Source organism: Colletotrichum chrysophilum, assembly GCF_026319265.1.
Source record: "Colletotrichum chrysophilum strain AFK26 chromosome Unknown scaffold_7, whole genome shotgun sequence".
Classification (NCBI taxonomy): domain Eukaryota; kingdom Fungi; phylum Ascomycota; class Sordariomycetes; order Glomerellales; family Glomerellaceae; genus Colletotrichum; species Colletotrichum chrysophilum.
In genome coordinates, this window is record NW_026517294.1 from 158,363 (window position 1) to 705,592 (window position 547,230).

Here is a 547,230-nt window from a genome sequence, read left to right on the forward strand (position 1 = left end):
CGAACATCATACCCTGCAGAGCGCGAAAAAGAACACCCGCTCGTGCCGCTGCCGCTCCCTCCACAGACCTAAAGCTTTAGCAGAGTCTTTTTCTCAATTATTGTCAGAAGAAAACCGATTGCAACGAGGGAAGCACACCAGTGACAGAGGCGGTCCACTCCGCGTCGTCAGAATGCGACAGGCGACATGACTTTACGGCCAATATTGGCGAGGATGGAGCATCCATAAATGGTACAGACTTTGGTCAAGATTGCCTTTGTTCTCTCTCCCTCTATCCACACACACCAGCTAGAGATCACTTGACTGATTTACCTGTCCGATGTGCGCCCCATCGGCTGGCAAACATGGGCCATTCAACGCCCGTCCACACCCAATGGCGGCGAGATGTCCACCGCCCCTGGGCTTGAGAGGCTTGTGCTGACAGCAGCGTCGGGCCATGGGCGACTAAGGCAGTCCCAATCGCCTGTCAGACTTTCTTTTTCCGTCCTTAGCGGTCCATACTGGCGGGAGGGGCTACCCCCCCCCCCCCCCAAGTTCCACCGGGCTCATGGATTCTCTTGGTGTTTGCCAGGCCGGCGACCCCAAGTAGTCTTGTACCCGGTACTTCTACAATACTCGTACCGAGCTCATGGGTCGGACAGAGACAGCCCCGCCCCCCTTTGTCTCGCGTCGCTTGACGCCGCTCTGGACACTCCTTGTTTGGTTCGAGTGGCGCGTATGAATTGCGCCCTCAGAGGAGTTTGGATTCAAGCCGCCTTGAGAGCTCTGCTTGCGAATGATCTCATGGAAAAGAGGTTGAGAGACAATTGCGACGGTGCACCAGTAGGGATTCTGACGACGAGTGCTGACATGGGTTGGCCGCTCTCCCCTAATCCCAGTCACACGCTAAGGCAAAAGGACAGGGGGGCTGGCGCAAGGACCGGGGCCTGCCGACCATGCAACGCCGCGCCGCCCGCTCCCTAATGGGTACTCCCGTTTCTGCCGTTTCGTCGTACATATCCCGCATATCCATCTCCCTCGCCAACGCGAACGGCCCTATGACAATCTACTTCGCCGCGGGATCAACGCCTCCATTCCTACGCACCACTATACAGTCAGGGCACCAAAGGTCCATGACGGAGCAGCGAGACCACCTCTGCTGAACTTGCATCCGCAAACTAACCGATTCCGCTATCAGCTGCAGTGTCATACCGTTTGTTGTGGCTCCAGGACAAGAATACAAATAAATGACACAGCACTCAGCTTGACCGCTTGATATGGGACGCCACTCAAGACCGGGGCTCCATTCTGTTGCATTTTCCCAAAGCGACTGATTGAGTCTATTTCCATCGCTCGCGTCTAAAGCGCGATTCAGGTCGAAAAAAATCGGACTTCAGGGAACCTCAGCTTCTTCATCAATCAGTTACCGAGGAGATGTTTTGGATACTAGGCGCAAATTCCAAGATTGAACCTCGAATCGCGAATCGCGCGTAGCCGACCTTGATTCGGGCATCGTGAAATGGACCAAGCAGTCCCAGCCCTTTCCAGCACATTCTCAATTATTCCAAACATTCAGACACGGCAACCCCACACTACAACTCCCCGTGGCTGGTGAACAAAGTAGCTTGGACTGATTAGACCTTCCTGCCGGGGCTCCAATGTGTGAATCGGAAGCCATGGTTCATCTGGTTGGCCGAGGCGCATGAGTTCAGGCGTTGAAAAGGGCCGTGTTGTCGGGCTTCCCCACAGTCTAACCACGAGGGGGAGTCCAGCAAGCTTTCTGAGGCTTGTGTTGATCTTCAACCGCCAGTGGACTCATACGCACAGAAGCAGACAAGACAGCTCAAGGGATCTCAGCTACTGTCCACGACGTTTTACTGACGCCCCTCTCCAAGTTGACTCTTGCATGTGTCAATGGAAAGCTTCTTCGCCGAGGGTTCATTTGGACGGTGACATGCGTCTAATAGATCCTGGTTGGCCGACATCTTCTTGCGCATGCTGCTTATAAGCCGTAGCATTCTGTAGGCTTTGGGGTAAATTCCACCGCTTGCATCGATGCCCCGCGCCAGACAGCCTATCTTTCAACAAATTCACACGGAATCATTCTATCTGCGAGGTGCTCGATTTTGCACACAGCAAATGTCAGCGTAGCGTGTTTTCTGGTAGAGGCAGGAAGTCACTGATCGTAAGATAAGGTCACTAGGAAACAACACGAGCTCTCTTAGGTTGGCGATCGGGGGAAAGCACTCCACCAGATTAGGACGTGCGCTCAATTCAACTACCAGCGATGAGGTTGCCATCTGATGGTGAGGAACCTCTCAGCTGAGGCACGACACAGTTCTCTGCCACAAAAGCTCGACTCCCGGTCCACAAGGGCGAGCTGGCAGTTGGATTATGACTTCCGTTCGCGTTTCCCATATCGGCACGAGCCTTAGGCCTCTTAGGAGGCCTATGGAATTGCATTAGATTTTATGCCGAGTCTCCTATCCGAAAGAGCCTGCTCTTGTCTCGAATTTAACCTTAGGCTCTTTGCATCTCTATCGCGACCTTTTCAGCGTTGCAGATCGGGTTGGAGTGTCCGACGACCTTGGACGCGGGGAGCATACCTTGGGCTGGTGCGACAACGATGCGCTATCAGTAATAGGGGTCATATGCAATAGATAGGGGTCCTATTGACTACGGGACATCGCAACAATGCAGTCGGATGAGAGGTTTCTGGCATATGGAAATCACCGATTGTGCCGTTCGCAACGAAGCTGGCGGCGAAAAGTCATATTACTTCGCGCCAGTATTATCCTGTCAAGCAGACACTTCAGCCATCCCGGGCCACTGCAAGGCGCCCCGGAACCGAAACCTACCCGTTTCTTTCCTTTTGCTTGTGTGTTCTTCGATTTATTGCTGCGTTTACAACGATGAAGCTGTGCCTGTCTGCCTGTGGCGATGACGCTGAACGTGCCTCTTAAGATGCCAAGATGAGTTTTGGTTTGGCAGAGCAAGCTCAGCGTGCGCACCTGACAATGAGAGAAGATCCGACCAAAAACGAAATCTATGATCAAGTAGAAATCAAGAAAAAAAGGCACGAACGGGCCAACCCTCGTCAGCGATTTCGTCCGGGAAACACGAACGGATGATGGTCCCTGGCTCTCAACGAAACGAACCAGTCCCCTGAGCGGCAAAGGTGCAGCCATGACCTTCTGTGAAAATCAAAGTTGGAGCGGACGCTGTGTTGAGATGAATCAAACACTCACTCCACTGCCGCCGCAGCAGACAACCTCATAATACTGCTACTATTGCTGCGATGCAGGTTAGCTGCACGCCCGCCATCCATTGGCCCGGGCTGACGGAATGAACTTTCAAATCATTCCGCAATCAATGTGGCTTGCTTTGTGACTAGACAGATTGAGCGTTGGCCCGGCTGGGTGTCGGAAGAGGTTCAACTTGACAGCCATCTTTCTGCTTTTTGTCGACTGTGCTGTGCATATTCCACCTCAGCCTAAATAGCAAATCTCCGTTGGCCACAGCAGAAGTCAACGCCTCGAAAAGCGACCCTCGAGACTCGAAATTGAAATGCCGGCATTCAACATGGGGCTATAAAAATTGACTGGGGCAGGTCAAGGGGATCTCATCAAGCAAGCCATCTCCAGGTTAATCAGGACCCTACCTTACAAGCCCATCAACGTGGCACAAAGATCTGGCGCTATCTTCCCTGGACGGCAGGACGGTAATTACGATGTACTTTGCGCGGTACCTCGCTCTACCTGCCAACCTGGCCGACGACTACCTGGGCAGACGGGGACGACGGGACGGGGTGGTGGTGGTTTGGGTTGAAATGATTGGATGATGGAGCGGACATTGAGTTAGGGAGGGTCACGTGACCGTAGGCGTATGCATGCAGCCGCCTCTGGCCCGTCGCTCCCGCCCAGGTCCCCAATTTTACCTTCGATTCCCTTGTTCTGGCACTCCACGGCGGGCCACTGGAAAAAGGAGACGAGAGCCCGCTTGCCCCGATCAAGACCACACCTTGGGATCACGGACCTCTTCTCAGACAACCTCCATCCCAGCCTACTCGCCACCTACCTGCCTGGTCCTTGCCAGAGCCTGCTTCTCTCACCTCGCGGCTTGAAGTTGGATTGGATGCATCTCGGTAACATGGTAGGCGACTGGCAAGTACCGCACGACGCCAGTAAGGGAGGGAAGGGATGGATCGATGGATGGGGGCCAATGTGACTGCGGTCGCCCCCCTCAACGCTGCTCTCGCCCTGTCACCGACTTTCAACCATCCATCTCTGATCTGTCGTCTCTGATTTCCGGTCCCTTTCCACCAGGTGTGGCGAGCAGAGGTGTGCCTTTGCTGTACATGCGGACTCTACTGGCAATTTGGGCTCAGAGGAATGGATGCATGGGTGAGCGGATGGATGCAAGGGAGGCGGCCCTCGTCCTCGCACCCTCGAAATGGATCAATCCGACCATGCGGCGAATTCAGACTGAAGAAGCAAAGGAACGACACGGGCGACGACGGCGACAGCTTCTGTGACGTGTCAACCGCTCCGAAGACGCGAACACGGACGCAGCCAGCCTTGCAAAACCGCACGTCCCTGTCGCAGCGTGACCACACCCTCCCTTTGCAATGAGAAAAGCTACCCGTCCCTCATCTTCAGGCTCTGGGCGTCACGTCGGGCTGAGGTTGGAAGTCTGCTTGGTACGGATGCCTTGCCTGGGACTGCGACACCAGCAGACAGAGCTGGGAGAAAAAGTGACTTTGTGATACAGTGCGACAGGCTTCTTGTCACACATGCCAGGGTGCCACGACTTGACAGCCCGGCTGACCTGGCACGCCTGGCGAGATCGAACCAGTAGGGAAATTGCGGCTTTGTTGAGTCAGGGCCACCGGTGAAATTTCATGATGGAGCAGCCTCAACAGCTCCGTTCAATGAATATCAGACGGGGAGAGAAGGACAGGCGACTGGAGTCAGTCATGGTTCATGGGTGAGGCCTATCTACCACTTGAGTGCTAAAGACAATTGTCATCTACAGCAGAATCATCTTGGTATGGTACATGAGCTACCTGGCCTACATTTCATCCAGTGATACGTTTCTGGCCGACACGATTCTGGAGATTTGTAACCGAGACGCCGCCGACAATCACCAATCGAATACGCACTCAAGTACGCACAGCATACCACCCTACGCAGCATACTACATGGCGCGTTGGCTTGCTTTCTTGGGCCCAAGAACCTGCCCACACGAAATGTCCATCGATAGGCAGCGTTTAGGCAATAGCATGCCGCCGGCGTTTGCGTGGCGCCGACAGAACCGCTGTGTACCTCCGAGATGGAGATGCAGATGCACACGGAGTACCTAGCTAACGACTGAGCTGCATCCGTGTGTCTAGTCACATCAATCGTCTTCCACGGGACCTCGGCGGCATGCAGGCTGGACGGGTGGATAGTGGAGAGACTCACCCGCAGTCAGGGCAAGCTCAGAACGGTGCCATGCCATGACAGCGCCCAGCGGAGGACAGGACAGTCGGCCGAACACGCTAGGACCCATGCCGGATGGACGATTGACGGTTGCTCGACAGACTTCCCGCTGCGCATTAACTCCCCCCAGCCAAGGCGTGTGCCGCATACGGTTCGCTAAACTGAAGGGCCGGCTAGCAGATGGCCTCCATGTCCCAGGTTCAACGGCGACTGAATACCTACTACTACTACTGCATTACCCTAACCAGAAGCTATGAGACGGCATGCCCAAGTGGAAGATGTCGAGACTTTGTCGTTGGCTAATGTACTCATTACGGCACGGCACTCTAGCGCAACCTGACCAGGCCTAACGCGGCACTTATGGGTCTGTCACGGTGTTAGCGAAGTACGTTAATGCTCTACTTGCTATGAAGGCACAGAAATGGCCGTCGCCTTGCCTCACAGGCTTCATGATAGCTGAGTGAATGATATTGCAGGGACAAGTGTTGGGGCCGAGGCTTAGGTGATGGACCGTCGACTGGGAAGTGGAAGTGGACATGATCAATCAGTACTGACAGGGCAGCAGAATACTTTCGCGGTCTGGCCAGAAACATGGTCGTGCTGAGTGAGCGCGCTGGACGCGAGATGGTGGGGGAGAGATGGAGACGAGCCATCGCGAAAGCAACGAGGATGGCTGGTCCAGGTTGAACAACATGGGATGAGCAAGGCAGCAGACGCATTACGGCGGCAAAGCAGCGGTGAGCAGAAAATCTGACCTGTTGCGTACTCTCAGCTCAACAACGGCCACGAAGTTTGGTTCGCCACGGCTTTTTCTTTTGTCAATCATTCTCTATGGTTTGTTGTCCCCCCATTTCCTGCCCAGTTTCTTATCTTTCGCGGACTCGACTCGGTGTTCCCTTGAAGGTCTTACTTTGGCCGCTTTTTCACTTCAAGCATACATGATGCAGCGTCTAGGCCCAGAGATTTCGCTGTCGTGCGATGCGGGAGTTTGTTGTTGGTTGGCAAACGAGCAAAGATGACCTGTCAGATCTGACAAGAATTTCGGCGCAAGACTCGCAACAACAATAACAGCAGTACTCGTTCGCAGACAACAGCGGAGACGGCGTCAGCGACAGCGGTATGTACCATGGTACCGACTAGACTCGTGTGGGAAGTCAGGCTCTAGCATCGAGGACGGCAGATCTGGGGTCCCGGGGTTCCTGATTTCTGCCCTAAGCACAGAATGCGGGTGAACCCTCGACAAGGCATCGAAACGGCAAAAAGAAAGAATGGAGAGAGACTGAGAACGCGCCGTCATCTGACCGCCTTGCTATGTACGGACACTGCGAGTACACGGATTCGCTGCGCAACGCGGATACGTGGACGGACGGCCTGCGTGAGGGGAGGGGAGCTGCTTGCTTCTTCTTCTTCTTCTTCTCCTCACCCGCCCATTCCCAACCCCAGTCCATGATCCAACATGTTCTTTTTCCTTCCTTCCCCCGCTTGGCTACCGACCAACCGTTCATGGAGGAAAATGCTGTCGCCCCTCCCTCCGGGTCGCGTCCGTGGCTGCCGACACCCTGTAGCAGATGCAGGCTACAGAAAAAATGGTCCTGCGGTGCCCTGTCGTGCTGTCGCAGCCGGCGACTGATGTGGTGGTGATGATGCATCATGTCGAGGCATGTATGGTACTTTGGTCACTCTCTTCGCGCCCAGCCCCCAGGCAACCGGGCATCGCCCACCGACCACGTCGCTCACACCCGAGTCGGACCTCAGACGGGCCTGCTTGCCTAATCGTCCCTTCCGGGCCACCTGCATGACAGGTTGCACTCAGGGAACGGGTCGGACCAGTCAGGCGCGGCGACGATATTTGTGCTACTCCAGCTTGGGCCCGTCACCGCCCGCATGGTGCTGCAGTCACAAGCGGCGGACCGATGCGGCCTGCAGCAGGATCGGCGTCGATCCGCTTGTTTTTACCACCAAACCTGTCCACGGCAGCTGTCTTGGTCAAGTCCGGCGACCCGTAAGCCCCGGCCACGGTCACACCGTTTGGGCCCCCGTCTCTCCGGCTCTTGCACCTCCGCCTCTATCGTCTTCCCCCTCGTGATGGGGATGCGTCGTCCCTTGCGTGCCAGTGCGTCCTGTACGAAGCAGACGCTGGTCTTCGTTTTCCAATCCCTCTCGGCGACGGCGACGGCGACGACTCTTATTGACCGTGTGCGACTCGCTGCGTGCAGCTGCGTGTGAAGGGCACATAATCCTTCCCTGTACAGAGTACGCACACAATATCTTAGCTGTTGGTATTATGGCGTACGTGTGAGGTGTTAGTTCCTGTCGTCCGACCTGTCACGCTTGCAGTGGGTATTTCGGACGGCCCTGCCCCTTTCTTGCCGGCCCCGTAGCTGTAACCTGATTTGGGCCCCGGATGCGTCTTCGCATTCCGCCCGGCGCGGCCTCGGTCGCAAGAACCAGACGCACCACAGAAGAAACCCTACTATGCTACAGAAGTGAGGAAGAAAGCATGGTCGCACATGAGCGGCTACATCCTATGCGCGCAGTCGGTGGACTGCGGAGGGAGCACACCCATATCCGTCTTCGACCCGGGAAACGATTGAAGTCGTCGTCTTGAGCCATTTCTGACATACCCCAGGTCTCCAGGTACGTCCGAGAAGGCATGATCTGTCTGAGACAATATCATTCACGTGATTTCGAGTCTCGCTGCCTTTGGCAGTAGGCGTCGTCCACCCACCCTGCACTGCACTCTACGCAGTAGACCCCGCGCCTAGTCACCGAGTGTGTGTAATGTGTGAATGGCATGGCGCGCTGTTGAGTGGTGTTCGGGGACCAAGTTCGGGGCCTTTGAAGTGGGTCCACGCCTCTACCTTAGGTACGGTACGGTACGGTACGGTACGCACGGTAGTGCTGAGCAATTGCGGTCTCCCGTCCGGACCAATTCCGCGCTGAAGTGGCCGAGAACTCTCCGCGATGTCGATAAAAGCAACTTCGTCGAGTCTGCGTCGCCTTGTAGGAGGAAAAGGAAGCAGACGGGAGCGTGTCACAGTTCAGCGCTTGATTTGACGAGTCAAGCAAGAGCACGCTATCTTCTGCCGAAGGTCCAAGTCCAGGAAATTTTCCTTCTTTTTTCCACATCTCCCCAACGAAAAGGCGGGGAAAGAAGAAAGCAATCCGCAAAAGAGTTTGCAAGGGAAACATAGACCAACATCTACCGACAGAATTCAATCAAATCCAGTCCAGCACCAACACCCAACGAGTCCACACGCACCCCTAAGTCCTAAGACCGTGACTGCCTACCTCAGTAACAGCAAGCCGCAAAACTACCACACACCATGACGGACACGACCACCGCCAACAAGGCTTACTTCAAGTGCGTATAGAGCAGCACCCTGCTCCAGATCACCTACCTACCTACCCACACACCCCCGTCCTTGCGGCGCCGATTCAGGCCCCCCAATCACGTCTGATTTGCCCACTGTTTCTCTCGCGGGTTCCTGCAGATACACCCATCGCGTTTCCATTCCATAACCGACGGGAAGGAGGTTTGCATGGTGATACGACGTGCCCTTGATATATCCATGGCGTTTGGCAAGAGAGGCACCATATCTCTCATGCCTACCCTGCCTTCTCTGACTGACGTAATGTCGCCATAGTAAACTTGCTGCCGAGTACGACACCAAGTACGAGAAGACCATTTTGCAGCTTGAACGAGAGATTCGCAAGCGCAAAGATTTCATCGGCGTGGACTGGGTCGACGAAGACGACGACGAGGATGAAGATGAAGGCGACGAGAACAGCGGGAAGCCCGCCGCCGCCGAAACAAATCCGGCTACCGACAGCAGGCCGGTGAGACTGTTCGACTACGCTTGTGGCACCGGCCTGATATCAAGGGTAAGTTTGCTTGCCTCGAGTTATGTCGAGTCTCAGCACCGCGCCGGCAATTCTGTTTGCTGGCGCGTTTGTGTACAACGCTCTCGCCCAAGGTCACAACCTGTCTCCCCGACAACAAACTCAACAAAAGGAAGGGGTACGAGGCATCACTTGGTTCACTTGACTGACAAACATGGTATTGCCCAGGCTCTCGCCCAGTTTACCACGCATTGCGTCGGCATTGACATCTCGGAGAACATGGTGGCCGCTTACAACGCCCGGGCCGAAAACCAAGTGAGCCAGAGCTTTCTTCCGTTGTTTGCTCCTTTGCCCTTTACACACAGACGCAACCCAAGTCGTAAATACACCCGAGTCTCCCGAACGTGGCTGTCTTTCTTGTTTTCGCAATGGTGAGAAGGGCGCAGCAGCAGCAGCAGCGAGCGAGAGCGAGCAGGCAGTAAGTGATTGCTGGGAGACATGACACACAGAATCTGTTCGCGTGCGCCGCCTTGAATCTCTGCTCTGGCAACTCCAAGCACAGACGACAGTCTGGTCCGGTCTCTCGATCTCACCTTGGTCTCATCTCAGCCCTGCTGACCCCCATGACGTGGACGCGGACGGCGGTGCTGTGACCACTTTGACACTCTCACACGCCGCCGTCGCGCGCACACACACCCGACGGGACCGACGGCGGCTCATCGAACCACCCCTCCCCTTCCCTCCCTGCCTCCATCCCTCTCTCCATGTACTGCATTTCCCCCTTCCTCGTCCGGGCCACCCTTCCCCCGCGCCCAATGTCATCTCATCACATCCCAGGAGCAGGGCGGGAATGCACGAAATAACCTGTGACCGGACAAACTTCGTGATTACGTTGCAAAAACAGATGTGGCCTTTCAGCTGACCCCGAAACCTCTTCCGGCATAGGGCCTGAGCACCGATGAAATGCGCGCGTATGTAGGGAACCTCACCGATTCCGCCGACCCGGACCCGGCCGCCTTCGCCAGCGCCGGGTTCCGTGATTTCGATGTCGCCGGCGTCGGGCTGGGTTTCCACCACTTTGCGGACCCGGAGTACTCCGCAAAGAAGCTAGTCGAACGGCTCCGGCCCGGCGGCGTCTTTATCATTCTCGATTTCCTGCCGCACGAGAAGATGCACCACGGTCTGCCGGCCGCGCACACCGTCATGCACCACGGGTTCTCGGAGGAGAGGATGCGTGCCATCTTTGAGCAGGCCGGGGCCGGGAAGGACTTTGCCATGGAGGAGCTTGGGGGCGGCGTTGTGTTTGGTGGGCATGGGCATGGGCATGGTGAAGGTCACGGCCACGACCACGGTGACGGGCATGATCATGGCCATGGTCACGGACATGATGCACCGAAAGAGGGGATGAAGAGACGCGTGTTCCTGGCGCGTGGATCCAAAGTTTAGAAAAAGATAAAGGCGTTTAGTCTATGGAAACGAACATATGTCTGGTACGAATCGATCACTCGACGAACATGAAGGAAGTGGGTGAATTGATACGCTGGCCTGCCCAACATGAGACTCTACTGCTGCTGCGCTTGTTCCTTCTCAATGATGTCGACGGCGAAGGCACCTCCGAGCAGGATAGCCGGCTCCTCGATGCTGTGGTGTTCGTAGCTGCAGCATATGTGTTAGTGTCTCTGCCAAAGAAGTGAATTGCTGCTGCCCGCGAGATTGTGTGATGATACTCACCTCAAGGTGCCGACACCGCCGGCCTCAAGCAGAAAGGCCGGGCCGTCTTGAAGCGTCTTGCCGGCCCAACGCATGGCAAAAGCGCGGAGGATGTGACCGTGGGCGACGATCAGGACGTCTCCCTTCTGCGCCTCCTTGTCGCCGATGACGGGGCGGTGCCATCTGTCACGGATGTCCTTGATCAGTCGGTCCAGACGTTCCGTGACATCTTGGGGGCTCCTATGTGGTGCACGCGGTCAGCTGCGGTACTCATTTCACATGGTCCCCTTCCACTTCCTTCCCTCGAATATCCCACGTAAGGTGGGTTCTTCAGCAGGAAGCATGGCAAGGGGCTGATCCTCCGAGAATTGGGACAAGCGGAAAGTACTCACTCGCCACCCGGGCAGCCATCACGCCAGATGTCCCAGTTCTCGGACAGGCCCTGCTCCTTGCGGATGCGACGGATCTCGGGGGACGTGATGCCCTCGTAGTCGCCGTAGTCCCACTCGCGAATGTCCTCGGTGACCTCGACACAGGCGTCGCACTTGGGTCCGTCGCCCTCTACTTGGCCATGCTTCTTCCAGGGGAGCTCGTCGGTGAGGCCGAAGTTGAGGAGCTCAAATGTGCGCTGGGCACGCTGGCGCGGAGAAACGTAGCTGGTGATGGATTTAGTGTTCTTCAGGGCAAAGGCAACACAGATGAAGTCGACAATTTCAACCAAGTATGCGTAGGGTGATGTGGTGGTTGCAATAGAATGAACGAAGAAGGCAGACGTACATGTGTGATATCTTCTTCGGCACGATAAGACGGTCACTTCCCACAAGAGCCCGGCCGGTGGCCCGTACACGCTTCTCGCCGTTGGCCGTCAGGGGAATGTCGGTGGAGCCGGTATGGCGGCCGTTGAGGGACCATTCCGTCTCGCCGTGGCGGATGACGAAGGCGCGCGGGGTCGACATTGCGGCGGTGCGGTGCGGCAGAGCCTCTTTTCTCTTGCACACTAACGGGGCTTTGACAGCGGATGCAACCTCGGATAAGATGGGAGGAAGCCGTGGGTGGCGGCGTGACGGAGGGCCGACGGTTGGATGGTGTGGAGGAAGTCAATGCAATGTTCTACGGCGCTGCTCTCGTCGGGCTGGTGGAGGGGAGACAAGGATATCGAGTTAGTTCTCGTGGCGTTCTGCGGCAAGATGTAGGCAGTTCTGTGACGTCCGCGCATAAGGAAGAAATATCGGGCAGTAGGGCAATAGGGCCGGAGAAGTTGAGGCGACGCGCGGGAGAGGCAGAGGTAGGTGTCGAGTGACGTGCCCCTCGGCGGTTTGGCTTTCCAGTCGTCCCGCCTTCCCGCGGTTCCGCCCATCTTCAGCCCAGCTCCGCACAGAAGAGCGGGATCTCTGGAAAGAGGGTTGAACCGGTGCTTTAACATGGAGCCCCGTAGAGTTCGGCAATCGGACATGCGAGCGCCAACTTTGGCTGATGAAGTCGACGGTCCCAGCCCATCATCCAGCGTCCCGCGATATCAGCCAAGCCAACGAGCCCACCATCAACTGCAACTGCGGGGGAGGCGGTGTTTAAATCGAACTCTTGTCATCCTCTCGATTCGACTTGACGTGCAGGCCAAAGAAAAAAAAGACAAGCCTTCTTTCCCACGTCTTCCGCGGATCCTCCACCCCTGTATCCTGACCTCTTTTTCTGGCCGCGAGAACGAGACATGATCCGCAACTCCTTTCGCGTGCACTTGCCACAAGTTGCGTCCCATCAGCGGTAGTCACCTGGCTCTGTGACAGACGTCTGGCTTCATGCGGGCCAGGAAGACCGGGGGAAGAGAGCTGGACAAGTGCCAGAAGAGAGATTCCTCCGTTGCGGTGCCATGAGATGGATGCGTTTCAGCCGGGGTTGCGACAGACAGGGGGGCCGCACACTTGTCTGCTCAATCCCCCCATGCAGGCAGATCAGACAACACAACACATCCGGGTAAGCCACCGATAAGAGGATGTATGGGAAGAATCCCGCCGTTGTCTAGCGGCGCTTGGTGCCGAATAGGGCGAGCAGGGGGGAAGCAAGTCGCGATTGTCAGGTAGGAAGACGCAAAGAAGGGATGAAGGGTGGAGGAAGAGACAAAAGAGTTGCGGACGAGGGAAGGCCAAGGGGTGGTGGTGGAGGGGGGCCAGAAAGAGCTCTCACGAAGTTTGTTTCAACGCACCAGAGATGAGTGGGCAATGAATAAGCCCGCTGAAATGCTACCGAATGACAACCAAAAAGGCAGTTTGGTCCTTATCTCTCTCGCTCGGCCGTTCGCTTTGGGTGTTGCAAGCGAGGAAACGCAAAACTTTTTTCCAACACTTCCTCTGTCTGTCTCTCTCTGTTGTTTGAAAAGGTAAAAGGCACGGGATATATATTAAATAACTCTCTTTTTACCTGCTCTTCTCCATTTATCCAGCGCCTTGCCCTTTGCAACCAGTCATGGCCGACGTCACGCCCGCCGCCGCCGCAGCAGGTCGATTACTAAGGACGCTGGGGCTGCCGGAATCACAGCGACAAAGTCTTGGTCTTCAGCGGGGCACCGGTGTTCCCGCTCCCGGCCGCTGCTCACACGGCGTCGCCTCTGCAGCAGTCCACGCTCTCCATTGTTCGACAGAGGAAGCCCCTGAGGCGATCTCGCCAACAATTTCCCTCGAGCTCGAAGCTTGGCCTTCAGAGCCATCGACGCCATCCACCGCCGAGTCGTCCGAGTGCGATTCCGTCGGCCCCTCGACGATCCCCCCGGCCCTGCGACGCAGGTATTCGCACTATTCGCCGTTTGGCAGGTTACGAGGCCATTCGCGAACCAATTCCCTCGACTCGACGGCGACAGACTCATCCGTCGCCTCGTCTTCTTCCACGTCCTCCACGCGGTCACGCTGGAACATCTTCGCGCCGGTGCTGGACGAATTGACGGCCTCAAATCACCGATCCGACTACGCCAGCGACAAGAAGAGCAGGCAATCAAGAGAGGTTTGGAGGGAGTACTGGTGAACTCCTGCTCATAGGAAAGAGGGAGGAAAAAAACCAGACACCGTCGCAATGAGCGGGTTCACAAAGTTCCGCGCCGGCCTAACCGCTGCCGGCTGCGCAGCCATCATCTTCACGGGCGCCACATACGGCGCTGGGCTCAAGACTCAGGAAGAATGGACAGAGGTGGGTAAAATGCACCTGACTCATGCTGCCTGTATACTGACTCCACGCAGGAACGACAGAAGTTCCATGGGTCGCCATATGACGAGCAAATTGCGCTCCTGGAGGGCCAGCGAGTCCGCCTTCTTTCTGAGCGTCGAAACTGGGAGAGAAAGTCGACGGCCTTGGAGGAGAGGATACGACAGAGAGAAGCGAAGAAACCAGAGAGCTGATCGAGTTGGGACGCCACTCGGCACTCGACCCAAGTTGCCATGCGATGGCCTTGAGGGTGTCTTTGGGCCTTGAGCAAACCTGAACACGCCCCACACTACTTAACAGGGCCAAATGGAAGAGAGGCGAGCGAGAAAGATTTAGTAGCAAAGAACCGCGACGCCAGGTATCTTGCTGAATCTACTGCTCAGATATACAGCAGCAGCAAACCTGCATGCACATGTAATCACGCAACGGAGAGCACCCCGACAAATGGGCGGCAATGTAATTGTAAATGTATCACAGAGATGGGAACATCACCAAAAGCGATAGCGAGTAGAGTAATGAACTCTGGCCATTACATTCATCGACCTTTCTATCTATTCCCTAGTTTCATGTTCCTGTGTCATTGTGTCGTTTTGTATGCCACCCATAAGCTCGTTCCGCTCGTAAACGCCAAGGCCGATGCTCTCAACAGCTTTTCCGGCTGTAAAATCTACTCCGACTTCTCCTCGACGGTGGGCAGCGGAATAGCTCTGTAGAGAAGAATCAAAGCAGAGTGGGACTCGCCACCACCCGCCAGAGCATCGATCTTGTCTGACGTAACCTCCGAAACCTTGTCATCGTTGAACCACCACCACTTGCCGTCCTCCTCACCCTTCGCGCCGGTCTTGGGGTCGATAGGGGCAGTCTTCTTGACGTATGCAGTGTAGTGACCGCTGTCGGCGCTGGCACCCTGGTGGGTGACGACACCGCGCAGCTCGTAGATTCCAGACTGGTTGGAGCCTTCGTCCTTGGCCAGATCCTGGTTGACAAGTGCATAGAGCTCCTTCTTGGCAGCGAGGAGGGCGGCATCCTTCTCGGCCTCGACTTCGGCGTCGGTCTTGAATGTCTCCTCCATCTCAACATCGCCATCAGAAGTCGTGGCAACTACCTTTCCAGCGCGCTCGGCCTTCTTCTCGTTCGCCTTCGCCAAAGCCGTCTTCTCCTCCTTGCTGGGAGCTCCGGACGCTCCCGCAATGTCGCCCCGGTCGTTGGGGTTGATTTTGCGCCTCTTGCGGGCACGCTCGATATCCTCCTCATCCTTTCGGATCTCGCGAACCTTGTCGCGGACGGGGATGAGCGCCTTCTTCAGCTCATCGGTACAGAATTCGACGACGTCGAGCTCGTGGGGGAAAGTGACCTTGCGCATGATCTTGGCCTTCTTCTGAACCTCGCGCTTCCAGAAGAAGCGAACAAAATGAACAGTAAGGTACTTTGGCAGGCGAGAAATCTGCGACTTCTTGGTGTAGGTGGTGTCTCTGTCCAACACGGACGACTTCTTCTCCAGCTTCTCCGTCAAAGCGGCCAGAATACCATCACGCAAGTGGTTGATTGTTTGATCGATATGGCAGTTGAGTTTGAGGAAGGTCTCGCTGGACTTAATGGGCTCCTCGCCGCCGTCTCTGGCGGCTTGCTCATCAGCCTCGAGTGTAGACTGCAGCTCTCCAGCCATGTATCTGTCGATGAAGGAGGAGCCTTCGGACTCGGCAAGCTTCTGCTTCAGCTGAATGAGAATCTGAGACCAGGCCTCCTCGGCATCCTGCTGAGCATATCCGTTTCCTGTCTTGGACTTTTCGGCGAATTGGGGGTAGACCATGCGCAGCGTGCTCAGGAAGGTGAGCGGGGGAATGCTGCCCTGGGTCTCCGACATGTTCTTGTAAAGGTCCGTCAGCTGGGTAGCCAGGTCGGTCGATCCCATGCCAAAGCTGCTGCTGCCACCGCCGCTACCCGACTTGTGTGTGGTCAATGCTGTCTGGAGTTCGGGAATCGATCGGAGGGTCTGGAGGGTCGAGTTGAGGTAGCAGGTGTTGCCCAAGTTGGTGAGACCAGCGGGCGTAGCACCCTCCTGTTGAGCAGCTTCGGCTTCGGTCATGTCCTCGACGAACTTGACCGCTTCCTTGGGTCGGGCGAGATCGGCGTTCTCTCCGGAGGGCTTTCCCATCATCATGAGGGTCGCGCCCGCCTTGAGGCCGAACTTGGCCATGTCGTCATCATCCTTGACCTGCTTGCCCTTCACCAGGATCTTCTGTCGCTCGGGCTCGACGCCGGTCAGGCTGTAGAGCTGATACTTGAAGGTCTCGCCGTTGGACGAAGTGTCGACCTCGACTTGGTACTTGGTGCCTTGGTGGCTAACGGTAACTACCCCCCAGTTAGTAAGCATTGAAGCTGCCGATTGCTCCTAAATGTTCTCACCTGGTATTGACGCCATTGTTGCAATGCTGGCTGAACTTTTTGCGGAATGGAAAGGAAAGTATGCGTGCGGTATCTAGAACAGAACCCAACTGCAAGACGTGCAGGTACAGCAGAAGTTTGTTGAAGGCACCAGAGGTTTGCGTCAGTACGGGCAGCTGGTGGCAGAAAGACGTAGTACAAGGCAACGGGGGGCACGTAGGCGGGGAAGCGGTGTACCTGCAGGGCCCGTTTCAGCTGCCGATTCGTTTATTGGGATATCCCCTTGTAGCACCCTTTATCGCCTCTTATCACCTGCATTCGACCATCTTCGAACGTCTTCGGAAGGCGAGAGATGCTCCTGTTCGTTGCAGCAAAATCCAATGCATGCGGGCTCTAATGCTGTTCCAGTTCACTGATAGTGAATCTAGGAATCTTGGCACCCAACCTGGCCCAGATTATCTCCAGAGGCACTTGTTGACTGAAAGTGACGTCGGCTGAACACCTCCATCTCGACATGCGTCTTGGCTTAACGGGGACATGCAACAAACAAGCACAGGCGGGGGATCGCCACTAAGGAGCTTGCTTCCAGATCACGTGGAGAAGCTCGGGGATGACTCAGCAATGTTGCGGTGACAGCTTGCGCATGAGCACGGTCGATGGAGCTCTGCGGCGGTGCTAGTCGCCCCACTACGAAACGTCAGGCTTCCGACTGTGCCAACCTCAGTGCTCAACCTCACGAACCCCGCGGTCAACATCCAACTCCAACCTCTCAATATCACCAAGGTTGGACGCGGCCAGGCTTCGCCATCATGGTAAGAGCTTCTTCGTGTTATCAGGCTTTGTCTTTCGACTCAATTCGCTAACGTGACTCTGATAGTCTCAATCCTTGCGACCCTACCTCCAGGCCGTCCGGAGCAGTCTGACGGCCGCCCTCACGCTCTCCAACTTCGCTTCCCAAACCGCCGAACGTCACAATGTTCCCGAGATTGAGGCTCAAACCTCCCCCGAGGTCCTCCTGACCCCCCTCACCATCGCCCGTAACGAGAACGAACGCGTTCTGATCGAGCCGAGCATCAACTCCGTGCGGATATCCATCAAGATTAAGCAGGCCGACGAGATTGAGCACATTCTAGTCCACAAGTTCACCCGGTTCTTGACACAGAGAGCCGAGTCTTTCTTCATTCTCAGGAGGAAGCCCATCAAGGTATGCCAGATGCCTCAGTCGCTGGCCGGTCTCGGCGGCAGTTCGATGCCACGTGGCACACGAGCCCCTTTTCCAGATTTAGGATGCTGATGATTTTATTCAGGGATACGACATTTCTTTCCTCATTACGAACTTCCATACCGAGGAGATGTTGAAGCACAAGCTGGTCGACTTCATCATTCAATTTATGGAGGAGGTTGATAAGGAGATTTCGGAGATGAAGCTCTTCGTACGTGCTACCGACGAATTCAGGGCCACTCCGCAGGAGGACTTCATTGCTAACAATCCCCAGCTCAACGCAAGAGCGAGATTTGTTGCCGAATCATTCCTAACTCCCGTAAGTTGATTTGTTCCTCACACTCAGCCTGACGTCATTGACCGTGTTCCTTAGTTCGATTAAATACCCATAAAAGCGTAACAAAGTCTGAGAGGTTAGTATCGGGAAACAAGTGAACGCTTCCCGCCTACTTCGCCCAAGATACTAGCCAGATCGAGGTTTCGAGCAAGGATCATGAGTTGGAGTTAGATGTTGGCTCGAGCGTAGCCGGAATGCCGGGATCCACATTGGGTCCGACTTCGACATCGGTCCGCAAATCCGGGGCCGTGTGGGAATGATGATTGGGACATACTTGATACACAAAAATTCAGACATGATCATGAGCCTGAACCTTCACCGTGTGCTGAGAGCGTCAAGTCGAGGACCGCATCTTTCCATCTGGAATCAATGATCTTGCCAAGGATGTCGCTAACTTGGCAAGAGATGTAGGATGGTTCACATCCCCAGCTGCGCTCGAGACTTCCCATGCCCCTTCATTCAAGCGAGCTTGATGGAATTATCAAAAGATCGCCTAGTCCTTTCCTATGTGCGCGCCTAGATTTCCTATGTACTTAAATACTTATCTTATGGGCGATAGCAACGACGACGTAGGTGACGTTACCGATGATACTGACGACGGCGATTACGGTGACGACAACGAAAATAGTAACAACAACGACAACGATATCAAACCAGATCAAGGTGCATAGCCACAGACAAAGTAGTCGTTTTAGCACAGGAAAAAACAATCAGGCGGTCTCATTAGCAAAGCTTCTCCGTGGATCAGGTCGCGGTCACAGAACAATGACTTGTCACCCTTCTACCGAATCGACAGGAATTCATCAGAGGTAGCGGCGCAGACCAATCATTCATGGTCATGAGCTTCTGTCTTCGGGTTAGCTCAGAAGCTTGGGACGGGTTTGGCTGCACCTGCCTTCCTGGTCTAAAGTTCTGTGCCAGTATTCAATATGAATTCGCCAGCATAGATAGGGACAGTGAGATATCTTATTCCTAGTGAGCTACGAGTCTGTCGTGGTCGTTCCTTCCGTCTTCTGGAGAACCTCTGGGTATCTGGTTTTCATCCTCGCTTAGGACCTCCCAGTCAGCAACCCTCATTCACTACCGAGCAACCAGGAGACCAACCTCACAGCAACTTTCTCGCCCTGCACGGTCCTTCGCCTCCCGTCGTTTCTTTTCACTCCTCTCGACCTTGTCGGAACAACCACTTTTATCCTTTCGCAACTGGCACACCCCTACCTTCACCTCTCTCATCACCTTCACCGTCACCTTCACCACCACTACTCAGTGTTTGGCCACGATTTGGCCAGCCCGCCAGCGGGATCAAATCTACCTTCCCGGTGGACTTTCTTTTGGCCTTCACAAAATTTGGTTTTCGGTCGCAACTCTGGTAAGACTCGCTCTTCTGACCCCCGCCTTCCTTTTTAGTCTCGTTCGTCTACGACGATATGTGTGGCCTTGACGAGCAACTTTTCTCTTCCATGCAATTTTCACTTTCTCCCCTCCTCACCTTCTCCCCTCCTTCCTGTTTTAGACTCCCTCCTGACTTCGTTCTAAAGAAATTACTTGCGGTCACTGAGTGTCAACGACTTCTTGCTTCCACCCCCCAAAAAATCAACTCATTCCTTTCCCACCGGACCCAACCTCCCACACACCTCTGACGACGATTACTATACCTCTAGCACTCGTCTGTGTTGGATTGGTAGGTGACCTCTTTTTCTTTCGAATATCCTTCCTTCCTCTTTGGTCCCTTGCCTTTTTTCCCCCGCCCGGCACGTTCGGTTTTCCTGCCTCGACCCAAAACAGCGGGACTCAACCTCGTACTTCTTCCTCACTCACACCAACCTCGCCCCTTCGCAGCCCACCAAAACACATCCTTCTTCTACAATCTTGCTCCCAAAACAGTTTCTGGTTGTTTTATACACCTAGGAAACTGTCTGAGCCGGCCGCCCGAAGGAAGACGTTGCGTCATCACTCCGTCTCTGTGCTTGCCCTGTCGCAAACTTGCGCCTCGCAAAAGTCGCCCCTCACATGTAAGAATCCATTGTAACACGGATACCTTTTTTCCCAATATTCTTTTGCACTGGCAAAATTGTCGTATCAATCAGATCCGAGGAAGGAGCACTGGGTTTGTCTTGCTCTTGCCTCTTTTCTTCACTTTCGTCTGTCGTCCTCTTGGCAACCGAGCACCTGTCCCTCTCATTCACCAAGAGAATTTTCTTGTGCCCAAATTGCAATCTTTTCTCTCTGTCTTTTATTTTTCAACCCTCCCTTCGACACTTCTTACCAGCTCAACTCCCTTCCCCTCTGTTTGCCCTTTCCCTTCTTCGCTTCTCCAATCCTGTCGCTGACCTTGCTCACCCAGAACACCTACTGTTCTCCCTCTCCTTGCCGACCTCTGCTCTTCATCCGCCTCCCTATCCTTACTTGTCAGCCTTATTCTTTCGCCCGAGATTATCTGGTTGTCGCTCATCATGGCTGCCCCCAAATTTGCCGGCATAGGCAAGGTGGATCAGAAGAAGATGCGCAAGCAGATGCGCGAGATGGCCCGCCAGGGGGCCTTCAAGGTCGCCGATCTGCCTCAGACTGTCTCTGAGGAGTGCGAGGCCGTCGATGAGTCTGGTGGTGTACGTCTCAATGGTATATCCTTCACTGCCCATTCGGACAAGTTCCAAGACAAGGCCTCGTCGGACCTGAACCCTGCGTCCACCCCTTGGCTTCCTAACGGATCCAAGGCCGACAACGACGACAAGAAGGTATGTAACAACTCCAGTCTTCACGACCAAAGATCGCCATGACTTACAAACACAACAGGTCAACGGCCAAGTCTCTCGCAACCAGTCCTTGAACGGAATGACGAGCGGCTCTCACTCGAGCGCAACTTATCAGGATGGCGAGATCGACGAGGACCAGGACAAGCCCGACATTGTCAGTCAGGTCTCCTCTCCTGCTACTACAACCTTGCCTCCAGCTGTGTACAACAACAGCCAGATCATGTCCGGCTTGCAGTTCGCCCCCGGCCACTGGGCTGCTCCCCAGCAGAACGCTCCTGTCTCTACCAGCAGTGTAGCCACTGGTGGACACCTCAGCGGCAGCGCTTCGATGGGCAATCTCCTTTACCACACTCCCACCCGCCAGAACAATGGTATGGGTGTTCATCTCTCTCATGGAGGTAACCGAGCTACTCTCGACACGGTTGTCTCTAGCCCAGTTGGCAATGATACCCCCACAGCGTCCAACCTTGGCTTGATGACCGAGCCGCGCAACTTTGCTCCCCGTGTGACCGACAACTTTGCTCATCTTGGCATGCCGCCCAAGTTCCTGTTGAAGAGTGCGGACGGCAATCCCACGACCCCTGCCGACTCTCACGATCCCTTCGCTGCCCAAGCCAACCAAGGCGGCCCTGTTCAGATGCCTCTTTTTGGCTCTCAATACAACGCTACGCAGATGTTCATGAATGGCCAGGCCTCATTTGGCACCCCTACTGGCGAGACTCTCAACTTTGACAACCTCCCTCATGATGACCAGTCAGCCAACACCATGGGACCCAGTCCCCAGCCTTCTGTCAACAACGGAGGTCACACTCAGAATGCTCAGGTCCACAATGTTCAGAACGTGCCCCTTCAGCATGTTCTCGACAATGGCAACGTCATGAAGCCGCAGGGATCGACTCAGTCCTACACCAGCCAGGGCGAATTGGTTCCATACCAAGTGGGTTATCCGCCGCGAAATGTCGCGCCTCAGACAGTCGTGACGCCCTACCTGGCCCCTCCCGAGGCCCCTCCTACCGATTACATTCGCAGCCAGCGGTCTCCTCAGCTCAACCGTCTGACGGGTACACCCACGGGTTTCCCCTCTGTCGAGACAGCTCTGAACCATGCCAACTTCCCGTTCATCGAGCCGGCCAACCGCCCGGGTAACTCTGTGGTTCGAGGTGTTGTCAAGATTGGTAACGTACGTTGGCCTCAAGACTTACTGTGACATCTTATGCCACGGATACTGATCAGCTATAGATTCCCTTTGTGACCAACCGTTCCGAGATCATTGCTGTTCTCGGCCGCAACTCCCGCATCCTCAACGATACTGAGGAGCCCGTTCACATCATCATGGAGCGTGTCACTGGCAAGACCACTGATGCTTACGTCGAGTTCCACACTCTGGAGGATGCCACTAAGGCCGTCGAAAAGCATCAGCAGAACCTCAGTCGCGGCAGAATTACTCGCATCGGTCAGCGCCCCGTCGAGATTGAGCTCTCGAGCCAGTCTGCTCTCATGAAGGACCTGTTCCCTTCCTCTCGCGGTGTCTTCTGGAACGGATGCAACCCTCAGGTGCTTCCGGACAACGCTCAGGAGCCTTGGGAGAACTTCAAGGGTTTTGTCTCGAACGAGGAGATGACCATGCTCGTCAAGCACGTCGAGGTGCCTCACCGCGTAAGTCTGTCCCATCCTAATTGCCTAAACGGTACACTAACACACCGTGTCAGTCCCCCTTCTCCAAGGAGTGCCCTCAGCGTCCTTTCGAGTGCCTTATTAGCACCTTGACCAAGTTCCCTTGGCACATGAAGACGCACATTACTGTGCAGCAGCGCCATGCCATGCACAAGGCCACATGCGACCTGCTTCGCATCCTGGTCAGTAGCATCCGCGACCACCGTGACGAGGTCAATTTGACCCAGCGTCTCCTGAAGCGCGTGGTTGCTGCAGCGATGCGCTGTGAGGGCTTCTCGGCCACCCAAAAGGACGACGTCGCCTACCTGGTTGACATGGAGGAGATGGAGCAGAGGTCTTTCGGACAGCCGCGTTTTGCCGAGAGCTGGCGCCACCTCTATGTGCTTGTACCCAAGAACGGCGTTCCCCTGGACGTGATCGAGGTAAGCTTCCCCCACCCCGAGCTGGATAAGATTTCGTGAAACTTGAGGGTCCAGAGCTAACTGCTTGTGTCTCCAGTGGTACATTTCTGTCATTCGCGACGAGACCAATCGATTTCTTGAGTCGCAACCATTCCAGGAGAAGTGCCAGACCCGCGCTGTCGGCGACGCCACGGATGGCTACTTTGGCTACTTCTGGCGCGAGCTGAACCACCCCGTGGGCCCGGTCTTTGACACTATGACTCTGGATCAGCTGGCCTCTCATGAGTATCAGACGATGGAGTCGATCATTCGTCGTGCTCTGATCACTGCTGACGTCTACCACCGTTCGGCGCTGCCTGGCATTGCTGCCCACTGAAGGAGTACGCGTTCATCGAGAAGATAACCCAGCGACAACGGCGAAACTTGATTAGGGGAGCCGCTGCTTTCTAACTGGAAGAAGCTTGTCGCGTTGCACTTTCTGCTCTTGGTACTTGCAATTTTGCGTTTTTGACTCTCGTATACATACACATACGTCGGGTCAGCTTTTCTTTTCGCTGCAGTTTGCATCCATACAGGTCGTTTTCTTGGGCCCGTTAATCTTGTTTTGCGCTTTGGACGAGTCAAGGATAGGGCAGAAGGTTGCCAAAGAATTACGGGCTGAATTTGGTTTGTCTCAGGCTGAAGCTCACAGGAACAATGGGTGTTTTCTGGTTTTCCTTTCATCACAGGCGGGGGATTGCTTCGGATTGACTTTTTTGAGGTAGACTTGGGGGTTCGAGACAGGCTGATCTCTATACCCGCTCAATGAGAATCCTACGGTAGTTTCTTGCGTCCTTTAGTTCGGTTGCCCCTTGAGTTCCTTTGTTTGAAACGAGAGTGCCACAGCATCTAGCCCGTAAGTTTAAGTGGCGTCGCGACGGCGTGGGTGGCAGAGCGAGAGGTGGGCAGTATTGGTGGTGGTAGTGGTGAAGTTGAAGTTGGCGAGTGGAGTGCCGTAGTCGCGCAGTGTTGGTGGCACGCCTAGCGGCCCAGTCAGATGCGGCTACGGGCCACCGGGGTGGGGGACGTGGAGGGGGGGAGGTACCCGTGGACATGCTCTGGCTGCAGGAACCAGCGCGGCATCAGGACGGCATCGGCCGGCAGCTGCAGGTTGAGAGTGCAGGGCCGGACAGGACAGGGCCAGAAAGGGACGTGATAGGGCGACGCTCAGTGGGAATGGAATTTGGAGGGTTCCATAGGTTCCCCTAACAGGGCGTTCTACCAGCCCGCCACGGTGGTTTCTGGACGTGTGGCGTGCGTGCCCAGGCGTTGTTTGACGGGCTGCCCTGGCGAGCGGGAATTGAAGGGGCACGGGCCAGAGGCGGGGCTCGTCTGCGGTCTGGGGCCACTAAGACGACGATGGACCGTCACAAGGAAGCAGGAGCCCCTGAAATATTCCATGCAGGCTGGCTGCAGGTTGGCGACGACAGGACAGTGGAAGCAGTACAACAACAAAGTGTGATGGGCCGGATGGGCTCCGGCATGGCTCATTACGGAGGGCGGGGCGGATGGAATATTGGCAATGGAAGGGTGTTGGGAACTTGGTAAATGGCGACGGGGTGAGTTTGATGAGTTGAGGAAGAAGTAAGGCAAGTTGCCGGTATTTCTCCGATGTTCGGTTTGATCAGTTCAGTGCACCGAGAGCAAAGGAAGTCTTGTGGAAGCCGTACATAATTGCCCAGACGATTGATTATGCCGAACAGCCAACACAGACTTCCGGGGTAGCATCGATCAATGACTAGCCAGGCAACGTGGTACGTATGTCCAGTACCTTAACTAAGGTAAGGTAGGTATGTCGTTGTTCCATTAGCCCAGTTACCCACCTCGGGCGCAGAATACGGATAAGTCTAAGGCAAGGCGGCCGTTGATGAGCAACGGTCAACACAAGTTAGAGCACAAGCACAGAGAGACGCGCAGCAGAAGTCAGCTTGTCAGCGAACAAGGAAGCAGATGTCCGGACTAGAGTGCTAGGTACGGACAGAGGCCCCAAGCAAGCACCGTCGAAACAGAAGGCGCGAATCACTCTCAGGAAAAGGGGGTCCATCCCCACTCCACTCTCCCGAGCTGCACAAGCTTGAGCAGGAGCAGTTTGGGATTGGACAGATGGAAGCACTGATTGGATCAAGGTGGATTGGCACCCTCGAGTTCCCCGGAAGCAATGCACGGGGCACTCAGCGGTTCGATAAGGTAAGGAAGGCAGGTATCTGAGGTGAAGGAGCAATGGATGTGAAGTAACAGACCGGGCAGACAGTGTACCTGCCTATGCCACCCATACCTGTCACTTCTTTTGTTGCGGGCTGCTCATGCTGCTACGGGTGCTGTCGTATCAACTGTAGCCTGGGAAGTAATGTAGAACGGGGTCAAGAGCAAAGACAGAGTAAGATACCTTGCCTTAGGTAGGTACGGTAGCAAGGTCCCATGCCGACGTGATGATCGTTGTGGTGGTGGTGGTGGTGTGGTTTGTTTGTTGCTGCCACTTTCCGTGCGTTTCCTTCATTAATAGTACTTACCCAAGCTATTCCGCACCTCCTGCCTCCGCCGCCCTGTTATTACCCAACACCTTTTTTTTTTCCCAAAGGAAGAGGGAGAAAAAAAAAAAAAAAAGACACCCCAACGCGCACTCACTCAGCACACGGCATACACCTCAGGCAGCTTAACGCGACTTGCAGGAAGAGGGGCGGTAAACCTTTTTTATTTTTATTTTTAATTTCTTTCCATCCTTGTACAAAAATACAGCCAGGAGTTGTCACTCGGTTTACACACGCGCACACACTACAGATCACATTCTCACGGATTTTTCTGTCACCATGTCTGCTCAACCTGCAAACGACACGCCTGCTGCCGCCGCGGCTCCTGCTGCTGCTCCCGCAGCGGCTGCTGACGCTCCGGTTGCTGCTGCTGCCGGTGCTTCTGCTCCTGCTGCCGATGCTGCTGCTGCGGCTCCCACCGCTCCCGCAGCCGCCGCTGCCCCTGAGGCCCAGCAGCAGAAGACTGAGGACGCTGCTCCTGCTCCGGCCGCCCAGGCTACCGAGACGAAGCCAGAGCAGAAGAAGGAGCAGAAGCCCGCCGCCGCCGCTGCTGCTGCTGCTGAGAAGCCTGCCGAGGAAAAGAAGACTTCTCTTGCCTCATTGTTTGAGAAGCTTCCCGGCATTCTCGAGGCCGCTAAGCACAAGGAGATGTGGGGTGTCCAGCTCTCTGACAACACTCACGTCCCGACCACTGTTGTCCTCCAGAAGTTCTTGCGCGCCAACGACGATGATGTCGCCAAGGCCGCTGACCAGCTGCAGAAGGCTCTTGAGTGGCGCCGCGATACTAACCCCGGCAAGCTTCTCGACGATGTTTCTTTCGACAAGAAGAAGTTCGATGAGCTCGGTTATGTAACCACCCACAAGGACACCGAGGGCAAGGAGATCATCATCACTTGGAACATCTACGGCGCTGTCAAGGACAAGCAGGCTACCTTTGGCAACGTTGATGAGTGAGTATTGGTCCCATCATATAAGATTCTGATCTTGCCGAGAAAACATCTTAGCTCACCGATTTTGTAGATTCATCAAGTGGCGTGCTGCTCTCATGGAGCTCAGCGTTCGCAAGTTGGGCCTGGACAAGGTTCAGACCCCCATTCCCGAGGGTGGCGAGGACCCCTACCAGATGATCCAGGTCCACGACTACCTCAACGTTAGCTTCTTGCGCATGGACCCCGCCGTCAAGAATGCCTCTTCCCAGACCATCAAGATCTTTGCCATGGCTTACCCGGAGCTGCTCAACCACAAGTACTTCGTCAACATTCCTGCCCTGATGGGCTGGGTCTTCAAGGCCATGAAGGTGTTCCTTGCGCCCAAGACTGTTGCCAAGTTCCACCCTCTTGGCTACGGATCTGAGTTGGGCAACGAGCTCCCTGCTCTGAAGCAGTCTCTCCCCAAGGACTACGGCGGCAGCGGCGAGAGCATCAAGACCGCCGGCCAGACCGTGAAGCTTGCTGATGCCGCAGCTCCTGTTGCCCCCGCCACCGAGACCAAGGCTGCTGAGACTCCTGCCCCCGCTGCCCCTGCCGCTTCCGAGCCCGTCGCTGCTGCTGCCGCTCCTCAACCGGAGAAGGCCGCCGAGGCTGTCCCCGCGGCCTCTGAGCCTGTCAAGGCGGAAGCTCCCAAGGAGGAGGCTCCCAAGGCAGAGGGCTCCGAGGTCCCCAATGTCGCCGACCTCAGCATCAAGGACGATACTGAGGCCAAGGAGGCTGGCAAGGAGGAGGCTAAGCCCACCGCTGCCTAAACGGCGGCCTGTCTTCGTTTCCTTTCTTTGTATTCACTTCCTCCGGCTTGACTTTGGGATCGTTGTGGGTTGATTTGCGGGACAAGGAGATTTGGTGGCCTCGCGGAGGTCGAGGAGATGGATACCGCCGTTAGACAGACTGGATTCGCCTTTTTCCGGCTTGGGGTTGGTCTGCGTTTCTCCTTGTGTTCATGCCATAATACCCATCTTGTGTGTGTTCGTGGCGTTTTCCGAAATTCGTTTTCGATTGGAACAGAGATCCTCAGACAGACAGAACTCTTTTAATAGGAACAATCAAACAATGTGATTTACACTCTTTTTCTCCCCTTGTCATTTCAAGGTTTTTATTTTATGGCCCTGCCTGACTCGGTGATTTGTCTGCCGTCTGAAACAGGTTGGTGAAGACGCACATTGGTCCTTTTTTGATGGACTTGCTAAGTTTAGGCAGACCGTGTGCGATCGAGGTCACAGTGCTGGTGGTGCGCACCCACCTCGTCGACCCGCCCAGGGGGCATCGCCTGAAATCCGACATCCGGAGGTTTGGATGCCATCGCTATCATCGGCACGACTTCGTCATGTTATATTCATGGCAGCTTCAGCTAGCTGGTTCGATTTCTATTGCGGACACGGTCTTCTGAGCAGATATGAATTGAACCAGCGTGATTCACATATCCATGTCATCACCGGATGGCGTGCTTCTTCGCTTGGGGCATGGCTTAAGGCGGCGTCCGTTTCTGCTGGAGATCACCTGTTTTGACTATGCCTCTGCCGTCGTCATCTCTGTCTAGAACTATCACCGCTATCTCCACTTTTATCGACGTCCTTCAGCCTCGAGAATATGTACCTCGAACACGAAAAATATTTTCGCATATGCGCAGTAACGAAGGGCGGTCTGTTCTACTGCCATTGAGTACCCGAGCACTCAGCTAGCTTGCAGAGCAACGATTCAAATACTGCTGCAAGCCGAGCGAAGCTACCTTGAATCGTGTGTCAGATATGATCTCGTCCTCGAGATTTCGTGCAGGCAACTCTCATTCGGTAATAACAATACTGACCTCTCATCTCCCCCATGAGTTTTACCTATATCAAAATTTCGAGAACAAGAAAAATAATTGAGAGACGCCTATGTCCTCTGTGCTTGCGGGACTAGATTTTCCATATCCGAGGCGTAGATACTCGGTGGAAGTAGGAATATCGACGATAGTAAAGACGGCCATAGTAGAAATGCAAGAGACGTCACGGGATATGCAGTCGCCAAAGCACAGCCGATAACAGGTCGTCTCACTATTAAGTCAATGGGCGATAGATAGTGCTTCGTCATGAAGTTGAAACAAGTCTGAGGTCAACATCTCTTGTTGTCCTCATATCCCGTTGAGCCTGCGGTCGAGATGTGCTAATGTGCCGAGTTATTTGACTTCACTCCGCCAGTGGCATTTTGGTGCGAAATCCCACGTCTTGGAGGTCTCACAGCATGCGCTCCTTTCATCACTTCGGCCTGTTTTCACCACATGGGTTGTTTGGATTCTAATTGCAACTCACTTTTTCAAGCTCTTTCCTCATACATGGAATTGAGTCGATGTAGGCAGTTCTCACGGAGCAATCCGTGGCCCGTATTGCACCTACCTCGCAGTCAAGTCGCTTGCCTGTCTGTGTGACTAGGCATCATGGGCGAAAGTCCAAGATTCCCTCTGAAGAGTTGAAATTGAGTCATTTCAATGCAGATATCGCAAGCCCGTGAGACTGAGGTTTTGTTGTGAACGGCTGGTAACTAACAATGTGGTGAATCGGCTGGGACTCAAACTAGACAGTGCAACCTGAAGGGCGGCATGCGGCTGGGGCAAAAAGGACGATACGTGCGGGAAGTCCGAGGTGTGGTGTTGTCCATCATGCCTCTATCGGGGCGAGGCTCGGCCAGCACAGGCAGGAGTGGCGCGCCGGCGACAGAGACAGAAAGTAGGAGGTGGTCCGAGGAGATACAAACAGCACAACCAGATAAAACTTGAACATGTTCAACTCGAAACCCAAAAACCAACCACACATGATGCGATGGAAGGCTTTCAACTTATCGAATCAATTCGTTCTCCCCGCAGCATCTTGACTATATACAACTTAAATGCCCCGGGTCAGCCGGGAACTTGGTCAATTGCTGCGTAGTCAGCTGATGGAAGGATCCAATGTTCAACTGGGATGTATATAAGTGGAGGAGGACAGGATAGGATAGGACAAGAGCTGAGGAAGGGACAAGAGGAGACGACAGGAGAGGAGAACGGGAGACAGCCCGAGGGGAGGCACACACACGAACCGTGGGTTTCTGTTTACCTTTTTTTGTAGAGACCAGGTCGGCGGCCAGATCACGCTTCTCTATGTACCTCGCTCATCCTTCCATGTCTGCAGTCTCACTGCCCAACCTCATTCTCGTTCGCACAACCATTTGCCATCCGCATCCGCATTTACCTGCTTTGACTCGGCTTTTGACGAAGGACCGGACCTAACAATACTGGCCGCAGAGGAAAGCGAGGCACTTGTAAGGAGAGACCAGACTGCTGCGGCGTATCCGTCCACAATTAAGGTCCTCTCTGACACAGCGCCTACACCTCGCCGCACGCCAGACAAGCCTGCCCGCCCTGGGCCCTCTCGCTCTCTCTTTCTTCGAATAAAGACTGCGTGGTCTGTCTCCTCACCCCAGCAAGCACTTTACCCACCACAAGCACCTCCTGCGGGAAGTCTTCTCACAACCACCGGATCTTGACCACCGTCTCCCACTTCGTACTTCTTCGCTCAACCGCCTTCTTCGTCTTCACTGCTGTTGGATTGCCTCCTCGCACAACCTAGACAGCCTCTCTGTCTGTTCCAGAAGACCCTGATACTTTCACACGAGATCATCGCAAACAGTCGACGAGGAGTAGCAGCAGCAGCAGCAACAGTGCGGTAGCAACGCAAGCAATCAACCGAGAGGACAAGCGGGCGAGCAGTCACATCCGTCAATCAGCTCGCTCCATCCCCCCAACCATCCACGCATCCATCCTCCTCCATCAATCAATCAATCAATTCACATCGGTCGCGTCCCCACTCTCCGCAACACGACACGGAACGTCCCTCAAGCCATCCCGCCTTCCATCAAACCGCTCACTCACTCACATACCGCGTCTCCCACCTCATCTCACACACCTTTTCGCGCCTCTAGCCGCGCAACCTCTCTTTACTCCCACACATCAGCCCGCTCTTACCACAACCCTTTTTGCTTATCTGGCACGGTCCAGAAAATTTCATCAACCGACAAGCTGCAAATTCAAAACTATTTCTCAACAACAGCCAACCTTTTCAAGTTTCTTGTCTTTGTTGCAGACTCCAATTTTTTCCGCCTTTCCCTTGTCAAACAAACAACAGCCCCCTTTTTTCTCCCTCAGGGCGCTACTGTTCTTGCACGGTAGCTTCTTCAGCACTTGCAGCACAGAGAGTACCTCGCAGACCAGCTCCGGAGGTTACCTTATTGCCACTCAATGCCCGGCGAGTAAGCTAAAGGGTAGCGAACGAACGAGCCAATTCTGCGTGCCTGCCCGTTTCCGCACCCCGGTCCAATCCAAATCCCTCCTTCCGCTTTTCGTGTCGGGACCTCTGCCACCCCCAACTTTCTTCCACGCACACACCTCATTTTGGAACGCGTCGCAACTCGACTCGAGATACTCTCGAGAAGCTTGTCGACTTTGCCCACGCTCAAAATCGCGTCGAGACTGGGCTTTTCATCCCAATATGTCTCTTTTTCCCAGCGAAAGCGGCTTGTCCGCTGCCGCCACTGATTGCTCTTCCAACATCGCGTCGTCGAGCTCGACACCCCCTACTAGCATCTCCGACGTTGCCAGCCAGGCCTCGGACGGCCCCAAACTCGACGATGTGCCCGTCCTCCTCGAGACCGAGACTCACATTGAAGCCCATATCGAGGCTCAGATCGAAATCGCTCCCGAACCTACTATTGCAGAGCCCGCTGCTCCGGTCGAAGAACCTGTTGCACCTACCGAAGAGCCAACACCCGAAACTTCCTCAGAACCGCAGTCTGCTCCCCGTTCACGTCGGTCTTGCTCCGGAAAGGCCGTATATAACTTGTCTCAACTGAGCGGTACCGCTAACCGCGGGCACCGACGCGCCAAAGGCGATGATGTGGCCAGCAGTCGTCGCAGAACCATTTCAGGCGACACACTCGTCAATGGCGAAGCTGATGCCGTCTCTCGTGTTGCTGGCAACCTGATTCGCGACGGGATCGACGCGTTGGACCTTCAATGGTCCGTCGGCGAGCTCAAGGCCCCGCGCGCGAAGAAGGCCAAGACGGAGAAAGCAGAGACTCCCAGGCTTACCCGCCACACTGCCCGCATTTTCAACACTCCTGTCGACTCGCTTGCGACCAAGGTTTCAAGCCTGGGCAAGCGAAGTCGCAAGACTTTTGAGCAAAAGATCACCAAGATGTCACGCGAGCTGCGCCGCCTCCAGGACACGAACGAATTTGCCGGTATCGAGGAAAAGCCCGTGATAAGGACGGTCTGGTCGAACGGAAAGATGGTTATTGTCGATCAAAATGGCGATCCGATCCAGCCCAAGAAAAAGGCCAGGTCTGAGGAGCCGAAGAAGGAGGAGGCAGCAGTGGAGAAGCCTGCAGAGGTTGAGAAGCCCAAAAAGACGAAGCGCACAAAGAAGTACCTCGATCGTGGACTGTATGCTGGCCAAGCGACTCCTGCCGACCTGACCAAGGGTCTGTCGAATGCGGAGCAAAAGAAGCTCGCACAGACTCCCGAACTTCAAGGTTACGGGCGTCCCAACAAGGCGCTTCCGCTGCCCATGTTCAGTGGCTTGCGATTGCTTCTCAGTGGACGCGACTTCAAGCTTCCATTTGATGTCTGCAACCCTCTGCCGCCCGGACAACCGAAGCCTGACGAGTTCAGGAAGATGACGAAGAGTATGTTTCGATTTTGTACGCTGGAGTACTTGCTTATACTAACTTTTGGTAGACCGTTTCATCGGCGATTCCATCATCTACTGGAAGAAGACACCTCATTTCCTGGACCAGTCCAAGTGCGTCTGCACACCCGACGATGGCTGCGGCGAGAGCTGCCAGAACAGAATCATGCTCTACGAGTGTGATGAGAAGAACTGCAATGTTGGGCGCGAAAACTGCACGAACCGCGCCTTTGCCGATCTTCAGGAGAGAAAGGCGGGCGGTGGAAAGTACCGCGTTGGTGTTGAGGTCATCAAGACGGCTGACCGTGGCTATGGCATCCGCGCCAACCGTTGCTTTGCGCCGAACCAGATCATCATGGAGTACACGGGTGAGATTATCACAGACGAGGAATGCAGCAATCGCATGGAAACCAAGTACAAAGACAACAAGGTACGTCTCCGACCAGTCACATGTTGCGGAGATGAAGCTTACATTACCAGTGCTACTATCTCATGAGCTTCGACCAGAACATGATCATTGACGCTACGACTGGTAGCATCGCTCGCTTCGTCAATCATTCATGTGCTCCCAATTGCCGTATGATCAAGTGGATCGTATCTGGCCAGCCCAGGATGGCGCTTTTCGCAGGAGACAAGCCCATCATGACTGGAGAGGAGCTCACGTACGACTACAACTTCAGTCCTTTCAGTGATGAGAACGTCCAGAAGTGTCTCTGTGGCGCACCGAATTGTCGCGGCATTCTAGGGCCGAAGCCTCAGGAAGTCAAACAGCCCAAGCCGCCCAAATCGACTCTGAAGGCTGTGGTGAAGGGTGCTATGAAAGCTAGCAAGCGCAAATTCGAGACGCTGGTTGGAGATGATGACGAGACTGGCAGCGCTGTCAAGAAGCGCAAGATCAAGGCTGCTAAGGGAGCGAGACATTCGCTGTCGGCTACAACCAGCCTGAAGGCCGTCAGCAAGGCCGCTACAAAGGGCGCCGCAACTGTTAAGAGACGCGTGTCGGCGATGGCAATTTTGAGCGGCAATACGAAGTCGACTCCGGCAAAGGCGACGCCCACGAAGGCAGTCGCCAAGAAAGCGACACCGAAGAAATACACGGCTCCCAACCCGGCGCGCAAAGCTACCGCTGTCCGTAAGTCGGGCAATGGAAAGATGCTCAAGACGTACGGAAAGGGTTCGCCCAAGAAGGTGTCGAGCCGTGCACCCAGCATGACGATCGTGGCTGCGGGGGCAAAAGATGACGAGACACCCGTGAAGAAGACAACGATCGCTACCAAGCTGCACAGGAGCCTTAGCAAGGCCTCGCGCAACGCGTTGGAGGAGCTCTCTCGCGAATCTACCATCAGGCTCGTTAGCCCCGAGCTTGTGAGCCCCGGGGCGACCATCACAGCGCGACAGGACTAGAAGAGGGAGCGTGGCGGATGAGCTGTACTGCGGGTGCACGGCCAGTGGTTAATCATTTAATCGAGTTCTGACGTCGACAAACGAGGGCGGTCCGGATATGTTTGGCGTTCGCAGGTGTTTTCGGTCTCTCAACAGGCGAAACGGGGACTTGTATATTATGGGATGGACGGACATGGGGACGACGACGAAAGGGTTGATGAAGGGGTGGCGGGAGGCAACAGCGTCAGCTTGTCACTCGCGGAGCAGAAGGCATTTTCTCCATCTCGCTGCATACGTACGATCGGGCCCCTTGGCCAGTGCCGGGTCATGTTTTTGATAGTTTTTTTTTTGCGGTGGCAGCAGAGACAGGTCTGGGCATATTTTTTCTACTGCATCATTTCCGATTGGCAAGGGTCTCTCCGGCGGCGGTCATCGTCTACGCTCTGAATACATAAAGCACACATGTTTAATGATGAAATGGGTTTTTTGCATCGAGTTTCGGTCTCAGCAGCGCAGGGTTTGTGGCTCACCGTGAGCTCACCGAAGGGTAAATTGTAAGGCGGCAAGCGCTGATTGATGACTTGATGCCTTTCGAGGCGTCAGTTCTGAGGCGGCGTACTCTGAGCCATTCGTCTGACCGAGAATCGCTGAATGTGGATCCGTCACCGACCGGAAAAGGGACTTTTGTTAGCACCCTGGACGGAGCCTTTGTTTGGTCTTTCACCGCCTGAAACAATTGATACTGGACGTTGCTGAAGCGTGGCGGTGCTTCTAGAAGCTTGCCTGATTGATGTGCTCATCACCTGACGACGACTTCATGCCAGGAACTTGCTGCGCATCTCTGTCCCGGGTTTCCAAGGTAGAGCGGCAACCAATCTATGTTGGCCGTTTATGTGGTTCGAGCAAATGGATTATTACTTGAGACAATACGGGCCGAGATGATGATGTAATAGATTGTATGCCTTGAGCGAGACCGAGTGAGAGAGGCACAGAGGCAGAAATGTTTTAGTGTCACTTGGTTCATCTATGAAAGGACCGCTGGGTGTGATCTGGTTGGTTGCTTCCAAGTCCGCCGAGTCTGTGCCCCAACAACGTCCAGTTGAAATGGGTAGGGCGCGCCATGGGGCCCTTGCAGCAGCTTGATTTCCTGACAAGAGGCACGGATGCGTTGGACTTAAAAGGTGCTCTGAAGGCGTTGCATCAGCACCCAGTGCACTTTAATGAGCCAAAGTTGATGGGTGTTGGAAACAGACTGTCGGGTTGGGGCCTTTGCCTCGAAGGAAAGCAACTGGAGGGGAGGCGGAGCTGGTTGGCTGGTGATGATTCGACGAGGATGCGCGTTAGAACGGTTAGGCAAGGCGCGCGGTACAGTACTTTGTAGCGCCCTCCATTACGTAAGTGAGCTTGGGGAGGCTCTGCGTGAAGCGCACTCAGGTACCCAGATACATGCTTTATCTTATCTACTTGAGCCTCATTCAATGCCCGTCCAATCAGAAGCTTACCCCACCACTTCCCAAAAGACCCCGCCATCTTCATTTTCAGGGATTTCACATCACCCTTCTTTTTTCTCTGCTACTCCTGACTGACGACAGCAAACAAACCGAAAGCTTCGCGCGCTCGCCCTGCGCAATTCTGCCCACGATAGAGTCAGAATACAGGTAAGCAAGGCATCTTTCATTCCTCTAACGCGAAATTCCAAGTGGATCTCAGCGTTGCGCAGTGGCGCGTTTCTCAGATTTACCTTAGCGTTATGGACTAAGTGGGCTTCCCGCAATGGACCCACGCCGTGGGCGAAAGGTACAGTGTATCGACGTCACATCCTTGGACTGAGGTCCAATTCGCGTGCTGCGGACGGCGATGCGTCACGAGAGTCACCAAGATACCGAATTTTTTGAAAATGTAAGGGAAATGTCATTGTATTCTATCTGCTATCCAAGAAAAACAACCCTGTCTGTCCTTCTATCCCGAACTCCACAAACAAAAGAAACTGTCGATGATGGCGGTGCTGTTTACCAAGGGAACTGTTGCTGGTTGTTTCGTAAAGTTACATAATCTCATCCGTGGCTGAGCAGTCGTTCTTTTCCCTTGCTCAACTATTTCCTTGCGTTTGCTCTCCGGATGCGGACCACCTGCTATTCACCGCTAGTCGTGAGCTTGAGTGAAGGCGACTGGGGTGGTGGCGGCAGTGCTGGTTCTACACCGAGCGATGCTGTCTTGAGATGATGATGCTCGGTCCGCCGTGCCATGGGCGGAGTTGTTTGCGGAAGTTGGCGGGCCAAATGTGATGGGCGGCCAAGCTTGAGCTCACTCTGCTGGCTCTCCCATTGACTCGGCCGAGAAGCTATCCATGTGTCGAGATGGCATTTATCGGTTGGCTGGCAGAGCAACCTGCTGCATGCTGCAGTATTCACAGCGCCAGTGCTGGCAGCTTGGGCAGGCTTGGTCTGTGGTTGCGTTCAAAGGGCCAGTGCTGCAATTGCTGCAGTACCAAACCCAGGTGTAGGTCACCGCGGGCTTGCTGGATCGCTTGCTGCTGCCGCCGGTTCCACGGCTGGAGGAAGAGGAGTGCTTGTGGCTGTGGCTGGGCATCTTAACTGATTTGAGTGTTTGATGAAGGTCGAAGGTAAATTGAGAATGAGAGAAAGGTCTTTGCTCGAGTTGCTGCTGCTTGAAGCTGAGAGGAGTTGGTGGTATCTGAAGTAAGTCGATGATGATGATGATGTGATCTTGCTCGGAAACTTCAACAACTCTGGATATCACAGCTTTCTTATAACTCCCGTGGGATCCCCAGAGAACGCCTAATGACGTACAAAACCTTTCGCGATATGGTATTTGGTGTCATTGCGCACTTGGGCATTGTCGTTGAGGCACAATCCCAGCACAGGGCGGAGCCGACTCCGGTTCGGTAAGTAACAATTCCCTACAATAACGTATATATCGAATCGCGCAACTGCGCTGTACGCAATTTCAGCACCAATATCCAAGTTAGACTTGACAACGCCCTGTCTACTACCGCAACTGTCTGAGACTCTACGACAAGAATATGTGTGAGAGCTTTCCTTTTGCAGTTCGTGACAGGGCGAGAGGCAGTGCCTCCGGTGTGTGTACCTCAGGTATCGGTGTCAGCTCCGCGATCTTCCAGCCCGCCCCGCCCCGCCTCGTGTGTCTCCGGCACCGAGACCTTGGACCGGTCCTTTCACACGTCCTTCTAGTGTGTGCACTTCTGATTCTGGTGCCTGGCGGGGGTCTTTTCGAAGCACCCTCGAAAACTTCTTGTGCGTGAGACTACCGACCCCGCGGCGCTTGATCACACCCTTAAAAGGACTATGCGTGCTCTAAAAACGGCGACACCCAATCGCACGTCTCAAAATGTCAGAGAGATGTTGGTCTCTTTGCGGGTAGGCGCGGTCCTTTTGGTTTCTGTGGGTTGCATTCCGCTTCATGCGGTTACGTGGGGCCTATGACTCAATATGCAATGCGAGAGAGCTTGAAGTGACTGCACTGTAAAAGTACCGGTGCAACAACACCATGGCCGTGAGAAATCGGGATGCTGCTGCTGCTGTCCTCAGCCGTGGGCTTCACTTCTCGCGATAGCTCTTCAGCTCGAGGTGGCGCTGGCTGTGGCTTGAGAATGAGGTTGGTTCCACGAACGAGGCACCAGGGGCACCAGAGGCGATGCAAACTGTCTGAGACTTCTTCCTAAGGCTGAACTCAGCGACAGAAAAGAGGCGTGTCTTCTTGCCAAGGATTACTGTAGCACGAGATCTATTAAGATGCGCGCTTATCTTCATCTTTGGACGAAGAAGCCCCTCGGACAAACCCATTCGCATCTCACGTCGACGTCATTTAAGGCTGACTCGAGGTTCTCAACGTTCGCTCACATCGCACAAACTTCAGGGGAGCCTTCGGAATATAGAAGTGTGGCTGGAAACAAGGGAGTGAGATCTATTGTAGAGAGTGTGTCGTGAGACATCTAGCCTGTAGACATGACCCCAGACCCGGACAGACATGGATGGAAAAAGAAAAGTGATACCAGAACCGCGCCAAGAAGTCTAGATGTGAGCCAGTCCATCAATAGGAAACCGCGTGCATGTCCCCCCATCTTGACTCATCCGACAGCTAAGAAACGTTGCCAAAAGAAAAGAAAAAAAACACCAATTGGACAGTTCCCCGTGGGAAAAACAGGTAGGTACATGCAGATCATAACTCCAAAAGATCAAACCCCCCATGCGTATGCTCACAAAACCCCCGAGTGGCAAAAGCCCACCTCGGCCACTTCGATTGGTCCAATTGACCAATGAGTCTTCGCAAGTTCCGTCTAATCCCGCTCTTCGATACATGACAATTGGGTCGAGATTTGACTTATCAGAGCTGCATCAGACGATCCTCTTCGTCGACCACTCCTCGAGCGTAAAGCGGCGAGGTAATAATATGGTTCATGATCGAGGAAGCTCTTAGGCGACCCTGACCTTGACCTGCTGCAGAGGACAATTTGCGCAGCGGAAGATGTTACAATTGGGGCAACCCGGAGTCGAGTTGCAACTCATGCCCGAATCACCACATTGGCACTAAGAACCATGAGCATTGATCATGAGCTATGAGAGATCGGGCTTCCACTTACGCAAGTCCAGACCCATTGGTATTCGTACTTCTTGGAAGAAGACTTTGAAGAATGCTTGTGAGAAGATCCTGAAGGCATATTGGAGTAGAAGAGACGAAACACTGGGAGCCAGTAGTGAAGATAGAGTAGTATCGGAAAGTGATTGAGATCTTCAAAGCTCTGTGAGGAGTGACAATAGAATCTGGAGGTCGATGATGATCCAAAACTTCAGGCCACAACAACAGCAAGCTCTATCTTCTTATACATATCCTCCCAGAGGTAGATTCGAGACTTCTCGCGGGCTCCCATATGAATTCGAGGCCAAGTGTCATTGACATTGTAAGGCGATGTAATTACAGACAACCGAAGCTCTCAGCCACGTACGGCGACCACTAGACGCCTTTTCACGCGATGCCTTAGGCGGTCTCGCCGAAGATGTGAATGAGTCCTTGCTCGGTGGGGTCCCTTTTGTGAATCGGTGTCGGTAGCTGCTGCGGAAAGGCATCCTCGTCCAATATCAAGGATTCATAGTTCAAGACAGGATGGAGCAAGACATCCACCCCCGAGTCGTGCCCATGCTTGAGGTTTGCGCCTCTCGATTGGAACGTCTCTGCGCGATTCATTGGCAAGGAGCCTCGCTCGTCATGGCCCTGCGTGTTTTGCGCCTTGAGAGCCAGGGCCGTCGAGGCCGATGCTACGGTCCGCCTAGGCAGATATGGCATACCGCAGTCCCTGTGGAACAGTTAGCTCGAGACAAACTAGCCGAGTTAATCCACAGGGCATGGGGCCAGATGACTCTCTGGATGCCGAAGCTACGGAGAAGGGCGGCCGAATGAGAGGCGAGCAGCAGGGTGCGAAGAAAAAAAGGACCAGAGAGCGAGGACGGGAAAATAGTAGGGGACGAGGCGAAAGACCTTGATTGCGGCTCTGCGCGCGAATTGGCGGTGGGGGCAGGTCTGTTGTCTGGCTTCATTGCTAGTTCTTGGTGAGGAGTTGGCAACCAGGAGGCTCAGGGGTTACCACACACCAAGAAGGAGGCTCTGCGGCTTATTTCGGGTTGGTGCGGATTAATTGTGCCTGTTTGGTACTTTGAAGGCTGGCATTGGGAGAGTCCTCTTTGGCGAAGCGCAGCCGCCTTGGTTTCCAAGGGTTCCCAAAGTTCTGTACACCGACAACTAGGCAACCGGACTCCACCAGTAACCATGGAAGGCGGGCTTGTCTTCGAGTGTTGGGCAGCGCAGAGCCGCAAAGGAATCTCTTCGGCTGAGTTTAGCTCTGTGGCACACTGCAACCCGCGACAAAGTCGACTCATACGGCTGTTGCGGTCGTACATTCCACCAACCCGGGCCCGATCTTGTGTCTCTGTCTCCCTGCAGGCGTGCATGGTCGAGAACCGGCATGTGAGTTGCATGTGTTGACCTTGACGAAAGCTTGAAGGTCTTTCTCGCTCTTTTGGCTAGACCCGCATCAGCTTGTAGGCAGCAGTACCTTCCCATCAGAAAGGATAACGAAGCAGGCTCTGGTCTCACTGTCGGACCCCATGTCCCAAGTCTTGGGACAGTGTAAGCATGCAGCTGAACCCCGCCTTCTTCGTGCATCCCATCACGTGACCACTGAACATCCCGGTGATCGGCTCTTGGCCACAGTTGATTGACATTGGGGTTATTGTTGTTTATATCTCGGTGTGGTTGAGTCTCGGCTGGCCGATGGCGATGCAGTACATTGACGATCCAACTTGTCGAGGAATGTGAAAGCGGGGGGTGTTTTGCCGTATTGTGGAGGCTTTGCCGTTCAGGGTCATACGACGGCAGCGACATCACACTTCTATACGAAAGCATAAAGTTACAAGGGGGGAAGGAAAGGGTGGTAAACATGATGAGTAGGATGGGGGAAAAAAAAGGGATAATCTCGACGATAGGAGCAAAGCGGAGGTGAGATACTTCCTGCTCCGAAAGTGTCCGCCCGTATGTATAGCAGAACTGTCGTTCGAGAAGATCGATAAAGGGGTAAGGGGGGTCGAATGCAAGGTTGGAAGCTGAATGAGCATATATGGCTTTGATGGGTTTCGATATCTCTGGTAATGAGCACAGCATCGTTGGAATCTGAATTGTTGATGCGTTGGTGGTCGTCGACGGCCTCGACGTATTGAGAATCGGCAGCTACTTTCCTGTTCATCTTGATTCTTCACCGTCTGGTCGTCGGCTGGTGATGAATGCCAAACAAAGGCACACTGTAAGTCCATTAATCGACAAGACTTTTCGTCGATTCAGTCGGGGGATCGGCGGATCGGTCGGTCGGTTTGCTTTAGGCGATTTGTGACTGAAATTCGGGTTGCCGTTGAGAAGACATTGAGAGAGGATGTGCCGTTATATACTTGATGTTGAGGCTCAACACCACACCACCTTACACTTCAGGCCAGCAAGCTAGGGCATCCCTGCAGCAGCCGTGATCAAAAGGCTCTCGCATTGAAGCCCTGCAAGACTGACCAGCTGACGACTTAGGACTAGAGGCCTTAGGAGGCTGCAAACTTGCAAAACTAACAAAAGTGCTCGCTCGAAAGAGCCTCGGCTGAAGTATAGAAGAGATCCACTGTGAATGGACCCATCTGATCATGCCGTTCTGGCGGTGGCTGGCTGTCCGGCTTACTGTACAGACCTTAGAGCCGCAGGTCAGAACCACTGAGAGACGACAAGATGGTCTTGGTGTTACCTCACTAAACATTTGCGGCTCCTCCGCGGCTGCTCCTGTCATCGTTCAAAATTGCTAAGCAAGGATGTGAAGCAAGCTGTGCGGCTTCTGAGGCACGCAGGTGCCTTGAGTAGCGAATGACCGAGCGCATGGTTGATGAATCACGGCTGGAATGAGAGAAGATGCCTTTGAGAAGACAGTTGCGGGGCTGGTGAGCCCACACATCTGTGTAAAGTCGAAAAAGTCGTATTATAGGTGTCATACACAGGGTTTGTGAAGCTTGATGTAGGAAATGTGTGCCTGGAAGTTCACCGAAAGGTGGTGTGCTGCATCTCGACCGATAGTAAATCTTGACATAGAACCAGCATATTGACAGTACACTTCTATTTAATCAGTAGCTGCTGAAACAGTCCTGGGAGAGGTCTGCAATAGGCGTTGATGGCTCGTATATCAGTCGGGGTCACCGTGGGTGCCTAGATGAGAGCTGAACTGAATGCGGTAATAAGAGCGCCGGTTGTGAAAGTCCTGTGACCACCATGCCCAATTCAAGTTGGCGACATCGCTGATTACAGCAACGTAAACACTCGCAAAGCTACTTTAGTTGACGCCCAACTTTGCTGGGCAGCAAGACGGACCTCAGGCCACGCTCTGTTGCAATGTTTGACGCGCGTTTGTAAACAATCATCGTGATTCGTTGCCGGCCATCAACCTCTGCAAACGAGGGTTTGCCGGATGTCAATACCTGGACCGTCCGGGGGAAAGGGAAGGCCTGCCATTCGATGTAGCGAGGGGAAGAGGAAGAGAGAAAAGTAGCAGTTTCAGGGGGCTCCCAATGGCGAAGTGTGTAGATGAGACATACACCGAAAGCAAGATGGTTCGCATGAACAGGTGGGTGTGAATGACGACGATCGATGAGTGATGGAAAGGCAGTGTTTCCGGTTCAATTGCCCAAGTAGGTCGGGTGTGACAGAGACGGAGGTTGGTACGGGAAAAGTGTTGCCCGAGAGGCAGTAACGAGACAATAAAGTTGCGAAGAGAACACGCGATGTCCCTATTCGTAGAAGGAAAGTACACTGTAATTAATGAGGTGCCTAGGTGGGTGGGTGAGGTGATAGGGCTGAGTATGTTCCACTTTGACAGGCGTTGTTGCGGCATTCTTCTGCAGCGCGTGTTGCCGTTGCATGCCATGCACCCTGTGTGAATGGATCGCTGTTGCAAAAGAATCTGAACAGTACGCCAGCCCTGTGGAAATTACAACGGGTCTTGCGCGGACCGGACGGCGGAGCAGCACCCGCTTCAGCGTCTACCTGTGGACACCCCTGCTCGCCTAGACGCTTGCTCGGCTGTCGTCCCGCCAGATGCATGGCACTGCGGCCTCCCAGCCAAACTCGTCTGGTGACGACAAACCCGATTGCCCGCGCAAACTTGACGCGGCCGCAAGTCCGCCGTCGATGCGCCGACCGAACCCTCATTCGTACACCTTACTCGTCACCAACTTGGAAACAGAACCTCAATGGTCCGGCAATGAATGTGCATCCGCCATGTCGGCCGCCACAAGCACAAAGTGCGCTTCGCGATGGGTGACGCGAATCATCCCAGTCATCATTACCAGCACCAGCGGCTATGCCACCTACGTGATTATTGCGTACTTGGGAGGTTGGTCTAGCTCTCCCTTGCTTCATTTTCCAGTTATTAACCACTCTGCTCCGCAGTCGACTACTTGTACAGGACTAGACATGAACACGGTACCGCCATCGCGACAATCACGATATACCTCTTCTTCTACCTCTTAACGATTGCAACATACCTTCGAACCTTTCTCAAGATCAAAGAAGACCCCGGCCTGGTCCCGCTGGGTCCTCAGGCGCAGTTGCCCGATTCCAACTCGAAACGGAGGCGGAAGGACGGAGACTTGGAGAGCCAACCGTACTTCACTGGTCCCGACCAAAACCCGGATAGCCCCGGCTTGGAAGACTTTTACAGCAGAGATGTCTTTGTGTGCGAAAACGATGGGCGTCCCAAATGGTGCTCGGAGTGTCGCACTTGGAAGCCCGATCGCGCCCATCACTCCAGCGAAATCGAGCGATGCGTTCGAAAAATGGACCATTATTGCCCTTGGGTTGGTGGCATGGTGTCAGAAACCTGTCAGTGATGAATCCCTTTGTTGGTGACGGTGATGCTGACCATGCACAGCCTTCAAGTTCTTCGCTCAATTCACCTTTTACTGCACCCTCTACTGTACAATCTCACTAGCGACCGCGGCCTATTGTTTGTCGAGACAAGTGCGGGAGGGCGGAGCTGACGGCCGGACAATATCTGGTGTTGCAATTGCCGGATTCTTTGGCATCTTTACATTCCTCATGACCGCAACGTCGTGGAGGTTCATTTTGCTGAACATTACTAATATTGACGCGCTCCGCAAGTCCTGGGTGCATCAACTCGCAATCCGAGTCCCCAACGACACGGGCCCCGGCAATGGATATGGTATCGTCACATATCCTCTGCCAAAGTATCCTCGGGGAGCACATGAATCATCAGATGCCACTGTTGACAGTGAATCGCCTAGAGATAGCCTGGCAACCCGAGTGTTCGCCATTGTCAGCACCGACCCCGACGAAAACCCCTGGGACCTGGGCTGGAGGAGAAATTGGACGTCTGTAATGGGTTACAGCCTGATCGACTGGCTTCTTCCGATACGCGGCTCGCCGTGCGCTGTACACGATAGCATGGAGAGCGATTACGAGATGGGACCTGTGGTGCAGGTCCTGAGAGAACGATACGGACTCCGGGACCCGAGCCAACCAGCCTCGCAGGTTGAGATGCAAGAAATAAGGCCAAGCGCACGTTGAGCACATATCCGAGATACCCAGTAAGACATGAGTTGGCGTTGGTTGTTCGATGAACATACTTTGACGAGCGTCTGCTTTGGAATACGCGGCACCGGCCACTCCATGCTCAGATCCGTTTTGTGTAATACTTAATCTAGTACAGAATAACCCTCATGCTTTATTTTCCCGCCGTCCATAGCCATACCAGTGAAAGAAGTGTCAATCGAGGGGGTTCGGAGGATGACTTATCCACAAAAAAAAAAAAAAAAGACTAAACTGGGCTCCGAACCTGTAATCCCTGGCAGCCACTCACACTTCTGGTCAGTTGACTAGTTGAGCCAGTTGGACCCAGGGCAAGTCCGATAGCGCAGTTATCAGATCTGAATCCGAATCACTCTATAAGGTGAGCAGGCAGTCGGTTCTCTGGGGAAGGTGCGAGGTGAGAGAAGCGAATAGTGAGGTGAGCTGGGTGGAGTAAGGCAACATTTTCATGAGGCAGACGTCGGTTCAGCTACATGCAACATATATATTCCTGCTTATCAAAGCCTTAGATTTAAATATCTTGATCAGGAATAATTGGAAATCACTCATGGTGGGAAGGTCCCAACAGGGAAGGAAGTCAACCGCCACATCTGATTCGACACGCATCGCTTCATGTAATATCAGTGCAGGAACTGCACTTCATGTGCTCGCAGCCATTAGAGCACTTCATGGTGCCTTCGTCATCTGTCCCGCACATTTCGGCATTGTTATCCTGTTCGCAACTGCAGCATGTCCAAGACCCTTCAGGCATCCGTTGCCGGCTGTTGTTGGGAGGAAGGGATTCGGCGTCAGAATCAGAATCAGACCTACCCCACGATTAGGTTAGCAAGTCTACCTACATAGCAGGTATTGAACAATTCTCACATCTTGTGCAGTTGCCTTCCAGTTTGACGACAGATCGGAGAGTGATATTAATGATCGAAGTTGTTTGTTTTCTCTCTTCCAGACCAAAAGCCGATGTGAGTTGAGATATTGAAATGGGTTATTCTTGAAAGGATTCATATGTTCTTATATAATTCTCCTGAAGGTGTTTGTCTAGCACTGTCGCGAATTCGACTGTTTGAACTCTTGTCTTGAGCATGCTCGACTTTATACCACCGCCGCGCTTCGACGAGTAACGGCACGACAGAGCCGCCCCTGATGTTTCTCACCTACCTAGTAGCCACAATTCTTGGCCTGCGGTGAGAATTACGGAAGGCACTCGATTTCAGGAGGTCTACCCCCAGTCATCAACATCGATGAGCACCCGTCGTGGGTAGGAGTATCTCTCTCTGACGACTCCTTCTGGAAGAGTATAGCTAGTCCAGGGGTGCATCTATTCTCCAAGATCCAATGGGTGGGTTGGATCTTGCAGCTGTCTCAGACGCAGCAGGCAGAAGTTATGGGATGGCCCCCTCTAGGCTGGTTCAGCGATACCTTGGCCTCGATATTCCTGGTAAATAACCCATGGAGGACGACTTATGACTGGCCTAGCTGCGAGGTCAACTCTGAGAGATGACCTGATACCGATGACCGGGTACATCGTCCACCTACGCAGACCGACAGCCACCGCGGGATGCCCGAACTCTAGTCCAAGAAGGGGGCTAATGAGATGAGAAAGCTCGACCGCCGTGCTTCTTGACTTTACCGAGACCTCACCCTCCCGGACGATGGATTGCTTGGGGTCCATGGGGCCGAGAGACAGAGACAAAAGTGCCGATTCTTTGCTCTCTTGCTCGGACAAGGCGACATCAGAAGGCAGCCAGAAGACCCACCCCATACGGCGTTACAGGACAGCATAGAATAAGGTTGCGTCAGGTAACTCGTTACTAGACTTCCCCCTTTCTACCACAGATACCACCTCCAGCCTTTCTACTCTCAGTGCATGCTGAAATAGCCAAGCCCACAATGGACCCAATTGGAAGGGTCCACAGCTTGAAGTTGTCGTCCGTATGATAGCAATTCGTCCCAAGCACAAGATACCTACAAATAGGACACCAACAAACCAAATCGGAGTACAACTCCGTTGGATGACCGTAGTCGTCCAATCTGGCTTTCGCATCACAATATTGCTTCGACATTCCAAGTGGCTGGCGGGCCGCAAATTAGAGGTCTCAGGTAGGGCCAGTTGCCTGGTGCTGTTGGCGAGCCTCGCCTGTGACTTTGAGTTCTTACATCATAACCCAGACACTTTTTGCACTTCTACGGCCCCCCTCTGCCCGTAGGATCACGGGCCTCGAAGATTCACGCGATGGAATTGATGTCGAATTTGTCGAATAGGTGAAGGCGATGGTCACGGCGTTACGTGAAGCATGGGGTCGGGAGTATGGAAACTGACGCTCGTTGGCCATGTGAAAGCCCATGTCTCATTCCCCTCTGTCATCCTGGAGTACTAATCTCCAAGGGGTGTAACCTCGGGGCCTAAGATTCTGCACATGGTGATGGTTGGACCTGGGAGCCTTCCGTCAGCGAGCGGATGGAGGAGAACCAGAGGCTCCAAGCATCGGCGGCGTCGGATTGGCCGAATAAACGCTAGGGCAGCATATACGCCATGTGGTAATGGTAGCATTGGACAAATCTCAGCGCATAAGGCTGTAGGATTTCCCACAGCAGATGACGATGCCTTGCTTGAAGCGACGAAAAACGGAGGTGTGAAGCGGGGGAACCGGAGCGGGCTGCCAGTCTGACTATGATGGCAGCTTGTGTCACCTTTTCCTTCGGAGAGGTGGGCATCCGGAATAGAAGCTGCAGCCTTACGAGCAGTATCCAAGAAGATGCTGAACGTGTTCGGGGGCTGCGTCTTCGCAAGGTAGGCTTGATTGAGGATGGCTGCCTCGCTCTCGACGCAGGCCGTTGATGACGCCTGATTGCATCAGCCTGCTCGATGTTGAGCTGTCGGTTCCAGCGGATAGATGTCAAATTTGAGCAGCATGGGAGTGGAGAAGAGGAGTCGTCGTCACTGCCCGATTGGGAACAACGGTTTTTTGAACTGAAGAAGCAGGCCCATCAAGGAAAGATTTGCAGGTACGTGATGCTAGAAAGGCAGGACCATCCAATGGCGCGTCCATCTGTGTCTCGAATGCCTAGAGTAGAGAAGGCCGTGTCAGGTCTCTCGTGGCATGAGGGGCCGAGTAACACCACCATCCCGATATAGGAAATACTGTGTCTTTCGTCGATAAGAGCCCCAGTCTCCGGGAAAGAGTGTTGCTGCCAGTAAATCGACCAATCAAGAAGACTCAACTGACATCGTTTGCGTGAGGATCCATTTGTCGTCCACCGCCTCGCGAGACATCGGGTAACGAAGCTGAATGAAATGCCGTGGGGGAGGCAGCAACTATCGTTGCGCAGGCTCCAACTCCGAAGACCTGCAGGCCTGTCTTTTCAAAGCGTTCGGTTGGAATCAGGCTGGGCTTGCACGCCGTGTGCGCCATAACTCAGTGACGTGTTGCTGGATGATAGTAGTGTAGCAAGGCAGGTTGGTAAGCCTAGACAGAAACAACGTTGACTTTCTGAACGATGTGGAACTTTGACACAAGTACCAACTAGGCGTTGCCAGCCAAAGAAGTATGTGAGAAGGTTAATGATTGTGACGGTCTTGTATTAACGAGTCCCGCGGTGTTGGTCGGTATTGTTGGAATCCTGACAGTAAGTTCGAGGTGGGAAGGTAGCAGGGGAGGTGATGGATCGGAAAGTGACCCACGTCAAATCTGCGGATCATCGTTGGAGAAAGAGTGGGCCCAGACAGCCACTAAGCGCCTTACGGCAAGCTCGTCTCGGTGTTGAGGACGTTGCGCGCCGCTGCGACCAGCACTTTCACGTCTGTTCTTAGTGCACTGTGGTAGTGTGGAAAAGACAGGCGCGTCAAGGATCGCGTCTGCGTTTGCTTCGACTACCTACCTAGTCACTTAGCAAGCGCAACCCAATATCTGTGCAACGACCTCCGAACCTCAACTTACCTGCTTTCCCTTTGTATCGTCGTTGAGGCCCACTCATATCGCACACTTCCAGCGTGCTGCGACCATCAAAAACTCAAAACCCCTTGTCTTTATGCCAATGTCTATCTCACCCGGCCACTACTGAACTGGGGCAACTACGCCGACGACGCCGGCACTTGTTGCTACTGCTGCTACTCTCGAAAACATGTCGTCCTCCCAGCCCTTTCGGGATTCATCCCCCATCGCAGGCACTGGCAGACGCAAATCACACTTCACCTATCGACATCTGTCTCAGCTTGCCTCATACAATACGTCTTGTCCTTTGCGAGTCGTTGCGCACATCGATCTAGATGCCTTCTACGCTCAATGTGAGATGGTACGTTTGGGCGTGCCCAAAGATCAGCCTCTGGCTGTCCAGCAATGGTGAGTATGACGCCTACACCATCTGCTTGCCTCTACTAACATGGCATAGGCAGGGTCTGATTGCTGTCAATTACCCAGCACGGGAGCATGGTATCGGCCGCCATTGCACCTTGACCGAAGCTAAGAAGATGTGCCCGAATCTGATTTCTCAGCATGTAGCCACATGGCGAGAAGGCGACGACAAATGGGCCTACCGCGATGATGCAGCCGCCAACATTCAGAGTGACAAGGTCTCTCTTGACCCTTACCGCCTGCAGTCCAGAAAGATCTTGGCAGTCATCAAGGAATCCTTGCCCCAAGACCTCCAAAAGGTTGAAAAAGCCAGCATAGACGAGGTTTTCTTGGACCTGTCTGCGCAAGTGCATTCCGTTCTGCTGGAGCGGTTTCCGGAACTCGGGAACCCACCTCCATACGACGACCCTACTGAGAATCTGCCCAGCCCGCCTGTCTCAGCATTAGATTGGCAAGCAGATGCTCTCATCGATCTGAACGAGGAGGAGGAGTCTGTGGACCCGGACTGGGACGACGTGGCGATCCTCATTGGGTCCAAAATTGTACGAGACGTTCGACGTCAGGTCCTGGAAAAGCTCTTTTACACATGTTCGGCCGGCGTTGCCAAGAACAAGCTGTTAAGCAAGTTAGGCTCCGGTCACAAAAAGCCCAACCAGCAGACTGTGATCCGGAACCGAGCCGTGGATCAATTCCTGTCTGGTTTCAAGTTCACAAAGATGCGCAATCTCGGGGGAAAGCTCGGCGAAAACGTTGTTACGACCTTCAACACTGATGCCGTCAGTGAACTGCTGCCCATTCCTTTGGATCAGATGAAGGCAAAGCTGGGGCATGAAACGGGAACATGGGTATACAACACCATTCGAGGTATCGACAACAGCGAAGTCAACTCTCGTACACAAATCAAGTCCATGTTGTCAGCCAAATCCTTCCGACCTTACATCAACACGCCCGAGCAAGCTGTGAGGTGGCTTAGAATCTTTGTGGCCGACATTTTTGCCCGACTGGTGGAGGAGGGCGTTTTGGAAAACAAACGCCGGCCAAGAACAATAAACTTACACCACCGTCATGCCGGTCAGATGAAATCACGGCAAGGCCCGATCCCTCAAGGCAGGCCTCTGGATGAGCAGACTCTCCTCGAATTAGCAAAAAGCCTACTCAACCAGATCATAGCAGAAGGAAATGTCTGGCCTTGCGCGAATTTAAGCTTGAGCGTCGGGGGATTTGAGGATGGTATCACAGGTAACATGGGCATCGGAGCCTTTCTGCTCAAAGGAGAGGAAGCCCAAGCCCTAAGGCAGGGCGCCCGTGAAGCAAGCTGCAACTCGATACCGGAAGAAAATCCATCAAAACGACGGCGGACTGAGGAAGGGGCAATCGATCGATTCTTTACACGGGGCGTTTCCACCGACGACGAACTGCTGCCCGACGATGCAACCATCAACGAGGATATCAAATCCCGAAAAAGGGCCACCACGGCAGACTCGCCAGCGGCTACACTTACGGCAGATCGACGGCAGGAAGCAGTCAACGATAGCCATGGCCAGCCACCAATCACGCCCTTCTTATGTACGCGCTGCAACACAGGCTTCGAAACGCCAGAAGAACACCAAAGCCACGCAGATTGGCACTTCGCCAAGGATCTACAGGAAGAAGAACGTGGCAGTGCCACATTTGCCAATCGATCCACTGCTGCACGCAGCTCTGGCATAAAAGCATCGGGTGCATCGGCCAAGCGAGGCGGCCGCGGAGGCAAACTCGAGCAAGGCCAGAGCAAGTTGAGGTTTGGATGAGTCCTGATCACACACCAAGGGTATCACTACGTCAAAAGTTTGTCGAGCGGGTCCTGCCGCTTGATACCTGATCTGACCAAATTGAGGACCTCGCGCCCTGAGACTCGGTTCCAGGGTCATCGCGGCAGAGCAAATTAATGATGTTGTCCCCGGCGAACCTCAAAGACCGGTTCCTGAGGATTCCGAGCTCATATCTGTCCACCACAAGAAGGGCGCAACAAACCTTGGATTAAGGGACCCATTAAGTAAGGGCGTTGTTGGTTCGGATGCTCTGCAATGGCCACTTTTGGCTGCGATGCAACAAGTATTGTCAACTGAAATGCTGGTTCGATGCCCACCTGACGCCCTCATCTAGTATGGAGTTACTCACTGCATAGTACAGGCGTATGCTGGGTCACATTTCAGCGAAGTAAGCGGTTCCGAGACAATGAGGTCGGAGAACTTGGCCGTGACAGCCTGACAAGACAAGGAGAAACATGCTTCCCATATTGTAGGGGAGCGACGCTATTGATGGCTTAATGTGGATATACGATACCCGCCAGTGTCGTCATCCCATCTTCCGCCTGCAGCTATCCGCGACATGGTTGGGTCCCCGCGTGTTGGATATTGGGAGCGTCAGGGGCGATGTCTACTGAGGAACAGGGCCTCAGTCATGATAATTCCAGATGGCCCAAGGATCGATGCTGAAAGTCACAGAAGAAACATTACAGCCGCGCTTTTTTCGGAATGCCAGGGCCGGGGCATATCGTGTCTCTGATTGAGGTCGTTGCCGCGAGAATGCCAGGTCTGCTCGTCGCGTATGGTTTTGGATGTGTCGGGTCGTCTTGTCAGAATCCAGATGGCGTCTGTCGATGATTGGCCATGAGTTAGGCATCTTTTGGGCTAATGTGGGTTGGGCCACAATTATTTTGGCGCGAAGCATTGATACCCAACGACACCAACCACCGCCCGCTACCAGGTTGCGATCGAGTTACCTCAGCGCGGATTGTCTTCAAAGGCGGATGAGGGACGCAGAACACGCATGACCATCCGCACATACATTCTTGACCATAACGGAACACCGAGGATGAAGGGGGAGATCAATCGGCGAGGGATTCTTTCGATGGAAAATACTCTTATATCGTTGTCAATGCCGCCCGCGCGTAAAAGCCTCTGGTCGAAGGAGTATTGCTCACCTGTGTCCGACAAGCGTCAACCACACCAAGCCGCTGGGATACGTGGGCGTCGAACGGCAGACAAACCCGACGCAAGGACGTGCCGACCATACTGAGTACGACCACAGTACTTCGCACGCACAGGGCCTTGGTTTAATCAGCTGGAAAGTGAAGTCAGGATCTGCCTACCTCACGTTACGCCGCTGCCACCGACTTGTCGCCGTTTGAGCAGCTGGGATGACCCGGCTCTGTAGGGTATCAGCAACTGTGACGGCCAAGTTGATAAAAATGGAAGAAAAACGGAAGAGAAAATGACAGGCATCACCTCACTTTAACTCGCCTCACCTTGGGCAACCTGACGAAACAATGATCATCAGGGTCTGGCAAATGAAGCCTACAGCGCGACAAAACTTTGGATGTTTGTCTCCGTGCTTTTGAACATGGAGTGCGCAAGGGGTTGGCGAGAAAAGCCTGATGTTTCGAAAGAGCCGGATTCGCATCCTGATTTCAAGTGGAAACCCATACTCATGGCATATTTCGTGTGGCATTGTGGTCCGAAGTTCAAGAATTAGAATTCTCATGGGCCCCGGCAAAAAAGCACCGGGGAGACAACCGACAACACCCTTTGGCGCGGTTGCCCAACGCCACTGTGCGCTAGCAAGCCGTCATTCTCGACACATCCTGGAGACGACCAAACGCTTGTTGGTCTAGAAGGGACTACTCACGAGCCACATCTCCCCCAAATCTCATCATCCCAAGCCGACGAACGGCATCTCAGCCTCAGCTGCATAGGATTCCTCAAACGAGAGTTTTCGGCACTAACGGTCTAGATCTCTGTCGAGCCCTCCCGCAGACAGGAGTGATGGCGATTTACACGATGGAGAGACACGAGTAACAGCGTCTGAATCACATTCATCTGAGCCAAGTCTCCCATCAAAGGCCCAATATCCGTGCTGGAACGCGAGAGTTTGTCGTCTTTGTGTTATTCGCTGGTCCCTTGGGCACTCGCTCCCTCGGCTCTCCCGCGTGTTCCACTGATCCGCAACATCCTCTATTGGGCACCAAATAGCCTTGTCGCATTAGACCGGAAAGGCGGTGGCAGTGACAAACAAACCATGGCGTCGCCAGACTGAGCCCGTACAACGACACTGAGAGCCCTGTTGCGACCCTCGTGAACAGCCGATAAACCTTGCATTGGATCTCACCGCAGCTCGTCGTCTTTCCGCTGTCCCTGGGGTTCAGGGACAGACAGACACGCTGGAAATACCGATTCCTGGGCTGCGACCGCAGTTGATGGGGAAGCCACTGGCAGTGCTGAGTGCCGAGCCCTACCAGACCGCCCTCACCTCGGTTGTGCTGCCTCTCTGACTCGCCTTACTATTTACGTATTGCGCCCACAACGGCTACGGGATCACCAGCCGCAGGTAGCATCCGGTCGCTTGCTCACGACGTTTGGGGGCTAGAAACCTGGAAAACCCAGAGGAGAGGATTACCTCATCTGACGCTCTCACTCACTTAGCAGGCAGTAAACTGTGCAAGGCGGGCATTGACGAGCCAACGTCAGTTTGCTTCTCGGGTGGCTCATCTCCACCGCGGAAAAACGCTCATTGGATTTGCTTCTTCTTCTCCCGACGTCAAATACTGCCTTGCGAACCCACGCAACCAATTAACCAAGGCGGCGACGACGTTGGGATTGGCGCGTGCTAGAAGCCGGCAGCCAAAGTCGCTTCGAATTCTGCTAGTGCGCGCACCGGGCAGGGAAGCGGGAAGTACACGCCAGATACTCGTTCTAGACGAAGTACAGTCTCCTCGGTATCCTTTTTGGGGCTGCCCAACCTCCAGCAGCTGCACCTCATCCCGTCTCCATCCACTCAGAGCGGCCGCCACCCAGCTTCCTTGCTGCCGCCCAACCGCTGTCCGCCTCTTGTCTTTCTGCTGCTTCCCAACTTTTGTCTGGCTCGTCATCTCTCACTGGCTCTCTGCTGGTCCTTTTTTCCCACCAAACCAAGACGCAGGCTAGGCACGGGCAGGCTCTCATCGGTCAGCCAGGCCAGACTTGGCCGCACCAAAAGACGCACCACCACCCACCCCTCCCAGCCCCTAGCCCCTCCCAGGCAAGGTCTAGGGAGTCACAGAGTGGCAGATTTGCCAGGTTGCTGGGGTTTTGCTGGAGCGCCTGGGAAAATCCGCACGGGACTGTCAGCCAACAACGTGGTGCCAACAAGCCCTGTTTCTCAGATCAGTCCCGAGGCCTGCGGTTACCGTTTCCTGTGTACCTGCTGTACCTCTGCGCTGGGCCACGCACAAGACAGATAGACAGCCAGTCAGCCAGAGACACACACACGCACACTCACACACGACGCACACATATCCAGAGTGTGAGGACGAAGAGGGCCTCCCATCCAGCGATTGTACATTTACGGTACATCCAACCCGACCGTTCGCTCGCTCTCTCCCGCCTCCCGCCTCCCGACTTGCGTCTTGTCCTGTCCAGTCAGAACGAGGACGAGGGTGTGCTGGTGACCACTCACCACTCACCACTTAGCACTGACTTGATCACTGGCCACTGGTCCACGTCGGTGACTTATCGCTGGGGGTCCCGGTTTTTCGAACAATCCCCACCCCCAAGAGAAGAGCCAGACTCTGGCCTGTTCCTTTTCTTCTCCCACCACCCACTCCCTGCCCGCCTTTGCGCTTCCGTCCTCTTTTTCTTTCCGCCATCTCGCCGACATTTGCATCCTGCCGTCCCTCCCCTCTCTTCTCTCTCGTTCCCTCTATACCATCCTCTCTTCACATTCCGTCCGTGTCCTCGTCTCCGTTCGACCCTCACGAAACCCTTCGATCATGTCGTCCAGAACATCGCGCGGTGCCCCTCCTTCGGGCAGCTCCTCTGCGGCACCCCCCTCCAGCGGTCGTTCCAACGAGTACTTCGTCCCACGAGATGGTATTGATCGCGAGGTCATCACGGCAGACATCTGCCGCTACCTCGGAAACGATGCTTTGGTGCGACCCGGTCACTACGAGAACCCTCAAACCGGCCAAGTGGTTCAAGGCTACTACATCACCGCGTACCGGAACCTAACAACAGTGAGACTTCCGACTCGTCATGCCACCACAATACGCATGCTAACACGAAGCCCCACAGGCTATGATTGATGATCTCAAGGCCGACTCTGCGCGTTGGGAGGCAGAGAGGCGGCAGCAGGCCGCCCGGAACACCCAAGGAGGTACATTTGCCTCGAGAGATGCGGCGGCTCCCTCTTTGTCGAGACGATCTAACTCCCCTACAGCAGGGTACCGCCAGTCGGAGACTCATTCCGCGCGCCAACACTATGGCCCCACGGATCCCGCTGGCTACCCGGACGTAGGACGTGACTCCTATGAAAACACCCCCAGATACCCAGGTTCTCAAGCCCCAGGATACTCGGGAAATGCCGCACAGAGCTACTCTGGATCATCTGCTGCTGGTTACTCCCAACAGGCCCCGTCTCCTTATTCTTCAAGTGCTGGGTACTCCTACCCATCGGGAGGTTCTGCTTTCTCTCCCCAGCCGGACCCGAGAGATCCCAGATACTCTGGAACTTCCCAGTACGGGGGAGAGCCGTACACTGCCGTCAACGCGAACATGGCCGCTTCGCGCAACTTTGACTCCTATGGTTCCTCTGGACAGCCCGCAAGGATTCCCACCACTATGGCTCCTCAGTCGGGACAGACTTACATTCCATCCGGATCTCAAGCTCAGGCAGGTTACCCCTCCGGCTACTACCCGCCGTCATCGCAGGCGCCCTACGGAGCTGCGCCAGTATCCCAAGATCCGTTGTATGGACGCGGTGCGTAAAAGGTCTCACATTCCCTGTCCTCGCCGACCTCATCTAATTATGTAGCGTCCCCAGCAGGTGCCGCTCACCCTTCGTCGTACAGCTCAGGCCAAGGATCACAGTATGATACAACCCCAACCCCCCGCGCTTCGGCTACCCCTTCGAATTCCAATGCTCAGATAGGAAACAGTGGATCATCCTCGTCGCACTCCCGCCGCAGTGAGAGGGACTCCGACAGGCATCACACATCCGACCGCCACCGCCCTCCGCGCCGCTAATACGTCCTCTACCCGGAGTTTGCTCTAGCCATCCTGACTGCATGAGATACCTGTCTCGTGAGCTGTCTGTTATGAAATTTCTTCCTAATGACCCTTGGATTTGGACCCATTTCCGGCGTCGGCTTTTTTCATCATTTGTTTCTCCCGGATAGAACCTCCCAGGCCCGGAGGAGGTTGTGGAAACCATCTCGAGTTGCAAGTCTGCATCTCTTGTACTCCGTTGTCTGGCTTTGCTGGCGTTTTGGCTTCGCGCTCTGGCTCGGAGCTCCTTAGCTCTATTTCCACTTGGACCGTTCCTGGACTTCTCTACCATCTTTCCCGGATATCGCCCCAAGAATGGATTCTTGCCGCATTCTACTCCTGGACGTTTCACGACTGCATATATGGATGGGCCCAACGATTGTTGCTATTCGATTTGAATGCCCCATTGGCAAGCAAGACTGCGCCTTGCATGCACATTTTTTAAGGCCCTGGACCTGGATCGGAAAAAAAAAGACGCGCTTTTCAGATGAATTATGTCGGCAATTTGCTTATCATCAAGGACCACCTTGCTGTCTGGATCCGTCCTGAAGGTGGGATGTGATGTCGCTTGCTCTCTTCTCCTGGTCTGGGTTTTGTTTTTTCTACTACTTGGACTTCCGGAGTTCTGGGTGAACAAGGCTTTTCTAATAGAACGTTGAGGTCGACATCCGGACAGCAAGGTGAGTCCCCGGATTGTATATACTATTGAACCCTTCTGGGATTCATTCTATGACGACCTCAAGCCCTTCTCGGGGGGTCTCGTGGGTTCCTCCCTTGAGACTTCTCATTTACTGAGCGCAACAGCCTTCAGTTGGATTTGCACACCCCTGGACGTCAATCACCTTCTCGGAAGTCTGCCTAGACACAAATCTGGATCACTGGAAACCTTCAAGCCCTGGACAATATGACTGCCTGGAAAACACTGCCTGGACAATCTCATGGAGTTCGCCCCATGGCAAAGGATGCTGGATAGCTGCTCCCGGACCCAAACGTGGCAGTACCACTACCTGCACACAGCCATCATGGAGACTCCCCTGACCAGTTCACTCAGTCATATTGTCGTGTCTACCAACAAGGACCAATGGCTCGCTGAGCTCAAAAGAAATTCTATCATGATGGAGAGCCAACTCTCCCTTTTGGGTAAGCTCGGATCATATCAGGAAGCACGATCCAACTGGGTACCCACACCAGTACAAGTCCGTGGATTGAGTGAGATAGCTGTTGCGATTTTCTGCTCGGTTCAGCAATGGGCTTCTGGTTTCCCGGACATGCTTGTAGCTTTGATGCCTGCAGCCAGCCATGGGACATCAAGTCTGGCGGTTCAGATGGTACACAGTCCACGGGGAACTCTACGGTGCGGTCCCAAGTTGCCTACTTGGCTCCAGGAGACAAGCCAATTGCCGGATCAGCCACCCAGGAGCATTCTGCCAACCCGAGGATCATCTTTCCCGAGCCGCTCGTGGGAATGTCCGTCGCGACCTCGCGGGATAGTTCGTTAGTTACCACTATTTCTTGTCTTTCGTTGTTTTCTTCATTTCTAGTTTGGAGCAGCCATTCTGCCAACCAGGAGACCACTGCCGGAGGACTAGACTAACTCATTACCACAGGTCGGACCACAGGCAGCAGAAGCAATCAGGATCATGCCAGAGGGGGGGTTGGGTTACGTTGGAAGGTTGATGCTTGAGGGTTGTATGCATATTTGTGCGAGCGTTGGTATTGTGATGTGTTTCTCTACCTTTCTGTTTGAATTCAGGGAGCTGATATGAGTCTGTGGACTCGGTTTACGATTATCATTATTGATGTACTCGGCGCTCGTATTGAAATATGGGTGCGGCACTTGTCAGCCATTGATTGAATGACACTTCAGAGTTTTTATGACTGAAAAACAAACCTGGGTCTCCCCGTGACTCGAATGCTGATCGCGAACATTTGTCAACTCTACTGTGGTATTTCACGTAGTGCCATGATACCGTGGAGGTCGCATCGCGTCCACGTTTCCGGCATCAACCCGGCTCGGATCGTTGTTGTGTGATGTCACTCACTACTGCCACCACTCAGATCCCTATGCGGAGATTTTGGATCATAACTGAGTAGGCGTGTGCGCGTGCGTGTCCCAGTGTTTGAAAATCTAACTGTTAGGCACCACTGTCCTGGGCCGCTTCACGTGGGGGGAAGGGGAAGGGATGAGAGAGCATAGTTGGGCAAAGTTGACACTCATCGGACAGGGTCCTTGGGTGCAGCCTCTGGTAACCTTGATTTCTGTATAGGGTGCGAGTTGGCAAGGCACAGGGGATTCAGGACGAGGACGCCTACACACACTCTTGGGATATGAATAGAGTTTGCGACAAGAGACGTGATTGCGATCCATCGCATCCGTAGTGGTGTACGGGTTTTGAAAGTCATCGATGTGAGAAAATGGAGATGAACTGCTTCCCATCTGTTTGCCGCCCCCCTTCGAATTCGTATTGCGTATCTTTTGAGTTTCTCTTTCATTTTCGCCACGTTGATCTCCACGACTTCAGACTTTAAGATGTTTCCCCATCCCTTTTCGCAATGCAGAATTTGAAAAATCGAATGTGTGCGTTTGAAGCGGAGAAAGGTGGCGAGTCGCTACAGGGAGCATCCGCGCCGGGCGGAAGCTGTTGAGCTGAACGGCTATGAGGAGGGAGAGTCCTGGGATGAGGCTTGAAGCATGATTAGACGGTGGCCCTGAAGATCGCGGGTTTATGCTTTCAGAGGGATCTGTGGAGGAATGGGCCACGGCGGTGTTCCTTGCTTGGTTCTATTCACAGATCGCGGCGGCAGGATTGTTCGGATTACGTGTCAACTGCCGGAAGGAAGTTGAGTTAGTTGGGAGATGGGACATGAGGCTCTCGCTCACTTCAGGGGCGGGCCGGGTTCCCCGACTATGTAGGATAGGCCTCGATGAAATCTTAGTCTTGTCACCGTGTTCTTGGTGTTCAATATTTCACTTGTCATGGTCGCTCTGGTAAACAAATGAGGAGTTACAAAGCGTATTACGAATACGATGCTGAAAACATTGCCGTGCAGGCCGGGAAAGGGACGGTTTGCTCGGTGTCCTTCTGGAAAGGCTCATCGGCTGTCGATGGAACTCATTGAGGGGTGGTCCCCTCCCCGGCTATTCCACTCCGGTCGGTGAGGTGGGTGAGGCCCGCACCGACGGACGGGGCGATGGCGTTCGATTTCCCAACGATGAGACGGAGGGGCAAAAGAAAGGAAGAGGCCACGCACTCGGGACGGGCTGATGAATAAGAGAGAGTGTAAATAAACACACGCGGCGGCGGGAGCCTCTTTCTTTGCCCATCGATCTGGTGGCACGGTACGCACGGCATGAAATGATTGTTGGAGATTTTTTTCAGGAGGGTTACAGCGGGGAGCAGCCCTGTGAATTCAGCGATGGCACTGATGGGATGGACGGAGGGGGAGGGGCTCTCTGAGGGGGCCGCGCGCAGGGCAGGACGGTGCCTCAGCGGGAGGGGAGGGGAAGGGGACGGCGGCCGTAGTTGGTGGCGACGGTAGTGGCAGCCCGGCTGGGCAGGACACTCGGGGCAGGCCAGTTTGATGGGTCGGGTAAGACTTTGAGGTGGGAAGAGAGTCGACGAAGCAAGCGTGGAATCGTGGGAAAGGGGACGGGGACCCTTGGGAGGGGGGTTTCGGAGGGGTCGAACACTTCACCTGAAGTTGACCGGGGTCCTGCTGGGTTCCGGGCGGTGAAGAGAATGAGTTCTCTCTGCGAAAGGGAAAAAAACACCAACCAAAAAACAATGAGATGTATTTATCGCGGCTGTGGAGACGGACACGGCTGCCCGATATCCATAATTACTGGGGAGCGGCCAATCAGATACTCAGGTTAACGCCTCGGGCTGCCCTGATGCCATACCGCTTTCGGGGGCCAGTGGAGGCGGTGGGCGGCGCACTTTTGCGCTTTTGCGCTTTTTCTGCCGACAATAAGCTCCATTCCAGCGCGGCGCCGGCGTCTGTCTGGTTTGCCATGGATCGCGGTGACAATTGACCCGCATCCTGAAAGATGCTTAGACAATTACCAACCACCACATTGCAGAGCAGCACATGAACAGAGAGATGCCACACGACACACAAACATCGGGGGAACTGAACCAACGAGTTGCGCTAGCTGGGAGTCTGTAAGCGTGTGTGTGTCGGTGTCGAGTTGCAGGCACTGGAATGTTCTTCCAACAACGCAACCTCGGGGAAAACACACTCGAATCCAGGAGCCAACCAAATCAATGCAGGCAGTGTGTGTATTGTTGCATCCACGTCCAAATTCATGGATGGCCTTATGCCTTAGCCGTCGGTACCCTGCTTGCTTGGGCCTTTTTTTTCTTTGCTTCTTCACTTGCGGCGACAGTATGCCCACACACACACCATATATACACAGGTACACAACACGTCTGCCGCTCCTTATTTCCATGAGACGCGCTGTCATCTGTCTGGGGAAATGTGTAATCAAAACAAGCCTAGCAGGCCGACCACTGATGCGAGGGCTAGGCAAGGCAAGTCAAGTCACCGCGATTTCCTTCGGTGAGTCCACGTTTCGATGCGTTGAGCCGAAAGCAAACATCGTTTCTGCAGCAGTCAGTCAGTACCTTAAAGTAGACAAATATGACAGCATCGTTGTCAAATCAAAGATCATGCGCTGGTTGTCCGTCATCCATGGAGATGCCACTCTGGTAGCGCTCATGTCGAGGCATAAGGTAGAGAGAAGAGGAGCGGGACACACAGAGAGAGGGCATGGTCAAATAAATTGTCACGATACAGCCAACACACCGCACTGCTCACCCGCCGGCCTGAGGTCCGATCCTGAATCCGTCAGAACCAGAACCAGAGTCGCGGCATTCCAGCCAGTCCGGCGGCTGCCACCTGGGGACTCGGGGTTGCTGCCTCTCTTTTCTTCTTCTCTTTTGAAGAGAGAAGGGGCGCGGATAAACACACACAGCGATAGCCTGGACCTGTCTGACTTTTTTTCTCCAGGTCTCTTTCTCTTACCTAGACATTTACACCATTGTTGGTCTTGGTCTTGACTCTGATCCCCCATCACCTATCCACCCAGCACTTGCACCCGCACTCACTTGTACTGATACTTGTACTTGCACCCGGCGCCGCCCAACTCGTCCAGTCTTTTCTGCCACCCGACCTCTGGAGCGACCCCGAAATCCAGCAGCGACTTCGCATTCACTCGGCGACCCCTTCATCCCCTGACGCCTTACGTTATCCCGCCCACGATACGCCTGGACTCACTGCTACTACAGTCTTGTCCCTCCCCAACTAACTACCTACCTGTCCTGCCAAATACATAACCAACTACCACCTAGATAGGTACGGGCACGCACAAAGGTACCTCCCGCCTGTACCTCAACTCAGGTACCTCCTACCTCTACCTTACCTGTCGACCACCGCCGCCGTGGCATGCCCCGCCATTTCGAGGCAACACAGACGACCCGCCCAAAATTTTGTCTTCACCTCCCGCACCGCTTTCCTTCCTCTCAACTCCTATCCCGCCTTCGCCTCGACATCACCCCGTCAATTCACCCAAGATGGACACCACGGCGATTCGAGGCCTCCTTGCGGCCAGTTTGGACCCCGATGCCGACACGAGAAGGAGGGCTGAGATCCAGCTGAAGCAGGTACGACAACTCTCGTTTATCTCCAGTCTCCCACCACCCCCCGATGCCGTCCAACATGGACGTCGTCCTCCTTCCTGGCCGTCCCCCCTCCCCCACGAAATGGCCCCCCTACCGCTCCGAACCGATCCGCACCATATCGCACGCACGTACTGCACATATCACACACGCCCATACCAGACGCAGACGCACACGCACACAGATGCCTACACGTCCATGGGTGGCTGGCTACCTTCGCATCGTTGCTCTACGCTTTGTGCTGCCCGCTCCGATGAAGACGCCTACAGTGCCGAGCGCTTCGGGGCAGGAGGGCGGATGGACTATGCGCACTTAGCGACTCTTTGTTGAACCGGTTGACTGACATCATGTTTCTCTGCAATTATAGATCGAAGAGCACCCGGGGTTTATGGACGTTCTCCTCGAAGTCCTCCAGAACGAGCAGGATAACAGTGTACGACTATCAAGTACGTTGACGAAATACCCCTCCTTGCCATCGCCTCGCTTCTCTGGCACCACACATGCAGGTATACTAACGCGCTCTCCGCTCTACAGCTGTCATTTATATCAAGAACCGCGTGAACCGGGGATGGGAAAAGTCGGATCACAACCCCAACGACACACCAATCGCCGAAGATGAGAAAGCGCGCTTTCGCGACCGCCTGCTGCCCATCATGGCCGCCTCTCAGGGGCTGGTCCGGCAGCAGCTGATTCCCGTCCTCCAGCGCATTCTGCATTTCGATTTCCCCGAGAAGTGGCCCAACTTTATGGACTACACAATGCAGCTCCTCAACACGAACGATGCCCCCTCCGTCCTCGCCGGCCTGCAGTGCCTGCTCGCCATCTGCCGTGCCTACCGATTTAAGTCTTCCGACGGCGACAACAGAGTTCACTTTGACAAAATTATCGAGGCTAGCTTCCCCAGACTGCTGGCCATCTGCAACGAGCTGGTTGCTCAGGAGAGCGACGAGGCTGGCGAGATGCTGCATCTGGCTCTCAAGGCGTACAAGCACGCGACCTGGGTAAACACGGATGTCTCTGCATCTGATTTGGTGCCGTTGGCTGACAGGATATTAGCTCGAGCTCTCTGCTTTCCTGCGCGCGCAGCAGACCAACTTTGGCTGGTGCACCGTTTTCCTTCAGACCGTTTCCAAGACGATCCCGGCCAGCGCCATGGTCGACGACTCATACGAGCGTGAAAAGCACCACTGGTGGAAGGCGAAGAAGTGGGCGTACTTCAACCTCAACCGCCTGTTCATTAGGTAGGGTCTACGCAAGAGTCGGGCGTTGAAGGTTTTGCTGACATTGCTTAGACATGGCAACACGCAATCTGTCGCCAACACCAAGGACGAAGATGCGGTTCGCTTCGCCAAGGAGTTCTCCGCCACGATTGCCCCCGAGATTCTGAAGCACTACCTGCAGGAGATTGAGAAGTGGGTTGCAAAGACAACCTGGTTGAGCAGACCCTGTCTGTCCTACACCCTCGTCTTCCTCGACGAGTCCGTACGCCCCAAGGAGATGTGGAACCACCTGAAGCCCAACCTTCAGAACTTGGTGACACATTTCGTGTTCCCCGTTCTCTGCCTTTCCGAGGAGGACATCGAAAAGTTCGAGGACGAGCCCGATGAGTACCTCCACAGGAAACTCAACTTTTACGAGGAGGCATCAGCACCGGATGTGGCGGCTACCAACTTCCTCGTTGGCCTGACCAAGAACAGGAGAAAGCAGACCTTTGAGATCCTCAAGTTTGTCAACGCCGTGGTCAATGAGTACGAGCAGGCGCCGGATGACAAGAAGAACCACATTGCCAAGGAGGGTGCCTTGAGAATGATCGGTACTTTGGCGCCTGTCATTCTGGGCAAGAAGAGTCCCATCGCCGACCAGGTCGAGTACTTCCTCGTCCGCTACGTTTTCCCCGATTTCACCAGTCCCCAGGGCTATCTCCGTGCCCGAGCTTGCGACACGATCGAGAAGTTCGAGCAGCTCAACTTCCAGGACCAGAACAACCTCCTCACCATCTACCGCCACATCCTCGACTGCATGGCTGACGTTGCCCTGCCCGTCCGTGTTACTGCTGCCCTCGCTCTGCAGCCCCTTATCCGTCATGACATTATCCGCACAAGCATGCAACAAAGCATCCCTACTATTATGCAACAGCTTCTCAAGCTCGCCAACGAGGCCGATATCGACGCTCTCGCCAACGTCATGGAGGACTTCGTTGAGGTCTTCGCCACTGAGTTGACGCCTTTCGCCGTCGCTCTGAGTGAGCAGTTAAGAGACACGTACCTTCGCATCGTGCGTGAGGTGCTCGACAAGAACAAGGATAACGGCGACGATGAGTATGGTGACTACCTCGATGAGAAGAGCATTACTGCTCTTGGTGTTTTGCAGACCATTGGAACTCTTATCCTTACTTTGGAGAGCACTCCTGACGTTTTGCTGCACATTGAGGCTGTTCTCATGCCCGTCATCCAGGTCACCCTGGAGAACAAGCTGTACGACCTGTACAACGAGGTATTTGAGATCATCGACAGCTGCACATTCGCTGCCAAGGGCATCTCCCCTACCATGTGGCAAGCTTTCGAGCTCATCCATGCTACCTTTAAGGCCGGTGCGGAACTCTACCTCGAGGACATGCTGCCTGCCCTCGACAACTTTGTCCAGTACGGAGCTGGCCAATTGGTCCAGAAGCCAGAGTACATCGAGGCGCTCTTCTCCATGATCTCTGACATGTTCAACGATAACAAGGTTGGGGGCGTCGATCGTATCTGCGCCTGCAAGCTGGCCGAGGCGATGATGCTGAACCTGCGTGGCCACATCGACAACTACGTTTTGCGCTTCATTGAGTTCGCCATGAACGTTCTCAACGCCCAGGATGTCAAGGTCAAGGCCTACAAGATCCACCTCATGGAGCTGGTCATCAACTCCATCCACTACAACCCCATCCTCACTCTGCACATCCTCGAGACCAAGGGATGGACTAACAGATTCTTCAGCCTGTGGTTCGGCAGCATGGGCAACTTCACCAGAGTCCACGACAAGAAGCTTTGCATTGTCGCCATCTCTGCCCTTCTCAGCCTCAAGGCTGATCAGGTTCCCCAGAGCGTTTCCGTCGGATGGCCCCGACTGCTCCAGGGCATCACTGAGCTGTTCAAGACCCTCCCGGCTGCCATGAAGAACAGGGAAGAGGCACTCCGTGACGATTACCACCTCGAGGCCGGCACCTACGATTACGGCGACGAGGATGAGTGGGCCGAAGACGAGGCCAACTGGAACGTCGAGGATGAGCCTGAAGAGGAAGAGGCTACTGAGGCCCGTGATGAGAGCACGGCATACCTTGAGTTCCTCAACGAGGAGGTCAGTAGGAGCCCATTTGCTATTAAAGTCATTCGGACTAACTGCTATCAGGCCCAGAAGTTCAGCCGCGGTGTCGAGGACATCGAGTCTGAGGATGACTTGGGCGAAGATAGCGTTCTTCTTGAGTCTCCGTTGGACAAGGTTGACCCTTACCAGCTGTTCAGCGCTACTTTGATGAGTAAGTGATGGCTACAGGTCCTAGAATGGCACATGACTAACAAACGTGCAGAGATGGAGGAGGAGCAGCCTCAGTTCTATCAGTCCCTGGCTTCTCATCTGACCGCCGAGGATCAGGCTGCCCTGCAGGGTGTCATGCAGAAGGCCACCGAAAATGCCCAGGCCGCCCAGCTGGCCCTTGCCCAACAACAAGGTGCTGCCCCCGTCAACGGCGGCGCCAGCTAAAGCCCTACCCGCGATTTCATCGATGACCGAGCCGGGCCCCTCCACGACACGGGGTTTTTTTCTTCTTCCCGAGCAAGAACGTAGTCTTCTCTGACCGCCCCGGTATGATGACGTGAGAGGGAGACGCGAGATGATCCGAGTGAGCCGCTGCCGCTACGCACGCCGGTGGACATGGCGCGCAAGTGCCGAGGAGTTGTTGTGGACGAGCGGTCACAGGAGAAAGATTGACGAGGCAAAGAATTACGATTATCCCCATCCCCTTAAGAGTACAAGAGGCCCCAAAAAGGAAAGATCTTCAAGAGCATTAGAGCGTGCAAACGATGGCTGGAGGCCAGCTGGATATGAGAGATGATGATGCAGCGGGGAGTTTTGGTAGGTGCTCAGAGCACGGCTTCCCCCTATTTGTTGTCTGTGTGGGAAGCCCAGGGGAGGAAAAATAGTCTTGTTGCAGCTTATTAGGTGTCAATGAGGACACTTCGATTGTCATCATGGCCGTCGTTTACTGTCGGCAGGCATAGCGCTGTGGGAGGCCTGCGTGTGGAGGTTGAAGCTCATGATGTCAGAGTTTTCTAGGTAGTTTAAATTCCCCCAATACTTCAAGAATCAGAATCAGTTCACAACCACCCGTCTCTTTGCCGTGTCTTATTGCGGGAGAGTAGTGATATCAACGATGATATCAACTCATAGCTTCATGATTCTGTGGCTTCGTGTTTCCGTTAGTCTCTGTTGTCTCCCGAAACCTTTACCTAGTGAAAACGGCTACATGCTCCCGGGCAGTGTTGATCTCGGAAATGATGGCTTTGCTCGCTCACTAGTCATGGTATAGTTGGCATTTGCCAAGTCAGACATGCGTCCTTCGAGAGGTTAGGTTGCACATTGCCCTTGATCATGGCGAGTGGAAGTTCTTGCAGATAGGCAATCCGCTAGAGGGCGGCGGGACGACTATTATGGCTACGGTGCTACCAGACGATATTCCTACCTTGTGGCGCACTTGACGGATTGCGCGGACCTCATTGACGCAAATGCGATGAACCACGTAGATGCTTCTCATTCCGAGCTGGCAATTTTGTTCACTGCATTTCGAACCCGCCTCGTAGGTTCGAGTTTGGCAACGAAGGTGGGATTGCTCCAATCCAGGATTGTCGCTGTTGCTCCTTCTGCTTGCACCTGGGAACAGTGCAAAGTTGATTGGGCAACTTGGGAAGTACAAACAAAGGCTTGTAACAGCGGGCATTCTAACAGAATCGATTGGCAGAGCAAAAGTGGTTCACCTCTGACGTTTCTGCGCTTTCGTCTGTGATGGCACCATCAGAGACTGCAGGTTGTCAATCGAATAAGCCTCCTAGTTTTGTTTTCGCTTTGGGGGGGAGGGGTTTAGATGATATCAACACACCAGGCACGAAACCGTTTAGAAATATAGGTTAGCTTCACTCTTCACTGCATTTTACAACCGGCCCGAAGTGTTCTAAGTGTATTGAGTTCATTCAAATAAGAGTTGCTCCGGGATCCCGTCCGCTCTCCCATAGATAAATAAGCCTATGAGCGGGGGAGGACGACTGGAGTGGGAAGAGTAGCTAAAAAAGCAAAAATACATACAACACCGGGCATTCGCCGGTCGTCACCGACCCGACTACTACTCCAGCCCTCATTGGCTTATCTATGGGAGAGCGGACGGGATCCCGAGTTTTCCAATGGGTATGGTCGTATGTGATGAAATGACGGAGCAAAGTCAATCATATAGTGTGCGACACGGCTTATGCGCAAGTGATACCCTGCCCGTTGGGGTTCGGCGCATTTGACGAATCAGATGGATTTTGAGGTCATTCAAGCTTTCGGCGGATGGCGTTGGTTGACTGAAGGCTATTTTGAACATGTTAACTTGAGGTTGGCCATTAATACTGACTTTTTGGTGAATGTCTCTCTGGCAGATATTCTTTCCACGTCGACGTGTGCCGCGGTTGTTCCCAACGTGCTGCATGGCAGGCAATATGTTTTGCCCACTGTCCCTGGATTTAGTACCTCAGTCGTCGGTTTGCCCATTGCAATCAGCAACTGGGCCGCAGGTCAGAATCTCAAGGTCTAAAAGTCCATGCTACTCATGGGATTAGCTCTACTGTGATTCCAGCTTGTGGTTGTGGCGTCACGGGAATATCTGAAAATGTCCCTAATTCAAACCAACACCGAGAGGTGCGACTGCAGAACCCTCGGGTTGCGAGCGTGCGGTGTTTCGTTCGCTTCAGGCGGCAGCCCGACGGTCAGGTTCTGTTTAGCATGGAGAACAGTTGCCATTTCCGGTATGTCTCTCGTGTTTCTTCACTGGCTACCCTGTCCGCGGAGGCGGGCGACGGAGCCGAAAGAAGAGGTGCAGCGCAGCGATATCTGGACCGGTCCAAAGGCGAGAGCAAACATGCAATCAATACGGGTGTTTCGCTTACCTTTTTACCCCTGCGAATGTTTTCCCATTCGCCGCGGAGATTTCTTCAGCTCCACACCGATCGCTGCAAAGAGGTAAATGTGCCTCGGCGCGCATATGCATGTTGACTTCCGTTGGTTCCTTCTCCCTGGTCGACGAAGAGGGGGGCCTACAGGTAGGATTGTCTGGCCACCACAAAAAGGATTGTCCACCCCTCCGAAATCCCCAGGAGCCCCGTTCGTTTTCACATTTGAATTCAAGGTTTCATCCAGTATCGTACTCGGCAGTTTGATCTCAAAACTTCGTCGAGATTCGAACGCAAAGCGATCGTTAAACATGGCTGAGGCTGAGACTCGTGCGATCGACCACGAGGTGGCGATCGCTGCTGATGAGGTACGCGTTGCTCTTTCGGATGTTGTGGATCTGCTAACAATGTTACCAGGTGACCGATGATAGCGCATCGGAAGTAGGAGTAAGCTTAGATTGCCTCTCCTTTCGCCTCCTGCTGCTGCATTATGCTTGAATTCGATCGCTTATGCAGGGTCTGCCCAGAGTCTCGCTTCTTCAAGCACAAGTGTGACCAGTTCTCTCCTTCAATACCGAATCGAGAATGGCAGAACCTATCACAGTTACAAGGAAGGGAGTGAGTCTACTTATTGTTGCTTCTAGGGATCGCAACTCACAGATTCCAGAATATGTCATGCCGAACGACGCGAGAGAGAGCGACAGACTAGGTATCTCTTGGACAGCCGAGAGTCTCTCTTATGAAATGGCTGACGAGATAAATGCAGATTCCCAACACGAGCTCATGATCTACACACTGAGGGACAGGCTCGGCTTAGCTCCCCCATGCGACCCCAAGGCTAAGGTCGGCCGCGTCCTTGACGTGGGTACGGGCACCGGAATCTGGGCGGCTGACTTTGGTGAACTACACCCTGAGGCTGATGTAAGTCATCCACGTGGAAACTACATTACAGTCGCTCGATTGTTCTCTAACTCGGTCTCTGCGTCGCAGGTGCTTGGCATGGATCTCTCTGCTCCGGCGGCAGAATTGTAAGCATGCGGCTGGTCCTATGACGGACCATTTTGCTAAGCTAATCATTGATATGTTCCAGCGTCCCTCCCAACGTCAAGTTCGAGATTGATGACCTTGAGGAGGATTGGACCTACTCGCGCCCGTTTGACTACATCCACCATCGACTCCTCAACTCGTGCATCAATGATTGGCACGCGTATCTCACCAAGATCTACGAGTGAGGCTCCTGGTTGCCTTTTCCATACTCTTTACATTGACAGCAAAATAGAAACCTCGTGCCTGGTGGTTATGTCGAGCTTCAAGAGGGCGAGATCCACCTGAAGTCCGACGACGATACTCTTCCCGCCGATAGCGACCTGGCCAAGTACGCAGACCTGATCCAAGAAGCCGCAGAGAAGGCCGGCCGCAAGTGGCAGGACATCCGCGACGTCAAGGCCATGATGATCGAGATTGGCTTCGTTGACGTCGAGCTGTACTGCTACAAATGGCCAATCAACGACTGGCCTAAGGAAGAGTACTACAAGGTCCTCGGGACCTACAACTGCGAGAACACCTCGAACGCCTGCGAAGCCATGTCTATGGCCCTCTTCACCCGTGTTCTCGGATGGTCGCGGGACGAGGTCAACGTCTTCCTCATCAGTGTCCGGAAGGATCTGAAGAACCGAGCTTATCACGCCTACTTCCCAATGTGAGTGTCTTCTCGAGGTAGACTTTTCTTCCTGGTGAGCAGTACTAAAGAAGCATCAGCCCCATCATTGTTGGACGCAAGCCAGAGGCCAAGAAGACTCCTGCGAAGACCGATGCCTAAACGGGCAAAACCAGGCATTTGATAAAGCATCCATGATCTCTATGACGTGTCCACAATCAGAAGGAAAAGAAACGTTGGACAGCAAGAAACTCGGACTCAGCTGGGATCGAGTGTTTCCTGGGAAATGACTGACGAAGCGATGTCAGGACTTCAGCACTACTCGCTGCAGTCAAGTACATGGGCACTTGCCGCAACCCTATATAAGCCACTCATGTCTTGCATCTTAAATGTTTTGATAGATCAGCCAGAAAAGAGTCACACATATCTTATCGTCTTAGTTTCAATTACACTAAAGAGGGGAAGTCGTCCAGGAAAGCGGCCCAGGCCAAGTCAGGTGCAACAATCACAAGGTACAGGGATGGCGGGGAAAGCTGCCAGCGCCGCGTTAGTGGTTGGCGCCGAGCCCAAACCGCGGGTAGCGGCGGCCTCCGGGAGATGGTTTAGCGGGATCCGACCCCTGATTACTGGTGCATTCCGGCGACAGCTGCAGCGGTGTCGCGGGGCGCCTGGGCTCTGCAGTTGGTGGTGGGGGGATCCACCTGTGGAATCTCAAGTGTCAACATCACTTCACCTCTTGCTCACCGTGTCAACTTTGACTACAGTTTCTCTCTTTTCCCTCTTCTCAACCTCTTGAATCTACCAATCTTGTGTGAAAGCGTACTAATCGAGTGATACCCGGATCGATTAACTCAACCCGGGCACCTAGCGTCAAGACTCTACCGACCTAAGAGACACCTTACCCCTTCCCCGCCCATCCTCGACGCAGCCAACATGACGACCAGATACAGAGTAGAGTGTGAGTAACTCCTTCCGGTATTCGTCTATCATGTAACTAATACACGCTCAGATGCTCTGAAGACTCACAGGAGAGATCAATTCATCGGTAAGACAACACCAGTGATGGTTCTCGGCAGCCCGTCCCGCAGCACGTATCCAAGCACTTCATGCCAGCTTCACCGACCCCCTCTCTCACTAGCAAGGGCCGAGGTATCACCAAGCTCATCACCGGGCAATTCATCTCAAACAATATCCCGGATGAGATGAGAACATCTTCAAAACCATTTGCCAAAATGTCATCAAAAACTGCATGAAACGACTCACTGACATGTCCCGCAGAATGGATCAAAGGGCTCCTCGCCGTCCCCTTCGTCCTCTACTCTCAACCCACCGGAGTATTCGACACAAACACAACAAACGTGGACCGCATGCGCGAAGAAGCTCACCGCCGCTACGCCGAGATCTTCCGTGACGTCGAGCACATGATTGACGACCACAGTAAGCCTCAGTCTCACTCACTCATCATCGGTCACTCATTAATGCTCCCTTCCCCCGCAAAGTCGGCCGCCAAAACGAGACAAACAACCTCCCCTCGAAACTAAAGATGCTTGTCCCCAGCGCGGGGCCCTTCTTCACCCGCCTGCCCCTCGAGGCGGCCTTCAACCACATGGATAGCAAGCGGTATATCTCCTCGCGCCGCTACGTCTCGCCCTCGTTCAACGACGTCCGTCTCATCCTCAACTCGGCCCAGATCATGGCCGTCACGGCTGGGTCGCTGCAGCTCGTCACCTTCGATGGTGATGTCACGCTCTACGACGACGGCGAGAACCTGGAACCCTCCAGCCCCGTCATCCCCCGTCTCCTCGGTGAGCAGTCGCAACATCCTCCCCCTCACCGCTGAGAAGCATCTAACACCCCTCCCGCAGACCTCCTCCGCAAAGACATCAAAATCGGCATCGTGACAGCCGCGGGCTACACCACCGCAGACCGCTACTACGCCCGCCTCCACGGCCTCCTCGACGCCATCGCCGCCTCGGAAACCCTCACCCCAACCCAAAAAGAATCCATCGTCATCATGGGCGGCGAGGCCAACTACCTCTTCGAGTACTCCGCCGCCTCCCCGCACCGCCTCGCCCCCGTGCCGCGCGACCGCTGGCTGACGCCCGAGATGGCCGCCTGGTCCGCCGACTCCATCGCCGCGCTCCTCGACGTCGCCGAGGCCGCGCTGCAGGACTGCGTCAAAACCCTCAACCTACCCGCCACCATCCTCCGCAAGGACCGCGCCGTCGGCATCATCCCCACCGACCCCGCGCTGCGCATCCCCCGCGAGTCGCTCGAGGAGACGGTCCTCGTCGTGCAGAAGATCCTCGAGCTCTCGGCGCTCGGCAGCCCCAACGCGCAGGCGGAGGCGGGGGAGCAGCACGGCGGCGCGGGGCGTCCTGGCGTGCCGTTCTGCGCGTTCAACGGCGGCCGCGACGTGTTTGTGGATATCGGCGACAAGTCGTGGGGCGTGACGGTGTGTCAGCGGTGGTTCGCCGCCAAGGCCGGGCAGGCGGACAGGCCCATCGCCGGGGAGAACACGCTGCACATTGGCGATCAGTTCTTGAGCGCCGGCAGCAACGATTTCAAGGCGCGGTCTGTGGGAACGACGGCGTGGATTGCGTCGCCGGCTGAGACGACGGAGTTGCTTGACGATCTGAACGAGCGGGTTTAGACGGACGGACAGATGGACTCGAAGGGGGGGAGGAGGAGAGACCGCAGCCGCATGAAGAGCGACCTATTACTGCAGGTGTGGGGCTCATCTTTTCGAAGAGGGCTCACCATGCAACAGGGATGATGGTGATCGGAGGAGGGATAAAAGGGCCAGGTCCGGGAGAATTTGTTTTGGAGAGGGGATATGCATTGCCTTGCCTGTCTGTTTCTTGGTGCATTTTGATTTTGCCAGACGGGTGCTACTAAGGGAAATGGAGGGATAGGGAAGATTGCATTGCCTCTATTTGTAGTAGAGGATTAATTTATGACTTGCTTGCTCATGGCGCAAAACACTTCATGAGCTTCCGACATGCAGCGGTGGAGGAGGATGACTATATTGAGGCCATCATGATGATGAGCAAAACGAGCAGGGGCGTGAGCATCAACATTGGGGATCACCAAAAACATGTCACATGTCAGGCATTGTTTCGCACAAGGTTGACAAAAAGCGGCCGTCAGTGGCCGCATGAGCAATGGTATTTTGTATGACCAAACACTATATTGCCCTTTGTCTTTGGTGGCAACAGACAGCTTTGAAGCCGCCATTGATCCAGTGTCATTCTACCCCACCTCCGTGTGGTTGGCATCTCAGTCCAGCCATGACCACTTTCGCTCCGTGTACTCCTTGCCTTCTTGGGCGCCTTACAATCTTGGTTCGAGACGTATGCGCCGCGGTACCCATATAAAACATAACCAAGCCAAGTCATGAGGATTCCTTGTCCTCTGGGGGTATTGTGCATTTTGTGTCGAAACCATCAAATCCGTCCCTGAAAAGTAATGTTGCTCCGCGGGGCACTGGTCATTTCATCCAGTCGCCCCTTTCTATTGCCGTGGAATCGAAACGCAAACCGCTTGTCTCGCGGGAATATACAAAGGAAAAGTTGTTGAGGCCGGTCTATTCTGGCGACCTATGCCAGGTAGTTGATGGAAGCCCATAACTTTGTACAGAAGCCCGGGACCGTATGTGCAGAAGGGGATCCGAGGATTATGAAATGTCTATGCGTTGTGTTGCGTCTGTAGTGTCGTGGAGACTAGCTCCAAATGAAGAAATGGAAGCGACGAGAATGCCTCGTCAATGTTTAGAACATGGAGCCCAGAGGCGCGCCAAAGTTGGTGCTCTTCTTAAGCTTCAGAGGAATGTCGACCTCTTCGATCTTTGGCTGAGACTCGGAGTCGTCGTCTTTGTCGATCGTAGAGCCAATGTCGCTGGCCGCGTCGGTGTCAGCCTTGGCACCGAGGTTGTTTTCTTTCTGCTCCGAGGAGCCAGCCAGGAGATCATCGGTCGAATCCCTCATACAGGTTGGCAGGGCGTCCTCGCCGCGACTAACGTCCTCCAGCTTCTCAGACAAGCGGCGGAAGAAGATTTCGTCGTGAGCCGGAATGTTGCGGATCATCAAAGGGCCCTTCAATCCAGTGTCGTCCGTTGCCTCCATGGGATACTCCTCGTAGTCGTCCCCGAAAACGTCATCCTTGACATCGGACGACTCGCCTCTAGCCCTGACGTCACAGAGGGTTGCTGGGTTGGAGCTCATGTCCGTCGGAGCCAGAGTAGGAGTAGAACCACCGGTACCATCAGCAGCAGTGGGAACCTCAGTGCCAGGCGCAGTTCCCAAGTGAGACAACGAGTGACTAGGAGTGTGGCCGGCGTGCATTACGAGCCTGTCAGTCTCGGGCGCCGCGAGAACTTGCATGGTTTGCTCCTTGGAGGGGCTGCTGCGGCTTGCCTTGCCAGGCTCTCCGGGAGGCGACACATTCCGAGATGAGTTCTTGGAGTTTTCCGGGGTGACGCCAAAGTCGGTAAAGGTAGGCTTCTCAATGGCAGGCACCTTCAGAGGAACACCTTCAAGTTGAGGATTGATAATCTGGATGTCGACGATGGGAACCGGTTCCTCATCTTTGGGAGAAGCAAGGAAGTCGACGGCGTTGCTTGTGGTGGGCTGCATATTGGGGTTGAGGGGGATGAATGGCGAAGACTCTGGTTGTCTTGTGGGAGAAATCCTGGAACTGCCGGGGCTAATAAAGTGAGATCGGACTTGGGCCGGCGAAATGGAGGCTGAGGCAGAGCCGTTTGTTGGCCTTGGCTCGCCAGTGTGAGTGCCGTGAGAGAGGCCGAACCGCGCGTCATTGGGGTGCGAGGAGAAACCTGGGAAGGAAACTTCTGTGGGGCACTCGGCCCCACCGCCGCTTGTTCTTGTTCCTGTTCCTGAAATTGCAACAGTGACGCCGGCAACTTTGCCTGCCCTCTCTAGCTCGTAGCGGTGCAGCGCTCCTTGCAGCCGGTTCTTGTCGCCTTCGATCAGCGCGACTTGTTGCTTCAATAGGCGAATTTGCTCCAGCAGGTCCGTCTTCTCTGCATCCCAGGCGGAACGCTCCTCTTCCATAATGACGCGCTCCTCCTTGTAAACCTCTTCGACTCGCTCGCGGTTGGCTTCCATGTACTTGCGCTCCGCTTCCCAGGCCTCTCGAATGCGTGCATTTTGCTGGGCGAGTTTGCGAATGATGTGTGCTGACGCTGGAGCCGAGGCTGCATCGGCCGAAACGGACCGTGGGTGAGGCATGCCGTTTGTTGATACCCTTCCGACGGCGGGATTGAGACCGACGACTTGATCTAGGTTCGTCGGCGAAAACGCCATGGACCTCGGCTCGTAGGGGTTGACACCGGGTTGGTAGTTTGAGCCGTTGGCGCCGTTAAAGCCGTTGGGGAGGAGGTTCGGGGAGAGGAAGCTCTGCGGGTGACGCACTGCGCCAGACGACTGAGGTGAGTAGATGGAGGTTGCTGGGTTGGACGTCGACTTGGTGTCGAAGTAGCACGAGGAGCCGGCCATTTTTGACAGCGACAGTGGTGAAATGACGGCCGAGGGTGGCATGTTGGGATCGTGGTCGGTGAAGCCCGAGGGCAGAAAAGAATCGGAAGCCAGCATGGTTGCCGGCCGTGGGATAAGTCGAGGTAATTAGTCTGGGTTTTAGGCCCAGGAACGCAGCATCGAAAGTAGTGGTGCACTGGGCTGAATGTCTTGGGGGTGTGCCTGCGGCGGCAGGGAGCGAGGCGATGCAGGATTCGCAGGTGACAGTGCAGCGCGGTCGCAGGGGGATGACGCAAAGCTGTTGAATGGCTTGTTAGCGCAGTTGCTTTTTGGGGCGGCGGCAGCTCCTTTGAGCCGTGCTCTTTCCGCCGGGCGCCTTCCAATGTATTGTTTTTTGCCCTGTGATTCTCGTTCCCTAGGGAGCTGGAGACCCCGCGGATCGCATGCCAAAACTAAATCAAATGACTTACAATAGTTACTTTCTGCGGGCGGATTTGATTGTGTATGAAGACTGCGTAATGTGTATTTGATTGGTGCGGGCGAACTTGGAAGGAGACCAGGTCTGTGGAGGATGTATTGGCGCTGGAGGTCGGTTGGCGTGTGTATATATGCGTGAATCAAGGGCTTGTGAGAACCCGGAGATTCTTGTCGAGGGATAAGGTTCGTAGTCTCGTATGGTTCAGTCGCGATCCAGGTCACAACATAACCAGTATAGTAGCGGGTGAGTCATTCGCGGTTCGGTCGTGAGGGAGAGGAGGAAAGAAGAAGGGTGCGGCGAGGGGCCAGGAGTTATTGTGAAAATAATAATGGGTGGTGAGCTGTTGCGGTGGTTCAGTCCAGTCAATTGAGAAGAGGAGGTGACCAGGGTGACGACGGGTTCTTGTTCTTGGTGTCCCTGGTAGGTGGTAAGGGCCTTGGTTACTTGTAAGGACCTTAGGTTGGAAAGGTAAGGTACTTTACTCCGCAAGGTCAGGCAGGTACCTCGAGGTCAGCCGGACATAGGTGAATTTCGCGGCTAGTGGTGACGGGTCGAGAAAGCGGGTTCGCGGGTCGGGTGGATGTGGACACTGGATGAGGGTGATTGTTGGCTGAGGTTGGGGTTGGGCTGGACCGCCTTGCTTGCTTGGGCTGGGGGACGGGCAAATATGGGAAATGCAGCAATTCGATCGTTTCGGTAGGGCAGCGGTTATTGTTATTGTGGGCGACTGACTCCAGTGCTCCACGTCCCATGCCGGACACTACCGCCTCTTTTTGTCCCTCCTTCTTGAGTTTTCTTTTTTCTCCCCTTTTTAGCTGTCGTCTCGGGCGGTCTCTATCGCTCTCGTGACACGCGATCAGCCGGGGAGGCGGCAGATCAAGGGTCGTTGGGGGCGGCGCAGACGGTAGGGTACGGTACAGTACGGTGGGTGGATAAATGGGACGAAGGGGTCCTGTAGAGGATTGGCGGGATGTGCAGCCCGTCGGTCGCCAGACGGAACGGTTTGCCTGGTAGCCGAACGCCCCTGTTGTTGCGACCTGCGCCTGCTTCCTTTGGAGCTGGACCCTGAAGCTGAGCAGCCCAAAGAGGGAAAGGAAACGCTGCTCGATTTGTCCGTCGGGACAAAAGCAACGGGAGGAAAGGTCGTTGACAGCTCAGAATGCAGGAGGCCAATCGACGACCACCCTAGAGAGACAATCGGCTGCCTTTGTTGCGGCTGGCCTGGGCTGGGCTGGAAGGGAGGGGACAAGACGAGCAAAGTTGGGGTAGGCGTGCCGAAGTCGTGGAACCAAGATGGTAATTGGTGGCAATATATTCGGTTTGGCTGGCCGGGGGGCTTGCTACTGGTAATGGAAAGTAAGTACCTGCCCTGGAGTACAATGCTCCTGTGCAAGAGAGCTAGGAAAGGTAGGTAGGCAGCTAAAAGAAGGAAATGTATTCGACCATTCGGTAAGGGCGGGAAGACGGTTGAAAGAGAGCGGATGAAGAGTTGGAGAAAGTGAAGGGGGAGTCTGGGAATGAGACGTATGAGAAAGTGGAAAGCTGACGATGCTAACTACGAATGAGAGTCCAAACTCTCGATAGAGGAAGAGTCCTGACCGGAGACTAGATGCGCCCCGCAGCCTTTGGGGAGACACTTGATCAATCACATGCGCCTGAGAGAGGGAACAACTGAACGGAAAGCAACACCTGAGAGTGTCTGTTGCTTTTTGGCTTTAGGTGAGCAAGCATGGAGCAACAGAAATAACCCGAAGTTGCATGACCGGTGCAATACGAATCGCATTTCCCAGAATCCCTCGTCCCCCGTCCCTTCTTTGCCCTTCCATCTCCCTCGACCCGGCTTAGCCTTTTTCCTTACATGAGCTCCGATTAATTGTCCATCCACACTTCATCGCCGCAATGCTAGGTAGCCAAGGCACGTAGGGCGGTACTTGATGCATCTGCTAGGTTCCTTACCTCTACACGTGTACAGTCGCACACAATTGGGTAGCTTCATGCCAAAATCGGGGTCCTCCATCCTCCATCCGACCCTTGTCAAGGTACCCGTACCTACACCACGGACAAAGTCTCCTACGCCTGGCTGGCTGGCGTCTGGAAGGGACGGGAGATGAGGACATCAGAGATGGTAGGGTGTGCCTCAGGTTCCTGATTGCGCATGGCATGCCTGCCTGTTCTGCCAAACAAGCCCACGTCCGTTTCATCTTTGACCTCAAGTTGCTCAAAGAATACATCCGTGACTTGGGGAGCTCGGCTGGCTCTCTGGCTTCCCATTCTTTTTGGGATACCAGGCTTGGAGGCTTTCCGATTTTGGCGTCGGGATGGCCTTTCCTCGTTGTCCATTGCTCTGAGCGCAGGTCTGTCAGCCCGCCGGACACCCCAAGAACGGCATCGCGGGGGTCGTTTCAGTTCCCATTTGTGTCTTCGTCAGCTCCCCCGTCTGCCTGCCTCACGCTCCGGATGGTGAGGCTTTCAAAGTTCAGGCACCTCTACAGATACCACGGACTCAAACACGTTCTCGTCGTCCAAACCGTACAGGGGACAGCTGGTGCATTGGATCGAGCTGGTGTTTGAGTTCCAATCGGGGAGGGAGCGGCTTCGGGCCGTGTGGTTTGACTGATGATTCAACTGACTCTTGTCCGCTCTTTGTGATGGACGTCGCAAGCCCCTCGTCCCTGGACGTGTCCACGTTGCTTCAGATTTAAGGTACAAAGAAGTCATTGGAAACGGGCGTGGAAAACGCTTGCTTGCTCTCGTTTGACACGTGAAGAGGCCCTGGCCACCGCTGGTTTGTGCTTGTGCCGGTGCCTCTCGTTGAGCCTGAGAGCCGGTTGATGCGACAAAGCATACCCGGTACGTATTGGTCATGGTTCGAAACGGACGGGAGCTGTTCTTGCTGCTCCGGAAGTCTGGCCTGCGTTCCTGGACAGCATACATTGGCTGTACTTGTCTTCCCCGCATCGTCATGGTGGTGAGCCAAGTACTGCGTATGCTGTCGGTACGTAGCTGCTAGCAAGCCAATCAGCTGGCTGCCCTGTCTGGAAGAGTGCCGTGCCTGGGACGCGGAGCCCGTTCCTGCTGCTCCTTCCCCCCTTCTGCTTTCGCTGCAGTGGTTGGACACCCGCCGAGACGTTAGTCCGGGGCGATAAGATGCTTCGACCACGTCGTTCGCGATTGCATCTATTGGATCACTTCCTATTGGTTCGGCTTCAGTGGTCTTAGCTTCCCTACGGAGTCGGGTCGGAGGGGCAAAGGGAAAGTGACTTGCGTCTTGTGCCCCCCTCTGTCCTGCCCCTGTGCAACACGTCGACAGCCCCTCAATCTTGAGAACTCATTCCTCACAATTTGATACTCTTTTCGGACTCATCTAGGTGCAGTCCAGAGGTAACGCAGATAACGCGCAGTACATGATGAAGTCATCATTCTTGCCCAACGACTTGCCCAGCTCTTCGGATACCTCGCTCTGCCTCCAGCTCGCTCGCACCTTCAGGGCTAATCCCAACTCAGCCATGAGCTAGACAATTATTAGGGTCTCCATGGAATACTAACCGACACCATCGACGCCGGGCTTTCTGCTCCGTCAGGCTGACCTGTGTCCCGCCTAGCCGCAACAAAGGTACTGGAGCCACGCACGCAGCACTGGCTGGTCGATTCGGTTTCAATACGATACACTGCGCAGCTTGAGGCCTTTGACTCCCTGGCTCCCAGCCCTCAACTCAACTGTCACCATAGGCCAGCCCAGGCGTGGTGAGCCCGGACGCAGTGTCTGGACCGCGAGATAACGGGTCTCGGCCAGCCAGAAAGAACTACTCAGGGCGACTGAGACGAGCGAACCTTGGCCAGGGCGCGACCTCACAATCTTGAGTTTCCATTGCAATGGCGAGAGGCAAGCCATCGAGAATCTGCGTACGTCACAATCACCAGCAGCCAGCCCACTAGGCCGCAACCACCAGAGACAGCATCATTCTCTGCTTTGCTGCTTGCAGAAGCCCCGCCGGGGCAGACATACAGGCCCGCATGTGAATGATTGCAGATACACCATGGACAGTGAAGATCCAGCACGCACGGGAGATCTGGCAGTCCATGTGGTGCCGGTAAGCCTGCTCCAAACTTGCGACGAGACGGACGGGAGCGGGAACGGAGCGGGAACGGCGACTGGCCCTTTCACCATCTGCGTCCTTGTCCAATGCGAACGCTCCGTCGACGATAGCCCCTCAACAGTGGCAGCCCGAGATTGACAACAAGGCGTTTCGTCCCAAGAAAAGATCCAGAAATAAGCTGCATACCGCCTTACAACTCCGACGGGCGACTGCTGCAGCTCCTAGGGCCGGTAACACCCAACCGCCACGTCGGCCAGCGTCGCCTGCGTGCCTGAATCGTCTCACGCCAACAGCCCTCACCGGCGTTCACGCCACCGGATTGGGACTGACGGGCGATGGGAAAACCACATGGGGCGCCCGTCTCTCGCTGTCAGATGCCAGCCACAGCACCTTACGTTTTCTTGTTCCTGAGACGACTGGGGCGGTGTGGCCCTCCGGAGCTTGTTCTTCTCCTTTCTCGGCCAGGTTCCAGGATCGCTGGCCAACCAATGAATGTGTCTTTCGGGATATTTTTCTCTCGCTCAATCGATCGGGCCTTCTCTGAACCACACACGGATCCACTGTCTTCATGCCCATTTCTTCAACTTGCTATCTCGACCCTCGCAGTTACCGCAATTGTTATTCGGGTTACCGCAATTGTTATTCGGCGCAATTCCTGATGCCGCGATACTCGTTGAAGAAAAGCAGTCTCCGTTGACGAGGAAGCTTCCTCACATTAGCGCTGTCTGGGATTCATTTGACGCCTTCGTCACTGCCCAGCCATTGTCCATTTAGCTTCGTTGCTGTTTTTTCGCCAGTGGTCTTACTGGTTCAGACGGATGGAAAGTCTCGTCGGTTGAACAAGTCAGCAGAGTGGTCCCTTGGTTCCAATTTCTACAGATGCGCCAGCCACCATGATTCAAAACCTGGTGGCAAAGGCAACATGATTGTGGCAGAGGCGACAATCATTTCCACCGTCAGCAGAGTCGTTGGAACAGACCAGGTCACCAAAGTTGCCTCATCCACGTCTGACTCGCCCGCCGCCGAGCAGGCCCGCTTTTGTTGGCCGACGCCTCCGGGGGGCTGTCCCGAGCGCTGCCCCGAGCCGTCGCCGGACTTGGATACACGTACGGAACGCAGGACACCTCGGCAACCACGGCAGACTGTCGGCCCTTTTCCGCATTCCGATGGCAACGGTGTCCATATTGCCTACCAGGGGAAAGGAGAGAGATCCGCAACCTGTGGTCCTTCTAGAGTCCACCTAGAACAAAAATCCTGCGGCGCCGTCGAGCGGCATCAAAGAGCCTCCTGCGTGCATCCACATCCTCTACGCTAGACTCGAAACTCGGGATGTTATCAGTTCGGCCATTGCCCGGCAAAACTCTGCTCGGGTCGTCGAGGCGATGGGCTCATTCGTTGTTGAGGCTACATGACAACTGGTCCGTCAAACTGGTTTCGCCCGCATGCATTCATGCCGATTCGGTGTATCAATCGGTTTACAGCGTTCACTTTGCGGTGTGGTCTATCAAGCAAGCACTTCGGATTTGCTTAAACCGCCTTGGGGGGAAATCCAAGGTCATGCGGCTTTGCATGGTCGGGAGCTAGGCCCAGTCCTGCAGCCGACCTGCCTACCTAAGACACGCGCGTAACAAACCAAAGTTGACGATGTCTCGAGCGCGTAAACCTTCGCTGTGCCTTGAATTGGCATGGCGCTAGACTGAGGAGAAGCGGACCGGTCAACCATCGCACTTCGACCAAGGTAAACGTCTGGGCATGCTCACTCTCTCTCACCTCTGATGCCTGCAGCACCAACGCGCCAAGAGGTCGCGCGTCCCCCTTCACCGACACTCTAGAAAAAAAAAAGCCAACCCCCCAGCTCTCGCCATTCCAGACCTGCATCGTGACCCACTTGGCCAGCTCACACCGTCTGCTCCTCGCCTCTGCAGCTCTGCCTAACGCCGCAGGCGAGTGTTTCTCAAAGGCAAAAAACGCTGGTGCGTGTAGCTTGACTGCAGAATACTCGAGGGAAAGTTCAGGTGACTCATTTACGATAGGAGTGAGTGATATTATCTGGCTCAGGGCGGCTGGCTTCGACCGGGCATGGCTCTTGTGCGGCCATCTGCCAGGGCTCTCGAAGTCGAGGAGGTTGGCGCATTGGAATGCCTGGTCCCGTCGAGGAGATATCGTTTCTTGAGCTTGGGTAAGTTGGCTGGCTCCCAGAGCCTGCGGTCACTGATCCTTGGTATTGAGGTGCAGTCCCTGTTTGGAGTGCCGGTGATCTGCTGTGATGTTCCGTTCATCCCAAGTTGCAAGTCTGTTGGCATGGTCAGATATGGATCACCTATCGCCACTTTGGACTCTTGCTCATATGGTTTAGCCTGAGGGAAGTGAAGTTACGCGACAGGCAGGCGCTCCTGATGTTGAGACGACTGTTCGACTATTGCTTTCAACGGCCTCTGGATCGATCGGGTATTCGGTGCTCACGTAGAGGCTGCTGCAAAAAGGACATGCGAATCTGCAACCTCCAAAAGCCAAAGAAGACGTTGACGCAGCGGCCAGGCTTCATCACTGACAAAACTCAGCTGTGTTCAACCGTCCTGGACCTATTCGGTCTTGAAGCCTTCCCAGGTCTTGTGCTGAGACGTGCTGTTGATCCAAAGTAAAGTAGCTTATATCGTGAACTTGTCTATTGCATGCGTCATATCCAGCTATTCGTTTCATATAGCAAAGGCTTACAGAAGAATTGACAATTACATATTGCCACTCTGTGAACACTGAGAAGCGTGTAGTTGACAATGCCCTTGTGGTCTATGCTCTGGTGAGCTGGATTCAAGGAATGCAATGCACCTCAAGGTCGGAGCAGTAATCAACTTCGTAGTATAGAAGGTTTCCTCCTCGGAAGGCGAAAATACTTGTCTACAGCATATTCGATCGTCGCGTTAATTCTAGGAGGCGGAGAGGCATGAATGTGTCCAGTCGGCTCCACAACTTTGGACCTGGCTACTTAGTCAGACTTACCACCTGGTTTGCCACAACCAATCACCGCAGTCGGATCGATAGCTCAGTGGTAGAGCGAGAGATTGCAGTTCTACGCAGTTATCTCTAGGCCCCGCGTTCGAACCGCGGTCGGTCCTTCATCTTTTGCCGTTTCAATTGACGACGTTCTTTTTTGCTGTTAACAATTCGTTCTTCGCCAGCGAAATCATTTTTTCCCAAAATGACTACCAGCTGGAAGACTGACTAGCTTTTTCTTGCAATCCTTCTTGCTGCGCGTGTGAAGATTATCTGGAAGACGTGAATTGCTTACCCCCAATTCATTTTGCAGCTAACGTTCAGCTCTCAGTCGTTGTAACTCAGAAATGGTTTACTCGGCTTTGGAATAGGAGAAGATTGAGTAAACTTCAACTGATAGTAAATTTAGACAACGTGCATCGCTGGTGCCTTTCGTTTCAGGTGATCTACAGAGCTGAACCATTTCCGCGTAACGCCCGAACAGTCCGTAACACTGCCAGCCATTGCAAGTCTAATTTCATGCCCACGCGAAACCTCTCTCTGGCCGTCCAGCTACACGACACACAACCGCAGATTCCTCCCAGCATGACAGCTGCGGTAGCCTCGCAAGGCTCGTCAACAGGAACACCCCGGAAATCAAGTATTTGGTAGGGCTCCATAGGTCAACTCCGACAACTGTTGCCAAAACTCAAAGCCTTCAGGCACTCCCACACCCTCCGCAAACACAGGATCCATCATCGTCGGCATCGTGCTGGTAGCCCCCGTAGGACCGACCTTGGACAAGAACCAGCGCCTGATGGCTCTGTAATTCTCGGCATACGAAGAGAGCAAGGGCTGGCGGTTAACAAGAGACGCGCAACCGGCGGCGTCGATACGAGTGGCGGCATCGAACCGCTCGCTCAGGATCTGAAGCGTATCTGCCAGGCTGAGGCTCGCCCTCGCCGTTTCGAGGTCCCAGTCGCGGTCTTTCATGCAGAGGAGGCCGCAAGCCTTGATGATGGCCAGCGCGAGGTGCAGGATCGAGATGAAGGTGAGCGACGCGTACGTTTCCACGGGCAGGGCGAGGAAGGCGTTGAGGAGCTCTTGGATGCTTGTCAGGCACTGCCACATCATTCGAGATCCGAGGTGAGGTATCTGTGGTCGTGTGCTGCCTTGGACGTGGATGGCCGGCTCGAAGAGTCGGATGCGGATGGCTGCAGATTGCTCGCGCAGGAGATCTTTTCAGTGAAACGTCAGCAGATTCCATTGCACGAGAAAAAAGAGAGACGTACAGTTTGAACGTAGCGGGGCGGGCAAGGAGTCCATGAAGGAGTCCAACTCCTTTTCGACGGTGGCAATGGCGAGGGCGTGGGGGCCCCCGAAAGGCTGGTCGTTGGCAAGCTCGCTCTGCTCTCTGAAGGTATCATCCACCCTGAGCGCAACTTTCCGAGCTCCAATCAGCTGCACAAGCAGCAGATCTGTCGAGTATTCCTGAGCATTGGCTAGCTTCTCGCAGCAGTCATCGAAGTAACGAGTAAACTCTAGCCAAGATGATCTACCGAGAAGACCGGACAGTCTATGCCACGTTCGAGTTCGTCAGCGTTGGAAGATGATGAGAGTTTGTCTGGCCGACTTACACGGATGACATGTGGAACAGGCCTAGGACAGCCCTTCGACCAGCATTCGTGTGCTGATTCCTCACCTGAATGTCTTTACTAAGGAAGGCGGCATCTTCGTAGATGGAGCCGGACGGGGACACAGGGATGCCGGGGCGCTTGGTAAGCCCCAAGTCTTCTGCTAGCCCACGAGCAAGCTGCATGAGGCTCGTGTCGCTAGACCTCGCGTAGTAGAGAATATCGTTCCTATCGGTAAGGAGACGTGTCAGAGAAGCTGGCGCATGGGAAGGGCAAAGAGCCAACGTCGAGTGGGGGGATTACCAGGCAAAGTAAACGAGCAGCGCCTGCAGAATCTCTAGATTCTTCTCGAGTAGGACGACAACTCGGTAGGCAACATATTGCCGAAACCACCTCTCAAAACCCACGCTCAGGTCGCGGCTGGGAGGCATGCACGTCCATAACACTTGTTTTGAAGAGCAACGGCTTGCTCCTGTAGAAGTCGTACGCTTTGTCGTTGGGCAACGGTACGAAGGGGAACTGTGGGACGAAGTCGGATGTGTAGATTTGGAAAATCAGCTCAGCTTCCTGGAGTGTCACTTGGTAGCCAGGGATGATGGTGATTGCCTCGGTACTAGGGTCGATGATGGTCGGAGGTGTATTGAACGACACGTTCGGGTCTTCCTCTCCCTGACTATGTGAAGCGAGACCGACCAACGGCGAAGATTGACTGTCGGAAGCCTGGCTGTTCTGAGCTGACAGGTCGCGTTCTCGATTCAAGAGTAGCATGATATCATCTAGCTTGCGTTCAAGAACCTTTGCGTGGCTTTAAGGGTTTGTAAATCATCAGCCTCGCGTGTCTCGCAAAACAGTCGGAGACCTCTTACGTCGCCTTTCCTCTCTTCCTCTTGGCCTGCGGCTCTGACCTCGAGCACTCCAGACCGTTGCTTGAACATCTACGACGCGAACGCGGTCAGCTCGGATCTCCAGAAAGAAACTTTTTCTTCAGTTTTCCAGATAGACGAACCTTTGACAGATATGGGGCTCGGAGCCATCTGCTGCACTAGGCCAGACACATTTTGCCTTGGACCGGGAACAGTTTGTGCAAGCTCTCCTTTCTTCACCTGCGTGAGGAACATCCGGCATGACCAGGGGGCCAGTCAATTGTCGTCGTCGGCGTCGTCGAGCGATTTAACTTTGTATCCGGGATGAAATTGCAGGCCGCGGGGATCCGTTAAAGAAGCAATCGGCGTATGAGTCACACCGAACTCGTAGCGGGAGGAAGTCGGACGGGTGTGGGAAGGGACGACACAAAACGCATGAGACGCCCGGGCCCGGGAGTCAAAAAGCTTTCCGAGAGGAAGTGGCCGATCGCGACAGGCAGTGAGCCGCGCCGTTCAATTACACGGCCAACGTCCAACTCCCGGGAAGCATTTTGCTGCCCGGCACCGCAGACATGTCTCGTGTAATACCAGTATATAGGAAAGATGTCAGTTTGTCGAGGAAAGTTCCCTTGTGAACTCTCTTCCTCCCCGTCACAATAATTTTCCTTCTACAGTGATTCTTTTCTTTTTTTTTTTTCACTTGACAATCTTTGACATCACAAGTCCTTCGCGAAAATGGCTTCGGATCACCAAGTTCAGACCAGCGAAGTCCCGCTCCAAGATGTGGACAAGGACTCTCGCCGGCCTGAGAAGGAAGCCATCCCCAATGACCAGTCTGACAAGGAGCTAGACGGCATCACGGAAAGTGGCTCTGATGATCCCGAGCCCGAGTATGCAACCGGCCTTGGCCTGGTCTGCATCGTCGCCGGTCTCGCGCTGGCGGTTTTCTGCCTGTCTCTGGTAACCTTCCCATCTTTCACAACCGCCGTTCCGAACCATGCAACTGACATTGCGATCCTCAGGACCGTACGATCCTCGCAACAGCAATCCCCACCATCACGACCGAGTTCAAGTCTCTCGGTGACGTGGCCTGGTACGGAACCTCGTTCCCCTTGGCCACGTGCTGCTTCCAGCTCATGTTCGGCAAGCTCTTCGCCGAGCTCAGAGTTACCTGGGTGTTCCTCGCCGCGCTCGGCATCTTCGAGGTCGGATCGATAGTCTGCGGCGCTGCCCCAAACTCCCTGGCCCTCATCATCGGCAGAGCAATCTCGGGTATCGGTTGCGCGGGGATGCTATCTGGTGTCTCCATCATCATTGCCCTTAGCTTTCCGGTCCAGAAGCGTCCCATCTACACGGGCATGATCGGTGGCATGGCTGGTATTGCTGAGATCATCGGTCCGACGATTGGAGGTACGAATATGCTTTCCTTCCACATAAGACCAAATAGCACAAAATGCTCACAACACTATTAGGTGCCCTCACCGACAATGCCTCCTGGCGATGGTGTTTCTGGATCAATCTCCCTCTCGGCGCAGTCACAGCCGTCATGGTCATTCTGTTCGTCAAACCTCCCAAGAAGACGGGCGAAACCAAGGCCATCGGCCCTCTCCTCAAGAGCATGGACCCCCTCGGAAACGCTCTGCTGATGCCCCTCATGGTCTGCTTCTTGCTGGCCCTACAGTGGGGAGGAACCGTGTACGCCTGGAGCAACTGGCGCATAATTCTCTGCCTGTGCCTCTTCGGCGTCCTGTTAATCGTGTGGCTCTACGTGCAGTATCGTCGCGGCGACGAAGCCACCCTGCCGGTCCGGCTGATGCGCCAGAGATCCGTCGCCAGCGGGACCCTCTTCATGCTGGGAACGAACGGCACGGTGTTCGTCATCGTGTACTACGTCTCCTTCTGGTTCCAGGCGGTCAAGGACGTAACGGCACAGCAATCCGGCATCAACTTCCTTGCTTCGTCCCTCTCCGTGTCGGTCTCCGCAATCGCCTCGGGATTTTTGGTAAGTAGCAAACCGAGAACGGGACTTTGTGGCTTCGTGGGCTGATGTGTCTGTTTCTTCAGGTGTCCAAGATCGAATATTGGGTGCCTCAGATGGTTTCCAGTACGGTCCTTCTGTCGGTTGCTTGCGGACTGATCTACAGATACAACCTAGAGACGTCGACGGCATACTGGTGCGTTCTTACGACTCCCCCCTACCTTTGACGTACGCAATTTCTCTAACAGATTGAAACAGGGCCGGCACGCTCGTGATATTTGGCCTCGGCGTCGGGCAGGGCATGCAGATGCCGCTATCTGCCGTACAGACAGTCCTCAAAGGAGCGGACATCGCCCTGTGAACATCTGTCCTTCTCCTCGCCCAGACTTCGGCCGGCATCATTATGCTCGCAGTCGCGCAAAATTTGTTCCAAAGCACGCTGCTGAAGGAACTCACGAACAAGGTGCAGCAGGTTGACGCCAAGGTCATCATAGACCACGGTGCCTACGGGCTCAAGAGCATGGTCACGGAGAAGTACGGCGCGGAGGCCGCGACCGCAGTGCTCAAGGCGTACAACGAGGCGCTCCGGTCGACCTTCCTTTTGTCCATTGTTCTGGCTTGTCTGACGTTCCTTGCCTGTCTGGGTACGGAATGGAGAAGCGTCAAGGAGCAGACCAAGAAGACTGAGGAAGTCGAGGAGGCCAAGTAGGGCCTCCGTGAACTGTCGACCCACGCCAACTGACATTGACTCGGGGCTCTTCTGACACTAGGCTGGTCCACGACGGTGAGGAAAGCTGTCAAGCATACCCGGGGGAAAGTCTTGCGGGTGTCATCACACCATAGGTTTTCTTCGGCCTCTTTCTTGTACCATATCGCTTGTAATCGTCAAATAGACTTGAACACCTTTTGAGCCCAAGATGGCATCATTAAAACCTGACCCTGACCGCAGCCTACTTGCGACGTGCGACTCGCTTGATCGTGAACCATCGTCGCCGAGCGAGACAGACTGTGAGTGCTTTGCAAACGGATAGATCTGAATTCGCAGCCGATCAGAAAACTGCACTTGCAGTCACACGCGAGCAACCAAACGGACTTGACTACAACTTGGGATAAAGGAGAACACTTGAACGCGTTCTCTCAACTACGTTTCGCTGAGCCGACAAGCGCTGGGAGCATATCCATCGATACCCAATACCAGTCTTAAACCACTTGGTCCACCAGACTGGCCCAGGTTCATGACGAGAATCATGACTTCAGATATCTCTCCAATGCAGTGAAGTGCACTTGCTCGCCAGCACGGTCAACTTCGATCAAACACCCGTCCACTCGAAGCCTCCTCTACGGTCTTCTCGCACATCAGGAGCCAGTCGACGAGATCGACCCAACCCCTCAAGACCTCACTCGAGGCAAAGACGCAAACCATCCCCATCTCCCTAAAGATAGCAACGCCACGTAAACCCTCTAAGCCGCCCTGCAAAACGCGCAAACCCATCCCAATGACCTCCGTCCACTTGGCACGACGCGCACATCGCTGCAGTATCCCAACAACATCCAAACCGATATCCCCAATGATCCTCAACCAAAAGGTTCCAATCAATTTTGCCAACGAGACAACGCTGTCCTCACAGCCACCCCGTTCCCGCCACGGCCCGCACAAAGATCGCCAAAAACACAGCCATCCCGCAACGCAAGCTTTCCACGTCAACGCCGCGCGAACGCCCCTCTCACCGCAAAACCGTCTTTTTCTCTCTGTCTCCGACAAGAAAGCACACGCCCCCTCTTGGCCAAAATCTTGTACCAAGCCCCCAAAGAAACGGATTGTCCATCACCTTGACAAGCCTAGATTGCCAACGAAACGAGACAGGAACCATCGAAACTCTTTCTGTACGTCTGTCTGGCTCAGTCTCACCAATATCAAATTCGCGTCCTCGAACGTGGGAAAGATCTTCTCGGCCAGGCCAAATGCACAACCCCCTTCGCCTTTCCCGCCAAGAGACTTCGCCAAGAAGTGCGAGGAACGCATCGGGAAAAGAAAAGCACGCTCGAGCGGAATGGTGCGAAAAAGGTGCACTTTCAAAACCAATGCCAAGAGGAACATCATCATCATGCTGACCCGCCGCTATTGCTATTTTTCCTTTTCATCCCATGAAGTCCTTGAGCCGTAGACAGCCTCGAACGGTAAGGGAGCTTGATAGCCGCGCGGACTACGGGCCACGCCATCTTGGCAACGTGCAGAGACACACGTCTACATGAGTACCGCTCTGCACAGCAAAGGCACGCACCGGGAAGCCATCCCCGGGAATGTGTTGGGAAGGCGCAGGACGCAAGAGAGCTCCGGGTGTCGGAGGGCGCATTCCCCGGGGCCGCACAGGTAGACGCCTCCTTTCTCCCCTTTGCCCACCACGTCCGAACTTCGGGGTGGGTGTCTGAGTTGCGTACCGTAGATTTCGTCCTTGCTTTTTCCCTGTTCTGACTTGTTCGTCCTGTTGTAATTCGCCTTGTCAACCTTGAGATGGTATTCGTAGAGAGCAGTAAAACCGTCGTCAAAGGGGACAAAAAGCTTGACACGTGGATTACACGAGATCGACCATCGCCTATCGTTCAATAGGAGAGCCCGAAGAAGCCAAGATTTGGAGATGAAAATCAGAGCAGACAAAACTGGTGTTACCTTGCAGAGAGACTTGACAAGGTCCGGTGGTCTGTTCGGACTCTGGGCATTCAGCTCTGCTGACTGGCTGCCGGTTGGCTTGCCTTTGCAACTTGTGTGGTAGCGTCTGGCAGAACGCCAAGCCGCCATTCACACATGTTCAAGTCTCTTTACTTTGAGTGGTTGATCGCCGTCCACCGCACTAGATATGCGGACGTCGCCGACTCGGGAAAGGCAGGAGAACCGTTCTAGAAGATCTGGCCCAGACGTCTTGAGCATGCCACTGTTTCTTTGCCACTAGAGATAAGGTACTGCCTCCGAATGCTCGTAGGCTTCATCACCCCACTCAGGCTGGTGACGCCGTATGCAGAATGAAAAGTTTGTTATCAAAGGACCGCTCTGGAGACGCTCCAGGCTGAAGGGAGAAAAAAAAATCAATCCGACCTGCGCATTTGGACAGGCTAATCTGACCATCGCTTGTTGAGCCGCAGAAGTTTCTACGGCAGATGGGGAGAGGCCAAAGATGTATCCGTGACTTGGACTCCCTATGAGCAGTACTTCTAAGCCGTGAAAAGGCAGCCACCACCTCCAACATCATCTTCGCCTTCGTCATCATGGTGCATAGAATGTGAGGGATTTTCCGGTGCTCTCAGGGAGAATGGACTGTTCCCTCGCAACAACGAATAGAGTTCCTTGGGTGTGATTGTGTCGGGACAACGGAGCATCGTGATAGGGCTCTCCATTCAGCCCTCTCACCCCGCGAACCCCAGACTTTTGCCATATTGAGGGGTGTGGTGAGAGCTCACCCGCGTATTCCTGGAAAGACCCGGCGCAGCTGCCCGTCTGCGGTGCGACCAGGACATCAAGCAGCAGCGTTGTATGAAATGGCCAGCCAGGAGCCATGCTGCTGCGGCACGGAAAGCTGCGGTGAGAGGCGACTCGACAAACAGCTCTTCGAAAACAGAAGGCAGTCGCATGAGCTCTCAAGGGTTTGAAGCCGGGGGCAGCGGCTGAGTATCATTGCGTCCGGTGTTCGCATCTCCTACAGCGAGATGCAGCAAGCATTGAAGCGAGATTCCCAACCCCTTTTACCAGCAGCATACTGTACATTACAGCGCAGCACAGCACGTCTGGCACCCTTTCGCTGGCACCGCAAGGCCGGTAACAGTCGTTCAAGGCCCCAAGGGCCCGCCCGCTCTGGGAGACTCCGGTGAGCAAAGGCGGAAGGCGGCTTCCAGGACGGGGATTGGAAAGAAACGAAAAGAGGGGCGCGCCGCCGGGCGAGCGAGTGCGAGGATCAGATGCAGGCGGACGCTTCCAGGGCTTGACGGGCCATTGCTACGCAGTAGCTCACCGCCACTTGGCTTGGCGGCAAATCCGTCTTCAAGGCGTGGAGAAGCCGTCCGAGGGGGGCGCTTGAGCGGACGGAGGGACGGCGAAGTGAGCGGCGGGAAGAGGAGACAAGCTCGGAAAAGAGGCTGGTGCTGGAGGTGATCGTGGAGACGATGATGTGGTAGTGGATTGGCAACGGAGAGCCTTCGATTGGACAAAGACGCCGTTTTGACAGCTTCTTCTCCGAACGCCGAACCAAGTTTTCGTCCGGATGCCCGCCCACTGACAATCGGCAACAGCCAGCCACATTCGCCCACAAATCCCATCTCATTCCACACAAATGTGTTTCCTATTGGGACACCGAGAGACCTGGTGAATGGAATAGCAACACGAAAAAATTGGAAACTGTTCCCCCACCTTAAATGTTATCAAATGCTGCTGTCTTTGGCTGTTTGACTTGTACCAATACTGGTAGCATCGTTGAAGTCAAGGGTACCCCGTCATGGAATCCTTCACCTCATCAGGAATATCGGCATCCGTCGCCATCCCGTGTGGTTCTCTGCCGCATATCTCGATGCGAGGCATGCTGCTGCAACCCCTCATATCTCAACAACAGGCCCGTCTCTGATTTGTCGCCGTGGTTCATTGTGGCATGCCGCATCAGCAACGAGGAGGCATAGCTCGCGCGTCTTGGCTGAGGCTTTACGAGACCAAGAGCTCTCGCCTGGCCCAAAAGGCGTCCTGATCTGCGATTTTTTGGCCAAGGCCAGACCTGTACTTGCCGTTGCCTTTGCTGTTCCAGATGGCTGTCCCCCCTTGCAACAATCAACTTGCAGATATGCATGTCGATGTCGAATGTCCAATCCGCTTAGAGCTTCCAGCTGGGGAAAATTTGAGTTTCGGCGGCGCCATCTCAACAAGTCGCAACCACGGAGTTGGGGGTTCAATTTTGGGGGGCCAAGTCGCATCTGCTAGGGACACCAGAATCATCAATGTGAACCAGTGTTAGTGGTGCAAGCCAAGGCTCGCAAGGAGCAACGATGGAAAGACGGCGCTAGAAACACCGAGGCTCGAGCGAGGCACCGCTGTCTTGGACGCAGAATCGACGGGCGCGAAACGATTCCAGGAGAGTGTTGAACAGTTTCCGCCCTGACCCTCGATTATTATTCATATCGCCTAGCCCTGGTTGATAAAGGCGTGTGCGTGTGTCCACCGGCGGCTCCAGCGCCGTCGGCAAAAAGTCAGAAGAGGGCATATTAATTTCTGGGGCCGACTGTCGGTCCCTCAGTGACAGGAGACTCCGGGGCTCATTTCGGAGCAACTCGGTCGCCAAGTCATCGGCGAGAATCAGAGCGCGAGGTGTCTTCGGGTCCAGACGGTCAAGTGATGAGACCCATGATCCGTCCTCTACTCCCTTCCACCCCTCTACGTCGCGCGCATCGCCAGCGGCCAGCGCCAATGCCAGCCTTCATTTCGTTATGCATCTCCCGCCTCATTTGGGCCACCTGCAGTAGTGCATCAAGCGAACCACTCACCGGCGCTGTTGTAGGCGTCGCGGTCTTGTCCAGCGTGGGGGACCAAATGCTCGCGGATTTGCGCTGAAAGCCTGAAACAAGTCGTGGCCAACAGGGCTGTCATAAAACTACTTTCAGCACACCCTCAGCTCCTATCGAATGCCGCCTTGGACGGTCCCGACCCGCGCGAATGTCACTGGATACGACGCGGGTGACCTGTGAAGCAAGCTCGAGTAGCAAGAGAAGCGGTGACTGTTTGATGATCGGGACCGACCTCCGCGTTTGCAAGCCTGGCACAGTATGATTGATGGTAGACGCCAGCAGAAAGGATCGACCGTCGGTGAGGACATGTGGTACCGACGAACATCGTCGTTCTCCAGTTCAGCTTCATTTGACCCCATCCTCCATTTGCCAGCTGTCGTTGGCCTTGGGCCTCCGCGTCTGGGGAAAAGACTCGACAAAGAGCTTCCAGGCGAATGAAACAAGCCGTCAGCCGTAACAGGGTTCGGCCGGAGGGATGCGCATTTGCAGGGTGACAAGTGCTTGGCGTACGCAACGCGCCTCTTGCTGGACCACTAGATTTGAGGCGCCGAGCCTTTGGTACGCTGACCAGCGGTGCTTCTGAGGTTTTCCATGTAAGGTACTGCAGGGCCTGGTGCTGCACGCATTTCGATTCCCGGTACGGATCCAGCCCGGCCCAACTCTGTTGACAGTAGCCGCGTTGGCCAAAATACCATTGATGGTGATCAACGGAGGGCATTCGTGAGCGGAGGGTGAAACCGGCACCGATCAAGACATCCGGTTTAGGTAATTGTCGACAATTGAGACAGAGCGCAGAGGGTTAGTTCGCGGTCCAACAGCTGGGTATGCTTATCCCCGTGCCGTTGCAGATTCCCGGAAGCAGGCCGCGTGAGGAACGCAGCACAGACAACGCACTATGGGTTGGCGGTGCAAGTGCCAACGGCAATCATGAACGCCCTTCTCGTGATATTGGCGATGATCTGTTGCATAGCCAGCCACCAGGTGTGAAAGTCTCCTTGAAGCTCGCAATGCTGGGTTAGACCGCAAAATACATCTCTTGGCAGGCGGCTCTCGTTGCTGGAATATAAGAGCATGTCTTGCTGTTAGATTTGGCTTCGAGGCTTCGAGGCTTTGCTGAGATTGAGTTGCTGGGCGTGCGCTTTGCTCCCAATTGCCAAGCGCTTCCTGACGATCTTCACAGCCTTATTTTGATATGAACCGCAAGCTCTAGGAGATTAAGCAGCTAAAGAGGCGGAGCTCTGGCCGCAGCGAAGTCTCAAACCGCATATCGAGCCCAGCCGACAGCATGAATCCGTTACCGACGTTGGCACAAAGGTACTGGCCATACCACGACTTTAGCGGTGCAACGTCCTGGAACAACTGGTGCTGTTAGATTTAGCGGGAGCAAACAAACATCACTCGAGGCACTGCCAAGAAGGCGCTGCGCCTTTCCCTTGCGTCCTATGCCGGGAGAAGCAAAAGGCCAAAACATGAGACGACGGGCACAAACCGTTCAACTAGTCTTGTCATCCCAAGAACGGTGTGGCCAAGGAATTGGCCATCGTATTGTGTCAGACAGGATTGCCCCCTTGAATCGGTGTCATATGAAGATACCGATGACTGTATCTTCCCTCGACCCAACGGTCACGATGTACCAATAAGGTAATCGTGACGTTGGATTACTTGGTGAGGCAAAGCGGTAAGCAGGTGAAGACTGGTTGGCACCCTCATATGCTATCAGCAGTAACGTTTCCGACGGTCGGTATTGGTGAGGTGTGGGAAAGACCTCCACCGCAACCTGGGGAGCATGACGCACCTTGCATCGTGAACCGTACCCCTGTCATTTTGTTCCCAGTCTGGAGGAGGCTGGAGCCATCGGAGTCTCGGCACCTGCTTCAGCGACCCTGGTGTATCCTATTTGATAATAGAGCCGCTGCAGGCGCTTGCAAGATATCTTTGCCCTTTGTCTTGATGGCATAGAAAGCTCCAGTATCTCCGCCTGACGTCTTGATGATTTGTGCCAAACATCACGCGGTGTGGACACGTGCTTTCTGGAATAGCGACAACAGGTGACGATGGACGATGACGGACGCGACTGCAGAATAATGGATGTCGCTTGTGGAAGATATGAGAGATGATGCCGAGGACGGACAGTACTCGGTACGTGTTCGGTATACCGAGTAAGGTGAGGTCAGTTCACAGGAAGGTATCGGCGCAGGGTCCAGATTAGGGCCGTTTATTTTCAAGCTAGCATTCCCTTGCGGGTCGCGATACCGGTTATCGAATGGCGATCCACAGACAACTGGGGTATTGGAGCATTCAAGGCGGGCTTGGCTGCGACTGAGAACAGATGCCGCAGAGCGCGAGAGATACCGAGGCGTGCGCAAGAGGATCCAGCAGAGTCGAGCTTCGTCCCTCTGTGTTGGGAACATCAATCACCATGTCCGTGACGGGCCAAGACTGTCAAGACTCGCATGACGGTGATGAGGATCCGTTGAGGCAGAAAGTGGTGAGATTCGATGGAGCGAATTCCTCTTCGCCAGAGTTTATCGTTTTCGGCCCTTCCAGGTCTTCTTTCCGAGATCCTGGGGCTGCAAAGTCAATCGATGACAGCGAGCGAGAGCGACAACGAGACTTGTGGCATTATCGTCCGTCGGGAATCGACAATCTTTAGCCAAAAAAAAAACGCCTAACCAGGATGTGGCGTCCAGCTGCTAGGCTGTTCCTGGCTGTGACACGATGATAGACTGCGCCTGGCGTTCGTTTGGATTTGCGCCCAAGACCTGGTCGGATTGAAGTCCGTGTCGGGTTCAAACTTTACATACAATGTTGCCATCATCCGTAGGCGTAGGTATGCCGTACATTATTGTGAGATGTGTTTTCGTGTTTTTCTTCTTAGATCGAATCAGACCGCCAGCACCATTACACCTGGTGAAGGGACATGCCCAAAACAGGCACTCCGAAGTGTTTGGTGATGGACGCGCTTGTCGTTTGGTAGGTGCAATCAGTGCCGGGTCTGCCGAGCATATCCAATCGGCGGAAGAGGTACACACGGCGGACGCTGGATGCTGGAGCAGCCGAGGGGACATCGGCCCTGCTGGCCCTCCTCGAGGGCGCTATGGTTATTATCGGGGCCTCCATCTCGTTTAGCCACTGACGATGGGCACTGTGGCGGGACTCTGTCTGCCTACCGTGTTCTATGTCCAGGCTCCATAACTCAGGGAGTGTTTCTTCTTGTGCTTCTCTGAGGCCTTGGGGTCTCTGTGGTCAGCAGCGCCTCCGAGGAAGGACCCTGACAGCCTGACAGGTCCACTGTAGGATAGCGGCTGGTTGGACGAGATGCTAAACAGAGGGTCAGAGACAGCAGAGACAAGGTGTGTGTGTGTGTGTGGGTGCCGAGGCGCTGGACGGTGGATGGTTTGATGGATCGTGGGTGGATGGCGGCGGACATGAGGACGACAAAAGAATGCCGGGATTTTCCCATGACGAGGCAGTGGACGTGGACCCTGCGGAAGCGGCCCTGGTCTCCTGTGCTGTTCCTGTTCCTGCCCTGCTGCTAAGCCCGGGACTCTCACTCCAGGCTGACTTGCTGAGCGCCGCAGGCGGAGGTTCCCCTGCCAGTGCCTGCCGTGTCTTCCTTGCCCATTTATTGTAGGTATTTTGGGTGCAGCAGGGAGGAGCAGCAGCAGCAGCTGTCACTGTCGGTGGTGTCGGGTAGGTCTCGCGAGCCACGTCAGGTACCGCCGTACCTATTGTGCTGTGTACCACCCGGGTTCCTGCCGGAGCGCGTGTTAAATCACTCACCCAAACGCTGGCCAATCGTTGGGTCTTGTCGATGGCCACGGTCATCCTCCGGCAGAGATATCTCGAGGCATAACTCATGTACTCTCGTAACAGCTTCTAGTGGGAATCAACCAACAGGGTGACTGTTGTGTCTGCATCCACCGATCTGCTGCTGCTGCTGCTTTCTACTTGCCGAGGCATTTGTACCAAGACTGCCGCTGCTTGCTTGAATGCCTGCAGCATCGTCATCATCACCAAGGCTGTGGTGATGAACAGATCTGAGCCAAACAGCGGCTCAGCATCCATAACCTAAACGGAAGCCGCAGCCGCAACTCCAGCCACGAAGCACCTGGCTTCCCAGTGGCGGGCGAGCCTGCGGCCAGCAGGAGCCAGCCTGGCGGGTTCTCCAATGGTGCCTGTGACTTGAATCCCATCTCAGCAAATTTGCTCCGCAATAAGCAAAATGCCTGCTGGCGGTAAGGCCTGTGGACAGTTTCAATCATGATAGTCACAGCCAAGAAGCGGCCAAGGACTGCAAATGACTTGGTGTTAGTCTTCAGAAACAGACCTGACCCTTACGGTCTGAGGTAAGAAGATCCAAATCACAAATTGGTAGGTATCCGTAATGCTGTCAGGTCAAAACACTGCACAGGTTGTGTCGGTGCTCGCCTCCATTCATCCCCCCCAAGCCCGTCGAGCGGAAACACGGGCAGAAACACGGGAATACGGATACCTCCACGGTCAGGAAAAGCGCACGGCCGGGATGACGATGGGTTCGGTTTCCCCAAACAAGCAGCGCCATCGTCATGGGCGGGTTAGCAGGCCCGGCATGGATGTGCATGTGGATGCATGCGCGGATGCGGAAGCAGCCCTTGGACAGGTACCGTGAATAAGACGGTCACTCACTCGTGTCGACGACCAACGAAGAGATGGACCCCTCCCCAAAAATCAGTTGGCTGACGACCAGGTTTTCTGACTTGTGATGAGGCGAGGCGACTGAGGAACGAAACGAGGCAGAGAAGGCACGAGGGCAGGAGAAAACCCCAGATGACGCTGCGCGCTAGAGCAGATACGCGAGGGCAAAGTTCCCCATTCGCATTTCCTTTTCTCCAGAATCAGCAAGACAGCCAGGCAGGATATGGAACCATGAAGGATGATTTCCAGGAAGGCCGAGCATGGCATCATCCACCCCACAAAGAGGGAGACATCTTATTCGCCCGTCTTGTGAAGGAATCGAGTCGGAGTCGGGAAACCCCCATGCAATGCGATGCAGCCCCCCTGGGGGGGGTCTTGTCTGTCTTTGTCTCTCCCACTTTGCAGAAAGGCAGCGACTGGATTGGCCTGGGCCAGGCTTGACGGGGGTTGACGATGGCGGTCACGCATGTTGGGTCTCGCGCTCGCCCACCTACGCCCCTCCCCAAATACGCGCAGGCGAGGGGATGGTGATTCAGACACTACGGATGGAGCTGGAGCTGGAACTGACTTGGAAGTTGGCCTGTTGCTTGCTTTCGATGCTGGTCAGTGCCAATACCAAATGTCATTAATAGTAGTAGTGTATGATAGTGCTTCGAGTAATGCCAACACCACAAAAGCTATGTATGGCAGTTGTCGTTACAGATACATGTGCATGTTGTACGTACTAGATTGGCTAACAGATATAGATATGCAAAGTCGCAGTAGTATTTCGCCAATTCCGTGACATGAACACCGCTAGTAGACGAGAAAGAAGGTCGATATCTGAGGCGTCCGAGTCGTTGGTGCAGGCCGTTGCGATCGACAGTGTCAACAACGAGACTAGCAGTAGCAGGAGCCGGTCACTGCCGTAGTTGGACGTGGTTTCGATCTTCTCTCGGGACTTCCATGCTTCTCGGGGTATTCTCACCCTGTTGCTGTCCCTGGCATGATGTGCGGTTTCTTCAGTGACTGTCCTTCGAACAATGGTATTTTGTCAGTTATCGCCTCGGATGGGACCGGTCAGGTCAGCAACATGGTGACAATGACGGTGGTGGGAGCGTGTTGTGCTGCGGCATCGCCATCAGAAGCCAGTGGAGGACCCAGGGACCCCGACTTCGGGGTCCCGTCGAGAGGCACGCACCTCAGCAGTGGAAGCGCCTAATGCGTGTAGGATGTGCTGGGCGGCCGTCTGATGTCTGAATTGTGCCCTGTCTGGGCTGAAATGCTGTGCTGTGTACGGCGTATTGGCTGCGGCACAAGAGAGGATACCCTTACGCAGTGTTGAGTTGATTGACGGGCAGCCCAGGCAGGGCAAGGGCAGGGCTCATCGGTGCAAGTGGACGACCAGTGGAGTGGATCCCCAGATACCCACCGTGGAGGACCCGCCTTTTCTTCGTCCCAGCCCAGGGCAGGGCAAGTGCAGGTGCAGGTGCAGGTCGCGGTGCAGTGTCGTGTTCGGTGCAGCAAGATGGAGGAGATTGAGCGGGTGCAAGTGCCAAGTGTCAGTGTGAGAGACGGGAGTGTGTCGTTGTTGGTGGTCACTGGTGGTGGTGCAGCAGGTGCGAATACTCGCTCAAATCCAAAGCCTGTGTCTTGTGTCTTTCTTGGCTGCGCGCTGTCTTGGCAGCAGCTCTCGCAAATTCTAGACGGGCATTGGACACTCTGAGATTGATACTGGAATGGACGAGGCTTGGCTCTCGGCACCAAATCCAAAATGTCTTTTTTTGCTTCGATGCCATCGTTGTCTGCCAATCTGCCTTCCCTCAGGTTACCTAGGTATGTGAAGGTAAGGTACATATCGTTCTCACCTGTGATCCCTCCGCGGAATCGCAGCAGCAACAACAGACAGACAGACTATCAAGGGAAAGTGAAGCAGGCCGCCACTTGTAAAGTGAGAGCGCACCGCATCCACTCCTCCAACTCCGTCTTGGCCAGTCAAGTCCATTTGTTGCCTCCAGTGTCTCCTCCCCCCCAAACCACCACATCCACCAATCCACCGTTTCCCCCAATCCCCATCGCCGCCCATCCACAATCCCCAATCACTCCAAAGTCATCCCGGCTGGCCCTGATTTCCCGGGTACCTTTCGCAGTACGCAGTACGTACGACGGTACTCTCGCTCGCTCGCTCCCTTCCCACCCAGACAGACTGGAGACAGACGCCTTCCCGGAACCAGCCCAGTATCGTCCAGTAGTACTCAGTACCGTACCCAATATTTCATAGAGTCCAGTGTCCCCAGGCCTACCACCTAAATAAAACCCACTTTCACACAGTTCTATGTACCGCTTTTTGTCTCTCACACCCGTCCCGCGGAAAATACCTTACAGCTAGCTAGACCACTCTACGACTTCAGATTTTTTTCCAACACACACCCCTCAGGACCTGGTCCCTCCTCCCCTCCCCCCCTCTCTAAGCGCAGCACCGGCAGCGGGGGGTTCTTGCTCAAGCTTGTCTTCATCCAAATCGAGAAACCGCTGCCCCCCTTCTCGTTCTCTCGCGAAGGTGCCCCTCGACGATTCAAAACTGACAGCCTTCCCACCACCCGCGCCGCCAAGCTGATTCCAGAAAAATGGACGCCTGAATATTATCACGCCCATTCCCTCCTCTCTACCCATTACCTCGTTTCCCTCTCTTCTGACCTAACGCTCTCCTAATATTACTTCCAAAGACCTTCAAACTCTTACCTCATCGCCGAACCGGACTCCGACTTCTCTGATCGTTGCTTCTCACCTTCAAGTACATCACCAAAGAAGTCGGCGTTCCTCTTCTCTACATATACCTCGACGGCAACCCCTCCAAAGAAGCACAATCCTCGCAGACTTCCCCAGACGAGCTTCCCGGGTTGTTTGCTTCTTCAACACTGCAATCCTGCAGACGCTCGCGTGCTCACCCTTCGTTGGACTGCGCTTACACACACCCGGGCAAAAGGTTCGATTTGTCTGCAAGAAGCAACACCGTGAAAAAGCCGCAACAACCGTTTGGTTCGATCAGAAACACAAAAAAAAAACTGGCGGAGTCTGTCACCCACGCGATACAAGCACCCAAACACCTCTACAGCCACGAGCAATGGGATAAAGCTTAACGGAATTCAACTCCGTTGTCGTTTCGTCGTCTTCTTCTTTTTTCCTCCCTCGCCCTCACTTCTCTTGGCCTCCAAGGCTTATCACCCTCGCGAACTCGCCTTGGCCGAACACACGACCCGACTTATCGATTCGCTCACGTTGTCGCACCAAGACCGATAATTGGGGGGAGTCTGTCACCACTCCGCCCACTGGCCACATTCTCTGCTACCGCCTACCTACCCCTCGGTAACGCCGTGGAAGTACCTAAACCCATTCTTAGCGACAAAAACGACACCGGTACCGACACCAAGCATTTCTCCTGGTGGTGTGCTGCCCAATTACGTATTGGTCCATACCTGATTGCACCCAGCACTTCGCCCTCAGCTGTCTTGTCATCCTGCACACCGGACCCAAGCCGACCCGACAGGCGCTCCAACAATGGCAACCGTCATGTCCAGCAGCAACGTGCCTAGCATGGCAGTGTCCCAACCCCAGCCCATCCCCCAAGGTACGTTTCGCTGGTCACTGCACCCCCCAAAACCCAATGCCATGCCCCCTTCCCCCCCTGTTTCTCACTGTCAAAGCCCTTCCGTCATTGAGCTGCCGTTTCCAATTCGCCCTGTTTCCGTCCACCGCATCCCTGGCAATAGCCGCTAACAACGCTTGCGACTCCAGTCAAGCAGCCTTCTGCCCATCAACAAAACAGCAGCCTGTCTTCGTCTCCTCGTCAATTTCCCTCAGACCTCACTTCTCCCATCCTCGAAGCCGATGAATCCGAAAGCGAGTCCCCCAATGAACCTGTGACCCCCATTAGCAGCGGGCGACAGTCGCAAGAGTTCACCACCCGTCCTAGTCAGGACCACGACCTTCACCAGGCCCAGACCACCCCTAAGCCTCTGCTGGTCAACACCGCTGCCACACCTTCGGCCACGACACTGAAGCCCGCTAACTCGGAACTCCAAGCCCCATCATCAGCTCCTGCTGCTGACCAAGAACCGCCACCGACTCCGCTGTCCAGGCGGCCCACCCGAGGCTCTACTTCAAGCTTTAAGCGGACCATGTCCAACATCTTCCGGAGATCCAACTCGTCGCTGACTAGACCGGATTTCGGCTTCACCACTGACCAGCTGGCTGGCGCTTCAGAGAGTGCCTTGGTTGATACCCAGCCTCCTAAGAGCAGCGGAAGACGGCCCTCCATGAACACATCACACAACACAACGAGGTCCAACTCGCCTCCTTCACCGGGCTCCCCCGTCGACCATCCCGCCTCCTATAAAGAGTCTTCCCACATGCCTACCTCGGATGACTTCAACAAGAAGAAGAACAGGGCGTCCACCGGCCTTTCTCTTCGCGGACGCGCCGTCAACTTTGTCAACGCCAACGTTCCCGGGCGCGAGAAGCATGCGTACAAAGTGCACACAGTCCGGCGCCGCGCCAGCAGCTTCGACGATGTCCCTCGACAGAGTCCCTCAACAAATTACCGTATCAACGCAAACTCAGCCGTGCTCCCTCTCGACCACAACACCCCGTGGGCGCAACTCCCCGACACCGGTGTTGGTGTGAAGGCTCGCCGTCTGAGCATCTCTCTTCCCGATGACCTTCAGGTCGACGTCGCCGAGCTTGCGTCCGAGTTTGAGTACTTGTCCAAGTTTGGCCGCCATGGCAAGCATCTCGGCAAGGGTGCCACATCAAAGGTCACATTGATGTGCCGAAAAGGATGCCCTGGCGAGCTGTACGCCGTCAAGGAATTCCGCGCCAAGCAGAAGTCTGACGACACACCGACTTACGAGAAGAAGATCAAGTCCGAGTTTACCATCAGCAAGAGCTTGCATCACCCCAATATCGTTGAGTCCATCAGACTCTGCACCGACCATGGCCGTTGGAACCACGTCATGGAATACTGCGCGGCCGGCGATCTCTTCTCTCTCCTCGAGAAGAAGTACTTGATAGAAGAAGACCGTCTCAACGACCGCCTATGCTTATTCAAGCAGGTCATCCAAGGCATCAACTATCTCCACAGCAACGGCATCGCTCATCGCGATATCAAGCCCGAGAACCTCCTCATTACCCAGGACAGCAAGCTCAAGATTACCGACTTTGGCGCCTCAGAAGTCTTCAACGGCAGCCACCCAGGCTATCGAGAATCAGGCGGACAGTGTGGCAAGAACATGAAGACCGACATTGAGCTGTGCAAACCTGGTGTCGTGGGCAGTGAGCCGTTTACGGCGCCAGAGGTGCTGGCCAAGGACTGCGAATACGACCCTCGCTGCGTTGACGTGTGGTCTGCCGGTGTCATCGGCATTTACCTTTGCTTCGGCGGCGGATTGTGGAAGAAGGCCGAAAGGAAGCCTTCAGAAGAGTGGTACATCAAGCTCTGCGAGGCCTGGGAGAAATGGTACAGAAGAAACCCCGAACCCGACGCAAAGGTCACAGAATCGAGCTACCCGGCCTACCTTCCCTTTGACACATCACTCAAGCCACCCGCCTTCCGCCGCGTCTTGCTCAAGATGCTCAACCCTGACCCCAAGAAGCGGGCTACGATTACCGAGATCATGAACCATCGCTGGGTCAAGACCATCGAGTGCTGCCAGCTGGAGACGTATGACGATCCGGCGACCATGATCGATGCGTCCAAGAAGAACGATGCCAAGCTGGTCAAGAAGGTTTTCTGCCACAACCACCTGCCGCTTGTGAGCCATGGACATTCCCTGGGAAAGATGCCTGGCCAGGCTGGGTATTGACTTATATACTCTGCCACGAATGTACGAATTATCACATGTTGGATCTGCATAGCTGCGATCTTCCTCTTTGGCGTCGGTTCTCTTTCATGAACCCGCGGGAAGATACGCTCTCAACATACACGGCGTTACAAGGGTTCTTGGAACAATCCTGGACGGGTGGCCTTTTTTATTTCACTTGGATGGAATACATCAATAATCGTTTTTGGCACCATGGGCTACGAGCCTTTTCATGCCACAAAGATTTGTGCACACATGCGACCCGGACTGAAGGTCTTTGGGAGGTCTTTGGGACTCCATGTGCTGCAGCCGTACATAATCGATTCTTTACTTTAGTAAAGGCGCGCGCAAGAAGTCTGCAGTGACAGGCACGCGAAGAAGGAGACGTGTTGAAACAAACACTAGTATAGCTTCCATGGCATAGACAAAAGTCAAATAAATCCAAAGAGAATTACAGAACAAAACCATGATGCAATCAATTTCCCATATGTTGAGAAGTCATGTCTTCCATTGGCTCTATTCCTGGCTGTCTGCCTCTCAACAACTGCCAACCTGGTTTCGGTACCCCATACTTGCAATGATGGCCGCCATTGCTTCGGGCCCGAGAAGGATTTGCCAAGTTGTGTCGATACGACGTATGTGGCTCTCCAGAAAAGAGGGGGAAGGTGATATTTTCCCCCGCAGCCCAGCCAGGTTAGGTAGGTGAGGTACCTTACACAGACATACCCAGCGATCCGGGGCGAGCAGTACGGAACATGTAGGTATCCGTGACACGACCACGGCCCGGCAAAAATGTCCTGTGTTATCGTGGAGAGGGGGGGAAGGGTAAGCTCGATGGCACTAAACATTCAGCCAAGATGGAAAGGACCGGGCTGGGGAAGTGTTTGTTTGGTAGGCGGCCCAATCAGCCGGAGCTCGGGGGTTAAAGAATGACGATGTACCGAACCCCGATCCAAGCGCTTTCCCTCCTGGTGTCTCTGCCTTTTGGGGAGTCTTGTTATTTCTCGCTTGCTAGTTTTCTAACGGTGTAGATAGACGTTATTTTCCGTCTCTATTCACGGGGGTTATTCGGGATAGGTGGGGAGCTGGCCCTGTGCGTATCTCACGTTGCTCGAAGCTAGCATCTCTCGTTCCGGGGGGCGGGATATGCAGCCATTTGCTTGTTTTTTTGCAATTTCATGGGGGGACTGGATACACGCCCCTCTCTCTCTCTCTCCCGAGCGATTGCTGCTCCTGCTGCTGCCCGTCATTCGGTACTTGCCCGGGACGGTTATATTTCAAGTAACTACGTGGGCAGGCAGAGAGCTACGGCACGTTCGTTGGTAACGACCGGTGTGTTGGCCCTGACCGTCGTCGCATGGGACAGTCGCAGGCCGAGTCCGGTGAGAAGGCAGGCGGGCATGCACGATCATGCGTGGGGTTTGGGGTTGGAGGGTGGAGGGGGGGAGAAAGCTGGCGAGCGATGCAGGAGATGTGAAATGCAGCAAAAGATGGACGCAATGCACACGAGACACACGAGTGATGCGTCTTCTACTGCCTTGTAGCCTGCCCTCTTCCTCGTGTAAAGCAGTCGAGAATGGGGGACCAAGGTAGCGCGCAGTTTTGTTGGTAGCACAGCACCAGCACCAGCACGCGGCGCGATATCTGCATTGCAACGGTGCTGGTCTGCTGCTGCAGTGCTGTTGTGCACTGGTTTGGCGCTTGCTAGAGGCCAACGACCTAGCAAACTCGCTGCTGCTGCTGCTGCTACTGCTGCAGGGTGAACATTTCTAGGTGGTGACAAGCTTTTTGCCGTTTCTTTCGAACTTTTCGATCGACGCGGGACCGAAGAGCTCGATGCCGTCTTGGCACACGGGGAAACCCCGTGTGCTGCCTTTGTCTTGGGAGCGGCGGTGTGGATCACTGGGATGGGATGGAGGGCGAGAGCGATAGGTCCGCGGCGGCGGCGGTTGGGGGAACGTCGCGGCTTGGGGTTCGGGATGCCAAGTCGGGGATGTCGTGCCTATACCTGTCTCCGGTTTTCTAATTCACATGTTCACTCCCTCTTTCCCTCTCTTTTGCTGTTCCCCCACGGATATGTCGGGTTGTGATAGTTAGTAATCCGGACCCTGGTGACGACCTATGGTGGGAATCTGAGGATTTCGAAGGGAAAGTGTAAGCAGCCTCGGACGGGAACGGCTGGGATCTCACTCCCGTCTTTGGGATTTCCAACCTCTCTATCTCTCCCTAACTCGCGAGGCCTCGACTCGGGCCGAAGAAAGGCGAAGGTATTGCTAGCCAAGTTAGGTAGCCCCGAGGAGCTGGGAGCTGGAAAGCCGGCGGCCGGTTTTGAGGCTCGCGTGGTACTATTATTGCTTGATCATGTTAGACTGATCGCAGTCATCGAGTCAAGCTTCTGCCAAGACGGCGGTGGGAAGCGGGTATGTCGGCAAACCTCTGGTGGGAGGCCTGTCAGACTTTGTTGTCATGCGGCGTTGTTCTTTCCAGCGGCGGCGGGGGGGAGTGGGAGTGGGAAGTGGGAAAGGATGGCAAAAGGCTGGACCAAGTACCCCCTTTGGAGGATGCATTAGTTTTTTTGGTTAGGGGGGGCGTCTGGTTTGAGGTGACCACGGCGTCGGGCTGGTGATGGGCGGTTGCATTAGCGGCGTGATTAGTGTTGCTATCTCTCTGACTGTCTCTCTCTTGATCTGCTGCGTGTGGTGTTTTGGGTGGTACGCGTGGCCCTGGCGAATCATGACTATAGCGGTGGGAAGATTGGGGGTCAATTCGCGAGGTATAGCAAGAATGCTATGCGTATTGGGTGGTAATGGGCATGTATTGTGTACCCGGGCTCGTTGAGAGTGTTTACTGTTGTCTAGTTCGTGGGACAAACTGCATATTGCCCACGCTTTTCAGACGCTGTGTGACGAGCGGGGCAGCGTAGGATAGACTGAGGGGAATGTGCGGAAATATAGCGGGCATGTGAAGCGAGGCATGCGGTTGAGGAACAGGAGGCTCTGTTCGGCCAGGCTGGTTGGCTGTGCTGTGCGCGGATGACTGACACCTGAGTCCTGAGAGGGAGCGAGGGCGCGTGGCGTCGGCCGTCCAGTAAGGGGGAGTGAGGCTTCGCGCCGGTCACGGCGCACATACGTCGGCCGCTCCGGGTGCGGAGGCACGGAGGCAGGAGGGCTCCATCCCCGCTTGGTTGGCAGATGTTGTGTCTCTCTCTCGCGGGCGGAGACTAAGCTTGAACCCTGCCGGCTGCCGTTGTCGGGTTTACTGGGCAGGGGGGTTGCGAAGTTGTGTCACCCTGGAGGAGTCTGGCGCTTCCAATCTTGGTTCACCACTTGGCGTGCTTTCGCGAGGCCGAGGTGAGATTAGTTCTCGAGGCATCCATGTATGTTGTGCTGCCAGGGACGAGGTGGCTAGTGGTGGCTGGGGGTGTCATACTTGCCGATGATATGTCGGTTTCGCTGTTGTCGTACTGGATGATTAAAAAGTGAGACCTATCACGCGGAGACGTCCATGACACTAAACAAAGTCATTTCTTTCATCTAGCGTGTGTTTCCTGTCATCTTACATATAACAAAATATCGGGCAAAATCATGAAGGTCCCAAGAACGAATGAGACGTTGAACACGGGCGAAGGAACTATTACCGGGCAACGTGGGATCCAGGTTGTGCTGAGCGAGCCTGATGCTTGTGATCTTTGAAATTTCGTCGGTAAGCCGAGGTATCAAGACTGGATTGATCGACCAACGTAACACAGTGACAACTACGGATCAGTTTTCCCAGGAGTTGGTTTGCACCAATATGTTGAACTTAGAACTATGAACTTTGGCTAACTGTTTGCTTCGACAACTCAAATTACTTCAGTCATCTGTCATTTCATATATGGGAGAAGCTGGTTCATAGCCATGTCGCTTGACACAAAGTCTTGGATACAGGATACTTGAGGAGTTCGTAGCCCATGGTTTCCTCCACGAGTGCATTACATGTTCTTGTGAGAGCTTACAGGTCTTTGTGCGCTGAGGTTATGTTGAAAGCCGTCGCGGAGACAATAGCAGCCAAACGCAACGTTTAAGAGGCAGCGGTCGACTTACAACGATATCAGCTCAGCAAGGGTAGATGACAATTCGTCCTCTGAACCTGAAAACCTGAGTTCATAGGCACAGACTTTTATTCATTATGCAGGCTTGACTTTCATGTGCTGCGGACAAGTTCAGTTTCCTTGTCACCATAACCTAAGATATTTGGAACTGCGTTGAATTTTGTAGGAAACCAGCGTTCGTCAACTTTCTCATAGACTCAAGCGATCTGGCTATTTGCGTCTACTGCCAGTTCCAAAACCAGCCTTATTGTAAAAGCTAGCTACTCGACTGCGCGAGTAGGATTAATGACCGGCTAGGCAAATCTAAACATGGAATATGTTAATTTGGTAAAACATCAAATCAAGACATGCGATGACTTCTTCGCTGCTCGTGCACTGTCCTCTGTCTTCAGATGCAACAACAATTCTATCAGGACTACTCTCGCAGCCAGAGTTCTGATGAAATCGAGATAGATTGGGTAGAGGAATGGTTTGCCGCGGTTTCAATAAGTGGCCAAGTTATTGAAGTAGTAATATCGCAGCGTCAAGAAGAAGTTCAATCTGGTGAGGATTTCATACGGGCTCTTTCAGGCCGCCGCAGATCGTTGTCTCGATGCTCATCACCAAGCCTGTTGGAAGTTTTCGGAGCTGGACCTTGGCCCTGCTGCTTCATCTCGTAGACTCCAGAACCTACACTGAGATGAATGCCGTCTTGTAATATGAAATCATCAGCCTTGCTCTTTAAGGCTGGTGGAAATCTGTGTATAGAATTCAAAACAGCATGATTGAGCTACAGCCCATGGAACAAGAGCAATGCACGTAGTTTACCTAGGTGCCGCGTGACAGAAGGGGCCACAAAGACAAACAGCTATTGAGACTTAAGCCTAAGAGAAACCTGGCTGATCATAAGAAAGGTACTGTTTTTTAAAATCGTGATGCTTTCATGGACATATTGACTAGGTGATCTCGGCAGGTCTTCTATATCTGTCTGTGGCTTCTACGACATTAACGGCTTATATGAACCAGAGCCCAAAGATCAGTGTATAGAAAGAAGCTAAGCAATCGAAATTACAAGATGTAATGACATGCTGACTACATGGTTAATGTCGTATGAACATGCAAAGCCATGCGCATGCGCTATCGAGGCAGATAGGAGTTGCGCAAGATGAAGTTTCTCGCTGTGCAGAGGGCTCTCGATCTCTACCAAAACGCCAAGTCCCTGGACCAAAATGAGAGAGAAAGTAAGCTCTGGCCCCGAACTACATCACCGTCTTCCAGAAACCCCATCCGTCGCCCGGCTCCATCCCCATCATCGACCCCCACCCGAATATGAAGCCGCATCCACCCTCCGCCCCTCACCGATCCCAGCATCGCCAGGATCATCCAACCAGCGCCGATGGTTTAGTGGTAAAATTCTCCGTTGCCATCAAGCAGCGTCGGGGAGCCGGGGGTCCGATTCCCCCTCGGCGCAACTTTTTGGTTTGGTTACTTGGGTTGGCGGTTGTGGGTGTTAGGATGTTGGCTTTTTGGTTTTCTTCGTCCCTGAACTGAGGTCAGTCAGTCAGTCTTTCAGATGAAAATTCGCGTGGGGCGAGAGTCACTCTGAAGTGCCCCAACGGAAAGAACGAACGGCAGCGTACAGTTCTTGGTTGTGTAGACTTGAGCTGGGTTGTTCTACGCGGTTAGCTAGACTCTGAGCGCCGTGATAACTTTCCGCTACGGCCCGCGAGGCTACGGGAAGAGATCTTTCCGCGTTGAAGCGAGTTCTCAGCATGAGTAGAAGTAGATACGAGACGTCTTAGGCTGCATTGGCTATGTATATGCAATGAAGGCAGTCCTGTTCGTCAAGCTAAATGATCAGATAAAGACGGCTAAACAGATGCAATTCAAACATACAGGATATTGCATCCATGAAGTGCACGTTGAAATTTGTGCGCACATGGCTCAACAACGCTACGAGGTCGCTTAAGTTTGATGTTGCCTCTCTCGGTCGAAACATTAGCAGGCGAGCACTCTATCCGCAAAGCGAAGTTTCTCAAGCGCAGGGCTTCCAGAAGTTTACTGACGGATTATGTGGAATGCCTTTTCGACGTGACCGTATCAGGAATGAAATATCTTTATCTGGGCTTCGCTAGGAAGATAAGTAGTCTCGTGAGAAGAAGACGACCCATGTTTACTGTGGTTACGCGGCTACACATTTCCTACGTGCTGAAAGTACGACCGTGTAGGTGCTTTTAATTCCAAGGAGAACCCAAAGAGAAACTGCGCGTTTGTAGATCGAGGCCAAGTTGTCAATGGTGATAATCTCCATCGTCTGTGGGGGGAAGAATCGAGGAGGCATATAGCGAGGCACCTACAATCTGGCAGCCAACCAAAGAACGTGGCCGTGAGAGAGTCGCTGACAGGTCTAGATGCGGCTCAAGCTCGCCCGATATTTACGATGAATCTCACTTCCCCTGCCTCACACCTCTCTTACTGGACGCTGTGCCCTCCCCATTGCACAATATTGAGACCTAAAAGACGCCACAAGTCACGCAATGCCTACCTATGATCATGAACGAACGAAGACTGGAGTAAAAAAAACATGCCGTAGTGTCTTCTTGACTTTGTAGTCTAATGGAATTCTCGTTATCGCCGTTACCCGTAATCTAACCCCGTGTCCAAATCTGATGATGAAAACCCGCAGTGGTGTGCAAGCCGTGAGGAAACAGACTCCTAACCCAGAACCGTGCCAAAGGGCATTTACACTCCCATCGTGAAATCGTGTTCGATGCCAGGTGTCACACTGGCCATAAACTGCGTTTCTGTTAGCAAACACACCGGCCATGCCCCCAACTTGCGTGATGCGAACCTTCAAGAAAACAACCAGGTACTGATCCACCCGGATAGCAACCTCCTGGTCGTCAACCTCGCTTTGCTCGACCTCCTCCCACTCGTCGTTCTTATCGGCGGTGGCCTGGGCGTCCTTAACATCGAGCTTACCGAGTTCGTCTACGAGACCTTCCATGCCCTGGTCGCCCCCCACGGCCTTGCCGGCCCTCAGCTTCTCACGGCGGATGCGGAGCGCGGCGTCGGCGCGGTCGAGCAGTGTCTTCATGACAGAGGCGTGCTTGCAAGGGTGCACGCTCGCCATCTTGATGTTGTTGGCGAAGAAGGGGAAATCCTCGAGCGTCACCGTCTTATCCTTGTAGTCGCCAACAATATCGTCCATCATCGACTTTGGGGGAAGGGGTTGCCCGTTGGGGTTGTAGCCCGACAGGTAGAGGCGGGGTGTGCGGTAGTAGGCTGAGTACATGATGTAGAGGGTGTATGTTCGGCGACCACTTTTGCAGGTGTCAGCATCACATTGCGACGGTTAACCCCGGGGCAGTCCCTACCTGTTCTTGTTCTCTCCTGCGTCGGGAATGATAGCCTCGTCGTCATCCTCGTCCTCCATGTCCGGAATCTCGTCGTCTTCGACGACCTCCCTCTCGCCGACGTTGCCGGAGTCGTCCACCGTCCGAATCTCCTTCACCTTCAGCGGCTGCGAGCTCGCCAGACCGCCCGTCCGCAGCCAGCCATCCTCGTCGTCGTCACCGCCTCTAGCGCCCTCGACGACGGCCTCCTCGTGTCCCGCGTCGCCAGCAAAGTCATCGTCCAGCCGGCGGTTGCAGGGGACGTTGCGGGTGACGAGATATTGCTTTCCAGGAGGCAGGTAGCTGGCGCGACGGCTGTCGGCGTCGGCGTCGCCCCAGGACCAGGTCGGGAACTTGTAGACGAGGTAGTCGCCCGCTGCGACGAACTCGTCGGGGGTGATCTCGCCCGTCTGGCGGAAGGTCGACTTGTTCGATACCGGGGCGTAGCGGTCGCGCAGGGTGTTTACGGTCGAGTAGAGGAGATTCATTGTTGTTTGCTGCGGGCACGTGGGTGCGTGCGGTGTGTGTTCTGTCGTGCTGTTGCGTTAAAGATGGCGGGGTATGTTGGATAGTCTGTACTCGTTGTGATGCGATGCGATGCGATGCGCGCGGGTCTGTTGCGGTGCTCGGCTCGCGGGGCTGGAGATGTAGTTGGTAAGAGTGAAGTCGGCGTCGCGGCCCGGCTCTCTGTCGTCACCGGAATGATGTAGCCTCTGAGGTTCCGCCTGATGTGATGACTGGGAGTAGAGCTGTGGCAGCTGTTCCGGCCGATCACATGGATGGCGGGGTTGTCTCACGATTGGACAGGGAAGCAGGTGGCGGGGTGACGCCTGCCTAGGGGCTTATCTTATCGGTGCTGGTGGCTCTTTGGTGGTAGGCACCTCAGCTCTTGACTTTGAAATGGAGGTGACGGGATCTCGGAAGACACTGGCGCCATTCATAGTGACTGAGGAGGGGCACGGATCTCATTTGCCAAAAGCCGTTTGAACCGTCTTGAGTGTGCCTCTGCCACCTACGCAGTGTTTTGCGCAGGTGGTGCAGCACAGGCACTTGCCGATCCCGCCTGAAACTCGTGTCTGCTAGCTTTCTTGTTTCTGGGCGTGGGTGTTCTCAAATTCCATTTAGAAATCATGAAGCAAATCGGAACTATGGAGTCAAGGATGCGATGAAAGAGACGGTCATGGAAACTAAATCACAGCCTGCGAGACGATTCTGCACACCTCATGAGTTGGAGAACAATCTGTAGTTTGGAGCTTTGTTGCTGGCGACTGGTTTCAAGGTCAGGTTTGCATATTTACATGGAATGTCTCTCACGCCCAGATTACACTTCTGATGACGCTTTTTGCAAACCTCATTGGTCGACCCTATTTTGGCTAAATAGACACTGGTATCTACGTGGAACTCATTCTTCTTCCTCATCGCTGACCTCTTCACCGGCTTCAATCGCCTCCTGGCGCCTCTTTGCAGCGCGTTCTCTCTTGCGCTCCAACAGCTTCTTCAAGCGCAAGGCAGAGTTGAATACGCCGTTTGTGCCTGCCCCGCAGGCAGCACACGTCGGGTCTTTTCTGTACCTCTTGAGCGCGCATGGCTCGCAAAAGTAATGCCCGCATCTCGTGATGATCGGCGCCTTGTACGCCTCTGTACAGATAATGCACGCGAATGGGATGTTCTCCAGCATCGCGTCCTCCTCATCGTCATCGTCGTTCTCCACGTTGGTCCTGTCCGCGCTCGCTACCACGGTGCCTCCTATGTTCTTCTTGCCCTTTGTGACACTCTCCCATTCCTTATCGAGCTGCCAGCCCGCCTTGTAGTCTTCACGAGCGTGCAGATACTTGCAGTTGTCGCCAAATCCACAGAAACCCGTTTTTTTATAATCTTTGCATGTGTCCGGAGCGAAGTCGGTTACGGTGATGGTTCTGATATTCGTAGGTGCCTTGATGGGCCCTACTGTTCGGCTTGGCGCATCGGGGTTCTTCTGGATGAACGATGTCTGGTTTGCGAGCCCCTTGTATGTTCCGTCAGGCGCTTGCGATGGCCTCGACCGTGCCGAACCAAGAAGGTTCTTTGCGTCGAGCGCGTCCTTGCCGTCCTCGTCATACCAGTTGCTGTGTTTTGTCGCATCATTGCTGTCCGTTATGGGGACATTACGATCGGCTTTGAAGACTGTGGCTGATAGCTCCTGCCTCGAGGCGGCTTGGTCTTTTGAGGATGCGGTAATGGCGCCGGTCTTCTTCCGTCTCTTGATCCTTTGGCCCGTTTCGTCTTCGGAGGAGTAGTCGGAATCGGAGTCGCTGTTGGCGGGTGGTGGCGTGGCGGGCCTCTTGCGGATATTGGCCTTGCCCTTGGCGCCTCTCTTCTTGAATACGGCAACGGGAGCAGCCGCTGCGTCTGCGCCTGCGTCCATGTCTGATGTATCACCTGGACGGGCTCGCTCGTGGGGGTATGTGTATTTGATGAAGGACGGACAGTGTGTATCTCGCCTGCGGGAGATTTTGTCTTCGCTCGCGGTGTGCGTGTGTTTGATGAAGAACGGACAGTATATATCTCGTCTGCCGGAGATTTATCAAGTGGTAATTGGCAAAGGCGGTAGTTGAAATGAAGTTTGGGTGATCCTGGGGCGCTTCTTTAGCTTGGGCGTCGATCGCAAATGATGAACTTCTAGAAGGCTGAAGATCAAGCCACAAGGCTGACAAAGCGCGTGGCTTGAGCTGGGCGACGATGGTGACGGGCGAGGCCAATCAGCTGACGGGCGGGGCAGCTGGAGCTGGGCTGACAGGTCCAAATCAGCGGTATACCAGGGCATGACATGATTGGGCAACAGCGGGGTCATTACGAGAACCTTGCAGGGGTGAGCTTCCACGACCGGCTAGCGCAGACTCATAGCGGAACCACTGGACCAGGCTAAAATTGGCCAAAGTTATGCGGGCAACGGCCAGCAGCCTGCAGGCAAAAACACATCGAGCAGATCGCGTGTCTTTTTTGCTTTGAAGCGATGAGATATGGCGGTATGGATTGGCGGGGGAAGAAGCGAGAGGTGGTGGATGAGTTATGCCTTGCCGACGCCATGCCATGCCATGCGCGATGCGACTGATTGCTTGCATGATGCCGCGCCGCGCTGGGGAAAATTGGCTTGGGGGCGCACCCGCGGGGACGAATAATTCGTACTTTGGAGGTTATCGCTCTATCTACTGCGCAACTTGTTAATGAGGAGGTTGGGAACAAGGTCGCCAGGGTCAAGGGCCGTGTGAGGATGAGGTTGTGTTGTTGAATCTGACCCCCTCGATTGGCTACGGCTCTGGTTGTGGAGGGATAAACAGCTACAAAGAGTGTATGACTCTGAAGGGTAAAAGATGGGACGAACGAGTAAACATTGCCCCTCGATGGTGCATGAAGCCATCGTAAAACACATGCCACTGAAGTCTAGTCAGACTCCCGATAGGTGCTCCGGAGCTTACCTTACCTGAAGAGCGCAGTAGCATGCAGAAGCTGTGCTGCGTGCAGCAGGAGGCGCCCCAGCATCTGACCGTACAGTGCCCTGTACTCATTCTGTGTAAGTGAGGAGGAGAGTGACACCCTGTGCTTGTGCTTGTGCTGCGATCTGATTCCCCAATGCCTGGCTGCAACCGGGTGCGGCGACCCTGCAACTGTCGTCACAGTGGCTTCGCAGTGCCTCGCTGGATGGATCCCCAGAAGCTTTCGCTAAGGCATGCTGAAATTGAAGGCTCCCCAGAAGGGGGTCGAGCTGAGCTGGGGCAGTTGTGGTGATGATGATTATGATGCGCCGGATGGATGACGGCCAGGGGAGTTTGTTGCTTGGTTCTGGGAAGTTGGCTCTGCCCATGCCATCATGCCGTCTTAAGAAGATTCAGGAAGCAATAACGGTTGGCGAGGGGAGCTTTGCACACCAGCTCAATAGCGCTACCGAGGGTCAGGTAGTTGGGTAGCTACGCCATGATCAAGCGTGCGATGGCTTGACGGGAAAGGCGAATTATCGAAAAAGGCACGCAGCGTACTGCGCGAGAGCACACGATGCGTATGTAAGGTACATGCGTTGTCGGCGCATCCCGGCCAGAGTTCATGTACCTGATCCGCCAACACCCACATACTGTAAGGTACCCGAGTTGCACACTTTCACACTTGCACAACTCAAGAGTGGCAGCTCCACGGTGGAACCCTGAAGTGCAGTGACCTGGTCGTGGTTCATTGGAGAGGATGGAGACGTTGCCAACAATCCCAGGCAAGTCGCTGAGAAAACCCTGGGCCAGACAGGCATTCGCAGGCAAATGGGACAGGCTCAGGCTTGGGGCCTAGTTCACAAGCGAACGGGCAGAGAGGAGCTGGCTCTCTCGTCAAAACCTCATGTGCTGGGTCCTGCTCTTTCTGGTCCTGGTCTGGATCCATTCTGCGGTCGAAGAGGAGGAAAACACATTCTCAATATCCCCTCGCGTCTCCTCTCTCTCATTCTTTCTCCTCTTTCCCATTAACCCACGCCTCGCCTCGCCTTACTAACCCCCTTCTCCCTCCTTTCCCTCCCTCCACCCCTCTCTCTGTTTTTCGTGCCGACGCCGACAACCGCGACCGCGTTTCTTTCGTCCCTCACTTCTCTTTACAGACCGCCACTTTGTATTCGTAGTATTTGTATCACGAAGTCGAATTGACGACCGTAATCGGAAACCAACCACGCACAGGACACAGATCAGATCAGATACAAGAGACGTAATAATCTCTTTTCTCTCTGGGCTGTTCATGTCTATGCTGGTTCGGGGCATTTTGTTTTAATTTTACCCTTCTTGTCACCCATCTTTTTTTTTATTTCGTCTTACATCACCTTGCCCTGTACACATTTAGGTGTCGCGTTTACTCCCACCTTCCCTACCTCACCTCACCGCGCGGTACCAACCATCATCCAGCTTGGTCGCCAACCTACAGGTATCTTACCTGCATCTACCCGACCCTACTACCCTCACTACCACCTCCCGTTACCCTTTTTGTTATCTATTATTCTTGTCACTCTTTTTTATCTTTGCGCAAGTCTTTGTCGTCCGCCCACAGCCCACTCCGTCCGCCGCAGCGCACTCTCATTCGTTTCCGACCGATCGACCGACCGACTTGCGACCCTGCGAATACCCAACCAGCGGCCACACAGAGAGAGACACAGAGTCAGTCACCACCTCGCCAATTGGAAAGCTGCAGTCTGCTTGTTGCCCGTCGCCAATCCAACGGCGACCTGTCACTGTCGCTCCCACGCCCACCTGACTCCTCCTCCTCCACCGCCGCCGCTGCGCACACCGTATCGCACTGCATTGCGGGCATCCATCGTACAGCTCAGTGCCGCAATCGCTGGATCTGCAGATAGTCAGCCTTTCCCAGGGACTGACTGAGACTGAGACCTCTGCTCCTCCCGAACACGCCAGATCATTTGATTTTTCTCCCCCTGGCATCGTTCGCCCATCCCAACCGAGACTCCGGGAAACGGCAGACCTTTCCTAATAATACCTTTGTCTCTCCTTCTGGCGGTTAATTCCTCATTGTCTTTTTTACCCAGCTCTTCGGCAACACCTGTCCTAAAGACGTCGTCTTTCGCCCGGTCTTTTCAGCTGACCTCATTGCGTCCGTGTGTGGAGAGCAACCTGGAAGAAAGAAGAGAGAGAAATCCGCTGGGACCTGACGTTCTAGCGCTGCAAGCAAAGCAAGTCAGTGGTGCGGGCGCGTCTAGCTTAGGGCCATCCCACCAACCCCGTCCCATCCCATCCCATCCTCTCTAGCTGCAGCCCCCGTGCAGATACTCTAGGCCAAACAACAAAGCCGACAGGCACTGCCCTGCTTTCCTGGGCACATCCTGCTGGTCGCGTAGCCCATTTCTGGCCAGCGGCTCGATCACACAACCCGGACCGGGAACCACCACTGCTGGGGACGCATTCCAGTCAACAACACACAGCCTGCACCCGCTGTCTGGGGGGGAAACAAACAACAAAGTCAAAGGTCAACAAAAAACATCACCTCTCCCCTCCCCTCGTCCCAAGCTGTTGTTTTTTCCGTTTTCGACCATACACGGCCACCGCGATCCCCTCTCCGGACCCCTCTCCTCCTCTTAGGTTCTTGTCCTTCTTTTTCTTGTCCGACCTGTTGTGTCGACAAACTTCCTGCTAGGTTCTCCAGCAGAACGGCAGCCGGCTCTGCACGCCCCGCGCTTCCCTTGCAGCATCAGCAGCAGTAGCAGCAGCAAACACAACCTCGTCCACCTCGGCCAAACTACCGGAGCTTGCTTGTTCTCGACCCGGCCGCCAATCGCGACAACCACAACCACCACCCAGACACCGAGGCGACAACACGACAACAACCTACACCGGATAATTGCACTGAATGTGGCCGCAACGAATCTAACGGCGGCGCCCCCCTCGTTACCACCAACATGGCTACTTCACTCGCCGTCGATAAACCACATTTGCCGCCCGGCGATGCGGATGCGAACGACCCCTTCGTCTCTCCCCCGGGTCCCGCCAACCAGCGATACTCTGGATACGACAGCCAATTCTTCGCACTCGGCCCCGGCGCATCGCCCGACCAGGCCAAGCGCGCATTGCAAGCACACATCGCCGACACCGAACGTCGCCTAGATGAGGCCGGAAAGCTGGGAACAGCTTTGGTTCAGCAGCGCAAGGAGCTTGCCGAGCGCTTGAAGGAGGTAGAGGAGCAGCAGACCGAAGGAGAGCTCACACCAGACCTGCGCTCAAAGCTCGTCGAAATCGAAAAGGAATTCAATGATGTCGCCCGAGAGACTGCACGGGCGTTTTTGCCCAAGCAAAGGGTGCCCAGCAACGAGGCTGCTGGAGGTTCACCCTATGTTCCGGACGGCAAGATGGGAAGAGTAAGTTTCGCATCTTCTGATGAATGCGCGCTCTGGCGCTAACCTCGACGCTGCAGCGCTCCGTCAGCCCCTCAAAGTTCGAGAACATCGCCACAGGCTCGCCCTCCAAGTTGAGTGTACCAAATCGCAAAGTCCGCAACCAGCCTTCAAGTCGCATACACGATATCGAGTTCGCCGCCGAAATCAGCACTTCGCTTATCGCACAAGTCCGCAACCTCCAGTCCCTCCTCGCCGAAAAGGATGAGGAGCTCAAAGACACCAAGGCCGAAAAGTCAAGGCTAGAAATCGAGACGGAGAGCTTTCAGCAGCGCGTGAAGACACTCGACGAGAGCGAAAACAGGTACAAAGATGAGAACTGGAACCTCGAGACACAGGTGCACGACTTGGTCGCTGCCCAGAAGGATGCCGCCGATCGCGAAAAGAAGTTGACGCAAAGTCTCAATGTCTTGCAAGCAGAGAAGAATTCGGCGCAGAAGGAGCTCGACGAGGCTAAGGTATCTATCGCCAAGCTGACCGAGGAGCACGAGAGATTCGCCAGGCATCTTGACCTCGACTTGACAACGGCCAAGAAGAATGCCGCCGTCGCCGAGACGGAAAGAAACGCGCTGCAGCGCAAGGTCGATGACCTGATGAGCCAGAACCAAGAGCTTGCCAGAGCCATCTCCTCTCAACGTGGACGCCTGTCTGACCGCGATTTCGGTCGTCTCCCTAGTGACGAAGACCTGGATAGCGGAGCGGACGGCTTCACCCCCGAGCACTCACCGCCGCCGTCTCCTATCAAGGGAACTCCCCGCCACGCCATGCTCGAGTCCGAGACTCTCAAGAGCTCTCTTCTGCACGCTCAGCGCACCATTCAGAGCCAGAAGACGGTCATCCACCGCGAGAAGACTGAGAAGCTCGAGCTTAAGCGACTGCTTCAGGACACCCGCGATGAGCTGGAGAAGCTTCGCACCGACGCCGCTCCTGCTCCCGCTCGCCGCAACCGCAAGGTCGAGTCTAGAGAGTTCAAGAAGCCTTCCCGCGGACTGCTTGGAGGTCACCGTCACAGCCGCAATGAGATCTACACCGACGACGCTGAGTGGGAGGAAGCTACGGAAATTGGCAGCCCCAGAACATCGCCTACCTCTTACTCGACCTCGACTGTTCGCAGACCCGGCAGCAGGATGCAGATCACGGACACCAGTGATCAGTTCGACACAGCCAATGAGACTAGCGATGCCGCCTTCGAGACCGCGAACGAGCGGGGAACTGAGACTGAGGACTTCCAGACCGGCGCCGAGGATCTCTCCGGTTCTGATTCTGGAACCGAGACCGAGAGCCCGTCTAAGGGCCGCGAGCTCCGCCAGAACTTCGCGCTTAGTGGTGGTCGCAACTCCTACGACAGCACTGCATCGACCTCAGCAGATGAAGACGACGACTATGTCGAGTACGTGCGAACACCGACATCGCAACACTCTCATCAACGCATGCGCGTCAAGCTTAGCCGGGGACTTCTCAACCGCCGCTCTAGGCAGGCGAGCGAGGAGCCAGCCTACCAAAGCAGCCCGGCCAGCGCCGCCACCGGCAGCGCTGCTGGAACACCTCAAGCTGGTGGTCAAAGCCTGTTTGCTGAGCTTGCTGAGCTCGAGACCAGCGATGCCGAGTCCGTCGAAGGCACTCCCAGCCGCGCGAGATCTGCTACCCCGAGTGCTGATTCGGAGGTTTCTCAAGCCACGACGACCATTCCCTCGTTGTCTCTCACCACTCCCGACACCAGCGGCATGACGGACCCCGTCAAGAGGCCAGCTGCTCCCAGACCTGCTATGGTTGATTCCGGAATGATGACTGAGCCGATGGTCCGCTCTCCTCCGATGTCACCAGTCAGCGTTGTCCACGATGACCGAGATATCCCATCACTTGGTTCTTTGGTGGCCGCAAACCAGATCTCCGACGGACTCAAGTCTCGGCCGCTGTCCACGATTTCCTACAGCGATGCAGGCGCTCAGTACGACATGGACGAGAAGCTCGCGCAGTTCCCTATGCCGCCATCCCCCAACAAGCAGTTCGTCCTGCCGCCGCTGCCCGAGCTTAGCATGTCTTCAATCGATATTCAGGACATCGAACCCGTCGTCGAGCCTGAGACGCCTCTGCCGGCGCCAGCCCCGCTCACTATGACATCGATTGTGTCTGAGGCGGTTGAACCCAAGGCTGAGCCTGAGATCGTGCCTTCAGCCCCTGTCTTGGCCTACACCCCTCTTGTCTCGGAGGTTGTTGAGCCCAAGGCTGAACCTGAGGTGCCGCCTCCCACGCTGAGCATCTCATCCTTCCTTTCCGAGGCGGTTGAGCCCAAGGCGGAGCCGGAGGTGCCACCTCCAGTGTTGAGTCTTTCTGCACTCCACGCACACAACCTCGAGCCCGTGGCCGAGCCACCGGTTCTCCCGCCGGCACTCAGCCTGTCTGCGCTGCAAGCTCATGACATCGAGCCAATTGCGGAGCCTGAAGTTCCTCCTCCAGCTCTCAGCCTTTCGGCCTTGCATTCCCACAACCTGGAGCCGGTTGCTGAACCCCAGGTCCTTCCTCCAGCTTTGAGCCTTTCTGCTCTTCACGCACATAACCTCGAGCCCATCGCCGAGCCCGAGGCTGTGGTTCCTACGCCCGACCTCACCATGTCTGCTCTTGTGTCTGAGGACATTGAGCCCAAGGCTGAGCCCGAGTCCGAGGCCGTCAGGGCCGTGCCCGCACCTATCCCGGTTCCGACGCCGGCGCCGGCTCCAATTCTTAGTCTCTCGTCCATTGCCTCAGAGCACGTCGAGCCCAAGGCCGAGCCCGAAGTCGTTCAGGAGACTCCTGTCCTCAGCCTCTCTGCGCTCTATGCCCACAACCTTGAGCCTAGAGCAGAGCCTGCGGTTTTGCCTCCTGCCCTCACTCTGTCGTCCATTGTGGCGGAGAATGTCGAGCCTAAGGCAGAGCCCGAGATCGTTCCTCAGTTGGCGTTCTCGTCAATCGCGGCCGAGAACATTGAGCCGAGGGAGGAGCCTGAGATCATCCCTGCCCCGCCAACCCTCAGCCTCACAGCGATTGCCTCTGAAGACATCGAGCCCAAGGCTGAGCTCCCCCCGACTCTCACCTTGTCTTCGCTCTCATTCGCCAACATTGAGCCTCTTGCTGAGCCTGAGGTACTGCCACCGCCGCCTCCTGCGCTTAGCCTTTCGTCCATCGCGTCGGAGAACATTGCGCCGAAGGCTGAGCCCGAGGTCCTCGCGCCTCCCCCTGCGATCCTGGCGTACTCCAACATTCACTCCCAGGCCGTGTCGCCCCGCGCCGACCCTGTCCCCTCTTTGGACTTCTCTACGCTTCTCTCCCAGCAAGTCGAGCCTGTCCAGTCGCCCGAGGCTAAGATTTCCAAGCCCAACTTCGCCTTCTCGAACATTGAGTCGATCGAAACTCACCCAATCTCGCCTCGCAGCCCCAAGCGGGACGGCTTCATCATCCCTGCCGACATGGAATCGCCATTCGATGAGGATGTGCCCAGAACGCCCAAGAACGGCCTCATGGGCTCTGTTTTCGGTCGCGGCAAGAACAAGGCTCAGGCCGACCCCATCATTGCGGAGGACGAGACCCGACAATCCCCTAGTGAAGTTCGACCGTCTGAGACACCTGAGTCTCAGCGGCCCTTCAAGGAGATCTCGACCAACGCCAACGGTCGCCCTGCCCGCAAGGCCACGATCCAGACGACTGACATGGGCGCCCAGACTTCGCTCACAGCTGAGGCAATCGATGAGATGCTTCTGGCCAAGGCTCAGCCTGTCGAGGCTCAGGACAAGTCGTCGGTTTTCATTGGCACTCCCAACTCTTCGGGCACTGTTCGCATTCGCCGCCCGTCTCACGACAGCCTCAGCAGCATTTCCACCGAGCAAAAGATGGGAAGACCAAGCAGTGCTAGCAGCAACCGCATGCTTAACCAGCCGCTCCCACCGCTGCCGACGAACCACAAGGAGGCTATCGAGGCGGCAAGGACTGGCTCCAGAGCTGGATCGTCACAGGGAAGCATGGGACCCCCTCTGTGGCCCGCTTCTGCCATGAGGAGCCAACGGCCGCAAACCCCTAACGGCGGACGGCCGCAGTCTCCCCTGTCAATTGTCACCAAGAACTCGGCTACTCCTCGCATGGCTCGGGCTGGTCCTTCATACGGAACCGCCGAGGTTGCTGTTCAGTCCCCGACTAAGCTGTCGACCATGAGCAGACAATCATCGGTGTCCTCCTTCGTCTCCGAGATTGACCATCGCTTCAACCCTCGTAACGAGCTGGGTGGCATGGACCCATCTGGATTTGGCGCCAACACCGACCCTCGCATGATCCAGGCCATCACTTCCACCATGATTGGAGAATACTTGTGGAAGTACACCCGCAAGGCTGGCCGTGGAGAAATCTCCGAACACAGACACAGACGGTACTTCTGGGTCCACCCATACACTCGCACCTTGTACTGGAGCGACCGTGACCCGGCAGCTGCCGGTCGATCTGAGCTCCGTGGCAAGAGTGTCCCGATTGAGGCTGTTCGTGTGGTGACGGACGACAACCCCATGCCCCCCGGCCTCCACCGCAAGAGTTTGATTGTTATCTCTCCTGGCAGAACGATCAAGTTTACATGCACAACCGGCCAGAGACACGAGACATGGTTCAACGCTCTGTCTTACCTCTTGCTCCGCACAGCCGATGAGGGCCAGTCTGACGTCGAAGAGATGGCTGGGCACATTACCCAGGCCGATGTGGACGAGTTCAACCCCCAGTTTGGCCGTCGCACCAACTCCACGGCTCGCCCACGGCCGCCTCCATCCGTGTCCTCGTACAACTCGAGGACGACCCGCAACCAGTCCCCTGCGATTGACATGTCGATGAATGTCCCTACTCTGACCCCCAACAAGGGTCAGGCCCAGAGACCTTCCATTGGGACCCTGGGAAGGATCAGCGGCTACTTTAACACCTTCTCCAGCATGAGGAGCCGCAGTGGAGTCGCCCCCAACTCCAGCATTTACGAGGCCAGCGAGGTGCACGATAGTGCCGAGGACCTCCGGGAAATTATTGAGAGACAAGACCGGGATGCCGACCGACTGGAGAACGTGCGCGCCTGCTGCGATGGTAAGTCTGGTCCGCAAGAAGCCTCACATTGCAACGATGCTAACAAGTTCACAGGCAAGCACGACGTTGGTACACTTCATCACCACTCTAAGAGAGGCCAGCCTTCTGGCTCCCACTCCCACTCTCAACCCGGACGTTCTGCGTCTGCCATGAGCACCTTAAGGTCGCGAGCCTAAGCTGGTGGTTCGCATTCCCGTCGAACATCTCCACGCGGCTGTTGAGCAGCCTTCCTTCCCAAGTAATTTTAAAAGCAATGAAGCATTCTTCCCATCCACTCGCTACGCCACAACTGGCTCGGGGGCACCATCCCCACTCTCATGATCAATTCGCTCGCACGCAACGGATCACGACGTCTATGACAACCTTCTCCTTGCCGTCTAAACAGCCTGGGATTACCCTGCATGCCCAAGGCACCATTCTCCTTCCGTTTCCGACCTAATCAATCACGACTTGCATCCAGGACACCGCGTCCTACGACCAATTTCCTTTTTGCGCGTCTTAGTCGAATGACTTTTGATCAACAAACCCACCACCACCACTACCGCCACTCCTGCTAAAACCAACCCGCGAAAAAAAAAAACCACCGGGGATTGCCAAGATCCAAACTTATCTGGATCATGCTGGCTCTTTCTTATCTTTTTTTGTGTCCGTCTCTTGTTGTACTACGGGGAGCAACCTGTTCTTGTTCCGTATGGGGAGTTGGGTTAATCAAACTTGCCGAGCTCTTCATTTCACCGGCGTGTCGAGGCGAACTGGGGGGACCCGTGGATTAAAGCATGCATGGATTGGCATTGGGCAAATGTACCACAAACACAAACCACCGCGATGGGAATCAGTGTGGAGTTTTCATCTTTACCGTTTTGCTTTACACAGCGCGGCACTATTGTGTTTGTTGGCACTCACACACACACTCACACACACTCACACACCAAAAAAACAACAATCTTCTATGTACAACCTCTCTTGTTCTCTAACTCTCTCTTTTTTTACGTTCAGTATTAAGCGGGGGCGTGGCTCCGGCAGTCTAGTGTAGATGTAATGCCTAAAGTTGCTTCTGCCCTTGATCATTTGGCGCGCGCACGCGTTTGCGTTCTAGCGTGACTCGGGAACAGCTCCGACTGGGATCATCCCGCGACTTGACATGTGATATTTCAGGCGCCGTTTGTCATCTGTCGCCGCCACCCGTAAACGGGGGATGGCATTTCGAGGTTAGCTTCTTTGCTTGTCGTAATTTCGGTCCGGACGGATGAAAAGGTCCACCGGCCAAACTAGACTCACTCGGATACACAGGCATCAAGTCAACGGATGTGTTGATAAAGTGTGGATATGCTATTCTCAGCCCGGGGACAATAACCATCATATGTACAGGAACAGTTTTTTAAGTGTATCAAACGTCTGTTGCGTCCTTTCTCTCTCCTCCTTTATGCTGCTGCTGCTGTTTGGTAATGATCATGGTATCCTGAAATAACGCCCCTTCCGTTTGCCAGAACCCGATTTCCCCTAATCCCAGAAACCCTGATGCCAAAGAGACAAACAAAAAATTCACTATTTAGCTCGTCGCTGCCGTGGGGGCCGCAGTCCCATTACTTCCCGTGATGATGGGCTTCTTGTTCTCTTCCTCGTATACGTCGTTGGTGTTATCGTCTTCCATCCACGCGGAGTAGTCATCGTCATCATCCATGTTGGCGGGCACGGCCTCGATGGGGCTCGTGCGCCTCTCGGGGAGGGGCGGCGGGGTGCGGCTTGCTTCTTCGCTGGTGGTGCTGCCGTTGCTTCCACGGCTCTCGCGGGAGGGAGCGGTTGTAGAGATCGGTTCCTCATAGTCTTCCGTGTCTTCGGCCCATGGCTGGACGTATGCCGACGGAGGGCCGTTCTCGTCCATCGGAGTCGTGGGCTCAGAGTCGAGGGGCGCTTCGACGACGAGCATGTTCTCGCCGCCGTCGTTGCTGTTGTCGATGTGGCGACGTGAGGGTAGCGGGGGAGGCGGCACTGGTCTCCGCTCCCAGCGGTCCGACTTGCTTTCGACCAACGGGGGCGGAATCGGTTTGCGAGCCGGCCGACTTTCGGACAGCGCAGCTGGATGGGGTCGCTCAGGCAGCTCTGGAGGGGATATAGGCTTCCGCTTCTGCACAGGGATCGTGGTGATCTTTGAACCCTTCACGGGAGGCGGGAGGGGTGTGCCGGGTGGCGGCAGAGGTTGTCCTCGTCCCATCGGCTGGTTCAGGTCTACCGGCGGATTTTGCTCACTGGCGTTTCCATTCTTGGCGTCCTTGTGTTTTTGGAGAGCGTTCCAACCCCACTGCCTTGCTGTGACTGCAGCATTTGCGACGGCAGCAAGCGTGGTGCGTTTTCCTTCGCCGTTTGTAGAAGCAGCGCTCGATGCCACCGTGCTATTCGTATCTCGCCTGAACAAGCCCTTGGAGATTGAGCCTGTAGCGCTCTTGATCGAGGCTGCTTTCGAGGATGCCGCCGTTGTTGAGCTTGGATCTGTTGACTCGGTCGCTCGTAATGACTCGGCGGACGATGTCGTGCTTCGTCTTTTGTTAGCTACTGGCGTTCGATCGGACTCGTTCTCATTGTCGGTAGCTTCGCGAGAGGATGCAGAGGACTGGCTTCGTGCTTTCGCGACGGGTGGTGGCTTTGCGGGAGTATCGGTGGGTGTCGCGGCAGCGGAGTTGCCTTGAGATCTTGCTGACAGCGCTGCCATCATACTGGATGCGTGATCCGGTGGTGAGCTGGACGGCTTAAACATGTCTGCGTGAGCTGCATCCGTTCCGACCACTGGGTTCGCTGGACTCGATACGGATGGCGATCTAAACGGCTTAGGCTTAGATGCCGGTGATGTAGGCGAGCCCACGACATCGACGCTTGTGGACGAGCTGTTCAAGGGGCTGCTGGTTCCCTTGCCTTGTATCTTCCTGCCGAACAAGCCAGTGTGTGACGAATTCTCAACGATCGGCATGCTGTGACTCTTCTCGAACGGCCTCATATCGCTTGGTCTGAGGTCGCTTTGCAGGTCCCCTGTGTCCTCCAAGCGGTCAACCCCCTCCACATCGCCCTCTTGTGCGACGTGAGCCTCCATGCTAGGCGAGCCAACGACAGCGTCATCGTCTTCCCAGATTCCGCCTCGCCACTTCTTGTGCTCTGTGTTGAAGAAGGGCATGTCGTCCCAGAATGGTTGCACCAAAGTTTCCGCAATAACCTCCTTGATACGGTTTTCAATCTGTCGTAGAATAATGGTGTAGGTGATTTGCCTAGCACTGACGATAGGCTCGATGGTCATCTCCACTTTCGGCTGGCTCTGGAAGGAGAGCCAAATTCGATTACTCGGTGGCGGCTTGATCTTGAAGAGCATGTGTCCTTCAAGCTTCTTCAAGACCACAGCGAGAACGAGGTCGACCTCGCGGACCTTGAAGCGTGACCCAAGGTCGATGCGAGCTGTCGCAGCCACCTCGATTCGGAAGTTTCCAGTGTACCGTACATCTGCCTCCATCACACACTCGCCCTCCACGTTCAAATCCCTGTGGCGAGGATTAGTGATGATGGGGGCTGATTCGCCAGTTTCGATCCCGCGGATGGCAATGTTAGTGAGGAATGACGGACGCTTCACCCGCGCAATCTTCTTAGTGAGCTTCTCTCGAATCAGGTGTTCCAAATCGGTCGTTTTGTATATTCCGAGGAATATGCGTCCAATCATGGCATTCAGCCACCGAGTAGACAGATGCTCCTCGGACGAGTGCAGCTTCTGGACCAAAGATATAATGTTCTTGACCTCAAATTGCTTCGGTTTGGGAGCTATCCGGTCATTGCCAAAAATCTGCTCCTGGTTACGGAGCAAAGCGAAGTAGAAGTCTTCCTTTGCTGAGCAGTTCTCCGAGAAGAGGTAGAACGGTTTGGAGAGCTGACTGTCCCGACCAACCTCCGGGCCATCTGGCCTCCTCGACAAACATAACGCGTTCCGTTTGATATACAACTCTCCCTCAGGCGTTACGTCTCCTCCGGAGTATATACTGACATCGTGATGCGCAAGTGATATAACGTGTCGGACCTCGATCTGCTCGTCATCGTCAAAGAGCATCAGATGCCCATGCCTGGTACTTGTCAGTCAAACTCGTGAGGCGCATGGACAGGGTGCACCGACCTGAGAACAACATAGAAGACGTTGCCGGCGTTCTTGGGACGCTGGCTCAACCCGTTCCTGTCCAAAGGTCCTGGTGTCGGTTTCCGCTCGAAGATGCTCTTATACATGGTCTGGTAGACGCTCTGGCTGGGCGCGGCGACGGTAGTCGACCCGGTGGGCGTGGCTCGCTCGATGGGCTTCGCGTTGATCCCCATGGGCGTGTATTCACGACACACGGCGAAGTACCCCGCTGCTACGTCGTTATCCTGGGTCGCAGGCCGCTTCGCCGAGCCGTCGTCCTTATCGCCAGCCTTTGCGGCTTGCAGGGCCGTGAGATCGTCCCCGGGCTGCACGACGGAGTCCTGACCGCCATCGGCGTCAAGGCTTGTGTCGGCATCCTGGCGGTAGGGCAGAGTCAGGTAGGCATGGACGAAGACGGCGACGACGACCAAAGGTATGAAGGTCAGGCCTCCCAGGAGATAGGTGAACAAGAAGCCGGTCCAGCCCCCCATGGCTGCTGTCGCTTCACCTCCGTCTCCCAGGCTTTCCTCTGTCTTGCGGCTGCACTACGATCTGCAGTGCTGCTAGCAGATGGGTATGACGAAGTGGAGGGGTGTTGTCGGGAGCATCGGACGCTTGTTACTGCTGACGAGAATTTCGGGGTGGTACGATTCGGTGTTTCGCGGGGAGGGAATGGGAGCTCTTGTTTCAGGACGAAGGCAAATAAACACACGATTTAGCAAAGGCGACTTCTCAGAAAGTGGACAAGAAATCCCACGCGGGTTTCTAGGTCTTGGCCGCAGGACGGCGTTTCTGGATCGAAAATGGATCAGGTAAGACCAGTGGGAGGTCAGGTAGGCAGGTACTCTGGTCACTTTTGGAGCTTCCGGCGTCCAATGAGTTGCTCGAATGCCGTCATGTGATGGAGTTGCGGCGGGTGCCTTCCATATGACAGCTGGCTTGAAAGCACCTGGGCAGGTAAAGGTACCTACAGACAGCCTGTACAGAGACCCTTTGACTTTGGGGGCGAGAGTGAGCGCTGTGAGGTTGAGTTGTGGCCGGCCCTTCGGAGGCGTTCTCAGGTCTGACCTTGTGTGGATACGCAGGGCGGCTAGTGGGAGTCGTAGCGCACCAAGAGCCTGAGAGTGCCGAATGACCCGCAGACCGCTGTTCCTCGGCGGGAGAGCAGCAGCTCCGATCGGGTCGGCAGCCCACATCCCTGTCTACCCCGCGAGAATCACTGGGAATGGGTCCCCTGAGCAGCGTGAGGTCACTGAGCAGCTACGAAGGTAATGGGTCATGACAGAAGCCCAGACACTCTAAATTTGGGTTGACTGTTTGGCTTTGAAGAAAGACTTCTCAGGATTCATTAGGTGTCGATACCTAGTCATAACAAGTCGCCTCACTTTCTTCAAGACAGAGTCAATCTGGCGCGACGAGATGAAAGGAACCATTTCATTGCGGGGACCAATCTACATGCCACTCGCTTGGTGGTGTATCGCATCAGCACTTGAATCGCTCTCTTCTCATCTCCTTAAAGCACAATGAAGTCAATAATACGTCTTAGCGTATTTCTTAGTCCGTCGTGTTGGACCAGTTGTATCCGTGTAATCTCCAGCTACTTTCCGTGTGTCTTTGTTGCGACCCTCCAACCGAAACCACCGCCCGCCCAACAGTGACATCATAGCTCTTTATCAACCCAAGGCCGTTGTATCAGCCAAAACGTCCCTCACAAACGCCGGGGAAGAGGCATTCCACACCAACATGGTATCTTGATTAAAGCACAAAAGCCTCACCATTCCAACGATCCCTTCCCTGCCTTTAGTACTAGTTCCTGAATGACCGGATCCAATGCGCTCTTCTCTGTCTTGAGTCTCGTGCTTTGCTTGACGCGCGAGTAGAACACGGGGCAGTCTTTGCTGTCGCAAGGGACGTCGTCTGCCGCAGGGAGTCCCGAGCAGCTTCGGCAGATTCTGACCACTTCCATGTACCTTCTTTCTTCGTGATTCAGGCGCGTCTGAAGGTTGAAGAGAGACGACGGCGCGTCTTGCTCGCACTTCGGGCACAAGACGCCCTCCACCTGCATTTTGGCGTTGCATGAGATGCAGGATGCAGACTTCAGATACGATTCTAGAGTTTTCTTGGCCATCCCACCACCGAGTGTCTGGTCGACGCGACGGATTCGCTGCACCTTGGGCATCTCGTCGTACCACTGCCGGACGTTAGCGCCCACCAGGTTGAAGATCCTCTCCAGCGGCGGGATGAGGTTCTTCGAAATGTAGTATTCCGCATCTAGCTGGGAGTGCGAGTCCTTGAGGAGGTCTTCCGGGGCAACGCAGCGGTCGATAAGACGCGCTCCTGGGGCACCAGTGATAACCACGTAAGGCACTCGTTCTCCGTACTGTGGCTCTGCTCGAGCATCTTCGAGCATCCTTTTGGTGCTAATCAGCGCGCCGGGCGGCGGTGGGCCTTTGTCGCTGTATGTTCCGAGCTTGACTTCTCTCGCGTAGCAAAAGTCCTGGACCGAGACGGACCCACGCATGATCTTTTCGCATTGTTTCTGGAAATACGACTTGACCTCGCTCAGGTTCGCCGTCTCGAAGAGAATCTTGAGCGCCTGCTCCTCGATCTTTTGCTCTGCAGGCGTACCGTCTCGTCGGACAGTCTCGATACCTTTTGCATCAAAGTCTGGCTTGACCTGATTCTTGCTCTCGTATTTGTAGCCCACGTAGCGTTTCTTCGCAAGCAGCACGCATGGGTGGTAAACCTTCTCGAACTTAAGTTTGATAGGCCGCGGGTTCATGTCGGTGATAGCCTTGGCGATCTCGTTGCCAATGTCGAAGGCTTGGTCTTTGGTCCGGCCCTTGAGGTAGACAAACAGACTGTCAGTGTCACCGTACACAACTTCAGCCCCCCAGCGCTCTTGTGAGTGGATAAACGCAATTGCTCTTTCCAGCGTTTCTCTTCCTGTTTGCACAATGCTGTCGGCGATTTCGGAGCATGGCATCCGACCGGAGAAGGACGCCGATGTATAACCGTAGGTGACGTTGGCAAGGAGCTTCAGTGCGAGCTGTCGGTTGTTAAGCAATTGCTGCAACGTCTTGTCGTCCTTGTCTTGCTTCATCCCACTCTTCACCATGACTCGAGTTTCCAGGATCTCACCAAGCATCTTTGCGAGCAAAGACTTGCGAATCTCAGGCCTCACATACATCATCCCGTTGGGGGTAATGTTGATGTGGTCTTTCAGGAGCTCCAGAAGTCGCTTGTGTCTCTGATACTCTGTGAATCCCATCTTGTTCATCCCTCTCCAGTTGACAATACGGCCGAGGAAGGTTGAGTAGCAGAGGTTATAAGCGATCATGACGCTGGGATACAGACTTTGGAAGTCGAGCACCAGGAGTGGGCTGTTGTAGAATGCGCTCTGAGGCTCCATAACCAGTGGGAGACACTCAAGTGCATTTTGACCACCGACCTGCTTTCGGCTAGGAGAGACAAGCATGAAGTTCTCGGGTTTGGCGATCCTGAACATGATAGACTCGACCTTGAACTGCGAGCCACGGGAGAACACGGAGAAGAAGTCTACTCCCAGCAGTCGGGCCTGCTCACTGGTCCTAGGAATCAGTTCGTTTGATTCTAGGATCTGAATGTCAATCCGTGTGCGAGCAAGATAGTAGCGCAGCAGCTTATCGAGATCCCGTTGCTTGCTGCTCTTGTACCATTCCGTCAAGGTTCTCCAGGAATAGTGAGGTATGCGGCGGTGGAGCACATGCCACACTACGTTTTCCATGGTGTACTGAAGCAAATTCAGCTCCCCTCGCATGGCTCGCCAGATGTTGATCATATGTCTCCCTGTGACACGAATAGTTGAAGTCGTGTTGAAGCCCCAACGATCATTCTCTTTTCCGATTCGGCCATGGGAGTTGCTCTTCATACGAGAAAACTCATCGCAGAGGTCATAATCGTACTTGAGTCGGGCCCTCTCAATAAGGTAGCCCCATGAACTGCCGTGGACCTCGTAGCCCGTCAAGATATCAGGATCGTGGGCCCTGACAATCTCCACCATGCGGACCATAAGATCCAGCTCAGATGACTCTTCCAAGATTTCTGCTGCGATGTATCGTCTCATCCGCGCAGCAAGCTCACCATCGGGTGAAAGAACGACAACACCAGCAATAATGCCGCCAGCCACGTCCTGGCTAGCGCTAATCGTGCCGTCTGCCTTGATAGACCAGAAGATGCATTGAACCTCGTCCTCTTCAGGATTCGGGACAAACTTGCCTCTCGTGTTGACATGCACCTCCAAAGCCATGGTACTCATATACTGAGCCTCATGTTTGACGCTCGTTGACTTCTTTTTCGGCGAGTACTTGAAACCATGCTTGTTCTTTGGCGTAGGGCCGTCGACTTGAGAAAGGTAGCGTTTTGAAGCTTGCGGGGTTCCTGCAAGTTTTCCATCGATTTTCTTCGGGCCCTTTTTCGGAGGATGCTTCTTCTCCCACCATTCTTGCACCTCCTTAAATGATGGCGGTGGTTGAGCTAGCTCCCAGCTTCGGTATGAGCAAATCCTACCTTGCGCCTCATAGGCTTGGTCTGTCTTGGTCCTATCATACGGCGTGTCTGGCTTCATTCCCACACTTGCTGCAGACGTTCCAGACGGATCAAAGTCTGCAAGGTAGGGCAGCGTGTTGCTCTCGAGCCGGAACTCCCGACCAGCATATTCTCGTGGCCGAGGAGGAACATCCTTTTCCTCGCTGTAATATGCATCTTGGTAGATCGCATCGGGTATTTGCAAGTCCTTCAACGATGACGTGATATCCTTGAGAACGGGAGGCAGCGTTCCGATGATGAATTGTCTCTTGTTTGAGAAAGCCCCGAGCGCCGTCTGCGCTCGATGAAGCAGAGTTTCCGTCCCAGTCGAATCTTTGGGCGGACTCGCGATACGGACTTTCTTGGGTGTAGGGTTAGAGTCAAGCTTGGTACCTACGGTATCTGGAGCGAGGTTGAAGGACACGTGCTTCTGGGACTCTTTCTGCTCTTGCTGGGACCCCCGAGGCTGGCTCTTTTGGCTCAGTCGAAGCCTGGTGGTTGGGTCTTCCTGGCTCTTGACTACCGGGAAGGACAATTGTTGATTCGCCATCGGCTTCCCATCAGGGCCTTGAGAAGAGCGGGGGTTGGCTTGGGAGATGGAAGGAAGCATCACAACCTGTTTCATTTCCGAGTCTCCTTCTGCTGGAAGGCACGCTTTTGTGGCGACAGGAGGCGCAGAACGTGGTTGTTTTGATGGTTCTGTGGTGTCTGTTCGGGTACGTTTGATTGAAGGCGCCGCTGGATGAGGTGACACCGACCTCTTTACTGCCACTTTCCGTTGCGTGCTTGAGCGTGCCTCTTCCTTCGATCTGGAAACGAGACCCTCCGCCTCGGCGGCATCGAGCAACTCCTGCCAAACAGGCATTACAGGCGGAGTGCCAGTTTTGAGCCTGCTTGTACAGATGCCCTCGTATGGTGGGAGCGAAGGATCTCTCAGGCCCTTCACTGTGTTGTTTGGAGCCTTCACAACATGATCTCCATTGGCCTTATTACCTGCCACATTTGTTTTCGGCTTTTGACGCCCCGGTCTCTTACTCTCATTTTCAGCAGCCGGGTCCAATTGGTCACCCTTCTTCAGACCAAGTTCGTCCAACTGCATGAGGGCCTCCTCGTCAGAATCGACCGGAAATGGGTCAAAGTCTTCACCGCCTAGTGCAAGAACGCCCTGTTCGTCGACTTCGATACTGCTCGCGGGGTTTTGGTTTGATGGGGCGTGGTTGGAAGGCAAACCTAAGGCGGGCAAGAGATTCGTCGGGTACAAATCTTCCACAGACTGGAGCGCTGTTTTGACATTGGATTCCAGGGGTTTGTGCTCAACAAAGGTGTCGAAGTTTGGCTCTGATATGTCTTCTGGGTCCTTCTCGGCTTCGATGAGCCTGACCACTTCTTCTTGGTACTCCTCTTCGTGAATCCATCCTTGCGGCTGCGAGTCGCGTGCATTTGCTGACATCGAGATCAGAACTTCAGCTGGAAAGGGACTGCTGCCAGGGTCTGCGTTTGGCATCTTCAACTTCCGCCGGCGAGTCTCATCCTTCCAAAGCCCTGCCATGCTGTAGACCAATTTGACATCCGCAGGAAGCGGCTTCAATCGTTCCTCAAAGTCATGATGAAGCCTGCGTTCTTTCACCATCCGGCGGTTGATGATATTTTGCACGCAAATATCAACTTCGACAGAGCAATGACTGACCCTGGGCAAGCTCAAGTCCTCCAGTACACGGCCTCTTGGGATAGAATGGTCGTGCCAGAGGTGCTGGGAGTTTCCTTCCACATCGTAAGACGGTATTGGGCCTCTGAAGAAGACGTCGGACGCATCCAGATACCCGCAGCCGTACAGGTTGTAGTCTGTCATGAACTGCAACAAGTACTGAAGGTGCGCTTCGTAAGGCTGGAACTTCTTCTTCAAAATGACACCCTGTTGAAGCAAGTCGGCCAGCCTTGTCATGACGATCGGGTTGAACATGTAGATCTTCAGAAAGAATCTGTAGCCGACATGGAAGCCATAGAAGGGAATACCCTTCACAAGGGTGATTCGCGCCACGAACTTGGCATTATCTGCATATTGATCACGCCGATAGCTGACAGCCAGGGCATGATCAATGGAAAGATGAAGGCGATATATGTACGCTCCCACTGTACACTTGATGAGATTGTGATATGAAACAAAACGGTGAAAATACACTTACCATCCTCTGGCTCCAAGCTGCCTTGATACTCGACGTACAAGTACGGGAAAGCCCCATGTATATGAGCGCATACTTTCTGGCCAGTTTCCGTTGAACCAAAAACTCTAACGACCGGGACCTTGGGGCCCTTCTTGGCTTGTGCAGGGCCTATGTCATTGCGAAGCTGAGGGTCGTAACGTGTTGGTGTCGCCTGGTAGTGGTCGATGCAGTTCAACCTCACCCTGAACAGGTCCATCGTGGCTGCGAGCGAGACTCATGGAGGATGAGAGGAGGCGGAACCGTCAGAAATCATGGTAAGCAGGCACCGAACATGCTGGAGCACATACTGAGGGCGTTTGTCTCCTTTGGGAAGCTCAGCGGCGACGCGACCTAGTCGTGTTGTTGCCGATGGGAAGCGCGTCACTGACGCCTAGGATGAGCGGTCTCACGTGGCGATAAGATTGGAACCAGCCACAATTTAATGTCTCAGCCACGCTATCGGATTTGCTCAAGCTCGGCCTCACTTTCGTCGCGTTTCGCCATTTACGTTGTCAAACTTGCCTACCTATTTCTTTGCGAGGTGCGCTCGGCATATCTCGTCCCCCCTTCCCGACCAAGCAGAACGACGCACTTCTGTTCAAAAGCCAAGATGCCTCCACCACCACCCCCCCGGAAACCCGACCCGAAGGCCTCAGGCGCCGCTTCAAAGGAAGAGAACATCTACATCCCCTCTTTCATCAGTAAAAGGCCGTTCTACGCCGGCGAAGAAGGCGACCAGACCGATTATCTCGAGCATCAGCGTCTCCAAAACAAGAAAAATGATCAGTCAAAATGGTACGATCGTGGCAGGAAGGCTGGTCCGGCTGCGACCAAGTACCGCAAGGGCGCTTGCGAGAACTGCGGCGCCATGACACACAAAGCCAAAGACTGCCTCAGCAGACCGCGCGCGAAAGGCGCAAAGTGGACTGGCAAGGATATCCAAGCAGATGAAGTCATTCAAGACGTCAACCTCGGCTGGGACGCCAAGCGAGACCGCTGGAACGGATATGACCCCAAGGAATACCGGAATGTCGTGGAAGAATTCAACGAGATGGAGGCGCTGAGAAAGAAGGCACTCAAGAAGGGCGACGCTGAGGACGAAGATGACGGCGACAAGTACGCAGAAGAGAACGATATGAGCAAGCACCAGAGTACTGCTACGCGCCAGCTCAGAATACGAGAGGACACCGCCAAGTATCTCGTCAACTTGGACCTGGATTCGGCCAAATACGACCCGAAGACGCGATCCTTGGTGGACGGAGGTGCAACTGCGGACAAAGCGGCAAACCTCTTCGCGGAGGAGGGCTTCATGCGCGGTTCGGGCGATGCCAACGAATTTGAAAAGGCTCAAAAGTATGCCTGGGAAGCGCAGGAGAAGAGTGGTGACACCACGCAGCATTTGCAAGCGAACCCTACCGCCGGAGAGTTCTATCGCAAAAAGGAGAAGGAGGAGGCAGAGAAGAAGCGCGCGGAGAGGGAGAAGAAGCTCAAGGACATGTACGGCGACACTTCGCAGTACACGATGCCTGAAGAGATGAAGAACCTCATCACCGAGTCGGAGCAGTACGTTGAGTATGACGAGAGCGGCCTCATCAAGGGTGCGCCGAAGGTCATCGCGAAGTCCAAGTACCCCGAGGACGTATACATCCACAACCACACCTCCATCTGGGGAAGTTGGTGGTCTAACTTTCAATGGGGTTACGCTTGTTGTCACTCGGTAGTCAAGAGCAGCTATTGCACGGGCGAGGAAGGCAAACAGGCATGGGAAGCTTCGGAACGCCAGCGAACTGGCCTTGCCTTGGCTGCTCAGGAGGAGGCTCCTGAGGCTCCCAAGGAGGAAGAGAAGCAGGAGATCCCTCCTGAGAAGGTGGCAAAGAAGCGAACGGTGGAGGAGATGATGGGAGGTGTATCAGAAGCCGAGATGGAAGAGTACAGGAGAAAACGGACGGCAGCAAACGATCCGATGGCAAAGTTCCTGGGCAAGGATGAATTGGTTTAGACTATCGAGGCATTGCATTGGACAAATATGATACCCATTCCCTTCATCACTGGCGTGCAAGGGTGAACTGTGTTTCCTGAAGGAAATTGACTTTTCTGTAACATTCATTCGTGGTATCCCGTATTTGATGCAATCATTCCATTTTGCCTCTGGCGAACGCCGTGACTATGAACACCCCAATTCCCACATGGTTGGTTTTGTTTTCCAGCCAGTCCCAGAGCTTTTGTTGACCTATCCTTAGCCTAAATGGTGGCGTTGCATTTACTCCTCATCCTCCTCCTCGTCACCACCGTCAGCCTTCTCGGCGGCGGCGGCCTTCTTTCTGCGGACACGGCCGGGGCGGCCACCGCCGAAGGGCGAGGTAAGGGCGAAGTCAATGTGCTTCTGGGAGTCGAGACGGACGATGAAGGAAGGAACGTTGACGATCTGCTTGCCGACACGGATGTGGCGCTGGCGGATGAGAACACGGGCGTGGTGAATGGACTTGGCGAGGCCGAGCTTGTAGACGCAAGTCTGGAGGCGACGCTCAAGGAAATCCTCGACCTTCAGGGCAAGGACGTAATCGAGCTTCATGCGGGACTCGTCGAGGACACCGACACGCACGAGACGGCGAATCAGGGCGTTACCCTCGAAGAGGCGCTTGGGGTCCTTCTCGTCAAGGGTCAAGAGCTGACTGTGATGGGTGTTAGCAAAAATTGTGCCCCTCCCACACCATAGGCGCAAACATGTGTGTTGGCATGCGCAACCAGCGAGAGAAACACATACCGGGCAGCACGACGGATCTTGGAGAGGGTAAGCTGGACACGCCAGACCTCACGCTTGTTGCGGAGACCGTACTCGCCCACGAGCTTAAGCTCGGAGTCCCTGTTATGTCGAAGTCAGTCTTCGGAATTCACGACGTAAACCGAGCAAGCTCAAGTTCAGTGGCCGGAGAATACTGACAATCGGGCGGCCTCGAAGGGGCGACGGGGGACCTTGGAGGTCTTGGAGTAAGTGAGACTGTTGCGCAGTCATCGTCAGCAAGTCGAATTGCAATGCGCCATCACCATAGCCAGCAACTTACGGAGCCATCTTGCCGACCCGTCGATTTTCCTCGTTGTCGTTGTCGTTCGATACACGAAGAAAAAAAAATGTCAAGGCAGACAGTAAAATGCAAAGGTGGGCAAGAAAGGCGTGGGACAGGGCTCGCTTGTGGTGGAGACGCCCTGCGCTGGCCTTGCCCAATTGGGGATGGCGGGTCACGTGGCGGACCCAGGTGCCCTAAGGAAAGTGCGACCCCCCAGGGGCCTCGGGAAACAGCTCCCACACGACGGCTGCCGAATGCGAAATTTTGCCTGGAGTTTTTTTTTCCGCGATCTCCTCAGGACCTCGACGACAACTAACCATCACCAACCGCCCTTAACGACAAAACACCGGCAAAATGGGTCACCCAGCGGGTCTTCGCGCGGGAACGCGCGTATGTCTAACGATTCCAACGATTTTTCCAGATTGCGGGCGGATTGCTGACGGTTCGTTTGCAGTATGCGTTCTCCAGAAACTTCCGTGAGAAGGGTATGATCAAGCTCTCCACGTACCTCCGCGAGTACCGCGTTGGCGACATTGTCGACATTAAGGCGAACGGTGCCGTCCAGAAGGGGTAAGCAACGAACCCGCCCGACCTTGGAATTACAATGGCACGACACACAGCGCAATCGAGGAAACTTTGAAGTTGGCCGAAATTGTGGCCGTGTGTGTGGTGTTAAGGGTCTTGTGTGTCTTTGTGTGTGCGCAAAACAGGAGACTGACAGGACGGGTCTGCAGTATGCCTCACAAGGTCTACCACGGCAAGACTGGTGTCATCTACAACGTCACCAAGTCCGCCGTCGGTGTCATCATCTACAAGAAGGTCAAGCACCGCTACATCGAGAAGCGCATCAACCTCCGCATCGAGCACATCCACCCCTCCCGCTCCAGAGACGACTTCCTCCGCCGCGTCAAGGAGAACGCTGCCCTGAAGAAGAAGGCCCAGGCTGAGGGCAAGCCCGTCCAGCTCAAGCGTCTCCCCGCCCTCCCCCGCGAGGCCCGCACCGTCTCCTTCAAGGAGAACAAGCCCGAGACCGTCACCCCCCTTCCTTACGAGACGACGATTTAAGAGTGTCTTTGTGGGGGGTTTGGCAGTTCTTCTTTTGCATGGGGTGTTTACGTGAGGAACGGAAAGAATTCTAGCATGGAAAGGCATCACGTTTTCGGCAACGTTCATAGGGAATGGAAAAAAGAAACCAATGACACTTCATCGTCTGCCTGTACGCCGAAATGCTACCCGTGAGACCCGTTGGCCCCTCTGCGACCTTGCCGCCGTGCCTCGGGGTCGTCCCTCTGGGTCGGGAGCGTGGTACAGGTCCGGTGTCTGGGTGTTTTATGTTATTGAGGAAACCACTGTCAATCCAGTGCGCCTGTTTGGTTGACAGGCAGAATAGATGGCCCAGGTCCTCCGCCGGGCTTCATGATACCCTCGATCAATGGAAGAACATGACCTTGCGTGTTGGATGCAATTCTTGAAGTGTGATGACAAAGCACGAAGCTTCCCTTGCCATCCTTGAAATCCCATCGGATCCTCTTCGTCTGGGTTGGTCACTCTCTTATTCTCTCAGCGCTACTCCCGTACCCGTTACAGTACCAATCAACAAGGTTCGGGGCCGGCATTGCATGAGTAACGGCCAAAATTGTTCCATCACAAGCTTATAACTGCCCAGCATATGGAAACAACCAATTGGCTCCGGGTCTGGTCTGGGAAAGAATTCAATGCACTTGGGCAACTCACTTGAAACCCGCCATCGATGCGAGGGGCGATTCCTGGTGCATCCGCATATGCACTGTAGCTGAGTTCATCCCCTTGACTACAGTCATGAGTTTGTTCTTGATACATGCAATGCGCTGTTGTAACCGTGTGTCGAAGGACCGGCTGCACAAAAGCTTCCACAATTGCTTGCAATTCTTCTCTCTCATTCCAACTGTAGTTCATCACTTCGCTTGACAGGATTGTCGACAGACACATCTTCAAGAACCTGTCAGTGTGCATCGCAATTAGAAGTCCGGGCAGTGCCGCAGGGACCTCTTGGGGCCAACTTTGATCGTTTTACCCCACCATTATCGTCATCAGATCAGGCATCTGTCCGGAGCTTAGGTACCTGGCCCCTCTGTGGCAGTGGTAAAGTGACAGCCCGTGTCACTGAGATTTGCCCCGGATTAGCGTTGTTCCATGGCTTTATGCCCAACCCGACTGGAACCGAGCCGAATCGCAACCTACGGGGTCGTCTTGGCGCTATTATCGCCGGAGCTTGCGCATGTTGCAGAACCCAGCCACACTCGAGCTGCCAAACGGTCTAGAGCTTTGTCACCGCTGACGACTCTTCCCGCCTCTCTCTTCCTCTCGGCACGGAAGTCGCTGACGATTTCTTTTTACGATTCTCTCGTTAATCGCTGCTTCCTGTAGTCTGGTCCCCTGCGACCGTCAGGCAGCATTGCACGTGGAGCTGTCTCCTTTTAAACGTTTGGGAGACGTCATATCCTCGGACCATTTCGATTAGAACACCAGTGTCAACCACCCCCCTCACGAGTTCCGCCCTCGCGCGCGTACGAAACCGACAAGATGGCTGCCGTGCCTGATACCAGACATACCAAGTCCGTCATTTTCCTCCATCATCAGCTCAATGCCTGGCTTGATTTCGCGGTGACGGTGCACTGACACTTCTTCAGGACCGACCAGGAGTTGGCGATCAACATTAAGAAGGCCACGAACCCCGACGAGACTGCGCCGAAGAGAAAACATGTCCGAAGCTGCATTGTTTACACATGGGACCATCGCTCTTCCCAGGCCTTCTGGGCCGGGATCAAGGTGTAGGTGAATGCGCTCGTAACGAAAAGGCAAACGCTGACAATGCTGCTCTGCAGCCAGCCTATTCTCGCCGATGAAGTCCAGACGTTCAAGGCTCTGATTACCTTGCACAAGGTCCTCCAAGAAGGACACCCTAACACCTTGAGGGAAGCCATGGCGCAGAGAGGGTGGATTGACAGCTTGAACCGCGGGATGGGCGGAGAGGGCGTGCGAGGATACGGACCCCTGATCCGTGAATATGTGTACTATCTCCTGGCCAAGCTTTCTTTCCACCAGCAGCACCCGGAATTCAACGGCACCTTCGAGTACGAAGAATATCTCAGTCTGAAGGCCATCAACGATCCTAACGAAGGTTACGAGACGATCACCGACCTGATGACCCTCCAGGACAAGATTGAGCAGTTCCAGAAGCTGATCTTCTCGCACTTCCGTCACGTCGGAAACAATGAGTGTCGCATCTCTGCTCTTGTGCCTTTGGTGCAAGAGAGCTACGGTATTTACAAGTTCATCACGAGCATGCTGCGCGCCATGCACTCCAGTGAGTCCCGCAATCCCTTTCTGTTTGAAACGATGACCGATCGGACTGACTTTCGTAGCAACCGGCGACGCTGATGTGCTCCAACCCCTGCGCGAAAGATACGATGCTCAACACTACCGTCTCGTCAAGTTTTACTATGAATGCTCAAACCTCCGATACCTGACCAGCTTGATTACGATTCCTAAGCTGCCGCAGGATCCGCCTAATCTGCTGGCGGAGGACGATGAGGCGCCCGCGCTGCCCGCCCGACCGAAACAGGAGATCGAAAGACGCCCGACACCGCCCCCTGAGCCGAAGTCACAAGAGCCAGATGATATCTCTGAGTTCTGGAAGAACGAGCTCGAGCGTCAAAACCGCGAATATGAGGAGCAGCAAAGGGTGTTGGAGGAGCAGGCACGACAGCAGCAGGCTATGCAATTGGCGGCACAGGAGCAAGCGCAGCGCGACTTCGAGGAGCAGCAGCGTAGGTTGGCTGAGCAGCAGCGCCGCGAACAGGAGGCGCTCATGCAGCAGCAGCTCCAATACCAGACGCAGGGTAGACTTGCGGAGCTGGAGCAGGAGAACTTTAATGCCAGAGCTCAGTATGAGCGAGATCAGCTCATGCTGCAGCAGTACGACCAGAGGGTGAAGGCGTTGGAGAGCGAGCTTTCTCAGATCCAAGGACATTTCGGCCAGCAACTCGGCAGCAAGGACGACCAGATCCGGGCTCTGCAAGAGCAGGTCAACACATGGCGCACAAAGTACGAGGCCCTTGCGAAGCTCTACTCACAGCTTCGCCACGAGCACTTGGACCTTCTTCAAAAGTTCAAGTCTGTTCAGTTGAAGGCAGCCTCTGCGCAAGAAGCTATTGAGCGCAGGGAGAAGCTGGAGCGTGAGATTAAGACCAAAAACCTTGAGCTCGCGGATATGATCAGAGAGAGAGATCGCGCGCTCCACGATAAGGACCGCCTTTCAGGGGCCAACAAGGATGAGCTTGAGAAGCTGAAGCGCGAGCTCCGCATGGCCATGGACCGGGCCGACAACATCGAGAGAAGCAAGGGTAACGAGCTCTCAACCATGTTGTCCAAGTACAACCGTGAGATGGCCGATCTCGAGGAGGCTTTGCGTCTGAAGTCTCGTGCTCTGGATGACGCGCAGGCTAAGCTCAGGGATGGCAGCAGCGACCTCGAGCAGCTTCTCCGTGACAAGGAGGAGGAGCTCGAGGTTTACAAGGCCGGCATGGACCAGACGCTTATTGAGCTCAACGAGCTGAAGCTCAACCAGGGCGATACGGATCAGGTTATTGACGGACAGATTGATGCCCTGATCATGGCCAACCTGGACAAGATCAACGACATCATCGACTCGGTGCTGCAGTCCGGTGTGCAAAGAGTGGACGACGCGCTGTACGAGTTGGACTCTACGATGCAGGCAGGAAACCAGAACGCCTCGCCTTCGTACGTTCTGTCGCAAATCGAAAAGGCCTCTTCCAGTGCCATGGAATTTGCCACGGCATTCAACAACTTCATTGCTGATGGCCCTAATGCCACTCACGCTGAGTTGATCAAGACCATCAATGTCTTCGCCGGTGCCGTCGCGGATGTTTGCACCAACGCCAAGGGTATCACTCGCTTGGCTACCGATGAGAAGAAGGGCGACTCCTTGATGAACGGCACTCGTCAGTCTGCCATGTCGACTGTCAAGTTCTTCCGCGGTCTCCAGAGTTTCCGCCTGGAGGGCATGGATCCCATCCAGAAGACCGATGTTGTCATCAACAGCAATAATGAGGTGCAGATGAACCTGCAGAAGCTCAACAAGCTCGTCGAGACCTTTGCTCCCAATGCCGGCAAACTCGCAGGCAAGGGCGATCTTGGCGACATTGTCGACCAGGAGCTCAGCAAGGCTGCCGATGCCATTGCGGCCGCCGCAGCTCGCCTGGCCAAGCTCAGGAACAAGCCTCGCGACGGCTACTCTACCTACGAGCTCAAGGTTCACGACACGATCTTGGACGCCGCCATGGCCATTACCAACGCCATCGCACAGCTCATCAAGGCTGCCACGGCGACTCAGCAGGAGATCGTCCAGGCCGGTCGCGGCTCCTCATCGCGTACCGCCTTCTACAAGAAGAACAACAGGTGGACGGAAGGTCTCATCTCGGCAGCCAAGGCCGTCGCGACGTCGACCAATACTCTCATCGAGACTGCGGACGGCGTCCTCTCGAACCGCAACAGCCCCGAGCAGCTCATTGTGGCTTCCAACGACGTGGCGGCATCCACCGCGCAGCTTGTCGCTGCCAGCAGAGTCAAGGCGGGCTTCATGTCCAAGAGCCAGGAGAACCTCGAGCAGGCCTCCAAGGCCGTTGGCGCCGCCTGCAGAGCGCTTGTGCGCCAGGTGCAGAGCATCATCAAGGACCGTAATGAGGAGGACGAGGCGGTCGACTACTCCAAGCTCGGTGCTCACGAGTTCAAGGTCCGGGAGATGGAGCAGCAGGTACGTTACCACTCGGCATCGTTGCCTTCTTGGCAGACGAGGTTTAGGTTTTTTTTTTTTAGCGATATTTCGATGATTTTGCTGACGCGTTACGCTACCACTAGGTCGAGATCCTGCAGCTGGAGAATGCCCTGTCGGCGGCACGACACAGGCTAGGAGAGATGCGCAAGATTTCCTACCAGGAAGAGTAGAAGTCGCGCTGGCTACAGTAGTCAGTCCTATCAGATGATGGACAAATCTTCCGCCGTCAAGGGAGTTCCGACGACATCGCCGGTCACTTCCCGAGAGAGGAGCCATTTGTGTATTCCCGTTTTTATTAGTTTCAAAAATCACATCGAGGTGGATTGGCGATGGCGGGCACTAGTAGCATTCGTTGGTAATCGTTGTTTATTAGCTCTATTTTCACACCCAATCTACCGCGCGAGCATTTACTCAGGGCGGAAAGGACTGGCAGAATTTTGATGAAGTTTCTTGGCTTTTTAACTACCCGCGTGCTTTGCTTACCCGTCACCCGGACTTCTTCTCCCTCGTTTGTGGCTTGTTGTCTCTTGTCTCCCTCTCCCGCCCTTCTCTCCGCCCCGTAGCGCCGAAGTGACGAGCTAGACATGAGAACGGAAAACGCCCTTTCCACGATCCAGCCCTAGCTAAGTTCCCCTTAACGGATGTAGGCCACACATCACGAGTGATCCGTTTAGCGAGAAGCGCCTCGACATCCGAAAGCCCGGTAATAGGAACACGTCCGGCGGTCTAAGGCTCTGGAGCGTAAGCGGTGAAAGGGCAGAGGCTCGGGGGAGCGTCGGAGCTGAGGCCGTTGGGTTTAGTTAGTTGTTGTTGGCGAGGGGATTCGGACCTGAGTCCGAGGCGTGATGATGTGGCTTTTTGGTGTGCGGTTGGCGTTTGCAAAGATTACGGGTGATGTTTCGTTTGACGAGTGAGGATGCTGCACTGTGTTGGGGAATATGGAACTTGTCCGAAAGATGGGTCAATCTTGGCAGTCAGCTTTGGTTTCTATGGCTCAGTATTGCTAGAGGAGACATCATATCGCCAATCACCCGAAGCCAGACATTTTAATATGAGGTTGTTGCCACGACATTGCTGCCGTCGCCGCTACTATTGTGGGGAATATGCGAGCAGCCGCGGGATCACGGAGCACTCCCCCGTCGAAACAGCAGGTACCCGAGTCACAGCAGCCTCGCATCCCAGCATCGCAGCGGCTCCAAAGTGAAATACGACGACATGTCCTGATCGTTCATCTCCCGCTTCCGCCAGGGAGAAAACAACAGCGGTTCCGCGGGTCGTGGGAGGCACGCGAGAACGCCAGCTGACGTGCTAAGACAGCCCGAAGGCGGGCTATCGTCTCTTCCCAGCCAATCACCGAGGGGTCAGTTGTCACTATGAATCAAATTGCCATACTGCTTCCTCGCGCCGGTCCTTCCCTCGCGTCCGCTCTCGCATCCGCTGGCTTATCTGCTGGACGGGACGGGTCTCAGCTGCCAGAGTAAACCAAATGCTTTCCGTCGATAAATGGCAAAGGGGCTCTCAGACATTTGACTCAGTTCTGAGTCGCCCGAGATCCCGCGTTGAGTCAAAGTGTCTTACAATACGCCAACCGGGGCGGGGTCCGGCCCTCCGAAGAACGTGGTTTCGTCGACTTCATCCCGGAGGTCGAGCCCGCCTCCGATGGAACCCACACGGAAGTTGTACAAGATGTTTCTCCGCGGTGTCAGGCGGATTACGCATCGGATATACTATCCGGCCTAGGCCATCTTTATGATCAAAGATACTGTTCTTTGTCATTTGAGAGAAAGACTGAGACGTTCAGGAGACCCAGAGTGGCAACGACAAGCGATTAATCTCGTTGTTCGGGATTCCCGTGACCCCGAGCGTTGGCTTCAAAAGTCCAGACTGAACTACAAGATCAAAGTCAGGTGAAAAACCGGGCATGGTCACCAATCACGCTCCTCAGAAGATGCCGTCTGGAAGACGTTCATCCCCGAGTGTGGGCTCGGGCACCTCCTACAACCCCGGTTCGCCCAGAGACTACGATGAGATCTGAGCATCGAGAACTGTCCATGCGTGAGTACTGAATCGTCTAGCCGTTTGCGTGCCTGTATCATCAATGGGTGACTCCGGGGGGGTTAGCTTCTGCCGTGGGCACCGTTGAGAAAGCCACCAGGGGTATCAACCATCCTCGTGTGATGTTGTTGCAATCGGAAGGGCTCCTGTCAGTCATTGTGGCGTACGTTGGGGGTGATCGATTGGCCCGGAATCAAAGGCCTCCTTTTGCCAAGGAGGGGGGCTGCAGGGCATGGCGGACGACATGGCGAACAACTCCTTGGGGAAGCGGCAAGGAATGCCAGGGTGCTGGTGAAGAAGGGCGGCGCTCTGGTTAGACATGAGCCGCTTTTACTAGCTCTGTGAGTGACGCTAGGCTTGGCTGAGACGAGTATGATGGCCTTGGGGGTCCCTCTTTCATGTCTTGTCGGCATGTCCTGGTCCTAGCCCACTCGTTTCCTCCCTGCTCCCTGGTATGTCTGCCTTGTGGCATTCAAGTACGAAGTGAACTCTAGTGAGCTAGCCAGACGAGGAACCACGTAGTCCAAACAAAATGATTGGATATTCGAGGCAGGGTTGACGCGTGTTGTCGGACAAGGTTATGTGTCGAAGAGAGTCTGCTGGTGGTCAGATTCGGAACGAATGCATGGATTCTGAAGCGCAGATGACAGGTCATTGCAGGGGCTATTGGCGACCAGTGCTCGCCTGGTCTTTGAGTGCCTTGTACTGCTGCCTGTATAATTCGTAACAAACGAACCTCTGTGCCACCACACGTAAATAGGCCACTCCAAGACCATGAGATCCCAAGCGCGATCGTATATCTCACCAATCGCCCCATTATCGATCCTCGCGCTTGTCCGCCACCTCCTCAATGACAGCCGGCACTTTTTCGCTTGCTGATACTCACTCTAGAGGCTCATGAGGTATCGTATTGGGTAGAGAATGTACTTCATGCAAGGCCGCTGAAAAGCGCGCGTCCCGCGCCAACCTGTTGGTCATTAGCGACGACAAGTCTCTGCGCCCGCTGCTGGTAATTTATGACGCGCACCGACTTGTTGCATGGTGTGGTTCCCTCGTCTATCATTCCCAGCACATGCCTAACTAGTTGAGCCCTGGATCGGTCACTTCGGTCTCCCGACGCAAGAGAGCGATGAATCTGACAACCCTTCCGTTGCTGGCGCGACAAAGGGAAGAGCTGCTTCAGATCTACCCATCTCTCAGGCCCATCTGTTCCTTTACTGGTCTGTCAACTCGGTAAACCAAGCCTCTAGTTTGACCGCATTCGTATCCACAAGGCTTTTGAGGCAAATTGTGAGGTTCGAGAGATGAAAAGAAGGTAAAGCCCCCCACAAGATTACCACACAGCGACCGTAGCTAGCGCGGGAAACGCCAGGCCGTGACGGGAGTGTTCTCCAGGCTAACGGCCTCATCCAATGTGTCTTGTTCCCACCTAACATCGGTCCCCTGTTGCCTTACGGCCGTACGTCTGTGCTGGAGACCAGGTGTAAGATCGAGTGCCGGGATCTGGGCGGTTGGACAGGGCGGTGACTTCCAGAAGGCAGGCGACGCTGTCCTCGACAATCGCTTGGCAGCCGGAAATTAGACGCCGATAGCTGATGGCAGCCGTTGCGCGGAGTGACCAAGGGGATCGTTTCCTGTGAAGACGGGAATCCCAAAGGGGTCCCTGTTACGTTCGTACCCCTGGACCTCCAGGCGTGTTCCTTGGGGGCCGTTACCAGGCGGTCAGGGAGGCCCGCAGGCTCGGATCATGATGAAGAGTGCCGATGAGTCGAAGATGCTGGACAGATTGCGTGGGGCATGGGTCGATGGCATCTTCCAGATTCTTGGCGATGATGTCGGCAAGGTCGGTGAAGGCCTCCCTTCTTTCCTGACAAGGGCAAAAATAGGTTGGCAGGTGCCGCGAGGATCACAAGGGGGACACGTTGTTGAGCCCTAGCAGCCAGCTCCTGCCGCAGCTGCAGAAGGGTGTCGCAATTTGGAGAAGGCGGGGGGGAGAGAAGGTCAACGGTCATGTATGTCTGGTCGAAGACGGAAGGCTGCAACAGTGACGATGGCGCCTTCTTTGCTCCGCCTGATGAAGACAAGTGCTGGAGATCAAGTGGGAACATCGGCGACCACGGGGACCAAGAGCTGCAGGGCCAGGGTTCCGCGTCCAACCCTTGAGCGTGTGAAGTGATGGCAGGGGCGGTGCTCTCCACCACATATCTCGGATCGGATCGAGTGCCTCAAGAAACAGAGCGGCTTGCTCAGACAGACCCAGCATAGCCAACAAGACTGTGAACAGCCCATTTCTCAGGGAGACGACTGCAGTGCCTGGGTCGTCATCCCTGGCGGTGGAGGCAGTCCTCCCTCGAAAGTGCCAGGACCCAAGCGTTGATCTTGCTCAAAGCGGCAGTGTTGTTTGCTTGCGCTGGTCCGGTATTGGTGGCTTTTGAAAGTGGGCTTTGAAGACGGTCAGCTTCTCCTGCATGAGTTTGGGGGGTACCCACCACACCAAGCGCACGTCTCAAGCAGATACGAGGGGCGCAATGATGTTCCTGTCGTCTGTGTTCTTGCGCAAGGAAGTATGCTGTTGTATCGCGGCCCTTTTCGCGCATTTCTTTTTTCGCAGATGAGACATGTCAAAGATTTGGAGAAAGGAGGGGGGTATCCGTGGAGCCTTTCGATCGCAGAAACGGGGCCCAGAGGAGCCCAGTTCGGACGGAATGTGGGGCGTTGCAGGGGTCCTTCTGCCGCTAAGCGCAAGAGGCTGATCTAATTCGGCTTGGTCTAGATGCTAATCTCGACGACGAGGGTCTTGCTCTGAATCCCTGCCAGCAACAGTCACGTCAAGTGGCCCGCTTCGCGCTTCGCCGCACTGAGGCAGGGGTAGAGGGGAGGTTGAGGGTATGCTAGAGTGAGGAAAGTATCTGTCATTTCTGTCTCGTCTTTCGGCTGATTTCTATCTAGCGTCTAATCCAGAAAATTGCTAGAAACATGCGCAAAGCCTGATCATTGATCAGACAGAAATGCATGGCGATCCAAAACCCCTACCAACTCCACCTTCCAGAAGCTGAGGTCGAATGTCCTGCAATCATACTTCCAGTCGATAGAGCCAAATTCTGCTGAAGACAAGCTGCCATTTCTGGCCCTCCGAACTGATTTTTGGCAGAAAACATCGAGCGTGCTGACCTTGTTCAGGACCAAACTGTGCCCAAGTTGAAACATGTTTGCCCAGAATTACAAATGATTGCACCCAACCACACAACTTAGAAAAAAAAATTGTTTACCACGTTTTGTTGATAACTCAAAAGAGAAAATTTGGTTGGGAAGATGAATTTATCTCTGCGCCTTGACGGGAATAATCTCGCTCTCCCCGTGGGCGTCTTCGTCGTCGTCGTGGCTCTGGCCACCCCTGCTAGATCCGTTGCCTGTAGGGAAAATGTCTTCCAGGGCCAGCTCATGGAGGTGCGTCGTCATCGCTGGGGCAAAACCCATGTCAAATGAGTCGCTCGCAATCATTGCCTGGCCGTGAGGGCCAGCTCATGGAGGTGCGTCGTCATCGCTGGGGCAAAACCCATGTCAAATGAGTTGCTCGCAATCATTGCCTGGCCGTGAATGTTGGAAGAGAAGTCTTGTGATGTGAATGATTCAAAGCCGTGAATTTCTTCCGATTCCGGGCTGTTACGGAAGGAATCGTTGAACATCGTGCTGGCAAAAGAGCCCGCCCCTATCGAAGGGTGCGCTTGAAATTCGCCGACGATGTTTTCTTCCGAAAAGCTGATGAAATTCTGGCCATGCATCGGCGCGGGCGGCAAATCCGTTTCTTTGTCTCGTGAACGAGGTGCATGCAGGTGGGCGGCTGTGGCGGATGCGTAAGAGGGAGGACTCGCGAAGAAACTGGTGTCACCCGAGTGAATGAAGGGATCCTTCTTTTCTGAGTCGAAGCGATACTGATCGGCAGGTTGGGAATGGGGCGGCAACTGCTGGTAGTCGCCGTTGGTTGCCGCCAACCCGCGACCGAGATGCTGTTGCGGTTGGTGGCTGGCTGCGTTGGAAGCGCCGTGGAGTGCTGTGTCACCTCGGCTTTGATATGCTGGAGGGTGTCAGTCATGGTCCCCGAGTGATGATGATGGTGTAACTCACCAGGGGCAAATTGATAGACGGTGCAGTGGTTGTAGATTTCCTCTTCGTTGGTGACTGCCGAAATATTGACTGGAGGCATAGGCGCGGGAACCAGATGTCCTCGCTGATTTGGAACGCAGTAGGCTGCCTGAAACTGATGAGGACGCCCGACTTCTGAGAGAACCCAGTCCCCTTCGGGAAACATGCGCGAGGTGGTGAAAATGTCGAGATCGCGGCGTGGTAAAACTTCGTTCATTGCCTGGGCCCTCAAGATGCCAGGGCTCTCGCTTGATGCAATCTCTTCGTCCCGAGACATGTTGGAATGAGGTGGCGGCAAAATACTAACCGAAACCATAGCAGCCGTTGGCTGAAGAAATGCGGTGTAAATGGGTTCAAGAAGGGGATGAACAAGAGGCTATCGTACAAAAGAAGAAAATGTCGGATGGGGGCCAGTCCAAAGATATGCCGTGAAGATGTAAAAGACCGGATGAACTGAAATGCGAAAATAAGGAGAGATGGAAGAGACAAAAAGGTCCAACGCTCGTGAAATGTAACAAAAGCGACCCTTGACCGAAAACAGCGTCGCGATGACATCCGGCAGAAGTATTTTTGGGGAATGACTTTTGGAGAAATGAAGAAGAAAAGAATACAGAATTGTGGGCACCAGATCTATTCCCTCTTGGTCGCAGCCTTATTGATCTAGCCAATCTGGAGTCCGGAGAAAATGTCGAATGTACCTCGAGGGCAATGTAGGGTGTGAGTCCGAGCAAGACGTCAGGAAAGCTTCTCGAAAACATCAACTTGGTGTAAAACTTCGTAAAGCCTGCCCTGAACCTCGCACGGCTTGAGGTTGTGATACGTTGATTTACGAAAGCAACAAAATGCAGGAACGTCCACAGAGAAGCCCGGGCGATGTCATTGATCCCGGATTTTAGGGTTGAGATGGCGACCGCTGCAACCATGATGCATCAGAACTAACAAGCCCCCTCTCTGCACAGGGCAGCATGCAGCACTTTCGTGACCCTCGCCCGGCAGACTAATATCTTTTGTTTTTTCTCTTGCCTGTCACCGAGGTGGATGCTGGTGCTGGCTGGCACAGGCGGTGTTGGCACCTCTGCCTTCCCTTCCAACACCATGTTCCAACACCAACCACATCAGAGGTGCAGCAGCAAGCCCGGCGGGGTGGTGTGCCTCTGTTGGTTGCTGTTTTCCACCCAAATGTGCTGAGAGCGCAGAGAGCACAGCCCGTAGTGTGCACCCAGGAGCAAGACTCATTGACAGATGCCCAAACCGTCATTAGCTGTTCTATTTTCCTCGCACATCATCCATGCCTGGTCTGCTCATCCAAACATGCACCATTGCATCGTGCTGAGAGCAAGGTAACGTATCATGGATTGCTGCTGATATAGCCATCCCTTCTATAGCATTTGTTGTGCTGGAATACCATTTCAATGTGTATGAAGCTGGGCACGATATTTTCGCGAGAAAATGGGGAAATGATGGGGTTTCTAACCGCTCAGGAGTCAGCTCTAGGAGTGAGGCACGTACGGGAGATAACACCGAACGCAGGTTTATACCCGAAGGATCCAAGAAGCTCAGCTACCTATGCCCGCAACAGAAAGCAAAGACGACGGTAGCGAGGAAAGACTGCAGCTAGCAGTGCCGGTGGATTAAGGTCGACCAAAAACTGCATGGTTGCATGGAGACGTAAGCGGCCGTTGAGATTCTCTTGACAGCTGGGCAGGCTGGACTTGCTTCTTCTCCCCAAACCGGTGCGAGGTACCTGCATCTCGGGCCGTCATCCAGCAAAGTATCTCCCTGCCCTTTTGCCTCCTTCTGACTACTTGGAGACAGGTGTCGCCGCGTCGTAGGGACAAACATGATGGGTATAGTGCAGGGTCGTGGTTTCGCCTACAGTGGGAGGAAGCCAAGGAAGGTAAGGTAGACGGACAGGTGCAGATACCGAAGGACCGCCCGACATCGATGCACCTCCACGTCCTCGTCCAGGGCTGGCGGGTTCCTCCTCATCTGGCCCTGACCCTGGCCCTGGCCTTTCCTCCCCTCTCCAAGAGTCCAGGGCAGGGCCCCAGACACATCATGTAACCCGAGCTTGCCATGGCCATCCAGACCTGCCACAGAAAGATGGATCCCCTGCGGTGATCTCTGGTTTAAGACACTGTCCCACACCAAAAGGCTGGGCACTCTCGCCAACCCGTTCCTCGTCCGTCGTCCTGAGGCATTGCGGTCTGTGTTCTATGAGCTTGGTCTGTGATGAGGGGTGCTTTCCCCAAATTTAGGACCCTTCTATGAACGAGCCTTTCCCTATGTGATTTGCACTGCGTATCTTGCCTCTCGCACCCTCCTCATCACTCTCCCCGAAAGCTGTCCTGGACTACCTATGCCTCGTTTGTAATTGGCACTTCCTCGACAGTATATCTTGCCCGAGACCCCATCGATCTTGGAAGATCTTGTCTCCATCTCACGATCCATCCTTTCATCTACACACACCACTTCCCATACCCATAATTCTAGCAACGTCTGCGCCAACTTCAACCCCGCATCCTGTCCGTCTTACACCGCCTCGCCAGCTCGCCATGTCATTTCACGACTTCAATCCCGGCCAGACCATTGCCGGCTGCATGGATCCTTCTCGCTTACAACATGATATTCTACAGATCGCAAAGGAGACACTGGACCTTCAGCTCAATAGCTTCCAGTCCGTTGTTGCTGTCTCTCAGAAGGATTACCTTGGTCTTGGCCAGGACGGGCAAGCATTCATGGCTTTCTACATGGGGTTGGTCTACCTTCAGCCTCAGTTCCTTCAATCGACATGCCGAACGCATCTAACCATACGCTGCAGACGGATTTTCAGGAAGCCCGTCATGTGGGCAAAGGATGGCATGGACGGCAACGCAGACAGATGGGTCCTCGGGCCCTGCGAGAAGTTCGTCTCTGGCCCCCACATGATCGTCTCGGTCAACGGCATCGCTATTGTTGTCCAACGGCCACCAAGCCACTTCCTTGAGGACGCTTCTGGTTCAGAAGCTGGCGCCCATTGCACCGAAAGCCCAGAGCCTGTTTGCAAGATCAAGGTTCCTCGACCTCCCAATGCCTTCATTCTCTACCGCAAAGATCGCCATGCCACCATGAAGCAGGAAAACAGTCACCTAAGCAACAACGATATTTGTGAGTACTTTGACTTGGTTCCCCTCGGGAACAGGCGCTGACCAACAACAGCCATTAGCCTAGGCAAGAAATGGAACAGCGAATCACCAGCCGTGCGCCAGAAGTATACCGAACTTGCAAAGATGCACAAGGAGCGCCTCTTGATGATGTATCCCGACTACCGTTACACCCCTCGCAAGCCGTCTGAGAAGCGCCATCGAAAGCCTAGTGGCCAAAGCAAGAAGACCAGCTTAGCAGCGTCGATGAGGTAGAGGCCGCCTCCTACCCGAGAGCGACAAAACCATCAGCGCGCCGACTTGTCGGCTCCAGACGGAGGAGTATGAGTTATACCTACCGACTGCGACAAGTCGCTGTAGTATCAGTCATGGAACGGAATAGATATCGGCGCTGCCAAACGACTTTAGGTCGTCCTTGTGTTCTAGACTGGCAGCATCAGCGACCAGAGGAGCCTCAGAACATGGCGCCTTTGGAGGCTGTCTTCGATCTCTATCCAGTCAGCGTGACCCAGGAGGCGACCACGCATCTGTTCGTCGATTCACTTCCCGCATGCTGTGGCAAGAGTTACCTGCGCGAGAAACCAACAGACCTTTGTGCGGCGATACTTAGACGTACGAACGCTAGGAGATCACCGGATCTGAGGAACCAAGAATCATCCTGGACCATCTGCTTCGATGGCAACGCGAAGCAGAGATCTTCGATTTGATGAACATATTGGTGCAAAAATGTACTCACAACCCATGTATTCGCATGTCAAGCGAATACGAATCTTTTTCTGTAATTATAATCTGCAAGCCAGTAAATATCATCTTCATGGACCATCTATTCCAGCCCGATACCTAGAGTGTCTTTTGCCCCCCGCCGTGAGGACCATTGATTCGCCCACATGTTGCTCTTCGCCACTGCAGACTGCCAACACCATCCATGATGCCCAGCCACTGTCTCGACTGCGCATCACGGGAATAACTAGGTCTGATCTTTTTTCCAGTCGCTGCTCCAGATGAACGTCCCGCACCTCCACTCCGTCCCCGATTCTTTGGCTCCCGACTTCCCCAACGGGCGGGCACATACGTAGAATGATCTCCCTGTACAGATCGTCAGTACCCATTGCACCAATCACGACCCCCGGCATTCGCCTAAGTTTTCCGAATAAGGAAGACGTTGCTTGGATAGATCTCACCACAATTGATGCCGGGCTTCTTGGTCTGGAAGCTGACACAAGGCTCGCCGTGTTCGCATTTGGGCACGACCCTCTTGCCCAGGCTGAACTTGGACCACGCTTCTTTGGTCTCGATGGGATCAAAGACCTTCTCAGAAGTTTCGCTAGCCGACGGGTCCAGGGTTGATGCCGGCTGTTGCTGTTTGCTGGGCAAGGGCGAGGTCAACGGCTCCGCAGCCGCAGGGACCTCTGCTACCGTTGAAAAGGAACCGGCTAGCACTGCAGCCTTGTTCTCCTGTGACTGGTCCTCGGGACCATTGTTCTTGTCGCTGGAATCGGGGATTATCTCGCTGTCTACGTGGGCGCCTGTCGGCTTCGCAGCCGGGGCCTTGGGTTTGAAGAAGCCAGTCAGAGTGCTCTGCTTGTTTGTCTTGGAGTCGTTGTCGTTCGTCTTTGTTCTCTTCAGGGACCGCTTTGTGTCTTTCGCTTCGGTCTGCCTTTTTACGGGGGCAGATGACGATGGAGGTAACGTTCTATCAGCGACGCTCGGAGGTATCTTGCTCGTGTTCGACGGGGCAAAGGTTTGTGAGGGAGGATCGTCGGGAACATTGGGAAATGAAGGGCTCTTTGGCTGTTGAGAAGGGGTATTTTTGGGGATGGAAGAGGGAGGGGTATCGGTCGTTGGCTTTGTGGTCGGCTTCTTCATGAACATGTCTCGTATACTTCGTCGCTTGTCGAATTCGGGGATGAGCTTCGCGGAAAGAGGGAGGAGGTCCTTTGCGGCCCAGTCTCGCAGACGGTCGCCCCGTCGAAACATGTCGCTCGGGTTCATCAGATCGACGATGGGAACCTCCTTGTCGTCCTTCTTGACCACATCGCCGATGATTGCGTATACCGGGCAGTGATCCGACCCCATCAGCCCCTCTTGGATGTTCGAATCCGTGAACCAGTCCTTGATGCCCGACGAGCAGAGGACGTAGTCTATCCTGCTCCCGTTGTTGGCTGGGCGGGTGTTCCGCTTGGTATCCCAGCAGGTGAACATGCCCTTTCGGTCGGGGTGGAAGATGCGCGTCAGGTCGTGTAACACAGGCTCCTCCCGCCCCTCGTCCCGGGCTCCGGTAACGTTGCCGCCGACAACCAGCTGGTTGAAAATGCGTCGCGACGGCATGCCCTTCCAGTCCTCGACCGTCATGCCCTCCTTGCGGAGCATCTCGCGCAGGTTGCAGGTGTCCAGCTCCTCGAGGATGACGTTGAGGTCGCCGGTCAGGATGACCTCCTTGCCCTGCGCGACGAGGTTGCGCACGCGCACGTCGAGGGCGTTGAGGTAGCCGAGGCGGAAGTCGTCGCGTGAGGAGTCGCGCGTGGCGGGGCTGTAGGTGCCGATGAGCACGAAGGCGGGGAACTCGAGGACGACGCAGCGGCCTTCGGAGTCGAGGGTCGCGGCGTCGACTTCGGACGACAGCTGGCCGGCGCGAGGGTACCCGCCGATATGCTGGTCCGGGGGCAGGTCGCGCCACGGGATGGAGGAGCCCGGCGGGGTGAGGACGCCGAGGATGCCTTCTTCCGCGCGGATGGGGGCGCAGGTCGCGTTGCGGGTGTAGATTGCCACGCCGGAGTATCCTGGGTGTGTTGGTCAGAGGTGAGAGAACAGGGCGGCTGCGGGAGAGGTGTTACCTTTCTTGTGTTTTGGCAGGCTGAAGAAGACATCCCAACCGGGCACGAGGACCATCTCATCTGTGAGGTCTTTTCGCTGGATTTTGCATTCTTGCATGATTACAATGTCCGCCTCAAGGATGTCGAACATTGCCTGGGCAGGAGGTCAGGGAGGGATGCTAGTGAGGATGGGGGCGACGGACCTGGTATGTTCGCTTCTCCCGCCATGGTTGGTATCCGAATGGGTTTCTGAACTTTGTTAGGCTGGCTGTTCATGGGTGTGCACACGGAGGCTTTCGAACCTGATGCCGTTGACTTGAGATGAGTTAGCGAAGCCGGCCTTGAAGGGACACCAGATGTGCGCTCACTCACCGTTCCATGTCACGATGCGAAGTCCCATTTTGACGAACAGCCGCTCTTGAAGTTGAGCTTTGCAATTCTTAAATCAAATGGGTATCGCTCAAACGCCGGTATCACCTCGCTTCAACATCGAAAAATCCCAGAGATGCCGAGTGACGTCGATGAAAGGACCAATACAGAGAAGATGTAGAAGCGAGCGGCGAGTCAGTGACTAAAAGAGGAACACGACCCAAATACTGGCGCCTTTTCGTTCACGAACGCGAGAAAGTGAGACCAAGGCGTCTGGCTGGAGCAACTTCGCCCTCGACCGCTTACACGTCGTGAGTGACCGCGCGACGTCGCTGCCGTCATGGACGCGGCACGACCTTGAGGCGGTGTCACGTGACCCGATCCAACGCTGCTTCAACTCATCAATTGGCGTCCTTCTGATGACAATTCAGTTCATTATTTACACCCAAGAAGCAAGCGAAAACTCAGGTTCAAATTACGCCAATTTTGGGTTTCCCTTTTGGTAAACTCTGGCCGTTTGCAGGGGGTTAAATGCCTTGCTCACCCAGGAAACCAGTTCCTAATTACTTCCTCCGCAAATGACCTGACATCATTTAGTCATCCCGCAAAGCCCGCCCACCAAAAAAAGAGAGAGCGGCAGATCCCTGCCCTCTCATGCCTGCCTAACAATCCAGGCCACAAACCCGGCCATCACCACCACCGGTTCCCGCTAACCGAGCTCCATGACCTGATTCCCGTCCCGCAACGAACCTCAATCTTCACCACCGCCGACCGACGACCGAACGTCACAAAAAATCTCCCCTCCACCACCCACAACGGATACCGCACACACACCATGAGCGCCCGCCTCTTCTCCGCCGCCGCGCGCAGCGCTGCCCGCGCCCCGGCCGCCCGCTCTACCGTCCAGCGCCGCTTCGCCAGCACCGACAACGCCTTCGTCAGGGAGCGCGAGGCTGCCAAGCACCACGCCGCCGGCACCACTGGTTCGTCATATCATTCCTTCTGCTGCTGTGCGGGATTGCGAGAGGAGAAGAGAAGAGTGACATTGGGGACGGAAGCCAATTGGGCGATTGGGGGGAAACCAATTGAGTGAAATATAGAAATGCTAACGACCGTGAACAGAACTCTGGCGCAAGATCTCCATCTAGTATGCCTCCCCCCTAAGACCCCTCGAAGAAAACTCGCTCCTACGATTGAGGGAATCCCTACGCCGTCGAAGACATTGTTGATGCAGGATGTTGCGACGGAGGAAGTGTCGGAACTCGCATAGGGATTGGAGGGGCATGAATCACGGACTCGACGGCACGCGGGATTTGTCAATCGGAGATCGAGGGAAACCTTGAGCCAAGGAGATCGTAGGCTGACCATGTGTGTGTGATACAGCGCCTGCATTCCCGCCCTCGCCCTCGCCGGCGCCAACGCCTACGTCCTCTGGAACGAGCACTGGGAGCACTGGAGCCACATGCCCCCTCTGGAGGAGCGCGTCGAGTACCCCTACCAGAACATCCGCACCAAGAACTACCAGTGGGGTAACGGTGACAAGACCCTCTTGTACGTATTCACCCCTCCTGCGGGCTATGAGAGACGGGGCGAGTGTGCTAACGTAGTCCACAGCTGGAACGACTCCGTCAACTATCACAACAAGGACAAGGCTTAAATTGCCAGAACTCGGGCACCAGAATGCGTGAACTCGCATCGGGGAGGGAGCGATCCATAGACTCGGGACACGCTTGTTGGGGGGTAGACTATTCTGTACATTTTCCCTATGTCACAGCAATCGAAGAGATGCGGCCTTCTTAAAGAAACCCCCATTGCATTACTTATGCACCGTCCCAATGCAAATGAACTCTGTCGGTCTATAGCCTATGATACCGAGAGCGAAGCAGCGCTTTTCCGTAACGCAACATATGCGGCCGCGTAGTCGGCTGCGAGGACCTTATCTCCCGCCACCTTCATGATGGTGGCCTTCTTGGCCATCATCTCACACTGCCGTGTGATGTCCTCGATGCTGGAATAGTAATCAAACGCCTTTTGGATGGCGCCGGTGGCTCGAGTCAGATATTCCCTGCGCTTCGCTGACTGTGGCGCCATCTTGCCTGCCATGCCCATGTTGGCGTCTGCGAGGAAGGAATACAGCTGTCCTGCCAGGGCCGCCGAATCACACTCGAGGCTGCGTGGGAGGATGGCGTTGAGCAGCTGGATGGAAGCCTCGAACTCTTCCAGCGACGTCAGGATGTTGGCGATGGCACCAATGGCCTGCCACAAGCTCGCTACCAGCCTCGACCTCCAAGCTATGCTGGCGGCCCGCATGGCGATGGTAAACCCTCGCTGTGGCCGACCACACTTGTCGTAGAGATGGACTTTGAGCAGCATCAACCTCACGCGGAGCTGGATGTCCCTCTTGTCGTCCCGAAGCGAAGCAAGCATGCTTTCTACCTTGGAAAAAGCTTCTGGCAGGTTGCCCCGTCGGATGAGGCAGTCGACGTGAAGGAAGTCGATGACGAAGGCCATGTCGACCTCGAGGTCGTCTTTCTTCGATTGTAAAAGTTGGGCGAGGAGTTGCTCCGCGCCATCAAGGTTGTTATGGTGCAAATCTCTCCTCAGCTTGATGATTCCTCGGTACTTGAACCAGTATTGGTTCGGCTTCCAAGCTCGCAACGAGTTTTCGTCCAAGGTCTCCATCTTTTGCAGCGCCTCGTCGAATTTGCCCCTTGCCACGAGCTGTTGAGCTAGGCGAGCCGTGATCTTCAACTCGTCCTCAAAGGTCGAATGCCTTGCGTGACAGCGAAGAAATATCTCGCAGTTCATGGCCGAGAGCGACGCGAGACCGATCCTGTCCCACAAGGCAATCATGATGGAAAGCTGACCCCCAAACATGCTCTTCATGTTCCGCTCGACAACCAGGTGCGAGCTGCGGACCATGAGCTCGATGGACGTGGCCACACTCTCTCCGTTTGCGAGACCGAGCTTTGCCTCGCTGAGAAGCACTGAAGCCCACAGCATCCACATTCCCGTCTCCTTGGCCTTAACGCGCAGGTAGGCAAGGCTCTCCTTTGCTGTACCCAACAGACTGTCCGCTTCCAAGTCCTTAACCAGATCTGGATGGGCCATACCGAAGTGGAAGAGCCAGCTAAGGGCGAAGTTCAGGCAGGACATGTCGCGGTTTTCGCGGGCCGTGGACACGGTCTCGAGCATCGCGGCCATGGCTTCTTTGTAGCAGCCAAAGTCTGCCTGAAGCACGGCCAGGTTCATTAGCGCGTATTGGTAGAATGCTCTGTCCCGGTTCTGCATCGTGTAGTCAAAATACTGGTGGAGGAAATCGAATGCTGTGGGGTAATCGCCGGATTTCCACGCGTCCAGAAAGCTGTCAAAGGTTAGCAACCTAGCTGCAGCAGGAAGGGCAAACGAGACGAACCTCAAGTAATGCCTCAAGCTGGGTACCAAAAAGCTGTCGCCCAGAAGGTCATGGAATTGGTTGCGGAGTTCGAGCGGTATTCGTGTGCCGAATTCTGGTCTGGTCAGCTTTGCTTCGGGTTTCTCGACGCGATGGACTGACTCTGCATCTGATCGATTTGAAACTCCAACAAGAGCTCAATGTCATCTGTACTGACTGGAACAGCAGAGGGCGTGCCGCTTGACACCATGTCCCCGTAGACGACAGAAGTCAGCGCCGCCACGCCCTCCGGATCCCAATCCGCCTGGTCTCCCGTCATGAGCACATTGTCGAAGCTCAGCCGTCCGAATGACGGATTCCTCCGACGTAGGTACCCCGCGGTGGGTTGTCGGTACTGAACAAAGTCTGTCCAGAGTTGCGTGACATCGTGGAACCGCAGTCGCGAGAACTCCAGCTGACTCCTCCTGACGAACTGCCCGAGGGGCGAATTTCTCGACAGGGTGATGCCCGCCCGTTTTAGTTGCTCCTGGGCCGCCGCATCCCCCTCAATCCCAAGTCGGCGCAGTTCCTCTTTCGTCTTGACTAGGCACTTCGATTGTCGACCAAAGAATTCATGAAGTGCATCCAGAGAATTGATGTCCCATAGTTTTGCAAGGAATGTGTCCCATAGCTTCCTCCCAGGCAGACCGACGACAACGGAGTGAGCGCTGAGCAGCTTTTCGAAATCCTTGATTCCGATGACAAGGCTGACGGTGCTCTCTGCTTTCTGCCAGCGGTTTTCTATGCTGGCGGCGGTTGTCAGACTCTGCGGGTCTGGGTCGAGAAGACGGGATGTGATGAAGGACAGGACCGGGATGATGGCTGTGCTGGGGACGTGTTCGTCTGTGTAGAGCTCGACGAGGGCGAGGAGGCCAATCTTGGCTGGCGTGAGGTAGCGCGCCATGGCGTGCCCTCGTCAGTGCGAAAATGCTTTGGTCTCGCCTCAGGATGAAGTTTCGATTTCAATCATCTGTAGTTGTGCCGATAATCGTCAGGGTCGTGAATGACCATGTTTTGGAGGTTCAAGGCAAGTGAAGGCGGTAGGCGCGTCGGGACCGCGCCAAACGAAACGCCCTTGAGCAGGAGCTGAACCAGCGCGTTAGGAACGTAGCAGCTTCTTCTGCCTTGTACAAACCAGTGATTATACGACTTTTCGGCGCCTTCCACCTTCACTCAAATTACCGGTCGTGATGCGATGAGTGAGTTCCTGAGTGATGCTTCGAGGTCCACACTGTGACTTTGGCGGGGTGTGATTGGCCATAAATGCCGGGGAATAAAATCGTCATTTTGACCAATCATCAACACAGCTATCCTCTCTCAAGAAAATGGAAATTCCTCCGATGATGGTCATAGGAGCACCTTTTAGCGGGATGACAAAATGGTAATAGATTCACGGCAAATGTTTCCGATCATCTTTATTATCACCCAATTGGAATGTCTGGCGTTGTTCCAAGAGCATTGATCTTCGTTTGGTATTTTTACAGAATATTTCTACACTGTCCAATCCAGCTCCAAGCATGCCATCAGTCGTCTCTGAGCTGCCCGTGCTGTACTCACTGATAGCTGTCTCTCAGACCTGCCTGCCAGCTTCCGCCGGCAATCTAGATGCGAGCAAGCAACTGCTATACTTGCACGTTCCCCAAAGCTCCTCGTGCAGCCTGATGTAGGACTCGCACATCACCTAATTGACCACCGGATACTCTGCCCCTGCTTATTCCTCAACTCGCTTTCTCTCGCTTGCCTGGCCTTCTCCGTAGCAGCCGCATCGGCTTCCGCCTCTGCCGCCTCCGCCTCCTCGACATCATTCGTAGCCCATATCCTCTCGATGCAGAGCTCAAACGGTCCCGGCCTCCGGTCCGTGAGTCCAACTCCCACCGTCGTGACCTTGGACCTCAGCATCTCCGTCTGCGGCTCCACCACGAACCCGTGGTTCGTCCGCACAAAGTCGTTCCACTTGACAAACACCGTCTCCCACTCGCCCGGCCGCTTCGCGAACAGCCTGTGCTGGTGCAGATCCGTCGGCACGACCGAGTCCGTCTGCAGGTTGATGAAGTAGCTGCGCCCGTCCGACTTGACGCGCATCGCAAGGTATACGTAGGGGTCAATGTCCCATAATGACTTGCCGAACACCGTGGGCTGCTGGTTGGGCGTGCGCCATGCCGCGAAGCCTGTGCGCTGGATCTTGGGGTCGTCTTTCGGTAGGGCGGTGGATATCGTGCCGTGGAAGCGGGCGTAGCCGGTCCTTGTTGGTGGTGTGCTTTCGGAGGTTTGTGTCGGGGAGGTTGATGTTGAGGGGACCCAGTCGAGGGCGACCTCGGAGAAGCCGCCGATTTCGCGGTCGGAGAGGAGTTTGCAGTCTTCGGTCGAGTTGGGTGCGCGGAAGTCTTGGAGTATGTAAGGGCCTTGCGCGCCTTTTATGCCTTCTGCTTTGAAAGCTGCGACGGACGGGGTTAGTGGGGGCCGACGAGCAGACCTGGGGGCAGGAGGAGCTCACCAATGGTCGCGCTTCGCTTGAAATGATCCAAACTCCGAGCCCAGAAGCCCTTGCCCATGAGTGATGGTGTTGCCCGCATCTTTTTGGTATTTTGCCGTCGCAGCCAAGACGTTTGGTGGTGTGGTTGTTGGAGCCGAAGCTCAGTCTGTGATGCGCCACCGGTCGCGGGGCTTTTTTCTTCGATCCCTCTCGCTAGGTAAATTCGGTGCTGTGAATCGCTGTGAAGTGGGATATTGAATTTTTGTCGGGTACGCTCGAAATAGTGTCGGCGAACTTGGGAGATCTTCAGTTGCTTCCTTCAAGCTCCGAGGATGTACAAGGGTACATGGAGCTGACGCTTCTCATCGGGATAAATATGGCCCGCGCTACGGCTATTTGACGACATCAGGACTCCAGATGTCAACACCACATGACTTCCAAGCCGCAGGGAGCGTTCAAGCTCTTCATGATCTGTGCTGTATGACCCAATTCGCCGGATCGAACTTTGGATTAGTTTGGGCGGAAAGAAGCCCCCTAAAATTGCGTTTCCATCACATCACGCTGGGTCGGTGCCAGGTCTCCCATATCTGCAGACGTGCTGGCTCTTGAACCATCCCGATAGCTTCAGAGACGAAGATGATAGCAATCTTGCAGCATATTATTATCCGTGGACCGAACTTTGCGCTCGCAAACAGGCTACGACACCCGCAAACGTCCTGGTCACGAGATCAATCGCACGGAAGCTTTTACTCAAGACTGTATTGCTAACTAGATGAAAGTCGGCCTGACATCGAGAGTAGACAAAGTGCTCTTTGGCACAAACCAAACCTTCTATGACTCCATTTTGTTTCCATTTCTCTATTACCGAACCTTGAATCCATCAACCATTACCCTGTGTCACAAGAAAAAATCCCATCTGACCACACACCAAATCCCAACACCAATTTTGTTTGTTTATGGTTTGTAAACCACGAAAGAAGGAAAGAAAGATGAGATTTGTCGAGCAATACGATTGGGTACCAGTCGATTTGGAACCGAAATGTTGGATTTTCGAATAATAAGCCGATGTGTAAGTAGTCGAATGATTGATTCGGATCGTGGAAAACCGAAAGTTTTGGGGAAACCGACAACTGGAACCGGAATGATTGAAAATCGAACAAGAGAAAGTGGCCTAAGCCTGGGTGATGCTGTTGTCAGTCATGACAGGCTCAGACTGGGTGACCTGGTTGGCCTCAAGCTGGGGACCAGTGGGAGCGACGCCGTTGGAGCGAGCCGGGGGAACAGGGCTGGTGAAAGCCATGAAGGCGGCAGGGTCGACAGGGAACGGGGTCCAGAGAGGAGTTCCGTGACCGTAGCCCCAGAAGGGAGCACCAGGGGAAGGCTGAGGAGTCATGAAGCCGTAGGCAGAGCCAGGACCCTGAGAGAAGGGACCCTGGGAGAAGGGACCCTGAGAGAAGGGAGTGCCCATGTAGGAGCCAGACTGGGGCACCATGGGGGTGTTCATCTGAGGAACGGGGGGAGGGCCCATCTGCTGGTGAGGATGATGGCCCATGGGAGTGGCCATGTGCTGCTGGTTAGGGTGGTGACCGATGGGAGTGGCCATGTGCTGCTGCTGAGGGTGAGGACCCATGGGGGGAGCCATGTTGAACTGCATCTGTCCCTGAGCAGGAACCTGGACCTGAGCAGGAACCTGCTGGGCAACATAGTTCTGAACCTGGTTAGGAACCTGGTTCATGACGGGGCCATCCTGCTGCTGCTGGGTCTGGGCAGGAATCTGCTGAACGTGCTGGACTTGCATGCCGTTCTGGTGCTGAGGGGTCTGAACAACGGTGGGCTGCATGACGTTCTGGGTCTGAGCCATGCCAGAGTTCATCTCGTTGCGGAGAGGAGTCTGGCGAACGGGAGTGTTCTGGACAGCATCCTGGCTGAAGCTGGTACCGGCCTCGATAGCCAGAGGACCACGCTGCTCGCGAGCGGGAGTAGAAGGGGCTCTGCCGCCCATGTTGGAAGGGCCAGCGCCGTTGAAGCCGTTGCCATGGAATCGGCCAGGGGTGTTGGAGACACCACGACGGTTCTGGTTGGTGCGACGCTCGACGCGGATGTAGTAGCCCTGGATATTGTTGTTATGCTTCGAGGTGTCAGTCATCCATCTTGGTAAGTTGTCAAGGGAAAAGGCGAATACTTACATAGCGCTCGATGGCCATCTCAGGGACGGTCGGGTTGGTGAACTCGACGAAAGCGATGAGCTTGGGTCCCTCTGTTCATGTGTTAGCTTGACTCTTGGGTGTGGAAAGGAAAGGGAGAAATGACAGCTTACCACGGTGGTAATCAAGGCGCTTGACCTGAACGGATACGACGCTGCCAACGTCCTCCATGAGAATGCGAATGTCGCTCTCGGTGAAGTTGAGAGGCAAGTCGCCGATGAAAATGGAACGACGGTCGCGGTCGTAGGTGTCGAGGTACACGCGCTCAGGGTTGCGAGACCTGGCCTGCATAGCCTTCTTGAAGTCGTAGGCCTCGACATGGTAGACTCTGTTCAGGCGGAAAGCCTTGAGAACCTGCTGGGTAGAGTCGAACTCCTTGAACTGGACGCGGATCGTGACGGGCAGACGCATCTGCTGCTGGATCTCGTCATCAAGGAAGCGAGCGGTCTCGAGGTCGCCGAAGGGAGTAAGAAGCTCGTTGGCCTCCTCGACGGTGATCGCAGTGCGGTTGCGACGGTAGATGATGTAAGTGCCTGTGTGAAGAGTTAGTATGAGAAGAAGATGAGGCAGGAAATGGCAGCGTACGGTTGGCGCGCACAGTCTCGGTGCGGCAAGGACGGCCAAGGATCATAGCACCCTTGCCCTCGATGCGGGCCTCGTTGGCGTTCTCGTCATTCTATGATTGGAGTCAGTATGATGAGGTGGTAATAGAAGCGACGGTAATTACGGTGAACTGAACGAAAGCGAATGGCATTCCGTTGGTGTCGCGACGAATCTTGACAAAGACGACGCCGAAGCGCTGGAACTCCTTGGTGACCGCACCCTCGAGAGTGTAGTCCTCACGATGCTCAGGGAGGCTGTAGAGGTTAGAAGAGGACCGACCAGAGCTTGTTGTGAGAAAACTTACTTGGCAACGAAGATGCAAGCAGTTGCAGGCCAAGTAGCCTGAGGGTCAACGAGCTTGTTGCTGGCAGAGCGGGGCTTCGTGGGAGAGTCCTCGTCGTAGTTGCGGCGAACAACGTCCTTGCTCTTGAAGCCGGCCTGCTGAATGTGGCTCTGGTTGAGCTTGTAGGCAGAGGAAGACATGCCAAGGGGCTTGTCGTCGGCGGAGCTGTCATTGAAGACATCACCGTCGTCCTGAGCAGGGCCCTTCTGGGCGTGACTAGAGACGAGTTAGCTGAGGTAGAAGCGAATGGTAAGAAGATTGACTTACACAGACAAGGTAGCAGTAGCTGACATGGTAGGGCGCAGAGCCTTGCCAACGGCCTCGGAGCGGCGAGCCAAGCTGTTGGGGCTTCCGCGAAGGGAAGACACGTCCAGGCGGACACCTGTGATCGAGATGTCAGTATTTTTCATCGCGAAGGAAGCGAAATCGCGTAAGATGGGAGATCGCGTCATCGAAGCTATCAAAACAGAGAGGGGGGGAAAAAAAGAGGGAAGCTTACCACCACCGCGCTCAGGGTCGCGATCCTCGGACGAGGCCGAAGAGAAGTCAGGCGACTTGCTAGCCGAGACAGACAGGTTCTGGAGGCCGTAGACAGGCTCAGCCATCTGGGAGGCCGCAGAACCAGCCATCGAGGCCTGCTCAAGCTCGTGCTGGAAAGAGAGCTTCTGGAGCTGCTCGAGGAGCTTTCTGTTATCGGTAGAACCAGACATGATGGACGATCTTGATTTTTCCGCGACGCAAAAAAAGATGCAGCGAAGTAGTCAAACGAAGCTCGTGAAGCTGGGGATGTGCGAAAAAGGGAAGGATTTGGGTAGATGGAGATGGAGAGATGGATGGAGTAAGATGGGTAAGGTGGAAGAGGGTAGATGGAGATGGGTAAGTGTGTGTGGGAGAGAGATGGGGAGTTGTACAGGCAAGGTAGGAGATGGTTTGCTTTGGGGAGGTAGAGAGACCAAGTCTGGGGGTGGGTAGGGTTTCAGAAACCAGCTGGGTGCTGGTGGACAGAGGGGATATTCCAATATCTCAAAACGTGGGCTGCATAGGGCTTCAATCGTGGTTAAGAGAGCCCTCGGCGTTCATGATAATTACAAGAATGGCAAGAGCAGCCTCCAGGGAGAGGGGACCCGCCAGCTCTCGCCCTCTGTGAGATCAAGAGTAGTGGCACTCGCCTTTCGAGGCAGAAGATATTGGGTCTGTGTTGATCACGATGGTGGCAGAGGTGGTGGTGATTGGCTCTTTTAGAGGTGACTTAAGGGTCACACGCGCTGAACAGCCCCTATGGTGTTTTGCACTGATGTTGGTGCTGGCCGGAGCACACCTCCGAGTTTGTGGGCCCCCGAACCGGTAGTAGTCAAAGGACCTCCGGTGCCTCCGGGCATGTGGGTGCAGAAGTTCACAAAGTGGGGTGAACAGACTTGGTGCCTTTGTTGATATCAAGGCAAAAGAGTAGAATGGCACTTTGATCTTCATCTCGGAGTGCGATACTTCATCATCCAGCCTTTGTGTATGCAGACCCTCGGGGGCTGGCCCAAAGCATTCACTGCTTTGCTGGCTAATCTTCTTATTCACAAACTGGAATTAAATAAGTTGTGATCTACCTTCTGTTGAGGCAGGCTAGGAAGGCTATGGAGCTCCTGAGTCTACTTGTTCATAACTTGGGTGGCTATCAGAGCAGCTCAAGAAGGCGGAGAGGATGCTAGTAAAACCTTCCATCTGGACCCTCACTCGCTGCATAATTGTGGTGCAAATCATTGAATAGGATTAGAGACTGTAGCTGGCAAAATTGTCGCTGTTTGTGGTCACTGCAGAAGAACTATGCTGTCGGAAACAAGTTGCCTTGATCACACAATGACGAAGAAACGAATGCTGTTGGGCGTGGGTAGAGGTGTGGTCACTTGTGTTGACGCAGAATCGACCAAACAAAGATAAGACGATGCGATGTTGACAAGAAGACCCACCGTGTTAGTCGGATATGAAGGAAATTGGGAATCATAGATAGCGTCAGGTTTGAAAGCACGGGTTCAAAATATCGGAGTTATAGGTGGAATTACTTTCAACACCAGCGTTCAAGTCTAACGATGTTGAGTAGATCCCCGAGGAGACATCTTCGAGCCTGCCCAAGCCGGGTATCGGTGACTAGATACTTCAGCTTTGACCTGACTTCGTCGAAAACCTGCGATTTTTACTTGACGCAAGGCTTTGCACATCATACTATGAATCCGTAACTCCGCAATACTTCAGACTCGCCCCCATAGCCTTCGTCCGTGATATCAAACTTGTTGTTCAAGCGCATCATCGCTGTCTGCTGACCTGACATATGTTTCATTTCCTTGTGGGATAAGAAAGCAAAAGATCCCATGTAACGAGGGAGAAAACAGTGTCAAAAGGACACGAGGTAGAAGAATGGCGATAGAGACGGCGAACTTGACGACAATGACAACCATGAGATATATGTTGCACTGCGCAGAGATAACAATCCCCATATTTGGAGCCTTCATGTTTCCTCTCAACCAGTGGCCGCGTCATGTCCTCTTCCAAGAGCCACCTGGGAGTTTGAGGGTTGAGACGCGAGAGATGACATGATGATTGCCTGGTGGCCGTCGGTTCTCGTTCAACTTGAGCAGATGATTGATAATCAGTGCCTTGGGGCGGGATTATCGAACATGTGAACGGGCTTGAGTTGAACGACTGAGACATAGACCACTCCGGAATTGATTTCCCACCGTGGGGAGGAAAGTTTTGTGGCTTAACTTTGGTGACCCATCGAGCTTTTGTACTTGACGTTGTCTCCCACTGCGGCCCAACCTGGTGGTAGAGATCTGACCCGTCGTCGGGCTTGTCGAGGAATCTGGGAATCTGCTCAAAAGCCTTCATCTAATCAAGTTCATCCAATTCAGCGTCCTGCAGCTGGGCTTGCATTCGGCAGGCGATTCCCAATACGGAGGTCAGCCACCCAACGATTGGCTCCGCAGCTCCATCTCTTGGCGGGTAGGCATTCCCAAGCACAACCGTCTTTCGATTCCAAGGTTTACGCCCCTTGCTTCTGAGCCACTTTTCTAGCCCGAAAAGACCAACTATTATCGATCCCAGTCTTTGACGTGAACGTTGGAGAACCGTGTGTTCGGGACCTTCTCCGCATCTCCAAAAACCCTTGTCACCGCGGAGCTAGGGGGCAAGTACCGGTCCCCGGATTCCTCAGCCCTGGGATGTTTCTCCCCCCTCCGGAATTGGTTTTCCTCCTCCCGGTCTTCGACCTCGCTCATGTTCATCCGAGCCCAAACATGCGGAACGATGCGACCGCACCATGTATGCCACACCACGCGCCTCGATGATTCAGTGTCTTTTCTTTTCTGAATGCCACACGCAGGGTGGTAGCCAGGCTACCTTACCCAACCCTTCGAGTCCGAATGCCCCTATGACATGAGGACTGGTGCTCACTGCTAACTAACACCTGCCCTACGACGCAAAGGCTTGGTGAGCTGACTGGATGTCATCCTGGCTGCGGCATCGCCTTGTCTACTTCAAGCCACTGCACGTTTGTGGCCCGCACTAAGTCGCATCGATGGAGGTCCATCTCGAGTCCGCGGATCCAAGCGAGACACGTCTGGGCTGAAAGACGCTCTCTCAGCCACTGGTCTAGCCGATGTCTCGCCCTGGAGCGCCCGAGGAATGCGACGTCCCAAGCCTATCTATCTTCTGTACCACCTCAATGCTGCTAGTTTCACTCGTGAATGCACAAGAGCCCAATCGCCCTGAACTCTTCATTATCCATGTCTCCAGCCTCTCACCTGCCTTGGGGAGGAACCCCCCCCTGAATCACCCTTTCTGCCGGCCACGACTTCCCCAGATCCCTGGATTCCGGGGTTGCGTGGGGAAAGAATAACCATCCTTTCCCTTGAACTGGGGTAGCACATTCCGACGATCCATACGTTTGGATGAAGGCGTCCGTCTGCTGAGGGGAGGGTAGCCGTGCTACTTAATATTGGTCAACGTCCCAACTCCAAGGTAGCGAGACCCGCAGCCAGCAGCCTGGATCTTTTCTTCGCTGGATCTGAAGACTCTACACGTCCAAAGATCTCCGCCGATATTCGGTATCCAGTTCCAACAGCCATGTCTTCTTCTGACGGGCAGTCCGGCACGGAGGCCAAGGAACCTACTACGCGCCATCTCGAGACCGAGAATGATTTCAGCAAAGTACAGACCCACGATGGCAACGTCACCAAAGTGGTCCATGCCGATGGAACCGTCGACTACATTGATACGAAGGCCGTCGGTGGCAACTACGATGCCATGCCTGCCGGTTACTTTCGCAGCCCACAGTTCCTCGGAACGTTGACCGTATGCTAGATTGACGGGATCGATGTCTTTGGATTGAAACTGATAGGGTCTTAGGCTCAATGCCTCGCAAGTATCTGCGCATACCTGGGATGGGTACTACCTGCGAACACACTGTAAGTCTATTCATCAACAACGTTCACTTGAAGAGATACTGACCTGATTGAAGCACACTCATCAACGCAGACCTCGGTCCCTCCAAAAACATCAACTGGGTTGCCACCATGTGGACCATGGGCAGTTCGATTGGTTTCCTTCTCGTCGGTCGACTCTCTGATCTGTACGGACGCAAGTGGATGGTACTGGGGACTTCGATCCTCGGACTCGTCGGCTGCGTTATCGGCTCATGTGCTCAGACGGTTGAGACCCTTATTGCCGCCAATGTTTGCAACGGCATCGCGGCGGCCGGGCAGTTGTCGTTTGGCATCGTCATGGGAGAGCTTGTGCCGAACAAGTGGAGAGGGCCTATCGTCACTATCGTTTTCCTTTCCTCGCTACCATTTGCTGTCTTTGGCCCCGTCATTGCTCGGTCCCTCTTCGACAACACCGTCTCAAAGTGGCGATGGAGCTACTACATGGGGGACATCCTTGGCGTACTATCTTTGGTTCTATACTGGTTCTTTTACCACCCGCCATCATACGATCAGCTCCATGTTCACGGGAAGACCAGACTCCAGATGACCAAGGATTTGGACTTCGTTGGCATCTTTCTCTATGTTTCCGGGTGCGTGTTGTTCCTCATAGGTCTCTCATGGGGAGGGTCCGCGTATCCATGGGCGAGCGCGGAAGTACTCTGCACTCTTCTTATTGGCATCGCCACTCTTGCTGCTTTTGCCATTTATGGTAAGTGTCAAATTTGTTCTCAACGTGGTGCTTCAACTGACTTGCGGCAGAGGGTTTCTTCTGTAAAGTCCAGCCTTTGATGCCTCCAAGGATGTTCAAGAACATCGGCTTCGTCGCTATCATCGCCATCGCGACGGTCGGGGCGATGGTCTACTACTCCCTCACCGTTCTTTGGCCTACCATCATCGGCAGCATTTACACCACAGACTCGATGAAGATTGGGTGGCAGAGCTCGGTGGTCGGCGGCGGCATTCTTCTCGGCCAGACTATCGCAGGATTTACCATCTCTTACGTGCCCAAGGTAAAGTGGCAGTGCGTTGTTGCGTCAGCCTTATCATTTGCTTTCATGACTGCGTTAACCACGATCTCGCCCGATCGATGGGCTGCGACGATCGCTCTGGGGACCCTGGTGTGTACCTGGATCGGCTTCGTCGACAACATTTCGTTCCCTGGAATCACACTGGTCTGGGAAGCTCAAGATATCGGGCTCGCAACAGGCGTCATGGGATCCATTCGTGGTCTTGGTGGTGCAGTTGCGCAGGCGTTGTACACGTCTGTTCTAACAAATGAGCTGAATAAGAACCTGCCAAAGTATGTGGTTCCGGCAGCAACGGAGGCAGGTCTTCCGTCGTCGTCAATCGAAGCTCTCTTCGCAGCCATCACAGCGGGTGACTTTTCGACTGTTCCGGGCATCAATGCGGACATCATTTCGGCAGTGGGGAGCGCGCTCAAGACGGCCTACACGAGCTCATTCAGGATCGTGTTCTACACAACAATCCCGTTCTCGGTCATCCTTCTGCTAAGCTCGTTTCTGGTACCGAACATGGAAAAGTTCCTCAGCTACGATGTGGCGAAAAAGCTGCAGAGCAGCGAGAAATCTGATGTTCAAGGGAAGACCGAGAAGACAACGACACCGTCTCAGGTCTGAAGTCCGTGGGTGTCGTCAGTCTGTAGTCAGCAATTGTGTTCAATGACATACCGAAGTTCTATCATCGTCGCTGTGAACAGTGCAGCCCATGATACCATTTACACTTGGCCGTCATCTCAGCTTGAAACTGTGACAGCATGCGGGGTTGAGATACACCCGGGCAGGCATCCTGTTGAAGCAGAGGCACAATGCGATGAAAGTTCGTGATGGGATGACAATACACCGAGCCGGGAACTGCTACTCCCTGGGTATGCCACACTCGTGACAGATCACTTGCAACTACTTCGTGGTTCCAATCGCCGGCCGGCAATATCGACAGACACCAGATCCCGACCGGTTTCTGGACCCTTGCCATCTGCTGGCGCAAGACCGGCTGGGGAAGGGCGGGAGATGGCAGTCGCAAGTATGAAAAGAATGAGGGACAAAAAAAAAAGTCAGTTCCCAATCAGAGACGACCGATTTACCGCGCTACAGGTGCTCCGTCCCCTGCACTGCACAGAGACGCAAGCTCCGATGGCGGGGCATGGCGGGGTGCTACCGACGTCGCTCCCTCGTCCCCAAAAAATAATCGGGCCAGGGCGCGGCACGACATGCCACTTCCCTCTTGACTCACATCACCGTCGCCCATATATCAAGCCCTCCCGCTTCTCGGACTGGTCTGTCTTTGTTTTTCTCACCTCAATTGATACCCTCGATACCCCCCGAAACCCTCAGACACCATGGGCGAATTCCCCGTCAAGAAGTGCGGTACGTGCGAACGCAATCCCCCCCAAATTGCCCCTCCCCCGCCATGAACCGCTGCCGCCCCTGCGCTCCTCCGTCAACGGAACCTCAACACCACGCACACGAGACCACGATGATGAACCCCACACTCGAGAATACACACAAATACTGACATGATCCGATAACACAGGCGTCCTCGGCTGCACCGGCTCCGTCGGCCAGCGCTTCATCCTCCTCCTGTCGCAGCACCCCTACCTCAAGCTCGTCGCAGTCGGCGCCTCCTCCCGCTCCGCCGGCAAGAAATACCGCGATGCCGTCCGCTGGAAGCAGGCCTCGCCCATGGGCCCCTTTGGCGACCTCGTCGTGCGCGAGTGCAAGGCCTCCGAGTTTGCGGACTGCGACATTGTCTTCTCCGGCCTGGACTCCGACGTCGCCGGCGAGATTGGTTCGTTACCTTGACGCACCTCTCTGTACATCATCATAGCTAACACAGCCCCTACAACAGAGATGGAATTCCTCAAGGCCAACCTCGCCGTCTTCTCCAACGCAAAGAATTACCGCCGCGACCCCCTCGTCCCCCTCGTCGTCCCCACCGTGAACCTCCCCCACCTCGACCTCATCCCCCACCAGCGCGCCCAGCACAAGCTCCAAAAGGGCTTCCTGGTCTGCAACTCAAACTGCGCCGTCATCGGCCTCGTCATCCCCTTCGCCGCCCTGCAATCCGTCTTCGGCCCCGTCGACGCCGTCTCTGTCGTCACCATGCAGGCCGTCTCCGGCGCCGGCTACCCGGGCGTCTCCTCCATGGACATGATCGACAACGTCGTCCCCTTCATCTCGGGCGAGGAGGACAAGCTCGAGACCGAGGCCCAGAAGATCCTCGGCAACATCACGAGCGACCTCACCGCCTTCGAGGACCAGAAGGACCTCAAGGTCAGCGCCGCCTGCAACCGCGTCCCCGTCCTCGACGGCCACACCGCCTGCGTCTCCCTGCGCTTCGCCCGCCGCCCCGCCCCGAGCGCCGAGGACGTCAAGAAGGCCCTGCGCGAGTACGTCTCCGACGCGCAGAAGCTCGGCTGCCCCTCCGCGCCCGAGAGCCCCATCATCGTCTTCGACGAGCCCGACCGCCCCCAGCCGCGTCTGGACCGCGAGCTCGGCCGCGGGTACACCGTCAGCGTCGGCCGCGTCAGGGAGGACGAGAGCGGCATCTTCGACATCAAGTTCGTCGCCCTCAGCCACAACACCGTCATTGGCGCCGCTGGCTCTTCCATCCTCAACGCCGAGGCTGCCGTTCTCAAGGGCTTTGCTTAAAGCGTTCTTGAATGATTTTCAAAGATATACACATATTCACATCAGGTGTCGGGCATGGGATGGGGTGCATTTTCTGGAAAGTCAAAAAAGATGTATAGGGAATCTTGGACATATTTTACGGTAGATGAAAATGGTGCAAGCGGTTTTCGATGAGCAATTTCCCAAAATATGTGATGATCACTGCAGACTTGGAAGGTGAATGAATTACTTCAATACTGAATTTCTAATTCTAAGCATCTAGGCTCTATCTTGGGATGCCAATGACCACTTATATCTGCAGATGTATCCACGGGCTGCCTGGTCCAAGGCCGCCAAATATGTGCCTGATGCAATCTGGTCGCAAGCAACCAGCCGCTCCTCCCCAACACTGTGGTGCCATTACAAACTATCCCTCCTTCTAAATGAATTCTTTTTTTCCGCCCAACGCCTCATAATCCGTTTCTCATGCAAATTCGTTCAGGCCGGGGTGGCGGCCGTCTATGCAATGCTATGCAATAGTGCGAAGAAAAAACGCCATCAAGGCGTGTCAAAACGATGAAGTCGCAGGCTTGGTACACGGCGTCGTGGTGCCGTTTAAAACAATTGGTGTGTAGAAATCAGTTCAAGCCTTCTGGTCCTTCTCTTGGATGGGCGAAACATCCCCCTTCGTCTTAAAATACTTGTCCTCGTCTCCCTCATGGATTGGTGAGATCGTGGACTCATCCGACTTGCTGTCGCGCTTTTCGTCCGCAACCATGGCGCCAGGAGTCATAATGTGCTCCTCCGGAACCTCTTCGGTGGGCGTCATGATCCGGCGAAGCTCATTCGTTGACGCTGACCGCTCCGGAAGTGGCGTGTTGTTGTTGGATCCACGACCAAGATCTGGCTGGGATTCCGAGTGAGACACCTGTCGGAAGGAACCATTTCGTTGATGGCCGTTGCGGTGGGTAAGTGAGCCAGACCGCTCACGGGTCACCTGCTTATCCCACTCGGCGAAATCGGCTGAACTCCATGACGCGCGGTGAGAGTTTGCTCTGGCACGGCGCGGCAAGGAGTTAACCGAGTAGCGCGAACTGGCACTATTCGCTCGGTTTCTGGTCTTCGTGCCCGGTGCAAACTGAACAACCGATGCATTCACAGGCCGAATGACGTCCTCCATCTCACCCGCTTCGTGCTCATCTTCAATCTTGCGAGCTCGACGAACACTGGTTACGTTGAAGTACGGCTGTGGGGGCTCCCGAGGGGGAAGTTGGCTGGGGTCGGGTTTCGGGGGCGGAGGGAGATCGTCCGCCTTTGCTGCCATGTGCTCGTAGTATCTAATGCGAAGTCCGTCCAGCTTCTCGGGGAACTGCTCGCGGTTCCGGTTGAGCGACATCCATGACGAGATGCAACCGAGGACGATCAAAACCAACACCGCGACGACGAGGAAGCCCTGAACCACGATGATGATGATGCCAAACACTGTCGATAGGATGCGACCAATAGCAAAGGCGGGTAAGAAGGCGATGGAGAAACCGGCAGTCGCCACCTTTGCAATGCCGAGCATCCAAATCGCCAGGGAGTTGTTTCGCTGGCCCTCAAACGGGTTCAGTTTGATAAACACCAGGAAAGCGATGATCTCCCAGATGAAAAGTCCAAAGACTTGCGCAAGCGGGTTTCGGGCTCCACCGCCGACGAAGCATGCCCGAATGAACTGGTAGCCGAGCCAACACGCGAAAAACCACCATCTCGTCCGGCGGTATCGAGCAGCAAGCCAGCCGAATCGCTTGATGTACGCCTCGTCCTTGTGGACTGTCGTTCGGTTGGGGTCGTCATCAACGTAGCGAATCTTGAAGAAGGGCATCGACCCGTATCGTTTCGCCGTTGTTTCCTTCTCCCCGAGGTTGCTTGCGCGGGTTGCTGCGACAGCCGGAACCGAGCTAAGTAGCTTGCCTTGCTCAAAGACGATCGTGTCAGGACCCATTTCGTACTTTCCGAGGCGTAGACGGAAGAAACAGGCATAAGCGGCTATGCCACCAACGCCCACCAGTAGTATGAGAAAGAAGATGGCCGCAATAGCGGTAGGGCCGGCGGGTGCGCGTATGTTGAATTGGAACAGGGCCAAAGTCATCAGAGAGAAGAACGCAACGAGGAGCGTTCGCAGAACACCAGCCGCCAGGTACCCTCCTAGATGATTCCTGAAGTACAAGAAGCGGTCCTCGTTCATCAGCTTGAACCGTGCCATTCCATCAAGAGAGAACTTGAGAACGGTAATGGACACAGCAACAAGGCCGATTGCTACCAACCACCAGACGAGACCGATGGTGAAGGCATCCGCGGCCGGGATGCCAAGAGCTGACAGATCTCCAGCAAATCCAATCCATTTACCAGGTGTAGGCATTCCAGGGGCTACCGGAGAGCCGGACCAGTAGTATTCATAGGGATTGCTTGTGTTGAGCTCTCTGACAGCGAGCTTGGCGATTTGCGGAAGAGGGGCAACTTCGATGGGGGTGTCCGAGAGACTATCAAATGAGCGCCCGTAGATCTGTTGGACTATACCGCCGCCGGTGTTGATGACCGTCGATCCTGCACCACCGACTTGACTAGCATTACCAGTCACTCCGGCAAATCCGTCAATCGAGTCAACCATTTGCTTGCTGTATATCATGCCCGCAGCCCATCCAAAGTTGCTCCACCAGGCAGGCAGAACGCTGGGCCAGTCGACAGATAGGGCGCCGGAGAAAAAGACGGTCTGGAAAGTCTCAAAGATGACAAGTACTGATAGAGAGTGGGCGTAATGCGTTCTGATGTGAGTAATGCTGACGCCGTAGATTGCAGTTGCAACTGAAGCAAGGATTGCGGCCAGAGTGAAGACGCCGAGGATCGAGGAAATGGCTGCAGGATGAGAGAAGCTGTTACCATTCCGCATAACGGCCTGGAAGCAACCGATTTGAGTCTCGCTCGAGTTTGCAAAGATCTGGATACGGGCTGAACCTTCAAAGTCGGGGATGTCGAGGGCGATGGAGGGAATGCCATCGATCTGAGCTGGCGTGAGCCTAAACTCGGCGAAGGCAGTAATCGGAACGCTCGCATTCAAAGGGCACAGACTACACAATGTCAGCGAGTCATTGCGAGGAGGATGCAGGGACGTTGACGCACCTCGCGATGTTGGTCATGCACGGGTTAAAGTTCATCTCGAATCTTGTCTCGCCATCTGCGCCAAGTCAGCACATCCTCATTTCTTGCATGCGAGTTCGTCTCAAGTCGGCTTACAAGCTTCGACATTGATGTGCACTATTTCAACGTCAGTAGTCTGGAAAAAGCTGGGGGTCATTCAAGCATACTCATCAACGACTCGTTTCGGATGCTGGTTGTTCCATCGAGATGGAACTGGACCGTCATGTTGTCGGCATAGTAGGCGGCGTCGAATTTGGTGACGTTGAAAAGACTCTGTCCTCCAAGGCAGTCGCCAAAGTCGCCAGTGAACAAGGCGGGACGTCGGTTGGTGGCGAGCTCTGCGGTGTTGCCATCCTTATCCTGCCCGGTGATGTAAATGGTCTCCGTCGCAGCAAAAGCTGTCGTGAACGAGGCGAATACGGCGAGCCAACTCGCAGCAGCCGATAGTGAAGCCCCCAATCTGGCCATCCTGAGCAATCGAGGCAAGTGACGACAGAACGGTTCGGTGGGCTCGCAGGGCGAAAATGCCCGAGAAAGAAGATCGGGTGTGACGATGGACGGGTGTTATCTGGTAGCTGCAGAAGCGATGTCTAGGGTGTATCGAACCGAGCTGATGGTGAGCCAGGTCAAAGACATAGAGATGTTTCAAGCTGCGAGAAGCTGTGTTGCAGGTTGAGACTCGAGGTTGTTCGGAGGTCGCGGAAGATCGTGTACGCTCCCGAGGAGACGGAAAGCGGGTGGTGGAGAGCTCTAGGGGTGTCTCCGAGACGAAATGGAGCTGTTTTAGATGGTGTTGACCGGGATTCTCGGTACTTATTTCGTTTGTACGGTGATGACGAATGCGCAATGTTGTGGTGAGCCGGCGAAGCGGTTCTCAGTCGGAATTGGATCGCTTCACGACGTTTGGAGAGGACTGGTGATGTTTGAGTCGGAGTGTTTGTTTGCAGACGCGGTCGCAGCGGCGAGACGTGGCGACAGATGCTGGCAAGCAAAGGGTGTGTTGCTTTGGCGGGAGGCAGGTACAAGATATTGAAAGAAGTTGCAGGGGGGGCCTGCGATGTTCAAGAATTCCCCCAAACCGGCGGCAGACCCGATGGCAAGGATGAGCGCCCACTGCCCAGATATCCGCAAGGCGGTTCGCACCTGCAGTCTGCAGTGGTCAATCGTAGTCGTAGCGGCCTTCAGCAGGTCAGGGTTCATTCACCTCTCCCGGTCTGGTCAGGCAGTCTGGGGAAGAGGGAAGGATGAGGCAGGCCTGGCAGGAAGGACATGCATGGTGGGAGTCAAGGTGTTGGCAGGCACGGGTTGGCTGGAAAGCTCGTATTCTTAAGATGATTCTACGGCGGCAACACTGGGCGGGCTTCCTGGTTGGAATGCCCATTGCCATGTCATGGGCCTGTGGACAGCACTGCGGACGACTGTGGATATGGACTGACATGGGTGGGTTTGGCCGTTTTCCCTCTGCACCATCACTTGCCCGAAACTGGTCGAAACCGGGATGTGAGCAGGGATAGCCCTCCCAAAGGGGACAATACGGTAGGCGTTTAGCGGTGTTTTTGTGCACATATTTCGGCCTATCGAGCAGCCAGGCAAGGAATCTTATTACTGCGTAAGTGCAAATCAAATGGACCTGGAAGTGATGGGCATCGGGAGCACGGAGTGAGCAAGCAACCGAGTGGTGTAGTGTACTGCGGTAGGCAGTAAGGCATCCGTACCTGACAGGCAGGTGGCAGCTGCAGCGGCGCGCAGAGCTCGGGAAGGAAGCGCAAAGAAAAGAATTGAGGAAGGAATAAAAAGAAGGTTGGCGCCATCTTCGCACGTGTAAACAGACTAATTCTTACCTGGCAATCTAGCTTGTCAAAGAGATACGAACCGATGGCGTTTATTGGATTGACAGAATTCCTGCTTTGGCTGCATAACTAGCTAGTGCCTACCTTACTTAGGTACTCGTACTCAAGCAACCACCTCAACACTGCCTATGTATTTATACCTATGTAAGAAGGTAAGCCGCCTGAGTCTGGACCTGATTTGCACCGCTCTGCTGCAGATACGCGGACACATACCTCACACCTAGGTACCCGACGAGCCATCGCCCGGCGATGGCACCCTGTGCGGTGCCCGTCGGTCGGTCGATTCCAGGCACTCAGCGTTTGCTGCGTTGCCCTGTACAAAACCCCCAGCGGATCGGTCGGACCGCAATGCGACGAGGGTGTGGTGATTGCTATTGCCACCACCATCTCTGCCCGCTTTTAAGCTTGCTGCTGGCGCTTCCTTCAAGGTACCTACGGATACGTACCTATCGAAGAGGCACGTATCCATTCTCTGAGTTGTCGCTGGCCCATGCGCCATCGTGGCCGCACAGGTGCATCTTTCGTCCATCTTTCAACCTTTCAACGTTATCTTATCTTTCCTTCCGCTAACGCAGCTGCCTCCTGCCAGAATCATGGGATGGGATGGGCCAGTCTGGAGCCCAGCCCTGGCTATTCCCCTTCGCTGGCGGTGCTGATTGGCGCTTTCAGCTTCGAGATAACCTCATCGCACCCTCTACTGCGGGTACAGCAGACGAATTCGCCATCGGACCTCTGTCATGTCTCGATTCGCATGCACAAATTCAAAGACCGTTGACCGGACTGAAACCAGCCACCTGACGACTGCGGTCCACTTGTCGCCAAGCTGGAACACCATTGCCATAGCGCAGTTTGCGGCATCAAAAAAAGACACCCGTCGAGAAAGCAGCGGCCAGTCCAAGGTCCATCAACGGATGCTCTTGTCTCACAGTTAGTGTTACGCGCGCTACTCCAAGCTCACCGCGGCTCTGGTGTTGCTCGAGTGCCAACTAAACGCACTCGGGGCCCCCAATCCTTCTGCAAGTCCGGCAACGTCGGGCTTGACTCTTGTCCGCCGTTCCAATCCAAGACACAAAACCCCTCGCACCCCTCACCCCACCACGGCGGGAAACCAGCATTGTCGTTCCACCCAAGGCCCATTCCCAACCACCCGGAAGCTTGCCAACAAACGTCCACCGCCCAATCTGACCGTTTTCTCTGTCCAGCAATACCAAGCCGGGATAGCCTATCCATCGCCGCTGCCAAAGACGGTCTCTTGGATCTTGGCTCCATCCAACTCCTCACCGCAGATCTTCGTGTCCATCTCCCGACCACTCGTCTGCACCGTCGCCCCGAATCCTACCTTGAAAAGCTCCGTTTCCCTCGTTGCGCCTCGCCATTGGCTGAGCGACCTTTTACCACGAGGTCTGGAAGTCTTTTGGCACCTTCCCTGGTCTCGACGCCGCTTGCCCTAGAACCGCCGCCACCGTTCCACGAATGGTAGTGGCGGCTGTGTTTGAGAGGTGCACAATGGATGCATTTTACCTAGGAATAGGGCGAGTCAGATCATGTCCATTCCTCAAAAGCGATGCTGATGACGGAATCAAGCAGGTCTCAATATTTGCATTCGACATCTTCAGAAATGCATCGGCCGCAAATACCCATGCTTCGTGGCTGCGCTAGTCGGCGTTAGTCTCACCATCAAGCATGCCAAATCGTGATTACGCAGAGACGGTTTCCCAACCATGACTTCACCATTTTGAACAACGCACAACCCATGGGATTGATCTTTTCAGTCTGGTTTCGGCTGCGAATGAGGCCATCAATAGTTTGATGGTCACGATGTTGACACATGCCGCGCAAAACGATGTTGCTCGATCCGGCGGACGTATGGCCGATCTCATCGAACGAACACATGGATAACCGCATTGAACTCGTTGAAATGCAATGTTACTTGCCATCCCTTTTGTCGTCTTCGTTGACGTTTCTGTTACCCCTATCCATTTTGGATCATCAGAAGCATCTGCGCGGATAACAGGACTCTGCCAGTTTATCTAGGAAAACCACATGCAGAGGCAGAGGAACCTGGGACCGAGAGCTACCAGTGGTCATCGAATAGAGCTCCGTTCACAAAGACGAAAGCGAGCTGAAAGATCGACAAGTCGTCGGAACCGTGAAATCAGCTCTGTCCTCGCCCGTGGGTAAACATCCGGTGTTGTTATGCTTGCACAAGACTTCTATCGACAGCAACCCAACATCCTTCTCAAGTAAACTGAAGTCGTGTTTGAGAATCACTCCGAAGTCCTTGCTCGAGTCTTCTTTGCCTGGAGCCAAGTTTCACCGCATTATCTTGCTAGTCCTTACAAGCACCGTTCCATCTGTGATCTGCTCAATCATGTCGATCAAGTGCACGAATTCGTACCCCCTCCTAAGCCAACCCAGACGCCTAGGAAGCCCTCACAGAAACTGCCCTCGCAGCCAAGGAGCGCCCTTCTAAGCACCTCTCCTAGCTAGAGGAAGTCCTCAAGCCTAAGCCCCAGCTGAAGACGTCTTTGCCTAGATTACGCCTGACGACCTAGTCCAGCTCACCGAAGTACACCAAGTAGTACCGGCTGATGCGTCCCAAGGACATGGCTTTGTGCTTCTCCGCTTCCTCGCTGCAAAGTGCGAAGCAGATGAAGCAAAGTCTCTCGATAAGGTTACCGGCTCTGAGGTACTTGAGCTTCTCGCCCTGGGAGCGAGGTTCATGGCCTTGCATGGTACAGTTGCCAGACTCCGTCTCTCTTCTCTCGCTGATAGATCGATTCAGGGGCCTGGGAGTGTAATCTCAACTGTTGCGCAAGGCTCGAACCTCTTCGAGGTGCACCCCAGATGACAGCGGAACCGTTTTCTGCCGCACAGAGCTTGGTCGTAAGATACCATATGCTTGGGCCTGACATTTGCGTGGCTGGAGCATCGCCGTCTCGGGGATATTTCTCAGTTGGCAGTCATCAGCAACCCCTGGGGCTCGGTCTCATTGGCATTGTGGCTTGAGGACATATCTGGCCCGGTTTGGCGAGCATGGCTTCGGTTGGTCTTATCCCGGCGTCCTATGTCACAGCCAGTTCGAAGCGTCCATCTGGATCTACAAGACTCAAGGGATTGGGTCAATGTTGAATCGTGTGAATAGGAACCAGCCGGGATGGCGCCCTCTTCTAGAATCAGCCTCCATGCTCGAATACAGACTCGTACCGTCATGGACGTGCCGTGATTATTTTCGGTGAGGGAGAAGATGCGCTTCAGCATGGTTCCTGGTCTCCAGGTTGGACGAAGCTGACGAACGTGGGGCCACGGTTGTAGATGTCGATGGTCGATGGCTATATCTGCTGAACTCGTATTCATCAGCCCACGGATAGTAATCGCCAAGTTAGAACAAAGATGTACGCAAGAGAGAGAGGAAGTAGATCCAAGGGGATGGCGCGGAGCGACATGGACTCGGCTGCAGCGATGAAGGGACGGGTCAGGCTGGATGAGAATACCAGATGGTTGCATATGACGTTAGCCGAGGAAGATGGACAGGCAGATATAATTATATGCCCCAACGGCGCCATGTAACCCGCTTTTGTGCTCCCTATTCCAACCTGCTTTTAGCTCCTGCCTATTAACCCAAGAGTCAGGCTACGGCTGAGACCATCACCAGTGTAGCGCTGTCGGTTGACTCGCCTCCAGGAGGCCAAAGCCAGGGAGAAGGAGTAGTCTGAGAAGATGGGGCGCGATGATAGCTCGGATACGGCCTCTCCTGAGAGCGATGTAGCACATGTAGCACAGTCTCTATCATTTTCGCTTCAAGCGGAGACGCCTGACCAAGTTCATGCCATCTAAATAGCAGGCAGTGTCTTTGGGGATTGATACCACCAGCCAGACGCCGTGGAGTCGAAGCCACTCTCAGACTGCGTAGAGGGTACGACAAGGCTGGCGACAAGAGGGATATCGGATATGGCAGAAGCATGGCCCTGATTCGCGGTGCAGACGTCGCTGGGTGTGATGGGCTCGTTGATGGTGTGTCCATTGAGGATCGGGCGCTTGGCGGCCTGTCACATAGAACGTCTTTTTGATTCGTGCATGCTGTCAGCGCAACGATGGTCGGCGTGTAGCTATATGAGTTGGGCTTCAACCGTATTGAGAGGTTTGACAGCTGTTTGACCACCTTGCACCGCTCCCTCGCGTCACCGTCCCAGATAACCAAGCTCCTTACAACGCATCCTCGAAGGCGCCCGTTTACTGCAGGCTCTGACCCTATGACTGCTAGTCATCTGGTCGCCGGCTATTTATGGGTTGAGGCTGAAGCTCAGGAAGTTCCTGTGCAGGGGTTATGGGTGGTCTCCTCTCCTTGGCTGCTGCCGTGATGGCGTAGGCCGAGGACATCAAGTCCGCGGTTTCCGAACAGCGGGATTTGCTTTCAAAAGACAATGCATGGGGTACCGTAACCGCCTGGACTCCACATGAGTCTATTGCAGATAAGGTGTGTGCCAGGTGTAACCCGAGATCAGGCGCTGCTTCACCGATGCTTGATTCGTTGCCACCGTTCTCGTGGTAACGTCTTGTGGAGATTGCGAAGGGCCATATCGCGACATCCATACCGGTTCCAGCAAGATACGGATGATTACACCAATAAATAAGTGTTACATCCCTCCTTCAAAACGGTATCTCGCTACGTGGGGATACACGCAGGGGGGGCCGGGGTGGCACGATAGAGAATCAGGCTGCGCGGGTTTTAACATAGATCAGGCTGTGTCTTTTCAGTGTATAAAGCTCGTTACCCCCACCATCAAAATCTGAGGCTTTGTCACAGCAATTCTGACAGCCTTCTTTCACCGATTCCCCCACGCCATCGTTCTCCAAAATGAGCGGCTCTAGCCTCAGCCGTTGGCGCCAGCGTTGGCTGGTCGCTCCTATCATCCTCGCCAACGTGCCTTCAACACTCGCTCAGGGGCAATTCGAAAACTTCTTCCAAGGATGGGATAGCATCATAAAAGAGTCTCTCGATGAAAATTGCTCCAGTCAATTGAACAATTACAAAAAGAACCCTGATACGAAATGGTTCGTCGTCGACTGTATACTCGACGATTTCTCAGAATCTCGAAAAGCAGAAGGAGCCGCCGCTGCACTCACGTTCGGCATGGCGCCGGTGGTTCTCCAGAGCATCGGGCCCAACAACTCCGAGACGAGCCTCTTGTTCATGCGTCGGCCTCTGCTTGCTTTGCTCCTCGCCATCTCGTCACCCTGGCCGCGCAACCCAAAAAGCAAAATCCACGACAAGATATATGCAGGAGAACAATCGACGGCGACGACACCGTCTGTGAAACAGTCAGAAGATCAGCCCGACGAGTGGCCAATCTGGCCTGACAAGGAGAGCAAGGGCATGGCAATGATGGTGTTATTCGTCGAGTACGCGCTGGCACTGGGAGCGGCAGCCAATGTGGCGTTGCTGTCATACCAGCTCGGTCATTTGGCGTTCTTCGCGTCGGCGAACAACACATATGACCCCGTCCTATTCACGTACTGTTCGCTACTCATTCATCTCGTTGGTATATTCAGCATCTTTCTGAACTTCCGGTTGGACGATGACGATGAGGACATGAATTGGTTTGAACGGTGGCTTTTTAATGAGTTCCAGCTATCTGCTTACAACGCCCCGTTGCGACTCAGAAAACCGAAATCGGAAGTTTGGAAACCTTTGCGGTTGTTCATAAAATGGATTCTGTCAATTGCGCCAACCTTACAGGTGCTCATGGGAACAATCATGTTGTCTGGCTCGCTCCTTACCGCCCAAGGCGATGCCCGTACCTGCCTGTTCAGGTACATTGGCAGTACAATCGTTGCTCGCGGTCTGGTCGAATACGAACTCTGGTGTTTGATGCGCAAAGACGATGATACGAATGGCAAGCCGGGCACCCATGAGAAGACCGAGACGGGATTCTCAAATGCTCCTCTCATCCGCAAATTAAGCTGAGAACAGTTTTTGGTCCAAAAAGACGTTTCTTACTTCTAGAAAGAGTTCGGGAATACTGTAGGAATAATGGAATTCGGCGGACGGCTGGGTGGGTGGGTTAGGTCTTGGAGCGACCTGAGGGGATTCGGAAGCTTCTTCACCAGCTTCTTGAGACAGCCTGCGGTCGTCGGCGTATAAATGAGATTCACGTACGCTGGATTCAACTTGCGGCAACAGAAACATATGTCGTGGATAGCTATCATGATATTGATGGCCGGGGGGACGCATCGTTGCGATTAATAGAGACTAAAAGATGTCGAACAATACAAAGCTGCCGATGCACCTCAACCAGCCTCACACCGTCCTCTACCCGCCCTGTCGGTGAACTAGCTCTGGAGGATAACCTTTACCTTGCGACTCGAGAATCATCGACATCTCCTTAGCCATCCTCGAGACCGAGGATCCGCTAGCCATAATCCGCGACGCTTCTTTATATAAACGAGGCACGCTGCGGCCGCTGTGCAGGAGACCGACCCCAGTGATACGAGGTCTTCTATGGTTTCTGACCTCCAACCAGCCGTTCAAAAGATCCGCGTCAACGACTTGGTCGAGCCGGATGATCTCCGTGCTCGAAGTTCCGACGCTGACCCCGCTTCCGGCGGAACTGGGATCTTGCTCAAAGATATCTGCGTACACCACCATGTAGAGCACGCATATCAAGACGCTTAGAATGTCAAGTATTGTCGCAACTCTGGTAGTGCGGAAGTACTGAAGAACCTGCGCTGCATAGTACAAGCAGTGCCTTGCTCTGCCGACGTTCTGCGGTATGATGTCCAACAGTTCGGACCGGGCGTTGCTGTGGCCTGCATCTGTCGTCTGCCATTTGCTGTAGGAGTTGAGTAGCCGCAACGGTGTAAACGAGCAGATGGAAAGAACTCGAGACAGCAAGGCGAAGTCGTTCGAGTTGGTACCGGCGTCCGTTCCACGCGGTACCTGAGAGCACCCTACTTGAGACAACGCATCGAAAGCTTTCTGGGAGAGCATTGTCCCCATTCCTAGAGCTAGACCGGGTTGACTGGCAGTACTGCCGACAGAGCCAAGTCCCATCGCTCGTAGCAAATCGCTCTCGGCAGCTTGCTGCACGATGGCCGAGAGCAGGATTGTAGACTTGGCCGGTTGGTCCAGACTTGTCGGCACTACATCGCCGAGACCAACGCGTGCAATTAGAGCACAGATAGTTGATGAAGGCTGCGGTGGCGGGTGAAGGTGCCACTGCTCGTAACTCGATGACCAGTGCGCATCAGCTGTGGGCACCGGAGTTTGCAGCTCGGCAATTGAGAGCAAAGGAGGAAGCATGAAGAATGTTGCCTGGAGGCATTCCCACCCTTTTTGTGTAAGTCAAGTCGCCGAGGGTGGGTTTAATGAAGATGACTTACTCCAAGTAAAGTGTATGATCCGACGTTTGGATTCGGCTTGAATCCACTGGGACCATGCGTGGTTCGCGTCTTCAGCGGATGTATGCGTGTGCATCAAAGTGCCCTCTCGAGACAGAAGTTGGCGACACAAGGTGACGAGGATATTCCGGTGGAATTGCACCTCCATGACAATGTTCCACTCGCCCGAGAGCCACTGGCTCTGATGAAACAGCAATAGAGATTGTGCGCATGTCAGAACGTCATGGCTCGAAAGCTCTCGAATCTGCAACAAATTGAATGTCGCATCAGTACGATATCATGAGGAATATTTTGATGATGGGCCTTACGTCTCTTTTCAGCATGTGCTGGGCAATTCGCTGCAGTAGTAGAACATGATCTTGATGGTGGTGCGCTAAGGAGTATCGACTGCCGAGACACACCACACTGAGCACCAGCTGCCACATCTCAGACGACGCCTGGAATGTCGGTTTGTGTAACAAAGGCATGCGTGGATGAAAGTGCTCAAAATACAATTGCATATAGGTATCAAGGTATCGCAAGGATGGGAAGTTGGCGTCAAGTCCCTGGGCTTCGTGCTGTGGTAGTCGGGCTTTGATGGCTTGGATCATGTGTGCTCGCGTTTCTGCTGTCATAGGAGGTACATGAGGAATGTGCTCGGCGATCAGGATGTCTTCTTCTTCTGCTGTCAGGTTGTCTGGTACATTAAAGACCTCAACGACCTCTACGCCTACTCTTGGTGTTGCTTTGGCTCCGAAGCTATTCTGCACACTCTGGTCATCCGCAGATTGACCGACGGCAGCCAAGGCGGCGTCTCCGAAGCAGAAGTCTGTCGATGTCCCAGGCCCAAGAGAGGGCACCGGCGAGAAAGGAAACAGGAATTGCGCCGGGGTCAAGAGGGCATCCCAAAGGAGGTCTGGCTCGAGCGAAAGCTGGTCTGAGACGCAAGATTGCGAAATAATGGGCTGCAGGTGCTGGCGAGGCGGAGAGAGGGCGGCGGATACGTCGTCATCGGCTGCAGGTTGCGCAACGAGGATAGTCTCGTTGTCAACACAAGCTGGTTGGTACAAGCAGCGACGACCTTTGTTTGTACAATTGGTACAAGGTGCCGGCCTGCGACCATCGCAGCGTTGTTTAGCTTTGGCGCAGGCTTCGCACGCGCGACGTTGGTCTCGTGAGGAATTATCATCATTGGTTTGCGTCCATTCAGCGAGGACTGCAGTGCCATGTGTGCGGACATGCCGTTTCAAGGTGTCCCTTTTCCCGCCGAAAGTCAGTCACAGACACACGAGACATACAACATGTTGAATACGCGCTGTCTAAGGCACGGAGAATACATACCTCCGGGAGAAGGCTCTCTTGCAGATGTTGCATGTGTGAGAACGACGGCCGGAGTGGCGGTCCAGATGCCGACTTAGATGTTCGCGCCGACGGAAGGTCTGCCCGCATTCGGGACACGGCAGTGATGCGGAGGGGGAGGAGGAGGGGGAGGATGGGGGGCCATTGTCGTCACCGATGCCATCGGCAGCGCCATCGTTATCGGTGTTATCGCCTCTATTGGCAACTGCGGAGGCACGCGATCGCATGTTGAACGATGTAGTGAAGTGTGAAATTGCGGTATGTCTGCGGAGCAATAGGGGAAATGTTGGGGTTCCGAAATCTCGGGGCGGCGGCGGGGGTGGGGGAGCCCGAAATATGTGGAGAATGCGGCGGGGCCGCGGGGGTGGAGGGACGCCGAGAAGCGACTCCCGTCTTGCACTCTACCGACCGCCACCGCAACTCGTTAGTGTTGAGGAGACGAGGCACACTCTGTCTCCTCAATCAATATCGGTAACACTTGCATCAGTAGGTCAGATTGCCTCACATGTGAAAGAAGCCGGCACAGCTGAAACGTTATGAAAGACATCGTATTGCTCTGAAGCCGTCAGTTGAATCCTTTGTATTATAATCATGTTGCAATTTTCAGAAGAGTATATCCAATGTACCTAGATGCAGTGAAGTCACCTTGGAACCCGTCTTCCTCTCGACCGCTTGCGTAGCTGGGCTTACATCCACCGTCCACGGCTTGATCGGCGCCTCATCGTGCAAGCACCAGATCACCTTCTTGGGCTCTCCCAGAAGCTTCGACACTTGTACCGCGAACTGCGCCGCCGACCCATCAAACGGCCGCCCGTTCAAGTTTGCCCGCCCAGCAATCGCCTGAATGAGCACGTCTGGCTGTGGCTGCACCGTCTTCAATATTCCATCGTATGCGCCCAGATGCCCGTTCCACAGCAGTGTCTTGCCCTCTCCAAACAGGAAGTTGTACATAAGCTGCCCTCCGTCAAAGTGAGACATACATCCCCTCGCCGGACCGTTGACGTAGTCGACGAATGAGCGCATGCCCGAGTCCACAGCGTCACGAGGTATGTGGTCGCCGATCTTGAGGAGGCCGTATTTCATACCGAATGTGATATCCAGTGTACAAGCGTACTGGCTTGCTCCTCCAATGTATTCCTTGCCCGTATCCATGATCGCAGGCACATCTGCATGCGAGCCACCAGGCATCAGACAGTGCAACGAAGGCCAGACATGGACGGAAGCCGCGGCCAGTTTACCATCTGGAGCCGCAGGTGCGCCTGGTGGCCCAGGAGCGATGTCAACTTCACCACGAGCCGCGGCGCGGCGACACTCAAGAGGGAAAAGAGGAATGCGCTCGCCACCAGATACCGGGATCAATTGGTCCTCGGGCACTCCAGCTGACCGAAGGACGTTAATAGCTTCGCCGTTGGCAATTACATGCGCTCCGGTTTTGATTGCGATCTTGTCGGCTCCGGGAAGACTGAGAGACACCTAGTGAGCCGGTTTTGTGTGTGCGAAGTGATATGATTACAATGCTAGTGTGACACTCACTGGTCAAAATGTGCGTGGGAGATGAAAATGTAATCCGCTTCAGTCACATCGTCGATAGCCAACACTTTGGGCAGGACATCTGGTCGCTCAAGCCATGTGTCCAAGAAGATGACGAGGCCGTTGGCTTTCACGCGAAACGTGGTGGCACCTGTATAATTAATGAGCCTCATGAATCCCGGCTGGGCAGTCAACAGACACTGAATGTGGTGGCAACTTACCGAACCACTCGATTGTTGCATCCATGCTGTGAAGTTGTTGCCGGTCAGCACCGCGGAGTGGCGAACGAAGCAAGTTACAGTTCAGATTGAAATGGCTTCGTCTGGATTGAATCTTATGCATCCACCTAAATATAGCCAGGTTGGAATCGGAGACCCTCCGGTGACCAGGCCCGGGGACCCCCGCAACTCCGCACCGCAAGACGAACTTGTCCCACACTTTCGGGTTTGCTGAAACTATCCCGTCCAACGCAGCCTTTGTGACTACTAAACGACTTTCAGAATCCTGTTGACAAGCCGTGTCCAGCCATCATTTCTGGCTTGTGTCAATGATCCTCGCCAAGCGACAATCCCGTCGGGCCTCACAAGCACACCGCCAGACCCGTCTACACCGCGGTACTTCTCCCATTGCCCAGTCTTATCTTGCCATTCATCTTGTCCAAAAACCACCACTTTCACCCTGTCGTCGTCGATCCTCTCCTCTAGCGCATTCTCTACGAATAGGGTTAGTGCGTCCAAGTCCAAGAGATCACGCAATGCCACTGTCCTGTCGTCGCGCGTCACCCACGCATGGGGCAGATGATGCCCTGGAATCGTCGACATATAGTACGTGTGATGTACTAGTGTGCCGTCTGCGAGCTGTTGTCCTCCATGTGTCGCTCCACCCCCAGAGTTGATGTCTGCGCTTGGGTAGAACCAGCCTACTTCGTACCCTGGTGCCTTGAACTCGGTGTTCAATGCTTGCGATGCCAACTGGATAAGACGCTGCTTTTCTGCATATTCGGGGTGTACTTTGTCGAAGAATGCCGTGCCTGCCGCGAGGTTCTCGGCCTGACTCTGCGACGCGCTAACGCCCATGACACGGTCAATCTGGCCTGAGTGAGAGCGCATGTTGTTGAGACTGGTCTGTCCAACGCGTTTTCCGACCTCTGAGCGCTCCTCGTAATAAGTGTCAAGGAGACTGTCATAATGCCTGCTTGAATCCTTGAGAGCCATGGACAGTTTCCACACAAGATTATTTGCGTCTTGTATACCAGAGTTCATTCCCAGGGCTTTTCCAGAATCAGCATTGTTCGAAGATCATGTCATATGTGACATCAAATGCGTGTGGTTTACTTACCGCCCCATGGTGGAATGCGATGAGCGCTGTCGCCCACCAGGAAATGACGTCCGACACGCCATTGCGATGCGTAAAGAGCATTCACCGTCCACTCGCTTAGGGAGATCAGCTCCATGTTGAGGTCCGGTATGCCGATGGTCTTCCTCGCTCGAGCCAGTGCCGTCTCGGCATCAAACTTGGTTGGGTCGTCTGCTGCCTGGGCGCAGACAAACATCCATTCCTCTATTTCTGGACTGGTCATCGCTTCTGGCCAGGGTCCCAACTGATAAAGGTAGCCGGTGAGCGTGCTGCCCCCCATCGCTGGGTTCGTGAACCAAGTTATGAAGTTGCGGTTATCGGGATGTAGTGCTCTGATCGGAGAGCGAATATGTGCGCTTATCATGGTCAAGAGGTCGCCCTCGCCGCTCCACTCGAATCCCAGCTGGGTTGTGAACTGACGACCGCCGTCCGCAACAATCACGTACGTCCCTCTGTGCCGGGAAACGTCACCCGTGCTGCGGTTCTTCACAGTAACTTCCGCGAAATCGCCATGATCCTCTGTCGTCAACACCTCATGGCCGTAGAAGATTTGATGAGGATTCAACTCCACGGCGCGTCGTTTCAAGATCGGTTCCAATTTTATCTGCGGCAGAATGCAGTATCTCGACGGGCTGTGCTGGGCGTATTCCGCTGCGTATTGGCCGCGTCCCCACGCATCTCTGGAGAACACTTCTTTCCCCTCTTCTCCAAGCGACGTATACCAGGCGGTTCGTCCGGCTATCTCGGCCGGTGCTGCAATGGCGTAGACGTCCTCTTCAACTCCCATGACACGAAGAATCTCGGTCGTACGCTGGTTGATGCCGCACGCTTTTGGATGGATTGAAGTTGACGGATGGCGTTCGAAAAGCATATTTGATATGCCTCGCAAAGACAGTAGTATGGAACATGTCAGGCCAACTGGGCCGCCGCCAATGATGACAACAGGAACGACTCTATTATCTCCTTCACTGGCCATGGTTGCAAGTCTCACTGATCAATTAGCTGAAACATGTAGCGAGAGCATGCTAACGATATATCAGATGTACGAAGAAAGCGAAGGTTAAAATAAGTAGCGCAGGTGTTCCGTGGCACACCCCGCACGAGAGAACTTGCCTCACTACACAATACGACGCTGCAAGGAGATTACGAAAGCACCGTGTCATTGCTTCTGTTGATGAAGCGGCGGGGTTCCCCGTTTGCTGCGGAGAATATTCCGTTGCGGAAAATGTGCAACAACACATGAAGCGGGTGTTCGTTCCTAGGACATCCGTCGCAACATGGTGTCGGTAAAGCAAATCCCTCGTCATGCTACACTCACAGCATCCTTCGCGTTTATGTACACATTGACTCAATTGCTAGATACAGATCTCTTACGTGCACTACTTCTCATGCGATACATAGTCTACCTTCACCACGGTTTTCAAGCCAACAGTCTCCAAGGCTGAAACAAACCATCCCATCGCGGTCAATGCCATTCCAATGAAACCTATGATCATCTTGCCCGACACCGTCGTCAAGTCCAGCGAGGTTACACTCTCACTGGCCTTCACCATCTTGAATGCGCGTGGGTACATCTCCGCGTCGAATGTGCGCACCAAGGCGGCAAGCTCTCCATCAGACGGCACGTCCTTCTCGAATGTTGCTTGGTGAAAAAGCTCGACAAGATTTCCAGCATCAGTCAGTGCCTGGTTTGCACCCATACCTCGGCCCGGCGTCATTGGATGCACCGCGTCGCCGAGGAGGATCACCCGCGAATTCTTGTCGATACCATTCCGCCAATCCGTCTTAGGCTTGAAGGAGCTGGTCACAAGACCTGTCCGGATAGCCTCGGTGGCCGATCGTATGATAATTTCCAAAGGTTCGCCGTAGCCCAGGTCGTTTCGGAAGTAATCTATAAGGAGAGGAATTATTTTTTGAGGGTTCGAGCCGGCCTTCGCTATCAGCTCGTCTCCCCGAGCTCTGGGTATACCGACTGACCAGAACAACGTGTATGACTCTGTATCACCGGTATTAAGGTCCTTCTTGGCGTCGTAGACAGATGAAAATCCAGCAACGTCTTTGCCGCCCAAGAACATCACCGAGCCAGATTCGACGAGCGACTCGGGCAGCTCATCCAGTACGGATCGTGAAATGGTGCCGCGAGACTGAATCAAGGTCATGGCCTCCAGCTTAATCTTGTTATTTAGGCCAACCTGCCGGTTGACCTGGCTGCCGCTACCGTCTGATGCGATAAGAATGTCGGCCTCCTGTGAAGCTTGGCCATCGAAGTACAGCAGCACGCCGCATTGCTCGCCCGGCATGAGCTCAAAGCGAGTGAAGGTATGGCTGAAGTGAACCCGCCCTTGAACAAGTAACGGCTGCAGGAGAGCACCACGCAGTCCCGTTCTGGGTATAGCCTGACTCTTGGGATACAACTTGAGATCGCCTAAGCGTAGGCGAGCCGCGAAAGTCTTGGGGTCAACAATCGTGGGCGCTTCCGCCTGATCACCGGCCCAAACCTCGCGGATCAAGGACCAAAGTTCAGGGTCGGAGACTGTCTTCAGAGCGTTCAAGCCATTGGCGCTGATGCGGAGCTGATACCCGCCACGCTCTGAGTTGAAGGCAATGGTATCACGTTCGAAGACCTGGACATCGAATTTTCCAGCTGGGTCTTTCAGCAAGCCGTTGGCGACGGCAAGTCCAGAGATGCCTGCGCCAATGATGGCGACTCGAATTTTGCGATGATTTCCTTCGTGAGGAAGAAACTTGGACGAGACCATGGTGACTAATACGGTTAAAGTGAATGAAAAGGCTATCTGCGTGACAACCAACCGCGGTAGTTAGAATGAAGAGACATTTCCCATCTCGGAAGCCACGAGGTCTATCTAAAGTAATTATCGCCTGTGCCAAGAGGCCCGCATTGTGGTCTTGTTGATTGCTCTGGAGGTACGGCACAACACCACATCGGAATACCCCACAATGCGGAGGCATCCGTATGAAGCACGGAACCTTGGACGACGGCGTCATGTTCCTCTCCTCACCGTAAAAGCATCCACCCACCGTACGAGGGCTTCTTGTGTGCTGCCAACACCCAACGCATCTGACGTCTGGAGACACGGAACAGCCATGGCAACAATCAACATTTCAGGAATAGCCGTACCCCGCCTATGCTTCGGAGTGGGAACCCTCATGAAGTGGGCACCCGGCCACACTCACCCACTTCCTACGGACAGCAGCGTCGAAATTCAACAAGCGATTTACGCGGGCTTCCGCCACTTCAATACTGGCGATATCTACACCAACAACGACAGCTTTGCGAAAGTCCTCCGCCACAGCAATCTCAAACGCTCCGAGATCTTCCTATCCCTAAAGATCAACACCTACGCATTGTTAGGATGTCGAGGGCGCGATCACATGATCCAAGCCGTAAAGCAGGAGGTTGAGCGGTTTGGGATATTAGAAGGTTATGTCGACATTCTGCAGTTGCACTTCCCGCCCCGCGGTTACGCTGGGAACATGACAAATCGCGAGGCATGGCGTGTGCTGGAAGATCTCAAGGATCAGGGAATTGCTCGCATTGTTGGCGTGTCGAATTGGTATGTTGTCAATAACACGACCATGTGATGTAGGAAGATCAAGGCTCACGAGCGCGACTTGTAGGACCTTGCCCGATTACCATGACATCTTCAACGCCAGAGACCTTAAGCACCCTCCGCAGCTGAACGAGTACGAATTCAATCCATTCTTGCTGTCTGACCCCAAATTTCGGCAACTCCGCGAGTTCGAAGTCAAGCACAATGTTGTCGCAATGAGTATGAACACCATCCAGCCAAGTCTTTGGGGAATGAATCTCCCAAGCTGACAGCCGCGCAGACTACGGGATTTTGACAGCCGTTAACGGTCGCTTGGCTAGTCAAGATAGCACAGCATTGTTACAGAAGTTGGAAGAGCAGTCAAAGCAGACGAAGCTGTCCACAGCTGATCTGCTGCTCAGCTGGGCATACTACCGTCTTGGCGGCATTCTCGTGACATCTACATCGAAGGCAGATCGCGCTAAAAAGACCATCGAGCTTCTTTCGGCTAAAGATGCGCCAGTCGATGGTCAGATCTACGAGGAGATTGAGAAGGCAGCAGCACTGGATGGCCCCGAAGGTAAGGTATTCTATGGCCATCCTCACATGGAGAAAGCTCGCCAGGAGCATATGAGCGCTCAGAAGTAGGATAAGCAAGTAGTAATATCAATATCTACACCTATTAACTCAAGATGGCCTGGACACCCTATCCTTCCTATCCTTCATAGTCATTGAATCACACGTGAGCCTTCAAAGCATGTGCGCCATTAATCGACACGTTTCGCTATCGTGTCTTCTACTGTTTTAACGTAGGCTATGGAATTTTCATGATATGACTTCAACCCCGCGTTAATATTCTCTTCTACAAGAGACTCAACTACCCCACCGCCACTTGCCTTGAGAGTTTCGGCACCCCACCACATCCTGCGACGTCACTAGTGTTTCCCCGCGCACTCATTTCTCAGGAACCATACGTTATAAGCTTTGCCTACACTACGAATTTCCAAACAAAGCATCTCCAGGCGAAAATTGCCATGTCTTATCTTGTGCTCTTTGGTTCCCTCGCGCTCCTTGCCATCAGCTGGCTGCTCAGCCACATCCGTTCATGTCTTTCACTCCCTGGAGCGTACGGACCTGCACTCGCCAAATGGACTGACGCATGGTACATCTGGAAAATATGGCAGGGCAAGTATGAGGCATACGACATCGAAGCACATAGGGAAGGCTGTAAGTGACTACTATTTGGCTCTACTCACTTCCTGGCCCGTTACTCATGACCACCAAAGCCAGGAAAATCGTTCGGATCGGGCCTCGCATGTACAGCATCGATGACCCGGCCATGGCCCGTGTAATCTATGGCATCTCATCTCCTTTACCAAAAAGCAAATGGTACGATGCCTGGGGAGATCCTCGCATCCCGAATCACAACCTATTCAGCGCGCGCGATCGCGCCGTGCATGGCCTCATGCGCCGCAAAGTCGCCAGCATGTACTCCATGTCGACAATCAAGTCCTACGAGCCCTATGTGGACAGCTGTGCTGCGCTTCTTCTGAAGCGTTTCGATGAGTTCGCCGAAAGCGGAGAGACGTTCGACCTGCAGCAGTGGATGCAGTGCTATGCATTCGATGTGATCGGTGAGATCACGGTGAGTTTGGTGTTGGCTTGTTTGCCCGATTGCATCAATTTTCTAAATTTCATAACAGTCCGGCAGACGAGTGGGTTTCTTGGAATCTGGCGGACAAGATGTCGACGGCATCATGCGAGGTCTAGAAAACGCCAATGCCTTTTCCACACTTTCGGGCGTCAACGCTGTCCTACTGCCAATACTTTTTATCCTTTACGGTAACCCTGTTCGTGGTATCGCAAGTTTTGCGCGAAAGCTCCAATCTGAGAGCGATGAAATTGACATCAAGGAAAAGCATGGCGGAGAGACCTTCCTGGCAAGAGTTCAACGACTGCAAAAGGAAGACCCGGAGGAATACGAAAAGTTTCGTATTCGAACGATTACTCTGACAGGAAACGTCGCAGCCGGTAGTGACACCACAAGCATCTCTCTAACAAGTGCGCTATATCACCTCCTCACCACCAATGGTGTCGCAGAGCGCTTGTACGAAGAGCTCGATTCTCAAGGCTTCTGCTCTAGTCTCGACGAACATATCACTTTTGACCAAGCCCAGCAACTTTCGTACCTCCAGATGGTCATCAAAGAAGCCCTGCGACTCCATCCAGCCGTCGGCTTGCCCATGTGGCGCGAAGTCGTAGGGTCAGGTCTGGACGTCGATGGAACCCATTTTCCACCTGGGGTACGTCTTTACAACATGGCACAGCCGCATGAAAATTTACTGACAGCTTTTGACAGGCACTCATCGGTGTCAATCCATGGGTAGCGCACCGGGACACAGATGTCTTTGGCACGAACGCCGCAGACTTCGTACCAGAACGGTGGGATCCCAATTACACCTCCTCGGAGACATTGGCGGCCATGGAGCAGTACTACCTGCCTTTCGGAGCGGGCGCAAGGACCTGCATAGGGAAGCATATATCCCACCTGGAGATGGTGAAGTTGATTCCAGAGCTGGTCAGACGGTATGAGTTCAAGTGTATTAGTGGGGGGTTGAAGACAATGAACAGGTGGTTTGTTAAACCGCAGAAAGTGCTCTTTAGCGTCAGGAGGAGAGGAACCAGAGCTTGAGTTTGAATAGCACAGTAAGGTATCTACAGCTTGTCTAATAGTCAAAACGAAGTTAAGAAGTCCCCATCCATTATTGCGGGTGGTATGCTACTGTCTTAGACAACTTCCGCATGGCCTTCTACTATTCCAGTGTTGTAACTGAACATAAGTTAAGCTCACAAGCTAATTCTAGTTTCTCTAGGTCAAGATTCAAATGGCTCGATGTCTGGAGAGCGCCTAAAGTGTACGTCTTATTAGTTTGTTGTGCGATTTAAGCGAGCTGTTTGGCCAATCTGGAAAACCAAGCCACCTCACGTCAAAGACGACAACGGGACAACGCTCGCTCTCCGTCTCTCCCCACCGGGGGCTCCCCCCATCGCAAGTCAAAGAGTTCAGCACATCCTTGCTCATCCCGGTTTCTGACCTGGATGCAGCGCGTCTCCGATTGCGGGGGTGGGGGGCCCGTCTTTGGAGTATCGCAAAACCAATCTGGGGATTGCGGAGTTCTCAGTAAGTAGTATACTTTATAATACGTGGAAAATTGTTTACATTTCAAAACTTCAGATATTTTCATTATCATTGTATGTTGAACTACGAAGAACTTAACACCATGGCACAAACTGCACAGCCGTTCTCTGTACCCGTCTTGTTTACCGAGCTCGACCATGAGCCAAAGAATACCTGGATTGCCTATGGCTCTTCTGAGAGGCGAATCATCTCCAAAGGATGGACCAAAGACGAGGGTCGCAAGGCTTTTGCCGTCGATACGGTCTGGGAGAAGGATGTCCGCATTCCGCTCCGAGATGGTGTCGAGCTGTTGGCTGACGTTTTTCGTCCGCTGACATCTGACGACAAGCCTGTCCCAGCCATCATGCCCTGGAGCCCATACGGCAAGACTGGAACCGGTATGCAGCAGCTCGACATGTTCCCGTGGAGAGTCGGCGTGCCTCGCTCTGCGACGAGTGGTCTTGAAAAGTGGGAGGCTCCTGACCCTGCTGAGTGGGTCGCCCGCGGTTACGCTGTTGTCAATATCGACGCTCGAGGGTCTTTCAAATCCGGCGGGGATCTTCACGTGTACGGAACCCAAGAAGGCCGTGACGGATATGACTGTATTGAGTGGATTGCGCAGCAACCATGGTGCAACAAGAGGGTCGCCATGGCCGGGAACTCATGGCTTGCGACAACGCAGTGGTTCATCGCTGCTGAGCAGCCTCCTCATCTGACTTGCATGGCGCCTTGGGAAGGGCTTGGAGACTACTACAGAGAGTCTATATGTCGTGGTGGCATTCCTGACCATGCTTTCTGGGACGTGTTGATGGGGTGGGCATGCGGTAAGCGTTGGGTGCTTCTCATGTGGGTGTTATTTGCGAGCCTTTTCTAACGTAAAATTTGTCATAGGACCTGGGATGCGCGAGGACGTTGGCGCGATGGTGGAAAAGTATGGTACTTGGAACGACTATTGGGAAGACAAGAAGCCGAAGCTCCGCAACATTACTGTTCCGATGTATGCCACTGCCAGCTTCTCAACTGGGCTACATACCGAGGGATCAGTCAGAGGATTCCAGCTCTCTCGATCATCTGAGAAATGGTACGTCTACCGTCGGAGTGAGGCGCATTAATATCCACTCTAACTGCTGAAACGCCGAAATAGGTTGCGCTGGACGGCAACCCAGGAATGGCACGACATCTACAAGCAAGAGAATCTTGACGACTTACAGCGATTCTTCGACAAGTACATCCTCGACAAGGACAATGGCTGGGAGACTACGCCCAGGGTCCGATACTTACTGCTGGGCTACAATCGGCCAAGCATAGTCAACGAACCGGCTTCGCAGTTTCCGCCGGCCAAATTCAGGTACGAAACCTTGTTCCTTGATGCTACAGGCGGAGCTCTAGGACACCGCAATCCCCCAACTGAGAGCGCGTTTGAATATCAAGCGGATTCGCCTTCTGACGATGGATGCTCGTTCATCCACACCTTCGAGGAATACACTGAGCTGTCTGGTGTCTCGAAGGCTAAAGTGTACATGTCAACGATTGATCATGACGATATGGTAAGTTTTCCGTTCAGGGGGGCCATTTGCGTGCGTAAATCGTAATGCTTACATCTGAACGAACTTCTACAGGATGTCTACGTTGTGCTACGCAAGCTGGATAAGAACGGCAAAGCACTGTGGCACCAGAACATTCCCATGGAAGACCTCCCAAAGGGCACAACAGTTGACGATATTCCGAACGAGAACATCTGGTAAGTTACAACCGTGCTTAAGTTTATCATCATAGTCAGAAACCATACGCCTCAGAACCCTCTAACACAGGCAAATTCTCTGCAGGCGCTACATTGGACCCAACGGCCGGCTTCGTGCGTCGCATCGCGCCATCGCAAATGAGTCGCTTGAGGGCCTTGATCAAGATGCATACATGGAACTAATGGGACCCGCGTACGTGTACCATCCACATACCGCACCACAAGCATTACGCCGCGGCGAAGTTGTCGAGCTTGAGATTAGTCTCTGGTCTGGTGGTATGATCTTCGATGCTGGAGAATCTATGAGGCTCGAGGTCAGGGGTCGTCTTCCAATTGTGCCCGAGTTTGAAGGTTTGGACAAGCGCATGGTGAATTACAATGTTGGGCGGCATAGGCTGCACACAGGTGGAAAGTATGAGTCTCAGTTCTTGGTGAACCTATGGAGGAGCGGCAAGTAAGGGCCAGACAGATTCGGTGTTTTGCGTAGCTTATTTTGAGTAAACATTGCTTAGATCTAGCTATTCAAGACATCTTTATACTGACTTGCATCTCTGTGTTTTCCAAGAAGGCGGAATACACCGATGCCGTCGGCCATCAGGTTACTGAAGGGTATCGGCATAATTCTACCCGACTCACGGACGCATGACAAGATCTCAGAGAAGCTCCTATTATCTCTTCGTAATTTAAGTGATGCTCTACGCTAGTCATCCCGAACGATGGCTCGGCGGGGATTTGCCACAACCTTTCGACACCATATTCTTCGGCTGTTCATAATCCTATCTTGATGATCGCACCGGAACCCAACTATTCTGTGTCAGTACTCAGGCCCGACATAATGCGTGGTCCTTGGAGAAATTCACTTCAAAGGTACTTGGTTTCGGCATGGGCATATGGGCCGGAATGAACGACATTACGGCGGCTTGGCATGCCGGTGGCATAAGATGTCTAAATCGCCTACAGCAACAGTGCCATGGACTCTGTAAAGACGATTTCTTCCCATCTTTGAACTAACACATTGGCGTCTTTCACTGGAACATTCATGAACCTAATGGGGGCGGCATTAGCGGCGACGATCAATCCAGTCACCATTCATAGTCAACTCCAACATGGACATCCGCCACATACGACCATACCCATTGGAAAACTCGGGATCCCGTCCGCTCTCCCATAGATAAGCCAATGAGGGCTGGAGTAGTAGTCGGGTCGGTGACGACCGGCGAATGCCCGGTGTTGTATGTCTTTTTGCTGCGTCCGTTAGGTACTCAACTGAGTGAAGGTACTTCAGGTGTCAGTGCCTTCTTTTCGATTCATGTCACAACCCGGTTAAACTTTTGTCTTGGATATGATGTCTTTTGAAATAGATCTCAGCTATATTTACTCAGAAGTTGTGGTTGTAGGTTTCAGCATCCCTTGTGGACAAGGAACTTGGCTGGCCACGATCACAGGGAACCCTAACCCCCTTAGTGACGTGTCACTCTTTTCTCAGAGAACCTCGAGACTTGACCGCTATCACATACACGACTGAATTAGGGTAAATAGATGTAGATGAGCAAACTGCTGCTACTCGCGTCTACGAATCCTAGCAAAGTGGATAATTTCCCGGGCCACACAGCCCTTCACTCGGCTTATCAGCACACCCAGAACGACTTGCTTACGTTCCCAAGGTCACATCTACAATTACGGGAACAAAGTGAGAATGACTGAATGATGCAATTTTGGCTAGAACGAAGATGGTATATAGGTGACTTGAAAAAAACAAATGAATGCATTTAGCAGGTTTGGCAAACGTTGCCAGCGCAGACCTGCCCCTTGTCCGCGCACGACTCAAACTGTTTATAAATGGTCAGCTTGACTGGCTCTGTCACTCCACGCAATATGAGATGATGGACTTACATAGTTCCATGTCATTTTGTCCCTGCCTGGGAAGACATTGCACTGTACAATATTGTTCCCAGAGCACCCAAAGGCGTCCTTGTACACGCAGTCTTTGCCCTGATCGGCCTGCATCGCAACCGTTTGGCAGTTTCCGGTGTTGCAGACTTGTCCTTGATCGGGGCATGATGTCTCCTGCGTAGAAGGGTCAGCTTTGGTTGTTCTTGTTGGAGGGCGGCTCGAAGCAGGGAGCTTACAAAGTTCCAAGTCATCCCAGTGTTGCCTGCGAAAACATAGCACTTTACCACATTGTCGCCTGAACAGTCTATGGCATCCTGAACATCGCAGCCTTTGCCTTGATCTGCTGCCAATGCGGCCGTGGCGAATAGTGGGAGGAGGAAGGAGAAGCGCATTGCGAAAGTACGATGTGAAAGAGGGCAACTGTTCAATCAAGAATGACGAAGTGCAGTAATGACGATGTAGTTGAGGTGATTACGTCTGATCTTTGTGAATGCGGAAAGTCGGGCCCACGCACCTGGGCAGGCCATGTTCTTTAACTCTCTTGACCGGTACCATCAGAGCAACTCCCGTAAACTAGAGTTTGCACAATTTTCGACAACACATCGAATTTGTCTTGGCATTCAGGTACAATCCCATTAGTCGGATAGGCCGACGAGCATAATTGAAATTTTTATGCATAAGCGAGTCAGGAACCGTCAACTGCCTCGCATTTTTAATAGGGGAAAACGAAGATCATAGGTGCATTGACATAATTTTCTAAGGCCTTTCACAGCCACGTTGATTAATTCGAGACTCGAGTCAGTTATGAAAATGTCTATTAGATTGATCTCCTGACAATACACGGCTCTAAATGGGTTCCCCGAGTTTATTCTACCCCAGCGAGCCTAAATTACAGGCTAAACTTACCTTTACCAGTGCTTCAGACAGAGCACATAAAGCCTACAGCTCAGAACCCTCCGGTTGTGCTGAATCATGTTGCTGTCAAGAACCGATACCGAGTCTTCGGGATAAAGACATAACAACTGGCACAGCACATCACCAGGTCTCTCAGCGCACATCTTGTCTCTCCACAATTCAATCCATCTTCTACTTCTAAGAAACATGAAGCGCCACATCGAACTCAACAGCTTGCGAGCCACTGCCGCAGCCTTCCTTCTTGTTCAAGGCGCCAACGCCGGCAAGGTCTACTGCGCCAATGCAGAGGAGAAAGTCGTGGCCGAATCAAATTGCGACGGCACCGCACCACCAGGAACCTTCTACATGTTCAACAGCGAAGAAGAACTCGGCATCGGCTCCAAAGTCTCACTCAAGAACGCCGAAGTATACGACAGCAACGAAGCGTTCGAGAAACGACACGAACTATTCCCGGCCGATGAGCCCATGCAAGATCTCGAGGACAATGGTTTTGGGAAAAGAGCCTGTGGAACCGGAGCTGGAGGTGGTTATCGTGGGGGTGTATTTGTTCCTATTATTGTTCCCGTTATTATTGGCGGTTGAATAGGCTCGTTGCGCGCCTGTCCAACACACAAACTTGTCCCCTCGCGCTTCAGCTGAGGATGGTCAACCGAGCGATACCCCTGAGTTGAAAAAGCAATACATCTGATTCGTTACATCTTCAAAGTTCAGCGCCACAAATACACAACGTGACTACCTTCCCCGTGATATCGTATGATCGGTTTGAGACAGCCCCCGTCGGCTTGACACCGTTCTGTTCTTATCTAGACCGTTGAACGCCATTTCCGTATCCTGCCGGTCGTAACGCATTTACTATGGCACTTTACTGCGTAAGGCGTTGGTCTCCGGTCGTTCGTCTCAAATTCGTCTCATGCTCGCAACTTTGATGACACACTGATCACCCTGCTGCCTTGTATTGCTGCGGTTGCAGGGCCCAAACGGCCCCCAAGACATGAGCACATTTAAGCATTTTGAATGCCCACTTGCTGCGACTTCTTTAAAAATAGTCTATTTCAAGGGTTCATCAGAAGCTGAGCTGAGCTGAGTCGCTCGTGAGTGGATCGAGTTGTGAATAGTGTCGCGATTACTCATCGCCCACCTGCAGTAGCCTTATCAAGAAGGAGCTGAAGGGTAAGCGACACTTTTGTCTCAACAACTCCACAACTTAGCGTATACGAGCCAGTCTTTAGAACCCTTAAGTGAGACCAATGTCAGCTTGTAACCACCAAAGGGGTAAGGCTATTTCACTCCAGATGGTTGCAAGTCAGAGTTAGTCTTACTTACAGAAATTGCAATTGCAGCTGCCTAATATCTGGCGCCACAGTGCAACCCAAGGGATAGGGCGCTTAGTAAAAGAAAGACATCGTGAAGTGACAAATGCTGGGCCACCATTCCCGGAAAGACTCGGGGTCACGACGTTCCTTCGATCAGGCCTCTGTCCCTTAGCCGCCAGTTGTTGAGCCTCAGCCGTGGAGGGTGCACCCGGAGATGAGTTGTCAGTTTAGAAGATGGAGATATCAAAGAGTATTTCCTTTTGAATGACCTCCGTTACTGCCTGGGTATAAATGACATAATATTTCCTCCCTTTGTGCTATTTATCTTCACCAAGTCTTGACTGCCATCAAAGATTCTTCAAACCTTTTTTAATCCGCATAACGAACAATCTCAACCCCACTTACTCGCAATGAAGATTTCATCCATTCTCCTCTCCGCCGCTGCCGTTGGCTCGGCTCTGGGTGAAACGATTCAGCTCCCCGACCTTGCTGATGGAAGCTACATCATCAGCATCGACGGAGAGGGCAAGCCAACTTGGACCGACATAACTGTCAACACCACTGACTCTGCTCCGGCCGCTATTGCAAAGCGCGACGCTGCCAGCAACAGCTTCCGCGCCAACAAGCGGTACAACTGGCCTTCTGGAACCTACCCGTGGTGCCCCGGTGGGGACTGGTTCTTGGAGAACGACTTCTACCAGCACGGCTGGGACGCGTTCTACGCTCAGTGCAAGGCGAACGGCGATCACAAGTTTCCGAAGAACACCGTCTTCGCGAATTACCAGGGAACCTCCGTCTCGTACATGTGCGCGTACACTGCGAACCCGTGCAACGTCAACGAGTGGGCTGATGCTGTCGGCTGGGCGGCTTCCATCTGCAAGGGCCGTAGCAATGGTTGTATGGAGCCTGGTATGTTTTCTAGTCAATGTTTCAACACGGAATCATGAACATTGAACTGACCATTAAATACAGGATATCTCCATGTCCCTGGATGGAACAAGGTAAGAGATGATGAGATCTGGAAAAAAGTTCAAAAGTCAAGAGAAGCTGATTACGGTTACAGAGATACGGTTATGCCAAGTCGGGAGCTTCAATCTGCTAAAGGGGGTTTCCGCTGTAATAACCCCCATTTAAAGTAAGAATAAGGCAACCAACGCCCGTTCCAACGACATTGTCAGTCGGTACAGATGATTATCGTTCACGTTGGTGCTTGTTCCGCACATTTGGAAGGGGTTGGATGGATTCAAATTTGTGACTACGCCGAGCCTTTGGGGTATGTGTTTCTTGGCAGAATTGGCACTACGCCCGAAACAACTAATCGCTAATCGTGTTGACTGCTGAATGTAATACAAATGTACATGCTCTCACCCAATCTAGAACTCCTGTGACCATTAGAACACTACCTATCATTAGGGTTGATATGTACTGGATGTGATGAACATCAGAAGCGGCCTTCCAAACTATACACACTGACGTATCCCAGGCCTTGTTTCAGTCGACAAAAATTCCTAGTACTTCTTCTCAAACTTCAATTCAACAACATCTTGAGGCTTGATAGCCTTGACCCTGCTCCCTCTAATATCCGTCCTGTTGAGTAGCTTCTCAAACACAGGGGCGAACTCCCTGCTAGTGGTGATCGGGAAACCGTGGAAGTTTGTCATGCCCGGCTCAACCTCGAGCTGAACCCGGTAGGCGAGGTAGACTTCATTGAAGCGGATGTTGGTGTCCTCGTTCTCGCGAGCCGCCGCGACGGCAAAGCTGAATAGGGCGCCCTGAGTCACGGCCGGAGCCACTCGAAGGCCCCATTCGCCCTGGGCGCCGGTACACATCGTCCAGGTAGTCCCAGGAAAGCCCTGATCGAGCAGGTAAGGCACAGTAGCGCGGTAAGCAACTGTAATATGCGGTAGTTAGCTTCTGATGTATTTCTTGAAGAAGTGAGTTCTTTTTTGTTTCACTGACTGATGTACGTCTCAAAGTTCGCGGTCATACTCGCGCGGAACGCGGCCACGTCGAGGTCCAGGATCTTCGCGTCCGCGTAAACCCAGCCAGCTAATAAAGATATTTCAGCTTTATGGTCTAGCGCTTCTGAACTTTTGATGAAACTTACGCGAGGCCCAGACGTGTTGGAAGGAAGGCAGCTTGCCCTCCCGTACCTGGTCGACCACCCCCTTAATCGAGTCTTCCGAAGTCGTGTCGGCCTCGACTGTCGTGATGCCCTCGCGCGTGCCGACATATTTGAAGATCTTCTCCGCGCTTTCCTCGTTGCGTACGATGGCAATAACATTGTGCTTGGCGTTGATGGCGCCGATAATGGCGGCGATGCCCATATTGCCAGAGGCGCCAAACACGAGAACAGTTTCGGTCATGTTGTCTTTGATCTTGATGCGTCGTTGGTGAAGTGTTTGTTAGTCTGTGATTGATGATATGAAGTTCATCTCAGCGATCTCGATGAACTCCATGCCTTTATATGACCTCGCTCCCGCCCACTATCACCATCGCTCAACCGAGTCTCTCGCAAATCCGGACGAGCCGCCGGATACGACTCAACTGAATACTAAGCAGCTTACACAGCAGACGGCGCAACCCGGAAATTCGTCGATGTTGAGGTGGTAGCTTTTTATTTTGCAAAGTATTCCTCGGTCTTTTCGCGTGTTAGCAATGGCCGAAAAGGCCGTATGGTGGTGATATGAATGCTCGTAAACCGAAATGTCCGTGCTGCATGGGTTGACGCGGTTCGCAAACGCGCGGGGTTCCATGATTAATAATGAGTCATCTTACTCCGAAGGCAGCGGTATAAGACGGCGCAACCCTACCCAAGCATGAACAGTTGTAAAGTCAGAGTACAATCGTGTACCGGCAAGCGTTTGAGGGCCGTGACGAGGTCTGCCGGAAAATCGAACAGTCCCCCGGCCATGCTCAGACGAAATCTGGTTGAATAACCTTGCGGAAGGGTACAAGTTCATTCGACACAGCTTTCAGAACGCGTATGGAATCAGAATGGCGCGTTGTCGGTAACTCTGTGTACAGTTTCGAGTTCGGCATCCCACTCCGTTAGTAGGGCCCGGTTCATTTCCCCCGGTGTGAACGGATCGGCACCCGCTATGAAGCCCCACAGGGACCGACGCAGCTCCGCCGGCCGGGCAGGCAGCCAAAGACATGCTGACCTTGGTTAGCTCTAAGGAATGAGCAACAACAATGTATGTGATCATTTCTCCCTAAAAAGACATGAAAATGCGCTGTGGTAGTATTCGTGGGAAATAAATGAAATTATAATCCACAATGTCAGAGCCTTTTGAGCCTGACGTGTGAATAGCGTCTGTGAGTGTTCCAACAAAATGTGATATCAGTTTCTGGGAATACACCTAATAATATTCAAAACTAGTCAATTGGCTAACTTTACTCAAGTCCGGGACATATCATCTACGTGTGACGTTACATGCTTTCAAATCTACGACCGATCATATGTCTCCTTTTTCCATTTCTCGACTAGTGCCTGTTTCTTCTCTTCGCTCAGTCCGGTAATTCTACTGAAGTCGTAGCCCTCTCGGGGCCAGTAGCCGTCAGCACCTGCCAACCAGAGGTCGGCTCTCTGTCTTTCAGATCGTTGGACATCCTCGTCGGTCCAAGAGGCTCCCAGCCGTTGGGTGGAAGGCCCTTCTCGTCTAATCGCCGAGCATCTGCCTCGCAACCGCATCTCGGGGACCTCATCGACATCCCACATAACGTAACCACATTCCCAGAAGCTTTGGTCCAAGGGGTTGAAATTTGAGCACATGGTTGATTCGGTCCAGTGCATATCCAACCACACACGGAATGGAGTCGAAGAGAGTGAATCCTGTGGACCATCCATTGGCCCGGCTAGTACATCTAGTTTGCCCTCTTGATAAAGTTGAGACAGCCTTGCTTCCTCTACAATATCGAGTTCAAACAGCATTTCCGGATCTTCCGGATCGTAATTGTCGCATGTCGCTGCCGCCAGACCCAGCTGTCCGAAAGGCTGGTAGTCGGTATCTACCATCTCAAAAAGGTCGATTTGATCTAATAGTTCAAGTCTCTCTTCGTAAGTTTTTGCCTTCATGACCGACACCAGAAATGGAAGACCGTTGCAAAGCTGCAACTCAGACGTAAGCTAAGGTGTCTATAACTAGTTTCTGAGAGATTGAAGACACGGAAGAACTTGGTGCATAACTCACATAGCTCTGGACTAGGCCCAACTCCTCAGGGTCACGTCGCCATTTCACGGGAACTCCGCCCCACACGACGTCATGTGCAGCAATCTCATCGTATGCTCGGGTGCTAGTTAGTGATTGGAAGCTGGCACCATACCTTCTACACATACCAGTAACGACCTTGTTCTCAAGATAATAGTACACGCAGATGAGTTGCTCGTTGACCCATGGCGAGAATTCTGAGAAGAAAGGATATTCACGGTCGATGGGGGAGAGGTTCCTTTCAAAACCCTTCCTCCCGCAGTGTAGGTTACACATGATTTGGTAACGATAGAAGGCCTTGTCCAGACGGAACGTTTCCTGCAGGTTAAGATGCTCGGCATGCTCCAGCTCGAATCTTTCGACAAACGCAGGAATCGCCTCTCTGGAAAAATCATCGCGGAGAGACTCGACGGCCGCATGGTTCTTGCTGAGGATTGCGTACTCGTCCAGGGAAAGGTTGACGAGAGCTGCTGTGGCATGGCAGGGCTCGGATATGTCTGTGATGAGATGATTCAGCAAATTTCGGATGCCATCGTGGTCATCGCCACTGAGGTTTGCTGACTTGAGCAGTACAAGGGCGAATGGGAGAGTGACGTCCGAAATCTGATTTGTGATAATGCTGCGGGCTACGTAGTGAAGGTTATCGTGAAGAGCATTATGGAACACACGATGACTCAGGATTGCGAGCCCGAGCTGTTTGAAAGAGTCCAGGTGAGTCTGGATTTCGGCTACCACATGCAGCGACACCCGCTGAAGTGGATTCGATGCCATTTCTTAACAGATGAGGCCCGGTGAATTTTACCGAGGAAAAGGGCTGGGGGAAAACAGAGTATGACAGCGGGAAACGAGATGGGCTGGGTATGAGCATATAAAGCGACGGGCTATCGCAGGCAGCAGGAAAGCGTGCCAAGAACCGGGAGGTGTGCTTGCCGCCGAAGGAGGATTGACTTGGTCGGTTCTAGTCAGGCCAACAATAGCACTGCATACTGTAGCTGATTGGCTGCAACCCGGCCATATTAAACGCCCTCTCTCACTGTGATGTTGAAGTCCTCTAATATTACTCAGCTTCTCGGCCGCTCAAGCTACAAAGCCCAAATATAAACCAAGTGTGATGTATGGCTGTGACATCTAACCGTCAATTTGGAATTTATCTCTGAACAATGTTTGTCAATCTTATGTGCGACCAGTCGCTCATAGATTACGAAGAAACAGTAATACAAACGACAGAGGCAACTTGATAGTTACTTTGGGAACGTCGTTAGAAATGAAGAAGAGAGCAAGGCGGGAGCCTTGATCAACACGAGACGAAAGCGAGAAATCGACCGTCGCGGCTCCAAGCTGCAGAGGAAGACTGAGAGTTAAGTAAATGTGAAACAAGGATGAGACATGCGATATATTCAGTCAAAAGCCCCAAGGTAATTGTCTGTGTAATTACGATTGGCATAGTGAAGGCCTCACTCTGTCGGTGAAGGGACAGATTTTGTGGCGGCCGGTGAGAGCCGGTCATAGCCCCACTCCAACCGTCGCGGGGCCGCTCCACGGGCCGGCGGCTAGATCGAAGGCAGCACCGAGCCATCGTTCCAAAGCTTTCGGCGACGAATACGATTGTTCAGTATGACGATTGCTTCTGCAGAATACCACGGCGAATTATGGAAGAGCCATATCAATGAGAATCGAGACGAAGATATCGGTGGCGACGGCGGCGGCAGCAAGGACGAACAATCACCACCTCCAGCTTTGGGGTAGTGAGGTCAGTGTTTGCGTCCGATCTAGTTTCAGCTCTTTGCCATGGACAGGCGGCTAGGTAATTCCAATCGGCCACGTCCTTCTACGACTGGTTCTTAGCGGGTCATCTTCGACCAGTAACAAAAGTCCTCGCTCCGGCCGACGACGCTGGTCTCCGAGTCGCGGCTTTCTGGGAGATCCGACCGTGTTCGGGTGAGATCTGCTACCCGCTGAGCCAAGATCCGAGTGATCTCGAGAGATTGGGTATCAACCCCAGTTGATGTGACGTTCGAGGGCGGATGCATTGCTCCGACCACTAGTGCTACGCGGCAAGAAGACAGGAGCGTCCCCTCGCCATAAGCCATATGGGTCAACTCGAGACGACGGGAGATACTTGCGAATATCCGCAATGAAATGAATTGACCAGGCAACTAGCTTATGGTTGCGAACAGCAACTTCACGTTCACTTGCGAAGCCGAAGACATCTGCCGTCATTACTGGGTTTGTCGTCAAAGTCTTCAACAACCAAGCTAGGCAGAGCCCCAATTAACTCTGCATAAAGCCCGATTCGACCTCTACACAACCTTGAGGGTTTCCATCGTCTTTGTCATCGTTTCCGCGCCGCGCCAAAGGCGGGCAAATGTTCCGCAGCAAGCCCAGTCCGTTTCTTGTGGCTGGGAGAAAACGGTAGCCAGCCATCCAGTCGATTGGCCAATTGCGTCAGCGGATCGTCAGGAACTGGATCTAGCGTGTAGAATGTTGGCGACGGGTGGGTGTCACGGTGGAGAATCACGGAGCCGAAAAGTGGACATGGAATGTCATCGTTGACCAGGCAAAATGTGCGGCGTGCCATCTTTTGCCCATCTCCGCGCAGCAGCTCAAAAACTGGAGATGATGGCTCTCGGTGTACCGCTAGCGATATCGGGTCCGACCCCGCAGGCCCCGGCAACCGCGAACCGACAGCCGCTAAGCCGATCGACGCGGACGTCGGGGGGGTCTACCCGTACCCCACCAGCCCTGACCGAGCTGACCGACGACGTTTGTCCATGCTTGGAGCGATGGGATTGCAGATTTGGGGTCAAGGTTAAGCGGGCATGATCTGCGAGCTGTCAAACTTGCTGCTGTCGAGGATCCTGATCCAGAATATTGGGTTCATGTTGGTTGGAATGAAGCGCGGCTTTGTAAGACACGCGCACGCCACATGTGACTGCGCCAAGCAGGACGTTGGACGCGGTGGGATCACGACATAATCATCACCGCAGACAAGTCTGTTGGAACCAGATATCTCTCACTGCTTCCCTGTATGATACAGAGCGGTTTGCTTCTTGGTATGTCTTGCCAAGGCGAGTAGCTCCTCGGTGCTCTTAGCCCATCCCGCGCGATGGGCGGGAGGAGGTTCAGTTGAACGGGTGGTTAGCCCGCAGCCAAGAGACTCGGTACCAGCACGCCAGACGAGGCTGGGATTGCAACTTTGACGAACTTTCTGCATGTCTCTTGTAGCAAACGTGGTCATGCTTCGCAATTGGCTTTTGGGCTAAGGGAAGACAGCGTGGCGCGGGGACCCTGAAGGACGAGTTCGGTGAACAAGCCACATTTGGCGGGGTAATTATCTCGCTCTATCAACGCACCGCGAACCAGGCCCCGGCAGGACACCACGTCGTTGTCTCGTCGTCTGATCGCAGCTGGCGCCTGTTAAGGTTGTTTCTCTTGCAGCTGGCTAAGCGTAGCTCAGAACACAATGCACAAGCAACCACAAGGTGTTGTCTCTCTCGCGGCGGGCTTACAAACCTATGCGCCCATTACCAATCCGTCGTGTCTCCGGTGTGCAACGGATGGATGCCGGAAGACCGAGCCGCCGCTCACGAAGACTTGCGACACAACAACAGAAAGGGACCCCACGGCTCCATGGATCTCCCATGGGTCGTCATCGGGGTTCATTGTGTCAGCCATGCGTGGGTTCAGACTTTTTTATCCCTCCCGCGGCTGCACCACGAAAATGGCCATCTCCATTGGGACGGGGAGGATGGATCTTACGGGCACTTATCGTGGCGATACATGACTTATGCGTCGCTACAGAGTGCTAAACACGCCGCCAAGGGGGGGTACATCTGCAAGGTAGCGATCACGTCATTTGAGCTAAACAGCCTCCATTTTTACCTTGGACAATGGGCATGCAGCACCAGCAACCGCAGACGACAGCAACGCCGATTTCACGCCGGGGGACACTTGAGGGACAATTTTTTTTTTTCTCTTTACGTGTTGAGCCCGCATTTCGCATTGAGGAAATAAAAAGACACCGTTGCGCCCCTCTGCTCTGCCGCATTGTCTCTTCCTCCTGCTGGTTCTCTCCTGTGTCTCTGTCCTCTTCCTCCTCTGCAACTCTCCCTCGACCAAGCCAATTGGTTGTATTGTGTCTCTTCTGAGCTTTTCAGGAGCTTCGTATACCCCCTCTAGCGTCTTTGTTTCTGCTCAATCCCGAGTCTTGTCTTTGCCCCGCGCAACTACTCTCAACACTTCACATACACAATGGCCAACTCTCCCCACGGCGGTGTCCTCAAGGACCTCTTCGCGCGCGATGCGCCGCGTTCCGCTGAGCTGCTCGCCGAGTCCGAGAAGCTCCCCTCTCTCGTCCTGACCGAGCGCCACCTCTGCGATCTCGAGCTCCTGCTCAACGGTGGCTTCTCCCCCCTCGAAGGTGCGTTGTGTTTTGCTGCTGCTGCTGCTGCTGCTGCTCCCTTGCTTGTCTGCGATGGTGGGGTTGTTGCTACCTGCTGCTGCTGCTGGACGGAGACGACCCCGCCATGATTTTTTGGAGGGGCAATTCGTGCCCCACGATTACGTTGCGCTGTGGGAAAAAACAGTGGGAACCGTGAACTGACCGAGGCACTCCCGCATCGCAGGCTTCATGACCGAGAAGGACTACAACGGCGTCGTCAAGAACAACCGCCTCGCCGATGGCAACCTCTTCTCCATGCCCATCACGCTCGATGTGTCCCAGAAGACCATTGACGAGCTCTCCATCAAGCCCGGCGCCCGCATCACGCTGCGCGACCTGAGAGACGACCGCAACCTGGCCATCCTCACCGTCGAGGATGTCTACAAGCCCGACCGCACCGTCGAGGCCATTGAGGTCTTTGGCAGCGACGACGACACCCACCCCGGCGTCAAGCACCTCTTCTCCAACACGGAGGACTTCTACGTCGGCGGCAAGCTCGAGGCCATCCAGCGCCTCGCCCACTACGACTTCCTCGACCTGCGCTACACCCCGGCCGAGCTGAGGCTTCACTTTGAGAAGCTCGGCTGGAACAAGGTCGTCGCCTTCCAGACCCGCAACCCCATGCACCGCGCCCACCGCGAGCTGACCGTCCGCGCCGCCCGCTCCCAACAAGCCAACGTCCTCATCCACCCCGTCGTCGGCATGACCAAGCCCGGCGACATTGACCACTTCACCCGCGTCCGCGTCTACAAGGCCCTCCTGCCCAGATACCCCAACGGCATGGCCGCCCTCGCCCTGCTGCCCCTCGCCATGCGCATGGGCGGCCCCCGCGAGGCCATCTGGCACGCCATCATCCGCAAGAACCACGGCGCCACCCACTTCATCGTCGGCCGCGACCACGCCGGCCCCGGCAAGAACAAGAACGGCAAGGACCACTACGGCCCCTACGACGCCCAGCACGCCGTCCAGAAGTACTCGGACGAGCTCGGCATCCAGATGGTCGAGTTCCAGGAGATGATCTACATCCCCGACCGCGACGAGTACCAGCCCGCCAACGAGATCGCCGCCGGCACCCACACCGCCAACATCTCGGGCACCGAGCTGCGCAACCGCCTCAAGACCGGCAAGGAGATCCCCGCCTGGTTCTCCTACCCGGAGGTCGTCAAGGTCCTGCGCGAGCAGAACCCCCTCCCCGCCCAGAAGGGTTTCACCATCTTCCTGACGGGCTACACCAACTCGGGCAAGGACCAGATCGCCAAGGCGCTGCAGGTCACGCTCAACCAGGGCGGCGGCCGCTCCGTGTCGCTGCTCCTCGGCGAGACGGTGCGCTCCGAGCTGTCGTCGGAGCTGGGCTTCAGCCGCGAGGACCGCTTCCGCAACGTGCAGCGCATCGCCTTCGTCGCGTCGGAGCTGACCCGCGCGGGTGCCGCCGTCATCGCGGCGCCCATCGCGCCGTACGAGGACGCGCGCAGGCAGGCGCGCGAGCTCGTCGAGAAGAGCGGGCCCTTCTTCCTCGTCCACGTCGCGACTTCCCTCGAGTACGCCGAGAAGACGGACAAGCGCGGCATCTACGCCAAGGCGCGCGCCGGCGAGATCAAGGGCTTCACGGGTGTTGACGACACCTACGAGACCCCCTCCAAGCCCGACCTCGTCGTCGACGTTGAGAAGCAGACTGTGCGCTCGATTGTCCACCAGATCGTCCTGCTCCTCGAGAGCCAGGGTCTGCTTGACAGATTGTAAAGGGAAAGCGCATTCGTTTTTGGGAGGGGCATAGCGTATCAGAGATGAAATGAACACACCGGGTGGGCAAAGACTTTTGTTCACGGAGTTGATGAGAAAAAAGACTTACATGGATATGGGTTTTTAGAAAAAGCCGTTGGGTTTTTGTGTTTTTGGATTTTTTCATATATAACATATACTTGACATGAATATCATGGATATGGATATGGATGGCATTTGGCATCTAGGTCAGAGTCTCGTCCTGTTTCTCCTACTTAGAAAGGGAGAAGGGAGAACAGATTTGAATTGACGAATATGATTGAGCAATTGTTAGTATTCACGTCTCGCTGCATGGTGATGGTGTTTTAGAGTTCCTTATCGCGATCGTATTGTTTAGCCTCGCATTCGAGTTCCGATTGTCGAGGCGATCAGATTTGATAAGCATGGACGACACGGCGTTGCAGGGCGGACGGACCCCCCTTCCCAGGCCAGGAACCCGAACGATCGCAAACGGCCGAGCTCAAGTGCATGATGCATTCCCGCCGACGGGGGTTCAGAGACGTGAGTTCAGACTTGGTGGAGGGTGAGAGTTGGTTCGGTTTGAGATGTTGGTGTCTGTACTGCTGCCGTGTGTGTGTGTGTGTGTGTGTGTGTGTGGTGGTTCAAGGTTAGAGTGATGGTGGTGTGGTACGGCCTGGCTGCAGTGGTGCATGGAGTGGGGGAGACACACCGTTGGGCGCTTAGCTTGACGCGGGTATTGGGCGGGAAGGGCCATTCTTGGTGCCCGACGATGGGGTTGGCGCATTCGTTGGCGGGTAGCAACACATGGAGAGGTGGTATTGATGGGATGGGCATGCAACCGATGTGAACTGGTGAGGGGTTTAGTTAAGGTGTGTTTTATTTTAGGAAGCGGCCTTCTTTTCGGCGTTGAGGGGTAGTTCCGATCTTGGTGATGATGGGTGGTGGTGGTGGCCTGCTGTGCTCTTTGAAATTATGGGATCACAGAGACAGAGAAGATTAGGACTGCAAGACAGGTGCTACGGTCGGTGAAGTGAGACGAGTGCTTCGGGATGGCAGGTGAGAGAGCTGTGTGAGGCAGATAATTATTTGGTGGTGTTTGCCGCGTTACTACCATGGTACCAGAAAGAAGCTACGAGAGCTGTCTCGCGGGGTGTCAGACCCGTGGCTCGTTTGCCTTGGGCCGAGACATGGCATCGCGACCATTGACAGAGCTGCCAGTTACCTACCTCAGGTCTGCGGCTTCGAACAGGAACAGATGGTCATCTGCTACCTTACCCAGAGACATTCGTTGTGTAAAGTAGCCGACAGCTCCGCGTACCTGACGTGGGGCCCAAGACCAGTTGGTTTGCAGCAAAGCGATGCGATGTACGGGCCAATGATTTGCAGATGCGATCCAATGGGCGGTGTCCTGCTTGCCTGCCTGTCTTACCTTGGCCGTAGTGTAAAGCATCTGTGCCTGAAGCTTCTCACCCGTCTCCAGGTGTGTCTTTCTTGCCTTGACCAGCAGCTCAGACGGGGCTCAGGAACGCAAACCCACGGGCCTTTTCCGCCATCCCCGGAGGCTTCTTCAGATTCAGCCAATGTTATGCCTTTCGGAAACATGCGGAAAATGCGCCACTCGCTGGGCTTCCTTGGTCGCCTCTTGCCGGCGACCGTCCACTGCCTGCCAGCCACGCCGTCGGATGAAGGATTACAGTGTGCAGTGTGCAGTGCGTATGACGATGCGGTGGTTCAGTGCCTGAAGTGATTGACCTTTTTGCCGGGTGACTTGGATCTGGGCCAGGCCCGAGCTTCTGGCAGTGGCCGTTGTGGGGCTCAAGGGACCTCACCACTTGAACCACTTCACCTCTCACACACACCACCACTCAGCCCAGTACGGATGCACTAAACCTGCGACTCTGCCAAATGCTCAGCCCGGGAAGTTGAATGCGCCCGCCACGTCAGGATCTGGCCACTGTACAAGTCAGCTGCTCTGTGTCTGTCTTATGGTTTGTTTCTGGCGGGAGGAAAGAAAAGAGGGAAGGAAAGCAGTTTGCAGCCAACAGCCAGCAGCAAAGTGAGTGACTTGTGTCACCGCCCCAGCCCTTTCACATCCTGACGGGAGGGACAAGTTCCCACTCGCCCCCACAGCCCAGCCCGTCGACGGCCAGGTTGCCAGCGTCTAGTGTGCAGCACCTTCCCACCGCCCACCGCCCTCCGCGTCCACCCCCTTCCCAAGTGCGTTCCCAAAGTTCGTTCCCTTCCCTCTTCAGTGACGGGTGATCCACACTTGCCGGCCCTGCCCAGCCTGTCCAGCCTACCAGATCCATCATCCGTCCCAGACATCGAAGCCCGCAGCACCAACGCTGGCAACGCAGCAGCCGACAGGGGTTGTTGCCTTTGCCTTTGCAGACCACTTACCACAAGAGAAAGGACACTCACTCGTGGAAGGTACGCCAGTACGGATACAGTACAGAGTAAGGTACTCTGCTGTGTGCTGTTCCATTCTCAATTTTTTTTGGTCGAATCACACCCGCCCGAGCTGCCTTGTGTCAACGAACACCTCCTCCCTCGCAACCGCCCACCGCCCATCGTACGTACGGCTCCTTCTCTCCTCCGTCTTCCTCTGGCCGCTCTTGCCTCGCTCCTGAAGCTCTACTACCTCACCATACATCATCCCGACAGCTGAAACCAGCCTCGACGGCGAACGTCACTGACGACGGGACAGGCACTAACTAAATCTTCCAGAACCCTGAACCCTCGACCAACGCTCGCTCGCTCAAAACAGGGGGGGCTAAGGAAAAAAAGTCACCGCAATCCCCGGTTTTTAACGACTGCCGAGTCGCCTTCAACCTCTTTTGATCGGTGAACCCCAGACCAGGTCCTGCCTGCTTCCTACCCGCACCTCTTCACAAACTCGTCCAAAACCTTGACCTCGACAACGGATCGCCCGCCGACGGGCCCCAAAACCTTCCTACCCACCATCTCCTCCCTCGACAAACAGGTTTATTCAATCCCTCCTCACCCGTCGCCCGACGACGCCCACGCCCACGCCCACGCCCACGTCCACGCCTAAGCCTAAGCCTCGCCGCGCAGCTACCTGAGCTTCCGGGCTCGCCTCCATGCGCCAGCCACCATGTCTTCCGTGAACCGTGACGTCGATACCGTCGTCGACGACGTTGACAAGCTCCCCCGCGAGAAGAAGTCCTCCCGCAGCAAGTCGGAGCGCAGCCTCAGATCCGACAAAGGCGACAAGGAACACCGCTCCTCCCGTGTGAGCTCACGATCCTCGAAGTCGAAGATGGTTGACGGCAGCGGCCTCGGAAGCGATACCCACTCGCGTTCCCACTCTCACCGCCGTCACCGCACCCGCGAAGAACGAGACCGCGACCGCAGAGACCGGGACAGGGACAGAGACAGAGACAGAGACAGAGAACGTGGCCACGACCGCTCCTCCTCCATGACCGACCTCGTCCCCGAGCTGGCCAGAACCTCCCTGACCAACTCTACCGATCGCGTTTCCGTTCCCTACCCGACCTTTAGCAAGGCGCACAGCAAGGAGGCTGTCCGCAGCAAAGATGACGTCTCGGCCGTCGCCGAGAAAGAAAAGCAGAGAGATCCCTTTACCCCCGAGGCGACCGACCTCGGACAGAGCGACGTCCACCGATCCAAGAGCGTGAACGATGCCTCGCGCAAGGTTTCGACCAAAGAGAGGCCTCCCAGCCCGCCCGAGACAGATTTGTCCGACAAGAGACGATCTGAGACGCCCGAGTCGTCGCGCAAGGAGCGTTCAAGCTCAAGATTAACCGAGAAGAGGGATAGGGATGACCGACCGATCTCGCGACTGAGCGGCCTTTCGATTTCAAGGTCGGGATCTAGAGCCGACGAAAGATCCCGGGTGAGCTTCAAGTCCAAGAGTAGCAGTCAGGCCACCTACGTCAAGTCGCCCTCTTTCCCTCCCGGCGTGCAGGAGAGCCTCAACATCAAGCCGAGCAGGTCTTCCTCCAAGCGCAGTTCGTCGAGCAAGAAGAGCCGACGATCCGATATCCAAGATGGCGACTCGTCCCCTGAGAGCGTGATGGATTCGTCCCCAAAGACCCCGACCCAATGCCCGAACTACCCCCCGCCCTTGCCGCCGGACCAGAAGCCGCACCCTGGATTGGCTCAAGTGTATGCTGAAGAGATCACGCCCTCGGGCACCCCAGCGACCGACCTCCCTGGACCTCCTCCCCCGCCGCCACCTCCTCCGCCTCTGGACGTCCACGAGGCGCCTAGAGTCGACTACCTCTTGCAGAACGGCGGACTGCTTCAACCCCTACCAAAGACGTTTTTGTCTGTTCTTCCTCGTCAGAATGGCGCCAGGCCTTCCAACCCCCCTCTCGTTGGCGCACAAACGCTGTTCGCCCCTTTCTTCAACTTGCTGGATCAGTACAACTCGGTGCTAAACAGAAATGGCTCGGTAGCCGTTGCAACCGGTCACCGATCGGTTGCTCGCAGACTCCTGGACCGCCTTGAGAATGTGTTCTCTCGGGAGCTGCCCGAGTATGGATGCACCTGCGTTTTGTGCGAGAGAGGGCCCGATATCCAGCACCGCGGCCTGGGCTGGGGCGAGGTTCTTGAGTGGGTTAGCGGTCGCATCGAGCTCCCACAATGGCCTCCCTTTGACTTGGCGACCTTGGGGTCTGCCGCTGCGGACATTGCCGCGGATCTCCCCCCTCGTCCCGATTCGCCCATCCAGATCGACCCCGATATCGCCGAGGAGTTCCGCGAGCACTACCTCCAACGGTCTAAGAAGGTCAGGGGAGCTGTGGACAAGTGGTTGAACAAGTGCGGTGACTCGACCGCCCCGACGCCACAAGACGTTGACGACGACACACTCACGTTCGCCATGCTTACGAACCTGGACCCTGAGGACCAGCCGTACTTCAACGCCATTCTCACCGGCTCTAGCCAGCTCAAGCCCACGACGAGAGCCCCTACACCCTCTCACTCTCACCGTCCCCGCCCCGACTTCGTTATCAAGGCCGGTCTTTCCCTCCAGCGTCTGTATCGCTTGCAACAGACGCCCCGCGATGCCGAAGTCGCAATGTACCTTGTCAAGAACCCTCATACCCACGATCTCGTTGTGACAATGTCCGATATCAACACCCAGGAGTGGGAGATCTTGACTTCGGGAAGATTCGATGGCTTCTTGTGGTCTGGCGCCGACGGAGACGACGTCAACACCCCGATCGCCGACTCCCGGGGAGCCACTCCCGCGAGCGGCTACTTCCCTTCTCGACCCTCGACTGGAGGGCCTTCTCGCAACGCCACCCCGTACTCTCGTGGCGCCACTCCAGCTTCCTTCGTAAGCGGTATGTCAGCTGCCGCGAACCGTCAGGCAGTGTCCCGTGATGAGGAGATGGAGATGGCCGTCTTGGCGGAAGTGGAGCGTGAGATCTACCAGGGTATGGAGGTGCTGGAGGATGCCTTCGAGGCACTTCACCTCAGGGCGGAAGTTGTCCGGACGGCGCTGCGCAACAGAGGCGCAGGCCTCGCGCACAGCTTGCAGAGCCGCCGGCGTATCGATGTGCTGCCCGGCTCCGGCAACTCCCAGTCTTCAGGCTACGAGCGCCCGGGATGGGCCCAGGGCGATTTGGACAACAGCGATGACGACTGGATGGGCGGCGACGACTTCGAGCTCGCTCCCGACGACTCGGCCAGCAACATCAGCAGCTCGAGACACCGCCGACCCAAGCGCCGGACGGAACGGCGCACACCCGCTCCGATCGAGGAGGACGATGAGGAAAACTGAACTCAGGGATAATGAAATGCGATTGTTACTGCTCGGCTTGTTTTGATGTCAAAGTGAGCGGGCGTCATGAAAAGCTGCATGTGCGGGGAATACCAAGGATTGATGAGTAAGGACGCCTGGACATGATGGGATGAAGTGGGAAGTCATGCGATGAAAGTTTCTGTTGGAATTTGCTTTTTTTTTTTTTTTTGTTTTTTTTTTTTGGTCACGACGTGTTCATCCCAGTGTTTTGCGCCGGGGAAGATTCGAGATGCCTCCCGGTTGGATGGGATGATGACATAACGAGGGTGGTGGAGGTCTGAACGAAAACGTTTGAAATTGGAGGTTTGAATTTGCAGCGAGATTGAACATCTCGCGTTGCGTGGCATCCGTCTGCGTTTGGATTTCTCCCGCTCCCCTCTCACAAACACACACAACACATACACACATACACACACCTTGTTCGTAACGCTGAGCTTGGCTATGCCGGGTCTTGGTGGTAGCTGCATGGTCTTGGAGTCTAGGTTCATTACTGCCCGTCCTGGGCCGGTTTCTGTTGATTTTTTAATGACGAAGTGTTTTGAGATGAGAATGCTTGCTTTGATGATTAGACTTGTGATTGTGAAATGTCCATGGTAAGGAAGGGGCAGGCGGATCGCTGCTGCTACTCCGTTCGGGTGAAGGGCGGACGGACAGACGGCCTGCCTGCCTTACGGGTTCAACTGGATTCTTTTTGGTCTTTTTTGGTGGTGTTTTTTTGTTCTTTGCTTGTGGTTCGTTCGTCTTGTTGTCGCGGTCTGCGTCACCATCACCAAAGAAGAAGCAATCACCGCGATAATTATGGTCGGCAATATGAGTAGGATTTTAGATAGCAAGCGATGCGAAATAAGGAAAGGCATTGTGGTATGGTCTGTAGCTTCTAAAATACACTTGCCCCCTCCCCTTTCTTCCTTTTCCCAAACGCAAAATCGCAAAATCAACGCCGAACTCCGTAACTATGCCGCCTGCCGTAGCCATACCGCTTGTGGCTCTAGACGCATGCTTAGATGGAGAGACCAGAACCTTTGATGAGAAAGTCGATCCCGGAAAAGTCAGGTGCTCCAGACTCGTTGGTGTGTCTCGTTCGCTTCCTTCCGTGATGAGCATGTTGGTAAAAGTAATTGGCTGAACTGGGGAAAGAAACGCTGCTGAGATACTGATGAACAGTGACTATTTGACCTTGATGAAGAATATTCCGTTTTGCAGAAGTAATCGAAGAAGAAGAAAGCGCACGGTAGGCGGGATTTGTGATCTAGTAGATGTGTTGTTGCCGGATCCGGATTGGTACCTCCCTCAGACATTTCGAAGATGTTTGAAGAAATTGAAGCATCCCTGCGTGAGGAAGTAGCCGAGAAGAATGAACGTGTGGGCGACATGTAGAACCATAAAGATGCTGAAATTCGAAAGCATACCGAAGAGCTGCGGGAGGTAGGAGTCTCGCTCGCGCGTAGGGACCTCGGGTTCGTCAAGACTGCTTAGAAAAGTGTGAGCTGCTGACGAATAAACGACTCCGTGAGATTGGCGTTCTTACTGTACCGGCTGCACCTCAACCCCATCGGCGTCCAGAAGTGTCTTCAGCGCCGCGATGGTGATGTTCTGTTGCTCGAGGGCCATGTCGAGGTCGCGCCGGGCTATGTCGAAGGCGTTGCCGGCACGTCCGACCTCGCGTGAGGCATGCTCGACGGCGAGGAAGGCGTGGCGGAGGCGGTCTTGGTGGTGGTGGTGCTCCTCGTCGCGGAGCTGGACCTGCGCGGTGACGGCGGCGCTCATGTCTGCCATTTTGGACATCATGTCGTGGAAGATTGGGGGGAAGGACTGGTCTGAGGCGGGAGTTTGGGATCGCATTGGCGTGCTGGGATGGACGGCCGGGTGGGAGTTGTGTGTGGACGGGAGGATTGGGTCTGCTGAGGGGTTGGTGATGGGTCTGGCGAAGTTTTCTGAAGGGAACGGCGTAGGAGGTGGTAGTCTGGTGAGGTTGTTGAGGGAAGACGCTCGGTTGTTTGTGTTCCGAGCTGCAGGTGAGGAGGTGAAGAAGTTCTGGCGCCGAGGTGGTATTCATCCCACACACTCCGCGAGTGCCTCCATCATGCAGCTACTCGTAGTTTCCTCTTACTCAAAACAGAACTAAAAACATGACATTAGGACCCACATTCGACTCCGTGTCTGAACAAGATGCGGTTCAGTTCATTCTCTGCGGTACAGAATACAGACAGAGTATCCCTCGCGAGCTCTCTTTATGTTATGCCGGTGCTCAATTACACGAAGAGTCCATCCTTGTAAAGGCAGGGATACTCCTCATGCCCAAGTTTTCATTCTCAGACGCAATTCCGTCCTCTTTGTCTTGCTCGTAGCCGATGGCAGGCAGTGAACTTATCAGGCGTCTGAGCAATGCCCACACGACATTGCTCGCTCGTATTTGTGTCTGAACACTCGGCAATGAGCCGCTTCTATCACTCGTGATTTTCGTTAGGCTATTCATTGACGCATACTCGACTCTTCCACATGCAGAAGTCAAATGCTTGAGATCGTATCATGTGTCTTCTGTCCAAACGCCATGAGCCTAATGGCGAGGCAGGAGCCAGTGGAAGGTAGCTGCGGTAACGCTCCAAATGCTCATCGATTTCCTTGTCCCCGTTTGTCCAGAGAATGTCCCGCCAGGCCCCCTTTTTACACAAATCGTCAGCGGGCAAGCCACTCCTATTTCAAAGCAAGACAACGGCAAAGCTCCCATCGTACCCAGAAACAGATGGCGAGACTGTGGATTTCCATGTAAGTATCAGTGACGGCATTTCTTGCAATTGCGAAGGCAGAAGAAACCGAATTAGCTTCGTTGAACACATTTGATGAACGAAGCGGGAAACGATGGTCCCGCTGTCAACGCAAGAAGACTTTCCCGTCAACCTCCGTGACATGACAGCTTAGCCGCAGTCTGTCTGATTATCCATCGTGAATACAGCCAAAGCGATGACCGCTAGGAGTCGAGAGCCGAAAACGCAACTACCTAGGTTGGTAGGCATCGGTACTCGGCCCCTTCCTCGTGATTTGGCAATCTAGGCATTTCCGGTGTAGCAAACAAAGTACAAACCGGCAGATAATTTTTCTGAGTTCAATCCATGCGCAAAAAAAGGAATAATTCATACTCAAAGACAGGCCTGCCACTGTTTTCAAAACAAAGGGGGGATGGTGAGAGAACAACAAATCCGAAGAAAGCGTGCAAGGAGAAAAACCAAAAATGAAATCGAGCACGAGGATTCGAACCCTGAGCTCCCAAGAGGATAAGCATGATCTCTGTGTTCAGCTGGCATACTAGTTCTGCCATACTGGGCATATTCACGGCCATGTATTCCAGCTCGGTTCTTGGGAACTCTCGGCACTAATCTCCTGAGATACCTAGTAGCGCTCAAAGGTGAAGTCCAAGGTGAACTTTTAAGCCGGCTGCCTCAGTCTCCAGGCCGCAATACCTCGGGAGGTGAGAGGAACTCACTCACCCTCGGTCTACTGGTACCTGTCTTCTGTCATCCTTTCCTCACATTCACTCCGAAGATGAAGGATTGGCCTACGCCCCCATCACACCATGGACCCTTCACACATCACACAGGCAATAATCATGAACGGCAGCAAGGATTGGCTATAAAAGGAGGACGCAACGCTGTGCTGCAGAAAGCCTACGGTGGTATCCCTGAAAATAAAAAGACGACCGATCAAAGATGGCGAGAAAACAAATACAGAAGACCATTTCCACCCACCTCCCCAACGCCGCCGCCCCCTCGTTTACGCTCAATGACCGTGAATAAGGGAAAACAAGGTGAGAGTAGAATAAAAAGCCAATGATCCGAATATTCTCGCATCCTGCTCGCTAGATACCTGAAGAGTGGGAAGTAGAAAGGGGGAGCGTTCCAGCCGCATGAGGACGCAAGCTATATATGTGCCCAGGATATGCGTGGTTCATATGTACGGTCCGACCAGGGTGGCGAGAATGTACAGAGCGAGAGATGGAAGATCCGCCAACGCCATGATGCTTTTTTGCTTTTGGAAACACGCTAAAGCGAAGAACTACGACGGCGGGCCGTCTACTCGTCGTCGAAGATCTCGTAGCAGTTCTGCAAGATCGTGTCGACAACCTTGATCTGCCAGCCCGCGTCGGCAATGCTCGTGCTCGGGTCGGTGCCCATGACGGTGGGACCAAAGATGACGGCGAGATTGTGCGAGTTCATGCGGTTGACGTGGGAGTTGTCCATGACGCGGTGGAGGTGGAGGGTGAGAGAGCGCAGGGTGGCGTAGTTGGGGTCGGGAAGGCTGTTGATGATTGCGTGCAGCGAGTCGCGGCGGACGATGTCATCGTCGTGTTCTGGCAGTGTTAAATAGGGAAGGCATGGGGACATTGGTGAAACTTACTGGCTGCCTCAATCAACTCGCTGTGATGCTCCGTGGTAAGCAAGGGGTCAGGAAGATCGCGGCAGAACTGCTTCAACAGGCCCGTAACACTATTGACGTCGTGGTAAAAGTTCTCCGGATTCCTGAAATCAAGCGCAGGGTTGCTGGAGTCGGTATCGAACATGGTCTTGAGCTTGTTGATGTGCGTCAACGAACCAGACTGGCGGTAGATACCCTCAACGCCAAGACCGTAGAGGTCCACTGCCTGGATACACTGATAGACGACCATAGGCACGGGCAGACCGTCCCGCTCATACAGGCGGGACAAGGTGAGCCCGAATACGGGCCTCGCGGGGTTGGGCGCTGGTGCCGAGTTATTGCCGGCAAGAGGAGGAGACTGCCTGTTGTACGCTTGGTATTGAGGAGCTCCGGGAGGCGGCCCTTGGGCAGGGTGTTGCTGCAAGGGGTTACCCTGCTGCCGCTGCTGAGGTGGCTGCTGATACTGGCTCTGAGCCGGCGGCGTGGGCTGCTGTTGCGGAGGGGGCGTTTGACTCTGCGAAGTCTGGAAGGGCAAAGCCCCGAGCTGTGGCGGGCCCTGAGAGGCAACGGTGCTGCCGCCGCCATTGTACCGCGATTGCAGAACTCCAGAGTTGCGGTTGGCCTGGAATTGCTGCTGCTGGCTGGGCTGCTGGTTCAGCATGTTGCTGGTGCTGAAGCTACGGCCATGCTGCTGCGGCTGAGGGGCGGACTGCTGCTGAGACGAAGGACGCTGCTGTTGGGCTGCCGGCATGCTAGGCGGTTGGAAGCTCGACGGGGACTCGGCGGGCGGTTGAAAGTTGTTTGGCCTGGCGGGAGGCGGCATTTGCTGCTGCTGGTTCTGCGCAGGCGGCGGACCGCTGGGCGTCATCTTCGGCACGTTGGAGACCGAGGCATTTGGCTGGTGGCTCATGTTGGGATTGCGAGGTGTCGCCAAGATGGGATTCTTCTCGTACTTGATCTCGTTGTTCGCCGGTAGCTTGGAGTGGTGGCTCATCAGAACGTCGCTCAAGTCCTTCTCGTTGTTGATGGCCATGACGGCCTCGCGGAGACTGCGCGGTCCTCCTCCAGAACCTTGTCCCTTGATTGGGCTAATACTAAGGCCGTTGCTCAAGAGGAGCTTCTCGCTGAAGGACGCTGCCAAGATGTTAGCTCAAATCGGCCAAGATGATCAACATCACCTACCGAATTTCTGCATCTGAAGTGCCAGCCCGGCATCTGTGTCCCTAACCAGGTCCTGGAGCGCAGCAATAGCCTCGGGTCTTGTCCTCGCAATCAACTCGGCCTTCTCGCTCTGCAATGTCTGAACCTTGGCCTGGTAGTCCTGGTCGGCGGCTTGTGCCTTCCTCAAGAGGTCCTCCTCGTGTTGCGGTCCCGACTTGGCCTTCAAACTGAACATCTTTCCACTGTTCCTGCTGGTGTCGCCGGTACGGGCGCGGTCGTACTCCTCTGCCAGGCTGTCGTACTTGGCCTTTGATTTGCGCATGGCGGCCTCGAGGTCTGCCACGCGATGCTCCGCCGCCAAGCCGTTCGCCTTCCATCCTTTCCGGCTGCGCTCGGCCATGGCGGCCATCTCGATGAGGTCGTCGTGCATTTGGTGCAATGAAACGGCAAACTGGATGCCGTTCTCGGCCATGCGCTCGTGGATGTACATCATTTCGGTATAAGCCTGGGCAAATGAGCCTTGCTTGTGCTCGGGCTGGTGCATGGTCTCCTGGCTCATGCGGGACAGTTTCTTCATCGCGGACGCGTGTGTTTCTTCGATGTGTGATCGCTTCTTGAGGAAGAGGGCGAATTCCTGGCGGGGTATGCGTCAGCGGCCGCAGCGACTCGCGAATGGACCAGCGTTGCTCACCTTTGCAGACGCGATGCTCGCCTTGAGTTGGTTCAACATGGTTGACACGCCAATCTGCATGCTTGTCAGCGTCCGGATTGTGGGAACATGGCATGCGGCCGCCTTACATCGGACGACAGGACTTCTTGGACCTGGCGCGAGATTTCTGGGTTGGGCGCCGAGGGTGTCTCGGCACTGGCGGCGGCGGCGGCAGCGGAGGCGCCGTTCGCGGGGCCATTTGCGCCATTCTGTGGTGGTGTTTCTGTGTTTCCGAGCGACATGCTGCTCGTTCTATCGCGCTGCTCTTCGTTGGTTGCAGGCAGGTTGTCGTCGGAGGGGGGGCGGACGTCGGCCATTTTGAGGGATCGGGAGAGTTTGGCAACTCGGCGCAAGTGTCACGGAGTGGTAATACGAGGATTCGGGGCTCCAGTGGCGACGGCGGGAGGCTTGAATCGGGGGGTTGGACAAGGAAGTTCCAAGAGGTCGGTGGTTTCGAGCGTCGGACGTGTGATTGCTCAATATGCTGTGTGGTGGTGTAGTCTGTGTTCGCCGAGGTGGCAGTCTCTGGTCGAGGCAGGTTCCCGGGCGCTGGCTCTTTGGGAATCTGATCAGGTGGAGAGGCAGGGGGTGAAACGGGGGAGATTCATGCGAGAAGGAAAGCTCGAAGACGGGTAGGATGGGTCGTCCAATGTGACTCGTGAGGACGGGGAAGTGATGGGTATCGTGTGGAAGAAATGTGGCCTCGAACGGTGCACACGGATGAGCGCGGCGAGAGGTGGTGGTGGTGGTGGTGGTGTGCTGTGTGTGTCGAGCTGCAGTGACCGGGGAGCACGGAGGACGGAATAACGTGGGACGAGAGCGACGAGGATGAGGACGAGGACGAGGGGGGTAAAGGCCGCTAAGCAGCTCGAAGGCAGCCGGGGCGACGGGGGTGGCGCCTGAGGGGAGCTGTGGGTGATGGCGAGTGGGCTGGACGAGGGTTGCTCTGCTTGGTACCTTACCTGGAGCCTGGAGGCAAGGCAAGGTACGTCAGGGTCCAGCGACCACCAGATAAGAGTCCAGACAAAAAGTCTACAGAGACGGACGGACGGACGGAGAGCGGGAAAAAAACAGAGAAAAAAGAGAAGTTGATCTGGAAGCAGCATGGAATCTGCAATGGAATGTCTCGGGTTCGGAAGACGAGACGAGACCAGACTACTGTGCCTTAACCTTAGCGCAGCCAAACTCCTACCGCAGTACTACTAAACTTTGAAAGAGAGAAAGCTGCTTCCGCTGTTCCCTCTGCACGTCGCACGGACAAGAACGTTCAAGTCAGGTCGGGTCTTGCAGATTGACGTTGGATGCTGCTGCAGTCAGCCCAGCTGGGAGTAGCTGTTGCAGCTGCAGTTGGGCAACCGTGGTGCGCTTTCGTCCTGTTTGCTCGGCAGATGCAAACGGAACCTGCAGCCAGCCTTGCGAGACAAGACAACACATTGAAGCGAGCTGTGTTGGTTAGCTAAGATATGTCTGGCAGTTTGCGACGCGCGGATTCGGAGGCGAAGCACCACCGAAGAATGCTGATATGCGCCGCCGGAGCTGCGACACAATCCAACACGTAAGATGAAGTACATGGTCCATACAAAAACAAATTCACAGACGATTATCATTGTGTATGTGTGTGTGTGCAGGAGGGCATAACCAATTGCTTCCTTCATCGGGCACCAACCTCACGAGCCCGCATCTATGAATAGCGACAGATAAACATCCATGATCCAGCAGATCGCGCGCCCTCATTCCAATTCCTCCACTCTGTAGGCTAAAACAACTCATCGAACATTTTAGAGTGGTTCCCATCCGCCAACACCACAGACCTCGCACCACCACCGCTGCCAATCGCGGGTGTCCTACTCCCCTTCGAGTCTAGCCCCTTCAGTTGAGAGCTGAGCACAGCCACCGCTGAAGAATTCGGGGCCCGCGTGGGATGGCCCGTCATCATCTGCATTGCTGAACGACACACACGCACACAAACCTGAAGCAAGCCGCACGGAACGGGGGAACCAAGCAAGATGGTAGACCAGCGCAACACAGACTGCAGCAGTGTCGCAACGACGAACCAAAGCTTCTCCAACTCGATGATCCTCTTCAGCCCAGTGACACCTCGCTTACTCCGGGAAGCCAAGTCCAACACAATAAAGTTCGCAAGTCTCACTCACGGTCCTGTTCGCTCCCGGCCGCAGTTTAATTGCCATCAGGACGACCCTGAGTGGGACCGTATTCCAGCTTCAGCCTGCCTCCAGGGCTCGTATTCCGCGACTTTTGAGTTGCAGGGCTCGCAGTTATTATCTGATCAACCCGGCTCAGGCTGCCGTTGCAACCCGCTCAACTATCATCGTGTGCTCAGTCCTCTCACTCAACACCTCAACTCACCAAGCTCTACAGGCGTCACACGTGCATCATGTTCAGGCACCCCGTCACGTTGCTCAACGCCAGCAACCTCCCGCGTCTCGCCAACTTACCTTACATAGGTTCCTTCATGCAGGCCTCCGTCAACTCGGCAGAGCAAACCGCTGCATCTTCACAAATCTCCAAACCGGCGCCGTCCTCTTCCTCTTCATCCCAAAACCGTCCCCTCGACGTCGATCTTGGTTAAACTGTATCAACCCCCTTGTCCCAGAACCCCGGCACCACCACCAGCAGACAAGCACTAAACCCCCGTCTTTCTCAGACCGCAGAACCACAACGTTCAGACCACTGCAACCGAACAGCTTAAACGGTTCGAATCCTCCTCAACTTACAACCCACCCCCACTTGCTCGGCACTTTTTTTTTAACTTCTCGAACAACCAAACACTCGCCTCACTTAACCATGTTAGCTCACAGTCCCGTTCGTCTCGACTAACCGCATAAAAAAGGTGACAGCTCACGGCCCCCAAGTGGCGGTCGCAGATCCAAGCACCCTGCAGCAGTCGCTGGAGAATGAGAGCAGAGCCTCAACAGCCACTAAGGAATAACCCTATGGTCTAGCAGATGGATTAGGGGGTTCATAACCTGCGTGAAGTGTCTTGATTAATCTATCTACGAGCGCTGGGCGTGCCTGGCTACAAAAACGCGTAGGCGATCCACATTGGCCAAAGGCCGACTTCCGTCTCGCGAGAGCGGCTGGAACCAAAAGATAACATCCGACAATCAACATCCGAGTCAACCTCATGTTCTTTGGCCACAAAAAAACTCCGTAGGATCGCGTCGGGCGGCGGTGAAGCATTACTCTCTGAGCGAACCATTGGTAGAAAGGTCTGATCTGTGTCGAGACGAGATGTTTTTTTTTGTTTCTCCGAGGCAAGTTTGATGTCCCAGTGACGGCCTCGAGCATGAGTCGTGCCCTGCCTTCGGGTCGATGGAGTATAATTAAGCATGGCCCGTCGCCAACTTCGTGAGCTGTCATCTCTCCGATATTACCATCTCTTGTTTGTGGACGACTTTTTCGGGACACTTGGGAATTCTTTTATTTCTTGACAATGAAGGCTATGCTTTGCATCTCTCGTAGCTTGAGTATCCCATATCATCCGACCATTGAGTGAAAGAGGCGACCAGCGAAGGACTGATCCCTCGGTTCGTTTTGAGGAAAATCGTCTCGTACGGATGTACGCTGAAGCCGAAGTATGCTCCTTCTCTAAGAGTATCTTGAACATTCGGCATAATGGAAGCGCAGTATGTCTCGGGATCGGTGTCTTTGTGGAAGGACGTCAGCATGGCGTCGGCCTTGTAGCCAGCCTTCGTAATGATCGAGGTGCTTCCTATCTCGGCGTGGACAGCCTGGTTATATTCGTTGTAGCAGCCGCTCAGCCCAACACCGTCGTCTGGAGTGCCCCAGTAATCTGATTCGGAAGGCTTGCTCAATTCCGGGTCAAGGAGTAGCCCCATGCCGATCGTGTCTGTCGCCCAGATCATGGATTGAACATGATATCGAGGGGAACAGTTGACAGTCATTCCAACAAGCTACGTGCCACGTCAATAAGGCTGGGATTCAGATGGAAACAGCGGACCAATCAAATCGATTACCTTGACTTCATCTGTAATAAGATCAAGATACAAGTCGGACCAACAATTCTTACTCCAGTATGGAAGGAAGGGACCCCGTATGCTGGCGTTCATGGTGATGAACCGGTCGTACTTTTTCCATAGATTGTGTGACCGCAGAACCTCTCCCATGGCTCCCAAGTCGAAGCAAGTGTTGTTCCTACTGACGACCCGAATATTTGGTTCTGTGCGTGGCACCATCTCACTTGCATCCGTCTCACCATTGAAAATGAAGACGAAATCAGCAGCTGAGTGCAAGCCATGCTCGATAAAAAAGCGGATGTTCTCTCGTGCTTCGTCGGATTCGTAATACGTATAAAGTACCAAAAGTCGATTCGGCGATCTCGTTGTGTCCGGTGTCTTTGGGGGGATGGGAGCCTCTACATGAGGGTCCTGGTAAACTTGCTGAAGCGATCCATACTAGTAGAAGTCAGTGGTGAATTATGAGCCACGTACTCGAGACCGTGAACATACTAATGACTCTGTCGGCAAGGTAAGAAATAGCAGGGCTGCGGCAATCATCAAAATCATGATTGCGCGGTAGGCAGCAACTCGATACCCAATGGTCGAGAACATTGGAAAGACCAGATAGCCTATGCTATTTCCCCAAAAAGTAAAAAAAAAAAAAGAGCCTCGACAAAAGAAGTATATCACATGCGGCGAGGGTGCAGAAACGCAGCCTACATATGAGCCTTCGATCTGAAAGATCCCCCGACCATACCACGTTACGTATCGCTAGCGGGCATTCTTTCCTCGCCTCCTTTTTTGTCCTTCCTTTTTTCTTGAACAAACTCACTCAAGCGACTAGCCACGCCATGAGGAAAGTGCGCTCACTAATCTTGACATCAAAATAGGGGCATTCTTTTGCCCCAATTTTCAAGACGATACATAGCTTGATCTGCCCTTGAAAGGGGCGTGTGGCTTGCTGCGGAATGGATGATGTCCGATCCAGCCATCAAGACTCGTACAATACAAACCTTGAATTTTTGTTAGCGCGGTACTTCGTTAGAAGATTGTCTCTCTTTAGTGCCTACTTCAATCTGTAGGAAATATTCTTTTGTCTTGGAGATAACGAGGCGGTTCAGATAGAGGGTGTAATAAACTTTCAAGGGTCATAACATCTTCTTCCTTCTAACTTTTCCTTCGCAGTCTGCCGCCTGGAGGCGCACCTTGTTGACTGCCTTATGACTCTCACGGGGAAATACTCGAGGGCCAGGATGGGTCACAGAGAGACCTTTATGGCCCCTCATGTTTATGCGAGACTACGAGTGAAAGACGGTGTTAACTGGTTTGCCAGGAGAAGAAGGACTGCGTTTCTCAGCATACTGTGCAAGGAATCATACACCACCGCCCACCACTATCACGCAACGCATACACAGAGGAACCAGAGAAACAAGGGGAACAGAATCAGATAATTCTTGTGCTGTCGTTGATCAAGGGAGGGATAGACTCCACCAATTGACTGCCAAGGGAGCTTTTGGTGAACCCCGGCCGCCCTGGATTCTTTCCGCACCAACAAGGCGTCAATCGAGGCGTAAATAAGCACGCGATTCCCATTCCGAATCAGTAAATTGATTCTAGATTCATTAGTGGCCATGCCGGGAGACAGGTGAGGAATGGCAGCACGACAGCCTCATGCCAAATGCGTGTGTGTGTGGAAAAGCCCGGCAAGGGAGCTGAAAAAAAGAGGACTTAGGAGACGGCTGATAGCACAAAGAGGCGCGCCCTCCGTCGCGCCATCTGATTACAGTCCTGGCTTCGAATAACAAGAAGAGACACACAAGAAGTATAAGAGAAGTGGGCTTAAAGCTCGAATGGGATCGTCGAAAATCCATGATTTGATTGCATAAAGTGTCAACCCCATTATTGCTGCCGCATTCGCCTGGTTATTGTCCATTCTCTTTACAGTTCACTTGTTCTTACCATGGTCTCCATCGTGGGGTTCAAGTTAACCAGTAAGCATCCTTTTTGGGACCATGGCAAGTTTAAGCGGAAGCATCGCACTCAGTTGATAATCGTCGTCGTTTTCATTTTGCTACTGACAGTCTGGAAGATACTCAAGGTACGACTTTGTTGGATCGATCGGTCCTTCTTTTGCAACCCACTGACATATTTTGATCCAGGAAAAAACCTCAGAGCACAGCGGCTACCTTGCAAGGCGTGGTGGTGTTCAGAATGTCCTCGTCGGAGACGATTTCTACACCTCAGATGCTCTGAGTGCACGTCAACCCCGAGAAAGCAGCAACGTCGCCGTCATCATCGAGACGGACATCACAAAAGTGCCTAATCTGGTGCCCATCGTACTCCATTTTGCCATGGTGTTGGGACCTACCTGGCCGGTAGTTCTCATGACACTTGAAGCAAATTGGAACCCTCCCGACTCTCCCGCCTTCAAACGCTTGATGGACGACAACCAGATACGGGTGATATTCCTTCCATCAGAGACGAGCTTGTCAGAGCACCACTCGGTTTCTGTGTTCCTCACATCACCTTGGCTTTGGGAACAACTGTATTCCTTCAACCGGGTGCTGTTGTTTCAAGCGGACAGCATGATATGCTCCAAATCTCCAATGAAAATCGAGGACTTCTTCGAGTGGGATCTGATTGGGGCTCCCATCGCTCCTCAGTTCGGCCACGGTTACAACGGCGGCTTGTCGTTGCGTAACCCGAAGTTGATGTTCAATATTACCAGTGATCCAGACGTTGCTCTCGGTGCAAACGAATTTGAGGATCAATGGTTTGATGCAAAGGTCAGGGAACGCAGTGGGAAGTTGCCAACCCTGGAACAGGCCATGGAGTTTGCGGTGGAGACCATGTACCACGAGAAGCCTTTGGGATATCATCAACCACACCGATGGCAACAGGGAAATTTGGACGAAATAGCTGAGTGGTGCCCAGAGATTAGCTTATTGCAAGGAGGTGGACATTTTTTCCGGTAGGCAATAAGTCGGGTTGCAATAATAAAGTTAAGTTAGTTAACAGGATGAAATATGTCGTGACGTTTTAAATCAATTCTCTGGTTGCTACCTTGCACAGGATCGGACAAGGAGAGTGGTGAGGGTATCGCGATTTAAAGCGACTTCGGACCCCACTCCCTCCCCCTTTTTTATTTTACTTTTTTATCTTTTTCTTCTAGAAACGCGCTGTTTGCGCAGCGTTCTATTTCCTGCTCAATTTTCACCATGTCTGGTATCCAGACCTGAACCAATGAGCATTAAAATGTCTTTTGAATGAACAGGGAACCTAAAACCTTACAACTACCGTGGGCAATTAAGGGATAGAAATCATCCTTAAGATAACTGACACAACCAGTATTAATCATGCCGAAGATGCATTCCAGCAACCATCCAACCCCGTACTCGTCGGCGTTTGTCCCCATCCATGGAACCCCTTCGTTCGCTCCTCGAGTCTTCTCCCAGAAGGGAGGAACGAACGCAAGCCGGTTGCGTGGGAATCCACCCGCCTCAACTCATCAGCACTCGAATATGACGTGGTCTCTGCTACTCAAAGCATCATGCTCTCAGACCGATGTGCCGCGGATTAACAGAGATCTGATATAACACCCATCGCTGTCGCCAAACCACCTTCAGACGAGCGGGTGCATGATCCCCCAAGGAAGCATATGCGCATAGGGTACACTGCAGACGCCAGCCAATGCAAGCAAGCAAGCCCTGGCGCCCCCCCTCACTTGCGAAAACCTTCGAGGGTTCAGGGCGCAGTCAGTCAGCCAAACAGCAGGTTCGCACATCGTGAACCACCCGCAAAAACGCCCGTCATCTAGCAGCGGCGGCCCACTACATGCCGAGCGTGACAGCCGTCACCGTCTCATGTCTCTCACATCGTGCGGTACTCCACGCACAGGCATTACATTCAGCAGTGAGATGTTGGCGATCACGTCTGAACAACAACCCGGCTCTCGCCTCATCTTCCGATTCGTCTTCTATGCCAGTCCCATAAAGATGGTCGGCCTCTCCCAGTATTACACCGTTCCGGATTCCCACGGGACTTCACCGCCAGTACTCCTCAAAAGCTTCGCGCCATGTAGCCCTTCTGCATCAGCAAATGCCTCCTCCCCCTTACCAAGCATCCTCCCATGATGACCAGCCGTTCCCCCACCCTCAGAAAAACACCAGGTCCAAATGCCTCTTGTCGTCCGTGTACCTCCCCTTCAGCTCCTTGCGCGACAGCCACCTCGCAAGCGGCATCATCGTGTCCTTCATGTCCATCACCCCGCGCTTCTTCGAGTCGATGTGCGACGCGTCGACCACCACGCGCTGCACCTTGTCCAGGCACAGCGCGCCGTTGTCCGCGAGCTCCATCAGCCGCGCCGGCGTGCCGACCGCGATGCCCGTCCTCGTGCCCTGGAGGAACTTGACCTGCTCCTCGACCTTCATGTGTTTTGCAAACTGTGACAGCCGTTAGTGATGACAAAACAAGGAGAGACCAAAAAACTGACCAGCTTTGCCACGGTGCTCTTCTTCGTCTGGAACCCCCTCACGGCCCTCACAATGTCCGCCGCCCTCAGCCCCGCGCCCGCGACGATGATGGTGTGCGGCGTGCCCTTCTTCTCCGGCGCCGTGGGCAGCTTCTCCGGCTTCTCGGCGAACTTTTCCAGGAACGCCGCCAGCTTGTCCGTGGACCGGGGTTCCGTCCATGACGTGGTGTCCTTGATTGCGTTTGCTGCGTGTGTGTGTAAGCGTTGGTACATTCTCTACCTTTCCTCACGTGAGAGGAACATGAAGTGAGTGAGATGCGACAGAGAGAATAACTCACCTGAGAGGGACAGATCGGAAATCTCGACTGGGCTGAGGTCCGTCGCGAACCGCGCGAGCTTCTGTGCGGTGTAGTCCGCCAGCAGCTGGTTGTCCATGACGGCGAAGGACTCGTTGATGCCCAGCTCCTCGTTGAGCAGCGTCTCGTCGACGGTGTAGGCCGACTTCTTCTTCTTCTTCTTGCGCTCGCCGTCCTGATCGGGGGCCGCCGCTCTCTTCTTGGAGTTGGGCATGGTTTTGATTATTCGGAGAGTACTTTCTGGCTGTTGTGGTTTGGTTCAGTGGCGAGGTTAAGCGGAAAATTGCAGGTCGATGATGGATATCGGAATTTTGGTGAGAGTCGTTGTACGAGACTGAAGGTGTCGCCGCTGAGACGAAAAATTCAGATCCATGTCGGGAAAAAGTCAGTTTCGCACTGTGGGACCATCCATCCGGGGGGTTGGAGCGTGGGCCAGGCCGCTGGACTTGACCGCTACAAGGTGCACAGTGCGGCGGGTAGGAAGGCTAAAGCGGCCGGTGACATGCCGTGGCAACTCGATTTCGTGGACTCGACTTCATGTTGGCGACCCCAAAACCAGGCAACGCCTCAGACTGAGGTTTTGGAAAATGACACTAAGTCCGTTAATCATATGGTTCTACAGATGACGCGGTTTTCGGAATGTGGAAAACGTCTGAATAACTTAATTAATGAGTGGTCTACGTAGACACAGCCAGCCGGCCGTCGTCTAAGCTGGTCAAATGAGACGTAGAAACACAGATATCCCGAACGTATGAGTAGCATGCCCGAGGAAATTTCGGCCTGCTCTTTTCATCTGAGGTTATAAACACATGACTCTCATAAAAGCATTAGACATTTCATGGGTTACAGTTCACATTCTCTGCGTATAAGTAGCTGTAATATCCAGTATTCTTTATGTTTGCGACCAGCCTAAGGCTAAGAGAATTAATGGGAAGAAAAAAGCAACAAGAATGATTTGATGAGAGCCGATAGGAGGCAATGATAGCGATGAAGACAACGAAGAATACGACGGAGCCATGGGATATAAAGCTCATATAGCACAATCAAAATGTGTAGTCTCTCCACTGCAACCAAGTTCACATACTAGACCCTCGTGCTCGCTCCAGTGTCTTCTAGCACTCGCAACGACAGCCTCAATTCTCACCAGATAACCGCAGAATGTATAACACCGGCAGGTATCAGTACCTCCTCATTTGCCAACAGTACTGCCCATGCAATGCAACCACCTCCAAAAAAAGCCATGCATCACCACCAAATCCCCGCCGCCGCCGCCGCCCATCCTCCGGCGCGAAATCCCTACCGGAACCGCTGGTCCCCACACCCAGGCCGCCGAACAGGCCGCATCCACCACCCCCCTTTCCACCTGGTGCAGCATACCTCCGACCGCCTCGGCGGCCCCCCACAAAATTTTCACGCGCGCTGGGCTGCTGGCGCTCCCTTATCCCCCCACTCCGACGACTCAGATAAGAGATTTTTTTGCCCAGCGCCGTCTCGTCGTCCGCCGGCCTACCTTCGTTGCGTCCCTCAACCCAAACCATTTTTCCTTACCCAAATTTCCGGGGCGGCATTCGCGTTTCTATACTCCACCAAGTCGGCCGAACCCGTCCTCTCGCAGACCCAAGTCGTCTCTGACCCGATTGAATCACCCGCGGCCGGTTAAGACATCGCAATGGCCTCCGCCGAGCTCTCGAAGAAGCGCAAGCGCGCCGACGACGACGCCGCCACCGCGAAGAAGTCCAAGTCCGAGAAGAAGGACAAGAAGGAGAAGAAGGAAAAGAAGGCCAAGGCTGTTTCCACCGAAGACGAGACTGCGCCCGCGACCGACGAGTTCATCGCGCTCGAGGAGTCCAAGAAGGACAAGAAGGAGCGCAAGCGCAAGGAGAAGGAGGCCCGCAAGGCCGCCGCCGCTGCCGAGGAGCAAGAGGAGCCGGCAGACGTCTCGGCCATGGACGTCGACCCGCCCGCCGACGGCGAGAAGAAGAAGAAGAAGGACAAGAAGAGCAAAAAGGCCAAGACGGAGGAGGCGGAGGAGACTGCTGCTCCCGTGGAAGAGGAGGTGAAGGAGGAGAAGAAGAGCAAGAAGGAGAAGAAGGACAAGAAGAAGGAGGCCAAGGCCAAGGAAGAGACCAAGCCCGAGACGAACGGCGAGGAAAAGTCCAAGAAGAAGGACAAGAAGAGCAAAAAGACCAAGGAGGAGCCAACTGCCCTGGCACCGGCGCCGGCTGCCGAGGAGCAGGCGGCGGAGGAAGAGCCCGCCGAAGGCGGCAAGAGGGAGAAGTACATCGTCTTCGTCGGTGAGTCTCTCCCCTTTCCGAGACAGCTGCGACCACTTCCCAAATACTAACCACACCGTCCCCAGGAAACCTGCCCTACACCGCGAACAAGGAATCCATCCGCGCGCACTTCTCCGCCTACAACCCCTCCGCCGTCCGCTGCCTCAACAAGGACAACAACCCCAACGTCTGCCGCGGCATCGCCTTCCTCGAGTTCTCCAACGGCTCCAACATGCGCACCTGCCTCGACAAGATGCACCACACCGAGTTCGACGACGGGCTGTCGCCCGCGCGCAGGATCAACCTCGAGCTTTCGTATGTACTCCCGTCTCCCCTCTCTGTCTCTGCCTCAACGGAACCCGTATGCTAACCATGACTCCTCTCGCACAGCGCCGGCGGTGGCGGCAAGAGCAAGTTCCGACGCGAAAAGATCAAGTCCCGCAACGTGCAGCTCGACGAGAACCGCGTGAAGCGCATGCAGAAGGAGGAGGAGTACAAGAAGCAGAGGGTATCGGAGGGTGGTAGCAACACCCAGCAGGATAGCATCCACCCGAGCCGTCTCGCCTTGATGCACCAGTAATTAGTTGGGGGGGGGGGGTTCCGCAAAACGTATGATTCGTAATTAGCAGCAGGTGTCTGGGCATAGGCGGAGACAGAGAGCTCTTGTATACACTCTTGACAGCTTCAGGCAGGATCAGGATTAGGACTCAGAAAAGTTTTTTTTCTTGTTTCAATGGCACGCAGGGCAATTCACACACGTTGGTCTCTAAGCCCTTTTTGTTTTGTTGCAATAGCTGCAGGTTCCAGTCTAGATACCAAAGGGCACTTGCAATGACAATCAATTCTCAAGGCGAAGCTCGTATCCCGTCCCGACCCCAATATCTAGTTCCTCCATGAAAAAAGAAGTGTGTGTGTGTTTGTGACTGTGTGTGCTATCTACAGAAAAGCTTGGGATATCCTTTGTGTGATGAGATGCAAAGCTTGCCTGCTACCAACGAACCACCCTCCCTGACATTTGCAGCAACTCTCTTTGGTCTTTTCCGATGAGAAGGAGGGAAAAAAGAGCGACAACAAAAAACCACCATTCCTCACACCACCACACCTATCTGAAAGATACTCTCATGTCCAGCACACACAAGCGCGGGCTGAGCAAGTGTGTAATAATCGGGGGTCGTTGCCGTCATCGCAGGCTATGCTTAGCTCGGCCGTCATGTGGGGTGCTTCCGAAAAGTATTGGTTGTTTCCTCCAAGATAAGCGCAAGGCGCGGGTCGAGCAACATGGTTGAGCCCTGACGGTCAGGTAGTGAAGATCGGTTCATGTAATCCACCCCGATACGCCGTTTCCAATGTTAAACCCGCAACGCTCAAGTTCAATTGACGTGTTCACAAAATCGTGCACTTGGACTTCTTCTTCTGCTGAGGAACAGGCCTGGGGTTGAGGACAGCACTGGGAGGAATTAGCAGGTTGGTGGTGGTAGGCTGTAATTATTGAGACGTACCGGATAGCCTCGTCGAAAACACTCTTGAGATTTCTCTGCGTCAGGGCAGAGCACTCCAGGTACTTGTGTGCCTTGATTTCCTTGGCGCAGATCAGAGCTTGATCGTACGACACTGGCTCCATGCGCTTCTGGCGAAGAGACTCGAGGGTGTTGGGGTCTTCTCTCAGATCCAGCTTGGTGCCGACGAGGATGATGGGGATGTTGGGCGCGTGATGGTCGATCTCGGGGTACCACTGCGCATGATTAGTGCTGATCTCCACGCGGTGAGGCTGCAGGATGTCAAACCTTGGCCTTGACGTTGTCAAATGATGGCGGGCTGACGATGGAGAAGCAGATGAGGAAAACGTCGGTCTGGGGGTAGGAGAGCGGGCGCAGTCTGTCGTAATCCTCCTGACCGGCAGTATCCCACAGTCCCAAGCTAATTGGCTTTCCATCGACCATGACACTCGCAGAGTAGTTGTCGAAGCTGTTCCGGTTGTTAGATTGAGTCTTGCCGTCGATCGAGGACGCGAGGCTTACACAGTGGGGATGTACTCGCCGGGGAAGGCGTTCGTTGTGTAGGAAATGAGCAAACATGTCTTTCCGCATCGTTAGCTGGCAGTCGGAAGACGCGATGCCGGTCGAGACTCACCTTTCCGACGGCACCGTCACCCGTCACCACACACTGAGATGATCATTAGCCTTTTGCTGCCACCGGGCGCTGTCGAGATGGCGATCGCGACGAACCTTCAGCGACTGAACTCCTGGCTGAGCCATTTCTGTGATATTTCGAAGAATGCGTGATTCGATTCCACGACAGTGTCTAGCGCGAATAGAGTTCGCGGGTTAGGAAGGGCGGCGTCGAATTGGGAACCGATCCGAAAGGGGAGACGGCGAGATCAAGTGTGACGCAAGGTTGCTGAGTTGGAGGGACAAGGGAAAATGGCTGGATGTTTCTCGGCAGCAGCCCTCGGACCTTGGTGCTAGGAGCTCGCAATTATTGGTGTGAGGTATAGGATGGTCTGGTATAGTAAGGTGCGGGATGGCACGATGTGGGCGGCGACGAACGTTGTGTCGAACAAACGGAGCGGAATGCGTTGCAGATGGTAGGGTGTCGATTGAGCGAGTCTCGAGCGGTCGGTCAGCGACGGGAAACGATGGCTCTGTGGGCGGTCGGCGGGAATGGTGTGTGATGTCGAGGTGTGTGGTAGAGTAAGGTAAGGTGAGGTAGGCAGAGCAAGGAGAGAGGCAAGATGCAGAGCAGAGCAGAGCAGACACAGACTGCGCGGCAGCAGCTTCAGCAAAAGACAGTTGCGGAGTCTAAGCTCTGGTGGGTTCCCTGGGCTGCATAAAAAGTCGAGGTCAGAAATGTTTTGACACAGCGGAAGGAATTAGTGCCGCAGGAGGTGAAGCTGGAAGGGTGATAACGGTACCCTGTATATCTAACCTTCTTCTCAGGCAAAGAAAGTGGGGATGGGGGCAATTGGGAAACCTGAGGGAAGGGAAGTGGAGGGGGTCGGGGTGGGAATCGGTTTAGGTAGAGTCGCAGCGCGGTAGGGTCGTCGTATGGTCCAGTCTGGTCTGGTCTGGTCCCCGTCTGCTTTGGGTGCTGACCTGGTGCGGTGGTGCGGTGCTGTGCTGGGTGTTGGTGGGTGCTGGTTGGTGCTGATGCTTGGTGTTTGGCGCTGGTGGTGGCACTCGCTGCACAGTACCTGCTGCTGCTGTCTGAAGTAGTGGCCGGGGCAGGCAGGCACAACCAGGCAGTCGATTGGGAGTGGGAGGAGGAGCGGACGGGCAGGAAGAGGACAGGCAGGCGGGCAGGCCAGGGGGGGAGGAGAGGCGAAGGTCACGAAGGATAATGGCTGGAGGAGAGAGAGAGGCAGAGAGGAGGGGGGATAGCTTACCGTTTGGCAAGAGGGAGAGAATGACTCTGTTATCGTGCGCAAGTCAGTTGAATGTTGGAGTTTGGCCGTTGTTGGAAAAAAGGACGGCGGGCGAGATGGATAGGTAGATGTCGAGGAGACAAAGGCGACGAAGCAGAAACAAAAGGCGAGAACAGACGCTTCGAGTGTGGAGGGGGAAAGGATGGGAGGGTGCTGCAGCAGTGGTGGTGGTGGTAGTGGTAGTGGTGGTGGTTGGAGACGGCGACAGCGAGCAGACGGACGGCGGTACAGCCAGATGCAGTGTGGACCAGGTACAGAGGGTAAGGGGAGCACAGCGATAGGTACCCGGGACTGAAGGGAAACAGCCGTACAGACTGCCACCCAGGCAAAGTACACCCAGCAGAACTGCGTAGTATTTGCGGACCCAGGCAGGTTCGGGTTCAGGATGGCACGTACCGGTGTGCGGTCTGCGATGCGATGCGATGCGATGCGCTGCAGCGTGTGGTGCGGTGCGGGCAGCAAGGAGCTCCTGGCTGCAACAGTTTCGGCGTCAAGGCGCTTTATCCCAATGGGAAGACGAGAGGAGACGGTGGCGGCGAAACGATGATGGTGGTGGGCAGACAAACAGAAGCAGCAGAGCAGCAGACGGATTGCAGTGCAGTCTGGTAAGGCAACGCAAGCAAGGCAAGGTATGGGGAAAAGGGGACCGGACGAATGATGCAGATGCAGCCCGGCGGCAGAGGTAATTAGGTACTTTGGGACAGTGTACCGTACTTCGTAGTGGATGAGGGATGCAGCAGATGCGGATTGTGGTGCACAAGGCGAGACGAGGCGAGGCGAAGATGAGACCAGCGGCGCGCTGATGACTGTTGCTGCACGGCACTGGCCTTTTGGTAAGGCAAGGCAGGGCACGTAGCCCACCACCCAAGGTACCTTATTACGCGGGCAGGTGAAGAACGGCGCTGGTTGATGATGCTTGGTTTGGTTGCTTGGGTGCTCGAAACCACCTTACGCAGTAGTAGTAAGCATTGGTCGGGACTTGGTATGACTTGGGATTGGATGCTGCGCTGGACTGGAAAAGGAGAATTGTCTCGATTGGTGATAAAGATCCGGCAGGCGGGCACGGTGCCGGAGCCAGTGTGCCAGGAGCAGGACGGGAGGGTGTGGAAGTGGATTTCAGGATGGGAATTGAATCTTTACGTACATCACATCCCACATTACTGCTGCAACCTGAGTGGATGTCGATTGTGCTTCTGTGGCCCTGTGGATGCCGATAGTCTTAAGTGTGGATGATGTTGAAGACGTTGAGGCCTGGCTGGTGGTACGAGGACCAAAGCATGCGCCGACATTCTGACAGCCTTGCTGAGTCTGCCAATTGCAAGGCATCTACGGATAAGGTATCTCACCTGCGGAAGGCGAGAGGCTGGTTGTGGTCCATGTGAATCAAATCAAAACCGGTGGTTGGAAGTCGCGGTGGAGGCCGTTCCTTCCTTCCAGTCGGTTAGGAGAACCGTAAGGCATCTCGAGGCGCATCCAGGCACAGACGCCGATGCTGGCCACCCAAAGCCGACAATGATGCTGACGATGCTGCAAGGAACTAACTAACCTTACCTTACCTCGCTTTGGTTCGATAGTGTAGCCTCTTAGCGCCGGATATCAGAGACGGGCGACTGGAATTGGCAGCACACTGGCGGAGAAAAAAACAGCAACAAATCACGGCATGAAGCTGCATTCTTGCCGGTTCAATGGCTGGCAGTCTCAGGCTTCTTGCTGGGAAAAGTATTCTACAAAACACCCCGCTACTGCCGCTGCCACTGCCGCCCGTTCTGGGTCTGACTGCACTTGCGAGACTCGACCAAGATTTCGTCGCTTTGATTGGCTACAGTTCAACAACAGCCATCTTGGAACGGACAAATGACGGTATCAAGTCTGACGGCGCGCGATTCGGGCATACTCAGCAACGAACCAGGGAACAATATTGACGTTGAGATTGGTGCCGGGCGTCTGTGTGGCCTACGACAGTCTACCACGACGGCTTCCACTTCTCGAAAGCTGTCCGATGATGGCCGCCCAAGAGAACTCTGCTGTTCATCAGACCAAAGTGTGTTCAAGGTTAGCCTCTCGCAATGTGTTTCGCGCCAACCAGCTGTCATGAGATTTACAGGCCATGTGCGATGATGCAAGCCGACAGTGACACTGACAGACGCGATCCAGGAACGCAACGACCTGAATGGGTGGCAGTCCACGTACGGCGGCAGCGAGGTGGTGTAAGGCAACACCAAGCAGCAGGAGGCAAGTGCTGGCTGCAACATCCAGCATTCTGACTGCGAGCTGCCACTAACTGGACTGGTGGTCGCCGTCACTCGTCGGCCACGAGATCGGATGTGTGTTCCATGCGCACTGGTGAATGAGAGCCTCGATACTTGATCCCTGAAGGCCCCCATCAATCAATCTTCACTCCTCCCGTTTGTCTGCCACTCTGCCAATGGCCGGTTTCTCAATTTAATCGGGGCGGACCTCCGTTTCTGGGAGGCATGGGAGGGGGTTCTTTCCCTTCGCAGTGCTCTTGCTGGACATCCACGGCAGGGAGGCCAGCACCAGATAAGCGGGTCTGTGGCCCAAAGGGGCATGGCTCCGGCCCGTCCATCCAACTGGGAGACTTTGCGAGACTTGCGAGGGGTTGGTTGTGGTAACTGCCAGTCGCGCCAACCGCACCAGAAACATGTTAGCACCTGCCATGTGCTGCCTCCGGCTCGACGTCGCTTCAATGTTTCGACGACTCGTCGTCGCCTCTGCTCTCCTCCTCTCTGCTCCTCTCCCAAGCCTCCTTTGTTTCTTGTCCGTCTCCATCGCTGTCTCCAGTCCACCACGGTCCATGGTCATCACCACCACCATTACTACCACCATTAGGACGGCCGACGAAAAAAAATGTGCCCTGCCTCCATCCCTTCTTTGCTGCTGGTTTGGGGGGCAAGAGGGTGAGGAGGAGACGACGAACAAAAAAAAAAAAAACCCAGACCAACAACGAGAGGTCCGTCCCCCTCGCCGCCCGCCCCAGACTCTCTTTGAGTGAGTTCAAGCGCCACTTGACGCATCTCTTGTTACAATCTGCAGTCTCCGATGGAACACCCGAGGAACGTTTTGAAGCTCCTTCTTTCCGCCTTCCAGCCCGTGTCCACCATGCCTGCTTTCAAGGGGTGCCCAGTCACTGGCCACACCATACCTTACCACAACCACTTACACACCCGCCCATCTTCATATTTCACCTTTGCACGCGAAAGACGAGGCTCCGCAGCAGTGAGATTGACGAGCCCAAGGCGGAAGGACCGCTGGTCTGATTTGCTGGGAATTGCAACGGTCCATGGCTCTATTGATTCCAACCGCCGACCAGCCCACATACCCGACCGGCCATGCCTCGTCGTTCGTCCGCCAGGCACGGATATTGAGTCGGCTCCATCCATCATCCTAGTCGCAATCCCCCTTCGCGCCACCTCTTCGCCGTCCACTCCAGTCATTCGCTGTGGGGGCCCTGTCCGCCGCTGTTCCGGCCGTTCACACCAGCCGCCTTCGGAGTCCATCCGGCTGCCATCAAGCACACCTTGTTGCTGACTTTCTCTGATCCCGCCAACCCGTCCTATGTCTTCCTTGCCCAGCAACTCCTGTCAAGTTGAAAGAAACAATCGTCAGATCATCCGTTTGCTTGGCGGCTACATTCCCGGCCATCACGACGTTTCCCCGGCTCTCGAGAGCACTGCCCTTGGGGCCTGCTCGGGGCTGTCATGGAACGTCAAGAACCAGGGCATGTGTTTCCTCGAAACATTCAGAGGTCTCATCCGTACCTCGTCTTCGAACCGACCCAACTTGTTGCGTGCCGCACAGATCACTTTCTCACATGTAACCGCACCTGTTTCCTCATGCGCCTGATTACGCACTACAGCACCACGGACGTCGTCACATCGCCGTGGCTTGCATGCGAAATGCACAGCATCGTCGGCCTTGCAGTCAGTTCGTTGTCTGCAACGATTATCGAGATGAGCTTCGCAATGCTGCATTCGCCAATGCAACCTGGCGGTGGGCATCCGGTTTGAGAATCGGAAAACGACTGGCATTTCTTCCAAACGGGTTCTAGTGGCCTTCTATGGATGCAAGGTGGTTGCACTACACTTTGCGAGCTAGACGAGCTGTCTTGCTTTGCTTTTTCTCAGCTTCTTTGCTCAGCGAGCTTCACATACTGCGCCGCAACTTCCTTTACTACCTCCTCAGCAGTTGCAAATCTGCGTCCGAGTAGCTTCTCGCCGTCGGAGGCATCCGTCGGAATGCTCACAGTTGGCTGCACGCCGCTGTCACTGAGAATGCCGTTTTCAAACGCCTCGGGGAATGTTTTCTTCGCGATTTCCCTTGCCTCTTCGAAATCGAGATGTTGAGAGAGGATGACAGACTGGCCGCCCGAAACAGACGGGGACAACGCAATGACATGCGCGTCTGCTAGATCACCAACCGAGATGTAACCCGTGTTAATGGGGTAGTCGCGCGTGCCGCCTGCTAAGAAGTAAAGCAAGGCATTGTTGGAGCCTGACAGAATAGCTTCTGTCGACGTGGCAAGTTCCTCGTGGCCCAAGACCCAGCCGGGCATAATCGATATGAGGTCAAATGACGGACGGTGCTCCTTTATCCAATTCTCAGAGGCTTCGAGGGCGGCAGTCTTGCTGGCGCTGTACGGGTCCTCGTACGGAGGAATGGGCCACGGAAGTCGGGATTGTCCGGTGAAAGCTGGTCGATCCAAACCCTCGCCCCGGAAGCATGACCTCGGCATGATGGCCACAATGGAGCTTGTCACGACGATCCGCTTTACTGTGTCGTTGGCATGCGATAATGCGCTCTGAAGCATGCCTAGGACGCCTTGCACGGCAGGTTCGACGTAGATCTCGTCTTCTCTTCCCAGGCCGCCGTCAGGTTGGAACTTGACCACGGGAGACGCACAATGGATGATGTATCTGGCGCCCTTGACTGCCTCATCGAAGGCGCCCACTGTGGTAAAGTCCGGGACGACAGCCCATTGTAGCTGTGAGTCTGACGGTTCGAGGTCACGCAGACTTGGCGCTGCTAGAATCTTCTTGATGCCTGACTGGGACCGAACGGCACATCGAACGCGATATCCAGCTCTCAAGGTTGACAGAAGTGTTCTGAAGCCCACAAAGCCGGTTGCACCGGTCAAGAGTACGAGATCGCCTGACATTGTGTAGAAAGAGGGCGTTGAACAAGATTGTTCAACACGTAGGTCTGGTAAGTTTCTGGCTGCTGTATGCGTCCATATGGTCAAGAAACGCCCCCTCAACTAATAGTCAAATATTGTTTCGGGTTACAAGAAAGGTAAGTAAGATATGAGATCTAGGCATCTGTAATTCACTACACTGGCCAAAGAGCGGACATACCGTAAATACGGCATACATGAAGACAACGTTATGGTATCAGTCTACTGGATTCCTCATCTTCACACAGAAGTCCATTTCACTCCAGCTGGATTTGCCTGGAGGAGATGCCGTCGTATTTGTAAGACACTGGCTTCATTGGCTAGTGAGGCCCCGACCTGCAGCCGAAAATTTACGGGCTCCTACACTGTTGATGCAACATGCCAAAGCCCGGGTTCGACTGCGTAAGAACAGACGGCTTTACTGCTAAGTCCGAGATTGAAGACCATATCTTGATTTTGTAAGCCAGGGTGCTTGATGTAAGCACTTATGGTGGTCTACGCTGATGGGATTGAGGACCGACCCGTGTTGGATGGCATGGAAATTGGGGGTGATTTGCACCAAGGTTTCGGGAGTTTAATCTTGACTGAAAAGATCCTCCTAGCAGGGCTGAGTGTTCTTTTTTTGGAGTTCAGCGCACTGAATATGTTCGCAATGCTGATTTTCTCGAGAACGAGAACGAAACGTTGGGAGTGAAAGGCGAGGTGGTGTGGTGTGGTATGATGAAGGCTGCGAGGTAATCAGTCTTAAGCTTAGTTGAGGCGTATCCCGCTAGAGTTTGACAGGTCGGCGGTGGAAACCGTAAGGTCTGTAGCAACCTCAGGCTGGAGGTGCGACGATACGATGCCGAATCGACATCATCGGGATGTCTCTCCTCAATGAACCACAGTCATCCTCGAAATCATCTGTCCAGCTTAGCTCCGTCGTCAACACCTCAACGACTCAAGAATCGCCCCTCGTTTTCGGGTTCCAGAAGCTGTACCGCCGAAGAAGAAAACAAGAAGCCGCACGTTATTCCAGAAGCACAACCCTTGCCTCCGATTGACTTTCTGCTGCACGAACTTCAGTCAACCCTTAGTAATGTATAAAGTTCTCGGCGCGCCGGACAACTGAACCCCGGCCGGAAGAGATCCATGTTGATGGAGGTGAGGCGTGCCGGTGGGTGGGGCCGAGAGAAAACATGGTCCGTGCACACCCTGCTTGTTTGACGACATCCCGTCGAAGCTGGGCGCGTCGATTCAGTCGCGTCTGTGTCTGGCCGCGGGGGAAGTGAGTGAACCATCAGTATCGCAATCCACACACCGACGACCGACACAACTCCACCGGCATCCCGACTCCGTATCGCTGCCGTGATGCCACGGATTGAATCAGTTTTTCAGCTCTAGGCCTCACACACGCCCCCCTTCCTACAAAGCTAAACCGACGACGAAAGCGAGGGTGTAGCACCCCATCGCAACACACACCGCGACAATGTCGTTCAACACACCCACCACCGGCCGCGACGGCGCCTCCTTCCTCTCCGACGACGACGACCCTCTCTTCTCCTCCGCGATCATGGACACGCACACAGGCCGCCTCAACGCCGCAGCAGCACGCACCCCGACCGCCCGCGGCCGCGCCTTCAGCCTCGACCCGCCCTCGAGCCGCGCATCCCTCCAGACGCCCTCGAACCCGCCCCCGCTGCGCTCCTCGCTGCGCAGCTCGGCATACCGCGGCGTCCCCGGCACGCCGGGCCTCTCGGCCTCGGGACGGCGCAGTTTGGCGGCTACGCCGCATGCGCGGGCGGCGTACCGCACGATCGACCAGCGGCGCGCGGCGGCGCTCACGCCCGGCGGGAAGAAGCGCAGGGAAAGCATACGCCCGAGGCGGGAGAGCATGTTTGATGTGCTGAGGGGTCTTAGTAGGGTGGCGAAGCACGATACGCAGGCGATCGCGTCGAGTTCGTCGCCGAGCGAGAACGGGGCGACGGGGCGCGCGACGAGTTTGCCGATTCGGAATAGGAGCTTTGCGTACGATGAGGAGGATGATGAGGATGATGAGTTGCCGATTGATCGCCCGCGGCTGTCGCTGCCGCTGGATGTGGACGAGGATGATGATGAGGATTTGGTGCCGCCGCGGCTGAGCGATGTGAATGACGAGAATGCGACGATCGAGTTCTCGCGAAGGGCGTACACGGAGCAGAATAGTCGGCTGTCGATGGGGGATGTGAGGGAGTACCGGGACTATGGGGATTTGGACGATGACGATGATGGGGGCGGGTTTGACCCGGGCTTTGTCGATTTTGACGAGGACGGGAGGGAGAGGGAGCGGAGTCTTGAAAGGTGAGAGCCCGATGATTATTACAAGAGGAAAAAGACGGTGATGCTGACGATTATGCCAGGATCGAGGAGGACGCGACGAGACGGGAGACGCTGATCCCGGCGCGGGAGAGCGACTTCGGGTTCCAGGTGCCCGTGGACGCAGACGCGGACCAGACGACGTTCATGATGGCCGTGGAGGGGCAGAGCTCGCCGGCGCGGCCGCTGCCCGAGATCACGGACGAGCAGCCGTCCATTAACATCGGCCCGCTGCCCGGCGACCAGCCGCCGCCTGCGTTCGGGGACTTTGAGGACTACGGGCCGGCGTACGATCTGCGCAGCTCGAGCCCGGAGGATTACGGACCGCCGGCGCCGGAGGAGGAAGGGATGGACCTCACTGGCGTGGACGCGGATGCGACGGAGGAGGAGGGCGGCGAGGCGAGTGTGCATCTCGAGCAGAGGCGGAAGCAGCTGTCGAAGAAGGGGCTCAAGCTGTCCAGGTATGGTGTGGAATACCCCTCGCTGCCGCCTGCGGTGGTGAAGAGGCTGGCGGGGACGTTTGCCAAGTCGAGCGGTATCACGAAGACGAAGATCAGCCCGGAGGCGCTGGCTGAGATTCAGCGGGCTTCGGACTGGTTCTTTGAGCAGCTTGGGGACGACCTCTCTGCGTACGCGAAGCACGCGAAGAGGAAGACCATCGACGAGAGTGATATGCTTACACTCATGCGAAGGTATGTTGCCCCTTAGGAGAAACATGGTGGCCCCCTTTTGGGTATCTACTTTTTTTCTTCTTCACAGATTGTACATGTGTGGTGCTGATATTTTACATTTACAGACAACGCCAGACCAACTCGACGACTACGCTCTTCTCCCTGGCGCAGAGACATCTGCCCCGGGAGCTGTTGCAGGAGTTGAGAATGCCCAAGCCGTTACCGCCCGCTGAGCCTAGGAAGAAGCGGTGCTCCACAAAAGGCGGCGGCGAGGATGTGAGCTGAGAATGATTAAGCCCAAGTTTACCAGTGCTTGTTCATGCGAACCCGGCGCGAGATGTCGGAAGCAGGCTTCTTGACGACCATCCACAACATGATGGACGTCGCAAAGGCGAGGCCATACCTATGATTAATGTCAGCATATACCTATGGAAATCAGGAACGGAAAGGGAGGAATACCATGTAAATATGTACTGGGCATGGTTGTTCCGCAGGTTCACTTCTGCGGCTCTGCCGATGGGAATGCCCCTGGACTTGAGGTCGACGATACGGAAGAACTCGTGCTCTGCGCGAGCGTAAGCATGCTGTACAAAAGAACGAAACACAACGAAACATACCCATAGTAGCCTCAATCCATACCGGTTGACTGCCCGTGAGCTCCGCCATCTGGTGAACGTCGGGGAAGAAAAACTCCCACCTATCCGGCCTGTTCTCGGGCGTGAACATGTTCTTCTTCCACGGCTCCCGCAGCAGGCCCTCGACGGTGACCTCCCCCCGCGGCAGCCCGTACGGCCGCTTGCCCTGCTCTGCCATAGCCTTGCTGATCCACCCGCGGTTCACCAGCACCGTCGTGCCGTCGCCCTCGCGCTCGAGCGGCGTGACGACCATGTAGCCCTGCTCGCCCTCCCACATGCGCGGGCCGATGAGCATCTCCTTGTCGTGGCGGAAGCGGCCGGTGGCGTAGACGCGGCGGTAGTCGAACTCGCTGACGGCGTCCGGGTCGATGCGCGGCGGGAGCGGCAGCGGGTCGCGGACGAGGCGGTCCTCGTACTTTGCGATCAGCTTCGTCTTCCAGTCCAGGCGCTGGACCTGCCATGTGCCGAGGACGAAGGCCGTCACGGGGATGAGGGCGAGGATGATCAGGCCCGGCCCGTGGCGCCGGCCGGTGCGGACGAGGTCGGGGGGGTTATCGACTATCGAGTGGAAGTCGGGGCCCGGTTGGACGTCGGCGCGGCGGGGGGTTGTGTGGAATGGGCGGCGGGAGGAGGGTGCTGGTTGAGATGGTGTTGTTTGGCGTGATGATGCGCGGAGGGCGATTGACTTTAGGCAGAGGTTTGTCCTGGGCATTGACGCCCGGAGGAGGGCTCGTGGTATTGGCGGCGGCATTGTGACTGTTGTTGGCGGGAGGACGACCGCTGTGTTGGACAAAAGTGAAGCTTTCCGCGAAGCTGCGGATGAGGTCAGGACGGTTTGGATTTTTGGGGTTTCGATGTGCCCCCCTGTAAGGTACCTCCAGCTGCCCCGAGAGGAGCTGCAGCGCGGGAGGTTCGGTGGCGTGGCGTTGGGTGTGGGGTTCCCTTGGGGTGGTGTGTGGTGTAGGCCTTGCCGGATTGGTGCTGTCTCGGACGGAAAGCGGAAAGGGAGGACGCAACGGACGACACCTTGTCCCTTGTCATCATTGCATGTGCGTTTTTGATATCTCGTCTGCGGGATCACATTCACTGTTGAAGTGTTTGACTCAAGCTGGCAGACGAAAACTTGCGGTGAATCTCGAAGCTTCAACGGATCATTGCGGCCCTAGAAGCGTTTGCAGAAGCTCTATTTAAGGCAGCAGAGAGCTGTTCATACCTCAAGGTTCAGATTCTCCAGTCTTCTACGCCCAAACATTTGCGCCAACAGCTTCGGTATCGCCATGTTCTTCACGGGAAGCTTGCAAGAGGGCATCGCCTCTGCGCTTCAGCAGAGCAAATGCGTATTTTGCTTCGTGACAGGTAAGCTCCTCTACGTCGATGACGGTGCGATCACTCACTCACAGGCCCACAGATGAGCAGGAGGAGAGCCAGCGCTGGGAGACCGAGTATCTCACCGAGGATTCTGTAAGTCTCCCTTCTTCACCCATTTCAGCAATAAACTCACACTATCAGGTCGCTATTCTGCTCCAAGATGAAGCCGTCGCCCTGCGTCTGAAGCAGGGCTCAGAGGAGGCCGGCTTCTTGGCCGCCATCTTCCCCCTCCCCAATACACCTACCGTGGTGGTCATCAAGAACGGCGACTTGAAGGAGTACATCGTCGCAGGCACCACCAAAGACGAGTTTGTCCGACGTCTGACGACTGCGTTCCGCGGTGCTCAGGGCCAGCCCGCCGCAGCGCAACCTGCCCAGCCGGCTCCCGCCCCGGCGCCGGCAGCTCAGCCGGCCGACGACCTGTACGACGAGGAGCCATATTCCGCCCCTCAAACTACCACCCAGACCCAACCGCAGACCACTGAACCCACCCCGGCAGCAAACACCCAGACAGACCGCGAGCGCGAAAACGCCCGCGCCCTGCAAGCCGTCCTCGCCGAGCGCGCCGTCCGTCTCGAGGCAGAGCGCGCCGAGAACGAGCGCAAGGCCAAGAAAGCCCGCGCTGCAAGTGCGGAGGCCGACAATTCCAAGCAGGCGGCGGACACCCGCAATCACAAGGAGGCCCTCAAGAAGGCGCGCCAGGAGGCCGCCGAGGAAAAGGCGCGGATCCTCAAGAAGATCGAGGACGACCGTGCCGAGCGCCGGGCCAAGGCCGCCCAGCGGGCCGCGCTGCGGGAGAAGGAGGCCGAGCCGAAGCTGGGGGACGTCGCTGCGGCGCTGACGAGGTCTGAGTCGAGCTCCCTGGCGCCGGGGAAGTCTGCCTCGAGCGGTATGACTGCCCTGCAAGTGAGGCTCCTGGACGGGTCGACGATCCGCAACCGGTTCTCGAGCGGGAAGAAGATGGCTGAGGTGAGGAAGTGGGTGGACGAGGCGCGGACGAATGGGAGCAAGGAGCCTTACCGGTTCAAGGTTGTGCTTGCGCCGCTGCCTAGCCGGAAGATTGACGACACCGAGGAGGGCAAGAGTCTTGCGGACTTGGGGCTCTCGCCTTCGTCCACGCTGGTTCTGGCGCCTGTCGGGGCGCATGTTAGTGCGTACGAGGGCGAGGGCTTGGGAGGCATGCTGGTCACGTTCTTGATGATGCCGCTGTCGTTGCTGCAATGGCTCTGGGGACTGATTACCGGTGTGTTTTCTGGTCTCGGCAGGAGGAACGAAGAGGGGGCGGCGGAGCCGGTCACGGTTAGAGAGCAGCGGAAGGGCAGGTTCTCGCAGTTTGAGAATGCGGATGATCGGAGGGGGGACCAACAGTTCTACAACGGCAACTCGGTAAGTGCAAATTTCCACCGTTGGGAGGGGACGAGGCGGATGCTAATCCTTGCAGACCAACTTTGAGCCACGACCTGACGAGAAGAAGGATGAGTGAGTGGGCGAGGTCACGACGAGCAACAACTTGGATGAGGTAAAAACACAGGTTGGCGAGTGGGAATTTCCATCTATTGTACACCTAGGAGATGTAATATACTTTCGAGAAAGCCCCTCATTCTGAAAATGCTTCCGCCAATGCAAAATGCCCGTGATGAATCAACCCCAATGGAGCAGGCCTTGAGCCCACACGCTCCTTTGTTGATATTTTGGTTCCCATTTCCGTTGTGTTACATTAAGTACATAAAAACATCCGACGTTAACTCGGCATCACCCAAGTCGCCCACATGTCCACCACAGAGAGCGGACCGCGGATCAGCACCTGAGCAGGAGAAGCTTAGTATTGGCTGGCGGCAGCCTGGCAAGCCTTGAGCTGCTCGAGGTACCAGTTGCAGATCTGCATGTTGCCGTTCTGCTCGTCCATGCACTTTGTGAACTGCTGGGTGGCGCCGGCGCAGTTGTTGCCCCATTGGGAGGTCGTCTGGGACTCGGCGACGGGGGAGGCGGACTGGGCCTGGGCGGGGGCCTCGGAGGAGCCGCCGGAGAAGAGGCCGCCGATGGCGTGGCCGACGGAGGAGCCGATGGCGACACCGCTGGAGGGGTTGTTAGCATTCTGTCATGGTCTTTATGGCTTTGGGGCGGGGTGAGGTTCTGGTTTCGAGGTTTGGGCAGGAGGATCTCGAAGGACGGAACGGGACGTACGCAGCGGTGCTAGCCATCTGGCCAAAGAGACCGGGGCCCTGAGAAGGGGCGGCGGCGGCCGGGGGAGCGGCGGGGGGAGCGGCGTGTTGAGGGGGAGCGGCCATCGTGGTTGCAGGGCGAGCTTGGGTGGGAGCGGGCTTGGAGGCCGGGGCGGTAGGGCGCGAGGGGGCGCGGCCGACGGAGCGTTGACGAGGCATCTTGGATGTGTGTGTGGTGGTGGTTTGTGTGGTAGAGACGGGTGTGGTTCGTTTACGGCGGGCGACGGTTGTTGATGTCTTGGGGATACGTAGATTTTGGCGTGGATTGGGAGGGAAGTCGGCAGAAGTTATGCGCCGGAAGGGTATGCGAAAGGTGGTTTGGAGCTCGGCTTTTTTTCTGGGCTTTCGGCCGGGGGTGGCGAGGTGTGGCCAATCAGCAGAGGGCGAATTCGGTCGTGGTCCAGAGCGTGGAGAAGGGTCTTGTTTTCTTGTGATTGGTGGGTATGCTTCAGAGGGACATATCGTTAAAAAGGGGTGCATTGAGATGCGGTTCTGTCTTTGGCGATTTCATTAAGTGATTCCGTGTCTATCTGAGGGTATAAACTTTTAATATCGATGCGTGAATGATTCCTTCCCCCCTTGCAATGTGCTGATTCCCTCTGCCTGAAGCCGAGACTAAAGCTCGTATGTCCGTGTTGCGGCCGCCTGCTTGCCACCTGTTCAGCCGCAGGATCCGGCGAGCAGTCTCCCACGCAGGCACCCCTCGTGACCCTGAGTCACATTCTGGATCCAGTCCAACCGAGTGCAATTCCTTTGCCGCAAATTTCGCCAAACAATCCTAAAGCTGCTCTCAAGACTTGTTCTTCTTGCCGGAGCTCTTTCTCCTCGAGTTCCTCTGCTTCTTCTCTGGGCCGGAGGAGCTGGCTGACGGCGAGTCTGGCGCCGGTCTCTTTGTCTTCTGCATGGAGTTGAGAAGCGCCTTAGCGCGCTCCTCGGCCAGCTTCTCCTCTAGCTTCTTCTTCAGAACCTTGTCGTCGCCCTGGTATAGTCAGTATGGCTCGCCGAGCACATGTGATGGAAACAGCTCACCAGATCCGCCTTGAGGATTCTCGTCGCCGCTTCCGTGTTGACAGTCATAGTCCGCTGGGAGGGGTTCTGTGCTTCCTCAACCTGCTTGATCTTGGCAAAGTACTGCTGCACGCGCTTCAGTTCCGTCATGACATTGTGATCCTTGGCGTCGACGCCTTGAAGGCGGAGGGAAGCTGTGAGGTGGTTAATTGATGGCCTGGGAGAAATGAGGTGCGTACTGACAGAAGAGGAGGGACTCGATGGCGTAGGCGGTAAGGGCGAACATTTTCGCTTTGTCGAGAAGGGGCAGCTCGCTGGACATTTGAGGCAGGTCGGAGACTAGGGGCTTAAGAGCATCCTCGAGAGAGTCGATGTGAGTCTCGAGCTTGTCGAGCTCATTTGACATATCCTTCATTGCCATCTTGAAATTGTGTCCTTTCAGATTGAATGATGGCGGTATTTCTCTGATGAGTTAAAGAAAGCACCAAGAAGAGTGAGCAGCGACGCGTTGATACGGAATGTCACCCTGATTGAGACCGCGATGAGATTGACGTTGAAAATTCAGAAATCCGGTTATGGAAGGATGATCATGCATCTAACGAGGCGCTGGGGTACCTGCAGGGCCAGTGGGCCGGGCCTGAGAGCCGGGAATCCACGGCTCCCACGTTGAGCGCCAAATTTTTGAGGTCAATGTCCCCGTCATTAGTCTTCGCCGCCTTCCAATCCCGATAACAACCCTCGGTCTTAAAGTAACGAATTGGCCGCCCCTCGCGCTCCGGGGCTCCTCGATATACACGACAAAATATCTTGGTGGCACACGCAAGAATCACGCTCCTTTTTCACCTTGCGAATCCGACGTACATCGCGCAGCGCATGCGCCGAACCCACCAACCCGTCACCGTGGCAGTCACTTTGGCAAGCCTTCCGAGACCGCGGCTCTCCGCGCGGATACCTAAAGCACAGTCAATATGGAAAGCAGGTAGCACTTGCGCCGGCCGGGGAGCCAGATGCGTCTCGACAGACACCTCGAACAAACTCGGCCTGGGGAGACCAACCCATGGCATTGCCCCCGGGAAGGTGGCGCCCAACGAGATGATGGCCACGGTACCTGGTTCCTCGACACTGGGTGTGCCAGAAGCGACGAAGGAGAAGTTTAATAAAGTCTTGGGTCTGCAACCAGAGCAGCATGAGAAGGAGCTCTACGCCATTTTCAAGGCGGATTCTTTGTCGAGGTTCTACGTGCCTGCCGTAATGATGGGGCACGACTCACCGCCGCCGCCATCGTCGAGGATGGTACACATTCTGGGGGCAGACGAAAAGATAAAATTCATATCGCATGCGCTACACGGTGTTTACGACTCGGTACAGACGCTCGATATACCGAAGGACACACGCTATGTGAACGTCACTGGTAATGTGAGCAGAGATTCTAAATGGAAGGAAAAAGCACCCTGGAGTGATCGCAACCATGCGTTTGCAGAGCGTTCGGAGTCTGTCGAGGACGACGGCCATATCAGCAATCTTATCGTGGGCGGACGACCTGGCCAGGTACTCGAGGCGCTGAGCAAGGTCCGGCACCGCGTGGACGACCGGACCGCCATCTGCTACATGTCAGACGGGCTTGGAGTTGCCGAGGCCGCGAATAACAAGTATTTCAAAGATGAGGAAAAGAGGCCTTCCATCGTTCTCGGGCATTTCAGCAGCCCAGTCGCATACAACAGGAATTCCAAGTCGGTGCGGGTTATGCATCCAGACTACGCCACATCACTCACGGGGGTGCGACCGCTCGTGGAGGGTAGAGACGAATACCTCTCGGAAACGGCATGGCTTAGGACGCAGTCTATGCTGCAGAAGTTCGCGACGGCGGACTTGCTCAAGGCCCAGGGGATGCAGCTCGAAAACTGGATGAAGGTCAAGATCCCGGCGCTGATGTTCTCGGCTGTCGCAGAGCCGATCTGTGTGCTTCTGGATAGGCCGTACAAGGACCTGACTAGAAACCGCCACGCCAACTTGCTGATGGACCAGCTTTTGGAAGAGATCGCGGATGTGGTGGCGATTATGCCGGAGGTAAAGCGGTCGCCGGAGCTGCAAAACATGCTACGGAGAGGGTACATGAAGAAGATGATCATGAGCCAACTCTGGGGGAAGAAGGATGCACCAAGCAGGATGGCATTGCAGATCCGCAGGGGGGCGCTTACGGACATCGACTATCTGAATGGATTCTTCATCCAGAGGGGTGAGATGGCGGGCCTGAAGCTGCCTGCGAACAAAATGGCCGTCAGTATGGTCAAGGCTAAGCATAAGACCGTCTGGAGAAAAACTCAGTCGTATGTTCATGTGGAAGAGACTTCAAGGCGGTAGATCACTCATAGGCATTTGGGCATTTTAATAGCGACATGATTTGTATGATTTTATTGGAAGCAGACGAGACCAATTCTGTTAATCTGACGAAGAACGCTATGTTGGATATGTCCTGCCAGTGATATGTCACTGCGTCGGCTGGCGGTCAGACCACCCACGACCCCCCAAGCAAATTGGCTGTGAAATTTGTAAGGCGCCAGTTGAGCAAGGTAACCCCGCCAAAAAACTGCCGTCAGGCAGGGCGGCCCCGCGTTTTCTTGAACCAAACATCAACACCGGCGCAACCCACGCATCACTCCCCAGGAAAATGGACGACTCCGAGCTTGACCAGGTGAGCGCACCCCCCACCATTCCGCAGCTGCTGTTGTGACGGGGCAAAATAAATGCTAACACCACATGCGCGCCGCAGATTCGTAAGGCCCGCCTCGAGCAGCTCAAGGCGCAGGCCGGGGCTGGAGGAGGTTCCGGCGGCGGCGGCGGCGGTTCCCAGCAGAAGCAGGCCGAGCAGAGGCAGTACGTCATTCCGTCATTTGCTTCCCCTTCATTCTCTTTCGCACAAACATTGGCTGACTTTACGGACGCATGATGTAGACAACAAGAAGCCGAAGCGAGACAACAGATCCTCAACCAGATCCTCCACCCCGAGGCCGCGGACCGGCTGGGCCGCATCCGCCTCGTCAAGGAGCAGCGCGCGCAGGACGTCGAGAACAGGCTCATCATGCTCGCGCAGTCGGGGCAGCTGCGCAGCAAGGTCACCGAGGCGCAGCTCAAGGAGCTGTTGGCTGCCGTCGCGGAGAACAAGGAGGAGGAGAAGATTGTGGTCAGCCGGAGGAAGGGATGGGACGACGACGACGACGACTTGCTGGATTTGTGAGGGGGGCACGCGAGGAGATTCTTCAGGCACGACGTTCTCTTTGGGGACAAGGGCGCCATACAAAAGTCAGGCATCTGTCATGCAACTTGCCGCACACGAGATGGATGTGCCGGCGATGGAATGGCGTTATTAGCATGCTGCAACCGCAGATTGGTTTGCGACTATTGCAGTGCACCGCGAAAACTACAATTTTAACCTACACTACAAACACATTGCTCGTCGCGATTCCCGAGAGGGAAAGCTATGGACTCGCAGCCGCCTTCTCCATGGCCTTCTTCCTCTCCTCCCGCTCCTTCTTCCGTATCGCCCTCATGTTAGGCGGCCTCTCAATCCCCAGCTCCGCCCTCAACTCGTCCACGTCCCGCTCCATCTGCTCCTCCCAGTAGACATTAATAACCTCCTTCGCCCTCAACCCGTTCCTCACCGCCCACGGCCCGTAAATCTCCCTGAATCGCCTGCGCTCCCCCTTCTTCATCGTGACGTAGCTCATCGTCGCCAGGCCCGTCATGGGGATCAGCGTGTTCGCGAACTCGAACGCCTTGAGCGCGACCTCGCCCTCCCTCACCACCGGCAGGCCCGTCAGCGCGTGGTAGAAGTCGTGGCACTCGCGGTAGCGCTGCATGACGTACGCGCACTCCGGGTCGTCGATGAAGCGCACGCTCGTGCGCGTGTCAGGGCTGACGCCCTCGGCGTCGAGCCAGCCGACGTAGGCGCGGCCGACGCTGTTGTCCGGCAGCTGCCGCAGGCGATCGAGGTTGAGCGTGGTGGAGGTCATGCGGGGCCGGTCGCGGAGGATGCGGCGGCCGGTTGGGTCGGCGAGCATGGCGTCGCGGAGGCGGTAGATGAAGTAGGGTGTTGCGGTGGCCTCGCCGACGGCGGCGATGAGGTCGGCGCGGTACGGGGAGAGGAGGGACCAGATGCCTGCGCCGATGGCGAGGGAGGCCTTTTCGATGCGGTTTAGGGGGACGTGGCCTTCGTAGTTTGGCGGCGGGCGGTTGAGGACGGAGAAGGGGCGGGAGGATGGTGTTGTCGTTGTCGTGGCGGCGTAGAGGGCGGGGAGGGCGCCATTTGCGCGGGGGAGGGTGCGGAGAGCTTTCATTTTGGGGGTGAGAAGTAATTGAAGCCGAATATGATGTGCAGAAGAAGCGTTTCACGGCAAGAAGGTGGGATTGGAGCTTTTTGGAGCTGTGAGCTCAGCTCGGCGTGGTGGTGGTTCGATCACGACGTGCAACTTTTGGGAGCTCGGACGATGTCAATTACCTCACAAAGTACCCCCGAATGGCGTTGCAGAGGGGCCGAGGGGTCGGTGCATCGGCGGGGTTTAGTCACCGACCTGAAATGGTGGGTGGTAGTGGCATTCCAGGGTACCTATTTTCCGTAAAATTCAGACTGCGTCGAGAAGAAGCCAAAAGTTCGGATTTGGCAAGCTTTCCTGGGGCGGCAGGGCCCCGCAAGCGAGGTATGATTGGCCAGTCTGGTTTTTGACGGGTGACCGTCTCATCTTGAGCTTGAGTCTCTTTCAACACTCCATCCATAACTTGCAAGCTTGAATGACTCTATTCTTGAACACCGTTTTGATTGCGGAGCTGTGATTTTGATCTTATCAGCCAGCCATGTTATGAACGATACTCCGAAGCATTGTTCGTGTTGATATACGGTTGCCGTGTACGCTCATTTCAGAGACCGGCCGGTGTAACTGGAACTCATCCAGACCGTTTAAGAGTCTTAGTTACACGATTAAAGTTGGCGGCTTGGTGGGCGTTTATCCTCACTTCTGGGGTGTTTCATTCAATTCAGGGTATCCCGTTGAGGACCATCTGTCACGGACGACGGACAGGAGTGGTTCCAGCTATATTTCAACACTCGTCCACTCATCATGGACGCCATCGAGAACCTCTTGGCCTGGGCAAAGACCCAAGGCATCGCGATAAACAACGTCGGGCCTCGAGCTCTACCCGGCCGCGGCATAGGCATCGTCGCAACCTCACCCATCAAAGTCAGCCTCCCCTCATCCTCGCCCGCACCGTCACTAACACAACTCCCCAGAAAGACGACGCCGCCCTCGACGTGCCCATCCCCTGCCTAAAAACAATCGCCACAGTCCCCAAATCCGTATCCCGCCTCTTCCCAAAAGACACCGCCGTCCACGCCCTCCTCGCCGCCGACATCGCCCTCGACACCTCCCCATCCTTCAAAACCTGGTCCGCCGTCTTCCCGACGCCCGCAGACCTCGCCTCCTGCCCGCTCACCTGGCCCGCCGCCCTCACAGCCCACCTGCCCCCGACAGCGGCCGCCCTCCTCGCGGCACAGTCCGAAAAGTTCGAGGCCCACTGGTCCCTCGCCGCCGCCGCCCTCCCGGACCTGACCTACGCCGCCTACCGCCACGCCTGGCTGCTCGTCAACTCGCGCACCTTCTACCACGTCACCCCGCGCACGGCCAAGCGCAGCCGCGACGACCACATGATCCTGCAGCCCGTCGCGGACCTGCTCAACCACGCCTCGCGCGGGTGCAACGTCGCCTTCGACACCGAGTCCTTCACCATCCGCGCGGACAGGGATTATAGTCCCGGGGAGGAGATCCACATCTGCTACGGGCGGCACAGCAACGACTTTTTGCTGGTGGAGTACGGCTTCGTGATGGGGGAGGGGGAGAATGAGTGGGACGAGGCGTGTCTTGACGAGGCGCTGCTTCCGAGGTTAAGCGCCGCGCAGAGGAAGAGGCTCGAGGAGAGGGGGTTCCTGGGGAAGTGGATGGTCGATGCGGAGACGGTGTGTTATCGGACGCAGGTTGCGTTGAGGAGTATGGTGCTGCCGGCGAGGAGGTGGGCGAGGTTCGTTGATGGATTCGAGGACGGGGAAGCGGAGCAAGCTCAGGTTGATGAGATTTTGAAAGAGGTGCTCGTGGCGTATGACGGGGAGATCTCCCGCAAGGTTGAGCTGATAAGTAAGCTGGAGGAGGGCGAGGGGTTTCAGCGGGAAATGCTTGTGATGCGGTGGGGGCAGATACAAGAGCTCGTCCGCACGACGATAGAAAAACTCAAGACGAGATGAAAAATGTGAATACAGTAACTTTGATAAGCAAACGCAGCCTGGATGTGTGTACAAGGTGCGGTTTGTTCAAACAACTCTAACGCCAGGACCGAGCTGCCGGAAACCGTTCTTCCCATGCAATCAAAATTCTAATAGTACACTTTGTATCCGATCCTGTGACTTAGCAAACGAGCAGACAGCATTGGTCTCATTCTATCCAGCTGTACATTGTGCTGGGACTGGTGACCTGTTCGCGAGCAACACTCCATTATTCGTTGAAACTCTCCCATTGAGGTCCAAGACACTAATTCGAGGTGGGGCGTGGGTGAGTTGCCGAAGAGCCTTTTCTCCAGGAGCCCTACTCCGGCCGAGGTCTCTTTGCACCGTGAGGGTTACCCCAGTCGTTGCCTCCGCCCTGGTTTCCTCCAAAGAATGCTGGGTTGAACTGTTGGGGCATGCCATGGAAGCCTGTTTTGTCGTTAGCGAGCGGCTCCCCACCGTCGAAATGACTGTAACTGAAAACAAAACAAAAGCAGGTTTAAAGAAAGCTTGAGCTCGTCCAGGAGGTTGCCTGGAGCCTGAAAAAGGCATGGCTGTCATGGCTCAGGAGAGATTCTGGCCAGCCAGTCTTTCAGACGTCGGTTCCTCAGGTCTGGTAACTCCGCTATTACTTCCGCTGCACGTTTGCTCCTCAGGTCTGACGCCTCCGCTACTACGTCCGGTGAACGCTTCCGTTTTGCAGGTTGCCAAGGATTGGGATGAGACGCAGAGAGAACGGATTGCCCGGGAGCGGAAGAAGAAAATAACGAAAATGGCCAAACGCTCGGTTCAGATGGAAAAGGGGATTGGCCAAGGGGAAGAGCAATTGAAGGTGAAGGACGAAGCTGAAATCCAAAGGGAAGGGGAGTCGTACCAGGCATTCCGCCGCCCATCATGTTCATGTTGGGCATACCTCCCATCGGCATACCGCCCATTGGTCCCATACCCATACCACCCATTGGGTTGTTCATGCCGCCTCCACGGCCGCCGCGCATTCCAGGACCGCCGCGCATACCTCCACCGAAGCCGCCGCCCCGGTTAAAGCCGCCGCCGCCGCCGAAGTTTCCGCCCATGCCGTTGTTGAAGCCACCGCCCATGTTGTTGTTGAATCCGCCTCCCATGCCGCCGCCGCCTGAGAAGTTGCGGTTGAAGCCCTGGTTCATACCCGCGCGAGGTCCGTTAAAACCTCCTCGGCCGCGGTAGCCGCCGCGGAACTCGCCTCCCATCGAGGAGCCTTGGTTGTTGTAGCCGCCGCGAGAGGATCCCTGGTCCTTACCCGCGCGGTTTGGTGCATCCTTAGGCAGCGTACGGAACGGGTTGACGTTGGGGTTCGAGTAGGTGACGTTGTGCTTCTTTGGGACACCGTTGACGCCATCTGTTGATTCAATCGCATGCTTGGCTGCTGTTGCTGCTTGTTGAGTGGTAAACTCGACGTATACTTGCCTTTGGGAGAGTTAGCCAGCCGACACCCCCTAAAGGACCTCTGCAACCTACCCTTTGCTCTTGCCGTTGACCTTGTGCTCACTAAACGTTATGTCCTTCAGCTCGTCTTCGCAATGGCCTTCTCTACACCATCCCCTAATGTCATCGTCGGTATTCCACCAGTTGAGGTCAGAAATCATGATGGCCGTCGTCGCACCAGGGTCGATAGGCCGGTCGTCGCCCTTTCTCTTGACGCCCTGCTGAGGGGCAGGTGCGTCCTGCTGGTCCTGCTCGTTCTGGTCGTGATACTCTTCGTGGCTGTCGTGCTTCTGCTCCGTGTGGTGATCGTCGGCGTGTCCGTTGGTGGCACCTCCATCGTAGGCCTCAGCGTTGCCGTCGTGGTTATCTTGGGGCGCGTCGCCGTAGATGTCGATCTCGAATTCCTCTTCAGCCATGGTGCCGGTGGTATCTGGTAGCCGTGAGTTGAAGTAGAGAGCTTGGTTGTGGTTGTAAAATGGTTGTTATTAGTCTGCGAAGATACAGGGACCGTCTGCAGTCTTTGAACGGGATCATCAGCCGCTGCCAGGTACAGGGTCATTGCCAGAAGAAATCTTGAGCCAAATGGAACTCGAGCAAAGAACAGGATGGAAGCAGAGAACAACTGATACGTACACTCCTCGTTCCGCAGACAGGACAGGATGGGAAGAGGTTGGATTGAATGCCCCAAGCCAGGAGTCCTCTCCCTTTTCTTTCAGCCAAGTAAAAATTGAAGACGAAGCTCTGTGCCTCGGTCTTCCGTCTTCCCAGAAGGCGTGATAATTTGTCTTTCCTTGTTTTTCCGGCCCCAGAAAGCCTTAGGTACAGGCAAAAGATAGAAGTTGGACGAGGGAGAGAGGTGGAAACAGGATCCCGAGATTCCAGAGTCCGTTTGCCCGTTCTGCCACCGCCTTTTGGCCGTCGCCTCCTTGCGCGTGCCTGCCCGTTCAACGTGCGGCCGAAGCTGTCAGTCGGGGGTGGTTAGTAAGGGATCTAGGAAGCCAGTTAAGGTTTCCGGGCGAGGTCAGCAGCCGCAGGTGCGTTGCTGGCGACTCCGTCTGGTATTTTCAAGGGCGTCAAAGCGACGCGTCGGATTCGATAACGTGTGCTGGATCGGTATCGGTCAGCGGATGGAGGTAAAGTCGTCTTGGTGTTGACGCGATGAAGAAATGCAGTTGAGGATGGAAGCCGGAGGAGCGTTTGGAAAGAGAAGAAAACTGGGGGAAGCTCCTGAGAGAGCTGAGGTCGCATCCTGAACCAGGCGGAACAAGGCAAGGGCCACGGCTGCCAGGCTGCGGCAGGCACAGACGCCGCCGGTGGATGCCCAAGTGGAGCCCGTGTCCAGCCTTGAGGTGCTTAGCAGTAGCGGTACGTACCGCAGTCGCTAAAGCACCTTATCATGTGCTGAAGACGCGGGACTCTTTGGCTGGACCAGGCCCAGTCCAGCACTCCACTTGTCCACTGGCGGGGGAAATCCAGGGGCTCACGAGCACCACTCCACTGAAGGAGGCTCCATTCGCGCAATCAACCTTGCGACACCTTAGATAAGCAGCCCGTGGCGTGTGTGCATCGGGGCCCGGCGCATCATTCCTCCACGCCTCCTTTATGGCAATCTGGCTTCCTGCCATAGCGGGAGCTTAGCCCGAAATTTTGGGACCCTTGGTGACAGCGCGTGCTCTCTCTCAATTTAACACATCTCCCTTCGCCATCGACCTCTCGAATCTTCCACCCATCCGACCTGCACGTCTTAAACACTCGACGTCGCGCCCTCCTTTAGTCCACTCGACGGTTTCCCTTCTATATCGCGACCCATTGGGATTCTACTGCGACCTTTACCCCGTCTTCTCTTCTCGATACCCACGCGCTTCTATCCACAATGGCCGACCAGGTTAAGGAGATCCTTGAGGTTCCCTCCGAGTTCGCTCAGGACGGTGTTCAGTTCATGAGGAGGTGCACCAAGCGTACGTAGCGCATCACAGTCGCCATCTCATGCGCCAATTGCTAACGTGTCACTAGCCGACAAGGTCGAGTTCCTGAAGCTCTGCCAGGCTGTTGGTGTCGGTTTCCTCATCATGGGTGCTGTCGGCTACATCGTCAAGCTGATCCACATCCCCGTCAACAACATCCTCGTCGGAGGCGCATAAACGGCGGAACGTTTCGTCAAGCGGAGGCACCAGTAAAGCGGACCAGCTTCTCAAACCAAAACCGCGTCGACAATTGTTGTCGGCCAAGATGAACACGTTATACGAATAGCAAGGGGTTCAAAAGCATCGCACGGCTAGATTGCAATACAGCAACTTCGAGAGGCGGAAGACGCATGCAGCGTCAGGAGATACCCCGGACCCAGAGGCTTCATCGATCATGTATCATTGCCAAAAGAGGGGTTGACATTTGTGGAGGATGTATAAATAATCGAAAATAATCATCCCATGCCGCCTTCTACGCCAGTGATGTGTGCTGCAGGAGATCTACATGTGGAATCCGACGTCGCCTACCGGACGCAGCTTCTCGTCCAGACTACGACCCATCTCGGGCTCGGCCTCGTCGTCCTCGGTTTCATTGTATGAATGCAAGGTGCACGTTCCATGAGCCATATTGAAGCCGTTCCAGGCGGAAGCTGCCATTGTTAGCTTCTAGGCTGTGAGCGTGGGTGTACCGTTACTTACCAACGAGTACTGGCGCATTGGGGTGCCAGCTTACGTCGCGCACGCATGTGTTCCACCCTGGGAAGTCATCCCCGTGGTAGATGCGATATCTACGCTCGAGAGGCCGCGAGTTTTTAGTCGCCTTTCTTACATCAATCGTGCCCGCCAAAGTAGCATCCAAGTTCCAGATGTACACCTTTCCGTCCTGACTGCCAGAGTAAACGTATCGCGAGTTTGTGCTGGACGGTGGCGAGAAGTGACAGCGGATCAGTGTGCGCATCACTCGATGGCCCCTGAACGTGACAAGGGAGTTATCGTTGGGATGGGGGAACCAGTCCTCGTCCCTGTACGTTCCCCATCTGTAGTCGAAATCGCTATTGCCGGTTACCCTGGTGGGGTTGACTTCGTCGTACTTGGACATGGACATGACCATTCTCAGATCCCAGAGCTTCATCGTTTGATCTTTTCCGTTGCTGAGAATGTATCGGCCGTCGCCCTTGCTGTCGATATATGTGAGACCCTCGACGTGTCCAACGAACGCTCCGGCAGGTCTTTGGTCTCCCATACTGCGTCTGTCCCAAACCTTGATGGTTGCGTCGTCTGAGCCGGAGTAGAGAATATGCGGGGAGGATTTATCTGCAAAGCAGACAGCGTTGACGTCGTCCTCATGGCCAACGACGTTGTGCAGTACCGTGCGTGATTCAATGTCGTAGACGACAATAGATTGCGTATTGGTACCCGCCACAAGCTCTCGACCGTCACCTGAGAATCTGACCGACCAGATTCCAAAGGCGTGTCTCGTGCGCCATCCCTGGGCGCGCTGTTGCTCTACACTTTGTTGGGCAAGGTCAAGCGTGTACGGATCGCCGGTATCGTTAGGATCCGTAGGCGCAAGACATACGTTACTTTGAATGGATGTGTAAGCCAGCCAGCGGTTGTCAGGGCTGAGAGAAGCGTCTGTCAAAGTCCATTGGCCCCAGGGGTAGGTGACCGTCTTATAATACTTCCAATCGTACGGATTCGAGGTGTCGTACATGCGGACCTTGAAATCATGACCGCATGCGTAGAAGAAGTTGCCGTCGTCAGAAAACTGGCCAGAGTAGACCGGGTCGTCGTAGTGTACAATCATCTCGGGTGTTGTTGATGGAATCATACCCTGGGCCATGAGGTCTTGGTTTTGTTGTCGGTCCCGTCTGCCACCGAGTCCCAGCTCGCGATCAAGCATCCGCCTTGCCAATTGCTTCTTGGACACGCGGTACTTGTTTGAACCAAATGCGCCAGAGTGCATCAGCTTCGTGCCCTCGTCGCTCGGCACCTTGGGAAATTTGACCGGCTCCCGAGGCCTCCTCCTGCGTCTTCCGGCGCCCCACGGGTTCACATCGTCGTCCTCGTCGTCTTCATCAACACCGCGCAACGTCACTTCCCCCCTCTCAATCAGACCAAGCAATTGGGCCCTTGTTAGAAAGCCCGTTCCGGTGCGCGCACCCGCTGTTGTGTCATGTCAATCAAGGTGCCAAGAACTGGTCATGGGAGCAAGACATACTTAAGAGAGCCATAATTCTTGAAATCGTATTGTCAGGTCCAGTTTCGTCATCGTCATCGTCTTCTTCCTCGTCATTCTCGCCTGCGTTCAAAAGCATTTCGACCTCGACGTTGCCGTCGCCACCGTCGTCGGCATCTGCGGGGTGTAAGCGACCAGGCCAACGAAGATCGCAGCATCTAAACGCAGGTGGCAATCTGGCTCACCATGATATTCACTTTCATCGTCGTCCTCTTCATTAGGCTCGTCTTGGAAATCAGGGTCATATTCGTCATCGTCATTGTCCATCTCGTCAACCTCCTCGGGATCGAAGAACAGCCTCCACGTGGGTTCACCGTCATCGCTGGACGGCGCCATATTTGGAGGAGAAGGCGACCGCGAGTCACCACCGAATCGAGGCATTTCGAGCCAATAGTGTTCACGGAAGCTCGGATTACAGCGGATGATACAACGGAGCTCGGATATGAGACTGCCGATGTGTGATGGGGGTTGACAGCGAGAGCGTATGTGACAGCTTCGCTATCGTCTGGCGCGCGAGAGGTCCTATGGTGAAATTCAGGTGCAAGTGGACGGTTAGTAGGTGAATCACGTTGAGAAGCGATGCTCGGTTTATGTTTCACGAAGAGGCGGTCGTTGACGACATCCATAAAGAGTCCCGGGGTAGGTGGGGTTCCCTAGCAAGTCGCCGGTCGGCGGAGATAAGATAGCGAAGCTGCTGTAAGCTCCGGCACTCAGTGCACCAGCAGCTGGAGCTTCTGCGACAACCCACAACGATGATGCTGATCCGGTACGTATCCTGGAGCCCGTTGTGGCCAAGCAAGCTCTCGGAATTCTGCGAGCAAATCTGGGGTTGGTTCAATGGATGCAACCCGGTCCACGGCTGCATCCACCTGTCAGGAAACACGATGAACAGCAATACCTTATTTTCTCAGTTAACTGTGTCCCTGTCCATAAGGCATTGGCAGTCCGAAGTGAAGGCAGTCCTGTACCTCTTGCGCGTCGCAGCGGGCCAACAGCAGCAGCATGATTTGCAACGCCACTGATGAAGCTCCGTCCAGTATCTGGGACGTGGATGACCGTGTCCTCTATCGAGTTATCCCATATAGGCCCCCTCAGTGAAATGGAACGACTCACCCGCTGCAAGAGGCGTGTTCTAGGGGGCCGCCAGGGCCCGCCAACACTGGACAGGTTCACAGTTGAACCTAAGACTGAAGTCGCCCCTTGTGGGGCACGTTTAGCCCGTCGGAACATGGGGGCACCGCGCGGCGCGTCCTCCAAATGGCTCCCCCGTGGCCGTGCAGCAGAAAGATACGTAACGATTTTAGAAAACCCGTGGCTTAGCTGCAGTCGCATTGGCATAGTAAATCAGAAACCCGTTGCCCTTTTCTTGCTATTGCCCCTGGCGAGGACAGAAGAATTTCTGGGCATTCACCACACTTTCTTTCACATCCCACCCTATTGCTCCCTGCTGCTGCTGCTGCTACTTCGAGGCACGATCCCTCGAGAACCACTTCACCATGAGGCGACCCTCTCCTCTGCTCCTGCTCCTGATCCCTGGTCTTGTTGCAGGCCTCTCCGTCGACACCGCGGATAAGAATGTCGCCAAAGCCGTAGCTTCCACCGACAAGTCTACAGACAAGTCCGCCGATGCGCCCGTTGGCTCGGCCAAGAAGACACGATACGGCACCGAACACGCACCCGTCGACGGCAAGGATGGCATGCCCCATCAGGGTCCTTGGGTCGACAAGAGCGACGGCGACAAGAAGTCCGCCGACGCCGATTCGAAGAAGGGCCTTCCTCCCTTGAAGGGACGCCCATCGGACCCTACTGTTATCGACGGACAGAAGATTCCCGAGTCCAACGATGGAGTCATGGACGATAAGACCCGTCAGAAGCCCAAGGAGGGCACCACCGGCACCGAAGGAGGTGTCAGCGAGAAGGACAAGGCGCGCAAGGCCGCGGAGGGAAGGACAGGCGGAAAGGTTGACACAAAGCCAGTAGCTCCGAAAGAGCAGCCTCCTCTGCCACACAGCGAGCAGGAGAAGGTTCTGAGCGACAAGACCGCCAACAAGGATACTATCAAGGACAAGGAACATGAAGACCGCTACACGCCTGAGCACGTCGCCGGCCTTGAGGTAAGCTTGTGGTAGCTCAGCTATCTTAAGCGCAATGCTGACACGTCCAAGAAACCCGCAGATCTCCCCAACAAGCTCGACGACAAGCCCAACCCGATCCCGAACTCGGCCCACAAGGATCATCTGGATCTGCCGAAATCTAAGGGCAAGTCTTCCACCTCTGCCGGTGAGGCCGAAGAGGGTGTGATCCAGCCCTTCCACTCCTTCGTTCTGTCCTTGACCATGATTCTGGTCTCCGAGGTTGGCGACAAGACCTTCCTTGTTGCTGCCCTCATGGCGATGAAGCACGACCGTATGGTGGTTTTCTCAGCTGCTTTTGGTGCTCTGCTGGTCATGACCGTCCTTTCTGCCGTCCTCGGCCACGCGGTTCCGACTTTGATTCCCAAGCACATCACGAGCTTCCTCGCCGCTGCTCTGTTCTTCGTCTTTGGCGCAAAGATGCTGCGTGAGGGTCTCGGCATGGATCCTAACGAGGGTGTCACGGCCGAGCTTCACGAGGTCGAGCGAGAGCTTGCTGAGAAGGAGAAGGAGGGCAAGCGTCGCGGCTCTGCCGTGTCCCCCTACGCTCTGGAGATGGGCCTGAACGATAGGAAGTCGAGATCTAAGAGCCGGTTCCCCTCGCCTCCTCGCTCACCGTCTACCTCTCCCGCTCGAAGCCTGTCTCCGGGTCCTGGTGGCCTCCGGGGCTCCCTGCAGGGCTTGAACAACCTCCTCTCTCTTCTTCTCAGCCCTGCGTGGGTTCAGACGTTTGTCATGACTTTCCTCGGCGAGTGGGGTGATCGCAGCCAGATCGCCACGATCGCCATGGCCGCCGGCCAGGATTACTGGTGGGTCATTCTCGGTGCCATGGTCGGTCACTGCATCTGCACTGGCGCTGCCGTTATTGGTGGTCGTGCTATCGCAGGTCGCGTCTCTCTGAAAGTTGGTAAGTTTTGGTGTCTTTCTCTTGTAATGTTTCCTGCTAACATTCTCAGTCACCGTTGGCGGCGCCGTTGCTTTCCTCATTTTCGGCTTCATCTACTTCATCGAGGCCTTCTACGCATGATTCGTCCTGCACCCAATTTCGACTCCTAAAATTCCTTCTTGTATAGAATACGCATTCCACACGTTCCATCAGCCTTACTCTTAGTGTAGTCCATACAAACGACGCACTCCACATTCGCTGCGTACCAACTTTTAATCAGAAAGGTCCTCGGTTGATTTCTACTATTCGGCGCGGGAAAGGTACGAATCACATGGCTGAAAGATCACACGAGACGTCGAGTCTGCCTTATTGTTCTGGATCATACATATGAAAGCAAACGGTTAAGGGGAGGGGGCATCTCCTTGGGAAATCAGCGTTCGGCTGCCACGGAAAGCAAAAAACAGAAAGAGATGTGAGAGAGGGATCATGTATAATAGCGACAGTGCTGGCCATAGGGGCATAGGTTGGGAGTTATCAGGAAGAGGAGCCTCTGGTGTCGTGGCCTCGGAGGCTCCAACTCTACACAATGTATTGACGTTATCTGCACAACTCTGGCTTATTTCTGTGAGCTGTTCTTGAATTTGGATCATCGTGGCTTGGATGGTATGAAGACCTGTGTAACAGGGACTGCAGTATCCAGGCAACGAAACGACGGGAGAGACGAATAACCACGAGCGACGACTGTTTTCATTGACTTCACAGAGAATACACCATGACGCACTATCCGGAGCTTGTCAGGAGTAGCTCGAAGCCATGCGACACTAGAGTCGTAGTCCAAGGATCCGGTTCCTGCAACGTACCAACATGCTGACAACCATGTTGGTTCCCTTTCTCCCCCACCTTTTTTCGACGTTCATCCATGGCAATTGAGTCTTTCGGATTACAACACAAAGACGACACAACCAACCGTGGGCTTCCTTTTAGCGAAGTCAACCTACTTCTGCATATCTAAGTTGGAAACTACATCACCAATTACCCACTTTTATTTTCCCCAGACTGTGACCTCACCTCTCTCAAACCAAAGCCCGCAACTCAAACTCCACCAAGGACCCGAATGCTCGGGCGGACATATTTCTTCCGCGCAGACATCGACTTCCCCAAAGGCGGCGCCCCGTCGACGAAGCACTACACCAGAGACCTCGCCGCGCGCCGCCCCGAAGATCCGAGCCCGCGGCTCTGCGCGCGGTGCCAGGACTGGGACGTCCCCGAGTTCGCCGCGGGGCGCGGAGCTAAGGCGCATTACTATCTCCCGCTCGCTGCGGTTCTCCGGGCCGGGAGCGAATGTCTTGTCTGTGCCGCTGTCGGGGCGGCTGTGGAGGCGAGGAGGAGGGCCGGGTCCGGGTGTGAGAGGGAAGAGTGGTTGAGGGCGGCGAAGGTGGAGGAAGTGTATGTGGCTGTGCAGGGGCCGTTTTTCCTGGACTCGGGGTATAAGGTCGACCAGGAGAGGAGGCTGGCGGACGGGGAGGTGAGGTTGTTTTTGGAGGTGACGGTGAGTCTTGTAAGGGACGGGGGAGGCGAGGTGCCGGTGCCGTTTGCTGTGACGCCGCAGTTCCGGATGAAGTATTCTGCGGGAGGGGACGAGGTGCCGCGGCTGGTTGGGGTTGAGGAGTGGGAGGTTGAGAGGTTCAAGATCGGGACGTTGAAGGGATGGATCCAGCATTGTGAGAGGTGGCATGATGCTTGCGGTGCTGAGTATGCGTCTACATGTGAGTTGTTCCCTGACTTCGGGAGGGAGCATGGATGGCTAGCTGATCATGGGGGGTATAGCTGAGTTGCCGCGCGGGTTTCGCGTGATTGATATGCGGGACATGAGGATCGTACAGCCGTTTGAGCCGGTGCGGTTCGTCGCGCTGAGCTACATGTGGGAAGCCAGCGAGGGCGCCGGGCACGCGCAGCTTGTGAATGCCAACGCGGAGGATCTCGGGGCGGAAGGCAGTCTCTCGGCGGTCTCGCTGCCTCGGATCATCACGGACACGATCTCGCTGTGCAGGGACCTCGGGGAGCGGTATCTGTGGGTGGACCGGCTGTGCATCGTGCAGGACGACGAGCGGTCGAAGCCGGACCAGATTGACGGCATGGATCGGATTTACAGGTCTGCGGCGTTCGCCATCATGGCCGCGTTAGACGACCGCACGGGGAAGGGGCTGCCGGGGTACATTGACGAGAGGAGGCCGCGGGCTTCGCTTTGGGGACCGCCGAGGAATCGGAACAGTCGTCGCGGGATCGATCCGAACGGCGTTCAGGCTATCGTCGACCCGTCGCTATGGAACAGGCGGGGATGGACGTTCCAGGAGAGGCTATTCACGAAGCGACGGTTGTTCATCACGGAGTATCAGGTCTTGTTCGAGTGTTGTCGCGCGCAGGCTGCGGAGGAGCTCACGTGGGGGCCGCTTTTGAAGGATGATCCGTATTACTCGCCCGTCGAAGAGGCCGGCCACGAGGATGATCATGATTGTGGCGATGCCGATGCAGATGCCGGGGTCAGTCACGATGGCGAGAAACGGAAGAAGAACAGACACTCGTTCGGAACGGGGTTCTACTGCAAGCCGAGGTTCGGCAAGTCCACCACGATCCAACTCCAAGACCACACCATGCTGGCGGATTACTGTCTCTGGGTGGAAAACTACACGCCGCGCGAGCTCTCGCACGGGGGCGACGTCCTCAACGCCTTCGCCGGAGTCGGCAATGCGGTGAAGAAGGCCATGAAGACGGAGGTCATGTACGGGTTGCCTGCGACGTGTCTGCCGCAGGCTTTGATGTGGAGTCACACGGGCAGGGCGGCGCGCCGCGAGGAGACGGCCTGGATCCCGAGCTGGAGCTGGGCGGGATGGGTCGGGAAGGCGGGATACAGATGGATTCACGGGGAGGAGAAGCTGAACGACTCCAAGCTCGTCCGCGTCGTGACGCTGGTCGCGTTCCACTTCCAGGATCCGGGCCGCGGCCTGGGGAGGGTGGGCGTCAGGGAGCGATGGCTGGGCATGGAGATGCGTAAGATGAACATCCTCAGCCCGGACAAGCTGCCCAAGCTGCAGCGGCGGATGAGCGGCGGCAGGATCAGCGTGTCGGAGGAGACGGACCGGATGTACGAGGAGATGTGGAACCGGTGTCCTCACAGCCCGTGGGAAGCCCTCGCGCGCCCGGAGCTGGATCCCGCGGCTGTAGAGATTGCGGGCGACTTTCCCGGGTGCTTGGTGTTCAATACCACCGTCGCGTCGTTGCGGATTGGGCGTGATCGAAGGTCAGGCATGCGGACGGCGGGCGAGTTCGAGGACGCGGAGATTCTGGACGTGATGGGGCGGCAGGTTGGGTACCTTGACAAGATGGACCCGGAGTGGATTGCCGGGCGGAAAGGTAAAAGAGATCGCAGGAGAATGCTCGATTTCATCGTCATCAGCGCCGGGCTGCAGGAGGCTACCAGCGAGAGAGGCCAGTGGGCGTTTATCGAGGGGCAGTTTCATGAATTGTGGCAGTTTAATGTCATGCTTGTTGAGCGGCTGCCGTACGAGCAGTTTGTCGCGAGGAGGATCGGAGTTGGGTGTGTGAGGGTGAGTCGGTGGATGGAGTGTAATCCGCGCTGGGAAACTGTGGTGCTATGTTAGATTATGTGAAAATGACATCCCATTGTACGTTCAGATGCTCGGTGTGTTGTCGAGGTAAAATCCGCTGCGCTGACGATATTGGGCGTCTTGGACCGTTACCCTTGGTGATCGCGGCGCTAACCTCAGAACGGCGGATGCTGCCGTCTACTTGACGGCTTTCGAAGCAGCATCTCTGATCTGAGTGCTCAAGTTCTATCAACGTAGTCTGACATAGGCACGAGACGAAGTTGGACTCGTAGGCTGAGGGAGGTGGATGGCAATTGCGAGTGTCGGGAGTTCCTTCCTCAGACAGGGACGACACGGACTACGACGCCAGGGACGACAGACAGCAACAGCAGGTACGACAGCATGTTCTATTCATTCGACAAATCAACTACAATAACGCGTACTTGGCATGGTCTCAAGCGAGGTAGAGGCTGTACACCATCACGACAACATCCACAGGTCAGGTCTCTTCTTCGTACCACTGCTCCAGGCAGTGCGCACAATGAAAAGGTTGTCTTGCGACAGGCAAAAATCAAAAATTGCACCCACGATGGCCCCGAAGGACAATCGAGAGAGGTCGACTCCGCGATGTGCAATGCAGGCCTCCCTCTCTGCCGCCCGGATTTCTTGATCCCCAGACGGCCAGATAAGGTAAGTATGGAGAAAAGAGAAGAGAAGAAAACAAGCAAAGACGCGCGAGGGGGCCACATATTTATAGACTTCGTGAGGACCCAGCTTCGGATATTGGATGCCTGGGGTGGCCTGACTCGGGGCTGAACCACCACGTGACGTGATCGGAACTTTGCTGTGCGGGTTACGGTTTGGCCAATTGGGGAAGAGAGGGTGGGCCCAAGTCGTTGCTCATTTCACTTCGAGAATGCTGGGGCCTTATCGCCGATGGGCTTTCAGTTACTTCCACACAAGGTTCCCTGTGACCTCTCGTGGAGATGAGTCAACCGCCATCGTTGCAGGAGCTTTTGCCTTTTAACTTGAGGGGCTTGGATGTTATCGAGTTAGAGTTGCTCAGAGATGATTGACTGGGCCAAATGCAAAAGCTAGCTAGGCACCCAACTCGGCGGCAACAACTATTCAAGGGGCTCAGTTTGCACAACCTTCTTTCTATTTCATGATGGAATCAACCTTCATATTTTCTTTCTCCCATCGCCGTTAGAACGGTATCGTCTGGTACTGGTTTAACGAGACTTTGAGGATTGTTCATTGCGGCGTCGCTCACGAGCAGCGTGGGCGAGACCGACAGGCACACTGTTGTCAGCTTCTGTAAAGTGGCGAGTAAAAGGAAGGAGGGACTGACCATTCATCGCGCCATGAGGTCAATTCCTTGAGCTCTTCGGTCAAGCCCCCAGCCCACTGGTCATGTAGCTCAAGTGCGCGGCGCAGGTTCTTGTCAAACTTGTCATTCTTTCCAAGGTAGCGTTTCAGCTTGCGCAGCTTTTTCCCGTTGTTCGCATGCCAGTGCAACATTTCGCGCGTCTCATTCATAACTTTGATAACTCGATCAACAATATTTTCTGCCGCTGTAGCCATATGCTCATATTGACGGACTGGCCGGTACGACGCCAACCATTCGGTGTTGGCTGAGATGGCTTCGGTGATCATTTTGTCGATGTCGGCGACGATAGCGTCAACATCATGATCGGATAGTTATGACATGGATTTTGATGAATGTCTGTGTGCCTGTCGAAAGTATAAGGAGTTGTGATATTGAGTTGTTCTAAAATAAAGCAGAAAGCTGCGGGTTATTAGTATAGGTACTAGCAATACCTTCTAACTAGTTAGTATAAGGGGTTATAAAGTATAAGTAAAAAAGTATTATATATTAAAGTTTTAAATATAGCTATAAAGGTAGTAATATAGCGTTGAGAGCTAAAAAGATCTCTATTTTCTTATTAATTGATTTTTGCTATATCTATATTAAATAGTAAGTATAGTATTATTTTAATATTAATAATCTTTTCTTCTTATTATATACTATATATTATATATAATACCTAAAAATACTATAGTTATATCTTTTAGCTATTAAGTTTTAAACTTATATAGCTAAATACGTATTTAAATCTTTAGTAATATTATTAGTAAATAAGTTTTAAGTATTATATTAAGAGGAGTTTTATACCTCTAACTTAATATCTTTATCATATTATTACTATTAAACTATCTTTATTATAAGTATAAAATATTAACTATTTAAATAGTTTAAATTATAATACTCATTACTTATGATAATAATACTTTTAGTAATAATATTATCAAAACTAACCTTTTAGTTTTATATATAACTTTAATAAATAATATAAGATTGAAATATTTTAATATAGTTATAGTTTCTACTTATTTATTATTTAATACTTCTATAGTAGTATATAAAGTAAATATACTTAATGAATATTAAGTAGTACTAATAAATACTTTATAAGTGTAAGGGGCTGGCCCCTAGGCTTGTTCAACGTAGAGGTGTCGTCGATTGACTATTCTAAGCTGAAGAAGGAGGAAAGGACTTTACAGGGATAGGCGCCTAGCAGCAGTGATGCAGACCGGGGCTAGGCGGTGTGCTACAGCAGAATAGTGGATCCGGCGGAGCCGGATCTCGGTAGCTGCTCCGGCAAAGCCGGAGATCTCGGCCGGGCTCTAGCCCGTTACAAGTGTCAGCTAAAGAACCGGACGCGCAGAAGGCTAGAGCTTGAGGCTGCATGAACTATCGCGAAACTTACGCGATGCTCACGTGTATTTGCATCTGAGTCAAGGCTGCATCACCGTCCGCACTTAAAATGATCATTGTGCCTCCCCACAAGAGAGTATAGCGCCTACAGGGCATCTCTCGTAGCAATCGAAACACCAAGCGGCGTACTGTACGGATTGTCTGTAGATGTACTTGACCCATAAGTGCCTGAACAAACTAGGGTTGAGCAACCAATCACACAGCTCGCCATGGTCAAGCACCGGTATTTACTGTTTATTGGGCTGCACGGAGAATACCAAACTTCTAGGAGGGTTGTATCGTACGCAGTCGGGTTCGTCGCACTACCCGTAATCCTAGTCTTCCACAGCAGCGGGGGCGGCCGTCGCGTTCGCATTCGTACCAGGGCACCCATGCCCCGCCGTGAGATCTGGGACGAACCCCCAATTCACCTCTTGTTCTGTGCAAAGCCCATACATCAACTCATGGGAATCAAAGAACCGCATTCTGGAGCAGAAGTTGGCGTAGTATATATAAGCTTGGGCTGTGATCAGGCGAGGCATTCTTCATGGGCTCGCACACTTTAAAGCTCGCCAAGGCGTCGACTTTCTGTTGTTCAAGTGGGTCGCTCTCGCGTTCGCTTTCGTACGCCACGTTAATCTCGGGATCTTGCTTCTTAACCCCGTCAAGCCTCCAAGATCTGGGGATAGGATCTGATCATTGCCCGATACGCAGAAGTCGGAAGAGAGAGCTGAGACTTCTATAGAGTTCGCCCTAACTTAGCGAGATTTTTCTCTGATTGTTATGCCTTTCCCGTGCTTCATCATTTCATCCATCCGACAACATCATCACCATCGACAACAACCAGCATCCAAAGCTTCGACGACAAAGTCATTGCTGTGTCACCAGAACCAGAATGGCACAGCCCAATCCGAAATGCGACGACGAAAGTCGCGTTCAGGATGACGCTGATGCCGAGCACCACTTCAATGTTTTCAATCAGCCCAAACGACTGCCCGCATGGCTCGATCACTTCAACGCCAAGGACCTCAAGGTCCTATTCAAATGCTCCTTGGCAGTTTGGATCCTTACTCTTTTCATTTTCATCAAAGCCACTTTGGCTGTCATCGGGCAGGCTGTCTTCTTCGGATGGTGGGACCCATGGTATCTTTCCTTCCCTCATCCAGAGTACTGACTGCAGTCGTAGTATCGTTCTCTTCATGATGCCGCCTTCTGGCGTTGTCCTCATCCATATCCTGAGCGGCCTGATGATCTGCGTTGGTCTTGCAATAGGGTGGGCTTGGGGTACGATCACGATGAAAGCCGCATTGGCTACGAGGCCCCAAGCAGACTTGATGAGGCAGTTTCAAGAATTGCAACAATCGCCGAACGCAGGACAACCCGACTTTTTGCAAATCGCCATATTCGAAGGACGTCTGCTTGACGTGCGAGTCACGGCAACATACTTCTGCATGATGGGGTTGTTTGTCTATCTAATGGTGAGTCTGGCGGTAGCATTTGAGCTGGTACGTAAGCATACTAACTGGGAATTAGGCACGTATCCGAGTCGCCGCGCCAAATATGACACTGGTCGGCATCTTCGCCCTCATCACCGCCGATATCTACCTCACGAGTGCTCCCACGATCCCGACATTCCAAGGAACGATCCCCAAGAGCATGCTGATCCCGGTTGGAATTGCCGTGGGTATTGGTGCATTCTGCAATATTGCCATATTCCCGCAGTCTACGTCAGAAATCGTGCTGGACGGCATGGCGGACTTGGTGAGCCCTATGAAGGGTTTTGTCAAGGCTCTGACTTGGCAGCTCGCAAACCGCCAGAGCCGATTCAGTTTGGATCGACTGTTGCAGTTGAAGAGTCAACTAGCGATGGCGCACAAGAGTCTTGGGTCGTCCGTCGGATTCCTGGCCTTGGACTTTTCTTTCCGTAAATGGAGTCCTGAGGATGTTAAGTCCCTACAGGACCCGCTCCGACAGGTTTCTGTTGCCTTCAACGGACTTTTGCAGCTGTTTGTTACCATGGAAGAGAAGAGTCTCAAAGCCAGTGCTCTCACCGAAGCTGCCATGGCTCTCGAGGACCAAAAGGACTCTGGTAACAAACAGCGCCCGCTCGCTTATCACATCGCCAGAGCAATCGATCTCCGCGACAGTGTCAAACATCCAGACACGGAAAAAATGCTGGAAAATACGTTAGATGTGGTATCATCAACAGCTCAGCCTTTGCTGGGTGCTTTGAGTCAAGCTTTGGACGCCATCCTGTCTGCACTTCAAGGAGCGTCTACACCACCCACCGACTTGGAACGTCAGCAAATCCTGGAATTGTTGAAAGAGGCACTTGTCGATTTCGAGACATCCACACAGCAGCTTACAGCCCTGCACTCGCATCTATTCGACGCCGATGGTAGAGTTATTTACGACCAGAATGGTCAGGTACCTCCGCTGTACGGTCTGATGCTGGGACTCTTGCTACAGGAGAGACTCATCAGCCTATCCCGGAAGACCGCGACGATGCTCGAAACAGTAATCAAGATCGATCAGTCCCGACCTCGAAAAAGCCTTTGGTTGCCAAAAGGGTTGCAACGCCTTTTTGGTCTGGGTCTATCCCAAACTGAAACTCCGAGCACAACACAGGGAGCAGTGGACTTGGCTCGAACCATGTCCACAGTCTCACGACCGGAGAAGAAGTCTCGACTTTTTAGCAGAAAGAAGAAGACCAAAGAAAAGACGGACGACCCAAACACGGCGGCTGCACTCATAAAAAACATGAGGAACCCTACGAGCCGAACGAGGAGCAAGCCCAGCATGATCTTTTTGGGCCTAATCCATTGGTTCACTGACGTCGAAGGTATTCACGCTTTGCGCACACTAGTAGTGACCATCGCTTTGGCGCTGCCGGCCGTCATCCCCTCGTCTGCAGGCTTTTATTACCGCGAGAAGGGATTCTGGGCTATGGTAATGGGCCAACTGGCTATCGAGCCATACATGTCGGACCTGCTGTCTGGAATCATTATCCGAACACTCAGCACAGTGGCGGGTGGCATCATCGGCCTGGTCTGCTGGTACATCGGTGCTGGGTCTGGCCCAGGCAATCCATACGGCCTCGCTGCTGTGATGGCTGTGCTGATCATCCCTCTCATGTGGTGGAGGCTTTTCACGCCACCAGAGCACTTAGCCGCGGGCATCATGCTTGCCGCCACTGCATACATGGTTGTTGCATACAGCTGGATCGACTCGCATGTGCCGACCTACGGCAACCCCGGTGTTGGGTATCAGATCTTCTGGCGGCGGGTTCTTCTCGTTCTTGTTGGAAACGCTAGTGCAATGCTCATTGGGCTATTCCCCCGGCCAATGACTGGAAGTCGACAGTATCGACACATTCTTTCCACGGCTTTACTGGGGGTAAAGGACCGCTATGCTCTGCTGGTGTCGAATTGGCGCATGCCTCCTGAGGATCTCGTCCAATTCATCGAGAAGGAGACAGCCATGTGCGATGGGATCTTGGACGCCATTGGTAGGCCTATAGAACTGACCAAGTTCGAGTTCTCTACTTCCAACATCGACACTGAGACGCTTCGAAGAGCGACATATCTTTGTAGGAGCATCAATGCAAGTTTGGCAGAGCTCGGTCTCTACATGACTGAGCTGCCACCTCCGCTCCGGGCTCGACTCATGTCTTCTATGAGTATCGATGAAGAGAACCTGGTTGTGGATCTAATGTCAACATTATCACTTGTCCAACAGTCTTTAGATTCGGGCGAGCCGTTGCCTGCCCTGTTGCCAACGCCTCTGATAAGCAGAGCTCTCAGGGCTAGAGAAGTTCAACGGGCAAAACAGGATGACTTGAATGTCCGAGAGCAGCTTGAAGGCCACGAGGGCAGGCAGTTGATTGGGGCCATCAACGCCTTCACACGCTTCCTTGGCGCGGTCGATGATCTCGTGATGGTGACTAAGAAGGCAGTTGGAGAGACATCTCATGTCAACTTGGAAATATTTGGAAAGGGTGTATAATTGGGGCTGTTCAGATCTCGAGCCGTTCGGCAATTGAGGTCATATGGGTGATGCAGCATGGAATGAAACGTAAGCCAGCGTTTGAATACACGTTAGTTAGTAACTTGGACATTACATGTGATGATGATGTATTTCATTGTTTTTGCGCCAGTCGCGGCCACTACTTGGTATTTGCTTTGCTGGGACGAAGCCGAGGCAATGTTAGAGGCGACCGTTGCTCCCCCCGCTCTTCAATGCCACTTCCATGGATGCTTGTGCCGCAGAATATTGTTAGATTTCTTCATATGCCTGTTCAAAGACATGTCACCAACGGCCCTCCCAGGACCTAGACTATCGATTAAAATGCTGCTATGACCGGCTTGGTAAGCCGCAGTGTCGCCGTACGCTGTGAAGCATGCCATCTTTCGCACACCGCGCTTTTTTGAAAGTCTTTTGGCCCATAAACCGAATTCCTGCACTCCTTTACTGATTATGTCGCCGTTAAGCTAAGCATTGCCTCTTCCCCTGATAAAAGGCAGGTACGGCCATCTCACCATTTGACGGCCCTGAATTCCTTCGATCCTTCCTCATCCCGAACCTCCTCCACAAAAGGCTTGGGTTTCCATGGCCCAGGCTTTCCGATCTGATTGGGCGCATACGACATGATGACAGAGGATTTAAATGAGGAAATATTGGGATACCAACCTTCGTAGGGGTCGTAGGACTGAAGCTCGAGGAGCGTTTTCTGCATGGCCCTCGCGCTGAGCCCACGTAAAGACCGGAGGCACTGCTGTCGGCTCTGATATTGTCCCACTCGCAAAAGTCCCACCAGAGGCCGGATTCCAGCCGAGAGCTTGTGCCATATCCAACAGACTTCATCCAACCGAGTCCAATCTTCGTGCTGACATATAGTTTTCAGTGAGGCCACTGCCCTGAGGCCTCCAGGAGCCTTGATGAAGAGAAGTTCTTGATCGCCGCTGCCGCCTTCGCCCACACAAGTGATGCGATAGACTGGTGATGGAACCCGCCAGGCAACAACTTGAGCTGACTGGAGAAGGCCTACCTTAGCCGGCTTATCGATTACTAATAAAGGCATCCTCTCAAAATCATCAATGCTCAAACTCGGGCTTAGATCCTGGAGCCAGGCACGTTCTCGGAAATCCAACGGTCCTAATCTCCCGTCATGGTACAGGCCTCTTTGCATAAGGGCTGCTGAGCGTGACAACACCGCCGGATTCTCGAGGGAAGCTTGCACGCTTGGCAATGGCAAAGACTCACTCAAAAATTGGACACGTTCTGGCCACAGCGCATACGGTCGATTATGAATGGCTTGAACTTCGACCACCTTACGCACAGCGTGTCTGAGACGAGGTGCGAGGGCCATGCAAAGCCAACTCCCAAGGGACCGGAGAAAAGCCCCCGGTCTCATGATCAGGTCACTACCTTGCGCCCACACGGCCTCGATACGTCCATCGCTGCCCCAGAGCTTTGAGACACCGTCGCGGACAGCTCGCGCAACTCTATCGAGCAACCGCGTCTCCTCGGCCGTCTCAAGAACCTCGCCATGACGAAGGACGCATTGGCAACAGATCTCGAAGATCAAGATCGGAAGCTTGTCGCGGGCCACACTGAGGGCGGTTGGGTTTCTAAGCTTCCACGGAAACACAAAGTCAACATCATTGCCTTCCATTAGACGGTCTTCTCTTGCAACGCCTATCAACTCGGCTTCGTGAACTAGCTCTCCGATTGCCAGCACGTCCACCGGATGAAGCTGCTGTTGCGGCCATCTCGTTACTGGGTCATTGAAAGAGCGTTCCACGTAATCAATCAGGCGCTCGGAATGCTCCGTTGGGTTGATGTCGTTTGCGATACAGTCGACTTTGGCGTTCATGAAGCGGAGGTAGACGGCGACCGTGGCAAGGTGAAGCAGGTCATCGGAAAGCATACGCCGAATTGAAGCCACCAATTGGCCGATGATGATGCCTTCATGCGCGAGAAAAGAATTGTGGAAAGTAGTGCTGGTGAGATTCAAGGCTAGAATGTCTCGGGGTTGTATGATTTTAAAAATCATCAGGATGATCTCCGGTGGCATCCGATCCAACTTCATCTTACCCTGAGCAGACGCGTTCTCCTTGTTTGAGTTGACTAGTTCGTATCTCTTCGTGGAGAAATATTGATGGATTGAAAATCGGTATGATTGCAAAACGAAAGCTTTCAGGGGTGGCGGTTAGAAGAAATAGAAAAGAAAAAAGAAAAGGAGCTTGCAAGAACACCTTGGTGAGTTGAGCTATGGATTGTCACTAGGCCAATGGATGGTTGTTCTAACGAAGCCGAACACGCCACATCTATTTTCTTTTTCTCGAATGACACACTTCTGCGGTTGGCAAGACATCAGGGTAGAGTTGTCGCTCTCGTGAAAGCAGCCAACTTGCGTGACATTTGACACCCCACTAATTGGGTACAGCTGGACTTCTGTGCGGGATAGACGGCAATCAGCAAGGATCGACGTGTTTTGTCACCAAAAGCAAATAAGCGCTCAAGTGCGATTCAAGAAAAATTAACCAATGCTGGAGGGTTTCGTTTTTTACTGGCGCGCCTTCAAGGGGGCCCCCTACGCTCCAAACCTCCTCAACACACACCTGATGATTCGACACTTAACACGCTGTGGAAAAGTGCCTGTAGCTTGACGATACAGTGTGAGAGCGTCCATTTCATTGCTTTCGTAGGCAAAGCAAAAATCACTAAGCAACTTCGCTGGAATGTCCCCTATATTTAGTTCTGGCGTCATCTGTCTAGCACCGAAGCTTACCCGACTCAAAGTGACCAGGGCCTACAACAGTTGTCTGGGTCCACGGACTGGAGATTGTGAATGGATATCGAACAAGCGGATGTTGGGAGAATTTTGGTTGAAAATGTACCCCTCTTGAGAGTTATATGCGGCTTATCGCACCAAGACAAGAACGGAGTGCCCCTCTTATCATGCGAATCATATTGCATCAATGACGCCCAGTTGGGAGTCGTTGCAGTGGAGATTCCTTCCATCATTTTCTCCATCCCTCACGCGGGGTAGGAACTGACAAGATAATAATTGAATCTGTGCCTCCAAGCAGCAACTATGGAAGCATTCGGACTTGTGTCAAGCGTAATCACAGTCGTCTAGACGTTCTGGAAGGTCATAGGCTTCCTCGAGGGCGTCAAACACGGCGGCAAGTCTCGCCGAGCCCTTCTTGAGGAAGTAACACTCCTTTGGCTTGTCTTCCGGCGCCTCAAAGAAGAGATCGATCTGCCAACGGGAAAACAGGCCCATGAGCCTTGGGTTGAGCCTCTGAAAATCCTTGACGGCCCCCGAGGCATTTCAGCGCAAATTCGCGAGCAGTTGAATGACCTTGAAGCGCAGCTTACGCCACCAATCGGGCGATTCCACGAAGCCATGTCGAATCTTCGATGGCCGTTTCAAGAAAAGGAATTCACGCGAATAGTCTCCCGACTGCAAGAACTGAAGCAGACGACCATCTTGGTTATACAGCAGTCCGGCCACCGCATGAGTCGCGAGATGCAGGGGGAGCTATCATGTATCAAAAATGTCGTCGAAGACACCTTCCTCAAGAAACTTCTGGCTTGGCTCACGCCCCTGAACTTTTCGCAGAAACAACAGGAGATTCTAGGCTCTGCAGATCCGTACACTTGTCATGTTCTCACATCGAAGCGTTTTAAGCTGTGGCACGAGCATGACCTCAGGTCTTTGTGGTGCTGGGGCGCTCCCGGAGCCGGCAAGTCCGTCGTTGCGGCCTCGGTGTATGCAGATGTGACGAAAAGGTACGCCGCCAAAAACGTCGCAGTCATGATAGGCTTCTGCAGTTTCGAGTATAAGGAGTCGCAGTCACCTCGAAGTGTTATCGCGAGCTTTTTGAAGCAGGTACTGCAAACGCGATACGACAAGCAGGCTCCCTCTAAGTTGAAAGAGCATTATTCAAGAGCAGTTACTGGCGCAGACAGTCAACCGCTAAGTCTTGAGGCTCTAACCGATTTACTTAGAGAAGAGCTGAACACACGCGACGAAAGCTATGTTATCCTCGACGGACTCGACGAGGTGAGCAACCTCTCTGAGGGAGATGCTATGGTCAAAGCGATCCACAACATCGGGGCCAGTGTCAAGGTTTTCATCACCTCACGACATTCGGAAGACATCACTGAGGCCATTGAAGCAACGCAGACCTGCAAAGAGTGCCATGATTCGAATGCGGAGGTATACTGGAGGTCCATTGATAGCGCGTCTTATGTAATTTGCGACCATTGCCAATCCTCCGCAGTTTTCAAAGGTGAAACCAAGCACCGAATGGCAAGGGATTGCAAGTGGGAAAACATGGAATACAAGCCGAGAGGGAGCGATATATGCAGCTACGTGACGACAAGATTCGACGCCGACAGAGAGTTACGACGACTCATAGGCCATGATTCAGGCCAAGACTCTCTAAGGAAATTGGCAATAAACACTGTTACGGAAAGGTCGGAGAAGATGTCAGTACATTTCCCAACTCATCGAGAGCCAGCCCGAAGATTCCATGTTCAGTGCTCTCAAATACCCAGTGAATGACATTTCACACCATGACTAATATGCTGGTTTAATAGCTTCCTTCTGGCTCGCCTTCATGTGGACTCACTGGTTGAGTGCCTCACAATGGGTGCGCTTCGACGAGCCCTGAGAGATCTGACCGGAGACTTGGATCAGATGTATACTAAGAGTCTTGAGCGCATGGAGCAATCCCTTCGCCCGAAGCATTACGGAATCCTCAAGAAACCGCTCCTCTGGATCGCGTGGGGGCAGAGGCCGCTGAGTATTAGCGAGCTTGGCCATGCTCTTGCTATATATCCGGGCATTGAGGACATTGATGAAGAAGACATTCTTCCCATCCGACAGATCGCAACATGGAGTGCCGGACTACTATTTGTCGACGGCGACGACTTTCTGCGCGTGATCCACCCCACAACAAGCCGATTCTTCGAGGGACGTAGGCATGAGCTGTATCCTAAGGGGGATAGCGTCATGGCTCACGATTGTCTACATTACCTCAACATGAAGACTCTTCGAGCACCCCTTGAAGGCCCCGACAGAAGGTCTCTGTTTATCATTCGGCGCAACCAATACCAACTAATCGACTATGCGGTACTCAACTGTTTCAAACACGTTGCAAGAAGCCGGGAGAAAGGCGAGATCAAGCCCACAGTGGAATTCTTACTGTCAGATGCCCTGAAGCCCTTCATTCAGGCGCTGCACTACGTCGACGCGGAGTGGACAGATGACACGGACGCTTCTGCACTGCATGTTGCAGTCTACTTCGGAATCACGGATGTTGTATCTAAGCTCATTGACGAGGGTGAGGACCCCAACGCCCGGGATTCGTTTGGTGCCACACCACTCATGTACGCTGCCGCTCGGGGTAGCGATGGCTTACCTGAGTTGAAGGGCCTCCTTGAAGCCGGGGCCGATCCCGCTCTTATTTGCAACTTTGGATCGACGACCCTGATAAGAGCGGTCAAGCTCGGTGCCGTGACTCTTGTCGCGGAACTCATGCGCCAAACCGACATCAACATCAATGCAACCCCTTCAAGCATAGCGGTTCATTCTGCACTCATAACAGCGACCAGATTGATCGACCCCTCCATCATCAAGATGCTCGTGGCTCGGCAAGACATCGACATCAACCTGCGAAACCGCCACAAAGTGGGAGAATGCACCCCGCTGCACGCGGCCGTGTACTGGCGGAACCTCCCAGCAGCCAAACACCTCCTCGCCCACAAGGACATCAAAGTCGACAGCCGCGACCTGGCGCGCAATGAGACGCCATTCTTCTACAGCGCCCGCGTCGGACTCACGGATTTTATGGAGCTGCTCCTCGATCACGGAGCCAACATCAATGAACAGGACAACAACAGCGGCAACGCGCTCATGCGCGCGGTGGACTACGACGAGAGTGAGGCGGTCGAGCTATTGGTCAAGCGCGGCATCGACACCACGCATCGAGATGTTTACGGTCGGACTGCGCTGCACTCATCATCTTGTACTCGGTCGTGGCGCAGTATAGAATACCTCCTTCACGTCACGGACCTTGACGTTAACCTGCGAGGGCGCTCTGGAGAGACACCCCTACATGACAGCGCCTGGAAGCTCGATGCCCGGGGAGCGAGCATCTTAGTTAACGCGGGCGCGCGGTGCGACATCAAGAATAGCGACGGGCAGACTCCCGTCGACATCGTCATGTTGAGGAACAGGCCCGACATACTGGATATCCTGAGACGGGCCAAGGGTTATATTGAGAGTGCGCGCGACGCCCGCCTCCAGAGCAGCCTGAGCGACGCCGTCATCGGCGACCCGTCCGACGTGCTACGATCCAGAATCGCGAAGGCAGCCCTGCAGGAAATCAAAGCGAGCTCCGCCTTCGCCGGCACCGCGCTATATGAAGCATGTCGACACGGCCGTGCGGACGTCGTCGAAATGCTCCTCCACGCCGGGGCCGACATGAGCGTGACCAACTCGTTCGGACGCACGCCGATCGACAAGGCCATCAAATATGGCCAGCTGCATTGCATCAAGGTGCTGTTCAAGCACGACGTAGACCCGGAGAGGAGGCTGACAAGCGACGGCCATATGTGGGAGTTCGCGTGCAAGCGGCACCACTTAGATATCGCTCTCGCGCTCGTCGAGGCCGCGAACGTGGATAAGTCGTCTGATTATCTGCAGAAAGCGCTGGATGGTGAGGCTATGGATGATAAGGTTGCTATCACTAGAAGGCTTGTTGAGGCGGGTGCGTCGATGCACCGGAAGGTGGAGGCGTACCCGGCCCGAGATCGTGATGAAAGTCGGAAGGCGATGGAGATATTGGAGTACTTTTCTACGCTAGACGTTGATCAGCCTTCATCTGTCTAACGTAGCATAGATGATGTGGGTGTCTGTCTGTGTTTAGCATGGCCTCTATCCGTCTCTGATACTTAAACTTAGCAACAATTCTTGGTGCCCGTAGATACACTGACTACCCTTACCTTAATTAGCACTTATCAAAACGCTTCTTGCCGTGTAAGGTCCTGGGATATGAGACGACAAGTAAAGCTTTTGGCGCACATTTGCTAGGGATTATGAAAAGTACTCGGAGCAACACAATTTCACCGTCTTATTCAAGGGTTCGAAACCAGCTGTCGGCCACTTACACCCGAAAGCAGGCCCAAGATGTTCTTTCAAGTCAGGAGACAGACTGAGATTTGGACACCAGTCCCCACGCCGACGTAAACCGAGCGACCAACTTCCCTAGGTGGAAATCTGAAGCAACGATATCTCCGCCGACGACAAAATTTGCGTCGCTTTCCGAAGCTCTGACGGCGTTGAGTGCAACTTGTGCCCCTGTTCGCTATCTTCCCCGCGGGAAAGTTCGCCGGTTGCCGGAAAACTAACCGGGAAATTGCCGGGAAACCCGCAGTGTAAGGGGATTGGTGCGGGAAACCCCTCGTCCGGGAAGCTTGGGTATCCTGAGTCAGAGTACGGGGCTTCAAGAGTGTTCCCTTTGATGTTCTCGAAAAGTTATCGGGTCGCTTGGGCTGAGCGCTTCGGCTTGCGGCGGCAGACATGGGAGGTGTAAGTGCCACGACGATAGCAACGCCGGGAATGGGATGTTGGCCGTCTGTGTGCCCTCGGCGGCTGCTGAGAATATAAACTAATGGCTAGCTTGAGATAATGCCTGTTCTCTTGGTTTGTATGTTAATTAACAACTGAAGACGCTTTGCTCTGACGATACCCCTTTGTTGAGTTCTCTGTGCCGCTTGCACTACTGTCCCCGTCATCATGGACGACACCACGCAGCCCCGAGCAGGGCAATACTCGGAAGATAAACACCAGACCGACAACAGCTCTAGCTCCCACCCATCACCTTCAACGTCCGTAATATTCGACACATCCGACGAAGACATCGAACAAAATGCCTCGACAAAAGAAGCCTCCAAGACCTCCCCTGCTGACGCCGACGAACCACCACCAGACGGCGGCCTGCAAGCCTGGACGCAAGCCTTCATGGCACACCTCGTCGTCGTGAATACATGGGGCACCATCAACTCCTTCGGCATCTTCCAGACCTTCTACCGCGACTACCTCTCCCGGCCGGCGTCAGACATCAGCTGGATCGGCTCGATGCAGGTCTTCTTCCTCTTCGTCGTGGGCGTCTTCACCGGACGGCTCACGGACGCGGGATACTTCCGCACCGTCTTCGGCATCGGCTCGGCACTCGTTGTGCTCGGCAGCTTGACCGCGTCCTTCGCAACGGAATACTGGCAGCTGTTCCTGTCCCAGGGGCTCTGCATCGGGCTCGGGATGGGCGGGCTGTTTTGCCCGGTCATGGCTGTTTTGTCGACGTACTTCAAGCGCCGGCGGAACCTGGCTATTGGAATTGCCATCAGCGGCTCGGCTACGGGAGGCATGATATATCCGGTCATGGCGCGCCAGCTCTTGCCCAAGATTGGTTTCGGGTGGACGATGCGGGTGATGGCGTTGGTGCAACTTGTGACTTTGCTGGTTGCCAACATCTTTATGAGGTCTCGGCTTCGACCGAGACGTGCCGGCTCGCTTGTCGAATTGTCGGCTTTCAAGGAGAAGCCATATCTCTTGTTCACGATTGGCATGTTCTTTGTATGTCTTGAACAACTCCAAACTTGTACAGAAAATGCTGACCGTTTTTAGAACTTCTGGGGTGTCTACTTTGCCTTTTACTAGTAAGTCCAGTCACAACAGTAAAAGCCCATTCAAGCATCAGACACTGACATGAAGTAGCATTGGCCCCTTCAGTCGCGACAAGTTGTCGTTCTCCTATGATACCTCGATCGATATCCTGATGATAATGAACGGAGTTGGAGCCATTGGCCGCGTCATACCCGGCTTTCTCGCAGATCTGTTCCTGGGACCTCTCAACGTCGTCACACCCGCTGCCGCAGTTTGCACTATCCTTCTATTTTCTTGGATGGCAATCAAGAGTGCTGCTGGTTTATACGCCTGGGCTGTGATATATGGTACGTCAATGTTGAGCTGCCTTGGACACCCGCCCCCCACGCTGTTATCGAGTTTAAGATACAAACATTGCTAACGTGTTTCCGAATTATAGGCATCTTCGGAGCCACGGTACAAGGTCTATTTCCAGCCGCCTTATCGTCTCTTACAACCGACCTTCGCAAGGCAGGCACACGGATGGGCATGGTGTACTCCATCGTCAGTTTTGCCAACCTAACCGGACCCCCTCTCGCCGGCGCGTTGATCAAGATCGGCGGGGGAGAGTACACGTACGCTTTCATATTCGGAGGTCTCTGCTTGTGCTTAGGAACATCATTCCTCATTGCTTGTCGTATTGCGAAAGGAGGGTGGGGGCTGGCAAAAGTTTAGTTATCGGAATTTGAGTGGTAAAAGGAATATGCATAGCGTGATAGGTCGGGTAATCAACGAGAGATGAATAACAGTTATTGATTTTCAATGCTAGAGCTCTTCTGGTATTAGATTCAATCGTGCTCTTCAGACAACTTCAACAATGTGTCGACCATGGTTCCGGCCCCACTCTAAATCCCGACCCGGGCGGGCTAGTCAGCAACCTAAGGATGCAGGCACCTGAAGAGAATAAAAAAACGTTGGTTTCTCTTGCTTCGACAGACCTTCCCCTCTCGCCGTCTTGGCGCTTCATACAGTAATTCCCGCATACTGGAAGCAAGCGATGGCGAATTTCCAGCCCATCGATATGGCAATAGCCAACCCAAAGCCTCGTTTCGTTCGCGATCCGGAAACGAATCGGAGCTCAAGGCAATATCTACTTCAAATGGCCGACTACGATGGAAGCCATGACTATCCCTATTGCTGGGGATTTACCATCTTTCGCACCGCTTACGAGTCTGACGAGGCATTCACGAAGGCCGTTGAGCGGCTCAACAACTACGCCAAACACTGGGCCTACCATGACCTCGCTCGTCGCCGAGACCGAGAGCCGAAAGACCCTCTGCCTAACCAGGATCTTTCAAGTCGGTATTACGGCGACATTATAGAGGACCCGGGACTCGCTGGAGCAGATGTGGAGGAGGTTGGAAGACGGTTCGATGACTGGGTCAAGGAGCATCTCAACTCTACCGACAAACGCGATGTTCCTAACGCCCGTTTTAGATTCTGCTTGATGCTTGACCAGCAGAGTATCGATGCGATTCTGGCCATGCCCGAGGATCGGGAAACTGTTACTAGCGACATGGATCCGCCTAGGAACCAGCGTTGGATCAAACTCGTCACTGGAGAGCAATGGGCTGACCGTGGATGGCCGAAGCGCGGTAGACTATGGTGTCGTGCGGGGATATATGAATTCTGGGGAATGTGGTTCGAAATAGAGGATCCGGATTTTATCTACGAGGAAAGCGGATGGGCTGAAGACCCGTGGTCCGAGACCGACGGGGCTCTGAATTTTTGGGGTATTCCAGGCGTTGACTGGTAGTATTATCCTAGTGTAATAATATGAATGGGACTACATCGCGTGGCACTCCAGGTTCAGAGCTCCTCCGTATCCTCCCCGTCATATGTTGGCCCGGAGCAGGACGCGTTCCCAGACACCAGACTGCTCGTGCACTCCGAATACTCGCTCCCAAGTGATGGGTTAGCGGCGACAAACAGTGCAATGTTGATGTCCGATTGCAAGCAGATCGTAGCGCAGCTATCACCCTCCGCGGACACATGCCATCTTCCACATTCATCGTTGTTCCCTCCGCAATGGTTGCGTTGTTTGGCGATTCGATTGGGAATGGCGTGTAATCTGTTCCACCAGGATGGGGTGTCATAGTATCTTGATCAGTATGAGAAATAATACGAACGCAGGATAGCGGTAGACAACGCTCGGTATTGTCGGGGATACTGTTGCAGTCAAAGATCTGAGGGTTCATGCTGTACAATGCAATGGCTGAGACATTGTTGAGAAGCCACCTTCTCGCAAGATGCGCCTCCCTGACTAACGATCTACCACTTCTCGGATACGCACAAAGTTGACCCTTCATCAGCTCTTGGGGATACTGGTGGGGGAGGATCAGTCGATCCGGTTTCCCCGCAAGTCTTGTAGACGAGTTCCAAGTCGCTCTTATATTTATCATCGTAAACCGAACATGAACTACTCTGTATGAGAGCAAGACGGTTGATGTAGCATTCGGAGCACATCTCGGACTGTGGCATTTCTCGGATCGAGGTGACGCTGCTGAACTCGGCAATCAAGTCTGCAGTTGTTAGCCTCATCGGTTCATCGAGTTGACTGATTGTCTGATCGGTCCTTACCATTGCAGTAAAGCCCGGTTTCCGGATCTTTGAGATAGGTCTCGTTGTATCCTGCCCACATGCGCCCTCCATGAAGAGTCAGTATCTTCCCAGAAATATTATAGCCCTGACATCCAGCATTGACGTTGTCGAACCAGCTTTGCAGTGACTTCTCGTAACCCGAGTCACAGACCGAGTCAGTTAACGTCTTGTTACCGAGCGTACCTCTATATACCGGCTCTTCAAACATGCTCACCCAAAAGTCGTACAGGACCTTCGCGGTTAACGCTGTCTTGCATGTCTCAGGCACATTCTGGTTGCGGAGTCTGTTGAGGGTGAAAAGTTGAAACCCCTCGAAATCACGCTGACCAGTGACATCTTTGGAACCCTCCACCCAGCCCAGAATGGAAGACAAAAATCCATTGATGCTATCTTTGGCCAATGTGGTAACCCCGCCAATAGGAATCACCATCTCTACGATGGCCTTAGTGCACAGGCTATACACCCATAAATCCGAGCTCTGCTTGATCTCAACAGCACGATTCTGGCAGTCGTTCGTGTTAAGACACTCCTGGCTATAGTCAAAGAACCATGAGTAAAGCCCAGCACCGAGGATGTACACTGCGGAAGAGTCGATGATCCGCAAGGCCCACGCAGAATAGCACCGCGCGTCGCTGGTACAGGAGAACACCAACAGCACCCCCAAACAGGAACAACCCATGTCACCCTCCATCCCGGCGCCCGCGTGGGTTGTGGGTCTTGGCAAACTCGCAGCGTTGAGAAGCGTGCTCGAATCCCAGCAATCGATTGGCTCCTTTTTTCAACGTCCGCCAAGCTCTCCAGCTCTCGCACATCTTTCGTGTCACCATGATTCTGGGAGAGCTGCTCCTTCAGCCACTGCCGCATTTCTGCAGGCGTTGATCATGCCACCATCATTGCATAGCGACCGAGCCTCCCGAGTGGAAACGACATACCGAGCGCCCAAAGGGTGCGGTGTTTCGCCCTTTCGCGTCCGCCAGCTCCGCCCCCGTCGGTCAGCAATATGGAGCTTCCAAGACAGCTTATCTAGCCTGTCATCGACCACCTCCCCGCCTCGTGTCTTAGTCTCCCAGCTGTCGCAGAGAGCTGGGGTCTGGAGAGATCAATGGCACTAACGCGAGGCCAGCCGGGCGGACGAGGCAGCCCAGAAGCATGCGCCTGTCATCTCGCCCACGCAGCCCATCCAGGCACACCAAGATCCCTGATACCACATCGTTGCCAATCCCATGCGGGAGGCTCGCCCTGAATTGGAGCTTTCGGCTTACGGCAGGCCGGAATGTGCGATCCATATAACCATCCCCTAGCCCCCCGGACGCTCGCAACATCCACTCTCTCAAAATCCAACGCGGATCATCCGTCGTGCTCGTTCCTCATCGCGAACCGCCGTGTCGCATCAAAACATAATTACTAGAAAGAGAATGCTTTGAAGGCCTGACTCGTAACATGAGTCCCCATTAACGCGGCCGAGCCGTGTCCCGCCGGACTGGCCCCGCCGAACATCCCGGAGCCGAGACGAGCATCTTCCACTTCCCACCACCGCATCTCCGTGCCGCCGTGCGCCGGGCGAGCCGTCATGGCGGCAGCCCTTCACCAATATGACTACATTTTTGCGATAGCCACCATATTCTCCTTTCTCGATGCCTGGAACATTGGTAAGAGCCTCCCGTCGTGGAACCCCCCGGCAAAGGCACTCAACCCAACCCCGGACCAGCATCCACTGACGCAGCCCAGGCGCAAACGACGTCGCCAACTCCTTCGCGACCTCCGTCTCCTCCCGCTCCCTGACCATGAAGCAGGCCATGGTCATCGCCACCTTCGCCGAGTTCGGGGGCTCCGTCTCCATCGGCTCCCGCGTCGCCGACACGATCCGCAACCGCATCATCGACCCGCACCTCTACGACGACCGCCCAAGCGTGCTGCTGCTCGTCATGATGTGCGCCATCTTCGGCTCCTCCGTCTTCCTCAGCGTTGCCACCCGCAACGGCCTGCCCATCTCGACGACGCACTCCATCATCGGCGGCATCGTCGGCGCTGCGACGGCGTCCGTCGGTATTGGCAAGATCTCGTGGGGCTGGGACGGCGTGTCGCAGGTCTTTGCGGCGTGGATTATCGCACCGGGGCTGTCGGGCGTGCTGGGCGCGGGGCTCTTTCTTGTGACTAAAAAGTTCGTCCTGACGAAGACGAACGCGGTGAGGAAGGCGTTTTACTCCATCCCGTTCTACACGTTCCTGACCTTTGGGGCGTTGACGAGTAAACGAATCTCTCAGTTGATTGAGTTCGCCCGTCACTAACATATTTGTAGTGCTCATGGCGTGGAAAGGGGTCCAGACCGAGGTCGAGCTCACCCCCGCCCAGATCCTCATCGCCGTCTTCTCCGTCGCAACCGGTGCCACCTCTCTCCAGGCATTCTTCATCCTCCCCTACCTCTGGCGTAAGATCGTCAACGAGGACTGGCAGCTCGAGTGGACAATGATGTGGAAAGGCCCCTGGCTCCTCAACCGCCCGCCGCCCCCTCCGCCCCCGCCGGGCGTCAACAAGATCAACATCAAAGATTACTACCGCGGCCACCTCACCGCCGACGAGCTCGCCTACGTCCGCGCCTCCGAGACCCTCCTCGAATCGATCCAGACAAGCCAGACGCCCTCCGACCTCTTCAAAGACGAGCCCGTCGTCCTCCTCCCCTCCCCGGCGCTCGCCCTACCCCAAACCCCTTCGTCCGCAGAAACAGTGACCTCCCGCCGCTCCTCGGAAGACATCATCCCCCCGCGCCCGGCCGGGCCCTGGAACAGCCTGCCAGTCCTCCTCTGGCGCCTCAACCGCCTCGTCCTCCGCGGCCTCGAAAAGGACGTCGTCACCCTGCAGAAACGTAACGCCCTGCTCAGCTGGGACATCGAGGACATGCACGCGCGCGCGCCGCACTACGACAACCGCGCAGAGTACATGTACAGCGCGCTGCAGATCCTGACGGCCTCGACGGCGTCCTTCATCCACGGCGCCAACGACGTGGCCAACTCCATCGGGCCCTTTGCCACGGCCTACGATATCTGGCGCTCGGGAAAAGTGGAAACATCCGTCGGCGTGCCGTTGTGGATTTTGTGTTTTGGCGGCGGCGCGATCGTTTTGGGGCTGCTGACGTACGGATATCATGTGATGCGCAACCTCGGGCACAGGTTGACGCTGATCTCGCCGAGCCGCGGGTTTGTGATGGAGCTGGCGAGCGCGATTACGGTGCTGATGGCGACGCGGTTGGCGTTGCCGGTGTCGACGACGCAGTGTATCGCGGGCGCGACGGTGGGGGTTGGGCTTGCGAATGGGGATTGGAGGTGTATTAACCCGAGGTTGGTGGCGTGGATTTATTTTGGGTGGTTTATTACTGTGCCTGTCACGGCGCTGCTGTCCGGGTCGCTGATGGCGTTGATATTGAATGCTCCGAGGTGGGAGGGGGATCGAATGTGACAGCCATGCAAAGCCCATTTGGTCTGATTCTAGACACGTAAGAGAGTTTTGCTAGCCAGGCAGTGCCAGTGGGCTATCCGGGCAGTGTCTATTATCGTCTTCCATCATCGTCGTCTCTCGTCTTAATCCATCATCATTATTATTATCACTACCCCTATCGTTTTCTCTACTACCGTCAGGGTACACTGCCCAGCTAGCAAAACTCATGGGATAAACTTATGTCAACTTAGATAAATCACATGTGATAGTCTCAATGATGATCGATTGAGCTTAGAGTCAGACGCCGCAACAAAGTCGTCATACGCGTGATTGCTTTATTGAGCGCTGTCTTTTCTCCGGGCGCTTGGTTCCTCTCGTCCTGACTGAGACATTTCAATGTAACGCCAACACATACAACTGGACTTTGACAAATTGACCGATAGGTGGATCCGGGGGGATATCAACAAAACTTGCCTAACCACCGAGTAGTGGTAGACGCAGTCACCCTCCTGTGCCGGGAGTTCTGATTCACTGACTCCGAGATCGTGTTGGTACTCTATGGCGAGGTAGAACCCTGTCTTTATGATCTCCTTCATGATTGTGGCACTTATTGCTTGGAACTGTCCTGCTCCTTTCTGCCGAAGCCGAGTGCAAATACCGTGCGCCGGCAACTCGGGCCAGACGTGCGATGGATCCAAGAGACTGAACCTTTACAACAGGCAGCTGGAGTGGCAGCCGATGAAGTTCAGGTACGAAGGCTGCTTCACGGAACTCTCGACGGGCGGAAGAGCCCTGGAAGTAAGTAACCAGCAAGTTCGTACCAATCTTGTAACATCATTGAGTGCCAACCCTATCTTGTTTGCCGCCAAATAGCTGTTCTGGCCAACGACGGTATGACGGTTGAAAAATGCGCGAAATTCTGCATCGACAAGGGTTTCTCCAGGTTCGGTGTGCATCTCGCTCGCGAATGCTTCTGCGGCGCCCAGAGGGCTGCAGGATCCGTAGCCGCCACGGAGAGAGACTGCAACATGGCCTGTAGCGGTAATTCGGGCCAGAAGTGCGGAGGAACCTGCCGGCTCAATGTCTTCTTCTGGCCGTGATCCATGTCCAGGGGTAAGGACGGACAGGCAACACTACCAACTCTGTACCTTGGTCTAAGCTACAGTAAGGTACCTTGGCTTCTCGAAGGGGTTCCAACAGGGAAGGTGGGGGGCATGATTATCACCCCCAACACCACCACCACCCCTCTTTCATCGTACGCCCTTCCGCTCTCAGCTCCCTATGACACAACTTGACAACACAGGCGCCATCGTTTTGCTCCTTTTTTTTCTTCTTCTTTTTTTTCGTTTGTTTTTCCCCCATTCAGACGCAAACCACAATGACTGATCTGCCAGTCCGGGCAGCGGAGCAAGCGGCTACAGGCGACTTAGAGCAGCGCTTGCGGTCTCGCAGATACATCCACGCGGATGCTGTAGCAGTATTTGAGGGTAAACGACTCCTGCATGATCTTGGCCGAGAGCTCATGCGTCTCTGCGTCGTCCACGGCATTAGGTTCTATGCGGACTTCTGCTTCGGCCTAGCCGCCGTCCTCTGTGGGTTGCTACCACTCTTTACTCGTGCCCTGAACGCGAGAGCTATTATGAGCAATCGAGTCCCAGACATGGATCCTGATTAACCTGGATATATGCCCTACTGCATATGGTTTCCTGACCTTCCCTCGGAAGACATCCTCAGAGCGCTCGTCTGGTGCTTTCCCGCTATGGCCTACTAGGCTGCGCGCGTGTGTGCTGTCGCTGGATATATAGAGCTCTATAAGGAGCTTTCCGTTCAAATCCTGCCCGAGGTTTCTATCGCTGAGGAAGCCTGAGAGAACGGTAACTATGCTATCTTCAATATGATTATGGAGGCGCCCTGTCGGTATAAAGTCTTTGACGATTATAACTGTACGATTAATACTATAACACTGAAGCCTGCTTTTTTGAACGGCGATACTGTAATCCGACTGTACTTGCTGGAGACCTAGGCGTTTGGACCTCTAGTTGGTTGTATAGATGATGAAGAAGGGGATTTTGAGCCTGATGACGACGAGTTGGATCCCTGGGGCCTCAGTCTTTTATTTGGCTTTATATAGATTTGCTTTAATATCACTGAGGATATGAATATCGATCTCGACGGGAATGGTGGACTTCTGGGTTTAATTACCCTAGTAGTTCTGAATTCTGATGAAGAGGTATTGAAGATTCTCTGCTAGCTGCTCCTAGTCGACCTGACTACCTGCTATAAAGACTTGCTTATTCTCATGGTAGTATATAACGGTGATATTGATTGGTACTATCGACTGCGACGACCTCGACTCCTTGACCACTAGATCGGATGTATTGTCTGCGGAATATGTATGACTAACCTTTGTAAGAGGAGGTCTTTTGTAGCTTCTGATATTTTCTGTAGATTATAATATGACTTTTGCCTAATGGTGGAAAAGCTAGCTACTGCCTGAGGGCGATGAATTGCCTATCCGTAAGGCTATATTGGCGCGAGGAATTATGAATAACGATCTGTCTTATATCCTGTATCTAAATGGAGACTGCCCCCGACTGATCTGGTATCCTGCTGTTGCTGCTTCCTCGACGTACGAGGCTCTCGCACGCCTTATCCCCCTAATGCGGCCTAGTGTTGCTCGTGCTGCTATCTTCTCGGACAATCAGACGCTATTCGATAGCCTGATTGCTGGGGATGATGGTGGCGAGCCTGTTGAACTGAGTTTCAGTCTGCTGAATGAGGCTAGGCGAAGCTATAATGTGTATTATCGTGAAGCTCTAGAGCGTAAGGCGGGGGAACTAGGGCTTGATATAACTTGAGGTGTGTAACGGCTCGACCTGTTAGTGTAAGAGTTGCTATAATATGTATACTTTTTTGATATAGAGTTGCCCTCGCTGCCCCCTGGGATTGGAACGAATAAAGGCGAGCTGGATTCTGTTTATAATGGTATGTCGTGTAACGCAAGCTATGTCGAGACGTACGTCTCTATCCCCGAGGAGTGGAGAAGGGCGCTGGAGGACTACCAGCTAGACGACGGAATCACGCTTATGGACCTGGACTACGAGCGGTGGCCTCTGGGATTCCTGAAAAGACATTCAGCGAAAGTCGGTAATTAGAAAATTCTAACAGACTTGCTAGTTAACTTGTTTACTTATTGAACTTATCCTTATTCTACTCACCCTCCTCACCTTAGACTTGCTTGAAATGTTTTACTAAACTAAAAGGGGGTATATTAGGGTGAGTACATAGGTGAGGTGATTACACTTAAATAATAAAATTTTATGTCATCTTTTCAAAGCGGAGTTTTATCTATGCATATTGACTATGATAGCTTAATGAAATTTCATATTAGTGAAGCATGCTGTGCAGCGTTCATACTTAGCGCATTGCTTACTGTTCTTAACTATAGGAACCTCAGGCTGTATGTATCCCGGAAGAAGCTCTAGCGTTTCTAATAGGAACTAACGAACTATGGGGCATCTTTCTACCAGCTTGAGAAGCCCGCGCGACTTCCTTATCTCTTTCACGGCCAGCACCTATGATCTTCGCTGTTGTTGTCTTTGGCGTTGACGAGGAGCAAATGTTACAGCCCTAGCAATAGACTGTTACACCACTAGACAGGTGTAGAGGTGCAGGCCCCTATTTCTTCTGTGCTAGCGTAAATGCTTCTCCTGTGAGCTTGCTATTATCGTTTACAGTGAAGTTGCTATTATTATTATTACCATTAGCATTACTCTTATTATTACTATACGTACTCCTATTATCACTATTATCGTCGTCGTCTGTCGTCGTTGTCCTCTGTTGTTGTTGTTGTCCTCTGTTGTTGTTGTCCCCTGTCTTTGTTTTCCTCTGTCGTCGTTGTTCTCATCAAAGTCACCTGTATGCAGGAAAGGCAGTCAATCGGACATGGGAGAATTAGGCAGTCTCTAGACATAAATCATGCTATGGGCGCTATTTTGTGCTGAGATATGTAGATATGTCTCTCTCCGCGCGTAACCCTCTTCTTTTGTCTTGTCTCATGCAATTCAATGCAGCGCAAACACATGCCACTGTCTCTCCCAGGGCATGATCTCTGAATCCAAGAGTCTATCAACATAACCCTGTCCAATCACTCCACAGTGCTTGACACAGTCAGCGTCCCGTGCCAGCAAAGCTCGCCACTGGTTCGGGTCATAGATATCCGTAGGTACTTCGTTTGGCTGTGTCTTGTGTTTGTGTATTGCCTCCATGATTGTAGCGTCCATTTCTTGGGATCTTTCTTCCTCCTTCTCCCGAACGATGAGAAGTGGCCAGGGACGTCCATGAAGGTGAGTAGGATCCGTTAAAGCGATTATGACATCGCCCTCACGAACGTGTTCGGGAACGAGCGCACATTCTCCGCTATCTGTGATGGCTAGTCGCCTTCCGGGAAGATGGTCATCAGTGTCGGATTCTAGGTATCTTTGAAGAAGATACGGCACGTTGAAACAGTCGGACTGCTCGGTCCTACCGAAAGTATCTCTGACGCCCAGAAATGGTCGTTGCTTTCTCGCTTCACGGCGTACCCATAGAGAAAAGAGAGCACTGAAGTCTTCACCCGCCGAAGATTCTGCGTTCGACTGCTCATCCAAGGCCTCGAAGAATCGGACCCATTCGAGACCAAGACTCTCACAGAGGCTTTTGTGCTGAGATTCTTTCTCTTCTATAGCAAGGGAATCCAACCTCAAAATCAAAAAATAATCCTCCAACGCGCGTTGAAGGTCGGCTGGTTTGACTGGTTTCGTGGTCTTAACAACGTCGTTGTAAAACTCTGAGAGCATCTTTCGGACGTGGACATATTTTTCTGTGGCAACCAGAGCATTGGCAGCTTGGCGGTCTATGGGCAAGACAGCACTGACACTTGCCACTATATCAACACCGTATCCTGTGTGCGCTAAGATGGATGGCATCCCATCAATGTTCAAAACCTGATAGCTTCCCGTGAACTCCGACGCGGGATCATTCAAGGTTGTCATATTAGAACAAGGATACTGCCACTGAGGAACCCAAGATGGCAAGCCCTCAACGTAGTCTTCGAAACGCAAATCCTGAACTTGTCATCAAATATGTGGCGCCTTTTGCGCTGATGATGTATTCGGCGAGTTTCGAAAACATAACCTGCAACGACACTCCGTAGTCAACATTGAGGTATCTGCGAACCTGTCGCAAGTCATTGATGATGCCAAAATTGGCATAGACGCGATCCCGTGGATCAGCAGCACCGAACCCTCGACGTAGCTTGAGAACATCCCAGAGAGGCATTCCGACGCCCCCGGCTCGAAGATTGCGAGTTTCGTTCATATTTCCCAGGACGCTTAGCAATGCCCCGTATTTGTTGGGTGGGTTTGTCGCCTTGCAGAACAGAAAGCGGCAAAAGTCCTTCCATCGAACCCGTTGATGACCGCACTGTATCCAGGGACTTTTGGAAAGAACTAGCTCCTGCAGCACCCACACGCGCTGGAACCATGGTCGTGAAAGAATTCCACGACAGGCGACCTCGACGAGGGTATGCTTGTTGCTGACTTCTGCGACATGTGTACCTCCTGTATTCTGACCATCTGAATCATAGTCGACCTCTGCGGCTCTCCATGTCGTAGCAGCAAGGACTTCAGCCGCGTCTTCAGTCAGATGTCCAAGGTAGAGGATCGTATTGGAAGCCGCCCCGTAGATCTTCCCCATCAGCTTGACTTGCACATTGCGTTCCGGCACATCACCCTGGTTGATGCAAAGAGCATCGGCCCAAATTCTGAGGACCCGCGTGGCGTCACGCATGTCACGCAGCGCGTCATGTAGGGACTGCGTGATGGCAAAGTCTTTGCCATCGAGAAAAATCAAACATGGCCTTTCGTCACTTCCCCATACGTAAGACAGGGCTGTGTAAGGGTCGATCAAGTCGTAGTCAGCTTCCGCCAGCGTGGTGCAAAGTAGGGATCCCCTGAGTTCAGTGTCGTAAGCGGAGGGTTGGAGGACCAGCAGCCGGATGGAGTCCGGGGACAACGGTTCGTACTGATACTCGGTCATGGTTCCGCCGACCTCATCACTCGCAGCGGATGGTTGGCGGGCTTCTCGTTTTCCCCGTGCGCGGTATCGGACCGATGCGGCTCGCTGTCAAGAGCCCGGCTCCGATGGTCTGAGACTAATCTTCCGGTGTCTGCGCAGTTCCTGTGTACTTGATTGCTCCTGTCGGAGACGACAATAGCGACGACGACGACGACGACGACGACAATGGAAGCGATGACGACGGACGACGACAGAAGCGACGACGGTAGGGTAGAGTATGGTCACAGGAAAAGTAGTCGGTTTGACAGCGGAAGAGTAGGCGGTTTCCTGATTTCGACCGAAAGTGGTAATGCACCCCCGAAGTTTGCTGATGTTCCCGAGTTCCGCGTAAAGCTCGCTCCGACTGTCCGACTTTGTCTGTGTGTGCCTGTGCAACTGGGTTGTACGATGCTTGACATTTGCAAAGATAGCAGCAGCTCGTTGGCTCATGGGGCACAACGGTTTTCCATGAGGTTTGAACTCTGCCTAAAGTGCATCTGCAGCCTCATCTTGGCGGAGATGATGCTTCGCCTCTTCGTCCAATGCGGTTGCGATGACATGTCTCCACGTGACCCGGAGCAATGCCGATGTTTCTGCGTCGAGTCAGCTTTGGTTTCACGACATTTGCTGACTTTGAAGGTCGCTGAAGAGTTTTTTTTTTTTTTTTTTTTTTAAGTGCTTGAAGTGAGAGAAAGGTAGACTGGAACGGATCAATGTCGTGGTTTTGCGCTTCTTCTTGCCAAAGAAAGGCGAATTTCTGGGAGCCGTCACAAGCGAACGGCAGTGGCGACCGAAACAGGATGAAACCTTAGTCAGCAGTCTGCGAAGCGCTAGCGGGTGGGTTTCTGGAAGATCTGGAAGGAGGAGCAACCCGTGCCTTCCAGATGAGAGAGAGAACAGTGACGGGAAGCAGGCGAGGCAGGTCCGTCGGGGACGGGGGAACCTCCCGGGGACTTAGGACCCGTGGGCGGCACCTGCTCTGACTTCGTTTCCACTTCAAAGTTCAACGAGGAAGTAGTGGATTCATCCGAGGCAGGCTCGAGATTTTCCGAGCTGATCCGAGCTTCTCGTCTTGGGTCGGGATGAAAGCCGACACGTGCTTCGCAACGGTCGGTGATCTGCGTGCTTCTGGTGTCGAATCACAATCGCCCTGGGTCCAACGCGGGTCGACGACGGGCCCAGACCCAGCAAAATCCCCCTGGGGAAGGTGCGACCGGGCCATTCACCTCTGCAAGACTGCAAGAAGCTTGGGACAAGCTTGGAAAGGGACACGCTACCAAGTGCCTAGCGTACGAGGTCCGACTGCGACTGCGACTGCGCTAGCAAACCCCCTCCGCTTCTCAACTTCTCCCCCCACCCGTCCGAATGGCGCAGGACCATCGACGAGACGAGCTGCCCCTCACTTCGACATCACCGACGGCACCAATGATGCCACAGGCCCAGAGGCGAACCGAAGCCGTCTCCAAAAAGTCTCCAAGGGAAAGGGAAAGCCGCCATACCCCTTTCTGCAGGCCCCACAAACGACGTATTCGTTCCTTTCGACTCCTCGCGCAGCTTCACGCGTATTGGATGCGCGCATCCAAAGAACCACGACCTGACGACGGGCGCTGCATGTCGCCCATTCGGATCGACTTCGCGTGGTGGTGTTCCTGCGCAGGCCCTCCACTTTTCGTTGTTCCATGAATCCATCTCCAACACGCTCCAAGGAATAGGAATGAGCCATTTGGTCATTGATGCGCATGCAATCACACCCTCTGCCCATCTCAACCAAGATTCTCCTCATCTTTCTTTTCGCATTGTGGCATCGCAATCCAATTCCCACCAACCCCCTTTTCGCCCCTCCGCCCAGAGAGGGCAGACGGTGCTCGCAAGTGGTGCCGAACCACTTTTTCGATTCACCTTCGGCGCTCACCTACACTATTCTTGGGGTTTCCCCTTGCCTATCACTTTCCACCGCCCACGCACACAAACAGCCGTCATTGGACCGATTGGAGCTACTCCAATATGGATACGGGATATTACGTACGCTGCGAATGCGACGCCTCAGTACGTACTGTGAGCAATGGCAGTGGATCTCGCCTTAGTCGTGGCTGTTAAGTGGGGTGTTCAAGATTGACAAGCATATCAGCCGTTCACTATTGTCTGGGGTTCTGATTCGTCTCTGTGGCGTTCGCTACTGCTGTGCTGCTGCCGTCGGTTGGGGCTGCCAGCTGAGGTGAGCTGAACAGCTCTCCTGCTTTTCTGTATGCCTTCGAACATCATCTGCAGAACATTGACCACAGGCTGACTGCTGCTGGCCTTCTAAGTTCCAGGACACCTACCGAAGAAACGCGCTATTTGAAAAATCGTGATGCACGGCGCCAGAAACATCAGATGAGATGGGAAGTCCGTTCGCTGAGTAGCATGTTCGGTGCGTCTGGGCCCGTCACCGGCTTGGGGGCGGACGCCAAGCATTCTCCAACATCCACGACGCTTCCCGCCTCCTTCAGCCAGTCCAAATCGTCAGCCGTCGGGAAGAAAGCCACTATCTGTGCCACTGGCGCCCGCTAGCAGACTGACAGGTTCGCTATTGCAGTGGACAACGAGCCTGGAGGCGGCCTTTTGACCAAAACCCCAACGGAAGAAGCCACCATCCATGTCGCATCTCCTCACTTGGTTGCAAGGTTTCTATGGGTTCGCGTTGAGGCGCAGCGGGTGCCGCCAAGGAGAATTTCCGTGGCCAAGAGCCTGGATCGACCCCCCTGGTCGTCATTGTCGTTGATGGGAAACGGCCTCCGCTCTTGTGCTTGACAAGCGCCATTTCTCTCGGGCCAATTTGCTCCAGCAGCTCGGCTCGCCAAATGAACCTTTTTCCTGCTCGCTTTTTACTCGCCAGTTTGTTGGAGGCTCGGGAAAGGAAAATGAGAACGAAAAGAAGAGCCGAAAAACGAGTTGGAAACAGGGAATCAGCAGGCGAAACTCGAGTCGAAATTTCATGCCCACCCTCCTTTTTCTCCAATCAGGCGCGTATTTCCGTCGAGCCTTCTCCAACTTCGGCAAACTTCCAACTGTTCCAACTGCCCAGCCGTCGGCCGTTGGTCCCAAGTTCCAGTCCAAGACAAGTCTCGAAGAGGCGCACACCCCTCCCAGCCCAGCCAGCCAAGGCCAAGCCGAAGAAAGACTAGGCCGGCGTGTGCCCTTTTTCGAGAAACATTCTCCCACCGCCTGCGTTGCAGCATCTGAGCACCTCTGCCTTTGGATCACAGGCGACGCTGGCGCTCACAGTTGCCACGTCCAGAGCCGTGCACGGAATTGAGTTTCAAGGGTCCTGGGTCCCGTCCCACTCGTTCTCCATTCTTTCTCGCTTCTGACGCGTGTTCTTGACTCTGCCAACTTTTTCAGCGTGTGTGAGTTCGCACTGAGATTTCTCTGTGTACGGTACGGGTACAGGTACGGGTACTGGTGCCTCGATAAAGGTACCATAAAAAGAAGTCTGGAGAATTGGATGGGGGCCCCGAATCACGGTTCACCCGCGTATGGTCCAATACGCGCACCGCATGATTCAACAGCACCCCGAAATTCATCGTTTCAGCCTTTCAGGGTCCTGTCAAGGCCCTCGGTCAATCAGATAAGCTGCTACCGGCCCACGGCTCCAGCGTCCCGGCTGGTGTCCTTGGCCGCAACTTCTTTGCGAGTCGGGTCTGCTGTGTGCCCTCGGTTCCCCGTTTTCCCCCATCCTATCCCCCCTAAGCTTCCCAAGACAGACGCGAAGCTGCACAAATGCACAGTGAAAGACAATACGCTGCGCCCCGGGGCTAGCGAAAGCACCAGCGGCCAAATTACTGGATTGGAGCAGGGGGAAACAAGATTGGGAAAGAAAAGAGGGGTGTGTGAGAGTGTGAGAGTGTGCCGCGGGTCGCCGTTAGCTGCTTGCTTGTCATTCTGCGCTTGGCGGAGTACGGCGCGGCTTGGTGAATGGTACGGATAGGTGAGCAGGAGACGAGGGGATTTTCCCATTTCCCGTTTGGTTTGGGGGCCCAGATTGATGGATGGAATGCCCGCACTCAATCTCTCTCTGTCCCTCTCTCTCTCTCTCGCATCTCGCAACGGCAACGTGGGACCTTGAACCCACCACGCACACTGTTTCGATTCCGACCTGCCTTGCTGGGAACAAGCTGTTTTCTGTCCTTTTTGGCCCGCGGTGCGGTGTGGTGCGGTGTGGTGCCTGCGAGCTTGCAGTGTGCCTGACTCCTGTTCTCGTCTTGTTCCTTCCCGGTCCCCAGTCATTCTCAGTTCCCCCATTGCATTTGCCATTCACCAGCACCACCATGTTCCCAGTTCCCAGTTCCCAGTCTTTTTTATTTTTCCTGGGCTTGGGGTGTGCAGCGCGGGATGGACGACAAGAAAAGTGATCCACACCACCACAGTCGTCACTCGTACGGGGTACGACGAGTCTTGGTCGCCATCGGGTCTCCCTATCCCAGCCCCATACCCATCCCCATCTCTATCCCCGTCCCCATGCTGTCCTGTCCTGTCCTGTCCTATCCCATGCGAAGGTACTGCCTCGCCTGTTGCCTTCCCGTACCTGGCCTTGCCTGCCCGTCGTTGGCCTTTATCCTACCCCCATCCGCCCGGAATTGTGTCGTCTCTCTCTCGTCTGATGATGGCGCGACTCTCCTCCAACACTTCTCTTTTGCCATTGTGAAGGTGGCCAAACAGGGATTCGATCATCTGAAGCTCGACCGGTCTTGACTCTTCAGCCTTTTTCCAGGTCCATCCAGTCAAGCAAGCACCAAGCTTCTGTCGAGGGCGATCCGGTAGTAGAAAATAGCTCAGCTCCTGCCACCGACTCTTGCATCTGGGCGCAAACGGTCCTTCTCATTCTGTCGAACTTCGTCGATTTTTCGCTCCTGCCACCAGCCCACCCGCCCCAATCATCGGATTGCGAGCGACTGCGACCCGGAAGGTGAATTCGACTTCGACTTTTTCTTCGACCGCCACGTTTCGTTGAGCGCCTTTTTTCTTGATCGAGGTTTTGTTGACTTCCTTCGCCTGGTCGACCAACACACTTCCCGGAGCCCATCGCCAAGCTCCCCGCATTCTCACCTCTTGAGCTCCTTCCCCCTCGAGACTTCTCTCCGCCGCTCTTTTTTTGCGACCGACACTTGTCGACAACCGAACCGATTTCCGAGCGCGTCGCATAATACAGACACCAAGAGCCATCATGGACCGCGACACCAGGATAATCACCCCTCGTGAGGTCGAGGGCCTCATCGCCGACGGCAAGGTCATCGTCATCCTCGACGAGATGGTGCTTCGCCTCGACAGCTGGCTCCAGAAGCACCCCGGCGGCCGCTTGGCTATCCTGCACATGGTGGGAAGAGATGCGACCGACGAAATCAAAGTGTAAATGACTCTCAACTTACCTCGCACACCATTTTCTTTTCCTTCTGGCTCCCGTCCACCACCACTCTGCTTCGCTATGCGCCACAGAAGATCTGGGTGGGATCCCCCTGGTCCATTTCCGAATTCGGAAAAAGGGTTCAGGAGGCTGGCAGAATAGCATCGATGGACCAGAAGTCTGGTTAAGCTTATTTTTGCAGCGGCCCCTCAGGTTGGAGAAAGCGAAGATGAGGGTGAGGGGTGGGAACGGGCCATTAATATTTCGCATTCGGACTTGTCAAGACTCCGTCGTTGATGTGTAAAGTGGAATTAGTGTGCTGACATATCGCTTCTTTTTAGGTATCATTCGGCGGCCACACTGAAGACCATGAAGGCCTTCCGGATAGGCCGGAAGCCTGCGGGTCCTTGGGTCAACATGACACCACCAATTAGGGGCGGTGTCTACACCAAGCAAGACACCACGCCTGCAGATGCAGCCGCAGATGTCTCCGATGCCCCTGCCGACATCGTCGATTGCCCCTCGTCGGATCTCGACGAGGATTCCACAGACGATGCCGTCAGCGAAGTCTCCGATGGGACCTCCCGCACATCCCTGACATCCGACTGCAGCTCTGCCGAGGAGGACGTCAAGGTCCAGGACAAGGTCGACACCGGCATCCGGAGACGTCTCGCCGCCCACGGCGATCTTCAAGACTTCACCGATGATGGCCTCAAGCTGTCCAGCCGCAGCCAGGCCCCCAAGACCGCCGCTGAGTTCACCGACTGGGCCATGCAGCAGGGCATCGAGAAGGATCTCGACGAATACCCGTCTCTCGACCCTGCCGTCCAGCAAGATATCCAGGCTAAGTACCGCGCCTTGCACGATCGCATCCAGGACGCCGGTCTCTACGACTGCCCTTATCTCGACTACGGCAAGGAGATGGCCCGTTACACGACCTTGTTCGTGTCTTTCCTCATCTTCCTCCACTACGAGTGGTACATGACCTCGGCTTGCTTCTTGGGTCTCTTCTGGGTAAGTCATCATGTTCAGTTTGATGGACCAGGACTAACACGACACAGCATCAAATCATGTTCACCGCCCACGACGCTGGCCACGGTGCCATTACGCACAACTTCTCCTTCGACACCCTCATTGGTCTCTTCATTGCCGACTTCTGCTGCGGTCTGTCTATGGGATGGTGGAAGAGCAGTCACAATGTCCACCACCTCATCACCAACCAGCCTGTAAGTCAGCCAGCTTGAATCTGCCAAAGGATTTCACTAACATGCTCAGGAACACGATCCCGATATCCAGAACGTCCCTCTCTTCGCGACGTGCCCTTCTTTCTTCAAGTCCCTTCGCTCCTCCTACTACGACTTCACCTTCGTCTGGGACGCCGCCGCCGACTTCCTCGTCCAGTACCAGCGCTTCACCTACTACCCTGTCATGGGTATCGCGCGCTTCAACTTGTACCTCCTGTCGTGGCTTCACGTCCTGTCGACCAAGTCCTCTGCTCTCGGTAACAGCAAGGCCTGGTGGATTCGCCCGACCGAGATCGCCTTCATGGCTTGCTTCTGGTACATCTTCGGCTACCGCCTTATCCTCTGCACGCTGCCCACCTGGCCCATCCGTGTCGCCTTTGTCCTCGTCTCCCACATCATCACCATGCCGCTCCACGTCCAGATCACCCTCAGCCACTGGGGCATGTCGACCTCGGACCTCGGCGAGAGCGAGTCTTTCCCTCAGCGCCAGCTGCGTACCACCATGGACGTCGACTGCCCTGCCTGGTTGGACTTCATCCACGGCGGACTCCAGTTCCAGGCCGTCCACCACCTCTTCCCCCGCGTGCCCCGTCACAACCTGCGCAAGGCCCAGGTCTTTGTCCGCGAGTTCTGCGCGGATACCGGTATTCCTTACTCTATTTTGAGCTTTGTTGATGGAAACAAGAAGGTTTTGGGTAGACTCGAGGAAGTCAGTGATCAGCTCAGAATCATGCTCAACTGCCAAAAGTACATGGCGGAGACGGGCGAGAGCGGGCTGCATTAGATACATATAATACACGCATCAGGACGGCGTTTAGGCATATTTCATAGAGTAGACAAAAGTTGATTTTTAATTCTTCTAAATTTTCATGATTTGTGTTTGGTGAAATTGTCACTTCTATCCGGTGAACAGAGTCCAAGACTGGAATAAGGGCCCAAGAGCTCAAGCAAAAGCACCAAGACAAGCAAATTCTAGCTTCAGTCAGCTTCGTAGTAGCTGCACGTCACATCACCCAAGCTCCAGGTAAGCTCCATAACGCTCTACGCAAGGCTTGGCCCATGGTTTGGAACAGGGACCACCCCATCATCGTTTTCCAAGAGGGCTGCGTATCCGGAGGGAGGAATGGTGTGCAGATGCCACATCACTCTTCCAGGGATGACGGTCTCGGGGATGAAGCCGTGCCGGTTGCCGCCGCTCCGCCACAGTTACCCCCACGCTGCGGTTTTGAGTGTGGGTGGAAGCCGTGGCGATATGGCGGATGGATGGAAATTCGGAGGCGAGGAGGGAAGATGCTCGCCGACGGAAATTTGGCGCGCACTTGATTTTGTGGATTCCTGTCCATGGCTATAATATTGTCTTGTTCTTCGATCATTAACGTAATGGTGACTGGAGTGCCTCGTGGAGCAAAGCTTTCCAGCCCACGTCTGAGCCTACCTCGGCTGAGATATTGGGACAGCCGTTAGCTTTCATAGCTTTGTCAATTCGTGGTTTCTTCAAAGTTCAGTTCAGACATGATCTACGAAGGTAGGTAGTTGCTTTGTGGGCTGCAGATTAAGCGTTACGATGTCCTTTCCTCTTCTGACGGCTTTCCATACTTTTGCGTGGCAAGTTAACGCCGGCGGGAGCACATTTTTTGACTGCCGTATGATTTTCACGGAGAGTACGGTGTGGACGGGTTGTCCCATCATCATCGACTTCACCAATTCTCAGCGATCGGTACGTCCAGAATCGAGTGTGCCTCCCTTTCCTATCAGTCAAATGTCTCCATTCCAGTGAGATCAAACTCCCGGACTCTCAAGACATTTAGTCCTCCGTCACGTGTGCACGTTGAGAGCCACTTGCAGATCAGCTTCCAATTCTTGGGAGGGAGCATGACCGCCACCAACAACTCCACAAGTTCAAACGGCTTAGCAAGTAATTAAGTCACCCAAGCAAAGTGAGGCCATCGCCACTGGCCAAAGAAGCAACTCCCCACCCCTCGATTGCTGCCATAAGTGATATCTTACATGTAAATCAACCTAGCTGAAAGGGGGGTCTGAAACAGTTACTGTCCTATTTAATGAGGTATTTCCAGCTATCCCATCAGGTGCTATTCGACTGCAGTCAAAAGAGTCCCAAACTTTCTCCACCACCCATACCACTCGCTATTGGCTAGGCGAAGTGTATACAAAGGAGTTTATCGAGTCCTCTTAAACAGCTGAATAATCTGGCAGCTAGCTTTTGGGGACTGGCAACTACGTGTGAATCTGATCTTAAAGGGTAACCTACAGATTAGAGCTTCGAAATAGCTTCAAAATTACCTAATTAGGAGGTCAAATGAACGTGGTCTACCATAGTACGTAATTTGATACACTTACAATTAGACGGAATATGCCAAAACACTAAACTAATCACACAATTTCGCAATTTCGGTGTTCGTATTTGCTTAGTCGCACTTGCCGCAGCCGCGCTGGCCGCCATGCGGGCATGAAGGCCATGGCGAACCATATGCTTGGCCTTTCACACGTCACTTTCATCACCCATACCACTCTGAAAATAGCCGCAATGATGTAGGCAGCCTATCAAGCCGCGCTCATATCAAGCAATCAAGTGTGAAAACATTTGAACTCATCAGAAGTGAAATTGTTGGGGTAGCCTATCTTGTCCCAACGAGTAGTTAACCCTACAACTCGCTATCATCAGCTCGGAGCTTGCTGCTTGCGCGTTGCGGGGGACTGCCTGTTTCCCAGCCTTCTCCGCAACGTCTCTGTCGAAGTCATTCAGCAGTTGACAACATGTGTCAGCAGGCGCTAACATGATACAGAAGTATGAGAAAATCCGGAAAAGGGGAAAGGATGCTGTCTTACGGTCGGCGGGACGTCAATGAAGTAAACGCTGAACTTCTTCGTGAAATAAATGCTGGCATTCATAGATGGTGACAGATAGATAGCGTTGTTTTCTCCAGAAACCTGATGTTGCTGCTAAATCTGAACTTGAAATTTGCCAATGGGTTGAAAGCGCGAGGTGGTGCCAAGCCGGCCGAATATGCACCGAACCACGTATGCAGTCATCTGGTCTAGCTGAGGCTTGCATCGTTATCTACAGTCTGCCTGCAGAGGATATCCTTGCATGATCCTGCATATGCAGTCACCTAGACGTGATCGAAAATTTCATTTCCCCTCAAGATAAGCTCAGCCCTCCGCCTTTCCACTGTCCCTCCTTCATTCTCATTCCAACAACCGCCTGAAACAGCGAAGACACACAACCTCAGTTCGGGCTTGTCCCAACCTCGGTCAGCATGAGCTCCATTGACGCCGCCAGTCTCGCAGGAACCTGGATCTCATCAAGCCTCGCCATCATTGCTTTGATCGGTATTATCGGTCCTTTTTACGCTTTGAAAACTGCTTATGGCACAAAGACTCGCGTGCTCAATGGCGTCTGGGATGAAAACAGAACATTTTTGACAAAGGGCTGGGCCATTGGGAACAGCCCTGCGTTATTTCGACGCTCCCAGGTCCCCAACTTGGCTCGCAATTACCAGAATAACAATTAGGGTGTCGCCCCCATTCTTCCGGACGGAGAGGACCCAGCTAGCTACCAATACCTGCAAAGACAAGTCGACTTTTCTTCATGGAACACGGGATGGGCAAGGCTCTGCGCCTTGATACAGTCTCATCACAAAAGTCCCCAGTATGACGATGCTGGGATGTGCGCTGGCTCAACTGATGGGAAGTTGGAAATCATCAATTCTTTCTCCGCACTCGTTGTTAGCCGCTACTGGATCTTTTTCTTGGGACTCTTGGGAGTTTATGGTCGGAAGGAACAGGAAAAATGGCCTCAACTCGCCCTACGACCAGACACAGGGGCCGACCACAGCGGTGACGCCATGAGTCTACAGAGCCACGAGTCCTTCAATTTTGCTCGACAACATCCAAATTACGGGAACTCAACCCGCTATTATAGAGGCTTTTACTCAAGACATGGTGTCCAAATGTTTTCGAGTTCTCGCGGGAGGGAAATCGAGGGGTTCACTGGGAACTTCAAATCTCTAGGGCGGCAGAAACATAGCACTGGGATACACAGTCTTGATGCATTTCAGTACGCGATGCAACCAAGGGTATCATCAGTCGGCGTGGACGAACCCTCACAACACCTGCCATTGACTCCCAACTTGCAGAGCCGATTTTGGTTCGCGTTTGGTTATCTCCCAGGACGGACAGGGCTACCCATCTCATATCTCGACCCAATCGACCCTCGGCTAACGGCGTCCAATGCCTTTCCAGGAGCAGGGGAAGGACTGACCCTGTATTTCTCCTTGGGAATGTCATCGGCCCTCCCCATACTTCTCGAACACTGTTCCGATGCTCTCAAAATACGCCATGGCGCTGAAGTTTTGCAGTGGGAGAGCTCGTCCAGGTCTTGACAGATTGCTTCGGAATGGCACACCGTGACCCAACACTCACAATCTCCAGCAATCTTCTTATGGAAACCGGACATTGTGAAAGCGCTCGATGCATTTTTGCACATAAATTACGATGAGCGTGGGTTCCTTGCTCTCAAATTTCCCTGCACTATATGGCATTCAGTTTTGCGATTCAACGACTCTACGATGCGCTCTTTTTCGTGCGAGCCAGTTTCGGAGTTTCCCGAAATGTTTCGGGAGAGTCGGAGACATCACAACGAACAGAATGATGCACCAGAACAAAAGGCCGAAATTCAAATCAAGACAGTACCTGCTCGGAACTTTCAAAACCATCAGTACTTCCCTTCCAAAATCAAAGACCTGACTCAATTTGAGAACTATCTTTTCGAATTGATCAAAGATTGCGGAATAGATGTTATCAGCTACCCTATTGCGATCGCCTTTATTCTCGACAAGGACTTTAGAAAAGACCTAACGAACACTTTGACTCAGCCCGATGAAGGAAGTATCAAGCAAGACATTCCATCAGAAGACCTGCCGAATGATTCGATTCGGGACGGCGAAGGAAGCATCAGCCAAGCCAGTTCATCACAAAATGAGAGTACAAGCAACCATAGCGCACCCCGCAATCAAAGCCCTGCGGTTTCTTCTGAGCACAACGAATCTGAGGACAGAAACTCGACTCATGACGAATCACTATCACACGAAACCCATGTTTCCCTACAGAGCCTCATAAAATCACCTATCAACGGATTCTCACTGGATTATCACCCGGCTTTAAGCCTAAATCTGCCAGATGAATATGGGGGCAGCAGCAAAACCCTGCGTTTATCTTGGAAGAGAAAAGGGGATGAAGAGGAACGCTCAACTGAAATATGTGGCTACGACTGCACCCGTCTTAAGTCGAAAGGCAGCCCCACTGGACACATTATCACCCTGAAGGGTGAGGATGTCAAGTGCATTGCACTCGTAGCGATTTGGACAGTGACCCGGTGTGCTCTTTGGAGAAGTTATCGGGACTCTTGGGCTCTCATCGACTTTGTGAACGATCTGGACCGGAATGTGTTTGTGCTGTAGAGAAACTTGAAAATTGACGTGACGCACTCTACCCTGCTTGTGTCTTCTGTTGCCACCAGATCTACTGTGACGAACTTCTAGGCACACTACAAGCAGAGATGACTGGAGGAACGGGCCGTCGTGGGGGCGTATAGGCCAGCATATGAAACGAGATGAATGGCGGGTCTGTTCATTTAAGAGCCTTTTGAATGTCCAAGGAAAAGTCAGCTTACCCAAGGCACTCTCACAGCACAGCAAAAGTTTCTTTAGGAATCTGCAAAAAACCACGAAGCGTCTCTTAGAATATAGCTTGGTCAAAAGAATAAGTGGTGCAATGTTCATGGGACTCGCGGGCTGACGGGAAAGGCGGGGGTCGCAGCCACGGATCTTCTCGGACGCAACTTAGGTTTGCCAACGCATCGTCGATCGGCCGACTATGACTAAACAAATGCCGCAATACAGATAATTGTAGCCGTCTAACAGAGGCATTGAGTATGCAGGTATCAAGAGGTTCAATTATGCTTTGGCTAAATGCGAGCATCTCGCAAAATAGCTGGCAACGACTTGCATCCTGACGGCTTGGTAGAAACTTGTCACCAATAGCCAAGTTCTCATCTAACCGCTTCACTCAGGGGCTGAACGAAATTCGTGCCATCACGCCATTGGGATTGTTTTCAAAATCATATAGGGAACTCAAGCTTGACCGAGGATTGAAAGACACCTTAGCGACTGAAATCAACTCAAAGACCGCTCTTTTGTACAAACACCATTCGTAGAAATAATTTGTAGAAACAAAAATAGAAAGAAAAACCCGAGATGCTCGCGGACTTCGGTAAAAGTAATAAACGGCCCGAAAGACGGGCCACGGCCTCCGCGGCTGTGTCTCGGCGTCGCCGACCCCGCGCGCGGGAACCCCGTACCGGGAATGAACTTTAAACTTTGCCTCCCGTAGCAACTGCGGAGTGGACGGGTCTTATTTTAACCAAGCAGCGCAACGCATTCTGTGTACTTCGGATTAGCCCTACTTGCGAATCATACACATCATCTTAGGGATCAGCGTTCTGAGCAAGGCTTTGAAACAAGGAGCTTTTCCGTGCCGGCGGCAATGGGGCCCTTTCTCCCCATTTTCTCAACTTGATTAGTGTGCGATTCGCCAGGCTTCATTCTGAGCAAGGCTCTCAGTGAAGTCGGTTTCGGTATTGAACATCTCCTTCTCTGAAGATGCCCTCGTTCATCCATAAACAGCGCGACTCAGCAAGTGCCAAGAGCTGTGCTTGAGTTACAGCGAGTGCCGTTGGTCGATGTGAGGCATAGCTTTCTTTGCAGGGTGTAACAGGGATCATGATAGCTCGTTATTGCCGACGTGTGTACTTTGCGATGTAAATGCCTGCCCTGACTCAACCATAGAAACCCTACACCCAGCGACGTGCTACGCGCATTTTCTCCTTTTTCAGGGGATCTAGCATAGCTACACAGGCCTGTTACTCGCGATCACCACCTGAACCAATGAATAGCAGTAATCGATCCTTGTGCGGATCGACCGGTGTAAAGTAGACTTTAGCAATTAATGAAGTTGACTTTACAAATTTGCGCGCCAAGACATTCGCATTCTCATATTCTTCGATTGTGTGATTGAGGGAATTGTATGTATGTATGGCGACGGACTCTAAGTCCATTTCCGTGACTTCTGTAGAATCCAGTATATTTGTATTGTATAAAACTTGCCAGTCTTCGCAAACCAGGGACAACGCAGCAAACATCGGAAATCACTTTCGTCTGCGTCTATGGCTAGTCGCGTCGAATTGTGACTTTTGCAGTTCCACGAATGTCCAATATGTCGCGTTCTTCGACAATTTACGACGGCCAATATGTCGTCGAGCTGGGCCTTGGACCGCATGCCAGCTCGGAAGAGACGCTTGCGCCCAAAGGCGTTCATCCTCGATCGTGGGGACGCGCTCGAAAGACGTGGGACACGAGCTTGATTGTGTTCCTCGAGTTCTTCACGTAAGAAACCTTTTTTCCCTCTCTTCAGACTCCTGGTGCTAAATTCAGAAGGACAATGGTCAGCACTGCAGGAGTAGGTCCCACCGATATCAGAGCGGATGCCATAATGAATGCTGACCTGTTCGAAAGACGCCTGTCGCTGCGCATCTGCATCATGACCTTGGTGTCAGCCCTGTTGTAGCAACTTGCATGTTTGTCTCAACGTAAGCGTCAACTCTCGCAGTACCCCCAGATACTTTGACTAAGAAAGATGAAAAGATATCTCATCGGCCAAACCATCGGTGGAGCTGTCTTTCCCCCCTTCTCGGAGTCTTTCGGCCGCAAGAAGCTCTACGTCATCAGTACCGTCTTCTACAGCTTGTTCTGCATCCTGATCGGAAAGGTTCCTACCATTGCCGGGATCGTTGTCGGCCGTTTCGGCAGCGGGTTTCTTTCTGCCATCCCGACGGTGATTGCGACTGGAAGTATTGAGGACTTATGGGATACACACGCGCGAGTGTGGTGGATGTTTTGGTGGGCGTTGTTGGCCAACCTTGGTATCCTGGCGGGACCTGTCTTCGGAGAGCTGATTACGGCGCAGGCTGCTTGGTACGTAACCATTCTCTCTAGTCTTTGGGTGCCTCGACTAACCTTCATCAGGCAATGGGTGTTCTATGCCGCAGCAATCGTGACAGCTGTCGTGGCAATTCTCTTTCTCACTATCAACGAGTCGCGCCCGTCGGTGGTGCTGGGTCACGCGATGGCGAAGGATGATGCCGAAAGCAAGGGCAGCAAGTGGCACATCCCGCTGAGCTACGAAAAGTTCGACATCGTCCGACCTCTTCGGCTGCTATTCACCGAGCCGATCGTGTTCTTGGTGGCTTTCATCAGCGCCATTGCGTTCGGCCTCATCTACCTTTTCACGGAGGTATTACCAATGGTCTACGAAGAACTAGGTTTCACCGACGGCTGGAAGAACATACCCTTCCTTGCTCTAGTCATTGGTATGCTTCTCAGCGTGCTTACCAGATTTTACGACCGCCACGTGCTGGCCAACGCGAAACTGCCCGTCTCCCCTGAGTCGAAGTTTACCGGATACCTCATCGGAGCCCCGGCACTGGCCATCGGTCTCTGGTGGTTCGCGTGGACAATCCCTCCGTACGCATCTATCCACTGGATAGTCCCAACCCTGGCCCTCGTGCCGGTTGGGTATGCGGTCAACGAGTTTGACCACGTCTTGGCCGGGTACCTATCCGACTGCTACGAAACATATACGGCTAGCAGCTTCGCCGCGTTGGCGCTCACTCGGTCTCTGTTCTGCGCATCATTCCCGCTCTTTGGCCGTATTCTGTTTGATGCGCTCGACTTTAACAGAGCTTCATCTTTGTTTGCCGCGTTAGCTACGGGTCTTTGCATCGTACCGCCGATGCTGGTACGGTATGGTGCCTGGTTGAGAGGACGGAGCAAGTACGCGCATAAGTGATATTGCGTTCATGGAGTTGGGTTGCATAGCGAGAGGGAAATCAAAAGTTTATCGTTTTGTGAAGTTGGCGAATGCCCCGAGCATCATTACCGCAGTGTGCTAAGTGACCAGACCAATGCGATACATCCACTCAATTCTCTTCCGTAAAACTCACGGCACTTTGACAAATATCGCAGCCTCTACCAGAGCTCCAAAGCTTTTCAAGTCACAAAAAAAGTCAAGCACCCCTCTTGGATTTCGGTGTCTTGAGATTGGTTGCCTTTATTCCAATGCCTACATTGACAATACTCGATCGATCCTGGGGTATACTGCCACCACCTGCTGCGAACCTGGTGACCTCCCATACTGGAGACTAACATCAGAAGTGCGTATAAGTAGTCCCAAAGCTGTGCAATTCCTATGCTCCACACTACTCCAACCTCGGCCGAGTTTAGAGATCTGTCAGAGGCTACTTCTGACAAGCCTTCACCCTAATTATCACTCAAGTCGAGTTCACTCATTGGTAGGATACCTGTCTTGGACTGGGCTGTATTACTTCCTCGCACTAGAGCCAGGGTGCTCGAAAATCGTCGTTGCTACTTTCGAAGCAATCGGTTTGGATCTTTGCCCATGCTCGGTTATTTGAAGGCTTGTTGCGCAGAAATGTTGATCATTGATGCTCCTCAGGACAATGTGTGAAGAAAATGCCAACGCTGGGTCTTGGTGTATTAATACTAGACTAGTAATGGGTATCTTTAAACAATGCTCTCCATCGCTTGCTCAAATCTTATCGCGGCAGTAACCCGTGGAAGCACCAGCAGCAACACATGACTACGCTTAGGTCAGCCCTTGTTTTCAAAATCACATACAATGCGATGGAGCCGACTCACTTTTGTCCAGTCACAATTGTTGATAGCCTTCGATGGGATGAGGGCGATGAAGTTCTTCTTGTACCGGTAGCACTCCTTAAAATTTTGCCCATAGTAGCCGACCTCTCCGGAGTTGTCTGCGCACGCCTTGACGGTGTCGTCGTCCCAGGGGACGTTGTCCTGAACCTTCCCTTGGAACTCGAAGTTGTCTCTCTCACACCTATGTTGCGAAGTTAGTCATGCGCATTGGCCAATCAGTGATGGGGTGAGCCATACCAGCAGTGCTTGTACTTGGCGCACGCTTCTGTTGAGGCGACAGCGAGCGCTGCAACGGCAAAAAGGGCTGAGAGCTTCATGATGGTCGATTTGAGTGGCAGACTTCCGACTTCGTTGAACGGCTGGATCTTTGAATTCTGGCAGGCGGATTGGTGTTAAATATGGACTTCGGACTTCTGGAAGACGGCATCCGAGTGCGAGTCAGCATCACCATCACCTGTGCTGGCTTTAAATTGCACAGCATCCCTTAGTGGGGGTACGAATGACTCGATATTAATTGACGTCTAAAATATGGCTATTCGGGGCGTAGATCCCCTTAATAAATGGATTCTCATGCATCATAGTCTCGGGAGTAACGGGAGTAGTTGTCGAACCGATCACCGAGTGATAAGAGCAGCGCTAAGCCCACGTGGTTGCGCGGAGATGGGATGAGTCCGTGGCATGCCTCATCCACGTTCAAATCACGTCTTTGCCAGAGATTATGAATTGAATCATCACCGACATTTCAGTTGTACCACTCTAGGATATCTCGCTCTTCGAAACTTCTCGAATCAACGCTGGACCCAAGTTCCTCATCCGTCAGCGGCCTCGAAGCCGCAAGTATCTCCGCCCATTTGACATTTCTCTGCTCAGGTCCGCCGTAGAATTTGGTGAGATCAGGCTTGACGACCTTGACTGCGCTGGTCTCCACAAAGTTATCCGTTGGTTGCCGGAATTTGCTGGACAATCCTTCCTCCGCACCCGAAGGGTAGAAAGGGCCTTCGTTGGGGATATACTGGTACTGCATGCACTCATTAAATTGAACTTGCGGTATAGAAGCGAAGAAGGCGTCATGATCAGAAGATAGGGCTTCTGTGAGCGTTGTGGTTTGGGAAGAATTGGGTGGTTGTAGGACGGCCCAGGGGTCGCGACAGGTTTCCTGGGTGCAGGACTTGGTGACCATGAGGATTGCATTGAGGCGGGTAAGGAGTTGTTGGACTGAGGTGTCAGTGGAGTTTATCAGATTGACGAGTTCGTAAGGGTCATCCTATCCCGAGTCAGCTCCCGAATAAGCTTGATCCTGGTAAAGCCGTTGCCTACCTGAGTGTTGTAGAGCTCCATCTCGTTGGTGCACCACTTCACAAATAACCACGAGAACTCATTCCCAACCAACCGCAAAGTCTTGTAGCTGTTGTTCAGAATCGTTCCAACTTCAGACGCAGCGGGTGCCTCGATGATTCTGGAGCCCCAGAACTCCACGTTCAGCAATTCCCTGCCTACCCCTTGGTTCTGGCTCTTGTAGCCTGATTCAGGCTGAAGCCATTGGTCAAAGAGACTGCGACCATCGAGAAATGGAGGAAAGTCTTCGGGGTTGACTCCAGCAATTTCGAGGAATGTTGGAGCGAGATCAACATGTGATCCGGGAAGAGAAGATTTGACGCCGCTGGGCACTCCAGGGCCACGGACAACAAATGGGAGGTTTGTGTCGTCTGCGTACGGAGTGGCTTTACCAGCTGCGACACGGTTGGCTCCGATTGTCCAGCCGTTATCTGTGGTGTAGATGACTGTCACTTCCGTTAGAACTTCATCTTCCAGCCTTTTTGCGAAAACTTGCTGTAGGTGTTTTCAATTACTTGCTTGTCCTCCAGCAACTGCACAACATCTTCAATAATCTCGTCCACTCCCTGAAGCGACTCGATTCTCTGGCGGAATAGCCAATCACCTTGCGCTATTTCTGTCTCGTTCAACTGGCGTAAATTCTTCATCCAATTGGACTTTTGTATTTGAAGTTCATCTGGGGGGTTCCAGTTGGGGGGCTTTGGAGAAGTGACGTTGGGAAAGAGGCCCTTGTGTCGTAGAAGTGGGACTGGAGCGTAGAAGTTGTAGTTTTCATGTGGAACGGTGGGGGCTATCGTCAAGAAGAACGGCTTTTCCTGAGATGTAAGATACTGGAGCCTGTCTAGACTACAATCAATTAGTCAGAGTGAATTTATCTGAGATTTGAAGAACTCACGACTGTGCTCGTACAATGTCTGTTTGGTGGAACCCGGGGTAATGTCGTGGTCGCTCGCCATTCTCGGACATCACAATGTTGTTGAAGTCCATTGTGTAGGGGTCCGTCTTGTGACCAGATCAACGTCCGCTCCAACTAGATGGTCGATCTATGCAACTCACTAGACTATTGATGAAGTCCCAGCCTTTCGGTGCCGGACTGTTATAGTTGACTGTATTGTATCCGTTGAGAAGTTTTCCTATATCTGTCTCTTTGAATTAGCCATGTTCATTGGTGCGGAGTTGCTTAGACTGCGTCTCTTACATTCAACTCTATACCCTGCCTTCTTCAGCCAGTGCGGCAAGTAGTCGTTGTCTTCGCCGGCTAGAGTCCATTTATCGTAACTCCCTCTTCACTAAATCTTAGCCTTGGTAAAAGCCGATGTTTAGGGGTCCTTGAACTTACCCTGCACCACTGACATGTGTGATGTTGGTATTGTGGCTCTGCTGACCACGCAACAGACCTGCGCGGCTGGGACAGCACTGTGCTGTGGTGGTCCAATGGTTGGTGAACTCGGCTCCTTTTGAAATCAACTCACGGTGCAGAATGCTTTGGAAGTCAATCGAGCCAAGCCGGCGGTCCTGATCATCTGTCATAATGAATACGATGTTAGGCTTTTTTGGCCTTAAGGATGCCGAAGACACTAGTCCTGTGGCCAGGATGACATGGAAAAGGCGAGATAACCTCATGGCTTCAGGTCACGAGTGTAATGATCAGAGCCAGATTTGAAGGTTTTGAGAAAATGGTACTACAGAAGTTGGAAAGGAACGTGAGGGAGGCCGTTCGGTCTTATCGACGCTTATTTAGACATCCGGTGTTGATCTCGCAGGATCTCGCCGGCAATCGGCCGTTGTCATTCGTGCCACCCGTACAAAATTGAATGATCGTTGCCATTTCAACATCATCCATCGTGCCCGCTCGTTCTGTCGGCTATCGGCCGGGCGGCCAGGACAAGTTAGCTCAATGCAACAATCCCTGCGACGGTGATGTTACACCCCTCTAATCGCCACATCACAGCAGCAACAAGCCTATTTTTTAGAAGAATCCAAGCACACTTTTGATGCATTATTTACGCTAACTGGCGTGGACTACTCGGCGCCGTAATCATCGGAGATGCCCTTGGCGGCGTACTGTCAAAATCGACGGAGGGGACGCTAGCTTTTCTAACCATTTACAGATCCTCCCCTTTATATTTCCGTGAGGTTTGTGGTGATGACTACCTGAAGAATCCTAGCAGCTGATTTATTCGGTTTAATCTTACCCTCTCCACACTAAAGGATCGCTGTAAGGACTTCGCCCCAGCCTCAGTAATCCCCGCTACCGCAGAAAAGCTGAAGTCTGATTCTCTTTGCGACCCAAAACATCAGTTCGGCCTGAATGCGGATGTGCGCGTTGTCCCAATTCAGATGTGATTGTAGTATCCGTAGAGCTGCAGGTTTAACACACCGCACGAGGACTACCGCTTTATGCTACCGGCGCACATCAATTCGCGTTTCAGTATTCGTAAAGCACCCCGTGCCTCATGGTTGTAGATTGCTGACTTTGACTCTACTAACGAAATGTGCCCGTATCTACTCGCAGCTGTGCCGGCGATTCCTCGATTTCTTGGCGTTTTGAAGGCTCGCAAGGTTTCTTCGGAACTATCCTTTATCTCATGAGTCGAGTCTTTGGCTCTTAAGGATGCTGTTATCGTCTGTCGTCCGTCAACGATGTTGTTGAGCGAGCATGGAATACCTGCCTGCGTCAGAGTCGGGAAACGAAACTAATGTCAGGATCTGAGACTGTTTCCAGGCGCAAGCGGGCACGAATCACACTCGTGACGATGCCCCGCTACGGAGATCATGTTTCATTCTCCAAATGCTCTCTTTAAGGCCTAAGTCGGGGTGCCCTTGTGGGTACCCGATAGCGATTTGCATGGTACCCGAATACTCGGCTCGGTGATAGCTAATGACTAGCCTATCCATGCGATAAATCATATACATGCGAACATGCCTGCGCAAAGGGGCTCATGAGAATTATTACGCGAATGCTTTCCAGCGAGTGAAGGTGCCAAGCCGGGGAGTTAGCGCAGGCCGACAGCTGATTCCAAGAGTCTGTCAACCCACAAGCGAGATGGCCGATGGAAAGATTCGAGTGGGATGAACAAGGGCCACTACCGATCTTGGGCGGAGCTCCATCAGGTTGACAAAATCAGTGAGGCTCAGCTTGTTGCGTACCGTGAAGTTGACTCGTGTGTTGGTATCTGTAGAAAATTGTGCTGATATTACATGGGTAATGATGTCGCGATTGGCCCAGTTATGCTTAACCATCTCCGTACGCTTTAAAAAGAAAACCTACAACGTCGACGTAGCGACTTCATGACGGACGGCGAAGATACGGCTCGTGCTAACTTCAAATGCATCCGAAGCAGCCGGAGCTGTCGGTTTGTCACTAACCTTCCCCGCGGGTCACCGAATCCACGGTTTGTCCGACCTTTGACGAACACGTCTGCGCCGCCGCAACATGATCTACTGTCTGGAAATAATTAACTTGCAACATGGGACGGACATTGGACTGCAAATGGCTCAGGACGTTCATATGAGAGATTTGAGGCTAACAGCTTCGTGGGGGCTGTTTTCTCTTTCGGCTGATATGTGAGGGATCATTTAAGCCGCGAATCATGTCTCAGCCGGTGGGATGTAGGGCTCTGTATTTGAGGGTGGCATGTGCGATAAACTTTCTGGAAACAATTTCTTCGTTACAGGAGAGAACTCTAAACTGCGCTTATTCGTAAAGATGCGGGAGGAGTAGTCCGTTTTGGGATTGGGAAGAGATTTTGGGGCGGACATAGCCGTGAGAAAGAGTGGTAAATGGCATCCGTGCCGGCCGAGAGCAAGGTTGCTCCCTGGCCCCCAACTCCGGCTTTGGACCCCTGAGTGGCCAACGCACACCAACGAACCGTCCGGACTTTCATCAGTCCTCCATAGTCCGGGCAGCAAATCCCTTCCTCCGCAGCCGTTTTACCACTTGAGCCTCCAGTAAAGACTTTAGATTACAGCTCCCGTTTGCGAGGCATTCGGGTCAAGAACCCTTACTGAAGGATGTAGAGTAGCCCCCCTTTACCCCTGAGCTATGCCACCTTGGCCCGAAAGCTTGTCATGGACGTTGGCTCTGGACTTCTCCGTGTTGTGACTGAAACTCGTTTGATGATGGAAGGACTTACGAATCGGCATCTGATCATCGTGCAGTTCATCAAAAGTATATAGCTAGGTCGTCCCGCCACATCAGATGGCTTTGGTTTCGAAGTCCCTCATCCGCTCAAGCATTTCTTGTCATTCATTCCTTCGTTTCTTGCAACCTGTTGACCAACTCAGCATCTGCATTCTTAAAACTTTTTGCCAAAATGGCTCTATCCATTCTTTCCGCTTCTCTTCTGCTCGCCAGCATCGTCGCCGGTCAGACGCCTGGTAATGCAACCGATAACCACCCCAAGCTTGAAACATTCCGCTGCACCGTCAAGGACGGATGCGTGAAGAAGACCAACTTCATTGTCGCCGACTCCAGCCAGCATCAAATCAACACCAAGGAGGGCGTCAGCTGCCTCACTGGCAACAACCCGCCCAACGTCACCGCCTGCCCCAATGCCGAGGATTGTGCGAAGAACTGCATCATCCAGGGCATCACCGACTATGCCGACAAGGGTGTCACGACCTCGGGCACTGACCTCCGCATGCAGATCCTCAAGGATGGCAACAAGGTCTCTCCCCGTGTGTATCTGCTCGAAGAGAACAAGCAGCGTTACGAGATGCTGCATCTTACCGGCAACGAGTTCACTTTCGATGTCGACATGGTGAAGCTGCCTTGTGGCATGAACAGCGCGCTGTACCTTTCTGAGATGCTGCCTGATGGCGGCAAGAACACCAGCGTGCTGAACAAGGCCGGCCCCGCTTACGGCACTGGATACTGCGATGCCCAATGTTTCAAGACGTCCTTCATCAACGGAGTTGTAAGTACTTTGACTGCTGCGCACGGTTAAGGACCTCGACTAATACAATCTTCAGGGTAACATTGATGGCAAGGGTTCATGCTGCAATGAGCTCGACATCTGGGAGGCCAACTCTCGCGCCACTCATATTGCTCCCCACACTTGCAACAAGCCCGGTCTGTACCAGTGCACCGGTGACGAGTGCGAGAAGACCGGCGTCTGCGACAAGTCCGGCTGCTCATGGAACCCGTACAAGGTCGGTGGTAACGACACCACCTTCTACGGCAGGGGCGCCAATTTCAAGGTCGACACGACCAGGAAGTTCACCGTCGTCACCCAGTTCCCCGCCCAGGACGGAAAGCTCAAGTCGCTCCACCGCTTATACATCCAGGACGGCAAGGTTGTGACCAGCAGCGTCGTCCAAATCGAGGGTCCCCCGAAGATCAACTTCATGAACGACGACTACTGCAAGGCTACCGGTGCCGACCAGTTCATGACTCTGGGTGGCATGACTGGTATGGGCGAGTCCATGACCCGCGGCATGGTCCTGGCCATGAGCATCTGGTGGGACGACGCGACTGCGATGGAGTGGCTCGATACCAATGCTGCTGGCCCTTGCAATGCCACTGAGGGATTCCCCGACTCCATTGTCAAGGTTGAGCCTAACCCTGAGGTCACTTTCAGCAACATCCGCTTCGGCGAGATCAACTCTACCATGAACATGAGGTTGTAAATAGTGTGTCTTTGGTTCAAGACTGTAAATATTAAAACATCGGTTGTCTATATATCAAAACATCGTAACTGTCACGTCCACCTCTACCACATACAACGATGATTTCAAGTTTTACTCTCTTAGGTCCTCTGTGTCCGGTATACTCTATCTCTATCTCTCTGTCGCAGCCGTGCTTGTGAACTCAATGCCAACAATGTGTGGAAACCTAGGACCGCATACTTGCCTTTTGCAGGGTCGAGGCGGACGTTCTCCGGATGAACATCGTCCTAGACTAACGTCTAATAGTCGAAAGGCTTTTCGCTCTCTTCATATCACTTAGTATCTTTTCCTTTTCCGATCACCCCATCAAACAGGATCTCTTAAGTCGCCGATCAAAGCCTCAGGCCCTTGTAAGCTCCAAGCCCGCAGTTCCACAATTGCATACCTGCACTGCAACATTGAACCAACGGAACCGAGTACGACCCTCTGTGCTAGCCCTCTTCAGGAAGCCAAGTTTGGTCTGAAGACTGCATATCCCCCGGTCTGCATGCAAGAGAAATTGTCCAGGAAGAGGCACAGTTGACGGTCGCACATTACGCCAAATATTTCGTCGACAAGAAGGGTCCAGTCAGCTGGGGTTTCATGCCGCTAAGTTGCATCGAGGAGATGCGTCTCTGCAAGCCGAGCAGCATGCAGAAAACAGCTCATATGGAGTTAGATGCATCTCTTCCAAGGGTCTGCCCGACGAGCAAATCATGCAGTAGTACGTAAGCGTTTTCTTCTAAGCTATGTGGCCCGATGACTTTGGGATTTTGTTGGTAAGTAGACCTAGCAGCCCATGAACCTCGGACTTTTATCCTTATACCACCTTGTTCTCTATTTACACGACGAAGCTTGAGCATTACACCATAATTGCAGGTCTTGGATCTCTCCGCTTGTCTTTATGTCTGCACCAAGACCCGACAAAATGCAACTTTGGGACTGCATCGTTGTGGGCGGGGGCATCGCCGGGTCTGTGGTCTCAAACCGACTCCTCCAGCAGGATCCCGATCTCAAGATCTTGCTCATCGAGGCCGTTCCCAACACTCATGCTGTCAAAAACATCGAATGGATCGACATGAGCAGCGCGATTGGCAGCGAATATGATTGGGGCTTTTCTTCGGTACCGCAGGTAAATTTCGATAACCGAGAGATCGTCTCGCCGGTGGGAAAAGGCCTTGGGGGAGGCACGATCATCAACGGAGGTAAGCACAAGTGGAACAGTGTAGTTTTTGGCTCGGGCTGCTAACGTTTGTCCAGCTGCTTGACCCCGTGGTCACAAGGTAGACTACGACATCTGGGCCGAGCGGGTTGGCGATGAGAGGTGGAGCTACGAGGGCCAGCTGCCGTACATGTGCAAGACTGAGACGCTCTTTGACAACTCGACAAACCCTCTGGCGCATGGCCACAGCGGCCCTATCAAGATCCAGTCTCCCGGTTCGACCGATAGGGTGTTCCCCCTGCGGGATGCTCTGCTCAACTCGTGGAAAGAGCTTGGTGTCGATGCCGACGCGCCGCTCATCGACCCCAACTTCCTGGGCACCGCCGTCGACCGCTACGCCGCGCGGCAGACGATCCGCCGCAACATCAGGCTGTTGACTTCGAACGACACGGTGCTCGGTCGGGAGATCATCGCCGGCGAGCTGGCTGCCAGCCCGTTGACGGTAGACTCGACGGACGAGGAGATCGACGCCCGGGTGCGGGAGATGGCAGGGTATATTGTTAGCCCCTCGTGTGATTCGCGAAGTTGTGGTTTCGTTGCCAATTGGTTTGTAGTGGATGTTACCATCCGGCCGGGACGGTATCGATGGGCACGGTTGTCGATACAGACCTGCGTGTCATTGGGGTTTCTGGCCTCCGGGTTGTCGACACTTCAGTCTTCCCGGTCTCTGTCTCGGCGAACTTGCAGGTCGCGACGTATGCCTTGGCGGAGCAAGCAGCAGAAATCATCTTCTCTGCCATGAAGAAGTAACAATCTAGGGGGGGGGTTTCAGGGTATTCATGATGAGACTCTTTGTCGACGTGTATTTAAAAGTTGATCTGGCCTAGGCTTCTCGGAGTTGCGAGCAAAGAAAATCCACCTGTCAGTGGCAACTGATACAGGTTGCAGATGCGAAGGGTGTGTGTTCCAGTCAGACATATCTGCGCAAGAGTGAGTTGGCTCGTTCTGAACCAGACAATATAATCTTGGAATGACAGGCAACGGCCTCCATAGCAATTTCCGTCAGAAGAGTCAGACTATCCAGCGCCAGTTAACTTGAAAAAGAGGCTGAAATGCTTAACGACAGACCTTGCAACCGACAGTCAGTCCATCTCTGGTACAAGCACAGCTAGTGTGGTCTCGGGAAGAGCAAAGACAAGCGCCTCAAGTGAGACAAAAAGTCGCACGCATGACTAAATATGCTTAACGAAGGCCATAGTTGCTAAGTAATTACTCAAACTTCCAGAAGCTCCGGCAGGATATCCAGTCAATCAAGAAAGAAAGGAACTCAATCAGACATTCGTGGGGAAGTTTATCCGAATGAAATAGGGCGCTTAGATAGAAGCCTAGCTACCGAGCGGCGGCTGCGCCTGCTTGTCCGGGAAGCCCGAAGATGTGATGACCCCGGCGCCGTCAAGCCACAGCTGTCGCATTATGCTCTGATTGGCCTCGAAACTCCAAGTTCCCCGGATTTTCTCGTATGGACTAGTCCCGCTTCGTTACGGAATCATCCAGCCGAAGGCAACTCAACATAAGACTATACAATCTCCTATTCTCGGGTTCCCAAGGAGTTTCCAATATTAATCTATTATACTCTTTGAGCCTCAAATGCCCTACACGGCTATGAGTCAAGTAAAGGACACGGGCGTGAAGCCGGTGATCGCGGGATGTGCTCCGGGAGATTTGAACGACGTGTATAAAAAGAGACCAACTCTGCGGGTGACAGTAGGTAGGCTTGCTCCAAACCATCAACATTCATTTCAAGCCAGCGGAAAGCATCAACTCGTCCATCGAAACCAACAACTCCCCGCTCGTTCAAGGACAAAACAAACATGAAGTTCACCGCCCTCGTCGTCGCGGCTACTTTCGCGCTCGTCAGCAGTGTTGCAGCCAAGGTACGTCTACCGCTTCCCTTAACACATGCATTCTCCCCGGTCGTCTAGGTTACGTCCTCGAGAGGCGCATGTTCATCAACAAAACATCGAGTCGCAATAACAGAAGATGTGATCTGATTTTTTCCCCATGTGTTACAGACATGCTGCTGCACCATCGTCAACACCGGCAGATGCGACTGCAATGAGGGGTACAACGAGAGCACCGACTGCGTTGCCATCTGCAACATCCGCGGCAGCAGCGTGTGCTCCCCTTAGATGATTGAAGTGGTTCAGCAGGGAAAGAAGTCAGTGGCGCGGGTTGTATGGTTGGAGTACGGCCGGAAGAAGGGCTGTGTCAGCATACCTAACGAGCCTTTGAGACCTACCTTTACGGGAGAAGCAAAGCACGGCAAATACTCCCACATGCTTCATTGTGGGAGATGCAAATAAGAATAGGATGAAAACTCAACAACTGAAAGTTCACGAGACTCGTTTTGTGAGAGCCTGTCACTGCCGCGACCTGGAAACCACACCATCTGGAGACTTCGTCCGGTTCGGAGTAGGTCTAAAAGTCGCGGAGCTTCAAAGACAATTGTTAGACAGACCCGGCCGCAGATTAAAACAGCCTGAGTTAATAAGCCAAACAAAAGCTGCTCTCCTCGTTTCATGTCAAAAGAGAGGGCTTACTTCCTCGTATCACCTCATCGGGGCTGTGGCCTTGTTCTAGGTGACAGGATAGCAGAAGGAGGAGGATAGGAGCAAAAGAACAGGAAGGTAAAGCTTAGAGACTTTCCCCTTCTACGGGGATTATCTCTAATGATTTACGCTTTTGCAAATAAAAGTAGCCGAGTTCCGAGTTTTCCCTCACGCCTTTCGGCCCTCGTCTTCTCGTTGATGATACTGACGGTTGCCAGAACTACTAGGTATCTTAACTGGGTCGTGATCCTTGCGATTGACAGAGTATTCCTAGCGACGTCCTAACAGGGCTTAGTAAAAATACTAAAACTCATGAAGGAAAGAAACGATAGAAAAACAATTACTAGTCCATTGCCATGCCTAGTAGGTTTTGGCTACGAGGATGTACGCGTCCTCATAGAATCCCAAAAACATTATAAAGCTCAGGGAGAGATGAGAAGGCCTAAGAGCCCCATAAAGCGAGTAAGGGTCACGACAGCCGGAGGGGGCGTCCAAAGAGGCAGTTACATGAGCCTAGACGATGCGGATGCTGAGAGCAGATGGTAGTATTTTCTAGGCTTGGCATATATGTGCGGCAGAGATATTTTCCAGATTCCTCACCGGGGTCATCCAGATGGAGGCTCGAGTCACGCAGACGTACAAATAGAGATGACCTCTGCCAGAGGAGTTGACCGGGTTTCAATCAATTGGGGGGGGGGGGGGGGGGGAAAGTCCTCTTCAAACCCCCGAAAGCAAGAAAGAAATCACCAAGGCATGCAGTCGGGGAAAAGTAACAATTTCCAGACACGTCTGCCGACACTACACGGCGCGTACAGCGCATGTCGTCAACGCAGATTAATAATTCACATCCGCCCCCGACCGGACCGGGCGGTTCATGCGGGGAGTGCGGGTTTTGCCTCAAACGGTGCACCGCTGCCGCGCCTCGGGATATTTTTCCTTCCTGAGTTTTTCGCGTGCTAGGTAGGTAAGGTAGTCAGGACCGGATAACTCAGCCGGGTCAGGTCTCAATCAAACCCAAACCCGCGCGAGCGGCGATCCCGCGCAGCCGCCCGCGTCGGGAACGCAGCAGCAGGAACAGACATCGGACGAGCAGTGCCCAGAAACGGTCCAAAGCCGACCACACTTCCCTGGTTCCCGAGTCCCGACAACGGAGGCGGGAGGCGCGCCAAGAGGAGCAATTCAGAGGTCGACAATGCAAAGTGAGGGCGGTGGAGCTCCACGACACAACGCTGAAAACCTGAGAGAGCGCTGATGGACGTGTGGAGCAGGCCTGGAGGAGGGGAGGGCGGCCGGGCATACAGGCGGTTCACCACCCATTTTTTCGCCTTGAAGCGCCGCTATCGGCCGCGCATCCTACCCACCGGCGGCGGCCGTCTACAACCGGAAGGAGACGACGAGGGGGGACAGTGAGCGACGGAGGAGCGCGAAGCGCGCTCCCGCTCTGCCGTTAATGGCGGGACGGACGATCACCTTGACCGAAGTATCCTAGAGTCCGGGGAAACCAACTAATGGGAATCATAGAGATGTTCAGGACTTGGGTGTTTGGCAAAAAAAAAGCTGAACCGGAATCCGACGAGATTCACCCCGCAGACATCAAGACTGACGGCCTGGGGAAGACTCGAGTCGAGGGCAGACAAGACGTCCTTCCCGACGTCGAGTTACCTTGTATGGCAGGCAAAGCTGGGGGTGCCCCAGGGCGTAGTTGACCCCCCGGCGCATCTGATGCAATGCGATGCACGACCACTGGGACCCAGGTTGCCTTTCCTCCGTGGGGGCGTTGGGTAGGTATGGTTCGGGCGGGAACCGGACATCTTGCCAGAGGGATACGACGTCTTGTCCTTGGCCTCGCGAAATCCGGGTCTCCGCTGCGTTGGTGTGCCGTGTCGTTCTGCAATTTGCATCTCACCTCTGCTGCACACGCTATCAATTCACCAAAGGACACATAATTGGTCACAGGCTGCCAGCAGAAACCAAGCCCATTGACGACCACACCCTCTCCGCGCCCCGGGACGTTCGATGTGCCGCCGCGGGGGCTGGGATGGACGGGCAGCAGCCATCCCAAACAGAATCTTGCTTTCTCGGGCGCGGCTGCGCAGAAGGTTCAGGCGCCAATGGAAGCCTCCGGTCTCCGGTAGCCCGCAGAATCGTTCGATGCAGGCTGCACATCTCAGTCGAGTTTTTTTCTGTGTCTCGGAGGGAAAAAGAAGAAGGGGAGATGGTGGGTGGCAGGGATCGGGGCGCCAACGCCGTGAAGACCGCGCGGAAAGGCTTGTTTCTGCTTTTGGGTGTGCTGCCTGTCGTTGCCGTTGGCGTGGCCGTGTCTCTTCTGCTCTTCTGCCTGATGGAGTATTCCCGAACCACCGACAGGTTGTCAGATTCCTCGTCCCTGAATGGTGGTCGTGGTCGTGGTCGCGCCCGCTGTAGACCGCCGGACGCCGTGGCAGATTGAAGCTAATCCGGCTGACATATCACAAAAAAAAAGCGTCACATCAAGCACACCAAAGTCTGGGGAAACCATGGGCGCGGGTGAAGGGGGTGATGTAGTGGGGTCGCTGCACACGCAAGGTTTGTACGGAACGCTCGTGCGAGAGGAAAAGGTTGGATGAATCTCTTGGCTCGAATTATGCATTTTTTTTTTCCCCCTTGGGATGAGCTGTGTGCAATTGGAGCGGTTTGTTTGGACGGGACCAGGGGTGTTGGATGCTTTTGGTGCAACAGAAGTCTGTTCGGGTGCCGGTGCTTGCGACATAGGCTCTGTTGAGGTGTTGAGGAGGTGTGGCGGGGGCATGTTGAAAGGCGCGGTCCGAGATGAGCAGCCGCCAGACACCCAAGGCCCAAACGAGTTGAGACGGGTGTGTGTGGTTCGTCTTTGCAATTGTTGCACTTTGCAAAAATCTGCGAGACTCTGAGGAGTGGCCCTCGACGCTCTCTCGGTTTGGATGCGAAATAACTGGAGCCGGAAGATCTGGAGGGGAGAACGGGAATGGAGACAGGTGCAAATTAGCGTTTTGGGGTTTAGGAAATCGAACGATTCGGAGCCATGACGTGGGAGGGGAGAGATAAGGCGTAATTCACGTGTAAAATAGTTATTTGTCCCGCCATTGGGGAGCTGCGCTGTTACTGGTCACTCTCTTTTTTTCGTTCTTGCGGTGCTGCATGGATGTCTGTGAGAGAGCGGAGCTTCTTGCTGGACGTGGAGGGGAGCCTGCGGCGGAGCACACACATAGAACGGAGACGAGGAGACATGGGCCAGCGGCGGAGGGGCACCACTGGAGATTTTGGAGAGGTGGTGACGAATTGTTAATGGTGTCCATATCATTCAATGTTGTGGACTGGTTCACAGGTGGTGCTGGTTGTGGCCGAACGCGTGGGATATCCAGGTCCCCCCAACCCCCGGCGGCTGCAGTGTTAGTTAGGGCTGTGGACTCCTCGGGGGGGGCACTGCAGTAGCAGCAGCTCGACTCCCTGTCAGCCAGCAGCGAATCTGCCCGTGCAAGCTTTTGGATGTCGTGTCTGAGAATGGCGCGGTTTTCCTTTCCTTGGAGGGGAGCACATAGGCTACGGCAGCCGTTTCTGGCGTTTGGGTTGTAGGTTGTGGTGGGGGACCCCTGAAACTGGGACGATCAAGCCGACAGCAGGAGTTTGATGGCGGACCTGCCTTGTTGGAAATGGGTGTTTGTAAGACATTCCACGAGGCCGAAGGTCGGGGAACTCGATGTTTGCCTGTTTTGGCTGTTGCCGATGGTGGAGGGAGCATCAGCATGCAACGAGGGGAGGAAGATGACCATTGTGTTGTTGGGCTTTGGAGCACCACGTCGTCATCTCTCACACGCAACCCCGGATGGCCATCTGCAACCGAACCGAACCCTGTGGCCCTCGGGTGGTTCTCGGGGCTTGAGAGTGAGGGTGGCCAAGATGACGGGAATCATGTTCCTGGAGTGCTGTGTCTTGTGTGTGTGCACCACGGATTCGACGCCCGAGGTTCGGGTTTCGGCCACTTTTGTGATTTGTTTGGCGTGCCAACCTTGCCAACAGAGCAGCAGGCTTCAGTGCTAAGACTTGACAGTGACACTCGGGAAAGGCCAGCCAGCAGCAAGCAGCACGCAGCAGGGACCGGCTTGGACGTTGCACTTGCACATCTGCAGGCTGCAAGCACATCAGCAACCTAACGACATGGACATGCCCCCGGTCCCTCCACAGGTGGCGTAGCTCCCCTCCTGGCAGCAGCGGTGCAGCCTGCCAAACCCAAGGCCAGCTACCTTAGGTACCCCCTGCCACCCTGCCACCTGCCCGTGCGACAGCCCACTAAACGTGCGCAATGTCCGCCGTCCACTCCGGTTTAGCGGTCGACACACGCGCCAGGCGCCGCACCACCATGCAAAACCTTCGGCACCCAACCCACCACGCCGTTGCAATTGACGAATTTCGGACCAAGGACAAAAAATCAGAGGGGAGGAGAGGAGAGGGGAGGGGAGGGGGGAAAAGAGGGAAGGTGGCCGCCGGCACGGTACCACACCACCGCAGGCACAGCACGCGCACATGGGCCGGCCCATGGACACAGGACCCAAGGCAGGCAGGCACGGCCTTTCGGCTCGACACACCTTGCTTCTGAGAGCGAAAGAAAAAAAAAAAAAATTAAATAAGAACAGCCCGCCGTCCCGACCTCGCCCGCGCCTTCCTCTCCTCTCCTCCCTCAACCACCACCGTTCACCCCAATCCCGAGATAATCCTCCCACCCGCTCTCCTCCCTGCTGATAAAGCGACGAAGCCTCCCTCGCGCATTTACCCAATAGTCCCAGACAACAAAACACCAAACACCACAATCCCACCAAGCTTCCCAGCACAAGTCGCCCGGCGCCACGCACAGCTTTATCACCAAGGAGGAGAGTCGACGGACCACCACCCACGTACATACACACGCAACAACCGACCAGCTTCGGATCTTTCTATTCCTCACCACACACCTTTCCCGCAACCGCAGAAATGTTCGCGACCAGAGTCCTCCGCCAGGCTGCCGCCCACGCCGAGCGTACCCCCAGCATCCGCTTCCTCGGCCGCCGCACCATTCCCTGTACGTCCACGTCCCTCTCTCCGCTTCACAACGAGCCTACATACTGACAATCGCCAACAGCCTCCGTCGACCACACCCCCGCTCCTCACCCGGCCTCGCCCACCGGCACCCTGCCCCCCAACTTCGGCAACGGCTCCGCCCCGGCCAGACACACCTCCTTCAGCTCCTACCGCGACCACGCCCAGCAGCACGGCCCGCTCCAGCGCTCCATCCGCAACGGCGAGCCCGGCATCGGCGGCACCTCCGGCCACGAGATGGGCTCCGTCATGCCCGCCTCCGGCATCTTCTTCGACCGCTCCGAGCTCCCCGCCCGCTTCCGCCGCCAGCCCCTCGACATGGCCGAGATTGAGGCCGTCGAGTCCGGCGGCGCTGCCCTCTTTGGTTGAGATAGTACCAGAGATGGCAATCGCTTGCAAACGTAAAAAGAACCAAAAAAAAACCAAAACACTTGCGTGTGCTTTTTATGGGTATGAGCGACAGACGGGGCGATACCAAGGACGAGAACTCAGAATTTCAGGCGGCACGCGTGTACGAAAGACGAGGAAAAGACTATATGGGTCCAAAGCTGTTTGTCCCTCGAAACGGGGGATGCTCTCGGCTGGGTACGGAAGCCTCGGCAGTCATGTAATGTGACGACGCCAATCTGGCTTCAGGAACGAGAAATGGATGGCGGCGGCACACACCCGCCGCGACTGGTTGCAATACACCAAGAGTGTTGCGCGTTGGCGGGAAACCACCACCGCGCCTGGTGCGGACTCGGGAGTCACTTGATACCTACAAACGGGAGACAATGTTTGTCTGCTCGGAGCAAGTTGGCCTACTACTTTCCTTTAACGTCTACTACCTGGGCAGAGCACGCTCTGTACCAATAAGTCTAGCTCGCAAACCTGCGTACATAGCACCCCCAAAAACAACTGAAAAGTTCAACCTCACCCCTTCGGCATTATCATGTGTGAATCGCGTGTAGAATATACTTCGGCTGCATGTGCCCCCCAGCGCTCGTGGATATCTCGGAGGTTCAAGTCCTAATGCAACCTCCGGAACAGCGAACCAATGCCAAAGCTCCGAACTGCTGCTGGTCCCCTCCCCCCTTTACCCAGAGCGCGCATGTGATGATTCGCACCTGGCTGCAGCTAAATAACCTAACGTTGCCGTCCGTAGCTCCGGGACTGCGTGGTGCTGGTCAAGCGGACGCGCGACAGCTCATGCTACGCCTATTTCATCCGATCGTGCCATGTGCTTTGCAGCTTGCTCCCCCCCGCACCTCTAAATCGCTTCCGTCATTTCCCGACGTAGGTAGCCGACTTGGGCTGGAGGAAGCCGAGCTTTTGGCACCAGCCACTGATGGATGCTGATTGCGATAAGCAGTGGTCTGTGCGACTTCAGCCACAGTGTGGTTGGTAAGGTAGTGGAGAACGAGCTGCGGGGAGAGACAAGACGTTAGGAAAAAGGTGCGAGGGTCCCGGCCACGCCGGGAGTTTAGCGTTTTGTAGGCATGAGAGTTTACAGTGTTCCCATTTCGAATGAACCATGGGGGAGGATCGCGCAATCTATGTAAGCTGAAGTGCAAAAGTCTGATGGAGTTTGTGGACTGTGTGAAGGGGGTTCATGGCGGTGGTGCTGGAGCTTACTTTTTGGAGAGGTCGAGTCTTCCCCCCTTTCAGGTTGAAGCGTTCGTAGGATTTGTGTTTTCCCATCCAATGACATTACACACACGCACGACCACTGAACTTGGCGAGAAAGACGGATGTTTGATGTGCGGTCTATGAGATACGACAAAATTGGCTGTGGCTGAGTCAATTACATATTCAACTGCGTTCATATTCAGCTTTTACGTCAGCTGCCAATCTCAGCCTGGTTAATGATATTTTCGTCTTTTTAAAACTAATTTATTATGGTATAAAGATTACGCCCGCTACAGGCTCATGATAATTTTGTCTCCCCTTCCTTTTCTTTCACTCCTTTTACATAGATGAGTAGGTGTAGCACAGAGGACCAGATAGCGTGTCCATGTAATCCCGCACGAGGAGATCCGTCTCAGCAAGCTCCAGCACTGGCATGCTATCGGTGATGGCGGCCGGGTAGATCTTGTCCGTGTCCTGGAAGCCGGTGTAGTCGGCCAGGCGGGTGGCATTTCGGCCTTGCCACTGTTCAATGGGTGTCAGCGACTCATTCGCACTTGAGTTGGAGTGTTTTCGATGAAAGAACGAACCTTTGCCCAGACGCGGTCGACGTTGGCGTGGTGCAGGAAGAAGAGCGGCTCGTTGGGCGAGGTGGCCGGGCCCATGTCGCCATAGATGATGCTGTGAACTGCACGACTTGTCAGCATTCGTCTCTCACTACTTTGGAGAGAAACGCAAAGACTCACCCTGTGCGTGCGGCAGGCCCTCCAGCATAGTCACCATATCCCCAAACCCCTCAAACGCATAGATCGTATTCATCACCCTCGAATCGAACGCGCCCGCCTGCATGTCCCCCACAATCGTCACCCCGTTCTCGTCCGCCCCGTCGCCGCTGTTAAACTCGCGCGTCAGGCAGTGCAGCCTGTTCCCCGGCTCCCCGACGTCCGGCCAGCCCATGCTCAGCGTCAGATTTGTGTTCGCAAACGGGCCGTCGACCACGCACCGCTGGAACCCCGGCACGTCGCTCCCCGTGAACTGGCCGTTCCCGCCGAAGCCCGTCTCGGCGTCGAAGAGCGGCGAGGTCGGCACCGCGCGCGCGTCCGCGTCGATGGTCCAGTCCCAGTAGGGCTGCACGCCGGTGTAGTTGCACTCATTCCGCAAAAGGTCCTCGTGGAGCTGGACGAACCAGCGGTGCCAGGGGAGGAAGTTTGCGACGAAGTGGATGCGCGATTGCAGCGCCCAGTGGGTGAAGGTGAGGTCGTCCATGCGGGTGACGACGGCTTCGTAGGCGGCGTATTTCTGGTGCGGGAGGGAGCGGAGGCAGACTGCCGCGCGGAGGTAGTCGGCTTTCTCAGCCGGGGCGAGTTCGCGCCATTCTTTGCGGATGACTGGGTTGGTGCAGGGCTCGGCGCGGGGCAGGACGGCGGCGGGGACGGAGGTTGTGGCCGCGAGGAGGGCGGCGAGGAAGGGGGTGAGATGCATTATGAAACAAAATTAAAAGGAGGGACGATGTGTGGGGGCGATTGGTAGAGAGTGACGGCTTAAGGAAATGAGGTAACGAGTGTAGGTCGAGATGGGCGGGATGGCTTCATCGTGATGATGGGCTTTCCTTTATGTTTACTATGCTGTGTAGATCCTCAGTCTCCTGACGGAGCTCTCCAAAGCCTCATTTCCCCATAGTTCGGCATCGCCAGGGCTCATTAGCGTCGGCATGATCGACGACAGGAAAGAAAAAGTCTTTCTCCAGCCATGTTCCATCGCCTTTCCCCGGTTACCCTCTTCGTGTTGCAGTTTGTTGTTTATCCATAATCCCACGAGTTTGGGGTAGGCCAGTTAGCGTTGAAATTGGCTGTGAAAAACTTTGAAGGTCGACTTTCGGGGGACCTCATGCTGAACCGTGTTGTTCCCCCTTGGCGGGCGTGGCCGTGTTTACGAGTCGCCGCTCTCTCCCCTTCCTATGCAGCAGGTCTCGCTTGTTGACGTTTACAACATGCCTCATGCTTGTGACCAAGTCCCACTCCAGGCGGGGCAAACCGACGGGAGGTAGGTTTTGGCAAGAGTGTAAAAGTATGATGTTATTAATAGTGTATGCGACGGCTTCGGAACTGCATCCCGCTTGCACTGGCTCATCCTAGGATCATACTAGTAGCCGCACGAACCCCAGATAAGGGGCTGAAGTTGGTTGCAAAGTCTGTCTTCAGTTCATTTCAGCATCTTTGGTGAGTTGATCAAGTTTTGATGGTTTGATGATGCTCAAGTATGTAAAGCTAGCTAGAAACGTATTTACTTTGTGTTTTTAAAGAAAGATATTCAATTGTATAGGGTAGCAAGGCCCTATATAGGCAAGATAGCTAGACTCAATAGGTAATACAACGGGTCTCAAAATGTATCTGGACTGGTGCTCAAAAGACGTCTGAACATACTAGACTTCAGTGAACCCAACTATCAATAGAATCTCTCGCGGTTCCCTAGTAGGTGATCAAAGGGAGCATGACGTAGCTAGGGAAGGATGGCCCACAATGAATATTGTGCTTACCGACGTTCAAATTCTCCAAACTCTCGAACAGAGGCGGGTATTCCGGCAAAATCGGGTCATGGCCCTTGATCTCGAACCGCAAAGATTCGCCCTCCTCGAACACAATCCCACCCGGCCAAATGGCAATATCCAGCTCGACAACATCACCTGGAACCACCTTTTGCGACTCGTAGTGTGGGTACCAAAGCTCGGTAGGATCCTTCCTCGCCCGCATCTCGTCCGTCAAACCTGGCTCCTCGGCAGTTATACGTTTCGATGCCCGCAGCCGGCCGCTTGGCCCAACGTACTTGTAGATATTCTCGTCTGGGATGTCTTCTGGCTTCTGGCCTAGCTTCTGATGAATGGACGGGATGTTGTAGTTCAGTAGAGCCTTGCCGTCTCTGTCTATTTTGCGGATGACGAGATAGACATCCATGTCGTCAAAGTCTTGGCAGGAAACAAAAAGTTTGGCTCTAGAGAAGCCACAGAGTTCGGTGTATCTGTCAAACGTGATGGTGAAGTGCGCACCGTCGTCCTTCCATGAGTCCGATTGGTAGGAAGTGACCGCATCTGTTGCAGGAGCCTTGTCTTGCAGCTTTCCTTCAGAGCTGTTCAGATAGAAAGTCTTGTACTGGACCCGGCTGGGTGGGTAATCGTCCTCTGCACGAAAGGAGATGGGAGGGGCGTTGTAACGCAGCACAGAGAGGCGAACCTTGGGTGTGAGTTCCCACCCATTGTCCTTCGCCAGGAGGTAATGATCCAAGAATCTTTGGAGGTCGTCGTTGGTCTCCGGTTGATAAAGATCAAACCACTCTTGGGTGGGATGAATCCGAAGCCTGTTTCAAATTGTCAGCGGTTGGATGGACGGACCAAATGCTAAAGGAGGTATTTGTGAAGATGAGATACCATTTTTCATTAGATGCGGAATACTTCCACCCACGAATGGACCCTTCAGTGTGAAGTCCAGTCGAATAGCTCGCGAGAACGTACATTGGGATCTCGATGTTCTGCAGCTTTGGCTTTTTATCTTCCCAGTATTCGTTCATCAGAGGATACTTTTTGATCATGGCGACGACGTCTTCTCGCTTATTGAGGCTGTTGAATTCCTGCATGAGGAGATCCCAAAACTCGAAGTTCGGTATCCCGCCCCTGCATATGCTTTCCCGGTAGAAGTCACCTAAGCCTTCCCATGGAGCAATTGCTTTCAAGTGAGGAGGCTGCTCTGCGGCAATGAACCTAGGGTGGGGTTTAGATCGTCAATGTTTTGTATGCGGGGAATGACAGTACCATTGGGTGATGGCGAGCCAGGAATTTCCGACCAACGCCACTGATTTGTTACACCATTGCTGCTCCGCAATCCACTCGATGGTATCATACCCATCACGCCCTTCCTAGATGAATCCAGGATATCAGCTCGTGAATTCAAATGGTGTCGGGATCATCATGTGTCAATCAAACGCACCTGGGTTCCAAACACAGCGATGTCACCCTCGGAGTTGAAGCAGCCCCGCGCATCCGGCTGCACCAGAACATAACCTCTCGGGCACCACTCTGCCGGATCTGGGGCCTCAAATTTCTCCAGGCCACTCAAAGAGCTTTTAGGCACCCCAAGCCACTTGAAATTGGTGGTTTGATGGTGACCTAAGACATTGCTTTAGTATAGGCTGTGGGGCTTCGATTTTGTGTTACGTACCTGAACCTGTCTTGCCGTACGGGGACCAAGGAAGCAGAGCAGGCAGCTTCTGTCCCTCTAGTTTCGCGGGACGAAAAATGTCGGCACGAATCCTGACACCATCGCGAAGAGGAATGGCGACGTCCTTCTCCCATGTCATAGCCTCTTTCAAAGGGCGACGGCCTGGTTCTCTGACCCATCCCTGGGGCAGGATCTGAGTCGACGGCTTGAACTCTGTCCACCAATTGTGAAAGTTGGAATTTGCTTTAGTGAATAAAGTCTCAATCGGACCAGTTTGTGTAGTCATTTTGAGGTGGTGTGAATGCAAGATATGAGAATATTAATGGGCTATTGACGGAATCCTTGCCATTCGAAAACGTCCACAGAATCTAACGTTTTCCACCTGTAAGATATAAGTCTTGATCCAAAGCTTTATTCGCATGAGAAGCCACATCTTTGTGGGAATTCCGACAACCGCCTCTTCATCCGAAGTGGTTGATGTCATCCAGGGCCATTCCCCCACGGAAATCACTATTAGCCTCGGAACACAGCACACCCAGCTTTTCGGGACGGGGCGATGTGCCCGGTAAATTTGGGGAGCGAAAAACTCTTTCATTCCTTCATTCATGGAGCGTCTTACCCCACAACCAAGTTCATGTTAGGGAGACCGAACAGAAGCCAACTCCGACATTGCACCGTTATAGCAATAGCACACGATCTCAGATCTTTTCATCATGTCACTTACCGACCTTTTGGTAGAATTTCGAGACCTTGAGGCCAGCACGGACGTAGCCAAATCCACCTGGTACATAGTTGCGGTACATGATCGGACTCCAAGTGGCTCAGATGACCAGAGGGCTCGCTGATATCTTCTAGGCCTCGGCTCTGGCTGCCGCTGGTGCTGGCTCGGATACAATCGAGTTATACCGTCTTGCGACCGAAGGTCTTACCTTGGAATTGGAGAAACTCGTCCAACGACGCATTAAGGAGGCTATTCTCAAGACAAGTTGCCTTTATGGTGTGCCGAAATCTTTGCAGGCCTTGCTGCCTCTGTGGGACAGTCTTCCGGACAGCCATATCGATCAATATGGGCCCCGGTATGTCCCGGTCGTCTTATCTCTATCTCCTTCAAGAATGATACTAACACACAGCCTAAATAGTTTCGAAGCAGCTGCGAATAAAACCAGGGAGAGCGAGGAAGCAAGAGAGGCAAGAGGTCAGAAGTACTTCGATACTCTCTGGGGTAGGGAAGCAGCTCAGTTCCACCGCGACCGAAACTTCAAGTATCAGCCAGATCTTTGTGGGTGGCACCAGCGCGATAACGGAAGTCGGCTTGAATGACTGACTGACTGCGAGCAGACCTCTTGAATCTGAAAATGATTTACGAGTGGCACTTCAGCGAGGATAGTATCTTGGGGGCGGTCGAGACGCAGATGAGCAATATCTCTGCTCTAATATGCTCTAACTGCCCTACGCAAGTTACTTGGCATTCGCGGGGACTCATTCGGCATGGTGGAAGTTTCGAACAAGCCAATTTTTCCCGCAATCTGGGGTTGAAAATCGCGGCTCATTATAGATGTAAGACAGGGACCATAATGAGAGTTGAGGAGATGGATCTTAACACAGAGAGTCCGCACTGACATGCTTGTGTTTGTCATGGATTCCTAGTTGCAAATCAATATGTCCATAAATTCAAAGAATTCAAATTAGACATCCATTCCTTTTGTCGGGTATCTTGAAAATGGCCTCCTAACAATTTCCAGTTACTGTGAACCGATGTTAGGTCCGCCGCTTCTTCCTCCCCCATCGGCTCCGGGTGGCCTACGCCACCTTTAACCGCTCACGGCCCCCACCGGCTCTATGGCGGCTACGGTCCCGATTGACCAACAGAGTATATAGCATCATGGAATCAATTTGATAATTTTTGAACCATATCATCGTTTTCATACTCTACTTGGGCCTGAGGTAGCTTGAGCCACCAGAAAAGTCCAACATAGACTACTAGGTATCTTTCGAATTTCTAATCATGGCCTCATCTCCCGATCAACCGCTGCCTTCAACTCGTCGCATTGTCACTAGCCATGATGACAAAGCCAAGGCGATAATCCAGACAGACAGCCTCATCCACGGCAAGCAGACCCCCCACGGACCGTGGATCCAGCTTCTCTGGTCAAGCGACAGCCTTCCGCCGGATGTCAATACCACGACCGACATGGGGCTAGCAGACACAGGGATGAGCAATGACGGCACCATCGCGCGGATTGTCGACTTTCCCCCACACTCAAAAGGGTTGATGCATCGCTCCATGACGCTGGACTACATTTTCGTGTTGAAGGGTACGGTGAGGCTTGTGCTCGACGACGGTTCGCGGACTACAGTGAATGTGAACGAGTCTGTTGTCCAACAGGCTACCATGCACAGCTGGGACAACGAAACGGACGAGTGGGCGCGGCTGCTTTGCATTCTGGTTGCGTCTAACAAGCCAGTTGTTCATGGCAAGGTTCTGGAGAAGGATGTCCCATTCAACACCTCATGAAGCCGGTCCGGCCCGGGTAGGGGATGTGAGGTAGTGGGGGTGGTGGAAGCAAGTGGGGGGTTTGAGGAAGTTCCTCTTGATGTGGGAAGGGAACAATTTGGGGTGAGATGATCACTTTGTCTGGTGGCATTCTCGTGTAATGACTTGTGAGGGTGTAAACACCTGGGAGGCTATGCCAGTCATTAAAGGTTGCAAGAGAAGGTCACTCATATATTCAACGATTGACCAAGAAAATAGAGGTTTTCTCTAGGAAAAAGTTTGACCCTCATTTGACGCGCCCAACCTCCAACTCTCTGCTATTGCCGTGGGTTCATTCAGGTATGCGTGTTTGCACACGGCTTATATCTCCCATAAGGCTCACCAAGTTCTCCAAAAGTGGAGGAATCGGATGGGACCTAGATGGGAAGTTCTTGGTAAACACCTCCAGTAGAACTACCGATATAATCAGAGGATCCTCCAGCTCGCCTAGGCCGTCACCAACATGCAAACAAGGCCTTCCATGACCTGTGGCGATAAAACGCTGAACTCCAGGCGTCTCGCCACCATCAAGAACGACTTGAGAGGCACTGGATGGCTCTTTACTTGATATAATGCTCGCAATCCAGAGCGAAAGACATGCGTGGTAAACCGCAATAGCATGGAAACCTCGAAGCAAAGTTGGAGGGTAAGACCTGGCGGCCTTGAGTACTTGACCAGCGTGCCACAGGGTGGAGTATTTATCCTCGCTATGCCCCCACTCGCGAAGTCGCGGGATAGCCTGTCTGAGTTCTTCTTCACCGTATCGGCCAGCGAAAGCTTGAATATCGTCAGATGACACGTGGAGCGACATTAGGAGGAAGTGTCCGATGAGGTCCGCCTCTGCAGACAGCGGGTAAATCCAGCCTAGTTTGGTGTGTGCGGCACGTATTTTCTGATGTAAGTCCTGGCGTTGAGCCTCCACCCACAGGTTTGAGGTTGATCGAGGCGCTGATGAGAAGTTGCGGAGAGCGAACGCTTTGGCATCAAAGAAGGAATGAACCCGTCCCCATAGTCCGTACAGGATGGCATGGGTGCTGAGCTCTATATCGATGAGTTCGATTTCCGAATCAAGTTTGGACGGATTTTGCATCCCATCAACGAGTGATATAGTCACTTGACGATTTGGTTTTGAAAGGTATCTTGCCCTCCACTCGAACGGATCTCGAGCATCCCATAAATCCCGTGGGGCAGGTAGGGTGAATGTCATCTCCACGGGCGAGAGTATTGGGTTTCTGTTGAATGCTATGGAACTTCTCATATCGTTGATGAAGACTTGCAAGACTAGTCTAGTTCATGTCAGTAATGAGTCGAGCAGAAAAGGGAAATGTGAACGTGCTTCTTGAAAGACTGCTGTTCCACCCACGCGAGCCACTTTTGGCGGAGGACATCCTCATCATCATCAGCTGTAGGCGTCTCGATCGGGGGGTAGTAGTTCCGGCGGAAAGCACCGGCCCGCCGTAACATCTGTAAGAGAGTTCATCTCGTCAGTTAGACCGTCGCACATCGCAAAAGGGTATGATTTGGACTGTACCGTAGGGACTGTGTGTGCAAACCCCTCCCCGATTTCCATCTTACGCCTGAAACCGCTCCACAGCCCGATATCGCCCCAAAGGACGAACGACTGTATTGACTGAAGATCCCTTGCCCGTCGATTATCGCGATCAATGGCGTCACATGTTGCCAGCCTCACAATTTCTTGCAGGGCCAATCCCATTTTCCACACATTTGGCACAGCGAACAGTGTCGATCCGGCAGCAACAACGCCGGCAAGCAGCTCGCTGTGGCATTGATCCGGGTTGAAACTTGCCACATGGATCCAGGCATCGATGAGTGTGCTTTGTCGCACAAAGAAGGCTTGTATCAGTATGTTGAGCAGGTTAAACGAAGGAAAAGATCGAATTTTGAGATTTGACTGCGAGAACTTGAGAGCCAAAGATAGAATCTCGTCTCTCGTTGACGCGTGCGCCATCTTCGGCATCCTTGGGGACACGCGCGCCGTTTCCTCTACCTCGGCCGTTTCCATGAGCTGCGCCTCGTTGACGGATGACTGTTGGCTTTCCGCGTAGGCGTGATCTTGCCGTACAGGAGCCCACAGCCAAGGTGACTTTTGAAAGGCTTCGTAACCTGGCACGCGTGTGTCGGACTGGATGCTCGTCGGGGTTGCCTGAGACAGATCTGGAGGCGGAATGCCTCCAAGAATGTGTCCATCTCTAGTGTTATTTCCTGGTAGATGTTGCGTCAAGCGTCCCTGTTGATGACCGTGCTTGTGCTCTGGAGGCAGATCATGAAATATGTCATCGAACAGAAAGTCGACATCTTGGTAAAAGTGGAACACACCAGAAGGTATGTTCAAATTCTCCCAAAGCGGCTCGCTCATCATGGCTGGGTCCATAGCCTCGAAAGGTACAGGGAGCGTAGCCTGCTCCATAACACGACCATCTTGTGCGAGGTCTAGAGGGTCAAAAACGGGGTCCAGGTCCATGGAACCATGGATCGGAGCACTCTCGGATGCATCCGGCCGAGGTGAGGTACCCGGTGCTTGTGGGGTCGTTGCAGATGGGCTAGGCTCTTGTGTTGGCGCCGAGGCCGGGGCTGCGGGCAAATTCCCCGTTTTCTTGGAAGCGCTGTCCCTGCAGGACACGCCACGGTTTTGGCAACGCCTACAAGGCCGATGATTGCTACATTTGGTTTTTGCTAGCACGCAGGGCTCACATGCTTGCAGAGCACGCTCAAGACCCGTTGATCCGTCACCATTATCTCCACCTTCCGGATTATGGTTAGCCAAGCGACGAGTGAGAAGATCTCTGTGTAAGCATAAGCTACTGTGTATCAAGCAGAACTGGTGAGACCACGACTTGGGGGCTTGCCTCTGGGTGTCTTACTTTCGATTGAATCTGCGACTACATCGATGACAGGCGTGAGGACGAGAATTTTGATCTAGGGAATGCGGTGAGCAATTGGTCCGCAATGAGTAAGGTGAATGCTGAATCTTGTGTAGCGGCAACTGTTCGATACGGGAGAAAGCTCACGGGATGCTACATGACGCTTGAGATGATCTGAACGCTCGTATCTCTTGTGGCAGATGCTGCACTCGTGCCCCGGCTGCGTCTGTGGCGAAGCGTGGATTGTCTCGGCCACCGGATCCGAGGCCTGGCTTCCGCGAGGACTATACATTCGTTCTTTCTGTCTTCCGAATGTGTTCTATCACAGAATCCAGCAGCAGGCATTGGTTGGAGCGGATCCGTGGGCAATGGAGGAGACGAAAGTTTATCGGGGTGGCCGGAACAGGTGGGCTGGTAGATAAAAGACAGCTCGTGGCTGTCAAACCATGCCGAAATACATTGCTTCGGGCCGAGTGGGGGAGGCGGGGCAACCCCGTGGGTATTCGGGTCGGGTCAGCAACGGCTCGAGGTTGATGTTAAAACGTGTTGCGGACGCTGGCTGGGCCTGGTGGAGCGGCCAGTATGTAAGAAAACGTCTGTTGGATATTTGTCGATCGGAATACATCGCTGACGCTATTGGTCATTATCGATCATTTGTGCAACCATACCGTTACCTGAAAGCTCTCCCGAAAAGTCGCCGTTGTTCAATGGACGTTCGCAACCAAAAATCCCCTGCCAAGGATCTGGCCCCGGTTCATTTCTTCTCTCACGGTTCAACAGCGATGCTAGGCGAGGAGTCAAAATCGGCAGACTACTGGAAGGAGTGCGGAGACGCTGCCCTGGCTAATGGAATTGAGCGCATCAACATCATGGTGAGTCTTTCTGTTGTTGCCGTCGTATTTTAACGGGCTAACTCCCTGTCTCAAGGGAGCTCACTGGGCCGCGACCGGGGATGAGATCCAAGTAGCTACAAACCCGAATCCGACGAAAGCGCCCATTGGCGGGGTGCATCCCCGGAAATATGTCGACTACAAGCTGGTCCCTGACTTGAATATGGCCTTGAGGGTGATCGACACTCTAAGAAAGGAAGGCTTCAATTGCAACCCGAATCCCGACTTCCAGTGGATCCACGACGTGTACTTACTCTTGATCTGCGCATTCCCCAACGGCTGCCCGCCAACAACTATTATCAGCATGAATGCACGATTCGATCCCCACTACCACATGCGGGTCGGTGCTTCTCTACGCTACCTGCGTCGGGAGAAGAACGTTCTTTTCATTGGTTCCGGAGGCGCCGTCCACAATCTGTACCGCAACGTATGGAAACCGCTATTGCGCTACGCTGATAACTTCGCCATGGAGACTCCTCCTGGCAACTGGGCTCTAGACTTCCGTCAGGAGTTTGAGGACTGCGTCACAAAAAACAGTGGCCCAGCGTTGCGCAAGGCGATGGCTATGCTAATGAAGCTTCCCATATACCGGGACGCACATGCCACTGATGACCACTTCATGAGTGCGATGTTCGTTGCGGGCCTTGTAGGCTCAGATGAAGACTGCGGAACCCCCGTGGTGCTAGGGGCGGAGGATTGGGAGCTCACCAATATGTGTAATTCGCAGTATACCTGGGGAAGCTGGGAGCTATGCCATGGGCGTGCTTCATTGGTTTCCATTTGACCCAGGAAACATTTCACAGCCTACTACTGTAGCGAAGAAGGTTTCGTTGGAGACAGGGCCTGCGAAGTTGGAGAAGAGCAAGCACAATTATCTCTAATGCATATCAACTGGTCTCGTGAATAAGCATTTTGAGTCGAGCCACTCGCCTGTGATACTCATGTGTTGTGATCAAACAATAACGTTGCGCATGGTTTACTGTCTAAGAGACTTCGAAGGTCCATTCTTACAAGGAGGCATCTCTTGCCAAGTAATCAGCCATACATCCCAATTCTAGAACATCAATAATGTTTCGAGCGGGCCGAGGCAACCAACTGTGGCACAAAGCTAAGGCTTCAGTAATGGTGCCTCTGGCATCATTATTGTCCCCTGTTCATAGATAGTCACGCTGACTGTCACATCTTGCTTTTGTTGCGGTGTTGTTTGTTTGCACCCTAGATATCCTCCGTCCAATCTAGCTCCAATTTCCACAACCTCTTTATACTCGAACTTTACGCGGCTAACATATCTGGAGTTCCAAGATCTGCTGAGCTCATAGTTCCATCACATCTTTGCCTCATAAATTCTCCAGCAAAATAACACAGTCTTAAAACCTCCGTAGCCCAACATAGCCAGCGCGGGCAGCGCAAATGCCAATATGCCCGTAATAATGCCTTGGTCGAAGAAGCCAATGGAAGATCCCGAGCCTTGCCCTACGGGTCGAAGAGATCTCAATGCGTCTTCGTGGAGACTTCGGTAAGCATTTTCTTTGCGCAGGCCGCTTGGTGTGTCGTTTGCACTTCTCGCGAGGGCAACGTCTTCGAACTTTTCTCCAGTCAGGCCGCAGACGAACTCCGGACGCGGTCTCGTCATCATTTGGGTCTCATACCGCAGCTCGATATTTGAGGGGCTCGCTGCCGAAACAGGTCGTGCTGGGCCAACTGCGACGAAGGTCAGTTGGTAAAAGCAGGTAACAGGGAGGTTGATTTCATCGTACCCAGGAGTGATGCGGGAATGCCATTAATGAAAGCCAAGTCCGAGTCAACACTTTGACACAGAAACTTACAGACGCCTCTGCTACCAAAGGAATAGAAAGCGAGGTATGGGCCACTTCAACTGTTCAGATCATCGTTATGGAAGGGACGACACAAGAGACTTACTTGTTTGACGTGACAGTGACGGCATCAGTAAGACTACTTACTGTCATTACCCTCAGTGTCCGTTCTGAGACCTTGCTACAGTCGGTGCTGGTCGTGTCAAGTACTTTAAGTAGTGAATTAGATGACGCTTGCAAAGATTGACTTACTTTCTAGGTAATTCAACCAGCTTGATGCCCTGGGAATCGAACAAAACATCGACAGGGGCTGTGCCGTTCACAGGGATATTTTGGCGTACTGCCCTACCCGAGGATGCTTCCGATTTTGATCTCGCTGCCTCTGCACTCAATCTTTGTAGGCAAAGAGTCACAAACTCGTCTCGGACCCACTCATTAACCAGCACCAAGTCAGGGGCATAAGGTGACTGGCCACCAAAGCTGAATCGCGCGGTGCATACAGCATCAACGGCATCCTCCATTTTGGCTGTCCTATCAACAACAACCACTGTCATGGATTCCGACTTTGAAGACAGCATTGTCCCAGTATTCGGCGATGTGGTTAGTTGATCCACAACGCAGCATCTGGATAGTGTATCGGTATCAGTGACTGCAGATGAAACGATGACGAATGCGTCGTGGTCCAAGATAGTCAGTTCGGATCGGAGAAAAGAATCAAGCTCTCTCAAGCTGAATGGTAGCTGTTGGTTTCAATCAGCATGGTGTGCCTTTCGGGCTAAAACCAATCACCAACCTCTAGAATAACACAGTTGCCTGATGCCAGAGCTGCTGCCAAGGGAGAAACAATGGAGAAGAGCCTTGAATGACTTCCTGGTCTTATGAGAACTATGCCAATGGGAATCCGGGCTTCGATGTTGCTCTGATTCCGGCTGATCGCGTACTCTTTCTTCAGGCATTCATCAAAATCGAGCTGGTCGTATAGCGTCTTGACAGCATTGGCCGCAAGAGAAAATTCGACACCAGCTTCTTTATGGGTGTAATTAGAGTCTTGCATGGTGAGTTTGCAGATGGTGTCGACATGTTTGCGTAAGAAAGAATGGAGCTCTTGGAGCTGCTGTTGTCGATAGCGGATGTTATGCGCCCGTCGGTCGATAGCTGCAGCTGTGACGCGATCTAAAACCATCTGGTCAAGATGATTGTTTGCGTGGTTAGCCATTGCGGCGGCTGTGATGAATTACGTATCTGAGGGGTTGACAAGAACAGTGATAGTTATCAATTCGGGTTGGCCAATATCAATTCAGGGTCCTTCCCTTACACATGACCAGGGACCGCTGCTGAACAATCCGGGACATTACTCGGTAATGGTGGGGTGAGAGACGGGAGCGGAGGCCCACAGTCGGTCCGGGTCGAGCAGATTTGAAGATCCGGAAGAAGTGGGGGACTCTAACGATCTATGATACCGAAATGACAAGGAGATTAGAAGCGTTTTCGATCCTTTCTGCCGATATGTAGCCATGGGGTACGGTTTTTCTTTTACGCTGCTTCTAATCTGCCTCTTTTATGCCAGATCATACATTGTCGCTGACTTGAAGAGCTTCACGCCCCTAAAAAAAACCAGCAATACAACTGCAAGTATTTCAGCGACAATGGCAGCAGCAACGACCGAAGTAACTGAGTACTCCACATTGGAGAACAACCTGACAGACTATGTTCTGCATCTTTCGGGTTCATCGGCCAGTACGCAATCCCATAATGAAAACATTTCAACCCCATTAGCACTTCCGCCAAACACTTCAAACTGGCCGACACAATATCGCCGAATTCCACCATATCGCCCCGTGAACAGACATTTGGATCAGGCCGAAAGGCCCAACGGTGTCAATGGGATTGAATTTCTATTCGTAACCGTCATGTTGAACGGCGTTCATCTTCAGTCGGTAAGTGTGTCCATGTGCTGAACTTGACATGTTTTGGGACATGAGTAACCTCAATATGGTACTGACTACTCATGTGCTATATTCAGACCTTGGTTTGCACATGGGAAGCCACGGGAGGCCTCTGGTACCCAGGCCTGACGCGGTATAGGATCGGAGGGGAGTGGTCGAAAGTAATCCCGGGAATAAGTAGTATTGTGTGTTGAGAATTAGCAATCGCTTCGGCAAATTGATATGATATCTCAAGTGTTGACGCGAAGTGTCAATCTGCCTGCTGATGTCTTCCCGTAAAGTTCTATCGAGATCATTGAATTGGGAAGCTACACAGGACGACGGACTACTATCTTGCTTGCCATCCTATATGTGAACAAACCGCGATATACCCCATCGAAAAAAGCACATTGTCACAATCCTGAGAGATGAGCTCTGGGAGAGTACTAGCGTCCTGTCCCGTGCCTGAAGGATCGGCGTTTGACCGGATCTGGTGGGGGAGGGTTCCGCCGCGTATTCCGTCCGCCAGGTCAGCACGGCCCGATCGCCACCACACGACAATCCTCGCTCACAGCGGGGCGCCACCACCCAGCGAGTGTCGTTTATCAACAGCTTTCCTGTTAAGAAGCAAGTCATAATATTATCGAACCCGACTACTTGTTGAATGTTTCCACGACGAAGAAAACTCACATTGGCAAAGAGACATCCACGCACGGCCTTTCGAAAGTCGCCACGATGCCGAACTCATTACGCAAACTTCACGAAGTATTCGAAGACAAAGAGTTTGGACTCATTTTTGAAAAGAATGTAGATATTCCGCTGAGAACTTCTGGTCTTCCAATTCGTTGCAACGTTTACCGTCCTGTAGACTCCGGACCCAACAAGACCTACCCAGTGCTCGTCACCTATGGTCCCTATGGAAAAGACATTTGGTATGGGGAGTATGTATATCCTCATCCCGATTGATGTGGGAGTAATAAGAGGAGCTGGGCTGATTCAAATCCGAACGAAGCTTTCATGAGAAGTCATACTCTGAGGTGCCCAAAGAGCACAAATCACGATACGCAGCATGGGAGACTCCTGAACCAGTGTTTTGGACAAAGCACGGCTACATTATAGTGAGAGCAGACGAGCGTGGGCTTGGGCAGTCACCCGGTCTGCTTGATACCATGTCGAGGGGAACGAGCGAGTGTTTCTTCGAAGTAGTAGAATGGGCCGCTGAACAGCCATGGTCGTCTGGAAAGGTCGGGTTGCTGGGCGTCAGTTACTACGCAGGTATTACTTTATTACCCGCCAGAGATGCTCTCTCAGACCATGTCACTAATACTCCGAGCCTAGGGAGTCAATGGCGGGTCGCTGCCCGGCGGCCCAAGGGTCTCGCGGCAATAGTGCCGTGGGAGGGAATGTCTGATTACTATCGAGACAGGTGCCGCCACGGCGGAATTTTCTCCAACAACTTCATCAACTTCTGGTGGAATCGGCAGGTAATCACAAATCAATATGGAAGGCCAGGCCGAGCAAAGTCCAAGTGGGGTGAAGACACTATCGAAGGTGATATTTCTGAGTCGGAGCTGTATGTTTCGCGTTCCAGACTTTCCTCGAGATCTCGTGTCGTGATTACTAACACTTTTAGCGCTATGAATCGTCGCGATCAGAATATCGACAACGAGGCCAATCGGTTTCGAGATGATGATTACTACGCCTCGAAAGAGTTTGACCTCGGTCAAATCAACGTCCCTGTTCTGTCAGTGGCAAACTGGGGTGGCATTCTGCTTCATCTTCGGGGCAACATCCAAGGTTACCAGTGGGCCGGCTCCAAGAACAAGTTCTTGCGCTTTATCGTAGGACGCCATGATTTGCCGTTCTACTATAAAGAAGAGGTCGACGTCCAGAAAAGCTTCTTGGACGCCTTTTTGAAAGGTGAGGACAAGGATGGCTGGTCAACAGGAGAAGTGCCGCCTGTGAGCGTTTGTCTCCGCAAGGGAGACGTTGGTTCTAATAATCCGCAAGCTGAAAAGCTTTTTGGCCGTCGAGACGAGAAAGAGTGGCCTATAGTACGCACCAAGTACACCAAGTATTATCTGTCGAGCTTAGGTAGTCTCACCACGGACTTTCTACCCGAAAACACCAAGATCTCGTACGAGGCGCTTGGCAGTATGGAGAATCAGAATTTGATCCAGTTCACCACTCAACCATTCGAGCACGAGACGGAGTTCACTGGCCACATTGTGTCTCGACTGAGTGTTTCCGCTACCTCCGCCACCAGCCCCCCTCCCGAAAACTTCGATCTAGATATTTTTGTTACTCTGCGGCACATTTCTCCCGCGGGAAAGGAGGTCTTGTACACCGGCTCCTCTGGCGACAATGTCCCCGTTTGCAAAGGCTGGCTGCGCGTCAGCCTGCGAAAGACCAACGAGAACCACCCGCGCCACCGAGAATATTTACCTTACAGGGAGTATCTTTCCACTGATGTGCAGAAGGTTGAGAACGACAAGATCTACACCGTTGATATCGAATTGTGGCCGACTAATGTCGTGGTGGAAAAGGGAGGAAAGCTCATTTTCGAGGTCAGTTCGGGCGACACTCAAGGCAGTGGTTTGTTTAAACACACGAATGAAAAGGATCGGTAAGGCCACATCGAACACAAATACCTAGGTCTCAATACTGACGGTGCATTAGACCCCATTCCATCTTTGGAGGACAAAACTCAATCCACTTTGGCAACGGTTATGAGAATTACGTGGTGATGCCGATCATTCCATCGAAATAGAAAGGTTGTGAGAGTCTTCACAGGTGGTTCTTGGGTGCAAATTCTGGCTGTGGCACAATGAGGAAAGAATGAGATTCCTTGTGGAATCCCTGTGGGTCACATTTGTTTAGCTCTGAAGAATAGTATTGAGGTATTGATTGTAAAATGTCATCTCTTGCATCTCGATTGATCTCACGTGCTTTCACAGTGGCACAACTTCATAAAGTTACAAATTCATTGTGAATGGCGGCTTTAAATGCCGCATGGAATACACGTCTCTACAACAGGCCATATGCTACAAAAACTTCCACTCACTCGTCAGATGTCAATTGAAATGGCCGAACTAACGTGTTAAACCCTTTCCCTGAGCACCAATACGGCAGCGTCATTCAAGTCTGCTTACGTTTCTCAATGTGCCAGTTCACTCTTCATTAGTGAAAGTAATCTAGGATAGACTAATATCATTGTAACTAGGTAGTGTTGGCTATTTATAGGGCTAATCCTCGGACAAACGAACTCACAGATCTAACCTCAAAACGCAGGCCGATCTAGAGTTGCTGATTCAGAATCTCCCTCGCGTGAACATAGGCATTGTGGTTGAAGTTCATCTTGGAGAATTCCATCGGATTCATACTAAAGCCACCCACTTTGTCCTGCTCGTCGGTCTGGAAAGCCATCTGCCTTGAAAAGTCCTGAACCATCGTAGCGCGGTCATATCTCGCTTTCATATAAGCGTCCAATCTTCTTTGCACATCTTCTTTGCGGGTGCCCATTGGGAAGAGTGCACCAAGAGCAGCCGCGTCTTCAATTGCTTGTGCTCCACCTTGACCCTGGTGGGGTAGGAAAGGGTGGGCTGCGTCACCCAGTAAGGCGGCGTAACCGTTGACCCATGTCTTCAAGACTCGGCGGTCAAAGAGTTTCCACAATTTGATCGTGGAGGGGTCTGCCATGCTCAGAAGTGTTTGCATGGGTTTGCAGTACTCGCCGAAAACTTTCAGGAGGTCTTCTACCGATGCCGCATTGTTCCAGCCTGCTTATACTGGTCAGCAATCCGATTTGGCTGCGTGTACGGCTCTCGCGGATCGAGAGACAAGAGCGATGAAGGACTTGCCTTCTTGGCTGTTCTCACTAGCTGTGTCTGGATGGAGGCAGACGAAGTTCAACTCCGTATTGTGACTGTGCAAACATTCGTTGGTTTCTATAAATCAACCACTGGGCCAGCTTTTTGAACTTACCGACAAGGATAGATGACAAGTCTTCGAAACTTCCCCTCCCAGAGTTGCAGCTCTCCTCTTCTTGCAACCAGGGAAGCTGTTTCTGGGTTTGCCTTTACCTCGTTGATGGGGACAAGGAAACGAAACGCGCTCCCGCCAGAGGGGAAGGTTGGAATGTCTTCACCGCTGATGATGGCCCTTAAAGCTGACTTTTGAACCCAAATTAGTAACACAAGGAAAAAAAGAAAAACCAATTTTGATGGGATACTTGCGTGAACACCATCGGCCCCGATCAGAAGATCACCCTCGATAACGCGACCGTCATCCAGAAGGACAGATGGTTTGGCTGGGTCGCATGATACGACCTTCGCGTCAAGGTGCAACACAGCAGGCGTGCCCTTACCTTCAGGCGACGTTGCGATGGTCTTCAGACTCTCATGTAAGTCTACCCGATGGATTAGCTGCCATGGCTGAGAGACGATTGTTAGGCTATGGATATCTTAGAGATACGGAGGAATTGGAGTCGTACACAGGGATACTCCTTTTTAAGGCCGGCGAGTGACTTTTGGCTGATAATGTCTCCTTGCGAGGACAAAACAGTAACCTTCAATGTGTGTTATAATTCTTAGCAGCTCTTGAATGGATCAAGGACCCGTCTCACCCATTCGGTATCGTTGGCCCCATGCTCCTCGGGGTTCATGCCAAACTGACGTAAGAGGACGTTTACGTTTGGGGGTAGATGAATGGCAGCTCCAACCTCAGCTGCAAATTTGCTCGATTCAAAGATCTTCCTTACTTATTAGCGATTGGAACAGGTAGAAAGGGGAGACATTTCGCCATTACTTCGACAGCATGTCCGGCTTGACGGAGGGCGATGGCTGCCGAGAGGCCACCAATGCCTGCTCCCGCGATGAGAACTTTCAGTGCCGCAGCTTGACTGTCCTTGCTCATGTTGACTTTTTTTCTTCAAATTCCTATTGTCTTTGATGTTCTGGCCGTAAGTGCTAAGACGGAAGTAGTTTGATGCCGTTAACGTGTGGCTTTACCTGGGGTTGGTTAGGTCCCTTTTTCCCGCCTCGAATGATCTATTGCATCGCCGCAAATATTTGAGTACGTGAGAATTAAACTAGACAAAGTAAAAGAATCTTTCTGGAGCCATTCGCCCCGCAATTCCGAATAGAGCCGTCGAGGCGTCTCGAAGGACCATATGCCCCGGATGGCTGATCTCCGTCAGCTGCTCCGCTACTCCGGTGGCAACGCCACCCGTCCTCGCGAACGCCCTAAATTCCACACAATCGGAATGCTGATGAATCCCGAGGGGATCAATCGTCCGGAACACTAGGTCGATGTGTATGCAACCTCCGCCGATTCCATACCCCACGGGCCCCCTCATTTTCCGGGCACATCTATCCGGCGGGGTGCCCTTGGACATTGTGGGGATTTACTGAGTTGCGGTTGCCCATCGTCACAACACATTCATTCCCTCATGTCACCGTCATGCTGGCTCGCGGCGGAAGAAATTTAAGCTCCATTAGGGACGCGCGGTATTGAAAGCAATACTAAGTCGACATCTCACCCCTGAGTACGTAGGTATACTGTGATCTTCTCACTGGACGAAGCACCGGCCGAAGTGCTCTTACTGGACTTACCAACTGTGGACACTCTTAGAGGGTGACCGAGCTATGAAGCTTCCTCAACGAGAAAACATCTCACAATGATTCTGTTCAGTTATTGCGGTAGTCATTTCAACAACGGCTTAATGATACTGTTCCTATTGTGCACAAGTGATTACGCGCATTGAGACTTGAAAATTGCCATGAAAAGAAAGAAATGCAAATAACAGTGGATTCAACAACACAAGGAGTCACGGTTAATCAATAAAACAGTAGTTGTTGGAACTGAAATGCTTACGAGGGTTATGGAGAAAATACCTGAAGTAGGTGTGACCGATATGAGCCTAACTCTGATGACGAAAAGTAGAACAACAACAACAGCAGCAGCAGCAGCAATCAGAGTAGGTTTTGAACATCTCATGAATGATAAAATAGAGGAGTGATACTCAACAAACCCGATATTTATTACATGTAGGCAAACTAGGCGTCTAAATGATAACGAGACTCATCCAGTCGTGTTGCGAACGAATAATTCTAGCTTGCCGTACGAAAACAACCATGTGCAGTGCAAGCCAAGCCATCAACTTCTCAAAATTCGCATCAAACATTTTCCTCAGTTCTCAGTAGTTGAGCTACTAGTGTACTGTTAGCGCCCAATTTTGAGGTTATTTGGAATTGTCGTGAATCCACGCCTGCGTTACGCGTCTAAGCTTCTTGCCAAACGCGTAGACGAAGATGCCGAGGAAACCCAGCAATCCCATGATGATGGCGCAGATGTTGAAAGATCCAGCGTATCCCTTCGCGTTGATGAAACGGATGGCCCCATATGACATGCCAAATGACACCACTCCACGTGCGAAGCAGAGTACGACTAGGGCGGCATCTGAACGAGTGGGATAGCTGTCGATCACGTAGGTGAACGACGCAACTATGACGCCAACAAAGCCGTAGAACTCGGCGTTGAAAGTGACAGCGATTGCGGCCCAGCTCCAACGATATGGGTGTTCGCCAGCTTGGCCGAAGATGACGGTGCTAACGATGCCGGCCGTAAACGGAAGAATCAGTGTGATCAGTCGATACTCGGGCTGCGCATTCAAGGAGTATGATCAGCTTTTTGGGTTTTACTTTTAAAGACAACTTCTGATTCTCACCTCGGTCATGCCAGAGTTTTGTCGACCCATTAGTTTGACAACGTAGTCGCTCAAGTATCCTTGGACAGGTACGACAACAAAGGAAACAACAATTTGCCCAGCAAAGACGTAGCCCAGCCACTCAAAATCAAAATTGTATGGTGGGGCAACGAGAATATCGGCAAACACTGCACCAAACATTACGAATACGCCCAGAAAGGCGCCGCTAGCGAGATAGAGCCATATGACATTGGGGAACAGAGCAACTTGACCCATATGCTTCCAGCACGTGATTGTTTCGTGCCATTGAAAAGGACCATGGAAAAGAGCCAGGTCTGACCTGAGAGTACGTGGCAGGTATCTGTCGTGGTCGATCGGAGGCCGTTGACGAGAGGTGACGGGCTGAAAGGACTCAGGGGTGAGCGACCCGGGGTGACCTTTGCCAGCTATACTACATCAGACATTGGAAGGTTTATGTGGTGATGAGAAAGGACCTACAAAGAGCTTCTGTTGATCGCTCGTATTTGGTCTCGGTGACAAAGAAGACAGCCACCAGGAGGCAGATGAAATTGATTATGGCAAAGATACCATACCACCATCTCCACCCAAGGTCCAAGGCCAAATGAGAGCTGGCAACTGTCAGGATTGCCGTACCCAGAGTCTGCGCAGCGCAGAATATGGCAATCATGGTGCCTCTCTGATGTAAGAAGTACACTTCCTGTGGGACGCAATCAGCATTCGTTTATGCATGCATCAGCAAATCAGGAACTTCAAGCGATGTGGCTGCTGCATACCTGAATCATGATGGGGCATAGGGCTTCTGCTTGTCCAGCAGCCAGGGCCAGGATATTTCTTCCGGCGACGTGCGATGACAGGCTGGTGCTGCAAGCGCACCAGATGCTTGATGCAATGATCATGAGAAGAGAGAACAGGTAGACCGGACGCCGGCCAACGGCATGCGAGATCGGAACGAAGATGGCATTGCCCACACCAATGAACAAAGCCGGAAAGGTAATTAGATCGTGAACTCCGGGATCTCCGAGGTATTCCTTTGAGACGACCGGTAGGATGGCACCAAAGGACGATGCTATGAGAGTAGCGACGGCAGCGAAAACCGAGACATTGATGACAATAATTATCTTTCGCCAGTCAGGAAGGTTGAGGGGATCATGAGTATCCGTGGTGGGGGTTGGTATAAGAATAATGTCGTTATTATCGCTGAAAAGCCTGACGGTTCCCATTACTGCTTTGGCGTCGGAACTTTCGACTTTCGTGCAGGCGTTTTCTACCTCAGCGAAATTGAGCTCACTCTCCTTACGAGAGATGGTAGTGGTTGTTTTGGCCATGATCGCGGACTTGGGTAGCTTTTTACGCGAACAAGGTTGGACAATTAGACTTCAAGGGCGTAGTATGTAATTCGAGTTGAATATGTTATCGAAGGCCGGCTTCCATAAGAGAATAAACATACAGATCACACCTGGAAACATTTTCTGTATTTTCTGGAACGAGCGCACAATGCCATGCATTATCAATAACAGTCAACATCGAGTATTCCTGCGCGGCCAACGAGACTCAGTCCCCGAGGGGTGGAGCAGCCCCTCAGTAAGCGAAAAGGAATGACACGCTGCAAGATTGAAACCAGCGGCCCTCTACAGGACAAAGAGGGGGGAAAGATCGGATCGTCAGTGTATTTGGAGTGGGGGGTGAGCTGTCGTAAAGCGTACGACGTGTCTAAAATTCAGTCAGAGAATTTGCTCCGCGTTGCCTACCCCAGATTCGGAGGGGACTAGTGCGGCAGGCGGGAAGTGGAATCATCGGTACGGCTCGGCAAATGAGGCGTTGCCACATGCGCGTACAAGATTGAACCGACCCCACGGGGAAGTGAAGGTCTCGGCTTGCGGCGGGGAAGACTGATGTAGTCACTTACAGGTTACTGACATTCTCAGCTCTTCTCTACCGCCCTACCCCTCACATGCAATCAGCGCTACATGTGTTCTCCTGTGTTTGACCTGGATCTTGATGGCGCCGCCGAGTCTATCACCTCGAACCCTTCCTGAGGTTTGCGCAGATTCTTCCACGCGGGCCAGGCAGGGGACTGAATATGCATGCCATCAACAGCCGTCTGCGGCTTCGGGCATGTGATGAGTGCTCTCGTCGCAAAGTACGGTGTGATCGGGAGCGGCCATGCCAGCCGTGTCTTTCCCGTGGCATTGGCCGCTTCTGCCTTCAGTCGCAGCCTCTCGCGGCTGCGGCAAGTCACGTCGGCAGTAGTCGGTGGGTTCATAGTAGTGAATGCCATGTACCGAGAGTCGGGCAAAGAGTGCGCATAGGCTGACAACATTACTCCTGACACCTAGCCTAGCAGTTGACGGCTTAAGCCTCGATTCCAACACGCCTGTTAGCCCGGCTGTGGCTATCTTGTACGAGCATATTGCCGATTTGGAGGAGCAACTAGCGCAGTATAGGCGAGATTCAGAGGCATCGTGCTCGCTGTCATTGGGCATATCTGGCGCCAAGGATACTAGCTATGACATGCTAGAGATATCCTTTGAACCGCTCAACCTAGGGCTCGGGGATGGCGAGCTTGATACCCCTGCTACTGTGTCCAATGTCGCTGGCACAACCCCACAGTCTACGACGCAAGCAGATCTTCCTTCTCGAGAGACCAGCTTGACGATAATTCAGTTTGCCATGACCTATCTTGGATGGATTCATTGTGCGCTGAGGGCCGACATCTTTGTTGCAGAGCACTGTCGATTCTGGGACGCTGTGGAGGCTGACCCCGGCCTTCTGGCGGTGGATGCTCCCTTCGCTGCTATTTACTTTGCAGTCTTATATGTTCGTAAAAGCCTCATGATTGAAGGATAAATTTGACTAACGAATACTGATTCTGTTCCAGGTTGGGGCCTACTACATTGACCCTCAATATGCTCAGCCTCACGCAAGGCTCAACCCCATGATATACCGGGAGGATGCCTTGTTATCAGCGTCGAAGCACTGGTATCGAGCCTCGCTCCGTGTCCTCGAAAGGACCGACTTTCTCGGGAAGCCTCGCTTGGAGACGTTACAAGTATTCGCGATTTTGACTCTTGTGAGTCCCGTTTTTGGTGAGAAGGCAAGAGAGGCAATACTGCTAAGCGCGGCATTGAGAATAGCCCGAATGCTTCACATGCACCAACTCGGGAACGAAGATTCGCTCCATCCAGAAATCAAGAAGATACCCTTGTGGTCAACCTATGAACAGAGATCTTTAGGAAGAAGATGGTGGTGGATACTTGTAATTTGCGACTGGCAAGTATTTCTCATCATGTCTGGTCCCCATCTTCTCGCGATGCGCTGACTATGATGTCAATTAATGACAGGCTTGGCATGATGAACCACGACTCAACGGACCTCCCACATAGTTTTGACACCGTTCTCGACCCCTCAGGATCTGTCGAGGATGTCTGTCTCCCACTGCAAGGCCCCAGTTCTCCGAATTCGTGCGAGACATCACATCTCCACTATCACGCTTTATTGTCACAGCTGGCTGTCATTGTCCGCTCAAAGCTCAGGCGCGGGGAAGCCTTTGCTCACGGAAGGTTAGCTTCAGCCATGAGAGAGGTTGAGACTGTGTACAGCAAATGCCAGAGTCATCTTCGTTCGATAGAAACAGACCTCGAGACCGGGCAGCCTCTGTGGATGTCCATGCAGCAATACCTTGCCAACCACACAGTTCAATTCTTACGCCTCACAATAGCAAGACCATTAATTACGAGCTGGATGCGACGTCAGCCGGACCCAGATGGGTTTCACGCAAAAGCGCGAGAAGCAGCTGAGATCATTGCCCAGGAGAAGCATCGCAATGTTCCCCCCTTATTCAACAAAAGCTGGTATTCACAGATCTCAAACTTCATGCACGCTCTGCTTCTGACGTGTGGCTATTTAGGATCGTTCAAGCATCGACAGTTGCCGCTGGCGTCTTCATGTGTTTGGACCTACTCTTCTTCAGTACTGTTGAAGATATTGACCATCTTCGGCATCGCCGCAACTGCGTCAAAAAGTGCATCGCCGCATTGCAGTCTATTGGCCGCGGAAGTGTGATATCGAAGAGAGGTCCCATGATTCTAAGATCGCTACTCGACTTCGAATCTAGGCTGGACCATCGCTCTGTACCAGACGAACAGCCATTGCGCGAGATCATCTTCCATGTGTCCCAGCTTGTGAGCTCTGCGTCAGCTTTGGAGGCCAGAATTAACGGCTCGAGCTGGGACCCCTCGAGTACGCCCATCGGCAATCAACAGCTGTTTCATGATGTGAATCAGACAGACATTGCGCTTGGCCAAGATATGGATCTCCAAGTGGATCACCCCTTCAATGGTAGTCATGGTTTGATAAGTGCGCCATCAGCTGATCCCATTAGTGCATCTTATCACCCCAAACAGAACACAGGCTTCCCTGCAAAAGCTGTTTTGGGTGTCGAGGGGGGCTTTTGGGGAGACCCTTTTGGTTACATTGTGGCCAGGACGGTAGAGGAGGATGACACCAGCTGTTCGAATGGAGTCTATGAGCTTGAATCGTTCGATAATCCTTTCGAATTCACTGAGAAAATGTATTTCAAAGATGTCCGATGAAGAATTATCCGAAGACTGTTATTGTATGAGTTCCCATTTTGCTGCATTTCTCTCTTTTCCCCCATGATTCTTGTACCTTCCTTCCCACAAACTTGCAACCAGCGAAACCGGTTGAAGTTGCTTGTTATTCAGGTACCTGAAGAGATAATATTCTGTTTAGGCCTTCAGCGAACATGTAAACGGAACTGTGATGTCATCTTCATGCCATGCATTTGACTCGCATGCTCAGAATGTCACAGGTACACTCTTCTGAGAGACAAAGGATGTCACTCTGCACATACGCTTGTCCTAGTATTTTACGGCTATGCGATATACGAATTGCAATTCGTTTCTAAGAAAGCTAAGAAAGGAAGGTACGAGTTTTCGAACTTATACAGGAAATCCTGCTTCGCCAACGAAAAAACAAACGCAAACATACTAAGTGACAGCACTAACTAACTTGACTTCCACCAGACGCTTCGTTTCCAAACCTCTGCCAATCACTCATACTTGATGACTCCGGCAAGCTTCAGGAGCTGTGGAGTAAGCTCTGGCTTCTCCATCGGTTCATCACGCTCGTCTGGGTCCACCTCGCCGTTAATCTTGGCTTTTCCGTGAGAGTGAAGGTTGCAATGGGGCCAGTGAGTAGTCGCCTCCCACCGCTTGAATATTTCAACCTTCTTCTGGCGGTCATCCTCGAGAAGAAAGCGAGCCGGTGTATAGCATGCGTAGATGATAGTGCGGATAGTATCGCTCTCAGGGAAGGCAGCATAATGCATACTACGGCTATCCCACAAGATGAGGTCGCCGGGTTCGGCGCAGACCTTGATCAGCTCGCAGCCCTGCTCTTTGAACCACCTGACGTGGTGCTCCTTAAAGGGATAGAAATCGTAGTGTTTGGCGCCGATGCCCTGAGTCCTGTCAGGGGGGTTAAGGGCGAAGAACTTGTCAAAGAGCTTAGATGACCCCTTCATGAGGAGAAGACCGCCGTCCTTGGGGCCTGCGCGAGAAAGATTGATAATGCCCTGAACGCAGGAAAGGCCCTTGCGCTCAGGAGCCTGGTCGACATGCGGCCACGGGGACCAGTTGACGTCCTTGCGGTTCGGGAAGGTGACATTGATGGTGTCGAAGGAGACGACGAGCTCGTTGGTGCCCCAGATCTTCTCGAAAGCCTCGAGGACACCCGGCTCCTGGCGGGCGTCCCACACGTACTTCTCGTGGGCGGCGCAGTAGTTGAGGTACATGCCCGCTTTGAAGCTCTGAGGGAGGTGGGCGTCGGTCCAGGTCGTGGAGTCGTTGAGGTCGAGACCTTTGTTGAAGCTGGTGATCCAATTCAAGGCTTTCTGGCGGTACATATCCGCCTTGGCCCCAGGGATGGCGCCCTTGATGACGACGTAGCCATCACGGTAGAAGTCATCTCGCCAGTCTTGGAATTTTTCAACGGAGGTGTCGTCCGGGACGGCGAAAATGGACTTATTCGCTTCTGTGGCGGTTTCGGTGATTACGCTGACCATTGTGAAGTTGAGGGATTGCGCTGAAACTAGTATGAAATTTGTATATCGAAGGTGACTGATGATGCCTTTCACTGGTGTGATGAAGCCGATTAAGTCGTCCTTGTTTCCTTAGCCAAAGAGTCTGTTTCATTATATAATTCAAGCCGGGATTCCCAGTGTCAGTTGAAGACCTAAAGTACACCTCACCATCGGTTGCCACAAGTTGACCACCATAGCTACGGGCTCTCGGGGAGTTCTGCCGCATTTGTGTAGAGCTCCGCGTGCGACCAACCGCCGGATGAGAAAACGCGGTAGCAATCGAGTCCGATCCGTTGCCGAATATCTGGCGGAATAGTCCGTGAATCCGCGGGTCCTGAAAGGGGGCATACCATCTCGGGAGGTTTCACTTGCCCATAACACCATAGTAGTGCACGCACATCGCTTGACTAACGTGCCCTGAAAAGCAATAGCCACGCTGCCACGCTTTGGTTGTCCGGCGTCTCCCCCACGGCATGCTGTCGGGTGGCGATCCCCCACACGGCCCGTCGGCCGGATCTGGCTTCCCCCAGCTTCCCGCGGAGAATTAATTCCAGTTCTTAGAGACCCAGTAACGAACATTCACGGTAGGACGTTCGCGATGGAGACTGGATTTTCTACAAAGAGCTTGCAATGTGTCCAGCACCAAGCTTATCCCGACCTCGACGTAATTGCTCGCCCCGAGTATCCTGTTTAGTGCACTCGCAATTGTACATCGCCAAATCTTTCTGAATCCCTTCAGACAATGCCGTCCAATCAACCCTTCCAGGTAGCGAATCTACGCATTGAAAAGCCTTCCGTCGGCCACAACGGGTACGTTGGCTTCGAACACCGCACCGAGGTCCTACCAAAGGGTTGGAACAAGTTTCAATCCCGCGCCCTCGACTCAGACATCTTTGTCGAACATGATCTTGGCATCAAGGTCCGCGATGGGTGCACACTATATTGCGACGTCTTTCGGCCTCACAAATACCCAACCAAGGTCCCAGCAATCGTCTGCTGGAGCCCATTTGGAAAGAAACACAACGGAATCGGGATGATGAAGAAGATCCGCTGGGGCGTTGGCGTCCCTGACGGCTGTCTCAGTGGCCTGGAGCGCTTCGAAGGCCCGGATCCGGCTGAATACTGCCCACAAGGGTTTGCCATTGTCAACGTTGATGCGCGCGGCGCTGGACATTCCGATGGAGATATCGTTATCATGGGCACCCAGGAGGGTGAAGATGGACACGACGTGATCGAAGCCCTAGCTAGGATGGACTGGTGTAACGGAAGCGTCGGCCTCGCAGGGAACTCTCACCTGGGCATCGTGCAGTGGTTTATCGCGGCGACGCAGCCGCCTTCACTCAAGGCTATAGCTCCCTGGGAAGCGTGCGGCGACCTATATCGTGAGCAGTTCGTCCGTGGCGGGGCATGGGACAACGGGCTCTTCGATCTCATCACCAAACAAGTCATTCGCGGCCACAACGGTCTAGAGGACTTCCGCGAGATGTACCGCCGGTGCCAGACCATGAACCACTATTGGGCCGACAAGCGCGCAGACATCAAGAAGATTAGCATCCCGACCTATGTGGTGGCCTCCTATTCCACGTTCATGCACACAATGGGCTCGGTCCGCGGCTGGCTTGACGTGCAGACGAACGAGAAATGGCTCCGATGGGACCCTTACCAGGAATGGTACGACCTTTGGGTTGTCAAAGAGTCGAGGGACGAGCTTGCTCAGTTCTTCGGCTATTATCTCAAAGGGGAAAAGAGCAACGGCTGGGACAAAACACCTAAAGTCCGAATGAGCTCTCTCAACTTCGGCAATCGGGAGCCTATCTACCCCATCGTTGAGGATGACTTCCCACTGCCGAGAACAGAATATCGCGAGATGTTCTTTAGGGAAGACGGGACGCTCAGCTCGAGCCCTGCAACGTCTGACAGCGCGGTCAAATACGATGCCGAGGCTGGATCAGGTGACACAAGCGGTTTTGTCGGATTCAAGCACACTTTCACATCCCAAACGCGTCTCATGGGCCTTCCGAAAGCAGTTGTTTACATGTCTTGCGATGAACTTGATGACATGGTCATATACGTGTTGATCCGCAAGCTGGATCGCGACGGTCACGAGATGATGAATCTCAATATCCCGTGGAAGGCCGCACCATACTGCAGGATGGAAGACATACCCCTGGACGAGATGAGCAACCTGCTGTTGTACTTTGGCCCTCTGGGCGTTTTGCGGGCCAGCCACCGAGCCATTGACTCGTCCATGTCGATCCATCCTCAGTACCCCTTTCACACACACTCCAAAGCGGACAAGATTCCGCCAGGCGAGGTCGTCAAGCTGGAAATTGGGCTCTGGGCTATGGGTATTGATTTTGAAGAAGGCGAGAGCCTTAGGGTGCAAATATCTGGGCAAAGCCCGATGATTCCGGAGTACAAGGAGGCGAAGGCGGCGCCGGTTGAAGATAAGAACAAGGGTTTCCACAAGGTTCATATTGGTCCGGAGTACCCCAGCAGAATCATTTTGCCGTTTGTATGAATGATCGTAGATAAATATAGCATCTCATTCCGTTATATGCAACTTAATACCAAATTTCAAATACCAGGGAATTCTTAGACTTATTTTCAATTACTCAAAATCACATGGTTTATTTCGTCATTGGTGCCGGTGAAGTAACGCGCGACATGGACCCGACGTGGGCTTGCAATTTTTGACCAATCACACGAACCCAATCACATCATCCAAGAAAAAAAGGGGACCCACCAAAAAAGTCGAAGCAAAATCCAACTGTCATCGCATCCCAAGCTCCCGGCTCCGTTGCGCCAGCGCATTCAATGCGGCATAACCACCCCGCAAACAAACAAACAAACCACGCCACGAAAGATTGAAGGCCGCCGACCGGGTCATCTTTAAGTAGACAGCACCCGCCCGCCACCGATCTCCTCGCCTCTACTCTAGGTAAGCATCATCGCCCCCCTCCATCCTCAACCATGTCCACCGCAACCACAGACCTGCCAGACCTCATCCTCCTAACGCAACCCGCACAGCCGCCCCCCGCCAAGATGGCAGACCCAAAGGACGGCGAGACGTGTCCCGTCGACCACAAAGCCCGCGAAGCCTGGCTCCAGCACGCCCGCGCCGCGGCCCCGAACGACGCCGCGGCCGCCTCTCCCGCCCCGCCGCATCCGATCCCGACCCAGACCCCGCCGCCGACGCAGTCGTGGACGCAATCCCTACTCTCCTACACGCCCTTCTCCGGCACATCATCACCGACGGCGGGAGCAGGCGCAGACGCATGTCCCGTGGACCATAAATCCCGCGAAGCCTGGTTGCAACAAGCCCGCGCCGCCAACGCCAACGCCGCTCCTCACCCCCACGAACAGCCGCACGCCCTCCCTCCCCAAGCGCAAGAGCCCTCGCCCTCCACGAAGTCCTGGACGCAAACGCTCCGCTCATACGTCCCCTTCACCTCCTCGCCACCTCCCCCTCCCGCTCAACCATCACCGACGGGAAGAAATCCCCTCGACACCTACCGCGAAGTGTCCACGATCCCGCGCACCTCGACCTCGAGCTACCCCTACGACGCCCCCTCCGCCTCCGCGCCGCCGCCGACGACGTTACAAAGCAGCCACGGCGCCCCATCAAACAACGAGCAGGAGACAGGCGCGGACGCCGCGACGGGGAACTGGGTGTACCCTTCAGAAAAGATGTTCTTCGAGGCCATGAAGCGCAAGGGGCACGACACGCGCGCGGCGGACATGCGCACCGTCGTGCCGATCCACAACGCGGTTAATGAGCGGGCGTGGAAGGAGATTAAAGAGTGGGAGGCGCCGTATACGCAGGGGACCGCGTGAGTAACGCCAGCCTGGAGGAACCACCAAACTCGGGGATGTGAGAATGCTGACGAAAAGAATAACACAGCTGCGACGGCCCGCGCCTGCACTCCTTCGCCGGCCTCAGCACAAACATGTCCCCCAAGGCACGGCTCAATACGCTGCTGGGCTACCAGGCGCCATTTGACCGGCACGACTGGGTGATTGACCGCTGCGGCGTGCAGGTGGATTATGTGATTGACTTTTACGCGGGGCGCCCCGACGCGCAGGGCAAGCCGAGCTTTTACCTCGATGTAAGGCCGAAGCTGAATAGCTGGGAGGGTGTGAAGATGAGGGCGCTGAGAGGGGCCGGGCTGGCGTGAGAGAGGCGTGGAAATGTGTCGAGAGAGCGCTGGCATGATGTGCGGATGCATTGATAGCGCGGTTGTGCTGATATTGTACTTGTAATAGACGTAGATGCCTTGGGGGCATGGTCTTCCCACTCAGACACTGTACAAAATAATCCCGAGATGGGAGGATATCACGAGAGTGGCCGTGTGGAGGGCCACTAAAAAGATCGATCTCGAAAAGGTGTGGCCAGCAGGCCTGCATATTCCGGCATCAATGTCAGATGGAGGGAACGAGGTGGAGAGGCACCTGCGTCCAGACTGAGACCTACCTTCATCAAGAACTTAGGGTTCCTTCCTCTCCAACAAATCCGGCTAGGTGGTCGAGGGGTGGTGGTACGGTGACTGGTGTGTGCGTGAAGTTTCCGCCGCTTCTCATCTTACGCATCGTTCGACCCGTGCTCTAGTCACTTTTTTTTGGTCTTTTTGCGTTTCTTCTCATCTGAGCGGCCAGACATGGCAGGAATGGAGGTCCGGGGTGCTCCTACCTGGAAGCGACCACTCTGTACCTCTTGGCCAGGGAAGGAGCAACCTGGGAGGTGAGCCTGAGTCTACAACGTATGTGAAAGAGCGATCTTGTGAGCTTTATGAGTAAACCAGTTGATGTCTATTTCTGAGAATCATGACATATCATCAAAGGGCAATGAGAAATAGCAAACAATGCCTTTCAGGCTTTATTGGTATCTCATGGTGCAAGTGATTGAGCAAACATTTCCTTTCGTCCTTATGCCAGTCCTGAACGCCAGATCCCTGATTCTTTGTGATTGATCTTCACCCCGCGGGATACAATCCATGTAATATGAACCGTGTCTACAGATCCTTCTTACCATCAACGTCTTCATTTGGGGGCAACATCCATGCAGCAGAAGTATCCAGGCTGACGTCGCCCTGAACCCAGCCCGCGCGAGCCAGGTGAGAAGGGTTGGCGAAAAGTTTCTCAACGTAGTCCCTCTCCAGATCATTGTCAGGCATCATGGAGTGGACCAGAGACACCGCTGAAAACCAGGCATAAAGGGTCGTGGTGCTGATGCCCTCTGACAAAGGGTGTCCAAAGAGAAGGATCTTGATGACCACCAGACCTGAGGTATTACACTGGCAGAGCTTATACTGCTTGGTCTCTTTAAGAACCACGGATCCGGAGGCCACCGCATCAGCGTAGCTCTTGGCGAAGACAATCTTGGCAAAGGGGCGGCCGTCGTGGTAGATGACGGGCTTCCAGAAGATGATGTTCTCCCTCTTCGCGACCTCAGCAGGCGTCAGCCTAACATTGCCCATAGTCTTCATGTACTCCTCGAAGAAGATGGTGGCGCGCTGCTGGTTGAAGTTGTTAAGCTGAACGCAGCGGACGCCGAGGTAGTTCATGCCGAGGTGGACGAAGACGAGAATGATCATCAGCGCAAAGACGGCCTCTCTGCTCTCCACGTGGCGCACGACGAAGCTGCCGACGATCAATCCGATGAGCCCGACAGCCGTCTCCTGCGACGACTCCTTGGCGTTGAGCTCGCTGAGGTTGCCGCGGAGCGCAAAGTGCTTCGACAGCGCGGCCTTGCTCGCGCCGGCGGCGACGCCGCACATAGCGCGTAGGGCCTCGGCGACGACGAGCGCAGCGACCTTGGTCCACGATCCGAAGAGCGGGGAGAAGAGGTCGAGGAAGAAGGCGCTGTCGTTGAAGATATCAGCGAGAAAGCGGTACTTCTTGCACTCGGGCTCGATGACGAGGCCGAAGCGGTAGGCGAAGCCGATGGTGGCGAGGCGGGAGATGCCGTCCTTGAGGATGGTCAGGAGGAGGGCGTAGGTGGCCGATGAGTCTGCGTCGCCGACGCCGAGGCCCTGAAGGATCGCGCGGTTGGCGAGCAGCGAGGTGATGGTGGAGAAGAAGGCCTGAAGGGAGTCGTAGAGCTGGTAGCCTAAGTAGTCTTTGGAGACGGAATCGGGGTAGCCGATGGGGAAGAAGGCGTCGGAGAAGACTTGGCGAATGTTCATTGTCAAGAGACGCGAGACCGTGGTGGGAGAATTCTCCGTGGGCATCTGGGTGGCTTGTCAGGACGTGAAGGTGAATTTGGGGCAGGGCCAGATTTACCTCGGTGAGGCGACCGTCGGAGTCGTGAAGCCAGCGACGACGAATGAGGCCGGAGGAGTCTCGCTCGTCAATCACGATCGCCTTTGGCTCCTTGGACGACGCCATCTTTCTCGTCGCCCTCGACTTTGCGGATGTGAGGGAAAAGTTGTGTTGTGGCGATGGAGAGTGAGATGTGATTTGGAGAAGAAGGCAGAAAGTGAGGTGGGGTCGAAGGACGAAGGGTGAAGGCTAGGGAGAGAAGGTGCGACTGCAAATTCAACAAGGCAGCAACGCCCCAAACGACAAATCACAGAAGAAAACGAGAAAATTGATGCGCGAAACTCGACAGGTGGTTTTATTATACGAATTGTTCTATATGTGTGGCTTTTTGCAGTGACTATTACTCAATTGAAAATTCGACTTTGGTCACGCCTACCGCTTAGCGGGCTGGCCATCCTCGCCGACGAGGTAAATGTCCGACTTGATAGGACCCTCGCCAACACCGGTCTGGATGACACGGCTGACGCCGCCCTTGATGATGCCAGCGACGGTCTCATCCAGAGTGACGGGCGACTGCAGGCTGCTGGCGCCGTCCTTCCAGCCGGTCACGGCGCTCAGGACGGGGGTGAACGCGCCGACGACGGTGGCGGCGTTCTCCTCGAGGTAGTAAATGACGGCGTTCGGGCCGGCGTCGAAGGTGTACGCAGCGACGGTCTTTCCGGCGGCGGCGTTAATCTGCTCGACGGCGCGGATGGCCGCGCGAGAGACATCGTTCATGTAGAAGATGGGCGGGTAGGTGTCGGAGCACGAGGAGTGGAACGAGTTGGAGTCCTTCATGGTGACCTCGGCGAACTGGGCAAAGTCGCGGCGAGCGATGGCGTCCTCCATCTCGGCCATGTGCTTGGGCACGACCTCGGCGACGCGCTGCTTGAACAGGCCCGACGTGGCGACGGTCTGCTGCATGCCCGAGGTGGACGAGACGCCCTTCTTAGCGGCGCTGACGACGAGGATGAGCGCGCGCATCTCGGGCCAGTGGGAGGCCTCGGCGACGAGGTCGGCCTTGGAGTCGGAGCCGTCGGCCTGCTCGCCCATGCGCCACGCGACGTAGCCGCCGAAGAGACTGCGGCAGGCGGAGCCGGAGCCCTGGCGGGCGACGAGAGACAGCTCGGAGGGGGAGTCGGGCAGCTCGTAGAGGTCGGCGATGGCGCGGACGAGGGCGGCGAAACCGGCGGCGGAGGAGGCCAGACCGGCGGCGGTCGGGAAGTTGTTCTCGGTGACGATCTTCAGGGGGTAGGTCGAGAGCTTGGGGAGGGAAGTGTTCTGGGCCTCGAGGGCGGCGCGGCGGGCGCGCAGCTCGCGGAAGCAGGCCTGGGTGCGGGCGCCCGAGACATCGGAGGATTCGCCGTTGAGGATGAGGGAGTCGCCGTCGGTGTAGGAGGCGGAGCAGGAGGCGGTCGTGAGGGTTCGCAGGTCGGCCTGGGAGAGGGTGACGGAGAGGGAGCTGTTGGTGGGGAGGTTGAGCTTGGCGTCGCGCTTGCCCCAGTACCTGTGTACGATTAGCGACTGTCGGAGAGGGAGTGAGGTTGGAGATGTGCGTACTTGACGACGGCGATGTTGACGGGCGCCGTGGTGCTGGCGCGGTAGACCTTGGTGTCGGCCATTGTTGCGATGGTGTTTGCGTGCTGGAGGCGGTCAGAAATGGTCGAGGCGGGGCAGCAAACGCGGTGAGGGGCTCGCCGGATTGAAGGAAAAGGGGAGTTGGTTGGAGAAGACGAACCGTCGGACTTGAAGTACTTGTAGCAAACTGGACTCGTTCAGCTCTGCCGCGGCGCAATGGGTATCAATCGTCGGAAGGGCAAACAGGAACTGGGATGAAGACGGACGAAGCCCAAGGCCCGTGTGTGGCCGGCACCTCGCTGAGCAGCTCTGCAACCCGCTTGGCGGGTTTCGTGAAGTTCCCTTCAGCAAACAGAAGTCCTCTCAATTTGGCTTGACATGCGATCCTTGCCCGAACAGGACTAGTGCGGGGTCCCGTCAGGGGGATAAGCACTGCGACCCCTGGGGTCCGTGGGCTGAGCTAACCCGCCAGGGTAGGACCGTTTGTGTTTGGCGGGAACGGCGGCCGAGACAAAGGCACAACTGCTGAATTCCATTGCCTTGACGGGTTGGATGGAAGAGACTTACCCTGTCTACGTGTCTTCGTTGATGACGGCGACTCTGAAAATTCCATCATTCAAGCTCACCGTATCACACATCTCACGATAAAGGTCAGCAACAACAATCACATGTTACAGAAGAGACAAATATTGGTTATGGACAGATGTATTGGAACAGTTTATGTAAGCAATACGGAGCAAGTTGCGAGTTGAAGTTGTAAGTTGTGAGTTGAAGCTCCAAGTTGTCCAAGCATTTCCTCCACGTCACATGAACCACCATTGATCCACCACCTTGATCCCATCTAACCATGTCATCCATCATTAACCTCATCATCCATACTGAACCATCATCAATCATAAGTCATTTACATGATGATCATCATCATCCACAATCCATCATCCACCATCACTTTCCATTACCATCCATCATGCTGGAACCTCACGAGACACGGGCTCGGCAGACAATTGGGCCTGGAGTCCTTTTGCTCAACAGGTCGCTGCAAAGACGCCCCAGCTCCATCCTTCCATCCACTCAGGCCGAGATATCTCGACCACTGGCTTTTTTCCGGGTTGTTTTTTGTTGATGGGCGCTCCTTAATGTGGATTCCGCAAGCCGTTGCAAAGTGTTCCAGCCGCTGTTCCGCTTTTGTTTTGGTTTGTTTTTTTGGTTGTTGGTTGTCGTTTAATTTGATGTCCGTAGTCCGCTCCGAAGGTGTCCAAGCCACCGGTTTTGTTGTTTTGTTGTTTTGGTTTTATGTTGGTCATTGGGTGTCCTTCAATGTGGTAGTCGCAGGCCGCTGTGAAGATGTTCCAGGCACTGGTTGCTTTTTTGGTTGTTGCGTTGTTGTCGGGTGCCTTCCAATGTGGTATGCGTAGTTCCAGCCACTTAGTTTTCTTGGTGTTTTTTTTTTTCTTGTTGCTGAAGGGGGCTTGTCACCATGATGGTCAACCCTAATGACTGATGACTGATATAGACCTGTACGGCCATCGCTCCTCAGGTTGGCAGGGCTGGTGGTACGCACCAGATGCCGTTGTCGTGTTTTTTTTTCTTTGGTGGGTGGGTTGACCTTGTTGCTTGACATGAGCCGGACGCAGTGCTAGCGGGAGGGGGGACATAGAGAACGGGGGCGGACGCCGACTGAGATAGAGACAGACAGACATGATAGTGCCGGCGCAAGAGGTGCTAGCAGTCGCGGAAGTAGGAAAGGGAGGAGTTGCGGCCCATGTTCTCCTCTTCTTCCGCAGTGAAGCCCCAACCCTCTTCTATGCGGTTGGCGATGGAGTCGGCCACGGAATTGAGGAAGCCAAAGTCATGGGACCACCTGGCCTCGCGCATCAAGTCCTCGACTTGGTACTTGTCTTCGACCTCTAAGTCGATTGGTTGGCTGAGCAGCCATCCGGTTCGGTCGCGTTCATGGCAGTGGATGCGCTTCTCCACGAGACGGAGAAGGAACATGAGGACTTTTTCGTCGCGCTTTTTGAAGGGATAGCTGAGAGCGCGGACCCCGATGTCGAAAGCGTTGTTGAGGGCGTCGCCGGCGGGTAGCTTTCTGTCTGGGCCGTTGACGAGGTTGATGTGGCCGAACCGCTCGATCCAGAGATCGAAGTTGGAGGTGCGGGTGGCGAGCTCATCCGGGGTGAGGGCTTGGAGGATCCTGGCATCGGGATCGGAAACGGGCCTCTTCGGGGTCACCTTTTCCTTGGGATCCTCGTATATCTTGAGGTCCTTGTAGCAGCTCTCCGGCGCGAGAAGGCGAGAGCGCTTGTGCCTGGGAATGGGCTCGCGCTTGGTTAGGAGGTAGTCGAGGTTGTTGGGGTTGTAATGTAAATCCAGCTTTTCGAGCCGCAAAGAAGTGGGTGAATGGCGGGATCGAACGTTCTTCTTCACACGGTACTCATCACTGCGCTTAGAAGGCAGGCCGCGCAGTTCTCTAACACGCTTACTGACACCAAGAGCCATAACGGCTTTATTAGTCTTGCGAGCAAGGGGGCCGGCGTTAGCGGACCAGGCAAGAGAGCTCATTATGAAGTAGGTGGGTGGGAAATAGAGTAATACGTGAAGTGAGAAGTAAAGGTAGCGTGTGAAGTGATAAGTGAAAGTAGTGTGTGAAGTAAAAAGTGAAGAAGTTCGATGTTGAAAAGCGAAGGATTTGTAGTATACCTCAAGAGGATGAAGAAGGAAGGGAAAGAAGTACAGCAGCAGGCCAGAGGGAATTTGAGCTTAAGTATCATTCCTGCTCAACGGATTTGTCACCATCCATCCATCTACGATCTTTCCTGCCATTAGGGTCAAGAATTCATGAGCTCTTCAAAGTTTTCAACTATCGTGGCATGTATGAAAGGTGACAGTAGAGACTACAAAGTTGACATACATGGATGGAGGTGGCGTAGTAACCTTCAATGGTGGATGGTAAAGGTAACGGAGAAGTATGGGCAGCGAAAACCCCAGACGAGAGACAATATACAGGAGCAAGAAAACACCGAGGAATGCCAGAGACAGCATCGAGGGACTGTAGACTGTAGCAGACATGACAGCGAGGAACGAGAGATAATTGTGAGGCATAATAAGAACAGCAGCGAGAGACGCAGCAGCTCAAGGACAACAGAGAAGACAGCCTGGAGCCAGAAACAGTAGGGATGACTGCAAGAGATCACAGTGGAGATAGCGAGGTACAACGGTGGTTACGGGGACGGACTGCAGAGACAAATTTGAGCGACCACAGAAACAACTGGAATGTGATTAAGAATGAAAAGCACCTTGGCGACAGGAATGACCAAGTCCTTTACCCAATTAACTAAATTCTCTCCATACTACCGAGTCTGATTGGGAAAGTTGAGTTCAACTATGTCCGCTCAGGAACCTGCACCTCAGACCTTGACAACTGCCGTGAAAGTCTCTTCCAATTACTCAAGCTCCAGGTAAACCTAAGAGACTCACAACTTCAGGTCTGTCGCAACCTCTGGATCAGTGGCAACATACAACAAGCTCCCTTTAACAAAGCAAAGCGAAACGCAAAACGACTCTTGACTCATATTGCTCTCCAGTAAGTCGCAAATATTTCTTCATCTTTGTCCAGTACGGTCCAGGTACGCTTCCCAACCTTCCCTTCGGTACCGAATAGCCTCAGCAACCGGAGAGGTTGCACCAAGAATACCCCTTCCGGCAATAATGAAATCCGAGCCGCCAAGGACCGCAGACCTTGGCGTCTGGTACTGCTGGCCAAGCTCATCAACTTCCGCGGACCTGTTCACCCCTGTCGTGAAGGTCACAAAGTCCGCGTCCTCTCCAACCGTGGTCAAAGCCTTGGTGGCCACGAACCCAATGACAGACTCCGGGTACCTCGCCGCCAGCTCTACGCACCTCTGTGTGTACTCGCCGCCGGCCAGGCTACCTTGCGAAGTCATCTCCGCTAGAAGCAGCAGCGCTCTTTGCCCCTGAAACGGAAAGGTAGGGTGCTTAATGGTCTGGTCGAGCGCATCTACAATGCCCTCCCCGCCAAGGATGGAGATGTTGACAATGTCTGCCCATTCGGAGATGCGCAGCGCCCCGCCGTGGTACTGCCCGATGACGGTGTGCCCGATATCAACGAACTTGCGGTCCTCGAAGATGAGGAAGTTGTGTGTTCGCGCGATGGCTCTAAGCCCGTTGATCGTGAGGTCGGAGAAATCTGATATCATGTCGATGTGTGTCTTGAAGACGGCGATGTACGGTCCTATGTCTGGAACATGTTATCTCAGCAGGGCGGTCCAGGGGTTAAGAGCACGCATGGGTAGCCTACCATAGGCACATTTTAACATCTCTGCGGTGGTTCTGAAGTCGGCCGAAATGATCAAATTCGACTTCTTGGTTTCGGCGATCTCAAATAGTCGTTTAGCGACCGGGTGTGGGTGTATTTGTGCCCGCGCATGGTAGGCCGCTTTCGGATTGCAACCATTGCCCTCGATGTTTGTCTTCATTTTGTCGCTAACCACCCCATGAAGGTGTAATGCTGAGTGATGAATGCGGGCATTCTAAAATTTTCATGAGGTGCGAAGGATAACTATCCAGGTTCATGATCCGCCACCAAAACTTTGTTCACCCAAATAGGTCCATGAACCTTTGACGATGCAGTTTCGAGGCGAACCCACTGTGTCCTGCGATGCCGCTAATGAATTTTCGTCTCGAAGCACGCCTGGATACGGCACTGAAAGGTGTGAGAGGAAGGCATATGATGTTGTATGTTGACCTACATACGCCATAAATTGTGAACGGATAAAAGAACACCACCGGCATTACACGCTCACTGTTACTGAGCTGTGAGGAGGTAAGAATGGCAGCAAATAGATACCCCCAGGGTACAAAACACATGCGCCATTGTGCCACAACGGCGAAAAGCAGGCGTGGCTCCCAGTCTCTGTGTAATCGAGACACACTCACTCACTGACATACTTCTCTGGCCTATAGTCCGTGTACGCACTGCAGATAATTAAATCAGATGGCCAGGGTAGTCATACAAAGCAAGTCTAACAAACACGCAATGACAGCGAATTTGTTAAAGCACTATATCGGGGAGGTCTGGAATGAATGTCAAGGCTTCATACGGGCCGATTGAATCGCTTTCAGAGAAATGTGGGACTGTTGTTGACCAACGACAGTAGAATGCCAGGGACCACATCCACAACTGTTCTATGTAGCCATCAAAGGGAGACAGTATCTCAGGCTCAATATTACGCTACTACGATGCCTTGTTCCCGATTCAGACAGACCGGTTTGCCTCAACAGCATTCTACCCCAGCCCATTCACGCAGAGGTAAGCGAACAGGAGCGTAAGATTTCTGGGCTACTAAAACCTGGTAACATCCTGTTCAACGCTGTCACATACTCTGCGGTATGGTTATGAATGATCACTTGGGCATGAATGGCAGGCTCTGGTGTCGACTTTGTAGCTGGCGCATGCGACCCTGTTGTTTCTGGGCCTCATCTAAGGTTGCAACGGCCTTGTGATGGGCGGAAGCTGACTGTGCGGGGAAATGCCGTGATTCAATCAACCAACGGAAGGGAGATGTCCGAGTCTTCACGATACCCACTGCCATCATAGCTACTATACTGATCTCATACTACGTGTAGAATATTCTGTCATTGCTATACCAGATAGAATCTACGTGACACTACCACCCCTCACTTAAAGAAGGTATTTATCCCCCAAGTCAATAACTGCAAACAAAGCCGCAGGTGACTGACTGTACTGCAGTAGAGAGTAAATGCTCATCACGCCTCGGCCCTAGATAGAGGTAGAGGACCTATCCCACACACCTCACACCTGCAGACCTTACGCCCGGACCTTCGGCCTCGGTTGAACAGCAGTCCTTCATTTGTTGTTGTGAAGCACTGCAAAGGTCGCCTGACATCTTGGCCCCTAGTTTAGCGCAGCATCTCTGCGCAGCCGGGGTGTTATCATCCCGTTTCCCCGGGGTCACAGAAAGACAGGTACAAGCACCCGTCACTAAGCTTGCAGTTTGCAAGAGTAGGAGACCGACAACAGGGGCGTAGAACTTCATTTTGACTTTTGTAGGAGAATCTAGAAACACGTAAGTGATTGACACGGTCTAGGGTTACGTCACCGAACGCTTACATGAAGAGTTGTTCTTTGGTGTGTTCGGGGAACCTTGGGGATTGGCGTAGGCAATTGACTGTTGAGTGAGTGAGCCGAGTTGAGTAAGTGATTTTAAACGTGGGACATTCAAGCCTTACGACTTGCTTTTATAAAAGATGCTGGAAGTCAATATTTTCTCTGATTACATTATTGAAGTATATACTATAGTCATAGTAAGCACACACATATGGTGGGAGATTTGTGACAAGCTGTCTTCTGCCCAAGTGAAACTGTCTCCTAACTTATCCCATCGGCTGCCGTAAAACTGGGTCATCAGATTGGGAGGCCTTTCTGGCGTCAAGTGGAAGCCGGTGGGATAAGGAGAGTTGCAACCGGCGGGCCCGGCCTTGTTTGAGGTATTATTATCATTCTAGGCCAACCAAGCGGCAAAGCAAAGCGCCCAAATTCTGCGAGTAAGATTTAATAATCGAAGGATCTGGAAGCCTTCAGCTTGAGAACCTTATTTTGAGTTCATCTGGGTTGAGCTCCTCAGGGCTGGGCTGATACAAATATCGGACGTCAGCTGAGGCGAGACGAAACCGAACAGGAGTATAAAGCAACCTGAAATGAAATGGTCTGCGACAGACTGTGGAAATCAACACCATATTAACTTCGCGCGCCGGCCCGTCATGGTGCACCTCTAAACTCATGTAGCTGAACCGATATCGACAGTTGAGAGGAGCGCGTCAAGACAGCTACACACTGGCTTACTATTTGTGACCACATGCATGTTTGACTCAACAATTTCACTCACGGGATTCGCAAGAGAGAAACTAGATGGCTAGATGGCTAGATGGCTAGATGGCCTGGTCATTAGCGTAGAGAACTCTAATCGGCCGGTATTCACCGGCGATAGCAGTGGGGACGAACGATCCAACGCTTTGGTTCCGTGAGATAGTAGCCATCTGGAATCTTCTAGAAGTTGAGTATGGTGGTGATGTTGAAGTATCTTGTTTTTCAATTGAAGCTGTCGTCGAAGCTGTGTTGGTGATACAAAATGCTGCATGCGGCCTGCACTGCTGACGGTGTCGGTGGTCATGTGCTCATTTGAGTCCGTAGCAGGCTCATTGTACGCCGGGTTTGCATGTTGCCGTAGGTGATGTTTAAGTTGATGCGGTGAGAGATGTTAATAATGATGCCGATTTCGCAACAGCTAATGACGTCTTCTGTCATCTCATCCTCTGAGACAACCACACAAGAAGTGTCTTCGTCCGATTCAATCTCGTGTACTCTCTCCAGACGAACCCCGAGATCTAAAAGAGCCTGTCTACTCTTCCTCGACATCATAGGCGTTTCCCGCTCGAACTTGTCCATTCGATCGTCCCAGAAATACCAAAACTCTTCGAAATCTTCGAAATCTTCAAGAACAGCCCCGAACTCCGTCATTAGTTGTTCCAAATCCTTCGCCAAATATGTATCCTCCCCTGCATCGCCATCGCAGAAACCCTCTCCTCGTATCTCGGCGACTTCGGAAGATTCCATCACTGAAACAAGGTTAAATCGCCTTGCCGCGCCCCATCGAAGGTCCAGGCCATCCCATCTTGTGTTGGGATAATTATGTCTGCAGCATGTGTGCCGCATGCCAAGTCGTTCGAAGGTAAATACTCGAACAACACTTGCCAGAACATCTTGATCTTCTCCACAAAGGATACATGAAAGCTTTTCTCCATTGGAATCAGAATACCAGTCAAAGTGCTCATCTTTGTCGTCCCACATACTCAACCATCCTTTTGCGAGTGAAGATGCAGGAGTGCAACCGTTCGGTGCACAGTAGCACTGACAGGCATCATTTGGTGCATTACAATAGATCCTGTCGGGGAGTAGAGGAAGCTGCGGGGAAAAGAGGTAGCGTTGTGAGGTCCACTTTCCGAGCAGATATGCTAACCGGTGGATGAGCTTAAAATCCTTCGCTTCCGGTCTCAGATCTTGGCTACCGCCCATCGACTTCACGTGGGGAATTGGGGCATAGAAGTTGGCTTGATGTTGGTCAAACCAGGCGATGAGTCTCAACGAGTCTGCCAAATCCCAGCAATAGAGCATCATCAAGGGGGTGTAGCCGTTTTCCATATAATCGATCTCATGGAACCCGGACTGAAAGAGTGCTTCTGCTAAGGTGTCGGTCATCGCCAGCGAATGATAGATTGATCCCGGCTGCACCAGCTTCCATTCTCTCGGGACCCAAACGCCTTGATTCGTTAAAGATGTGATCACGTCATAAGCTTCTCCTTGTAGTATCGCTTTGTGACCCAGCTGAAAATATTCCACATCTTCGCTAGAAAGCTGTTGCAACGCATAATCTCGCATAGATTTGCGTCGCTTTGCGAGCTCCTTGGCTAGTATCTCGCAGACTCTGGTGCTTTGACAGTTGAGAGGGATCGCAGCCTTATGTGTAAAGAAATTCGAAGTTTCTTCTAAATCGATCCTAGCGCGTTTTTCCAGTAATAGCTCGACGGATTCGGCTTGTTGCCAGGCAATAGCGCATTGGATCGGGGTAAGTCCGGCTTTGTCCTCCTGGTCAATGATGTCATGACATGCTTCTTCTGCCAGCTCAAAAAGTATTCTTAAACCGTTTGGCCAGTAGACAGCAACGTGTAGTGGGGTTTGGTTGTGGTGGCCTCTCTCGAAAATAGAGTCTGACGATACGCTCATGATATGCCGAATAGATGGCTCCGACTTTCGGAACAGTGCGCAACACAGCTCCCCATAATCAAACGCTTTTCGATCGAGATCGTTATTTTCGATGAACCGTCAAGAAAGCAGCCCGGAACACATACCTTCAAGTGAATTGGAAAGACCTCCGTAAATTGTTGAGAATACAAGCATACTACTGCGGAACGGAGGCTCATAACTATGTTCGTTTGGGTTCTCCGAATAATAGGCATCCAGACTTATCAAACCCTTCGCTACATATGAAAGAGTGTTACTAGAGTTCGGGTATCCAGGGTGGTGGTTGTCCTTCGACCAATGGACGTTGCCGCAATTTAGCAACCATCGTAATGGTGTACTGGGGCTACATTAGTACTCTCGGTGGGATCATGATATTGGCCGTAACTAACCCGAACTCTCCAGTCCCATTGAATGGCACGCCCATATTGACCAAAGCTTCAAGGAATTGGAAATAAACATGGACCATGGGTTCGGACCACTTGCCGCGAAGGCGAGAACAGGCTATCTAGTACGTGGTTCGTGATTAGGAGGTTGAGATTTGATCTCAACTGAGACGGCCATATTGACTTACATGCAGAATGTTCATGTCATTCGACAAGGTGTCCGTTGGCCACGCCTTTTGTTGCCGAAATAGCTCTTTCAAATCTGTTAGAATAGGCAACAACCTGCTCTCTAATTGTTTTTCGTTCTCGATCCATTGGAATTTTCTTTTAGACAGTGTGTCTAAGAGGAGAAAAGCAGGGCTAGTCTTCAGGACTATCGCTCGAGCTGTGAAGTTGTACTCGATTCTGTAACCAGCGATGGAGGCGAAGCAGCTGAAAAATGTCTCGAGAACAGACTTCCCTGCCGCAACACCTCGGCTTCTCGTATCAAGGAAGGAGACAGGACATCCATCCCTGTGCTTGTTTATGTTGGATCGCCGTGAAGCTGGGAGATGACGCAAACTGATGGGCTTGCAAGTACATTGAAAACCTTGGAACCGCGGAAATCGCGCACGGTGATAATGCATTTTTTCAACTTGTGATGAAGCAGCCATCATGACCATTCTTGGATCATGTTTCTCCAGCGACCTTTCACTCTCAGTCGGAGCTGCAACGAATCGAGTCATATCTTGCGTAGTAGTAGCAATGTTTCCAGGACTTGAAGCCGTAGAGACACAATTGCCGTCTTGAGACAATGCTTGCTGTCTGAAATTGATTGATTCAAGCAAATCTGGTCTCTCGGGGGCTTGAGAACACGACGGTGACGACGGTTCCACGACTTTCAAAGCTTCAGTCAATTGGAACAGCAGGACCTGGGGCAGTTGATCGATGGCCTGTTTTATCTGCGCTAAAGGTTGCACAGCAGACAGAACTTCAGCATTTCCAGAGGTAATATTATTGCGGAGCTCAACAGTGCCATCGCTGTGTGCGTTTTAGTCAGGTCGTGAAACGCCATCATAACTTGGGAAGACTTACTAGTTTAGAAGCTGAAGTCTTAGTGAAATGTCGACCCGAAATTTCTCCATCTCAGCTTCGAGGTCCTCGAACCTTTTCTTCTGGAGCGGGTAGTGAAAGTGAGCCAGGGCAGCCTCCCAGCGCTTTCGTATTCCTTTGGGCTTAGGCCCTGGGTCTCGAGAGAATTTTCTCTTTAAAGCCCCAAAGTCCTGTAAGCAAATATTACAAGCCTGGTAACATTCCTGCAGAGACCCGGAAAGCGCTGGATCGACCTCATTTTGCCCATCGAATCGACTCCTGAGCATTTCAACGAACGCGCGCAATCTATCTGCATGCTGAATGTGTAGAGTAATATCTTCGTCCATCGACTTGAAGTCATCGTAGTAAGTCTTGAGGCTTTTGCCAAGTTCAATTCCTAGGGAGATGAGTCCGGCGACGCCGGTGGCTGCCGAGAAAGGATCCATTTCCGATCATCAGCGTCGCCCCTAATTTGCATTCCTCGTACGTATTGAAGTTGGTACCAGGTCTATTTGGGCGTGAACAGCAACGCTGACGCTATGGAAAACACCCCCAACGTACCGAAATGATAAGATTCCCCTCGCTGGGCGGGGAAAAGCTTACGAGCATACATAAAGTGCAAAAAAGAGAAGGAAACGGACAAAGTCGAACAAACTCATTTGAGGGGTAAATATGAGGCTACGCCTTCCACGTGGGTTCAATTCATTGGTTCTGGTCCGCAAGCAGCCCACAGGCGATCGATGTGCTGTAAGCGCCAAGTCTACTGGTTGCCCTGCCTGACTACCGAATTGCAGTGGTGGCCAATCAGTTCTTGTAAACTGCAGACATCTGCACACTGCGTTCCTAGCAGTGGCTTGCCTTTCACTGGCGTACCATCTGTGACTACTTTGTGTATTTGCTGGGAGATTGGCGCGCGAATCATCGCGCGGCTCGACCAAGTGGTCACGGGAGACACAGAATGAGACCACACACTCATCCAATAAAGCAAGGGTCGTCGACTTATTACGTCTTGTCAAGATGAAAAGCTAAGTGAGCACCAAAAGTTTGGCCCTACTACGGATTGGAAAGTGTCTTCGCATAAGGTAGATATATCTTGTCACAGTCTCAACCAGTAGCGGAGGCTTAGCTACTACTAGTTTTGTGCATAGTTGACCTTCGACTGGCGTGTATGGTGCCTCATGCTCCTTAACTACAGTGTCAGGAACCAGCAAAGTCTCAGCTCGAATCGGAGACCAGCCCATTAGCATTTACAACTGCAGGTTTCTGTTGCTGGAACTTTCCATATTGGCCCTGGTTTTTGGTTGGGCGCTTTCATGAGTTTTGGGGATTTAGTGTTCCATGTAAATGTGGTGTAAATGCAAACAACTCTTGTTCCACCCGGAGGCAATGTTGCCGGTAGTCAGCGTGATGATACATGCGATACTCACTTCCTCTAGTATACGGTATCCGAACTTGAAGTGATTCATTAAACATGCATCGTCCCAAATTCAAGCCGTGATATAAGCCAGAAAACCCTCGATCAATACAGCACACCGCCTGGATGGGAGGCCGCCGCTGCATGCAAAGCAGCTAGCCACAACTCTAGACCAGCAGGCACCTTTTGCGCATGAGCCGCTCATTTGAGAACCCTGGACTACTTCTGAGACAAAAGAACTTCGTATTGAGAACCAGTGGCAACGAGCTGGGCCTTATGTGTACGGCCTGGACAGGTTCCGCTGCAAGCTCGCGGCGCAGCAACCACTCATGTGGCTCTGTTATTCGGAGTCGCTACTACAAAAGGAACAACACCTCCTGAATGTTTCGAAATCCAAACTTGGTGGACCGTGGAATTGCAAAAAAAGATATCGACGTAACAAAACTCGCCCATGTCACCGACCTAGTTGATGCCCTTGCACCCCCCTGCATGTGAATGATGGGCAACAAGGCTGAATTGAATTCTGTGCATCATAATGCCTAGGCCGACTGTTTTCTTGGAACGAGGTCCTATCAAATCCGAAGATGCGGGAAGCCTGAGACGAACAAAATCTCTGACGTTGTAACATAGGTATCTAGGTAAACAGTCTTCACACAAACAGTTACCCTACAACTGAAGAGCAGCCGGGGACTGGTCAAATGCCTTTTCATTGAGAACAACCAATGGTCCACGGGAAAGTCACCATCTTAGCCGCAGCCTACCTAACAATGACATGTTCTTCGGTCAAATGTCGAAGTTGTACTTTGTCGGAAAGGCGAATCGATCAATAGAGTATCCCTCAACGTACCAGGCTGACTTGAGAGCTGCAGTTGCAGGGGAGGATGCAGCTCGAACCTGAACATTTCCTTGGCCTGCAATCACTCGAGACGACCCGCCCATGCCAGGCTGCAATGGCTGTGCTGCAGCGATAGTCGAGTCGTTCGGCCGTCTTCGACGGCCGCACCAACGTGCGTGAGCGATTCATTCATGCATTGCGGTATTTGACCAAATGGCCAGCCTCCCACAGTTTCTTAATGCGTTTTTATTGGGTGAGCCTCCGATCCGCGGGGGCCAGCCTACGAGCACGCTACGACCGTTAAAGAGGGGCCGCTCCAGAACCTTTAAAAGCAGAAGGTCATTGACTTTATCATCTGCCATATACTGGAGTATCCAGCCTCGGTTGCTTCCACGTTTATCCCCGTATTCGATTCCAACCTGGACCTCCTCATCATGCCAGCACCTACGAATCAAACCGCTATTCCTAGCGTCACTGCCCTACGGGCACAGCTCGGCTACGGCGATGCAAAGAAAGAGATGTTCACCAAATTTAGGAACGCCATGGCATCCTCTCGAGACGTCTTCGTGAGTGATGGAGGACTTAATGGTAAAGATCTCATTGACTGGAAATCTCGTGACCAACAGAACGCGCTGTCGAAGATGGTTCAATCCTTCCTAGACCGTGACGGGAATCCACAAAGGTTTTGGCCAGATGATGGTGCACTTGATACCACAAAGCTCAAATTTTCAACGGATCAGAATAGGTGAGTGCAACGAGACCCCTCGGGAGAGGGGAACTTCATTTTAACCAGTTTTCAGAATCAAGGACATTTTGCGACAACTCTTTTGGCGACTCAATCTTCAAGACCATCGCAACAACAAAAGTCGGAACCCACTGAGTAAAGGAAATGACGTAGGCAAGGGACTTGAATCCGGGCTCCATCGTAGTGACCCCATAGACGTGGAGAGCCACGAGGATGAAAAACCGCCCGGTCTGAGGTAGGCGATGAATGATGAAGTCTTGCTGTGGTATGAAGCTTACATAGGGCCAATAGATCGGCCAGAGAGCGAAGTCACACCTTGAGAGCGGATACAGTTGACGAGGGCCCGAATGAGTCAGAACTTGCCGATGATGCCTCTAGTCATTCGGTCATCTCAAGAGATCCGTATCTGGTACCACAGAGCCCTGATCTCAGTGCTCAGGCTCCAATTGTAAGTCCATAATTGTAACCTGTGAATGATGTATTCGGACTACGGGAGCACCTGACGGCTGATCATGAAACAACACAAAGCAGCTTGCGCCATTTGCAGAGATGACACCGTCGACAAAAAGAGCAAGAGAAGTTGACTCGTCGTCCGCGCGCTTTGAGTCGTCTGCAAAACGAGGTCGCACATCATCGACACAGATTGCCAATCGCTCATCGACTAGACAACGAAAGCCGCGAAGAGAGCCGGAGTGGGCTACACCGGAGCAGTACTGGGCCGCCGGAGAGTCTCCAGAGTGCCCATCAAGCCTGGAGTCTACTGGAAACAACCCGGGTGTTTCAGATGGTGCTACCGTTGCAACAGACACGTTTTCGGTTCGGCCAACTGTTGAGTATGCACCGCAAGAGGACCCCGTCAACGATTTCATCGATGAGTGGACCATGCAACAGAACGCCGACACAGAGGTCATCCTGACGACCACACATGTTCCCAAGAATCTCGCAATGTCTCCCAATACGACTAGGAAAGGAGAGGCCGCTGAGAAACCGAACATGGCATCAGAGGTCTTAAGCGTGCATCCTTTAACTAGGACTCTCATGTCCGAACCCGTTGTCCCTGAAGAAACAGCCGTCAAAGCCGGCCCTCAACACAGCGATAATATTGAATTGAAAAACGTCGACCCGAAAACTGTTGTTGCGCAGCCCAAATTTACCTACACAATTATGACACACTATCCGAAATACAGAGAGCGGCACTGGAAGCCAAAAAGAGGTTTCGGGCAAAAGACGCTTTCTGAACTACTGACTGAGTTTCCAGCATGGGTACAGCTGTCTGATGTAGAGTCACTCCAATTCCTCATGGAGACCTCAAATACAGAGGTAGAGGATGTCATAGAACTGGGACAAGAGAAGCAGTTCGAGGAGATGAAGGCGAAGTTTGAAAAGGCCATTCGTATGGAAATCGCCAGGGCAGCAAACAGCGGCCAAGTACTAGTAAAAATCAGCATAGACGTGCGGACTGGGAGGGACCCACAAGAGGAAGAGATGGACATTGAAAACATCAGGTTCTCATGGTCCTGATTACAGGTTTGGGGGCTCCTTATCTTGATTTACTAGTAGGTACTGATGCTGGTGAACACGTGGGTAACAGGGCCCACTGCAGGTTGCAAGATTTAGCAACAAATGTTGGAATATGTTGGCTTTCCGCGTCACGACTGTACGGGTTGGAGAGTATGTAAAATCTTGTTTTCTGGTAGTAAAGCCAATCATTTTACCTGAGTCACTTTCATCTTACTGCTTAGGTAGCTGTTTAGGACGAACGTGCATCAATCTCAACCCGGCCGTCAACAGCGATGCTGCAGGGGAGTGGACGATTCGTCAATGGACAAGATTCTGGTTGTTCCAGAGGGTAAAGGATTCAAACTTCTGTTTCTTCATCCCAGGGCCGAGGGTCTGAAATTGAGACTGCGTGCTTCTTGTATTTGCCAGAAGGTTAGTGTTCAGATCATCTGAATTGTAGTTCACAGGCTTCGACATGTCTAACAATATTTTTTAGTCTGGAGTTTTGAATACAGAAACCGTAATGAACTATCACCACGCAGTATGACCACCATCGATAACAAGCTGGCTTCCCGTCATGAAAGTGCTAGCATTGCTCATCAGGAACAGACCAGCACCCTTGAACTCAGTCGTTTCGGCGAGTCGACCGAACATATTGTGGCCCTCCCACTCTTCCTTCAAACCCGGAACTTCCCTAAAGTTCTGCTCCACCATCGGCGTCAAGATGTGACCGGGTGAAATACAATTGACTCGGATGCCTCCAGAGCCATCTTTCCTCATCGGACTCCATTCCATTGCCAGATTTCGTGCAAGCTGTATTACTGCTGCCTTCGAAGAGTTATACGCAGGCGAAAGCATGCCGATATTTGCGACGAGTCCCGACATGCTTGCGATCAGGCAGATGCTGCCGTGGTTCTTGTACTTGAACATGTTCCGGGCCGCGGACTGTGCAGTCATGAAGACGCCGGTGTAATTAACCGCAAGCATCTTTTCGATCTGGGGAACTGTGTAATCCATGGCGCTCTCGATTTGCATGATTCCAGCAGCAGCTATTACGCCATCCAGTCTCTGGTTCTTGTCGGCGATCTCGGTGATGACCTTGTCGAGGCCCTCGGTATCCACAACATCAGCTTGTCTGTAGTGCAGCGATCCGCCCCATTCCGGAACGACACGTTTCAATGCCTCAGCGTAGTCTCCGTGGGGCCTTTCTTGCTGATCAAGACAGTAAACTGAGACATCGTCAGATACCCATTACTGCAAAGTCATGCTGACATCACTGGACCTACCCTTGCCGCCAGCTTCTACTAGCGCCTCTGCCAGGCTCAAGCCAAGACCCTGCGCCCCACCAGTCACGATAAACGTACGGCCTTTCAGATCAAAGTCGGAAAAGCGGCCGCTGCCAAAGTTGGTACTCCGAGGCGGCTTGATCTCGGTTGCGGGATGGTCGGTTGGCTTGGGGTTCTTGGGCTTAGCGTGATTCCGGGATTGCGTGCTGTGAAACGGTCGGCGCGGATGCGGAGGTTGCGGTGCGGAGAACTTCCGGGTGATAGCTGTCGGTGCGACGAATGTCGGAGACGGCCCCGCATGGGCCGAGATCGCGGCGCCGCGAACGGCTCTTGCGATCAATGACATGTTGTTTTGCAAATATATGGGAATGAATAATGATACGCTCTCTTGTATCAGTCTGTAGTAAGGGTGAAATGCTGAGATATTGCAGCGTAGCAAGCTGTTGCTGACAACGACGATATTAAATTCAGGTAAGGTGCATCGTGAGCGTCAAAAGAGTGCGGCTAGGGGTATTTAAATACTACACCGGCCTCTGGATTTGTGGAGAGACTTCACCGCCAAAGTAAAACAAAAAAACAGGCATACGGGTTGAAACAATTTGGTGCCGTTTGTTTGACTTCAAACTGCCCAAAAACGAGCCGATGTTCGAATTGACGTGCTGCTTTCGTCATTCCGAGTTGCCGGAGCCCAACAATTGTGTGACGGGAACAACAGCTCCTACCATGTTGTTGTGTGACGGGCCAGCTATTGTTGGCAAACATCCCACGCCGTGCCACGCCGCGGTCAGGTGGATGCTGTGCTAGGGGGCCGGAATAAGTAAAGGAGCAGCAGCTCCGGCCTGTTGGTTCGCTGCACGATAGGAAGGACGAGCATGGGGCCGAAGATCACCTTGCGCAAGTTGGCAGGGCGTCGGAAATGCGGTTCAGCCACGATGACAATCCCTGAAGATGACGCGGCTGACACTAGAGGCGAGGAAAGATGCAGATACCAAGCCACAGGTACCATACTACCCTCCGTCGATCATTGACGTTGCCCCGAGAAAGTGACAGGAGGACCAGGAGCACGGCAAGGTCGCATGCGTACTTCGTTTGACAGGCTGACTTGGTGGGATGGGAGGAAGATCGTTCAGTAATTTGCCTCTTTCGTACATGTAGGATTTACTCATAATAACGATTTGATGGAGAGCAAATCGGGTCCCTTTCCCAGACAGCCCTGCCTGGTCGTTAATAGGTGGCCCAACCCTCTGATTGTCTCACTTGAGCGACCGCGAGCTCCACTGTACCCCTGGTTCGCGTGTCTACCTGTTTGCGCCCCTGAGCTATTACTGTTAGACTTTTGCAATCGTCCGGGAGATGGACTTGTAATTAAATTTTGCCATACAAACTCATACAATTTTGAGCAAGGAAACCTCTGAGAATTACATGCCGGAGAGGCTTTCGCGCGGAGCTAACCTCCGCATGATGTGGGTCCACTCGGCCCGTCTCCGCGGTCCCCCGCAGGCCGATGGCAAATTCGAGACCAGAAGTTGACGTCACTCTGGATCACGCTTGGTCAACACGATAAGATTGCCGATCAATTTTGGTGTTTTTAGGTGAGCTTCAATGAAAAGACCCAAAGAAAGTATCGTGACCATTCGATTACCGCATCACACAAACTTCCGCTAAACCCCGTACTTCCGACCACTGATCACCGCTAGACCTTCGTGTCCCGCGCTTCCTCTCGGGAGCCACCACGCGTGCCCACATCTTCGAGTTCAACTTGGAGTACCTTCTGAGTGTTCTTCTGCACCTTGTCCTGCACTTCCTTGCCCTCAAACATAAAGCTGAGCTCTTCGAGAGTTCGGCCGTATGTCTCAGGGAAGACAAAGTAGACGGTCGCGATCTCAACAAGGATCCAAACGCAGTATACACAGTAGTACTTCCAGCCTATGCTGTCTAGGGCAATGGGATTGACGTAGGTGTTGAAGAAGACGGCGAATCTGACAGTGAGTTGCTCAACGGCAATACCCTGAGACCGGACGGTATATGGGAAAATCTCGACCATGTAGGTATATCTGCTGATGGTTAGAGAAGTCTGCGCAGTCTTTCGGGAAGGGTTTGTCATACGTGAGAGCATTCCAGCCGATGTTATAGAATCTTAGAGTAAGCGTTAGTTGGCTGACACTTGAGCGAGATGTTTGGGTATGTCAGCTTGACTCACGGCGAGTAAAGGTAGATGAAGACCAGAACGGGAATCGCGGCTGCTTTAGATCCATCAATTGCGAACCTAGCAGAGGCAATAGTCCAGACGGTGTAAACGCATGCGGTGCCTGTTCGAGCCCATTAGCACGATGATCAATGCCAACGCTCACCGGCCTTTGAAGAGGTTCTTTTCTTCAACATGATTCGTGACGGTCTCGTATGTATCAAGCTTCAACTACACCGTGGACTCTGCGGAGAATTGGGAGATTTTCAAGCATGGCTCCTTACCAATAGTACAAATGAGGAACATCCTTCTACGGGGGAAGCGTGGCGCAATAAGAGCGATCGGTGTGGCGTTGATCAAACCTGCATAGTCAGTACCAATCTTGCAAAAAAAGCAGACACAACCGCATCATCAAAGATGAAGTAATTCATGAATTTTATGCTCATATATGGGAGGGGAACATACCCCAGCAGGTGTTACTAAGGATGATCTTCTGGACAGTTCGGTTGTCGGTGATTCCGACAAGGTTAAGAATCTTCTTCATGTAGAAAGACAGGAGGCCTGCGTAACATTAGTACAGATTCCAGATGTGCGGTTATCTCGATCATACCGTTTCCACTCCACTGCGTGAAGAAGCCGACAATGCCTGCAATCATGAATCGTCTGCGCATGGCAGCATCTCTAAAGACATCGCCCCAAGCGAACTTGCTGGCAACCGCCTTCTCTTGTTGAATGGTGGACTGGATTTGGGCGTATTCAAGACGCACGAACTCGTCGCCGTTTTCGCCTTCACTGTGGTACTTCTGCAGGATTGCAAATGCTTCGTCGCCTCGGTCTTTCGAGATGAGCCATCGGGGCGACTCGGGGCAGAAGGGCATGAAGCAGATCTGGCACGCGCTGGGCACTAGCTGAAGAAGACTGGGGATTCTCCATGCCCAAGTACTGGTCATTTGAAACGTGCCTTTCAAGTTGCACATCAGTACTGGACCCTACTTCGCTCGGGTACCTCAAGAGTGAGTCAGAAGCACGTACCGTATGTCACGCCTGCGGCAATAATCGCTCCTGAAGAATGGCTTGTCAGTACACCCCGGCTTTGCTGACTTCTCGTCTCCCTAATCACTTACCCACGAACCAGGAAGCGTTGAATAGACTCGTCATGATGGATCGTTCCTTGGCATATGAGAGTTCTCCCAGCAGAGAAGACGCGTTGATGATCGCGAAGGGGATGCCGAAACCAAGAACCCAACGTGAGGCCAAGAACATGTCCTGGTTTCGAGAGCCAGCCTGAAGACCCGCTCCCAAAACCATGATCCATGAACCAAGGAGGATTGTGCGACGACGGCCGAGGTAGTTACTCGCAATAGGGACGAAGGGAATAGCCATGAGAGCACCGAGGGAGTACATGGCGTTGAGAAGACCGAGTCGAGAAGAATTGGGGCGACCAAAGTCTGTATAGGAATGTCAGCTGCTTCATCACGGCTGATGGTCTCGAGGCAAGACGACGGCCTACATTCAAACCATGATTCCACGGCTTGAAGACTGTTCATCATTGAAGAGTCAAATCCGGAGGTCCACTCCACGCCGAGACCGGTCGGGATGAGGATAAGGTACAAGAACCTCAGATTCGGCTTTTTGTACCATACCTTCTTGTCGTTCTGCGCGATCCGCGTCAACTGCGGATCGACGTGTTCTTCTTTCGCGCCGACGATGGCCATGATCTGTTGCCGGTAGGTTCAAAACAGGATGAGGGGCATGGAAAGAACCCGATGATAGTTCGTTTGAAGGGGAACATCGAGGTTCAAATACCGACCACCGTGCAGGATCTTCAGTGACCCTGGTTATCCGCGCTGGATGTGAGTTCAAGGTTCCTCCGACCGAGCCAAACCCCACGAACGTGGTCAGACATCAGACCATCAAATCACGGTCAAGAACCGATATTGGAGTCATCTTTGCAGTTCGCCCAGCCTGGCGGGGGAATACTACCGTGGCGTGCGGGGTTGCAACCCACGCCGGGAGGGGGGGCCCCCGAAACCGAAATCCGGGGAAAGTAAGACCGAGGCACGGCCGAAAACCAGGGTTCATCGGGACGAGGAGCCAATCCGCCGGCGATTTAAACTGCCGGATACCAATAGAGGTTAGAGATGGGATGGCAGGCTAATTTCCGACCCCACGAGACTATGCTTGGCGACGTTGTGCAACGAGCAGCTTGAGCGAACTTTGTTTTTCTTACCCAACGGGTTGGTCTGAAGGTCAGCCAACATCACCTAATTATGAGATGAACTCCACTTCGAATGTGGACGGTGCCACATTGCTGCAGGAGTAAGCATCCATTAGCCGCTTGAGAGTGAGATGGCAGCGAGCAATTCCTTGGTAATGCGACGAGCAGCTACGTAGAAAGATCAACCAAGGTAGAGGCACATAAGAAGAATTAGATAGGACAAATAATCAAAAATGATTTGGATACCATCACGGAGGGTGAGATGCCTGAAAAAGCCAAAGTACTTGAACGTGGTGTTATGATGAGACAATGGACACCAATAGATCGGCGATGACATGGTAAAGGCGTGCAATAGACTCAAATAAAAGGGAGCATTCTTGGCAAATTGAGTGAAATCATAGCAATACAAAGTAGCTCAAGGTGGATACCGGCATTGAAGACCAATAGACCTCGATGGGTTCACCTTGATGGTTTACCTCGATGAGCTCACTGCAACCACTGGCCATCTTCTCCAGGTCGCAGACGGCTGGGGACAAGCCAAACAAGGTCTATCAAATGTGGCAGAGACTGGCTCATTTTATCACGACCGTTTGCTTGGCAATAGCCTGATGTTAACATTACTGAAGCTTGCTTTACCATCAGCTACTCGGGGAACAGCGCAAATGCTTTTGAACCTTCAAATAATATCCAACAAAAGTAATCTCGACGAGGTATAGTTAACAAAAAGAAAAGCTACGCTCCTAATGGTACAATCACGGCGCCCTTATTTGGCTTCTCGTTCTTCACACTAAGAAGCTTGAGCAGAAGGTGCATCTGAGGGTTCTCCTCCCCTGTGACGGCCTCCAATCTCCTGATCTCAGCCTCGATCTCGTCTTCCAACTTATTCAACAGCTCCCAACAGGCATCGAAGCTTCCTGCTTCTTGCAGGTACTCGATAATCTGAACCTTTCCAACGCTGGGCATCGGACCTGAACATCCAGTCCTCTGCCTGAAGAGGCCCATAATCCGGTCGCGATACTTGGGGCTGTTCTCGAGGCAGTGGATGATGAGGTACGAGAACTTGCCCTCGTCAAGATCCTCACACCACCCCTTCTGGTTGCTGTATTCCCGAGAATTGAGGTTGAGGTAGTCGTCTCGGACCTGGAAGAAGCGGCTGACCATGGACACAAGATCATCGCAGACAAACTCTTCATTTGACTCTGGATGGCAGAGGGCGTGCATCATCCTCACCAACATCCGGAAGAGTCCGCCGGTCTTGAGGTCAATCATGCTAAAGTACTCCTCCTCTGTCGGCCATTTAAGATTATACTTCCAGTACAAATCCCAGCTTTGACCGACATGCAGGTCATCTAGCTCCTCAAGGAGCACCTTCATCAAGGCGGCGTTGCCAGTAGCATGGACCTCTTGCACGACACGCACGTACAAGAAGGTGGCACTATTGATGGACTGGGCTTCGCCAAAGATCAAATGTGTCGCCGTCTTGCCGCGGCGCATGGGCGAATCGTCTTGGATGTCGTCAAGTATCAACGACGAGTTGTGGAGAAGATCGATGACACGCTTGACTACCGCCAGCTGTGCAGATGGGACCTGACACCATTGGTTCATGGCATCAATTAGGGACGATCGAACGCCTTTTGACGGCATGCCGCTGACGTAGTCGATGGGCTCGTTGATTGCCGCCGGGCCCAATTTCGGGACGTCAAAGTAGCGCTTTCTAAGGTCGCTTGGATGTGAGCTCTGGCTCGTAAGTTCGGTACCGCTTCCCGACTTCGCGTCCATTGAATTGTCGCTTTCGGTGCTGGCAACACTTTCAGCAGAACGTTTCAGGGTCATCTCCTCGAACTTAACCTCTACAGGAACAACGGATGGCCTGAGCTTGTCCGTTGGCAGGTGATATCGAGGAGACTTGGCACTCCAGAAACTGACACCAGCCGCCATCGAGCCTGCAAGTTCGACTCGCTTGCGGAGGTAAAGCCGTGCTGAAGGGTGGCTTTCGTAGAACTGCGCTCTCAGCTGAGAGTACTCAGCCTCGTACCCCAGAATGAGGTTTTTGATGCGATCCTTGCCTTCCTCGGCTGTAATGCCCTCTTTTCTCATCAAGACCGCGACGGCGTTGGTGAGCATGTCGATCTTCTGGTTCGCTTGGAAGTACTCGATGTCCCAACTCCAGTAGTCATTGTTGAGCATAGCAGCCTTCTCAGCAGCCCATACAAGGGGTCGAATAAGCTTCTCCTCGTCATCTGAGAGCTTTTCTCCAAGACCGAAGACAGTTTTGGTCCAGTAGATGCTGCTCATGTTAGCCAGACAATCCCAATCCCGGGGCACGAAAACTTACTCAAGACCTGCACTAAGCCTTCTGAAGTGAAGGTAGTCCTCCATCGTTTCCCACTCTACACCAGCTGCTAGAGGAGTCCAGCCAGCTTTGCAGCTCTTGACGAGGTCCAAGCCAAGGGCTGAGTCTAACCTCATGAAGTCGAGCATCACACGAGCGACCAGCTTCTTCTTCTTCATGGAATCCAAATCATGGTCGCGTTGGGGTGTCTCTCCAAGCGAATCGGTCATGGCTCCTGAGAAGCCGGCCCATTCCTCTTGAGCGACCTTGTCGTTCTCAACCTCTTCGGTTGCATCTGGTTTCTTAAGTCAGTAAACCTTCTCGAAATGAAAAGCTGACAGACATACCGTCGATCAAGAAGAAAAGATCCGTAAGATAAGATATGGAGTCCAAGCGTTCGGGAATGGTTTCGCAGTAAATCAAAGAGCAAAAGCTTCCCACTGGGGAGAATGACACTCTGTTCGGGTCAATGTTTTGGTTACCGGTGTGCTCTGCCCAGTCCTTGAGCACGCGAGAGGACGCAGCATTTGCGAGATCGTCGCGGATGTTGATTCTGACTGGCAAAGTTGTGAAACACCCAGTCTTCTTGACCGTCTCCGGATCAATAGGAATTGAATATTTCCACATTTCTTCGGCCATCTTTTAATGAGTTTAGTAAGAAGAGAAAGGATTGGTGGTAGCGAAAGAGGGCAATGGAGCAATGGACTCTGGGGATCGGGTCTTTTCCTGGAGTGCAAGACCTTTGTATTTTCACACTTCAGTGTCTCGATGTCACTGTTATAGTTACGAGCAGCGACGCGCCCTCTTCATATACCCCATGGGTGGTGATATACGTTTCTCCGTTGGCCATTCCAGCCCTCGCTATACGACAGTCAAAAAGGTGTGCCCGTGGTGAAAAAGAACTTAGAAGAGAAGGGATTTACAAGGAACGACCAGTGTGCTCTGCTCCGAGGTACAATATACAGCAAGGTGCAGTTATGGAAACGGACCAAGCAACCCTAATAGACATAACCCAAGGTGTGAACACAGAAGTACTATACTCAGTACTGAAAAGACACAGAGGTCTGCAGAGAGACATAAGACGAGGTAAACAAGGTACAAATGACTTTGCACATTGGGTATTATGGGGCATGTATATGCCGTCTCTCCCGCCCAGGCTTGTAAAGTATGGAACTCGATTAGATATCACGGCATTTCCCGAAGAATCGGGACAGATTATCATATGACTCAAGCACCATGAACGCATATCCACGACAGGAGATCAAAGCACTCGTCGAGGGGCTTAGTAATGACTCGCGCACCACACGTTGACCTTTAGCGGAAAGATTACTCGCTGAAATTCTGCCCTGCTAGAGTCCGTTCACGAGCCTCAACTTCAACACCAGGGGTCCATCATGTGAATTATCGCGACCTCAACTGGAGAAGCTGGGTTATTTACGGGTCAACCGTTCAATGACGATGCACGACCCCTGAGTTGCCCCTTGTTATCAAGGAGACACTGCAGGCGCACATTCCCAATCTGGGGTTGATAGCAGTCGCACTTAGAGACAAATTCCCCAGAGAATACTCCGCCTTACAGGGCACACGATTAAGTTCGTGCTCACTTGAAGCTTGTGCTGACCTCCTCTTGGCATCCTGTGAGTGTGTAGGGCCGTTGTGACCAATTGGCCATATTACACGCGAGAAGCGTACCACACGGCGACCCCGAATGTTTGTGCCCACTTATTTTACCGCCATTCACGCTCGACCATATCCAAGAACGGGCGTCGTTCGCCGGCAGTTCACCACGTGGGATATATCAAAAGACTTGCGCTCTGAAGAACGCAGTTTGTCGATTCATCAACCTTGCCCGGCTACGCCTGATCGGCACGTTTCTGCCCGAATGGGTCGGCCGCATTGGACAATCTCGATAAGTGGGATTCCGCAACCCTACGGATTGTTCCGCAACTCATGGGAACCTAGAGGAACATCAAATGCCGATTTTCCACGGCCAAGAGGTCTCCTGGGCATTGGAACCTAGCCCTTTAATATCAATGATTCTACAGAAGAGCAACAAGTTTCTTTGCCATCTTGGCCATTGCATATTTCCCCGTCAGTGTCACGCGGCAGTCAAAAAGGTGCGCCACAGGCGGCAAACTGTGAAAAAAGACGGTTGGAAGGGAAGAAGGATAGCAACTAGCCGCGTGCATATAGAAAATCGGACACCGAAGGTGAAATCGGCGCAGATCTAACCGCTCACTAGGTGTTGGACGCTCATTTAGCAATGGGTTCTATGTGGCAACTGGCCGTCTGCGCCGTAAGTTACGACCCTTTGCATTAGTCTTGACTAACCAGGAGCAGTTTGTTGCATATCGACTCTCTATCATTCTTTACAATCTATTCATCCATCCCTTGAAATCCTTCCCTGGCCCATCGCATTACGCGGTCTCCTGGCTGCCAAAGTTTTACCGTCAAGTCTACAAGGCTGACTACTGGAGGCATGCCAAAGCCCTTCACGAGAAATATGGCCCAGTCGTGAGGGTCGGGCCCAACGAGCTTTCGTTTTCATCGGCCCAAGCCCTGGATGATATCTACGGTGTCAAGACCAAAGGCAAGCTTGAGTTTCCCAAAGATGCAGTCTTCTATGATGTTCGGGGCACGCCACTCAACGACTCCATGATCTCGGCCGACCAACCCTCACATCGCGCGTTGCGTCGCCAAGTCGCGCCCGCCTTCTCTGAAAAGGCTCTCAAGGCCCAGGAACCCATCATCCAGAGATACGCCGACATGATGATCTCGGAGCTCCGTGATAGGGTCCAGGAAGACGTCGACATTGTTGACTGGGTCACGTTCGCTACTGCCGATGTGATGGCAGACCTGTCTACCGGCGAGTCGCTGTACTGCATGGAGAAGGGTGAGATGGATCCCTTTGTCGACATGGTCTTGAATGTCTCCCCCTTTATTGGCCTTCTACAGCTGTTCAATAGGCTGCCCTTGACAAGACTCCTGTACAAGATGGTGTCAAGTCAGAAGGGCCTGAAAACGTGGCTTGAGACAGTAGACATCGTCACGCAGAAAGCCGAAAAGCGGGAGAAGATGGGCAACGATCGGCCCGACTTCATGACGATGATCTGGGCGGAGAACGACGACCGGGAGTCATGGACTAGGGATAAGATCATCAACTTTGCTCAGCTTCTTTTCTTCGCCGGAAGTGAGACGTCAGCCACGACTTTGTCCGTGGTCATGTTCCATCTCCTGACTACTCCTCACGCCTACAAGAGGTTGACTGACGAGATTCGAAACATCGGAAGTGACGAAGAGATCACCATCTCTAGACTCGCGACCATGGAGTATTTGACAGCCTGCATCGATGAAGGCATGCGCATGCGCCCTGTTGTTGCCGCAGTCATTCCGAGAGTTGGACCGCCTGGTGGAGGCATGGTGGATGGACACTTCATACCTGAGGGGGTAAGTGGCCTGCGATTCCGTTCATACTTCCAAGCTAATCAACATGGTTAGACTACCGTGGGTGTACCGCAATGGGCAACTCATCACATGGACTCCAACTTCTTTGAGGCCAACTCCTACTTGCCAGAGAGGTGGTTGAAGTCTTCGGCCGACGACCCCCGCTTTGCCGCAGACCAGAAGGGTGCCTGTCAACCTTTTGCTAAGGGGCCCAGAAATTGCCTGGGAAAAGGGTAAGCCATTCCACCCTTCATCCAATGAGGACACAACTGACAGCGAGTAAAACAGCTTTGCGTATGGAATGATGCGCATGTTCCTGGCGAAGCTGATATGGCACTTCGATATCGAGCTTAAACCGGAAGATCGTGACTGGGACGTGAAGCCAACCTTCACTTCCGTTGTGTTCTGGGCCAAGCCCAAGATGCATGTCAAACTGACCCCAGTTCAGAGGTAGCCGAGCTAGAAATATGCTTCTTTGAAGCCCACATTCATCAACAAAAACATTTAAAGGTCCGTCCTTCAATAGGTTTACAAAAATGAGGCCAAATTCAGATGGATTGTGTTCACTGCCCTGATAATTCTACCTTCTCTATCTCATGGGGTGCCTGTCCTCCGGCAATGATTCGTCTAGCAGCCGAGTGGCTGGGCAGCATCGACCTGCATGCTTGGCAACATGCCCAGCTTTTCCATCTCCTGATAAGACTCAAAGATACTCTCCATGGTGTCAAGAAACCCGGTCCATCCAAATCTTCTGGCCTTGTTCAAGGACACGCTTCCGAACCTGAGATAAGCAAAGTCTCCCATAAAGAAAGTATCCGGGTCTTTGAAGGGATCATGAGTGATCTTGCCTCCAGACTCCTTCATGATCGCATGCCAGGTCTCTACATTCTTCTTGTCGGCAGCCCAGTCCCGAAGAGTGAAGCTGGACTTGTATGACAGCGGGGGTCCGTAGCCCAAAGGGGTCTTCTTGCCCGACCTGCCTTCGACTGTCTTGAGTCCTGACTCGTCATCAGGGGGCGGCACCACACCCTTCGCACCAAACCAGCGAGCCAGCTCGGCAAAGAAACGCTCCCAGGTGAAAGGACCACCGTCTTGAGTGTTAAACGCCTGGTTCGCGCAACCCTGTTCGAGGGCCGCCCACTCGCTGAGGTAGCCAGTCATGCGGGCAGAGCAGTGGTAGTACTCATACTGCCACTGCTCCCAGTCTCCCCCGAATGCAAGGGACTCTCCCTTGCGTGCTTGAATGGCAGCGTAGACAGCGAAAGACCAAAAGGTATTCATCGATGCGTTCGAAGAAGTACCAATGACAGCAGTGGGCATGATGATGTTCCACGAAGTACCGTGCTTTGCGCAGAACTCCTTCAACATGTCCTCCTGAGGGTAGTAGAAGTTGGGCTGCAGGTGTCGCGGCTGCGGGTCAGACTCCAACAGCGGGGTTCGCACACGACCAATGTGCACACCGTAGTTTTTGCCGCCGGTCTGAAGAACGAACCGGCTGGGCTTGATCTCGGCGAGCTCCAGGGCCTCGAGGAAGTTCTTGAGGAGTTGGACATTGCTTTCAACGAGGGCTTCCGCTTGAGACCAATCCTTGTGAATGTAGGAGTAGAAGAAGATGTGGTCGGCCCGAACACCAGCTTGGGTCATGCTCTTGGCGATCGAGGCAGGATCCTGCAGGAAGTCACAGGTGACAATTTCGATGCGGGACTGGGCTTCAGGGGACAGAAGAGCCATCATCTCCTCCGGTGGAGGCTTGCGAGAGAGGCAGTAAATGGTCTTCCAGCGCTTGGGGCTGTCAAGGAGAGCCCTCATGGTGTTGAAGCCAGAGATGCCATTGGCGCCGGTGATGATGGCCGTAAGTTCTTTGAGCGAGTCGTCAAAGGTTGGCAGGTTGCGGTGAATGCCGATTTGGCGGAGGTGAGAAGCTGAAGAGCTCATGATGAAAGAAGCAAGCTAGTGATGTTGAAGGGTGAGGAAGAAGTGGTTTGAGATGCTGATGAGAATTGTCTGAGATGGCAGAACATCTCACGCTATTTATCATTTTGCTAACCTCAGAGCTTGTTAGCTATAATCGAGTCGTCAGAAGCACCGTGTATGATATTAGCCCTCCCCTTTTTGGAATTCCGGCTCCCACTACGACGCTCCGTCATCGACTTTTTGGAGTCTGCACGTCGGTACAGTGCGAATTCCTTCCGGATCGGACCCGGCCTCACAAAATCGGACAAGATGTGGAATTGACCGGTGTGGAGCAGCTCAATCGCGGCCTGAAAGGTCCACAGATGTCCGTTTCGGGCCAGTGGCAGAGCGGCGAAGGTGCAGTTTTGGCGCCGGGCCAAGGCACGACGCCCTTAACGGCCCTCACAGTGCTATTGGACAATTATGTGGGGCGGCCCCTATTCCATCCAGTCTTTGAAGAGAATCAGAGACCGACCTTGCTTCGCGCCGGGACTATCACGGAGTGGCGGCCTGCCCCGAAGTCCGTGTCGCGCGTTGGATTGGTAGAAATGATGTGAGATGTGATTTTCGAAGGGCTTTCGACTTGGTCTGGGGGGGCTTGACGTATCAAGTTGAGTTGAGGTAACTCAAGCCTACATGTAAGGGGCGCCATCATAATCCATGCCATAGTACAGGAGCTTGAAAGCCACGAAGAATAATAGCCAGAAGATTATGGCAGAAACATGACGATCACGAAAAGAGTTGTTTGAAATTAACCGTGATGTGTTACACAACCTTGCTTTTTCTTGATTCCCAAGCAGGACATCATGACGGCACCCCGCCGATCATCACAATTCTACAGTTTGTAGACGACTGTACATTCTCGGCCATGCACTGCGAGCTGATGATGTAACGTAAACTTGAGTAAACTAGGGTTTTGCGATTGCGAATGTGCTTGCTCATCTCCCTTGAACGCTCGGTTAGCTGATAGCCGCGGAGCCCTGTAGTGGGATAGCCGTGAGTATCCACTGCGAGTGTATCTCTTTTGAAGCAAGTCCTCAGGAGGCAAAACTTCACTGTTTAATACCTCACCGCTTCCTAAAATGTTTACGGTCTGCTAATACTAGATTGATGCTTAAGCCTATTTGCCCCGGCCGGGCTGGACATCGTACTGTAACTACTTGGGACACTTGGCTTTTTGGCTCTGCATGCCGACGCGGCCACCAGTGGTTTTAAATCTGCCCATGCCTCGTCTAACAAATTCGCCGTAGCTCAAGGTAGGATTTTAGAGGACTCCATGTTCCTCATCGCGCGTTTTCGCTTCGCCAAGCTGGTTGCTTGACTCAGGATGACTGCTACCGAGGACCGAGGCAAGCACACTTTACATACTCTTGGGCCGGGGCATGTTATCACGGGCCACGCCACCATGAGATTCTGTGGTATTATCCTGAAGATAACATACGGACAAGCTCCTAGTATCAAAAGGATTACCAGCAAATCCTTAGTTTGAAGCGTTGAGATCCACGGATGGTAGGACTTGGTTGCCTTCCGTTAGCAATTGCCGTACACTATGAAGTAGGTGCAGCACTTTACTCTTCAAATAAGCCCATTACGGTCACGCAATAGCAGCAACTTGGTCAATGCCTGGGGTTAACGCAAAGAACAGAGAGAGCGGTGTTCCACCGTTCATGGAGGATGTTGAAAAGATTAGGTACGATTGCAGTCCTTCATTCGCTCCGCGTGGGGCCTGACATACTCAAGAATCTTTACCTTGGATGATCACGTTCTATCTTCTTCCATCCGGCTTCTGATCGATGGCCTCTGGATAATTAATGTAGATATCGAACTTGCAAAAGCACTCGCATAATCCCTTCATGATTGCTTCTGGTCTTGATCCAATTGCTGTTTAATGTGTAACATCTCAGCTCGAATCGAAGTATTGAGATAGCACCGTTGATCTACATTTGAGCTGACTGCTTTAGCCAGTTGGCAGGGGCATAGACGGGGGAAAAAGTAGTTCTCATCTCGCAGTGCATCTCGGTAAGACACCTTCATTTACATGTAACTTTTGCTTTTAGACAATGGCATGATTTACGTCCTTCTCTTGGTAGGAGAGATGGGTGTTGAGGCAAGCCACCATTTTGGCTTTGCGCCACGTGTGGCGTTGCATGAGGACAAAAACGCATTCCAGGGCCAATCCTGGGCGACTCCCAGGTGCAATTTCCCCTCCTGCCACCCCTCGAAAGACTTCGGAGAATCCCTGACGTTTGTTGATTGCTGCGCAGACTGACTAGTACATTGCCGGTCCGGATATCAGACCTGGTAAGGTCTTGAAGTTCTAGACTTTCTCACGCAGTTATATGTGGTCATTGACACGTTGTATGTATTTCATATGGTACGCGGCAAGATGTGCTGCATCTTAATGTGCGCGACGGACACATCCGGTACTACACATGAGTGCCTGCATTAGCCCTGAAAGTTCGAATAAGCTTCCAACTTCCATGAGGCTCACAATCAGGTTAAATATGGCCGTACTCGTACCTTTTCAGCACGGGATCACCCGCCGCCGCAAGATCGCACGATCCGGGGTGAGCGGGGTGCCGGCAAAATGGGGTTTGGTGGATCTAGGAAAATTCTGCTCCAGATCACGGCATCAACCCTCGGCAGTCGACAGACTCCACCGTCTCCGAAGTTCGGAACTCGGGATCGACGTCACGTCCAGCTTTAAAGCATCTCTTCAATTGAGTTCTGCCATTGCATCTAGGCACAATTGTCACTGCAACCATTGGCTTGTAACTCAGTCTTGCAGCCGACACAATGCCATCCCACCGGCAACCCCAGCCCAAGATCATCATCGCCGGCGCCGGCATAGGTGGTCTTGCCGCGGCCCTGTCGCTCCACGCCGCCGGATTCACCGACATCCACATTTTTGAGGCTTCGTCGCAACTCACAACGCTTGGTGTCGGAATCAATGTCCAGCCTTCCGCCGTGCTGATTCTTCGCAACCTCGGCTTGATTGAAGCACTGGAAAAGACAGGCATCAAGACCCAGGAATTGAACTTTTACAATCGCCATGGTCACCCAATTCTTAGTGAGCCAAGAGGCATTAAAGCGGGCTATGCTGTTCCGCAGCTCAGCATTCATCGAGGAGAGATCCAGATGCTGCTCTTGAGCGCAGTCAAAGAACGCTTGGGCGAGTTCGCCGTCACACTCAACCACGCCTTGACCGGCTTCTCTCAAAATGACGAAAGTATCACGGCCGAGTTCTCACGACGAAGGGATGGTGCGCCAGCAGACCAGTCTAAAGTGACGGGAGATCTACTCATCGCTGCCGACGGCATCAACTCGACCGCGAGAAAAATCCTCTACCCGAACGAAGGACCACCACGCTTCTCTGGTCGTATGCTCTGGCGTGGCTGCTTGGAGCGTGATCCTTACTTGACCGGAGCATCAATGGTGTGGGCCGGTCATGCCGACCAGAAGTTCATCGCGTACCCAATCAGCCAACGGTCCGCTGACAAAGGCAAGAGCTTGGTGAACTGGATTGCGGAACTCAGAATCCGAGACAAAGACGATGAAGACCTGACACCACCCAAAACGGACTGGACCAAGGCTGTGGACAAATCCGTCTTCGAGCGACCTTTCCACGGATGGAAATGTGGAGGTCTCGATATGAAGAGTCTCATTGACGAGACAGAGAAGGTGTTTGAGTTCCCAATGAGTGATCGGGACCCAGTCGAGCGATGGAGTTTCGGCCGACTTACTCTTCTTGGAGATGCTGCTCACGCCATGTATCCCATTGGTTCGAACGGTGCATCTCAGGCCATCATCGACGCGGAGACTTTGGCAAGAACTCTTACCGAGAGTCTCGGTGATATTGAGGCAGCTCTGAAAGCCTACGAAACAGAGAGGCTCCCGGCCACGGCTAGAATCATCATGGCAAACCGCGCCAATGGCCCCGACCACGTTCTTCAACTATGTGAAGAACGAGCACCAGATGGTTTCGAGAACGTCTACGACGTGGTCCCAAAGGAAGAATTGGAGAGTATCGGTAAAGTGTACAAGCAGGTCGCCGGTTTCGAGATGGAAAGCGTCAACAAGAAAGCGAAAGAAACAGCTGAAATGAGTCAAGAACTGGGGCTGAGCAGTCCGAAGGATTGGATTTCATAGACTTCTTGAGCTGAATTCTAGTAGTGTGGATGATATCAAAGAGTAAGATGCACTCTTTGATGTGAAACGCCATGCTGCTCGCCATAAATCGATTCATCAGTCGATACTTGTATGCATCCATGGATCTGCCATAACTCGTGCTTTCTCCTCATTGATGCCCGTCGGGAAAAAGCTCGCGGCATGAGAAATACCTACCGTGCGGCTTCAGTTGGTGAGTAGCCACGGTCACCTACAACATTTCTTGCACGAACTTTCGGCACGTCCTCCTATCCCCCTTGATTCGGTATACGCCGCGATAAGACAAGCACCTTCGCATTCTGGAGGTGCAAATTGACCGGGACCCGAAAATTTTCCGTCATATTCCGTTGATTCAAGATATCCACATGCATGAGTTCCATAGCATCTGGTGAAAACGCAGCTACTCGTTTGTTTAATTAGTTGGACTACTCTGGAGGTCTCAATCTACTCACTATAGTTTTATCTGCTCTGGGGCAGTCCTGCCGATAATCCTGTGAATGTCGAGAGTCCTGCAATGAGCGATGCCAGCGATCTAGGCCAAATTTGATTAGTCCGCCATACCCGATTGCATCTGCTGGGGTTCGAAAAGGGGGAGGGTGCTCACACAGAATATCATCCTTCGGCTTAGCCCTGAGATATCCCACATCAAATCGAAGAATCTGTTGTCAAGCAACTTCATTGTAACATTAGTCACACCGCTTCCATCAGGGTCTCGAACGATGATATCGCTATCAGATCAGGTGTGATCAGTTCATCTGCACTGCAAGATTCAATGCAGAATCGGATACATCGAAATCAAACCTTACTATGACTGGGGATCATTCATTGATTCTGGGCTTTCCCTCACCACGTCAATGACTGGGTTGCTGCCGATACCCATCGTATCCGTGTCTCTGGCGGATGCTTTCATCGAAGCATCACTTCAATCATGATCAGAAGTCTATCCTTCATACAACAGAAAGCGATAAAAAGATTTGATTTATGAGTGGTAACTTACATTGATCGTTCCCCAAGGGCCGTAGCCACGGCCAGCTTGGTGACTTCCTCGTTCGTGGGTGCTGCTCCCTGAGTAATGAGCTCCTGCTGACTTCTTGTAATGAGGTTCGATTCCTTGTTGACGTGAGTGCCGTCGGTCGTGGGAATGACTCCAGCCACCGTGGTGGAAATCAATGCTGCGATAAGGATTTGCCAAGACAAATACATGTTGAATTCGTCACAAACAATGACAAGACTAACTTCGGAGCAAATTCTTGAGGCTCAGATGGTCTGCAGATACAGATTCCTAGGTCCTTAGTCTAGAGCAGCTTCTTTAAGTATTTTGGCTGTGGTTCTTTTGGGTGATGTTGGTAACACCAAGAAACTACCCAATCCTCTGGGGCTGTCATGTGTCTCAGAGACAATCCGGCTTTCCTACTGTCTTTGGTCTATAGTTGTCGTCAACATTACCACTATGAGAATGGTAGTGGGCGTTGAGACCAGCAAGGAACAACCCCTGGTTGTCGGGCACATGAGGGTTTCCATGGCGAGAGGCATGAGAGAATAGGCGACATCGTAGCAAAGAATGGGGTCATGCGGGCACACCAGCCCTTGGGCGTCACATCCTATTGAACTGCTCCTAATAAGCACCCGGGTCATTGGCCAATAAAAGATGGACTCTTTGTTCTTTCCTTGAACTGATCATTTACTACATAGCTTCTAGTGTAATAGTTTGTCTCCTTGCGTTATTCAACGTAACACATGGAGACTCAAAGTTAGTGACCATCATCGCCCCTCCTTCGCTTATGGTTCTTTGCCAGAAGACCATGTGGAGAGATCCCCAGAGCTTACAATTACACGAGACTAGGCAGTGAAATGTGGTATCACCTTGGCATCAAATATTCCCTTGATTCATCGCCGTATTGATAGAATCAGCTTCGTATTCAAGGCGATTCATCCTTGGTTCTATCCCCTCGTGTGTAATGGTTATGATGTTACCGAAGGCGACGTAATCTAGCAAGAATAGGGTGACCCAAATGAAGTACTGAAAAATTAGGCAGATTCGCCAACCGCCTCAGAGGTATCTCAGTCGCCTGTGAATGTAACATGAAAACAATCATTCACGAATGTCTGTCTTTGTTGTTTGGGTTACTCAGCCTAAGCCATGATGCGAGATTCAATATCCAATGCCCCTCGGCTACTAGGTATGTTTATGGCGTCTAATATGATTCTAGAGAGTGCAACAATACCTCATGGAATACCGGGCCATTCACTATCAAGCAGCTTCGTGTATCTGTATTTATATAGGACATTCTCATTACCATCATACACATCAACCAGACACTCGAACTCCACGTTGACCCACCATAGCCTCAATATTCAGCAAATACTTTCGCAGCATCATCATATTGCCGACATGAAATCAGCCGCGATATTCATGATCCTAGCCGCTACTACCGTGGCCGCAATATGCTTCAGCGGGGGGGTGACAGCCGAGAAGGGCAAGTATTTGAAGGAGGAGATAAAAGAACTCAAGAAGAAGACTCGTATGGAAGTTGTTTGCAACGCTATTGCGGGCAACGGCAAAATGAAGTGGCATAAGGGGGAGCAACGTCGCTATTGCTTGCAAGAAAAGGATGGGCTGAAGTGGGACTTTATGCTCAAGGTAGGGCTGGCGCCGATGGAACCTGATCCCAAAATATTTTGTTTGTCCTACTGCACATCGATTCAATGTCCGGCTAAACCATAGTATCATCACTGACGCATTTCAGTACATCAACTGGGGAACGAACACTATCAAAACCAAAGAGTGTATGAACGGCATGGAAAAGGAGGCATACGGTTGTAAACACGGCGGGCAAACAGGCTATTGGAACTGGGAATACATGTAAGTTTTTGCCACTCTTCGAATAATTTGCCTGTGGTCCTGTACTAATATCCTTCTTTCACGTAGGGCTGATCCTAATCAGGGCTACTGCGAGGACTTTGGCTGGTTGTGAAGAGACAGGGTGTCAGGAATACTGGAAATTTGGGTCATTGCCGGAAACGACCTGCAAACTGTCAAGAATTCATTTTGTCAATGGCAAGGTTTTCGGTGTTGCCAGTTGACCTGGGCTTCATCGTTGGGTTTGATACGTCGTGTCTTTCCTAGGTGAAATTGTGAACCAGCCAAGCCGTGGAGTCAATCTTTTGGATTAAGGCCAGGAGTAATGCATCCGCAATAGAGACGCAAGAAAAGAAAACCTAGGATTGAATCAATTATGCATCATTTCCAAAGGCTGCGCCGGAGTAGTCTATCCACAAGACGCTGTTAACGTTCCCAGCAGAGCGAAGATGTCGCGTTTCAGCGCGCAAGATCATCCGACCGACGGAAGAAGCTCGTGGCAGTTGGTCAAGACGCCAGATTCACATCAGGAATTGGAATTTGTAGCAGCAGGCAATGTGCTTGTATTTAACAAGAACGGCCACACCGAAAAACTGGAACCCACCTGTTTCCCCCTAAATAGCAACCTGGTGACGAAATAACATCGGTTGAAACACCGTTCCCCCGTCACCCCAGCCCTACCATACGATTGGTCCAGCGGTGCAACGTCTTGGCAAGAATCGTGGCCGGGGCTCTCTCATTTTTTTCGTTCGATGAGCGATGAGCGATAAAGGTTAATTCCCTGTCCGCATTGACACTCTGAGACGACGTCCGCTCATGCGCCTGCCAGATGACCCGGTCTCGGGGCGGCGGACGATTCCCGTCCTGCAGCCCGAAAGCCTCTGACTCGGGCAACATCCCTGCACAGATCGCGAAATGCCAGGTTTTTCTGGGAAAGACGGCAAAGCAGCTCACGTCCGGCAGATTTTGCGTTCGCCCACGCGAGATTATGGGATTCCTCTGAATTTCGTGATACGATCCCGCGGTGATCTTCCAAAGAGGGGGGTGATGAGGGAAGGGCTTGGCCGCATGCACGCCTTGGGGTTGCCATCCGGTCTGCCTAACTTTAAGGGGCAGCATCCAGCATCCAGAATGCGACGTGGACAGCTTAGATGGACGTCAATGTAACCTTCCTCATCAATTTAAGCCATCATTTTTGACTACTGCGCTAGGGCGGGTTCATCGCCTACCCGACCCCTGCCGGGGCTGCTCCCGCGGCCAGTTTAACAGAGACGCGAGGCGCAGTCTATCCAAAACGACGAGCTTCCCAATCCGGGGCCCCTTCCACTCTCGGCAAGTAAAACTTGACGGCGAATGTTTCTCGACACCGAACCCGAGCAAAGGACAACAGAGACAAGACCACAGGTTCTCCCCCAAACTTCCCTTTTCCGCCAAGAGACTTCGTGCCCGCAGCAGTGACAGAACACAGCCAACTTTCTTTGCACGTCGAGTCATGAGCCTCTTTCAGTGTCTCGTCGTTCGTCCTCCACAACACGCAACAGGATATCCATGACAGCATACACACCACCACGCAGAGACACCAGTTCCCCCTTTATGAACGGCGTCTGGCGTTCTGTCATGCCCAGCTGCTGGACTCCGCCTTCCTGACACGCCACATGGAAAGGCCACCACCGCAGACGCTGAGACGAGTGACTGTGCTTCTTTCCTTCTAGAACGCCCATCCTTCTTTTTCCCCGGTTTTCTTATGTGAAACCGGGGCCAACCCTACATCCAGTCAGCACCTTTGCGTGATCATCGTCTCATCCTTACAAGTCGATCACCGGCATCTGTGTTCCATACCGGGAGCGAGACCAGGGAAGGGCCAATCTGCAGCCCAGTGGAATGGTTATGTCGGGCTTGCAGGGTCTGGCGGCCAGGCTGAAAGGGCAAAGAGTGGATAGCCAAGTCAACCGATGGTGCATATCTCGAGAGTTGTCCCCCACACGCCCGGTGGATGCGACCGTCTTACGTTCCCTCTTTCCCACTTTTGCCTTCTTTTGTATCTATTTTACCTTTTGATACCCCATCGCTCGCTGCCTTGCCATTCTTGAAGTTTCCTTTTCCGCTTTTTGCGTCGCGTCCTTCGTTTAACGGCTGGTCTGTTTCCTCCATCAACCCTCTTTTGACGTCTGGTACGTGCGTGGGCCTATCACGACTTTCACCCCTTTGGCTGGTCAAATGGGGCGGCCAGCAGACTACGGCCCGACGATCAATGCGGTGGTCTGGTCTCAGGTTGCGCTTGCGGCGTTCTTCCTCTCTCTGAGAGTGTATTGCAAGTTCATAAAGCATCGAGGTCTGTGGTGGGATGATCATGTGCTCATAGCATCATGGGTGAGTTCGATCGGTGTCGTGGCCGATCGTGAGCCGAACCTGACATTGAGCAGGTCGCCCTCGTCATCACAGCGATATTGAGTTCGGTCAACGTTTCCCTCGGCTTCGGCAAGCATGTCTTCGAGATCAACCCCGTCAACTTCCCGGCGATCGGCCTTAACGGCCAGGTTTCCAGCACGATATCGATTTCGGCAGCGGTGTGGAGTAAGACCTCGTTCGCGATGACGCTTCTCAGGATCGAAGGGAAAGGTTGGACTCGACACCTGATTTGGTTCGCCATCGTCAGCATGAATCTGCTGATGGCGCTTAACGCGATGGCCGGCTGGGTTCAATGTGCGCCGATCGAGAAGAACTGGCACCCTGAACTCCCTGGAAAGTGCTGGGATCCTAAGGTTGCCGCGTACTACGGTGTATTTGCTGCCGGTATGTTGCCAGTGGAAGTATGTTGTGGAAATGGTCTAATGGAACTCTAGGATACTCCGCGTTGATGGATATCCTCCTCGCAATGCTGCCATGGAAGTTGGTTTGGGAACTCCAAATGAAGTTGAAGGAGAAGATCGGCGTTGCCATCGCCATGAGTATGGGTCTCTTGTGGGTACAATCGCTCCATTCCTCCAGACCTCCGGCTAAGATCGATCTCCAGTGCCGGTGCAACTGCGATCGTCAAGTGCACGACCATCCCCACTCTCCTCTCGGGTGACTTTACGTGTAAGTGGTCTTTCACATTATGATTTGATGCCTTCGACTGATCGATATTGCAGACGACGGCAGCGACCTTGTCATCTGGGGAACCTGCGAGTCCGGCGTAACCATCGCCGCCGCCTCCATCCCCGTCCTCCGCGTCCTCGTCCGCGACGTCGCCAGCACCGCCCGCAAATACTACGGCGGATCCACCGGTACCCGAACAGGCAGGTCTCAGATCGGCGGTGGCATCACCCGTACGAACACTGTCACAGTAACGACGACAACACGAAAGCCTTCCGTCAGAAGGAAAGATAAGCTCGCAGACGACCGAAGCGACAAGAGCATCCTCGGGGATGAGGAAGAGGTGGAGTTTGGCAAGATCGTCAAGACAAACGAGGTGGTGGTGCAGTACGACACGAGAAGTGATTACGATGGGCATAATGAAAGTTACGAGATGGGCCGGATGGATCGCATGGACCGTATGAACCGTATGGTGTAATAAACAACAGCCCTATTCCATGATGATCGGTCTCTGGGGATCAGACCAACAGCCAAGACACTCTGGTTCCGTCCCTATGGAGACTGGATTGCGGCGTGAGGCTTTGACATTGTGGAAACACTGTGATCCGATTGTCGCATCGAACTTCAACTAACATACGAATCAACCGCTTCGCCGCAGTCTAGGTTTATACATATCCTTGGAAACAATGTCTTTCCAACAACGTATTCTAGCCACGTCCCCCAGTATGAGAAACGAGTTACCATCCAGTCGCCCGCCCATTCACTCAACGGTCAGAGTCTGGTCCTCCTCATGCTTCTTAGCTTCGCGCACCATGAGAAACAACCACAAACCCATCGCTTCGTCTTCGAATATCCAATCCTCAGGTAGCTTAGCAGCAACCTCGGAGATGATGCGCATAACTCGTCCTGTAAGGACTTGACCCATGCCAAGTGTCACCAAAGCAGGCCATAGTTTCTGGAGCTCCTGTCAGCAGACGTTGTTTAAACAACAATCGCACTCATTGCCCGCGGGCTTCTGATACAAGCGGCTGTGCGTCAAGCAAAGGGTTTAAAGCAGTGGCAAGGAAGGAGTTAGCAACTATAGCTTACCTTTGCATCCTCCGCTGCCTTCTCCCCCTCTTCTTGCGACAAGCCCTTTCTATCAAAGAACATCTTGGCCAAAAGTTCATGATCGTCCGCAGAGACTACGGACTTGAGGCCGGGCTCATCCTTCAGCTGCTCGTACACAGCCATGAGTTCTTCCTTGCTCGAGGTGCCATCTGTTTTCGGATCAGCGCCATTGGTAAGCTGACTGGGCTCGGACATTGTGGACATGATAGACCCCAGAGGAAGGTACCCAGAGTAGTTCGAGGGAGTGGCTTGTAGAAATATATCTAGAGAGGGCGATAGATTAATGAGTAGCTAGGCGAACGGACAGGACTGATGGCGAGGCAAAAGGGCAGGGTGAATGAAGCTCAAGATATAAACTCGCATGCCACCAAATTCAGAAGCGCTGCGCATTATTCAGGAATAACAAAGACGGTGTATGGAATCTCTTCCAGAAATTTCAATTGTGCTCCGAAGCCTTTGACACTCAAACAGAATGTATCCAAACGGAACAGTTTCTCACAGGGAGCATCACAAACAAAGGCGCTACACAAGACATTGAAAACCAGTTTCAACAGCGCGATGAGTCGCAGATACGCAATTTCTTGCGACCGAACGAATTACTGGCAGAAGCAAATCTTCGTAGTTCCACAAGGAGCCAATATGGTATGAATCGAACCGGGCTCGAAACATAATGCTGGTCTTCGGCCACTTGTTTGAGTCTGCGGCAAGTAAGACCTCAAAATCCAGTGAGATTCCATGTTTTTTCCCTTTTCCTTCGTTTTCTTTCGAACCGACGGCTTTCATCAGGAACTTCCGGTGAAAAAAAGCTCGAATAGAAAACTTGAGAATCACGAGGAATACGACGACGTTTGGCTGATTTGGAGACCATTGTGTTTCCTTCTAACCTTTTTCATACTTTCGTATAGCAGGCAGTAATATGGAGGCACTTGACACCTTGTTGACTGCCAGGAAATCACCGTGAAAAGCTATAGCCTACAGCCTCACAACAACTCCATCAGACACGCGAACACTTGTTTGCTTGGGTTACAGCTTCTTTTGCTTTCTCTCATTGATTGATGGGTGTCATGAAGCTTCCTAAACCCAAGATAATAAGGAAAGACGTATTTGAAACCTTCCTGAGTTCGTATTGTGACAAAGCTTCTTCCGCTTGAGGTAATCGGAATACTGCTCGTCTCCCAACGACGTTCTTCCACGCTTTGCAAATATCCGGTTGATCCGTGAAATGTCGCTGCGGGATATTTGTTTTATAGCGGCCCTTTGCTTCAGCTGCCGGAGCTTTCGTCTTGCACCCCAGAGCTTGAGATCAGGTTCATGTGTCGGTATTCACCGCATGTGATGGCTCATCAACTTTGATATACTATTAATATAGGCTACGACTTTGCCGAGTCCTCCAGGCTCCTTGTTTTAAAGTTGAACATCTCATTCGACTGCACCGAGTGGCGAGATCTCAACTTCATCGCCGTTTCCAGCCCTGCGACGGGAACCCGGTACTCCAACTCTCCGCCCGGAAGCGGGAGATACTCTGGCAGCAGCCCAAGTTGCGTCAATGCCGTCCCTTGATCCCAGCTAATATGTTCGTGATACAGCCGATCCCCACGGATGTTGACGACCGCCGCGAAGGGTATTTCTGCTGAGCGACCCGTCGGAGGGATTCCGGGAAGTCTGGGAAGGAGGTCAGCAATGTCGTCCAAGTATTTCGGAGTGTGTATCTTACAGCCAGTCAATCTCCTGCTCATGGGTGAACTTGAAAATGAACTCGTCCACCACGCGGTCAATACCAATCGTCCTGCTAATGAGCTCGAGCTCGGTGTCTGCTGAGTTGTTGAAGATGAAGTTGTGGCGGTAGAAATTGGTGAGCGGGCCGCGGCCTACACCACCGGTGAGCTGAGGAAAACAGTCAGTGATCAACTTTGCGACGCTACATATCGAGGGCACCTACTGTGGGAACGTGGTTCACGTATGGCTCTTGCACCATTGTGCTCATGGTGTGCTCCACTGATCTGTCCGCAAATTCATACCACGTGTGCTCATCCCAAATGGCTTCCAAATCAAATATCGGGCTCTTCATCTGCCCTTTTAAAAGTGTGAGATTGCGGGTATGGGAGAGGGCCTCGGTGTTGTAGTGAAAGTGGTCCTGAAACGGCGTCGCGAACTTGTGAGACTTTGCTGCTGGGTAGAAGTATTCCATGCGGGTGCTTGAGCGCTCGGCATCTCCTTCGGACTTCTCAGCAAAGTAGTATGCTACTGGTACCGGCGATGGAGCTAGAGACTTCTTGTCGGAGCTGTTCGCATAAACCACAGCACTGACGATCTCGGGGAAGTCTGAGATTGATGTTGCAATCGAGTTCCACATTTCTGGATCATACGCTGCAGCTGTGTCAAACACTGCAACTCAACGACAAAGCACATATTGATTGACTTACCAGCAAGACCCACTACGACTTTGGGTTCGCATTTATCGCTGCCTTTGAGAGCTGTTGTTGCCGCCTGCAAAGCCTCCAGGGCGTTTCTTTTCAACGCTCCCTGCTCAATAGCTACAACGGTATATCCCTCTTCAGCCCATTTTACTGGCAAAGAGGGTACTCCTTCTTCGATAGCGAGCGCTTTGTCAAGGGAGGGCACAAGAAGGATGAGGCCGGGGCCAGTTCCTCGCCGTGACAGTGGTAGAAGCAGAGAAATGCCCTCCGCGACAGCCTCTAGATGATTTTGAGGCAGAGGCTTGGGAGGCTTGGTGATGTCGGCGTAAGGCATGATTGAGAAGGCTGTGTTCTGATACGGTGTGGTACTTGAAGATAAGGTTGTATGCCGAGGCGCATTTCAAGTCAGAATGGGTATCAAGTGCAATAAATATTCCCCGTGGTTGACATCAAGCCAACTACGCATGATCGTTCCATGTGGCGATAAGCCTCTCCAACTTATCCCCCAGTATTCCTTTCCCGGACCGAGCGCCGGCCGAAATCGAGGTTTAGGTTGCGAAATGACATTCTTGATTCACACTAAATAGCGATGAACAATGCCAAGTAGTAACTAACATACCCGCTAGTAAAGCAGGTCCATTCGTACGTGCCGCATTACGAACCTGCGGATGGGGAGGTTGGTGCGCGGGCTGAGCACCCACAAAGTGCAAACATCCCGGTCAACGACCCTCCCAATATCCTCAGATAAGCCATCTTCCAATGGCGCTTCACTAAGTTATCTCTTCCGCCGCTGACATACGGATTTACGGTGTTGCGGTTTTACGGGGTGATTTTCCTCCTAGAATGATTTCTGGAGGGTCATTTTCCCATCCGAATAATTGCAACATCATACGTCTTTTCGGTTGAATCGTCCAGCGGCAATTGCACCACCGCACCACTTCTCCAAAACATCGACCTCCCAGCGCCAGCGCCCGGCCCCATATTTCCCGTATCCGCTCGGCCTGAACGGACCCGCCTACCTTCAGTACATTATGGGCCGCCCACCGGTTAGACCGGAGGACCGGAAGCGGTCGGCTAAGGCATGCATCGCGTGCCGCTCCACCAAGAAACGATGCGACGGAGGATCGCCGTGCTTGCCTTGCGTGAATCGGGGCAATGAGGCATCGTGCGAATATTCCGAACGCGCGAGAACGCGTCGCAGGACGGATCAGCGACAGGCTACGCCAGGCAGTTTGGAGAGTCGTAGTGATGGGCCAAGTTCACCTAGACAACGGCGCGCGAAGCCTACATCGCGAAGTCGTGATGCCAACTCGAATGCCAGGGACTTGAACAAGTCGAGTGCACCGCCAGGTCCTCGGCCGGTCATGATGCACACATGCAGCGGAGAGAAGGGTATGGTCGAGAAGCCAGATTCTATGTGTTCGTGCTTGCTCAATTGAGTCAAACTGACCATAGTGGGATCTCTTAGTTTTCGTCGGCAATGCGTCAGCTATCTCGTTTCTGCAGTTTCTCAGGGGCAGCCTGAGTAACGTACTGGGTTCCAACGGCTTCACCACAAGCCACAATGGCCATCGCATGTTCGAGGCGCAGGTGCCGCTCCAGCAACCAGATGGCTTCCAGGATGACATGAGCGATGGAGAGAAACTAGAACTCATCCAACTCTTCTTAGATGCCGTGAGTAACTGTCTTTCATGCATACGTTCACCGCAATAGCTAACCTAGACTTCAAAGTCGAGCGGTCTCTTGGACCTCTTCGACAAATCCGAAATTGACACGCTCGTGGATGCAACTCATCCACGAGAGAAGAGCGTCAGCAGTTCCAGCACCGGCTTCGCCACAGACATCGAGGGCCGGGTTTGTCTGTACATGATGATTGCCATCGGCGCTCAATGTCGAGGTCGTCCTGAAGACATGCCGAAAGCATTCCAGTACTTTTCGCAAGCGCGAACGCTCTCGTTCCAGGGCTTCTTGACAGATCTCACGCTGAATATGGCGCGGGGGTTCGTTTTGATGGCGTTCTACATGTTTGGTGCCTGCCGTCGCAACGCGGCGTTCATGTATCTCGGGGTCGCGACCAAAGCGGCCTCAGTATTAGGCCTGCACATGTCGGACCAGTTCCAGTCGCTATCGGAAGCGGAGCGAAGCCTGAGGTAAATCTTCTCAGTTTCTACTTTGCCTCTTGGCCCTGACCATCCATCACAGATCCCGTATAGACCGCAGCATTCGACTCTTTGATGTAGTCTGCAGCTCAATTCTCGGAAGGCCGACCAGCAGTCTGCCGCGGCGCAGTAACGGGGGCTCTTCAACAACTCCTGTCGCCGCCAACCATCGAAGCCAGTCGGTCGCAGCAGCCTGCCAGTTCTCCCCAATCATGAATCGAATAGTGGAGAAACTCACGGACAAAGGCCACCTCGGCCTCGAGGTGGCTGAAGACTTCCTAGAGGAGATCCGCGATTGGAGTAGCAACCTACCCTTGGCACTGCGGCAAGGGCTAAGACATGCATCCGCCAGAGCCCGGCCGTCGTCGGACCGAGAGACGACAATCGGCAACATTCACGTCGCTTGCACGTACTACTTTGGGATAATTACGACGACACGAGAGTTTCTCATCCAGCATATCATGCCTCAGATTGATGGTCGAGTCGAGGCGGGGATGGTGACTGACGGTTGTCTTGTGAGTGAAGACAACGAAAAGACGGCGGAGCTGGCCAAAGTCTGCGTCGACGCGGCTGCGTATATGGCTGAGATGTGTTCCGATGCACTAGACACCGGCGTGATCATGGGAAACATGTGTATTCTCAAGTGGGTACTACCATTCATATCTCGAAACCGCACCATGCTAATCTTTATAAATCACTAGAGCGTGGCTATTTGCCGCAGGTCTCATTCTTGGCTTCTCGCTTCTTGACCAAGACACAGGACCAAACAATCGCGCCGCATTTCGCAATACGCTGCGAGTACTCGATTTTCTTGGACGCCTAAGTCCCCAAGCGGGACAGTATCATCGCGTCCTAACGAGCTTCTCGCACGCTCTAGAGACTTATCGTAACCATTCTGCACACGGGCGCGACAAGTCCGCCGCCCCTTATGTCGAACGACTGCTCTCGATCAACACGTCAAGCAGCCCAGAAAGCAGCCGGCACGATGCTGGAACGCGGATCCATGCCAGAGATCACAACTACAACATGCATGCAGGAGCTACAGTTGCGACCGAGAACCTACTCACTTCTCAGCTCGATCTCGGGACACTGGATTTTGGCGGAGAAGATCTGATTCTGAGTCTTCTCTGGGAAGACGACAATGGCCTTGGCTTGGATGGGACAATGGCAATTTACTGATGTGGGCCTTGGCGTTTGCCAAAATCCCAGCAAACAGAGCTCCAGAGAGCCGCTGGGATAAGCACTTGCGAACTCAAACTAGGGTCATTCGGGAAAAGCGCGCGAGGATCCTAGGGACCAAAAGTCCCATAGCGCGTCTTCGTTCGAGCCCTGAAAGGGCTCGAAAGGAACAGTGACAGCCGACGTGGAGCGGCCGTTTTCAGTGTTCCCTGTCCTATCCCCACACTACCTAGTCAGGGGAACAGGATAAAAAGACGACACGCGCTCTCCAACCATTTTCAAACTTTGCTCGTACGCATCTCACCGCCCACGATACTGAATCGACTCGAAATGACATATTAGAAGCGATGATGGCGCCTCTCGAACGAGAACCCCCCGCCATCAGCTGCGCGAAGGCGGCACTCCTCCTTCTCGGCGTTTGCGTCCCTTCGGCGTTAATCCTCATCTCAACGCCTAAATCTGGCCCCAGCTCCGTGATACGATACGCTTGGATCGCCGTCGTCCCCTTCATTGCTAGGCATTTACTCGTGCAGTTGTCCGGTATAACAACAAGTTATGTTCTCAACACCGTTGCCATGGGACAGCTCTGTCTCGTCCTTCTGCAAAGCTGCAATTTCCTGGTACTCACGCGTCTCGATGCCGGCGATTTCGTGAAGGGGAATATTTACCAGCCGTCGGATGGGCTTGTTCACAAACTTCGTGGCGTCATTGGGTTAATGTTCAACTTGCGAGGCATCGGCACGCCATGGCAGATCTCACGTATTAACGCGGCTCCACAGAGCCTCGACAAGTATACCGAGAACGGAAAATTGCGCAAAGGGCCGTGGGTGGCGCGACAGTTGCAGATTATCTTCTGGCAGTACCTCTTTCTCGACTTCACGTATCTCTCGTCCTTGGATACGTCACCGGAAGACGCGGAGAAGCTCTTTGGCCCCGGTAAAGAGTTCCTGTATATCAACGCCAACGCGGAGCAGTGGGGAGCCCGTGTGGCTGTTGGCTTGATCTCCTGGCTAGCCCCGGCTCGAGTGACAATGGACATCGTCTATCGAGTGCTATCAGTAGTTTCTGTCATGAGCGGTACGGCATCTCCGGAGGACTGGCCGCCTCTCTTTGGAAGCATCTGGGATGCATACACGATCCGAGCTTTTTGGAGGTGAGTAGATTTCACACAGTCTCCGCGTTGAAGTCTTGTGACTAAAGCCATGCGTAGCGTCTTTTGGCACCAACACTGTCGTTGGTTTCTCACATCAGTCAGCAACTACATCTGTCGAGACCTCTTACGCCTTCCTCGACCCTCCCGCCTGGAGCGTTATTTCAATATCGCTCTAGTGTTCATGGGTTCGGGCCTAGTCCACGTTATGCTCGACATGTTCTGCTGGGAGCCGTCTCTTAAAGCGCCAACATTGGCCTTCTTTGGCTCCTTTGCTGTGGCTATCATGGTTGAAGACGGGGTTCAGGAAGTGTGGCGCCGCATTGTGGATGTAGAGGATTCTAAGAACGTCCCACTGTGGCACAAGATTATAGGCTACATTTGGGTTTCAACGTGGCTCACGGTCACCTCGCCATGGTATCTGTATCATGCCGTCCGGCAGCCTGTGGAGGTCAAATGGTTGGTGCCGTTCAGTATTCTCAATATGACGGGGCCAGTGGCTGGGAACGTCTTGTTGTTCGGTGGCGGCCTCGTGCTGAAATACACGATTGGTGGCCAAATTTAGAACGATGGAGGAAATGGAAAAAGGACACGTTTGGTGCCTATGAGAACCGGCAAATAAACCTGTCTAGGCTCGTGATTGGCTAGAACATGTAATTTGCCACCTACAGCTCCTGAATGCATTGCCTGCTTGGTTGCCTGCATTCTTGCCAGGTTTCACAGACACCAATTGATGACTAAAAGGGAAGTGACTGGATGGATGCCTAGGTACCTTACCTAGGTGCCTAGCAATGGTCAACAGCGACATGAGGGAAACAGCGGTGAACAGAACCGATGGGCAACATTTCACATTTCGCCCAGGCTGGGTTGATGTGTTTAAGAGGCTTCGTTGGCAACATCTTGAATCTACTGATGGTATATGGACTTTCTAAGGTTCCTGCATGCAGAACTAGACTTGATTGGCTGCACCCGTGGAGTCAATCAGAGTCTGGCTTCGTTGCATGGTGGCTGCTTGTGACACGTTGCTTGTCCGACACCATCTGAGATTGCCCCAAAAGCCTTTCCATTGGACTCATGCCCTTTTCAGAGACTGCAACCTTCTCTTCGATCCCAATGCTGCGCTTCCCTCCTAAAGCCCGCATGCCCCGCAATATGGCTTGTCGATCTTGCTCTTGGATACGCTTGAGATAGTCCGCGCCGTGTCGTGATGCAGCCAAATGCGTCGAAAGATTCTCGGCAGATAGAGGCTTTAGTTTTGTGTTGGGGTTTTGATTGGTACTGCAGAGGATCTTGTCAGTCGCAACGTCCAAGGTCAACGACCAAGATGACATAAACTTGCAAGTGTGTGCTGATGAGTGATCACCAACGCTGCTTCCTCCACATGAGGAAAGCCTATGTCAAGGGGCTTTGCAAACACGTACCTCATGTTCGCGTATGTTTGCTTGACTCAAGAAATTGCGCAGTGATGACCTCGTTACTCATAGAATTTTAAGCCGACTTCGAAATGCCGTAGACACACGGCTTTATTTGTACGTCCTCGCTATGATCAAACGTTCTGTGCAAATTACAAGGCCATCATGTTCCGTCCGGGGCAATAGGCAATGCCGAAAACCCTTTCAAGGCTGAAGTTGACACTCATCAGGACACATCTAATCTGAATTTGCAATTTCGCCGCATTTACTCAGATTTGGCGAAGCTGCGATAATACCAGTGACCGCCTCCCAAAACCTCACAGCAGTTGTCGGGTTCTCTTTTTGCACTCTCAACGCCATAAAATGACGACATCATACGATAGCGGGCGAAATCCAATGCTTCAGCATTTCGCCACGTCCGTTTGCCCCACGGGTTGGGACCACTCACACCCATAGAGTACCAGTCGAAGTTGGTCAGCAGGCTGCGGTTCGGGGCGAGTGGCAACGAATCAAACTGCAAAATGCGTCTACTGCACCCCGCGGCCAAAGTAAAAGTAAGATTGTCCATAAGCTCCCACAAGCACACTGGGTATTTCTGCAGTTTCGGGAAATTACAGCTAGACAGCCACGCCACAGACATCGCCACCAAGGAGGGGCTATGGTGTAGAATACGCAGCCCCCTCTTGCGGCGCTGCCGAAACATCGAATTTCAATGCTCACCTTTAATAAAAACCTCTCGGAGCCTCACGCAGTTCGCGTCTCGTCTCGAGTATTCTCGATCAAAAAAGAACTCTGCCGTATTCCGTGCGCAGCGATCTTTGACTTCAGCCTGCAGCCATCTACCACATCTCAAGGGCGCTTTCGGACAAGAGAACTCGACAACTCGCAACCTTTGACTCGTGGCACCCACTGACGCCCTCTGTTCAATGACAAAGCACATGGCTGTATCATTCGACTGTTCGACATGACAATCGACTGGGAACCTGTCAAGGCGGACATTCATGATCTCTACCATGTTCAGAACAAGACGCTCGACGATGTCATGAGAATCATACGTGGGCGGCATGGGTTCAGTGCCTCGTAAGTCTGTGCTTTTAGCGACTAAGCCGGCAATGGGCAATGTACTTACCATAATACTCACAGAGAACGTTCGTACCGCAGCAAGCTACAAGAGTGGGGGCTTAGGAGATATCGTGCCGAATCCAACCCAGCCGCGTCCTTGGGAATGAGGCCTTTTGGGCGCCGTCGCAGTACAGCTACATCAACAGTTCCGAGGTGATTGATACCTTCTCTTGATTCTCTTAGAAGACTTCATTTCACTCATTCTTCGGAAAGTCTTTCGCGAAGGGTATCGTCTACTTCGAACAGCAGCGGTAGTATCGGCTACGATAGCACAAACTCAACACCATCAGCAATCAATGCCAAGCCTGAGTTCTCCTTCAACTTTCCTGATCCATCAAGCGACATCTACACTGGAGAAGATGACAAAACGGAGCTGCACAACGCCATCATTAATCAAGATAGCCAGAAAGTCCAATGTCTTCTCGACCGCGGTGCTCCTGTGGATACCAAAGACACTGCTGAGAATGAGCCTCTTCATAACGCCGTTGGTAAAGGGTCTGAAATCATTGTCCATCATTTGATTAAATTCGGCGCTGATGTGAATGTTAGAGGGCACCTTGGACAGTGTCCTCTGCATGCGGCTGTGTCAAACAGTGCCAATCTGGCAATTTTGTTAGAGGCTGGGGCAAAGCCATTTTTGCAAGATCATCACGAAAACACACCCCTTCATACCGCACTACTTCCGGCCATTGCGAACTCAGATCTCGCCTCGATTGCTTCTTCTATCGAAGTACTGATGCGCTCAGCCTGCGATTTCAATATTCCTAATCACAGCGGGGCAACGCCTTTCCACTTACTCGTTGGACATCAGCACACACATACCTCACAATTTTCATCGTGTTTGGAACACTTCCTTTCCCACGGAGCCGACATCGCACTAGAACTGCCCAATGGAACAACACCGTTGCAGGCTTACCTGGCCAATATTGGGAGAATCCAAGCAACAGCATCGTTCTTGCACGAGGAACCACGTGCCAGCGAGATCCAACTCTTTATAGAGAAAGGGGCAAATCCGGAAACACTGCTCCCTTGCGGTACGCCTCTTGTTCCCGGATATTTCAAATATTTGCCAGGCTGTCACTCCAATGCGACCTTTGCTCTGTCAGAAGCCCTTCGTAGGGTTGCGAGGCTTTCACCTATACCAGGAAGCGTCACCACAGCCGGCAACTCTGTATTACATGACCTGTTGGAGCACCCAATATTGTCGAAGCGATCTCCGGTTCGGAACTGTGTACAGATTTTGCTCCAGCGAGGCGCTGACCCGAATAAGCTGAACTCTAAGGGCGCAACTCCATTGCAACTGGTGGTTTTTAAAACTGAAAGCCATTCTTCTGCAATCTTGGGGATTGTGGCATGCATGTTGCATCATCATGCAAATCCTTGGTTGCGAGACTCGTCCGGGAATAGCGCGATCTCTGTAGCTGCGACCTCCAAGAAGACCGGCAAGCTTCTTGCGCTGTTACTGCAATCAGACCTGGAATACCTTGAAGCAAGTAGTGAATCAGGCGAAAACGAAGCCGATTCTCAGTGGCGTGACCGTTGGTCTGTGTGGGAACAAGCGGCGTTGGTAGCGAGCTGGGATGAAGCTCTGGGCACAATTGAAGGTTCCGTTAGTTCTTTGAAGATGTCATGCGCTGGAGCCTTGACCAGGGCCATTCTGAGAACTTTGGCTGAAAAGCATTTGAGAAAAGCAGACCAAATGTTTAAAGGGAAACTTGAAGAGAGATCAAAGAGACGTAGACATCTCGCACGTATTCTCAGCGATTGTTGGGATAGAAACATTGACGTCGATGTTCAGCATTTCCATGAATTGATCCTACACAGTCGCTGAGTTGCCCGTAACCAGGAACGGCTTGCGACTTTGGAGTTTCAGAGCGTCATTATTGTTCAATACAAATGAGGCACTCGTAGTCTCGTAGACGCATTCCACCTGACGTGACCTGAGACCTCATGGCACTGTGAGACTAACGGTGCGGCAACGTACGCGTCGCAATAGTGGAATGCTCCAGGCCAGATATGAAGCTCAGCCATGTTGCCGGACTGTAGACGGCGAGAAGCAAACGCTACATACTTGTTTTTGAATATTTCTGCTGAGCCCCATCAATACTGAATTTCACTACCGAGGAAATAGTACATTAATGCTTCTGGAAATGTGGATACCGTATTCCAATGACGACTTCCAACTGTTGGATTAGCATCATGGTCCAAAAACCAACCACAGATGAAAAGGGCCCAAGGAGTTCTTGCGGTGGATCATCTTAGACTATCGTAGAACTGGCGAACCGGGTCTCACGGGATGGATGGGCTGACTCGCGACCACTGCAGGACTACTCCTGCTGGAGATTACTTAGTGGTCTGGGAAAGTTTGAAGATATGGCCTAATCTGTTCTATTGTCCTCATTTAAAGTTCGGGCGGGCTTCTCCTGGTGGAGATAACATGGCTATGCAGATACCAAGAAACTTAAGTCTAGTTATTACTAGACCCCTGACGCTTGCGCCTGCTCGCTTATAACAGCCATCCGTATTGAGAACTATAAGTAAGTATCACGAAAGCTGCTAAACTCACCGCGAATTTGCTTAACCCCCCTTTGTTGTTCTTTCACTGTTTCACTGTTCAGTCCATTTGAACCATACGAAATATTGAAAATGATACAAATAATTCTCTTTTCATCTCTTGTGGCGCATGCTTGGGCACAGGTCACATGCGCTCAAGCTCCCACCCCAAACAACGAAGAATACGACGTAAAGAGTTTCACCCTCAAAGTCGGCCCAAGATATGAGGCTATATGCGGCGATCATGTATACGTCCACTATGCTCCCCCCTCCGCCGGGTCCACGTCTGGGGTATTGCGAATCGCGTCCGACGGTTATGGCCCTAGGTTCATTATTTCGGTCAATGGCCCCGTTCAAGGAGGCGAAACTCCTGTCCGCAACAACTTATTTTGGATCAACAACGGCGACGATTGCAAGACCAATTTTCCGGCCTTTGAACCGAGAAGCGTTTATTGTTACAAAGCCTAGATTTTACTGCCTGCATCTAAGAACAACATCAGATCAATCTAGTCGCGTGTTCAGCGGCTAGGTGAGAACCTCAGCACTACAGAATCATGGGAACAACAGGAAATAATTTAGAAGCCGACGACCTGATGGGCATCAAATCTAGCTTTCACAAGGTGAACAGTTGATCGACACACTCGGGCTTTGGGCGGCGACGACTGGACACTTGTACCGTAGAGTCACGAGGACAAAGGAATCCTCTCGGAACGGAAAACAGATTTACCATCACTCCCCTAGTCATCTGCGCACTTCTTGGATTTCGCTATGATTGTGCAATTGTGAAAGCTACTAAGGAGCGACTAAAAGATATTTTTGATGCAACCTCCGGCGACGATCCATTCGTCCAAGAACCCCAAACGCCTCTTCCCAAAACCCAGACAACGCTATCCAATGCTGAATGCACCTTGAATCGTTTGTTTCATCATTTATCTTAACCATCAAATCATCCCTGGACACTTTGCGGGGTCCTGCTAAAGCTGAACGGCCTCCAAGACCGTTGTCGCGGCGCAGGCTTCGTTGCTCCCGCCATCGTAGCCAAGAAGGCGGGAGACAGATCAGCTCCCGACATTGTAATCTCCGCGCTCTTAGACTTCTTCTTCCGCTCTTGCCTCTTCGCCTTGGCCTCCTTCTCCAACTTGAGAATCTCCTTCTGCTTGCTGCCGTCTTGTCTGAGGCAAGCATCAACGACCGACCGCATTGGCATGACCTCTGCTCCAGCCATCTCCCTTGTGGGCCAGGGGAAGGTAGCGGCCATCTCCTGAAGACTAATGGGATCCATCTTCTCCAGGATATCACGGAGCTGGTACTCGAGGCTGGTCTCCTGTTCGAAAGCCCAGTCTGGACGTTGTTGAATGCGAACGGCATCGCGGCGCATTGTGCCGACGAGCCACTCCATGGCGACGTGGTGTGGGATGAGGCGGGCGTTCTCCATCAGCCAGGCCATCATGTTCGGGTCGCCGGACTGCTTGACGATGGGCAGGCTGCGGCCGCCGTGCTCGCGCTGCTGCAGCTTCTGGAGGAAGTCGTCGTACATTCCGAGAGATCCGACTTGGAGGCCGACGAGGTGGCCCCGGTTCAGAGCTTGGGCAACCTCATCGGCCCATGCAATACCGGCCTTCATGCCTGAGTTGGCACCGCGACCAGGCCAGAAGTGCACTGTCATGGCAGCATCACCGGCTAGAGCAACAAGTCCATGGGGACGGTGCAGTGCTGAAGAGTCGCATTGGGGCAGCTGCTCGACTGCCTTGTTGATCCGCCGGACGACAATTGGGATGCGGACGATGTTGGTGACTTCGCATTCCTTGAAGCCATAAAGCTCAAGGCCGTCGAGGATGGCCTTCCAGAGAGGGCTGTTGGGGTCGCGGGACGGTGCGAAGACTTGGTTCTCTTGGAAACCCTCGGGCAAACGACCGCCCACTTCTAAGCAGCTGGGCTGACCAAAAGTGCATGGGTGGCCGTCAATAGAGACCATCTGGTCCCACTCAGCTTCAGTAAGCTGCATGTTGAGGTATCCCGTGCCATCGAAGTCGCTTGCATTGAGCAGATAACGCGTCTGACCCATTGTCAGGAAGACGTTGATAGGCTGAGAGCGAGGTAGACCTCGGGGTCTGTCGAAGGCCACCCCAAGGGCGTAGCTCTTGCCGACCACCGACTCTTGTCCCTCGAAATAGGAACCGCGGAGCCAGGATCCGGCGCCATCCGCACCAAGCATGATGTGGAAGTCGCCATACTGTGCGAGGTTTTCCCTGCGGACCTGGCTTGCATGCAGAAAGATGAGGTCGCGGAACTGGCTGTCTTGAGCGCGACGAAGGAGACCGTCTTCGAGCTTGCGGATTTGGAGGTTGCTCGACCCTGGCCAGACTCGCTCGGGACAGCCACCAAAGACGGCGAGTCTAGTTCGTTCGCTCATAAGATCGGTGACAGAGTCCTGGAGAGTCACGACTTGGTCGCGGCGGCGAGCGCCTGGTGGGTAGTTGACGAACGAGCTGCCGGGCTGCTGGACCCATCGACCCTCGTAGACGTGGACTTCGACCTTCGTGCCGGCTTTCTCTGCCAGTGCGATTGCTGATGCAAGACCAGTAGGACCACCGCCAACGATCATGACCTTGAGAGGGGCGGCTGGATAAGGATATTCAACAGAATCCTCGGGGAGCTGAGAGAGGTTGCGACCGACTGAAGGGTCGAAGAAGAAGTCGCGGACAGGCTTGGTTTTGGAAGAGATGAGCGCTTGGCTCTTGATGAGCATGAAGCGCACCCATTGCAGGAGCGGGCTTGTGTTGAAGCTAGCATGGCGGTTGCTGAAAACGCGCTGCTGTACCGCAGCAGCCAGAGATGCGACATCTCTGTGCTTAGGGTTGGATGCAATACATCTGAGTTCCGTGTTGATGGCGACATCGTCACCGCGGTAGAAGAAGAGGAAGGCCTGGGCTCGCTCGAAACTGGACTGGCCTGCGGCCTCCCATGCAGCCTCCCATGCCCGGGGGAAGTGGATGTTGTCGAGGTCTGTGGTGGGGAACGGGAAGGATGTTCTTCTGGAAAGGTCGGGGCTGGGGAAAGAGGGGGGAGATCCAGATGAGCTGGACAAGCTTCGGATGGAAGTTCTGGAAGGCATGTTGTGTATGTGTGAAGGGAAATAAGAGATGAATATGGTTAAGTCGAAGAATGAGACACAGCACAGCACAAAGTCGAGGAGAAAACGGTGGTTGAAGATATGCGATTAAATCGAAGAAAATGCGAAAGCAATGAACCCCGAGAAGAGACAAAGGAGAAATAGGAAATGAGATAGGAAAAGTGAATTGGAATGCTGAGAAGTGCTTGATGCTCTGTGAGAGGAGAAAGTGCACTTCCACCGGAGCATCCCTCTCACTTTATACATCGCAACAACCACCTGGGAGAAGAGTCACGATAATAGCCTCAAATCCTCACCTTTGAGTCTGTACTCACGCCACAGGCTGACATGAAGGCAGTGCCAGCGAACAGGCACTGCCCACGGTAGCACACAACTTCATCCTTCGAGTCTCACCGCATCAGCCCTACAGACGGGAACAGCAAGTCGTGTTATCTCAAACGCGTGGGAAAGCGGGGTGTTCGTGGCTGGTCAGCTGCATTGCATCTCTGGCTTCTTCTGCATGAATGGGGTTTGCAGTGGAGCTTGAATCATCTCCGCCGCTGCGGCGTCCTTTTTTCACACCTGATGCCCCGTACTCTGGAAGGATCGCGTGCGCGGGAAGACAGGGTTGCACGGAGGGATGCGGTCGCTTGGAGCTGGCCGTCGAACGCCGCGATTCTGCGTCAATAGTAGCAAAATGGGACGGGCGCGGAAGAAGCCCGCCGACATCGCGAAGGTGGACTCGCGGGGGCGGCTGTGTTGGCCGACTGGATGTCGGGTCGACCCGAAATAGATGGACATGAAGTTGCCCCAATGGGACGAACCGCTGCAGTCAGGTCGAGTTTGCTGGGAAGGACTTCCGTCTGAGGGAAGTCATGGCTGGACACACCTCGGCTAGATCAAGCCGCGAGGTCGCTTCTTCACCGGGTGCTGTTGGCTACTGATTGAAGATGGCCGTAAGCCCTCATCGGCAGGATCACTTGGCCTTGGGCTGCAGCGTGGGGTAGCATTCTATCTCACCCAGCACGAAGACACGTCATGTAAATTTAGTCGGGCGCAGTTGACTGGTCGTACTTACTGCCTAGACAGGCATCTGTGGCGCTGACCCTTGTGCGTGCATGCGGGTATTGGCTGCAAACCGGCGGACGGTGTTTTTCGCGGTCGAAATCTGGGATAACGTCCACTGTGCTTCGGTTTCTAGGGCAGTGCTTTCGACTCATACCGCAGCCTACAAGTGGCTGAGATAGGCAGCATCATTCAAGGAATTATTTCCTAAACGTCGAACAGAAATTGCCGCCGCAAGAGGGATCGATGGATCTGTCTTGTTCGTGAGACGCTGAAGGGGCTTCCACGATGGTGTTGTTGCAGTTGTCAGCTTCTGCGGGAAGATCGGCAGGAACACAATTCGATGCAGCCCAATCATGTCGAAGCTCCTGCTGACGCTGTTGTCAACCAATGACCAGCTTGTGAGACATTTGCACAGCAAATCGCTGTGTTTCTTGATTGCCCCGGCCTCTGCCCAACCTCCTCCCACCATGCTTTGCTTTGCGTCCACGCGGAGTAAAGCGGAATTTTGGCAGCTGGTCATCTCTCATTTAGCCCTCCGCCCCCACAACAGCTTCGTAGCAACACCTGATCAATGCATCGAGTCAGTCTGCGCGTAGCACTTCCAACGCAAAGGTCGACGGTGTCGGACTTTTGAGTATTTGTCCAACTGAACTATAGTCCAGAAACGACACAGCGAGCGCGAATTTATCTTGAAAGAGAAGAGATTGGGTATCTGGAATGGTATAGTACACGGAGTAAACGCTCGAGACGATGCGAAATCAGGTTTAGGCCATTGCCAGTTCGTTGTTCGGTAGACTGGTAGGTGCCTGAGCGATTGTTAGCAAAATGAACCATGGCATAGGTGACGAACCAACCTCTAGCTTCGTGCTACCCGCCATCAGTTTTTGGAATCCAATTTCAACGCCTGCGATCACCGCAAGCAAGAGGACGCACCCCAGAGCGCCTGTTCTGGCTGCGCGATAGCCGCCACGGATTGTCAGGGAACCTCCAGTCACGCATCCTGCACCAACGGCGTTCCATGCATCTACTTTTTGACGTATCCCCTTTGATCGCGCAATCGTACGTGCTGAACATGCCACTCCAGACGCCAAAGTCACCTGCTAGCACAAGGGGACGCACCTTGATCGCACAGATAGCGCCGATTGGTCTTTCGTCGTATGAACTGTGACGGAAGCCCCTGATTCCATGTCAGGCTGCTCCATCGATACCACGGAAAGATGTGAGTTGTAGAAACTAATCATCACAAAAGGGTAGGACTTCACCCAAGTCACTATACCTATAGTCAACTGGTCACCATCTTCGATAGCAACACTATGCTCTGCATCAAGACCTTCGTGTTATTGTCGAGCTTTTACCAACAAGCCCCCAAGCTCATCAATGATCTTGTGCTTACCATATGGCTGTTCCTGGTTGGCCCGGATATCATGTGCTTCTGGCGGGCATATTAGCCTATCTCAGCATATAAAATTTAGGTACTGGTGACAGAGGCAAAGGAGCGTCTCACAATGTCTAGCAAAACTGATGAAGTCACCATCATGTATCTACTTCAAGCGTTCTTTCGGAGCTTCCGGTCTGGAGAATGTTGCCTGTGATGTTCTGAGATTAGTTTACCAGCGACGTGCCGCAAGACAAAAAGGTTGCCTTGCCGTACAGCAACTACTGCATTTCTTAACTGGCATCCGCAAAACAATAAAGTTGGGTTGTCCTAGCCTTTTCTGCGCGCTGCAATTCAGTCTGGAGATCAGATGGAACCTCAATGTACGGCCCGCGCTGTGGGTCCGATCTTCGGATCCGAGCCGCTAATTGGTGCCGGCCTCATTCACGAGATCGAACAGGTGAATATAGGAACAGAACAAAAACAAGCCGAGTGGCATAAAGAGAATCCAAGATGGAGATTCGAACCGATGGTCCTAGCCTCACACACAGAAGTGTCAATCCCATAGCCTCAGTAACCCCCATACCACAGACGACCAGTTACCTTACATCTGTGGAAGGGGAGTGACAGAGTGCCACCATTCACCAATATAAGTACCACTGGGCACACCCACCTTCCCCCCCAAACCACCACTTGACTTTCACGCGACGAAAGGGTTTCGATAATTGAACATAAAGAAATGTCATTGCCTATGACTATCGGGATAATGATCCCCGGTACCTGTCTTAGAAAAAAAAGGAAACCCTGAACTCCGTCCAGCCCTTTCGTTGAGGGCGTCATGCCATGACGAGTGCCAACCCCCATCCCCAACGCCAATGCCATGAAATGCCAATAATCCATCATTTATCCAACAGAATCTCCAATGCCCCCCTTAGCAGACATCCAAAGTAGGGCACGCCGACTCCACGATCCTCAACGCGTGGTTCGGCTTCACCATACGTTGGAAGGTACTCGCGCCCCTCTTCTCGTTCCTCTTCACCTTCGCCGTCTGCTCTCCACCCCCCAGCAACTGCTCCCTCTCCTTCTCCACAACTGCGTCGACAAACGCAAGCTTCTCCCGCGCGTCCGCCGCCGCAATCTTCGCCGCCTCCTGGATCGCGCGCTCGCTGAGCGTAAACGGCGAGTGGAAGAGGTAATCGCCCGGCGTGTCGCAGGCAGAGAACCCGCCGTCGACCTCGGGCGTCTCGCTCGTCTTGGCCCAGATGCACGGTGTCCATGTCTCGGCGAAGTACACGCCACGGTCCTGCTCGGTCCTGTTCCCGCGACCGACCGAGTCCGTCAGCCCGTGCTGTCTCATTTGGCGCTCGACGATCGCCTCCCGAACGAACTCGGCGTGGTTCACTTGCGCGCCCACACGGCGAGGAAAGGGGACGCGGAGGGCGTCACCTTCGGCGGGGGGCTCCATGCCCTTCGCAGCGCGGCGGAGCTTGGGTGACCGGCGTTGGCTGGCGGGGATGTATCCGAACTGGCCGCGCTCCTCGCCCTCCTTGGGCTGCGGGTCGGCGGTGCGCGTCCACTCGTCCAGACGACCGCGAATCTCGGAGTTCCAGCGGGACGTGAGGTGCGCGGCGTTGGTCATCTGCTCGGCCTTGGTGTGCGGGGCCGGCGGGCTCTGTCTCTGCGCATGCCACCCGGGGGTAAGAGAAACGTCGAAGATCTCGGGGATGACGACTCTGAAGTTCTCCACCTCGCGCTCGTCAACCTCGCCACCTTCCGTGTCCATCGCGTTCAGCTTGTCGATGAGCTCGGCGCCCTGGTAGGCCCAGAAGTCGGAGAAGGCGACCGAGTTGGTGTTGAGGGCGGCCTGGTAGACGCGCTCGACCTGCGCGAATAAAGCGCGTACGGCGAGGTCGACGATGCCCTGACCGAGGTCTCGGGGGAGGGCGGCGAGCGTCCAGACGTCCCAGGTGCCGAAGCTGAAGACCCAGATGGTCTCCTTGGGGAGGTAGCGCTCCTGGGGCTGAGCGAGGAACTGGTCGACCTGGGCGGCGAGGTCGGCGATGGCGCCGGCGAGGGGGAACTGGTCGAGGATGAAATCGTAATCGTAGCCGGGCGCCTTCTCCTGCTCGAGCTCGCGGAGGACCTTTTGGAGGGTCTCGTTGTAGTGCTCGTGGGCGGTGAGAGCCTGCGCGGGGAGGCTGACCTTGGGGACGAAGGAGTGGTGGGCGGAGCAGCCGAGCTGGGCCATGTTAGTCACACGAGAATTTCCGGAATGCTGGAACAGCTTACCTCCTCGCAGAACATCTCGGTCCATCCCTTGCCCTTGACGGTGACAGGCGTCGCAATATCGGGAGATCCAAAGGCGACGACTCTCACACCACCAGCCAGGTTAGCATCCTCTGAACTGCCGCCGAACGGCGACCACGACCACTTTGGTGCGTTCATAAGGTCTGATGATGACGAGGTGAAAAATCTGCCCAGAACGATGAGGGCGAAGAGGGCGAGGATGACTTGGATGACGAAGCGCGGCCCGCCGCGGAGCACGCGCGTTGAGATGAAGCCAAGCAGCGTCTTGAGGCTCAGGTTACAGTCGAACGGGCTTCCGCCGCCGAGGCCGGACGGGGAGGAGGACCGCCGCTCGTGGCGGGGGAGTTCCTTCGACATGATTTTTGCGGTGTCGATATGTCGGTTTGGTGTTTTGGTGAGGCCCTCAATATGGGGATTTTCAGTCGGTTTTTGATGTCGTGATGAGTATCGACTGTCTGAAAGAAGGCGTTGTCCGGCGATGTTCTTTCTTCGATTGTTCCTTCCCTTTCTTTTTTCCCAATAAATCAATTTGCTTTGATGCCTTCGCTGAGTCGTCGATGTTCCTCTCTACTCCTCTATACCGCGCGGTAACACCTCAACTGCCCAAATGGGAAGCCTGTCGTGTGCTGACGTTACAACGTTTATGGTGGTACAGTGCCAAGCCGGCAGTCGAGAGACAACAAAAAGTCAATTGTTGCCAAGAAAAGCGAGCCGGGCGGGACGGCGGGAATGTTTGGGCTGGCGACCGGATGATCTCGAAGCTTTTTTTGTTTGGCCTGGGGTACGTTCTAGAATGTAAAAAAACACAGACAAGAGAACAAACAAAGAAAAAGAAGGAAGAGAGTTGCAAGAAGTGATCGTCACTGTGGGCGGGTATGCAATGAATAAGGGTTTTGTTCAGAAGGATTGGCAGCAATGGAACATGGCACAGAGCCGACGAAGACGGGGAAGATGGTGACTTCAAAAAGGGCCCTCAGACCCTCACTCGGCGCGCATCAGACCAGGGGAGGGGTTAGGGGGGGGGGGGGGGGGGGGCATATGGTGTGGTTCCCTTCTCCAGTCTTTTTCCTCTTACTTCCCCGTCCCTCTTACGAAGCGGGATGTGGCCCAGCAGCGTTTTTGTTCTGGGCGCAGTAGCTACGGTACACGTACGTGGTGTACATCCAACCCGTCTCCTCGTCGGCAGGCTACGGCTACGGCTACGGGGAAAATAATACCAAAAGCCCATTTAGCGCTCATTGCTATTTGGAGGCGAAGCCGCAAGGAGACATTCACCGTCATCCCAGCCGCATACAGACAGTGATTGGACGGGGAGAAGGGCGGGAGAGGCTTTCGCCAGGCGTCTGATGGCTTGTGCTGCCTCCGAACGTCTACAATCCCTAAACCTGGGATGAACCGGGGAACGAGCTCCAGTTGCTGCGGTGGTGGACGTTGCTGAACATCCTTGCTTTGATGTGCAGTCGTCGTAAGCTCAGTGGGGACCGTCATCTGAACGGGGGGTGAGGGTGAACGTCTGTGTGGCTGCGGCTTTGCTTTCCCAGGTGCCAGGGCCCTGCGACGGGGGGGCAGCCGGGCGGGAGAACCGTATGCAACGGCGGATTGAGAGGAGAATGAGAATCAGGGGGTTTTGCAGACGACGGGAACACGACGTACATCCGTCAGAGAGGCTGGCGGGTTGGCGGCAGACACACAGCATTGAGTGGTTCAGGTCTCCATTGCTGTTGTTGCTGTATGGATGGATGTACTCTCTTGTGTGCGTGTGCTGTGTTTCGATTCCGTTGTATCCGTGTTACCATTTCCTGGGCGTTCCGCCGGCCCTGAAGAGGCGCTTGTCTTGGACAGTAGCGCGTACGAATACCCTTTTTTTCTTCTAAAGAAGTCGGCGTGGCTGGAGTCTAGTCTTCTTCCGGGCTTGAACGGCTGCCGATTGCCGGGAATGAAGAGCACGTATTATTGCCGTTTGGACAACGCGCAACCTCCCGGGTCTACCATCAACAGGAGGAGAGAGAAGCAGCAGGCTCATCATCATCATGCTGCAAAATACGCATCGACGGGTCATGACTTGCCAAGGTCCACATCCCGAAGGTTCCCCACGTCCGCTGCGCGGCGACTCCATTTCCCGCCCAAATGGATGGGATGGGTTCATTCACTGCCACTGCCCATCACTCCGGTGTACGGTAACACGTCACGCGAGTACCTCCGCTGTTGAGTCAAGACCGTATCGACGAAAAGAAAGGAGGATGGCAGCGCGAGATATTGCCGATGCACCTCCAGGGTTGTTTGCCAAACCCAAAATCGCAGTTTAAAATTGAGCTTCGGTCTGTGGCGCTCGTGTGCTTCCCCAAAGAACACGGCCACTCTTGCTCTGCACCGGTCTTGAGTCTTGAGTCTTGACAAGCTTGGCTGGCTCCTTGGGAATGTTTGTATGCAGTAATAGATCAGCGACCAACCGTCTCGTCCCGAGCTAACCGGATAGCCGCCGCCGAGACCTGCTTCCACCATCTCCAGAGCCGACTCCCCAAAAAGCCAGCCTGCCCTTCTGTGCGGCTGGATCACGAAATGGCTTGACGCCTTACAGGCCGTGTGCCGTCCTCATTCCCATCAAAACGGTATAGATACGAACCCAAGCCCAACCCAGGAATACCAGCCAAGCCGGTCCCAGCTCACCGTCACCGTACATGCCACTCTACCGCAACATGCTGCCCCCTACCAAACAAGTGTTGCGCCATCGCGCCCTGTGCCTGTGCCGTTTGCCGGGGGCTAAAGCCATGGGGCGAACCCGAGCCGAGCAACCAAAGAACCAAACGCCTCTTCCTCCTCCAGATCCCACAGCAACAAGAACAACCAGTAGCCTGTCCAGCACCACCAACCCAACCCCTGGACCCCTGCCCGTCCAAGAGTCTCAGCACACGTCATTCTGGGCTCCTCTCTCACTCTCCCAAGCACGAAAAAAATGTCCGCCGCCGCGCCGCCCAACCAGGAAACTCGCTCACGCAGAAACCGGGGGAGTCGAGAAATATGCAAATTCGCTAACGCACCTCAGAAGCAGAAGCGCGCCCAAGACATTTAGCGACCCAGGCAACATTCTCGTCTGGTGCAACAGGATGTCTGGACGGGTTCCACAACGGTTCTTTTTGAAACAAACGTTGGGCGAGACAGATTGACGCAGTGGTGAGCGCTTCAAGAACCAGCCCTTTTCCACGTCAGCTTTCACCCTTCCGTCCATCTTTCCAATCTTTCGTCTTCCCGCCGCTTTCTTTCTCGCCTTGTCTCCCTCCGAGGTTTTCCTCAATTCGGTCGTCCCGTCCGGAGGAAGGGCCTTGGCCATTGAGAACGCCGCCCGCTCGGTCATGCGCCGCTGCCGTGGTCCGCCCACTTTCCGGCTCAATTTAGTGGCTTCTGTTGCGTGTAATCCTCCGGCGTCGTCGTCACTTTGCCTCCGCAGATTCAAGAGGGTTTTCCCCTTCACTTTATCTCCGTTACACTGTCACGGCGGGCGTCGAAGACTGAGAGGCTCAGCTTAATGGTTTGTTTTAGTCCTTGATGCGTGCGCAAACATGAACACACTGCTCGAAGCTATGTACACATATGCTCCCTCTTCCCACAAAAAAGAAGCTCAGCCCGCTGTCCACGTCGCCCTCAATCTAAAGGAGAAACCCTAAAAAAAAATCTCCCGCCTATCTTCCCCCTGATCCCCGACATTGGGATTCCCGTTCCCGCTGCAACATGCCAAACTCCACAAACCATGGATCTTTGCCTCAATTCTCCGCTACTGGCAGCCCTTCTTCATATCGCGTTGTTTGTTTCGCGGTTGCAGCCCGTAGTCCATTTTTAGAACAAAGAGAAGGGCAAATCTAGAACGCCCCCTCCAGATACATCCCGGACACGGCGAGCCCCAGGGCCGTCGTGAAGGGGTACTTCTGCGGGAAGCCGGGCCCGCCGAACTCGGGATCGAGGCCGTCCGTCCCCGGATACAACAGCGACGCCCACCCGGCCACCCAGTAGATGGACCCGAGGAACCCCGCGATGCGGAACGACTCCTTGGCCATTTCGGGCGACGTGGTGGGCCGCCATGTGAAGAAGAGCGTGGCGAGGCCGAGGATGAGGGAGAGCGTCATCGTCTGGGCGTTGTGGAATCTGCCAACGGCATTTAGTAGCCGTGCCAGGGAGCAAAGGGCGGCATGACTTACTTGGCGTGCGGAGGCCATCGCGGGTTGTGGATGTGCGTCTCATTCCAATCGGCAAGGTACGCGCCGAAGAGCAGCAGGATGCCGTCGAGGGTAAGCAAGACCCGGCCAAACATCTTGCAGGTTAAAGTATGTGTGTGTATGTAAGTGTGTTTCTCACGTAAGTTGAGCGCCCTCACTTCTGCAGCCTTGAACTGCCAAGCACCAATTGAGTTGCGGAAAGTCTGCCCAACCTCAACGACGGCGTCAAAATGGCAGAGGGCTGCATGCTCTCTTTAAACGGCCCCCGCCAACGTCATCTGCAGAAGGCGTCCGATCTTTGACAGAGCAGAAACATGTCTCGCAGGAGAAGCCGCTAAACCGACACTTGTTCTTTTTTCCCGCGCGCAGAGTTCGCGCTCCGACGAGGGCCGCCTGAGTCGCCATTCCCATGGCGCGAGCGCGTTCGTTGGCCCCTCAATGCCGGACTTTGGGGATCTCCGGTAGTTCCGGGCCCGGTCCCGATGAGGCAGTGGATGTCGCGCTTCGGAGCCGGGGCGACTTCGGATGGCGATGGGTTGTTTACAAATACGCTGTTGGCGAATACGGCAACCGCGCGGGTGGTGATTTGTTTGGAAGGGTGACATGGCTCGATCACCGAGAGATTCGGTTCGGATTACGCGACTTTACAAATGAAAAGACCAGCTTGGTGCTCGGCGGGTGACCTGTCGTTTCAATCTTTCGGTGTTTTTCTTGATGTCGAAGTCGCGAAAGGATCCAATCCGACGGGCCAAGGGCACGAACAGGACCGAGACTAACTGCTAAATCATGGGAAATGCTACGCTATCGTTCACTTATGGAGCTGGATTGGTCATTCTAGCCGGGCCGCTCCGACTATCTGGATTGTTCCGTCCCCAGATCTTTCCAGCAGCCTAGCAGGTCGCTCAAAGAAATCCTCATTTCATTGGAATGCTTTTGATTGGTTTGCGATAGTACTGGAGTCTCTCCCGCTCCGTCTCGTTGGCCTCGGCTCCGATACGGAACAGAATTCGCCGGTGGAAGCGGCGCCGCAATGGGCTCCTCTCCGGCCCAGGAATCGGATCCTGCGGGAGTAGCTTATGGAGCAGGATTGACACTATGTCCAGACCTTTGTCGACGGTTCAGCATGAATAGTTGAGCAGAGTTGCATATGTACTAGCAAAGACGTCCAACGCCTTGCAGTGTTTCACCCTTGCGATCGGACTAGTTTGGGGCCGTGAGGTTTGCTGAACTTCTAGGTCACAAACATCTTCAATGTCGTTACAACAGCTCAACAATCCTTCGAGGGCACCAAATCATACGGGTAGTCATTTCACCAGCCCACAGCACAAAACTGCTGATGTTCCATTTCTCAGGCCGGAGTAGAAGCTTAGTGTAATCGGTTCGTAGAGAGAAAGCGATCAGTATCTCCCTGTGCAAGATGCACTCTCGGACATGGGTTGGGGAAGTGGTCGTGCGGCCGCAAGGTCATGACGCCATCAAAACATCAAACATCGGCAGCCGGGAAGCTCATCCCTACAACAAGGCTCAAGCTCCCAGTACCTAGTTATCGAGCTTCTTTTGACCTCTCACTTCTCATTGCCTCTCTTCTGTCTCTTGAACCGACAATCGTTTACATCCCTTCACCAACAGAGTCACCCCAAAGACATCACAATGGCCACAAGAAAAGTCCTCATCCTCGGCGCGACCGGAAAACAAGGCTCCGCCGTCATCGACGGCCTCCTCAACCTCCCGCGCGCCAGCCCTTCCCTCGAGCTCCTCGCACTCACAAGAAACCCCGCCTCGGCCAAGCTCAAGTCCCTCTCCGAGGCCGCCAGGCCCAAGGGCATCTCCCTCGTCCCCGTCGAAGGCGACCTCAAGTCGCCTATCCCCGTCTTCCGCGCGCACCCGCGCATCGACACCTCCTTCATCGTCACGACCCCCGGGAATGAGCACGTCGTCGGCAAGGCCTGGGTCGACGCCTCCATCGACGCCGGCGCGACGCAGATCGTGCTTACCTCCGTCGACCGCGGCGGCGAGGACAAGTCCTGGGAGAACCCCACTGACGTCCCGCACTTCTACCAGAAGCACGAGATCGAGGTGCACTTGCGCGACCGCGCCGACGAGCTCGAGAAGAGCGGGCGACGACTGAGGTGGACCATCCTGCGGCCCACCGCGTTCCTGGACAACACCAACCCGGGCATGTTCGGCAAGGTGTTTGCGTCGATGTGGTCCACCCTCCCGGCCGACCGCTCCCTGCAGTTTGTCTCTGTGAGAGACATCGGTCTGTTTGCCGCGCGAGCGATCGCGGAGCCGGAGAGGTGGGACCGCCGGGCGCTGTCGCTGGCCGGCGAGGACATCACCTACGCCAAGGCCCGGGAGGTCTTCAAGAGGGTTGTTGGCAGCGAGATGCCGCAGACGTATGGGTTCTTTGGGCGGGGCATGATGTGGGCGATTAACGACGTGGGAAGGATGTTTGAGTTCTTCAAGAGAGAAGGCTATGGGGCGGACATTCAGATGTTGAGAAAGGAAGAGCCCAGATTGCAGGATTTTGAGACTTGGTTGAAGGAGAGCAGTGAATGGAAGAATGAGAAAAGCGGTATGTAAGATTGTCAGAACATGGTGGGTTGGGGGTTATCTTGGCGTTGATCGTATTTCACTCAGTCCGCGGAAGACTGGGATAAATTCTTAATCAAACTGATCGTTTTCGCGGACCATGAACACGATTCTCGCGGTGCATTGAGTGTGATGTTCTCGAAGCCTCATGGTCTGCCTTCTATTGATCGGCCGGATTGCCATCTCACAGCCCCAAGGCATGAATCGCCGCCTATCGCTTCTGCGGAGTAATCCAGCAAATAGCTCCTTGCCAAGACTGTAGGGCAGAATGGGCGGAGCCATGTGTCACGATAAGTCGACCACTCTTGACCAGCGCCCAATACTCTGATGTCATTCCCGCCCGACTGCGCCGCATCAGCACATAACATAGCACAAGCGACCTCGCTGCAAAAGCTTCCGCGGGTCAAAATCCTTCAACCGTCATTGGGACTTTCGTCACCAGACCGACTGTTCCAGCCCCATGGTTTCTTGGTTGCTTAAGACCATTTTGCCAATTTGAACTCGCCAAGCCAATTTCCTGGAGCTCAATTAGGTGGGTCGCCGCAAACTGTCAATCCAAAAAGGAATATTATGACGCGAAGCGACAGGGAGTCGTTACGCCCGACTTGTGTTTGTCACTTGGCGCTAAGCATCTGGAGTCGTTGATCTGCGGTCTGGGGTAAGCAAGCTTAATTGCTTCCCCCTTGCGGATGGCACCGCCCTCGTGGTTCTCACGATGGTGCCAGCGGTTATTAAAAGAACCCCCTTTCTCTGTTGAAAGAATCAGGTCTTCATCCCATGCTGCCGAAGTACACTTGCACCTAGCCAGTCTCACCAAATCCGTCAAAATGCCTACCGCGACTTCAACCTCCCAATTTGCCATCACCAACGTCGGACCCCTAACAACGGTCTTCACAACACCGACCTCCTGCGCGACCGCATCACCGGAGCTGTATCTCGCAATCAGCGGCGCGTGGGGATCTGACCGCGTCGCCGCTTACTACAAGCAAGACTGTGACGTCGCAAAGTTGGGCGAATGCTTCCCGTCCGGTAAGGAGCTCGACGACGCAATATCTGCGGCAAGCACCAAGGCGAATAACGACCGCGCGACAATCGTATACTTCTCTCCTGCAAGCCAATGCCCGGATTCATACACGACCGCGGGCTCAGCCCACAGGGGCGGCGACGGCAACGTCACGTCGTCTGGCGTATTCGTGCCACCGGTTGTGACGAGCGGTTTACGCTCCGGCGGCTTGATTGGCTACAACCCGCCGCTGAACGTGTTGATGGAGGTTCTTGACGAGGATGAGACAGCGATTGTTTGTTGTCCCGAGTAAGTTCCCCGGATCTTTAGTTCATCCACGTTGTTAAATGGTGGAATAGAAACTACACTGTCGGCATCAACGGCGGCTGCTTTTCAACAGTCCCGGATACCGTATACGGCGAAAAGACGGCCTGCGGGAGGGTCATCCCAAACGATGTCTACACCGAGGTCACGGCCGCCATAACCTACAACAACACCGTCGTGACGGGTCGCGTGATATCGTACACCGCCTCGGGTCCCATTGAGTACAGCACTCGCACCGCAACGTACACGGCTTCTGCGATCACTGAAAGTATGTACCCAGTCGCGTACAAGCCGGCCGTCACCTTGGTGAATAAGGGCGAGGCCGGAGAGACTGGCGGTGCCAGCGGCAGCGGAAGCGGCACTGCAGCTCCGTCGGGGACGGGGGCTAGTGCAGCTCACGGCATGAGGATGACTACCTCCGGAGGTGGTGTTGGAATCTTGGCTACAGTGTGGACTTTCGCGGCGCTGGCTGGTGTTGCGCTTGCCATGCCCTTTTAAGACGAGTGGGATGTTTGGGGGTTATGAAGAACAATGAACATGATGAGATACCCAAAGGCTTTTTGCTAGTTTTTTTTGAAAAAGATCTTTTGAACCACCTGCCTATTGAATCACGCTGCTTTGCCGTTGATCCGCATCTCCACTGCGAAGGATTCGCCGGCCGCTGGCCAGGCAGCAATCCTGCGCAAATCGATTCGACCTCAGGATTAGGTCTGCAAATGCCAAGGGTGGTCAGCGCTGGTCGTCTCTTATCGCGAATGAATCCTCGCATCTTCGGCACACGGCGGGCCGCTTACCTCGTTACTTGCCATATATAAACAGGCCGGCTTCTTCTCAAACAATCATGGCAGTGCTCATCTTATTGCTGTCTCTGATTTCAACCATTTTGCCATCATCGCAGTCGAACAAAGTCGAGTCAAGTTCGCCGAATAACGCATCACTTTTCATCCAGGAACATTCCTTCCCCACCATCATCATGTCGGCAGAAGGGGACTATACACAGCTCAGCAATGTCGCCAATGACGATGACATCGATGCTGAATATGTCAAAATCTACATGATGATAAAGCTCACCGAAGAAGAGGAACAGAAGTACCTGAAGTCTATCGACGGAACGGTAGGCCAAGACGAAGGGTCCTGGGTCCACCCCAAACTGGTTCCATGGACGTCTGATACGGACGGTATCCCCGACAAAGATCTACTCGAATACTACAAAGGAATTAAAGAGGAGGAAGGCTCAGAGTCGGAATTCTATGGCTTTTTCGCCGACCGCAAGAGCGTCGAGGAAGGGGGAACCATCCTGGTCGACCGGGCCTGGTACGCGCTCTGCACCTCGAAGAAGGCGAGCGAACAGATCTCGGAGTTGGCGAGAGACAATGGGATAGAGATGACTGCTAAAGATTGGATGTCGATGCCCGGATATGCGGAGGATCTCATGGATCTCGCACTCGAGCGTGGTATCGTGTGGGGAAGGGAGGCTGGGGCGCAGTGGAAGAGTGACTGGATGAATCTGGACGTTTCAAACATGGATACGGGCGAGCTTCTCGAGGATAAATTCGAGATTCTTTTGGATCTGGAGTGGAATTCTGCGCCGTTCTTAGAGAGGCTTAGAGAAGAGCTGGAGAAAACGAGAGATCACGGGGAGAGCTAGTGTTTTGCACTTTGTGTTGTATTGTATTACCTCTAGCAATTCAGTAACACAGCAACATTGCTTTGAACAATGGAAGTCCTATTTTTCATGTTGCAACTTAATTGGACTGAGCTGACCGCTTCCCGCGCTTGAGCCCAATTGAAGTCAAAGACACAGCTGTAGAAGATAGTCGTAGTAGTCGAGGTCAAGCCTGATGCCAAATACGTGGCAGTCCCTGATGATCTGGGCGTTGTATCGACGTCGCTGCTCCATCCCCGCTGATACCCCTTCAGTCCGCTCCACGGATGTTTCCAAGTACCATTCTGCGAGCACTTTCAACATACACGTTTTCAAGCCTTCTGGTCGAAAGCTTGTACCTGCAGCACTGATGCATCGTGTGGATTCGGTCCAGTCGTCCGCATCAACTGCTTCGATCCATTCTCGAAATGTACAGTAGTGGAGAATACTACGCCGGTCACATTTCGAGATCATTCCAATCTGTGACTTCAGTGAAGCTCTCAAAAGGTAATGCAGACATGCATCGGAGTACCGTGGAGGTTCTTTGGCCACTGAAATGGCGCTGTTCCCTTCCCAGTCCGATATCCAGGGATTTGCCCCATGCGAAACCAAGATTTTCGCGGAATCGAACGCTGCTTTGCGATTGTTCCTTTGGCTCATTAACAACAATAGCAATGGCGTTCTTCCAGACTTGTCTCTGACGTTCGGGTCCGCTCCCCGCCGCAGAACATTGTCGAATAGGCAACCAAATTGGAGCTTTGATCCATCATTCGCGCCACAATTTCGTGATAAGGCGTGCAATAGAGTGTCCTGTGGTTCAACCCCAATAGACATTGGTAGATTGAAATCGGCATGTTTGCACAGGGCTCTCCCTAATGGCATGTCTTCCCGGAAGCTATGGCCCATTTTGGGCAATGACTCGATGTATGCCAAAACCAAAGGTTTTCCCGTGGGAAGCAAGCTGCATGGATCTGCGCCTTTCTCGATCATAAGGCGAACTATGTCTGCCCAGGATTGGACTGCCCAAGTTTCGAAATCTCCTAATTTGGATAGAAGCACATCCAGGGGTGTCCGGCCATCTGGGAAGCATAGCGTGGCACTGGCACCTCGCTCAAGAAAAAAGTTGAGATCTAGTTCATGTTCTTCCAAGATGAGGTGAAACGGGGTGATCCCCAGGTAATTTCGGGTGTTGAGAGTGGGTTCGTGGTCGACAAGGACATGGAGAGCGCTTGTCTCCTCCATTTCAGCTGTTGAAAATGGAACGGCTAGATGAGCTGGCGTGTTTCCACATACATCTCGCGCGTTGACGTCTGCTCCGGCGGCCAGCAGAAGATGAGTGATTGTGGCGTTGGAGGCAGCCCGATGCAGTGGTGTCTGTCCCGAATGCCCTTTAGCGTTCACATCGGCCCCATGATTCAGCAATAGGCTGACGATCTTGGAGGATGTCCCACTCGCGGCATAGTAAAGGGCGCCAATGCCTTGAGCGTCCTGCGAGTTGGCCAGGGATCCCTCAGATAAAGCTCGTTCCACCTCCTCCTCATGTTGGCTGTGGACAGCTAGAAATAGATTTCTCACCTCAACCTCAGGCCACATAGGGGAGTTCCGCACCCAGAGTCTTTCTAAAGTTGTTGATTGATCAGGCAAGGGGGTCTGATCTCTAAAGTATGAGTTGTGTATGCGACCGATGTGGAAAGAAGTTGCGGAGACATTGACGGAGTTGACGAGACTTGTTGTTCGTTAGCGCGGTCAAGAATGAGAACACCAGTGGCTACGTTTCAAGCATACCTCGCGCCAAGATCTCGGCTTTCAAGAGATGGAGTAGAAGATATGGTGACATGGGCATCAGCGCCACCGGAGGAGCGATTTCTCTTTGACGTGCTGGGCTTTGGTCTTGACGGTGGATTATCTTGGACATTGTACTTCATATATCCCCATTTGCGTAGCTGCGTGCGATATGACCTTTCGCTAACGAAAATTGTAGACAATCATAAATGTTGCGGGGACCGAAACGTTGGCTGGCATGACTTACGACGCTTTGAAGCCATGGCGAGTTTGGACTATCCTCATTATGTCCACCAACTTTCGATTGTTCACAACATAAAGCTGCTGAATCTCATGTTGAAGGTTCGTCCAGTCTTTCGTCATTCTGAATGTCCCAGAAAAGATCAACACTAGCCTTGAGACTAACACCAACGAACCGCAAGGACACAGACATGACCTATCAACACAGACTCACTGTTTCGCGACCGCCACCCAAACTGAAGAAGGGGCTTTATCGGGGAAAATGAAGAGTTTTGACGGCCTCAGGCTCAAGCCAAGGAAGGGGCAAACTCACCACACATGTGCCAACCTGCATTAGCAAGGCGCAGGCTGTGCGCAATCTGCAGTTCTAGTTGGTGGACAACCACATAATACAACGCAGAAAAGTGCAAATCGTACTTGATTGGATAACCTGTTTGAGAGTGGTTCCGTCAGAGGATACTAGCGCAAAAGGGAAAATTGCATTTTGCATTTTCATACCTGATGCGATTTGCAGTCCCACTCCTGCATAAGCGCAATCGTCCCGCCAGGCTCCCACCCGTGGGAACAACGTGCCCAATTTGCATTTTGCAGATTTAGCCTTGTGATAGTCCCTAGCAATGTCCATCATTGCAATCCATGACCTAGATCACGCATGCGAGTGCACTCAGCACTTGCATCGATCAACGACCTTTGACGTGTGAAGAATCTGGTTTCTGCAGTTTCACCCTTCATATCGTTTTTGCTCATTTGACCAAGTCATGGTGGATCAAGCATTTGGTCAGGGAAATCCCAACGATTTCTCCGTCATTCAAGCGGTATCCCTCCTCTATTACTCTTGTATTTAAGGTCTATCATGGCCTCAACAATGAATCGTGTGTCCTCGGAATCATCACACTCTCAAAACCCAATACAAATTCCTACAATCCTTGACCGTCCATTACGCTACGCTACCCAGTATCCTGAGCATCTCCAGTCCAGATCACGTCAACCTGCACGTCTCGCGACTCTTTTCACAGTCCAAATGGCATCGCAGACGAGCACATCCAAGCCTTTGCCGTCGGTTTCGAGGTATGTCGCGGCCATTCTATTCCATTCCACGATTAGCATATCCCCCAATCCTTGCTGACTATGGACCAGAAGCTCCAACACCCATGGCACTGCTCAAGGATGTCTGACTGACGGGCCGGGTGGCAATAACCCTGCATCCGGCGGGGACAACAGAGAGCAGCCGTCGAGCCTGTCGCATGCCGCCCTTACAAAGCACAATTTTGGTATCGATACAAACATTCATAGTGTTGAGGAGGATCAAAGAAGGGATGAAATGGCCGTCATTCGTAACCTTGTGTCATTGGGACTTACATTGGATTCGAAGGTAGCCCAAAAGGTGGCGAGAAACACCCATGGAATGAGTCCCATGGAAAGATTCATGAAGGAAATACAGGAAACCGCAAATAAGATCTCTTGATTGATAACTGGATTTTATATCAAAGGTAGACGAGCTGGCATTTTAAGTCTGGTGTAGTCACTCATAGGTACATAAGTAGATCAGGCTCCTCACTGGTACGTCATGCTAGAAAGGTCGTCAGCGGGATAAAGCATACGTATGGATCACGTATCTGGTCAAATACTGCTGTCCATTGTGACAGATTAGTCAGTAATTAAACACTCTCTGTCAAGTCTCAAGCAAACTGTCACTCGAGTGTTTGCTCAAATGATCCCGCAATGGTCGGTCTTAGACAGAATAAATTGGACGTGCCCGTGGTACTGCTTGGGTTCTGGCTATGTCCAATTTTGAAAACATGTTACTACGACTCATTTCTGTACAGCTGCTGGGTGATAGTGACGGAGACTATAGGTTCTCAAAATCATGAGGACGACAACTTCAAATCATTAGGTACGCACAGATAAACTGTTGGAATTACTTTGTGCTTCTACTTCTTCCACGTGCTTGTAATTACTTGGACGCAGCCCCGTCATCTCGCCCTTCATCTTACTCTGCAGCCCAGATCCCGAAGCCTGGAAAGACCCAATAATACGACAACATACTGAAGAGAGAACCCCCGGGCTGCCGTAGCTAATCACTAACAGAGGGGACCGAATCCAACGACTCACCCTTTCTGCCGTTGAACACCTCTTCGTAGCCCTGAAATAGCGTCGGCACAATCCTTCGCACTGTCGGAATAGCAAGGGGCATGAAAAGCGACTGCTTCATTCCATAAGCGAACGTCTCAATGACCAGTAGAAAGATTATATTCAGTAGCCAGTTGAAGAAATCGGGTCACATTGACCCAACAAAACAATAGCATTTGTAGGTATTGTTACACTGTGGATCTCTACCAGTAACTGTAGGTTCTTAGGATGGTCGATACCACGGTGAGAATTGACCTGCCCGTTTTTGAGCATAAAAGGAATCATAGTTGGAGGTATCCATGGATTTCAATGAGGGGAAGATTACACAGCAAATCAAAGCTTACAACAACTTGTACACTGCGTTGAAACTATTTCAATTTACTCAGCATCATGGCCATATGGACGCATACACATCGTCTGAATTCGCCATAACGTGGTAGTAGCACGGTATCGCCACACCACTGTCGAATCCGTCCGCAAGTGACTATGGGTAGAACAGATCTTGTACATCCCAGTCCAGATCATTAACGACAGAGGACTCATAATAGATATCCCAGTCTGAGTCCCAATCAGGGCCCAAGTCTGCGTCCGAATCCGTGTCCGAATGTGGATCTGTATTGCACGAGCTTCCTGTTTTCAAGCAATCAGGGCAATTCGGCTTTACCCATTGCATCTGAGTATCGTTTTTCGTGACGAAGATCTGAATTACCTTATCCTTCTTGTGCCAATTGCCGACGCAGTACAGTTTGACACCACGCTTTTGAAGCTCCCGAAAGATGAAGTATGCCCTCCGGTACACGGGCTGAAGCTTGTGCAAATGGGAAAATACCCCGGAGCTGATCGGTCGGATGCCTGCGTGTCGAGTTTTCCTACGATAACGTCTCCGCCAAATCCAGGCGCACTCTATCCATACCTCCTTGAGACTAGGCATTTTCAGTGTTATTGCTAGACGATCGCGACGGACTGGGTCGGTACAGTCCAGCAGGGGGACATGATAGTGCTGTATGTAGTCGAGCACTGTCTGCGCTCCGCTCCCCGGGCTGTGCAGGGTCCATATGAGACGCTTATTGTCGGCTGCTACCTCTAGCTCCAGGGAATTGAAAGTGTTCCACGCATAAGGTTGGTGTGTAGTTGCGAAAAGGTCAATTTCAGGGATTACCAGCGCGGTGACAGGCTTATTGTCCAGGTGATAGAATGCAATGGCTGGGCGGAATTTTCGTTGAATCAAGTGGCAGGTTGCTTTGCTTACCTGACGAAGCAGCCCTGTAGCTCGGAATCGTTGTCTAAGAACCTTGTTCCGATGCTTATACTCCATTTGGTTGTGGAGCGCGTCCTCCTCGCTGGCAACCCCCAGGGAAAGTCTTCCAGTCCACGTCTCCACGTCGCTGTAAAGTAGTAGCCAGGTGATGGGTTCCTGAGACTCAACTGCTTCATTAATCAGAATATCGAAAACGAGCAAGAGAATATCATTGGGGACAAGTACTTGTGTCTTGGAGTTGAGCGTCTTTTGGAGAAGCATGTGAGCGGAATGAGACGGAAGCAAGTGTCGTCGGTGTTGAATAAGGGGTTGTAGACTAGCGTGGGAACATGAGTTTAGAGTCTTGAAGTAGTTGCTAGGTTGCGTTCTATGAGTCTCATTTAATGGGTTGCTTATTACTGGCCAGCTTTTATTATCTAGCGCGCGAGAAGACAGATGGTGCACAATGAACAAATTAAAAAGACAATTGGGAATGAACAGGAATAAGGGGCTTTTGAACAAAGACTACAAACACCAATGCCACAAGATCATATCTTCTGCCTCCTTTACCTGCCGTTATGCCTTCTTGCCGGACGTTCCAAACACAACCTCTCTCAAACTGTAGAAATGCGCCCACCAAAAGACTGCGCTTATCAGCTGTGCATCTGATTGGGCCGCTTATGAAGATGATGTCGGGCGCTGGTGGGTTTGGTGGTGCGCAGCTGATAATAAAAGGCTGGTGCCCCCGCGTTATGGGTCTGAATCCGGGCTTTTGCCATCTTCTCAGCAAATTCTTTAGTAACTCAACATGGCGTCTGATTCTTCGCCTGCTTTAGGCCTGCAGACGAAGGAGGATCTCACATACTACTCCAAACCATTGTCACCACTGTGTTCGATTTGCCGTTCTGTTCTTAAACAAATACCAGTACAGCACGACTCTTTACTCTTGGAAAATAAAGCGGACTGCATCTCAACGCCAGAAGGTCAGACCTTCGAGCGATTTCTCAAAGCCGTCAAGGATGAATGCATCATATGTTATCGGGTATGGAATTACGACCGAAGACGCGCTGAGGAGTGGGAAAGCTCTGGGGCGGTGAACTGGTGTCCTTTGACATACTCCTATTTTGTTTCCCTCGAGGAGAGGGGTGTGATAGGGGTGTTGAGAATGAAAGTGTATCAGCAGAATGCTGCGGCAGTACTCTACGACCCAAATAACACGCCTGAGTTCGCATTGATCGACGCAAAAGGTAAGCCCAAGCCCTTAATCTTCGGAACTTATATGCTCATCAAACCAAGAATCATCATGCGACCCTGATCTGGCGGTCACTCCCATTAGCAACAACACCGGATCTCCCGAAGTGTTGCAAACAGCTGCCGACTGGTATCAGTTCTGTCGGTTGAATCACAGCAAATGCTGGAGTCTGCCGACTCGTAAGCCCGGGTGGGTACCTTCGCGCCTGGTGGAAATTGGCCAGGCTCAAGATGAAAGTTGGAGGCTCATCATCACTGATGACCAAGCTGGCAGTCTAATAGCAGCCCAGTACGCGACACTCAGTTATAGATGGGGATCAAAGCCACAAGCCTTGATGCTAAGAACCTCGACCTTGGGACACTTTCTCGGCGGAAAGCCGATCGCCGACCTACCTCAGACATTCAAGGACTTCTTCGTGGTAGCGCGTAAACTTGGCTTCAAGTATGTATGGATCGATTGTCTATGCATCATACAAGACTGCAGCCAGGATTGGAAACACGAGGCATCTACCATGAGAGATGTGTACGCGAATTCCGGTTGCAATGTTGTGGCCTGCGACTCGTCAGAACCTGGAGGGGGCCTGTTCCGGTACAGACACCCCAGCGATGTGTCCCCTGGCCTGGTGGAAATTCGTGTGTCATCAGGGCAACCACAGAGATACGTTGTTCGCGATGATCACTTCGACGGCAGGAATGTCACGGTGACAACTCTGGCGGACCGCGGATGGGTGTTTCAGGAAAGATTTCTGGCCCCACGATTGCTCTCCTTCCACCCTCAGCGTATTAGCTGGGAATGCTGCGAAGGCCGTAAGTGGGAGGGTGTATACCAGTCATTTGAAGACTCGATCAGCATCATGGACGAACTGCTAGCCTCTGTTCAACAAAGCGCCGAAGCTTCATACGGGGAAATGACAGAAGCCACTCTAAAACTCTGGGAGAAGCTGGTGGGCGTGTATTCACAATGCAAGCTCACCAAATCCGAGGACAAGCTTGTCGCTTTTGCTGGTGTCGCCAAAGCCTTCCAAGAACTTACCGGCGACACGTATTTAGCTGGGGTTTGGCGGTCGCAGCTGCTCGCACAGTTGAATTGGACGGCTCTTGAGAAGATGAGAGCGGCCCACTTCCCTAAGCGATATAGGGCGCCTTCATGGTCATGGGCATCTATTGACGGCCCAGTCTGGCCACAGTTTAACGCGAAACGTCCAAACTGTGAGAACCATATGGCATTGGAGATTATAGACGCCGGCGCAACTTCCAACGCCTTTGAGGGAATGGCCGATGTGAGTGATGCTTGGTTAGAAGTACGAGGCACATGTTTTGGATGTTCGTACAAGAAGCAACCGGATGGATGGATTCACTTTTGGCCCGATACTGACATTGGTTTTGAACTTTCGGGGTCGATGAAAGCGGATGTTACGGAATACGAGTTTGAAGGTGAGGGTCGGACTATTCTTTTGCTTCACAAGGTCAGTTCACGTGATGGTTATTGGTTTGCCGCCGATGCCATGATCTTGCTACCGGTTTCCGGCCCGAGAGATGTGTACAGAAGGATAGGTTGGGCAAGTTTCGTGCCTCGGGATCCAAAGTGCCCCGTGGACCTTGCCTTGTCTCCCAGAATCGGGAGGGCCGAGCTCGTCATCGTGTAACAAAAAAGGCAAGAAATTGTCCGGGGCAACTTAAATGAGATCATAGAATCACGAGGGTATCAATATCGTAGCAGTCATCTTCCATCTCACCACCCATCCCCAGAAGCGTCCCAGGAGTCCCAATCCAAGTCTCCCAAGCCCTCCTCAATCTCACTCACGCCTCCCTCCTTCCTATCTATCCCCTTCTTCTTCCTCTATCCGTACGGATGGAACTCATCTTGTTCAAGTGAGAGCTATTATCATATTGCTAGCCTCCGAGTTAGAGAACAGATATCTGAGGACGGGGTGTGTCGACGCCCATTGTGCATTCTCCCACGGGGATATGAAACCCTTGGAGCAATTTTCTTCGACGAAATCCAATACACAGAGATGATCGTCATTCAGGATAAAGTGTAAGCCATTGAGAATTATTCTAGCTCATATCCTGAACTCCGGCTGATCGAACGTTCTTATGGGTATCATTATCGTGGCAGTCATCTTCCATTCTTCCTCCTTACCACCCATCTCCAGAAGGGTCCCAAGAGTCCCAGTCCAAGTCTCCCAAGCCCTCCTCAATCTCACTGACGCCTCCCTTCTTCCTACTCATCCCCTTCTTCTTCCTACCAGTCTTCGTCTCCTTCTTCGCAGCACCTTTGGTAATCCTCGCCTTGCCCATCACCTCCACGAGCTCCTCCTCAACCACATCCTTCACCTCGACCACCCCCAGCTTCCCGCCCCTCTTCCTCTCAATCTTCCTCTCATCCCTCGCAACATCAGCCGCCCTCATCACTTCAGCCCTCTCAGCCTCCCTCGCCCGCCTCTCCTCCTCGGCCCTGTCCTCATCCCTCCACCTCCTCCCATCCAAGACCCGCTGCCTCGCGCGCACCTCCTCGTCAGCCTCCATCTCCTTCCACAGCTCCCTCTTCTTCCTCCCCGCCTCATACAACTTCTCCTCCGCAGGCGTCCTCTTCCCCTCCGCCCTCAACCTCCGATCCCTCTGCATCCGCCCCATCGCCAACCTCACCCTCGTCTCCTTGCTCAACGGCACCCCCATAAACACAATCCGCGTCTCCGTCCCGTTCGGCAGCCCAACCACAAACTCCCGCTGCGCATCATTCACCTTCACCCCCTCCTCAAACAAATCCAGCTGCCCCTCCTCATCCTCGCACCCCAAAAACCTCTCCCGCACAATCCGGTCCACGTACACGCAAAAGTTCGTCGTGAACTCCCGGAACATCTCCTTACACCCCTTCGCGTCAATCCCCCTCAGACTCTCCAGCTCAACCTCCTCCGCCGCCCTCACAAACACAACCCCCCGCTGCACATCCCTATCCCACCCCCGGAAACTCCCCCAGTCCCGCCGGTACAGACAACTGCGGTCCTTGTGCTTCCCCACATACGTCATCTCCAGCTTCCGCAGCTCCGGCAGCCGCTCGCGCAGCTTCGCCAGGTACACCGCGTGCTTCCGCACCACCTCAGGCCGGATCGCCAGCTCCCGCAGCCCGCGGCATTGGTTCAGCACCCCCCAGAACTGGCACCACCGCTGGATCGGCTGCTCGAGGTACTCTCCCGTGAACAAGTTCACGCTCGTCTTCAGGCTCTTGTCCGCCTCCTGGAACCCGCCCACGTACACGCTCCGTAGCAGCCGCCGGTACGCCTCGCGCAGCCTGCTGCCCACCGCGACGGTGAACTCGTCCGAGCTCTCGAACACGAACGTGTTCTCGCCCCAGAACAGCGGCGCCGCCTCCGCGTGCACCTGCCGGCTCGCGAGCAGCAGGTTCAAGCCCCGGCGCTTCGCGCAGCGGCACTGCGAGGGGGCGTCCCAGGGGTACAGGCGTGGCTCGACGAGCTCGACCGCGGGCTCGAGGACGAGATGCGCGGGCGGCTCGATGGAGGTGCGGGTGTGGTTCTGGCGGAAGTGGCAGTCTGCGTGGTGGTTGAGGGAGTGCTTTGGCGGGGACACGAGGGCGGCGCGCCAGATTTGGGTGCGGAGCTCGAGGGGCAGGCCGAGGAGGGTCTTGGAGGAGGAGTGGATCTGATTGGGCGCGAGGGGGATTGTAAGGGTCAGGTTAGCCATTTTTGTGATGTTGTTGATGATGTTGGTGATGGCGATGGCTTCGTCTAGATGCGTGGTGCCGATGCCTGGCCTGCTGCGACCGGATGGCTGACGATTCAATGGAATTGATTGATTTCGCTCTTGAAACTTGTTGCTGATCTACAGAAACACCAAACAGCCTGATAAATGTGGCTCGGGGTCATCAGTGTCTTAAAGGCAGGCAGCCGTGAGCCGCAATGCAGGCCGCTTCACTCATCCAGTGGACAGCAAACGCACGGAGGCAGCCGCCGGATGAGTCACGGCGCCGGAAAACTAAGGGTGCTTGAGGCCAATGTTGCCTGGCAGTCTGCCTGGAAACGCATTGATAGCACGAAACTGCGGCCAATTGGCGACGGATTGCAGGTCGAACGCCATTTGGAGAAAGCCGGTTGGTGAAATGGCTCGGGAGGGAGGCTCAGTGAGGCGGTGCTGACAACGGCGCCGCCGGCTGGTTTGCTGCGGACGAGGGGGCTTCTCCGCAATCTCACGGCTTGGTCTGCAGCATGCTCCATCTCACATTCGCGATGCAGCGAATTGGCTTAGGCGGCGTGTCTTTCTGCAGATATGGATTCAATTAGGATCGCTACGTAATTTCTGTTGAGAGTTGAGGTCGTTACTGTCGTGGCTGTTCAAATTGGAAAAACATCATGCAGCGCCAAACTCCTCAAACCGATAATGCCCACATTTTCCGGCAATGGTGCTTAACCCTGTGCAATGACGTCGCGGATAATCTTGTTGCAGTCGACTGGGTTCTCGAATACGAGCCAGTCATCGCGGGGAACGTTCTTAAACGCCTTCTCGAAGCGCTCCGGCTCATTCTTGGCGGCGAGACCCACGGCTGCGATGTCGGTTACCTTGCGAATCAGGATGAGTTTGACCCAGCCCTTGAACTGGCGGTAGCTGCGCAATGTTAGTCAAACGCTAGATATTCTGGACGGTGAGTACTCACATGTCGCCATAAGCCTCGGGGTCCGATTGCGTCGAGTCGCCAATGAGGATCATCTTCCGCTTGGGAAGCCATTCATGCACCTTTTTGATGCGCTCCACCTTGTACTGCTCCGTCGCCAGCGTCAATGCCGATAGCAATCCTGCAACGGTCTTCCAGCTTGAATCGCGGAGTATGATGGTTCCTGGCGGGTAGTACTGGTCTCGGAACTCCCTCAGGAACGGGTAGAGGTTGTACGGAGAAGCGGAGAGGTAGAACCACGGCGAACCCTGAGGCAGCATTGCCTGAATATTCTTGTATAGCTCCGGCATGCCCGCGATGGGTGTCGGCTCATTGACAAAAGTCTCGCGGAGGATGCCAATGGGGTCGCTCGTCTGGGTCAGCTTGATGGTGTCGTCAATATCTGCAACTGTTAGCCGACGTCCACCCAAAAAGCAGCATTCAAATACATACCCGAAAGAATGGACCACCCCTCAGGCTCCGCAAAGAACGTGTGCATCTTCAGCAAACCCGACGTCCCTTGCGGCACCATGGCGCTCGACGAAACCATCGCGCCCGCCGGCTGCTCGTGAATCTTCAACGTGTCGGTGCTAATGCCGTTCGACGCTGAAGGGCCCAGCTTGAGTTCCTTCTTGTGGTTGATCACCCGCAGGTGTCTCGACGGCTGCACATCCCACAAGAACGGCAGTATCCTCTCCTCGATCGTCTTCAACTCCTCCGCATCATCAGCAAGTCCCAACTTTTTCGCGACACCCTGCACGATGTCGACCACCTTGCACTTGGGCTCCTTCTCGAACACGGCGGCGATAAACTCGGCTTGCCAGCTGCCTAGCCGCGAGGGCTTGTATGCGGTGTTGTCCATCAACCAGACAATGTCATCCTCGGTCACGGGTCTGCCCCACGGGTTGTAGCTCCCCAGATGCGACAGGAGGCCGCTGGCGGTGAAGAAGGCCGACTGCAAGGTCGGGACGGTGGGGTTGGGAAGCTCGGCTTCCACGTCGTCGAAGCGACGTTCTCGGCGGGTTTGTTTCTGCATTTCGTCTGCGTAGGACGCGGCGGGGCTCTTGGATTCGTCTTGTCCACCCATGATTGCGACTGCTGCGATGATCGGTATTTAAGTGCTGCTTGTTCGCGTCTGCCTTTTCTCGTCTCTCGTTTGCCTCCCAGTGGTCACTCGGATCAACAGTTGGAAGTGTGACTAGATTTCGGTGGTATTGGTGCCTTGGCGGCGAAGTGGTTGGTAGGCTGACGGTTCAGGGCTCAGAGGAAGACCGTGTGTGTCGAGAAGCAGGCGTTCCTGGTTGAATGGAGACTCGAGGGAAGGATGGGCGAGATGATGGAGGCAGGCTGTACGGGAACTGGCGCCCCCAAGTAGGTGTCGTGTCTCAGCCCTCAGCCGGGGCAGCTGTATTCGTACCGGCGGCGCGACCAAACATCTGCCCCAACGCCTGCCCCAGAAAGGCACGGCTGGGTTGCAGGGCAAGTCCAGTCGATCGGATGCATTATGTCAGAGCTAGCTCGTTTGGCTGCATCGCCTGTGTGGGAGGCGCCCGTGACATGGTTTAGGGCGAGCTGTGACAGGACAACCATCAGATGGCCTGGTAGCCCGGTGGTGAATTGGTCGCAGCGCGTCTTGGTTGAAATATGCCCCTCCAAGGACCCGTGTGACTCGCCTGCAGGGTGACCGGTCGATGACGATGGGCAGATCTGCTGCAGGCGAAGGTGTGTCGGAGGCGTAGGAAAGATGGAGCGGCAAGGGGCTGGTGGATTGGGACTGGCAGTTGGACGAAGCGAAACACCAGCGGGGGCGGGAGGCATCCGGGGCGCCCTGGTCCTTGTCTTGGCGGATGCGTTCCGAAAATATCCCGACACGCGATTGGGGGTTCGCCAGCGTCACGTGGAGAAGAAGCACGGTCCATGCAGCCAAACACTTTCCAAGCTCACGCATGCAAGACTCGAAGTCATTGAACATGGGATAAACTCTCTTGATCAACTCCAAAAGTCACAGTGAATTAGTGCAGAGTGAGCTTGACTTGGGGAAAGATAAGGTGCGTCAAAAAGCAAAAATAATGTCCTCGGAGAGGCTCGAACTCTCGACCTTTGGATATCTCTGCCTGTGGCAGGGTCATATTGATTAGATAATATGAGACCAACGCTCTACCGACTGAGCCACGAAGACAATTTGCTGTGGCGGGGTGGAAGCAAAAGATGACTATGATCCCTAGCAGAGCGTCCCCACTGACAACGGTCTACGATTTCTAACGTTCCTGAGCTCCTTTATGGCCTTGAGAGATTTAATCGCATAGTCAAAGTAACCACCTGTTTCAAAGCTTCAACCAAAGTTAGTTCTTTCGAATGCACTGCTCAAAGGTCTGTTCGTCCGAGTCAACTCGCGGAGAGTGGTCCATCTCCGAAAGTGGAGAGCAGACTGTACAAGACAACGCCTGAATTTGGACGCGGACGGAAATACGGTGTACAGATGAAGTCAGCTTTGTATTTCTTTCGGAAAAGCTCATCAATTTAACCCGATTGATTGGGAAGACAAAAACATAAACATGTGAAAGCATCTTCAACCTCGCTAAACGAGCGTGCTTCGAGATCCCATTGGTTTGCTATTGAGTGCATAGTCCGGGCAATCCGCCAATGTTCTTGCTTGGGTCGTATTATTGAAAACTCCACATGAAGTTCAGCTGAATCAGCTGCGGCGTGCGGAATGGGTTGCAAGTGAGAATTCGGAAGGCTATTACTGTGACCAGGTAGCCACTCGATTGGTCTGTCTCACCTGTAAGCAATTCCGTGCCCCGAGGCTGCCTGGAAGAAGACGGTCATTCCGTTGTATCGGGAAAATCATACATACACTTTCCATATTCGTCTCCGACAATCAACGCCTTATCAGCAGCAGACGGCTGACTGCGACGCCGCACGGCGAGGCTGCGTGTTCCGCTGACCACCTTGTCGCCGGCATCTCGTGTAAACTGGCCACTCATACGAAACTTCCGCATACCACCGTAACACAAGATTGAAGACTCACATAATGATGGCTCAGCTAAACATGTGCAGTTTGCGTTCTTCCTCGGCGGTCTGTTCCGCACGAATATGTATATAAGACTCTCGCATTTTCCACTATTGTATTTCTTTGTCCAACCACTTCACACTCTGTCACTACCAATTTCATCAGGTTTGCAAATCATGGCTCGCATTCAGGACTTCGAGGGTATGAAATACTCTCGCACCGGCGATGAGTCCGAGCAGCTGGACTATGCCTTCTTCAACCAACAATATGCAAGTTCAACATACCAAAAGGAACACGACATGAACCCCAGCCTCATCGTCCGTCCCAAACATGACGAAGACGTAATCAGGGCAGTCAACTGGGCGCGCGACAACAAAGTCGCCATTGCCATCAAGAGCGGTGGTCACCAATACTCCGGTGCATCGTCTACGTCTGGAAACAACATCCAGATCGACCTCTCCAACACCTACAAAGATCTCATGGTCCTCAAACCCAAGGACCCCATCGCGGAGGATCGCACCCTTGTTTACACGGGCGTGAGTACCACAATGATGGAACTCAATCAATATCTCAAGCATAATAAACTCTTCGTCCCGACGGGCCAATGCGCTTCTGTCAACGTCGGTGGACATGGCCAGACCGGGGGCTACGGCCAGCTTGGCCGTAGCTTTGGTCTCTTCGGCGACAGCATCAGAACCATCCGCCTTGTTCAACACGATGGCATCATCCGCGATGTTACCAAGGAGAGCAACCCGGACCTGTTCTACGCCATTCTGGGCGGAAGCCCAGGAAACTTTGGCATTATCACGCATTACATCCTCGAGGTGTACAAGTCCAAGAATTACCTGGGCACAGTGGCTGGCCCAAACAACTTCAAGGGGCCACACGGTATCAAGGCACTCTGGATCTACTCCCGCGAAGTCCTCGAGAAGCTGCTCACAGCTGTGGCCAAGATGGCCGCTGATCCTACCTTCCCCCGCGGCTTTGACCTCTGTGTGAGTGTCCTGAGCACAGAGTTCCCCATCACCACGCTCTTCCAGGAGTTGAATGACGCAACGGTTTGGGAGCGCGTGCAAGCCCACATCAGGAAGGTTCTCGAGGATAAGTTCCTGGACTTCTTAAACGGCAAATTCCCCGCTTCAATCATCCTCTACGCACAATGGTGTCCCACTAGCAAGGAGGACAAGTACGACGCCAAAGTAGACGCCTGGTTCGACAACTTTCGCCAGCTCAAGAGCCGCCTGGAGGATGAGATGCTGCAATTTGGCGAGTTCGATATGGAAATGTCGGACATGACAGGCCAGTGGCTCTTCCCCAAGGAGCGCGAGTTCGATCTGCCGTACGTCAAGCGTGTCTACTCGACCACTCTCCTCAAGGACGGGTGGGTCAAAGACGTCGTCGACCGGATTGACCTCATCTACAACCCGAAGCAGTACCTCGACGGCCAGCCTGGCGAGAAGAACTACGAGCGGTACTTGCGATGCAAATTGTCGGTGCAAATCCAGTGCTTCGGCGGAGAGAAGTCGCGCTTCTATGCCAATAGGGACAATGGCACCTCGTACAGCTGGAGAGACACGACCGTCTGCCAGACTTTGGATTGCTTCCACGAGGCGGACGCTGAGTCGAAGAAGTATGCCGATGCGTGGCAGGCGAAGAATGATGCGGTGATGAATGGACCGGACAGCTCGTTTAGTAAACAGGATAGACGTTTGCTCTGGGGCTCTCATGGAGATTGGAACCTTGGGGATGAGAAGGTTTGGAAGTGTTACTATGAGGATGAGCAGAAGTATCAGAGGCTTGGGAGGGCGAGGGCGAAAGCAGACCCGAACGGAACTTTCACAGCGAACCCGTTCGCTGTGACGGCCGTTCATGATTCCAATTAAGCACTGAGTCTTGAGATAGGAAGTTAAGCGGGCCTTTTTTTAAGTGGTCGCAATGACAAAATACCATTTCAAACGAGGTTTTGAACACACTGTGGTGCCTGGTGCATTCATGGTACTCTTCTGTGGATGTCTGTCGATATCGTTGCTTCATTTGTTGATGATACCAGCAGTAGCATCGTCGCTTTCTTTCAACGGTTTGGTAAGCCTTGCGAAAATGCCTTACTACGGCCCTGCAGGCTTTGAAGCGGGCAGGCGATGTGACAACCAATGGATCTTTGCGTCTGCAGATGGGGCTGAGGGCAGGCATTTTATTGGCGGAGGACGGCATGTAAGAAAGCGAGTATTCGTTGCTTGTGGCAGAATGCTGGCCTGAGAAATAAAGATGACTGCATGAGAACATTGACGCTGACTTGTCAAAGTAACCGATAGTCTCGTGACGTTGTGGCACAGCCTCAGCGCAGCCTGCAGAAGAGTAAAAAGCACAGTTCAAACACCTGCTCGCGTCCATCCCAAACTTGAACCTCTCCTCATCCGCTCCGCAAGCCATCATCAGGGGATCATTCCGTTCATTCCTCTTGGTTTGACTGCTTGACCTGTTCATTCTAGCCGTTGCTGGCCACAGCAGGAGCGCCAGGCTGCGAGCCTTCCCCTCGCCATGGCCGAAGCCTTGGGGCTAGCTTCGGGTGTAATCGCCGTCGTAGACATGGCCACGAAAGTCGGAGGGGCCAGCATCAAGCTCAAAAGGCTATGGGATGAAGTCAAAGAAGCCCCTTACATGCTGCTTTAAAAAGCAGAGCAGATCCAAGACTTCGAGGAGTTTCTCGTCGACACAGAACTCCAAGTGGCCACGAACTCGCTTCCTGCGACGGCCTGGAACAGCGCTCTTCTCCAGAAGTATGTCGCCAAAGCTCGAACAGCATTAGGCGAACTTCAAGAGATAATTGACGATCTTCTTGACCAAGCTACCGCTGGTCGGGGATACAAGCGCAAGATTGGGTCGACAAAGGCTGTCCTCCGGAAGGACAACATCAAAGCTCTGGATGCTAAACTAGATCAAGCTTTGAATCTCTTCAAGATGGCGCAGGGGCAGTACATGATGTTTGTTCTCCCCATGTTTTATTATATCTCGAAATCGTTGATGACTAACACGCCTGAACCGGGGAACAGTGCTTTGATGAATTCTTCGCATATTCTGAATGTCGAGAGACATTCCAAACTGCATGAGGGGTCAGACAGCGGCGAACATCATTTACATCCCCTTGAATATGGCTCTGGCTCGACCCAAGAGTATGTTAGCTGCAAGGTCGTTTATGCAATTAAGGCCCCTGCGGAAATCTTCAGCATATCTCATGCAAAAACCATCCTTGGCAGTTTACATTTCGCCCTTGGCTCTAACGAACAATTCCAACTTTCCCTGCGGACACCATACTGGTTTTCCTCATCTGTATACTCCATCATCGCGTTCAGAAGTATTTCTGGGTGGCAAGTCAGTCTCAGGGCGTATGAAGTGGTGGAGTCTTTGGCTGATGTGCTCCTCCTCCACTTTTGGGACGATGACCCTGTTGCCGTTTTCAGGTTCCTAGATGAGCATAGAATGACCCCATTTTTGCGTGATGAACGTGGTTTCTCCTTGCTGCGAGTAAGTTTCTCGTTCGATGCGTTGTCTGTGGGAAAGGCACACCACTGACGTTGTGTAATTCACTCAGATAGCTTGTCGCTACTCATCCGTAAAGGTCTTGAGGGCATTGCTGAACGCCGGCTTGACAATATCTGCCTCTGAGAATGTGACCTTTTTAAGATACAGGTAGGTACCAGATTCCTTAGTAGCATTAGCTGAACTAATTACCTTAGATTGACTTAGCATTGGTTATATCATGAACTTATATTCGCTCAAGATATGTTTGAGCGACTGAGTCCTGCCTGTCCGTATCCTGGGAACGATATTATTCAACTTCTCAAAGACCACGGCGTGCAGCGAAAGATTATTGCACCGTCTGAAAACTTGTGGGTTCCTTTCATGGGTAGCGAATATATGGAACCCCAATTGATGGGGGACCGAAGGTTTCCCTGCCCATTTGGAACAAGCAAACTAAGTGTGGTGATGGGAAATCACTACTTTTCTCTTCCAGTTGAAGAGAGACTTCGATATGCACGAGATGCTATTGTAGTCGACAATATTGAGGTTTTCTCCACCTGGCTACCAGAATTAGAGCACGATCTTCGTCGATTGTTACAACCATCTCGAGCCCCCGGGGTTTATTCCTTTATTCATACTTTCGCCTACTATATGGCACGAGAACTTGTGTTCCGGAATTTTAATCAGATTGCGCCTCTCACTCAGTTTCCCTGGTTCAAGGCCGTTCACGCTTACATTTCTTTAGATCCGGAAGGTCTGTTTCATATTGACTCTTCTTGGAAGTACCAATACTATGGTCAGACGTCGCTGACGCCATTCTTCGTCATCATTCTCACAACCAAGGGCTCTCCGTGGCGCACGGAAGGCAAACAGAGTATACGTAACAGGAGATTTTCCTCGGCAGTTCGATTTTGGGCGACCGCCGTATCTTTAGCGGGCATAGATCTTCTCAAGTACGGTCGAACTGAAAAGAAGATTTATCAAGAACGCGGGGTTGTATTTAATCAGCGATGTTGTCTCATTCACCATGAAAAGGGGCTCTATACCCGACTTTCGATCATCGGGATCACATATGGCCACCGTCCGGAAGACTGGAGAGTTTGGTGGACTTGGGAGTATGAAGACTTTGCAGGAGAATTCTGGCAACTGATAGAGGAGCCACCAATATCAGTCCCTGGTAGTTGGGTGGAAGATATTGGCAACTTTAGAGATGTGGAACAGAGCAGACTTTATTCGTGGCAAGCGGAGGAGACACTCCCACTGATTTGGTCCGAGTACCGCAAGATTCGACCCCCAATTTAGGCAAAAACCAGCAAAGCGTTCGGTGCCGAAGACGTTGTGGACAGGATGCAGTTGTCTTTGGAGAACAAGGCGTTGACTGGGCATGCGACCCTGAGAGCTTCGGTTATGAAAATCATTACTTCATTATCTGCTACAGAGCTCTCTCTTCTATGGATATCATGTGTAGGGATTCAGGAAACGCGAGGTTTAGGCCGTGAGAAAGGGTATCCGAGTATCCCCATGTAGAGCATCGGCGCTCAATTTTTAGTAAACCGCGAGAGCGAGAAAAAGCTCTTCCTCTTCTTATCCCCCTTCATCCCTCTCTCACCATCGTGCTTCTTCGCTTGCTCCTCCGTGTTGAGCTGCGTCGTGTTGTCATGCATAAGCTGCTGGGCGTATGACACGGTGCCCGCGTTCGTAGCACCAGGCGTGTAGGAGATGCTTGGTGGCGGCGAGCCGGGGATGTATGGATGGGAGCCCGGAGGCGGTGTGATTGGCCCGTATGCCGGGTGATTGTGCATGCCGGGCGGCGGGCCTGGAGGCGGGGTTCCTGGTCCCCAGGAGTGAGTCGGCGTGCCATACGGGGAGTGACCCGGGGGTGGTGAGGCGTATCCGTAGGGGTAAGGTCCTGGAGGCGGGGGTCCAGGAGGAGGTCCATGAGGATGTCCCGGAGGGGGAGGTCCAGGCGGAGGTGGGTACATTGCGCCTGGGGGTGGTGTTCCGTATGGAGGGGAGAGTGGTGGCGGCGTACCATATTGCGGTGTCGTCGGTTGACTTGGAGGAGCCGGAAGCGCGAGTTGTGATGGCGGGCCTTGGATCGCGGCGAGTTGCTGTTGTTGCTGTTGCTCTGGAGCAGCGAAGAGGTCCATGACCTTGCCGTGGCCAGTGAGTCTCTCGTAGACGGCGAGAGTGGTACCGAAGTCCTTGTGGCCGTCAACTTTAATGGCATCGAGTAGCTCCAAGGCGTATGTCTGGCAGTTGTTCGTGATCAGATTGTAGGTAGGCTGCCTTTCTCTGATGCTTTGAATCACGGATTCACCTGCGTAAAATTAGCCAACCAAGTCTCTAGAGTGAGGTCGAGCGCATAAACTCACCAGCTCGCCGCAGAGCATCATCATTAAAGCGCGTCTCACCCACCGGGAAGGTACGCCACTCCTCACGCTTGACCTTCTCGTTGGTGTAGATGACATGGAACTGCTCATCCTGCGCGACAACCTCTCAGTCAGCGTTCACCATCCATGCGCGGGATCCACATCGAACTCATTCCGACGATCCCGAACAGTGAAAAAACTAACCATCCAGAGCTGGTGCGCATACTCTCCAACGAGTACCGCCCAATGCTGCGTCGGGTCCGGGTAGTACCTGATCCTCTCCGTGATCATCTTCCCCAGGCCGGTGTCCTCCGCGAACCACTTTCCGGCGAGGCCGCCGACAGGGTGCCATCCGACCTCGACCGGCCGGGGCGGGCCGTTGAGGATGGGCTGTGTGACGGGAACGACATTTGGCTTGTGGCCGAGGCCGATGGCGTGTTTGAGAGCGAGCTCACCCTTTGTGAGATTCTTCTGCCTGTTCGCCGTGTCAGTGAGAGCAATCTCAAGCGGCCTCCTTCACCATCGCGAATGGATCGCGATGACGTAGTGAACGGGCTGCCAGGGTGCGCAAAAGCGGTGTGCGCCAGGCCCAGTATTGGCAGGGGACAGCAAGGGGAAAAAGGTCGCGCCTACAGGAACTCTCCCACTTTATCCCGCTTCCTCTTCGCTTCCTCGTCGGAGCCGATCGTTGACACGGTCGTTGACATGGCGATTCAAGTGCGGCGGCTTACGCAAATCTCGGCGGAGGGGATGGTGGTTGAGAGGAATGGGGAACGGACGGAGCACGCCGGTACGGGCCTCAACTCTTTTGGAACGACAACTGTGGCAGGCACTCTAAAATGAAATGTTTGGAAGGGAAAGAAGAGGGAAAAAATGGAGCGAGCGGCTGCTGGCGCCGTCTTACGCGTTTTTTTGGTGTGGCTGTCGCAAAACGCAGGGCGGCGGCAACACAAAATATTGCCTGCTGGGCGAGTGCTTGCTTGCTTGCTCTGCTGGATGCGCTGGCGCCTTGCTTTGAGCTGGACCACGTGAGGCGCAGGCGCGCACCGCCGCATTGATGGGTAATTAAAAGCAAGGGACGGAACGACCGATTCAGCCAATCAAGTGCGATCTCGAGCCTGCCGACGCCCCGGGAGACGCTACCGAATCGGAAAGGAGGGCGGATTGCGGCTTCTCCGGGTTGCGATCGATGGGCTGTGGAACAGCATTTGTCTTCTTGTTTGTTTCTTCTCCCCCGTCGCACGGAATCGCTTTCGCAATGGGCAGAGGTCTCTGCGCTGCTGTTTTCCGATCGTGCTGTGATGCGCAGCAGGTGATTCGTCATTTATTGGGACTGTCAGTCAATCACTTGCAGCAGCATACACCTCGAGTCATGCTTGGCGGTTGGCTCCACGCAGTACACTTACTTGCGTTTACTTCTTCAGTTGGCTTTAAGACGGTGTTCATGAACAGTCCTAAAGCCAAATTTTTGGTCTTTGAGACAAAGAACACGTCTCTTTCAACTCCTTTTTTCTGTGTCGAGATGCATATTTCTGGGGTGAGGAGAACCTGCAGGTGGTTACATCAGCCAAGTATTGTACGTTGCGTGTCGCCGAGGTATCCGTCACACTGTGTAATGGGGCATTGAATATGTTGAGCCACCTGCAAAAGCTACCTGCAGAACCGGAGCATGGAGCATGTTTATGGGTTCAAATTCAATGCAAAAGTTCGGATCACGAACTCTGATAGCGTTTTCCGAGGGCGATCTAGATCGTCTAAAGTCTTCGCTTCCTCGGTTGGGGCGAACTTGCTTCTGACGGGCGGAGCAAAAGCTTATTTGGATGACTCGATTAACCTCAACGCCTAGCTTAGCGACGAGCCAACTGGGTAAACTCAACGGCTGAGTTAGGTGGGCTATCACAAGAGGCATATCATGAGAACTCAGGGGGCTCATTCCGTCTTGGGCAGTTCAAGCTGGAACCTCTTCACCAAGCATTGAAGCAAACCTTCACGTGGTCCGGTTTGTAGTCACTGTCGCTGAATTGCCTCTCCGATCTTGAAGACTGGGTTGGAGCAAGAGTGAATTCATGGTTGAAATTTGCTATCTGGGTCCCCAGTTGCACCTAACTTGGCGGGCGACTAATCATATTTTATTGTTGTGTTCGCCATCATTATCGACGTTGATCTTATTATCGTCGTCGGAATTGGTGTTATGCTGTCGTTACTTTCACCGTCTTCATACTTATTACTCCCGGTGTCCTTTTACCACTATCTGCCCGGATGCAAGATTCCAATGGTAAGGTAAGGTCATCAAGATAGGTGTGCTAAGTTGATCTTTCACGAAACGATGGCGAGCGATTATCGTTTTTACATGTACTCAGCTCGTGTTCTCTGCTCTTAATTATACTATCGTGTGGCAATTTGGATTCCTCCTCAAGTAAGACTCAAGCAAGCCTACATGAATATGTAGACGTTGGTGCTGTCTCGAAACTCAAGTAAGCCCTTTTCCAAGAGGTTATGGCGAGGACAAATACATCTCTCAGGCTTCATCACTCCACCCAAGCAGACACAACCTCCTTCGCTCTCTCTCCATCCTCCACAATCTTGCTCTTCTTGAAGTCCCCTCTGGCAAAAAAGTCCACATCAAACGAGTTAGGCTCTAGGACCAGGTTAGAATGGAAGCCAGTGTTGATGTCAAGATCCAGCGGCTTCTTCGCGACGACATTGAAGTCCCAGGCCAGCTTGGCCAAGACAATCAACACCTGGTTCTCGGCGTAGTCAAGGCCTGGACACATCCGGCGGCCCGCCCCAAAGTTGTACGTGGGCCGACGGTTCTCCTTCTCGGCTGCGGTCTTCATCTCGGGCCTGACGCCCCACTGATTGTCCATGTACCGGTCCGGGTTGAACTCCTCTGGGTTCTCGTACCATTTCTCATCCCGGTGGATGGCCCAGACGTTCATGATGAAGACGGTGCCCTTGGTGAAATTATACCCGCGGCAGGTGTCGTCGCGAGCCAAGACTCGCGGGACAGCTTGAGGTGCGGCACCGCGCCAGCGCATGGCCTGTATCATGATCAGCTTCACTCACAGGCATCTGAGTTGGCAGATACCTTACCTCCATCATGACTGCTCTCAAGAACTTGGCTTCTGGAAGCCTCTCTTCTGTGGGAGGAGAATCTCCCCAGATGGAGTCGACCTCGGCCTGAACCCGCTTCTGAACCTCAGGGAACGCGGCAAAGACCATGACGACGCTGGAAGTGGAGGCGATGACCGTGTCAACCGCCGCATCCAACGTACCACCCCCGAAAACCGCAAGCTCATGGTCACCCATCCGCATATCCTCATTCGTTTCAGCTTCCATGATAATCCTCGACATGACAGACTCATTATCATGACTCCGCAGCCCCTTGGCAATAGTACCATGTTGAAGCTTCGCGCCATCGAGCATGTAGTAAATCATCTTCCACATATCCTTCCTCAACACCAGCGCCTCCTTCCGCCACTTCGCAAGAAAGTCAGGCAAGTGCTTCATGAACGGAAACAAATCAACCGGCGGCGCCTGCGCGGGCTTCAGAAACCGCAGCCACCTCGCCTGCGTGGCAAAGTACTCCTCCGTCGAACTCGGGCCCTCCTCCTGGATCTTCCGCCCGCACAGGATCGACAGCGGCGTCGCGAGCGCCCAATACTTCATATGCGTCCGGAACTCTTTCGGATCATCCAGGATCTTGCGCATCAGGATCGCGGACTGCGCCGTCTGCACCGCGAAGACGCGCTTCAGCTCCACAGGGCGGAACATGTACTGCATCGCCGTGCGCGTCTTCTTGATCGTGTGGTCGTTGGGCTGGAAGATGACGGTGCCCGGGTTGATGATCTGGGAGGGGATGTAGGGCGTGGCCCGGTCCGAGTAGATTGCGCCGCGCTTCTCGATGAGCTCGCGGACGAGCTCGGCGGTCTGGAGGACGACTAGGTTCTGACCGCCCATCTTGAGGCCGACCATGTCGCCGTAGGTTTGCTTCCATTCTGTGAACTTGAGGAAGGACTTCTCGGGTGGGACCTGGAGGATGTTGCCCAGGCCTAGGATCGCGGGTGGCCCTGGGGGATAGTTTTTGGGACGTCTGGCTGCGAAGGCCCAACTTCCAATGAGGTAGATGAATGGGAGGAGGATGAATGCCAAAGCGGCTGGGAGGAACACTGATGAAAATAAGCTCATGATGTCGGTTTTGGCTGGGTGCTACGGTTCACTTGGAGAAATGCAGAGGGGAGGCACGGAAGCGACTTGAGAGCTGGGGAAAGGTCCATGAACCAACTCCTCCTCTGCCTTCTTATGTCTGAGTCTCCTCTTTTCTTGTGTTTGAGTCTCCTCCTCACCGATGAAGATCTAGCCTCTGGGCTGCCATCATTGATATCACTTGGCATCAACAACTGTAACAACAACCAACGTTGTGTAACCTAACATACTACCGATATAGGCAGTTTTACGCAAATTACATACGTCGCGCAGTGCGATCAACTGGCTCCTCCTAGTGGACCGCATCGCATTTGCCCTCCACACGAGTTGCCCGGCACTGTAACCTCAAGTAGGCTGAGAGTTGCGATTGCGACTGCCGTGCAGGCTGCCGTGGAGCCCACAGCACTGGCGAGCCAAAGAGATCAGACACGAGAGCTGCAAATATCAGATCAAAGATATGCGGGCCGTCAGCACCAATGCATGGGCAAGCATTTCACATGCGGGTTGGCCTCGGGATCCGGATCTAGGCGGGATCTGCCGTCAGCAGCGAGTAACATCGCACGACGCTGTCCTGCAAGACCAACGAGTGTGCATTTCAGGCCAATGAGGCGTTGACGTTTAGTAACTTGCTCTTCAATACTCTTGTCCTGGGCATGTTTTGATGCGAGTTGGAACATGGGACCAAGAGCTGGGCGCGTAATTACGGACTTGAGGTTGCATGCATTGCATGTCATGCAGTGTGGAAGTTGGGTATGAGGCGAATACAGCGATTTTCCTCATCAAGAAGTTGGGTGACATACCGTCGTTCTCAATCACGTCATGTCCAAGCAGGCAACTTTGTCAAAGGAGTTAGTAGTCGCGGATCATGAACCTGAAAAGGCGTTGGTTGAGAGATATCGTGAATTGAGGCAAAAAGACATATTTCAACATGCGTTGCGGACGACTTCCGAAACCGAGAATCGAACTCGGGGCTATGCCTGCCTCTCGAAGATGAGAGGGCATCATGTTGGCCACTACACCATATCGGATTGGTTGTTGGAGACCTGCGAGGTTGCGGAGCCTTAGGTGTGGCGGGCGGAGCTTCGTGTGGTGGTGGAAACTTGGGTCGGCGCCCTGCATCTTGTCTTCCTTCGTCACTACAGAGACTCGCGCAAACCGTTTTTCTTTGACTACTGTGTGCTGTTCTGGCCCTGAGCTTGTTCAATGTAGTTCTTAGTTGGGCTGCGGCGGCTCGTTCGACCCAAGAATGGATGTGAGAAGGGTTGGTCAGGATTAGTGTACCCACCTGAAGGAGTGTAAGTTGAAGTGGTTTTTCCTCGGATAAGTTCATATTGTCATCAAAGCAAATTTCATTGTGTTGCCGTTGAAACTTCATCACGTAAAGAATGTTCACGTTCAAGTTCAAGTTTAAGTGTCTACTTGTTTCTTCGAAGGCGGAAGGGCGCTGGCAATATACGTAGGCACCTTAGGCGGTTGCGAACGGTTCAAACAGCTACGTTGAAGGAATATTTATACGAGTCGTCATTTTGCTTATTCACGTTCATGCTATTTATTCAACCTCAAACCAAAGTCCATATGATCCTTTTGACGCTTGTTGAGTAATGAAGTCGTTGGCATGATAACAACAGTGTTAATAACGACGAGAACGATGATGATGATGAGGAGGATGTTGAGAACTAACTATTGATGCTACAACTTCAACGCAGTCAATGCGTGCTCAACCGATGCGCATACACAGAGTCAAATGAAGGCAACTTCGACTGTCCTATTGTACACACAACGGTTCCCTCACTTTTTTTCAGCAATGAGAACAGTCTCAAAATTTAGTTCCTAACCTCGGGTAGCTCCAACTATCAAAGACAGACATGGCACACAACGGACCAGCTCGAATTAGAACGAAAGTAGGTATCAGCTGAGGAAAGGCTGCACTGATTTGGCGTCGTTCGAACTCCCAGCCTGATCAACCAAGATGACTCACTCAAGGGCTTTGCTGTATAATGCCCCATGATTTGAGGCCATCATCAAATGCGTGTATGCGATTAAGATCTTCATTATGTTCAAGCTATGCGCACGTATCAAAGCCAACATCTCTAAGTGAATCCATACACAGGCGGGACATTACTATTGTAGATTCCTATTAATAATCTTGCGTTTCATTTTGGATACAGCGTCGTTGTGGTGGCCTTGCATCTCGAAGCTGGAAACTTTAGGAAAGGGCCACACCTTTCCATCCATTTCCCAGAAGTTGGTGATTCCAACATGGGATTTGACTCACGAAACATGATCGTCGTGTAAGACCTCTCTTCTAGAAGACTGATACTATAGTCCCTGTGTTCATGCTAAGGTCCGCGTACACCTGTCAATATGATCGTCGTCATAAGCTTTGTGATGATTATGGTAAGCCCTTTTATCCCAAGGCCTCCCTGGCGTTTCTGTTTCTGTCATTTTTCAAATCATCGTATGCAGTATTCTTTTACAGGACGGGTGTTAGCCTCTTGTGGAATGGTCACGAGAACTGAAACTTGCGGCAACTGCCTAGTTGCGGAGCTTCCCGCCTCGAGGTTAGAGGATGACCAGAGCATCACGATATCAACGACAGACATCCCACAACCACGATTGGCCAAGTCGCAAATGAAAACATATGCGGCCTCGGCCATTAAAAGCTGCCACTATGCCTATCTCTCTTAGCCGGCCTTCACGTCAGCCACTAGACAAAACTATGCTATTATGAATCTCAGCCCTTAGAACGAGTTGTCAATACGCCCCCAAAACTTTCCGCGCTCAGAACGAAAATACCCCAACTCCCGAAACTCTATAGCTCGTTATCAATATGTTAAGGCAATAAGCACGTCACTATATCATGCACATTGAAAGACGCCATACTATTTCCAGCCCGACATCATACGTTAAACACTCTTTACTGACAGCCGCTATACCCTCCAAAACGCCGCGGGCCCTGAAATCACAACCGTTCCAAAACGTCCATCAAGTGAACGAGTCGAAACGCCCACCAAAACCACATGGCCACAAAGGCAAATCGTCACCTTCAATTGCCGTTTCACGCCAGCGGTCAATAGGCAAAACCCTCCGTTGCGTCTAAGTGCATAATGATCAAATTTCCCCAAAAGCACGTCGACGCGGGGCCCTGCTGTTACCGGCGAGATGTGAAACGTGAGCCTGATGTTCCTTCCCTTGGCCATCTGCGATCTGTGGAGTTCTCTTCTCCCCCCTCAACCCCGAAGTCCTTCTCTTTCGGCTGATGAGTTTTCCATGTGGCCATCCCTACCGAGTTGTGTCATCGGCAGGCAAGCGAAGAGGCGGGCGCACTTTTTTGGGGCCTGGTCTGGCTCTTGGTCTCCGTCTGATGTTCGGCAAGCGGCGAAGCCTTTTGCATTTAGGTTTCCAGGCCAGCTTGGCCCTTGGAGCGGGATGGATACGGACGGGGAGTATCACATGATGAACTTGCCGGCGAAGCTCTTTTAGAAGAACACTTGCGAGCCGCTGCGCAGCGACTGGGAACACCTACACACGTCCCGATCTCTCGCCGAAAGGCGCAGCATGCACCGCATCTTCTGTAGCAATAGAGTAGCAATAGCTGCAAGATTAGATCGATACGCCGCGATATGCTTCGGCAAACACACACTGCTTGAAGATGCTAAAACGTGCCATCTCGTCTTATCGCGGCATATTACACACATGAAGTTGCTCACTGTCATAGCATGCCACCATGCCTAGCTGATATGCCGCGTTGAGCATGCCACAGGCAGAGTCCCCCATGCGTTCGCACCGTTGGAGGGAATGTGCAGGGCCGATCTCAATGTCAAACGGTGGACATCACAGTGGGGTGTCGTGTCATTGCCCTGCAGGAGGACTCTTTCACCAGCGTCAATCGAACCCCCGTCAATGGCACGAAGCACGTTGCTCACCTTCTTTTAATTGAATCTTTTGCTTGTCTCGACCTGCAGGTGGTCCCTCCCGATCACTTGCTGGTGTTGATTCTATGTCCACGCCCACCCCTCTCTTCTCAGCCCAGACAGCTTCAGAACCCTGAAGGCCACGATGCCAGTTATTAACACGAAAAGGGATATCGACAAGGACCAGACCAGGCCCGCCAGGGAACCGGGGGGAGGGAGGGCCGTATTGGCCTATTCTGGAGGTGTGGAGGGTCAGTGCGGGAAGGAAGAAGGAAAGAAAAGACAGCCACCGCAGCGTTGCTGTTCGCTGCGCAACATGGGCTGCGAAACCGCGCTTTCTGCCCGCATTGACAGCTGGAGCTTGGGTGGTTTATGTGCGAAATACCTAGTGCCTAACCCCCGCGCGTCCACATTCAGCTGTCTAAAGGCCTGTCGGTGGCCTTGCTTGCTTCTTGGGAGCCCCGCAGTCTGTCAAGCGATACAAGGGAGGCATGCAGGGCCGTTTACCGAGGCGGTAGAGAGGTTCCCTTCTAACTCGCGCGCAAGTACGACACCTGGTCAATAGCATCGACTTGAGACTGCCGAATATCACTAAAGGGCGCGTCTGTTCGCCCGCGGATGGCATGCCCGATGGCGGCACGGAGCTGTGATGATGTGATGAATGACACCGGAACGATGTTCTCAAAGAGCCGTCAGAGAGCCACAGGCCGAGGATGTCCCGCATGTCGTTCTCGGCGGGACTGTCAGTTGGGTAAATCCTGTGATCCTGGCACGCACGGACGCGGAAAGAGACAAGCGAGGGAGGGGACAGCGAAGCCCTCGCGGAAAATCCCACAGGGCCTGGCGTGGTCCGTGAAACGCTTCTCGTGGGATGAGTGTGATATCAGACGTTGTGGTGGACACTGGGGGCCCGGGCGTGCAGGACATGGAGGAGAGGAAGAGAGGGGAACTCAGTCATCTCAGCGAGAGGGAAAAGAAATGACGTTCAATCAAGATGATGAAATGACCGCCACTTGTCATGCGCTCGGTTGTTTGCTTGTTGATGAGCACAATACTATTGACTGGGTTACTCCCTTGGCTCGGGAAATCGGCCGGCGAAGCGGCGACCCTCACGGAAGAGAAGCGAGCGCCACGCCGTACCGTACCGGCGCCGACTCCGTGTGCAGCCATCACCAACATCATCGGGCCACTGGTTTCCAGCAACTCCGTTCGCATCCCGTGCGAGTACGACATTGCCCGGAAGAGAAATATTCTCGAAAAGGGGAAGGAAAAGTCAACCCAACTTTTCCTGCTCACCTTTACCCCTTTCTCTTTGGTCAAACACCTGAGAGTTCAGACGCACACAGCATTGGCCGCGTTCCAATCCGACGCGACCGATAGCGAAGGGAAAAGTGTGTCTTAATCCATCCCATCATCTTCCGTTGCAGCTCCACGTTTTCTCGACGCTCGCGAGACAGTCTGCACCGTTGATACAACCTGACGACAGAACCCAAGACACAAGCGCCTATCCGAAGAACCGTCCTTCTCACGGCCTGTTCCGGCCTGTGACCCTACACAGCTGCGTTTGTCTCTGGTTGCGAGGAAGAATCTAAACATTAGAAACATCAAGCTATTGCGAATTTCCCTGGTTTCGATCGCATGAACGACTTCCTGGAGGGCCACGCACCCAAGAGCAATAAGAAGAAAAACGTGGTTACAGATGGGATCATCCTCTTTATCGCAAATTTCCGTGCCTCGGATGGTGGGAGGGAGCTTTGATCGCTCCCAAGCTGTCTTGGCAAGATATCCTTTTCATGACTCTCACAAGGGCGCATCCTGGAAGGTCCCTCTGAGAAAAGGCCAGTTCCCAGCAGGCTGGCACCTCGATAGTTGCAAATGCCCTCCTCTCCACTTACGGATTCCACAATACACGTATGCAGCTCCGGACGCAAGAGCCTCCCTCAACACCGTGCCGATTCCCCAGCGACCTTTCCGGTCCTCCATTACCTGCGACCCGATAGTCGTCTTCCCACATTCCCCCAGCAAAGTCTCGATGACGAGTTGCGTGTGGGGATGCAAATCCAAGCCTTCTTTGACTACGAATCCCTTCCGACCATCTCCACCGAAAGCCCGGTTTCCTGGATTTGCTTTCTCTCCCTCCGGATTGAATTTCAGAGGACGGGCCCATACTTTCACGGAACAGACACCGAATGAACGGGCGCGGTTCGGAAGAAGAGTCCATCTTGAAGCACGTAATCACGTCAAGCATGGGACAGGCATCATCTCTCCTCAACACCATCGCCCATCAGGGTCCAAACCCAGTGGGGGGTAAAGTCGTAGTCATGAAATATACCGCCTAAAACAATCCGCACGCCCGTAACGTTATCATGCTTAATATCACCCAGACGTTAGAATACTACGGTGGCCTAGTTTCACCATCCTTCCCAATGGAACCGACCCTCTCTGTCTGCCAGGACGGTACGGCGAGGCACTGTGTCTTTCGTCCAAGGTCAGGTCCCCTGGAGGCCCTGGGACGGCCGCTGGCGCAGGACGAGAGGACAAGAATCCCATGCCGGCATCCCGCTGTCAACGCCGGACCCCCACATGAAATTCGCCGAATGGTAACTCGGGTCTAGGCCCTTTCGCCGGCTCGCCGGCTGACTAAATGGCCAAGAGGTTGTTGGCCACGGACCAGATATCACGAGGTCTTGGCAGGGCAGACGAACTTCTTTTGTGCTATTTCGCGAGGTAAACTGCGACAGAGTTACGTGTGCCGGATGAACCGGAAGCATGGATTCAGCGAGTGTCTGCCATTGCCGCGTGAGTTTGCCAAGGTATGTCTTTATCGCGAACGAAGCACGCTCTTGGGAACCCGTCAAACGCCGTAAACTGCCGTGTCGGGGATATTTCGTCTATTAGTGACGACGGTAACCCATCACTGAAGGGCCCAGATGTGAGATTCAGGGGCCTTGAACGACAAGGCATACGAGGTAAAGCACCTGAATCACGTACTCTTAACTTTCCAACTCTATCTTGCCGGCGGTATCGCCGGTAGGGCAGTAGGGCCAGCTCCAAAAGTATCGTCCATGACCCTGACCGAGTCTCAATAGCACAGCCATGATATCGAATGCTACCACGTCTGCCTCTGCCCATACGGCAGCCTCCCGCATGGCAAAGGTGCATGTTCCCACAGTGCTTGCATGCAGAAGCCACGGAAATCTGAATAATTCCCGCTCATCGCCCTCATAACCATCACATGGCCATGCGGGACCCATGGCCGTCTACCCACCCTTCACCCCTCCTCCGCATGGAGTCCCCTCGACACACTCTGAGACCCGGAGCTCAACCCTCCCGGCCAGACCTCGACGGCGGTCCCTGATCACCGCCGGGGCCGTGCGCAGACATCCCCAAACAGCAATCGAGTCAGATGGGATGCGAAAGTGACCGAGTCTTGTCATTCAACCAAGGCCATGATGCTATCTGCCTGTCACCTATCACACTGCTATTATTCTTCTTACCGCGTACTTCGCCTCCCTGTGTCCACTGAGGCAAAGGCAAGTCAGTCAGTCGCCCATAGTGAGTCGTGACGTCCATTAAGTCGCACGTAGATGGCGATTGCAGCCACGCGACAACCATTTCGAGTCATGATGTCTTCCTTGCCTTCATCTATCTGCCGCCATCAACCGCCATAGATAGCAGCATATCAAAGCCTATTCAACACTGAATAAGCGCGCGCGCGCGATCTCTAAAATGGAATTTCTTTAAATGGCCCTAAGCCAAGAAAACACACGCCGACCCAGCCGCCACGCTGCGTGGCGGCAGACTTCCTTAGCCCGAAACACCGCCAGGAACAAAGGCCTGGAACCGCTGGTATCACAATATCTCACTAACCCCCTCCCTCGATAAATCTCTCTTGATTTGAGTTTTCTTATCCGCAGTCGTTCGACAAAGATGGCGTTCATCTCCACAGTGGCTTGATCGTTCTGCCGGGCCCCCTCCATCTTCCCTGGAAACCTTCACAGATGAAGGCCGCCATGCAAAAAAGACTCTCTGCTTATGCCTAACCTGAGGGATCGACTCTAAAAATGGGAGCTTCGGCTAAGTGCAGCAGCGGCGGGGCCTGTTCCAGATCATTGGGAAAGCAGTACATGCAGCAAAAGAAAGCATACTGCCCCGTAATGTTTTGTAGTTCGGCAGACGCAAGTTTGGCTTCGGCACCCCAAAAAAGCACGTAATCATCAAGCCGCACAGGAAATAAGCCTCCGGACGACGACCGCGAACCGCGGCCTACCCCCAAAAACCGGGAGGCTCCGTTCGCAAACGTCGCCGGGTCGGGGGTCGGGGGCGAAAGAGAGGCACTGCTCGGAGGGCCGGCCACCCCAGACCACCGCCGAAACGACAAATCGCTCGCCGGCGAAGCCATGCCATGGCCCTGGTCCTGCCTTGGATAACGTCTTCCAGATGGCTGCATTGCCGCCAAGCCAACATTCTTCGCGCCCTGTCGCAGATATAGTCAACGGATGCCCGCACAATCGAAGCTGAATCGCGCCTTCGGCCAGCGGTTCCGAACGAGAGATTGCTGTTTGCCGGAGCGTTCGTTGTGTTGTACGTAGTTCACGTCAACCCTCATCCAAAACTCATCCGAGGCCGCGCCGTCATCCGGCAGGCGGAGACAATTCATCCCATCTCCTTTCCGCAAGTTCATACAACATGAACATTCAGGTTCGTTCGGACATATCTCGAGACATGACTTGCGACCGTTCCTGAAAATGCCACCCTCCCCATTCGTTTAAGGGCAGTGGGGATCCTCATTTCGTTGATCCGGCAAACTCGGCCGAGGGACACGAAAGGCTCGGGTCTGCAGAGAGGCTCCATGACCGCATCGTGGTCCGGTCGCCGGCTCCCTTTCGCCAGATTTCCGCGTACCGACCGATTTTGGGGGTCACATCCATTATATTTCTGCCCAGCGCGGGTCCTTTTCTTCACCGTTACCGCTGAAGAAAAAGCGACCAAAAAGAAAGAAAATATTGGGCAAGTCCACATTAACATGGGATATGCCCGCTTGAACGAATCTCATAACCCAACGTCTCCACGTGGATCCACGTGAACCGATAAAAGACCCCTTCGGTATTCAAATGAGTAAAGGCGAGAAAGGCAAACAAGATTAGAGTAATGGAACTCTAGAACGAGTGTCCCATCCACGTGTAGTGAAAAGCTCCAAAGACTCTCACTACTGCCCAATCACATCCTCAACATGCCTTCGTGACCAGCTTCCTGAAGGCCTCGGCAAACGGCAGCACCCGCCGAGATCTCCAATCTCCCAAATACTACCATCGCCCAGGACGAACTACCACCCAAAATTCGTCATCCCATCCATCACGAGCCCTCCATCAAGCTCCATCATCGGCCTCCCACCCCGACATCAGTCACATAGCGCCCAAATAAATCCCACCTCTCAGGCTCTCAAGGCCTCAAGCCCCCCTGCCCGTCCCTCGTCCCATCACCCATCGACCAACGAACTCCGCCATGTGCCTGAACACGCTGCTGACAGCGTCACATCGCCAACCCGATAAGACCAGGGGCGCTCTCCATGCTAATCCCAAAAGCGGTCACAACTGCCGCTGTGCAATTTGAGTCCTACAATGTGTCGGTGAGGGGGCTCGCGAGATTCTGGGCAGAATATCCCAAAATGACCATCACGAGCCGTGTAGAGCCCATGCCAATGCCATGTCCAACCCACCACAGCAGCGGTGGTGGTGCTGTCACTGTCACCTTCTCGATTCATTCGGCCTGTCATGAGCAGTAAAAAAACATGCCTATTATTGATCCCATCTTTAGTGTAAACGAGTGAAGCTAAAACCATCCCATATTGCGGGGTTCACCTCGCCTAGAAACCGGTTCATCTCCATGCGAATGATCTTCAGCTTTAATAAATTCAACACTTGGTCCCAGCTCCGCCACTGGTCTATTATCGTCGCTATTGCTGTGCCAATTCCTCGTTTTCTCTTTTGCTTCCTCTGCTCGAAAATCGGCCGAAAGCTATATCTGCTCTCCCGTCCGTCGTCTAATTTTTCGGAGTATTCCATCACGCAGAAGCATCATCACCACATTCGTTCAGAGAAAGCTAGCAGCCATGAAGTCCTCCAGCATCAAGATGCTCCTCGCCGGAGGTGCCATCTCCTCCATGTCAGGCGTCGCCTCCGCTCAGGCGACATCCGGCGACTTCACCGTCCTCGCGATGAACGTCGCTGGTCTCCCCGAGATCCTCCAGAACAACGAGGTCCCCGGCGACAAGACGACAAACTCCAGGACCATCGGATCCTACTTTGCAAAGTACGGCTATGACTTCATCAACGTCCAAGAGGTAAGCAAAAACAAAAGTCACCAAAAAAAAAACATTCTTTCCCATCCTCCAAGCGAGGATGCTATTCGCACGCTTCATCAACCTCTTATCCCTGAGAAGCGACACGTGAGAAATAAGAAAAAGCTTTTGCGCATGAGCCAGCAGTTGCTCCGATCCCATCAATGCACCAGGGACCATCCCCCCAAAGCATGACTCTCCCCAAGAGACCTCTCAACACCAAACCCACCACCCCACGATGTCACTGTTTCAGAATAAACGATTGCGCCTTGCAGACCTGCCCAAAAAGACAAAAATAAGCATCATGAACCTAACGAATCATGCACCCAATTTTAGGACTTCAACTACCACGCCTACATCTACGAGACGGACAACCATGCCTACCGCACCGCGACCTCGGGCGGCGTCCCCTTCGGCTCCGGCCTCAACACCCTCGCCAACTTTGACTGGATCGACTTCGAGCGCATCAAGTGGAACACGTGCTCCAACGCCTCCGGCTCCGACTGCCTGACGCCCAAGGGCTTCACCTTCATCCGCGCCCGCATCGCCGAGGGCGTCTACGTCGACATCTACAACCTGCACACCGACGCCGGCACCGAGGCCGACGACCTCACGGCCCGCAACAGCAACCTGCACCAGGTCGCCGACTACATCGACGCCAACTCCTCCGGCAACGCCGTCCTCATCTTCGGCGACACCAACTCGCGCTACACCCGCACCTCGGACAACATCGGCGTCTTCGCCTCGCAGAACGGCATGACGGACGTCTGGCTGCAGCTCGAGCGCAACGGCGTCGTCCCCACCGAGGAGACCCTCTGCGCCAACCCCAGCACCACAAACTACTGCGAGACCGTCGACAAGATCTTCTACCGCGGCAACCCCATCCTCGACGTCAAGGCCACCCACTTCGCCTACGAGAGCTCAAAGTTCCTGCAGTCCAACGGCAGCATCCTGACCGACCACAACCCCGTCACCGGCAACTTCACCTGGTCCCTGTCCTCCACCCTCCGCCAGTCCGACTTCTCCGGCGGGCCCCACGGCAACTGGTTCTCCGACCTGACCGCCCTCGCCAGCAAGACCAAGCCCAAGGCCTCCGTGCTCACCTTCCACGGCGCCAACCGCCTCGACTCCGTCGGCCTCACCCTCGCCGACGGCACCGTCTTCACGCACGGCGGCACCGGCGGCACCGCCGCCACGCTGACCCTGGGCGACTCCGAGTTCTGGACCGCCGCGAAGCTGTGCTGGGGCCAGAAGGACGGCCAGACGCGCAACTTCTACATCCAGGCCACCACGAGCGCCGGCAAGACGCTCGAGGCCGGCGCGTCCACGTCAGACTGCGCGACGCACACGGCCCCCTCAGGATGGCAGATTGTCGGCTTCCTGGGACGGGACGGTGACAATATTGACAGACTGGCGTTCGTCTATGCGCCGCAGTAGATGATGTGTGGCAAGTAAGTGGTGGCGGCCACAGTGTCAGGGCGGTGCTGTCATGTGCCCAGCAGTGTCGTTCATGCAGCCAGCCCGTGATCCTTTGCTTGCAGATCCATGCTGGTTTTATTTTCGGTATCCTGCCAACCCGGAGCGATGGCAGTTCCCTTTAACGATCGGCATTATATCTCCAAGGTCGCCGTGTGCCGGAGAGCGAGGTCGGGTGCGAGTCCGAAATGGACCCGTAACCCCAGCAGCAGCATGATTCATGAATCAGGGTCCTCTTTTCTTCGTCTGGTGTCTGAACCAAAAGCAACGCCAAGACAGAAAACGACCCTTTCTCTTCTCAATGGAGGCTCCAGTTAGTCTCGAAGGACCTTGAGCCTTTGTTCTCTTCTCGACGATCTTACCTTTCTCGTAAATATTCTTTAGCGGTTTTGCGCAAACCGTTGAGGGGGGTGGGAGTTCTGAGCTAGTCTATTAATGATGCGAAATGACGAACTCTGAGACATGTACTTAGCAGCGAAATTAAGATACCAATTGGAATCACCGTATCATGAACAAACCCTCATTTGTTCGCCGACTTTCCGAGGCAGATCACTCGTTCATCGGGCCATCTCCTCGCCCAATGAGGAATCCCGAAGCTTTCTCTTTGGTTGACGGTCCCAGGACGAGAGCCAGATCGTCAGGGACCTGCTTCGGTGCTTCGGAGCTAAGAAGCGCTCTGGCCGCCCGCCTTTTGGCCAACAATCGCATGTTCATCCCCCCAAGTTCCTAGCTTCGAAAGAATGTCTCAACTCCATGCGACGGCCGCATTTTCGCCCCCCGAAACGCTGTTACAGCCGTTCGTGCCAGGCTAAAAACAGCACGAACTCTTTCTCTCTTGATGTGAACAAGCCACACACACAGAGAATGGCTACAGGACCCTGAGCCAACCCTCGACGGCGTCGATAGGGCAGTAAGCTGCCACAAATCGGCGTCGCCTCCGGGCGAATTGTTTTCCTCAGCTCGAAGGCTAGGCCTGATGAACATCCTAGCGGATAAGCTGTAATTACTATCCCCCCCCAGCATTCGAAGAGAATGGCTGCACGGACGAGACTGCTAAGTCTGATCCTGAATTAAGCTGGACACCATGCTTCGAAGATCTGGGCGCCTCTAGTGGTCGCCGACTGGGAAATCATCCGTCTCTTTTCAGCATCGCGGCACACCTCGGTCTCACGACGCTGTCGTAAGCAGCCTGGCTTCCTCGAAGCGGCGGCATTCGCGGGCGTCAGAATTAGCAGTCTGATGATTGTTGCAGGTTGGCAGCTTGGTCAACCGATAGTTCGACGACCTCCTCACGCGGCCTGCTTGACACACCCCCAAGTCAGTCGCATTCATCCTCGTGGCACAGCACATATGCAGTATTAGATGATAGCTGTGGTTCGTGGAGACCTCAGAGAGCACCTGAAGTGTCTAGTCTGTGCTCACCGAGCGTGCACGAGACTGAAAATCATGATTGAAAATACCTCGTCTGCGGCCCTTTCCCGTCAAACAAACGTCATTGCGCATTCCCAGGAAATTGTTGATGAGACACCAGCCCTCAGCTATGCCTTAACAGCCACATTGACACACACCGAAGAATGCGGCTGCTTAGTTTGGAGATTGATCAACAACCTGCTTTGCATGCCGATTACCTCATCGATTGAAGATGCGCTCCATGACGCGCGCGCGCGCAGGAAACAGGGGCATTCTGGCCGGTTCCCTGAACTGGGAACAAGCCCTGGCACAATTATTCCTCAGCTATTCTGGTGGCATAGGGCCAAGTTTGTCGAGTAGTAAAAAAGAGTTCAGCCATCTCGTCGAGGTCGACGCGAAGAGCCACTAACATGAGACGGCGTGAAAATGAGTGAGTGAATGGCCGAGATTGGATGGTGGAGTGGAGAAAGTCGGGATTGTTTGCCCGCCTCAGGGTCCAACCGCTCCCGGGGAAGCACGTTGAGGAGTGGTCGTGCGCTAGATGCGCGACGGACCTCGAACATGCAGTTTGCTTGCCTGGGGCCTGGTTTTCTCAAAGTCTCGTCAATTGCACAGAGTGGAGATCTTGTCCCAGCAGTCGAAGAGTGAAGACACCAACTCTTTAGTTTGGGAGTGGCACCATCAGGACGTCATAAATGCTGCGCCTTCCTAGGAGAAAACCTGGGTGTCCGTTGCCTGTTGGATCTTCTCTCAGATGATTGCATATCTGAGTTATTGTGTTCAACGAACCAACGACATCCCGCTGTGCCTGGGTTTAGTTTGATCCCTCTTATGCAGCCGCGTATGCAACCATGAGCGGAAGCCAGGATGAAGGCCGCGGATCGGCCAGAACGCCGGACGGGCTCCGGCCTGCAACCAAATCCTGCGTCAAGACGGCAACACGCCCAAGAACCAGGCGCCGAAGCCAGCCAGGAGGATAAAGCCAAGGCTGCCACTGGTGAAGATCGGATCCTGTCCCTGATCCCCGGCGCCACATTTGCACTGATCGTCACATTTGCTGGGGTTGATGATAGGACCATCACCCAATGAACATGCGCTTTTCCGGGTTTCTGGGTGCATGCAACCCGGCACGCTCGCCTCAGTTGAGAGAACCAACAGGCGACCAAGTCCTTCAGGCTTGAGTTAGTAGATTGCAGGGCGTATGCAGGGTGCACTCGTCCTCCAGAATGATGGGGCGTACATAACAGAAGCTCATAATCTCGCAAAGAGCTGGCGGAACTGCTGCGAGACAATGAGATCTGACCAAAAACGCCTTTGGGCCCGCCCTCAATCAGCGGTCTTCCATCACACTGAGACCAGAGTAATGGAAAGAGCAGGCCAGGCATTGTCGAGGCGCTCATCGCACAATCACGGAACTCTATCTGGGCATGTGGGTCAGCTTCCCAAGATATCGCGGAGACGGGCTCGACCTCCGGGTCCGTTTCTTCGGCTAGGCATCTGAAGTGCGAGGGGTCAGCAATGGCAGATTAGAGTGGATAAACTCATGCTCTGCGATGCCGACTTGATATTCCTCAGGCGAGACAGAGTGCAACTGTTTGAGAAAGGTGTTTCGATTTCGTCGGAACTGCCATGTGCTCTGGAACAGATCCGGGGTTCAGACGTTTGTACTCGGGCGAAATCTGTGTCTTCGGCCGACTCCTCTACCCCTAGGCCGAGGTGAAAACCGTGGGATGCCGTGATTCGAGACAGATGTTCTCGACAAATTGAGCTACGACTTGCAAATTCTCCAGACCGGTGATCCGGTTGGTATCAATTCTCAGACGCGGTGTCCATTTTTGACGCTAAGCCTTCATCTGGCCCCTGCTACGAGCTAGCGGGGTTGAAGTTCCTGAAGCTCCCATGGTCCGGACTGCCTCCCGTGCAGGCACTTGTTGGTGACAACGTTGTTCCATTGCAGATGAAGACGGGGCGTTAGTAACCAGTACCTGGGTATGCTCGCCCAGCGATGGGGGATGGAAATTGACTTCTCGACCAATCTAGTCATCTAAGCCGTGCTCTGTTGGTAGTGAGAGGATACGCGGATAACGGAAAGTTACCGTTAAACGGGGACCTCCATTCCCCATGTATGATGTTGTGCTGGAGGAATGACTAATGAGCCTGGACACAAGTATTGAGTGGATCGATGTGCCCGAGCTCGATGGATAGTGATAGAGAAGTGGATGAGAACTTTGCTTCCGCCTGCCATGTCCGCGACGGAGGGAGGCTAGAACGAGGTCAGATCTGATGCCGGGACCCTTGTCCAATACCTTGTAAAAGTTGTGACGCTGCCGACATTGAGCGTTCAAAAAGTCCCTCTCCACCTGCGTTCCCAAGGCGACATTGGACGACAGGGGAGATGTCCGCTGCGACGTGGACTATCAGGTTCAATAGGACTTCGTAGCTTCGTAGGTGAACTAAACTTTGAGTTCGAATGCTTCTGTGCTGTTGGCAAACGTTCCTAGGCCTTGGCTGACTTTGACATGAGGGGGATGTGACGCCGTCTTTCACAATAGCTGCAACTAGACCCATGCGTTTGCTACACACACTATTCGCAACAGAAGCGTTCCTAGCTGTATCGACGGATGTCATCAGGATCATGCTTGAAATGCAGAGTGGCTCAAACGGCGAGAGAATGGACGAGCATTTTCGGCAGCCAAGCTAGCGACGGACGGTTCGGAGTCGAATCGCCATTTGCACTCTTCTGTTCCTGCTCTTCATCGCCAAGCCGCCCTGCGGACTGAATGTCGAATCCGAAGACCGCGTACCTGACGCCGAAGATGTTGTCGCGAACCCAGTATTCGTAGCATGGGGAGGGAGCGTTGAACATTGGAAAATACGGGTCACAGTGCGGGTCGCTCAGGTCGGCCAAGGGCAGATTTTGCGTGAGGTCCAGAGAGTCGTGAGGAAGAGGCAGGCCACTGGACCCTGGTTGCCGTTGGGCGATCCGAGGCGCCGGTGAGAACGGATTGAACACCCCCGACCACCGCTGTCAAACTGGAGACGAAACCCCTCGCGGCCACGGTGATTTCCGGGGCGTGCGTGGACTCGACTCAGTCCAGACATATCGTCGACGTGCTGCAAGATACCATACTTGCGCTGCAGCCGTTGCAAGTCGAGGTGCAATGAAGCAATGGGAGATGCTGTGCACTGACTAAAGTTCGAGTCGCCACGTTATGCCCGCGTGCGCACGTATGTGTATGTGGCTTGTTATCACCCGAAGACTGCTGCGTGGTGCGTGCGAACATTGACAATAGATCCCTTAGCGTGGCATATCCACCAGCCCACCTCGTGAACGTGTCGGGACATGATCATGGCTGGCCATCCGGAGGCCAGCCGGACGAAGACCCATTGTGAGGCCTGTTCCTTGGCACGAAGATTGAAGTTGGTGGGCTGGCTGGCAATATGCACGTGCCTGTTGGATGCGACTTGCGGACAGGGGCATATTCAGTTCCGGTCTGGTGTATTCCCAAAAGGTGCAGTCCCCTGAAGGAATGGCAACACGACACGAGTTTTGGGAGCCGCTGCTTGCATTACGCAGGCGTAAGTTGAGAACAACGACATGCGTGAAGTGCTGTGGCAAAGAAGCTCTGCACTCGTAATGTCGTCGACGATGAACGGGAGGAGTTGCAGTAGCGTCTGTCAAGCGCTGATCGCGACAAGCTAGAAAACCGGCACCCGGAGGTTATCCAAACTAGCGAATGCGCTGGCTGCTTTGGATGTTGCTGGAAACATCGATGTCATCTCCTAGTGCCATATCCGTACGGATTGATGCCGTCCCGAGGCCCCAGGGGTAGTGGCAAGGCGAGGCCAAGCACGGGGAACCGGATCATCATGGTCGACAAGAGCAAGTTGGTCGACGGAGGACGGGTCGGCCGGCGAGATTGACGAAGCGGCCAAGCCCCTGCATGACCATCTTTCCTCTTCTTGCCTTGTGCTCCAGCCGTGCCGCTGCCTTACCTCGCCCCGTCTCGAAGCCTGGATGACGGGATGGTGTTGGTGGTGTGCGAACAACTCAAACTTCAGACGACCAGGGTCCTTGATGGGGTTCCCTTTTTGAGAAGGGGCATGACTTGAGGGGCGAAGAACCGGAGAGATCAGCGGGATGACGGGTCGACGGGACGGTGTTGGAGCAGTGCGACGAGAAGTGGATGGTGTATTCGTATGTGACGAGACTGCTGCATTGTCTGTCGTTGGAACAGGACTGGCTGAGCCGCAGGCACCGTTGACCAGGTTGGAGAAGCTGCTTGCTTGGCAGACCGGAGAGGCGACGGCAACGTTATTTCCATTTTCCAGGGCTGCATCGATACGAGCGGTGGGTTTGCAGACGCAGGGAATGTCGGTGAAGATGCCCGACGCCACAAGGTGCAGCTGAACCTGGATTGGGAAAGTGCATGTCGTTGGTGGTCGTGTGCAGAGGTAGAAAAGTGAAGCATCACGTCGGAGGGTTGTGTATCAGGCCTGATTACATAATACAGACTCGCTGGTCGAAGGTGCTCATCAATACAGCGCACTTTAGGGGGCATTGGCTGCTGAAGGCCGCTGAACTGATTGTGCAAGACGTCGACACCTCAGAAAAAACATCAACGAACGGACAGCAGGAGCAGCGAAGGTCGTCGCACCTTCCTGATGAAAACCTGCCGGAATTAGGCACCTACCTGCCTTTGATAAGATGAGACCATGATAATTTCGTCACCTGCGCTCCTTTGCATGAGACCTTGCAGCCTGACGACAACCATGGACTTTCCAAACGTCCATCAACATCACCACCGTCCACCAGACCATCGCCACCGCAATGCGCCTCCACCGCCTACAGTGCCTTCCAGTGCTTCTTCGTCGGCGGTGATTATCTTTGGCAGTTACGGCAGCATCTCGGAAATTGAAGTGCTCAACCGCCCAGCATGAACTGACATGTCGAGCAAAAAGCAAGGAAACGGCAGGCTGCCAATCCAGAGAAACGTCAGGCACCGATAATCGCAATTCCTTGAACCATTCGCTGCCATTCGATGGAAGATTACGCCGTGGAGCGTTGCCCTCAACCACACTTACACCCTGCCGACGTCGCATCGCATACAAACCGGGGAACGGTACGGTAAGGTACCGACCAACTCCAACCGCCGTGACGGCACTGCATAACACTTTGGCACTATCGACGGTGTCCCTGACAGATACATGCATATCCGTCTTCTTCACACCGCGAATCACTCTGTCATCACGCATAGCATGCGCCAAATCACACCGTGCACGCCGCAGGAGGCTTCGGGCAGACTGCTCCGATTCTCGCAAGACTCCAGGCCTCGAAAGCTCCAGCACGAAGATGGGGAAAAAGGATGCGCACGCAGACCAGTCCTCGTTGCAAGGCCCATCGCTGCCGCCGGAGCTTTGCCCGCCAACCAAGCCTCGCCTTGTCCCTGCCGCTAGCCTGACAGCTCTGATCCAGGTGGCATAATGTCCCAGACACCATCACCAAGACTGTCTCTGTCAGCCTTCGCCCTGGCGAGCACGGTCAGCTCATGTCTCTGCCTCTGATCACCATGTCAGATCAGGCCATAGCTGACGGACCGTCTTCTAGTCCAGAAAATCGACAAGCAGAGAATCCCAACCGCCCCCTCCCCCGCATGACGGCCACCGAGCAGATCAAGAGAAACAAGGATTCATCTGCGTTTGCCTGCCTCCCCGATGGACGGCCGACTGCTGCCGAGCCGCGCTCCAAACAACGGCACCACGAAGTGATGCGGGACCATTTGGCATCTTGTCCAATTACAACGGAATGTACCTCATTATCCAGCGAGATTGTCGGCGCCGTCTCTCGGACCTCTGCTCCGTCGGAAGCAGTCCCAGATGATGGCATGTGCTGCGGCACCAAACGACAGCCACATTGACCTCCCGCTGTGCCACAGCCGCCCGCGCGCCGCACAAATGCTGTCGTCACTGCCTCTTAGACATGGGGCAGCCGTCAGGGCCGCCCTGCGCTCCGACTGAGAAGCGAGCACTCCTTGTGACACATCAGGCAAAGCACCTGTCCAAGACCATGTCTACGAATTTTGTCGACCGTCAAGACACTAAAAGGAAGCATACACGAGGAAGAACAATGGCCATTTGTGCGCGGTCGTGTCCGGACGTATTGGGGAGTTCTAGTCTCGGTCTGCATGCTTCGTTTTACTGCTCATGCTGTTTGGCTATCGCAGGTGTGAATTTTGGCCGTATTGTTGCCATGGCAAATCGGGCGGCACGACTTAGATGTTTCCAAATCTGTGTGTTCAATGAAAAGTCAGCATGCCAGCGCGACTCGTCAAGCCACCAAGGTTTGTCTGGCAGCCGGATCGTGTTGTTGGAACTGTCCCATCAAGCGCTACATTAAGCGGCACGCAGGCAGGTGAGTAAGACGGCAGAGGCGCGACGGTGTAAGTGCATTGGCGCACTGGTTCTCACCTCGCCCCGGCCGGTCATGGCCAGGAAAGACATGGAATTCTGAATATTGCCTGGATAGAAGGTTATGGCATACCCACCCGGCTTCGAAGCCCGGTACCAGCATCATGACACAGGTCCCAGGCCTTACGGAAAGCAAGGCGCAAAGACCTGATGCCGCGACTCAGAAGAAGCATACATGCTACAGTGCCCCAGTTTTGGGCCCTACTTGCCCGCCGGCATTGGCAGTGCGCGCAAAAATAGCCCGGTTACCAAATCCGAAGACCTTGAATGCGGTGCAAACATCCATGGACACAGAGTTTATGGTCCAGCAGGTTCCAGAAGGCAGAGCGCCGAAGACCGTTACGCATTGCTGCGGTACGAAAGCGAAGGAGCGGCCGGCTTTGAGCTTTTACTCGATTAGCAATCGACGGTCTTCCCGGCTTCTTTACCAACAGAAAACGGCACGGTTGCTTGTGATACGGGGTCACGGCTTCTACGGATGAGGAACCAGGCGGAACAAGATGACAAGAGCCCGTTTGAGGTGCTGCCATCATATCATGTCGCTGGAGCAGCAATCAAATAGCTGGGCGCTGATTGACGGCATTTTACCTTGATGCGGCCGTTGCGCCCGGCGTCGCTCCCGAGAGCCTGGAGCATCCACCGCCATATGAACCAGCCCACACGGACCAGAACTCGATTCGTTGGACCCAGCAGTTTGGGGCACGGCGATAGACACTGAGCACAGGGCTCAAGGGCTGAGAGATCGAGGCCAGACCTCGAAAGAGGGGAGAGGGGGGATCAGGGCGTCGTCGCAAGCCGCAGGGTTTGGCTTCCCTGGTTCTGGGATATCGGTTGCCCACTTGCCTCTTGGTCTGCAAAACATCTCAGCTTACTCGAGCTGGATGTTGGTTGCCCGTCGTGTTTGCTCTCCCTAGCAAACCGCAAGCGTGGAACCTGTCCTGCAGGCAGCAAGGGAAAGGGAAAGGAGAGGGGAAAGCCACAAACTCTGTCCGGGACCCAAGTATCAGCATCACAGCCAAGCGTCTGTGAGTCTGTTGAAGGAGGCGATGGATTGATGGCAGCCTTCAGCTATCTTGTCGCGGCGCGCAGTCCGTCAAATCCCTCAGGCCACTGACCAGCAACAGCGAAAGAACGCACAGGCACATGCATACAGTATTCGCGATGATGAAGTCTGAGAGGCCCTGAAAGAGGGAAGAGAGGACTTCGAAGTAATGAAGTGGGCGCAAACCAGGGGGCAACCAATTGGTTACCCTGGCCCTGGACTAGAGTCCGGGAGGGACCCCGTTGCTCACTAAGAGACCCCTTGTTAAATCACACTGGCTTACAGGGCATCCGCTAAAGGTCCACTGGCGCAGTTTGGTTTTTGCAATTGTGGCCGCCCTTTGCTGCACGCCTTAGGGGGGGCGTGCGGTGCGAAGGGGAAGTGGAAAAGGAAGAGAGAGAGAGTTCATTACCGGGGGAGGGGACGACCAACTGACAGGCCTGGAGGGAGAGGGCGCAAGAAGAAGAAGAAGACGAAAAAGAAACGAAGCTGGCCTGGAAGCGGGTGACGAACGGGCCAGAGCGAGAGCACCCATGGCTCCGTTAAGGTGGGAGGCATCGCCAGGGACTGGCCGCTGGGGACGGGCGGGTTGCTGGTCGGGGAAAGGTCCCAATTGACCTCGACTGTCGCAGTCGCAGGGAAGAAGAGGTTTTCGGGCACTCGCAGGTCCCGTCGCAACCCAGACCACTGGCGCAGCCGGTGTACGTACCACGGCTGATGGCTTACGATGGCTGACGACTTGCAGTAAGGATAAGGTACCTTACAGCGAGGCGCGGTACGTGGCTTGAGGAAGAGGTGGGGAGCTCCCTCCGACTGGAAGGGAAGGGAAAGCTACCTCACGGTCGGTGGTGGAGCGGCATCGGTTCTGGCCCGAGACGCAGCAATTGGAGATCTGGGATTGGCGATTCGATTGAAGTGGCTGTTGCTCCAAGAGCTCCTGGAGGCTTGTTGAAGTGAGGTGGTTGCTGCTGATGTTTTGGCAGGCAGGGAGGTGGCCATCGACGCTAGACTGCGGACTCTGGAGTCTAGAGTCCAGAAAGAAGGAGAGGGGAGCTCTTGCACCGATCTTGCCAGCCAAACGTTGGACAGCGCCTTACAATCTGATGATCGGAAGCCGGCAGGAGAGATTGCCATATGGGATCACGGCTCTTTCTCCAGCTCAGCCCAGTCCAGTCCCAAGCCATGACCAACACGACGAAGCTTGCAACCATCGTTCGGAGCAAGCCGAACAATGGGAGGCAAGCAGGCAAGCAAGCACCGGAAGCCGATGGAAACCAGCATCGGCATCACCTCAGCACCAACTTCAGCTTCGCCTTGCAGGATTCGGGGTGGGCGTCTGTCGTCCGATTTCCGGATACGATGGCTTCTTTAACGTGCCCCTCCTCCACGTTCTCCTTACATGGACACACAGATGCCTCCTTCGCCCTGGCCGCCGCTGCTGCGTTGTTGCACACAACCACGGCCTCGATGACCTCGCCTCGACTTGCGCTTTCCTCTTCTCATACACACAATGGGCCTGGCCATTCCCCATTGTTCAGGAAAAGGAAACGGCGCACGGCGCACGGCGCTCCTGTCGGCCGTCTCCCATCATCATCATATCGTGGCATCAGTGCGCTCGCGTTGCGCCTCCAAACTTGTTCGGTCACAGCACCGTCCGAGGCCGTCCAAGATGCAGATGAACCGGCAAGCGCACACACAAATGTGTCGGCCGCCTAACTCCATCAGAAAAAAATGACTAATGATCAAAATTGAGACCTCGCCCTTCTTTCCCAACACGCTCCAGCTACTTGTCGGGCACCCAGTACTTTGCGACGAGCGCAAGCAATGCGAGCCGTCATTCACATCGCAATTATTGTTAGAAACCAAGCTATTGTATGCACCTCACCTCGCCTCGCCTCTGCATTGCCGACTTTCAAGGCCTGCCTACAGGTAGGCACCTCAGGTGCAGATGGATGCAGATGAAGGGCGGATACAAGATACAGATACGGCGCGGACAGTCGAGCTGCGAGCAAGGTACGATACGGGACGGGTCCTGCACCTGCGTCCGCGCCGCCGCGGCCGCGGCCGGCATCTGTCTGTCTTGTCTTCCTGCCCGCTGTGCCGTACCTGTCGCTGCTTATCACACACACAGAGTCGCACTCGCTCGGCCTTCACTGCATGTGCATATGCACAAGACACGAGCAGCACACCACAAGAGCGCATTCCTCGCGCCTTCTGTAATTCTTCTTCGCATTCTCTCTTCCCCCCCCGCAAAGGGAAAGACGAGCGCAATCACACTCGCCTTTGGAGCGAATCCCACTCTTGCTGCATAGGATGGATGGATGCTCAAATGCTTCCCTCGCGCGTCTCCGTCCCATCCATCATCACCAACTCAACGCGTAGCTCCTCGCACTCTTCCTTTGTTCTCTGGGGTCGCGTGTGCCCGTCCCTCGGGAGACAAGAGACGCCAGACTGACGCACGATACAACAAGCTCGCCTCCGTCGCAAAACCAAACTGGCCCAAGAGCTCCACGCTAAACCAACCAAGCCGACTGGGCGGCCCTAGTTGATCTTCAACGTCGACAAATCCTCGCCTCAAAACGAACAAGAAATAAGGAAGAAAAAAACAAATCCAACGCCGCCCACCTAGGAGCAGCAGCAAGGTACGCACGCTACAGACTACCGGGGCATCATTTTACGGAACATACTCCCACACCCCCCTCGTCGCCCACTCCCAACGCCCATTAAACACACTGGCACACACACACCACCCTCCCAAAGTTCCCGGACGCTTGGCCTGGCCTGGCTTGTCTCCTCCCCTCCACTTCCCTACTACGTGATCGTCCCTCGCTTTGGGCACTCACATGGGGGCCTCTTCTTGGGCTCCCGAAACCTTGAGTCAAGCCCTGGTCCCTGGTATGCACCTATCCACCATTAGTACGGGCAAGGATCCCTCCAACACGTCCGTCCCAGGGCTATGACATTCCTGTTGTTCCTATTCCCCTCCCACATCAATGCCCGCATCTCCTCCCTACATTCCATATCCTCTGCCTCTTCCCATCAAAACCACCTACACACAGGCCAAGCGTCCTGTTCCTCTATGCACCGTTTCCGCCGTCAACTGACTGTCATCACAACACCTTGACAGTCCCAAGAGGAGACCCGACCGCATTGCCACCTACTCGACGTTGGGGCTTACGACTTACGATTTCTGTTCGAAGTGAAGGATAATACGCTAGAGGCGCATCGATCGACCCGAGTTTTGCGAACGACGCAGTTGCAACCCATTGACCTATCCGATATTCGTTCAGGGCCGCAGAAGAGGCGCAGCAGGAGGATCAATTCGTATCTGACGAGGAGTCTGGACTCGACTGGACTTTCTTTCACTGCACCTAATCGAGGGCGAGACAACCTCGACATCAACGACTTGACATCACGCCCAACCCACTTACATCGTTGTCGCCCATGCTTCTCCACGAGAGCAACCAGCAGCAGCCATGGTAATGCTGAGCGACCATTCCATGCGTGCCAGTCTCCAAGTGGCACCTCTCAAGCTTCACAAATCACAATCCTGCGATGCGCTGTCGTCGAAGCAGGACCAGTACAGCTCCAAGTCATATTCAACAACACACATGACACCACCCGCAACACCCAATGGCTCGCAGGAAGATCTGGCTGCGCAGATGCCGCCGCCAGTATTCCACAACTTCCTGCGAGCCTTTTACCCCTTTCACCCGAGCTATGCCATGACCGACTCGAGCGTGACATTACCATTGAACGAAGGCGACATTATTCTTGTGCATTCAATTCATACCAACGGATGGGCCGATGGAACTTTGCTGGTATCGGGCGCAAGAGGATGGCTTCCCACCAACTACTGCGAGGCTTACGACCCAGAGGAGATGAGGAATCTGTTGAAGGCTCTGCTGAACTTCTGGGACTTGCTCCGAAGCACTTCCGTCAACGATAGCGAGATCTTCGGAAACCAGGAGTTCATGAAGGGTATCATCGCTGGAGTGCGATACCTTCTGGTAAGTAATGCTCGTGACCCAGACTATGGATTTGAGTGGACTAATTGGTCGTCAGGAACGCACTCACTGCTTGACAAGAGAATCGGCCATCATCACCCGCAACGAGAACCTGAGGCGCGCGAGAAAAACGCTGCTCTCTGAGCTGTCGGCGTTGGTGAAGACGGCAAAGAAGTTGCAGGAGGCGCAAAAGGGTATTCTGCAACCACGCGAAGACGTTAACGACATCATCGACGAGATGATCCTCAAGGCCTTCAAGATCGTGACCAAAGGTGTTAGGTTTTTCGACATCCTGGAAGACGATCGACGGCAACGAGCCCCTGCGGTGACCGTCATGGCGACCGTCATCGAGGAATCCTACATTCCCCCGACGCCACCTGCAGATCAGACCAAGTTCGACGAGACTCATGCAGGTTCCCGAATGACGAACGGTGCACCTGGCAGGGGTGCACCATCGCAACCGACCGACGCGGCACAGTCATCGCCCGCTAGCAGGCGGCTTTCAACGCTCTACTCGCCTGCCAGCCCCAATTCGCACCGATTGTCTCAGAATGTCAAACGGCTTTCATCCAACATCTCCCATCGCGTTTCATTGGCTGGACCTTCGCCGCTGTCAAGACCTGGTCATCTTGTCTCGGAACGCCTCAACAAGAGCCACGACACTTTCCTGTCACACCTGGGATCCTTCATCGGTCGTTTGCACTTACAATCCCAGTCTCGGCCGGAGTTGGCTTTTGCCATCAAGCTGTCAGCGACATCTGGTGGAGAATTGCTGGCTGTTGTCGATGTCGTCTGCGGGCACAGCACTAGCTCGGACATGCTGGTCCGAGCCAGGGAGATGATGTTTGAGCGCATTCGCGAATTGGTCTCGGCGGCTGGCCAGATCATCCGCCATGCGGTAATGCAGGACGCGGATGTCATTATGCCGCAAGACAACAGCATGCTGCTGATGGCCGCAACTGGCTGTGTGAAAGCTGCTGGTGAATGTGTGGCCAAAACTAAATGGGTCATCGAGCGTGTGGGCGACTTTGAATGCGAATTCCAGGCTGGAGAGCTTGGTATTGACCTCAGCGTATTGGAACTCGCACCGGAACCTCACTATCGACGACCATCCATCGCTCCGTCAATTGCAGAGACTGCGACGACCGAGGCGACTAGCGTAGCAGAATCTTCGAGGAGTACTGACTCTGTCCATTCTGTTGTGCCGCCAACGCCCCACCGACCGAGTATTGTCGCCAACGACAAGCCACTACCTCAACTACCTCACATTGATTCACCTGATGAAGAGTCCCGCCGAGTTCGACCTTCGTCGCAAAATTCCAACGGACGTAATTCACGACCATCTTCACTGGGCGATGATACTACTTCCAGCGTGGCATCTTCCATCTCGTCGATTCGTCCGACTTTGCCTCCTCTTCCCAAACTCTCTACATCCCTGCTCCCTGGAGATGAGTATGGCCCCATCGAAAACGTTGGACAGGACGGCGACTACCACAATTCCTCCCGTGTTGACAGTATGACCGCATCCAGCGCGGGCAGCAGCAGCACCTACCTTAGCCGGGACTCAGAGGCCAGCCTCGTTTCCCAAACCTCTACCCGCGCAACAACCCCGGACCACATGTTGGCGCCTAGAAGCAAGCCGTCTATGTCAGAGCTGAGCAACAACGGAAGCGCCCACAACCATGACGAGGTGGACGAAGTCGAGTCTAGGATGTTGGAGAAGACGTACGCTCACGAGCTCATGTTCAACAAGGAGGGCCAAGTAACTGGCGGATCTCTCCCTGCACTTGTTGAGCGTCTCACAACTCACGAGTCCACCCCCGATGCGACCTTTGTCTCGACATTCTACCTCACTTTCCGACTTTTCTGCAGTCCTCTCAAGTTGGCCGAGACTCTCATCGAGCGATTCCATTACGTTGCCGAGGCTCCCCACATGGCTGGCCCGGTCAGACTGCGCGTCTACAACGCCTTCAAGGGTTGGCTCGAGTCGCACTGGCGTGACGAGACTGACCGCGAAGCCCTCAGCTTGATTGAGCCATTTGCCGAGTACGAACTCGGCGGCGTGCTGCCCTCAGCTGGTCGCCGCCTCCTGGAATTGGCCCAGCGTGTCTCAAACGATGTCCTGGTCCCTCGCCTGGTGTCTTCCATGGGCAAGACCAACACTTCAATTGCACAATACGTCCCGGCGGACACTCCCCACCCGCCCTTGGCCATCACCAAGAGCCAGTTCTCCCACCTCATGTCGTGGAAGAATGGTGGCAGTAACCCTACCATCCTCGACTTCGATCCTCTTGAGATTGCTCGTCAACTCACCATCAAGCAGATGAACATTTTCTGCTCGATCATGCCCGAGGAGCTTCTCGCATCGCAGTGGATGAAGAAGGGCGGCGTTCATGCTCCCAATGTCAAGGCCATGTCGGCTCTCTCGACTGATCTTTCCAACCTCGTCGCCGAGACCATTCTCCAGTACCCCGAGGTCAAGAAGCGCGCCGCTGTTATCAAGCAATGGATCAAGGTTGCTCACCAGTGTCTCGAGCTTCACAACTACGACGGACTCATGGCCATCATCTGCAGTCTCAACAGCAGCACCATCAGTCGTCTCCGCAAGACCTGGGACGCCGTCTCTCCTAAGCGACGCGATATGCTCCGCCACCTGCAGGCAATTGTCGAGCCATCGCAGAACAACAAGGTCCTGCGAACCCGCCTCCATGACCATGTCCCGCCATGCTTGCCTTTCCTCGGCATGTATCTGACCGATCTCACCTTCGTCGACATTGGCAACCCCGCCACCAAACAGCTTCCCACACTTGGAGGTGATGGCTGCGAGGAAAACGGCGGCGGCCTTACCGTTGTCAACTTCGACAAGCACACCCGTACGGCCAAGATCATTGGCGAGCTCCAGCGATTCCAGATCCCCTACCGACTCAACGAGCTTCCTGAGATGCAAGATTGGATGACGGCGCAGATCGTCCGCGTACGCGAGAGCGACCAGGGCCAGAATGTCCAGGTCAGCTACTACCGCAAGAGTCTGCTGTTGGAGCCTCGCGAGATGGCGATGCGCGCCCCCGCCGAGCCTCAAACCAGCACAACCACCACTCAGCGTAGCGGCGACCTCTTCGGCTGGATGAGCCGAGGAGACCGGGGTGCGCCGACACCCACGCCGATGTGAGGTCTCGGTCAAAGACGTCCATGTCTTGCTGGCAATCTCTAACAGGCAACATCATTTCCACATTTTCCACGACATACATATCCCCTTATTCTGCTTCACTTTTGATACCCCATTTTTCTCACCTCACGTCAGAGGCTTTATGTCATGAACGACTTCTATCCTCATCAACGCACTGCACTCGGCGTTAATTTGCTTCGTGCCCTGTTTCTTGGCTCGGCTCGGGGCTTCATTCGCCATGGATGAATACATGCGCGCTGACTTATTGCATTGCTTGGATGTCGGTTGGGAGGGGCGTGGTCATCCTGTATTATTGGAGGTGGCTGAGATGGTCTCTCCACCACACTGTTGGAATGCTCACATTCGCTCGCGCGTCGGGTGGTATTCCTGTTCCCTATGTACCCTACTTTGAAGATTTTGGATTATGGCCGATGGGCTACTGGCATGGCTTGGAATGGATGGGGAGTTGGAGGCACACCAATCGAGGCCTTTGAGCCCTTATCTTGGACACCGGCGTCGCGGTAGGCTCTTTGAGCATTGGAGGCGTCCAAAAAGGCCAAAAGTGTACACTGTATATGTAGGATAATTCTGTATACAGATTTTGGAGTGGCGGGCGGAGGTAGATACCATGAATAGGACTCAGAATCCTGATGATCAATAATTATGCATCTTCCTACTTACCACTTAGTGACTGTGAGACATGACAATCTCGGCATGCAGACCCAAATTTCGCCAGCGGCGTGGTTATTAAACTAAGGTTTGAGCGATTCTTCTAGAAGGATCACGACGCCGTTTCTTTTAATATTACCAGCTCCACCTGTTTTGTTTCCTCGGAGGTTAATGTGGCGGACGAGGGATGAAGTCGTAGGGGTCCGGGGGCCCGCTCCTCATATAAAGGCCTGCGAGTTTACCACCGCACTGGAGTGGATAACAGATTGTTCCTGATTCGACTCGGTTTCTGACTGTCTCCCAAGGACCGGTGTTTTGGGACCTGGGCTGTGGAGATGGGGATGGGTGGTGCCCTGTTAGTGTTTATGAAGCGGGAGGTGAGATGTGATGGTTGGAAGACTCCCTGGGTAGTGGTGTTGGGATAGTATTGCTGTGGGATAAATGGGATAAATGAAGGACGGTGGATAGGGGGTGTGGGAAGGGGGAGGGGTGGGTAGTTCGTGGGTGGGTTTTGATGGGTGTGAGGTTGGCGTTGGCGCTGTGATGATGTTGATGTTTCTTTCAAGTAACGGATGCAGCAAACAAGGACAATTTGGTAAGGAGAATGGCTTGTGAAGGGAGGGTTGCTGGGTTTATATGCTGTCTGTGAAAGCATCATTCAGGATTCAGGATAAAGGCCACGTTGGAGGGGGCCCTTCAGGGCGGTTGTTGGTGACCGTTCATTTGTCTCCAACTTGATTCATGATGGTTGTCATTGTGATGGGGGTCGTCGCTCTACATATAAGTATGTATGGGTGTGAAGGATGCAACAGCTGGCAAGGTAATGGGCGTTCCCATCTCCGATAAGAAATTGCGATGCCGGCAATGGGATGCTGTTGGCTTCTCTTGACCTGTTCTGTATGTGCTATGGTACGACTTTGGACGTTCAGCTAGTCTTTGGATAGCATGGCGTCATTGCTGGGCGCGATTGTCGTTCGTGGATGTTGGGTGAATACGAGCATGCTGGACAACGCGGCTTACCTGATGATATATGATATCGCTTGACTTGGTGAGCAAAGGGTGAGGGACTGCATTAATGAGACGGGTGAGAATCAGCAAGCGCCTAGGATAGCATATGAGAAGCTCATTACGTTCCATTAGATATTAAGCAGAAGCTTTTCAGGTCAGTTAGTTTCTTAAATAGCACTCTCGGGTGTACCACAGGCATAAGGCATTATGATGTTTCTGGCACTGTCTATTTAAGGGAGTAGATGGAAACCGCTCAAGTGCTTTTCGGCGCGCAATGGGTGTTCGAAAGTCTCGTTGCAATGTTGATCGCGTTGGCAATTGGTGGTGGTATGCGTGCGGATCACAAAGTCAACAGGTTAGAAGAGTCGCTCAGTCCTCTCCATATTCTGCAACATGCGTGCAGTCTCTGTTATTAGTGGTCTTTGTCTTGAATGTATTCGATTGAATAGTTCCAGGATGCCCGCAAAGAAGCTAAATTGCTTTGATTTGGGTCTTGTCTTGGGCGCTTTTGGAACGAGAACAAGGACGCACATAGCAAACTGTTTAGGAAGGCGAAACAAACATGGACGAATTGTCTGCTCTTCTTTTGCGGCTGCGCTTCTAAATCAAGCTGCGCACTGAAGCTATCAATGAGCATGCGTGCTGGATGTCTGCTGGGAAATAGATCTCTCTTTCCAGAGGGAATTTGATATCAAAGGGGACGACTATGAAAGTAGCATAGAAAAAAATGCTTTCGCAATAAAACATTCTCATCAAGACAATGAAAAGGTGATCATCACTCTGTGCAAGTCAGAGAAGCTAGTGGCACATTGCGAAGCTACATGAACGGAAGATGCCTTGTGGAAAGTTAGCTCAGCACCCAGTATGTTGTCACACCTATCTACAATATCTTTTGCTGTATGCGCATTAGATATGATTACACAGATGAGGATGGAGATAGTGTTGAGCTTTTAAATTGATTAGAACTGAAATTGCTTGCTTGGATTCCCTCGGAAGTAGTGACCGCTTTACCCAGCTCAAGGCGTGATCTCCATCAAGGTATCCGATACGTTGCTCGCTTCCTAATTATTAACCCAGAAAAAAAGGTGTTCAGAAGCAGGCCCGTATCTGTGATTTTTGCGTCTACTTATTAGGGCACGTAAATTCGAGGCACCTCCCCCTTGGCCGGCTTGTACTTTCCTTCGGCAACGCGCTTATTATGCAAGGTGTAGATGATGACCTGCAGTATGGCGAACCCCATCCCAATCGAGACCATAATTATCTGAGTCCTCAAGCCGGTCTGATAACTGCGAAAGAGTGAGTCGTAATCCTTTGAAAATGCTCTGTGGACTCACAATGGTGTGTCGTTGCCTCGGTAATACTGCGTTCCGACCATCAGGCCACTGATGGAAAGCATCACCCACATTCTATGCCACATATCAGCATTGGATCATGAACTTGCGCCATAGACAGCATCGACCTACGCAATACTGATACTCCTCTCTCCTGGCTCGCGGCAATTCAGCTGCACCCATGAGTTGTTGGCTGGATGGTACCCCACAGCGAAGCTATTGACGGCTGTCCAAAGACCCCAGCGGGACCACTTGCCCACATGAGGATGGGCAGTCCTCGCCACGATTAGGACGATAAGATAGCAACTGTGTGCACCGATTACCGACAGGCCGCGATTGTTAGTCTTGTCACTAATCCAGGCGACTATGAAAACGACTACAAGCGCAAGAGAGGCGCCGACGGCGGCAAGAGCGTTAGCTTGTATGCGGTTGAAGCCGAGGTTCCTGCAAGACTCCTGATTAGCACAATGTCCTCGGCCCAGATTTCGTGCTACTTGCATGATAATAGTTGGCGTGTAAGTTGTCAAAGGACTCCAGGTGGAGAAGACGGCGAAGCTACTCAGAAAATGGGGCCATCGTTGCCAATGCAAAATCGTCTTGAGCACAAGTTTTGGCGGGATATGCATTCCTTGCGCGCCATGTCGCTTCTCCTTGTCATCGAACTCGAGTCGGCGTTGAATGATGGCTCTTTCCGAGCCTTTGAAGCGGACGAGGCCTTGGCTCAAAAGGGGATCAGGGGTATCGGGAGATCCAGGGAGGAGGAACAATAGGGAGAGTCCCACGAAGACAGTGAACACTCCCTCAACTGGACTCATGTTAGTTGAGTCGCAGTAGCAACCCGCGAAATATTAAACTCTTCAAGCTAAACGTTTAAATCTGGTTGAGCTTACTGAGAAAGAGCCACTGCCAGCCTCTCAAACCCCGTGCGCCCTCAAGCTTGAGTATGCCAGATGCCAGCAGGGGACTCAAAGCATTGCCACTGAACATACCAAAGAAGAAAACAGCGACCCGCTTTGCGAGCTCTTTCTTCTTATACCATGTCGACAGTGTGTAGCAGGCACCTGGTATATAGCCTGCCTCTGCCAGACCGAGAAACATTCGCGATGCCAGAAAGCCCTTTCGATCGCGGAGAAATATCTGAAGGGTCGCAACCAAGCCAAATAGCATGACTTGAGCTGATATGTACTTGCGAGGGCCAACCTGAATGATATCAATATGAGTAGTGTTGTTCATGAACAAGCACCTGTTACTCACTTTTTGAAGCAGCATATTGGACGGGATTTCCAAAATCACAATGCCTAGGAACATCAACTGATTTCCGAGATTGATTGTGTCCTGATCCACTCCGATATCCTTCGCAAAACCACCAGTTAGAGCACTCGCCAGGTTCATGCGATCCAGCTGAAAGACAAGCAGCCCCAGATATAGCAACGGCAGCACTGAGCCGTCAATCCTGCGAGCGAGTTAGCGATCTCAGATCGTGTTCTTGGCCTCCTCATATGGCGAAACACACTTCCTCCTAGCTTGAGTTTCCTCATGGTTCGTCCAATTCTGTTCAGATATCGGCGTTGCAAAGCCGGGTGAATCGGCCAGTTGAAGCTCCTGCTTTGCTTCCGCCATCGTGCAAGGTGAGCTTCCGAATTGCAATGTCGGCGTCAGATTTGATAGGATGGGGCGAGATTAACTACTGGGCCGAACGACGGGGGCTGGTCTCGTCTCTGTTCGGTATTTGCCCTCCAGACGCTCAGTCTCTTGCATCATCTCTCGGCAGGTGCCATATCCACTTGTGACCAATTGGAAGGCACATCGATTAACTCCTGAAAGACATTCCACAACCTTTTGCCGTCGACCCTCTTAGTCGCGGTGCCGCGCTCTTGGGACCATCACGCAATAGCCCCCAACGTCCATTCAGCAGCGTGCCATGCCGGCCAAACATGGGGTATCGGGCTAGATGCTGCCACCGAGTTGAAGATTCTCCACATTTCTCCGGACGTGACTGACAATCCTACCGAGCACGCCATCTTTCACCATCGCGCCAAGACGAACGCCGGTCTCTTATCTGGTGATATCGGGGTTTGAACCAAAGAGCTCATTTAATTGAACATTGAAATTCTCCTCGTTCGAACCCAGGTCCGTGTCTCTGGGATTCTAAAGGAGATCCAATCGGGAACCCGTGCATCCTTGAAGCGCCTTGTTGAGGGCTCAAACACCGGGGAAGCTAGTTCTTTTATACGCGATATGCACCTTAACCCAGCCGATTCCGTCGCCAAACTCAAACCGAGATCCTCGAAGTGTTTGGCTCTCGCCAGTCTAGGTGACTCAGAATGGTAGCTGCAAAGCGCGTCGCTGTCATCGGAGCTGGCCCCGCCGGTGCCATCACCATCGATGCTCTTGCGCAGGAGAAAGCATTTGATGTGATCAGAGTCTTTGAGCGGCGAGAAGGCCCTGGCGGATGCTGGTGAGCACGACAAAAATATTCGTCAACGAAGAAGCAGCGCTAATATTAATCGACTTGTAGGCTTGGGGAAACGAAGCCACCGCCAATTCTTCAGCCCGATGAACTCAATCTCCTCGGCACACGCACAGCAGATCCCCCATGCCCTTCCATTCCCTTCACACTCCCAGCCCAGACCCCAAAGCTTCCGACTCCTCGGTATGCTGAGTCTACAGTATATCCGTATCTCGAAACCAACGTCGACTTCTTGCCGATGCAGTTCACCCAAGAGCCATTCCCACAAAAACAGTCAGATTGGTCTGTTTCTGTGCACGGCGCCGATACGCCCTTCCGGCACTGGTCACTAGTGCAAGATTATGTCCGATCTCTTGTCGAGAGAAGAGGCTACCAAGACTTCGTGGAGTACAACACCACTGTCGAGAAAGCTGAGAAGGATGAACGCAGTGGGGAGTGGAGGCTTACTCTACGCAAAGACGGTGAGAAAACAGATTACTGGTGGGAGGAGAGGTTCGATGCTGTCGTTGTGGCATCAGGGCATTACAGCGTGCCTTACATTCCATTGATCCCGGGTCTTGGGGACTTTGCAAAAAGGAAACCTGGAAGTGTGATCCACAGCAAACACTTCCGTGGCCGTGATGCTTACAAGAACAAGGTGAGATGCGTGAGACCATTTCATGACTATGAGAAATGAGGACTGACTAGTGTCCGCAGAGAGTTGTCGTTGTAGGCGCTTCTGTTTCTGCAGCAGACATCGCCTTCGACCTGACCTCGACTGCTCAAGCTCCGGTGTATGCTGTGACTGTTGGCCACAACTTCAACGGCTACTTCGGTGGGGAAGCATTCAACCACCCGAAGATTACGAAGGTTCCCTCCGTGTCGCATATCGATCCTAGAACCCGCACCGTACACTTCGCCGACGGCACTTCCGTCGCTGATGTTGACAACATCATTTTTGGAACTGGCTACACCTGGACCTTGCCCTTCTTCGATTCGTTCAACAGTAGTAGAACAGCGCCAAAGCCAAAGAATAACCGAGTGCCGGACTTGTATCTGCATGTCGTCTATCGGCCAGACCCGACTTTGCTCTTTGTTGGGGCTGTCAATGCCGGCTTGACCTTCAAAATCTTTGAGTGGCAAGCTGTATTGGCAGCTAGAATACTCGCTGGACGGGCGAAGTTGCCACCAGTGGAAGAGCAGAAACAATGGGAAGATGATCGCGTGGCAAAGCGTGGGGACGGAGCCAAGTTTGCTTTGGTGTTCCCTGATTTTGAGAAGTACTTTGAGACTGTCAGAAAGCTTGCTGGTCCTGCAAGTGGCCGGGGCAGAGGACTTCCACCATTCAATAAGTTCTGGTTTGAACGATTTATGGCCGGCCATGAGCGACGTAAAGAAATGTGGAGGAGGCTGAATGCGGAGGCCAGGGAGACTTCAGAGCAAGGAAAAGTAAGGGAAGTTCGCGCCAAGTTGTGATGGCACTTAGTCGCAAACGATGACATACACATCCGCAGATGCTGAAACCTCAGAAATATTGTGCAATGGGAATGTCTGGTCTAGAGACGTTTCTATTGTAAATTGTTCGAAGTATGTATATTATACAAAAGGCCAACATCACTACTTATTCCTTGGGTATCAAGATTATTCTATAAATCGCCACAATTAACGTCCTGCTCCATGTGAACAGTCCCAAAATAAGAACGCCTTTGATGCTGTAACTCCAATGCCCTTCAAATCAACTTGCAATCAACTTGAACTTGTGTTTGACGAAACGCCACCGTCACCACTGCCACCGCTGCCACCGCTTGAACCCATGCCCGAATCCCCTGACTGATGGTTCGAGTAAGCCGGAGGCGGCCCATCATAAAGGGAAGAGTCTCTGCCGTTGTAACCAGCGGTATAGGTGTATCCTCCCTCTGATGTGCCGTATTGAGGACCTGGGAATGTTCCTTGGCCCATACCGGTCTTCCTAAGCTTGTTTTTCTGCGCTGGGCCCTCATTGGAGGTGGCTATCCTCATATACATTTTCATGTATTCAGTCTGCCTCTTCTTCATTCGTTTCCTCGCGCAAAATATGCAAGTCACAAAGACGACTGCCATGGAAACCGCAACGCAGCCGAAGATGATCGCAGGGAACGCAGCGGGTGGGCCGGAGCTCGGACTCCCTGTGTCGTTGAAGTCGCGTTTGATAGAAGGGGATGGCTGTAGCAAATTCAAAAGATCGGCTGCGGAGCTGATGTCCGCCGACCTGATCACGGGCATCGTAGCTTAGATTGTAGGCTTCGGGGCCGCGTATGTGCCGACGTGGTATTTGTCGTGGACTTTGGAACGATGATGGTAGCAAGCGGCAACTTAGATGCGCAAGATTGGTTGTTATAGAATCAATTTGGAACAGCTTAAACTTGCAAAGAAGTCTTCGTAGCGTTTTGGTGGCAATCAATGAAGACATATATGCCCAGGAAGCAATTGGGAGAGGCAGGGCTGACTCGTTGGCTGTTGGTTCCTTGAGGATTCCAAAACTCGTCTAAGCCCTACGATCACTGCCTCATTTAGGCTCACAGAACATTCCAACACATGGGCAAGGGGCAGACTAGCGGCACTTTAAGACCTTTCGTGCACCGAAGGATTCAACAAAATTGTGTCACGGGGGTTTCGATTAGGATAGGCTACTTCAAAGTGCAAAAGTCATTATGAGGCCCAGACGGCCACTCGGGCGACTAGCTTAGGCTCCTTCCCCCACACTCAGCCACCGCCAAGTACGACCGCACACTGAGACCTGCACCGCCCAGTCGCCCGGCTTTCGTGCGCTGAAATATTTAATGAATACCAAAGTCTGCAAGTCCATAATGCCCGGTAGTACAGTACAGGCGACACAACTTTTTGGAATTACTTTCGACGTTCCCAACTTGTATTGATTCGTTGGCTTCCGTGTAACAGTAAAGATTGCAATCGTCCTCCCTGAAAACGAAAGTCCTTAATTGAGAGAAGATTTTGCATGATCTATACAAGTGTTCCAGTATTCTAAAATGAACGGAGCGCAGCGGTTGAGATTGTTAGATTCACTTACACATGAGACGAACCGTGATCGTAGAGAACAGACGAAGTCGCGAGTCGCACAGTGGTGTACAAGCTAAGAGTCAAATTTCTCTGATTGCTAAAAGTATTTACAACGAAATCCCGCCCATTTGTCATTTAGGGGTTGGTGAGAGTAAATGCAATATCGCCTGTGCTTGCGCCACCAACACAGGTTGACTTGAAGCTGCCAGTTGGGCAAGTAGCGCGGGCCGCGCGAATGCAACCCTCCCAACGGCCCTTAGAAACATTGAGTGTAGCGCCAGAGCTGGTCGGGTTCAAGGTGAACTTGGCTGTACCCGATACGCCGGTTGTGCTCTTCGGCGCACCGCCGCATTTCTGGATCGAACCCTGGATGCCACCGCAGATGGCGAGGGTGGCAACGTTCATGTCGTGGGTATCGATTTTGCTACAACCTCGCGTTAGTCTTACAAGTTCCTGCTCAGGTTGTTGGAGGAGGGGTACTTACGCAGCCCTGTCGGTGCAAGTGGTGTCCTTGACAGCGGCAGGGTTGACGTCCTTGTTGGCGCGGATCTCCAGAGCGACATCGTTAAGAGTAGGAGCGGGGACGGCCATGGCGAGGCCAGAAAGAGCCAAGAGGCTTGCGGCGAAAGTAGACACTAGCATATTGGGTTGTTTTGATTTAATGATTGAACACGGTTGAAAATAGAGTTATTTTGACAGAAGAAAGTGGAGTCGCAGCTTTGGGCCTGCCAAGAGTAGAATGAACAAACAAGATGAATTGGTACCTTCTGGCCAAGACTACGGGAGCACGCAAACTAATAAATCTGAGATCGGAATGTTGAGCCGGGTACTTTGTGTGGAGGCAGGGCTGCCAGAGCATGATCGGCAGGCCCGTCTGATCGTGTGAAGTGGTGTTCCATCAAGGAATCTTCTGAGACGGGAACAGTTTCGACTGACCCTTTTTTGGACATGCGACGAACGGTGGTTGTTGGCGGAGTTGGTGGTGAGCTGCCGCACTACCGAGTCGCTTATCCATCCACCCTAGCGATACGAGAGAATAAAACGGGCAGTATCCCCCTTTGCTGTCTCAAATCTTGCGCAAGTTTCGTGCTTTCCACCTTCACCCCGCCCGCTGGATCGCGCGGCCTCCATGAAGCGGGCAGGTGATTTGGGCGCACCAGCCATATAATGGCACGGCGTATTGCGTGGCTTTGGCCGGTTAAGCTTTGTCGGGCTCGCAAGTTTTGGTATTTACCACATGGTCGGGAAACTTCTCACGATGTTGGCTTATCAGAGTTCAATGTCATCACATGGTTCCGATGATTTGGAAATGATTAGGTTGTGAAGGCCGCGTCATTCATGCTCAGCCTCTTTGGACTGCCGTGAGCAGCGAGGCTATTCGCAAGTTTTCTCTACTTTCGGAACAGCTGCATTCCTCAACCACTACGACTGAATAGGCTGAGTAAATTCAAATAGGTTTTTTTTTATAATTCTGCCCCATCATCTCTGGAGCCGGCGTGATGAACAATAATGCTCTTTAAGAGAGATTAAGCCTTTGGTCACGTACTCCAGAGCTGTGGACCATCTCCTACGCAGTAACTCCGTTGCAGTTTAGTGATTGTTGGATACTAGCAATGAAGCAAGACGAGCACCAACGAGACCATGGTGAGAGCAAGTAAAGAAGGGTGTCACGTTACACATCGTCAAAGAAGGTATACATATAAAATGGAGATCATTATTAATCAAGCATAAGCCCTGTAGTCTTGGCAACAGAGGGTAAAGACCTCAACGCTGTTATCAATGAAAACTTATGGGACGACGCCCGGGTTGCTGCAAGTTATCTAATTGTGAACATCAATATTGCTCTTCGCAGAGGATCCAAAGAGGATACCAGATTGCTTGAATTAAACGGTGCATTTGACTTGATATGGTATCCTGAAGTTGAATGGAACCTGAGAACTCAAGCCAAATGTAACATTTCGCTAGTCCTTAGCCTTGGCACTTGCACACAAGTATGCATTTGAGTTCAACAGGATTCATGGAGTATCATGTGATTTGATTTAGATGTTGCGTAATCGCGGGGCTCTCTTCTAATTCTTGGTCCTTCGGAGACGCCCCGTCGGCAGCCAACACACAGCACGTGGTCTTGCTCCTCCCTCTTTAGTCGTTGTTTCCAGTCGCAACACCCCAGAAGTACCCGCACCAGCTGCCCAGGATCAGCGCGATCAGCGCAACGAAACAAGCCATGGAGATCACCCTGTTCCTGTGGCCATCCTCTTCGTGGAACTTCCGCTTCTGTTCGTTCAAGATTTCTCCTCGAGCAATGCGGACCTTGCGCGACCACTGAAGATGTCCAAGATCTGTGAACTTGAGAGCCAGCAAGAACAAGCCAATAGACACAACAACTGAGATTCCCGCTAAGACGACATAGACAATAGTAACCTTGTCATAGGAATTGTTGTCCGCGTCTTGGATTGCTCCGGTCACGATGCGGACTATGATGTTCATACTAAAGCTTCGTCAGTACCTATATTGCGCCGAGGGGGAAGTTGAATTTGGAGACTGGTGATACGTACGCATTGTTCATGGTGATTTTCAGAGAATAGGCTGAGCCAAAGACTGACGAGTCCCATACCGCAGTACGTGTGCTATCGATGATAGTGGCCGGACCGAAGCAGTAGGCAAATGCGAAGACGCCAAAACTCGCTGCAGTACCTGTCGTGTTGTTGGCAAAGCATACCAACAACATGGAGGTGAACATGCCAACTCCACAGAATGCCACTAGAAACCCATGTTAGTCTTCCGAAGCATATCAAGTTGGGCGGTGAGTGGGTGACATACGGATAGAGATGCGCTGGCCGAAGACATCCAAGAACACCCCGAGAAGAGGAACAACGAAGAAACCTAGTTTAGTTAGCCTGATTATCTCCTAAAACATTCAATGAAGTTAATGCTTACCAGCATATTGAAGCGTCGCGCTGTACCATCCAGCAGTGATAGAGCTGGTGCCGAATCGCTGCTCAGCCAGCTCTGTGGCATTCTGCAAGAACACAATAGCAGTGCTAGTTTCGAAGAGGGAAAAGGCCATAACAGCCCAAAACGACCACGGCAGTTCCAAAACCTTGCGCAACTGGAACTTCTTGGACTTTTCAGTGAGCTGCTCTCCTGTGGCTGGATCGCGGACACCTTGGAACTTCTTGTGGGCCACTTTCGTGAACCAGTAAAAGAACACAGTGACGACATTCGTAAATAGGTTCATGAACACCGCCACCCAGAAAACCCAGGCAAAGTTCCCTGTTCGCTTCGCGATAATGTTTGCAGATGACTTTCCGGCAAATGCACCGATCTTGCCGATGCCCAACTCAAAACCAAGCGTGGAGGCGAAACCGTTGCTCGGAGCAAACCAGGATGAGAAGACCTTGTACTGTGCGACCTGCGTGGCGATGTCTCCCAAGGCGCGAACGACTCGACCGGCAACCATAAACTTGTAGGATCGTGTTTGGGCGGCCGCTGCGACGAGAATCGAACCGGCAGAGTAGATGAAGTTGCCATACAACATGGCTCCTGTTGAGAGTTAGTGTGCCCGTTCGTAGTAGCGCCAAGAGAACATCGTACCAGCACCACCGATCCTATCCGTCACAATTCCACTGAGAAGCATCAGGGCCGTAACCATGAAGTCTTCGCTGGCCTCAAGCAGGGAAAATTGGGTGTTGCTGATGCCCAGCTCCTTTTTGATGGTGCTCTTCATGGCTCCTGAGATGCCGGAACTCCATTGGGACCCGAAACCAATCGCCGTAACCAAGGCTATGGACGCAAACTTCCAAGTCCAGGGCACCTGAGTCTTTCTGGTGTCTTCGTCATCGCTTTGGTCAGCGGTCAATGTGTTGACCGCAACACCCGACTTTTCGTTTGCGTCGTCGGACGGGAGGGATGCTGGGCGTGCTGTCTCAGCATCGCGGTCCAGGGGAGCGGTGGTGGCCATGTTGGCTGAACGAGAGGGTTGGGCTCCGACCGCACACAGCGACGTGAATGAATGACGTTGGGAGTAGCACCCACGACGCAAGATTGAAGTCTGTGAAGAACGGGATTTGAGGCGGGAGAGCTGATGCGATAGGACACTATTTAACATGCAACCCTCAGCTTTCAGCTTGGCTCAGCTTCGTGGTTGTGCCCCTCCAGATCGTTCATATCAGATCCTTTCATCTGATAAGATAATTAAACCGAAGGTCCGAACATCCCTGGCTACACGTGGTTGACCAAAATTTACTCAGTGGACTGACCAAGGCAGATGGAAGCTGGATCCCGGATAGTGTCACTAGGCTAGGCCGTCGGTCTAGAAGCACGTTACACCGCGCCATTCCGGATGAAGTGGGTGGTCGGAAGAATGTGGCCTCATCGGGTAATGACTCAAGTGACATGATTCGCAAGAACGGCAGACGTGGGAGACTGCAACTTCAAAGGTCGCCGACATCATCTTTAAGGAACCAACTGTCTCAGAACCCATGAAAATTCCCGAGGAAAAGACGAGAAGACGTCTGAGCTCTTACAACTTCGAGGCTTTCACGTGCCCAACAGATCACATGTATTCCATCTGCCGTCAAACATTCGTCTCTTCCTGAAGTCTTTGCGATTAACAATTCGGTGGCGAGAAAATTCGATCAAGGGGTACGAATTCGGTCTGTCATGAAGTAGCATTCAAGGCAAAGCGTTGAAGAACCGCCGAGTCTCTCACTGTGAGAGGATTCCTGATCGACGGTCCCCAGTCATCAAGTGGGTATTCCGTTGGTGGGAGTCCGGCGATACGAGGCCAACTGTCTCGGTCGTTAGTGGTTCGCCGAAACGTCGGACATGTGTAGGCGCTAGATGCGCGCGTGCAGAGTTCTCGACAGACGATCGAATTGCGCGTCTTGGCGGGAGGTTGAACTTTCAGGGTCCTTGACTAATAAATGTTATTTTGCATGGTTCTTCACATTTACCCTGAGAAACGCCGGCGGGGCTGGCTGGCCATGTCGATATCGGAAGTGGACTGAGGTGTTGTTTATTATGATGGTCCCGTCTCCCGCGATTATCTCTGGCGCACGAGACCCTTCCAAAACAAGTCGCGTTTGGATCTCAACTTGACAATCTCAAAAGAATGTCCAAATCGCTGGAAAGATCGCGCTCCAGGACCCGAGGATATGGCTCCTGTTCCCCCCATCCCAGGGCCCGGTCCCCTTCTCCGGAAAAGCCAGTGTCATGGGCCGCCTTACCTCACAAAGGGCAGCTTGCCATGATTGTCTTTGCACGATTGGCGGAACCTTTGGCCGAAAGATCCTTGGCTTCTTTCTTATTTTTTCAGCTGCAATGGTTTGACCACACCCTCTCGGAAGCAACCATAGCAACTCAGGCCGGCGTTCTCACCTCCGCTTTCGCCGCTGCCCAGTGCGCGACCGGGATGTGGTGGGGCTACATCGCCGATAGCCCCCGATGCGGCCGGAAGAACGTCCTCATCATGGGCTTACTTGGCACATGCATGTCGTCTTTGGGTTTGGCTTTTTCTAGATCTTTTCTGGCCGCGCTCTTCTTCCGAGTCCTCGCCGGTGCCTTGAACGGCAACGTTGGCGTCCTACGGACGATGATATCGGAAGTAGTAGATGATAAAAGGTGCGTAGAACGAAAGCTACGATTATTGAGATTTGAACCAACTAATAAATCTTACTTAGGTTACGGTCAAGAGCGTTCCTTCTGTTGCCAATGTGTTTCAATGTGGGAGTCATTGTGGGCCCTCTTCTCGGCGGCTTCCTCGCAGACCCCGTCACTTCACATCCGGATCTTTTCGGCCCCGGCTCCCGGATCGGCGGCCCTGATGGCGTCCAATGGATGATGGAGTATCCATATGCTCTTCCCTATCTAATGTCGGCATCGTTCCTGTTTCTCGCTGCGATGGGAGTGATTCTCGGCTTGGACGAAACACACGTGGCCCTTCGCGACAGCAGAGATCGTGGCCGGGAGATTGGTCGCTACATTTCCAGCTGTCTAAAGACCAAAGAAGGAGTGGAATACACCCGTCTTGATCAAGATCTTTTGTCGGATCGTCCCGTTGGCCGAGTTGCTGGTCGCACGCACACCGAAGCTTCCAGCGAAGCTCCTCGGTCGATCTTCACTCATCAAGTCCTCCTTACTTTGTCACAAAATTTCCTCTGCACACTCCACACGTCGGCATACAACGCGATGCTTTTCATCATCTTGCCACTGGCGAGATCGAAGAATGTCGACAAGCATCTACCATTTCGATTCACTGGTGGTCTTGGTCTCACATCACAACAAGTGGGTTTCGCGAATACCATCATTGGAATCGTTGGCCTTCCTCTTCAGATCTTGCTTTTCCCGCCAGTGAGTGGAAAACTCGGAGCTACATCCTCCTACCGACTCTTCCTTCCGTTCAGTCTGCTGGCATACACCGCTATCCCATTTCTGTCTCTTTTGCCTGGCAAGGGTGATATCTTTTGGGTGTGTTTGGCAGCCGTGCTAAGCTCGCAGGTGCTGTCCCGAACGTTTGTTGGACCGGCCACTATCTTGCTGGTGAATGAGGCTGCTCCACCGGCTGCTTTGGGGACGGTGCATGGAATCGCTGCAAGCACATCAGCAGGCGCTCGTATGCTTGGTCCGGTGATCGGCGGCTTGGTCCTCAGCTGGGGCCTGCAGACCAACGCCATTGGTATTCCGTTCTGGGGCCTCGGCGCCTTGGTTATGCTCAATTGGCTGCTAGTATGGGCTGTTAGGGTCAATCCCGGACGTTAAAGCAGAGAATTGGTTGGTTGGGTGAGAGCAAAGTCAGGCAGTGGTCACTTCTTGCCCTTTACCTGCCGTCGTCGATTACAATGGCCAAGACTATGGCACCAAACGCAATAGAATTTGAGAGAACAGAGTCTTAGATCGTACACCTCGGATCCTTGTGGCTTCGTCTTTCATTACTTAGTTGGGGAATGTCTATCTTCAATGTCTTCCATCAAGTGGTTACATGACTGGGGCGAGAAGAACGGCCTTTAACCGCCCGTTGCGGGGCCTTGTGGACGTTTCCCGGATCTCAGAATCATGGGGATATCGTAATGTGGATAGTGGAGTTGCATAGATGATACTGCCAGCAACACATGTCATTGAAAGAGGAGTTCGAGGGTGTCTGGTAGCTAGGCCTGTCGTGACGGCCCGAGGTGGGATGACACCCTCAGCATCTTTTTAGTTTCGTGACGATAACTTGCAGCCACTCATGTTCAAGATGTCTCATTATAATTCCTCGAAACAGCTAGTGCGGGTATATTCTAGACTTTCCGGGACATCTATCTTACCAGCCGGGGTTTGCCCCGCGTGAACCCAACCCCGCTCATAACGTAAACACACTATCTCCACGTGAGACTCTGGCGGAAGCCCAATGCTGTTCACGTCGAGTTGTGCCAGTACTTCTGGTACGACCTGGAGATATTTGATCAGATATAAAATCAACAAACAAACAGGTTGTCAAAATCATCAAACCTTTTTCTCAACCAAACTCGAATCAGCACTTCCCACTCTGCGAGACAATTGGTAATCTTTCTTCAAGCAAGCTTCTTGAACAACCTCAAGTTATCTTCTGCAATATTGTATCCAAAGGAGAGTATCCAATCACAATGGCCGCTGAAGTCTTGATGCCCGCAGCTCCACCGGCCGTTCTGGGACCAAAACTTAAGGAGCCAACGCGCCCCACGAACCGGTTGCCCGACTTTCTAATCGACGAAGTGAGAGATGTCGAGAAAGTCGCTTTCGATCCAAAGAAACACCTGAACATCGTCGAACCAGAGCGCATCTTCACCATGCAGGAAATCGGGCTCGGCGGAAAGGGTATATCCCCGGTTGCAGCTTCTTCCCCATTCTCCATCTTTACACCGGAGGCCGTGGCGCAGATGAGAGCAGAGATCTTCAGCGAGCCCGTCCTTCAAAGCTGCCAGTTCACCTCTGACTTTGCGAAGAACATGATCAGGGGATATGGACCTAGGTAAGTAGGGGGAAATGGTATCTGGTCAGTATGCTCCGGTACTAACTCGTCTTTTCAGACTTTGTCCCTTCATATTCGATGCTTGGAACAGCCCCGAAGTTCTCAACGCGGTCTCGAGGGTCGCCGGCGTGGACCTTGTCCCAGCCATAGAGTATGAGGTCGGCCACGTCAACATCTCCATCAACGATGTCACGACTGAACTCACTGCGATCGAGAATAGCGACGACTCTTCCGCTTTTGCCTGGCACCTGGATAGCTATGCTTTCGTCTGCGTCACAATGCTTTCTGATTGCACCGGTATGATCGGAGGCGAGACGGCCATGCGAACGGGCACAGGGGAGGTGATGAAAGTCCGCGGACCAGCGATGGTAGGTTGTTGTCCCTCACAAAGTATCCATGCAGGACTTTGACAAGTTATTATCTTCAGGGCACTGGGGTCGTCATGCAGGGCCGCTACATTGAGCACCAAGCCCTCAAGGCCAAGGGTGGCCGGGAGCGTATCAGCATGGTCACTGCCTTTCGGCCCAAGAGTCCCCTGGTCAGAGACGAGACTGTCTTGACAGGCTCTCGCCCTATCAGCACTCGATCTGATATCTACTATCAGTGGAGTCACTACCGTTTGGATGTGCTTGAAGAACGCTTCCGTGATGGGGCAAAAAAGCTCCGAGAGCGGGAGCGCGCTGGCCGTGAATTCGACGTTGATGCAGCCAAGGAGTTTTTGACTCTCCAGAAGCAGTTTTTGGAGGCTACTATCGCGGAGTTGGAGTAATGGGAGACTGCGGTGGACTTATCTCAAACCCTAGGTCGCGAGTAGCTCAGAAGACTGGCAACATGTCCGAACCAGATCAGCTACGGGTCTACTAGATTAGTATTATATGTAGGATTAGGTAAATTGTACGCAATCCAATCACAGTCAATCAATCAATGGTACCTCGCATTTATAGTAAGAATTTAATGTCTAAGGTGGCATGTCATAGTTAGTTGAGGGGACATTGCTTTGGACGGAAGATGTAGTGTGACACGCTTAATGTCGTGCGCTAGAACGTTCTGTTGATGCGGAAGGAGATGGCCGAACCTCGAAGTCTTGTGTCCTGCGTCAATGAGATGTTCATGATATACCATGACTGTGTGATAGGAAGCATTGACCCCGCCGGTATTGATGTCAACCGCACATCCAACCAGTTCATCTAGTTGGCCATATCTTTAAACTGTGTTTTGGTTTTGGGCTCTCACTTGGATTGCCTTTTCGGGCATAGTACGAGATAACGCAGAGCATGCCGATCTCCGGAGAAAGGGCCGCGTTAGATGCACTAACACTGCCGCAAACCCTGGTGCACAAGACGCAGGCCAGCTGCCAACAGTGCGGGGAAGCGAGATAAGCTCCCCTCCCGGTCAGGTGGGTGGATGTGTTGTTGGGGCTCGACGGGTCTAAGCAACCCCGCTTCCTCGCCTGTCATCAGACATCACCTTTGCAAGGTCATAGGCTCCTCAGCATTGAATAGTACCTTGACATGAAGGCGATGTGGATTTTCTGATAGATCTCATGGCTCGAAGAAAAAGGAAATACGTGCCCAAAGTCAAGGGTGAGTTTCGAGAGGGATCTTTCAGGTGGTGACTATTCAAATTGGATTACTTGGCTGACAAACGACAGGGTGTTACGAGTGTTCCCAGCGCCGCATTGACTGCGATGGGACAAAACCCAGTTGCTTCAAATGTACAACACGAGGAATTCAGTGCAGTGGTTTCGGTCTGCAATACAAATTTCTTGATGGCTTCTCTCGCAGGGCTAGGCCTCAATCTCTTGGAAACCGGAGTGCGCTGCTGAAAGACGCACTCGCTCAATCATCAACGAGTACATCGTCGAGACTTCGATATCACAACTGTCATGCTACTACCTCGGAACATGAAAAGCCCCATGATTCTTGGGAAGCCATCTATTGGGAGAGTTCTACACTGGACATCTATGACACTGCCCAGCAGGACGCATTGATAGATGCTTGCTTACAGACAAGTCCACGGATGAACGATGAAGGCTCCGATCCCGAGGTCCCAAACAATAGCGCAGTCGAAGAAAAGGATGTTGCCGAAAATGCATCATCCTCAACAACAACTGAAGTTGAGGCGGTCGTCAGGCCCCGCAAACCGGCTATGCTGGCAAGCTTAAGCATACTCGAGCCATGGAAAGAGTTCTTGATCGCGCACTGTAAGGCTCTATGGATAGAACGACCCCATGGAGGTACTAACGCAATGAAAAGTTTCCGAATCCATCGCGCCTGAAATGGTTGTCATTGATGACTGTTTCAACGGCTGGCGGCATCTGGTTCTTCCTCTTGCATGGACCAACGAAATGATAATGGACTCTGTCCTAGCTGTGTCAGCTTTTCATATTGCCGGAAAAGCTGCTAGCCAGGCTGAATTAGACCCGTACCGGCTTTATACGCGGGCAATTCATCAGCTGTTGAATCGAAAAGATCTGGTGGACTGGGACAAGGAAACGAGACAGTTTGTCATTCTCGCAATCATGGTCCTTCTTGTTTCTGTGATGGTCAACGGGTTATCGGATTTCCCTATCGTCTTTCAAATGTTAGAATCGGCCATTGATGCAGTCGGAGGAGAGGATGTGATAAAGGACGGTGCGGAAATGGGCGGGTTCCTCCTGCGGCAGATTCATAAGTGAGCCTCCATGATAACCTACTCCACTGAGCATATCACTGACACGTATTCACAGGATGAGAGTCTATGCTGCACCGCTACTAAGCCAGGAGGCTGGAGTCGATGCCATCATGTATCATGGGAAGGAAAGCTTCGATTGTCTGTACTACTACCACAGCTTATACCCTGATTACTGTTCTACGTTCGACCACCTGGCGGACCTTCGCCAGCAGGCGTTTAATATCTACCTAAACCGCGCTTTGGGAGATAGTATCATGAGAGAATCTTCGGCAGAACTAATTAACTCGTACCAGAAAGGTCTAGAATCTTTACCTGACGGGTCTGTTGGCGAACATTGCCTTGTATGGCCGACCTTCATTGCCGCTCTGGAATGCCGCAATCACGAGCAACAGTCATTCTTTGAACAATTCTTGCTACGGCAATATCATCGTAACCAGTTTTCGAACATACTGAAGGCCTTAGAGTTATTGAGAAGTATCTGGGACCAGACTGGACGTGGGAGCGAGACGAATTGGCCAGCACTGATTCCGAGTATGCGGGTTTTCATCATGTAAATACATAGGGGGGCAAAGACATGGCTTGAGTGGCAGCACCTGACCATTTCAAATTGTAAATTGTAAACTCTTATGGTCTCTGGAAGAAGCTCACGTTTGTCGTATTTTCGATACTCATTTGACATATCTTCTTACAGATTTGCACGTGTAGTACGTTGAACGGCGTCAACCACCTCCTTCGCACCCTGCTCTCCAGAACACAGTGCCCCCTCCATGTACCCCTTCCATTCTGTAGAGTATTCCGTACCCACAAAATGAAGGTTGCCTACGGGCTTGCCGTAGACATCGGCATACTCCGTGTAGTGTCCAATCTCCTGGATCGGGGCCAGTGCCCCTTTGCTGTACTGCTCATGCTTCCAGATCTGGTCGAAGATTTCAATCGGACGGAAGACTTCCGAATCTTTCCCAACATTGAAAGCCTTCGCTACTTGCTTGAGTACCACGTTGCGACGCTCGTGGGGGTGGAGCTGAGACCACTCTTCGCCGAACTTGCCGTTGACGAAGCAAGTCAGCGAGTAGAAACCCGTCTCATCGACACTGGTGTCGCGAGCCAATGTGATTGGGCCAGTGTAGCTCATGAAGAAGCCATTGTATCCGAGATCTCTCCACCATGGCTTGTCGTAGCATAAGATAGCCTTGTTGTAGTGCCCAAGTCTAGAAGAATCGTTGACTTCACGCAGTCTTGAAGGTAAGGATGGAGAGATGTTCAGGTCACGCATCATGGTGCTTGGGATGGAGATAATGGCCTTTTTTCCCACGAAACGTTGGCCGTTGGTAGTGATGACGGTGACATGAGCCGAGCTATGTTCGATCGACGCGACGGGTGCGGAAAGATGGATGTTGCTGCGACCTATCAAGTCGGCAATGCCATTTGCGATTTGTTGCGTGCCTATCGACCATGGTCAGTCCGAATTCATGCCCCATAAGGAATGATCATGTACCTTTATGCAAGCGCTGATAGTTTCCACCAGTCTTGTCATCAGCACGAATCGAGAAGAGACCTCTGTTCCGACGACAGTAGTCGATGAACCAAGCAGCAGACTCTTCCGTAGACTCGACACCATGCATAACCTTCGCCCAAAGATTGATCATGGCGATAGTCTTGGGAAGCGCACCCAGATTTCGCACGTATTGATCCAAAGACACGCTGTCATCTTCTCTTTTGGGAGTCTCTCCCTTCAGCGACTCGGCTTGAATGTGGTCTCGGATGAATTCCAGATTCTTCTTTTCTTCGGGAGTGAACTGCAACCGCTCAATCAGCCTTGCCTCAAACAATAACATGACGATATGCTGGTCGTCCACTCACCTCGGGTGTGATGCCAAATGGAAACTCGATCCTCTCGTTCTCGGACACTTGCATGACTGCTTTTCCGACTAGTCGTTGTGCGACCATGGGAAGATTGAACTTTCGGATGTACTTGGTAATCCGCGGTTGGGTGTTTTCATTGACCCAGGCAGCTCCAAGATCCGCGTATCCTCGGCCAGATGCCAAGGGCACGCTCCATGTCTTGCCGCCAACGCGATTTCTCGCCTCGACAACGACGACGGATAATCCTGCCTGCTGCGCAGAGTAGGCAGCCTGAAGGCCGCTCAGGCCGGCACCAACAACGACGACGTCGAACATGCTGATCTCTGTTGATGAACTGGTCTGAGGAAGCTGTGGAAATTGCGCTCTTGGAGTTGTGAGACAAGATGGTCAGCTGTGGTAGAAGTGACCGAGACAATGTAGAAATATGATCAAGACGAATCGAAGGCACCCTGGGCCTCCTCTTTTTATTTGGATTTTGCAAAATGCCAAATTTCTGAGGCATAGCCATACCAGTTTTCATCGGCTCATTTGACTCATATTCTACCGAGGGAGGTGGGCTTGTCGCAGCACTAGATGGAACCATGATCAGCCGAAACCGAATCTAAGCTACAGAAGCTCTTAGCTCTTTAGGAAGAAGCCCACAATAGCTCACTGCCTGTTTAAGAAGTGAAAATGAGAGTCCAGATCGTGACAGCCAATCCGAAGATGATACTTAGGACTTGACTCCTCGAGTGTCATAAGTTGGCCATGCAGCGATGTGGAGTTGTGCAGCGACCAGGAGCCTTTCCCAATGCGGTAATGAAAATGAGAGAACGATGCGGAGAGATCAGCAGGGATGCGTTCCCTCCGCTTCACTGCGAGTCCCCCTTCCCCGCATACCTCAACCCATTCAGCTGCCGAAGATCGGGGGTTGAGTGAAGTCTCTGATGTATTTAGAGGTCCGTCATGGGTTAGACTTTGAGAAATAGTATCCAAGGATTTGAGGGACATGGCTTGGGCGCGATGCATCTGCACCCGCCGCTTAGATTGCAGTCTCGTGGAGTGACTGTCCAGAGTGCGACTCACGTCCTGCCAGTCTCGCCGACATGGCAGGTGATGCACCTCCGGCCTATGGCTAATTGTGCACCAACGACGAGACCGTGATTGTCAAAAGGGCAGTAGCAGCACCTTTCAACTAGGCGTGAAAGAAAACGTGGAAAATTTCCATGTCGATTCTGGCGCTTGTTCTTTAAGATTACTGTTTCCACAACTGTCCCATTCCTTCGGATTTCACAGAACTCGACTTTCTCAATTGGTGCATACCATTTGCGTATTTTTTACTAGCTGCCCATTCGAGACGAGTCAATTGCGAACGCGAGGCCAAAAATCAAGAAGTGTCTTGCTTCGAATGCTGACCTTAATGAGAGATGTCAATCAAGGTTTCTGAATGGGTTAGATTGATTGCATGGGCGGTCCGAACCCTCAGATTCTCGGTCCGAAATGTCACAGCGAGAGACCGACAAGGGTCCTACAGGATAGCAGCACCCTATCAGCAAAATGATGGGCTGTTCATAAGTTTGGAGGTCGCTGCGTCATTGGCCACCATTGTCAAAGACCCTTTGTAGGCGATTCCTTCCCTCCTGCTAATAAATTGGCAGTCGTTGATTTTGCTCAAAGGCCAACGTAAGTTTGAACTCTCCTGGCTGTTGATTTTGATACAAATTCAAGGCATGGAAACTTTTAATAGAATACTCAAATGGTCAAAACTGTCGACTAATAATTGACTTTAGGCCCTTCCAACCGAATAGCAATCACCCATACACACAATGGGTACATACGACGAAGACGAGGATTCGAAACCTTCCGAAATGTACAATGCACTAAACGGAGACTCCAATGCCGACAGGCAAAGGGGCACACGATATTGGAACCCAATTTCATTCTTGAGAAACTCCAATTACACACCAGTGGAAGATGCAGATGGGCAAACAGAAGATGAATCTGCACTTACCTTGGAGCTCCGAAGAAAAGATACCGCGATACGAAGATGGCAATGCTTTTCCGGACTCTTGATAGTACTGTTGTTGATCACCTGGTTTCTGTTCCCTTCGAAGCCGCCTCCACGGTATCCCCAGCCACACGAAGGCACAGACAACGTCCTGAAATGGATGAAACAAGCGGAAGTAGCTGACGGTCACTACTGGTGCGGTCCAACAACAGCTGAAGCCAAGAAAAGAGGATGCACGTTCAACAAACTTCACAACAGATGGATGTCGCAACACTGCGCGGCTGATTTTGAACCGGCGAAGGAGGCTGTCTTCAAGGCCCTGGACGGTGATGTCCCAGAGTTCGTCTTCTACAGAGACGAGGGCGGTAAGCCTGGGGCAAAGATATCCGAGGAAGAGCTGAATGGGTTGGATATCTTGACGCCAGCGTGGACGACGGTGGGGCATCATATGACGCATTGCATGTACTTGCTTCTTCAGGCAGCCGCATCTTTGAATCTTGGAACCAAGGCAGACATGGTAGTGCATGCGTGGGAGCATGCTGGTCATTGCGCTAGCGTCATTATGAACATCACAAAGACGGCGCCAGGGTGGACCGATATTGCGAGTTTCGGGCATACCCAGTCGGGCGTTTGTTGGTAACCGGGCACATCTGAACTAGCATACGGTCAACTGGCATAGCATTTGATGGGAAGCGCAAAAGATCGATTGAGCATAGAATGAAGACAGACTGAACACATTGTTGTCCCAGATATTGTATTACACACTAGCTTTATCCCTATTTTCGTTGCGAGTCCATAGTTCTTAGTCGCACATATCGCATAAGACGCAAGCTCAAGCCTCATCACTGTCACTCTCATGAGTGCTAACCTTTACTCTCGACTCCCTCCACTTCTGCAATAAGGGAAGTCCAACACCGGTCCAAACTGTCAATGCGATGACGAAGGCAAGAGCGCTGCCCCATCCATGTGTCTTCACGAAAGCTGGAGCCTGTCCGCTGGGCATCTGCAGCTGCTGGAACGGGATGACGACGGCCTGTCCCACAGAAACCATGAAACCCAAGACAAAAGCACGCTTCTGCTGGTCGCCACCGCATGCCTCATTGGCCCAACCCGCCAGCAGAGGCGTGTAGCAGCCGTAACATCCGGCGAGGATGAAGACAGCCATCCGAAGCATATGAGGAACAGTCCAAGCAGTGAGAACGGCGTAGACGAAGGTCAGGAGACAGCCGACTGCGAAACAGATCGGGCCACGACTGCGCATCTTGTCGGCAATGTAGCCCGTCGAGACCATGAAGACGAAGTTGATTGCGCCGACGCAGGTTGGGATGTTGTTGATCTCAGGCACCGTGTACATCTTAGTAGATTTGAGGTAGAGGGTGAAGTACTGGATGATGTAGGAGCCGCAGGTGAGGGTCCAGAAGCAGTAGGCGGCGGTGAAGGCGTAGACCTGCCATGAGCCGAAGACGCGGGTGATGACGGACCAGTTCATCTTACCGACGGGCTTGCGGCCCTCTTCTTCGATGCGCTGGCGGGCACGCTCCTTCTCCCAGTCGCTGAGATAGAAGGCTTGGGTGGTGTGTGGAGTGTCAGGGAAGCAAATCTGACAGAAAAGTTAGCACATGCATACTAGAGCGCGGTAGGAACTGTCAACTTACAACGCCGTAGATAACGACTGGAATGGCGAGGATGAAGTCAAAGATGAAGAGCCATCTCCACGCTGACAGACCTCCCTTGCCGCCCATTCCGGTGTAAAGGGCGGATTGCAGGTATCCAGAGAACATTTGACCCAAGACGCCGCTCATGACAAACAGACCAGAACGACGGGCAAGTTCGCTCTTGCGATACCAAGAGCCGAGGGTGAACATCACACCCGGCCAGGCGCTGGACTCGAACAGGCCGATAAAGAAGCGGAGGACGTAGAATTGGTGCGCGCTGTTGCACTTGAAGAGAAACAGTACGAAAAGCGACCACACAAAGAGGCAGCCTGGCAACCAGTAGCGAGGGCGGACGACGGTGATGATCAGGTTCGCGAAAGACCCGCCAATGATGGTGCCGATGTTGAAGTATGTGTTCATCCAAGAAAGCTCGTTGCCGGGGCCGAAGCCGAGCTCATCGCTCATGCCGGACACATAAGCATTTGAAATGTTGTTTTGGTCGAGCTGCCGATGTGAGATTAGCGGTGAGCCTGAAAACCTCAGCGGAGGCATCGTACCTGTTTGATAAAATACGTTAAGCAACCAAAGCTCAACAGGAACCAGTCGAGCTTGAAGATGAGCTTCTTTTCTTCAGGAGATGTGCCCGGCTCATGCCAGTGGAACCACCCGGCCTGCTCAGGCTCTTGTGGGGGCTCCGGCTTGGTATCGGCAGCGGCGGCGGCGGACGTCGTCGAAATGCCGTCCTTGTCGTGGGCCCGGTCGACCGGGTCGACCGCCTTGATCGCGTTCGACGCGTTGTTGTCGAGGCGCGCCATGTTTGACTCGGCTGCGTGACGAGCGAATGACTCGGGTATTCGGACACAAGGAGAAGCACCGCTTCGCACAACGCACGCGTCAGAGCCAGGAATGCTGCTCGGTGAGGCCCTTAACAGAAGGTGAAGGTTTGGGGGTGACTGGGCAGCAGATCTTTATGACAGCCACCGCTCTCCTGAACCGTTCTCCAGGCGGCCGATAGCCCGACAATGATTGGATAACGATTTTTTCTGGGTCGAGCACGACATCGGCAGTCCGCTCAGTGACATTTTGCAAAAGACCAGGTGCTTGGAACGCCAAAACAACAATTTTACCCCGGTGCCGCGCGGTGGATTTGTCCCTTTGATGGTGGTATCGGGGAGGGGCCTGCCTCTTTACCCGTTTGGGTAGTTTGTGTCGGACGCTTTCCGGTTGCTGGCCCGGTCGTCGGACCCTTACTCGTACGCGCAGCAGTCCCCGGCTTATCCCCCATTCGCCTTCTGAAAGCCCGAAACCCCACTGCTTCAGCTTTCAGTGCGGCAGGTGAGTTGGTTCAGATGTCGCTGCTAAGGCGTGATTCAATGTCCTGGCCGTCTGGCATGATGTTGACTGGTTTCCAGACTTGCATATCGGTTGCGTGTCAACTCAATTGAAAACAAAGCATCGAGCTGAACTCACCGACTTTTGACTCAACCGACCCGCCGGACTGTGTCTCACCATGGTTGAATTCGTAGATATCAACGGTGCCCGACTGGCATACCGTGTTGCCGGTCCAGAGAACGCACCTCTCATGATAACTCTTCACGGTGGCCGGGGAATGGGTGAGCCTGGGCCCTCTCTATTGTCAGTGACTTTCCACGGCTTAACAGCTGTTCAGGTGATCATCGGTCGGACTTCAAGGTCTACAGCCAGCTAAGTGACAAGATTCGAGTCTTGTCATTCGATTACCGCGGACATGGGCAAAGCTCTTTGACCAAGCCGTACACATTCGAGCAGATCGTGGACGACATCGAAGGCGTAAGGCAGCACTTTGCCGGTGATAAGCAAGTCATCATCTGTGGTGGAAGCTTCGGCGGCTTTCTGGCGCAGCAATATGCGATCAAATACGCCTCTAAAGTTTCGCACTTGATTCTCAGAGGCACTGCTGCATCTCATCACCGTGAGCTCTTGCGCTACGCACCATTGCTATTATGACTGACTCTCTCATACAGATGAGGCCGGGGCGATCAAGACTCTGGAAGAGAGGATACATAAAGTTCCCAGCTTCTCTGTTGACATGCTGAGAAACAAGGTCTTCGGAGCTTACGAGAGTGATCGTGAGTTCCAGCTGATCTATTTCGCCATGATGCCACTCTATCGGGAGGTCTTTGACCCGGATGCGGCGCTGAAGAGCAATCTGGACGGCGTTTATGTGGCTGAATCGCACAGTAAGCCAATGATGCCAGCGGAGAATCGTTTTAGTAAATTGACCATGTTTTAGATGATCTATACTCAGAGAAGGAGAAGTACTTCGACTACACAGACCGCTTGGCACAGATTACCGCCAAGACGTTGGTGGTTGTCGGTGACAAGGACTGGATCTGCCCTCCAGGTAAGCGTGACTGAAAATTTCGTTAGCAACCAGAGTAAATCACAAGCTGACATCGAGTACAGAAAACTCGAAGTTGATTGCCGAGAAGATCCCTGGGGCTGAGTTGTTTATGGTTGAGAACGCGAATCATGGAGTGCACGCGGAGAAGCCGGAAGTGGTGCTCCCTAAGATCCGGAGACACTTGAACATTTAAATCCAGGAACGTCAATTATTTTGATGGTTCCTACTTCGTCGCAGCTCAGGAATGACTGTTGAGTTCAATTTAAGACGCGTGGTATCTGAAAGCAGGGGTGCAACGCTAAAGGACGACGGTAGCTACAAGCATTCAAAGAAATCCCAATTCCAACGACCCCCATCCATAGTCCATAGCAGAGTCCTCATTTCCCGCGACGGCCGAGTGTCGTGTTCCTGTCGGCGAGAAAGCAGCTTGCCCCCTGAAGCCCGTCGTAGTAGGTGGCTGGCCGGCGCAATCATCGGGCCATTCATGGAAAGCGTAACAAGTAGACCTCCCAAGTACTTCTTGCATCAGAGTGACTAGACTTGTGATCATTGGACGGACCATCGCCTGGTATGACTCCCTTGACGAGGTCATCTGTCCGTTATTGCCATACATGTTGTTACTGCTGCCGGGGAAGTGAAGAGTGGTGTAGCCGTTGTTGGGTACGCCTGAGATCAGACTCATGAACTGGCGGAAGACGTGTGCTGCTTGTCGCGCGTGGGTCCAGCCTTCGGGGAAGGCTTCGAGGATGCTGACAATCACGGCGACCTCATCCCTGGCCGAGAAGGACGTGCACTCTGCGGCGCAGGCGATGAAGCTGTGGATAAGGACCAATCCTACAGGGAACAAACGGCATAGGGTAACGCGGTTCAGTGGCAGCTGGCGTTGCTGGAGAAGGACCGAGGTCGATTGAAGATGCTTCTGTGCGAAGCGTAAGAGCTCGACCGCAGACACAATGGAGCCGCATGAGTTGAAGTGGCAGGGATAGTGAAGCAGGAGCAAAAGATGGTAGTAACGCGCACTCAACCAGGTGACTGAATTATGGATCGGCACGTTGTCTGGTTCCAATGGCGACACAAGGCAGCCGTTGCTGTACCAGTTCTCTATCTCCGATCTGATGTCCTGGACAATGGCACGGCGGTCAGCCTGGGAAAGAGCAGCGACGTCGGACTGCTTTCGTGTGTGAATCTGGCGAAGAATTCGATCTTCTAGTTGCCTCAGCTGGATGACGTGACGGTTTGTCTGGAGGATAGATGCAAAATGTTGCCGATCTGGAGAGGCGAATTCTTCAATCGTCAGCCCGGGCAATGGAACATCCATGTTCTCGTCAATAAGGGCCACTGGCAAGCCCAGCGAAATGGCCATCATCCGATCCAGGACGTAGATGCTCCAGAAAAGACGATGCCGCAGCTCGATATTCATCGCAGAGAGCGTCTTGTCCTCGGAAGATCTGCGGCTTAAGCCTAGTAACATCGCCTGTCGGGAGACTATGCCAGCTATTGACCATGTTGAAATGCCCTTGGGGTCGAAGAGAGAATACAGCGCCACCAAGACCAGAATCTGAATCGATTCGAGGTCTTCACGAGCTAGACATTCTTGGATAATGTCGGCGTAAGCCACGTCAAACTTGGATGTCGTGTCGTTGGGAATCTGGCCTGCTCTCTGTAGTGTAGTGCACCCGATAGCCATGATGAGGTACAGCAAGGTTGTATCTGAGTCTCGCCGCCGTTTGGAAGACTCGCCCAAGTTCTCCAGATCTCTGAGAACCTTGGACCTGTTCACGAACGGATATGCTCGGTTCACGTTCCTGAAGTAGGCGTCCACAAATCGACGAGCAATGGCATCCCGCGGCAGACTCGATGACGAGAAGCCTCCATCCCGGATAGACTCGATGCCAAGTATCCTCCCTGGCTCTGGTGCCGGCTGAAGAAGAGCACGCATGTGGTCGTTCCCTCTTGATGAAGGCGATTCCGAGTCCACGTTCACGGCCAAGCTTCGCTGGTCAAAGACAACCGACCCGGTGTTGCCGTGTATCGGAAATCCATCTCCTCGGTTGCTCCCCACACTCGCGGACCCAGGCGTGGCTCCATTCGCCGGCGTTGATGGGTTGATATCCAATTGCTGGCTCTGGTGCTGAGAAAGAGCACCCGGTGAAGACCCTAGGAGCGAAACAAGGTCCGTTCCGGTATCGAGATGCTCAACCCCGCCTCCAGGTACCGGGTGGCTTTCGTTGATATACCGTGTTAACCATTCAATCCTCGCCCTCAGGTGATGCGTCTGAGCTGCCGTCGACGCGGCTGGTGTGGAGAAAGAACACTTGTGTCCAGCATTGGCACACAACGTGCAGATGGGAAACGTGCGTGAGCATTTCTTCTTGAAAGCACGGCACCGGTCGCAAGCGGGAATATCGCGGGGCGCCTTAGGCGAGGACGCCGCCACTCCCGTGTTTGCCGAGGCGGTGGCGTTGGCGACATTGGGAACAGGGCTGCCCGAAGGAAGTCCAGGGGCAGCAGCAATAGGACTTGGCAGTATCGAAGGCGTAGGGGGCGGCAGAGACGTCGTGCCTACGGCTGCCGAGACGACTTCCGAAGATGAGACATCGGGAGTGATATCCGGGGCTCCTCCAGCTGGCACTGGTGATGTCTGCGGTGGCGGCAGAGATGCGCGAGGCAGCACGGGCGGAGAAGCCGAGCGGCGGAGAGTGGATGGAGACGATGGGGATGTTCGTCGGACGCGGAAGCGGTGGATGTTGGATTTGATCTGTTCGGGAGACATTGCGACGGCTTTGCCAGTGAAGACGGCGAGACGCCGACGCAACGCCCGTCTCGAGTCGGAAGGGGGACGATCGGTCGGTCGGTCACTGTGCGCGGGCGCGTCGCAGGCGCATAGATGATAGGGGGGATCGAATGGCTTGGAATCCAGGAGTCGTGGGGGCGATCTGAGTCGGAGTCGGGGCTCTCTCCGCTATTATGCTGAGCTGCTCTTCAGGCCATGGATGGATGCCAGGCCCTTCCGACGTGGTGGTAATGCTGCAACAATCCGTTCCTATCTCTATCACGTATGTCGACGTAAAGAACGCAGCATCTTCGCAGAGTGCGAATCTTTCCTCTCTCCCCCCTTTCAGCGTTGCACTCCAGCCAGGCTGTCCAGTCCGCGCAGATCCGATAGCATATTTTTTTTCAAGCCTTGCGCCGGCAGCTAGCACGACCCAGGCATTTCGGCAGTCAGTTTGATAGCAATCAACAGAAGCACGACTCGAACGGGCGCAGAGCACGCAATCTCTATCGGCTGAGGGGGTCGACGAATGAGAATTCTTTCTTCAGGGACAATTGTCCAGTAGATGGCCCATGTTTTGCCCCGCTGTCGGGGATCTGTCGTTCGGACTTAGTACTGCTGAAGAATTTTCTTTTCTGGTTAGGTGGCCGGATTGCGACTTTATGGGAGACAAGTGCGTACTACAATCACTGGCGAACATGGGAAAACAGAAGCTTCATGTCTCTGTGAATGATAGAGTCTCTGCCAAGAGAATTGTAAGACGGGGAAGTATATGACTTGCATGAGACTGCTGTTCGTCCCAAGACCGCTTGTCTCCGGCAGCCGGAGTCTGGCTGAAGGATGCGTGTATGTAATAGTCCCACCACACAGTTCAGTGTTCGCGCGACTCGTACAATAGCGCCAGTCGGGCCAAGGCCGATTAGTGTCGGCCATCACTCTCGCCTCGCCATCCCAGCGGGCCTTTCGTCCGATTGCAAAGCATGGTTGCACCAGCTGAATGAGTGGTTTGTGCCTATTGCCGAAATCTGAAGAATATGGGAATGCAATCGCCTGATGTTCTTTCACCAGCGTAGACAACTCTTCACGGGTGTTTACTCATTTAAGTCCGTCATCTCCTCTCTTCACAGGCTTCCTCCGAGCTGTTCATCGGCGCTACGATACCCCTCATCATCACTCCAACCCTACTCTTCCACACTCCGTCCCACACCGATCCGGTCAAACCCCGCAGCCATGTCGCCCATGTACACGGAGGATAAGCTCAATGTCGACCGGGTCGCCGTGATCGGCGCCGGACCGTGCGGTCTCGCCGCCGCGAAGTAAGCTGTCGTCCGACCGAGCGAGCCCCGGAGTACCTCGATGCTAATTACCGGCTTGTAGATACTTTTTGGCCGAGACGAAGTTTTCCAAAGTCCAAATTTTCGAGCAAAGAGATACCGTCGGCGGCGTTTGGACCTACAGCTCTCTCAGCGTCATTGATATTGACTTCAGCATCCCGAGAACGCAGCCCACAAAGAACCCGGACACGGCTATTGCTGTTGAAGGTCATGAGGCCAAGCAGTTCGTGTCGCCAGTCTATGACTTTCTTGAAACCAACATCCCGCACACGCTGATGAACTATTCCGACAAGAAGTTCCCGTCCACTGCCTCGCTATTCCCCCCTCACCAGACCGTGAAGAAGTATCTTGAAGACTACGCCGAGGAACTGAAGCCCATCATTTCACTATCGACGCAGGTTTTGGGCTTGAAGAAGGTACAGAGTGGAAGCCAAGTCTGCTGGGAGATTGAAACACAAGATCTCAAGACAAATGAGATAACGAAATCGCAATTTGATGCCGTAATGGTCGCCAGCGGTCACTACAACGACCCCTTCATTCCCGATATCCCAGGCCTCGCCGATTTTGACAAGGCGCACCCTGGCACTATCTCCCACTCCAAGTTTTACAGGAACGCTTCTCAGTACGAGGGCAAGGTAAGTCTCATCCAACATTCACTTGTACGAACCGTGGACTGACTTGATCATCCAGAAAGTAATCGTCGTCGGCAACTCAGCTTCCGGCATCGACTTAAGCGCCCAGATCTCCACGGTCTGCAAACTCCCCATAATTGTGTCCGAAAAGACCACCCCGAATACCCCAGCAGAAGACCGCTCATCATGGGCCAAGATGGTGCCCGAGATCCTCGAATTCATTCCAGAAGGCCGCAAGGTGCGCCTCGCCAACGGCGAGGTTGAGTCCGATGTTGATGGTGTGGTCTTCTGCACGGGGTACTTCTACAGCTTCCCTTTCCTTAGCGCTCTTTCGCCGCCAGTCGTCACAGACGGTGCCTACGCTCGCAACCTGTACGAGCACCTTCTCTACATCGATGATCCGACCTTGGCGTTCGCAGGTATTCCGCAACGCATTGTCCCGTTCCCTGTTGCCGAGGGCCAGGCTGCCTTCGTTGCGCGTGCATGGGCAGACAGGTTGCCTCTGCCGAGCACCGCCGAGATGAGGGAATGGGAAGCGAAGATGTTGAAAGATAAGGGAGAGAGCAAGATGCTTCACAACCTTGCTTTCCCGAAAGACCTGGATTACATCAACATGCTTCACGCTCGGAGTCTTGAGGCTGCGAAGCGTGAGGGCCTTGAGAACGATGGTGTCGGCAAGATTCCGCCATTCTGGGATGATGAGAAGAGGTGGACGAGAGAACGTTTCCCGCTCATCAAGATCGCATCGAGAAAGCTTGGTGAGAAGAGACACGAGGTCACGACTTTGGAACAACTGGGTTTCGATTACAAGGCCTGGAAGGCTGGCTTAAGCGAGGAGGAGAAATTGCTATGAACGCAGAACCAGGCCGAGGAGTTAAACTGTCAGACTCAAGTGCTAGACATAGACCTCTAGAATCTTCATCATTTTGAAAGCCTGTACGCCTTCTCAGAAGCCTTGCCCGTCATTCCGCGCCATGTAGTACCCGTTGCAGACCCAATCTGACTACTGTTGCAGCTGCAGTAAATCAACGCAATCAAGTTAGATATCAACAGTAGCTTTTCGAATCTTTCGACCGAAGTAACCCAATAGCAGTATACCCCCAGCCTGAGCAACGGCGCAAACGGATGAAGTTATCCAGCCTACTCGAAAGTAGGGCGTCTGTGTCCCCGTATTGAAGATGAGAAGGGGGACCCAAGCGTTGAAAGTCGCACCGAAGGCTTGAGCGATTCCAAGAATGAGAGCTCTCTCATCCGCCAAAGAGCCAAAGGTTTCGCCAAGATAAGACTTTCCCCCGAGTCAGCATCTGTGTATAAAGAGAAACGAATGAGAATCTGCTTACGATGATCACAGGCCCATAGGCGAGGGTAGCCGGGTTGACGAGGTACCCGAAGAACGCACCCGCCTTTGACGGAACCACGGCCAACACAACACACGTGACAAAGTTCAAGGAGGTGATGATGAGCGCGACCCAAATGCGATTCTCCAGTCTGTCAGATAAGAGGCCGAACAAGATTGTGCCGACGAGACCAACTGCGTACGCGGCTGTGGGGATGCTGGGAACATTTCAGCCAAAGGACGTGTTTCGTACTCTTCGAATACTCACACGTTGATCTCTTGAACCGTGTACTCGTTGAGAGTCTTTAGGTAAATTGCGAAGAAATCGAGGCCGTAGGTATCGATGCAGAAGAATCTTCGTCGTGTTAGCTAGAAACATTTGCCCATATGAGCAACTCACATGTAGTTGAGAATAAAGACCCAAACAAACGGGCGACTGAGAACGCTCCTAAATGTCTTAAGCGTCACACCCTCGAACCGCTTGCGTCCGACCTCAACCACTCGCGACTTTGCTAGTTCTCGCTCCTTTTCATTGAGATAAAAGACCCGCGTGTCATACGGACTATCAGGGACAGCAAAGAAGCCCCAGACCGCCCCGGGAACGTTGATGATTCCGCACATGATGAAGAGCCATCTCCAGCCTGGTATTCCATGGACGCCGTCAAGCCCAGTGTACACAGCTGCTTGAAGGTATCCTGAAAACATTTGGGCCGCGAACGATGCCGAGTAGAAAATGGTAGCGCGAGTGGCTAGCTCTGCTCAGTCGTTAGTTGGGGATATCTGGGCTTGCAGCTAGGATGTTTACCCTTGGGAGTGTACCAGCTTCCAAGAAGCGTCATGCCCCCGACGTAAAAGGGAGATTCGGCGAGGCCAAGCAAGAGTCGAAGGGCATAGATGTGCTTGTAGTTCTTGACAGCGGCAAAGCAGAAGGTGAGGATAGCCCATGTTACCTCGATGGATGGGAGCCAAATCGAGGGGCGCACATGGGTAACAATGATTTGGCTTGGAATCATTCCGACGGTGTAGCCTATTGTCCACAACGTTTAAAAATAATTGTATTGATCGGCGAAGAGTTCCAAGTCCTGTTGCCATTAGCACAGGAAATCGTCACGAGTGGTGGTATTCTAAGTATCACCTCTTCCATGCCAGACACGTATGCGTTTCCTTAAATAGCGGTTAGATGTTTTTGTGTAAGAAGCAGACGATAGAGAGAGGCTTGTAAGTACTTACGAAGATTTGAAGCATCCAAAAGTCTGAGGAAGTATCCGAAACATGCCCAGGAGCTTCTAGTGTTAGTCATTGACGTGAAGGAAGTGGAGTTCGCCCAGTATACTTACAGAATGAAGAAGTCGAGCTTCAGCAAAAGCTTTCGTTCTGCAGACCTACCGCTTCGGTGAAACCAACCACGTTTCCGCTGACCAGCAGTTTCCCCTTCCACATCACCGACAACATTATGAACAATGTCATCTCGCTTGGTGTGCGATAAATCTTGATCCGGAGTCAAACTGGACTTGTCAGCCATTTGGCAGATCTGGTTGGAAGGCCTCGCAGATGATACGACGGGCTAGAACAAGAAGCAAGCAGATCGTATTACTTATCAGGAGCGCGAAGAAGCGATGCGGAGCAATCTAGTTCTGCCCATTCTTGATGCCATGGCACCCAAGGAATGATGCAATGCCGGCATTGTGGATCGGTCTTTCACGCCAACGCTCTCCGTCACCTGGGTAGTAGACGCAGAGAGATTTGATGATTGGAGAAGAGGTGGTCGATTAACAGAAACCGGCGCCGAAAGCCGGCTTGCTGCATGTCCGCGCAACACCCGTGTCGTACCGACCGCCTAGGACGATTTACCATCAATCCTGATAATTGCGCCATCGTGCATCCGACAAATTGATGACCAAGTATCGCTCATTGTCCGGAATGTGGGCGGCCTGGATTCCAATGCGCTAGAGCATGAGGTCGATGCAGAGAAAAAGCCCTTTAACATGACGAGCGTGTGACCGCGGACTACTGAGCAACATTTGGAACTGACAGAGCCTCCAGGTCTTTGGGCAGCAATAACCCCTATCAATACAGCCATGACTGCCGACATCATTCCGTACGAGCTCTATTCAGACGCTCCAGGCTTTCTGCTCAATAAGCTTGAATGGGAGAAGGCAAATGCAGCTCACCCCGAAACCTCGAGCTTTGGCTCAATTCCAAAGGGGTGGCCATCTCAATTTGCTGGGCCTCAGACGTGGACTGGTCAATATTTAGAGCAGCATCGTAAGTTACCTACTTGTAAGACAAAGACAAAGGGCGAATGCCGAATCTATGCAGCCGAAAAGTACATCAAGCACCTCTCCCAAGAGCATATCGATGAGATAGATGCTGCCATCAAGGTGAGAGCATGTTGAGCGCGCCCTATTTCAATGACCAGACGGCTATCTCATACCTGTCGGCACAGAATTGGAAGAAGCAATCCCTTCTTCTTTCCAGTATTGGTCGATCGAACTTTCAGCTTCCCATCCTCGGGCCAATGCTGCGCGGAGTATCCGATGAAATCTACAACGGCATCGGGGTTCAGATTCTCAAAGGGTTCCCGGTCCAGAAGTATGACAAGACGGACCAGATCATTGCTTTTCTCGGAATCAACGCGTGAATTGGCGATCGACGTCTCAATCAGGGAGCGGACCGGGCCATATGCCATATCAAGGTGTGTATCAAGTATCCATGCCGCCTTCGTCCATGGGTTGCTGACAATCGCCAGAGCATTTCACATTTGAACCCAGAAAACCGTGGAAAGATCTATGTTTCTGCTCAAGACACCAACGCACAATTCTTTCACAGCGACGCCGGCAGTGATGTAGTTGGACTCATGGCTGTGAGCCTTTCAGGTCACGGAGGTGCATCGACTATCGCCAGCGCTGGACAATTGTACAGCCATCTTGCCATACATCGACCTGACATTGTCCGGCTTCTGGCCGAAAAGAGGTTCCGCTGGAGAGCGTACGTGTATCCCCCAACACAAATTGGAAGGTTCTCACGATATTTAGCAACGGCATACCCGACGATGGGGTTCACTTGATTCATAACAAAGACGGCCGCCTATTTCTCAATTTCTCGACACGGACTTTCATTGGCTACCGAGAGGTGAGTCTTGAATATGATAAGTGCACATTACAGTGATTGACGATTAATAGATGCCCGATCGGGATGCTGATTATCCACCATTGTCCTTCGAAGAGCGAGAGGCCTTTGCGGGCTGGCAGTGGGTGGCCGACGAGTACAGTCTCAAGACAGATCTTGAAGTAGGTGATATTGAATGGTACGTTGCTTTCAAGTCCTCCCCGAACCCGTTCTCCCTCTGACTAAGACCCATTTAGGGTGAACAATCTTCACCTTCAACATGCACGCCGCGGCTTTACCGAGGACATCACGAATCCTAGACATCTCGTCCGGATCTGGCTGAGCGATAGCGAAAACTCGCCCGAGCTTCCTGAAGACATCAAGCGGAAGTTCGACGCCATGGTTGCCGAGGATCCGAATTTCTTTCCACTTGATGAGATCGAGGAGGACTTGAGGCGGAGGCAGAGCGGGATCTTCACCGGCTCGTGTAAGCAAGAGACAGCTGACGAGAGGCTGCAAAGCGGGGGCATTCAAGCGTTGAACTCCCGAGTAGTCCGTTAGTTGCACGGCGTGACACGTTACAGGAATATTGAGCTTCGAACCTATGAATGGTGATTTCTGTTTCTCATTTCCTTGGCTTGGTTGCGTCTAAATGCTGACATCCGGCGTGTAGATCATGATGAGCCTCGACGCGAGCGTTACTGTCTTAGACACCGGCGCGGGCCTACTCGCTTCGGCCGTTGTCAGCATAAGCAACCCGGCACTAGAATGCCGAACGTTTTCTTGCAATGTTTGCGATGATTCAGATAGAAGTCTGAACATTCTGTACCAATGGAAACGGTTTTCATCTAAATACTGCTGAGGCCAGCTCGGTTCGCATGGATTTTGCAAGTAATATGCTGCACTGTACCACCAAACACGGAAAAGACATGGCGGAAAATCTGGCAGAGACATGGAAGTGACACAAAAATGCATCAAAGGGCTATTATTGATATTCTGAATTTGCAATTCCCCTTTCCCTGGACAAGACAAGCTGCCAAATAAACCTTTAACTCCGGATGCTAACAGATGGATCCCATGTCGTCCTGAATATGGTCTGTTTCCTGTATCCCATTGCTTTGCAACCATTCATTAACCCCATTCTTGCTCTAAAAAGCCGTTGGTGTGGCGCAAACCGGCGACGTCACCGTCGTAGGCACTGTGGCCGGGACGTAGATGACCTTCTCATAGGCGGGTCCGTGGCCACCCCAGTTAGGAGCCTGCGCGTCGGCAGTTGTAACGTGAGCACAGCCATGGCAGTCGACGGGGCTTGGTACAGTGACTGTGCTGTTGTACTGTGTGATCGTCGTCGTCGGCTGGAAGTCGCCAGTGAACCCAGGGTCGAAGTGTGTAACGGTAATTGTGCAGTCGCTCACGGCTGGTGGAGCGGTAGGCTCTGGCATTGGGCTAGCAGCTGCAAGGGCAGCGAAGCCAACAATTACTGAAACGACGGAAGTGCGCATTTTTGTGATAGTTTTAACGAATGTTAAGTTCAAGTTTGATTAAATTCCGTAATTGCGTAATCGGAGATGAAGGTGCTGCCAAGATTGAACAAGACGGGGAGCCAAGACCTCAATATTTATATTGCTCTTCACCTTGCAGATCTTCGGATCTGCTGGAATCCTAAAGGATTCTTAATGTTAAGGAACCATGCTGATCGTTGTCTGAGATCGGATGAACGGCAAACTAGCGGGGAGCCAGAGTCCTCTCCGTGTTGATCTCCCACCCGTTGTGTGACGATGAAGGCTATTATTATCATTAAGTTCTACGGCCATCCCGCCGCCACTTCCTGCTATTCACTGGGGAATAATGAGGGATTCGCCGAAAACAATTTGGGCTCGTATTGCAGTTAAAGCGCCCCCTGAGCGCTCAGCCCGAATATGATGGGGCGCACTGTTGTAAGCTTTCTAGGGTGGGGTAAACAAGCTGTCAAGCCTCCAAAGTTGATTGCGAAAACGTGGGTGTCCCCTGCTAAATGGTCCGATGATGTGCCTCCTTTTGAAAGCTTGTTTCTCCGAGCGGGTCGGACGATCTGTTCAGGAACGAAATATTATTATTGAAACTTGCAGCTTACCTGACGAGTCAACAATCGTCGTGGATTCATACTTAAAGCTGCGGATGCAACTACTCTTCGCCGGACTCATCCACCGGGACGGATTCACCCACCGGAGCGGACACACCCATCGGGCCTAAAACGGTCGGCGTCGCCACTCCTGCCACTCCAGCTCCGCCGGTTTCATTGCCCGCGCAAAAGGAAAACCAGTTCATCCTGCAGGTGCTACAGCAAGGAAAAGATATCGCAGCCACAATCAAGCGCATCATCGAAATCGAAGGACAGCTCGAAGGTTGGTTATATTGTCAAATAGATCTGACCCCGCGAGCCAAAGCAAATCTGTGGATTTCCCCGCAGGACAGCTTGACGGATAACCACGTGGAAGCAGACCATCTTCCAGCCCTTGCAGCATGGTAACATCTATCCCACACGAACAGTGATACCAAAATAAGCAGATCATAGTACCCACTAGCCCCAGAGGCAGTGCTTGATTCGCATGAGAAATACCACTGCAATCTTCGATGCGGTTGCGGTTGCATTGTGTTATCAAAGTTTTGGCCCAGCCTATGCAGTCAGTATTATTGTAGTATATTCTCATGATTTACTTACAATGAAGAAAAAGCCTCGTAGCAGAATGTTTGTCTTGCAGGTATCTCCAGCATTTAGCCAAAAGCATTTGGCCGTAGTGTGATCAGTCTTGTCTTCAGCAACGCACATGATTTGTCGGAAGTTGGCGCGGCTGATGAACTGAACGACGCCTTTGCTGGCCGAGCTCGGCTGGCTGTATGTGCATTCCGCCCTAGGGGGTTGGCCCTGAGCGGCACCGACTTGCAGTGTTCCGTGGTAGACTCCGCTGGGTTGGCGGATCAATGAGGTCCAAGAACTGAAGAGGGGGGTAATTTCAACAGGTGCATCCGCGCAAGTCGCTTCCGCAACAGCAAGCTGCCAGAAGAGCGCCATGAAGAGCACCCGAAGTACGGGAAGGAAGAACTTGTTCATGTTTGCAGTTGTTTTTGAATGACAATCCGAGGCAGATGGTCGGGAACATGGAGCTCAAACAATTCTCAACCGACAAAACGACAGCTTAAGTACTAAAAGAAGTTGACGAAAGCTCTGCACAGCCGTTGATTTCTTCGCCTCGGTATCGCAAATTAGACCTATTCTATGGAGTCTTGGATCTGTAAACTTTCATCTATGATTTAGTGTGCGTCTTTTACATCGCGAGAAAAACTTTGCTGCACGAATGACCGAGTTTCGGAATCAGGCCGAACAACACATTCCACCTACCCCCAGTAGTCGTGGAATGCCTCTGTCAAGGGAAATGCTTAATTGATTGTGACCTCAACTTCGCTAACCTTCGCTGATGAGGTTGAAAACTCTGAAATCTTTCATTCACGGGGACATCACCTTGCTGTTCTGAAGACACTTGCATAATTTGGGAAAGGATGGTTAAGCCCAAGTAGCAGGTTCTGCTCTCGCGAATTGGCCATACGTATTCCCGCAGGGCATGTCTGCGACTTATTAACATAGACATTGTTTAGCAACATTTCCAAGTGACTTTGAACATGAGAACAGGTGGATAGACTTCCAAAATTGTTCTTGCGATGGAAATGTTGTCCTCGATGCTCGTAAGGAAATGAGCCATTAGTCGGTGATCACTAAGGTGAGGGTTGTTACGAGTCAGTGTCAACATGCAAGCGTGTGCGCCACATAAATTGCTGCTGGTAAGCTATACAGACAGCAATGTGTTTAAGAAAGTATATTCTCGGCCATTTCCGCGATTCCCTGACATGAAGGAGCATAAAGAAAGGAGCATTCCGTTACCATTTGCTACGGCACCTCCAGGATCAACCCGCTCATCCCCACACTCGTTTTGTCTGATCGAACCAACGCCCTTGGACTTATTTCCTCGAAAATGAACTTCAAGTCGGCTTTCCTTCTTCTCGTCGCTGCGTCATCAGCATGCGCCAACCCAGTTGACCTCTGCAAGAAGGCCGCGGACGGCACAGTCGATAAGCGTTGCGGTGGTCCCATCCTTGACCATTGCAATTGCAAGATGTACGTTCACTTCATTACCGACGTCAGCAGCTTTTCAGTCAAGCATTTTATACTGACCAAATCTCTTTACAGGTGGGTCCCTGGAAAGACCGCGGCTGATCCTCGTCAATACCTGTCTGGAGACTTCCCATACGGTACTGGAGTAACTCAAGGCACCATGAAAGCCACAGGAGGCGCGGGTCAAGGCAGCGTCTGCGCGGTCACCTGGGACAGAGGAGACAATGGACGTTGTGGATACTGGAAGCAGATCAGTGGCCCAACTGGGTCGGGATGCCAGCAATACCAGAATGTTTGGTTCAGCTGCGACGAAGTTTACGCATAGTATCCAGATTGGCTGTTGTCAATTTGAACTTGGGAGGAGGCTCTCTCAAGAATTTCCCTGGAGCGCTTCTTTCTTTGTGTTATTGGACACATGGTATAACGGGTTATTTATGGTGATATTGCTGCACCGCAAAGTCCGACTCGTACAAGGCTGTCTGAAAATTCAGGGATGGGGGATATACCTACCATTACATGCACACGATTATTGCATTCCAAAAGTTATTTGCTTCGACTCTAGAGAGAATATCTCCAGGATGCCCGTGTGCGGGTGCTAAGATCGTGGCGAAGCTTCATGTTTTCGACCAACCATGCTTACAAGTGATGCTGGAAACCCCGCGAACACTACATACACGCGAGGTACTATTGGCTGTATTTGTAACTGCATTCACGTCATTGGAGCCGGCTACTAGTAGTTGTGTAACTGAAAAGTTTGGCTTGCGCGAATTCCAAATTCACACGGCAACCAGTAAGCAAGGCTGACATGCAGGCAGATTTTGCGAGGATCGACACAGGACCTCACTAAAATGATTACCCCGCCCATCTTCTGCAACTTCGAATCCTCACACCTTCTGTCGCCAACGTGGGGTTTCAGAGAACAAGAAGCTCTTGATAATCTGTGTCTTTGTTCTGAGAATTCCAACCTGGCGCGATCTTGAGGGACGTCGCCTGTACTCCCTCATCTTTCGGTTGAAGACTAAGCGAATTCATCCAGTGTCTGCGTAGTGCGGACGACTTAGCCTATCAAAAGCCATGTCATTTCCAATATTAGACAAGAACTCCTATACCATCGGATGGATATGCGCTCTATCCGTGGAGTCCGCCGCAGCACAAGCCTTCCTAGATGAACAGCATGATGTACCGAGGGAGATTTCAGACAACAACAGTTATGTCACCGGCAGAATTGGAAGACACAATGTGGTAATTGCCGTTATGCCTCAAAAGGAGTATGGTACAACTACTGCTGCTACGACAGCAAAGGATATGATACGCAGTTTCCCCCAGATTCGACTTGGTGTGATGGTAGGCATTGGTGGAGGGGCTCCCAGCCAGGAACATGATATCCGACTTGGCGACGTCGTTGTCAGCAGTCGCGGTAAAGGCAGCGGCGGTGTCATCCAATTTGATTACGGAAAATCGATACAAGGTGAGGATTTCCAGGAAACCGGGCATCTGAATCAACCGCCTACTTCCTTGTTGACGGCGGCGGCTGCACTCGACGCACGATACGACTTCGAAGGCCCTCGGCTGAATGATAAAGTGAACGAGGCTCTTAAAGGCCGCCGCAAAGCATTCAGAAACAAATACTCCCGCCCTTTAGACGACACTGATAGACTATATCGGCCTGAGGTTACACACCCTGACAACCTACCCGGGGATTGTGTTGCCACATGCAGTATCAAGCCCAAGGATTTGGTGGAAAGGTATCCGCGAAGCGAGGACGACGACAACCCAAGCGTTCACTACGGTCTGATTGCATCATCTAATCAAGTCATGAAGGACGCCATGAAAAGGGACAAGTTGGTTCAACGAGGAGTTCTTTGCTTCGAGATGGAAGCAGCAGGCCTCATGAATGACTTCCCATGTCTGGTTGTCCGCGGCATCTGCGACTACGCCGACACTCACAAGAACTCAAGCTGGCAGCCTTATGCAGCAATGGTGGCAGCAGCTTACACAAAAGATCTTCTAGCATTGGTTAATCCTACATCAGTTGAGGGAGAAAAGAAGCTTTCAGACCTTATTACTTCTGGTAAGTCAAAAATGAGGACTTCTAAATAGTCTAAGCCTAACATCGAGACAGTCGCATCGACCCAGAAAGAGCAAAGTAAGATTTTGCATGCGATGGATTCACACCAACGTGCCCACAACCTCAAAGAGTGGCTTTGCCCGGCTGAGTCGTCAGACAACGCAGAGCGCGCGAGAGATCAAAGATATGAAGGGACTGGCACATGGCTTCTGGAATCTGATCCATTCCAGGAGTGGTTGGCAGGCGGTTGCCAACATCTCTGTCTCTATGGACCTGGAGGTTGCGGGAAAACGGTTTTGAGTTCGACTATTCTTGACTCCCTCAAAGAGAGCCATAACGGGGTGATCCTGTACTTCTTTTTCGACTTCAGTGACTCTCAGAAACGCACAGTCGGTGGCTTGATAAGGACATTGCTCTTTCAACTATGCTCCCTCGAAGAACCCGCAAGGATACTAGACATACTGCGAGGGAACCACGATGACGGAAAGATACCGCCCAACACTCGAGACCTACTGAACCACTTCCAAGACTTTCTTGGAAGGGTCAAAAGTCCCGTAATTTTGATGGATGCCCTAGACGAATGCAATGAGGAGGATCAAGAGCAGGAGAAGCTAATCAAGTGGCTCATCAATCTCGGTTGGGCGTCTAGTCTCAAACACGTCAAGATTATTACCACGGCACGACCGGAAGCTGCCTTTTTGACTGGCCTCAGTCCAAATTTATCGACCGGAAAAAGGGTGCATCTCGATAAGGAAGCCATCAAAATTGACATCCAGTCCTACATCAAGGGATGCTTGCGAGATAGACCAGGGTTTCACACCTACGCACCAGACCACCCCATAGTCAGCATGATTCCGGAGAAGCTGATCGAAAAGGCGGACGGCATGTGAGTATGGGAGAGTTCCACCGCGACAGACTTGAAAGTTGATCAGTATATAGGTTCCGTTATGCAGCCTGTCAAATTGACGACATTGTCAGCTGCCTCTCCCCAGAGGAAATTGAAGAGGTCCTGGATTCTTTGCCGCAGACAATCCAGGAAACATACAGGCGAAGCATTGAAAGAATTCCACGAAGATACCACGACAAGGCCATTCGTCTGCTCCAATTTCTCGTAAATCTGGACAAGCCGCTCGATCTCATGGCAGCTGTCGACATCGTGGCCGTGCGTTCTGATTTCCGAAAGTTTGCCCCGACAGATCGGATTCGTCCTGCAGATATTGTTCGATTATGTCCGAACCTTTTATCAATCACGGAAGGAAAGCGCTATTATCATGCGGACCCGCCCACGAAGAGCCAGCTTCACTTGGCCCATTTGTCGGTGAAAGAATACCTTCTTCACTACGACTGCCCCACATTCACATTCATTGGCGGTAGTGCCAGCGTGAACATCGTGCGCACTTGTCTATCCTACCTCCTTCACTCTCATCCAACGGGGGGGTTTGACAATGAAAAAGACCACGATCAACAGGCCAGCTTTCCGTTTGCGAGCTATGCTGAGTCCGTATGGGTTGGCCAAGCAGCAGCTGCTGAAATATCACCAGAAGCAGTCTCTGCATTGGCTGTTGACTTGGAAATGGGCTCCTGGAGACGGCATCCTTGGCATATGAGGAAGAGACTAGAAAATATGTTCCAACTTGGCGATCTCGAGACAGGCAACCTACACTTTGCAGCTGGACTGGATCTTCGAGAAACAGCCAAGCTTTTGATACTGCGTGGTGCAGACGTCGGCGACAAGGAGGAATCCTGCATGACTCTCCTGGAAATCGCGTCATACATGGATCAAGTAGAAATTGTGCAACTTCTACTTGGTGCCGGGGTTAGTCCCAACACCAAAGGCAATACCGCCCACGGGAGTGCTTTCCGGATTTCCTGTATGCGGGGTAATCTAAGGATTGCGAAACTTCTTGCAATGAACGGAGCTGATCTTTGCAGACTAGAGGGCGATAAAAGGTTGGAAAAGGGCCCACTTCAAATCGCCGTGATGAGAAGAGATATAAAGCTTTTTGAAGTTCTAATAGATGCGGGGGTCGACATCGATGCAGATTGCGGCTACTTTGGTACCGCCCTACATACCGCTTGTGTATTAGGCTTCGATGACGTTGTTGCATGGCTTCTGCAGCATGGCGCAAACCTGAACGCAAAAGGAGGCCCCTTTGAGCACGCTCTCCAAGCTGCCGCTCAAAAAGGCCACACAAATACCGTCAAGCTTCTACTGGATGAAGGATCAGATGCCAATGCCCAGGGTGGGAGATATGGGAACGCTCTCTGCGCCGCTGTCATAAGCGGTCATAAATGCAGTATTGAGCTCCTGATAAACAATGGGGCAGATGTCAACTCTCAGGGTGGCCGATACGGAAACGCTTTGACAAATGCGTGCATGCGCGAGTTTCCGGAAATCACGAGATATCTCCTCGAACAAGGAGCCGATGTGACGGCAACTATCCCAGGCTTTTGGAAGACTCTTCAGGTATTTGTTGGAAGACGCTCTTTACATTGGACCGTCCAGAAAACAGATATTCTGGAAAGCCTTCTCGGAGCTGGCGCAGAGCTCCACCCCCATGGAAGCCCAAGCGCACTGAAGCTTGCCGTCGATCGTGGACATCTCGAACCTACGCGAATTTTGCTGAGCAGAGGAGCCGACCCAAACATTCTGTTTGATGCCTCCTTCCCTCTATTCGATCACAGTCTTCTGATCGAGTCTCTTGTCAAATCACAGCCAGAAATCGCCCAAGAGCTTCTGCGATACGGCGCAGATCCAAACGCAAAGACTTCACATCGTCTTCCCAACCAGACAGTTCTTCATCTAGCCATAGACAAAGACTTTCCTGAAGTCGTGTGTCTTCTCTTGGAAAAAGGAGCGGACCCCGAGAAACTGAGCGGCTTTCCTCCTTTTACCCCACTACAAATATCTCTTAAGAAGGGTTCCATCAGATGTGTACGCCAATGCCTAGAGCATGGTGCAGATGTCGAAGCGCTAGGAGGGTATAGCCAGAACCTTACTGCTGTCGAGATGGCACGGAGAGTGGGAAACGAAGTGATACTTCAATTATTGGAAAAGGCAGGAACCGAGAAAAGGAGTGGCAAACGACGGCGCAGAGAAACCGACTACAGTGTGGCCGGTAGTCTCCTGAAGCGTCGCGCATTAGGGGGAAGTAGTCTTGGGGACTCCTAGGCTCCGCATGAGCATGATCAGAGTCCAGACCTAAATGACAGGGGAAGAGGCAACCTTTGGAGCGTGGATCACTTGAAGTTTGATGGCTACCTTTCTGGGTGAGCTGTGTTCACTTGGTGTCGGGTTTCATGGAGTTTGCGGGCTTGGGATCGTTTATTTACACTCGATTTCGTTCGTTCATTCCCGTGTTTGCTCACCTGCTAGTTCGTAGAGAATGACATCTCACAAAAGCATTGCTATCTCAACAGCCCACCATTTCTTCCGTGAAAGCTGGTTAAGATTCAGCACAACTCAAGGCCTTGGTGGTAAGACATCTGAGACCTAGTAGTGCTTCGCGACATATTGCGACCGTCAGGTAAGATCGCCGTGGAGACGCTGGATCATGTAAACTTAGCCTTCAAGGGACGGGCAGTGGGAAACATTCGGCGTCAGCTACTCAGCTATGACCCAATTCGATACCAGGTGGACGGAACGTGGTTCATAAAGGCAGGGCGTGGGGCTGGCCGCTGCTTCGGTGCAGGTGTTAGTAGGACGTCGGCAATATAGGGCGGCATACACAACCATCTACTGAGCCAAACATTCGACCCAACTGAAAGCTCCGTACCTCAGGTGAGAAGATATCCAGGTAGTCCTACTCTAAGTTGCGGCGAGCCCCCCTCTGGACACACATCTCGACCAACATGCCAATCTTTGGGTACAAGACCCAGTACCACGGACCGGGGAACGATCGAAAAGCAAGTGAATGGTGCTTGCACGCTAGAGAGGCCCCACGTGTTTGATCTGGGGGACACTTAATGGGGCCGATTAGGGAAATGTAACCTTTGATGATTGTTGCGGTTGGACGTTGGAATGTGGGGTAAGGCATGTTACGGCTGAGATACGCCGGGGGTTGGAGGGTGTAACGATGGTATCAAGATATTGCTGTCAGTCTTGAGAGAAAGAGGGGACGTTTTCATGTAAAGTGATAGTTTTATGGAACGGAAGGGCCGATACAAAGTGCGCATGACCGGGTCGTGAAGCAGTCAGACGGCGCCCGAGTATGGCGGAGCTGGACGCCGGGCTGCGGACGGCCGGCACGGTTGGGTGCTCACTTTGACAGACGGCCCGGAGCAGTGTACCTGGACCCGGTGCGACCTGCCAGTAGCTGTCAGGTAGTCAAGAAGACAGGGACGCACTGCAGCAGGGCCTTATCAGTGTAACGAACCCACGACGTCGGAGGTGAACAATGCAACTGGCCTCCCGCTGCAGAAAAGGTTCGAGTCCCCGTCGCACCTTGATTCTTCACTTGTGATAACCAAACTCAACCTTGATAAAGGGTCTCGTGCTGCAGATTGAAAAGATAGTAGGAAAGGTAGAGAGTAATTGCGACGCTCCTTCCTGGTCGTCTGGAATCGAGGGAAACGTTACATGCCAGCACGGGCCACGCCGTAAGCTAGCGCCCATTGGCTGAACGCTTGTCTCTATCTTGGCTTTTTGGGGTGTGCCACTTTTATTTCTCCGCACGGGGAGGAGCGGAGCACGCGCTGGACTGATGGCAGGCATGCAGCCACGCTCGCACTTGCCTGTTGTCAAATCAGACGGATAGTGACAGGAGGAGCGAAGGATGGAAGAGAAGGGAAGGCACGACACGGCATTTCAATTGGCATGTCAAGCATCGAAAGCCCCAGCTGAATCAGGCGTCTTACACCGCACTGGAATTCGGCTACCCATCAGCAGGGCGCTTCGTATTTTCCCAGCAGTTGGTTGCGCCACTGTCGCAGGCAGAAGAAGAGTCAGCCGCACGTTGTGTTGTGTCTCGCCCGTCGTCTGCGCCGCACAGTTAGTCCACCGCGTAGAGCCAATGGCGTAGTGTCCTTCTATCCCAGATCTCGTGTCAGCATTTAACGGGATGCAGGTGATGGCGGTGGCATCTGCAATGCGGTAGTAGGTAGATGTATCGTTCGGCATTGCGATGGCACAGTGCGATCCTTACTTCGGTTTTCCACATCCACAAAGTTGAAGCCACTCTGAGTCTCCCGTGGTGGTGCGGTTCGTGCTCCTTCCCCAATCGGCCGAGGCACGAGTCGCAGGGGCCAATCGCCAGCCGAAGCCTGAGGAAAAGGAGGTCGTGCCGCCACCTCGTGATCTCGGCCTTTGTTCGACTGTTATCGATTGGGGTAAAGTGGGCCCTATGGGGCCCTGGTTCACTTTCTCTGTTTTCGAAGTCCCAATCTCGTTCTCGCCGAGTCCCGAGCCACAGCACACGACCACAAACCAACAGCCAGCCCAGTGATCGCCAGCAATCCTCACGTTTCACGCAAAGGAGACAAACAAACGCACTCGAATTAAGATTAAAACTTTGTACGCGATACCTGGCAGCTCTCAAGTTGATCAAGGCCGGCTGCATCTGCAAATGTGGTGCGATGACTTCCCAGGCGAGTCACTCACGCAGGCACGCAGGCACGCAGGCTGCCGGGCGCCGCAAACAGAAGCCGCCCGCCCCCCATCGCCATGGCTTGGGATCGCCGCGGCGTGCCGTCCGGGACCGTTGAAGTTTGTGTCTAAAATTGGCTGACGGGCTGCGGCAACCGGATCTTTCATGCCTGGCGTCGCTTTTTTCGTGTGTCTGCCGAGGCGAGATGAGGTGATGATTTGCCTGCCTGCCTGCCTGCCTGCCTGGCTTTTGATGCCAAAGAACAAGTCAATCAAGCCTTTCGTCATAAACGAGTTTATCTACGGATTATCAGACGATGCGACAGGATTCGACCATATCTCCGGCCAAACAAGACCGGGAACCGTCTTTTCTTATCAAACGGCGACGTCCCGGGTCTCCATCCATATCAGTGGAACACACACCCCAGGAATGCAGGTGAGGAGCCTCAAGGATGCTGTGCTTGCTGATGAACCCTGGAAATGGCCTGGGCTCCTCCCGCCCATCGGCTGCTCCCCCGTTGCCTAGCACCACCACACCACCCATGTGCTTTTTTTTTTGTTCCTTTTTTCATTTTCACTCTGCGCGGGCCACCATCACGACCCAACATTCGACTTGCTGAGCCATTGTTCATCTGCAAAGATTGCCATTGTCACCTTTCAAGTGGCCGAGTCGGCGTCCGCCCGAGCTCTAAAAGGTGGGGGAGACGGGCACAGGATGACTGGTGCTAGTGTGCAACTCCATCTCAACTGGAATTGGTGCTGATGGTGATGGGTGTTCTAGTCCGTTTCGTTTCGTCTCGTTGGTTCATGTGCCTTCGCCTTCGCTGTAACCGTAGCCGTAGCCTGCCACATACCTAATCCGCATCTCCAGACGCCTACCACCATCCTTCACCAGCTTGATCTCAGCCCAGATTGCCTCCCGTCTGAGTCGCCCAGCCTTCTCCTCCAGCTGATAGGCACCAGGTCCAAGACATGGACTCTACCACACCTTTTCGCCGTCTGCCCGGTTGGTTGTGTCACTGAGGCTTGTTTGGAGACGCGAATGTCAAGAATCCTTCAACACAACGGACAGCAGTTGCGATACCTTTTCGTTCTTTCCTATGGACAGTTCGTTCCTACCACACGTCAGACGGGCACACGCGCAGCAGCGACTACCGCAGGCAGCTCCTTCTCGCTGCTACCTTACCTCACCTTGCCTTGCCTCACAGATACCTACAGACCGGGGTAGCTCCGGCCCAGTTCTGACCGTCCATTCGGTCGGCGCTGCCTTCCTCATCCTCCACAGCTAGCTCTGCACATCTTTCCTCGGCCAGTCGTAGTTTCCGTAGTCGTGCCTTCCTGCCTTTCGATGCCCTTCGTGCCTTCCCGCTGCCTATTGCGCCGGCAAAAGGAAATTCGTATCGAATATTGTGAATCAGAGGGAAGCAGGACCCGTGCGGTCTCTGGTGATCTCTTTCCCAGCTGAGACTAACGTCTTTGCATCCCGAACAAACGTCCCCCAAAGCATCCCTTTCCCCAAATCTCCAATCACCACCGCCACCACCATCCCCCGGTCTCATCCTCCTCCTCCTCCTCCTCACCTCCCTTACCCATGCCCATCCCATCCCTTCACTTCCCTGCCCCTCGCTACCCTACCACACGCCACGCACCAAAACCACCACCAAACACCCACACTCCCATCAAACCACCCCGGCTCTTCCTCCAGACCACCGACTCCACTCACGATCATCGCCCAGTGCAACTGCAACCTGCAGCCCGATAAACCGTCCCATAAAGAAGCACCGCATCCGTCCCCGGACCCCTTCTTTCGACCTCGTGGTCTCATTCTCCTCCCTTCCCCTTCTCACCCCCAATTGCGCGCCTAATCTGCACCCTGCGCCCAGCCGAGCCGTCATCGTCCGGTCACGATTGAGTTTGCAACCTCCGACAATTCTCAGTCACATCAAGCGCCCCGGCTCACACCACTGCCGACCGCATTTCAACTGCCGAGGCGCGACGCGCTTGTCGAACGAACCTCACTTCGCTTCAATTGACCTCACCTCACTCACTTATCCTCAGACATCACCAAGCCGCAACCATGTCTACAGAAGAGAAACTCCAACCCGAGTCCGCCACCACTCCGGGCGACACAGTGCACTCCACCACCCCCGATGTCGACGGCCCCGCCCCGCGCCCGGCCGGCTGGATGTACAAGGGCTTCCGCGTACGTGGCCATGAGCTGTGGTACGCTTCCCCGCGCATCCAGCTGTTCATGGTGTCCTTCATCTGCTTTCTGTGCCCCGGCATGTTTAACGCCCTGACCGGTCTCGGCGGCGGTGGTCAAGTCGACACAAAGGCCCAGACCGACGCCAACACCGCTCTCAACTCCACCTTCGCTGTCGTCGCTTTCTTCGCCGGCACTGTCGCCAACCGTCTCGGCCTGCGTCTCACCCTTGCTCTCGGAGGCTTGGGATACTGCATCTACGCTGCGTCCTTCCTGTGCTACTCTCACACTGAGAACCGCGGCTTCGTCATCTTCTCCGGCGCCTTCCTCGGTGTCTGCGCCGGTCTTCTGTGGACCGGTCAGGGCGCCATCATGATGTCCTATCCCACCGAGAAGGAGAAGGGCCGCTACATCTCATGGTTCTGGATGATCTTCAACCTTGGTGCCGTCATCGGCTCTCTGATCCCCCTCGCGCAAAATATCCACACCATCTCCGGCCCCGTGTCCGACGGCACCTATGCCGCCTTCATCGTCCTCATGTTCCTCGGCGCCGTTATCGCCCTGTTCATGTGCGACGTCCCCAAGGTCTACCGCGAGGACGGCTCCAAGGTCATCATGATGAAGAACCCCACCTGGCAGTCCGAGTTCAAGGGTCTCTGGGAGACGCTCTACAACGAGCCCTGGATCCTCCTCCTCTTCCCCCTCTTCTTCACTTCCAACATCTTCTACACCTACCAGACCAACAACATGAACGCCGGTCAGTTCAACGTCCGCACCCGCGCCCTCAACAACCTGCTCTACTGGCTCTTCCAGATCTTTGGCGCCCTCATCTTCGGCTACGCCCTCGACCTGCACTCTGTCCGCCGCAGCGTCCGCGCCAAGGGCTCTTACATCGCTCTTACCGTGCTCACCATGGTCATCTGGGGTGGCGGCTGGGCTTGGCAGAAGGAGCAGCCCACTCGTGAAGCTGCCGGTGCGAAGGACTTCGTCAAGATCGACTGGACCGACGGTGGCTCCACGTACCTTGGCCCCATGTTCCTCTACATCTTCTACGGCTTCTTCGACGCTGTCTGGCAGACTTGCATTTATTGGTACATGGGTGCTCTGTCCAACTCCTCGCGCAAGGCCGCCAACTTGGCTGGCTTCTACAAGGGTGAGTTCAACCTACTTCACACCATTGAGACACAAGACTAACAAATCGCTAGGAATCCAATCCGCCGGTGCCGCCATCTTCTGGGCCCTCGACTCCAACAAGGAGCCGTACGACACCATGTTCGGCGCCACCTGGGGCTGCCTCGCCGCCGCCCTCATCATCGGCGCCCCCATCATCTTCTGGAAGATCAAGGACACCGTCGCGCTCGAGGACGACCTCAAGTTCACCGACGAGACCATCGCGGACGTCGTTGCGCCAGGCACGATCGAGCCCAAGCCCGAGAAGGAGGTTGCCTAATTATTTGATCTGATATATGACATATAACGGGGATGTAATTGGTATTTGGATGTGTTTGTCATGGGTGCTGGAAATGATATCCCGGGGTGCTTTGGAGATGATGTGTTGATGAGAGATGAGGATACCTCACCACTATGTGGTCGTATTTACTAAATAATACACACTTGATATGACTTTGCCTGGTCTTCTTGACTTCTGTGTGATCAGCTATCTTGCCACAAGATACATTTGAGAACCACATTCAACCCCAAAACCTAACTTTAGCCTTGCGTGGTATCTGTCTTCAAGTCTTACAAAAGTCTGTTCCAATGGGTGCTATATATGACATCTAGGCCGCGGTGACATGCGGAAGCGTCCCTTCGAAACAGCATTAGAAGTGAATTGCATATCATCCTGGCCATGGACAAGTCGTCTACAATCCAGTGGAATCATGCTCAGTAACCGTAAAAGGAATCAAACAGAGACTGCCTATTTTTGCCTCCGCCAGAGCCACTATATTTCCTATATACTGAGTAAGTCTAACCAGGGGCAATGGTAAAAGGGTAAAAAGTTAACAGAAGTGATAACGATAAAAGACGCCCATAAACGACGACCATAAATGATGGTGGAGGTAATAACGACAGCGATCACAATAATAATAACAATAGCACTAGCTGTAGAGTATATATGAACCTATAGGAATGATAGTTGCTCTAGCATATGGTGGTTAGGCAATCTCATCAAAGCACAGGACCGGGCGGCCATAAGCTCACGGTATGTTGGCTCTCAATTCGTCACTGAGCCCTGACCACGTTCATGTATTGGTTAAATATCAAATGTGCGGAAGCGTGGCCCGTCTCAAATTTCTATGATTGGGATCTATGTGTGAGCAAAGGGAGGTGGCTACAAACAATGATAATGATATCACTTGTAAACCTTTGTGTTTTGTTCATTGTTCGGAGAGACAGGCATGAACAGGCGGTGTTCCGACAAAGAAGGAAGGAACGTGAAGCAGGCACTACCCACAGGCCTTCCCTCTTCTTGATATTCATGCCTGGAGAAGGTGCTAGGCAGCTGCACCTGCCCAGATCCCCATCATCCTCCTGCGCATTTGCTACCCCATATAACAAACAGCAGCAGTGAGCGGTTGTTTTTCTCCTTCGTCTACCTCACACAAATTCTACGCGATCACTTTCCACATCCGCGCGCGTCTACATCATTTCTGTACCGAATTGATCTCCTACTTCAATCAATGGCGATCTTGAAGCCATAGCAATTACAGACGACGACCACGACGGGCAAAGACGACGTGCAAGAACGACGTGCGACAAGGACAACAACGACATCAAGAGCGACGGCAATAACGAAACATGGCACAACTATCAGACCTGCCACTGGAGATTATTCTCGAAATCTGCTCTTTTGTGCGACCTGATCTCCACGGCAAGGATATCCTCGACGGAAAAGAGTCCGGCAAAGTCGATCAGTATCAGGAGGTCCTCCGCGACCGCCGCAACTTGAAGTCGTTGAAAAGCTTTTGCCGCACTTGCAAGAAGTACAACAACCTCCGAGACACCCTACTCTTCACCACGATCGTTTCAAACCAAGACTTCAAAGAAGACGCCGTCTGGGATCTGATAACCATGATCGGCGGGCTCCTAAACAACCCGGGAGGACGAGTTCGCACCCGCAGCCTCCATCTGTTCTTTTACACCGTGGAAGATGAGCGGACGGTGGAGATGCCGTGTAGCCTTTCACCTACCCAGGTGAGAGCTCTGGAGAACGCCGCCGCCGCCGTGGGCATCGACACAACCAAGTTGATTCTCGACCTGTTCGGAGACGATCGAAAATTCATCACTCTCAAAGACGTCGTCAACCACACCGTGTACCTACGTTGCGACTGTATCTTAGGCTACGTAACGCTGCTTCTCATTCTCCTCTTGCCTAAGGTCCAAGATCTCACTCTCGTGATCAGCCTGCACGCCTACCACTGGATGATTCACATCTGGGCAAAGGCACGTTGCATCGGGCTTCCCCACGCGGCTATTCTACGACTCAAAACCCTCGCTATCAGCATCACCTCCTTCAAGTACCGAGACGACGATCGCGACAGAGGTTTCCGTTCCATGTTCGGCATGCAGCCATCCTGCGAGGTATATGGACAGATGTGCGAGTTCCAAGCCACGCAGATGACTGAGTCCAAAATAACCTCACTGACTCTCAACCTATCGCCTATCAAGACCCCAGAGCTGTGTCGACTTATCCAAAGGCTTACGACGCTGAAAAAATTCATTCTCGTCGGCAACGTGCAACCGATCAGTATCGCAGACACGATTGAGGCGTTGAAGAAACATGCCCGTACTCTGCACACTCTGGGCTTCAAGAGACGACCTTTGGCCGAGGACAAAGACAACGAGTACGCCATCGCCGACCTCAGAGACTTCGTCTCCCTAGAGAAGCTTTGGATCACCGCCGCGCTGCTAAGTGCAGTCGACGAATCTGGTCAGAAGCAGAAGGCGCCTGCTGAACATCCTCCCACGAAGTGTGAGAAACGGCCCTCTGACGTTGACAACGTCTTTCTGAAGCTTCCAACCTCCCTCAAGAAGCTTCACCTGGACGGCCACACGAAGCACCTCGTCGAGGATTTCCGCCGCTTTTCGCATGGAGTTCAGCGTGGGGACTATTCCATCAACTTCACTCTGTCGTTGAGCCGTACCAGCGGCGCTGGCAAGAAAGTGATCAATATGTTTTACAAGCTGAAGCACCAAGTCGTCGTCGGCGATGGCCGTCCTGTGCTATGGTAGAATGCACGGGCAAAACTCTACCACCAAAGCGGAGCTATGATGACGACAAAAGCGGTTTACTTCCGGGCTTGACAGATGCTAGTGGACATGGGTGACAGAGTGGACGATGACAGGGAAGACTAGCCTACCGACGACGACGACGACGAATACAACGGCGGAGAACAGAGAATACAACAAAGCAGGATAACAACGAAAGATTACAACGGATGGCAATGATGTAGGACAACGAGAACAACGATGACGACAATAATGACGATGAGAATTAGCGAGAATGCATCGTGGTCACTTGATGGCTTGGACTGCGGCGTGAGAAGCCCAACCTGATGTAGTCTGTGGCTCGGGAGGGCATACCTCGGGGAGCAACGCTGTGTGGATCAAGAAGGATCAATAAGATAAAACATGTACTACTTGTTGGATTCAGGTGCATGAAGAAAACAAGTCACGCCACAAATGGCTGAATATAAGGCTTTTCCTTCGATACAGTGTTTCCAAAGATGACAGCCATCTTGGTCAAAATAATGACCACAGTCTTCCATCCCGATATCCTCCAATTAGGGCATTCTCCCCTAGGTATCTTATGCCTAGGCTCCTCTTTCGGAAAGGCTCTACAATGAGGAATACTGGCCGTTCGATTGTGACCACTTGATGAAGGGATTAGTATCCTGAAGAGTTTGAAAGACTGAGACTCTGGTTGGCTTTCTGGAAGAGCATTCGTAGAGCTATGGAGCAGAACGCAATTGTCAATGCATGGGAACCCATCTATCATCTATCGTTTACACATATCCTCGATGTCTATCCTCCACCTCATCTCCTCCAAATCCTCCGCCACCAGGCGTGTTCACCTGCACATACTCTCCAACCCCTAAGTTCACAATCGCCTTGCCACCCAAGTTAATCCTCTCCATCTCACCACCATCCTCCCCCTTCAAGAACGCAAAGTTCTCTCCCCTCATCCCCGGCCCGCCGCCTCCCATGCCGTACGGCCTATACACGCGCCGATCACTCAAAATGCTAAACTTCAACGGCACTCGTGCCTCCACCTCTCTTGTGATGCCGTCTCCGCCCCTCCATCTGCCTTGTCCACCACTGCCCCGTCGGATCTCGTACTTACGTACCAACACCGCCGTCCGCTTCTCAACAACCTCCGCGTCTGTCTGCTTCGTGTTCGTAGAATGCACATGCGTCGAATGCTCGCCTTCATACCCATCCCCAGCACCTACACCACCACCAATGCTCTCGCCGTAGTTCCACCCCTTGGTAACAACCCCCGTAGCAGGATCCTTCCCGCCCATGCCCCAGCCGAAACTATTTGCGCAACCCTGCGACGCCGCACACCTCCCGAAGGCACGCAGGATCACATCAATAACGCGCTGCGAGGCCAGTGTGCTCCCGCAGATAGCTGCTCTCGGGCCCGGGTTGAGCACCGAGCCCGGCGGCACGCGGATCTCCACGGGGGCGAGACAGCCCTCGTTCAGGGGTATATCGACGTCCACCAGGCATCGGACGGTGTAAATGATGGCCGAGTGGCAGATGGAGATAGGGCAGTTGTAGTTCCCCCACATATGCGGACCACTACCCTCGAAATCGTACACGGCAGAGCCCGTTTCGGGATCGATACTGATCTTGACACGCATGGGCGTGCCGTCGTCCAGATAATCCGTCGCCTCAAGCGGGCGCCCGCCGTTCCGCGCCGCGACGACTTTGAAGAAAGACCGCACCGCGAGTTCAGCGTTGTGCTGGATCGCGCCCATGTATTTGTGCACCACGGACAGCGAGGCCTCGGCGCAGAGCTTGCGGAGGAGGGTGATGCCGCGCTGGTTCGCGGAGGTCTGCGCTTTGAGGTCTGAGATGTTGTCGGCCAGCCGGCGGGAGGTGGAGCAGCCCGGGAACGACCCCGCGCGCTCAAAGGCCTCGCGGACCTCGGTCTCGAGGAAGGTGCCGGCGGTGACGATCTTGAGGGAGGGCACGTTGAGGCCTTCCTCCCAGAGCTCGCGGGACTCGGGCATCATGGAGGTGATGCCCTTACCGCCGATGTCGGTGTGGTGACCTCTACTGGCGACGTAAAAGGCGATCTCTTCCTTGCCGGAGGACGGGGAGGGGATGAAGACGGGGGTGACGACGGTGAGGTCTGGCAGGTGTGTGCCGCCCCATTGGGGGTGGTTCGTGAGGAGGACATCGCCTGGGGAGAGTTTGCCGGCCCAGAGGCGGTGTTGGGCTTGGATTGCGAACTGCATGGAGCCGAGGTGGATGGGGATGTGAGGGGCATTGGCGACGAGTTTGCCCGAGGGGGAGAAGATTGCGCAGGAGAAGTCGAGGCGTTCTTTGATGGAGGTGGAGATGGAGGTCCGCTGGAGGGTTGTGCCCATTTGTTCGGCGATGGCCATGAAGCGGTGGGCGAAGACGGAGAGCTGGATTGGGTCGACTGTGGAGGAGGATGAGGAGGGATCTTGGAGGGATGAGGGGAGAGAGTTGGTGAGGGTTTGTTTCTGGAGTAGGACGTGGGAGGTGAGGATGTGCGCGGTAAAGGTTGGAGACACGAAAATGGTCTGGGTCTGGTCGATGATGAGGGCCGGCCCAGGGATGGCGGTGGACTTGGGGATCTGAGGGAGGTGGTAGATGTTGGTGGCATGCCAGGCACCGTCGACGTACACCTGTTGCGTCTCTTGTGGCTCAGGGGGCGACAGCGGTTTTGTGGAAGAAAGCTCCTTTAGGGCAGAAGACTCTGGAGCCTGGGAGCCGGCGCTACCTGTTCCGCGAACCTTGACCGACTCGATCACAATGTCGCGTTTCATTGAGAAAGCGAACTCGCGGAGGTGCGTTGCCTCAAACTTGGCAGCGTAGTCGCCATCCTCGGGCTTGGAGATGGCGAGGTTCGTGTCGGTGCCGAAGTAGCGAAGGACCAGGCTCTCGTCAAAAACCAATGAATTTGCGTCGGCACCCTGGGTTATGAGCTCGTCCGACACCTTAGCTTTGAGCACCGCCAGACGGTCTGCGACATGGGCTTCCGCAGAGGCATCGAGCTTGCTGCCATACGGCTCAAGTGCCTCGTGCTGCAGCTCCGCCTGCGCGATACCGTAGGCGGACAACAGGGATGAGAACTTGTGGATGAGGATGCGGCGGATGCCAAGGCGGTCGGCAATGTCACACGCGTGCTGACCGCCAGCGCCACCGAACGAGACGAGGTGATGGTTCTCAGGCGCGAAGCCGCGGGCCTCAGTCGCGTTGCGAATCGGGCGGGACATAGTCTCGTTTGCGACATTGAGGAAGCCGAGGGCGACGTCGTGCGGCGTCAGGGACTGGTTCGTCTGCGCGTTGAAGTCGGCAGTGATACTGGCAAACTTCTCCGCCACCACGGCAGCATCCAGGGGCTCGTCGGCGTTGGCGTCGAAGATGGACGGGAAGGAGGAGAGCACGAGGCGGCCGAGGAAGAGGTTCGCGTCGGTGACGGTCAGCGGCCCGTTCTTGCGGTAACAAGCGGGGCCGGGATGTGCGCCGGCAGATTCGGGACCGACGGCGAGGAGGCCGTTGCGGGCGAACAGGATGGAACCGCCGCCTGCCGCTACCGTGGCGATGTTGAGCATGGGTACAGTGATTGTGCGGCCGGCGATGGAGGTCTCGGTGAGGTAGTCGTAACGGCCGTCGTAGCGGGAGACGTCGGTGCTGGTGCCGCCCATGTCGAAGCCGATGACGGGGGTGCCGTCGGCCGGGTCGTAGCAAGAGCGGGCGATGCCGACGACGCCGCCTGCGGGGCCGGAGAGGAGGGCCTCATTTCCGCGGAATCGGGTGGCTGCTTTGAGGCCGCCGTCGGAGCACATGAAGTCAACGCGCTGCGGGGGGATGCGAAAGCCCGAGGTGAAGGAGGAGACGTAGCGCTGAATGACGGGGTAGAGATAGGCTTCGGAGCAGGTGGAGGTGCTGCGGTTGAGGAACTTGATGGTCGGAGAAGTTTGGGCGGAGGTCGTCACGAAGGCGAAGCCGAGGGAGCGGGCGAGGTCTGCGACGACATCTTCGTGGGCCGGGTAGAGGTAGGCGTGCATGAAGCAGATTGCGAGGTTGGTGTAGCCCTGCTCGCGGAGGGCGAGGAGTTGAGGGCGAACAGCGTCGAGGTCGGGGGCACGAAGGACGCGGACGAACTCGCCGCTTGGCGTGCGGATGACGCCATCTTGTGATGCCAATGCGTCTTTGGAGAAGTGCTCCGGGTTGAGATCGTAGTCTGCGGGGACGATGCGCTCGTCGACCTCGACAACGGTCTCATGGAGGGCTTTGGGTTTGCGGATGTTGAGGTCGAAGAGCTTTGGGCGGGACTGGTCGCCGATCACGCAGACATCTTTGAAGCCTTTTGTGGTGAGGAAGGCGAAGCACTCGCCCTTATGCTCCAGGAGAGCATTTGTGGCTACTGTTGTGCCGATACGGCAGGATGCTGGTGAGCGAGGTTAGTGAGGGCATTCGGACGAGAGTGATTTCAGGGGTTGAGGTGAGGGGTTACCGATGCGAGAGCCGTCTAATTTCTCACCGACGGGGATGGTCTTGTTCTCGACGGTTGAGAGGATGCGGCGGATCGCTTCTGTTGGTGCATCTGGGTAGTTTGCGGGGTCTTCAGAGAGAAGTTTGAAGATGATGGGATCGCGGCCGTCAATGTCTGCGATGACGTCGCAGAAGGTGCCGCCGCGGTCGATGGCGACCCTGATGTCAGCCGTCATTCTGAGGCTCACTAAGGGTGATGAATTTTCAGTGAGTCTTCGGCGTGTTTGTGGTCTCAGCGCATGAGTTAGGGTAAGATTTGGCGCTTTTCAGTGAGACGACGCTGAGATCATGAAAACTGCTAAATGGGAACAACCCCTGTGAGTCAAACCCCTTGGCAAAGTGAAGGTATTATGCATATATAACACAATCTCACCGACGCATACACCGTCAAGCATTACCCTGCGGCAATTGATGCCGACGGTTGACGGCTGCTTTGCGCTGTGAAAGACCCACAGAGGCGTTTGTCGGACACTCGTCGGGCGGCGCAATTGCGTGCTGGCGGGCGGGCCCCGACGCGGTGGATTCTGTCGGCGCCTCTCCGACGTTAGCATCCTTGGCGAGAAAGATTCTTATCGCCGTCGTCGGCCTTTTGGCGACTCCCGGAATTGGCTAGAATGAGATTATGAAAGGCATCTTGTCCGACTGAGTCTCGGGCAATTGCGCAATTGATCCTACAGAAGACGGGGTTGCGAAGTCCTCCCCGGATCTTCCAACCGAAAGTTGACCCTGGACGCCGCTTGCTTCGCATGAACGGACTCAGAGTGATGGCCTGTGACGGAATTTGTGACCTGTATTCTGAAATCTGTTGACATAGTGAGCCTGGCTTAATGTCGGTATTCCGTTGACGCCCTTACATCGTCGGGTCGAGTTTCCTTTCTATTATACAATTACAACTTCTCTTCGTCCTTAAGCTCGTGAATCAACACGCGAGGTCCCTTCGGAATGATGAGCGGCCCCTGGATGCCCAAAACCCTCGCTCTGGCGTTACCATACCCCTCCTTGAACCTCGAAATCCAGGTGTCCGTGGTGTTGAAGAAGGCGCCATGGGTCCTCTTACTCTGGTCCCAGTAAAGCC

The 547,230-nt window shown here is 53.6% G+C and overlaps 137 protein-coding genes and 4 non-coding genes across 141 annotated transcripts in view; 74 read left to right on the forward strand and 67 right to left on the reverse strand.

Moving 5' to 3' along the window:
* Positions 1-8,785: 8,785 nt before the first annotated feature.
* On the forward strand, positions 8,786-10,748 carry COL26b_001561 (uncharacterized protein; the record flags this gene model as incomplete). The annotated part of the gene is made up of 4 exons (XM_053174509.1): positions 8,786-8,823; positions 9,107-9,344; positions 9,531-9,617; positions 10,248-10,748. 4 exons carry the CDS (start codon positions 8,786-8,788, stop codon positions 10,746-10,748), a joined length of 864 nt encoding a protein of 287 aa, XP_053041440.1.
* A 116-nt stretch (positions 10,749-10,864) lies between these two features.
* COL26b_001562 (uncharacterized protein) lies at positions 10,865-11,968 on the reverse strand (the record flags this gene model as incomplete). Its single annotated transcript, XM_053174510.1, has 4 exons — positions 10,865-10,958; positions 11,034-11,252; positions 11,405-11,668; positions 11,790-11,968. The coding sequence occupies 4 exons, from the start codon at positions 11,966-11,968 to the stop codon at positions 10,865-10,867; spliced, it is 756 nt and encodes a 251-aa protein (XP_053041441.1).
* Positions 11,969-14,072: 2,104 nt separating this feature from the next.
* COL26b_001563 (uncharacterized protein) lies at positions 14,073-14,395 on the forward strand (the record flags this gene model as incomplete). Its single annotated transcript, XM_053174511.1, has 2 exons — positions 14,073-14,186; positions 14,237-14,395. 2 exons carry the CDS (start codon positions 14,073-14,075, stop codon positions 14,393-14,395), a joined length of 273 nt encoding a protein of 90 aa, XP_053041442.1.
* Positions 14,396-14,868: 473 nt separating this feature from the next.
* COL26b_001564 (uncharacterized protein) lies at positions 14,869-16,623 on the reverse strand (the record flags this gene model as incomplete). Its single annotated transcript, XM_053174512.1, has 2 exons — positions 14,869-16,553; positions 16,608-16,623. 2 exons carry the CDS (start codon positions 16,621-16,623, stop codon positions 14,869-14,871), a joined length of 1,701 nt encoding a protein of 566 aa, XP_053041443.1.
* Positions 16,624-17,395: 772 nt separating this feature from the next.
* ARPC4 (Actin- protein 2/3 complex subunit 4) lies at positions 17,396-18,190 on the forward strand (the record flags this gene model as incomplete). Its single annotated transcript, XM_053174513.1, has 4 exons — positions 17,396-17,398; positions 17,464-17,790; positions 17,894-18,127; positions 18,182-18,190. 4 exons carry the CDS (start codon positions 17,396-17,398, stop codon positions 18,188-18,190), a joined length of 573 nt encoding a protein of 190 aa, XP_053041444.1.
* A 2,408-nt stretch (positions 18,191-20,598) lies between these two features.
* On the forward strand, positions 20,599-23,349 carry COL26b_001566 (uncharacterized protein; the record flags this gene model as incomplete). Its single annotated transcript, XM_053174514.1, has 5 exons — positions 20,599-20,880; positions 20,939-22,078; positions 22,138-22,554; positions 22,608-22,994; positions 23,071-23,349. The coding sequence occupies 5 exons, from the start codon at positions 20,599-20,601 to the stop codon at positions 23,347-23,349; spliced, it is 2,505 nt and encodes an 834-aa protein (XP_053041445.1).
* A 2,470-nt stretch (positions 23,350-25,819) lies between these two features.
* Positions 25,820-27,281, forward strand: COL26b_001567 (uncharacterized protein; the record flags this gene model as incomplete). Its single annotated transcript, XM_053174515.1, has 2 exons — positions 25,820-26,490; positions 26,561-27,281. The coding sequence occupies 2 exons, from the start codon at positions 25,820-25,822 to the stop codon at positions 27,279-27,281; spliced, it is 1,392 nt and encodes a 463-aa protein (XP_053041446.1).
* Positions 27,282-31,031: 3,750 nt separating this feature from the next.
* Positions 31,032-33,632, forward strand: COL26b_001568 (uncharacterized protein; the record flags this gene model as incomplete). Its single annotated transcript, XM_053174516.1, has 3 exons — positions 31,032-32,226; positions 32,279-32,658; positions 32,709-33,632. The coding sequence occupies 3 exons, from the start codon at positions 31,032-31,034 to the stop codon at positions 33,630-33,632; spliced, it is 2,499 nt and encodes an 832-aa protein (XP_053041447.1).
* A 14,401-nt stretch (positions 33,633-48,033) lies between these two features.
* On the forward strand, positions 48,034-49,411 carry COL26b_001569 (uncharacterized protein; the record flags this gene model as incomplete). Its single annotated transcript, XM_053174517.1, has 3 exons — positions 48,034-48,106; positions 48,185-49,077; positions 49,358-49,411. The coding sequence occupies 3 exons, from the start codon at positions 48,034-48,036 to the stop codon at positions 49,409-49,411; spliced, it is 1,020 nt and encodes a 339-aa protein (XP_053041448.1).
* A 4,495-nt stretch (positions 49,412-53,906) lies between these two features.
* Positions 53,907-54,900, forward strand: COL26b_001570 (uncharacterized protein; the record flags this gene model as incomplete). Its single annotated transcript, XM_053174518.1, has 3 exons — positions 53,907-54,149; positions 54,208-54,289; positions 54,353-54,900. The coding sequence occupies 3 exons, from the start codon at positions 53,907-53,909 to the stop codon at positions 54,898-54,900; spliced, it is 873 nt and encodes a 290-aa protein (XP_053041449.1).
* A 5,852-nt stretch (positions 54,901-60,752) lies between these two features.
* Positions 60,753-64,595, forward strand: COL26b_001571 (uncharacterized protein; the record flags this gene model as incomplete). Its single annotated transcript, XM_053174519.1, has 7 exons — positions 60,753-60,842; positions 61,225-61,303; positions 61,392-61,858; positions 61,914-62,098; positions 62,150-64,193; positions 64,245-64,371; positions 64,423-64,595. 7 exons carry the CDS (start codon positions 60,753-60,755, stop codon positions 64,593-64,595), a joined length of 3,165 nt encoding a protein of 1,054 aa, XP_053041450.1.
* Positions 64,596-67,344: 2,749 nt separating this feature from the next.
* COL26b_001572 (uncharacterized protein) lies at positions 67,345-68,852 on the forward strand (the record flags this gene model as incomplete). The annotated part of the gene is made up of 8 exons (XM_053174520.1): positions 67,345-67,401; positions 67,451-67,480; positions 67,694-67,742; positions 67,800-67,954; positions 68,024-68,061; positions 68,124-68,261; positions 68,313-68,732; positions 68,792-68,852. The coding sequence occupies 8 exons, from the start codon at positions 67,345-67,347 to the stop codon at positions 68,850-68,852; spliced, it is 948 nt and encodes a 315-aa protein (XP_053041451.1).
* Positions 68,853-69,623: 771 nt separating this feature from the next.
* Positions 69,624-71,343, forward strand: ISN1 (IMP 5'-nucleotidase; the record flags this gene model as incomplete). The annotated part of the gene is made up of 5 exons (XM_053174521.1): positions 69,624-69,648; positions 69,700-69,735; positions 69,969-70,127; positions 70,190-70,495; positions 70,556-71,343. The coding sequence occupies 5 exons, from the start codon at positions 69,624-69,626 to the stop codon at positions 71,341-71,343; spliced, it is 1,314 nt and encodes a 437-aa protein (XP_053041452.1).
* Positions 71,344-72,460: 1,117 nt separating this feature from the next.
* On the reverse strand, positions 72,461-74,206 carry COL26b_001574 (uncharacterized protein; the record flags this gene model as incomplete). The annotated part of the gene is made up of 1 exon (XM_053174522.1): positions 72,461-74,206. The coding sequence occupies one exon, from the start codon at positions 74,204-74,206 to the stop codon at positions 72,461-72,463; it is 1,746 nt and encodes a 581-aa protein (XP_053041453.1).
* A 7,583-nt stretch (positions 74,207-81,789) lies between these two features.
* On the forward strand, positions 81,790-81,873 carry COL26b_001575. The gene has a single exon. It is a non-coding gene; the product is annotated as a tRNA-Cys (tRNA).
* Positions 81,874-82,387: 514 nt separating this feature from the next.
* On the reverse strand, positions 82,388-84,132 carry COL26b_001576 (uncharacterized protein; the record flags this gene model as incomplete). The annotated part of the gene is made up of 4 exons (XM_053174523.1): positions 82,388-82,968; positions 83,023-83,306; positions 83,368-83,620; positions 83,772-84,132. The coding sequence occupies 4 exons, from the start codon at positions 84,130-84,132 to the stop codon at positions 82,388-82,390; spliced, it is 1,479 nt and encodes a 492-aa protein (XP_053041454.1).
* Positions 84,133-84,962: 830 nt separating this feature from the next.
* COL26b_001577 (uncharacterized protein) lies at positions 84,963-86,914 on the forward strand (the record flags this gene model as incomplete). Its single annotated transcript, XM_053174524.1, has 6 exons — positions 84,963-85,187; positions 85,250-85,637; positions 85,763-86,229; positions 86,292-86,401; positions 86,464-86,527; positions 86,591-86,914. The coding sequence occupies 6 exons, from the start codon at positions 84,963-84,965 to the stop codon at positions 86,912-86,914; spliced, it is 1,578 nt and encodes a 525-aa protein (XP_053041455.1).
* Positions 86,915-99,954: 13,040 nt separating this feature from the next.
* On the forward strand, positions 99,955-102,257 carry COL26b_001578 (uncharacterized protein; the record flags this gene model as incomplete). The annotated part of the gene is made up of 2 exons (XM_053174525.1): positions 99,955-100,024; positions 100,258-102,257. 2 exons carry the CDS (start codon positions 99,955-99,957, stop codon positions 102,255-102,257), a joined length of 2,070 nt encoding a protein of 689 aa, XP_053041456.1.
* A 5,456-nt stretch (positions 102,258-107,713) lies between these two features.
* COL26b_001579 lies at positions 107,714-107,794 on the forward strand. Its single transcript has one exon. It is a non-coding gene; the product is annotated as a tRNA-Gly (tRNA).
* Positions 107,795-109,065: 1,271 nt separating this feature from the next.
* ATG3 (E2-like enzyme) lies at positions 109,066-110,206 on the reverse strand (the record flags this gene model as incomplete). Its single annotated transcript, XM_053174526.1, has 3 exons — positions 109,066-109,119; positions 109,175-109,646; positions 109,701-110,206. The coding sequence occupies 3 exons, from the start codon at positions 110,204-110,206 to the stop codon at positions 109,066-109,068; spliced, it is 1,032 nt and encodes a 343-aa protein (XP_053041457.1).
* A 914-nt stretch (positions 110,207-111,120) lies between these two features.
* Positions 111,121-112,122, reverse strand: COL26b_001581 (uncharacterized protein; the record flags this gene model as incomplete). Its single annotated transcript, XM_053174527.1, has 1 exon — positions 111,121-112,122. The coding sequence occupies one exon, from the start codon at positions 112,120-112,122 to the stop codon at positions 111,121-111,123; it is 1,002 nt and encodes a 333-aa protein (XP_053041458.1).
* A 4,008-nt stretch (positions 112,123-116,130) lies between these two features.
* Positions 116,131-121,880, forward strand: COL26b_001582 (uncharacterized protein; the record flags this gene model as incomplete). The annotated part of the gene is made up of 3 exons (XM_053174528.1): positions 116,131-116,586; positions 116,643-121,704; positions 121,759-121,880. 3 exons carry the CDS (start codon positions 116,131-116,133, stop codon positions 121,878-121,880), a joined length of 5,640 nt encoding a protein of 1,879 aa, XP_053041459.1.
* Positions 121,881-123,253: 1,373 nt separating this feature from the next.
* COL26b_001583 (uncharacterized protein) lies at positions 123,254-126,336 on the reverse strand (the record flags this gene model as incomplete). Its single annotated transcript, XM_053174529.1, has 2 exons — positions 123,254-125,795; positions 125,846-126,336. 2 exons carry the CDS (start codon positions 126,334-126,336, stop codon positions 123,254-123,256), a joined length of 3,033 nt encoding a protein of 1,010 aa, XP_053041460.1.
* Positions 126,337-127,616: 1,280 nt separating this feature from the next.
* COL26b_001584 (uncharacterized protein) lies at positions 127,617-132,829 on the reverse strand (the record flags this gene model as incomplete). The annotated part of the gene is made up of 2 exons (XM_053174530.1): positions 127,617-132,463; positions 132,595-132,829. The coding sequence occupies 2 exons, from the start codon at positions 132,827-132,829 to the stop codon at positions 127,617-127,619; spliced, it is 5,082 nt and encodes a 1,693-aa protein (XP_053041461.1).
* Positions 132,830-133,222: 393 nt separating this feature from the next.
* On the forward strand, positions 133,223-134,611 carry SLU7 (mRNA splicing protein; the record flags this gene model as incomplete). The annotated part of the gene is made up of 1 exon (XM_053174531.1): positions 133,223-134,611. The coding sequence occupies one exon, from the start codon at positions 133,223-133,225 to the stop codon at positions 134,609-134,611; it is 1,389 nt and encodes a 462-aa protein (XP_053041462.1).
* Positions 134,612-134,872: 261 nt separating this feature from the next.
* RPS9 (40S ribosomal protein S9) lies at positions 134,873-135,682 on the reverse strand (the record flags this gene model as incomplete). Its single annotated transcript, XM_053174532.1, has 4 exons — positions 134,873-135,284; positions 135,377-135,475; positions 135,554-135,610; positions 135,675-135,682. 4 exons carry the CDS (start codon positions 135,680-135,682, stop codon positions 134,873-134,875), a joined length of 576 nt encoding a protein of 191 aa, XP_053041463.1.
* Positions 135,683-136,031: 349 nt separating this feature from the next.
* Positions 136,032-136,742, forward strand: COL26b_001587 (uncharacterized protein; the record flags this gene model as incomplete). Its single annotated transcript, XM_053174533.1, has 3 exons — positions 136,032-136,067; positions 136,132-136,247; positions 136,412-136,742. 3 exons carry the CDS (start codon positions 136,032-136,034, stop codon positions 136,740-136,742), a joined length of 483 nt encoding a protein of 160 aa, XP_053041464.1.
* A 1,497-nt stretch (positions 136,743-138,239) lies between these two features.
* Positions 138,240-141,683, forward strand: COL26b_001588 (uncharacterized protein; the record flags this gene model as incomplete). The annotated part of the gene is made up of 5 exons (XM_053174534.1): positions 138,240-138,271; positions 138,347-138,487; positions 138,542-139,023; positions 139,082-141,492; positions 141,597-141,683. 5 exons carry the CDS (start codon positions 138,240-138,242, stop codon positions 141,681-141,683), a joined length of 3,153 nt encoding a protein of 1,050 aa, XP_053041465.1.
* Positions 141,684-147,065: 5,382 nt separating this feature from the next.
* COL26b_001589 (uncharacterized protein) lies at positions 147,066-147,988 on the reverse strand (the record flags this gene model as incomplete). The annotated part of the gene is made up of 2 exons (XM_053174535.1): positions 147,066-147,619; positions 147,694-147,988. 2 exons carry the CDS (start codon positions 147,986-147,988, stop codon positions 147,066-147,068), a joined length of 849 nt encoding a protein of 282 aa, XP_053041466.1.
* Positions 147,989-150,266: 2,278 nt separating this feature from the next.
* COL26b_001590 (uncharacterized protein) lies at positions 150,267-151,109 on the forward strand (the record flags this gene model as incomplete). Its single annotated transcript, XM_053174536.1, has 3 exons — positions 150,267-150,466; positions 150,533-150,858; positions 150,910-151,109. The coding sequence occupies 3 exons, from the start codon at positions 150,267-150,269 to the stop codon at positions 151,107-151,109; spliced, it is 726 nt and encodes a 241-aa protein (XP_053041467.1).
* An 882-nt stretch (positions 151,110-151,991) lies between these two features.
* Positions 151,992-153,818, reverse strand: COL26b_001591 (uncharacterized protein; the record flags this gene model as incomplete). Its single annotated transcript, XM_053174537.1, has 2 exons — positions 151,992-153,634; positions 153,689-153,818. The coding sequence occupies 2 exons, from the start codon at positions 153,816-153,818 to the stop codon at positions 151,992-151,994; spliced, it is 1,773 nt and encodes a 590-aa protein (XP_053041468.1).
* A 1,053-nt stretch (positions 153,819-154,871) lies between these two features.
* COL26b_001592 (uncharacterized protein) lies at positions 154,872-155,693 on the forward strand (the record flags this gene model as incomplete). The annotated part of the gene is made up of 4 exons (XM_053174538.1): positions 154,872-155,019; positions 155,159-155,183; positions 155,420-155,587; positions 155,651-155,693. The coding sequence occupies 4 exons, from the start codon at positions 154,872-154,874 to the stop codon at positions 155,691-155,693; spliced, it is 384 nt and encodes a 127-aa protein (XP_053041469.1).
* A 206-nt stretch (positions 155,694-155,899) lies between these two features.
* On the reverse strand, positions 155,900-158,373 carry COL26b_001593 (uncharacterized protein; the record flags this gene model as incomplete). The annotated part of the gene is made up of 3 exons (XM_053174539.1): positions 155,900-157,400; positions 157,452-157,545; positions 157,593-158,373. 3 exons carry the CDS (start codon positions 158,371-158,373, stop codon positions 155,900-155,902), a joined length of 2,376 nt encoding a protein of 791 aa, XP_053041470.1.
* Positions 158,374-159,146: 773 nt separating this feature from the next.
* On the reverse strand, positions 159,147-160,042 carry COL26b_001594 (uncharacterized protein; the record flags this gene model as incomplete). The annotated part of the gene is made up of 2 exons (XM_053174540.1): positions 159,147-159,904; positions 159,964-160,042. The coding sequence occupies 2 exons, from the start codon at positions 160,040-160,042 to the stop codon at positions 159,147-159,149; spliced, it is 837 nt and encodes a 278-aa protein (XP_053041471.1).
* Positions 160,043-161,113: 1,071 nt separating this feature from the next.
* COL26b_001595 (uncharacterized protein) lies at positions 161,114-163,802 on the reverse strand (the record flags this gene model as incomplete). The annotated part of the gene is made up of 8 exons (XM_053174541.1): positions 161,114-162,070; positions 162,129-162,199; positions 162,260-162,679; positions 162,732-162,822; positions 162,874-163,003; positions 163,054-163,308; positions 163,360-163,474; positions 163,592-163,802. The coding sequence occupies 8 exons, from the start codon at positions 163,800-163,802 to the stop codon at positions 161,114-161,116; spliced, it is 2,250 nt and encodes a 749-aa protein (XP_053041472.1).
* Positions 163,803-167,202: 3,400 nt separating this feature from the next.
* COL26b_001596 (uncharacterized protein) lies at positions 167,203-169,198 on the forward strand (the record flags this gene model as incomplete). Its single annotated transcript, XM_053174542.1, has 4 exons — positions 167,203-167,423; positions 167,485-167,543; positions 167,614-168,270; positions 168,321-169,198. The coding sequence occupies 4 exons, from the start codon at positions 167,203-167,205 to the stop codon at positions 169,196-169,198; spliced, it is 1,815 nt and encodes a 604-aa protein (XP_053041473.1).
* Positions 169,199-169,917: 719 nt separating this feature from the next.
* On the forward strand, positions 169,918-171,229 carry COL26b_001597 (uncharacterized protein; the record flags this gene model as incomplete). Its single annotated transcript, XM_053174543.1, has 3 exons — positions 169,918-169,945; positions 170,112-170,366; positions 170,427-171,229. The coding sequence occupies 3 exons, from the start codon at positions 169,918-169,920 to the stop codon at positions 171,227-171,229; spliced, it is 1,086 nt and encodes a 361-aa protein (XP_053041474.1).
* A 601-nt stretch (positions 171,230-171,830) lies between these two features.
* On the reverse strand, positions 171,831-174,832 carry COL26b_001598 (uncharacterized protein; the record flags this gene model as incomplete). Its single annotated transcript, XM_053174544.1, has 3 exons — positions 171,831-174,294; positions 174,347-174,401; positions 174,532-174,832. The coding sequence occupies 3 exons, from the start codon at positions 174,830-174,832 to the stop codon at positions 171,831-171,833; spliced, it is 2,820 nt and encodes a 939-aa protein (XP_053041475.1).
* Positions 174,833-185,556: 10,724 nt separating this feature from the next.
* Positions 185,557-186,729, reverse strand: COL26b_001599 (uncharacterized protein; the record flags this gene model as incomplete). The annotated part of the gene is made up of 3 exons (XM_053174545.1): positions 185,557-186,415; positions 186,487-186,634; positions 186,705-186,729. 3 exons carry the CDS (start codon positions 186,727-186,729, stop codon positions 185,557-185,559), a joined length of 1,032 nt encoding a protein of 343 aa, XP_053041476.1.
* A 239-nt stretch (positions 186,730-186,968) lies between these two features.
* COL26b_001600 (uncharacterized protein) lies at positions 186,969-188,710 on the reverse strand (the record flags this gene model as incomplete). Its single annotated transcript, XM_053174546.1, has 2 exons — positions 186,969-187,753; positions 187,822-188,710. The coding sequence occupies 2 exons, from the start codon at positions 188,708-188,710 to the stop codon at positions 186,969-186,971; spliced, it is 1,674 nt and encodes a 557-aa protein (XP_053041477.1).
* Positions 188,711-189,218: 508 nt separating this feature from the next.
* COL26b_001601 (uncharacterized protein) lies at positions 189,219-190,598 on the reverse strand (the record flags this gene model as incomplete). The annotated part of the gene is made up of 1 exon (XM_053174547.1): positions 189,219-190,598. The coding sequence occupies one exon, from the start codon at positions 190,596-190,598 to the stop codon at positions 189,219-189,221; it is 1,380 nt and encodes a 459-aa protein (XP_053041478.1).
* Positions 190,599-190,944: 346 nt separating this feature from the next.
* Positions 190,945-192,038, forward strand: COL26b_001602 (uncharacterized protein; the record flags this gene model as incomplete). The annotated part of the gene is made up of 3 exons (XM_053174548.1): positions 190,945-191,414; positions 191,479-191,630; positions 191,692-192,038. 3 exons carry the CDS (start codon positions 190,945-190,947, stop codon positions 192,036-192,038), a joined length of 969 nt encoding a protein of 322 aa, XP_053041479.1.
* Positions 192,039-192,876: 838 nt separating this feature from the next.
* Positions 192,877-194,302, forward strand: COL26b_001603 (uncharacterized protein; the record flags this gene model as incomplete). Its single annotated transcript, XM_053174549.1, has 4 exons — positions 192,877-193,035; positions 193,094-193,693; positions 193,750-193,968; positions 194,264-194,302. 4 exons carry the CDS (start codon positions 192,877-192,879, stop codon positions 194,300-194,302), a joined length of 1,017 nt encoding a protein of 338 aa, XP_053041480.1.
* A 369-nt stretch (positions 194,303-194,671) lies between these two features.
* On the forward strand, positions 194,672-196,767 carry COL26b_001604 (uncharacterized protein; the record flags this gene model as incomplete). The annotated part of the gene is made up of 5 exons (XM_053174550.1): positions 194,672-195,392; positions 195,460-195,649; positions 195,713-196,115; positions 196,188-196,309; positions 196,395-196,767. The coding sequence occupies 5 exons, from the start codon at positions 194,672-194,674 to the stop codon at positions 196,765-196,767; spliced, it is 1,809 nt and encodes a 602-aa protein (XP_053041481.1).
* Positions 196,768-199,303: 2,536 nt separating this feature from the next.
* COL26b_001605 (uncharacterized protein) lies at positions 199,304-199,699 on the forward strand (the record flags this gene model as incomplete). Its single annotated transcript, XM_053174551.1, has 1 exon — positions 199,304-199,699. One exon carries the CDS (start codon positions 199,304-199,306, stop codon positions 199,697-199,699), a length of 396 nt encoding a protein of 131 aa, XP_053041482.1.
* Positions 199,700-200,840: 1,141 nt separating this feature from the next.
* Positions 200,841-201,532, forward strand: COL26b_001606 (uncharacterized protein; the record flags this gene model as incomplete). Its single annotated transcript, XM_053174552.1, has 3 exons — positions 200,841-201,339; positions 201,403-201,431; positions 201,494-201,532. The coding sequence occupies 3 exons, from the start codon at positions 200,841-200,843 to the stop codon at positions 201,530-201,532; spliced, it is 567 nt and encodes a 188-aa protein (XP_053041483.1).
* A 406-nt stretch (positions 201,533-201,938) lies between these two features.
* COL26b_001607 (uncharacterized protein) lies at positions 201,939-202,796 on the reverse strand (the record flags this gene model as incomplete). Its single annotated transcript, XM_053174553.1, has 3 exons — positions 201,939-202,321; positions 202,390-202,479; positions 202,538-202,796. 3 exons carry the CDS (start codon positions 202,794-202,796, stop codon positions 201,939-201,941), a joined length of 732 nt encoding a protein of 243 aa, XP_053041484.1.
* A 1,763-nt stretch (positions 202,797-204,559) lies between these two features.
* COL26b_001608 (uncharacterized protein) lies at positions 204,560-205,412 on the reverse strand (the record flags this gene model as incomplete). Its single annotated transcript, XM_053174554.1, has 3 exons — positions 204,560-204,568; positions 204,624-204,718; positions 204,770-205,412. The coding sequence occupies 3 exons, from the start codon at positions 205,410-205,412 to the stop codon at positions 204,560-204,562; spliced, it is 747 nt and encodes a 248-aa protein (XP_053041485.1).
* A 3,480-nt stretch (positions 205,413-208,892) lies between these two features.
* MET3 (Sulfate adenylyltransferase) lies at positions 208,893-210,822 on the forward strand (the record flags this gene model as incomplete). The annotated part of the gene is made up of 2 exons (XM_053174555.1): positions 208,893-209,061; positions 209,267-210,822. 2 exons carry the CDS (start codon positions 208,893-208,895, stop codon positions 210,820-210,822), a joined length of 1,725 nt encoding a protein of 574 aa, XP_053041486.1.
* Positions 210,823-213,937: 3,115 nt separating this feature from the next.
* On the forward strand, positions 213,938-216,595 carry COL26b_001610 (uncharacterized protein; the record flags this gene model as incomplete). The annotated part of the gene is made up of 1 exon (XM_053174556.1): positions 213,938-216,595. One exon carries the CDS (start codon positions 213,938-213,940, stop codon positions 216,593-216,595), a length of 2,658 nt encoding a protein of 885 aa, XP_053041487.1.
* Positions 216,596-217,906: 1,311 nt separating this feature from the next.
* On the reverse strand, positions 217,907-218,392 carry COL26b_001611 (uncharacterized protein; the record flags this gene model as incomplete). The annotated part of the gene is made up of 2 exons (XM_053174557.1): positions 217,907-218,084; positions 218,145-218,392. 2 exons carry the CDS (start codon positions 218,390-218,392, stop codon positions 217,907-217,909), a joined length of 426 nt encoding a protein of 141 aa, XP_053041488.1.
* Positions 218,393-220,683: 2,291 nt separating this feature from the next.
* Positions 220,684-223,213, reverse strand: COL26b_001612 (uncharacterized protein; the record flags this gene model as incomplete). Its single annotated transcript, XM_053174558.1, has 5 exons — positions 220,684-220,961; positions 221,009-222,160; positions 222,209-222,821; positions 222,879-222,932; positions 222,986-223,213. 5 exons carry the CDS (start codon positions 223,211-223,213, stop codon positions 220,684-220,686), a joined length of 2,325 nt encoding a protein of 774 aa, XP_053041489.1.
* A 3,124-nt stretch (positions 223,214-226,337) lies between these two features.
* On the reverse strand, positions 226,338-226,783 carry COL26b_001613 (uncharacterized protein; the record flags this gene model as incomplete). Its single annotated transcript, XM_053174559.1, has 2 exons — positions 226,338-226,362; positions 226,473-226,783. The coding sequence occupies 2 exons, from the start codon at positions 226,781-226,783 to the stop codon at positions 226,338-226,340; spliced, it is 336 nt and encodes a 111-aa protein (XP_053041490.1).
* A 4,247-nt stretch (positions 226,784-231,030) lies between these two features.
* On the reverse strand, positions 231,031-231,917 carry COL26b_001614 (uncharacterized protein; the record flags this gene model as incomplete). Its single annotated transcript, XM_053174560.1, has 3 exons — positions 231,031-231,318; positions 231,369-231,592; positions 231,686-231,917. The coding sequence occupies 3 exons, from the start codon at positions 231,915-231,917 to the stop codon at positions 231,031-231,033; spliced, it is 744 nt and encodes a 247-aa protein (XP_053041491.1).
* Positions 231,918-233,372: 1,455 nt separating this feature from the next.
* Positions 233,373-234,556, forward strand: COL26b_001615 (uncharacterized protein; the record flags this gene model as incomplete). Its single annotated transcript, XM_053174561.1, has 3 exons — positions 233,373-233,997; positions 234,063-234,291; positions 234,367-234,556. 3 exons carry the CDS (start codon positions 233,373-233,375, stop codon positions 234,554-234,556), a joined length of 1,044 nt encoding a protein of 347 aa, XP_053041492.1.
* Positions 234,557-235,359: 803 nt separating this feature from the next.
* CED10 (Ras- protein ced-10) lies at positions 235,360-236,231 on the reverse strand (the record flags this gene model as incomplete). Its single annotated transcript, XM_053174562.1, has 6 exons — positions 235,360-235,423; positions 235,476-235,708; positions 235,761-235,941; positions 235,995-236,053; positions 236,107-236,139; positions 236,202-236,231. 6 exons carry the CDS (start codon positions 236,229-236,231, stop codon positions 235,360-235,362), a joined length of 600 nt encoding a protein of 199 aa, XP_053041493.1.
* A 5,307-nt stretch (positions 236,232-241,538) lies between these two features.
* On the reverse strand, positions 241,539-242,573 carry COL26b_001617 (uncharacterized protein; the record flags this gene model as incomplete). Its single annotated transcript, XM_053174563.1, has 1 exon — positions 241,539-242,573. The coding sequence occupies one exon, from the start codon at positions 242,571-242,573 to the stop codon at positions 241,539-241,541; it is 1,035 nt and encodes a 344-aa protein (XP_053041494.1).
* Positions 242,574-244,056: 1,483 nt separating this feature from the next.
* On the forward strand, positions 244,057-245,878 carry COL26b_001618 (uncharacterized protein; the record flags this gene model as incomplete). Its single annotated transcript, XM_053174564.1, has 3 exons — positions 244,057-244,907; positions 244,967-245,614; positions 245,719-245,878. 3 exons carry the CDS (start codon positions 244,057-244,059, stop codon positions 245,876-245,878), a joined length of 1,659 nt encoding a protein of 552 aa, XP_053041495.1.
* An 18-nt stretch (positions 245,879-245,896) lies between these two features.
* On the reverse strand, positions 245,897-246,979 carry COL26b_001619 (uncharacterized protein; the record flags this gene model as incomplete). Its single annotated transcript, XM_053174565.1, has 3 exons — positions 245,897-245,996; positions 246,068-246,158; positions 246,211-246,979. The coding sequence occupies 3 exons, from the start codon at positions 246,977-246,979 to the stop codon at positions 245,897-245,899; spliced, it is 960 nt and encodes a 319-aa protein (XP_053041496.1).
* Positions 246,980-247,505: 526 nt separating this feature from the next.
* COL26b_001620 (uncharacterized protein) lies at positions 247,506-249,079 on the forward strand (the record flags this gene model as incomplete). The annotated part of the gene is made up of 4 exons (XM_053174566.1): positions 247,506-247,584; positions 247,637-247,689; positions 247,738-248,982; positions 249,038-249,079. 4 exons carry the CDS (start codon positions 247,506-247,508, stop codon positions 249,077-249,079), a joined length of 1,419 nt encoding a protein of 472 aa, XP_053041497.1.
* Positions 249,080-249,415: 336 nt separating this feature from the next.
* Positions 249,416-249,977, reverse strand: COL26b_001621 (uncharacterized protein; the record flags this gene model as incomplete). Its single annotated transcript, XM_053174567.1, has 2 exons — positions 249,416-249,671; positions 249,781-249,977. The coding sequence occupies 2 exons, from the start codon at positions 249,975-249,977 to the stop codon at positions 249,416-249,418; spliced, it is 453 nt and encodes a 150-aa protein (XP_053041498.1).
* A 631-nt stretch (positions 249,978-250,608) lies between these two features.
* Positions 250,609-251,247, reverse strand: COL26b_001622 (uncharacterized protein; the record flags this gene model as incomplete). Its single annotated transcript, XM_053174568.1, has 3 exons — positions 250,609-250,797; positions 250,848-251,020; positions 251,070-251,247. 3 exons carry the CDS (start codon positions 251,245-251,247, stop codon positions 250,609-250,611), a joined length of 540 nt encoding a protein of 179 aa, XP_053041499.1.
* A 674-nt stretch (positions 251,248-251,921) lies between these two features.
* On the forward strand, positions 251,922-253,187 carry COL26b_001623 (uncharacterized protein; the record flags this gene model as incomplete). The annotated part of the gene is made up of 2 exons (XM_053174569.1): positions 251,922-252,119; positions 252,195-253,187. 2 exons carry the CDS (start codon positions 251,922-251,924, stop codon positions 253,185-253,187), a joined length of 1,191 nt encoding a protein of 396 aa, XP_053041500.1.
* A 307-nt stretch (positions 253,188-253,494) lies between these two features.
* Positions 253,495-254,061, forward strand: COL26b_001624 (uncharacterized protein; the record flags this gene model as incomplete). Its single annotated transcript, XM_053174570.1, has 3 exons — positions 253,495-253,518; positions 253,597-253,700; positions 253,779-254,061. The coding sequence occupies 3 exons, from the start codon at positions 253,495-253,497 to the stop codon at positions 254,059-254,061; spliced, it is 411 nt and encodes a 136-aa protein (XP_053041501.1).
* Positions 254,062-254,302: 241 nt separating this feature from the next.
* Positions 254,303-255,160, reverse strand: COQ4 (Ubiquinone biosynthesis protein; the record flags this gene model as incomplete). The annotated part of the gene is made up of 1 exon (XM_053174571.1): positions 254,303-255,160. The coding sequence occupies one exon, from the start codon at positions 255,158-255,160 to the stop codon at positions 254,303-254,305; it is 858 nt and encodes a 285-aa protein (XP_053041502.1).
* Positions 255,161-255,937: 777 nt separating this feature from the next.
* Positions 255,938-257,112, forward strand: COL26b_001626 (uncharacterized protein; the record flags this gene model as incomplete). Its single annotated transcript, XM_053174572.1, has 2 exons — positions 255,938-256,057; positions 256,108-257,112. 2 exons carry the CDS (start codon positions 255,938-255,940, stop codon positions 257,110-257,112), a joined length of 1,125 nt encoding a protein of 374 aa, XP_053041503.1.
* A 337-nt stretch (positions 257,113-257,449) lies between these two features.
* COL26b_001627 (uncharacterized protein) lies at positions 257,450-259,007 on the reverse strand (the record flags this gene model as incomplete). The annotated part of the gene is made up of 3 exons (XM_053174573.1): positions 257,450-257,559; positions 258,005-258,573; positions 258,625-259,007. 3 exons carry the CDS (start codon positions 259,005-259,007, stop codon positions 257,450-257,452), a joined length of 1,062 nt encoding a protein of 353 aa, XP_053041504.1.
* A 1,457-nt stretch (positions 259,008-260,464) lies between these two features.
* On the forward strand, positions 260,465-260,732 carry COL26b_001628 (uncharacterized protein; the record flags this gene model as incomplete). The annotated part of the gene is made up of 2 exons (XM_053174574.1): positions 260,465-260,549; positions 260,605-260,732. The coding sequence occupies 2 exons, from the start codon at positions 260,465-260,467 to the stop codon at positions 260,730-260,732; spliced, it is 213 nt and encodes a 70-aa protein (XP_053041505.1).
* Positions 260,733-261,056: 324 nt separating this feature from the next.
* COL26b_001629 (uncharacterized protein) lies at positions 261,057-263,130 on the reverse strand (the record flags this gene model as incomplete). Its single annotated transcript, XM_053174575.1, has 4 exons — positions 261,057-261,205; positions 261,255-262,721; positions 262,777-262,911; positions 262,980-263,130. The coding sequence occupies 4 exons, from the start codon at positions 263,128-263,130 to the stop codon at positions 261,057-261,059; spliced, it is 1,902 nt and encodes a 633-aa protein (XP_053041506.1).
* Positions 263,131-264,290: 1,160 nt separating this feature from the next.
* On the forward strand, positions 264,291-265,953 carry COL26b_001630 (uncharacterized protein; the record flags this gene model as incomplete). The annotated part of the gene is made up of 3 exons (XM_053174576.1): positions 264,291-264,908; positions 264,960-265,833; positions 265,883-265,953. 3 exons carry the CDS (start codon positions 264,291-264,293, stop codon positions 265,951-265,953), a joined length of 1,563 nt encoding a protein of 520 aa, XP_053041507.1.
* Positions 265,954-266,926: 973 nt separating this feature from the next.
* COL26b_001631 (uncharacterized protein) lies at positions 266,927-269,652 on the forward strand (the record flags this gene model as incomplete). The annotated part of the gene is made up of 3 exons (XM_053174577.1): positions 266,927-267,337; positions 267,696-269,380; positions 269,598-269,652. 3 exons carry the CDS (start codon positions 266,927-266,929, stop codon positions 269,650-269,652), a joined length of 2,151 nt encoding a protein of 716 aa, XP_053041508.1.
* A 997-nt stretch (positions 269,653-270,649) lies between these two features.
* Positions 270,650-271,073, reverse strand: COL26b_001632 (uncharacterized protein; the record flags this gene model as incomplete). Its single annotated transcript, XM_053174578.1, has 2 exons — positions 270,650-270,719; positions 270,769-271,073. 2 exons carry the CDS (start codon positions 271,071-271,073, stop codon positions 270,650-270,652), a joined length of 375 nt encoding a protein of 124 aa, XP_053041509.1.
* A 1,997-nt stretch (positions 271,074-273,070) lies between these two features.
* On the forward strand, positions 273,071-276,180 carry COL26b_001633 (uncharacterized protein; the record flags this gene model as incomplete). The annotated part of the gene is made up of 3 exons (XM_053174579.1): positions 273,071-273,306; positions 273,356-273,653; positions 273,709-276,180. 3 exons carry the CDS (start codon positions 273,071-273,073, stop codon positions 276,178-276,180), a joined length of 3,006 nt encoding a protein of 1,001 aa, XP_053041510.1.
* A 3,532-nt stretch (positions 276,181-279,712) lies between these two features.
* Positions 279,713-283,084, forward strand: COL26b_001634 (uncharacterized protein; the record flags this gene model as incomplete). Its single annotated transcript, XM_053174580.1, has 3 exons — positions 279,713-279,975; positions 280,195-280,416; positions 280,789-283,084. The coding sequence occupies 3 exons, from the start codon at positions 279,713-279,715 to the stop codon at positions 283,082-283,084; spliced, it is 2,781 nt and encodes a 926-aa protein (XP_053041511.1).
* A 906-nt stretch (positions 283,085-283,990) lies between these two features.
* Positions 283,991-284,911, forward strand: COL26b_001635 (uncharacterized protein; the record flags this gene model as incomplete). The annotated part of the gene is made up of 2 exons (XM_053174581.1): positions 283,991-284,827; positions 284,879-284,911. The coding sequence occupies 2 exons, from the start codon at positions 283,991-283,993 to the stop codon at positions 284,909-284,911; spliced, it is 870 nt and encodes a 289-aa protein (XP_053041512.1).
* A 1,084-nt stretch (positions 284,912-285,995) lies between these two features.
* Positions 285,996-286,652, forward strand: COL26b_001636 (uncharacterized protein; the record flags this gene model as incomplete). Its single annotated transcript, XM_053174582.1, has 1 exon — positions 285,996-286,652. One exon carries the CDS (start codon positions 285,996-285,998, stop codon positions 286,650-286,652), a length of 657 nt encoding a protein of 218 aa, XP_053041513.1.
* Positions 286,653-289,067: 2,415 nt separating this feature from the next.
* On the forward strand, positions 289,068-290,950 carry COL26b_001637 (uncharacterized protein; the record flags this gene model as incomplete). Its single annotated transcript, XM_053174583.1, has 3 exons — positions 289,068-289,146; positions 289,226-289,744; positions 289,797-290,950. The coding sequence occupies 3 exons, from the start codon at positions 289,068-289,070 to the stop codon at positions 290,948-290,950; spliced, it is 1,752 nt and encodes a 583-aa protein (XP_053041514.1).
* A 5,501-nt stretch (positions 290,951-296,451) lies between these two features.
* COL26b_001638 (uncharacterized protein) lies at positions 296,452-296,779 on the forward strand (the record flags this gene model as incomplete). The annotated part of the gene is made up of 2 exons (XM_053174584.1): positions 296,452-296,492; positions 296,584-296,779. 2 exons carry the CDS (start codon positions 296,452-296,454, stop codon positions 296,777-296,779), a joined length of 237 nt encoding a protein of 78 aa, XP_053041515.1.
* Positions 296,780-302,228: 5,449 nt separating this feature from the next.
* Positions 302,229-304,433, forward strand: COL26b_001639 (uncharacterized protein; the record flags this gene model as incomplete). Its single annotated transcript, XM_053174585.1, has 4 exons — positions 302,229-302,410; positions 302,747-303,419; positions 303,467-303,631; positions 303,681-304,433. The coding sequence occupies 4 exons, from the start codon at positions 302,229-302,231 to the stop codon at positions 304,431-304,433; spliced, it is 1,773 nt and encodes a 590-aa protein (XP_053041516.1).
* A 6,509-nt stretch (positions 304,434-310,942) lies between these two features.
* Positions 310,943-312,574, forward strand: COL26b_001640 (uncharacterized protein; the record flags this gene model as incomplete). Its single annotated transcript, XM_053174586.1, has 3 exons — positions 310,943-311,112; positions 311,371-311,700; positions 311,752-312,574. The coding sequence occupies 3 exons, from the start codon at positions 310,943-310,945 to the stop codon at positions 312,572-312,574; spliced, it is 1,323 nt and encodes a 440-aa protein (XP_053041517.1).
* Positions 312,575-313,333: 759 nt separating this feature from the next.
* Positions 313,334-313,778, reverse strand: COL26b_001641 (uncharacterized protein; the record flags this gene model as incomplete). The annotated part of the gene is made up of 3 exons (XM_053174587.1): positions 313,334-313,384; positions 313,444-313,642; positions 313,699-313,778. The coding sequence occupies 3 exons, from the start codon at positions 313,776-313,778 to the stop codon at positions 313,334-313,336; spliced, it is 330 nt and encodes a 109-aa protein (XP_053041518.1).
* Positions 313,779-314,203: 425 nt separating this feature from the next.
* On the reverse strand, positions 314,204-315,783 carry COL26b_001642 (uncharacterized protein; the record flags this gene model as incomplete). Its single annotated transcript, XM_053174588.1, has 4 exons — positions 314,204-314,725; positions 314,779-315,291; positions 315,312-315,642; positions 315,692-315,783. The coding sequence occupies 4 exons, from the start codon at positions 315,781-315,783 to the stop codon at positions 314,204-314,206; spliced, it is 1,458 nt and encodes a 485-aa protein (XP_053041519.1).
* A 3,329-nt stretch (positions 315,784-319,112) lies between these two features.
* Positions 319,113-320,427, forward strand: COL26b_001643 (uncharacterized protein; the record flags this gene model as incomplete). Its single annotated transcript, XM_053174589.1, has 2 exons — positions 319,113-319,715; positions 319,771-320,427. 2 exons carry the CDS (start codon positions 319,113-319,115, stop codon positions 320,425-320,427), a joined length of 1,260 nt encoding a protein of 419 aa, XP_053041520.1.
* A 946-nt stretch (positions 320,428-321,373) lies between these two features.
* On the forward strand, positions 321,374-322,417 carry COL26b_001644 (uncharacterized protein; the record flags this gene model as incomplete). Its single annotated transcript, XM_053174590.1, has 3 exons — positions 321,374-321,650; positions 321,733-322,159; positions 322,222-322,417. The coding sequence occupies 3 exons, from the start codon at positions 321,374-321,376 to the stop codon at positions 322,415-322,417; spliced, it is 900 nt and encodes a 299-aa protein (XP_053041521.1).
* A 6,782-nt stretch (positions 322,418-329,199) lies between these two features.
* Positions 329,200-329,673, forward strand: COL26b_001645 (uncharacterized protein; the record flags this gene model as incomplete). The annotated part of the gene is made up of 2 exons (XM_053174591.1): positions 329,200-329,287; positions 329,348-329,673. The coding sequence occupies 2 exons, from the start codon at positions 329,200-329,202 to the stop codon at positions 329,671-329,673; spliced, it is 414 nt and encodes a 137-aa protein (XP_053041522.1).
* Positions 329,674-331,251: 1,578 nt separating this feature from the next.
* Positions 331,252-332,391, reverse strand: COL26b_001646 (uncharacterized protein; the record flags this gene model as incomplete). Its single annotated transcript, XM_053174592.1, has 3 exons — positions 331,252-331,434; positions 331,500-331,597; positions 331,656-332,391. The coding sequence occupies 3 exons, from the start codon at positions 332,389-332,391 to the stop codon at positions 331,252-331,254; spliced, it is 1,017 nt and encodes a 338-aa protein (XP_053041523.1).
* A 986-nt stretch (positions 332,392-333,377) lies between these two features.
* COL26b_001647 (uncharacterized protein) lies at positions 333,378-335,920 on the reverse strand (the record flags this gene model as incomplete). The annotated part of the gene is made up of 6 exons (XM_053174593.1): positions 333,378-334,260; positions 334,415-334,660; positions 334,802-334,815; positions 334,887-335,065; positions 335,118-335,330; positions 335,842-335,920. 6 exons carry the CDS (start codon positions 335,918-335,920, stop codon positions 333,378-333,380), a joined length of 1,614 nt encoding a protein of 537 aa, XP_053041524.1.
* A 1,202-nt stretch (positions 335,921-337,122) lies between these two features.
* Positions 337,123-337,632, forward strand: COL26b_001648 (uncharacterized protein; the record flags this gene model as incomplete). The annotated part of the gene is made up of 1 exon (XM_053174594.1): positions 337,123-337,632. The coding sequence occupies one exon, from the start codon at positions 337,123-337,125 to the stop codon at positions 337,630-337,632; it is 510 nt and encodes a 169-aa protein (XP_053041525.1).
* Positions 337,633-341,314: 3,682 nt separating this feature from the next.
* Positions 341,315-342,303, forward strand: COL26b_001649 (uncharacterized protein; the record flags this gene model as incomplete). Its single annotated transcript, XM_053174595.1, has 3 exons — positions 341,315-341,404; positions 341,460-342,138; positions 342,239-342,303. The coding sequence occupies 3 exons, from the start codon at positions 341,315-341,317 to the stop codon at positions 342,301-342,303; spliced, it is 834 nt and encodes a 277-aa protein (XP_053041526.1).
* Positions 342,304-346,564: 4,261 nt separating this feature from the next.
* COL26b_001650 (uncharacterized protein) lies at positions 346,565-347,791 on the forward strand (the record flags this gene model as incomplete). The annotated part of the gene is made up of 2 exons (XM_053174596.1): positions 346,565-346,734; positions 346,795-347,791. The coding sequence occupies 2 exons, from the start codon at positions 346,565-346,567 to the stop codon at positions 347,789-347,791; spliced, it is 1,167 nt and encodes a 388-aa protein (XP_053041527.1).
* A 3,611-nt stretch (positions 347,792-351,402) lies between these two features.
* Positions 351,403-352,068, reverse strand: COL26b_001651 (uncharacterized protein; the record flags this gene model as incomplete). Its single annotated transcript, XM_053174597.1, has 2 exons — positions 351,403-351,822; positions 351,889-352,068. 2 exons carry the CDS (start codon positions 352,066-352,068, stop codon positions 351,403-351,405), a joined length of 600 nt encoding a protein of 199 aa, XP_053041528.1.
* A 4,891-nt stretch (positions 352,069-356,959) lies between these two features.
* Positions 356,960-357,973, reverse strand: COL26b_001652 (uncharacterized protein; the record flags this gene model as incomplete). Its single annotated transcript, XM_053174598.1, has 1 exon — positions 356,960-357,973. The coding sequence occupies one exon, from the start codon at positions 357,971-357,973 to the stop codon at positions 356,960-356,962; it is 1,014 nt and encodes a 337-aa protein (XP_053041529.1).
* A 760-nt stretch (positions 357,974-358,733) lies between these two features.
* On the forward strand, positions 358,734-360,512 carry COL26b_001653 (uncharacterized protein; the record flags this gene model as incomplete). The annotated part of the gene is made up of 1 exon (XM_053174599.1): positions 358,734-360,512. One exon carries the CDS (start codon positions 358,734-358,736, stop codon positions 360,510-360,512), a length of 1,779 nt encoding a protein of 592 aa, XP_053041530.1.
* Positions 360,513-360,964: 452 nt separating this feature from the next.
* On the forward strand, positions 360,965-362,169 carry COL26b_001654 (uncharacterized protein; the record flags this gene model as incomplete). The annotated part of the gene is made up of 2 exons (XM_053174600.1): positions 360,965-361,824; positions 361,896-362,169. The coding sequence occupies 2 exons, from the start codon at positions 360,965-360,967 to the stop codon at positions 362,167-362,169; spliced, it is 1,134 nt and encodes a 377-aa protein (XP_053041531.1).
* Positions 362,170-363,003: 834 nt separating this feature from the next.
* Positions 363,004-364,378, reverse strand: COL26b_001655 (uncharacterized protein; the record flags this gene model as incomplete). The annotated part of the gene is made up of 2 exons (XM_053174601.1): positions 363,004-364,221; positions 364,274-364,378. The coding sequence occupies 2 exons, from the start codon at positions 364,376-364,378 to the stop codon at positions 363,004-363,006; spliced, it is 1,323 nt and encodes a 440-aa protein (XP_053041532.1).
* Positions 364,379-364,684: 306 nt separating this feature from the next.
* COL26b_001656 (uncharacterized protein) lies at positions 364,685-365,913 on the reverse strand (the record flags this gene model as incomplete). The annotated part of the gene is made up of 2 exons (XM_053174602.1): positions 364,685-365,798; positions 365,852-365,913. The coding sequence occupies 2 exons, from the start codon at positions 365,911-365,913 to the stop codon at positions 364,685-364,687; spliced, it is 1,176 nt and encodes a 391-aa protein (XP_053041533.1).
* Positions 365,914-367,591: 1,678 nt separating this feature from the next.
* On the reverse strand, positions 367,592-368,431 carry COL26b_001657 (uncharacterized protein; the record flags this gene model as incomplete). The annotated part of the gene is made up of 1 exon (XM_053174603.1): positions 367,592-368,431. One exon carries the CDS (start codon positions 368,429-368,431, stop codon positions 367,592-367,594), a length of 840 nt encoding a protein of 279 aa, XP_053041534.1.
* Positions 368,432-369,471: 1,040 nt separating this feature from the next.
* COL26b_001658 (uncharacterized protein) lies at positions 369,472-370,365 on the reverse strand (the record flags this gene model as incomplete). The annotated part of the gene is made up of 2 exons (XM_053174604.1): positions 369,472-370,127; positions 370,188-370,365. 2 exons carry the CDS (start codon positions 370,363-370,365, stop codon positions 369,472-369,474), a joined length of 834 nt encoding a protein of 277 aa, XP_053041535.1.
* Positions 370,366-379,705: 9,340 nt separating this feature from the next.
* On the forward strand, positions 379,706-380,677 carry COL26b_001659 (uncharacterized protein; the record flags this gene model as incomplete). The annotated part of the gene is made up of 1 exon (XM_053174605.1): positions 379,706-380,677. One exon carries the CDS (start codon positions 379,706-379,708, stop codon positions 380,675-380,677), a length of 972 nt encoding a protein of 323 aa, XP_053041536.1.
* A 510-nt stretch (positions 380,678-381,187) lies between these two features.
* Positions 381,188-382,288, reverse strand: COL26b_001660 (uncharacterized protein; the record flags this gene model as incomplete). Its single annotated transcript, XM_053174606.1, has 2 exons — positions 381,188-381,885; positions 381,943-382,288. 2 exons carry the CDS (start codon positions 382,286-382,288, stop codon positions 381,188-381,190), a joined length of 1,044 nt encoding a protein of 347 aa, XP_053041537.1.
* Positions 382,289-383,635: 1,347 nt separating this feature from the next.
* Positions 383,636-385,842, reverse strand: COL26b_001661 (uncharacterized protein; the record flags this gene model as incomplete). The annotated part of the gene is made up of 7 exons (XM_053174607.1): positions 383,636-383,996; positions 384,143-384,251; positions 384,593-384,688; positions 384,738-385,088; positions 385,160-385,189; positions 385,252-385,575; positions 385,638-385,842. The coding sequence occupies 7 exons, from the start codon at positions 385,840-385,842 to the stop codon at positions 383,636-383,638; spliced, it is 1,476 nt and encodes a 491-aa protein (XP_053041538.1).
* Positions 385,843-387,077: 1,235 nt separating this feature from the next.
* COL26b_001662 (uncharacterized protein) lies at positions 387,078-389,316 on the reverse strand (the record flags this gene model as incomplete). Its single annotated transcript, XM_053174608.1, has 3 exons — positions 387,078-388,632; positions 388,681-388,972; positions 389,025-389,316. The coding sequence occupies 3 exons, from the start codon at positions 389,314-389,316 to the stop codon at positions 387,078-387,080; spliced, it is 2,139 nt and encodes a 712-aa protein (XP_053041539.1).
* A 1,624-nt stretch (positions 389,317-390,940) lies between these two features.
* On the forward strand, positions 390,941-392,575 carry COL26b_001663 (uncharacterized protein; the record flags this gene model as incomplete). The annotated part of the gene is made up of 4 exons (XM_053174609.1): positions 390,941-390,973; positions 391,120-392,124; positions 392,176-392,354; positions 392,410-392,575. 4 exons carry the CDS (start codon positions 390,941-390,943, stop codon positions 392,573-392,575), a joined length of 1,383 nt encoding a protein of 460 aa, XP_053041540.1.
* A 173-nt stretch (positions 392,576-392,748) lies between these two features.
* On the reverse strand, positions 392,749-394,056 carry COL26b_001664 (uncharacterized protein; the record flags this gene model as incomplete). Its single annotated transcript, XM_053174610.1, has 1 exon — positions 392,749-394,056. One exon carries the CDS (start codon positions 394,054-394,056, stop codon positions 392,749-392,751), a length of 1,308 nt encoding a protein of 435 aa, XP_053041541.1.
* A 2,814-nt stretch (positions 394,057-396,870) lies between these two features.
* On the forward strand, positions 396,871-398,223 carry COL26b_001665 (uncharacterized protein; the record flags this gene model as incomplete). Its single annotated transcript, XM_053174611.1, has 1 exon — positions 396,871-398,223. One exon carries the CDS (start codon positions 396,871-396,873, stop codon positions 398,221-398,223), a length of 1,353 nt encoding a protein of 450 aa, XP_053041542.1.
* An 823-nt stretch (positions 398,224-399,046) lies between these two features.
* COL26b_001666 (uncharacterized protein) lies at positions 399,047-399,444 on the reverse strand (the record flags this gene model as incomplete). Its single annotated transcript, XM_053174612.1, has 2 exons — positions 399,047-399,161; positions 399,239-399,444. 2 exons carry the CDS (start codon positions 399,442-399,444, stop codon positions 399,047-399,049), a joined length of 321 nt encoding a protein of 106 aa, XP_053041543.1.
* Positions 399,445-403,467: 4,023 nt separating this feature from the next.
* On the forward strand, positions 403,468-404,654 carry COL26b_001667 (uncharacterized protein; the record flags this gene model as incomplete). The annotated part of the gene is made up of 5 exons (XM_053174613.1): positions 403,468-403,471; positions 403,505-403,894; positions 403,945-404,049; positions 404,090-404,179; positions 404,233-404,654. The coding sequence occupies 5 exons, from the start codon at positions 403,468-403,470 to the stop codon at positions 404,652-404,654; spliced, it is 1,011 nt and encodes a 336-aa protein (XP_053041544.1).
* A 282-nt stretch (positions 404,655-404,936) lies between these two features.
* COL26b_001668 (uncharacterized protein) lies at positions 404,937-405,481 on the reverse strand (the record flags this gene model as incomplete). Its single annotated transcript, XM_053174614.1, has 2 exons — positions 404,937-405,131; positions 405,266-405,481. The coding sequence occupies 2 exons, from the start codon at positions 405,479-405,481 to the stop codon at positions 404,937-404,939; spliced, it is 411 nt and encodes a 136-aa protein (XP_053041545.1).
* A 1,515-nt stretch (positions 405,482-406,996) lies between these two features.
* Positions 406,997-408,037, reverse strand: COL26b_001669 (uncharacterized protein; the record flags this gene model as incomplete). The annotated part of the gene is made up of 3 exons (XM_053174615.1): positions 406,997-407,170; positions 407,226-407,608; positions 407,710-408,037. 3 exons carry the CDS (start codon positions 408,035-408,037, stop codon positions 406,997-406,999), a joined length of 885 nt encoding a protein of 294 aa, XP_053041546.1.
* Positions 408,038-409,278: 1,241 nt separating this feature from the next.
* On the forward strand, positions 409,279-409,857 carry COL26b_001670 (uncharacterized protein; the record flags this gene model as incomplete). The annotated part of the gene is made up of 2 exons (XM_053174616.1): positions 409,279-409,377; positions 409,435-409,857. 2 exons carry the CDS (start codon positions 409,279-409,281, stop codon positions 409,855-409,857), a joined length of 522 nt encoding a protein of 173 aa, XP_053041547.1.
* A 1,759-nt stretch (positions 409,858-411,616) lies between these two features.
* On the forward strand, positions 411,617-412,756 carry COL26b_001671 (uncharacterized protein; the record flags this gene model as incomplete). The annotated part of the gene is made up of 2 exons (XM_053174617.1): positions 411,617-412,194; positions 412,297-412,756. The coding sequence occupies 2 exons, from the start codon at positions 411,617-411,619 to the stop codon at positions 412,754-412,756; spliced, it is 1,038 nt and encodes a 345-aa protein (XP_053041548.1).
* A 5,468-nt stretch (positions 412,757-418,224) lies between these two features.
* COL26b_001672 (uncharacterized protein) lies at positions 418,225-420,393 on the reverse strand (the record flags this gene model as incomplete). The annotated part of the gene is made up of 1 exon (XM_053174618.1): positions 418,225-420,393. One exon carries the CDS (start codon positions 420,391-420,393, stop codon positions 418,225-418,227), a length of 2,169 nt encoding a protein of 722 aa, XP_053041549.1.
* Positions 420,394-423,764: 3,371 nt separating this feature from the next.
* On the reverse strand, positions 423,765-425,497 carry COL26b_001673 (uncharacterized protein; the record flags this gene model as incomplete). The annotated part of the gene is made up of 2 exons (XM_053174619.1): positions 423,765-425,072; positions 425,123-425,497. The coding sequence occupies 2 exons, from the start codon at positions 425,495-425,497 to the stop codon at positions 423,765-423,767; spliced, it is 1,683 nt and encodes a 560-aa protein (XP_053041550.1).
* A 3,497-nt stretch (positions 425,498-428,994) lies between these two features.
* On the reverse strand, positions 428,995-429,443 carry COL26b_001674 (uncharacterized protein; the record flags this gene model as incomplete). Its single annotated transcript, XM_053174620.1, has 2 exons — positions 428,995-429,277; positions 429,331-429,443. The coding sequence occupies 2 exons, from the start codon at positions 429,441-429,443 to the stop codon at positions 428,995-428,997; spliced, it is 396 nt and encodes a 131-aa protein (XP_053041551.1).
* A 1,555-nt stretch (positions 429,444-430,998) lies between these two features.
* On the forward strand, positions 430,999-431,931 carry COL26b_001675 (uncharacterized protein; the record flags this gene model as incomplete). The annotated part of the gene is made up of 1 exon (XM_053174621.1): positions 430,999-431,931. The coding sequence occupies one exon, from the start codon at positions 430,999-431,001 to the stop codon at positions 431,929-431,931; it is 933 nt and encodes a 310-aa protein (XP_053041552.1).
* An 836-nt stretch (positions 431,932-432,767) lies between these two features.
* COL26b_001676 (uncharacterized protein) lies at positions 432,768-433,765 on the forward strand (the record flags this gene model as incomplete). The annotated part of the gene is made up of 2 exons (XM_053174622.1): positions 432,768-433,252; positions 433,303-433,765. 2 exons carry the CDS (start codon positions 432,768-432,770, stop codon positions 433,763-433,765), a joined length of 948 nt encoding a protein of 315 aa, XP_053041553.1.
* A 475-nt stretch (positions 433,766-434,240) lies between these two features.
* Positions 434,241-434,915, forward strand: COL26b_001677 (uncharacterized protein; the record flags this gene model as incomplete). The annotated part of the gene is made up of 1 exon (XM_053174623.1): positions 434,241-434,915. One exon carries the CDS (start codon positions 434,241-434,243, stop codon positions 434,913-434,915), a length of 675 nt encoding a protein of 224 aa, XP_053041554.1.
* Positions 434,916-443,691: 8,776 nt separating this feature from the next.
* On the reverse strand, positions 443,692-445,254 carry COL26b_001678 (uncharacterized protein; the record flags this gene model as incomplete). The annotated part of the gene is made up of 2 exons (XM_053174624.1): positions 443,692-444,550; positions 444,578-445,254. The coding sequence occupies 2 exons, from the start codon at positions 445,252-445,254 to the stop codon at positions 443,692-443,694; spliced, it is 1,536 nt and encodes a 511-aa protein (XP_053041555.1).
* A 719-nt stretch (positions 445,255-445,973) lies between these two features.
* Positions 445,974-447,305, reverse strand: COL26b_001679 (uncharacterized protein; the record flags this gene model as incomplete). Its single annotated transcript, XM_053174625.1, has 3 exons — positions 445,974-446,172; positions 446,222-446,621; positions 446,672-447,305. The coding sequence occupies 3 exons, from the start codon at positions 447,303-447,305 to the stop codon at positions 445,974-445,976; spliced, it is 1,233 nt and encodes a 410-aa protein (XP_053041556.1).
* A 983-nt stretch (positions 447,306-448,288) lies between these two features.
* Positions 448,289-448,397, reverse strand: COL26b_001680. Its single transcript has one exon. It is a non-coding gene; the product is annotated as a tRNA-Met (tRNA).
* Positions 448,398-449,407: 1,010 nt separating this feature from the next.
* Positions 449,408-451,114, forward strand: COL26b_001681 (uncharacterized protein; the record flags this gene model as incomplete). Its single annotated transcript, XM_053174626.1, has 2 exons — positions 449,408-449,767; positions 449,807-451,114. The coding sequence occupies 2 exons, from the start codon at positions 449,408-449,410 to the stop codon at positions 451,112-451,114; spliced, it is 1,668 nt and encodes a 555-aa protein (XP_053041557.1).
* A 3,174-nt stretch (positions 451,115-454,288) lies between these two features.
* COL26b_001682 (uncharacterized protein) lies at positions 454,289-455,829 on the reverse strand (the record flags this gene model as incomplete). Its single annotated transcript, XM_053174627.1, has 4 exons — positions 454,289-455,070; positions 455,126-455,234; positions 455,327-455,597; positions 455,756-455,829. The coding sequence occupies 4 exons, from the start codon at positions 455,827-455,829 to the stop codon at positions 454,289-454,291; spliced, it is 1,236 nt and encodes a 411-aa protein (XP_053041558.1).
* A 1,821-nt stretch (positions 455,830-457,650) lies between these two features.
* On the reverse strand, positions 457,651-459,310 carry COL26b_001683 (uncharacterized protein; the record flags this gene model as incomplete). The annotated part of the gene is made up of 2 exons (XM_053174628.1): positions 457,651-458,163; positions 458,216-459,310. 2 exons carry the CDS (start codon positions 459,308-459,310, stop codon positions 457,651-457,653), a joined length of 1,608 nt encoding a protein of 535 aa, XP_053041559.1.
* Positions 459,311-460,272: 962 nt separating this feature from the next.
* On the reverse strand, positions 460,273-460,356 carry COL26b_001684. Its single transcript has one exon. It is a non-coding gene; the product is annotated as a tRNA-Glu (tRNA).
* Positions 460,357-469,354: 8,998 nt separating this feature from the next.
* COL26b_001685 (uncharacterized protein) lies at positions 469,355-471,019 on the forward strand (the record flags this gene model as incomplete). The annotated part of the gene is made up of 2 exons (XM_053174629.1): positions 469,355-469,585; positions 469,919-471,019. The coding sequence occupies 2 exons, from the start codon at positions 469,355-469,357 to the stop codon at positions 471,017-471,019; spliced, it is 1,332 nt and encodes a 443-aa protein (XP_053041560.1).
* Positions 471,020-483,454: 12,435 nt separating this feature from the next.
* COL26b_001686 (uncharacterized protein) lies at positions 483,455-487,154 on the forward strand (the record flags this gene model as incomplete). Its single annotated transcript, XM_053174630.1, has 2 exons — positions 483,455-483,988; positions 484,044-487,154. The coding sequence occupies 2 exons, from the start codon at positions 483,455-483,457 to the stop codon at positions 487,152-487,154; spliced, it is 3,645 nt and encodes a 1,214-aa protein (XP_053041561.1).
* Positions 487,155-492,483: 5,329 nt separating this feature from the next.
* COL26b_001687 (uncharacterized protein) lies at positions 492,484-494,084 on the forward strand (the record flags this gene model as incomplete). The annotated part of the gene is made up of 4 exons (XM_053174631.1): positions 492,484-492,617; positions 492,785-492,812; positions 492,904-493,266; positions 493,326-494,084. 4 exons carry the CDS (start codon positions 492,484-492,486, stop codon positions 494,082-494,084), a joined length of 1,284 nt encoding a protein of 427 aa, XP_053041562.1.
* A 1,716-nt stretch (positions 494,085-495,800) lies between these two features.
* Positions 495,801-496,256, reverse strand: COL26b_001688 (uncharacterized protein; the record flags this gene model as incomplete). The annotated part of the gene is made up of 2 exons (XM_053174632.1): positions 495,801-496,089; positions 496,150-496,256. The coding sequence occupies 2 exons, from the start codon at positions 496,254-496,256 to the stop codon at positions 495,801-495,803; spliced, it is 396 nt and encodes a 131-aa protein (XP_053041563.1).
* Positions 496,257-497,804: 1,548 nt separating this feature from the next.
* COL26b_001689 (uncharacterized protein) lies at positions 497,805-499,626 on the reverse strand (the record flags this gene model as incomplete). The annotated part of the gene is made up of 3 exons (XM_053174633.1): positions 497,805-498,139; positions 498,603-499,208; positions 499,260-499,626. The coding sequence occupies 3 exons, from the start codon at positions 499,624-499,626 to the stop codon at positions 497,805-497,807; spliced, it is 1,308 nt and encodes a 435-aa protein (XP_053041564.1).
* A 3,661-nt stretch (positions 499,627-503,287) lies between these two features.
* COL26b_001690 (uncharacterized protein) lies at positions 503,288-504,421 on the forward strand (the record flags this gene model as incomplete). Its single annotated transcript, XM_053174634.1, has 3 exons — positions 503,288-503,652; positions 503,744-504,020; positions 504,080-504,421. The coding sequence occupies 3 exons, from the start codon at positions 503,288-503,290 to the stop codon at positions 504,419-504,421; spliced, it is 984 nt and encodes a 327-aa protein (XP_053041565.1).
* Positions 504,422-507,010: 2,589 nt separating this feature from the next.
* COL26b_001691 (uncharacterized protein) lies at positions 507,011-508,503 on the reverse strand (the record flags this gene model as incomplete). Its single annotated transcript, XM_053174635.1, is given in 3 exon segments — positions 507,011-507,768; positions 507,821-508,169; positions 508,186-508,503. 3 exon segments carry the CDS (start codon positions 508,501-508,503, stop codon positions 507,011-507,013), a joined length of 1,425 nt encoding a protein of 474 aa, XP_053041566.1.
* A 2,504-nt stretch (positions 508,504-511,007) lies between these two features.
* On the reverse strand, positions 511,008-512,645 carry COL26b_001692 (uncharacterized protein; the record flags this gene model as incomplete). The annotated part of the gene is made up of 3 exons (XM_053174636.1): positions 511,008-511,775; positions 511,831-512,334; positions 512,388-512,645. 3 exons carry the CDS (start codon positions 512,643-512,645, stop codon positions 511,008-511,010), a joined length of 1,530 nt encoding a protein of 509 aa, XP_053041567.1.
* A 695-nt stretch (positions 512,646-513,340) lies between these two features.
* COL26b_001693 (uncharacterized protein) lies at positions 513,341-514,406 on the forward strand (the record flags this gene model as incomplete). Its single annotated transcript, XM_053174637.1, has 5 exons — positions 513,341-513,443; positions 513,500-513,781; positions 513,834-514,049; positions 514,103-514,213; positions 514,276-514,406. 5 exons carry the CDS (start codon positions 513,341-513,343, stop codon positions 514,404-514,406), a joined length of 843 nt encoding a protein of 280 aa, XP_053041568.1.
* A 332-nt stretch (positions 514,407-514,738) lies between these two features.
* On the reverse strand, positions 514,739-516,152 carry COL26b_001694 (uncharacterized protein; the record flags this gene model as incomplete). The annotated part of the gene is made up of 2 exons (XM_053174638.1): positions 514,739-514,747; positions 514,773-516,152. 2 exons carry the CDS (start codon positions 516,150-516,152, stop codon positions 514,739-514,741), a joined length of 1,389 nt encoding a protein of 462 aa, XP_053041569.1.
* Positions 516,153-518,216: 2,064 nt separating this feature from the next.
* On the forward strand, positions 518,217-519,805 carry COL26b_001695 (uncharacterized protein; the record flags this gene model as incomplete). The annotated part of the gene is made up of 3 exons (XM_053174639.1): positions 518,217-518,302; positions 518,364-518,955; positions 519,011-519,805. The coding sequence occupies 3 exons, from the start codon at positions 518,217-518,219 to the stop codon at positions 519,803-519,805; spliced, it is 1,473 nt and encodes a 490-aa protein (XP_053041570.1).
* A 747-nt stretch (positions 519,806-520,552) lies between these two features.
* On the reverse strand, positions 520,553-520,909 carry COL26b_001696 (uncharacterized protein; the record flags this gene model as incomplete). Its single annotated transcript, XM_053174640.1, has 2 exons — positions 520,553-520,643; positions 520,689-520,909. The coding sequence occupies 2 exons, from the start codon at positions 520,907-520,909 to the stop codon at positions 520,553-520,555; spliced, it is 312 nt and encodes a 103-aa protein (XP_053041571.1).
* A 6,494-nt stretch (positions 520,910-527,403) lies between these two features.
* On the forward strand, positions 527,404-527,868 carry COL26b_001697 (uncharacterized protein; the record flags this gene model as incomplete). The annotated part of the gene is made up of 2 exons (XM_053174641.1): positions 527,404-527,546; positions 527,619-527,868. The coding sequence occupies 2 exons, from the start codon at positions 527,404-527,406 to the stop codon at positions 527,866-527,868; spliced, it is 393 nt and encodes a 130-aa protein (XP_053041572.1).
* A 9,404-nt stretch (positions 527,869-537,272) lies between these two features.
* Positions 537,273-538,848, forward strand: COL26b_001698 (uncharacterized protein; the record flags this gene model as incomplete). The annotated part of the gene is made up of 2 exons (XM_053174642.1): positions 537,273-538,551; positions 538,604-538,848. 2 exons carry the CDS (start codon positions 537,273-537,275, stop codon positions 538,846-538,848), a joined length of 1,524 nt encoding a protein of 507 aa, XP_053041573.1.
* A 1,349-nt stretch (positions 538,849-540,197) lies between these two features.
* COL26b_001699 (uncharacterized protein) lies at positions 540,198-541,631 on the forward strand (the record flags this gene model as incomplete). The annotated part of the gene is made up of 2 exons (XM_053174643.1): positions 540,198-540,560; positions 540,594-541,631. 2 exons carry the CDS (start codon positions 540,198-540,200, stop codon positions 541,629-541,631), a joined length of 1,401 nt encoding a protein of 466 aa, XP_053041574.1.
* A 773-nt stretch (positions 541,632-542,404) lies between these two features.
* COL26b_001700 (uncharacterized protein) lies at positions 542,405-546,331 on the reverse strand (the record flags this gene model as incomplete). Its single annotated transcript, XM_053174644.1, has 2 exons — positions 542,405-546,051; positions 546,145-546,331. 2 exons carry the CDS (start codon positions 546,329-546,331, stop codon positions 542,405-542,407), a joined length of 3,834 nt encoding a protein of 1,277 aa, XP_053041575.1.
* Positions 546,332-547,042: 711 nt separating this feature from the next.
* Positions 547,043-547,230, reverse strand: part of COL26b_001701 (uncharacterized protein) — a gene marked incomplete at both ends in the record, with an annotated part of 849 nt that continues 661 nt past the window's right edge. The window contains one exon of the mRNA XM_053174645.1: positions 547,043-547,230. This exon is cut by the window's right edge and continues 661 nt beyond it. Coding sequence (XP_053041576.1) covers positions 547,043-547,230 — 188 coding nt within the window.